This window comes from Aythya ferina, assembly GCF_964211825.1.
Source record: "Aythya ferina genome assembly, chromosome: 5".
Lineage (NCBI taxonomy): Eukaryota > Metazoa > Chordata > Aves > Anseriformes > Anatidae > Aythya > Aythya ferina.
In genome coordinates, this window is record NC_140301.1 from 41,782,190 (window position 1) to 42,327,514 (window position 545,325).

The 545,325-nt window shown below is 44.5% G+C and overlaps 13 protein-coding genes and 6 long non-coding RNA genes across 57 annotated transcripts; 9 read left to right on the forward strand and 10 right to left on the reverse strand.

Annotated features, from left to right (window-relative positions):
- The first annotated feature begins 13,866 nt into the window (after positions 1–13,866).
- On the forward strand, positions 13,867–17,688 carry NFKBIA (NFKB inhibitor alpha). The gene is made up of 6 exons (XM_084520436.1): positions 13,867–14,292; positions 14,630–14,738; positions 15,221–15,431; positions 15,958–16,046; positions 16,167–16,427; positions 16,928–17,688. The coding sequence occupies exons 1-6, from the start codon at positions 14,054–14,056 to the stop codon at positions 16,973–16,975; spliced, it is 957 nt and encodes a 318-aa protein (XP_084376562.1). The 5' UTR covers positions 13,867–14,053; the 3' UTR covers positions 16,976–17,688.
- Positions 17,689–19,714: 2,026 nt separating this feature from the next.
- On the reverse strand, positions 19,715–35,830 carry LOC311437782. The gene is made up of 4 exons (XR_014693703.1): positions 35,759–35,830; positions 35,042–35,185; positions 24,350–25,020; positions 19,715–23,872 (listed from the first exon to the last, which is right to left on the reverse strand). It is a non-coding gene; the product is annotated as an uncharacterized lncRNA (long non-coding RNA).
- An 8,254-nt stretch (positions 35,831–44,084) lies between these two features.
- PSMA6 (proteasome 20S subunit alpha 6) lies at positions 44,085–54,390 on the reverse strand. The gene is made up of 7 exons (XM_084522434.1): positions 54,225–54,390; positions 51,038–51,132; positions 50,019–50,100; positions 49,594–49,749; positions 47,660–47,838; positions 45,698–45,792; positions 44,085–44,293 (listed from the first exon to the last, which is right to left on the reverse strand). Exons 1-7 carry the CDS (start codon positions 54,298–54,300, stop codon positions 44,236–44,238), a joined length of 741 nt encoding a protein of 246 aa, XP_084378560.1. The 5' UTR covers positions 54,301–54,390; the 3' UTR covers positions 44,085–44,235.
- Positions 54,391–58,785: 4,395 nt separating this feature from the next.
- PRORP (protein only RNase P catalytic subunit) lies at positions 58,786–104,210 on the reverse strand. The gene is made up of 8 exons (XM_084520582.1): positions 104,097–104,210; positions 102,783–103,828; positions 101,789–101,836; positions 98,276–98,408; positions 85,739–85,846; positions 62,335–62,483; positions 60,681–60,876; positions 58,786–59,220 (listed from the first exon to the last, which is right to left on the reverse strand). The coding sequence occupies exons 2-8, from the start codon at positions 103,769–103,771 to the stop codon at positions 59,080–59,082; spliced, it is 1,764 nt and encodes a 587-aa protein (XP_084376708.1). The 5' UTR covers positions 103,772–103,828; positions 104,097–104,210; the 3' UTR covers positions 58,786–59,079.
- Positions 104,211–104,341: 131 nt separating this feature from the next.
- On the forward strand, positions 104,342–117,832 carry PPP2R3C (protein phosphatase 2 regulatory subunit B''gamma). 3 transcript variants are annotated; one of them, XM_084520583.1, is made up of 13 exons: positions 104,342–104,469; positions 104,609–104,736; positions 105,866–105,970; positions 106,491–106,603; positions 107,458–107,555; positions 110,041–110,111; positions 110,500–110,632; positions 111,753–111,808; positions 111,882–111,957; positions 112,585–112,721; positions 114,124–114,261; positions 116,607–116,666; positions 117,360–117,832. In XM_084520583.1, the coding sequence occupies exons 1-13, from the start codon at positions 104,421–104,423 to the stop codon at positions 117,546–117,548; spliced, it is 1,353 nt and encodes a 450-aa protein (XP_084376709.1). In that variant the 5' UTR covers positions 104,342–104,420; the 3' UTR covers positions 117,549–117,832. The 3 variants fall into 3 exon arrangements, with proteins under 3 accessions (XP_084376709.1, XP_084376710.1, XP_084376711.1); XM_084520584.1 differs by lacking the exon at positions 104,609–104,736 and having other exon boundaries at positions 104,405–104,469; XM_084520585.1 differs by lacking the exons at positions 104,342–104,469; positions 104,609–104,736 and adding an exon at positions 104,764–104,782.
- A 767-nt stretch (positions 117,833–118,599) lies between these two features.
- Positions 118,600–136,394, reverse strand: FAM177A1 (family with sequence similarity 177 member A1). Its single transcript, XM_084520586.1, has 5 exons — positions 136,234–136,394; positions 132,130–132,306; positions 124,660–124,726; positions 121,701–121,798; positions 118,600–120,847 (listed from the first exon to the last, which is right to left on the reverse strand). Exons 1-5 carry the CDS (start codon positions 136,318–136,320, stop codon positions 120,635–120,637), a joined length of 642 nt encoding a protein of 213 aa, XP_084376712.1. The 5' UTR covers positions 136,321–136,394; the 3' UTR covers positions 118,600–120,634.
- Positions 136,395–140,026: 3,632 nt separating this feature from the next.
- Positions 140,027–152,157, reverse strand: SRP54 (signal recognition particle 54). Of its 2 annotated transcripts, none has more exons than XM_084520280.1 (16): positions 151,967–152,157; positions 151,441–151,554; positions 149,932–150,023; positions 149,240–149,324; positions 148,215–148,319; positions 146,949–147,015; positions 146,806–146,863; positions 145,958–146,108; positions 144,982–145,130; positions 143,545–143,645; positions 143,351–143,437; positions 142,884–142,957; positions 142,536–142,644; positions 141,556–141,726; positions 141,018–141,113; positions 140,027–140,482 (listed from the first exon to the last, which is right to left on the reverse strand). In XM_084520280.1, exons 2-16 carry the CDS (start codon positions 151,516–151,518, stop codon positions 140,391–140,393), a joined length of 1,515 nt encoding a protein of 504 aa, XP_084376406.1. In that variant the 5' UTR covers positions 151,519–151,554; positions 151,967–152,157; the 3' UTR covers positions 140,027–140,390. The 2 variants fall into 2 exon arrangements, with proteins under 2 accessions (XP_084376406.1, XP_084376407.1); XM_084520281.1 differs by lacking the exon at positions 151,967–152,157 and adding an exon at positions 151,692–151,886.
- Positions 152,158–152,271: 114 nt separating this feature from the next.
- Positions 152,272–203,455, forward strand: LOC311437378 (uncharacterized protein). 12 transcript variants are annotated; one of them, XR_014693424.1, is made up of 6 exons: positions 152,272–152,292; positions 154,382–154,498; positions 162,157–162,296; positions 169,409–169,519; positions 170,876–170,961; positions 202,785–203,455. XR_014693424.1 is itself a non-coding variant. In XM_084520588.1 (6 exons), the coding sequence occupies exons 4-6, from the start codon at positions 169,480–169,482 to the stop codon at positions 172,575–172,577; spliced, it is 243 nt and encodes an 80-aa protein (XP_084376714.1). In that variant the 5' UTR covers positions 153,037–153,471; positions 154,382–154,498; positions 162,157–162,296; positions 169,409–169,479; the 3' UTR covers positions 172,578–172,599. The 12 variants fall into 12 exon arrangements, 6 of the variants coding, with proteins under 6 accessions (XP_084376717.1, XP_084376713.1, XP_084376718.1 ...); XR_014693425.1 differs by lacking the exon at positions 202,785–203,455 and adding an exon at positions 194,203–194,834; XR_014693426.1 differs by lacking the exon at positions 202,785–203,455 and adding an exon at positions 188,092–188,631.
- A 1,973-nt stretch (positions 203,456–205,428) lies between these two features.
- BAZ1A (bromodomain adjacent to zinc finger domain 1A) lies at positions 205,429–266,852 on the forward strand. Of its 4 annotated transcripts, XM_084519712.1 has the most exons (27): positions 205,429–205,682; positions 206,360–206,510; positions 213,553–213,831; positions 226,122–226,265; positions 229,865–229,966; positions 231,275–231,362; positions 232,098–232,232; positions 232,845–232,947; positions 235,443–235,609; positions 236,375–236,470; positions 238,229–238,367; positions 238,818–238,964; positions 241,856–241,951; positions 242,079–242,303; positions 242,932–243,097; positions 243,389–243,502; positions 244,689–244,813; positions 245,755–246,360; positions 249,182–249,345; positions 249,531–249,685; positions 252,264–252,412; positions 259,953–260,200; positions 260,305–260,531; positions 261,667–262,151; positions 263,159–263,304; positions 265,242–265,329; positions 265,846–266,852. In XM_084519712.1, exons 2-27 carry the CDS (start codon positions 206,398–206,400, stop codon positions 266,034–266,036), a joined length of 4,698 nt encoding a protein of 1,565 aa, XP_084375838.1. In that variant the 5' UTR covers positions 205,429–205,682; positions 206,360–206,397; the 3' UTR covers positions 266,037–266,852. The 4 variants fall into 4 exon arrangements, with proteins under 4 accessions (XP_084375838.1, XP_084375837.1, XP_084375835.1 ...); XM_084519709.1 differs by lacking the exon at positions 205,429–205,682 and having other exon boundaries at positions 206,044–206,510; XM_084519710.1 differs by lacking the exon at positions 205,429–205,682 and having other exon boundaries at positions 206,044–206,510; positions 232,845–232,932.
- A 3,605-nt stretch (positions 266,853–270,457) lies between these two features.
- On the forward strand, positions 270,458–277,160 carry LOC311438176. Its single transcript, XR_014693965.1, has 3 exons — positions 270,458–270,624; positions 274,789–276,726; positions 276,757–277,160. It is a non-coding gene; the product is annotated as an uncharacterized lncRNA (long non-coding RNA).
- Positions 277,161–278,384: 1,224 nt separating this feature from the next.
- LOC311438135 (uncharacterized protein) lies at positions 278,385–354,048 on the reverse strand. 12 transcript variants are annotated; one of them, XM_084522243.1, is made up of 17 exons: positions 342,493–342,586; positions 342,312–342,377; positions 340,514–340,802; positions 307,125–307,409; positions 301,365–301,438; positions 300,848–300,933; positions 299,904–299,943; positions 298,820–298,900; positions 294,056–294,163; positions 289,833–289,942; positions 289,457–289,505; positions 288,015–288,135; positions 287,073–287,167; positions 285,344–285,409; positions 284,230–284,329; positions 282,899–283,051; positions 278,385–282,510 (listed from the first exon to the last, which is right to left on the reverse strand). In XM_084522243.1, exons 5-17 carry the CDS (start codon positions 301,428–301,430, stop codon positions 281,201–281,203), a joined length of 2,385 nt encoding a protein of 794 aa, XP_084378369.1. In that variant the 5' UTR covers positions 301,431–301,438; positions 307,125–307,409; positions 340,514–340,802; positions 342,312–342,377; positions 342,493–342,586; the 3' UTR covers positions 278,385–281,200. The 12 variants fall into 12 exon arrangements, with proteins under 12 accessions (XP_084378369.1, XP_084378359.1, XP_084378368.1 ...); XM_084522233.1 differs by lacking the exons at positions 340,514–340,802; positions 342,312–342,377; positions 342,493–342,586 and adding exons at positions 343,814–343,895; positions 353,977–354,048; XM_084522242.1 differs by lacking the exon at positions 340,514–340,802 and having other exon boundaries at positions 342,493–342,583.
- Positions 294,173–298,029, forward strand: LOC311438136. Its single transcript, XR_014693942.1, has 2 exons — positions 294,173–295,986; positions 296,058–298,029. It is a non-coding gene; the product is annotated as an uncharacterized lncRNA (long non-coding RNA).
- A 3,511-nt stretch (positions 354,049–357,559) lies between the features above and the next one.
- RNH1 (ribonuclease/angiogenin inhibitor 1) lies at positions 357,560–368,180 on the forward strand. Of its 2 annotated transcripts, none has more exons than XM_084520950.1 (10): positions 357,560–357,817; positions 359,957–360,062; positions 361,355–361,525; positions 363,245–363,415; positions 364,014–364,184; positions 364,945–365,115; positions 365,610–365,780; positions 366,500–366,670; positions 366,810–366,980; positions 367,376–368,180. In XM_084520950.1, exons 2-10 carry the CDS (start codon positions 359,977–359,979, stop codon positions 367,461–367,463), a joined length of 1,371 nt encoding a protein of 456 aa, XP_084377076.1. In that variant the 5' UTR covers positions 357,560–357,817; positions 359,957–359,976; the 3' UTR covers positions 367,464–368,180. The 2 variants fall into 2 exon arrangements, with proteins under 2 accessions (XP_084377076.1, XP_084377077.1); XM_084520951.1 differs by lacking the exon at positions 357,560–357,817 and adding an exon at positions 359,058–359,104.
- On the reverse strand, positions 357,828–363,237 carry LOC311437557. 2 transcript variants are annotated; one of them, XR_014693542.1, is made up of 3 exons: positions 363,095–363,237; positions 359,461–360,047; positions 357,828–358,747 (listed from the first exon to the last, which is right to left on the reverse strand). It is a non-coding gene; the product is annotated as an uncharacterized lncRNA (long non-coding RNA). The 2 variants fall into 2 exon arrangements; XR_014693543.1 differs by lacking the exon at positions 357,828–358,747 and having other exon boundaries at positions 359,437–360,047.
- Positions 368,181–371,076: 2,896 nt separating the features above from the next.
- LOC311437558 (synaptotagmin-6-like) lies at positions 371,077–389,517 on the forward strand. Of its 2 annotated transcripts, none has more exons than XM_084520952.1 (7): positions 371,077–371,181; positions 373,368–373,547; positions 374,459–374,574; positions 376,146–376,523; positions 386,117–386,236; positions 387,418–387,523; positions 388,796–389,517. In XM_084520952.1, exons 2-7 carry the CDS (start codon positions 373,379–373,381, stop codon positions 389,095–389,097), a joined length of 1,191 nt encoding a protein of 396 aa, XP_084377078.1. In that variant the 5' UTR covers positions 371,077–371,181; positions 373,368–373,378; the 3' UTR covers positions 389,098–389,517. The 2 variants fall into 2 exon arrangements, with proteins under 2 accessions (XP_084377078.1, XP_084377079.1); XM_084520953.1 differs by lacking the exon at positions 373,368–373,547 and adding an exon at positions 372,963–373,172 and having other exon boundaries at positions 371,113–371,181.
- Positions 371,095–372,962, reverse strand: LOC311437559. Its single transcript, XR_014693544.1, has 2 exons — positions 372,890–372,962; positions 371,095–372,054 (listed from the first exon to the last, which is right to left on the reverse strand). It is a non-coding gene; the product is annotated as an uncharacterized lncRNA (long non-coding RNA).
- LOC311437021 lies at positions 378,425–386,044 on the forward strand. Its single transcript, XR_014693196.1, has 2 exons — positions 378,425–379,119; positions 384,143–386,044. It is a non-coding gene; the product is annotated as an uncharacterized lncRNA (long non-coding RNA).
- A 12,346-nt stretch (positions 389,518–401,863) lies between the features above and the next one.
- On the reverse strand, positions 401,864–423,762 carry CHKA (choline kinase alpha). Of its 3 annotated transcripts, XM_084520439.1 has the most exons (13): positions 423,619–423,762; positions 423,334–423,494; positions 419,836–419,947; positions 412,830–412,883; positions 409,164–409,277; positions 408,456–408,589; positions 408,125–408,229; positions 407,726–407,784; positions 406,010–406,097; positions 404,961–405,069; positions 404,375–404,481; positions 404,036–404,117; positions 401,864–403,280 (listed from the first exon to the last, which is right to left on the reverse strand). In XM_084520439.1, the coding sequence occupies exons 3-13, from the start codon at positions 419,929–419,931 to the stop codon at positions 403,221–403,223; spliced, it is 1,008 nt and encodes a 335-aa protein (XP_084376565.1). In that variant the 5' UTR covers positions 419,932–419,947; positions 423,334–423,494; positions 423,619–423,762; the 3' UTR covers positions 401,864–403,220. The 3 variants fall into 3 exon arrangements, with proteins under 3 accessions (XP_084376565.1, XP_084376563.1, XP_084376564.1); XM_084520437.1 differs by having other exon boundaries at positions 423,334–423,747; XM_084520438.1 differs by lacking the exon at positions 412,830–412,883 and having other exon boundaries at positions 423,334–423,747.
- A 29,039-nt stretch (positions 423,763–452,801) lies between these two features.
- Positions 452,802–481,848, reverse strand: KMT5B (lysine methyltransferase 5B). 6 transcript variants are annotated; one of them, XM_084522245.1, is made up of 10 exons: positions 481,038–481,848; positions 474,120–474,362; positions 473,096–473,243; positions 463,689–463,854; positions 462,317–462,426; positions 460,692–460,858; positions 459,994–460,013; positions 459,676–459,812; positions 456,858–457,054; positions 452,802–455,492 (listed from the first exon to the last, which is right to left on the reverse strand). In XM_084522245.1, exons 2-10 carry the CDS (start codon positions 474,277–474,279, stop codon positions 454,024–454,026), a joined length of 2,574 nt encoding a protein of 857 aa, XP_084378371.1. In that variant the 5' UTR covers positions 474,280–474,362; positions 481,038–481,848; the 3' UTR covers positions 452,802–454,023. The 6 variants fall into 6 exon arrangements, with proteins under 6 accessions (XP_084378371.1, XP_084378372.1, XP_084378373.1 ...); XM_084522246.1 differs by having other exon boundaries at positions 474,120–474,365; XM_084522247.1 differs by lacking the exon at positions 481,038–481,848 and adding an exon at positions 479,914–480,023 and having other exon boundaries at positions 474,120–474,365.
- Between the last annotated feature and the right edge of the window lie 63,477 nt (positions 481,849–545,325).

Genomic DNA, 545,325 nt, shown 5'->3' on the forward strand with positions numbered 1-545,325 from the left:
CACAGGCAACTCGATCTAGGTGTGATGAACCCACCCATAGCCTCCACATCATGGGTGTCACAGAGGAATCTCCACTTAGTTTTACTGCCAGTAGGCAGTAAGGTAAGTAAGTAAGCCAGTAGGGGCATATACAGCATTTAGCATTCGTAACCCATACCTGAACTGATAAATAATGAAAAAAAAAATGTTATATTTGAGGCAGGAATTATTAAGAAAAAATGGAAGTTTTGCCCGACTCAAACAAGGAACTGAAAATATCATGAAAGATGACAAGTACAAAGAATCTTGTTGACCTGTGAAAATTTTGAATTTAAGGGATCAGAATTCACTTTCAGGTGCCAGAAGCTCCCAGGACATCCACCCAACAGGCCGGGGAGACCCAGGGCATATGGACTACCTATCTTCACTTAACTTCACAGCATTGCACACCACAAATAATGCTCGTCTGTGAGAGGACTGATTGTATCACCTGCTGTCTGCTCAGCTGCACCCTGTCCAGATTCACCAGGAGGTCAACATGACATGTATAAACACATTCACAATGAAAGAATGATTACAACAAAGCATTCAATTTTGCAAGGAAGCCCTTTAGATAGCAAGTGGATCTGTCAGCCACCTGCAACTTCAGCTGATGTGAGGTGTTGTGGGGAGGAGACCTCAGGTCACCTCAGTTAGCACCCAGAAACAAGGAGCAGTCCATGCCCTCTTTCAAAGAAGGTAGTTTCACCCAAGACATCCGGTGTGGCACTGAAATGCCCTCAGGGCAGGCTCTCATGGCACTTAGCAGCCTTCCCTGGTGCTCACCAGCAGTTCCTCTTCTTGCCTATGTGCTCCTGCCCCACTGCAGGCAGGAGGAGGTAGAACTCTACAGGCTACCCTCTCCTTCACCCTGTGCTCCTCATACAACTCGAGTGACCCCTGCTTTGTGATCTGAAGGAAGGAAGGACCTTATGGAAAAAACAGTGTTACTGTGTAGAACAAGTCTATCTCCTGGTGCACACAGAAGGGCACCAGGTAGGATTGTAACCTGTTGAAGATTCTCAAAGATCATTACAAGACACTTATTTTGACATTTTCTTCCTTCTGCGTGCTTAACATTGCAACCTTAATGGTGTTGTTCTAATTCTTATTATTTTATTATCTGAATAATTTTTAGTTTTCTGATACAGCTAGACTCATTGCCAAAGACTTGTTCACAAAAGCCTTGGGATTTGGTGACACACTCCCAGCAAGGCAGCACAAAAAGGCCTGTTCAGCTTTATCTGTCCTAAAAATACCCAGTTGGCTCACTTGAGGCCCATCTGGCCTAGTAATTCCTACACTGGCCAAAAGCAGATGCTTGGGAAAATGTAGAAACAGGAAAACATAAAGTGATACTTCCTTTTAACGTATTCCCAACAGCCAGCAATGTTTGGCTCAGGCAATTCCTGAGTGATGTCTTTAGATTTAATAGGTTTAATAGATAGGCTTCTTCATCCATTCACTTCAGACCAAGAGACAGAGAATGTCTCTTGAGACTACAGGAGATGTATAAGGAAGGGGAGCTGGGAAGAGGGGCATCCAGGGCTTTGGACAATATCTAGGACTTTGGCCAAATCCCCTGGCCTAGGACACCTGCAGAAAGCTCAAAGGCCCTGTAATAGGTTGTGGAGAAGGAACTTATTAGGCTTTGGTTGTTATTTGTGAAGAGTTTCTTGTCTGCACAGGGTATTTTACCTCAGTCCTGATATGTTAAATCTTTCTTCCTTGGAGGTTTAAAATATATTTGTTTTCAGCCTTTCTCCTCAGTCTCTATCTGTTGCTTGCAATACTAGAATAACACAGAGGCTAAAACAGCCTGACGTGGACTTCCCCTAGAGATGTGTCAGGTGGTCAGGAGCAACCTCGATGTTTCAGCATCCTAACTCAGCAAAATACAGATTCCTGGAAACAGGTTTTTCAGCCGTGCCAAGAATGCTGCACCAAGCAATGCTGTTATCGATCCAGACCACGCAATGAATAACTTCATGTATACAAGGACAGATCAAGTGTACTTCATAAAGAATTCCTTGAGAGTCTAATGAAGCACAGGGTTACACTTTTGCCGTAAACCCACCGCTGTTCGCCTGGAGGCACGCTGCCACCTCCTTGGATCGCTCACTGAAGCAAAGATCAGTTTTGTGAGATTTGAAGGTCACCCCCCCAGCCTCTCCTGCAGAGCAAGGCCAGCTTGCAAGCTCGCTGCGCTTTTCTGCAGGGCTCAGGCACCACTAGAGGGAAACACAGCACCACCCTCGGCAGCTGCCGCGGAGGCCGAGGGCCGGGAGAAGGCTGAGGAGAAGCCGGGCACTTCCCCAGGGGCTGTCCTGCCCTGGGACACCCTTCTGCAGGGCACTGCAAGGGAATTGGGGCCGCGGGGGGGTAAATCCCACAACGGGTGGCAAGGGAGGAACCCAGTCCCAGTGAACTGGAGGAACTGCCAGTGAGAAGTTGGAGGGCTCATGGGGTTGAGGGCCTCCTGATGGGAGGCACACGGATATTTCTGTATGGATAACATGAAGGGCGTCGGGGGAATCTGCCCCTGGTCCATAATTAAATTGACATGAAGAGCTGCTCCCTGGTCTGAGAGAGAGGGACAGGAGGTTTGTTCTCTCTTCATCACACTGTCTCTGAAGGAACCACCTGGAGGCTGAGAGGCCCCAGGCATGGCACTCACAGGGGCAGAAGTCCTCCACGGCATCTCCCCAGAGGCTGCAGCTCCAACCAGCCCGGTGCAGGCAGCGAGTGAGGGCTCATCACCAGCCTGCCTGGGCAAGTGACCCTTCTCTGCTTCAAAGGTGCTGGATTCACTACTTTCCAGCATGGAAGAAAGGTGTTCAGCAGTTTTCCTGGAAGTCTCATGTTTCAAGCTTTCCTTTGGCTTAGCAGGGAGAGGTGAATGCATTCAGCTTATAAAAAGACAATGCTGTTCCAAACAGCTCCTGGATCGGTTTGTTGCTAACAAGAATACTATCAAAGGACGGATCAATGACACAAAGGTTGACAAGAATGATCATCATCGTCATCATTGTTCTAACATATGCTTACCTTATATAATAGACATTTCCTCCCCAGACTTGGCCTTTAATGAAAATTATGTCCAATTCTCACCATGTTGTTTTACATATCCTTGCATGATCTAGAAAAGGGAGTAAGGAGCCAAGTAGCAAAGACCACAGCTGATACAGAGTTAGCCATAACAGGTAAAACTGTGACTGAGAAGAACAGCAGTAATGTATTCTCTGCTACGTCATATTATGAAACCCTATGTATGCATGAACAGTCATGGGCTTTAAATGGGCTGTTTCTACTGTAGGAAATAAAACTATTAGAGAATGTCCAGAGGAGGGCTACAAAGATAGTGAAGGGCCTAGAGGGCAAGATGTATGAGAAGCAGCTGAGGCCCCTTGGTTGTTCAGCCCCAAGAGAGCAGGCTGAGGGGAGGCCTCATGGCGGCCTGCAGCTCCCTCACGAGGGGAGCGGAGGGGCAGGTGCTGAGCTCTGCTCTCTGGGGACAGCGACAGGATCTGAGGGAATGGCATGGAGCTGGGACAGGGGAGGGTCAGGCTGGGGGTTAGGGAAAGGTTCTTCAACAAGAGGGTGGTTGGGCACCAGAACAGGCTCCCCAGGGCAGTGGTCACAGGACCAAGTCTGTCAGGAAGCATTTGAACAACGCTCTCACACATAAGGTCAGATTCTTGGGTGGTCCTGTGAGGAGCCTGTGAAAAGCTCCCATATGAGAAGAAACTCAGCAGGTTAGAATTAGACTAGCTGAGGTTTGGAAAGTAGACAGCAGAGGGTGGTGACAGCTCAGTCTCATCACTGGTGGCCTTAAGAAGATGTAGAAGGAATCTCATTCCCTGTTTCACATGACAGAAGTACTCCTTTCTCTCTATTAAAACAAACACCAGGAAGTCGTGGTGGAGTTTTGTTTTCAGTGTATGTTTAATTAAATCTCATTGTCACAGGATATTGTGGAGACCAAAGATGTGGAGAAGCCCACCAAGGGATTAGATACATTCACTGCAGCTAAATCCACAAGTAGCTACTAAAAATATGTGCACAGGAAGCTCCTAAAGCTCTGAAAGCTGGATGCACAGTCCAGGAGGTGAACCATTACATACATATCTGCTTCTTCTTTTTCTTCTGTAGGTATCTTCAGATGGATAGTGTCAGAGATAGGGTGCTGGACCATGTGGATTGGTATGCTATAGCCAAGTTGGAAAGCTGGATCACCACAAGGCTATGATTTGTCTGAAGTTCATATGGAATTTAGGATGTAGTTGGGAACTGACTTTCCACCTACAAAGCATTATACCTGGGATACAGCATTGAATAACTCAGGAGCAGCTTCCCTGCACAACTGCAAACCAGAGTTTCACTTGCTGGTCTGGAAGCAGGCGGTAATAGTGATTAGCAGTGGAAAGACACTAGACAGCTGTAATCATCTAAATGCCTTCCTATTAACCATGTGAGAAACTAAATCCTCACAATCACATTCATTAGTAAATGCTAATGACAAACTGACTACATGAAGTTTCATTTGATTAGGTATAAGAATCCTACCCCAATATAATTACATTACACAGAATGACCTAAAAAAAATAAAACCAGCCTGCCTTGGAGAGCAAATGACTGTTAATAGTAAGAAACAAGCAGAGAAGCCCTGTCCTTGCAGTACAAGGACTGCTCCTGCTGCCAAGCAGCTTGACTGCACCCACATGCAACCAACAGCCCGTGGCGAATGGCGCAGTGTGGCCAGGTTCCCTCAGCCGATGGTAAAATGCCACCAAGGTGCCTGGGGCAGCTCTAGCCTCACTGCAGGACCTGCTGCTGTGACCCATCCTGGCACAGCCCTGAGGATGCAGCGGATGTTGAATGCGAGCAGGACTGAGCCAGTCTGGCTGCAGCACATCGTGATGATTCACGGTGTATTAGCCTCATTCAGAAAACTCTGAAATGTCATAGTGAGAGCAGATAGCGGGCAGCAGGAGAAATTTGCTTTGTTGATGGCTGTGCTGTTTCTCACCCCAGGGGAACAACGTGGTTCGACGGATGGGGCATTGGTACGAAACATGTGAGCACAATCTGGCTGCCGCTGACTTCAGAGGTGCTGGGTTTTTGCCATCCCTGGCACCCCACGTTGTGAAAGTACGTCACCAGTCTCTGTGCTAGATGTGCTCACTCTTTCCTGCATTTGCAAAGCAGCGTGAGAGCTAAACATAAGAATTCATAGAGAAATGTGAAAATAACACAGCAGACATCAGTCTTCTGAGCAGGCTGCCTTCTTCATAACTTGGCTGATCCTATTCTTGAAATATTGCTGAAAAATATGTTTTCCTGAAATCATCTCCACAGAGCACGCACTGTTGTTAACTAAGAAATAGCTCTGCTCATGGCCTCATGCATTCATATTCAATAGCCACAGCATCTTCCTTCCCTGCTCACAAAGGAAAAGTGGCACAGACTCAGCACCCCAAGTGGTACAGATTTGGGCTCCTCATGCTGGTGAGCAAGAGGTAGGGCTGCTTGCCCCACACACCAGCTGAACATAGTGGAGAAGGAGCTCACAGCGCCCTTGAAGGAAGGCTGAGAGTAATCCTCAGCCAAGCTGAAGCCCACTGAATCTGCAGCATCCATCATTTCTAGATACCCAGATCTGGAGGTGACAAGCGCTATGGCAGTGTCTCTGAACAACAAAATAATCACATGCATCGTGGTCCATTCATAGCATGAAGTACTTCAGAAAAAGAAAAAGAAAAAAAAAAAAAAAAAAAAGCAGCATGAATCCTGATCCTAGGTATGGCAGTGATGAGAGCATGAGGAGAGTGAAAGCCTGAGCCAGAGGTTTTGGGAGGGGGTCAGACCACAGGAAATCCTTCAGACAGGGAGGCAGAAAAGAAAACATAGCCTCTCCAGAGAGGCTATGTCACATTTCTCCGAGGGCACAAGTCCCTCAGCTGATGAAAGCTGCAACCAAAGAGCCCCTGGGGATCGTGTCACTGCTCCCTTTCTGCTCCCCAGCCTGACTGGTGGCCGCTGTGCACTGCCAGCTGGGGGACATCGTGTGCACGGAGGCCTCCCAGGCAGCTGGCAGCCCCTCCCGCACCGGCCCTGCAGATGAATTCTTTATATGTAATCAAATAAAAGGGAAGGTTATTAGATTTGAATTAGCAGTCACTAACACAATTGATTGTGTGGATTTTGTCATCTAAATGGTCAATGGTAGGACATTTGGATAATTATTACTGTTTAGTGATATTTCTTCAGCTAATTGTTTTTATTGAATGACTCACTTCGATGATGCAGCTGAAATTAGTGAGCAGCTGGGCTCCAGAGGACAGACTTTTATATGCCCAATCCACCTCCCAGAGGCTTCATCCTTCCTGTGAGACAGCACGTGTGGTCCCTCTGGATGCTCCTTAGGCAAGGAGCCGTTTGGGAACTATTTCTGCCAACACATGCCATGGGATGATCCCTTACAGTGGCTCACCCGATCAGGGTTAAATAAACCTGAGCTGAACTTAGCTAACAAACTCAGCCAAGGTGGGGTTTTTCCAGACTCCACTCGAGTGGGTGCCACCTGTGAGGGTAGCAGTGCAACAGCCCCAGGAGCCAAGATGTTCCCTCTTCCACCCTGTTAAACACAACCCACCCTCACCCCTGGGAGCAAAGCCCTGTTGGAGCTGCCCTCCTGCCCGCTTCTCCACAGAGGGGTAAGAGCTGGGTTTGCCCACCTGTAGTGTCTGGAAAAGCCTGGATGAGCAGCATGCTGCTCCAGCAGGATGAGCATACCCATGCCTGTAACCAACAGCTTCTTCTGGGTACGAGGTCTCCCTAGACTACTTCTGTGCCCCACAGAGTGGTGGCATCACAGCAGTGTTTAGCAGAGTCCTCTGTACGGGGCAGCTGAGGAGAGCTGGTAAGGTATGGAGGAGTGGGAGTAGGTCTCAAGGTCACACTGTGCCGGAAACTGTGTTTTTGGGTCATCTGGCTTGTTTGTAATTCTGCTGTACGTTGTCATTTGAGATTGACTGATGGGACTGTGCAGGCTGGATCCACCCACCCTTAACCAGGGAGGAGATGGAGAGCAACCCAGTGCCTCTTCCCAGGTGTGTGCATTACCCCGTGCTGCTCCTGCACAGCCAGCAGAGCAGGGCAGCTGGGGGAGCACCCCTGGCCCAGAGAGCGGGGAGCTTGGGCTCGAGCTTCTCCCTGGTCCCACAGCACTGCTGGCTGTGAGGTGACAGCAACACGACGGGCACACTGCTGTCCTGCAGGGGGTCAGACTCCTGGAAGCCCTGGTAGATGTGGATATTTTGTGGTGTCTTCTCCCCCCCAGGAGCGCGGGGTGAAGCGCTGCCAGCTGGGGAGGGTGCAGAGGGGGCTGCGATGAGCGCGGTGGGATGCAGACTGTGGGAGGGGTTTGTGACTGTGCATGCAGGTAGGAGCAGCATTAAATTATGTGACTGTCAAATGCTTGTTTCACAGAGGGACTAATAAAACTTTGCACAGCTCGGGGGGAAAAACACACCCTTCCCTCCCACTTCCCTCACTGGCTTTCCCACAAACATATTTCGGAGCCTCCACGAATCTCCCCATCTGAAGCATAAAACCAAAGCAGTGGCCCTAAGACCGTGTTGCCAGAGGTCAGGGTTTTCCTAAACACATTATCTGTGTTTCCTGCTCAGAAATGTTGTCCCGGAAGAATTCAAGGACTACTTTTTCCCCACTTGTTCCTGGACATTGAGGGAAGGCAGGCACCGTGTGTCATCGGGGCTACGCTGCGCGCCTCCAGACGTCACCACACCGCCCATGCACAAACCATCTGGCCAAGAAGGAGCTTATCCCTGAGACATTTCTGCCTGAGGAACACCACAGCCCTTATTCTGTAAGCATCGCCCACTAAATCTGAAGAAATAGAGCCCTGCAGGACGTAACACTGAGTGAGAAGTCATCCCAGGAACGGGTGCAACCTTGGAGGGAGAGAGAGAGACACTTAACTCCATCCAGACTGAAAAATCTGCATGGTGCCTCCATCTGCTCCTGCTTCCTCTGCAGCCCCAGTTACGACTGCCCAGCCCAGCACTGTGGCAATCTGTTCCCCTTTCCTGCATCACCCGGTGCAGCTGGGGGACCCCAGCACCAGCAGGCACGGGCACCCTCTGACATGGACGTGCAGCGGATCTCTTTGCTGTCCCTTGGAACTCTTCTCATTTGCCCTCCTTAGCTCAGCTACTGTGGGTGCTGCAGCCCTGCTCTCGTCAGCAGCCTTTTGTGAACACAGAGGAAGGATGGGCTGGGGCAGGACATTGTGCCAGAAACACAGCTAGCCCTTGGCAGCACTGCCTGTGCTCCCTGCGGTCACAGCCAGAGCTCCAGGTCTGAGCACAGCCTGGAACTCATCCAGAACAAAACGAGGTTCAAACCTGAGAGCTTTCCCAAGAGCAACACCGTCAGGAGCACGTCACACTGGGATGCTCGAGGCAAAGCCCCCATGGTGCCGGTTTGGCAGCTGCTGGCACTGACGGGAGTTTCAGACTCAGGTGCTTTATGTGGGGCTGGGGCTGCCCAAGGGCTGCCTGCCTTCGGAGATGGTGTGCGCAAGAGGAACCAACCTCAGGACCTCTGCTCGCAGTCCCAGGGCTTTTTGAGGAAGTACCCAGCCCAAAGTTCATTTTCTGTGGTTCTTTTTTTTTTCTTCTTTTTTCTTTTTTTTCCCCCCCTCAAGGTTATGCTCTTAGTATTCTGTCTAGTATTTCCTGCTTCCTTCCCCCTCGGCTCCTCAGCTATCTCACAGACACAGTTACAGCACTCAGTGCATTAGCCCCTGCGTTTGCCACATCCGTCCCCAGGGAAATCCCTGGGCCCACACACAGTTCAGCTGCTAATTCAGGCTTGCCGTGTGCCTGTGTTCTGCGGAGGGCTCCAGCTGCTTCAGCTACTTCCATATAAGCAGCATGTTGGCTTTTTAAACTCACCCAGGCTGAAGAGCACCCTTTGCACCCACCAGCTTTAGGCATCAGTGCTGCACAGAGCAACCCAGACCCGCTATGGCTTGGCTCAGAGGCTGCCCAAGTCAGCCTCTCTTCGGACAGCCCAGCTTTGTCCAGTTCAGGTCTCTAGTTTGTTCAAAATATCATCTCGTACCACATGAAAATTTGCATCTAGAGCCAGCCTCTACCTTCTGGATCCCTAATCCAAAGAGAAAGGAGGTGAGCTCCTTCCTCAGCACATCCCTGCTTGCTGCCTCAACTCCCCCTGTGCCTGGCAGAGGTCTTGGTCTTGAAATCCCTTGGGGCCACTTGTCTGCATGGTCCCATGGTGCTTCTTTCCCCACCTTTGCAGGATTCCTACTTGCTGGGAAAAAGCAGAGAACGTCACGTTATCAAATGTCACAGCTGCCTGCAGGGGAAAGTCCCTTCGTAATTGTCAGTATGCTCCCAGTTCATATTTTCCCTGTCAGGTGCTTCCACTCTGTTTGCAGCCGAAGAAGGGGCTGTACTGATGGGCAGCAATGGTATTCGTGTAGCTGAAGGGGAAGTTGTACAACAAGCCCAAGAGACCTGCCTCTGCTTCCCTGCTCTTCCCCCACCCCACATCTCTCCTGTTCTACATGACAGCAAGCTTTGCTGCAGCGGGCAGCAAGCATCAGCTCAAAGCAGAAGCACTGCAAGCAGCACGCTTCAACAAAACTTCACGGGAGAAATGAAAGGAAAGCACCAAGGAAAGCTTGCCCGCCAAGTGGTAACAGATCTCAAACAAAGTGACCTATATTTACCTTTAAGGCATAACAATAAAAGCAGTTTAAATTTATATGGTACATCTCATCCCTGAGGATCTCCAGATATACAAGCAACTGATACATAAACAGCCCCACAGTTCACACAGAGAAATGCAGATCTTCCCAGGGATGCAACGCGTCGATTTAAGAGAGGCCAGAAATAAGCCACAGTCTAAAAATAAAACCAGAGACTAGCGTGGCCAGTTGGAAATCTGTGTAACAGAATGTCCCTGCTAGGCTCTGGCCTGGACACCCTGCTGAGCTCCCTTTCTGTACCACAGAACAGCCACAGGATGTTAAATGCCTAGTCTGGACCTTGGCTTTACACACGGAAAAAAGTACCTCCTGTGTTGTTGCCTTGGGTATTATATAACCTGAATAAGCCGGGGAAATGTTTCCTACTGCACCCACTGCTGGACTTTTCAGAGCACCTGGCAGTGCCTTGATAGCCTCCGATCGAATGTGTGAGGAGGATGGTAAACAGCCCGCAGGGCACGGGCAGCACTGTGAGACTCATCCAGGCTGACAAAAATAACCTTTGTTTAACTTTGCCCTGTGTACTTTCAAATTAGTAACAGTCAGATTATTATTAGAAAGTGGGAGGGAAATGTGTTCCCCTCATTTAGCGCTGGACTAGGCGTCTGGACCCAAAAGCAGCCTGGTCCTTATCTCGGCAGCAGCTGTAGATGGGCGGCCGAGATATGCTGGTTTGAACTGCAAAACATGGTCAGAATGACAGCGTTTTCTAGCAAGTGCTTCCTAGCTTCCAGTGCAAAGCAAAATCCTTAATCCTCTAGGGAAATAAAAGGGAGTCCCATTCCAAAGAGCACACAGATTAGACAGGAGATATCTGCACGTGCACTGGCACATGCAGGCTTACTGCTCTGCTTTGCTTTGCTTTTGGCTCTAGCAGCCTGGGCCAAGATCCTGCTGAATGTTGTGCACTGCCCTTCCTGTCATGTTTACTGCTAGACGGGCACAGCCCCTGAGATTCAATGGGAGGAAACAGTTAATAGATATCTGCAGCAGCAATCACAAAAGGACGAAGTTGAGGGACAAACTCTGGTAAATCAACAGCACCACAGCGACAGCACTAGACAGGTCTCATGATTAGTGTGGCAATCAGGAAATTACAGTTTAATGTGTTTGCTTGAGGAAGCAGCACGAGAATCTTTCATGTCCTTTAAGAACTGATTAAAACCCTACTGCCCCTTTTCAGTATTCAGGCACGCAAGGCTGCTTCTCAGAGCCCCGCCAGCTGCTTGCTGCAAGCTAGAGTAAAACCAAACATACCATTCCTGCAGCCCCGCAGCCCTGCAAATTGGGTGTTCACAGTACCTAGAGCAGCAGGCACTTTTGCAAAATCCAGTCCTTGGGTATCTGGTGCAAAACCACCTCCCATGGTCCCAGCCTTTTGCATCGGTACAGCGCCATTTAGGTAGCCCCGTTTTTTGGGAATGACCTCAGTACTGTGCTGTCTATGTAACAAGGAGCCAGACCCATTTGCAGAGCATCTCCCACGGATCTTTACTAAGCTCCTTCAGGCAGCAGGGACTCCTAACATAGTCCTAGAGGACAAAAAGGCATTCAGGTTGGCACAAACTACAGCAGCATTCATGAAGTTTGCTCCTGCTTCAGCGTGGGTAGATGTGATCCTTGTGCTGGCCCCGTCCCTGGGTTGGGATGGCTGCTCCGTCCCCAGGGGCACACCACACATGGGCGAAGGGCTGCCCAGCAAATCTGAGCAACCACACAACCGAAAGGGGAAAACCAAACACTGAAAAGTTGAGTTTGTTTCTTTCTGTTATATTTGTTCATGCTTGTGGACTGTATGGAAAATTGTACAGAGTAACTGCTAGAATGAGTTAACTTTCAGGAAAAGGACGGTACCTCAGTGGCATAAAAGCAGCACCGGTGACCTTCACCACAGCTAAGAAACCTTTGTTTTATATTATCTCCTGCACGCTTAAGCTATCCCTCTAAGCAAATATTGTAAAACACTGTTGTTAGCTGAGAGGAGTTCCCGAGAAGATAGCAGCTTTATTTGTTTTAATAGGAGTCCTGCTTGCCCATGCATCCGCTGGCTGTCTGCTACTGTACAGAGATGGATTAGGCTTAGGGTAGAGCCGGTTCTTGAGCTGTGCTTTTGGCTGCCTCTTAGCCTCAGCACTGCCTCACGTCTGGGGCCCTTCATCACTGAGACTGTCAAAGCTACTATTACCACCGGGGACGTCATTTTTCTTTGTACAAAGAAAAACAGCAGAGACGTCAGTAAATGTGCAGCACTGATGTGCACCCACTCCCACCCAAAGCTCAGTTCCTGCTGCCAGGGCACAGCCAAGCACCTGGGCATCGCGGCCCCGTGCAGCAGAGGCTGGTGCTGCCTCTGCCGGGGCAGGAAGTGGGCTGATCTTTCCATCCAGAAATCATTTTCCATCTCCTTTCTGCCACCTACAACTGGCTGAAGCACCACAGCGTTCAGATGTACACAAAATGAGAGCATCTCAGCTCGCGTGCCTCCAAAATGAGGTTTCTGCTGGCAAACATTTTCCAAAAATAGCCCCGAGGTTGCCTGTGACAGCAGCTGGAAGTCACTTGCAGAGGCAAAGAACTTGTTTTGCTGAACTCGGTTTCCAGCCATCGCAGCGAGGACGGGAAGTTTGCAAGCTTAATTTCTGCATAGCTTTGGTGAGGCAGCTCGGTGCTTGCTGGGCTCGGTGCCCCTGCTAGTTGGATCAGGAGCTTGCTTTCCATCTCCCCTCCTTGCTTTTGCACAGAGGCAGGTGGGAGGAGAATCATTTGTTAATTAAATTTCCCCTGCCAATTTACATTAAAAAGGGGAAACTCTTTCAAGAAGCTCGCAAAACTTTCATAACCCTTAACCTATAAAAGAAAGAGCTGCACGGCTTTTCTAAACCTGCCCAAAAGCACCACCGGGTTGTCCCAGGCCCAGAGATGAATAATGAAAAAAAGCCCAGGAATGGTACGGCTGGGCTGAAAATCAGAAACATCTGTTTATGGAAAGCCAGGCGTCTTCCCTCTCCTCTGGCTCCCCCTTTCATCTTTGGATTTTCTCACAAGCCCTTTTTTTCAAAGGGACACCATCCCATGGGAAAATGGCAAATGCAAAAAAAAACCTCTCCGACACTGTTAGTCAGCGAGGCCAGCAAGAGTTGCAAGAGGAGAAAAATTCTTAATGGGAATCCCCCCCACATCTGAGAAGCGGCAGCAAAATTCACCAGGGAAAAATTCAGCATCATCAACCTCCCCAGCTCCTTTTATGCATGTGGGAGCCCGCGTCTGTCCCGTTCTCACTGTGCACGGATGGGAGGACACTGGTAACGAGGAGCAGGGAATAACTGAAATGGATGCAGAGAGTAAGGGTGCTTGGGAAACGAATGAAGCTCCTGTGTCTGTATGGAGGGCCTGAAGCGTCCTGCTTAGCCTTTGACAGGGTCTGGACGTACAGAGCAGAGCAGGATCCTCCTGCCTGCTCCTGATCCCGTGGGCTCCTCCACCAGAGGTGCGAGATCCTTCAGGTGCTGTGTGGCACCCTCACACCTGCAGGCTCTGCGCTCTTTCACACCAGCCGTCTGCAGCATCCGAGTCTCTCCAAAGCCTGCTACCCCCCGTGAGTCAATTATTAGCATCACGGTGACCCGACCCAGCCTTTGGCACACGGGGCGCAGAAGCAGCCCCACAGCACACCCCAAGCTCCCCTCCTGCACCCCCAAAGCCCCGCTCGGCCTCCGGGGGAGAGCCCAGGAGCCGGGGGAGCTGCAGCGGGCAGGGGGCCCCGCGGGGAAGCCCCCGGGGGGGGCCGGGCGGCGGCGTCCCCCCGCGGGGCTCCGAGTACTTCCCCGCCGCGGGCAGGGCAGGGCCAGGCAGGGAGGGCGCAGGGAATTCCGCCCAGCCGAGCCGTGCCGAGCCGTGCGGTGCTGTGCAGAGCCGGGCCGGCCCCCATCCCTGCCTCCCTCCCCACCCTGTCGCCGCCCCTGGCGCCGAGCAGGACCGGACTCGCCCGGCGAGGCCTTGAGAGGCTGGAAATTCCCTTGGCGGCGGCTCCTCCCCCGCAGAAATCCCCTCCGCCGCCGTCTATATGCGGAGCGCCGCCGCCGCCGCCGCTCACTCGCGGATGCCCGCCCGGCCGCCAGCACCGGCCCCGCTCCCAGCCCCGCTCCCGGCCCCGCTCCCGGCCCCGCCAGCCGCCCTCCTCAGCGCCCTCCTCAGCGCCCTCAGCGCCCCGCCGCCATGCTGAGCGCCCGCCTGGCCGCCGAGCCGCCCGCCGCGGAGGGCTGCGAGCAGCCCCGCAAGGAGCGGCCGGCCGGGCTGCTGCCGCCCGACGACCGCCACGACAGCGGGCTGGACTCCATGAAGGAGGAGGAGTACCGGCAGCTGGTGCGGGAGCTGGAGGACATCCGCCTGCAGCCCCGCGAGCAGCCCGCCCGCCCGCACGGCTGGGCGCAGCAGCTGACCGAGGACGGGGACACGTAAGTCGGGGACGGGGACGGGGACGGGGACGGGACGGGACGGGGATGGGAACGGGAACGGGAACGGGAACGGGGTCGGGACCGCCGTCGGGGAGGCGCCGGGCGGGGAGCGGAGCGCGGAAAGTCCCTGGAGCGGCGCCAGGGAGAGGCGGCTCCCGCTGCCGTCGGAAAGCCCCGGCCGCCGAAAGCCCCGGCTTTCGAAACCCGCACATGACTGGGGCCGTGCCCCGGGCACCTCGTCACCCGCGTTCCCGCCGGGGGGGGACTGGGGCTTTTGCGTAGGTTGGCTTAATTTTTTATTTATTTTTTAATAATATATATATTTTTTTGGATGCAGTTTTCTCCACTTGGCGATTATCCACGAAGAAAAAGCCCTCAGCCTGGAGGTGATCCGGCAGACCAGCGGGGACCGTGCCTTCCTGAATTTCCAGAACAACCTCAGCCAGGTACTTTCACCTCGGCACCCTGGGGCACAGATCAACCCCCCTACCGCCCCCACAAAAGCCCTGCGGGGAGTTCCCAAGGAAAAATCGCTTTTTTAATTCAGTGGATATTAAATCAAAGCCTACGTTCAGGAAAGCACCCGAATGACTCCGACCGGTGTTGATGCAACACTGTCTCCCCAGCAGCGGCCTCTTACCGCCCCCATTTTTCAAATATGATGCAATGGGTCTCATCCCTCCTCGCTGGGATGTTAATGATACCCTTCTTATGGATTGCATGTCCGGTATCTGGAGAGCCCCGAGTTCATTGCTTCCAGACTAATGAGCAGCTCTGCACTATGTCAGGAAGCGTAACGAACTGACTTTGTGGGGTGTGTTTTCAGTTGGGCAGAAATCCACAAGCAACTGCAGGGTTTGTGTGTTCAGACACTGCTGCAACATCTGCCGTGTAACTCACAGGTTTCTCTTTTCTGTTTTGCCTGCAGACTCCCCTTCACCTGGCAGTAATCACTGATCAGCCCGAAATCGCTGAGCACCTCCTGAAAGCTGGATGCGACCTGGACATCAGGGACTTCCGAGGAAACACCCCGCTCCATATTGCCTGCCAGCAGGGCTCCCTCAGAAGCGTCAGCGTCCTCACGCAGTACTGCCAGCCCCACCACCTCCTCGCTGTCCTGCAGGCGACCAACTACAACGGTACGCACACGCCGCCATACGCACACCTCAATACACGGCGCTGCAGACGGGGCTGCTGACTTCTGGAGAGCTGGAGAAGCAGCGTTGTTCCCATTTTAATGCTGAGGAGGCCCCAGAACAACGCAGTGTCTGACTTCCTTAAAATGTCACAGGCTGCATCTCCTAGGCCTCCTCGCTGTTGATCATTGGCTCTCGTGGCTTTGAATTTTGCATTTTTAATGAGTGCTTTTGCAGCACTCAATACAGTTATATTTTATATTTTTGCATGTTCCTCTTTTTTTTTTGTTGTTACAATAAGCCACAGTTAAATACTGGAATAAAGCCTCTTAAGAAATCTTTCCAAATCCAGCCCTATTATCCACACTTGATTGAAGTTGGAAAGCTCTTCTGGAAAATACCCCTTTGTTCTGGATGAATTGCAAACTTAAATATCATCCTATCCTACCATCTTGACTGAATTATTAACTGAATTATAGGGCATTATATTAGACTTAACTCAAATTTTACCTTCATTTATGTCTTACAGGACATACGTGTCTCCATTTGGCATCTATTCAAGGATATCTGGCAGTTGTCGAATACCTGCTGTCCTTGGGAGCAGACGTAAATGCTCAGGTATGTAACTTACACCATGAATTTAACTGAACAGGGCTGTGTAGTCACAAGAATCAACAGGTCTGACGCCAGCAAGCCCAGCTCTCCTAACATGCAATACCTTGTGTTATTTCCAAACAGGAGCCATGCAATGGCAGAACAGCGTTGCACTTGGCCGTGGACCTGCAGAATTCAGAGCTGGTGTCACTTTTGGTGAAGCACGGGGCAGACGTGAACAAAGTGACCTACCAGGGCTACTCCCCTTACCAGCTCACGTGGGGAAGAGACAACTCCAGCATACAGGAACAGCTGAAGCAGCTGACCACAGCTGATCTGCAGATGTTGCCCGAAAGCGAGGATGAGGAGAGCAGTGAATCTGAGCCCGAGTTCACAGAGGATGAAGTAAGTGGCCATTTGCACCTTTTCAAGAGATGGGTCAAATCCTGCCCTTTGTGGTTTGGCTGGTGCTGCTCTGATGACCTCTTACCTACATAACTTGTGGGGATAAATAGCTCCTAAAGCAAGGTTACACTGCCAACTGTCAGAAAGGTGGCAAGTTGGGGCAGAGATATAAATAGAAGAAGCTTAAGAATAAAATATAAACAATACACTGGGGAATGGAGGTTAACTTCACACGATGCACGCTTCTGAGCGTTGTTCTGTTCCTGACACCTACAGAACCTTATGAGATAAAATTTAAGTTAATTGGTGTTAAGTTAATTGGTGTTTTTTGCCTCCCCAGCATTTGTTTTTCTGACGTTAGAGCAAACGTAACCATTTCAGTGTAGAAATTGTAGACACCACTGAAGTCAGGGCACACAGCATTTGGCTGTTTTCCCAGAGTAGATAGGATACTCCCAGTAGGAGTTTTGCATTAACAGCATTCTCTGTTTTTCTTTCAGCTTATGTACGACGACTGCTGTATTGGAGGACGACAGCTGGCATTTTAAAGCAGAGGTTTCTATGAAAAGTGACTGTGTACATATGTATAGAAAAAGGACTGACTTCCTTCATTTAAAAAGAAAGTCTAAATGCAGAGGAGAAGACAGTACCAAAATACTACACTGCCCAGCCAGGAGCACGAAATGGTAATAAGAACAGTTGGTTCCACGTTCTCACCTGTATTTAAGTAACAGGAGTGGGATGTGTAACATCGTTAGAGATCTGTGATTACGCACACCACCTGATAAAGAGCTGTATATCTCATCGTCTCAGCCAGCTGAAGATAACAGACTACTACTACACATCCAGCGTGCTGCTGACAGAAATGCATTCAAGAGCTACCTTGCAACGCGGAGTACCACGAGGGATGTTCCCTAGAGGCCAGATGGGCTCATACAAACGCCCCATGTGCTGGAGGCTGTGTGTTGGGCTGGTGTAAGGCTGTTGGCACTCCTTTGCCTCGCTGACTGACCCCAGGTGCTCTTGGGGCGCAGGGCAGCAGGCAGAGGAGTTAGAGAGGAGATGTGGCCTCCTGGCTGTTACGAGAAAGGTAGCAATGATGTTAACTGTGGGCATTGGAAACAATGCGTTTCACACCGTGTGTGTCATAATTGCTACACTTTTTAGCAAATGTATAGAATGTAAATACTGTACATTTTTGTTTATAATTATTTTGGTACATGTGAGATATGTATTTATTAAAAAAAGTCAGATTACTGTACCTGGCCTGTGAAGCAATTTGTTGTACCTCACTGTCCTGAGCTGCGTGGGACCCACACGGTTAGCTTTCTCAGAAGTACTTGACACTTACTAGACCTACAAGGTCAGAGGCCCGGGGGTTTTAGGGGGTTTACTGCAGTAGGAGTAAGACATCTAAGCAGCTTTCAGCTCTCAGCCCTTCTGCAGCTAATTTTAGCAGTACACGTAGGTGTAGCTTCCTGTGCCCGTTGTCGTGGGCGGGTAGGGGGCTGGGATTCCCCCTCTGTCACACAAGTGCCAGACCGCCCAGGCCATGCGGAGACTTCCAGACCATCTCTGGTGGTAAATGCCCGCCCTGGTGGCACCTTTTGTTCCATCTCCGGTGGCTGCGGGCACAGCCAGGATGCAGAACGTGGCTTGAAACTTGGCTGCTCTTGTGTTGACTTGCTGAGGGAGGTTTGCAGAGCAGCACCGTGCCTGCCTTCCCTCTCATTTATCACAGCCCAGCTCCGGTTTGAACTCGGACACCTTCAGACTTTCCAGCGGGGATTTCCACAGGAAGAGGGAGCGCATGCCCGGGAAGGAGCGCTGCTGCTTCCCCCCCCTGAAATTCAGGCAGGGGCCTCCCCCTCCTCCCCACTGCAGGAGCTGCAGCCATCCCCACACAGTCTGCAGCAGTGCAGTCAGGGGCCTTAAAGCCTTCCAGTTTTTCCTCCGTGTTTTCTCCAGGAACTAACACAGAATCATGTAGTTTAAATTCCCATCTGCATCTGATCGCCTGTTGCAGAGCAGGGCTGATTTTAGCTGCAGACACCAGACCATTACGCGATCACATAGAGTCCATTGAGAGAAATGGGGCCATGCCCAGTTCCTGTGCCACACTCCTCCCACATCACGACCCCGAGATTGGGATGGGGTGCGGCAGAGCTGCTGACGCAGGACCAAGCTCTGCCAGCTCCGCTGGCCAGGGGACTCCTGTGCTGCTGGCAGCCCGCCACCCTCAAGAGGTTGTGAGGGCTCCAGGTTGCACAGGACACCCATCACCTTTCCCACCTCCCTCTTTTTGGGGGGTTTCTGACACACAACCTGCACAAAGGGCTGTTTGGTATGAGGAAGAGCACTGCATCTGGCTGGGTACTTCCTAATTTGCATGGGAGCCAAAGGCCATTGTGGAAGTGACTACATAGAAATTGCCATCCTGAGTCATTTGTATTTCCCTTCCACTCTCATTTCATTAGAATTGGCCAGGTGTACACACTGAAACTTCCTTCTTGCAGAAAGGGCCATGCCCAAATTTCAAGCCTGCAATGTTTTCCAGGATTGGGGCTGGGTTAAAATCTGCCAAACCTTCTTGGGCTTTGGGCCTCACCCTGCACTCCTGCAGATTTAGCAGCCACTAAATCTGAGCTGGGGGTGGAGGGGATGGGGGGTTTACCTACCTGCTGCAGGGTTTTTCACCAGCAAAGAATCCCAGTTGGCTTCAAGCCTTTCTTGACTAAATACCATGTTGCAATGGCTGAAAATAAAAAAGACAATGGTTCCTTCAAGTAGCTGCACTTCTTGTTTCCCACTGACAAAACATGGGCTTGAAATGCTGTCAGGGCCCTTTGGAGGCATTCACCACCTGTAGATATCAGCGTTCTGGAAGTGCTCATGTACGTGGCTGGACCTGGTATACAAATATTTAAATAGATACCATCTGAATACAAATATTTTTTACTGAAAAGCCGGAGGGAGGGAGGGAAGTGTAGTTATCAGGAGTACCAGACTGGCTGAGTACTTTTGGAGGCAGTGGTACATTCCCTGCTGCCCATTGCAACATTTAGGCAAACAATATATTAGGTAGGTGCTGTTATAATGTTGTAAGAATTCTGTAATGACTTAATAAATTAAGCAAATGCTTTACTGTACAAGGAAGTTTTGCAGCTAAACAAATCATTGCCAAGGTACTGCATGTTGGTTATGCTGCTGTTTGCCTTCATCAGTCATGCAAAATTAACAAAGTACCAAAAATGCAGGAACCACAGTTAAAGCAAGTAGGACAGAGATTAATGAGAGAATTTGCGTTTATTCACAAAATAGGTTTGGGCATGTTGTGTATTTGTGGCCACTCCACAGTGTACATTGCTAGCACGGATTTATTCAGTGCAGCGTTTTGCCTTTTCACTTGATGCAACTTGATCATGCTGTAACACAAAAGTGAGGCCTGTCCACTATATGTCACTCACACACCCACCCCCAAAAAAGCAAGTTCTGACACATGTCCTAAACCAATGCATATCTGCACTGCTTCCGCCTTTTCCACACCTATGCCTTTAGAAAGATCTTCTGAGACTGGTTTTGGTGATAACCTTCTGCCTTTATGCCTCCTCCCTGGCATGCTGGTAGATGTCTCATTAGTAGAACTGGGAGAAAAAGCTCCTTGGGTATTCATTCTGCCAGCATCACTTTTTTTCTTATTCTGCCACCACAGCTGCTATTAACAGAGCAACTCAACCTGTTCTTGCTTGTCTGCTTCCTCCTGCTAATGCTTCTCCATGTTGGCCCAGGGTTCAAAATTCTCTTCCAGCACCTGTCCTGGGTGGCTCAGCAAGCTTTAAAGACTTCCAGAACAGCTTTGCTGCCACAGATCAGGGTCTTACAGAAAATCATAAAAAGATGGCCATTATCTAGCAATAGTGAGCATTCTCTCCCAACTTCAACAACCTGTGGTTTAATGACTGCCAGAGATCAAGGTGGCCTCCTTCATAAGAAATGGTTCTTGATGGGGGTTTTATTCCACAGACTTTGTTAACTGCTTCTGAGGTGACTGCACACCTCTGACATTGGCAGCATTTTGTAGGAAGGACTGCTTCAGTCCACTGATAAATGGTGTGAGGAAGCACATCTCTTTGTTTGGTCTGGCCATCAGATAACTTCCCTTGAAATGCCCCTGTAGGGCTTCCCACTGCAGGATTCTTCATCCCTGCTGTCCCTCAGAGCAAGGACAGGCACAAAGCAGCACATTTCTCTGTTTCCTTATAAATTCTCCCAGTATATATATTTTTTCTAATGTAGTCACATCTACTGCTATTAGCAGACTCAGTTCTTTCCATCAGCCTCCCTTCTCAGCACCTTGGTTCTCTCTTCCACCCACAGCAGCAGGATCCACCTTTTTCTGTTCTTTTCTCCCTTTCAGGCTGAGCATTTCCCTCAGGTCCCTCCACTTCTCTTCCTGCACCAGTGTCCCCATGAACTTATTCACTCATCCACCTTTATGACATTGCCCTGCATGAGCTTGCATTTTTGTTTCCAGCCTTTCCCCTCACCCATCCTTGTAAAGCAATTCGATAATCCCTCAGGGATATTCCCATACTTCCTCATATTGCACACGCAGAGCTGAACTATCTATTTCCTCCCACACCTTCTTCTTCCTCCTCATACTCTCTCTCTCACCCCCCCAAGTACATTGGGACCCTTCTCCTTAGTTCATTGCAGAATGTGTAAAGGTGAGGGTGCCTCGCCTCAGCAGGGCGAGGTGGCCATGAGCTTGGGCAGCTCTCTGCATGAGGGGCCTACACTTGGCCAACACGGGGGGCTGTAACTCTTGCTCTCCTCCTCCTTCAGCCCACTGGCATTCGGAATTGGCTCCCTGACACTTTTGCGTTTTACACAGGGGACACAGCACAGAAGCACTATCAGACAGACAGGGCCGAGGCCCAGCGTTCAGCAACCACTCGCCCACATGCAGCCCATGGGTGCGGCCGCCCACCTGCCCCAGCAGGACTCCATGTACCAAAGGGCAGCGAGACCTCCAGCACCTCTAATCTGTTTTAAAAGCTGCTGCTGGCTTTGCCCCAGTTCAGTTTTTGGGGCAGTGGCTGTGTGGGCTCTCCCCATCTCCAGCAAGAGCCGGTCACAGCTGTGGCACCTTTGGGCAGCTCTCTGAAGCCTGCACATCAGAGCCAAAAGGCTCTGTTTAAACGCTGACACATTTATCAGGCCACAGTGTACGAAACCAAAGTCCAGAGTGCCTGAAACAGAAACACCCCCCGCCCTGGAGATCCGGTTTCCTTTCCTCCCCCTCACTCTGGCACTCAGCTCTTCCCAAGGCCATCTCCTTGTCTGGTTTTCCAAACAGGACTTTCTAGCCTGGATCAGAATAAAGCTGGGGATTTCCCTGCACAATCCTTTCCGCAATGTGACTGCTTTAGGGCCATCACAAGCAGCTGCAATGGGCTCTGTCACCTTTCCCAGCAGTGGCCATGCAGCCTTGGACCTACCCAACACTGGCCACGGCTTGGTGGAGGCTTCACCAACTGGCTTGGCAGACTGGGTCCTCACACCAACCCCACCTCCTGTCCCCCAAGCCTCCAGCAGACCCAATCCTCCAGGTAGAAGTCCCAGGGGCACAGATGCCAGCAAGATTTGTGGGTGCTCCTGGAGAGGCAAGGGGAACCCTTCTAGGGCCTGGATGTTGGAGGATGGCATCCAGATTTGGACGGCTTAACCCCCTTGCTAACATTCAAGTGTAGAGGGCTTCCTGCGCTGCTCCTCAGCCTGCCTCTTCCTGGCCCTTGCCAATGCCTGGGTGCTCTAGAGAGTTTATGCAAACTAACTGAAATTGTCCATTTGATGTGCTTAGTTCAGTTTTTGATGTGTGTCTTGCTTGGAAGGTGCAGGCCTCTTTTAATTTAAATCCTTTTTAAAATCCCAGTTTTAGCTAGCTGAGATTAATTTCCTGCATGTCTTTCAAGGGACACCCTACAGAGAAGCTTGTCATCCCTCCAACCAGAAGCAAAATGCAAAATCTAACGTGAAGCTAAATGAGAGAATACGTGCAGAGTGCTGCAAGACCGTCGCACAGAAAGAGCCTTAAAATGCAAACATTTTTAACACAAACGCACCCAGCAAAGTGCACATGGCTGCAATTACAGTGCAAGCCTTAACTCAGTTAATTATTACCCCAGGATTTCAGTAGCTCGGAGGAGGGTGTTTCACAAAGAGGTAGGGAAGAGTTCTGTGAGTGCTGCTGCTGCACTTCACAACCCTGTTTGTCTGCACCTGGGACTGCCCAGGTGTTGAGCAACAGGCAGCCCACGCCAAGAAGCACCGAGCAGCTTTCAATAAGGGGCTGTACTAGAGGAGCTGAGCTGCCCTTTCCCACCTGCATGGGGAAAGGACACACGATTTCCAAGCCAGAGCTCTAAGTACATGCTGAACCGAGAAGGACTGAAAGTCAGTAATGATAGCTGCCTGGCCTGTGTGATATACAGAGTGAAACCGCCCTCTTATTTCAGTTTTTCTAAGTGGATGGGTTTCCACTCCAGCCTGCGTCAGGGCTGTTGCTTCTGGGTTCAATATAAAATGCCGATTTGACTACTCATCATGGCCTCTCTGAGAAGCTTTGCCCCAGCAAACAAGCAAACAAATAAATAAAACCTCCCTTAAGCTGCATGAAGACTACTTACTCTGGGCTGTGCCGAGATGGGTTTGGGGAAAACCCTTCAGAAGAGGGAGATTCACACCACCCACTCGCCCCCAAATAGACTTGACCTCCACCTCCTGTCTCATAGCCTATGAAATTTCCCGAGCTGTAGCAGAACATCCCACAACCTCCATATGCCTGCCTGAGCCCTGTCCATGCTCCCATCCTTGCAGGCCTGACCCACAGCAGCAGCAAGCTGAAACACCTGGCACCGATATGCTGGGATATCCCACTGTAAAGAAGTCCCACTTGCACCCTGGTTCACTTGCTGAGGTGATTGTTTTTCATATGAAAATGTCTTCAAGATTTACCACTGTATCATCTCTGGACATGCTCCTGCTTAAGAGATGTGGACAGCAACATGAATGGCCAGGACTTCTGGCCAGCGTCACCTTCAGCCACTGGGTGCCTGGCCGCAAAGCCCGTTTCCCTTCTCTGGGAAAGGAGGCTGACCTGCAACACACACAGAGTATCCACTTCCCTTCGCAAACCATTCCTGTTTCTGAAGGACTTGTGAAGCCAGGAACTGATAAATCTTCATTTCCCTTTTCATAAAAGTCTTGACAAAGTGGGATGAGGAAACCGCTGGGGTTATTTTGCAGTCGGCTTCTTTTGGTGCTTCCTTCCTTCCAAGCAGAGTCCAAGGAGGTCTTCCAAGATGAGTTGCTCTGGGAAGCCCATTCCTAAAAATAGCTGTGTTGAGGGGCAGGAGAAAAGAGGAAAGAGCTGCAACCACACACTGCACAAAAACAGAGAAGAGCACATCAGTCAGTGTGCAGCAGCAGTGTGGCATAAGTAGCACTGAACACATTTTTCACAAACATTAAGGCATGTGTAGTCCCACCTGTATCTCAGCATCCTGTGAAGGAATGCCAATTTCACCAAATGTTCTGCTTAATTTAATAACTAGTTGAATAATTCAAAAATTCCATTTTTTTCCCCCAAAGGGAATATTTTGTTTTGTTTTAGTTAGAAAAAAAATATATTGTTTAAAACTTTTGTATGATTAAAATAATATTGAGAACTTCCAAGCTGAAACAGAGTACTCAGTAGACTCAGAAAACAAGCCTTTATTTCATTTTTTCTTAGTCTTTGGAAACTTCAGATGTTTCTTTTGTCACTCATCCAAAACAATTTTTCTCCCAAGCTTTCGAGACTGTGATAAGACATAATTTCCTCTCCCCCTCGTCTCTTGACTCATGTGAACTGGGCATACCTCTCTGACCTGGGGCGTGCTGTGTCATCCGTGAAGAGTCAACCCCAAAATTTGCATCCAATAGTAGTCTATACAATAGCTATTAAACACCTCAGGCTTGTTTAGGGACAAGTTTTCAGGCAGCCTTGCAATCGGTGGCCTTCAGTCAGGTCTCCTCTGCTGCCTCTTGCAGTCACAGGCGCTCACCCACCTCACCCACGTAGATCCCATTTCCTGTATCCACTGACTGTATCTTTCAGCTGCTCTGGATACACCAAACATTAGGAGAAAGCTGAGCTCACAGGAGGAGATATTTTCCAAAATAGATCCTGAGGGCTTTTTTTTTTTTTTTTTTTTTTTTGTGGTGAAACACTTGAGGTGGTAAAGCAATCATGAGCATGCAGCTTCTCACAGGTTAACGGGTGCTGATTCGGGCATCTCATGACAAGTGTCCTGATGTGGAAGATTTTACCCGTGACTTACACCATGTATGTCTCCGCACTGATTCAACTGAAGGCATGAAGCCAATGCACATGACCCAGGGAGTATTAGGTATTTCCCATGCAGATGCTCTCATTTAGCAGCAAAGCTGAATGAAAGGAGCTCAGTGTATCCTCTTCCTGCAGGCAAGTCCCCTGCATTGCAGACAAGTTTGTCATGGAACACCACCACACAAGGCTTCTTAGCATCACCTTAAGAAAAAAAAAAAATATTTCTACAGCTTCACTAACCTTACATCTGAACCCTTGGCAGATGTCAGCAGAAACTGCATATTCCTCATAACCAGAATACAAAGAAAAATGGGTATAGCTTTATTAGCCATTTTGCTTAATGTCATATGAAATATCACATTCATTGCCAATCCCCAAAGCACCTGAGGTCCATCTCTGAGGACAGCCAAAACTAGCAAGGAAACCCTTTGGGAGCAGCCTCCCCCTAGGCAGAGATGACCATGGCCCAATGCAGATGGGAAGAATGATGCAGCACTGCTGGGTCCCACCAGAAAGGGGACTTTCAAGAGTGAGCTAAAAATCAAGCACGCCCAAACGACAGGGCAGACTTTTCCATCCCGTTTCCTCACCAGCCAGCCGAAGCGCAGTGCTGTGATGCATGCAGAGCATTTGCTGTTTGGTCCTGGTGGCTGCTTGCTCTGTGGCGTGGGGTCCATGACGTGGTGCTCCCCACTTCATGCCCATAGTGGAAGCAGGAGGCCAACCCACCCCAGCAGCACGCCGTGTGCCCTGAGCCCTGTCCCGTGAGCTGTGGGGGACATGCTTCACGAAACCACGGAAGGAAATCAAAGATGAGATAGGTGAGATGGGTGAAGTGTGCAGAGCACGGTCCCGCTCAGCCCAATCGCTCCGTCACCAGCATGCACGAATCCAGAGCTCGGGGGCAGAACTCACCAAAAGCACATATATAAACAGGCACAACAATCAGAAGAAAGAAAGCTTCAAAATGAGGGCAAGTACTGCACTTGTCATTGTTGGAAGGGCTGAAGCAGAGGCACCACAGGCCCACAAGCCCCACTGAAGCAAGTGGGAGCTCAGTGCCTCTTGCACAGAGCCTTTGGGAGCTCTTCAGACAGGAAAGTGCGAGCTGGCTCCAAGTGAGGTTGCTGCTTTGCATGGGATTTCACTTTACCTTGTTTTACAAAGCAGTGGTAAGAAAAAGAGGCAGTGATGGTAAATGCAAATATCTGCAGCACATCAAGGCCTCAGCACGGAAAACATTTTGAAGCTTCTCAGCTCTGCAGTACCTGAGCGTACAGATAAAGGAGCTGCATGGCTGTGACCTGATTGACTTGGGCCTTGACTGCTCTTCTGGCTGGGAAGGGTGCTGAAAAGTCCCTTTATCCTGTCAACATTAATAGGGATTTTTTTGGCTCCTACTCAAACATGATTGAAATGGGTACCGAAGATCTGCTCTTAAAAGTGAGAGCTTGACACGCACAGCTGCCTTTGGCATTACAAGAAATGAAGAAGAAAGAGGAAATGATTTGAGCTGCGTGCACACAGCATGAGCTGCATCAAACAGCAGATAGGAAGATTCTTCCAAGATGCAGTGCTGCAGCTACATTGGCACCTTCTCCCTCTTACTGCTGGCAGCTAATTATTTCTTGCATAGCTGTAGTCCTGCACCTAATGCACTTGCACCTGCACAAATCCAGAGCATCTCCCCTTTGCTAACGGGCAACCTGTTCAGCTCTGTGTGCCTGCACAGCACTGCAGAGATCTCAAGTGCAATACCAGATGTGCTGCTGGCACGGTGTTGAAGTCCCCAGGAGGGGCCCCCTGCTCCCACCACCCTCCGCGAGCTGTGTGCTCCCAGCATCTGCCAACTGGGGCTGCAGATGTCCCGGGAGAAAACCCCTCTGCAAGCAGCCAGCATGGAGCAGACTGATTAATACCAAAGGAATGAGGGAGAGGGAAAGAATTGTTTTTGCTAGCAAACAGCCAGCAATTTAAATTAAGAATTGCAGTAATACCAGCTAGCCTGACTGAGTGTGGTGTTCTCTTCTCAAAATACTTGCAGCACAACAAATACTACAGGTCTGCAGTGGGGAAAAACTGAGGCACGGGTAGTTGATGGCTTATCTTAGCCGTTCTGCAGCACGGGAGGGCTCAGCCTGCTCCCTGATGGCACCTAGGGCAGGAGGAAAGTGAAGGTTTTGCTCCTTCAAAGCACCTTCCAGTAGCGGCACAGGCTGGCAAGCGCTCAGAGAGCAAAGCCCCTGCCACCTGCGTGGCTTTGCTGCTCCTCACCTGGTAGGCTGCATGCCCCTCAGGGCACCCAGAGCCAGCTGGGCACGAATTCCTGCCACAGGGAATGAAGTCAGAGCCCACAGCAAGCCCGTGGCCTGCAGGATCACCGTCCCAGCTTCGGGCTGCAAGCTCCCCAGGGCACAGGCTGCTTTTGAATACATGTTTGTGGAGGTGCCTGGAGTCTGTGTGCTACTGGTCTGCTCCAGTGCAAAGCCACGAGGATACAAACTGGTAAAACCAGCACCAACAGAGTTAAATCCGTCGGTGCTTTCAGCTGCACCCACTTTGATTCAGGCTGTCTCCTCTGCACAGGGCCTCCCTCAGGTGCTTTAGGTACAACCAAATGAGCAGATTTCCATCGGTGATGTGCAATGAGGTGAAGTGAGATGCTGCAGGGTCCAGGGACCAGCACAAGGTGGAAATTCAGCAGGATTTCTGGCTGGGCTGGGACCGTGCGTTCCAGCAGGTTTCACCTTTGCTCAGCCTGCCTTGCAGAGGCAGTCTATGCAAATGCAGTTCTTGAAGCTTTAACACGCATAACTTTCAAAAGTTTCATGCGATTCAGAAAAAAATTTATAGGATCAGATTTTCCTATGGCCCCTCAAGTCATTTTATTAATCACTGGGACCATTCTCAAACGTCTTTCAACATTGAGAAATTCCACTTAATCACAACCTGCCCTGCTACCACCCTTCTCAGCATCAGATGGAGAAAGAAATGATGCAGCGAGGACCTTAGTCACACTAACAGTGCTTCAAGGCTGAGCTGGGGAATGAGACATGAATCATCTTTGCCTTTTGTTTCTTTTAAGGGAAATAGAGAAGACTGCTGCTGTGAGAATTAAGAGCATAAAGCAGTGACGGGGGCTTCCTGCTTCCTTCCCAGCTTGGGTCCCTGCTCCTTCCCTGCACGCAGCTCTGAAATACCCAGCTCTACTTATAAAGCTATTCCTGGGGGATTTGTTCACCACATCTCAGCGAGCTCAGCACAGTGCAGAGCTGTTTTCCAGGACAGGCTGGTGGAGTGAACCAAAGGACTCCTTCCAAACAAGCCCCTTCCTCTTACCTGCTCCAGTCTCACTCAGCCCAGAGATTCTTCTGTTCATACAGAGGTACCAGGCCATTAGGATGTGGTGTGAGGAGAAAACAAACCTGCCTGTCAGAGAGGTGTGAGCGTGGCAATGATAGGCATTGAAGACGCTCACTTTTAAAAGCTTGCTGAAATCCACTGGGCACTTTTGGAGCCCAGAATGCAGAGCAAGGAGCTGCCTGAGCAAGCAAAGGGAAAATACCAAGGCCAGAGCTGCCTCTTCAGCCTCACCCTGACCAACATGGAGGGGAGCAGAGGGCAATCGTGATCCCCCTTGGTGCAGCCCTGCAGGAACAGCTACCCTGCTGCAAAGAAAAATCCAGCAGTTGTTATCTAGACGCGCTTTCAGCAAGGACTCTGCTAAAGAGCTGGGAGTTCAGCTCTGCTACTGCTCCCTCCTCCTCTTCGACCTGCTCCTGCCCTACTACTACACGTGAAGATCTTTCGGGGCACTGAGGCCACGGTGTCTGCAGTGGCTTCCTGCTAGAGCAACAGGAAGCTGCAGACATCGCATCTGCACCCGGCAGCTGGGCACGCCGCAGCGCCTGCCTCTGCGAGCTCCCCAAAAGAGCCAGGGCCAGGCAGTAAGGCCGGGCTGCTCTGCGGCAGGGCAGAGCCGTGCGACTCGCTGCAAGCAAGCCAGGACACTGCTTGCTGCAAGCCAACAGCTCGTCGCATCTCTTCCCTAGGGAGAAACCCCAGCGGGCTGCCTGGGCAGGCAGGGGTTGCCGTGTTTCTATTTGGGATTTCCTGGCCCGAAATATACGTGCCCGCACCGCGGAGCCGTGCACGCAGTGAGCTCGACAGGTTGCGTGCGCGTCGGGTTTCCTGCACGCCGGGCGGCCATCTGCGCAGCGTGGCCAGATTTCGGCAGCCCTTGCGCAACTGGGAGCCCAGGATTTCCAAACACTCGGCTGCCGACAAGTCACAGCTGCAGCTTTGTCGGGGCTGCCTGGAGTCAGCCAGCCCAACTCCTTGGCTTCGGCACCGACAAAATTTCCAAGGGTGGAAATTGCTCGGCCAGGGAGGGCCCAGGCACGTGGTACCTGCCGTGTGCCCTCCTCCGGGGCTCAGGCCAGGGGACCCAGCCCCTGCTGGCCCCTTCCACATGCCGGCAAGCTGCTGGCCTGCCTGGCTGACCCCAGCACTGCTTTAGACAGAAAGCTGCCATTACTTTAACAGCCAGGTCTGCACACGGAGTAGCTTGTTATTAATTTAGGTATGGCTCGCTTTTTTGTTGTCTCTAGTTCACAGCTGTCCGGACTCAAATGACATGTAAAGCTGGGGATCTCCCCACGCCCCAACCTCCCTATCACTGAAAGAAGCCACCTCCCTAAACTGCAGGCCTTCAACCTAATTACAGAGCCTGGCAGCACGCCTGTATGGACACACTCCTGCCATCACACACTCCAGGGATCACAGATCCAGGCTGCAGAGTTGTCTGCAGGAGACAGCTTCAAGGGTTTTCTCATTTTGACCCTAATGCTCACCCTCTGTCTCCCAGCTACTCATCCTACCACCACTGAGGAGCTATCTGGCAGCCCTGCTCTGGTCACAGAACAAGCTTAGGAGCTCACTTAGCTCTCTTAACTTAAATCTCTTGTTTTGAGATTTATCAGCCTAAAGGGGATAAACAAGTCAGTTCCTAGAAGCTTTGCTGCTGGAGCTGGCAACCTCCACTGGCCATCAGAGACAACTATGCAGGAAGGTGGTGCCAGAGGTTACACCAGCAGGGAAGCCCCCAGCAGGCGATTTTGCAACAACATCCTGAGCATCCAGGATGGGGATGGCAGCTTCCAAGGTCGCTCCTCTCCATCAGCCTGAGCACGTCTCCCTGGCAGGCTCCGTAGAAGCTGCACGCTCTTGCCGTGTTTGTGCAATGCTGGAATCAAAGCTGTGCTTAAGGCAATCTGAGCTCATGTTTGCTGATACTTATACGGGGGCCTCGTCCTCAGAGTTGAGCAAACCCATAATTTATGCTGGGGATGATTGGCTTTGGGAGCATGCTGAGCCACGGGGGGAGCCGGTCACGTTGCTCACTGCTCTGCAATTTATTTGCTACCCGGACTATTTCAGGCTGTGTCAGGGTTACGTGAAGAAAACAGCTTGTTGAGCAACAGGCTGAGTTTAACACTTAATAAGGATACTGCAGTCACCGTCCCAGAGGTCCTTCCAACCTGGTGCCGTCTTCAGCCGTGACCAATGCTGGAAACATCAGGGTATAACCTCACCGTCACTTGGGCACCTGGCCAAGTAATAGCACAGACAAGGAGATGTTTCTGCCCACATGGGAGACGATCTGAGCCCCGCAGCAGCAGCAGAACTATTAACAGCCCTGTAACGTGATCCCAGCTGGAGCTGTGCTTCCGAAAGGCCACAGAAATACAGGAGCTATTCAGTCCCGGCCTCAGGAAAGACTGCTTGTTCTCCAGTAGCATAGCGGAAGTCAGCACTTGGGCACAGATCCCAGAAGAGATTTCAAATCCTAAATCAGGATGCTGGTAGGCTGTAAAAGCCTGTATCCGAGCCTGGAAAGCCGGCACTCAGCAACTCCCTGCATCCTGAAACACGTTATATGCACTAGCTGGCTTCTCAACTCGGCTGACAAGTGGCTCCGCTTGGCACAGGGCTGGTTGGCTGTTTTCTGGACCTTTTGGAGGAGGACAGGACTTGCTGCACACCCAGCTTTGCTGGTGGAAGATGCAAGGGCCCCAATCTGTCTGGCCACCGTGGTACCCACCTTTTGGCCCCCTGAGGGTTGGCAGAGAGCACTGCACAAGCTTTCCCCCGGCTCAGTTCAGACAGAACCAGTCTGGGTTGCTTAGGCCAGTCGAACTGCTCAGTGTAATCTGTATAATTTTGCCTGAAACTCACACTGGGAACTGCACTCTAATCGCTCCACCAGCCACCTGCAGGGAGCAGTCTCCACTGGGAAGGGTGGGTGAGAGTCGGGAGGCTGGAAACCTCCAGCACCAGAGCTGGGACTGGAGGAAGGAAGGTCCCCATGGCCCAATGCACACAGAAAAACTCTCCCAAGGACCCACCAAACCACCAGGGTAGGCAGCAGCAACATCCCTTCCCAGAAGGGACGGAGGGGTGAAGTTTCTGCAGGTTCTTTAGTAAAAGATGGGGCAAGCCCTAAAGGTTTATCAGGAGACTGAGCAGGAAAAGCCAGTAGGACTGTCTGTGAGCGTGTGGGAGCACCAAGCAGCTCGCAGGTAGGAGGGGGCCCCTCCACGGAGCAGCCAAGGCTGGGAGGGCAGCCAGGGGAATGAAAAGCTGGGAGGCTGAAGAGAAACCAGCAGGCCCCACAGCTTGCCAGGCAAAACTTGCATGGCCGAGCATATGCTGTATTGAAATAGAGGAAATTTGCAAAGGGAGAGGAGTCCCGGGGCTCTCGGTGTAGCACCACACCAGCCAGCAGCATCAGACTCCAGCCCCCACAGCCCCCCAGGCCACCACGCTTCAGGGAGGGGAGGAGAAGAGCAGCACCCATGTCCTGCACACAGGCACTTGTTCCCTCTGCTCACATAGGACGGCTCACCTCGAAAACCAGCCTGGCACCAGGTGAAGAGGCACCGAGCCCAAACAACACCAGCCAGGCAGGCGGACGCCTTTCCAGCCCGGCACGAGGCTGGCTAGGCCGAGGCAGGACCACGGAGGGGCAGCCAGCTGCTCCACGGCAGCACAATCAGCTAATCTCACATAGGGAAATTCCAGGTTTCTTCCAGAAACAAAATGTTCCTTTTGCAGCCTGGTTTTGGTGGGGCTCCTGTCAACGCCCAGTCTGTATAAACAACACCAGGGCTGGAAGTAAAGGTATCAGCTCAGTGGTATGCACGGGGCTCCTGAGGGAATGTTACAGAGCTCCTCATGTTAATTGTGGTGTGACAGCCATCCTCCGTTGCCCCAGTGATGTTCTCAGGTAAACCTGATGCACATCTGTGATGTGAGCAGCACGTGCCATCGCATGTGCTGGTGCTCTGCGGGACGGCATTGCCCAAAGCACCTGCTGACAGATAGGTGTCCTGGTGACTCAGCTCTCATGACGTGCTGCCACTCATCGAGGAGGGGTTTGTGACTTCCAGCCTAACTAGCGAGGCCAGCAGTGCATGTACTTGAGGTGACCTTTCTTCTCTGCTTCATCGATGCATTGTGTTTAGGCTGAATTGGCAATGCCCTTCCTGCTTCCCTTGCCCTAGGAGGCAGGTAACTACTGAGCATATCCACCTTGGAGCAAGCCTTGCTGTAGTGGATGAAGCGCTGCACTGAGCACTTCCACTGCAGAAGGGAACCAGGAGAGGAAAGGTCCAAAGTCTGACATGGGAGATGTACCTCTGGAGGAGCAAAAAGCAGATGCCAGTGCAGAACTGGCTTGGGTCCGACAAACCCCAGTTTGGCTAGTAGCTGTCTGACATTAAGCACAGCATCCATGAGAACCCAGGGAAACTTCTTAGTGAGGGACAGGCTGGGGGCAGGACTGGAGAAGCTCACAGAAGCCTTTGGCAACATGCAATGGCAGCTGGAGCAGATCTGGGCAGAGATATAGGGATGAACACATTGCCTGCAATTGCTATTCTCAAAACAAAATTACCCCGGGATCAAACCGATGTAATTTCTAGCTGGATGTGCTGGATTTCAGAGCAAATGGGCGTGTCATGCAGATGCTCTCCTTTTGGTGTTTTTGCTCAGAAACCGGAGGGTTTCCTGTGGTAACTTGCTGAGACAAACTCCTCAGCTTTGGAAGGAAGACATTTTTCCATGCCCCCCAGGGCAGCTTCCTGATGGGACACGCTGGGAAGAAGGAAGGGCTTCCTGGGGGGCTCTGGAGCAGTGGGGGTTGGCTTCCTGTCCTTACCCTTTATTCTTTCACCCTGTCTGACTGCTGCCGAGGCGGAGGAGAGGCTGCTGCAGCGGTTCCCATGGAAGGCTGTGGCTGGTGGAGCTGTGCCAGCGCCGGCGACTAGCCACCGGTTTGGCCTTGACTGTGGTTTTCTGGGGAATCACCCCAATGAAAGCAAACAAAGCACACACCTGACGACTCCTATTAAATATATCTCACTTCCTTAAGGTAGCAGGCAGCCAGCGTCCTCCACCGCTCTGGAGTTGGCTGCTTGGTGTGGCTGGATCCAGGACCAAGCCACCCAGCTGCAGCAGGGCTGCTTCGTGCCTGCAAAGGACTGCTGAGACCGGAGAGCTTCCAGGGGGATTTGCAATGCTGGTTTATGCATATGCTGATCATGCAATGCTGCTTTCCGTCTCACCAGGCCAACCTCCTTTACTGTCACACTAATCAGCTGATTGCATTTCACTATTAATAGTAAAAAAAAAAAAAAAAAAAGTTCCTTGTGCCATTTTCTGGTTAATACCCATCTCCCTAGGATTCTTCTCCTACTTTCACAGTGATTCAAGTGGAAAACGCTGCTATGGCAGGATTTCCACTGAACATACAGATTCACAGGGTCACACGCTGATCAGAAGTTCGGTGGCAATCAGTTTGTACTTTCTGTCCTTATTTTAACAACGAGAAGAAAAGCACTGCCAGCCCCAGGTGGTGGGCCAGGAGAAGGCTGCTACATGCAAGCACAACCTCAGCACCAAGTGTTGTAGATGAAACACACTGGCAAAAAGTGGTGGTACTTTGTACTGACTGCCCACTTACACGCAGGGCAACAGAGCATTCTTCTTTCTCAAAAATATATTCCCCATCGTAGCCCTATTTATGCTCCCCCAAACCCCCCCTGCAGTGCTCTCTGCTGCCCCAAAGCACTGTAGAGCAGGATTTTTGGTCCCTGAGTTGAGACAACGACCCTCAAGCCACCTGTGTCACTCACGGTGTGTCTCCTACTCTCCTGCTGATCACTGGACCTGAGGAGAAAAATTCTTGAGGACATTTCCAGCAAGCCTGCAGAACTGGGGTGGAAAACAAACTCATCTAAAAGTCAAATTTTTTAGATGGAAAAAATAAAAAGGATGGAAACCAAGACCACAGTAACTGCGGGATGGACATGCCAAAATGCTTACATGAAAAACAAGGCACATCCCTCCCATTTTTCAGCCAGTTTTGCCCTGCAGCTAAACACAGCAGGAGAGCTACACAGGGGCAGAATGGCTTCCCAGGACTTCTTTTTCCTCTCTTTTTTTTTTTTTCCTCCCATGCCTTTTTGTTTGTCCTCTTTTTTATCTTTTTTTCCCCTCCCCTCTGTTTGGTCTTACATGACAACATCTGCTTTTGCAAGGAACGCGTTGCTCCGGCCTCAGCACTGCCTGTTTTAGCTTACTCAGCTTCTCCTCTGGGGGATTTCTAGCGGAAGGCCACTGGCACCGCAGCTAACACAGCTCCTTCAGCAGCCAGCAAATAACTCCTGCCCTCCAGAAGAGGAGCATGCACCTCACCAGTGCGAGCTATTTCACACTGTCCGTGTTCCTACCTTGTCCTCTTGTCCCACTGATGGCACTGGGAGGAGAAGCACGACTTGTGGTCGGACCTGTTCATAGCCCCTAATCCTCCAGGTACTGGAGGTGACTAATTGGGCTTTTAGGATTTGAAGGGATTTTCACAAGATTACTCTCTGTGAAAAACATATTGCTATCAAGGTTAAAAAGTCCATTAGTGCCAGCTCTACAGTGCCTGCTCTTCTCTGCACACTTACGTGAGTCTGTTTCCCCTTGCTCCTTATCTGCTTAAAACCAGGAACATATTGGCCAAAAATAAAATTAAATTAAAAAAAAAAAAAAGAAAAAGAAAAAGAAAAGAAGTTTGTGGTTTATAAGAGCTATCTACTCCTGGAGGCGCTGTCAATTCTCTTGACGTGATGGTTGAGGGGAAAAAAGGAGGGTCCCTCGCTCCTTGCCATACTGAAAATGTCTCCCATGCATGTGAGTCTGCAGAAATTGTCATGAATGGCGCAGCAGCCACCACGCGATCTCACGGGGATCCTGGCATGGTCTCAGTGTTTTTGAGACAGACGCAGAGGACGCTGGTTGTGTAATGACAAAACCGCTGCATTTTAGGAAGAAGAAAAGAAGAAGGAAACCGTGCAAGACAGGAATTTCCCAGACTGTTACGCTATCTTCATACAAGGTACTTTTGAATGGAGGAGAAGTCTGGGAACCGGGAAACCAGGAGGGGGTTTTGGTACCTTCACTTCTTGTCGAGCCCACAACTCAGATTCCAGCTGAGGCCATGACAGAGTTTCCCCACCTTGGGCCATGCACAGCAAGAACCTGGCAGGCTCATGCAAAAGGCACCAGATACTGGAAGCTGAGAGAGGTGCACACAGTGCATGGATGCCTGCCTCATTTGCCTGGGGACCTGCTGGCACCTGAAAATGCTGCCGGCAGGCCCAGAGCAGCAAGCATCACCCTCGGCCACCCTTCGCAGCACCTCTCTGCCCCCTGCTCTGCATGGCAGCTGGGGCTGGATCCAGCCACTGCCGCAGGGGGAGCACCCCACAACCTGGCAGGTTTTTTTGTTTGTTTTGAACAAAGCTTTTTGAAGAGTCAGTAGTTGGACTTGATGACCTTTGGAGTCTTTTCCAACCTAAACGATTCTGTGAATCTGCGACCAATTTACCTGTTTAAGCACTCGTCTCAGATGCAGCACGTAACACAGCAGGGGATTTTGCTGTGAAGCTGGTATCTGCCCTGCAGCGTTTGTAACACAATTTGGTGTGACCTGCAGCTTCCAGCTGGGAAGATGTCACTGCCCATCTGGCCAGGAGGGATAAAAGCAGACACCAACCACCCTACTCTTATCAGAGGAAAACCATTACTCGCTGCTTGCCAAAACCAGAAACAAAGCAAACATCACACTCCCCTAGCTTCCATGGCCACGCGCCCTCTGCACCGAGCAGATAGAGCTTGGCTTCCCTGGGGGATCTTCAAAGGCGCTGGCGTAGAAAATCCTCTGCAGGGGGGACTCAGGAAAGGCCGTGCACATTCCCATATCTCCTTCCTTTACAGGACCTGCAGCCAAGGTCCCTGCTGTGCTGGTTTCGTGTTGGCTGCAGTGTTTGCTGTGGTGCTGCCGCGCAGTCACCTCGTGTGGGAATTCCCTGCGGGGTGCGGCCCTGCCGGCAGGTGCGGTGCGGGCACTGCTGAGCCCAGGGGTTGCTGCTGCTGTTGGGGTGGGCCTGTGGGGCCTTTCAGGGCAGGGAGCCGCCTCGGAAATTTTCTGCTGTTTATGGTTTAGCAGAGGAGCAATTAGCTGGTGAGCGTGTCGAATGTGGAGAGGACGGGACTGAGACACACACTGAGTTGATGAGTTTCTAACAGCCTCTGTCCTGGTGTTTTATAGCTTACTTTCTGCAGAGCTGCTTGCCATTTTTGCATCAAAAAGAGCAAACACTGATCTGTTCTCCCAGACTGAAAAACATGCCCATGACCTTGGCCATAAGAGGTTTTAAAGACACCTGAAAACAAGACCAGCTTATAGAAGTCTGCCCACTTGCAAGACAGCTCTCTGTGCTACAAAATGGTTGGAATAATCCAAATTACAGTCAACAACAGGAGGGCAAGAGGAAGCGTGATGCTGTTCCTTGCAGCTCAGGACTCCTGCAAGGCTGCCAGCAGCTCGGTGCCACCGCAGGCCACGAGCCAGCCCCAGTGCCCAGCCGAGCTGCCTGCGGCAGGGCGGTGACAGCCCTCCATGCCTGCTGCCATTGCACCAAAACCGCACGGGCAGGAACCACGCCAGGATATTTTTTGATCAACGTTTTTAAAGCACAGGCCCAGCTGAAACGAGCCGGGCAGGTTCTCCTGCAGCTATATTTAATCTGTTCCAAATCCTGCACAAGGCTCGCGAGAGCAGCGGCGGCGCTCAGCTGGCTTCCTTTCAGCCTGGTATCCCCACATGACCTCGGTTACTGCGGGCAGCACGCTCTTCTTTCCCACCTCTAAAATCAACGGATGTGCAAAACTGACTGCCAAGCCTTGTTCATAGATACTGCGAATGCTCAGTTGTGGTAAATGCATATCTTTTCACATAGATGCATTTAAAACAACAACAAACCAGACCTTCACTCAGCAAATCCGAGGCAGAACAGGATGGGGGAGCGGGCAACAGCACAGCAGCCAGCACGGCCAACCTGTCCCAGCAGCTCCACAGTATTTGCTAAGAGCTCAGGGAGGGAGCTCGAGCCTTCCAGCAGCCGGAAAGAACCCAGGGAGTAACCACAGATCCTAAATCCTGCCCTCACAACCATCTGTTTCGGGGAAAAAAGAAACAAGCACGTGCATCAGGAGTTTCACACACTGTGCTGATTCAGCCCGCTTTGCAGGTACCTCACCTCAGTCACAGCAGCGCGGGCTGGAGGGCCGTGCTTTTACTCCTGGAGTGTGCCACAAGCCAGTGACGCGGGTGAAGTTGGCAGAGAGCAATCGTTTATTATTCTCCTAGGGAACTACAAAAAAATACCCACACAGCATAGCCATGGCAACCTGCAGCATGCTGCATGCCCGTCTAACAAGAGACGTTTGGGCTTTTCACACTGACAGGGTGACGGCACAGCAGCCTGTGCTATATGGGCTCCCACCTGCCCTGCTTCCACAAGACCTTGCCCCCTTCCCCGATCGCACAGATGCCATTGCTGCACGAGGGACGGTGTGGGACCTGCAGCCACCAAATGCTGGTATTTCTGACTTGCATGTGGTAAAGACGCTGTGAACCCAAACCTTTGGCTGCTTGTGCTGAGAGCTGAACCTAGACAGATTCCTTTTTTTTTTTTTAATGTGAGCCTAGAAGCTGAAATAAGCCCTTTGCCCACCCTGCTTTTACAGCACTCTTCTCACTTAGGCACTACCAGCCCTCCCCACTCCCCGCAGATCTGGGTTACAGCACATATCAAAACCATACGCAGCAATTCTGGTCACAAAGCAGAATTCATGCATTGTGACTTTGTGTTTTGAATTGCTACCAGAGTGGGACAGCAGCACATACTCATTACTACCTGCATCTGCAATAAGGGCTGTAGTGTTATTTTGAAAATGTGCTTCATCAACAGTGGGAGTTTCTCAGTCCTTCTGCTAAGTGTATTGCACATGCTTTTATTTATCAATAGGCGTAGCATCAAAAAACATAAAAATTCACTTTACTCTCTTTTCCTCTACTGGTAACTAAATCTCCCTCTTACAGCTGAAGGGCAGGGACATCTTTGCTACTTCTTTCTTGTATAATAGACTGTTTGTACCACTACTTTTATTTTTTTGTTTAAATCTTCCTTTTCTGGACCACCTGACACCTTTTATCATACCAACAAACTGGATGCCATGACATTCACAGCATCTGTGGATTTTTTTTATTTTTCCCTACAGCCAGGCTTATTTTGTAGTCCATCTCTACTCTTGCCTTTGAATTTATGGACCATTGCATCAAGCAGCTGTCCCCCACTCAACTACCTACATGGGTGGACAGGTCTCTTTCCTGTGCCAGAGAGAGAAAGGCGTAGATGTCCATGCAAAGTGCTCAAGGAAAAAAAAGTTAAAGAAACTTATGTATTTCCTGATAAGTGCTTCTGTCACCCAAAGGATACAACTATTATTGTATGTACAGAGCTAATTTTATATTTTTTTATACTGTATTTACCTGGTTTGTTACTAGGTAAGAGAGATAGGTAATGGAAACTTCTGGAGATAAGAACAGGGACTACTGTCACAGTAGTCTAACTGGTATTTAACAAACATTTCGCGTGGCAGACACCCAGGCAGGGCAGAGCAACCTGGAACTACAGACCAAGAAATCCACCAGAGGAGGTTCAGGCGCACTGCCTGCTACCTCACTGCAAGCCTCCCTGGCTGTCACTGAAAACGCTTCTTTTCCTCCTGTACCTTCTGCTGACAGCCTTGAAAGTGACCCTCCGGCTTTCTCACGGGCACATCCTGTCACCTTCAGGTACCAGAGGCTATGCTGAAGGCAGCAGACCACTAAGCTACCCTAGTAGCCTATTTTCAAAGTTCACCACATCCTTAGGGTGAGAGATGTTTTTCTCTCAGCCAGGCATTTCCAAACACTGCTAGCTGAAACTAGGCTAGCGTTAAGCATAACTAAATTCCTTCCCAATGCCCAAAAGGTATGCACAGGCAGAGGACACGGTTGGAAACAAACAAGAGAAACATCATCTGTTCCACTCCTGCTAAGAAATGCTCCAGGGCAGCTGTTTCCTTGGCATCCAACTTGCTGTAGGTTTTCTCAGCACCTTGTTGGAAGCCCTGCCTGCCTCGAGGCCCTAAGGCTGCGCTGACCTGACAGGCCCTCTTCTTGGCTGGCCATGCCAGGCTTCTCTTGGATCCCAAAGAGGAGGCTTCAACAGATCCAGAGAATCGATATCCATCCTCTTCCCAAGGAAAATACTTGCTGATGAGGATTTCGACTACCGCCCCTGACAGATGCACCACTGGTTTAACTGGGCCCTGCTCGTGGTTCCTGTCCTGCACTGCCCCCTACGCTGGTATTGCTGCGGGACCAGGATCAAAGCTAAGCCGGGAGCCACACATCTCAGAATAGATTTTTTAATTAATTTATTTTTAAACATCAACCTGCCTCTGCATCATGTTCCCTGGTAGCCCTGGAAGTTGCTGGACCAAACAACAGGTGTAGGAGCAGAGGAACTGGGGAGAAGCCACTGAAGAGCACCATCCCCAGAGAAGCTTCCTTCGACCTGGTACCTGCCTACTGAGGGGGCAATCCTGGTGGGCTTGAGGTAAGACTTGAGTCACCTGCTCACGGATGCATGTTCTACTTCAGTGGACCAAGTGCCATTATATAGGTTTAAGCCAAAGCGCAGTCAAGGGCATGATGGGCTATGGACTCTCCTGTTCCTTCCCTCCTTTGTGATGCAGGCTGTCAGTTCCACATGACCTAAATCAGAGACTGCAATCCCATTTCCCCCGCCCTTCCTTTACTCCAGCTTTCCTGCTACTTAGATCCTACAGGGCTGATCCAGGCCACTAATCCAGCAGAGAGCTGGACAAAACCAAAACACTTCCCCATCAGTTTAGCAAAGGGAACGGTTCATGATAATTTTAAATGAGCACCACTGCTGGCTGAAGGAAGAAGATAGGGGTACCTGGGATCAAAACAGGGAGGAGAGCAAGGGAAATCACAAACATCACAGAATGATCACTTGTCACAAAGAAATTCCCATTCCTGATTACGCAATCCCAGCCTGCACACATTCACTCGATGTTTTCTCACAGAAATCCTAACTATGCAGGCATTTCCTCAGCCTGTGTGAGAACAACATGCATCTTTGGCCTTTAAAAGGAGGCTATTAGCCTTTAATAGGAGGCTTTAAATTCTCAAGTCCATTTGCAACTACCAAGTTTGACTAACCTGATAGAGGTTTGTTTTATAGGAGTCTTGTGAAGAACTGAATACCTTATGTTCAACAACTGTCTATGCCGGTGCCTGTCACAGAAGGTGGTTTTCTGGGAGAGGGAAACAGACATGTCAGAAAACTTTTACAGTTCGACTTGGGTGTCTTAATCTGCACTGCATTCTAAGCTGCTAAAGCCTTAGATCAAAAATTTTACTCCAGAGGTTTCTGGTTTGATAAACATTATGTCAGCTAAGAAAAGATGAGTTGCATAGCAAGGACTTGTAGCAAATGCGGTGACTGAACAGTCAACTCCAGTTGACATGAAGAAAACCATTAACCCAAACCTGGAAGCATACACTTCATTGTAGACTACTCAATTCTGCCGAATGCAGTTAGCAGGATTTTGACTTAGTGGTATTGCCAAGTATTTATTCACCGGGTTAACAGTCATACACTACAGTTCCCATATTTAGCATTGCAGCACAGAATTTCCATGGATTATGGTGCCACAGGAAAGAATAACACAAAAGAAAAAGTTACTATGCTAAGTATGCCAAGAAAAACTTTTTGAACAGCAGCTGTCAACAAAGATTTCAGTCATATAAAAAATGCAAGTATGCCTGTACAGATATTGAGCAGGAGAAAATGATTTATTTTTTTAAACGTGATAATCATAAGAAACAAAAAATCCAGACAACAGTTTCTTCAGGCAGCCATGCATACGCATGTGACTATCCTTGTTTTACTTTGGGCATGAGAGACTTAAGCTTACTGTTCCAACTGATCCTGAACTACAGGATGTCTCACATTGTTTCCAAATAGTTTGGGTTACAGCAAAACAAGAGGACAGGACAACTCGTTACCAGCAAGAACTGGCTGGAACACTCTATGACAATTATGAACTTCCCATAGGAAAAAAAAAAAACTGATTACAAAATGAACAACAGAGTGCCTTACCATTATCACCCCCAGTAGTGCAGGGATTTTCTTAAAAGAAAACAAGAGTACTCTCATGGATACGCTTCAAAAACTTGATCACATGAGCCAACAAGTTTTGAAGAATTCAAAATAGTAGGCTTTGCTTTGTGTCAAGTGAAAAACTGAAAGCTTTTTTTTTTCCCCCTTCAGCTCAGCAAGCTGTAGGTCTTGTTCTTTCATGTTACTTCCAACAACGTACACTGAACCAAAAGGATTTCTTCTTTGGTACTTTTGGTCAAGTTTAATGAGGAACAGGACAGAAAAGGTAGAAGAGAATACAGCGTATTATTTCACGTTGCCAAAAGTACTGTTTATGTATCCACATGTATGCACACCACATGAATTCCCAAACCATCTCAAGCCCGGTATCACTTGTGATATGCTCTACTGAAGCCAGAATTGTTAGGCTCATACCACGCATACCCAAGTTTCTCTCCAAGTGCCAGGCCTGGACCAGCAGGTGACACCAGGTACAGTTCAACACCAGTCATGGCTGATGCACTTTGGCTGCAGATGCTATCTGCTCCAGGGCATGAGGAATGTGATACACATGTATCTGTAACACACGGGGTTTTCCCCATGAGGTCAGGTATCTATCTATCTTTTGTGTAGCCTTCTTACCTTAAGCAATAAAAAGCTTTGACTGAAAAAGGAAAATCCCCATCATTATGTAAGTGAGAATTGTGAATTTTAATTACAGGACAAAACACCAGGAAAAACAGAGTATTTCACTTGCTGTAATTTTAACTTTGCTTATAAAAAGAGGATGAAACATTCCCAATGAATAGACTGTAGACAGCTTACTTCATCTCTGAAAACCATGTGTGATGTTCTGCATGCAAAAGCATAAGGCATGAGAAAACACTGCTATCAGAAAAAACATGCAAGTTACACAATCACATATGAGTCCCCCAAAATTTAGAATTAAAGGCATTGTAAGGAGCTTTAATACTCTATGCAAATGTGCTCTAGTCATATGGTTCTCTGATTGTCATATTCCTTTTAATCAGCTTTGTTCATGAAGTCGTTAGTGAAGTTTTTATACATAAGCAAAGCTGATCAAGAACACAGTGTGAGTGGAGTATGTTTTATGGCAAAGTAAATTATTTCAGCATACTCAAAATTCCAGGTTGTTTTGCAAGTGTATTATTAGGAAGAAAGGTTTGGGGAAGTTTTGTTCAGGGAAGTTTCTGAAACTCATCCGTCACTCGGAAAGATACAAACCTTTCCAAATGTGCCACTAGCCTACGTTTTGCCAACCATTACACAATGCACAATTCTCAGATAACCAACACATCCCCCCGCACTCCTCTCCACCAAAAAAAAAAAAAAAAAAAAAAAAAAAAAGGCAAGGATGGCTTTACTTTAACCATCCATTACTATTAGTATCCGACATGATGGAGGCTGAAATTTAGAGATGCTCTTGGAAATTCTGGAAACGTTGCAAAGTCAGCAAATCACACTACTTTGGAGTCATAAGACAAACATGTGAGTATCAGAATTTCCTCAACTCAGTTATACAGTTAGCATTATCTTTTATTAAAACTGAACACTGAATTATATCTCCTTTACTACAATGAACTTGAAAAATTCACATTTAAGGGGCTTAAAGTGTAAAGTAAAGCAAAAAATATTAAGCAATCCCAGTTCCTGATAACTTACTAGGCCTTCCCCAAAGGTCCTGGAAACTGCAGAGAATTCTGGGGTAATGAAAGCCAGCATACAAATAGCACGACAGAAGAATTGAAGAGCTAAGTCATACTAGCTTGGCATTCTTCCAGGAAAACTCTCACATCCACCCAACAGCTAATACTATCTGGTAGTCTTCACTTTCCCCTCAGTATCTCCTTCCTTGCAACTTTATCACCTCCCTTTCTGCTGTGGAGACTGAAACCTCTTCAATTCCAGCAAAACAAAAAAAAGCAGTTTCCTTTACCTTGACTCAAGTTTTTGCAGTCTTATCTTTCCTCCTAACTTGGAACCTTTAAAGACACAAGTGGAATTGCTTCCCAGAGACATTCTTGCTCATGGACTTTGTCTGTTGGCTCCATCATTAATTGCTTTCGGCACTGCCCAAAGCCTCAGACCAGGTAGCTGACAAACCCCAACATAGACTGCATATAGAATCTGTTCCCCTAAGTGTTAGCTTCAGAACTATTTGATTGTAGCTGACGTGTTAAGCTTAACATTCCTCCCCACTCCCCAGATAAATCTGTTGAATGCACTGGGAATCACAGTTCAGTTTTTTTTTCTTCAGCTTTTGTCCTACTTCCTCATAGAAACTGGAGCAAATCGTCAGGTTTGAAATAAACATCTTCTTAATTTTCCCATGGATAAAACAGTACTGTTATAAGCCTTCAAATATTTGGGCAAGAGAACGCATGGAAATGTAAGATTTATCTCAAGAGACACACACCACAAGCTGATATGAAACTTTACACTAGGAGTCATATAGCTCAGATGAAAAATACAGAACCAAGTATAAAAGTGCTCATAAAATACAATTAACAGATATAATAAATCACAGAAACATTCAAAGTCATCAAGCATTTTGATGAGAACTTCATTGAACTGAAAGTTAAGAAAAATACTTTAAAAGACAACAAGTATTTCAAAAACCTCTGTTTTATTTGTACAGAGTAAAATACATCATACAGTGAACATTGTTTTAATTCCATAATCTAAATCCGTTAATAAGTGTTTTCTTTTCACCAAATATCCTGGTGAGAAGCACAGACAACAGAAATGGGAAAGCTAATTAGTCTCTCTCTGCCAGAGCTACAAGGTGCACATCGATCTCTGCTTCTGTAAGGATCCTGAAAGAACAAAAAGAAATCCTAAATAGCTTCAATGATTCTTCCCCTTAAACTCCAACCTAGTATCTACACAAATCAGTATTACACATTGCATCTTTCAAACTTTAACGTCCTGCTACCAGGGCCACAAAAAACATTTAAATTATTTTCAGAAAATAAAGGAGGAATCAAAAGCACAGAGAGCAAAGAAGGCAAACGGTAGAAAAAGAACACATAATTCCTCGTGAGTAATATATTAGCAAGCTGGCACCTTGTTTAAAAGAATGAGCATGGTAGTTAACACAATTACTGCAAGGAAGACACAGGCTTCTACAGTTGACATGCAGAACTACTGCATGTCAACTTTACACATTAGGAAGCATTCAAAAGCCTGCACCTGTAGGACGCAAAAGTTTGAAGTCTTTCTCCAATCCCCACCTACTGAGTCGCTAGACTAAAGCAGCAGAGGACTTTTCCCTTCATTTATTTTTATTTATTTTAATGACAAAGAAAACCAAAACACAATGAAAACCTAAGGCAAAATTAACTGAACTCCTCTGCAACAAGTCTGACTCAGCCGAATTTTAAATAACATACACCTAGAAGGTCCTGCTGCATTAACTAAAAGACCCCAGAACTCCCATTCTTTCATGTGTAATTCCACAGCTGTACGCTGTGTTGTGGGAAGGCTGTTCAGCACATTGTATCTGATGTGAGATATGGCCCGCAGCAGTAAGATTTCCAGGTATTGTCTGTGTAACCATGCTGCACAAAGAAGGCTGCCCTCAGATTCAGACAATAGTAGAGGCAGAGGGGAGGGGAGGAAATGGCAGGTCTCGCTTTCGCAGTAGGCTGGAACACAGTGTACTTGGAAAGTAAAAGTTCAGCGAGTTCTGAATCAGCACAGTGGTTTCAAACACAGAATCTTTTAATCTTGTCAAATTTAAATAGATTATTTCAAATCATACAAATGCATAATCTATTAACTACATACTAGAGCTCCTAAACACTATGATGAGATGAGCAAGAGTCATTTCCCATTTAGAAAAGGATAAAAAAAAAAATTAAGGGACTTTCAGAATGAACCCTGATATATAACAGACTTTACTGAGTTAGCTGTCATGACTGTGATTTGAAAGCGAACTCCAGATACTAGTATAAACAAAACTACTTAATCTTTTAAGCATGAAAGAAATATCTAGAACACACAAACACGTTTTAACCATGTAAAAAAAAAAAACATACTTTTACAAACACAACACTTTTCTCCACTGGATCCCCTAACCAGGTCAAAAATTGAAATTAATCTTAACATGATTTTAAATTTCTGAATTTTCTCTTTCTGAATTTATTATTACACAGTAAGTTAAAACTAATCACACATAACCAGAGAAATACCATGTTTTATCAATACTGACCACTTACCTGAACTTAGGATTTTCCACTGTGACTACACCAACTTCTATTTCTGAAGGTTTGAAATCAATGGATAGTACAGTAGACAGGCATGTTATTGCTGTCTGAAAGATGACCAAAAAAAAAAATGTCATTAACCAGAAAGCACTGAAGTATTGTTTAGTAGACCTAGCATTAACAACTATTTCCTTCCACCTCAAAACGTTAGCTGTAAAGCTTCAAATAGTTTTCCTTTGTTACAAAATATATTTCCACTCACCTTCTCTCTCTCGTAAACCCCATCTACAAAAATCAAATTTTCTTAGCAGAAAAAAAAAAAAAAAAAGAAGACAAAACAAAAACCTTTTATCAGGTGAAGACTAAAACCCCAGGTCCCAAGGACAGAACATGTTTCCTAAGTGGCAATCAAGACCGACATCATTGTTACAATCTAGGATTACTCAAAGCACATCACTTGCGTAGCTTCCATCTTGGCTTTTCTTCTGCTAACTAAAATTACACCACCTGTTTTTAGACATTGCATTTAATTACAACTTGCTTTTCTTTTTTTCCATCCTAATCATCACCTGTTTTAAAAGGTGTTCTTTGCATCCTCACTCATACTTTGCAGTCAAGCCGTAATAATGCTGAAGATGTATTCCTAAAATGACGAGTGAGCACAAAAACGAGTTCTGTAAAACAGTTACTTAGCCAGATGCTTTCCAAATCAGTTATTCTGACATCCTGGCATATAATTCTCATCAGTATTGTTTTAGAAAGCATAGAACACCAGACAAGACTTTCCTAAAGTTTATTTCCAGTATGTTGATTCTGCAGTAATTGTATGAAACTATGTAGACACCTTATCAGAAGATTGCATGGAAGCCAAGTTGTTAAAAGAAAACAAACACAACACAACTTATCCATGGAAAACTACCTTTAAAGCACTGCAAGCTTTTTTTTTTTTTTTTTAAAAAAAAAAAAAAGTTGTGTGAACTTTCTGATGATGAAGAACATCTCAACAGTATAATCAAGCAGTGTCAGAAAAATACATTTAATGTGAAGATTATTTAACCAGGATAAAATAGGGTCTCTGACAGAATTTCAAATACATTCAACATCTGTTGCAAGTATTTATCCTCTCAAGATCTTTTATTAATAAAAAAAAAAAATACAGATTAAGAAATCGGTATATTACACCTTTTGGACAGACATTTTAAACGGGTGCATTTATACTGAAGAACTTCCCCTTTAAATGTTTTTTTCACAGTAATGTAGACTCCAGAAGCAATTTAGCTGGAGCTCTGAATTTGCATAGTATTCGCATATATGTTAATACAAGTCTGTTTCATCTCACAGTGGGGTCAATTGCTTAGGTTATTATACTTCATTTCCACTGATCTTGTGATGCAAGAAACCTAACATTATGGGAGCTGAACAAGACCAGGCAGGAGAAACAGGTGCGCCATGGAAGAGGTCTGTTTAGACAGGTCTCTACAGTGTAAGTGAAAAAGTAAGGGTTATTATACAGTTCATTAATCTGTTGGATAAACAGGGTATGTTTTTATAATGGGCCTTGAACAACAGTTTTCACAGCAGGCACAGTAATTGTTGCTGTATTTACTGAACTGACAGATGGGCACTAACCCCCACCTTGTTTGAAATGCTTTTTAACAGGAGAATTGTTTTAACAGACACTAAAAAAAAACAACAAACAAACAAACAAAAAAACACACAACAAAAACCACTGATATGCCCAGAATCGTGTGGATTCCACTTCAACTAATACACGCAGAAAAAGCAGACTAGATGACTCCAAACACTTGCCAAATACTTTCAAAAGATTTTCTGGTTGGAATAGCTATAATTGCTCTGGCAGCAATACAGAGCTGTAAGAAAACAGGAAACGTGTAACACGTTTCTGTATCACAAACCTGCACAGACAACAATCATTAAAAATACTTTGATAAATATTACTCTCCACCAACCTACCTCTACCGTTTGTTCGTATGTCCAATCAAATTTCTTCTTTACTTTCTTTTCCAGAAAACTGGTTGACTCTGTCTGCTTAACTCCTGCAGCTGTGGCCTTGAATCCACAATAGTAACCTGCTGGGTCACACTTGTACACCTGAGGGCCGTGTTCTTCATCAATACCAATCAAAATCATACCTTGAAGGGAAAATTTGTTAATATTTTTTTCTGATTTTCTCTGTTCTGTTGAACTGAAGACCACTAAAGATACTCCCCTCCTAAGAGACATATGCATGCTGCAGTTCATTTTTGGAAACCAGTCCAATACCTAGACCTGTGACTCCTTTATCTATAATTCACCATTTCTTACCAATGTCTCATACCAGGCACGCAGCTCATTTTAGAACAGACTAGATTTCTGTCACCCCCAAGAAAGCTGCTCGTTAAACATAGCAATGTTTTGGCCAGACTCGGTAGTAAAGAACCACAAAGTCAGGAAATACAAGTTTAATCCTGACACAAGGCTCACCTAGCCACAATTCACATCCTGTGTATTATGTGACGGTGACACTTCGAAAGCATAAACAGACATTCAGTTAAGATGTCTTTAACAAGAAAGCATCTTCACAATACACTGAAGTGAAATATTAAAATAGCAATTTTGAGTTCTTGACTATAACTTGACAATCACTGCATTACATCTAGTCATAAACTGGTCAAATCTCTGAAGTGCAGCTATATTCAGCTACACTTTTACATTTAGAGTTCTATAGTCTCAGTATACATATTAAAAATAACTGAAAAATAACAACTGCAAAAAAAAAAAAGCATCTTAATACTTTTAGCTTTATACTTGTGCAACTTTTAAATAGCAGTTATAGCTATCAGCTTCTGAACAGCTACTGCTGCAACAAAAAAAGTTTCATCTTTTTACAAACCAAAGTTAGGAAAAATACATTTTTCTTCTTGGATTGAAAAAAGTTCACTTTCCAGTGGTATCAGGGCATGGAAAATGCCAAGCAATGAAATAAATGATCATTCCCGAACATTACAAGCGTACAAGCCTACAAAAATTGCCCCATCATGGAAACTGTGGCGTAACCCTGAATGTTAATTCTTTAGTAAGAAGTGCTAGTGCCTAGTACGATTACCAGAAGTGATTCATCACTTCTGAAAATATTTTCATTAAAAAAGAAAACCAACGACACAAAAAGAAATCTAGGCAGAACGTCTAGTGAACGAGCAATTGAGGAAACATTAAGTCTTTTACCCCAGTTCCCAGGCAGTCTAACACTACGGTTACACATTACTCATGGTTGAATGTAAGGAAAAGAAACAAGTCAGAACCAAACTCAGAATACAAGGACAACCAAGTATATGCAGAAAACTTTACACACTTTTTTTTTTTTAAACTTAGGTTGCATTTGCTATTATAGAGCCAGATTGGTGCAGAAATCTTTGCAAGTGAACTATTGTGTCTTCCCTACATTACACAGATAATGGTTAAGTTAAAAGCACCAATTTAGCTTACTTTTAGCCTATACACACAACTCAGAGTAAAAAAAAAAAAAAAAAAAAAAAAAAAGTTGAACATCTTCACAATCTGCATTCTTCATGTGTGTGTGATATTTACCCAGACACAGACACTGGTAAAAAGAGCATCTTCCATTCACAGTCATCACTGTGCAAACAGATTAGGCTCATAAAAACTAAGGTGAAATAGCAACATGTTTTAAAGCAGTTAAATCATTTCATTAAATCCAAATGCTAAGTCAATGGTAAAATCATGGCTCCAGTTCAAGACTTCCAACACTATTCTCTCACCTGCCTCTTCACCCCTCTTACTCTTTTGGTTACATTCATATCATTTTGCACAATTTAAAAATGGGTAATTGCTTATACTCAAAGTTGCAAGCTTAGACATGAAACAGAGATTTCATACACTATACTTACAGCAACCAAGAGGTCTCATTTCAGCATTTTGCGTATAGACCTGAGAAATATCTGCAATCCGCTTACACAGCATGTCCACAGGGATGTCATAGCCATACTTGTACTTCCAGTTAGCAGCCTCATAGCGGGCCCTCTGCACCTGGGATCTGCTGTCAGCTAGAGGGAGAGAGCTAATTATTAATTTCAATGAACGTGTACCACATTTATTCCTAGCGTTGGTTGAGAATGCAAATTCCACGCCCAACTCTAAGTTTTAAAAAACACATTAGATCTAGACAAGTTCTCTAAGACCAGATCGAGTGTAACAAGTTTCCTAGAGCACAGGTTCAGTTTTACGCAATACACAGTTGGCCAACCAAAAAAAAAAAAACAACACCAAAAACCACAGGCATTCCAGATACTTAAAAAGATAGTGAATTAAATACCTGTCATTCCTGTCATCACACAGCCAATATTTTCAGTAATGCTGAATAAATGAGTCACTGTGTTGGAATCCAGTAACTTGTCCTAAAGAGAAGAAGAAATAATCTGCTATCATAGATATGCTATGCTATCATAGACTGGTTTGGGTTTGAAGGCACCTTAAAGACCATCTAGTTCCACCACCCACCTTTGGGCACGGCACCTCCCACCAGACCAGGCCGCTCAAAGCCCCATCCAGCCTGGCCTTGAACACCTCCAGGGATGGGGCATCCACAGCTTCTCTGGGCAACCTGAGAAGTCTCATCACCCTCATAGCTAAGAATTTCTTCCTTGTATCTAATCTAAATCTAGTCCCTTTTAGTTTAAGGCTGCAATAAGGCCTTCGAGTACAACAAACTGGTAGCTACCGAAGAGTCCAGAAGAATCAACAGCTAAAACTTATCCTTTGGGTTCTCCACTACTTACTGCTGTACACATGCAAAGGAACAAATAAAATAATGAGGAAGATAAAAACCTCAGTATTTGGAAAATGCTGACAGCTAAAGCATGACCAACACAAAGGCCTCTTCCCTCTGAAGCAACTTTGAGAGCAAGGCATATAAACACCGGAGTCCCTCTTGCATGCTGCCCTTCAAATGCAAGCGTGATGAAGCTCCCCTTCATCAACAGCACATCACCACTGTGCTGAAACACTCAGGCTGTTGTGGTGCTGTCGGTATTATGCTTTCTTAGCAAGAACTAAGGAAGAGAAATCAGAAAACTGACTTTGGACAGCTCAACCCTTACAAGCCAGAATACTGCACATATACCAAGGTACACCAGAGCCTAGCCCCTAGTTCAGCTTTATCCCTTCAACAGCTGCAGAGAAAAATCACAGGACATAGGGATGAAATGTACAACTGAGCACTAAACAGAGCTGAAATGACAGTAAGCAGAATGACACGAATTCAGTTCAAACATCTATATGCGTCAATGGTAATACACAACATTAATGTTATATTTATATAAAGAGCAGACTTACAGGTACTTTCTTCTGTGTTACAATTACTGCAGAATCCTTCCCACGGACAGCTACGGACGTAAGTCCGCCCTGGTTTATGGCCTTAAAAGCATATTCTAGAAAAATATGTAAAAGTTATTAAAAAACACTATTAGATATATTAGTACAAGCAACTCTGACACCTCCCCCCATAGAAATCTCACCAAGTTCTGGCCTTTTTAACAGCAGGCACTTCTGTACCACTTTGTCTTTAGGCTCTTTAGCACAAAGAGCAAGACTTCCTGATGCAAGTTACACTGGTCTGTCTTCACAGAACTGCTATTATTGCTTCCTTCAAACATTTCTAATAATTGGCCTTTTTGTTCAATTAGAGCACTTAGCAACAGAATTTGTTCTGCACAGGCCGACATTAACCTACAGTAACCATAAATCCCTACATAAAAATTTTATCATGGCAGAATCTAGTATTTCAAGTGTTATTGCCATTGTAAGGATGTAATTTTCTTTTGGAGACTTTAATGAATACAGGTGAGAACTGAAATAACAGGCAAGGCAGAGAAGCTGAGTTTCCAGCTCATTGTCACATTTTGTGTCTTGATGCTCAAACGCTGCAATGCTTTTATTTGCTTTTTAATACAAAAATCAATCCACGTGCTTACTAAAGAGCATTAATCAGACAATGATAAAGATTTACGAGATATGTTCCAAGAAATAAATTTCCCTTCATTAATGATTTCAAAAGCCTCAAGAGCCTTTAAAAACCTTTATCTGGCAATACGTGATAAACATTCAGAACTTCCTAATATCTGGTCAGGAAAAGCAAGTTTCAGGCACTAGTTAGATGCAGACCATTTTTTTTTTGTTAGCTACGTGAATGAGGCTGGAACCCAGAACACATTGCTACCACTACTGTCAAAAAAAAACAAAAAACACACAGTAGGGGCAGGAAATAAAGTTTTTTCAAAAGCTGCGTTCAAATTTGTGGGAGAAACTGCGCAACAGCACAGGAATCACCTGAAAATGAAAAAACGTATCTTGCAAAAAGTCAGTGTCTGATACCCTGAGTCGGCATTGTGGAAGGGGTAACTGCCACGTACTGAGAGCTCTGTATGTGTGCTCTCAGACTTCCCAGCATTTACTGGTTACCTTAGCATAACATAAGGAACCTTTCCCTTTTCCCTCCACTAGATGCACCATCTTGCTCACCCCTTCCACCTGCCTTCCCAAGGCATACCCATGCTAGCCTGCAGCGAAGCACAGAGCCTTGAGACACAACTAGCACTGCCCTAGCACTGTCCACAAGCACCCATGTTTGAAGCCCCAGGCCAGGGGCGTGTGGCGCCTGCTTATTTGTGTGCCTAAATACCTGGAGGGAGGGCACAAAGAGGATGGGGCCAGGCTCTTTCAGTGGTGCCCAGTGCCAGGAGGAGGGGCAACAGGCACAAAGTGGAGCACCAGAGGTCCCATCTAAACATGAGGCAGCACTTCTGGATATGGTCCTGGGCACCCTGCCTGAGCTGTCCCCCTTTGTCTGTTCCTACTGCTACCTGTGATGCTGTGTTCAAAGAGACAAACCAAAAGGTGAAGTGGCTGTTCCAGTATAGCAAGTCCAAATAAATATTGCTGCTGGCAGCGAAGTCTGTTTTCTGCTATTCATCAGAAATTCTACCATTTCCTTCACCTCTCAGAAGTTCCCTCAGAAGAAACATCAGCTCTGATAACTGGAACTAACAGATGGCAAGACAGCACTGATTCTCTGAAGGCTTTTAATCACAGCAACAAGAAATTCATATGAAATAACTGCTATCTTTTATTCTGAGAACACTTTGAAGGCACAAGCTTTTTGCGCTTCAGAAGACAGATGCAAGGCAAAGCGCTGGCATTTCAGGCCAGTATCACTACACTGGAAATCTCTGTTCAGGCAAAAACTTCTGGGGAAAAGAAACAAAACCAAACAAGTTTTAAGGCAGCCTTAAAGCCTGAGATGTGCCCATACTCGATAGCACCTAATAGTCTGCATCTAGCACACAGATAAGGATGTATAGAACTCAGAAAGAAAGATTCACACATTTGACCACAAGCAGTTTTCTGCCCATGCTGTGGCTAGGTGCTAGCCAACAGAGATTTGCGTGGCACCATGCCCAAGTTATCAGCCTGGCTGCAGGCAGAGTGAGGTCAGGCTTACCTGAAGGTAACTATGCACACCTAAGTACCTCCCTCCCTATACTCCCCTAACAGATGGGTACTCAAAACACCTTTGGACAGATGGTCTCAAACAGGCGTGCAGGAACTTGCTTCTCAGACACAGGAAAGATATGGAAGATATGGACTCTTCTTGTATATTATCATAATGGTTAACAACAGTTGATGCGTATATCCAGGGGGCAGAAAATGAAGGCTCAATTCCCTCGTTGCTGCAGGATGCTGAAACCATACTCAGCAAGTAGCAGCGCAGCAGAGAAGGAGCCAGAAAGGTGATGCAGGCCGACCAGCACATTTTAATGGCAACAGAAGGCCGTACTCCATGCCTCTTCCATCGTGCCTCCACTGACACCCTGTGCAGGGAAGCGTTGTTCCTACTGCCTGCATGTGTAAGGCTTACCAGCCTCACTTGCATCCAAGCCTTACGTAAACGACAGGTACTGAGAAGGCACTGCATGTAGGCAGCTGGCAACTTTCTGCTGATGCATAGCCACCCAAACACGGCCATGCTTGTAGGTGTGCCTTGCTGTAAGGGCCATCCAGGACTGCGCTGCCTGCTCCACGCATCCTCCTTCCTGAGCAAAGCTCAGTGGCAGACACAGCAGAAAGCGCTGGCCGCTGCCGACAATCGGTGCAGCCCGCTCCCCGCAGCCTCCTTTCCTTGGGGAGCGGTGGCCGTGCAGCATCAGAGCACACCCGCTGACAGCCCTGCAGCTGGGGCAGAGCCCCCAGGCCCGGGGGGCTGCCAGCAGCAGGACGATGCGGCCACAACGCCTCGTGGGGCCCAGCCGCGGGGCTCCCCGGGCCGCACCGGGGCTGGACGAACTCTGCCCGGCTGCGAGGCGGCCGCGTTGCCACCGGGGGCCCTGCAGCAGCGCCCCGCACCCCCCTCCCCCCTCCCCGCCCCCCTCAGGGCCGCTCCCCCTCAGGCGCTGTCGGCGGGGCCTTGCCCCGGCCGGGCCCGTGACGGGGCAGTTCCGGGGCCGGGCGGGCGGCGGGCACGCACCGACTTGGTAGAGGCGTCCCTCGGGCGAGAAGATGGTGATGTGCCGGTCGAAGCCGGCGCTGGAGCCGCGGGACATGGCGGGCGCGGGGCGCGGGGGGCGCGCAGCGTGCAGGGCCCCGCCGCTACCGGACGGGCGGCTGAGGGAGCGCTTCCGGGTCACGCGCTCGGCGCACGCGCGCGCCCCGCCGCCGCCGCCGCCTCCTCTCCTCCACGCCCCGCCGCGCGTGCCCGCGCCGCTCGGCCGCGCGCCTCCGGCGAGCATGCGCAGTGCGGGGCGCGGGAGGGGGGTGGGGGAGCCCTGACGGGGCTGGCGGGGCGGGAAAGCCCCGGCTGTGGGTGAGGCGCGCGGAGTTCCCCGGCGCTGTGTGGGAAGCGCTGTCGTTATTTGTTATTTTCCCTCAGAGTTCAATAAAAAAGCCGGGAAGGCTGCGTTTTGATGTCCGAGCCTCCATTTGAAAGTGTTACTGCACGCTTTTTCCTGCGGCAGGTGCACGCCACGCATTAAAAAGCCTGCTTTAATGGTTTCCACAGAGCTCTCCTGAATTATTAATACAATGGGAGAACAACGCGCCTCGCCACACGCTGCGAGAGACAGATTTTGTCCCCCTCATTAGGGAGAGGCTCCGTGGGCAGATATGAAATGTTTGTTCTCCGACGCAGCAGTCCCCAGCCCGGTGCCCTGTCTCCAGCTGTGGCCAGAAGCAGCCCCAGAAGCTGTTGAGGCTGCAGGGAGCCTTTCGTGAGGCGTTCCCTCAATGCTCTCCCCGTCTCCAGCCGTCTGGAGGGACTTCCCGGGGCAGAGATAGCGTCTAGTTATTAAATAACCCCTGCTGGATTTCTCTTTCATGAACTTGCTGGTCTCCCTGTGAACTCCTGTGAACCTCTCGCATCCACGACGGGCCATGGCAAGGGGTGGCTCAGCACCGAGACGCACTGTGTGGTTGCATCTGAAACTTCACCCTTTGTATGAGCCTTCTGTTCGCCAGCACCGTTTGATGCCACTTTTGCACTGGCAGAGACAGCAAGCACCCCGTCCCTGTGCACTCCCTCCGCAACACTAACGATTCTTACAACCTGCTTCCCTTAAGACCTCCCCTTCCCCATGCTAAGGGTGCCTGGCTTCCAATTCCTACCACGCACAAAGCTATTCCATACTGTAACACTAGAATTTAATGTCACGTTCTTTGTTTTTATTCTCAATGAGAAAAAAGGGATGGAGAAATGGAGAGAATTCAGCCCAATTGCCAAAAAGTAACCAAGTGAGAAAATCCATTACTTTTAACTGTTTGAAATGAGAGACTAAATATTTGATTAAACCTAAGATTAAGATTAAACGGTTACTCAACACCATGGATATGACAGAGTGGAAGTCATACTACTCTTGGGATACAGTGTCCAGAAGTTTTCTCCATCCATATAGCAATTGCATCAGCTGCCAAATGATGGTTTTGTTTCAGAAGAGTTATCAAGTATTTTGGGTGTAATATTCATCACTTCTTACCTACCATATTAAAGTTTGTGATGCAAGATTCTGCAAAAGACTATTCTCACATCTTTTTAACATAATAAACAGCAAATGGGCAATCACAGAGATGAAACTATTCACAAAACAACTACAGTAAAGGCTGAATCAGTCCACTCTTCCTCAAGTCTGTCTTCCCAGCGTGTCTCCGTCCCCATGGTACGTGGCAGGCCAAGTTAAGTGTTGTTCTGTCTGACTCTTCTCACTCAGAGTGCTTGCAAAGGGCACCAGAGCCACTTGCCAGGGTTATGGTGGCACCAACTCCTGTGACGTTCAGAGGACTTACCTGAACTTGCCTTCCTGGCTTTCAATGTGGACTCATCAATCTGATAAGCTAATGTGAGGAAGACATTAAAAATCCTTGTTTTTTCACTGTACAACAGTACTAATAAGTACGAGATGTCAAGTAGATCTGGTAGATGTCAGTAGATTTGCTAGCAGATTGCTTTGGTTTGGCTCTCAGGTTGCCAATAAAACACCCCAGAATTCCTTTGAAATATCCAGAAACAAGTGGCACGAAATTGAAAATGCCTGTGGTTAGGTCACTAACATGTCCTCATTCATTCCAGAGAGGAGGCTGTTCATCCCTTATAAGGAGCTACAACAAAGAGCATTAGCAGCAAACATAATTAAAAATTAAATCATAATAATTCTCACACTAATCCTGGGACATCTTCCTGCTGCGGATTTCCAGATTGTGTTCCCTCTGGCTGGTTTGTTCAATATCTGCCCTGAGAAAACTTACTGCTTTAATGGTTGATGGCATCAGTACTGTGTTATTGTATTATTTCAGCTAATTCTAATACTCATGTATTCAGAGAAAAAAAAAAAAAAAGGTTTGAGGTTTTCAACCAATTTCTTACATTCTCTGAAAGAAAAATTTTCATATGTAGTAACTAAACCCAACTACTTACTATAGTACTTCATTTACGTGGGGTAACTGTAAGCCTCCCTGTCGTTTGACACGTTAGGCAGTGTATTAAATCACACAACTAGTAGTATATTCTTCTGGTTGACTGGTTTTAAATAACTGGCGCATTCCCCAAGGTGAACATGGTCCCAGTCAAAATGACCTGCCCAGCTCTACAATGACAATGGCACCGTGGGCTTCAGGATAAATTTCCTGCACAGGGGAATTCATTTGTATGGGGAAAAACTGCAGCGACACCCCACCTGATAATGCTTCACAGGCTCTCAAAAGCTGTCAAATGATTCAATCAACTCCTACACTGAAACACGTTCTGAAGCACGTAACTCCATGCTCCCTTTCATCCTGCCAGTGATTAACAAACTCTTTCCATCCCCTGCAGTACAAATAATAAGGAAAGAGCACTGAAAAAGTAACCGTTTCATAGCTTGACCATGGATTAAAATTGTTGCAGAACCTCTGCATGATAGACAGCAACACGAAAAGCACACATACTAGCATTCAGTATTAACTACTCACACTAAGACTGTGTATTCAGGAAGTGTTAATATTTAGAAAGTATTACCGTATCTCTCTAAGAACAGTTTTTGAGATGAAACCTGAGCGATTAAGGACATGTCTGGTTTCGGTCAAAAGGAAGCGCGGGATGCAATTATTCCGGTTAGATGTTGGTATTATGCGTGTCTGTTAATGACCAGGGTGAGATAAAATACAAACCTCAGTGAATGTGTCTCACAAGTTTTATAGCATTTGCATTCAGCTGACTCAGCTCTGAATTGCTTAGGACTGCAGAACAACCAAAGTTAGCACCACACTGGGACCGTAACAACACTCATTTAGATCAGCTTCTGCTGTCGTGGAACTACATCAGAGGGTAACCCTCCCACAGAGCAATGGTTACTAATGAAGTAGTCCTGTGCAGGAGCAGACACTGTAACAATGCAGTATTTGCATTTTCAAGGAGATGTGGTAGTTGTTGGACTTAGAGAATTGTAAAGACAAACTTCTGACAAATTAGAAGTAAATCAGTTTGAGGAGCAAGAGAAGACCCAATCTCTGCATTCCCGGAGGACTCCAGAAAGCAGATGACCTACCAGAGCTGGCACATTCTGCCAGAACAGGGGGTTGTCATGAATTCTACCAGCAACCTGATGAATTTAAAACCAAGGTTCTAGGTTAGCTTAAGAGGTATCCAGCTCCTCTACATTTTCTGTACATTATTTGAAGGACATGACTACGTGCCAAACAAACCTGCCGCTTTACAAACGGACACCAGGAGCAGAACAAGTGTCAGGACAGCTCCCTGTTGTGAAAAAAATAGCAGGGAACATGCTTGAACGCTAAGAGACATGAGGGAGCTTGTCATCAAACAGAAAAAGCTCAGAACTGCAAGTAGTATTCAAAAAGATCTGCTCAGTTTCAAACAGATGACTTCTTGGTGTGCAAGATAAATGTGGCAAAATGTGATCCTTTAGCTGAGATTAATGTGGTATTTCCATGTTTTGGGGGGAGAAAGGCGTGGTAAATGGAATAAATGCTTTTACTATAGAAACACAAATGACAACTTACAAAACAATCACTGTAATAGATACTACTTTTCGTGCTTTGGGAGAGGTTTCACTAAAATCTCTGTACAAAATTTAATTGTTGTATTATTGAATTGCTAGTTTTTGCCATTTTTTGTTTAGAAAAAACAAGTATTTCCATAAGCAAATTATTCCAGTGATAAAAAATCCTGTTAGAAGCAGCAAATTTAAGACTGAAAGAACCAGACAATATTCCACTAGTTGTTTTTTCATTCTTACAGACAAAAACTTAATATATGTTGCTACAACAAATCTTTCACATTCTGTATAATCAAATTAATTCTAATTAATGTGAGGAAGTATTAAGAACTATGCGTGCCTGATGAATAGTAAACATGCCATTTGGCCCATGTACCTCTATTTATTGGATAGTGTGCAGTACTGTTGCATGGTCAGCATGCCAATTTTGAAGGCACTCTGAAGTCTTGTTTATTTATTTAAAGTACAAAGTTCATGAATTTCAGTGTAGATGAAAAGCTTGAGCAAAACCAGGTAAATAAAAAAACAAAAACACACAACCTGAAATTCCAGGAGGGAAAAACAAGTTTTAATTCAAAATCACATTGAGGCTACAGAAATTGCCAGTAAAGATGGAAATCGTGGACCTAATTCATCCCTGCTGGACCCCCGCTGATATTAACAGATTTACTTCAAGAATGATTTTGACAAAACGCAGTTAATGAATTTTCTTTAGCTACATGCCTCACACAGTAATCCCGTAATTGTACTGCTGTTCTATGTGTATTCTGTTCTTAGTCGGCAGCAGGGATTAAAATAAAAAAAAAAATAATAAAAAAAAAGAAATTTCAGGTTGTGCAATTACACTCTTCTGTACTTCCGATGAAGGCAGAGCCATTTTCTTGGCACTCGATATGAATATTTTTCCTCATAAACGTCTTTATAGGGGATATGCCATGTGTCCCCTGTAGTCTGTACCACAATGTCATAACTGAAAGCAGGCTGTAGGATAAAAAAACAAACAAACAAACTTGTTTTTAGACTTTCCATGATATGCTACTGAAATACCATTTATAGCTAGTTATAAGTTCCAACATTTTCCTTAGAAATCTCCATGGATTCATCTCTTTAACAACTCTCATTTATTTCCCCACAACAAACAAATTATAAATTTTAGCACTGAAGGAAAAACTAAAACATCTTTCAGTATTTTGTGGTCTAGGGGTCATTATAAATGGCTAAAAAAATACATTTTTAATCTCCACCAGATAATAATGACTTGAACATAATGCACTGAATTTTCAGAGAAAGCAAAGTTTTTCTGTTCGGTTAAATGAAATCAACTGGGATTTAGCTCAGCGTGTGGAGTTTACCAGTTTGAACTGATAAAGTACATTAATGACATCCTGTGTTTGTTCTCCCACTGCACCTCTTTGCAGAAATGATTTGCTCTATGCCGAGGAGGATATAAGAAAAGGGGTTCTCAATAGCACGTTCCAAAGCAGCCAGCCAGCCAAATAAAAACTATTCTTCTGGTCTACTCTGTTACAGATATACTAACTCAGCATACATAACCCAAATAGAAAAGATAATTGGTTTGCAATTATGGCTCTCAGAACACATTTTAACTGTGTATGTATAATCTTGGAAGTCTACAACTGGGAACGTGTGATACGCAAAACCTGCATGGGAATTAAGATGTGAAAATTACTAGCCCTGCTACAACAAAAGAAAGAAACAAAATGCAGCTAAAGCTGTGTTACTCAGGTAACCCTGCATCCAATTTTTGGTTCCATAGAAAGAAATGTATATGGCAGCACTGAATGAAAGGCTGTCAGTCTTACATGCTTATAAGCCTGTATCTCTGCAGTCTGACTGAAGTGATGAACATTAATTTACAGTTTTAACTCGAGCAGCAAGGAAATGAATCTGCGTATGTGCAGTATTCCTTTAAGCCAGCAATAACAACAAAGAGGGATCAGACAGCAAGAAACTGTAGGATATGGAATGGCACGTGATGAATTTTTCCCTAGAAAAATCTTAGAACAGCTGCACTCCTGTTAATATACTTTCATGGATCACGAGGACTTCTGTCTCCTAAACAAAAGCAGTAGAGCATTCTGCTATACAATGATATAATGCTTGGTATGCTGTGATTTCAGTAGCTAAATATCGACTACAAACATGACTATTCTGGGCTCTCTTTCATGAAACTTTACAGATATGTTAGGATAATATTACAGTGAATACTGAAATGCCTGTATTTTCCAAGGGCTGCTTCTTTAACATTAACAAGTCTGTGTCATGCCTTATGAATATAGTGAATTTTCAGTAAAAATGGAAGTTTTGAGCCAAATCCACCTCTTATATTCCAACAAAAATCTTTTTGCCTACTGAGCTTGAAATCATATATATTTAACAAACACGCTTTGTGTGCTTTCTGAACGTAGAAGAAAACTTACCAAAAATTTCATAGGATTTCCTCCTACAGAAGGAAGAAGGACTATTTGGTGTCCACGCTGCCACTTACGGAACAGATGACGTGTCAGGCTGTCGGAAAGACAAGCTTTGTGATCCCGGAGGAAGTCTCTCGTAACAAACTTGCAGCGTTTGCCGGATCGAAGAGTGGCATATAACAAGAAGGCATCATCTTCAGAACTTAACAAAACAGATGGAAAAGACAGACATCATTCACAAGGCGGTAATTGGCTGCAGGAAATGAATCAAAGGCTGATCTGGGATTTATTCATCAGCATCACTGAAAATTCCCACTGCTACTCTAGGCTCCTGATAAAATAAATAACTTCTGCTTACCATGAGGCACCAGAAGTCAGAGATTACAATAAAAATTGCGTGCTACACAGAGCACTCTTCCCTCTCATCACTGTCTGGTAATATAATGATATCATCTTTTGCTATAAAACTTAACAGTACAGTATGTGGAACAGAACTACTGAAACTAGTAAGGGTAGCCCCAAAACATTTTTGGAATGCAAACAATAATCACCCACCAACAGCATGAATCTGTGAGTCTTTGTCACATGGGTGAATGAACTTCCAAAAAGGCCTGACAATTATTTGCAAAATGTATTCAGTATTAGCTGCTGTTAAACTGAAATAGTTTTAGGGAAAAACCTCTAAAAGTTCATTTATAATGGGCAGGAGTTACCCCCTGGCTGATGAAGGTTCAAAGCAGAACTTTGCTTCAAACAACTTACTGATTGCTATGGATTACTCTAATAGTTCAAGCAACATGACTTGAGATTAATGGGGCTCTCCTCTCCATCCTTTGATAACTGTGTCCCCTTTGTTGGTGCTCAGATAGTAGAAAAGAAAGCAATGTGGTTCAACAGCAAAGAGGACAAGGGCAAGAACTAGAAAGGTGATGCAGGAGAACAGATCTGAAAGAAGGAGACAGAAGAGACTTGGACTGGCTGTTGGGACAAGCAACGTGTTCAGAAGTTCTGGGAACTGGGAGAACACAGGAGCAGTGGCAGAGACAGGCAAATGATCAACAGAGCCCAAATCAGATGGAAACTAGGTGGAGCTGGCACTGAAGGAAGACTGAGACTCATTATAAAAGCAGGGCAAGGAGGGGGACACTGGGGTGGAGGCAGAGACAAGTAAATAATTTACAGTCTTGGACAAGCTTGAGTGGACAGGAGCAGTCAGTCTGTTTCCACTCAGAAATATTCTACCGCAGGAGCAAAAGGGAACTCCTTGCTCCAGACTCTCCACGTTCCTCTGCTACCAAGCATCACTGGGCAGGCACAAACCTCATCTCCCTCTGAGCAGGGTTACACAGCAAACCACGACAGTTTACTGAGGTATGCTGTAAATTCAGGCCAGTGTGATCCTTGGTGGTGCTTTCAACAATTACATATCATGAGAAACCATACAGATGTCAGCCCAATTCTAAGTGATGAAATTTTACACAATGCATCTTTTAATATGTATCATTGTTTGCAGCAAGTATAGCAAGGGATATGTTTCTCTTGCACGTATAAAACTGGAGATACAAGTAAAGGTACTAAAACCTATAGCTGTTAATACTGACTAAAGGCACATAAATCAGGTGTTGATCTCTGTCAAGCTTAGCCTCTTTCTTCAACTTACATATTTTCAGCAAAGAAGAAGTCTGCCTTATTCTGCATCTCCTTCATAATCTCTCTTTTCCAGTTTGAAGAGTTGACCAGCATGTGTTTGCGGCCCAGCACAAGCAAGCGGGCATTGTTTTTTGCCAGGCAGTTGACAGCCTCAAATAGCTGCAGAAAACAAAAGCAAAACCAGCAATTTCCTTAGCTGTAAGACAAGAATGGCAGGAAACACTTTCACATCTGCATGTCAGGTAGACGGACTTCTGGCATACCCTCGTTTCCTACAGTTCTTACCTGCAACACAAGTTATGTAGATAAGTAACCCGAGTCCACAATAACAAAGGAAACAACAACAACAAAAAAGATTGTAGGAAGCTGTTCTCAAAACACAGAAAATGCATTGCTATTTTCAGCCTTTCCAGCTCTTGCAGGTTGACATGCCTGCATTCAGTAGGAGATTTCAGAAATCCAGAGCCAGCTGAGGGACCTGAATCACTTTGGGATTCAAGTAGTATTTCGCCCTGGGAATGATTCAGCAGAGAAGCCTTTGTTGGTATTGGGGAGGACCGAGCCCCAGCCTCACAGCCGCTCCAGCCCCACCTGTTGTCCAAACTCCAGAACTGCATCTGATCTGGGCTGTCCTGTGGGGAAGAAGCAAGCTACAGCAGAAGGAAATTCGTGACCTCAGGAATAAGGGTTTGTGAAAGCCACATCCAGGCCAGCCTCCCACTTATGAACCAACATCCTGAGGTGACAAATTCACTGCGATGCTGGCAGCTCTTCAGAGGGACTTTTTGCCTGCCTCTGAGCTGTGCCAGTTCAGCAATATGTGCTGCTCTGGACGGGCATCGGGGCCACGACTGCTGCCTTGGCTTCCCCTCCCTGCTTCACCCAGAGGTGACAGCACAGACTGACCTTCAGCCTGCAGACTGGTACCACGGTTTGGTCACAAAGCAATGCTGTTTGAATACTGCCCAGAAAGAGGAAAACTCTTTCTTGAGACTGAACATCGTGTTTGAAGGCCAAGGACTGTATGCTCAACCTCCAGGGAAAGGTGTTTCCTAATGTGCAACTCTGTTTGCTGATGTGCAATCTCCCGATTTTACTCTAATCCCCCTTTATAGCTTTTCTAGCTACTTCCCTCTTCCTTATTATCTCTTCTCCCTGCTATACCTCCAACTACCTTTCTCTTTCTCTTGTTCTTTCCTCTCCTTTTATGATCATTATCATTATTTGTTATCATCAGCCTTTGTTCCAGGAAATAGAAAGATTTTTTCTTGCAACCCTAGAGTACAACTTGGCAATGCCTTTGGTTTGACCTACCTGGAAGTAGCAGTGGAAGGGGTACTCCCACTCATTCTTGTCTCAAGCCACACATTGCCACCACTTCAGTGGCACGGGATCTAGCAATGTCCCAGCTACCTGTGAGCTCACCAATCCAACAAGAGATTGTTTTATTCTCTGCAGGGCTGAGCTTGCAGCCACACTACTGAAAGACCTGACACAAGGGGAAATTATGGGAAGAAATCACTGGAGGTAGTGAGGCCAGCAAGTGTGAGTGCCCCTTTCGGCAGAGGACCTGCAGTCAGCTCAAACCAAGTGTGCCACGTATCTGGCAGTCAGATGGACCTTCTTCTCCTACAGTTTATTAGAATACATGGTTCTCTACTATGAAGGGCTTCTGGGAAAAAAAAATGAGGTGTGGGTATAAATTAGCTACAGTTTTGCAATGGACAAACTCAAACCAGCCTTAAATCTTAATAAAATCAACTGGACTCACCATTAAAAACAAACAGAATCTCCTGCTTGCATAACAGCATGTTGTCCCTCCTCTAGTTGCCACAAAGATTAAACTTTACTTACACAAATAAAACATAGAAGATAGAAATTGGTTTTGATTTCACAAGATGCAAATAATTTTGTTCTGCACACCCCCTTGCCTGACACAACTTTACAAAACAGCATTTCATCTCATTTTGGGCTTGGGCACTTAACAAGGGTGGTCTACAGAGAGGCACAGAACTTATGTGGGGGGTTTCCCTGAGTGTGTCTACTCCCACGCCTGGCGGCTTCTCAAGAAAGGAAGACATGAGACACACAATAATAACACTCGCTTTAGTCATAGAGGAAAATCAACATAGTACTGTTAACGAAGAAGCAGAAGTAGTGATATCTCGCTTAGAAAGAAAGAGTATTTTATTAATCTCATATTTCCAAAAGTTAGAGAGTTGTTATCTACCACTACACAATGCACATTTGCTATAGGCAGCAGCTTTTTTGTCGAGCTCTATGAGCAACAGCTCCGTGTAGAGGCACCCTCTGAATGTTCCCACACTAGCTGGGCAGCAAACCTCAGATGTTCAGCTGGATAATTGTTCAAAAAGCAGCGTGTGGAAAACATTTAAAAATGTGCAGCACACACATTCCCCACGTTATTCATTTTCTCAAGAATGAGGATTACAAAATTAGTAAAAGAATGAGCTTTTATAAATATATAACAGATATTATAATAGCATATATAATAGTAATACCTAGTATTATCACTATTTACAAATATTATCTTTCAAAATTGGTCAGCAGAGCATATGAAAACCTCATTTTCTCTGAAAACTAGAACTGTGAACTGCCATTTTGCAGGGAAGAGAAAATGAGCATGGTTAGGCTGACTCCTTCAATTCACGTGGCCAGATGCGGCTGAGCCAGAGAAACACCAGGAAGCTGTGAACTGCTGCTGTGCTGCACACATCACTGCCACGCAACAAGGTACTGCAAGTCCTACCGGATTATATAAATAGTTATCACTTCATTGAGTCTTATTTCTTTTCCTCTGACAGTGCACATCAGGGTCCATGCTTCTTTCTGAACCAGAGACATTTTAATCAACTGTCTGTAGAGATCACTAGATCCCTCCCCACAACATTCATGCTCATTAGGAGCTGCAGAATAGGATCTGTTTGCAATCCCTTTCAATTATCAGCTATATTTAAATAATCACTGTGCTGTCCCAGTCTTCGTTTAATGAGGTCTTTCTCAAGCTTCTCCTAAACACCTCACCGACAACGTGAACAGTTTCGTGTTCACAGCAGGTTAGCAAATTGGACTCGGATGGAGCCAGGGTGCAGTCACAAGGAAGTATGAAACTGCACACAGATCAGTGCTAGAGTGCAGACCACTGCTCACATATGTATGGTATCTCCCAGCGTGGATCTTTGAAGCATTTTGCTATTAATTTTTATAGGAAAAGCATAAAATGGATGCATGTGTACAGTGTGCATGCTCTGATTCTTATTTCTGCACCCTAAGCTGTGGATCAGTGGAAGAGCAGCAAGCTCGTACAGTAGCCTGGCTGAGTGCATACATTTATCTTTCCTTGGGACAGTCCCGGAGATAAAGGCAGGCAGCTATTTCCCCACAAGTAAATGAATATTTGTTTTGTATCTGCACCAATGCAATTTCATGGAATTTCCCCTCCACCACCACGCTCCTGCCCTCATAGCACAATGCACCTTTTTTTTTTTTTTTTTTTTAATTTTTCAGTTGTGCTGATACCTTCTTTTCGTGGGGCCATGAGCTCACACTCAAGGGCAGAAACTCCTGGATCAGAGGAACCAGAGAGCACAAACCCCACAGCAACCTGCTGGGGTTTAGCCACGTTATACAATCCCACATTACATAAGCCCAAGCTTTGCTAATGTGAAATAGAGCAACTGAAAATGCTGTAGCTGGTAATTTTATATTTTAAAAATCATCAAGTTATACCTTAAAAGAATCACTTTTCAGGTGAGGATTAACTATTAACATATTTGCATTGGAAGGGAATGCTTCAATACCAATTCCTGGGAATAGTTCTGCAGCAACCCCCATGCCCAATTCTGCACAACTGAACAAGGCTAAAACACCGGAGTTAAGTTGAAGGGGCAGACAGTCCTCGTCCCATTGGAAAACATATCCTCATTCTTTTAGCTGTACAACAGCCTCATGAAGTAAATGCATACTTAAATCTCCGTTTTACACAAGTGCATGATGCAGCACAAGGAAGGTGGGTGAATTACTCCACCTCATACAGGGAACCATGAGCAGAGCAGGGTACGGATTTCCTACAGCCAGTCATCTACTCTCATCACTTGATCACCCAGCGCCACGTGTCCCTTTTCCAAAGGTTAGCTTTCTGTAAGACAACCTTTCTCCTTGGACACTGCCGGTGTTTTCCCATTTGGCGGATGGGAAATCCCTAAACGCTGTGCTCAGAGGCACACCCTTTGGCCCTCAGCAAAAGGTGGTGGCTCACCTGCCTTCAGCTATAGCAGGAAAAAGAAACCAGAAAGTTTAAATCAGTTTAAATTTTTTGTTAATAAATCATGTGAGACATTTTCTGAACATTTGGTTTTACTGGTTGCCATTTAAAAGCAAAACACACCTACGGCCTGGTATCTGCTAATAACAGCAACAAACTGCTGAGTGTTGCTGCTATTTATTTTCACCTGCTGTCAGTGCTGCCTCCCACCCAGTCCCGGAGCTGTGCAAGTGCAGAGGAAACCTAAAACCACCCCACTGACCACAGGTACAGAGCTGGCCTGAGCACACCATCAAGCGGGGCTGAGCATGAGCGCTCTCCATGGGGTTATGCAAGGGAACACTTCCCACCATCAATACATTTATTTGATTTAGTTTGATCATTTTTAGTTCCCTTTTCCAGATTGCAGATAAAGAAGCTCAAAAAACATGTGCACTTAAGCGCCACACAGGAGAGCAAGCCGTGCCGGGACATGGGAGGTATTTCCCCAGCACGACCAGTGCAGCAGGGAGGGCAGGGTGTTGCCTCCCAGAAATTTAACAACCAAACCAACCTAATCTGTCACTTTTCCACCAAGCCCAGTCATTTCGCTGAAGCAGATTCAACACCATTATCAAAGCAACAAAGATAATGGAAGCTGCTTCTTATATTCCCTACATTATTGCTGATGACACGGGGTAAATTAGTCTCAAAGTCCTCAGTGTAAATTAGTCTCAAAGTCCTCTTCCCTCAAATGCAGAGGCTGCATACACGTTTCTTGGTTTCCTGCAGATTCCCTTCCCCTGAATAGAAAGGGGCAGCTACTTAGAAGAGAAAGTGGTAATGGATAAATAAATAACAGCAGAAGCTCGAGCAGCCTGGGTTACTACTGCTGGAGACAGGCAGTACCTAACTCTTGGGAATTATCCTCTGCAATACTGGAGGTTTCTGTAGTGCTGCAGTTACAATGCTGTTGGGAATATTTGTATGCCGTGTTACAGCACGACTGTGCAGATTGATGCAACACACACATCATCATGCAAAACTCTACCAATGACACCACTTTACACATCAGGACAGCAATCACGCAACGCTTAACATGTTTCTACCTGTCTACGTTGACTCCACACCTAGAAATGCTGTATCCTCTCCTGAGCACGCACACACACACACATGCCTTAACTTCCATGACTCATTAGAATTTGCGGTTCACTTTTAGGTGCCAGCTTTTGCTCTTGCCTTCACAGCGAACTCTGGCAACCAAAGGCAGAGTATGGATTGAACAGGAAAACTAAACCACAGCAGCAAAGATATACAAGTTGATTTCACATAGATCGAGGACGGTACAGCAGCCTCAGTCTGCCCAGAGGAGATGATGCCCAAATGCAGCTCTGCTGTTTGCAGAGAAATTGTTATTCAGAGGCATCCAAGGGATGCTTCTGCAGCCAAGTGCAACCTGACTGTGTACCAAGACCCTTGGTGTTTCAGCAGGTGCCGATGTTCCCGTTGACAGCAAGTGCATCCTGACTCGCGCCTTCTTGATTCCCGAGTACCGTGGAGAGTAAAGCAGAGTTATAAAGAGTGACCTTAAACGGATTCAACTTAGGAACAGAAGCAATAGCATGTTTTATATTTTCCTGTTTACACAGTGTCCTGGATATTATCCCAGTAATAGAGATACCTTTAATTACTACTATACTTGACTTCAAGTGAAGGTGGAACCTGCTCAAAATAATCTGTGAAACAGCCCTGAATGCGGAAGTAGCATGTTCATAATTAGACTCTGGCATTAAATTCTGCTGTATTATAGACTACAGGTAAATTTTCCAATTCCAAACAAGCTTGGAGAGACACCTCTACAAAACAAACTTCTGTAAATTACCGTTACATTTAGAAAAGCTGTTGCAGATTTCTTCTATGCAATGTGAAGACAGGGATAGGTCCCCATCCTTCCTAGCAGAGATGTGAGTAAAAATAAAAAAGGTTCTGAAATAGATATTTTCTAATATATAATCTAATTACAGACATATCCTGCAATTATACCCAAAAGGCATGATGAGCAGTCATTGGATAAATAGCAAACCAGTACTTTCTACAAGAATCAAGTGGGATGCATGCGGAAACCAAGGACATCATATATACAAATTATACAAATCACTTTATTTGTGTGTGTGACATGAAGGATAGGGAGGCAGGTGCAGGACCATCAGCTGGAAGAAACACCAGCTTTTTGGAGTCTGTTTTTTCAGAACGGATTGCTGCTTTGAAGATCTCAGGCCCTTCTCCTCAGACCTTATGCCTCACAAACCTTGTAATGTCACCATTCTTGAATACACTTATGTCACTCTGTTTGAATGGTGGTATTTTCAAGATAATAGAATCCTAGAATCTTCAAGGTTGGAAAAGACCTCCAAGATCACCCAGTCCAACCGTCCCCCTACCACCAATGTCACCCACTAAACCATGTCCCTAAGCACCAGGCCCAACCTTTCTTTGCCCCCAGGGACGGTGACTCCACCACCTCCCTGGACAACCTGTTCCAATGCCTGACTGCTCCTTCTGAGAAGAAATGTCTTCTCATTTCCAACCTAAACCTTTCCTTACAGAACTTGAGGCCATTCCCTCTTGTCCTATCACTAGTTACCTGTGAGAAGAGGCCGACCCCCAGCTCCCCACACCCTCCTTTCAGGCAGTTGTAGAGAGCAATAAGGTCACCCCTGAGCCTCCTCTTCTCCAGACTAAACAAGCCCAGTTTCCTCATGATCTTCAGATGAGTAAAGGTCAACCATGGATAAATAAAAGAGAAATGGATAATGATAACGGTTAGCAAAGCATGTTATTAAATGAACAATGCCAAGAACTCCGAAATGATGGCTAAAGAAGTGATTAGGAGCTGGAGAACTGCTGATTTTCATAGTATTAATTTGTAAAAGAGAAAAACAGCTTTGTTCTTTGACTCTTACAACAATTTAAGACACAAACATTCCTTAGTTGCATAACTGAATTTTTGAAAGTTGAGTTTTGAAAGTCACTGCAGTGCCAGTTAAGTTTCTCAATCCACAAAAAAATCTGCTATGCAGCAACAGGTTTAGAATCACATGGAGACAAAGAAACAGTAATATTTTTGTTAAACATCTACAACAGCGTTTTTTTTTTATCATTTAAAAAATTATACCATTGATTTAAACATGCAAACTGACCCATTGATGTTGGCTCTGTAATTATGAATTAGGCATAAAGATCATGACAAAGTGTGAGTTTGAAATCCAAAGTAGCATTTTTGACAAGGCAACAACTAAAACTGGGAAATGTCCATATTCACAAGGAAAATTTAGTAACACAGTCATTTTCTGCTTTTGTCACAAGTGTAGCAATGTAAAACTTCTTTAAGACTTCAGGAATTCAGAAACTCACAACCCACAGCAGCAGTCACAATCAATAATCTGAAATCCCCTCCTAGGCTGTTTGACCTAAGTGATCTCAGATGCTGCACCTCTCTACCACAGCCTGCATCTTCTACTACCCAAAGCATGTTGAAAAAAGGAGAGAGCATGGGTGAGAACTACAAAACTAGGCCATCTCACATGGCTCCTGTTGTTTTGGCTCCACAGTCTCTACTTGGCTGCACGACTTTGAGGGGCAAAAAGATTAGCCACGTGGCTCCCAACCCTGTTTCCCATCTACCTTATTTCCTGCAGCTGTGTTTGTGGTAGAGAACATGGAGACTTCTGCTGGGAGAAAAGCAGGGGGGAGCACAGTTGCTCTGTCTATAAGCAATCAAATTCATCTATATACACATCAGAGGTTTATTCTTATGGACAGTCACATTTTTAATATAAGATGTTATTCTGAGACAAAACCAGGCAATAAAAGATGTAGGTATGATACAAAATATGGCTTATAAGCTTGGTTCATCTATTCCAAATGCAAACAGTTTTAGACTTTGTTTGTTCTCCCTGAAAATTACACCCTGAGGTACTTCTGCAGAAAGTAAGATCAAGCACCTGTGTCACTCAAGTCTTTTCAGGAATGAAAGCACAATTTGTTGGAATGCAATTCTTTAAATATTAAGGATAAGAAGTCTCTCTTGCATATGTTAAAGCTTTAAAATATACTCTTGCCCAAGAGATTAATTCTCCAGAAATAATGACAGGCTTGCAATATCATACTTAATAATTCCTGGATTCTTCCTGTCCTGGATAACTCCTTCCTCAGAGTTAAGTATCAATACCATAAATTAAATAGATAATTTTTTTCCTCAAATTGCAACTAAAAAAAGGAAATTCTAATGATAAAAGAATGACAGATTTTAATCACCTTGTTCTTTTCATAAGGTTTATTATGAAATCCAGAGAATCAATTTACACAAGTAGATCTGCTAAATCATGGCACAACACCCCTTCCAAATTTCAATAAATTCTGTTTGGAAGACTCTCTCTTAAACTTCTTCTCAAGCCATGTTACTCAGGTTATGGCTCAAGACATTAAAGAAAGAAATACACCTACGTTTCCAGTTGTTGAATGACTGAAACTAGTAATTGATGTTCTGGATCAAAACTTAAGTTCATGCAAACCTGTAACCTATTTCTTTAAAAAATAGTACCAAATGATTCCATTACCCTTATTTTAATCCTTTAACCTCTCCTGTCTTCTCTATTTTTTCTATGTATCCGATTTGTTACATACTTTCATCTCTCCTTTTATTCATCTCCTTTCTTGCAACAAAGAAAAAACAGCAAGATCTTCACAAAACTCATGGGGCATCTTACATGGATTTTTTTTTTAATTCAGACTTCTCCTGAGAATTCACTATTTTGTATCAAAACCTGAGGATCTTCAAAGTATGAAAGATTTATCAATATCAACCCTTGACACCCAGGAAATGAGATAGGTGATTCTCTCTATCAGTGATTATACAACAGTAGGAAAATAAGCATATAAAAGTTCAAAGGACACAAAGTCTGGCTTATGTGTTTCCACATCTCAATACTATCCTTTGTTCTCATTCTTGAATTCTTCCTGCTTGTGCTGCTGTTTCTTCAACAGTACCTTCTCACTGTTCACTACACATAGTTTTATTGCACTAAGTACTGCATAAATATCCCCATTATTTTCATGAGCAAGTAAGTTATATATAAATGAAAAGGTATAAGGTTTTACTTATTTTTGTATAGGCTACAGAAGTAAAACTTCATCTGTCAGTGATATAGACAGAAAATATATATGGAAAAGTTGTCCCAGCTGAAGTCTCAACTTCAGGAGTCAGCCATCTTTCACTGGAAACCCAGCTTGACATTACACTGGTATTTTTGCATTTCTACTATTTCTATAGCAGTTATATATAAAAAACTTATATAAAAAACTATCATTTCTCATTGTAGAAAGAATGTAAAAAGCTAGCTATTAGAAAGGAATATTTGTGAATTATATGCAGCTGTGCCAGTCTTTGATCTTGACAGGCTGAGTCAGAAGCTATGTTTAAGCACTGAAAATCCAAAATGTGAGCAGGACCTCTGGGTGTTGGTGGCAATGGCGGTGGGTCGTTATGAAAATGAAAACACAAGATCGACTGATCTTTTCCACAGATAGGAAATAACTTGGTGCAGGACTGAAATCAGCTTTGTAAGACTGAAACTGACAGTTTAAAAGATACCAATGTTGTAGCTCTCACCACTGTCCCATGCAGATGTCTGAACAGCGTCACTGACCTAGTCTGATGCTGTGTTTTCCCCCTCTCCCATCTGTGGTTCAAAAAGCCCCAGACGGTACTTTTATTCTTTGAGGAAAGGTGCTGCACCAGATGGGGAGATCAATGTTATGGCAGGCACTGCCTTCATGCAGTACAAGACACAGTAAATCCGTGCTTCTGCCGTGACAACCTACCTTTTAATAATCTAGAGACTTACAGAAAGACTTTAAAATACAGGCTATTTCTGTGCTCACAGGTAAACAGGCCTATGGTCCAGGTAGGATGGCACAGTAACCAACGGAACTCATCCATAAATCAACTGCTTGCAATAAATAAATAAATAAATAAATAAAATTAAACTACAGTATGAAGCAAATATTTATGACGCAATTTTCACACGATTTTTGTTCTGTTTCTTATTCCTACTATTTTGCATTTGCCTGCTACAGATTACTATGTAGAGCTAAAGAGGCTACCTCCAAAACCAGTTGTTCCTATAAGAGCCATTTTCCAGTCCTTAACACAAATAAATACTTTAACTCAACTACTCAAGTTTGGTGATTCCTCTTTGAAAGATGAAAAAGATTGTTTAATATGACAGAGAACATATCAAATGTTTTTTCTTCAGCAGGACAAAAATCAGCAGAAACTAAAGCACAAAGGTCTAAGGTGAAGGGGCAGCATTAAGGTCCGAGCCAGGCCTACCTACCCTGCACGCATACCTAGGGATAAGGGATTTCAGCAGAGAGGGACTAAGGCAGGAATCTGTTTAATACTGGCATAAGCATAACTGGTATTTACCAGAAAACTTAGGGGGCTTTAATATTTCAGCATTATTCTTCTTGACACAGTTACTAACTTGAGTTGCACAGCACTGGAGACTCATGCTATTTTACTGCTAGTATCGCTGCTGCCAACATCTGGGCCTGGAGATCCTTGGCAGTGAAGGTCTGAAAGCCCCTCAGAGTGACTATGATCCACAAGATCTAATTTACTTTAATGCTTTTAATATAAGTTTATTGGTAACAATCTGCAGTACTCAGTATCTAAACACTGGCCAGGTCAGTGTTTATCTTAAGTATTTTTCTTTAACTCAGGAGATAAGATAGAGTATCTGACAAACAGATAATATTGTCAGCTCCCACAAATTAATTATAGATGATATTTGGCATTCGTCTAAAAGCTCCACCTCATGGGAACAAAGGGTTATATGAAAATCTTTGTCAACTTTGTCATTTTTTGCCCTTGTAGTCAGACAAATCAGCTTGTGAATATGATCACCAAAAAGGCTCAGGTAATAGAAGCCAAATAAGAACATTCCACCCCCTTTTTCATAAAAGGATCTACCTTCTTAAGGCAAATTTCATTTTGGGGACTCAGCATTATGGTTTCCAGCTGTCTGTATGTGACTACACCAGCCAGCCATTTAAGGAATTCTGCTGCATCTTTCCCTCCTTCGCCCATTCCTGTGGAGAGAATGCCTACCCAAAAACACCCCCTGCAGCACCCAGGTCCAAACATCTGTGCTCAAGTGTAAGGGACAGCTGTAGTTTCAGAAGTATTTTGTATATAGACAATAAGCCAAATGCATCAGATAATTCAATGTTAAAACTTTTTCATATTAGTGGTTATGATAGCTAGGCTGGCAGAGTGATGGGGCTTGTGGAAATGAGAGTGAGTGGGGCAAGAAAAAAAATTTATATTCTTTAGCATTAGTATTTCTGAAAGCCCATTTGGGGATGCCCATTCGGTGGAAAGACAGAACTCTTTACTCTGCGAGACATGAAAATATGAAGTATGACATATGTATCACTGAGAAGTGAAGATGTCAAAACCTCCACATCTTTTATTTTAAACCACTTCCTTTAACTGTTGAGTCTTAGGGCCAGCATGCATAAATGGATTTAGACAGTCAATACAAACCTTTACAGGGATATCACATGTAAACACAAATGGATTTAGATGCTGAAAGCAATGTAGCAAAATTAACATTAGACAAGCCCAGGACGATGACTCTTAGTAAGGATCAGGGTAAATCAACATCATTAAGACTGTCTGGTTCTGCTCTGTGTCTATCCTCTTGCATCTCTCTTACTGCCACTTTATTTATTTATTCAAATATGTACCAACTTAGGACTACAGTGGAAGAAAATTCTTATCAATCAATCAATTAGGTAGTAATATAGGTAATACTAGCACTTAATAAATACCTATCTTCAATTTATAGAAACATAAATTGTCATTGAATGTGGAAGCTCCAATTGCAATGAACCACAAATCTAATACGCACCATCATACTAATTTTTTTTTCCATTGCAAAGCATAAGCAATACCTAGTTTACCCCAACATCACATAATTAGGAATAAACAAGGAGAGAAAGCATTAGCAAAGAGGATTCTTCCACATGAATATACCACCTAAGTCAGAAATAACTCCATTGAACCAGTGGATCTGAACTGGCTTTGAACTTCTGTTAGAGAGCTTATGCCTCTATGCTGATATGCTGATAAAATTGCTTGGAAAATAGCGTATATGACAACATCTTCAGCTTGTGACTCACCTGACTCATTATATCTTCAATGCATGTTTCCAGATAGAACTGTGAAAAGAACTGTTCAGATTATTAAAGAACTATCTGGTGAATAATAGATCAGGAGAAAACAGCATCACAAGTTAGTATCTCTGTGCAGAAAGGAAAAACACTAGATACTTGTAAATATTAGTGTGAAATATGTAAATGATTGGAAATGGAGAATTTCCTAAGAGGTAGGTTTCCTAAAAATACGTGGCAGGTCAGTAAGTACGACGCCAAAGACTAAGCATTCGAAGTAATTTACATTGCAGTTTTGGGGATCATATTTAGAGAAAAATATTTATAGAATAGAAAATACAGATTTTTATTTGATGGATACACATAAAAAGTAGAAGTCTATGAAGCATCTAAATGTTGTTTCATAGGGGTATTTCTTCATTGAATGGTTTTCAAAGTCTAATTTTTAAGACCTTGAGGTGGGTGTCTTTCTCTAGTGAAGAATTCTGTTGATGTACAGTGGTTAGTACCATGGGGCCGTAGAACCATGGCTACTAGTAATACACATACACAGCTTAAGCTTCTAGTTCATTCTCTATCGTTTAGAAAAATGCACATCAAAAGATCTAAAACGTCATAAAACCATGTAAGCAGCATGAAATATCATGCTAAGAAGCAAATATGGAAAGTGTTTGGAGAGTTTCTGCAAGTACCAAACAATATTCTGTTGCTTTACACAAATAAATAGGAATGACCTTATACACAGGTCTCACCTCCACAGCAGTCAGCCAACTTGCTAACACTATCACTTGCTAACACTATCACTGCATGCCCATGAGGAGACCCAGCAGATAAACGGCTCATTTTCAGGAGATCCTGCAACTCAGGGAAGATTTTGGAGTTTATTTCAACTTGGGACTTTTCTCCTAAAAGCAGTCTCGAGAAATCCCCATTCTTCAGAGTTCATTCTACATGACAAAAGAAGTACCCATGCAGATTAACACTGCCTGTGTTAGAAATTACCCTCTGGTAATTTTTTAATGACAATTTGAATAGCAGTAGCAAAGGTAGCCATAGCTTGTTTTTTATGCTCTTGGTACTGGTATTCTTACCATATCACTACTGCTCCTCATATGACACCTAGCAACAAAATCATTTACAACTCCCAGCATGTGTGATAATACCTTAATTATGTTTTGTATGGATAAATCAGGTCTGATTAGAACCATTAATAGACACACTTGCAAGGCTTCCAGGTATTTCATGTTTTATACTATTCCAGTATACTATGTTTTGATTGCATCGGTGTTTGGGAATTAGATGGAAGATGCCAAAACACTGTTCCCTTCTCCTGCTATCTCTGTTTAACCACATATTTAACCTCAGCAGAGAGGTACCACAAATGATCCACAGAAGACTGCAATGGTTTGCTGTAGTGTCACAGACTCGAACTGCCTTTCTGAGGCGCAATTAATTTTGAATTTTATTTAAAAACGTATATTAATCTCTTACAATTAAGTAAGAAAATATATTGGGAATTTTCATTCTATGAGATATAAGAATTTACTTTAAAAATAGTGAAAATTTCACAAAAAGCTTTGGCTTGTTACACTACCTACAAGAAATCTGCAAGACCTGAATACTTCAGAGTTGCTCACAGTCAAATGGGAGACCAGCACTTATATAGTGAAGCACTGCTCTCCCCAGTCCTATTTGAGGAGCTTACTCTTTAGCCCAAGAGTAGCCCTTATTTTCATCACATGCACTCAGGTACAGCAAATACCCTATCAAGAAAGGAACACAGTTAAAAATAAGAAAGACAGATAAATCCATGACACCTAACTTGTATAACTGTATGCAGTATTTTATTCCAGATGATTTATAAAGAGTATGTGCAACCTATTACAGATGGCCTGAAAAATTACAAGGTAGCTGTAAAGTGCAAGTGGGTAATACCCACCATTTTCTCAGCACATAAAGTAGAGGCCACCATACAAAATTATCAGACAGAAGGTTTAAAGGAAACAGAAGTACAGACATTATATCATATCTTCTGTCATTGTAAAACTCATTGCCACAGGATGCTTTGAAAAAAAGAAGTATTTGGGGAAAGTAATTAAATAAATTTATCACAGAAAATTCTATCAGTGGCAATTACATCTGTTATTCGGGAGGCAGTTTTTTCAAGAGTAAATAAATAAATAAGGGAGACTATAACAACAGGAATCATCCCTCCAAACTTGGTAGAATTTGAAGAGTGAGATCCTCTTGCCTATGACCTCTGCATCTGATGTACAAAATCAATACAAGACAAAGGTATGTTTTTCACAGTAAACGTTTGATGCAGGAAGTCATCTGTAACGGGAATGGTATTTTGGATAAGGATTAAGTGTTCCTACAGTTTTTCAGTTTGAAATACAAATTCTTGTGAATTGTTTTTAAATAAGCATACTGCTAGTGCAATCGTGTTTGCAGTATGGAATCTTATCTGGTGAAGTTGATTCACTTAGAGATCAACTAGATTCAAATAGGACTTTGTAAACTATTTTCTTGTACCAGACAACATGAAGCAATCAGTTTACAGAGAGATTTAGATTAAAATCCATGGAGAATTCTACTCATTTTTTCCAGAATATTAAAATATTAATAATAATTATTAACTTTGGTTTTAAATTTCACTGCAGGTTTACAATCATTTTATAACTTCAATTTTATATGTATTTAACTACCTGTATAAACCTCTATCCCTATATACATACCTCTTTCACTCTAGCTCTACAAGTAGAATTCAACTAGAGAAAAAACAATAAATGCAGCTTAATAGCTTGCTGAATCATTAATCACCATGTCAATATACCGAGATCTCTGGAAATAACCCACTGTGCAAGAAAATCTAGGTTTTCATAACTTCATAAATAAATCCAAACGGAATTTAAGCTTCTGCTTTGCTGCACCTTTTCTCCGTGAGACACAGCTTCTAAACATGTGTACTTTCCTACTTCTACTAAAAATAGAATATCATTTATAAAAGCCAAGTGTGAATCAAAAATTTATTACTTTTCAATGTACATAAATCCAGATGTACATAAATGAATCCAATCATTGTTCTAAGGATTTTATCTATGTTACCTTTAAGATGACATACAAAGAAACAGCATTTCTCAGGCTCAAAGCAAATGCTTATTCTTGCACAGAATTGACCTATAATAAACCAACCATCACGTTTTCTGCCCTGCATCCCCTATGTTAATACCACTATTCAATAGGAGTTTCCAGACACGGATCACTTCTAAAGAAGCAGTTCTGTTGCCTAAAGACCAGGTTTCAGATCTGGAATCACAGCATACCTCTTATTGCCACATGATAACATTTCCATAATTAGATGAATCAATTGGGCTGCCCAAAGAAAGTTCACCTTTTGGTTTCCAAGGGAGAAGTGAAAACAGCATGACTGAAACTCACCCAGTTCGGAAGATACCCTCATTTGACTTCGTCACCCAGAGTTTAGTGGGACTTCTCCGCAACACAACAACCAACCTGTTGCTACAACTACAAAGTTCACCTGAACATGAATCATCAGGGCATGTTCATTCTGCTCTGTCAAATTTCAAGCTCATACACCTGGTGATGTACAAGAATGATTATTATGAAAGATATGCAATTCCCCTTATAAAAAAAGGAGTGCTTGGGTGCTCCTGTACTTAACATTCGATTTGCTCCTATTGCCAAATACAAAGGCAGAAATGATAAATACCAGAGAGGAACCACAACAGGTCACTACGTTAATCACAAGGTTTTTTTGTTTCGTTTTTTAAATTCAGCCTTATAGCCAGAGGCCAACAATAGTAAGGGGAGGCACCACCAGAAAGTATTGGACTTAGGCAGAAAATGACAGGGAGAGGTTGTCAAAATGCCTTATAGTCAGATTTCTTAGCCTGTTCAGTTTTTGCTGCTACATTCTTCTCACCAGGAAATGCAAAATCAGATTGGGTAACTCTAAAATGAAAGTGGAAGCAAACATTCCTACTACTTGAAGTAGCATTTCTAGAATCTCTGACACTCATGTCAAATACGCCTTCAACTATTCTGTATGTGTGTGAAGCTGAATGCATTAAATGCCCCTTTATTTCTCTTTTATCCACAAATAGAAAGTATCCAACTGTTCTGAAGAACTTCAAGGAGAAAAGATAAGACTCTTCAGACCTTTCCTCTAAGTTTGAAGCAAATGAGTCTATTCCCCTTCACCTCTCCTGAGGAGCTTAACAGCCTTGCTCTTCTTCTTGATCTAGTGGACAAAAATTCATGAACTGGATCTATCCTATTTAGCATGGCACAAATATGAGGGGGGATAAATTTCAGCTTATCAGTCTCTTACATGTGACTTCAGAGAAGAGATTCACTCAGTCCACCTGTTGAGATATTGAAGGACCCTCAGAAATTAACAGAGGAGAGATGAATGCACTGCTGAGTGTGACAGCCACACACCTCTAACACTAAAAATAAGTGCACTTGCAAGATTACCTGTTAGTACTTTAGCTTCTTTCTAAGACAGGGTCTGAATGTCAGGAGAGGTATCCTGTGACTAAACCAAGTGATGACCACATTACACACGTTGTAGGTGATTTTCAGTGCATCCATCAAAGATCTTCATCCTTATGATTTGAGCAATACTCAAAGGAAATGACAGCACAGTTCTAAAGACTACACAGATGTTGCAAAGACAGACATTTGTCCAACATTGAGTAACAGGGCAATGTTTAGTTATCATGGATATGTAAACTTGGACTATCATCAGAAGACAGAAAATAGAAAGATGGAAAAGGCTGGGAGCAAATAGACAAACACATCTGACGGCTCTGCTGAGTGGTAGGACAAGAGTTGGTAGGAGGAAGAATTGATGAATTGTCACAGTATGACAAATAAGACCTCTGTTGGATGTATTGATTCTGAACAGAGAATGACTCATGGATCTACTCAATTTTCGCTTCATTTAAAGACAGTAAAGTAGTTGAACAAATCACAGATGCTGCCAAATGAGTCAAAGAAGAAAGAACATTCTTTTCCATGCATGACTTGATTTGGGGCAAATTTATTAATAAACGCCTGTTTTGCAGGACAGCTTATACAGCGGAGCTCAAGTTTTGTATCAAGTATCAGTGTCTCACTAATTATGCAGTTGATCTCATATACATGTAGCATGGCTAAGAACAGAGTTGAAGACTAGGAAAAATCACCACATGAAAACATGAGTAATTAATTTTTTGTCAACTATATATATGTATGTGTGTACAGGTGTTACTTTTTTTCTGTGTTTTTTAGCCTCAAAGTATTTTTTACTAAGTCAAGACATCAGAGTGAAAGTTTTCTTTACTGTTTCCCCCAAATACCATACGCTCCAATACATTTTTTTTATTTTTTAATGACAGAGGATTTATTGGTGCAGGAGACCTCAAAAAAACAAAATTGTATTTCAATATTGATTGGGGTTACTAATCCAAGAGAGTGATGGGTTAGTGTGGCTGGTTCTTCCTCCTCCCTTATCCCCTTGTTTTTAAATTCCTTCATTTGAAGAGCTATTCCCTTTGTCTTGATAGTTGGAGAACGAATCTTGACACTGGGAATAAAGTTCATAGCAAAAAATGGTTCCAAGCTGAATTACAATGAATGATACTTCAAAGTTCTCCAATTCTGTGGCTGCTTTTAGGCTTTCTTTCAAAACCATACTAAGACCAGTCATCATTTCCTTGTAGTCTACTATCCTATATCCTGTTCTTCTCCCCTGTCCTGATGAAAGTCTTCTCACTATCAGCTTTCCCTTCAAAGCTGAAACTTCTCTCTGTCCTCTTCCATACTACTAAAGCAGTCAGGGAGTCCAGGAATATCTAGCACAGAACCACTAGAACAGATAAAATTATGGTATTAGTTTTAAACTCTGAACTTCCTTGATAAAAATTAGAAAAATATTTAATATGAAAAAAAAAAATCAGCAATAACCTGTGTTTGCTATGCCACTTGTGACCACGCAGTTCATTCAAACAGCCCTTTGGAGGGCTGGTTACTCAGAGAGCAACCTCCATTCAACAAGTTTGCTGTTTTTCCCCCCTGGAAGAAAGAGGAAATATCTACCAGGCATGCCCTATCCCCTCTGCTTATCTCAGCACCCCAGCTATAGCAACAACCCCAGCCTGCCCTTTTGAGCAGGAGGGCAGCTTTGGTGGCTCAGCTGGGTGACGGCTGCTGCAGGCGGAAGGAGGTGATGCAGGGCAGCTGCCAGCTGCTGCCACTGGGCTGGGATGGGAGGGGAACTGCAAGGCTCTGGCTTCATCAGCTGTTGTACAGGCCCACTACAATTTGCATGGGAATTATATGAACTTGTGTAGTCCAGTTATAGAAATGCTGGTTTAGTTTGGAAGTAACCGCTTTGAACTCTCCGCCAAGAGTGAAAACTATTTCTTTGTGCAGTATCTGCCTTAACAAATTCAGTCTGGAAGCATTTTACCAACCTTTTAGATGTCTGAGTTTAATACAGAGATTAGGGAGTGAAAAGTTAGGGCTGAGCTGGCCCCAACTGCTGAACTGTTTGAAGAAGGGAACTGTGAGTTTGCTTTGATCTGTCCCAACACACATTTGAGATATATATACTCAGCTATGTCTAAGACCAGCTGGGTACAGCTATGAAAGGAGCTGGCTGCATACCTCATTTACAATAGAGCAATCTCAATGTATATTTAAAATAGTGAAGTGCTCTCCAAATCGTGCTTGCCGATCATGCTCCCCCTGCCCGTCTCGCTCTCACCCCTGCCCTGGCCTTTACAATCTAGAGGTAGCTGGGAAGAGCTCAGAGGTCCCTGACCCCTCTCCCACATCCCAAGAGGGATGCTTCGGAGCCTAGATATCCTGCTTGCACTTAGAATCCCCTTGCTTCCAAGGAATACTTCTACCGAAAACAGTGATAAACAGGAAAAAATGCATCCGAGAGTTATGTAACAGTTTGTGTTTCAGAAGACAACCGGACGGCCAGAGCGTGGAAATTCCCTCTCTTGACCTTTATAAGGTGAAAGGCAGGAACACCACAGGGAGTCGGGGCAGCAGGGAACAGGGAGTTCCAAATGTCATTGTGTAGCTGCAGATTGATGTAATTACATACACCTGGAGGAGAAGATTAACTCTAAGTCACGACACAGCCAGAATGAACTTTGCTTAGTCAAACTGCAAGGATAGCTCAGTTTATAAACTGCCAGCTTTGCAGTACAAATTGTGACTGACTCATCAAGGCAAATACACATCAGGTACAGTCTTAAATAGGAACAGAATGTAATGCCCAAAAACAGACACATGACAACTATTTTACACTTTACAGGAGTCTGTTTCTATTGTTTGGATTATATAGCAAAAATAATTTAAATTCCGTGGTATCTTTTAATTAGGAATTAATTATAATGTCTAATTTAAAATGACACACTAAGTTGCAAAGTGCCGAAAAGAGGTACTTGCTAATATCCATTGCTGCAGCTTTACAGCGATCGCCTTCAAAAGCGATGCTCTCACCACTCCCTAGCCCTCAAAAATGCTTGTTCCCATCCTCATGCTACCTCCTCTTTTGTCAGTAATTGATGCAGCCGCTTGGTGATTTGTACCAGGAAACAGCCCTAGTTTAAAATCAACCTGGCAAAAAAGTGGATTGTAATTACAAAGTGACTGTGTCATATAATAGAGAAATTACCACAGAATATTCCTGTAAATCTGCCAAGTCAATAAGATTCATGATGATCTGCTAAGTAAGTGCTGGCTGTAAAGACTAAAGGTGCCTGGGGCTACTGGAAGTCACATATCTAGTTTTCCAGAATGTCAGAATACTTTGTGGATTACACAAGTAAAAGTCATTCCTTTAACTTCTGCTGTTTTTCCTTTTCTTCTCATCCCTTAAGGTACTTGTGCCCTGCCCCTCCACCCATCCACTTTCCAAGACACCTACAGAATGCCTAGAGGGAATTACAAATATTAAGCTGTTTGAAAAAGAAAGTAGTATTTTATCAATGTTTTATGGTATTTTTGTTAAATGTAAATAAAAATGAGACTGCATTAAAATTGCCACAAATCTTATGCCACCTCCTGTGTTTAACTATGACTTTTATTCTGATATTTACTCTAAATTGTGTAAGAGGTGGTCCAACAAGCTAACGATTGCAGCTTTTGACACAGGTTCTTGGAAATACACTCTAGTATTATTTCTCAAGAAGAGCAGACTAGGTCACTGAAGAATCACAACACGCCCCTCTTCTAAATTGGCCAGTCGTACTACCCTAGCAAGCCACGCTGACCTTCACTGTTAACTTTCTCTATCCTTCAGACTCTGCCTCCAGCTTCTCTGGCATTTATTTCTCCTCTTTGTCCTCTCAGTTCTGCATTTTGTGCCCTGGACCTGCCACTTCCCATTCAGCTGCCTCTGCTGCAGGGACAGCGGCCTCCAGAGATGAAGCGCTTTATGGCAGAATTAGATCTCAAAGCTCAGGCTACAGCCTGCAGAGATCAGCAGACAGATGGGGGCTGTTCCCCCAGCACCAACACTGATCAGGAAAGCTACACCAGCAGAGATTCCTGTGGCCTTCCCTTCCATCCTCTGGAGGAAAAGTTTGGAGACAGAAGAAAGGCTTACTCTGTTTTGCATCGCTGTTTCTGTTTCCTTTTATTTTGCTTAGCTGTGTCCTGAAAAAAATAAACAAACCAGAACACACGCTTCTTGTCCAAAGCACCTAAAATAAAAATAAAGGCACAATCCTTTCCTGACATGCTACAGTGCAAGAATTCAGGCTCATGAAGAAAGAAAACACTCCTAATTAGCATCCTACATACTCTCACATTTAAACTGTTCCACAGTTCAAGTGGATAAGTGCAATGTTCCACATTCAAGTGGATAAAACAGTAAACTCAGCAGTTAATAGAATAATCACGCATAAAGACATCTACCATTAAAAAAAAAAAAAGTATCTCAATGAATACTGGGGCTCAATAGAAGAAAAAAGTATCTAGTAGTTCATATGTCTAGAAGAGTATTTCTTTAGGATGGTTGGAGCAGCAAAGAAGCTATTTTGTCACTTAGAGCATGAATATACACTTCCTATAAAAAAAAAATAAAAAAATCTATCCAGCCAGTAAATATCTACAGATATTTGAAAAACTAATGGGCATTTTCATCCTCCCTCTTGTAATGACTTCACACTCTCAAAAACAGGACTGAGGTAACAAGAGCAGCAAAAGACTGCTTGGCAGAAACTCCAAAAGATTAACATTTCGGGTGCATGATGATGCAAAAACAATTAAAGCACCATAGCTTGGTAGAACAAGTAAATTTTAGTTAAGAGAATCTTTCTCAGGAGGTAAGATGGGATGAGCCCAAGTTAGTGTCTGCTTTCCCTTCCTACACAGAACATCTTTATCTGTAAATACCTAGGATTCATGAAAGATCCAACTTGCATCTACACGGAATCAGCTAAATGGAAGCTGATGCTGCCATACTGTCCTGGAGCTGCTCAGCATCATAGACCCTAAAATCCTACCAGTAAATACAGCAGAATCTAAAAAGCAATTCAAAGGCAGCTTATGCTGTTCAACATGCTAATATCTCCTAGTAAGATTTCAGACCAGAAATCAGAAGTAATTATCCCACAGAACTGGGCTTGCTCTTTGCTCCATTGCCTCCAACATTTAGTGAACATTCAAGACCCCGATCAGAGCTCGCACACTGGGACAGGCATGTACTGGTGCAGGACATCAAGAAAACAACACTTTGTTTCTCTTCTCCCTTTGGCAGCATAAATCTGTCTTCATAGGTCTTAAAATATTGTGCCGCTGCATTCTGCCTGGGATTCTTCTCAGATAATCAACACTTCCTCCATGATCCCATGCAAACAACTTGTGAACTTCCTTTCCTACTTTCATTCTAAGGAAAGTACCCTCTTCGTGAGCCAGTATCTTATGAAAGCTAGTTGCAGCTCTTAAACATCTTTCAGCAGGTTTACCTCAGCTCCTTAGCTCAGCTGCTTTTATCTGCATATATGAAAGGATATCCTGCCTCTTCAGAATAGTTTTAAAGTAGTTCTAAGAACAAAAATGTATTTTTTGTAATTACTAGAAGTAAATTACTTCCTTTTTTTTTTTTTATCAAGCTCATTTATAACTTAGTTTTAATTTCAAGAGCTTGAAAGTTTAAAGACTGGCTTCGGAAGACATGTGAGGAGCTACTTTGTTATTCCTAATTTAAAATAAATATTTCATTGGAAGTACAACAACAAAACATTAAGCCATTTCTTAGTGAAATGCCAAAAAGGACTGCCAAGAATTCTCAAAGATTGAGAAAGGTATTCTCAAAGGTATTGGCAAAGAAGCAGGATTATTCTTCTAAAAAATCACCAAGTGGAAAGAACTAAAGCCAGTCTGAGTTGCCCTTGTAAGAACAAGAACTCAAATGATTAAGACAATAAGAAGTGAAATAAAGTTTAAACTTAGAAAGGATGCAGTCTGAACTAGGGGGTTATCTCAAGAGAAAGACTTACCAGCATTAACTGCATTAGACTGTATCTTCTATACAGTAGGTTTATCCTGTTCTCCATTGTTATGAAAACAGAGAAACTCACAACATATGTCCTATTAAAGTTACTATCAATAACTTATCTCTAACTATGAGCACTGCGTACAAGGGAAATTTATGTATCATTTTATATGACTAATACAGTTAAGTATGTAAGAACCACCATCTTTCCACTGATCATTTTCATTTGTAAAGTTTAGATAAGTCTTTGGACTTATTGTAACATGCTACAAAAATGTTTGACCAATCTCTCAAGAGGGTAACTAATAATGAGTCACTAATTGTTCCACCATCAGCCTAAGCATACACAAAACTCTTAATTAATATTTAACCAGCACTTACGTTTTCACACTGCAACTTTCTGGGTTTTATGTGGGAAACATTGAGTCCATCAATAACAGTATCAAATGGAAGTCGATTTTCCACAAATGTTTGAAAGGCTTCAAATTCCTGAAATAAAGAAAGAAAGAAATTGAAAGGGTATGGGGAAGAATATGTTTAGTTTAACACAAAGTTTTCATTCCGTTTTTATTAAAAACAAACAAAACAAAACACTAAATCTCTCATTTTTCCTTTGTTGATTATAATTCACATCTTTACTTGCATATTTGCTAAAACAAACATATGCACAAAATTGTACCTTCTTTAGCCATAAATATTATAGTGGATGCTTTCAACATAATTTTAAGGTACATTAGTGCTGAAAACCAAAACTTGCAGTCATCTAGATTTAAAAAAAAAATTATAAACCAAACCAAACATTTTTGTAAAGATACATGTCTATAGTCATTGTTATGGAACAGCTGGGGAGCAATACTGCTGGGGTATGACACTATCGCTAATATTTCCAAAATGAGAGCATCATGCTTAGTTTCTCTGTAAGAATTCTGAAATCCTTGAATGCCAGTCTTTGGATAATAGGATCTAAGTTTAAATAAGCATTCATTTACTAACACAGCCCTCCATTTGTGAGAAATGCACAGCCTTAAGCCCAGCAAAACAATGAACTTCTTACTAGGTCAGAAGCATAACGCAGTGATTGAGCAAACAAAGAGCATCCATCCTTTTTTTTTCCTAACAGAAGGAAAACCACAATTGCTTTAGCCCTGAGAGCCCAAAGGAAAACAGAATACAAAGTCCTAATCAAGTCTTCAGGAATTCCTATTTTGATTTTTGAGTAAAGATCTAGTGTTTTCAGCAGATGCTTGTATTAGATTTCTACTTCCTGCTGATATTGTGCCAAGTGGTGTGCAGTGACCTTGTTTCATAACAGACCCTTCTACTAACAGGTAAAACTTATTTATCGGGTAGCGGCGGTTTCACAGCCCCAGGTGCTCAGTGACTGTCACAACCATCACAAATTTCATCCCTTGGGCTCAAAATTCCAGAACCACTCTTCTAATCTTACTTTCTCCCATTTATCCATGTAGCAATAAGTAAAACGAAAGAATTACAAGCCCCACACCAAACCAAAACCTTTATAGCATATACAACTCTTCCTCAAAGAAAGAAATGAAATAATTTATTTGCTCAGAAGATATACTGCTGTCAGGCAGTACCAAATGATCACCGACTTCAAATTTAGTCAGGATGCTTATGACAAATTACACTAGAACAAGGGTTACTTGTATGCAGAGTACAAGCAAACCAAGGAAGATAAGAGTGCATCATTCAGGTGTTAAAATTGCAGTTACCAGCAGAGGCAGTGGGGGCAAGAGAAGCAACTCCAGAAAATGAGGATTCCTGGCTGCCAGGCTCATTGGACTCCCCTGTGGTTCACCATCAGGTGAGCCACTGCTGTAATGCTGTAGGGCTGGCTGAAAGAAGGGGAAGGCAAGAAGGAGGAAAACATATGCAGGGTGAATGAAGGTAAAATAGGAAAGTTTTGAGATAAAAGAAATCAGTAAAAAATGGAAAAGACAAAGTGGAAGCAGATGAAAACATGTGGTAAATACTCCAGTAGAGTGCTATTTTCCCAACGCCAACATTATTTGACACAACACTGATTACAGTCAAGTACACATTTTTAGAAAACACGGTGTACATACAGCCTTGTCTTCAAGGGTTCAGTGCAATACAGAACAAACACTTTGTGAAGAATCCTTAAAGAGGCATTTTATTTCAAGTGCCAATAGTTATGGAGCAGTTCCTTGAGGGCATGGGTTTTCCATGCCGGGCAGAGTGCCCTACCAAGGAGACACTGCAGCACAAGCTGGGTGGGCAGCAGAGAAGGCGCGCAGGGGGTGCTCCCCTCAGCGCTTCGCTCCCTCTCCTCTCCCAGCAGGAGCTGCCAGGAAGGGCCTGCCGAGCAGGACAGGCTCAGTGCCTCTCAGCAGCCAGCTCCTGGCTCTCTCTGGTTTACTTTTTGAGCAGGGGAGAAGCTGCAGGCCTTACAGGGCTACCTCGCCCCCCACCTTGCCCTGCCATCTCCTCCTGGCCGCATTTCCAGGCCCAGCCCCAGCTAAGGCCTGTCAGCGAGCGCTGAGCGGCTCTTCTGCCTCACTACCAGGAAACACCGCAATACAGCAGGGAGAGAAAGAGAAAACACTCCCAATACCAGTAAACAATGCGATTCTGGAGGAGGAGAAGGCTTGCTGCCACAGGAGACTGCTTTCCACACAGGGGGAGATGAGGAGTTAATGGCCATTTGTCTTTTGCACTTACTCTACTAGGTTTAATTTATGTCATCAAATTCAGAAGACTCCTTAGTGACAAGCCGTAGAGAGATTAAAAATCCCCAAGGATCTCTTCATTTTCTCCTCTCTACCCATGTTTCCCCAGCAACACACAAGACTGCTCCTTTCCTTTTCCAGAAAAACAAAACAAAGCAAGAAAAATACAACACACAACACACCTGAAAGAACCACAGAAGATCCAGGTCTCCTTCCCTGAGCTTTTGAGATGTCAAATTCACCATCCTCTTCAGACACAGGGAAGGAAAAGGGCAAACCCTGGGCGGAAGCAGCAGGCTATGCCATCCAGATGCAGTATAAAGAGTTATCCATTCATACACACTGACTTACACTAGAGGAGAGAAAGTATACAGCTTGAAGGATGCTAATCTTTCAAAGATCAGGATTTGTCTGTATTTTATCCAAATCTTACAGCTACAGTAATAAAGAGATGATTCATCTACAATTCTCTAAAGATAATCCCCTCACTAGCCATCTGGACAAAGAAATTGAAAATCTTCCTTATAAAAAGTAATTAAGCAGAGCACAGCTGCAGCCAGGACACAACTGATCAGGGGAAGCCAGACCCCAAAACCGCCCATGTGGTACACCAGTGATGTGAAGGTTGATTTAGACAAAAAGAATCCAAACAGGCTTCCCCTTCCAAACTGAGAACACACTGCCTGACCCAAACACACCGGTGTGTTTGCCAGACAGGGAGATAATGGGTACAGGAATCCAAAAAGGAACATTTAGATGAAAACTTCCTGCTGAACACAACAGGGAGCACTTCTGATGAACCCTTACAAGATGCCAACAAGTAGCGAGACATCTCTCTTTACACACAAGAGCACTCAAACACGGCAAACACTACAGCGATCTCTAACTTGTTCCAAATGGGTTTGCCTCAAAAAGATGCTGAGGAGAAGTTTCTTTTAATGCCAAGGAGCTAGAGAAAAGTGCTGCAATGAACTGTGCAGCAATTCTGCTCTGTTTGCTGCCAGAAGGCTGTGTGCCTGGTGAATGCGCCTCGCTGCAACAGGAACATGGGCAGCCTGCAGAAGGGATGTGGTACCCTGTTGTACACTGCGTGCAAAAGAAGAGGGAATTGGGAAAAAAAAAAAAAAAAAAAAAAAAAGCCTGATTTCATTCATTGCCTCGCTGGGAAAATAGGGAAATGCCAGCTACGGGATCGTTAGAAGTGATTCACCGCCACTTTTACTAAGAGATCTTATGTTTGCAAATGGACACCACACTGACTAAATCGATTTATTACTAAGAGCCAGCCATAACAAACCCATTATGGAATTTATCCTGACATAAAGAAGTAAAGACATTTAAAATATTTTTTTGTTTAACCACTAGCGTGTGGATAGCTGAAGTCTATTCATATCTCAGCCAAAGCACGAAGCGATTGCACATTTTTGGTACTCCACACCAGCTGGATGTCTCACGCTGTATTTCACCATTGTTTTTTACTGGTATGTACTGGTGTGGCTGCAGAAAGAGGTGTTTCTACCTTCTTCCTTCTCTTAGCCATTCATTCCTAGTCTAACCCCACCTCTACCTATGCAAACACGTCTGTTGGCACAACAAGGCAGGCTGGAGCGGATCAAGAACAGATCCAACGTGAGCTGAGCCAATGGAACAGACTTCAGCCTGCACCAGTTCCCCTTGTCAGGTCAGAGCACAGAAATCTGTACTGGCACGATGTGCAGAAAGCACACAGAGAAGGAATGAGGCTGGGAGCAGGTGAGACTCCTGGGATCACCACGTAGTGCTGACTGTGTTAACTCAGGGGATTGTGAAACTACAGAATTTTGAGAGAGTTTTGGTGATCTCTCAACCTGAAGTATTGGAGTGAAAGTTTAAAATTACTGAAAGGTTAGATCATAGCATTTTTTCTGCTCAAATCTAATTAGGAAATGCGCTGGAAACTAGAAATAGAAATCATGGCCTTTCTCAAGTTCTTCAACAATCCAAAATGTCCTCTAATCTAAATGCCAAAAAACAAAGTGATATAGCATACAAAGGAGATACATGAGCAAATCCATACAGGACTTTAAATACAAGAAAGGCCATTATGCTTATGCAAACACATGGAATTTGAAAAAAAAAACTACCAAAAGCTATTAAAATCACTGGAGATGCAGCTGCTTGTCACTCCTTCCAAACAAACGAATCTGTGCTCGCTCATAAATAAGGGTGGAGACACGACAAGTTGATTATGAAGTACAAATCTACAGTTACCAACATATATATTTGACAGAAGAATTCATCCAAATTCTGAGGTTTGTATAACAGCAAAAGCAGTGCTTCCCCTCACCACACTGAATGGCAATATACTCAAGTTCAAGGAAAGAGTAAACTCGAATGAGCAGAATACGATATTTCGCTTAAATATCACACAGCCCTACCCTACGAATCAGTGTGTTTTTCAACACTGAAAGCAGCTTTTAGGGAACTGAAAACATTCACTTTTTATCAGTTTCATAAAATGAAAAGCGATGGGGGCTGCTTTGTTTTTGGCAGTGTTCTCTGATATCAGAAGAAAAACACAGGAATGAGCATTAGTGTGTGAGAAATAAAATTCAGCTGTCAAACTGAAATCCAGCCAATTTCTTTCAAGGCGCCTTGTGTTGCAACTAATGGAGCACTCTTAAGTCTGTTTGTTGCTGTGCCTGAAGGGTTTAAATATTTCCCCCACAGTTTCAAAGCCTGGAAATCCCCTTCAAACCCGTATAAGCAGGAAGGCTTTTCTCAGTATTGTGTATGGTAACACTATGTACTCTGGATTGCATACGATTTGTTTGCCCTCTATTATTATGTCTGCAAAGTTAACAAACAATGCAAGAGTCTCAGGCTGCTGTGTCTGTAACCTCCAGAGAAACTGTCACAAACAAGAAGGCCCTGGGATGGCAGGCAGAGAGCAGGCACACTGGCAGTGCCGTTGCAGGACTTGGTGCTGGCTGATGTGGGTCCATCACACCAACAGTGCAGAACTCAGGCCTCAGCAACCCAGGCAGTGCACTTCTGAGATGTCCTTCCTGAGCACACTTACCATGGAGGGAGGAACGAGAAGCTTGTGATGCTGTCCTCAGTGGAAAAATGCCTTCATCTTTGCCCTGCTGCCTTTGGAGATGAACTTGAATGCCTAATAATGCTGTAACAGGCATTAAAGACAGACAGTGGAACAAAAAAGCCATGCAGTGTGAACTGACTAAAAAAAAAAAAAAAGAGCATCGAAGCACACAAGGCAGACTAGCACTTACTTACTGCTAATCCATAATCTCCATGTGGAAAGATGCCTCATGAAAATCAGAGAACCAAATATACCTCTCTGCTGCTTTCTCTGTTATGCTGGTGCAAATGCTTAAAGTGAATCTAAGCAAGGAACAGATTTAGCTGAAAAACCACCCACGAGAAAATAAAACTTGATTTTGTCATCTGGGCTTGTCCATAGGGTTATGCTCACTTTTTTCCTGGCACACTTCAAGGGGGCAAAGGGGGCAGGAATGAGCAGCTGGTAGGGTGGTAAGGCAAGTTGTGCTAGTTTGAAAATCACGCTGCCACCAAATGCTTCCGCTGACTAATATTTGCAATCTCAATAGAAACAGCAACTGTTCTGGAGAACTGAATGGCACCAAATGTTCTAACCCTATTTTAATATTTCTGGAAACAATCCAGAGAATTATAAACCAGAATCTGTGCATTGCAGTACGATTGGACAGATTATGGAAAACTGTACAAAACCACTGGAACACCATGATCTGGAGGAGTTTCATGTGCACATCTTTTGCAAAAGAGTATCTCAAAAAAATTATTTCCATGTGTCAATGTAAAAGTAGGTGAAAGAGAACCACATGACATTAATTACATTTTCAAAAAAAACCTGACACGACTTCATAAAAAGCTATTAAACCACTGAACAAGCCATTGCATTTTCAAAAAGAGAACAAAGGGTCATGCTAAAAAATTAGCATCTTCTTTCAAAGTTCTGTACTAATTCCCAGATGTATATGAAATATTTTATAGACATTGATGAAAGAGAATGGCACAGAAGAAGCCAGACCAATGATGAATACAAAACCAAATGAAATTTAACATCAAAAAGATGAAACAATGCATACTATGGAAAAAAAGTATACTTACATTTTACAGATTTCTGGAGGAACTGTATCTACTCATAGGATCATCGTGTGTAATGAAAACATCCGCTCATGTTGCTACTGTTCTAAAACAAACCTTATCAAATCTTAAGAGATAAGGCATTTGATAGATAACATGAAATTATTATAACTTGTTAAGCCATTCTAGTTACCATAAATCACAAGGAAGCCCTGTGTTAGAAATTCCACATAGGTCTCCGCAGCATCAGAAAAATCTGGGATTGACCACAGCTAGAGACCAGCTCCTTGATTCAGAAGCAAGCATTTTTGGTGGTGGACCAAAGGATGAAATGGTAAGGGCCCATTTGATTATGCCCAAGTTCAAAGAGGTAACATTTCAAAGTATGTACAAGAACATGAGCTCATACTAATTTTACTTTAGAAGTATTATCAAAGAACTTAGCAATATTCAAAGGCAGAGAACACTGTCTGAAGAAGTCTGAAGATCCTAATTAGTGGAATGAACAAGCTGCAACTACCAGACTGTGCATCCAAGGGGTTCCCAATAAAATAATCTCCCTGAAAATGAACTACTGAGATTAAGTCAGATTAGTTTAACTCTTAGGTGAAAATTTACTATTCTGTCTTCACTTTTATGGCCCCTGTCTGGCTCTGTGATCAGCTAATGAACAGGAGAAAAAGGAGTGTTTTTTCAAGGTATGACATTCTAAAACCTTGATGATTTTTTTTTTTTTAATTTCTTCTATTTCTCTCTCTTTCTTTTTATATGTTCTAGCTAGTGCAAGGAAGATACAGATCTAGAAAATCATTGCATCAGCAAAGCAAGCACACTTTAACCAAGGAAATGGCATTCAAAAAGATTATAAGATTAGAAACAGACTTTTCTTACTTGATTGCCCTAACTGGAGTATTGAGTATGCTAGGAGAATTTCCAAATACAGAGGTGACAAAGGAGCAGTTTGAAAAGACTGGGTGGGACAACAGAATAGGTTTAGACAATGGATTGGAAGAAAGGAACATTATTTTCTTATGTGGTGGCCTAATTTTGGAGCACAATGAGCTGATGGCAAAGTAGACAGTGACCTCAATAAAATCTCAATTCATTCCTTGTTAAATGAATCAAGAAAAGGAAGACTGGACCACCCCAGAAGATCTGACCCAACCCAGCAGAGATTCTCTAGCACTGAGGTAATCAAGGGGAAGAAATAGCTAAATTTATTTCTTGCTACTGAGGAAGCAGCTTAGTCTTTCTATTCTCCTGCCAAAATAATCTCCATGCTTCTGTTTGCTTCCATTATCAGGAGCCTCTGGGGTAAGAGAAGATGCAAGAGAAACCTTAGAAAAATTCCAGCAGCCTTTGTCTCTCACCACCCATTTCCCCGCGCAGTCTTCCCTCTTCCCCTCCTCTTCCTTCCTTCCAGTTCTCTGCTCTCTAGCAGATCATATCACAAGAAGAGCATAACATCCACCCTGAATTAAATGGAGGCAGGAAGACAAAGCATGCAGGATAAATCCTGCAGCTTGGGCTGCACCACTCTCATTGTGTCTGGGCAGTCTAGTACTGAAATTATCCCAACATCCACCATAAACCATTACCCACCTTTATTCTACGCTTACTAAACCTACAAGATTCAGCAGTGGATCGAGCTCTTAAGCTAGCCTCCTGTCTAACCCCCAAACTAACCTAGCCAAAACACTGCAATCAAAAGAAACCTGCAGCTAATCCTGAGTCCCTCAGATCTCCCCTGTTCCTGTGGCACGTTACAAGACCTAGCTACATACCTGGCTTGAGGCAACACAGGATTCTGCTGTACTGACTACTAATCCTCTCCCAGTTGAGTCCAGTGGCCCATATGTAACAGAGAAATAATAATAAAAAAGCCCATCCCTATCTACAAATGTTGTGTCTCATCTTTGTAGGTTTTCCTAGACCTGTGACAGATAGGACTCTTCATGATCCAGGAGTCAGCAGGGCTAGTACTGGTGTATTTAATTCTAATTGCAATGTTAACCCTATTCTTATCCATAATCCAAGTTCCACATTCATCCTATAACTAAAATTTAGCCAAAAGGCATTGATGGACTTGATCATCACTGTGTTATTCTGCAACACCTGTAAAATCATCTGTAGAATAAAAACTGTTCAGCACTGGTTGTCCTATAATGAAACGAGTTATAAGCCATTTTTTTTGATCCATGTTGTTGCAGACTATCATAACACATTTGTTCCTACTGATGATCACTTCTAATCTAATGCTGTGACCAAACCACAGCCATACTGAGTGAGGGCTCCAAGTATTTTAACTCCCAAACATCAACTCTTGCCTTAGTTTTGTCCATAGCCCAACACCAGCATGCACCCAAACGGCTACCAGTAAAATCTTCACATCCACTGCTATTAGCTCTCAATTCAATCCTAATGAGCTTCTAAGATGCTACCAATAACTCGAGTTCTCCAGGGCCTGCTGTCCAAAACAGCAACCCCCAAACAACAGACTTTCAGGACTTTTGAGATTCAGCCATACCAAGTTCCTCCATCCTTGCTATCCTGAAACCCCGTCCTACCTACAACCCAAAAGAACCACAAGAAGTATCCCTGCCTAAAAAATGCCCTGTCCCAGTGCAAAGTGCAGCATTCACCAACAGGCCATATTTTTGTACTCCTACTGTATGTAAAAACTTAACTGGGAATTTGAACCTGTGATGGCACACACCTAGGAGCAAAGGGGGACACACGAAGCCACAGGAAAAATCCCACCCAGCCCTCTCCTTCCTTCCTCTCCTCAGAAAGTCCTTTGCTCGCTGGCACTGACAGCAAGAAGGTAGCATATATGGGAGCAGGGGTAGAGGAGGTAAATGGCACATACAGCCTGGGCATAGCACACCCCATGCACCGTGAAGAACTAGATGATCTTGCTAGAAGCTGAGACTGCGTCAGACAGTTCTGGAGTACGTACATTTTTTGGAACTAGTAACCTACTCCGTTTAGAACAGAACTCACAGCACAAAGGGCTTTGGGGCAAATTGTGCAGTTGGGATGTTCACTGTAGGAAAGGCATCAATCTGAAAGCTGACAGAGAGCTTTATTTTCCATGCTCCTTGGAAACAGCAAAGCCTCATTCAACTGCAAAAATAACAGCGATATGAATGGGTCACTTCCTCTTCTCTTATACTGCAGAAGAATTTGTAAACCCCCTTTACACAATTACCCAGACCTAGTGTGGGGACTTTACATGCCCACAAACCCATCTCTTCCTGCCAGCACACACACACATCTGACAAGTGCTTCCTTCCTCCTGCACAGCAGCCCTTACCAGGGGCATGAAGTAGCTGTGATGGGAATGAAATGGCTGCATTCATATATCTGAGAGAAACAGCTGAGAGCAGCTGAGCATGGAAGTCTTCACAGCAAAAGATGCTGCTGCCTCTCAGGATACTGATTTTATCATCTCAGGCTCCATAGCAGAGCTGCCAATTAAATGCAGCCAGAGTAAACAGGCATCCAGCTGAAAGCATCACATGGACACTGGTACAAATGTGACAGTCCTGTTACGATTGTTTTCTTCCTGTGTCAGCTGCAAGGTTGCAGCTTGCTACATCTGACCAGCATCTGACATCCTTGTTACACAACTTTTGGTAGCTGTGAACAAAAATCTGAACTGATGGTTATTTTTAATGTGTCATAGGTATTTTCTCATCACAGATGACCAGTTACATAGTCCACGTAAGCCATCTTTTCAAAAGATTTGTATTGTACACTGACATTTCTATGTGTCATCCTAAATTGTTTAATTTTCTTTTCTAGAAGTATCTAAACTCAAAATCTGATTTTATTTTTTTTAAACACAGCACAACAGACTACTGTTGGAGGATCTTCAATAAAAAAAAAAAAGCAATGATACTGCTGTAAGACAGCAGACTATTCCTTAGTGAAGAAAAAGGAAAATTCCAAATGCTTTACAAATGCAATTTAAAGCATTATTGGAACAGAACTTTTTTAGAGCTCAAAACAACTCAAACTGTTTCCCTGATTAATCATTTTGTTGCAAGAAGTACTGATGCACTGAGGAAAATTAGTTAAGTGAAAACAGGGAAGGGAAAGTCAAAATATTTTCTATTGCAGCTACTAGAAAAACGTGACTGCCTGGAAAATGCAAAACCCCCTCTCTCATTTATTTGCCTACATCATGACCTCAGCCTCCTCACCTAGCTTCCTCTCTGGAAAACCCTGGCTGCAGGAGAAGTCGCAGAGTTTGGCATAGCAAAACGGGATGGGATATTTTCTTCGCCACGTCTGCTTTCACAGAACAAAGGCAGCAAAAAGTCCCAAAGTTATTTCTGGAAGCCTCCAACACATCACAATGCTGCTTGGCCTCTGCCACACCTCCACGCTCAGCTCCCGGAGCGGGAGCAGACTTGGAGCCGTGCAGGCAGCAGGGAGCACACCAAGCTCACTCCCTCCCTGCCTCCTGCTGCCCACCTGGACCGAGGTCAACAGGAACTGCCCTGGAGAGGCAAATGACAGAAATTCAGCTACCGCAATAATCAGCAAAATCTATGGGCATCAGAACTTAATGTGGATTCTTTGTTTCAGTAAACTGCATTCACTAGATGGATCAGGTTCATTTCCACTATTGCTCAACTGGGGCATGAAGGACCCATTACAGAATTCCCTAGCTGAGCTTCCCCCCTCCAGCCAGTGCTGCTAATCTAGCCCTGTGCACTTCACACATTTGAAATTTTCAGGACAGCAGTCACCACATAGAATGTGACTGAAGCTTCATGGACTAGACAGTTAACTGTTTCAGGCACTGAATTTTTGCTGTTACTTTCTTTAATGAACCTACCTTAACTATAATTTTCCCAAAGGTGTTTGGAGAACAAGCGAAGTTAGTTTACAGCATGCAATAAAACACTTCCTTTTGTTTATCTTGTAATATTACAGAACACCAGTACCCACTAAATACTTAAAATTATTGCTACATTTTTAAGGATAATTTCACTCCCCTCTATAATTCACAGCCAGATCTGCCAACAGTCCTGAACTGAGGAAAGTATCTGTGTAGAAATTAGGTATCTGAACAACAGGCTTCATACACAACAAGCACCCTGACATTAACCATTTCAGATTTCTTTAACTGTTATACATGTGCAAGGGCTGTGTCTGCAGAAAGCCTTAAAAACAAATCTGACATCCTCTCCCATATTTTCAGAACCAGTGCAGAACAGAGGTGCCAGCTGCAGCAAAATGACATCAATACTTACTGAGGTAAGGCAAAACCACCACAAGATGTGGTGTGGGCTCCACCTAGTGGAGCTCAGCTTCATTCAGTATCACTTTTGCTGGATCTCCACACAAACAAGTAGGAAGCAGAACTGCTTGCAATATGTAATAGTCTATGGTGGGAATTACTCCCTCTCGTATGTATACAACATCCTTAGAAGAGCTTGAGGCTCCTGATGCATACTGTAATTATAAATATGAAAGTGCATCTTTAAAATCAAGGGCTAATTGGCTGGTCGGTTGTAAAATCTGAGTAAACAAAATGAAAAGTGGATCTTTATTGTTTCTGGCAAACAGTCACCCAACTTAAAAATCAAGTATTCAGCGAGCACATAAACACAAGTTTCATATAAGGACTGAACTTCTGAAACGCAAGGACTTCTATTTTTTTTGCAAGCTCAAAATGCTACATCTTACTTTGTTGTGCTTACTAAATTTTATTCCATACTTAAAATGTAGCTTCTGAAGGATTAAAAGATTTCCACAGCTTTTCATTTTTATTTTAAAAAATATTTTTCCAAGTTTCCTTTACATTTTAATTATTTCAGTATCCACTAATGACTGGCTGAAAATGTAAGAACAAAAACAATACTAAAGAGATCAAGGTTTAGACACATTTTATCAACAGAACTGAATACATATACTATATGTATCGGATACTTGGAGTAAGTATCTAATGACTTATTAATGTTTAAAGCAAAGAAAAATAAGATTTGTGGTGTTTTCAAAGAAATTTAATATTAATTATATATCACCCTCCTAGCCAATGAGCCTGACAGCATACAAGACCTACCTGTGGACTGGTCTTTCTGAAAGTGTCAGTTCCATGTATCACATCTCTTATTATTCTTTCACTGAGTCTATTATACTCCTCTTCACTGAGCTCACTATCCTCCAGCTGATGGCTGCAAACTGGGCACTGTCCACTGTATCAATAGTGAAACAAGAAGATAAAATTAAAAGAATTTTAAATAAGAAGAACTGCCTTAAATTTTATTAACTTGTCTGACTATGAGCACATTTGGGGTTGGACCCGATGATCTCTTGAGGTCCCTTCCAACCCCTACAATTCTGTGATTCTTTCCAACAAATCCAACAGAGTAAAATTATGAGAAAATTAGTTGTACTCTTTCTGGGATGCATCCAAAACTCTGAAGTCATTGGAAATATTTTATGGGCTTCCACTGGATCAGGATCAAAGAGCGAACTCTAGAAACATTTGAGGATTTAGGACTAAGATTCTGCAGGAGAGTGTGAAAAACCTGTGGCTGCTTCTGGATTTTTGTATGATCTTCCAGAACTGTGCTGTTAGAAAGAGAATAATCTTTTTTAGAAATCTAGCCTTTTTTTTGGTTGTTGCACGTCACATAGCCACAGCTGCTGCCCCAGCACACGTTCTGAATAAAATCAAAGTGCCATTGCTTCCAAGCACTATTTGTTCATTCCTTTGACTCTTTCACAGTTGTCCCTCCCTGTAGCCCCTCCAAATTAAGCCTGTACAGCAAGACAACGCACAACTCCATACCCAGGTCAGAACTGTGTGAGTCATGCACCATTGCCACGAACCTCTGGGCCTACCACAAAGCCATCAGTAAGGTGTGGGTAGCAGGGGCGGACTGAGACAAAACACCATGCGTCTCAGTGCTTCGGCTGTGAACTGCATGAACTCTTTTTTCCCCTAAAAAGCTGGCTTTGAACTTTCACAGATAAGCTTTCTAAAGACAAACGAAGGAGCTAAAAATATACACAGACTTTGTGGTATATATACTTCATGACGTGCATCTGTGATTGTGGGCTAAAACTGGAAATGTTTCCAAGCTTAACTCTTTAACTATGTGAGAAAGGAAAAAGAGGGGTCAGAAAGGACATTAACATACACTACAGAAATTCAGTCGGTTGTGTCTGAGCTCTCTTTAAAGTTCTTAAGCACTTCTTCAAAGAGTATTAGACATGAGATCCACCTTGCTTCTTCATCACCAGACTGGAGACTCCAGCCACAGTACCAAGAAAATAAGCAGAATCCAATGGTTTGTTCAACAGGCAATAAATTAAATAACATTTAATAGGTCTTTGATAATTCCCGGCTGCCAAACAATGAATTTTTCCCTGCTTGCTCCCCCTTACACTCTTCTTATATGCACGATATGTTGTTGATGCTTCATTTTTTCTTTTCTATCATGCTCTGTTTAGAAGCTTACATTCACCCAGCTGGACATACTATGAAGTGAAGAAATAAACCTTCTTCTCTAAATCCAACACGATAACTTATTTTCACAAGCACAATCTCAGAACTGAATCAAAGGCTTTGAGCTTCAAGTGTTCATATGGAACAAGTTGTTCTCCTCTGACTTTCTCCACAAAGATATCCTGGAGATACCAAGAGTAAGACATTGTAATTTTCTAAACCATGGCAATCAGAAATGTGAAATTCTGCCAAAAACTGATGTCTGGTACACGTTAATGCCTAGACCAGTACCTAAAAACAAACCTAGAGTGCATTAATTGCATTGCTGACCTCACTGACCATTTTATGATTTCATGCCGAGAAATTCACAGACAGAAAGCTTTCATCTCTGTAAAATATGTTCCTGTCCTTACAACTCATTGACTGTTAAACCATTTTTTTAAGGGCCAGAGCTAGTTAGAGTATCATGGCACCTATGAACAACACTTTTGTAACTCTCAAAGTTAGTAAAACTGGTCAGCAAATGTCAAGGTTTGCTTGTAGAGGGTTCAAGCTTCTGACTCTGACTATCACAGATCAAAGAAACTAGAAGCTCAGAGAAAGAAGAAAACATCCTGGCTATAAGCATATTAGATATAACTGACAGTATTTATAAAAAAAATCAGGACAACCTGTAAACAAGCCTACTGAATTTTCAAGCTCAGCTTAGGGAATAATAGTTCCTTTGGACACCAGTTACACTGAGTGCAGAGATGAGTCTAGTAACAATCACCACATGCGTTTCAGATATACCTTAAAAGGGCTTTGTCCTTTATGCTAAGGACAAAAAAAAAAAAAAAAAAAAGTCCTTTCTTAGAACCTAAAGATTCTTTCTGTCAAAAGCCATTTAATTTAAACACAACAAAACTCATATATTCTTTTTCTTTTCTTGAAACCATTTTAACTTTATTTGAATGCTTACCCAAGGTTACTTGAAAGCAGTTTACTTCAAAATAAAAGGTATTCATATAGTTATCACGAAATAACTGCTACATAGCACCTCACCACCGCTGCATTCACAGATTCATAACCCATGATAGCATGCGATGTGATCTAAGTCCCTTTATGTCTGTAACAGCTTATACAGTAAGAAAACAAGTTTCCGCAACTTTTGAATTTTAAAACTTTAAAGGCTGAAAAAGGTTGTCTAGACTGTGTTGATTTATCATGATACAGTACAGTAACAGACGTTCATATATAATAATAACCCATTATGCTACAGTGAACAACCCCATCTCTTAGGGCAGGAGTTTCACCATTCTTTCATGGGCTTCAAAAGCAGCAGTCTCTGTGTGTGCTTTTGCTTGCGTAGCAGTGCATTATTAGCAACCACCACCTAGTGTACTACTGTGAATCACCAAAAAGGCTTAATCTATTGGAAACATTCTTATAATTAATACATTTGTAGTTTCCAAATTGCTACAAAAACACAGAATTAGGTTTCATACAGAGTGGAACCTTTACAATAGGAATCTACAGATGTTAAGAAAACTGTGCTGTGATAAACATGCATCCAAGATAACTCTATGGAAAACCAATGCAAGAATCATTTATTGTGTCCTCACTCAAATCAGGTGGGAAGGGAGAACCCTTGCATCTGTACAAATTACTGCAAGGTATGAATAGTAACAGAGAGCTTTCGAGGTGACATCAATTTATACCCCAAAGCTGCTCTACTAAAAACCCTGTTAAACCACAGTATTGTAAAGCCAACCAAGAAGTTAGTCTTTAATTAAAACATTAATCAAATAAGCAATGCTGTAAAATAGCATTTTTGAAAATTATTTTTCTCTGTGTTTTTCTTTATTTGTTTTTGATTTTTTTTGTCTCAACTATGCTCAGCATAACTCCTTTTCAACTCTACCTCTTCGGTCTTGTTTCATGCACAAGAATGATTTGGAAATTGGAGTCTGGGAAGTCATCCATACACAATGAAAATTCATATTCTCAAGGATTAAAATATTTTCTTATACAAAGATACAGAAAAAAAAAAAACACACCACTGTTTTTATAGCTAGGGAAGAAAAGCTCAAGATTTATCAAAGAACAACAGCTCACTTTTAAATAAAATGTTGCATTTACCTGTTGGTGATGTTGGTCAGGTGTCCTCTCCAGTTCTCCCCCGGTATACTAATGTACATAGGGAAAGATAGATGACAGTATTAGACTCTTATTTAACAATACCTAAATTACAGATAAAGAACAATTCTATTTTGGTCAATGTTTAGAAATAAAATAGACCAATCAGCCCTGCAAAGAAATTGTACAAAGATTCATGTGTAATTTAGCAATGTCCAAAAGTATTCTATAATGAATCAGCATTTAACAACATGCAGAGAACTAGCACTGATCTCTCCAGTTTACTTTGTAACCAAATATTAAGAACTGTATAAAGAACCAGATTGCACGGTCAATTTCAAGCTGCTGCCTGACACATTCATAAAGCACTTCCGAAAGCAGATGGGAAAGCAGGACTCAAGAATTCTGTGCATGTCATCCTGAGAGATTCAGAAAGCTACTCCACGAGTAATGGTGCTTATCCCAAAATCCTGTATTGAGACTTTGTCACTACATCATCAGCACTACTAGTGGTGCCACCACACTCACGTAAAGTCCTTTTTGCCCACAAGACCCAAACCAGAATAATACACGTGACAACATGAAATGGCAGACTTCTCTCCCTTTGCCACTGCATTTATTATCTGCACAATTACACATGCCATGGGCTTTGGGATAGTCATCCATTTCTCCCCTCCTTTACTATTGCACACAATGATACACAAAGGTTCTCTAATGTGTTGGTTTTTTTTTTTTTTTTTTTTTTTACAAAGACAATAGGCAGCCAAAAATAGCGTGATTCTTTGTTGTATACTTCCCAATTTGCATTGTTTTTGTGAGGCTAATGGTGCTAGAAGTTGGCAGATTCTATTTCTGTTTGGGAACTCTGTGTCAAGTGCTTATTTATTTTCAGCCATCAGCATAAACAGTATGTTAAGGGATCTTATTAGATTTGATGCGTGGAATAATCAGAATCCCACCTTCATGAACTGGAGCTTGCTATTGGAACATTATTTACCTTTCAAACCACAGCTTTATACTCCGCATAAGTGTTTTGTGAGGATATATTTGGTTCTCTCTGAAATATAAGAGGATACCAAACAGCTCTTTTTGTAATTCAGGATCTTTCATACCCCTGCTGTAGTCAAAAAAGGTCTGCAGGATATCCAGCGTTGGCACCAAGTCTTTAGTCAACATTTCATGGTAAAGTTTACATGCGAGGGTCATTTCTTGGTGACGGCAGGCTGCTTTGATACAGGACTCATAGTTTGCTCGTGAAGGAATCATAGCCTTTTTTATGTCTTCCAAGAGAGTCAATGCCTTTCTCCATTGATCTGAATTACTCAGCCCCCTGACAATAAGATTGTAAGCCCCACTTTCTAAAGTCTTAAATCTCATTTTCAATATATCATACACGTCACAAATTTCTGAAGTCTTCCCTTGCTGGACACACAATGCCAGATATTTGACCAACAAGTTGTATCCAATGTCACCATTACTTTTTGCCATGTGAGTCAGCAAGGACTTAGCCACGTCGATGGAGCTGTTGTACCTGATCATACTGTTAAACATCACTTCTTCGAATATTTCAGGTGCCTGAAAGCTTTCCCTCAGTCTATTCCATTCCTCAGTCTGTAAAGGTTTTTCTGGAGGCTGTACATTAGCAAACTTATGCCTTAATGCAATGGGACTTATTCGTTTCTTGGGGGCTCCTGCAGAGGAAGAGAGGCGGAGTTTCTCTTCAGGTGTTTCTTTAGTCTCCTCATCCCATCCTTTTTCTTCTTCATAAACAACTTCAGACCTTTTCTTGGCAGGAAAGGCATCAGCTCCTTTGGGATCTGCCGGTAAAGCCGTGCTGGAGGAGCTCACAGAACTGACACCGCTAACTTTTTCCCAACTGGGGATGCCGAAAGAGGCAGCAAACAGCTGTTGACATCTCGAAACGGGCCAGAACACACGGCACTTCCACAGCAACCCCCGGTGACTGGCTTGAGAGAAGAGCGCCATCACGGGCGGTATCTCGCCATCAGCTCACGGCGCGGAGAGAAGCCGAGGGCAGGCAGCCTGCAGGGGAAAGGTTCATCAGCTCCTCCTGCCTTCACCCAGGGCAGCCCGGGAGTCCCCCACGAGCCAGCACAGCCCCCTCGCTGCCATAAACCGGCCCCCCCCCCCCGCTGAACTACAACTCCCAGCGTGCCACGCGGCACGGCGGCGGCGCGCTGCCTGCTGGGACATGTAGTCTTCCCCCACTTTTCCCCGCGTTACCGCGCCGGAGCGTTAAGGAGCGCGGCTGCTGCGCGCGTTCCGCTCTCACCCTGCGGGGCTCGCTCACCTCGCTCGGTGCGCGGCGGCCGCGGGCGCCTCGGTGCCGCGGGAGGCTCGCTGTCGGGCCCGCTGCCCGCCCGCAGCGTGGAGCGGAGGCGGCCGCGCGGCGGACAGGGCACCCACTGCCCCTCTCACCCGGAAGTATAACTGGGCGCGCCTGCCGGGCTCACAGCCAATCACATCCCGCGGAGGGTACCACGTGTGATCCGTGGCGCTTTATAACCGCGCACGCCGGCAGTGTGCCGTTCCGCCATGTCAGGTGAGGGCGCGGCGCCTGGAGCGCCCGGCGCGTCGGGTAGGCGCAGGGCGCATGCGCGGCGTGTGAAGAGCCATGGACTGGGCGCGGAGCCTGAGGGGCCGCCTGGCCGCCCGCCGCCTCCGTGAGTGGGGGGGCGCGGGGTGGGGAGGAGGGGGGGGGCTCGTCTTCATCTTCATCCTCATCCTCCTGGCCCTGGCTCCCCGCTGAGGCTGGCCGGAGCTGCGCAGCCCAGCGCGGGCCCTGCTGTCTGTGTCGCGCAGCCGCCAGGAGCGAGCAGGAGCTGAAGGAGGAGGAGATGGAGCTGTTCACGCAGTACTACGGGCAATGGAAGGGCGGGGGGGCCGGCGGCAACCCCTCCTACAGCAACATCCCCCGCTTCTACTACAGGGTGAGTGGGGCGCGCAGCTGAACGAGAAGTTACGTGGTGTTGTAAGGTACTTGTGCTTATTCGGAGAGGTGTTTCAACCACAGAAGAAGGAATATCTTGAGATCTGAAAGGTGTGGATCTTTTGTCTCTGTATGCTTAAGATCTTCAGATAACTACTAAGCATCTTGTGAAAGGCTATGGAGTAGTTTGGTGCTCAGGCAGTAGGCTTGGGGGTTTCCAAAAGGTAACAAGTCCTGCTTCTCTTTCAGAGGTACTTCCCTGTTAACTAAGTTTCAGCATACAGGTGTTATAAACAAGCATCTTCCTGTTTCTGTTCAGACACCGTAGGCTGCTACTTTGTGAAAAGGATGGGTCCTTAGTCCTGCAGACTGCAGATGAGGCTCTTGCTTGCATCTGCCAGAAATGCTTGGTCAGGCAACTTAACTGTGGCATACATCAGATAGCTTTGTAGGACTATGAGAACAGAAGTTTGACATCTTCACAGTGCTGACATTTATCAGCTTGACTGTTCTCTGCTGTCTCACCTTCCATTGTCCCATATTCCTTAGGATCGTGTGTTACTGCCAATAAAGTTCTCAAGTACTTAAGTTTCAGTTGCTGACTGTACATGCAAACATACAAGTCCAGATAATAATGGTACAGTTTTGTGTGCAGATATTGGTAGAATTTTCATACAAAGCATTCTCCCATCTGTTTTGCTGACCAAAACACACCTCATAGACATGTGTGCATGTGAGAGTCAGGCCTACCATGAAACAGAAAGTGCTGCTCTCTCCTGGCTAAAAACACACTAGTAAATGTCTCATATGTAGCCTATCTTGCACCAGTGGGAAAACACTTCTTAGGTGACTTACCAGGTATGTGGTAGGTCTCCCTGTCTCTCCTGTCAATGTCCCACTTTAAGTAAGTATTTCAGTAATGAAATAATTTGAGACAGCATGCAAATGTAAAGTACACCTGTAGAAGAAGCAGGTACCACACAGCATTCTGGTTGATAGTATGGTATTTTCTGTTGAGTAAACAGCTTCCTCTGAGGGTGTGAGTCAGGGTTACCTAAGAGTACTCACTCGCTGTGTAGTTTTTGAATGGTATCACTGTACAGAAAATTGAAACATCACAATGCTTCTAGCTGCCAGCTGAAGATGAAGTCTTGCTTCAGAAATTAAGAGAAGAATCTAGAGCTGTCTTCCTGCAAAGAAAAAGCAGAGAGCTGTTGGATAATGAAGAGCTGCAGGTACGAACATATTTTCTGTACATCTTGTAATGACTTCTGACAAACTTCCTTTCTCTGCACAGTTTGAGCATCAGTCCGCAGAATCTTGTGTGGCTGGTAAGGTGCTTTGTATTTGGGCACGTTGGCTTATTGTGAAGTCCTAGATAGAACTAAAGTGCTGAAAAGTCTTTGGCTGGTAAGACTTCCTCATGCTGTACATGAGGATTAAATCAATGGCTTCCAGTTCTCCAGCACATTCTGTCAATTTCCTAGTGGGCCCAGAAGTAATAAGTGTTTACATATCACTGAGAGACTCCAAAGACAGCTGAGTGTATCCTAGTTGGGTGTGTGTGTAATGCCAGTTTAGAGCAGTGGAAGTACTGCTTGCTTGCTTTCCTGGCTGAAGTGATGTGTACCAATTACCTGAGATAGCCTTGCAGTAAAAATGCATTTTCGCTGCACTTCTTAGATGCTCTGTCTTATGCACATTGATGTATACAGAGTGATGTTTACTTAATCAAATATATAAATGCCTTTCAAGAATCTCTGGTTTCTACTGGACAAACATCAGACATCACCAATGATTGGGGAAGAAGCAATGATCAATTATGAGAACTTCTTGAAAGTCGGTGAAAAGGCTGGACCTAAATGCAAGTAAGGCTTTCTTCTCTTGTATATGCTTACTGTGGCCAAGTTTAAATGGTGCTGTAACTTTTAACTGCTCAAATAAATAGAGACAGTTTAATGGTGAGAGAAATAACATTCATGAGGTTATTGCTGAACATAATGCTTTACATCCTTGCAAAGGTGTATTGCCTGCATCTCTGCAGTCTCTTTTGATAGAGTTCTTTGCAAAAGAGAATACAGTGTTCTTTTGAAGAAATTCTTATTGTATGTTTATGATGTTAGTGTGGACAATAAACTGCTCATTTCCTACTTGGAGAGGAAATCATGTCTAGAAATACTGCCTAGCATTCTGTAAGATCTTTTGATGGAACCTTTCCTACCAAATTTGTGTATGTCATGAAATGAATATTGCTTTATGTTCCTATGGGAGATTAGTGTCATACACAGCTGTGTTGTGCGTGTAGCTTTGTGACTGTGTGACTGAGTTTTATGCAGAAGCAGATGGCAGTACCAGCAGTTCCTTTTATTATGGTTAGATGTATGCTGTAGAAGGTCGGGAGCTACCAAATATATTGCACTAAAGAGAAATTAAATTGGAGAAAAACTCTTTAAATTCTCACATTGAAGAGTATGACATGTATGAGCAGTGAAAGCTGCTGCTTTTTATTGAGTTTACCAGTGTTACTTGGGAGGTTCCCAACTAAGTGTGTACCTGCTATGAATGCACTCTACACTTGTTGGCTGTAGCATAGTAATTCAATGTATTTGAAGACACAGAACATGTTCTGTGTTGTTAAAAGTCTTTAAAGTGTCTGAGTTTTGGGTGTGGAACTGCAGTGTAATTAGATGCACAGATGTAGCTTTGTGTTTGTGTTCTACAGGCAGTTCTTCACAGCCAAGATCTTTGCTAAATTGCTCCATAACGATCCTTATGGGAGGATATCCATCATGCAGTTTTTCAATTACGTCATGCGAAAAGGTTAGTTGATGTTTCCTGTTTTTTGGTGAGAAGCTGTTTTATTTTCAATGCTATTTTAAGCTCTATTAATTGCTTGCTGTCTTCCCAAAAACAGTGAAGTCTACCTCTTGATTGCTAATGCTGTTCTCATGGAGGTTTGAGGAGTTGTTACTGGGAGGTGAAAGCTCACTATACCTTTGAAGTCCACCAGCCAGCAAGATCACCAGTCTGTTTATTGTATATATTATCAATCTAATTTCCTTTATTTGGGCAGTATTGAGAAGAATAAAACAATGAACTTATGTGGCCAGTGTGATGTAACCTCCGGGATGAGACTGTCTAGGAGACAGCTTTGTCTACCAGCTGTTTTCCCTTCTACAGAGCATTAGCTGTGTCTTCTGACTGTGCTTGTCCAATATGTAAATGTGTTCTTGTCCATGTCAATATAGCCTTGCTATATCATCAGCTATTTTGGATTATAAGTAGCCTTTTGGTGCTGAAAAAAAATAAATATGAATTTTATATGTATTTAGTCTATATTAGATCTTGTGCTACCCAGTCTCATCTTGTTAACAAAGGAAACGTTGCCTCATCCAATGTGCTTTCTTGGGTCTGGTAGAGCCTTCAGGAGGGAAGAATGGCATTCTCTAGACCAGCTCAGCTTGTTTAACTTAAATTCATGAGGTGCAAAGAATGAGAAATGTGTTAAGCAGGAAATCTAGTAAGCAGAAGTGCAAAGTAAGAAAGAAGGGAGTAGTGCTTCTGTTGACAGCAAATGGCAAACAAAAGCTACAGGACAGAAAGACTTTCTGTGAAGTCGGGAAATGGTGCACTTTTCAAGAAGGCCTACAGGAAAAGACAGAACAGATCCACGGCTCTCCATTTCAGTTGTTTCACAGAGTTTGCCATAAACACACAAGACTTAATACCTGCCTCCCACCCTGTAAAACAAAACAAAAAAGAAACAAAGCCACCGACAACAAAATACAAACACTTAGACACAGGAAGCTTTCTGCCTTTCAATGTGTCCCATCTCAATATGATTGCGTTGTCAGTCCCTGTCCAACACAAGTCCCATCGCAGTGTTTGCCCCTCCTGGGACAGTTCCACAAAGATCCTTCTTTCTGCTTACTTTCAGCGCTGTAATTCTGCAACAAAATCAGCCCAGTAGCACATCTGTGCAGTAGCTGAGATCATTATGCAGTCTGTTGGACATCATTTCTTATGAGCTTTAAAGACCAGGCTAGGTCTTGAATTTAGATCTTTTTTCTTCCTTTCTTTTAGGAGCTTCTAGTTAATATTGTAGATTGGAATTAGTTGTTTCTATCCTTACTGCTAAGGATCCTCAGGCATGGCAGTGAAAAAGACAGAGTAGGGAGAAGCAACAGATGAGGGGAGTTACCCCACAGCTGCCTTGGAGCAGTGCAGTCCCACAGCCCACCTGGTTCTGACAGGGGCTGTGCAGCTAGGCTGCAAAGTTAATGACTGAATTACTTTACTGTTAATTAACAGCAAAGTTAATGACTGAATAATAGTGAAGCATTTCCCAAAGCACTGTCGAACTCCAGAAACAATCCTTCAGGAGAAACAGTGGTTGAGTTTCTTGGCTTTGTTGCAGAAGTCAAGCCTGGTACAAGTGTCTTGAATCACTTCGGGGAGTGTGATGCGCTTACCTGTAAGCTTCAGCCAGCCAACCTCTGGCATCTCTGAGTGGTACTTGGTCCACTTTGCCAAGCACTTAACCCTGAAGAGAAGAATGTTGGTATGAAGTACGGGTCATGCTTTGTAAGAGGAGCTCGTAAACTGCTTCTTCATAAAATGCAAGTTAGATTTAGCAGAGTGTGTGGTTAAGTTTTCTGTCTGATCTGTGGTCCATCTCCATTACTGTGCTTTAACAATGGCAGTGCAACTGGAAAATGCTGCTCTTCAAGTTGTGACCTTAAAGGTTTTCTGACTTAACTCCTGCGGCTCTGGGTATTTCTGCCATTAAGCACATTGTCCTGTAATTTATCTGATTGATGCACTGGATCTCAAATAGATGCTTGTGCTATTTTAATTCTACTGTTGGAACTCAGAAGTGAGGTTGGGACGGTTGGGTGTAGCTGCAACGTCTCATGCTGCATGAGGGGCTGCAGCAATCTAACAAGCAACCTGTATGCCTTGTTGTACAGCTGTTTTTAATGCTGTAGGAGTAGTTCAGTGAGAACAAATCCATGTGATTCAACATACCAGATGAAATGTGGTACCTGCTCAGCCATTACTCACAGCTGGTTATTACAGGGCAGTCTTGGCCACAGCATACAACACATCACTAGTGACTCTTAGCGGTTTGGAGACCGAACGAGGCTTTCTCAGCAGGGTTGGTACCTACCTGATTAAATCTCTGAAAAACAGGAAATATAGACATTAATATCTAACAGTTCTGCATTAATAACTTCAAATTCTGGTGAGGCTTCAAAAAAAACTCTCCAGGTTTTTACACTAAATTCTGTTTTCTGTTTTGCAGTGTGGCTTCATCAGACAAGAATTGGTCTCAGTTTATATGACGTGGCAGGACAGGGTTACCTCAGAGAATCGGTAAGTACATTCTTGGTTAATGTAACTCATGTGATAGAGCATCAAAAGAACGTAATAATCTAGATTTGGGGAGGGCACACTTGTTAAGATAAATATCAATCTGTATACTAGAAATCCGGTGGTGAGATCTAATTTTTAACCTTCTGCTTTATTTGCAGACCATTTCAGTCATTGCACCACATGTACGTGTTACGCATCTGACCTAGGATTTCTTGTGCACTGATACTAGCTCTTCTGCCTGCATTTGTGTTCTTTCCTGCGTTGTTTCTGGGTTGTATTTTTAATTAAATGTATGTGACAGGGTAGAGTGTAGCAAACGAATATGCTTTAAACAATAGTAGTGTTTAAAGCTTCTGTGTGTGTGCTCTTTTCTTTCTTAATTCTGCAGGATTTAGAAAACTATATTTTGGAACTCATCCCTACTTTGCCACAGCTGGATGGCTTAGAAAAATCTTTTTATTCTTTTTATGTCTGCACAGCAGTTAGAAAGTTCTTCTTCTTTCTGGATCCTCTCAGAACAGGTAGGTCTGTGTTTTTCAAACTAAGTATGTGGGAATATTTTCACTTTTAAAATGTTTCTACCAAAGCTACTTGTGCCTTCAAAATAACATATAATTGTACTTGTAGGGTTCCATTCAGCAGTATTGTATTTGGATATTCATCTCCCCTGAAGACCATGAGTGGGTTGGGTTGTCTGCTTGCACTGCTAATGAGTTGTAGTGAGGTATCCATCAGCTGAAGTAGTACAGAGATACCGAAATTAACAGATAAGACAATTGTTTCATCATAATGCATCATTAGCAGTAGCTAATTTTAAAAGTATTTAAAATGTGTAGAAAACACAGTAACTAACAGGTAACTATGAACTGTGGGGCAGAACATCCACGGGGCTGAGGAAATGCTCAAGAATGCTTATTGTGATGCACTTCTCTTGTGTTTAAACTTGAGCGCACCATATAAGCTCACTAGAAGAGGTTTGCAATTACAGCTGTTAATTCTCTTGTTACAGCTGTAGCTTATTCAGACAAGAGTTTGATTTCCCCCCCTCTCCCCCCCCCTCCATCATTGAATTAAGTCACAAACCATGCGTTATCAAGATTTTGTTGTGCCACTTGGAGATGTCAACATGGTGTGGGCAGTACCCTCTAGCAGAGGTAATAATAAGCATGTAGAGAGGGTGTATGTGAAACTACAATGTTGTTGTTCTGCACAGCTATTTGTGCAGCGTCTGCTCACAGGTAAAAGCTTCATTGGCAGAAGTTTTTGTCAGGTCTGAAGATGTAAAAATAATCACGTCACTTCAGAGTCAGTGTTTTTCTAATAAACATTCTAAGCATATGCTTTCTTTGTATTTTTTTTGTTACACTTTGGGTTGAATATTTATATTTTTAGTTTTCTAGCTTTCGGAGTTGCAGCCTAACTCCTACCAATATCAGACTAGTTTTGTTCCATCATTTGAAAAGCTACTTTTATTTTTATCATTTAAATGACTGCATTATCTGTGATGTAAGAATTTATTTTTTTTTTTGGTACTTCAAAAAAAAAAAAGACTTTTGTGCTGAGAACCAGGTAAATGAGAACAGCCAAATGTATGTGTTGGCTAGGTGACTGTTAAAATGCATTTTCCTTTTCTTGCTGCAGGGAAGATAAAGATACAGGATATTTTAGCTTGCAGCTTCCTGGATGACTTACTGGAGGTAACGATCTATCAAAATATACTACTGTATTTTAGTTTACTATTTTTGAATTCTAACTTTATATTTCACTTAGTTAAGGGATGAAGAACTCTCTAAAGAAAGTCAGGAAACAAATTGGTTTTCTGCTCCTTCTGCATTAAGAGTTTATGGTAGGTTCCTTTTATATGTGAACACTTTTTTTCCCCTCTACCTTGTATGACTTAGTCAAATTTCTATTGTTATTTTTCCTGTTATTTTTTTTCTCTTTAAATCCTTCCAATAACTTGTCTTTTCAACTCCTTTAGCCATCCTTTCAGTGTATCCTCCTGACTTTACAGTTTCTGTTCTCTAACGTTGCTCTTTACCTTGATTTTATCCTCTGTCATTTTCTGCTCCCTCTGGCATAAGGCACAAGGTCCCTATGTAACCTTTTTTTGACAGTTCTGTTCATGCTTTTGTATCAACTTTAGATCTTTTTTATTTACACCAGATCTGTTTCAAGCATGTTCTTGCCAGTCTTTGACACCTTTGTATAAACAGCCTTTACTTTTAAGCTGTTAATTTATAGTGGAACTGTTAGTGCCCCCTTATGGGAGCTCTGTCGGCCCAGTCTGTGCCACCGCCATGTTGTGCTCACTTGTGTTGCTCTGTGAATATTATTGTGGATCTAGCAGATTCTCACTTAACTGCATTAATTTTATAATGAAAATTAAATTAGTGTTAAGCTACATTTCCTTTCTCTGTTGAAACAGTTTGATGTTATAGGGATACTGTATCTTGTCCTGTCTCTTCCCTAGGGCAGTACTTAAACCTCGATAAAGATCACAATGGCATGCTCAGCAAAGAAGAACTGTCCCGATACGGAACAGGGACTCTAACCAACATATTTTTGGATCGTGTTTTTCAGGAATGCTTAACTTATGATGGAGAAATGGTAATTGCATACTTATACTCTGTTCACAAGATAAAAGCTTTTTCTTATCAACAAGGAGAATGTCTCATAAACAGTATCTTTGGGGGAAAAAAAAAGCTTGGGCTGATGTAGTCTTTCTTTCTCACAGTTCAGAGAAATGACAATGCAGCAGATTGTTAGAAAATTAATTTTCTAACATCAAGATGATTGCAGTGTGGTTGGAAGACAAGTTGCTTGCTTTGAGAAGTAGTGGTGTGAGGGAATCCAGATAACGTAGTATAGAGCTTCTCTACCACTTGTAGATTAAATAATACAAAGTGCATGTTGAAAAAATGTATAGATTTAGCCATGCTTTTTAATTGTTTATTTAGAGAGACATTTCATACTATTGCAAGTTGCCTTCATGATGAAACGTGCAGGTTAGCTAATAGCATTGGTTCTTGTTGTTGTAGTAGACTTTACGTAGCTGTGAAACGTGAAATCTAACTAAATTACAGTTAAAACCTGAGCCCTATGTTTATTTGGAAAGCTTGAGTTAATGCACCGCTACTTATAATGTCTGCATTCAGATGACTTAGAATCCATAGAATCACAGCATCACAGAGGTTAGGGGAGAGAGAACCTCTTAGTTGCCTCTGGTTTGCTGGACTTGTTCCTGTGCAAAGCTGCTTTCCTCTAGTTAGCCCACAGCCTGTACTGGGGCATGGGGTTTTCCCTCCCTAGATGCAGGATTTTGCATTCCCTCTTAAATCAGTGAGATTCTCATTTCTCCAGTCTGAGGTCCTTCTGCTTGGAAGCAGAACCTGCTGGTGTTTATGGTAGACATGGTGATTGCATTCACAGGACTGTAGGATTTTGACCCTTGGTTGTCACAACTGTATGTTAATCAGGAAAGCAAGAATCAGTACTAGTGGACAAAGTAAGACTAGTGAAGAAATGCGCAAATCTTTACTTTCTAATGCTTTAACCACATGGTTTGCCAGACTACTACTCTGGTCTAAGAATTGTGTACTTTAATTGGTCATGTAGTTTACTCTTGGATAACAGTGGAATTACTACTACTGGATATCTCTAATTTATGCTTATGACAACTTATTACAGCTTTTTTAACTGATTAGGTATACTCAGCAGCCTAAAGGTGTAATGAATGTTGTTTAAAAGTGTATATGAAGCCTGTTTAATTTGGATTTATGCTTGGAATTCTATTTTGCATCTAAAATGGCAGGATCTCCTATCCTCAGCAGTCACTAGAAACTAACTTTTCTGTTTGCATGGCTGGTAGCAGCCATTTTCTATTTCATGTCGTCTTTTTCAGAAAATAGACTGATCCCCTACAACGAAATAGCTGCCAATTATAATGTTCCTGCTTGCAAAATCAATTTAGAAAGAAGATTGTAATAAACGTGATTGTGTCTACTTTTAGGACTATAAAACCTACCTGGACTTTGTACTTGCATTAGAAAACAGAAAGGAGCCTGCAGCTCTGCAATATATTTTCAAACTGCTTGATATAGAGAACAAAGGATACCTGAATGTCTTTTCCCTTAATTATTTCTTTAGGGTAAGTCTCTTTATACAGGTAGGCCATTTTCTGTGTTTATGGTGTTATAGCCTGTGTGCTTCTGCATGCAGATCTGCAGGGAATCACTTTGAATTACCAATACCCACTGGGAGGCTAGTAACTACTTGTAAGAAGATTTAAAACATTAAAAAAAAAATTGCAAAACTTGGAAAGAATTCAAAAGGTATTTCATCATTTTTTCTGCAGTTGAAATTAACTGTTTTGATTTCATTTAGGACAAATATTTTCTATTGATTTCAAAAAGGGTCCTTAAAATTACCTAATTATTACGTGTTAAAATCTCTTATGATGGTTCTAGTTGGTTATTGCTCATGCTTTTAGTTTCAGTGTAATCTTCAAATACAGTACAAGAAATGTAAATACTGAAATGCAGTGCTGGTCTGTACATACAGCTGTGGGGTTTTTCATCCACGGTGCCCCATGCAAAAAGCTTCTCATATATTTAATACTTTGTATTTGTATCTTTTTTTCCCCCAAATGGGTCTGAAATAATTTCGAGTTGATTTTAAACTTAACCAAAGACTGTAAAGTATCCCTTTAAATTATGGCTTTGGGGGTGGGGTTCTTTTTCTGGTTTGTGGTGTTCTTTTGCTAATTGATACTTGGGTGTCTTGGGAAGGGGAATGTCAGAGTAAAGTAGTATTTCTGTTCGTAGGTTCTTAGCTCTGGGACTACATTTTTGCTGTGGTTGGTTTTGGCTGAGTTGAGAGCATGATGCTTTTTGTTCATGTTCAAGGCTGCCTTTTGGTGATATTTATTCAGACACAGGGACAAATGCTTCAGTTTTCTGTATGTGGATCTTCATATTATAACTTTAAAAATAAATGTCATACTTTTCCCTGTGCTCAAAGTATGAAGAACAAGGTACATACTTCACTTGACTCATTAAGTGTTCAGGCCTACTCCAAGGCATCTACTACCTCCCTTCTTTATGTTCATACGTAGGCTTATTGCAATAAACTTTGGTAGGGACAATAACCATATCATTTTATAAACAAAAAAAAACAGGAATTCTTATCTTGAAGGCTTTTCTTAAAAAAGGAAAGGTTGTTTTTCTTTTTAAAAACAACAACAAAAAAAAACTTTCAGCATTTTGGAATCAGAGTAGTTTAGGGTGGAATAGAACTTTTGGGATCACCTGCTCAGAGCAGGTCTGGCTTCATAGTGAGGGTAAGTTGTTCCTGGCCTTGTTCAGGCAAATTTGGAGTATTTCCAATGATGGAGACTCTGTAGCATTTTTGGTCATTTTGTTCCTGTGCTTGACCTTGCTGAGAATATCCTCTCCCCTAACCATTTCCCCTGTCTTGCTCTAATCAGAATGTCTCTTGCTGCAGTTAATGTCCATTCCTCTTGTCCTTGCACTGTCCATCTCCAAGAGGAGCATGGCTGCGTCATCTCTCTAATCACCTGCTAGGTTGCTGAACTATTATGTAGATTTCTACATTAATTTCTATCTAAAATATCTAGATTTCTACTTTGGCTTTCTGTTCTCCGGGCTAATTAATCATCTTATCAAGCCTCTCTTCCCATCTGTGCTTGCTTTGGCTACCTGAGCATCCTGATGGCCCTCTGGTGGGTTCACACTGGTTTGTGAATGCCTGTCATGGCCTGGAGAGCCCCAGGCTGCATCTGGACCATAGTGATACAGCTGTCCTGGCAGGGCTGTGCTGCTTGTGCTCGTGAAGCAAATGGTTTTGCTCACAGTCATTGTTTGCAGGCAGAGGTTTGGTGATGTAGCTCTAAGTAGTCTTGCATTAACGGAGCTAATAATAGCGAACACCATTTTACTTCAGATCAGAAATGCCTACTTAGAGCATGAAGCAGGAGAATGCCCAGACAAATGCTCAACTAGGCAAATGCACCATCTCCTGCATGTTATTTGATCAATCCCAGTAGAGGTTCCATTTTCAAAGCAATTGCAAGTCACTAGTCACACTGCTTTGTCTGTCTGCTGACTGGTCTTTCCCCTTTTCTCTTTCCCTAGTCTGTATTCCTCACTTTGTAGGACAACTGAACCTTCTGGTTTGAATGTATTCCTATCTTGAGTATTGAATAGTGATATTCAAGGGTCTGCACGTCCTGTTTGCAGAATGCTCAAATGCTGGTCATAACGATACTGGGTTCTTGTTATACTGAGAGCTGTGCACCCAGAGATGTGTATCACTGGTTGTCGTAACTCACCACTGTGGAAGAGAATTGGTTGCGAGCTGTGCTGTTAATACTATGTCACAAGGCAATACAGCTTAAGATGGAGAAGCATTTAAAACAGTTTCCTACAATGTCAGTGTAATACTGAACTACTTTTTCTAACTTTTGTATTTTAGGCTATTCAGGAACAAATGAAAATCCACGGACAAGAACCAGTTTCTTTTCAGGATGTGAAGGTTAGTTTTCCTCAGTAGAGAACTACATGAAATATTTGAATAAAGATTTTATAACTTGCATCACATTGTAGTTTCTAGGTTGATGCATATTTACTTGCAGAGTAGCAGAGGTGAATCTGATTTGTTACAGGTTTGAAAATGTCTTTCTGTTCAGCAGTTGCTTAGTAAGAAAAATCTGGTATTCAGCTGTTCTAGTTGTTTCCATATTTAATAGATGCATTGGCTGTTAATATGTACTGCTCTGCCTTAAAGATATTTCGTATATCTATTTCATAATTCAGGATCATCCCTCTGTGGGGGGTGTGGAGTTGACTAAAACCAACTATCAGTAAAATTCTCCTCACTGCTGCCTACTAACATCTAGCAGTTCTAGCACTAAAAGAATGAAAGCTTCTATAAAGCTTAACTCACACAAATGAACTGAGCTTCATATTGCTGCTTTGAGCCCAAAGCCTCCCCAGAAAAGCAAGTTCTTATTTGAGATCTGTGAGCTGAGCACACTGGTCCTATCTGTAGCTGCTATTATGTTTTGCATCTTAAATTATTAGAGACTTGTTTTGTAAACTGGTGAGGATGGCACTAGTTATCCAAAGATCATTCTGTATATAGTATATAATGTCACTGTTATTCTACTCGTTAATGTGTGGGGCCTTTTTTACCCCCAATTTCATCTTTTTTTTTTTTCTTTCACAGGATGAAATCTTTGATATGGTAAAGCCTAAGGATCCTTACAAAATCTCCCTTCAGGATTTAATCAATAGCAGTCAAGGAGACACTGTTACCAGCATTCTAATTGATCTGAATGGGTTCTGGACATACGAGAATAGAGAGGTCCTTGTGGCAAGTGATAATGACAGCACTGCTGATGTTGATGATACGTGACTTTGAACAGCAGTAGACTGTATCCATTGATATCTCTAACTGAAGCATTCATTAACTGTTGGAAGCTGGAGACATTCATTATTTGAATCAATGCCTCTTCCATTTTACTCCTCCCCACCTTATTCCCCCTCAAGCATATAATATAAAATGTGGTACAGAGGAATTGCAGAACTAATTCCTGAAAACAAACCAGCAAGTCTTGTTTAAGAGGTAGCTATGATTTGGTGTGTGTGTGTGGTGCTTTTTTTAAATAAATATTTGTGGACTTTTTCCTTAAACACAAAGCCTTTTTTATTATTTGAGTGCTCTAATATAGAATGTGAATTTATCCTGAAGGTGAGAATGTGTTTCTTGGGTATCCTCAGCACCGCCATGTACCCACACAGCCTCACAGGGCTTCCCACAGCATTCCTTGTGGCTGCGTGTAATGACAGCACTATTACATGTCCTTCTGTGAAGGCAAAGGTCTTCAGCAAGACCTAAACACCTTAGGCATTTTTCTTAATTTGTATGTCTATCTTTGTCTGGCAGAAAGGGTAGCTATTCAATTGGTTCAACATTTATTTGCTTATCTACTTGTGAAGAGGTTCCTGGACAGAAATGGTACCACCCTAGCGGTAGGTCTGGTTGAAACTAATCCAAATACCTATATAAAGGCTTTCACCAACTTAAATTATGTAAAATACTTGCATAGAAGGTTATCTTAACTACGGCTGTAGCTCATCTATGTAATTAAAGAGTAAGTGTTTTACTGATTTAATGACTTTACGTAAATGTTCCAACTTTCAGATAAAGTTAGAATAGCTGCAGGCCAGAGATGGTTGTAGTCCTACTCTGTTTATTAGGTTGGGTAGTGCTGAATTGTCAAGTACATCAACAAGTACTGCATAAGGTTATAAGGAAGGGGTGGTGGCAGTGTGTCCTGAATTTCAGTGCCTGGATTTTCCACTAGGATGTGACTCAAAAAATACGAAGTGAACAAGCATGTGTTCCTGGGTGTAGGCATAAACTTTCAAAGAATACACAGTCTCAAAGGAAAAGCCACAGCCAATTTTCAGTTCAAAAATCATATTAAATATAAAATAACCAATTAATGCATTTACAGAAAAATTAAACCATTATGAAAGTAACCACTTTCATACAGTTCACAAAAAAACTGACAGGAAGGATTAAGTTAAGGCACAGTGAGTAATACAGCATTTTATACAAACAAGTTTAACCCCGAGGCAGTGAGAGCATTTCTGATGTAACAGATAGTTGGGAAAAAAGAAAATACAACTGACATTTTCTCTGCAGAAAAGCAAAGCATCCTTCAGCTCTACAGTTTCTACTCTTGAGCTAGGGGCTGCTTTTTGTCTTTGCTATAGTACAAGAACTCCCAACACGATCTCTCTTTCTTTGTATTCCCTACACAATGCAGAACCGTACTCTCCTTTGCAGATGTTCAGGGCTATGGCATGATTTTGCACAGCTGTCAGCACCCTCTGCATTACAATTCAAAAAGGCAAAGAACAGAGCATCAAAACAGATCAAACAGAGCTGATAAATGGATCTTACTCAGATTTGCTGAAGTGCTGGAATGCTAGGGGCAGATGAGAAGAGAGAGTTTGAGTTGAATGGGATGCTAGTTCAGGCAGAGTTGTTTGAGCTCTGCAAACTAAGAGCTGAGCTTTCTGGCCTGTGCTGTTCCAGCAGTCTCCTCAGGTAGGTGGTAGTGGGACCAAAGCCAGGCAAGTGTGATGATGCCCAACATAAACTTTCTCTGAAGCCTCTTCAGGTTTATTTTTAGAAGTCTCGAGGACAAAAACAACACTCCCTACGGTAACTAGTACAGGTCTTCCGCTCGTTTATCAATAAACTTTCTGCATAGACAGTGACTGGGACACACACAGTTGCTTGTTTATCTGCCTGCAGGAGCAGTACCTGATTGTCCCAAAGCAAACCATTCACCTTGAACAGGGTAGAAGCAGGATCGTGGTCACTGCACTAAAATTCTTTTAAGTGAATGGTATTTGGGGCTGGTTATGAACTGGAGCCACCTGCATTTCACTTAAACAAAAATGAATATTGTTTCAATATTGAAACAAATGCTTTTCATGTTTAAAAAAGTCATAAGCCTGGTTTTCTAATCTCCAGTTACATATATATTCTGCACTAGAGGGGAACAGATACCTACAGTGGCCCACTCCTTATTCATAAATAAACATTAACCTTAAACAGGTTGTTCATTTAATCAAGTACACTGACTCAAGTAATTTATGTTAAGAAAGTTTTTGTAGTTACAAACTAGTACCATATGTGATGTCCAGTAATTGCTATAATTCAGCAAGACTTCCGTTTACGTCCCAGCCCAATTCAGAGCAGGTAAAGAATCTGTAAATTCTTGGATTTGGAGTGACAGCATCTTACACTGATGCTAGTTCTGTACTTTGCTACAGCACTACATAGCGCAGCTGAGCACTATTAGCCCCCAAAAGTGCTCGTACTAGTTCATAAATACTTAAGGGTGTTTACAGCCTCCTTTAGAGTTAAAAAAAAAAGAAAAGGAAAGTGTTCCATTAGGCCCTTAAATCTAATTAACATTAAATCTAACCTCTCTTGTGTTAGTAACAGAAAAAGATACATGCACACAATAGTGACAATAAATAGGGAAATTCAGAAGCGATTATAATGACTTGTGAGTTACAGGACATTGATTCCTATCAATCTATTCATAGAGAGCCAAGTTGCAAACAATGTGCAGATCAGAAATTGGTGTTCACAAGGAGGAACAGCACTGCATCTGCAATCCACTGTGCCAGACAGCAATTTAAAGGAAAGACATTTTTACTTGCTTTACACAGAAATTCAATTTTAGACCAAATGTTTGTAGTGCAATTTTCATTTTCACTGAAGTGCCAATTTGGCAGAATGCCTCAGCCTTTATTAGGCAGACAGGCTGAAGAGACATCACCTAGCTCTCTCCTGATCAATAAGAATGCTGTAAGTTGTATTACACTGAATAAGTATAATCCTATTTTTCCTCCTTCTAGCCAGATCGTGACACCTGACACTTCCTATTTCCTACATTATACAGAGCTTTATACTTAGGTAGGGACAGTAACTACATCTTGTTTATTTTCCACAACAGAGTGGCTATCTCCCTCATTTTCAAAGTTTAAATTCACAAATGAAGTACATGTTGTTGATTCAGGCTGGTCTGTCTGGACAGGAGCTTCAGCTTGTGCCTTGTTCTGCTGCTCCTGATGCTGTCTTTCTGCTTCTTCTGATAATTTGTTTTCTTGTTCCTCCTCTTCCTCCTGAAAATATGTAACTAGATTCTTAAGTTACTGTTTACTTGAAATAAACACCACTTACGTTCTGTAACAACATACCAGTTCTATTACAAGAAAAGAATATTTGTTCTGCTACAGAATAGTCACTAGTTTATCACAAGATTGGGTGTTTTGTTGTTTTTTCTCCTCTATAATGGGAATTCTAGAAATAGCCCAAAGTGATGGATTAAAGTGTGTTACATAAACACAGAAAAAAAAAAGACATCTAGATAAGCAGTTTTTAATCAAAAGTAGCAGTGATAGGTCCACCTATAAAGCATTTTCAACCCTTAATAATTAAAAGCTATTAAAAAGTATCAAAGCTTTAAACGTTTCACATTTCTTCCAAATGAGATTTACTAATTTTTGTATTTTTTTATTTTTGCATAAAGCACTGGCTATCATTCATTTTAAGTTACGGTTCAGAACAAATGGTAACATAATGTTCAATTTACCCTTGGCACTTCCTATCACATGAAATGGGACAAGTTTCAGAGTTTCAAAGTACACTCACTTTAAGTGAGTAATGTGAGGCAGCTGCCTCTTTAGGAACTGCTCCTTCCAGCTTTCTCCCAGCCTGGACTTTAAAATGCCTTGTAGAAGAGAAGCAAGTAGAGCAGTGCTCAGGACCCAACAGATAAGCTACTGAGAAAATACTAATGGATAAACAAGCATAAATCAAGCATCAAAAGAAAACTGAAGGAAAACTGAAAGAGAGGTTCTAAAATTTAACTTCATTTTAGTAAGTAATGCACGAATACAAATTTTATTTTTGAAAATGCCAGGGAAGATAAGTAGGGAGAAAAAAAAATGTAAGAACCCTATTTCACACACATACCTCTTTCTTCATTCTGTAATACTCATCAATGGCATATTGGTATTTTGGTGTGCTTATCCCCAAAACAGATGCAATCTTTTCCCCAAGGAAATCACACACTGAAAATAGAGAGGTTTACAAATGGTTAGTATCAAGAAGAAAGTTCTTGAACACAGTTCTGCTTTTAAAGGTGTCATCTCTCCTGAATGGTTTTCCATAGTTCTACTTCACTCAAAAGACAAAAATAAAATCTGCTATGCTAATCTACTTATACATAGTTTTTATTAGCTAAATATAGAATCATAGAATATCCCGAGTTGGTAGGGACCCATAAGGATCATCAAGTCCAAATCCTGATACCACGCAGGTCTATATACTACGGGTCTATATACTAATAATTGTTCCTTAAGACAGAGAATGGACCCAAAAAAACAAAACAAAACAAAACAACAACAACAACAACAAAAAACACAACAAAAGCCTTGATGATGGTATTGTTTGCATTCTACCAGTTTTAGCTTTGCATCCAGGTTTGTTCTGCTAGGTCATCAGTTATAGTATAAGCTTTTACTTGAACTTTAACTGAAAATTAAGGTTAGTTAAAAATACATGGCTACCAACTGGACTGACAATTCAGTCTAATGATACCAAGCGACTGAAGTTATTTATTGATAGATGTATACTTTAAGCCAGTATCAGTTTTAACAATGCTCTGTGTAGCATACTGATGGATTAATTAAATTTTTAGGTGTCAGCTGTCTCAGTTTTCAAGCTAGAGGCTTGTCGTGGTTCCGCTCGAGTGGGCAGCCGAGCTCCACCACAGCCGCTCTCTCACTCCCCCTCCTCAAAGAGGAATGGGGAGAAAATATGTGAAAAGGGCTCAAGGATTGAGATAAGGACGAGAAAATCACGCAATAATTATTGTAACGGGCAAAACAGACTCGGCATAAGGAGATAGTAAGATTTATTGCCTACAACTAACAAGCGAGAGAAGTGAGAAAACAAAGGAAAAAAAAACAAAAGCACCTTCCCCCCCCATCCACCCTCTTCCACCTCCTCCCCCCGAGCGGCGCAGGGGAACGGGGAATGGGGGTTATGGTCAGTCTACAGCACTTCTTCTCTGCCGCTCCTTCTCGGTCACTCTCGTCCCCTGTGCTGTGGGGTCCCACCCACGGGATGCAGTCCTTGATGAACTGATCCGGCGTGGGCTTCCCACAGGCAGCAGCTCTTCCAGAACTGCTCCAGATATGGGTCCGTACCACGGGGTCCATCCCTCAGGAGAAAACTGCTCCAACCTGGCTCCCCTACGGGCAGCAGCTCCTGCCAGATCACCTGCTCCTGCGTGGGCTCCTCTCCACGGGCTACAGGTCCGGCCCGGAATCTGCTCCGGCAGGGGTCTTCCACAGGCGGCAGCCTCCATCAGTGCAGGGCCACCTGCTCCACCGTGGTCTCCTCCACGGGCTGCAGCGTGGAACCCTGCTCCACCGTGGTACTCCATGGGCTGCAGGGGGACATCCTGCTTCACCATGGTCCTCACCACAGGCCGCAGGGGACTTCTGCTCCGGCGCCTGGAGCACCTCTCCCCCTCCTTCTACACTGACCTTGGTGCAAGGCTGTTCTCTCATTCCCTTGACTCTCCCGGCTGCTGCGTGGCGCAGCGTTTTTTCCCTGTCTTAAATATGCTCTCACAGAGGCGCAAAACAACATCGCTTATTGGCTCGGATCTGGAAAACAATGGGGCCCTTCCCAAACATGGGGCAGCTTCTAGATCTTTGTCACAGAAACCACCCCTATGGCTCCATGCTACCAAAACCTTGCCACGTAAACCCACTACAAGGCTACATGCAGTTCTCCTTTGCTAAAACAGGTAGTGCAATCAGAAGGATGGAATAAGGTGGGTTTAGGTCAGTCCGTCTCTCTACCACGATGATGGCTAAAGCACTGATCCTTGAGTAAAAGCAAGCAAGAAATCAAATATACTGCACTTCACATTAAAAATTCACATCCTTGAGGATGTGAATAAGTTAGTCATCTTCAGTGAAAACAGACGTCAGAAACTGAATGGCTCTGTGAGGATTCAGTCATTTTGCGAGCATCCTTACAGACAGAGCCCTTGCAAAAGACCAGTTCAAATGACAAAGTTCAATGACACTGAAGTGAGATGCAAATAGGTAGCAATCTTCAAATTCATAAAAACTTCTGAAAAAAGGAAAGCAATATCTACCACTGGGTATAAGGAAAAGGTATGCAACGAATAGGATTCACTGTACATTAAGGTGCTTCTAAAAACAATAAAAATCAATAGGGTAGACTGTCAATAGTTTAAATTGAGGCTGTACAATCATGGAAATCCCACAAATATTTGTCAGTATACAATACAGTTACTTTACAATTTGTGAGGAACACAGATTATGACAAGCTGTCTAAAAAATTAACAAAAATTTATGAGGTCCACAGGTCAATGAAAATTCTATGTAGTGGGTTTAAGACTCTTGTAAAATAGCCCTATTTTTGTTTATTTTGCAACTGTTTTAAAGCACAAGACTAAGTGTGTTTTAAGATACTTTCCAGTTTAAGTCTTAATAAAAACTCAATTTAGTTAGGCCAAACAGCATTCTTTTCAGATAAAATCATTCAAAAGGGTTATATAAGAGATGCTGAAATAAATCCCTTGCCAACATCGCCATCACTCCATATGGAGAAAAAGAGAAAAATTAAAAAGTGTTCAGCAAAGGGATTTTTCTGTTCATTCTTCATTCAACAGTTGTTGCTTGAAAATAAATTAATAAATAAAATTAGTGCTAAAGACAAGAGATTATGTCTGCACAGAAAAAAAAAAAAAAAAAAAAAAAAAAAAAACAACAAAACCACAATCATATTTTTGAAAAATTGACCGGTAGATCACAAAGATGATTTACAGCCCGTCAGAGTGACTCAATATCCCTTCACGGGTTTACGTAAGAATTAACTAAAGCAATACCTGATAGCGTTGAAGTGGCAACTCTCAGCATATGAAACCATAAGTAGGGTCCCCACGTGAGCGTTGTCTGTAACAACAAAACTAGTATTAGTATGTATAGCCGTAAGCTCATGGTACATAATAACACACGTGAAAGCTCAGACAGAGAAGAAAGATCTGTGACATTGCCTGTTTGCCAGCTACCACAGTATTTTTGCTTTCAAGTAAGTCTAGGCAAGACATGCATGAAGTAAAGTATCACCGTAAGACAGAAAGCTGTTATATCTGGGAACATTCATTTCACTGTTTTTTGTTTCCTACTCCCAGACTTGGGAAACAGCAAGCATCCAGCTCAATCCCAAGGTAACTCCTAAAATTATAAAGGTCTGAATTCTGTCTGACCAAAGAGAGAAGTGGGTTAACCAAGTATTCCCTGATTGTAGTAACGGGAGAACTATGAGAGACATTTTAAAAAATAAACAAGCAAAACAACACTTCAAAGTGGTCATAACAAAGAAGCTGCTTCCATATATTTAAACACAGATATGAATTATCATTTGGAATTGTACCTGAAGAACAAAGCTAGGAACAGTGAGGGAGGGAGAGAGTCACCAGTGGCTCTGTGAGGGAGCAGTGGACAGGGCTGATTAGCAAAGGGCCTAAGATAATGTGAAGGGAAGGGATCACCAAATCAACAAACCAGGGCTTCAGCTGTCACCTCAAGCATTTGCACGTAGGCAACGAAGCTTTCAAGGATAAGAAGCCAGCTGAGAGCTTCCAGGTAAGGATTAAAGAACTGATTATGGGTGCCATCCGAGTGTGTCTGCTACAGGGCACCTGACCAGGAAGAACACATGGGTGAGGCCTTCTACAGACAGCTAGAAGCAGCCTCCCATTTGCAGGCCCTGCATCTCATGGGGACTTCAACCCCCCTGATACCTGCTGGAGGAACACCGTAGCAGGTACCTTGAGAGAACTGATAACTTCTTGACACGAGTGACAGAGAAGCCAACGAGGAGAGGTGCTCTACTGCACCTCATACTCATACAAATGAGGAAGAACTCACTGGGGCTGTGAATGTTCGAGGCAGCGTCAGCCGCAGTGACTGAGGTGGTGGAGTTCGGGATCCTGAGAGGAAGGAGCAGAGGGAAAAACAAATCACAACCCTGGGCTTCAGGAGGGCAGACCGACCTCTTCAGGGACCTGCTTGGAAAAGTTCCAGGGGAAAAGGCCCTGGAGGGAAGAGGGGCCTATGAACACTGGTTGATATTCCAAGATCATCTCCTTCAGGCTCATGAGCAATCCATCCCAAAAAGTAGGAAGTCAGGCAGAAATGCCAGCAGGCCTGTGTGGATGAATGAGGAGCTCCTGTCCAAACTGAGTCACAGAAAGGGACTATACAAAGCTGGAAGCAGGGACAGATAATGTAGAAGAATATAAAGCAGCCTGAGCATGCAGGGACACGATTAGGAAAGCCAAAGTGCACCTGGATTTAAAGAGCAATAAGAAGGGCTGCTGTAAGTTCAGTAGCAAAAGGAAGATGTGGGCACACTGCTGAATGGGGCAAGGGCTCTGGTGATGCAGGATGTAGAAAAGGCTGAGGTAGTGAAAGCCATCTTCACCTCAGTGTTTACTAGTAAGACCGGCCTTCAGAAAACTAGAGGACTGAGGGAAGGTGTAGCATAAGGAAAAGTATGGAGGAGGATCAGCTTACAGAATACTCAAGCAAACTGGACATATGTGAATTCATGAGCCCTGATGGGATGCACCACTGCTACGATGATAAAGGGACTGGAGCATCTCCCACATGAGGGAAGGATAAGGGAGCTGGGGCTGTTTAGCCTTGAGAAGAGAAAGCTCAGGGGAAATCTCATCACTGCGTACAATCTGTCAAGCCAGAAACTCAAGCTGGGCAGGCAGAAAAAAGCCAGATGCTAGATATTTTTGGCACTGGGTATGGAAAATATCCTGCCAAGGTAAAAGTGTAAGCAAAACCAGCTGCTATCCTGCTTACACAAAAGCACCTCCCGCTTGTTGATTACGTACTCAGCTGGCAGACAGACTAACGACAATCATTTCTCAGTTTGTTCAGTTGAAGAAGTCAAGAAAAGTGCTGGAAAAGCTTGTTGCCACAGGTGCAAATAATGGCATTGACAAGCCTCTGTACAATCCTTCATAACAAGGTGACAAGGTTAAAAAGCATTCACACAGTGCACAGGACAAACAAAGGCCTGCTGTGCAGCAGTACGCAAGAAGCTACAAGAGTCCCCTTAACATTTAAGGATAAAAAGAGAAGCTGAGCTTCAACGTGACAGAAGTAAATCAGACACAGAATATTCTAACGTACTATTGTAGTACCACAAACATAAAATTTGAGACTCTGCAGGCGCAGAGATGCTTTCTATTTCCTCTATTTTCCCACTACAATTAAAGAACAGTTTGGTATGTTAGAAGTACTTCTAAGTTCAACTTTGTAGAAACCTCTGCTTTCTGACAACAAAGGTCTCTAGCCCAACCAGACACTTCTTCACTCCTGTCTTTCCGTGATTCTGTGATATCCAGTGTTGCTCTGCTGGTCCCAATAATTTAAAAAAGGAGCCTTCTATCAAGTATCTCAAAAGGCAACATAAAACCAAGAGAAGATACTTTATGAAAATTAAGCAGTAAAAATTAAATGTTTTGTAGAGTAAACCACTGAGAACAAGCAGAAACAGGGGAACACATCTGGGAGAAATAACCCTCCTCTTTTTTTTTTTTTTTTCCCCTCAAGGTAAGTTTGGGTAGCACCTCAGACACCTAAGCAAGAATGGCAAATATGAGGTGAGAAGAGGTACTGGAGAGAACAAGAACCTTGTGGAATGTTATGGGTGATGTGAAGTGTTATGCAAAAGCTCAGTGCAAACTAATCCTCTGTGATGTAGCTTTAATGCATTGAATGACTCTGGAAAATGGCACCAAAGTCAGGTCTTATTAATGGTTGGTAAGAACCACATGCCCTGATGCTGTGCATCAATATCCTTCAGACAGAGGAATGGCTTCAATTAAAACAAGGACACAGTAGTACTGTGCTTCTTGAATGGAATACAGGACACAGTATTAGGAGGCAATAGTATTTCTCCTAGCATCATTCTGCTCTTAAGTGTATGTTTCTGCAATGCTTACCTATACTGTTCTGCTATCATGACTTCATTTGGCTGTTTAAAACAGAAAACATAATGCTTGCTACACTCAGCTTTTAAAGTACAAATCAATGTACAATTCTAACCTGACACTCAGCCATAATAGGACCTGTCCAAATCTACCTCCAGAAGGTGTTGGTGTAATGCATTTTAAGTAGGAATCACGTAACAAATTCAACCATTGATAAAACCAAAGGGCTATGATTCAGTAACAATATGATACTGTTTCCTAGTATGGGGCTGCTGAAGGGAATAGAAGTGCTCAGAAGCTCAGCAGAGTGTGTACCATACAAACAATCCACATCTATACTTACTTTTGCCAGATTTCAGTCCCTGGTAACATTTGAACTTTCACAAGATATGTTTTTTTTGTTTTGTTTTGTTTGTTTGTTTGTTTTGTTGGCAGAGAAAATGGCAAAAGGAGGTAAAGAATCATTTCCCATTTAAAGAAAAAATAAACTATGTTGTTGAGAGTTAAATACCACCAAATAGATATTTTTTTCATTGTTTTCTATGTCAAGACTCATTTTAAATGAGTTAAATTAATGACTGGTCATTGCTGTAATAGGTCCTTCAGTGTACACACCAGGTAGAACTGTGGCAACTAACGAGCCAGCGAAAACAAGATTCAGGAACACATACCCCTTCTTCATCAAAAAAGCTTCTATGATATTATGAACAGCTATTATTAAGTCACTATTTTTCTCCCTCATTCCAGAACTTTTAAAATGAAATTAGAGTTTAAGAGTCCTCAATAGCATAAAAACAATGCTTTCTTTGCTGTATGAAGTTAAGCTCCTTTTAACTACAGGATATCACAATAATCTTCCTGTAAGAACGTGTTTCAGTCTTTCCAAGCACTGAAAGTTAACAAAATTACATCTGTTTTGGAGCTCTGTCACAGAAATGTGCTCAGGATGAATTCTACGGTTAGAATCAATAATTATATAGTTGATGATAGATGTTCTGCAAAGGCTTAGACTCCACGTTCTGCTTACTCATGCAACCAAGACTCCATAGCAAGCGGAACTCCAGGGATAAACAGAAAGATTACCTTCTAGAACAAGTTACAGAAGTTTAATTTCTTGTTCTAATTAAAACAAAACAAAACAAAAAGTTATAAAGCAAGGTTTTGGTGGACAGAAGCAAAAGATTTACATGTAAAGTGTAAGCATCTAAATTTTTTGATAGAAGATTCAGTTAAAGCATTTACAAGCACCAAAGAGGCCAAGGAGAACATGAATAATACTGAATGCTATCATCTAAAAACAACAACCAGAGCAAAATTTATTAAGCATGCCCTGTGTTCTGGATTCAATTCACTCTTAAAAAGAACAAAACACCAGAACAAAAGGACGTTCCAGTCCAAAAATGTAAGTGACCTGAACGCTGACCTACAGAAGTGCTGGAATCATTGTTTCAAAGCACAGCCTAAGACTCAGTACTTTATGAGAAATTGTTTAGTTACGAGTGACACCAGGCCATCACAGTGAGCTCTTTAGTTGTCATATTACCAGAGTACACACATGCTACTTTGCTTAGCAAGAAAGACATCATCATCATCTGCTTAGCTCTAAAGCATAATTAAACCCAGGTAGTTACTGCAGAAGTTTCTTTACAACACGGCAAAACATTTGTTTCTCTTAAACTCAATTCAGAACCTGTTTGTATGCCAATACCAGCTGAGCTTTGAATTTTCATGATGTAAAGTTTCTATTCAAAATATTAAAGTGCTTTTTCTAAAAATAAATTGGACCAGAAACAGCTATTATTTGCAACATACTTTTTGTATCCCAACTGAGATAACAAGTTTTAGACATGCTGGTCCCAGCAAACTGACTATTTAATTGCTTTTATAGAAATCCTACAATAAAAACATTTTTAAGGCAGCTGTTGGCTAAAACATCAAAGCTCAGCTTGGACTAACATTTCTTCAATTCACTGGCTCAGTTGGGATACACGAAGCATACAGCAGATAAGGTAAACTTCACTTAATGGCAACCCTTGGTCTAATCAAGTTTATTCTGTCAAGGTAAAAAGCAATGCATAATAAGGCATACTGTGTTCCACAATAACATGTTCAGCCTTGGAGGGTCCTTTTATTAAAAATTGTAATAAAATTTAAATATTTCATAAACTATAGAAGTGGAATAAAGCAATCTTAACTGTGCCATACAATATACTTTCAGGTATTCACAATAAAATCCATATTAGGAAAGCAGGAGAATGATCGCACAGAATTCCTGGCTCTTGTGAATATTTGCAGATTTTTTAGTTAAGCGTCCATTTGTACAGCAGTGGGTACTCCTCTGGCCTCACAACACATACAGTCCCCTGAGCCTCCCATCATGGTGAAACTGCTCTACTGAGGGGAAATGACAGAGAAATTATACTGATCTGGTCCTCTGCTAATTAGAGTTGGAAAAAAACAAATCTCCTTGTACACATCCATGAGTATCTGACACAACCTGCACAGTGGGGAACAGATCTGACTCCAAAGATACCTGAATGTTGGGTAAGTTTCACAGTTCTTGCACTTCTTTGAACAGCATCTCAAAGACAAAATGCAAACAAACAAACAAAAGCCCACCCAGCAAGGTAGCTTAACATCTATTCATTGTTCATAAGTTTAGTATATTTATTTTCTACACTGAAACACTTGCTCTCAGACTAACGTTACTTTTCCTTGTATACAAGAACAGCTTAATAAGAAAGAGATGCCACTGCCAAGTCCATCCAAGATTAAATGCAATGGCTTTACTCAGGAGCCCCAGCCCCAGCTTTCTATAGTCTAATTGCAGCTCAGTCCTCTAACTACTACTTTTTCTTCAAGGTAAATTAATTTTACAGAGGGGGGAAAAAAGAATTGATTGACAGTCCTTCCCAAAGCAAGCTCCTCGTGGTCACACTTTCTCAGAAAAGAATGAGCAGAAAGTCAAACTCCACTGCAATCCCCCCAAGAAATCCCAGCTTTCCTGGAAGGATGCACATATAAATAAACACAGAGCCTAGTAGTACAGAAAATAGTGAGTTTCATACATGACTTTTCTTAAGCACCAATTCCCAAACTCTGGTGCATGAGTCATTCTGACAGCAATGCTTACGTGAGGTAGGAAGCAGCACCAGTTTCTGTGCATGCCAAGACTCTTATCGAAGTGTGGGAACAAGCAACTCTAAACAGGCGTTTGCCTCCAATGTGCAATCAGGCAGGACTGGCTGCTGCACAAAGCAGAAACTCCCAGCCACTTCACTGTACTCAGCACACAGGGAAGGATCCAGCCAATTTCAGGGGCTCCACCTCTAACTTCAGTACAGGCAAGCAAAGCAAGAAAAAGCCAGGAAGGGAGTCCCGCAGGCAGGCAGGGAACAGGACTGCAGACCCAGTTTATGGAGGACAGAATTGTAGGAGGTAGTTGGAACACCAGTTTGTGGGGCTGTCATAAAAGAAACATGAGACTGGGAGTGTGGAAAGATGAAGAGATGGATGCCTATCTTCTCCAAGGCTGGCTGCCAGAAGGCAGGGAGCTGCTTCCTCCAGCACGCTGCTGCTGGGGTTGCAAATCTCTAGGCTATAAAACACATTGTCAGACACTCCAACAGAATAAAACAGGTGATGTACTTTATTTTGCCTCTAAGTGTAGATACCAAATCATTGTCAAAAAGGGAATTTTTTTTTTTTTTTCTTTTTAGTAGCCATAAAACGCACTATTAGAGACAGCTTTAACTGTCCTAACTTCCCTTGGATTTGGACCAACACATGGAGATGTGATTCAGGTTGAGCAAATCTTAACAGGTTAAAACACAGATGGACTTCACATACATGGACTAGGCAGACCCCTTAAAACCTGTTTTTGATGTATCAATGAAGTTTTCCTATACTTCTGCAAATCATCTGTTTCTTTCCTTTGTACACTCCTTTAATTGCTGGTATGCTAACACTACGTTACAAGCTCAACTCTCCACTGCCAACAAAGATAAGAAAAAATGCCCTCCCAACTGATTTTTTCAAATGCCCGTGTGAATAAAAGAGACACCAAGCAAATATTATCAGAGGGGAAGATTCTGGAGAGGACAGATTAGAACTGTGAAGAAATTAAACCCATTTCTAATTAGTAGGGCTATTTCAACGAGGGAGGGCTGCAGGACAAAACTTTGCAGAATATTTCTCTGAGATTTCTCAGTGCCTAGAGGCAATCGAATTTACTGAATCTTTAATGCACAAAATCATATTTGTGACATGAAAATTAAAGGATAAAATGCAGGTAATTATACAATAAACCAGAAGCAGCAATTTATCAACCAAAATACCTACAGGATCTACAGGAGGCAACAGGTCTTTCTTCTCTTGTTCATCTTCCTCTTCATCTGTGCTGTATTCTTCCATTGTTTCTCCACTTGCAAAATGAATTACCCTTCTGGGAACTTTCTTCTTCTTCCCTATGACACCCAGCTCCACATTCTCAAAGCCTCTATCTCCATTTGCAAGTTGCTATAATGAAGAAAAAAAATCATTATCTCAAGTACACTTCCGTGCAATAAGCTGCAAAACTGTAAGAGTTCCCCCTTAAAAAACTTCATGAGGTATTTAAAGAATTTTAGATTGTTTACCATATACAAAGGATATATCCAAGAGCTTGGCTGTAGATAAAAGATAGGACTGAAACATTGTTTGCAGATACATACAAAATTATCTATTCACCAGAAATAACACAAAGATAAGTGCCTTCATTTCAGCACAGAAAGGTGGTTTTATAAAACGTCTGTTCCAACAGAACGCTGTTATGTAAGAGTTCCTTAGCAGAACACTTTAAATAATTTGATGAGCACATAAGTGTTAATATTTAAGCGTACTCTTGGTTTCTGAATTAGCATCTCCTGAAGTGAATCAAGTAACTCAGACACTACAGCCACCTCTTTGCAAGTTTAGACAGAAAGCTCTAGTTTGAAAGAAAACCGAGTGAAGGATAACTAAGCCACCAGGCTCAAGATTTAGAAAGATGCCTCAAGGAATCTGCCTCTCTGGGCTTTCATCAGCAATCATTACCAGTACAAGGGACCATGCAAAAAGCAGGACACTTAATTTGGTGTGTAAGGACAGATGAAAAAGAGAAGTACAATGTCCGGTTTTGTTCTTTGAGCTGCTGAATACTACAATGCCGTCTTCGAGCCACAAGCGATAGAAAAAATACACTCCTAGTTCAAAGGCCAATCAATAATTCTTTAGGCTAATAACTCCCACAGACAGAATTTTAGTAAGGTTTTGTATTGTATCTATCAAAACAGAGTCTACATCTTGGTAGAGCTTTTAAATACTACTACAACAAATGCAAAAACTGTTTTGAAAACACACCTGTCACACAGAGAAGGACACAGAAGACAGGAAATGTTAGCCACACATTTTTAATGTACCGTGAAGGTTTTTAAAAATGCATGAGTTCATGTAATTTAAAAGCACGGCATAAGAAACTTGTGGAAGAAAATGTGCGTAGGCACACACAGAAGTAAGGCTGCATAAAACAGACACGTGCCAATTTTTGACTTCTTGTCTATGCAGCCCTAGCAGCCCTCACATATCACAAATCAAAATTATTACTAAAAACACTTACTTTTATCACACAGTTGTAAGATAACCCTTAATCATTATGAGCACAGTAGTGCCCTTCCTGACACTTCTGCTGCATTACATAAATTAGCCCTGCAACACAGAAAGGCTGTTAGCTAGGATAAGCAGGGGGCATGGTATAGAGGGGCAGAAGGCAGAGGAGAGCAGAACTGCTGCCTTCATTCCAGGCAATAGGTTTTTCTCATGCCCACAGAGCAGAGGGAGGGAATATAAAGATCACGTGCCAAGCCCGACGATGTGGAGAGGGAGTACACACATTCATCATCCTTCCTAGCCCTTGTACAGCAGCTTCAGAAAACTGCAAGTCATTTCAGCTTCCTGGAGTGTTTCTTAGCTACCGTGGCACATTGTGTGTGTTTTCCTGGAGGAGCAGAGCAGAATTAAGTGACAAGTTTTCCAAAGTATAATCCAGCTGAAACAGCCTTATGTTTTCATGCAGGAACACAAAGCTCACTGTGCTGGGCCTAGTGCATTCTCTCCGCTGAGTTTCAGTCTTGGAAACAGCAGTGGCAGAACAACAAAGCTACAAAAATATGAATGCTGAAAAAAGCAAAACAGCCTGAGTACAGGGAGCACCCCTTGCTGCCACTGGAAAAGCAGAGACCACTTACTGCAAGTCAGCTCTGTTTTTTTTGGAGCATAAAGCACCACAGAATCAGCCTCTGATGAAAATCTCACACTCTTTTATTGGCATAGTGTGGTGATTTCATTGTTCATGTTTAGTCACAGTATTGAGGAGCATTATTTCTTGTGACACAGCATCACAAATATTATTGTAATTAATAATCGTGAGCAGCATAAACCCTCGCCTACAAGCTCCTCTAAAGGCACAGTCTTCTGCTGATTTTGATGCATTTAACTCAAATGCTTCAAATATATTTTAACTTTGAAAAATACTGCAGTTAATATTAAAAGATTAAAAAGAGGGCTTTAATTCCCTGGTTGTGGAAACTGCACACTTTTCAACCCATCCCACACTCCACTTACACTACCTACAGTGAGAAGCTCAGCACAGCTGGCACCGGTACAAAGTTTCAGACAAATGCAGCAGTTCAAGACAATAAGGATTCATCAAGGAACAATGAATCCAGTTTCCCTTAGTAATCTGGTTCAGAATCCTAAATTATTAAATAAAATAAAACACGTCAGCTCTTGCTTTGGTTATTACACGTCCAACAAACCCGGATGCTGCTTTTAGTCATCACAGTAGCATTTGTCCTTTTAATTTTTACATACACAGCACCACTTAAAGCCAACTCAACCCAGCTGCAAGCAGTAAGTTCTGAATCAGTAAATTTTATTTACCTCTCCAACAGGGTCTACCCAAAAGTGTAGCAATGCAGATCTATTCCCTAAGTATCATCCAGGTTCGCTTTGCAGCCAAACAGTACATTATTTTCTGCTTCAGGCTTTACACATTTGATCTTTCTTTCCAAGCGTGATCTTTCTTTTCCAGTGCAAGAGGTCATTACACAGCTCTGCTCAGGTTGCCATCTCATTTTTTTCCACAAGCCTATCCCCCTCCAACATATTATATATGTCTTGAAAGGCTCAGCAGCTGACATAACCTCACGCTATACAAGTATTTACCGTGGCTTCTACGCTGTCAGCTTTGTGTCAACACGAGGGCCAGTTACCTTTGTGCTTTCTGCCACACCAGCTAAGGCTGTGAAGAGACTCCAGGAACACTGTAAAGGCACTTCCCTTTCCTTTCAAATGCCCTCTTGGAATTTTTCTTCACTTTATGACTCCCCCATAAGCCTCGCCTGTCAGAAGTCACATCCAGAGCTGCTGTTCCTCATTAACCATGTTTTCACCTCCTCGCCTACCTCACCCTTTGGCCAAAAGCACACAGTGCAGGGAACATTGTGGCCCTGTTGGTACAATATCCAGCACAATGGAATTTAAGTCCACTATCAAAATGCCCAAACAAATAAGCTACAATAAAGCATGAGGTGTGCCAGGACACCTGCAGCTACTGGGGCTCAATACAACTAACATAAGGCAATGCAAAAACCTCAAGTCTCGTCGAAGAAAAGCAACCAGCACTATGGAGAGCAGACCACTCACTTTGTCACCTTCTCATCTGTCAGAACCCGGTGCCACGTACAAGAGCTTTTGTTCCAAAATGCCAAAGCCGGTGGCAGCCGCTCTCCCTCAGAAAGACGAGGAATTGGGTTTGCACACATCTACCGATCCCACAGTGCCAGTTACTCGAGGGCTGCTAATGCCTATTGAGAAATATTTCTGCCCCTGCTGCCTTGCCTGCCTTACCGGTTTTGTTCGTATCAATTTCTGGGGTAGGTATTTTTTGGTGTTTTTTGGTTTGGTTTGGTTTGCTTTTTGGCATATTTCTTGACTTTCCACCATCGTGCTCCAACTGAAATTGAAAAGCCAGGGTGCTTTGGAAGCAGATGACAAAATAGGAGAGTCGGAAAGGGAACTGTAAGAAAGAAACCCCGAGCGCGGCGAGCCCGAGGAGCTCGGCACAGCACACAGGTATCGGGATAAAGCCCAGCAGGGACCCACGGAGCCTGCCAGGCCCCCTCGGGCACCTGCCCGGCAGCGGAGCCCTGTCCTAATGCAATATTTATCGGGCCCGTTGGCGCGAGGCGTTGTGTGACAGGTGAAACGCAGGACACCGAGCCTGTAAGCACAGCTCACTGGAAGGGCACGCGTCCTTCCTTCCTTCCTCCCTCCCTCCCTCCCTTCCTCCTCCTCCTCCTCCCGTCTCCTGCCCGCCGGGCTCGCAACGCCCCGCAAATGGCCGCCCTCCCCGGCCCCGCTCCTCACCGGCTCGGGCTCCATGGCGCAGGCGGCAGCCGCGGGGCCGGCGGCGGGGGCGCAGTACAGGGTGATGGCGGACAGCCCCTGCTCCATCTCCCTCCCGCCCGCCGAGGCGCCGGGGGAGGGCGGCAGTGGGCCCGCGGCGGCCCAGGGAGGCGAGCAGCCGGGCGGCGCCGCCCGTCACACCGCCCGCCGGGGCGGGGCGCGGAGCGAGGGCAGGACAACGGGGGGTGCCGGGCCGCCCCGCTCCGCCGTGCCCCTTAGGGTCCGAGGGGAGCCCCACGGCCCCGCCGGGAGGGGAAGGGAGCCCGCCGTGAGGCGCCTCGCATCGTCCCGGAGGCAGAAACGCGGAGCGAGGGGGTCCCGGCCCCCGGGGGCTGAGGCGCTCACGCCTGGCCGGAGCTGACCCGGGCGAAAGGCACGGCCACGGCCAACCAGCAGGGAAGGCAGCTGGGGGAGGAAGTGTTTGAAGCACCCTTTTTGTGGAACCGAGGAGTGAATCATATTTTAAAGGTAGGAGTCGGCGGCTGTAACACACTACGTGATGGCAAGAGCCATCCTTCAACCCTGCCACTCCGCGTGGCTTCCAGAAGTTATGGGCTGTGGCACAGACTCTTACACCATTTTTCAGTCACATCGCAGCATTATGCAGATTGTGAGGCAAATGAAGGTCTCACAGAGCACAAATGTACCCGATTTACAATTACACGAAGCAGAAAAGTTCCCCTGATGGAAGTGACTCACAAATGGGATGTGTGATCAGTGTTTGATGACAAACACCCAGTGAATACAGCACTACTTTATACAGTACAGGACCAAGCATCTGCTTTGTAAATAGAAATAATGAGGTATTACTTAAAACTGTAAAGAAACAAACTAGCATAAGGGCAAGTAAATACCCCTTATCCTTAGATCTGAATTGTGTTTATTAAGAACTGATTGAAATATGTTAGCAGCTCTTAGAACATCATTAAATGAACCAACTCTCTGTCCTTTGCTTCTATGGTTACAGTAGCAGCTGTGCAGTAATACTTTCACCTCCCAGAACAATTTGCATTTGCAAATTAGACAACTTCAGTAGTTGTTAACAATGGAAGTCCTGATGAAAGGTAAAGACCAGTATCAGTAAAAAAATAACACAGAGTTCTGACAAAACCATACCTGTGCCTTTTCATGGCTATTTTTGTGTGCTAATAGAGTTAATTGTCCAGCTACTATCACACAGCTATGTATTGACTCAAAACTGTTTCTTCTTTTAGTGGGCTGCTCAGGCAGAGGCTTAAGAATAGCTTCTATGAAGGAGATGCATCCTTTTCAATAACTGTGATGAAAGGCCATTTATGCTTGAACTGCCAGGGTAGTTCCTTCTCTTCCTTGTCTGGAGCAAAGGAGTGAAAAAGTCCATCAGGCCTGTTGTCTGTTGTTCTAGCCCAGTCAGTTTCCATCGAGAGGCAGCAAACTGAGAAAACATGTGCCAACAACACATCCACAGCTGGTAAAGGTTTTCCACTTACACAGAATAGCAAAAATCATCAGGATTTACAAAGTTTTATATCCATCATCTTTCAAAAACAATAAACATACATCAGGTACCTATTTCAACATCAGGGCACACTAATGACCACATACATATCAGAATTTATTAACATACTGTAACTTTAATATACTGTAAGAGAGCAACTGCAGGATATTACTGATTTTAAAACAGGGATGCGCTTCTAGAACAGAATCTCGAGACGAGCTTATTTTGTACGCTGCTCTTTTGTCCCTTGGCTCCTCCTCGTGGCCTTCCCCGGGCAATACAGTTACCTGATTTCCTAAACCCTTCATCATCTCCTCTCAAATTCTCGACCTAGATTGAGCCATGTGCCCAGATAACAAAACAGCAAATTAGTCCAAGCGGCACCAACTGGTTTCGTGAAGACAGACATAGAAAGATGAACTTCAGTCTTCTATTTATTCCCAGTGAAACTTGCTTCAACTTTTCAAGTTTCACATGTACCAGGCAGACCTGTTCTGTGGTGGACAAGCACAAAAAGTCTAAATAACGCAAGACAGTCCGAGGAGTTGTTACTTTCTAGCCTTGTTTTACATAGCTTCTCTTGGCTCGATGCAATTAAGTCATCAGTTTAGAGGCCCAGATTGAAAGAAGGTACAGAATATGATAGCTTCTCTTCTCTGGCAACAGCTCAGATTTTCTTCTGTACATTGTCCTCCGCAGGATCTACAAAGTTATTTCCTCACACTCCTTAAAAACGTTGTTCTCCCATAAAGAAAGCTAAGCTATGAGAGGGTTTTTATATACCCTTCTATACATTTGAACTTTCCAATTAAGCACCTCTAGCATGAGCCTATGGCTGCCTTTGTGTTGTTGTTTGTTTTTTTAAGACATCAGTTAAAATCTTTTGTTCTCTTCCTGTACAGTAGCAGTAGTTTGGAAATTCTGAAGACTAAAGCTAAACGCATACAATGGATTGAAAATAGGACAAGTTCATTGCTGATAACTTGACAGTCCAACTAAGCCTGTACAGAAACAGTGCTTCACTGTTCACTCTCAATATGCACATTCTTCTCATGTTTGATTTCCATCATTCAGCTGAACTCCACTATTCCCTACCAACTGTTGCAAAACACATTTAATTTTATTTAAGTGGATTTATTTTCCACTTTCTAATGCAACTGCATGGTTTCATATATTGTATTTTAATTGTTCAAAACCCAAAAATACTATAAAACAGTAGTTTCCATGAACACATGCCACTTGTATAGCTGAGGACAGCTCCTAGACAAGCTCTTATTATTGCAAGTATTCATTCTTTTGTTTCATTTTCACTGAAAATAATAGAATCCAACTTAACCAATCCTTTTACTGATTGCTGCATTTTATGCATATAATTATTATAGTAAAAAGCATACCCAAAGATTTTGCTGCATCCCCTCTCCATAGAATAGATGTACCATTATTAGTGCAGAAGATAGACATTATAAACTAAGTTACAGCATGCCTTATGTTTTAGGTGGGTAATTATGCTCTTGTGCTAATAAGTTGTTCTCTATCAGCTGTTAGCAGTCACCTTTTCAAGCAAATGGCTGCCACTAACAGATGGACATACTTTGATTACTGTGTCTAATTTTTATGTCATCTGGGCAACAGAAATGGGTGTCTATTTACAATCCAAGCACTCAACATATTTAAATAAATCCATAACATACTCCCTTTCCTTAAAATAAGGGTGAAAGATCTCACCCTATTTGCTAAACTGTCTATCAGATTTTAAGGTTTATCTGGCTTACTCTTCTGAAGTGTACCTGTAGATTCCACCCATTTCAGACCAACACCGTGGACTGAGGTAGTACAAGATGACAGGAAATTAAGATCAGATAATAGTTGAGTTGGGGCAATATGGTCCTGTCAGATACAGCTATTTTAACTTCAATACCAGCACAGAGTTCTATCTACTATATATTACAAACTCTTGATAACAGAAAAGCTGCTTAATTGGCAGTCCAGTAAGAAGACTTTCAAGCTGTCACATATACTGAAGATTTCTACATAAATGTTTTCAGTTCCTACAGTGTTAATGTAAAAGACTGATTAGACTGCTGGAGAACAATTTTTGTACAGAACTGACACCTTCAAAAATCTGAGCAGCAGCACCTCTACATTTTAAACGTTGCACTGCAGTTGTTACTGCTATAACTGTTTGGCATAGATAATTAGAAATGATTCAAGTTAAGGAAATCTCATTACATATTGATAAAGGCTCATTAGGAAGAATTGGAAGAAATAGGCCATTCCTCTGTTCATAATTGCTTAATTTTATTTTACAGTATATTTGTGACATTTTATGTTACTATAACCAAAGATCAGGGTTGTTTACAAATATAATGGCTGCCATTTAATGTAAACAATTAAAAAGTGTCTCTACATATTAAAATTTTACATCATGATTTTATTAAATTGAATTACTCCTTGTGCCATCAGGTATTAGTGGAGAGGAACTACTTTAAGCAAAAATAGTTTTCAGAAGTTAGATGTAGAAACTGAGAAGCCTGAATAAGATTTTAAAAGACCTCCCCCATCACTGTAAAAAGGAAGAAAGCAATCCTTTCACTGAAGTCGCAACTAATAGTCAACCAAGTCCATTTTTATTAAGGCTTCTTTACATATTATTGAATCCCATCATGCCTTTCATATTCCCAGCAGCACCTTGTTGAAATTGTCTCATCATTGACTGCAATCCTGCCATGCCACCTACAGAAAATAAGTGAAAAGATGCATGCGTTAATTAGTTTTGAAGGACAGCTATCTTGCTTCTAAAGTCTGTGTGCTGTAAGGAGGCCATTTCTGTAATATACAAACAAAAGCCCAATACTCAGCCAAGCTTAAATGGCTATCAAAATATGGACAACTGAGGAAGTAATTACATAAATATTAAAGTAGGTTTTAAGATGACCTTTGCATCAAGACCTAGACAAAGGAAAAAAAACATGAATAAATTACCATTACCAGTTAGAAAGATTCCAGTATGGGAATCTTTAGTAAAAGCTGTTCTTGTCAAAATGACTTATTTAAGGCAAAGCTTGGAAGGGGATGGAAGTTCAGGAATAGATTTGCTTCACAACAGACATGCTTGAAGTCATCACTGTACTATTTTCTCAGACACTACTCCAATTGCTCATTTTGAGAGCTGAATCCAAATGAGTCCCCTTCCTAAATTCTGTAATATTTCAAGTGGATGACTGTAACAGGTATTCACCTAGCGAAGCTGTCTAAAGCCAACACATACCCATATGATGAAGGACTCTTGGATCCATCATCTTTGCCATCTGTTGGTTCAGCTTGGCCAGCTGAGATGGGTTTACATTCTTTGACATATCACCGCCTTCAAGAAAATGGAAGAAAAATTGGATTAACATACGAGGCTAAAAAACAGAATTTTACATAATTCTATATTCAAATCAATGATCAAGTTACTACATCAACTACTTTGAGTAATTAAGGATCAACAGTCCCTGTCCTGCCCACATAACAAATTAAAGTATCGGTACTGTGGTAGTGATGAACCCTACCTTGATAAAGCCAAAAATACATCAATTCTCACTCCCAGTTTACACATTAACATCATGAAGAACAGTATGGCTCTCACCAGTTATATCAAAAAGCTTGCAAACATCATGAAAATGAGTGAGCTAAAACTCAGTCCTTCTCTCCCAACACACCTCCCTTCTCCCTCCCCTCTCCCAGCACCTAATCTACATTATGAGCTTCCTCTGTTCACGTATCAAGTGACCTTCACACTGAGTAAGTGTTTTACTTTCTTTTACCTTTGAAGAGCCCTTTGATACCTCCCATCTTTTTCACCATCTGTGCAAATTTAGTGTATTGGGTTAAAAGCTCCTGGACATCTCTGGTAGAAACACCTGAACCTCTTGCTACTCTTTGGATTCTTCCTGGCTGCTTACTGAATACTTTGGCGCCATCTGTGCTGTCAAGTTCTGCAATTACAGCAGAGGAGAGAAAAAAACATTCGGTTACTAACATTAAAATCTATTATAGCTGTAAAAATAACAAAAGCAAGTGTGTGCTGAGAATTTAGTTTTTATCCACAAAACAAAGAATAGTTTCAGAAGCATCAACACAGAATTGTACACAAATAATTGAGACAGAATATTCAAGGGAATAGCAGTGGCCTTTCTAGTGTCAATCACAGTGATAAAAAAAAAAAAAATTGCCAGAATAAATTATGCTCTCAGCATACCTGGTGTAAGCCAGGCTAATAGGTTTATCTCAAAGGCGAGAGCACACCTCTCCTGTAAGAGTTCTGGGTGGATTAGAGACTGCACACCCTGAATTCCAGAGACTAGGCTGTAGTAAACTTGTAGTAAACTCTAAGTAAACTTGAGGGTGGAAGAAAGGTATGAGAAAAGATGTTAATGACAGATTAAACACAAATGCAACTTTTTCATTTGCACATATAGCATTAATGATTTTAGAATCACAACTACACTACAAAAAGTAAAAACACATTAATTATCAATGGGTTGCTTTGAAATTCCATCTAGTCTACGCAAGAGAGCAGCAACAGGAAGTTGTCAGTATCTCTCTTAAGTATTTGGACTTATTCAGAAAGTTTAAAGGCACAGGGATAAGCAACTCTTTGCTGTTTGTAAAACTGATAAATGCTCTTCACCCTTTTCTGTTATTTTAGATGCTACTTTAAGTCCAACTTGTACCCAGAAACGATCTCTGTAAATAAGCTTGTTCAACAACTGAGAAATGAAATACTGGTTGAAATTTGTTTTACCTTGGTCATTCATACTGTCCATTATAGTCATCAATTTCTTTAGCCTTGCCATTGATTCTTGTTCATTGCCTTTACTCATGAAGTCAGTTCCAAAACCAGGGATCATACCCTAGTTTTAAAATGCAAAACAAAAGCTGTGTCAGAACAAGCAAAACTAACTTGAATTAAGCAGCCAGAAATACAGACAGCAAGTTTGAGTTCAGCAGATATGTATCGCAGTGGACCTTTTTGAAAAAGTCTAAAGCACAGACTCTAGCACCAGTTTCACTGAAGTTTATGTTCACAGCAGAAATTTGTCAGATATAAATGGAAATCTGATGAAGAAAAATGATTTGGGGAATAACTAACCAAGATCTGACTGAATGGTCCCATTTTCATGATGTTTTGGAATTGTTCGTACATATCTCTTAATGTAAACTGACCTGAAATACAACAAAAAGAAAATTAGCAAAGGTCACACTAACATTTAGGTATTACTTTCTCAACTATTTACCCTGTGAAAAAGAATACTACTATACAGCATAAAAACATATGTAAACATCATCTCTACTGCTAATACAGCTAGGCACACAAGGTGGCACACACTCAAGAGTTTTAAGCTGCCTAATCTGCAGTTACAGCACTACCTGTCACTTGATGAAAAACATGACTATTTACTCGCTTGACACATTTATTAGAGAAAGAACAACCGTTCTGGAACATGCACTTGAAACAAATTACTTGTCTCTACCTAGAATACACATCAACTGCATCTCAGAGGGAACCTGCCATAATTAGTTCATGGTAATACACCTGCTATTCAGGGAACAACTTACCATGTTTGAGCTTTTCTATGAGTGCTTCATTATCATCCAGCTTTAACTCATTTACTTTATCTATCAATCCTTCAATATCACCCATACCTGGAAAACAAAACCAGCTCTGAAGTTAGCATTAAAAAATTACACTTTTAAACTTTCTATTATCAGGTTCAAAGTGTCTTGTAAGTACAGTTGCATGTAGTACATACCAAGAAGTTTGCTGATGAAAGGCTGCGTTTTGAAGGGTTCAAAGTCATCTATGTGTTCACCAGTTCCAATAAAAATAATAGGACTCTTTGTAGCAGCAACTCTGCAGTAAAATAATATATATATTATGGAATGGTTATGGAATATGAATATGGAATATGTTATGTCTCAGTTAGACATCATCAGCACAACACAATGAACACAACATCAACTCAATCTCCTAAGTATTTTTTTACTCCCAAAAATTATTAATGCAGAAACATCCAACATCCATTTAGGAGGGGATTGCTGGGAATAGCTGACAACGTTTCTTTAATTAGTACTTTGTAAAATACAAACTCTGCTTCTTCCACACTGTGCTTTGACAAATCACCAATAGGTAGGTAAGTTGCATTTTCATTGCCAAGTTTCAGATAGTTGAGAGGATAGAAAGAAAAATAAATTGTGTCCATTCTACACTAATGTTGGGAGGTCAGATGACACAGGTGTTGATTAATTTTTCTTCAGGGTTCCTCCTACAGACAGCAATCTCATTTTCCACACAGGAACAAAGCTTAGACATGAGAAAAATCAAAACCTTTTCAGGAATCAGTCACTGACACTAGCTTTAATCAAATTCTGCTTCCAGCCTACAGAAAGTATAGAACAGCACAGCAGACAATGTATACAACCACATGTCAGCTGGAACTCACTTTTGGTATTTTCATTTTATTCTTAAATTTGGTGTTCCATCACTGCGCTATAAGTAACAGCAAAATACACATGGCAGTTTAGGATTTCTAACACTTAAGATCCAAGTTGGACACATCTCAGCTCCATACAAGCTGTATCATTCAAAAACAGCTGGAGATTACTCTAACTTAAAAGATAATATGGCGTGTTCTAGTCAACAACGATTGTCAAGATACAGCACAGCACATCAGAAGTCCAAGAAGAATGGAGTTCAGAAAAGCGTGACTGCAGACTCATCTTTTTACCAAGTTTCTGGACACTGAAAATTCAGAAATTTAATTTCATCACAGCTTTAAGGCCATTAGATAGGACTAGCTACATTTTTTTTCCCTTTTGGAAAAATCATGGGCATTAAGTGAGAAGAAAAATTTTTAGGTAAGCCTTATCTATTAAGCTCAAATTTGTATTTTGCATCTGATATGCAAGATGCAACAATTGTTTTATTCTGTTCTCAGAAGACAGAAGCCTGATGCGTGATAATACACACTACAGCACTGGAAGTACATCATAATATGAATTCCAATTCACACTGAATGCCAACAGATCCACTGAAATTAGGATAAAAATCTAACTGTTACTACTGAAATTTCTAGATTCCTTGTAATGTGACAGTGCCACTTTCACAGGACAGGTTTCTGTGAGACACTAACACATTTCACAGTTGTACACCCACAGCCTTGGACACCCTGTTACATCACAGTACTTACGCACTAAGTGCGCCACCTCCTTTCGCATGTCCATCAAGCTTCGTAACAATAACTGAAGCTACATCAACTTTGTCTTTGAAAGCTTTAGCTTGAGCTTCACAAGCTTGGCCAATGGAAGCATCCATCACATAAACAATGTTATCCGGTTGCTAGGAGGTAAAGAAGAGAAAATTGTTTCCTGCTTTCTTGGACTGTGTTGATGCATTATGTTCAGTAGCAGAACTCACTGCAACACTGCTCTGTGAGCAGTATTATCTAAGGACCATTTGAAACCCTAATGCTGTGCTACTATTTGTGAAAAAAAATTATCTACAACACAATATTAAATTTAGTTTTACAGCTTTTGTTTTGAATTATTTTAGCCAGTATCTTAGCCAGTAAGCTAATTAGCATCTACAAGCAATGAATATCTTCCATTTGGTTTTACATTAAGAGCTTTATGATGTCTATTTCTCTGAAAACAAGTTACCATTAACAGTTGTTGTGTGGGAACTGTCATATTGTTATGCGAGATCGCAGAATCAAGAACTAGCCAAACATTTTAAAACTCACATGAGAAACACCAGCTTCATTTACATATCCAAGCTGATGAACCTTTTCCAATCATCTTTTCTGTTTCAGGGCAAATATTCATAACAATCACAGAAATGTAGTAAACAGCTACAGAAAATCAGACCAGACTCTTCTTTTATCTTGTTTCTTAACGCAAAGACCCTAAAAGGAGTCGAAGCAGTAAAACTGCAATCTATGCAAGCACCCTTGAATTACAGATCCAAGAATTAAAACTGACACAAAGCTATCCAGCACTGATCATCCAGTCCTAGCTTATTCATATCAGTCTGTAATTTCTAGCACATTCTAGGTGTTAAAAGACACGTTCCAGAAGACAGAAAACCACACAGAACATTGGGAAATGAGAATAATTGAGTACAAATGATTGCTAACAAATGTTAATGTGTTTCTTGAAACTACTCACAATGGCATTAGCAACTTGTAACATCTCTTCAAACAAAGAGTCTTCCTGTTTGTGACGTCCACTGGTATCAACGATGATTATTTCAAAGTTTTCATTCTTAAATTTCTCAACACCTTCTGAGGCAATAATTACAGGATCCATTTCTGTGTAACTGATCACAAAGATAAACATCAACATGTATGCAATTCCTTATCCTTAAGCTAATTGAGCATTTACAATTAGTAAGTTCACAGTCAAGCAGTAACATCTACCTAGATTTCAAGATGGACTTCCTCTTATATCAAGCCAAAACTGATTCAGATTATGCCTCCCTAAGCCATTTACCCTTGCAGCCCAGTGAACTGAGGCACAAAGGACGTCTCACCTGCTGAAGATCATGCTAGATTCTGCTAGCCTTTCTCGGAAGGAAATTGTAACTAGGCACCTAGACAGTGCACCTCCAGCAAAGCTCAGACAGAAGTTTAATAAGAACTATATTAGTTCTACTGCTGCCACTACCTGACAAAAATTAAGGGTCAAAAAATGACATCTTTCAATCTGTAAAGATGCTAAATGGATTGTTTCCTGAAAACCTGAATCTGTCTGGTAAAGCCCTGTAAACTTGCAAGCTGAGAGAACATTTAGGGGATTATCTCCAGGTGCCCCATCTCTTCTTATGCTCACTCTACTGCTACTACTGACAGGCAGAACATACTGAGCTAGACAGGTATTTCATCTCATGAGAGCAAACATTATAATAGCCTATTAGTTAGGCCACACTGAATGGGACTTTGTGGGAGATGCTCAGTAAGGAACAATATCTCATTATAATTGAGCTGTTCTTCAAACTGATTCTGAAAGACACTTACCTCCCGTAAAAGGGAATTCTTGCTTTTGTGGCATTCTGCTTTAACTGGTCAAAAGCACCTGTAAGACAGGTATGGTCAAGGGGCTTTTCAAAAAAAACAAAGCTAAGAGAAAGAACTGTATCGTTAGAAGCTGTTTGTATTACCTGCTCTGTATGTGTCTGCACATATTAAACACGTCTTCCAACCTTTCCTCTGATAGAAGTATGCTAACTGTTAAAAGAAATCCAAACAAGTAGTGACACCAAAATCCCACCAGAAAGCATAACGCTATGTAACAGCTTGAAGTACACACTGAGGACACAAAATCAAGCCAGCTTTCCAATAACTGAGACCACTTAGTAGCACTGTACAAGCATCAGCTTGTTAGCATGTTAGAAAAGTATGTTATATAAATGATTATCATGGTTAGATGAAAATAGTTGCTCAACTCTGCTTCTGATTTCAGTTTCCTGAGCTAGAAATGGCTACAAATAGCCTCTGTTCCCATTTTGTTAACTCCAAGATTCTGCAGATAGGATTAGATTTCAGGAACTGACCAAAGCCATACTGCAACATGAACATTTGTTTCCTCACTTCCAGATGAACAAAGATATTTCATTGCAAGGACGTGTTTTAAAGCAATGAATGGAAGCCTTACTGCCTTGTAACACTTGTAAGCTTCACTAGTACAACATACATTCACAGAACATTTGATTCACCCAAAGAGAGACTTCCAAAATACAGTTTGTCTACATAAGCACTAGGAAAGTCTTATGAAACCAGAGCAGTGATATATTCCATACAGTTTATGTCTGAATCTCACAGAGAGCAGATGACCAAAAAAAAAAAGAAAAGATATGGAAACATGCATCGATCTTCTTCCACAGGATGATTTTTCCTTCCTCAAAACTATTGTAAATATGTTAAGTTACAACTGTTCTGAATTGTGCCTTTTTTTAATCCTTGAGGATATAAATCTAAAATTTCCTCAATAAACTCTGGTCTGGAACAGATTTAACACCACACATTCATGCTCAGCTGAGACACCTGATACAGAGGACAATTTCTACTTGTTCCCTTAAGTAGGTAATAGAATGAGATAGGTTCCACTCAGAGTACATCTTAAATCCAGGAAGTATGGAAGGGAAAGAATCTGTGATCCACATACAGAATTCTTTCATTAGGAGTTTAAAAAAAATCTTGAAGGAAGTCCTGAAACCATAAACAGTCTCAAAATAATATTACTTTGAACGTTCATCTCATCTCAGAATCCCCTCAACAGAAGCATTTCTACAACGTAATCAGTCAGTACTTGCCTAGTAATAAAAGCAGCACAGGTCACAAGCAAGTCCTACGTAACGTGTCCAACCACACCCTCCTTCCCAAGCAAAGCAAAACAACACAACACAAGCAGGTTCAGTGCAAGTTACCTTTGAACAGGTTGTTGTTTTACCGCTTCCTTGCAAGCCAACAAACATGATAATGTTCTGTTTTCCTTTGGTAGGTGTCCATGCTTTGACTCCAGGATCTACAAGCTATAGAACAAAGCATACTGTATGTTGCAGGTCTGAATTTCAGAAGCACAGAACAGTTAGTGTCCCATTCCATGGAGAAATACCATTTTTTGTCTATCTGGGTCTTGGCTTAGATGCTTACTGGTCTACAAGAACAGCCACAGCCCACGCAAGAAATCTGTATATGGTGTTATACCTAACCATCCTGTAACAGTAACAGTGCTTCTTTCCAAGGCCAAGCACTAAAGTCAGGGTGGCCTGTATGTATGGCACAAATATTACAATCAGCACAGAAACACAACCTCCACCCCATCATCACTGCAGTAGAAGGACCTCGTCTGATGAGAGTCCAACACTACAGAAGACTTTATTGGGTTAGTGCCTTGCTTTTCAATGAGCAGAAGGTGCATACATTGCAGGGAGACATCATGTTGGTGAGCACAGCCTACAGAAGTAAACACTACACCATTAACTGGGAAGAGGACAGAATACAGGCATCCAGGCACTGACTTGACCAAGCAGGCAGGTTAGAATCTGCCATAAAAGAAACTGCCTGGTTGTTACTTATACTTTTTAAAATAGCTTTAAAAAAAATCTTTGTTAAGGTAGCAAAGGCTTGTTTCTGGGACAACCATATACAGTAGTCCACAAGTTTGTAGCCTGGCAGCCTTACTTTGTCTTCATGTTTCAATTGAAAAGTAAGCATAGCTGAACTTGAAGGTTACATTGAGGTTACTCAGAGAGATGCCCTGAAAGTAAAGTTCTGATCGAAAAAATACTGTTTGCATAGTAAATAGCACTAGAGCAGAAAACATAACAACCCAAACAGGCAGAATGCCTGCTGGAACCACACGGTAACCTTAAAGCTTAGCTTGCTACTGTACTGCTCACACAACCCAGGCTGTACAAAAGCGATGTAATAGGGAATTTTGAACTCCTACTTTAACAAGTTCCTTAAAGACAGCGTGCTGAATCATTTTCCTTTTGTTAAGGCCAGATGCCATCTCTTCAAGATCAATTGCAGACCTGAGTTTAAGAAAACAGTTTTAGTCAAACCAAAGCCATGAAACACTGCTGTAATTTAAAGCATCAGTTTAACCTAGTAATAGTGAAGTCTCTGCAGCAGGGGCAGCACTCTGATCTGCCTTGAGTTTTCAGTTAGTGCACATTCAGGAAGTGACATACATTGGAGATGTCACTTCTGCATGCAGGATGAAAACATGGTTCTGCAATACTTGTCTTTCAGACTCGCATATACTTGAGTTACACATCTGAAAATAGCCAAAGTAACAGTCCTGGTCATACGCACAGATCTATTTATATCCAGTACAAAACATGTGAAGATGAGGTGTCTAGGCAGCAAGAAAGAGCTTGTTTACTCTTCCACTCAACTGACATCAGTTTTTCCAAACAAGTACACAACAGCAAAGACTGGCTAAACTTGAGGAAGATTCTTTTGATGGAGCTGGCAAGACATTTAAACTGATTTTTGTGTAAAGTGAAAATAGAGGCTTAAAGGTGAACTGGGTATGTCAAAGAAAACCGTAAGCAAGTTAGAAGTTGTTCTTCTGTAAGCTCAAGTCCCAACTTTTACAAACATAAGAAGTTAAATTCATTTTGATTATTGACTTACTTGACATTTTCTCTTAGTTGCTTCACAAGTTTAATATTAACATCGGCTTCCAGTAGTGCTGTACATACTTCTTTTAACATAGCATTTAAAACCTTTGGAGTATAAAAGAAAAATGGTTTTACAATACACAGCATTGACTAGCCCAGTATTAGTTTCAAATAAGAATATGAACGTAGATTTATGATCTAGTAAAGGCTTTTATGAATTAAATGCAGGTGGTACCATTACTATATCAAGTGCCACAAAGTCTGCACATTTGTTCATATGCGAATCAAATTTAAATCTGAAAGAGAACAGAGGCTCCTCTACTTGTAATATGCAAACTAGCAAGTAATGCAGAATGCCTCCTATCGCACTAAGGAGGATGGCTGCTTGTACGGTAGCAATACTTCCTAGACTTCCCTACAGCTACTCCTCAAAAACAACTGCAACAGAAAGCCACAAAAGAATTTAACACAATCTTGACAAACAAAAGTATTCCCCCAACGCAAGGTGGTCATGCTATCTACGTTTTCAGCAGAAACTGGGATGTTGCTCTGTGCCATGTCTTTGAGGCACACAAGTGCCTCTGAAACCCAGATTAGTTGTTCTAAGACCCGTCACTTTGAAAAGATTTTTTTTTTTAAAGTAACATCTGAATAGGTGGCCTCATTTGCACAGCTTGAGCTATTGCAGCAAAGTCTGCATTGCTGAAAAAATTAATTGGGCTGTCTTTGACTCACTTAAGGTTCTGTTGTCTCCTAGCTTAAGACTTGTTAAAACTTATCCCCTGTGCACAAGTCCTGTAACTATGCCAACTCTACAACCCTTGATAAGCTTTCTTTGTAGTTACTTTAAGCCACAAACCATATCTTCCCACCTGAAAAGTTTCTAGCAATTTATTTACTCATTGGCAGTTCTGAAACATCACATCTGTTAGTTTTCAACCGTGCTTTTCAGTCTTTATAACAGAACACACTTATTTATCATTTCATATTTTGATCTTTTAAAAAAAAAATACAGACTCTACCAAGTCAAGAAGCTTCCAGAACCACACATGCTGGCTAGAACAGAAAAGCAACAGCCACAACAATCCTCATATTTCAGAGGGCAAAATTTACGTCAAAAGCTATTTCTCCTTCTCCTCTCCAACTTCTGGAGTTGTAGCTCCCTAGTACACATCCACAGCGTAGCTGAACACAAGAGCTGGCACGCTCTACAGTCTCACAGCATACATCCCACCCAGATGTGGGCGCAAACTGCCTCCTTCAGCATTCCCCCCTCAGAGCTGCAGTGTCCAGGAGTACAGCTGCCAGGCTCAATGACCCTGTGACCCACAACCGCTGAGGCCTAGACACAGCTCTAAGTTTTGGCAGTGCTATCGGGCTATAAAACTCTAGCTAGAAACGTTACTTGAAGGAAGAGAAGAGCCCAGAGGTTTTATCAATCCACTGTGTGCCTCTCGTCAGCCTCATCTATTAGGGCTTTGCTTCCCAGCCGTTACAGAGCCATCACACACGCGTTACAAACCTCCTCGTTGATGATCGTAGCATTGCTCAGCGAGCGCAACGCTGAGGTGATTTTTCTTCCGAGATCTGCCAGAACCATTTTGGCAGCTTCAAGGAGAACTTCACAGAGACGAACCTAAGGAGAAAAAAAAAAAAAAACAGACACAATTAAAAAATAATTTTAAAAATGAGTCGAAGCAATGCCTGCACAAACGATTTATTCCAGTAAATACTGGGGTAAGAAATCAGCTTTGCCTTCCGAGAAGCACCCACGATTTTCACTTTTTGGAGTTATTTTTGGCAGACACCGGCCCGGAGTTAACTCCGGGCTACCCCTCCGGCCCGTTTCACAGGAGAAGCCCCACGCTGCCCCTCGGAGGCGCTTCCCCCTCCGGCCCGTTTGCGCACCGACCCCACCGGGCAGCGAACGGCTGGGGCAGGCAGGCTGGCAGCCAGCGCCCCGCCTGCCCCTCGCCTGCTGTCAGCGCCGTGGCCAGGCCGAGCCGCCGGGAGCTCAGCTTCCCCCGAGGGCCGCCCCGGGCACTCACCGGCAGGGCCGGGCCGGGCCTGGCGGCGCTGCGCAGGCTCCGCGCTCCGGCAGCGGCGGGCGCTCCCCGCCGACCGGCGAAACGTCACCACTCGGCCTCACCCCCTGCGCGCTTCCGCCGCCGGGGCAGCCGCCGGCCGCGCCGTTAAGGGCGTTCCACTCAACCGCGTGCCCGCGAACGGAGAAACCCCACAGAATTCCCCCGCGCCACCTTAAGAGCAGAGGGACACGAAGCGCGGCCGGTAGGGGAGGGGCCGGGGAAGGGCGGCCCCGGATGCGCGTAGCACGGCTTCATGGGCGGGCTCTGCGCATGCGCGGCAGCGGGGTGTGTGTGTGTGTGGGGGGGGGGGGGGTGAGGCACAGCGCCCCCGCGCGGCGGCGCTGTGGTACTGCGGCTGCTGGGGCTGAGGGGGTTTAATTAGCGCTAGCTGTAGTGTGTGAGCGTATATATATATGTGTGTGTGTGTGTGTGCATATCTATGTGTGTGTGCATATATATGTGCATATATGTGTGTGTGCACCTGTCTGCGTGTGCACTGCCGCGTGCTGTGCCGTGCCCTTGCCTGCAGCCCCGTGTGCAGCAGCTGCCTGCTGCCCCTCCTGGTGTAAATCCCCGTAAATACCGCGGTTTTCTGCCGTCCTGCACTTCCCGATGTAAAAGTGCCGCCGAATTTCACACGCAGTCCCATGGCTTCGGGATCTGCACGTGCCAGCCCACCCCAAGCCCCTCATCCCGCTTCCCTGCTGCCAGGAGCAGTCCTTAGCCAGCAGCACGGTTTATTTACATTTAACACGGCAAAAATGACGATCTTTAGTCATTTAATAACTTTTTAATTTTTGTTTTTACGCTCTGACTTCCAAAAATCCTCACGGGTAGTTTCTGTGCAGGACAAACATGATGTACTCCTAATTTTCCTCAGATTATGATCTTTCAAATGCTTTTATTATTATTATTATTTTAATGTTCTAGGTCTGTGCCTAGTCTTTCAATGAAAGGAGATCTATATTCTTCCTCCACATCTACTCTTTGTACTGAAGATACAGACTACGGTGTAGATCAGGTTCTAAATTTTGAACCGTGTCACACCCGATACATCTGAGTAATCTCCATCCTTCAGTTTGTGTGTGCGCTGCTTTCTGTTGCCTCACTACGTACATCATCTTGAAACTAACATAATGTATTTTCTGGTCGCCATTCAATGGCTTTTTAGCTCTAATATTGCAGATCAGAGGACAGCATAGACAGGATGTGTATGATCTGATAATAATAACTATAATTTATGTTACCTTTCTCTTTTTCAGAAAACAAAACCATTCATATTTAATGTACTGTCTGAATGACATTAATTTTTTTTCTGAGAAATTAATTTACACTTTGGGCATCTGCATTTTTGGCATTTTCTTACAGCTTGTGATTGTATTTTGCCAAGATGAAACTATAGGCAACCTACGTGTGTCATTTGGGACATGTTGGACTTAGGCTAATTTTATTTCCCAGATTGCCAAGTTTGTGGAGAAATTTAGAGGCTATAAAATTTGGTCTCATGCTAATGCCTGTAGAAACTACCAGTTTTTGCATCTATTGATTATGGTGTTTAAGCAAAACAATTAACATTTGCGCAAGGTAGCGCTGTGGTCATTAGGACCGGTCAGACAGAGGACTGTGAGGTTTCTGAGGTTTCTGAGTTACGGCACTAAGTTACCACACAGAAATAAAAGCCAAGTCTTTGGCAACAGAGGTGGAGGAAAGAAACAAGTCTACGATGAAAAAAAAAAAGGGGGGGAGGGGGGGGATTGAAGGATAGCATTCTGAATTAAGAGAATAGTGAAAGTAAACAAGGACGGGATATATGGAAACAAATATGGCACCCTCACAGACAAGTTGTTTTTCTGTGGTGTGTGGGTTATTCCCCCCTCCTACTGCCATCCCATTCCTGCTTCTGTCAAGATGTTGAGCTTATAGTTTTACTTCCAGCTGAGGAAGGCTGGGCAAGATTCCAGTGTTAGTTATAGGCAGGATTTTTCCCTCTCAAACAGTGTACATGCAGCCTTTTAGTAAAGCCGTAAAAGCGGTTGCCCTTTAGGATTTGTGTTGTCATGAAGTCAGCCGTATTTATTCATCTTAACTTAACTGATATTTTCTGACTGATACACGTGCTACGTGCATGGACTGAAATCAAAACTTTTCTGTGGAAGAGCCAAATTACTTTTTAATAAAAGAAGTTATCTACAGTAAAGACCCTTTTGTACATGGGACTGGGAGAACATTGTACAGGTTCTCACTCTAATGGTTTCTGACTAATCTTTCTCAGTAATTATGGGAACATAAGTGTGTGTAAGATGCTATTCATTTTCTTTGTCCCAGCAGAGAACAAAATAACTAGTCATACTTTTTTTTTGGTCTCACAAATTTTAGAAATTCCAAATCTTTACGTATGATGGAAGAAGACGTTACTGTTCGAAGGCAGCTGCTTAGCAACCCTGCTTCGCTGTTTCGCAATCAGCCAGCTCTTCCCACACACTGCAGTGAAACGTACGTCATTTCACGGTGACTTGCATTCCAGCTTTTCTTTTGAGTTACTCTTAGATCTCAAAGAAAATGAAACAATAAGAGTTGGAAAGAATAACAGGAACCTTTGGTCTCTTAACTGTACTTTTTTTATATAATAGGATGATTAATGCTTTAATATCCTTCTGCAATAACCACGTTCCAGAAGTTCTGGCTAAGAAAACTTGGGTGAAGCCCAAGAGCTAATTCAAACCACTTGGGGAAACCCCCCTGAAGATCCCACTCGGTTGGGTCCCAGCATTTGATGTATAGCTTCCATATAAATGTGTGCATGCACATTTCTCCTAACGCTCTTCCACTGCCCAAACTCCTAAGAATTTTCAATAGCAGAAGAGGTTGCATTTGGGTAAGAACGGGTCCTGGAGAAGATGGGCACTGCGAGCAGAGTTGGTCAGGCTCTGATCAGGCTCCTGTATCTATAAGCTAACAGAAATACGGGAATCAGAGGAAGTAGCTCCAGGAATACTAATTTCAAGACTGAAGTGACCAAACCATTCTGCCTACTGGCAACTACTGAGTATCCTTGCTGTACTTGGAGCCTTAATGCAGATTACAAAAGCCTGTCTCTTGATTCATGTCAGTGAGTGCACATAAGGTGATAAAAAGACCCTCTATGATTTTTCATGTACTGTCATGGGGTCTAAGACAAATTTTTTAAAAGTATTTTTTTCAGCAGGGATAATACAAACTAATACTAGCTTTTTTTTTTTTTTTTTTTTTCTTCTTCTTCTTTTTCTCATCAGTTGTAAAACAGTAAAATAAAACAATCTTATAAGCTTTTCCATTTTATACATTTCATTAGGAACATTTAAATTCAAAGCTAAGATTTCAAAGTGATTTTCTAGGTTGAAATGCCAATTAATCACAGAGTGATGTGTTATTCAAAACAGTCACTGAATAATAAACCCTCACAAATCCTCTACGTTAAAGATAAGCAACATATAATTAAGTATGATTTTTTTTTCTCTTGTGGATTCACTTGTACTGGGAGTAAATCAGCTTGTTAAGAGATTGATGCAGAATTTAGTCCTGTGACTCGGAAGTTGAGGTCAATCAGTGCTGTAAGCTCAGGCTTTTACCAGGCGGTGAAGGAGGGGTGGCTGACAAAATTAACTTCACCAGACCGTGGTAGACATGCTCCTTTAGTACTATGGACTGCATATGGAGAAGAAACTTCTCATCACGCTCTCAGGAACAGACTGAGTTTGTCCAGCTTATATTATGTACTTTATTTGGGCTTTGCTGTGTTCCCAGACAGGCCAGGTGAAATTAGTAGATGGTGATTTTCACTAGACAAGAATAGGATGTAGTATAAAATAAGAAAATAACCTGACTCTTTTACAGGGAACGGTCTTTAATGTTTCTTTTCAGTACTGTTGTCACTGCAGGTAGAATGAGTCTCTTTAAAAGGATAAAAGCATGGGTTTCTGTGATGTAACAAGTGTAGGTGTAGGCGTTTTTTGTGTGTGAAAAAGCAATTTAATACAAGGCTTAATACCCAAATGGGTAGAATTTATCCAAGTAGAGTATCATTGCAAAAGAGATCAAAATAGTGTTGCAAAGCCACATTAACAGGAATGTAGTTTATTAAAATGATGCCATACCAAAAATCTTTTTCACTGCTCTGTTGCTTGGTAAACCTGTCGTGTGATGAATCACCAGTTTTAGGAAGTGGCGTTAATTTTCTTTGTTACTCTCAGTTGAGACAAATGATACTGCTGCAGGAAAGAAATCTCAAGAATACCAAGTACTTCTAAGTTGTTAGTCACTGACACTAAATAATGGTGGTGAAAACCAATGATTGTAAAATAGGCGTGTGAGTTAACTAGCTTAAAATTTAACTTTGAAGTTTCTTTCAATTTATGAATGAAGGGAACTAATAAAATAATCTCTGGTTATATTTCTGTTGGAAAATAATAATAATAAAAAAAAAGTTGTTTTCTTTCTACCAATGGCTAGTTATGCTTAGGGGTAGAAAAGTTATTTGGAGTTCCTGAAGAACCTGGTATACTGAGGTCACAGATTGGTTCTGAAATTGTTGGTCAAAATTAGAGCTAGGAATGTTTTAGAGATGTGGGACTTCCTCTTTGACCTGCTTGTCCAGTATCCTTAAAGCACACTGAATGGTTAAATTAACTGTGTATCAAGTAACATGGATGTTAGTGTTTGCTTTTTTTGCTTCTGTGAGCCTGAATATACATCTCGAAAACCATACGGTGCTGGCTGAATCCTCACCTTTCCCCATGACATGTTATCTTCTGTTGTCATTCGGAAATCATAGATTGCTTGCCTTCTGCCACGCACTTCACAGTGCCAGGACGTTTAGATGTTGGATAGCAGTCCTTTCTATCCCGTGTCAGGCTTTGTGATGTTTTCCTAGCTTGTGTTATATTTGCTGTAGAAAGACTGAGCAGCACCAGGGTGTTAATTAGGTTTTTGCAATGTGTTGATTAAATGTTAGAAATGCACGTTGAGTAGATCCAGTGGAACCGGTTTTTGAAGTAAAATACAAACACTAATGCTCTCAGACTTCCTCCATAAACAAATGATTGTGATTCATCTCGCAGCATTTCATGAACTGTGCAGTTCTTTCCTGGTTCGTTGTCTGCTGTCTGAACGCAGGGTTTGTCTTGCACACTCTGCATTTCAGATATATATAACAGGCACTAAAACGATAGCAAAAAATAGTTTTCTATTTTTGTTTCTTCTTTGAAGATCCTTGTAAAGTGATACTGAGATTCTCAAGAGCGAGCAATTTGTTAATCACCAGTGTGGAGTTGGTAAAACTGCAGCAGTCTGAGGCAGAAATACAGATTTTCATATTTGGCACCTGCGTTCTGTACTTGATGGCAATCTATAAATATTTACATACTGCAAAAGTGAATGAGTTATTGCGGGAGCTGCTGCTGTTTCTTGCTTTGACAGGAACGAGGTGACTCTCAGGGTGTGAGTTTAGTCAGGGGCTAACCACGCAAGTGCGGAGCCTTCCTCGTGCGGCTTCTGCTGAAGCTGCCATTTTGTCATCTCAGGAGGAGCATGCTGAGACCTCCTCTTTTTTGTTGCTGAATGCCTGTGCTTACAAAACTAATTGATAGTTGGAAAGGAGCGCTTCCTTTGGCCATTAGTTGTTCAGAAGTTTTTCATTTGAGCTGCTTAAGCGTTTTAAGGAGCTTTAGCTTCGGACCCGTTTCATACAGAGCATCCACAAGAGCTTTTGTACGGCACCATTTGCTTCCTAAGAGGAGCTCAGAGGGCCCCGTAGGAGACGTTCAGTGTTGTGACAAGCGTTGTACGGATGGGAGTGATGGCAGGGAGGGATGTTCCAGGATCTGAGGAAGGTGGGTGTGCTGCCTGCCTGTCTTCCACCGTGGTGGAGCTGCGATATTGCACACAGCCTGCAGGGCTGCTCGCCGCTGCCCGTGGCCAGAAAACGTGGCTGAAGCCACGAGGGAGCAGGTCCTACCCACCAAGGGAGCTGCAGTTCTGCCTTTGCAGTGGGATGTGGCGGGCCTGGAGGTCTATGAACACTTCCTGAATTTCGTTAAACTCCCTGTATGAATTTGATACTCTTAGCAGGCAGTATAACAGCTGGATGAGCTCTCTTCCATAGTAATAGCATTGTTTTAAGGCATGTGCCAGATGTAGGGGCTCATTGCCCACAGCCACCAGCCTGTGCAGCTGCTAATATCAGCTTTCTACTCTCTGGTTCTGTCTACGTTATGACTTTTCTTCTTGCTTCCTCAGATGTATTCCACCTCCACAGACTCTGGTTCCTTTGCACTCTCAAGGTCTGTCCCAGTGCTGCTGATGGTCCCATTCCCACATTAATTACTGAGGTTTCCCCAGGCCTGATATCGTCAGACGTAGGCAGCAGTTTGTCCTCCTTCCCATAACCTCTGGGTTTACTTCTGTGCTACATCACATCCACAGAAGCCTTCCCTGAGCCGATCAGAAAAGTTACTGTCTTCACTGCTTCTGGGCTGTTCCTAAGGGATCTGCAGGGTGAGGGTGGACTGTGAGGGTAATGGGGATGGGTGCTTAGTGGAGGTTTCGAATTTGCATGCTGACAAGCTGGAGCTGCTGCTTTGCACCTGTTGTGCTGTTCATGCTGCTGCATTTGCAGCTGCCTCCTCTATCCCGCCCAGTTCCTCGATGCAAAGTTTGCATCTTTTGGGGAGCTGAGGTCCTGGAGAACCTATCTATGAACTTTCCAACAGCAAATTGTTGTCCAGTTGTGTAACAGCTAATAGGGGGTGTACCGTGCCCCTCAGGGCTTTGGAGTGTTACCGATGGACATTTGTAAGTGATAAACTAAACACATTTTAAGGGAATACATGTACAGCTCATTTACAATTTCTGCTGCTCAGTGGGGGGGATTTAGGATCATCTCTTTCTGTCAGTCTGGGAATGTGTTGGAATCACCATTTACTCTTGTACCTTGTAAGAAGAGTGTTTTGCACTGATGAATGGTTTCTTCAATCACGTTGTTCTGACTGCAGTGCTTAAGCAAACCACATTTCAGAAGCATTTCATAGTTAAAAGAGTAGCTGGTCTCTGTTTCCTACCTATACTGCCTTACATTCTCTCACTGTTTCTAGCATTGCTTGTGCTTCACAACAAAGATTGAGCGTACTAGCATAGGCAGAACTGTGGCATGTTTGATAGATTTATTTTGAACCTGCTTGCTATCAAGTATGCTCATCCTAACGCTCCTGCCTGGGACAGCAATGCTTTTTTATTAACAATTATATAAGCTGTCAGATCTCCTTTTGGTGAGCAAAACGTGTATATGTGAAAACCACAGTCCATGCCCAGTGTTGTGCATTCTGAACGGAGCCAGAAGCAAACCAGAAGGAGCGGGGAACAGAGGAGAAACGTGCTAAAGAATCGAGATGGGGTGGATGTGTTTTCAGGATTAGTTTTGTGGTCGCTTTTTGTTTCATGTTTTTTGTTTCTTTTACATGTATGTAGTTGTGACCTGAGATGTACCTTTGTCCAGAACCAGCTCAGTGCCCTCATAGCGATGAGATGTCCAGGCAAAAGGAATTTCATCTAGTCCTTCTTTTAGGGGAAATTCAACTGAGGAGGAATAGAACACAGGCATACAGATGATCTCAAGCTGAATGTCAGTTAGGAACATCATGCTCTGGCAAGAGGGCTGGCGTGAAACTGGAGTATGTAAGCAGGATGTTGTCTGCAAGGTGTGAAAAGCCTGGTTGATGCAAATAAACCTTTAGCTGGAGTAATGGGTCTCGTTCTGAATACCGCAGGTCATAAAGGATGGGAGAGTCCAGAAGATCCAAAGGGGAGTGATGAGAATGATCAGACTCCTAGGAAGAATGCAGGAAGGGGCTGAATAACTGGATCTTGTTTCTTCTAGAAAAGGGAAGGTTTAAGGGGACATGATGAGACTTCAAAGAAATAAAAAAGCTTTCATATACAGGAGAGGAACAAATTTCTCTACTTCTAGTTGTGAGCAGGACAGAGAGTACTAGGTTTAAATTGTCACAGAGAAATTTAGATCAGTTACTAAGAAAAGTATTTCATTCTAATAGTAGGTGTAGTCAAGCACTGAAACAGATTGATAAAGGACGTTGTAGAGTTTCCAGCATTAACATTTTTTTTTCATAATAGTTTGGAAAAAGTAGTGGCACTCAGAATTGATTCTGCCTTGGAAGAAGCAGTATTGGTAACCCCCAAGGTTCCTTCCAGGTCTTTTTTCTAGATGTCTATATCAAAAAATCAAAATTAAAAAAAAAAAGAAGAAAAAAAAAGTTGAAGTAATGCAGGGATATCATGGAAAATATAGAAATAATTTAGTGTGGCTTTGCAAAAATTTACTGGTTTACATCCATTCTTATTGTCTTTCACATTTGAAATATTTTGATAGTTTCAGTCACATAAAATGTACCGTAAGTTGAACTGTTGAACTGTACGTTATCCCTGATTTTTTGTAACCACTTTATTAGAAAGATGGTGTGTATAAAAAGAAACTTCTATTTATAAAACAAACAAAAAAAAACACAAAAAACTATGCGCATTCAGGCAACTGTGAGTTTTGTAATTTCTCCAATAGTTCAAAAACATCTTTGATGTTTTTATATCTTAAGCTGAAACAATATCCCTTTGGTGGCAGCCCAGACCATCATATGTGAGTTATAAGTTTATAAATATGAAAATAATTTGAGTTTTCAAAAAAGCGCTACATTTATTTTAAGTGGCAAAGTTATTACAATCTAAATCTGTCATTGGCTGGGAAAACCAACAAAGGCTGAAAAATGCATTTCAAATAAAAACCGTATCCATCTGGTATTGTTTATGTCTTGCAACTATATTGTACTGGTCATCACTTAGGCCACATGATCTACATATGATTGTTCGGGGTTTTGTGTTTGTTTTGATTTATTGGTGACTTTGATGAGCTTGTGGTAACGCATAATGAAGTTGTGCTCAAAAATATCACTGAAGATTTGCAGAATTTACCTCATTTACCCACTGAGGCAATGTTTAATTTGGAACATCTAGCTATGCAGAAAGTAAGTTAATTGTTACGGTCTCCTTTTGCTGAACCGCATCATTTATTTGGGGGCTGTGCTGATTTCAGTTTTACTAGTAGCTCATGGCAGAGGCTGAGCGCTGGACTGAGATAAGGGAAATCTCAGTTTGGTTCTCAGGTCTGTTGCTGCACGACTGTGTGACCCCAGGAAAGCTGCTTCATACTGCTTCATAGGTTATTTGGCACAGCTTTCATTCTGTGTGGTGTGGTACCTGTCACGGTGACTCCTTAATGCCAGCTCCATAACAGACTCTTAACAGCCCCCTGAAAGAAAAGAGAAATACAGGGCCAGTGCTTTGCTGTTGATGTAATGTGGGCAGCCCAGAAATGGTTTCCAGTTCTTTTCAGATTGTGATGGCTCAGAAAGAGGTGGGCTGTGAGTCCCGTGGGAGGGGGAGAGCACCTCTTCTGCTTGAGCTGGCAGTATAGCTGGGAAGTTAACACATTTCCCGAAAAAGCCATGTGTGTGGCTCTTAAGTGGAAAAAGTGGATTGGCCACATGCAACAAACCTAGGAGAGGGAGGAAGGAGGAGTAGGAGGATAAAGAATTTTACCCCTTGAAAGGATGAGAAGGCGAGCATCCCAACTGGTGTCCCTTTGAGTGAAAATTATACTTGCGTTAATCAGGGGTATTTCTAGATGGAGGCATGAAGCATGAAGATGAAAAAATACTTAGACAGTTGACGTTAAGAAGCAAGATCACCCTTTCTTCATATATGTTCTCCTCATTAAAATGGAAGAGAAAAAGCTTCCATTACCCTGTACCTTCTCTATAGCCAAGCAATTCTAAGGAAACAAAATTCACAGCAGCTCTCCTACTCAGATATCAAAACCTGCAGCTTTCGTTCCTTTGTCAGCTTCCACCTACTGGTTATTTCAGTGGAATTTGATGATCCAGGTCACATGTGGGATTTCTGTGGTGTAATTTTGTCTTGCAACTTCTGAATGGGGAAGCACTTGGGTCTTAGGGATTTGGGGAAAGGTAGAATGGTGAGGTGATTGTCTGTGTAACACTGTAAAAGACTTGGGTTTAGATGGCTTTTTTAGATTTTGTTCTTTTTCTCAGATGCATCAGCATCCACTGCCCATGGTTCGTGTTGATGCATTCCTTTATGATGATGATTTTCGTTGATTCATTGTGTGAGGAGGAGAGAATGAATAGAAATTACTGCACAGAGTGTGGCTCATACAAGACTGCATCTTTAGGTAAGTGCTCTTTTGGGAACATGAGAAACAAATTCAGTTCAGCTAAACTGGTTTGTGCAATGACTCAGCTGGACAGCACAGCATCCAGCTGATGGAGGACTTCATGCACACTGGTGCAAAACACAGCCAGAATTATTGCCATTAACCCATGGAAGGAGATTGCTGCACATGTAAGTCGAAGTAATTTGCAGTGTGTAAATGGCCCCAGCTGCCCACAAAAACTGGGCAGGGAAGAGGTACAGCTAGGTACAACTGAAAAGGAAGATGCAAGAAGAAAACTGTTCCTACTGTGCAGTAACCTCAGTCTCCTCTTGCACACTGAAAGGCAGTAGAAAGCACCATCTGTCTTAAAGCTCATGTGTGGTGTGGTACAGATCACTGCTGTCACCAGTACAGCACAGGCATTGAAGAAGACATAGTTTATAAGGAGAACATTCTGTTTCTTAAAACCTTGGAGTTAAATTTTAAGCTATTATTATGTCTGCCCATAAAAAGGTTTGCATGAATTGCATTGAGCTTTAGGTACCATGTTTTCTTTTTTACATAAATGACTGCAAGTTACTGTATTTGGTTTTCTTCTAAGTGTGTCACTGTGCAGAAAAAGGGAATTTAGTTTCATGAAGGATTTCAAAATTCTCCATGTAAGGGAATGAGTCCCCAGACTCAGGACAGTCTCCATGGCAGGCTACATCAGATCTGCAAACCCTGGTTTTCCAGGGTCCCCACACTAGTTCAGGCAAGAAAGCAGACAGATTTTCAGTGATGGCAACTCTTCAGATTACTGTTTCATTGGTTAATAACGCATTAGTCAGCACTGCCCACCCAACACCTTTGTTCTGTTCTTATTTCCCAGAGTTTATTTCACATTCCTTTTCTCTCATGAATCTAAAGTTTCTTTATCAACGCGTACTCCCTGACCTGACAGGAAAGGTAGTGGTTGACGCTGGCTCCAGGCTTGGTACAGAGCTATTTGTGGTAACTTCCAGCACAGGAATTTGTATTTTATTATTGTGACAATCATTTTCCTTCTCTGACTGCCTACTCTCATTACTCGATCTTGGACAGGTCACTCCTAATAGCATCTTTGGTTTGACTGTCTGAATAGAGTATGGTGCTACCTAGTAGTGATTTTAGTTCTTGCTCTTTCCTCACAAAAGGGAATACCAATGATCTTGCTTATGGAGAGGAGAAGTCTGTTGTCCAACACGGCAGCATATTGCTCTCACACATGCTGCTCTTTTGCTAATTCCTGCTCTGTCTCTCCTTCATAAGTAAGTTTGTCCCGTATGTCTTGACCATGTCTATATATAGATTAGTTATGTCAAATTCCTTTATGAAGCTGACAAACTGTTAAATTACACAAAGGAAGACTTTGATATGAATTTGTCTCCAAAAACATATTGTCCTGCTCTGCGTTTTAAAATGCACATAAAATACTTCATCGAGAAACTTGAGTGCAATTTTGATTGCTTTTGGCATGGCTGGTGCAACATATGGCCAACAGCAATGCAAAACACACATTACAACTTTGTTACAAAAGTCAATGGCTGTTTAGGGCTCAGTCTTGGAAACACTGGAGCATGTAATTTTACTCATCTGAATAATCTAATTTTGGGACTACTCAAAAGAGGAAAGTTACTCCAATTTGTAAATATTTGCAGCATTGGGTCCTTAAATGGTAACGCTTTTGTTAGCTGTTGAATTTGTTTTGAAGCTCTTAAATGCTTGTATTGTTAGAGTAGAAGATAGTCTCAAGATAAAGCAGGAAAAATGTTTTGTAAAGAGTTTTACTTTTTGTCATATTCTTGGCTTGTGTTGGAGAAATGGTGACTTCACCTTCACAGGTTGCGTTTCTGCAGAATTGAGTGGCGTCAGAAAATGTTAATTAAATTGCAGTCCACAGGTATTTCAAACAGTCTGTATCTTTAGCTTTGTTTGCTTGCCTTTCCCATTGTTAGCAATAATGCTAATGTGTAATAATGGTGTTCAGTGGAGACAATGGCAGATAAAGCAATATCTCTGCTAGGGCCCTATAAGCTCAAGCATTTGGTGGTTGTTTTGTTGTTGTTGTTGTTGTTTGATTATTTTTTTTTTTTGGGGGGGGGGAAGGTTGTTTATTTCTTTAAAAAAACAAAACATCTCTATCAACTTTCCAAAATCTCGGTCCCAAACCAATCCACTGAAGTATTTTGGGCTTATCATTGCGGGATAATACCTTTTTTTTTTTCATAGGTAACTCTATGAAGCACCTGAAAACGGTAGTAACAGTGTTCTTAGAGGTGTTGACAAAGACTATCCAAAAATATCCCATTATATTATGGGTACATTGTCCTCCATTTTCACTTGCATTGACCTTGTGTACATCTTGTTTGTGTACATCTTTGTTTGTTTGTTTGTTTCTCTTGCCATTTTTTTCTTCAGTTCTTACAAGAAACAAAAATGTACAGTCTTTTCTTTTCACACTATTTTAATAATGTTTTCTTTTGCTTTTTTCCTTCCTAGGCCTTTTTCCATCTGTTTTGCAATTGAAGTGCAGTTGGAGCTTTCCTTTTCTTTTTATTTTGATCTCTTATGTTGGATTTCTTTTTAAAAATCACAAGATATAAGGGGAAATTGCCAAAATAGAGGCTTAGCTTTGAAAAATACATCACATCCACTGTAAGACATCATCCTGTTTTAAAATACTTTCTTAATCTTAACCTTTGTTTTATATTTTCCATTCCAACTGAAATATTTGAAGTCGTTCTAAAGGCATCGGTTACTAAATTTCCTTTTCCTAACAGAGGGTTATCTTTATAGCTCAGCATCCCATCTTTGTGGAGTAGAAATGCAGACTTTTGCCAGTTGCAAGAAATGGCAATTACAAAATACCAGCTCACTGACAGAATAAAAGTAACTAAATAATATGGTTCAGTGGGTGTGTTTTTAACCACTGTACAGTAGGTATCCTGTTCATGAGGGAAACTGGTAAATCAGCATTCTGAAAAGTTGTTTCTGTCTTTGCTTGTTTTGGTCCTAAACAAAGGCTTTGTATTGGAAAATAAATTCTCAAAGTAGCAAGGAGAAAGGAAATTACGAAAATATGATAATGTGTGTCAAATGGCTTAGCCTTTTTCTGGAATGAACTTACCTGCTGACTCATGCAAAACAGATACGTCTTCGCTGTTTCTCCAGTGAAATAATGACAGGATTGCCACTAATTTCCTTGAAACTGAGCGTGTAAAGAGTTCCTGTGTTGAATAACAAAACTAAATATCTCTGTGTTTCATTAACACTAGCAGAAAAAATGTTTGTAGGATTTGCAAATTTGCATTTAAGAACACATAAAGGACTTTTGGCTATTGGTAATTGTTTTCTTGGAATGCCAGTGCATGTGTACCTTCCACAAACAATATGGGTTTCAAATAATAGGATATCATATGGGAACTGTTTCCATACTCCTGTTGTGGAAATAACTACTACCACTTTAATGAGAAAAATGTTTTGTATTTTTCCTTTCTGGGGTATACCAGTTGCTTTGTTACCAGCTAAAACTGGTGAAAAGGGTACGCTGAGTGAAACACTGGCTTTAATCCTGTGTTATGTGCATATGCTCTTGAGTGGAGTCACACAAACTTCTGGCTGCAGTAATGCATTTGAAATTAAAGTAACCAATTTTAAACCATAAAGAAATAATAAACATACATAAATATAACACAAAGTAAGCAGTATCATCAGGTTACCTAGTTCAATCCCAGGCCGCCAGTTTATCCATAACCTTCACTTTTTGCATATTCTTTGTGTTCATTTGTGTAGCACCATACTGTGATGAGACTGAAGGTGCAGTTAGGAACTTTGTCAAGTTACTTCAGTGGAACTGGAGATGTATATACATGCTTTTCGTCCTCATATATTCTTTATTATAAGACTTTGTTTTTCCTTCACACCTTGTAATTCTGCTGAAGTATTCATTTCAGAGCATAAAGATAAGAAGATATTACATTTTCAAAGCAACGCCTGAGGACTTTGCTGCTTGCATCTCATTAGATGTTAATTTAGTCATGTGACTTCTGTTATCACCCTGCTTTTAACATCTCATTAGATTCTTTTTTACCTCCAAAATGAATCTTCTCTAGAGATACCTACTAGCTTAAAAAATAGTCAGAATCCAGATGCTGATAATAATTTATGACACAAATATGGAAAAAACTTTGAAAAGTCCTTTCTTAAATAACCATTGAATTTTTGTCAGAATATGTTCCGAAAGGACAGCAAGGAGTAATCTTAGTCATGAATTGGTTTGTTAAAGTACATTGAAAGTTGCTCAGCATCTTTTGCCATTGGAGCAAATGTTTAGATGCTGGGTGGAAACTAAAATAGTTCAACAGATTTAAAATCAGTTGCTGCCCTCTCTGTTGTGCCAGCACATAGCCGAGCAGATCAGGGACTTGGTCCAGCTGAAAGAGAACCTGCAAAAAAAAAAAAAAGTGGTTCAGCTGGAGCAGTATCTGGGGCTGGCCATGTGGTCCCACACTCCTTCGTAGGAACAAGGATGTGTTTAGGGAGAAGGGGCTGCTGAAATCAGTTTAATCAGCACAGTCACCTACTCTGTAAATGCAGTCTTATTTTAATTCAAGGTTTAAGAGTTTTTGAAATAAAGGAGGTAACAACACATGTTCAAAATTCCCTAGTAGTTTGGTTTTCTGAATTGATGCTTAAAATACGAGGACTGCCATTAGTAAGGCATTAAGAAACTTCAGTACTAATATAAGTTCTTGTGCTGTGTGTATTTATAACCTTTTCCTCCTTCAGGTTGTCATTTTAAAGATCCGTTTGTGAACAGTCTGTCAGTCACTTGTGTTTGGATTAAAGGGCTGCTGCTCATGTGTTTTGTACAGAAGGTCAGTGGTTTTGTTGTTTCCTCCCCTTGAAAATAAAAGAGTAACGTAAAATGTCTCCTTAGCCTTGGAAACTGTGATCTGAACCCTGCTTACAGCCTAGGTGCACTAAAAATCATGGAGTAATGCAGATTCTGATAAGTGAGCTCTGATAGGTCTTGCTGAAGTGTGTTTTGTGCCCTTGCTGTCTGTCCTGCCCCACTGCAGGAAGCTGTTGTCCATGTAGCACGGCAGTAGTCGAGTGTTTATCTATAATACCTCTACCACCTCAGTTCATAGTCTGTCAATTTTATCTACAGTTAGCAGTGGCTTTATGCAGAGGACAGGAGTTCACAGCTGTAACCTACCTTCTTTAGGGCTCCTGGTGGTGACATCAACTGGAGTGATCCGTCTTGTTTCTCTGCTGCCTAGATGGTCGAGCTTCTTTTTAGAATCACACAATTATTAAGGTTGGAAAAGACCTCCAAGATCATCTGGTCCTCCTGCAGCTTATAGTGCACTGTTTTAAGATAAAAGATGACAATTTTTAATTGTATCAAAAAGCTCTAAGTATCATAAACTACTGGATAAGGAGTTCAGAAGTCCACACACAAGAGGTGAAAGTAGCCATTTGACCAGTCATTCTGACTACTAAACTGTCCATATTTCTCAGAGAAGTACTGCTTTCATACACTAGCCTGCCAGTTCTGGATAAGGTACGATAATGCATTTGGTTCCCTTCTGCTCACTACAAGCAGTTGTGACCAACTTGTCATGGTGATGCATTTAAGGAAAGAGAGCTGCTTTTTTATTTATTTTTTTTTTTTTCTGAGTTGGAGCACTCTTACAGAACCCATGGAATATAGCTCACAGAGATGAAATGCTGTGATGCTGATTTTTTTCTGAACAGTAGACCCTTGTTTCTGCTATTACTGATACTGAAATATTTGGCTATAATTTCAATTGCTATAATGCATTCTGATAGCATCAGCTGGGACCATAAACTGTGACAATTTGTCATTACTTTCCCCACCAGAACCCCTACCAGTTGCAGGGGTGGTAGCATCTGTTTCTTCGGTCAATCAGAATAGCATGCGTTGCATGTTCTTTATGAAGTGGGATATACATGTATATTTTAGCCTCCTGACAAGTACTTGTATATTGTTAAGTGGGCAAAATGAAATGCTATTCAAAAGGTAAATGTTTTATCTTCTATACAAGCATTCAGATTTTCTGTCAGAATCAATAATTCCCTTTTACATCTTCCCAATGCTGGAAGGAATTCCCAAAATGTGAAATGTTAAATCCACCATATTAGTATGTTCTCTGCACAGCCTAATAGTTGGTCACACAGGAAAGACTGGAATTTGTTTGGATTTTCTCTACACTGTCAACATACATGGATGCACTTTCAAACCACGTTGTGGAATGCAAGCAATATGCAGATTAGCATTCTTTGCTTTATTCCCTCAAAAAAAGATGTTCTGATTTATGTTTCTCCTCAGATTTAGGATGTGATGTATTTCTCCATTTTTAAGAGGAAATCAAACACATCTTGTCAGAGTGTTAATGAGCATTCATATTCTCCTGTCGCTATAATCTCACCTGTTTGAAAATGAAATGATGTGCTAATATCCTTTTTGGTAGGTGAAAGAAAATGAAATCAAGCCAGCTCCTATGCTGTCTGGTAAGGCAGTTGTTTGGGAAGGTAAAGCCAGTGCCAATCAGCATTTTGCCTTTCTGTCATTCCCAGTCCCAATATTGGTAACAAGAATTTAGTTGTCAAACCTACATCTGTAGTGTCTTTTCTAGTTATGATCCCTTAGTAAGCCACTGAGCCTGTGAGGAGCCTGTTAGTATCCTCAAAAAACCTTTAGCTAGCTTAACTCCTTCACTATAATCAATAAGTATTTGCAGTATTACATAGATAAATGAAAAGTATCAGCCATCGCATACATCATCTCCTCTCCTATGGCATGCACTGTACTAGGACAAAAGTTGGATACAGCTTATTTCATTTAATGTAATGAATCATGTATTTTAATTAGAGGAAAGAAGTCAGTTTTATTTTTTAAGTTTATTCCAGTTATTTACTTCAGTTTTTATCTACTGTTAACTCAGTGAAATACCCCTTTTTGTGACAAGTCCAAAATGGTGGTAGCAGGTGCTGTATTATGTTGACAGGCTTCATGACTACTTAAAGGCTTTATTTGTCTCTTAAATTAATTTATGCCTTGTGAAATTTTTCTCCTTCAGGTGGTTCATGCAGACATCTGTACTCAGGCTTCACTTCTTCAGAAGGCTGATGTTTGTTGTTGTAATGAATAATGTCTTTGAATATTTTCTTGACAGACTGGAACAGGCCAGGTAAGCTATGTGTCCAAACAAGTAATCTATTTCTTTGGCAATGTGTGTGTAACCTTGTGAATTATGGAAAACCTTAAGGATGTGCTTTTTGAAGTCACATACATAAATTACATAAGGAAATTCGCTTTACTCAATTGTTTTTCTTAAGTGCTAAGGTGAAAGGGCAGTTGTTTGTTATTAAACCCACTAAACGCTGCTCCTTTGTTTACCCAAATCCTGCCCTGGATCCTTGTACTGATCTGTTAAAATAGTATCTTGCTGTTCAAGAGTCTGAAATTACTCTATCAGCATAAAGCTTAATCTTCAGAAAGAAGACAGGTCACTCTGCCTTGTGGATGTCAGAGCATTAATACAGATGCACTGCAAAACATAATGATATTTCTAATGTATCTTCACAAGGACGTGACAGCAAACAAATACGTGGTTAAGATCTTTCTCTTTCAGATACTAGACACTCCCAGATGAACTTTTGTTAATCGAGCAGTGAGCAGTGTCCATTTAAAACATAAATAACTTTACCTGACGAAGTTACTGTTCTTTTAATATGAGCAGTAAAGAGGAAAGCGTGCCTATGTCTCTGCCAGCCCAGCCAACAGTGTGACACTGCAAGCAGTTCAAGGCTTGTTCTACAGCCCTCGACACCAAGCAGTAACGTCAGCCAGAGAGACAGAATGGATAGGTGAAGGGTAGTGGGTGTTTCAGATTGCCATCAGATTTGTTTCCAGGCACATGACAGAGAATTCATTTGATTCTTCAAGAACTCAGGTGTAGTGGCTTAATGTTGCACTGGTACCGTGAAGACAAATGACATTTGAAAAATGATGGAAATTAAATTCTTTTTAGTCCGAATTGCTGTGCTGTGAGAAATGATCTGACTTGCAAAATCAGGAAAAAAAAAGGAATGCTGGGGGCTATATTTAAATACTGCTATTGCTAATGTCTTAAGAGACTTCTGTCACGACCGCAAAGTAAGCATGTAAAGAGCTGCTTAATAAAACAGTGTGTGAGGGGACTGGATTTTCTTCACAAGTTTAAAGGGACCAAGTGTTAATGTTTAATTGTAGTCCAAAGTTAAGGTGCACAAGTACAAAATGACATGCATGTATGTATCAGAGTGAAAAAGTTATGAAAACTGATATTATAAGACCATATATTCCCTCTGTTTTTAATACAAAGCTCAATTTTATTTCCACAAAGTTATTTGCTGACATGTGAACAGTGGCCAATAAACATGTACAGCATATCTTTAAGCTTAGTCTACTTCCAATGCTTGAACTGTAGAAGTGTTAGATTTGTGGGATATCAAATGTGCTTCTTTTCCTCGAAACTGATGACCTACTTTTAAATGTGTTTCAGAGCTTGGGAGTTTATCACTTGTAAAGAAAAGAGGGTCCTTATTAGTGACAGCTCCAAGCCTTAAAGATTTGCCCTCAAAGCTTCAGGTAAGTTCCCTCAGTCAGTTTTATCCAACACATTTTGTCACTTTCTATGGAAAAGCAGTTCTGTGCTGGAGATTAGCTGCTTGCCAGTATTTCCATCAGAAAGGGTAAGTAATTTAGTGCTTAGATTAAAAACCTGTAGGATTCTGGATTCTATTTCCAGGTTGGTCATCAATGAACTTATGTACTTTGATTGTTCCTACCCATAAAATGGAAAACCCAGTTTCTATCAGTAGGCTCCAGGAATCATTGTATTATCATGTGTATTATTAACAAGACTTCAGTTGTGAGGTTATATAAAAAACAAAGAAACATACAAACAAACAAACAAAAAACATTATTGAAGCCATATGATGATGTAAGTTTTGTGTCAGTCGTATTCACTCCCCTCGGACTATTTCCAGGTATAGGAATAGACCCTCAGAAGTAGAGATAAGCTTCTAGTTAGAAGCAAAAAATTGAATTGTTTTCTCTATTCAGCTCTCTCTGCATTGCCTTAAGACATGACAAACTGTTTTGCTAAGCCAGTGGAAGAAAAGAATATATTAAAGAAGGGATTCCTGAGGATATCCTGTCTTCTGACCTGCTGTCAGTATTGAAAATTATACACAATATTGCTGGTATGAGCTTGTTAGGAGAGCAGATTAGGGAGAGATGTGGTCTCACAACTAGCCAAGTGATTCTGATTGGATCAGAAACATTCCTTTACGTTGCAGTTGGCAACAAACAGAATGCCATCAGAGCTTTAATTGACGCTGAACATCCTGTGCTGTCTCTGCTGTGCTCTGAGTAGTAACCACTTCGGAGGGACCAACCTCTGCCCTGTGTCCATTCTGCCATAGGTTATCGGTAGATTGCAGTTATGTGTATGATGCCTATATAAATTACGTGGGCTGGCTTTACTTAGGAAACAAAACGCTATAATACATGACAAGGTTACTTATAAAGTGGCTTTTTGGCCACAGTAGTCTGCTTTGTAGATGTGCAATCACTTGTTGCCTCTATGCTGATTAATGAAATAGATCCTTGGCCCTAGGAGCAGCAGGGGTGTCATTTGACCTTTTCTTGGAGCAGACGGTTGTTACACAACAGATGAGAAGCCCTTTGTACTCTTACTACAATATTCCCTGGGTGTAAAAGAAGAAAGTACCTGTGATTGTTCCATGGTACAGTTAGCTGCTACCTCACTACTTATGTCAAAACGATCCCTGAGATCAGGATGCTTGAGACTTATACAGATGCATATAGAGAAACAGTTGCAGCCTACTTACAAAAATGCAAAATACCTACATTACCAACTGAGTTGATTTTAAAAGGTTACCTGTATTCTCTCCTATTGAAGCTAAATGTTATTTCCAGAAATAAGTTTATCAGTGCTGCCTAATTTGGAATGACTGATCTCTCTTATTATGTCATGCTTTCTTAATGTTGTACCGGTCTTGAAAATCCTGTTATGTTTCTCAGAATTGTGTTAATTTCAGGATCTGTTTTCATTGTTTCAGACGGATATACAGCTTAGCCAATGGGTAGTAGAGGTGCAGCTAAACTATGATGTAAATGTGGAAAAGGATATTGACAAAGAAGCACTTGAACAAATATATCTATACAGGATTCTTTAGTACCTGGAAAAACTTACTAATTACCTTGTAATGTCATATATTTTGAGTCTAAAATTATTCCTGATTGATATGTGTGAATAAATCAGGTCAAAATTGTTATTGTTATTAATTTGAGTGGTATCTGTGGTTTGTAATGAGAGAGTCTTCTTCTGAAACTGGATTTCTTGTGAAGGCATTGTGCCTCAAGAATATCTTGGCTTTTAACTAGGAGATGTGGTTTATTTTTGGTAGAAATGTTAGAAAGTGACTTTAGACTGACGCCAAAAGAATTTTTGTTCACTAGCACTGTGTACTGCTAATGTTTGCTGAATATATCAAATCTAAGAATAGCAAATCTTTATTAATATGATTGATAGCATTGCACTTAACATAGTTACTTAAAAGCTGCAGTACGTTAAGTTTTTCTGTTTTGTTTCATCATAGGCCATTTCCCCATATTATCTGTAGTGTTCCTTCTATGGAATTTGTAGGTTTTCTTTCCCTGGTCTGCCTGCTAACCCAAGCATTTACTGGCATTAGTTAAGAGAAACAAGTCTATCTGTTTAGTTAGTCATCCTCAAGGTGGCTATTAATGTAAAACACTGAAAGACACCTAGGAGGCACTGAGAATTAATACCACAAGTCCAGGACTGCAGAGCTCTGTTCCATGTCCTGCAGTTCTTCTGGGGATTATAGGAAGTATAATAAGCTTCAGCTTATTTTCAGTTTAAGAAGCTGAAAATTCTGAACAGGTGTCACGGCTTAGCGGAGGCTTGGTGGTGGCGTAAAACATTGGAAATTCGTAACAGAGCCTCCTCAGAGAGAAAAGATCCACATACGCCCACCACATTTATATTTAGATTTTACGTTCTAAGGATGTGAAGCTTTTAGTCAGCTGAAGAATGTTTCAGTTTTTAGCAAACATTGGCAATCAAGTGCAGAAATATTAACTTCAGGAGGTTTTGGACTAAGTGCATTGTGAATTCAGAAGTATTGTTAGTCTCTAAAAGTTTGCTACACAACTTATGTCTAGTGCAAATGGGAAAACTTTAAATTGGATTTCGGTCTTCAAATGATTTACAGGTCAGTGAACTTTATAATATATCGTGTAAGCAAAAAAGAACAGTGGCCATTAGGCACATAGTAACACAATAAGTAAATGATACCAGATAAAGGATAGTAAGTATTAAGAAATTATACTTTTAGTGCAGTTTATTTGACATGGAGGAGGATATTTTAACTTGATATTTTAACTTTTAACTTAATACTGAATCACCGCCCCAAAACTCCATTGCATCTATTCTTCATGCATTTAAGAATGAAGAGGCTTAGCTTAAAATGTTTATTTTATTAAAGTACAGTAACTAAACTGATGATTACTTAATTGCCAACTTATTTGCCACAAATGCCCCTAGAAAGAGAACCTAGAAGAGACTAAGCAGCAGGGTGGAGGTAATGCAAGGCTAATAAAATCTAGCAAGCAAGGAGAGAATAAGAAATGGGAAAAGAAATACGTGTGCAATTCAGAATGAGGAAATGAGCACTATAGTAATCAGTACAGTACAGTGGAAGCTGTGACTGAATTTAGAGTGTATGAATAGGCTACTATAAAAGGAAAACTGGCTGGGACTTTAAAACCTACTGTATAACCCTACTACCACGTGAGGAGAAAACACCATATTGAAAAGTTTCTTACTTGTTTCAGAGGTCCTGCAAGACCTGTCCCCTATCAATTGGACTTTTGGTTCACAATCCTGGCTATAATCTGTGCCCTGCACCTAGTTTTGGCAATACGGGAACTATAGCTTTCATTGCAGTTGTTTCCCCTCTTCATGCTGAGTCTTCAAATACTTTTTTGGGTGTTGATCTCAGATTAAAAAAATTTCAATAGACTGGAGCAGATCACCAGCATATTTAATGACATCTGTATCCTCTGACTCTGGAAATAGCATGCACGCATCTGGAGCTCAGATGCAACAGAGGGAGCAATAGGGAAGCTCCCCATGTCTTTTTTAGACATCAGGAGAAAGTCAGAGGTGAGTTGAAATTGTTGAAATGTCTGTCTTCCTCTGCTGCCCTTAACAGGTCCTTGACTTAAAACCACACGTCCACGTGTTTGCAGAGAAAGGGTAGTGGTAATTCAGTTTGGTTTGGTTCTTGGTCCCTTCAGACATTTCTTCCTAACTTGGCTTCATAGGGCCAGAGTTCATGGGGCCGTTCTTAAGGGTGTTATGCTAGACAAGCATGACAAGCTAGAAAAAAATAGTGTGTGAAAGAAGGTGTTAATTGAATTTGTCCCTTTTCCAACTTGTTATCTGTCTCCTTTTGGTCCTGTTATAGATTCCCTTACACATGAGTAGCAAAAGTAAGATGTGAGGAGGTTTGCAAAACCCTGTGTGATGAGTGGGAAAATCTGTCCTCCCTGTGTACACCTAGGCAGGCTGGGTCGTCAGGGGAAATTCTCCTGAGAATGCCTGCATTGGTTCTGCTCTGCTCTTGCTTGTTTGGCTCTAGGAAGCTGCCAGGGGTACCTCCAGCATGCCGAGTCCCTGTTCTCAGTTCTGCTGTTGTTGTATTGCATGCTTCTTGGGAGAAAATTGAACTTTTCTCTGCCTCAGTGTCTACAGTGAAAATGGGAATAACAAATCCAAAATCAAAGCAAGGTTGTGAATTAATTGAGTATCAACTGCTTTGAGATTGTCATATAAAATGTGCTAAACAGCCAGGCTGTTCTTTGTAAACCAACCTGATTTAGAGGAGCTGGAAAGCAAAGCAAAACATCAAGTACTTCTCTCAGATAACTTTCTGACCCTTTTCTTTACAAGACAATGTTGAAAAGGAAACCCAGATTAACCACACCACAGTGATGAAAATACATCAATAGTTCTTTCCTAGTGCCCTCATCCTTTGCACTCTTCTTGCTGTTAGCTGGCTGCTGGCATCAGGAGGAGGAGAAGTGAGAGAAACAAACCCCCACTGGTATCCAGATTTTTGGTTCTGTACACAGGGCAGTTGGGTGACAGCTACCACAGATGGCACTGTGGCTGTTGCAAGCTGCCAGCCCAGAAACTGCTTGCTGCTGTGAACAGCTCTTAGGCTACATCGTGGTGTGCTACATCTTCCTGCAAAGGGCAGCATTGTGCATGACCTGGTGGAGCAGCTAACCCCAGCTGTGATGCCAAAACCCTGTGGGTCATGAGCAACTCATAAATCACGGAAATTCATGTTTGTAGGGCTGAATTAGGACAAACTAATCAGAGGGAGCTGTGCATCTGCAGTGCTTCTTGTAATCACCAGGAATGTCTGGCACACAGAAGAGTGGAGAGCAGCTCCACTCTCTCCTAATGGCATAACTCTCTGTGTAGTGCTCTGGCTTCTGCAGGACAAGCTATGTGAAGTTTAAATCCATTGAGAACTGCTTCAGTAAACCAAAGAAGGTGTTTGGGACCCACTGTAACAGGGCAAAAACTGTCAAGCTGTAAGAATGATAAAACAACTTTGCAGACAGAAAACATTGCAAAATTTCTTCTTGACATGATGTCATTTTAAAGAAAAATACCAAAAGTCCACTGCGGGCAGCCTGGCTGTCAAAGGTGAGCTATTTTTCATGTATGCTTCTTCCCAGTGTGTGGTATCGGAAGAGGTATTGAATGGGATAACTTGACAGTGGGACAAGCATGAAAAAAGCCCAGCTCCTAAACTCCTCTGCATCTGTGTTCTCTCCTTTTCTCTTTCTTCGGTTCCTTCTGTCTCTTGTCTCTTTTCAGCTCTCTTCTCCCCCAGCTCCCGGAGCCAGGACCAGGCTGTGGTGCAGCCGGAGGCAAGCAGAAGTGCCACCTGAGTGTGGCATTGCTTGCCTCTTGTCTGTCACTGGAAGACATAACAGCACTTTTAGCCAGTCACTTTAGCTGAGCAGCTTCTCCAGGCCAATGCAGCTTGGAATAATGATGGAAGCTTTTCCAAAGGGCTGCTTTGCACTCTCCAGGAATTCCCATCAGGGCCCCAAAGAAATGGTCAGACCCGGCCCCATCCCACTTCGGAGGCACCATGGCAGACCCAGGCTCTGGCTCCCCGCCTCGGAAATGTTGGAGCTCAGCACAGACAATGCTGTGGCTTGTTGCCAGCATTTTAACAAATGGTCTCTCAAAATTCACCCTTGGGCTGTGACAAACCCTCTGCAGTAGAGGGGCATGTATTTGTAGAAATAAGTGGAGAAGGAGGGCAATGCTGTTTGGCCAGCTAATGCACATTACATTTCTGCAGATGTTGGTACATCCACTCGTTTGAGAAAAGATTCATGTGGCACAGTGTTTTGGGGAAGGGAGAGAGATGGAACATCATGCTTAAATATATATATGTTAAATTCCTGCAATTCAGTGCAGCTTAGAGCATTTAAAAAAAAAACGCAATTAAATGTTTGTGTGACCCTAGAGATGAGTCTGTTCTGACAGGAACGAAGAAGCAGTTTGCTGAAGGCTTGGAGTTCATCATCTCAGGAGTCCCTTGGGGCTTGTAACGTAAGAAACCCCTACATTAGCATATGTTGGAGTCATTCCCCACTTACCTCAGGATTGCCAACAAACAGATCTTAAACACCCAAGCCCAGAAGTTGCCTACTTGCTGTGAGTCTTTTCTAGTATTTTGCATTCCCCCCACTCTCTGCTGCGTGACCTACACAACATCCCAGCCTCTCCTGCAGCTGTGGTAGTTCTTTACCCACAGGCCGTATCTCATGAATTGTTTTCATTCATTCCTCTTGGGAGGTCCCTCTCCCTCCACCTTTTGGGACAGAAAGAACAGGAAAACATTTTTCATTTGCCATCACAGGATGCAGCAGAGTCCTCCTGGGCTCTACCTCATCTGCCCTCTTTTTGTGTGAAAATGGTTGTGAGGGCTCTGCTTCTCCACTACATGCCCCAAACCCCACTGAGGGCTCTGGGGACATGTGGGAGAGGGGGAAGGCTCTGCTTCTGTCCTCCAGTGTTTCTGCTTTGCCTTGTTTCCCCAGGTTTGCTGGAGCATGGAAAGCAGCTAACCAAAACTGTCAGCCTGGGCTAGAAATAGCAAGAAGGGGGAAAGTCAGCAGGAGATATCGTGACAAAATCTGAAGCAAAATGTTCTACCAGAGTTTCTAGCAGCCCCAGATCAGGCTTTGATTGTTTGCAGCATTGTGTGCATGTGTATTGTGTATGTGTGTGTGTGTGTTTATATATATATATATACAAACAAAATGAGACTGTTTATCCTCAAGAGTCTACTATGTATATGGACAAAGGTAGAAGAAAGGAAATATTATTTCCTATCTTACAGATGGGGCATTCAATTATGTGTCGTTATTGTGATCGTGTACATGAGGTAATTGCACGCACATGGTCTGTAGTATTGGTGAGTGCACTTTTGTGGTCAATGCGTTAATTGACTTATAATTGTAAGCATGAAAATATGCACATCGCCATTAAAAGAAATAGTCTCTATTTTAAAATGACATTAAGAAGATAAATAGTTCCCAGTGGAGGGAGGAGGGGAGAAGAACGTCACTGACAGCTTCCTGGCAAAGCATTTAAAACAGTAGAACACAGATAACAAGCTGATACATGGATAAACCTAGCAAGGACATTGGTATAATGAAAAGAAGAATTTGGGTGGAACTGCCTGCTTCACTTTCAGCTGCTCAAATAAAGAAATAAAGACAAAAATAACAATTTTAGTAGTGAGTTCAATAGAAAGCTATCAAAACATGAGGCTGAGCATCTTAGAAACCAAATGAAACTAAGGGTGATGCTGCAAAAGCACTTGCCCACTAACAAGGCCTAGGCACTGGGGAGCACTATTCTGTACAAGAGATAGCAGGTGCCTGTGTATTTTCTTTCAGTCCTGCTTAAGGTGTGCAAGCCTAAGATGTACATGAGCTAGTAAATTCTCTTGGTAATTCTGAAAGCATTTTGACTGGTCAGTACCTTCCAGTTACAAACTGTGACAAGTAGGGAGAATGATTACTTGAACTTAGCAGCACACTCTGCTATGTATGTGTAGTTAGGGTATCTGGATCAGAAGTCTGTGCTGGCAATAGTAACCTCACAGGAGCATCTTGGACCTCCTCACTGATCCTTTCACACTTGGGCACTGTAGAAAGGCTGGACTAATGACTGGTAACTTGTTGTCGGCTCTGTTCCTGCTGGGGCAGTCACCCAGAAGGTCGTCAGCAAAAATCCAAAGCAGCACCAGGCAATGACTGGGTCATAGGAAGAATTCGGGGATTTTATAATCACAGATATGGCACTTGTAAGTACAACATATGGTGTTGCAATACTGCGAGTCTGTAATTCTGAGGCACTTACTGGAATTACCAAGGAGCTCCACCGCCTAGTTAAAATCTGCCTTTCGTAGACTGACTCCCTCTATTTCGGTGTCATAAAGGTGTCAGCCAAAATTTCTGAAGCTGCGCTAAGATTTGCTATGGAAGAGAAGACTCCAAACTATGTACAGCTTTTGGCCCTCTCTCAGGAAGGGGCTGATTGTGGAGAAGAGTGCATGTTGTTGGGCTTTTTTTAGTTTTTAATGACTCATGTGTTGGACCTTATTCCTGTTTGTCTTTCAATGCCAAACAAAAATTGCTATTTAGGTCAAACTGCTGTTTTGGTACTAATGGAAGCAGACATCAGCTTTGTCTACAGATTTCACAGCTATGCATTTTGCAGAGTGAAGTCCCCTCTTCAGGCTGCTATTGACATTTGGTTGTGCAGGTGCTACGCTGGCTTTCAGTGCTACCTCTGCCGTGTTACTCGCACTGCGTGCGTGGCCATGGGTTACAGCCGGAGAGCTGCCTTTCAGATGTAGTTCCTTTTTTGTTCATGCAGCCTTGGGGGATGGTCATCTTCTCTTCCCAGTTCCTACTTCCAGGCCGCCTCCTGCTGCCGCTGCACTGTCCTGGCTCCTTGCTGTTACCTTCTCAGCTCTTCTACCCTGTGGCACGATCCTGCATCCTCCTGGCCCATGCCCAGCTATGGCTTGCCCTGCTGTGTGGGGCTGTTTCCCAGCCTCAGCTCCCCTGGCTCCTGCTTTCTGCTACCTGCTGAGCACCAGTGGAGGTTTTTAGCTCATGTTGTTCTCCGTGCCTCACCTTGGATGCTGGTGAGCCTCTGCAGGAGGCACACTGCCTGCCTCCCTGGAACTGGAGCCTTGGAGGCCTGCGCAGGAGCTGGAGGCCTGCACGCCCCATTGCCAGAGGAAGGCACAGAGGTTGCTCCAGGCTGCTTGTCCCATCTTGGTGGGTAACCACATGAACTGAAGCATCTCCGTGCATCATGAAGCTTGTTCAATCCATGTTCACTTCCAAAGACCCACCATGAACCATCAGAAGGTGCTGAGCAAGGAAACTGTTAGATAAAAGTAGAGGGGAGTGAGTTGGTGCAATGCCTGCTGGTGTAACTCCATGCCTGTAAGAAGACTCCAGTGAATTTCCTACAGTTCTTATCAGCTGAATATCTGGCTCCCCACCCCCAACTCAGGGCACTGAGATGTCTAAAGATGGATCTTTAAGCCTACTTATGCACAGATATTCAGATCCTGAGCTACAGCCAAAGGTGTGGGCTGAGGGAGAAACTTAAAAAAAAAGTCTTTAAGCTACCTTTGAAGTTCTCCTGTACCTGTATTATTTTGTTTGCTCTGATAAAAAAAAAAAAAAAAAAAAAAAAAAAACACGTTAACTTGCAGAATAGCTAAATATGAACAAGTTAGCAGTTACTCCAGGGTCTCTACTACCCACTATAGCCAAAGAAAGCCCCAGACACCTTTTATGGCTATTTTCTTCCTTCCCGTCCTCCTCAGGCTTTCCTGTAGGTGAGTGGAACCTTAAAATGACATGCTTTGTTCTGAGAGGGCTTTGCACTCAGCAACAGCACAATTGAGGGTAGCGTGAGAATTTGTGTTTACTCAAATAGATGACAGGACGATTTCTGTGAAATTTTCCAGTCCCTTTCAGATTGATCCTCTTTCACAGTACATATATGACACAATCCAACACTGTGTTCCTTTGTCTTGAGCCACTGTGGTCTGCCTTTCTTGTTCTTCGTCTTTTGTCTTTGTGTTTGTTTTTATTTTGTTTTGTTTTCTGGTCAACTATTTTGTTCAAATTGAGTATTCAGAACAGTTGATGCCACCCTGAAAGCTCACTGGTAATAGAAGGATGTTCTTATATGTTTTCTTATTTTTTGCTCTTACCACTCATCGGTTTGAGTTGATATTCATGCTCTGAATTAACAGAAGTCAGTTGCAGCACCCATATTTCATCATAACTGTACATATGGCTCAGCTCTCACAAACAACAGGGATGAGTTTTTATTTAGTAACTAAAAGGGGGTATTTCACTGAGACTCGCAAGCAGACCGTTCAACCCAGAGCTCCCAGCCTTTCAGTGGTATGGATTGGTTTTGGTGTATGGTCCTGTAACTACAGTCTTGTGGTGTCCAGACTCGGGCTTATTCCTTTGTCCCTCCTGTATGTGGCTGTAAGGGCATGAAGAGAGTGGAAAGGACACAGAGCTGGTCAGAAACTAGTTATATCCCTGTGCATGCCTTAATGGTAGGGAAGGATGCTGACAGAGGAGAGCAGGCAAGCATCCTGGATGACATCCATGCTCACAACCTAGACTAACCCCAGCCCACAAGGCTCACCTCACTGCTGTGACACAGCACAGAAGAAACAAGGGGTGAACTTATCAGCAGCACCAGAGCAGCCAACTGCAGTGTTTGACTGGTGGGGAAAGTAGCCATGCCAGTGCTCAGAGCCTCTCCTACAACCTCATGATGACCTGTTCAGCTTGGCCTTTCTCCTTACACTGCTTTCAGTTCTGGAAGGCCCAGCCCTGTGCCTTCCTCTCCCCAGCTTTGTGGAGCCATCCCACCTCTCCCAGCCGTGCTCTCGCTGTCACTCTTCCTGCAAGGTTTTCAGAAGAGCACGTGAACCCCATTATCCCTCGCTTTGTCAGGAGGAGTTGGAGTACAGAGGTCAACAGACTGGAATCACTTTCTGCCCAGACTGGTTCACCTGGATATGCCTGGCAGCTCCGCTGTGCCACTGGATCCCTGCCAGCTCCTGGGAGCTGGGAGAGGGGCAAGGTGAGAGGGAAAAGCAGCAGAAAGAGGCAGCAGCAAGACTTGCTCTGGAAAAAAGGGGAAAAACTGCTGCAGGCAAGCTGGCTGCTGTGGTTTCTGCTCCTGTCACAAGGAGCAGGGCAATGCACAGCTGGCAGGCAGCCTGCCTGTACTCTGCAGTGCAGTTTTAAGGCCCTGGGAGTCCCATAAGGAGGGAGAGGTGGTGCAGGGGGATGAGGGGTCCAGAGCTGGTTGGCAGCAGAAGGGCTCTGATAATGAAGGACTTCAGAGCCTGGCAGCACCCGCTGCAGAAGCAGCACTGGGTGGCTGCTAACACTCCTCATGCTGTTCTTTCCAGTTCATCCTTCCGCTGTTGTGCTCGCTGCCCATCACCTGTTACTTGTTCTTTTTCACAAAAACGTGTTCTTTCTGGGATGATCAGCAAGAAGGCCTCCTTCCCCCTCCCCACCCTCACACGCTCTCACCTGGCACTTGTGGCTTCTCTCTCAGCGAGGCCTGGGCTCAGCCCATCCCTAAAGCCCTTATTTTCAAAAGTCATATTTATGACCACATCTAAATTAGATACAGATTGCTTAATTTGCATAGGTGCCAGACACAGAGGTGCACAAAACTTGGCAAGTAGGCTCAGACATGAGGGGAGTGTTGCAAGTGGGAGTGGATGGGACCCATGTTTGTCAACCTGTAGGAATTGCTGTTGGCAGGGCAAAACGGGGTTACTTCAACCCCAAAACCTTGCAGGGACAGCCACAGATCAAAGCTGTGAAAGAGGTTTTAAAGCTATTCTGCTTGCTGCATGCACTGCATCAGTGCTCTCTTGTGCTTTACTTTAAGCAAAATTTTCTCAGTGGTCACATCATTATGCATGTGAACAAGTTGCCTGAATGAAGATTCTGGGAAAGCTGCGTGGGACATCACAGTTGGACTCGGCCAGATATAGCAGCAACAGCGTTGCGTCGCCCACCTCTCACCTCCTCCACCTCCCTGCTGGATCCAGGTCTCTGCCTCCGCGCCAGTGGTGGCCAGAGCGGAGGCTTGGTGTCTCCTGGTCCCCAGGCCAGACTCCGTGGTGGAGCCACCCTTAATCTCATCTCATCTCATCTCATCTCATCTCATCTCATCTCATCTCATCTCATCTCATCTCATCTCATCTCATCTCATCTCATCTCATCCTCATCCTCATCCTCATCTTCATCTTCATCTGTTCCTGGTGCCCCTGCTGATGGGACTGGTGGCACTGGAAGACAGCAGCGTAGCATTAAAATGTTAAAGATTGCTGCTATTTAACCCCAACAGATACTATGTGTCAGAGACCTTAAAATGCTTTCAGCCCCCAGTGAAGGCTTCCGTTTAGAAATCAAGTGGCCTTAGTTTGATGCTATTCAGTAGGGTCTGCTTATAATGAACCAAAAACTCTGGCAAATGCCCTCAGCTCGGCAGTTTAATACACCAACCCAGCCACCTTGCTGTGGTGAACACACCTCCTATCTTCCAGTTCACAGCACAGTGCTTTATCATAAGCCAGTAATGAAAGCAGGCCTGTGTTATGACAGTTAGGTGTAAATGATGAGGATGTCCCTCACCAGTGTGTGCTACATGGCAAAAGAGACAGTAAACTTCTATGACTGAGGTATCTTAGTCCTTTTTCAGCAAAGGTGACATTCAGAAAAGGAGTGCTGTCAGAGCTCTGCAGGCACTTTGCTCCTGAATTAGAGCCTTTACGTAGGCTTTAAGATGTCTTGAACTGTTCATGTTGTCTTCACGCCTTCAGCTGATTCATTTTAAGTTTTTTAAGTGGTGGCATGACAGAATTTTGCCAAAAAGCCAATGGAAATTTTGCCTGTAAGCCCAGGACAACTCTGAGAAATTATTGTGAAGGCACCTGTTGATGACGAAGTTACTTACATCCTCTTTGTTTTCATCACTTCTCTTTGTTAAGCAGAGGGCACATCGGAAATTCTGCTGTCTGAGGATGACAGCAGACTGGGGATGTGGTTATTTGCCTCCACTTAGCCTCCACACTCTCAGCACTCCCTCTCAGCAGCTGAGTGGGATGGCTAGAAAATAGGGAGGATGTGGTTTCTGAATTCTGAATCATGGCAGTTTTCCCCCAATACTCTTATCTGTAGTAATTAAAAAATTCCAGACTAGTAATTAGACGTAGCTGGTCTCAGGCTCTGTGGGCCTTGACACTAGCTTCTTAAATTTCAGGACTACCCAGAGTAATCAAATTAAGTTTTTTTTTTTTAATTAACAGTTACAATAAACTGATACTAAATTGAGGGCCAAGCTGAGTAACAGCCTTTTAAAAGTCATTCTGTTACTTTCATTCCTCTTCTCATTTCTCCCCCGAGGAGCTGCGAGTACCACACTAATTCTTTTTGTAAAATCTTGCAGCAGTCAGATACAGGCTTCACACTAGAAAGCAGTTTTGTGAGTGAAGATATCCCAGCAACTCAACCTGGGCTGTTCCAACCTGCCTTAGCAAGGGGGATGCATTTGATGGCCTTCAGAGAGCCTTTCCAGCCCAGTCATTGTAATATCTATGGGAACATGATGATCAAAAAGTGATGGGTGGCTCTTGCTTCCAAGGATTTATTTTCCAATGTGTGTAGTAAAACAAGCAAAGAAACACACACACAAACAAACAAAACAACAGCAAAAAACACAAATAGTTCAAACAAAAAAAATCCTTAGGAGACTTAGGAGGCTTCCAGACCATCAGTCTATGAGAATATCTGAGCTCTGTTTTAGACAGCAGGAATATGATTAATATTTCTTCTGAGATCAGGCTGGAGTGCATGGAAGGGAACTCATTGGTCATAGTTTGTTGGCTTTTACCTGAGTCCTACCTGTCCAGGGGTTGCAGCTGGTACAGGGTGTAGTTGGGTCTCTTCTGTCCTATGCCCTGATCCTCGGGTGAATAACCCAGTAAGCAATGAGCGCCTGGTCCTGTGGGCCCTGCGAGCTTCCTCTCAGGGATCTCTCAGCAGACTTGAGCTCTGTCTGGTGGTAGGATTATCTTGGTTCCTGATCAAGGCCAAACAATGATGCATTGTAACCCACAGATATTTCCTATGAGAAATTGTGCTTGCAGCCTGAGGTTCTGCTGTGCTAAGCACTAAATCCAGCAGCATGTACAGATCAGATATTGCACTAATAGCTAATCCTGTGTGTAGCTGGACACCAAGCTTAAATTCATTCATACACGTAAGCTTCACTTAATTTAATGATGACCCCGTCCCATGTTTTCTCACATTCAAGATTAGCTGACGTGTCTGAACTGGTAGTTACTGCAATATTAATCATTTTCCTGGCCACTGCTCAGCTTGTCCCTGAAATTCATTTTCAGGCTTTAGAGCACTTTTACCCTGAAAGCTGAGCAAAACTAAAATGCAACCATCTCAAATCCTGTCACAACAAATCTTTAACTGCCTACATCTCATGGAAAAATCTGACAGATGCCTTATTTAGAAGTGCTTTGGTTTAGGTATGTCAATCTATTTTGTTCCCTTAATACTTTTTTCTATGAAGACAGGGTTGTGGTTTAGGATTTAATCTTCCGTGTATTCCTGACTTCAGTCATAATCTCTGTCCACATCACAGTTAGCTGGGACATCATCTCCACAGTATACACTAGATTTAAAGGTGATCTTTGTATCTTGCCGTTCTCTGTAATGGCCTAAAAACTAAGCAGAAAAGTCGTAAAAAGAGCCTGCCTCTATTTTGCTTGTGTGTTGTACTCAAAGTTTTCTCATCCTTTCTAAATTACTCTTAGTTTGAATCACTTTTGTGGTATTGATTCTAGGAATACGGTTATGTTTTGTGCAGTACATTTAATAGCAAAAAGGATCTGGGTGCACGTTTTTATAAAAAATAGAATGATTCTTTTACACCATCTGTATAACATTAGAAATTCACTCAAGAGGTATGGGTTACAAAATAGCACCCGCTTTTCAATTCTCTGTTCTCCCCAGAAAAGATGATAGTGACCCTGCAGTTGTCTCCTCCAGTGCAGGACAGCACACGGATGTGAAACAGTGGGCAGAAACAACCCGTGACTTTCCATGAGTGGTTGGAAAGCTGACTAAAGAAACCAATGAAAGATGCACTCTGACAACGCACAGAGGAAACAGCTAGCAGCTCGTACTGAAAGTTATATATTCACTACCAGAAAGGGGATTTAAATTCAATGTCAGCAACCTGTCATCTGCCCCAGATGAACCGGTGGAGGCCATTTTAACGCTGGCTTTAAGGAGGTTGTAGCCAAGCTACTAAAAAACAAAGGAACCCCAAATAAGCAGAACCACCCCTTCCCCGTGGAGTTAACTTATTGCCGCAGGCCCCGTGATGCAGAGGAGCCGTGGCAGCGCTCAGCAGTGGCCTCTGGGCCGCCCCCCAGCCCCAGCCTGCAAAGGCAGCCACCACAGGGCAGAGGCCTGTGCCGGGGCTCCCTGTGGCTTGGCTGGGCACCACTTTCATGAACCCTTCCAGAGATACCCGCTTGTGCTTGAGGGTTCACCTCCGTGCCATTTTAGGGCATCGTTTTCCCTGCAGATCAGTTCAGAAAGAGGTGGCCAGATGGGTACAAGGCACGGTAACTGAGCACCTTCAGCCTCGTGGAGCTACATCTGCTCTAACAGGGGGTGAAGCACTTTCATTGATGCTTGTAAGTCAAAAACATTACAAAAATGTTTAAAGCATCCCTGAGTGCTAACTGATGACTAAGCTTCATTCCAACAGCTGGTTGGAATAGTGTTAATAGTATTAGCGTCGGTACTGAATTATTCAGGTTATTCTAGGGAATGTTCTAAAGAATAATCTGCATTAGATTTAAATATATTTTAAATAAATATAAAAATATATTTTAAATATTATATTTAAAAATATTTTCACACATTCTTCAATTTATTTTAATTGTATTTTATTTTGTCTTCAACTCCGTTGTCAATGTGTGGCTCCTTCACAATAATGAAAATTAAACCTTTCAAAATACTTCTATCCAAAGTGATTTCTTAGAAATCTTAGCCTGCATAAACCACTTCAGCCCACTCAGTATTACAGGTGGGGGCTGATCTGCCCAGCCAGGGTCAGGAGGCCGATTTAGACCATTGCACTTGAGGTCTTGGTTAGCACTTTTTGCCACCAAGAAATGCTCTAAGAATTAAAGCATGACAGAAAACTCCCTCAAATCACATTTTTAAAAGCATTCTCGAAGAGTGACTATCTTAGTAGGCATTATTGTCACCAGAAAGCCTCTGTTAATCTCACAAAGCATCTGCAATGAATAATCTTCCCCTCCCCCGTTCTTATTTGCTGCCAGAAACAGCTTATAAATGCTTACTTGAAATCTCTGCCAAAATTTTCTTTTAGGCACACTGATGTAAATAGAGAATATTTCCACTGACTTTGGTAGAATTTCTCCAGATTTACATGGGTGTGAATGAAACCTGAATTTCTCCTGGGTCTTTCTCTTCAGCAGCCACTCACTGACTGGGTGACCAACAGCGCTGCCGCCTCTGCTGTCAGTGGAAGGCAAGTGCTCGAGCCCTGCTTGTCTGTCGCTTGACAAATTATTATAAACAGATTTGAACAAATATTTCTTTACAAAACGAACTGGTCAGCAGGCTCCAGGCTTTATTCTCCTGATGCATTTTACAGGAAATAATATCAAGTTAGCTATTATGAAACTACCCCCTCCTCACACACACATAATTGCTTCCAGCTTGCTGATTATTACCCTTTCCTTAACTGATAGAGTGAGAAGAGAAATAAAAATATCTCCATACAGTGGGCCAAATCCTCATCTGGTATAAATCGACATAGCTCCATCAAAGTCAATAAAACCATGTTGATTTACACCAGTTGAGGAGCTGATGCACTATAATTTTTTACTTGCTTTTAAAAATAAAACCTTATGTGATTGTGTAACCAACATTGCAACAGAAAACAGCATTTTCTTTTGTGAAGTCAAACATGTGCCCTCCCTTTGACTTTCAAACATTTTCACTTAGATAGTCCTTCTACAGCTTTTTTTTTTCTTTTTCCCTTCACCTTCTGGCACAATGCTCCTATGGCCCTTTTACTGGACCAGCATCACGACAGAGGTACAAATTGTGCTGAATGAGAATCAGACACAAAATAATATTTTCACAGAGTAATAAGGATAAGGAATGACATTCTGCCACTATTCTTTCATACAAAAGAGAGAAAAGAGCTAAGCAAAACAAAAGATAATACAGTTATTTCTCTACCAACTTTCTTTCTAGTCCCCACAATACTTTCCAGTTAGCTAACATATATTAGCAGTACTGAGCAATTAGTAATTCCCATCCAGGAATAACAGTATTGTAAGCTGCTATTATAGATTAAGTTCTTTAAGTCATCTTTAAAATAATACAACAAGACTTGTTATTTATTACCAGGTTTATTATCCGATAGAAACTATGTGCTCTGCTTGGACAAAGTGAGATTTCCAAAGTCTTTCTTCAGTCTTCACTAAGGGCTGTCAAACACATGGTGGATCTTTTGGGAACACTCTTTGTCTTTTGTTCTGATCAAGACTATAAAGAGATGTTTTATGGCAAATCTTTTACATCTATTGCAGGGATTCTATGCATTTCCATGTCATCTTTCCCAAATCCCTCAATTTTTTTATTTGATTTGACTGCTTTGATTGGTTGATTTGATTGATTTGTATATTCAGAAATTCACTATAATTTTGATAGCATCCTGAAAAATCCGAACATATTTATTGTTAATGTTGACACAGTTTTCTATTGGTTCAGCAAAGGCTTTTAATGTTAAGAAAACTTTTATTTATTAATCCTTGTTAATTAGCGGCAGTTAATAGCATGCTGGTAGTTCTATTAAAGTTAATGGTAATGTTTCTTTGTAGGATCATAGCCTGTAATTTTCAACAGCTTTCCTGAGTACTGTAACAGATTAAGGTGTAATAAAAAAAATTGCAAAAGCATACATTTCCAAATGATTTCATGCAAAATCTGGGCAAGATTAAGCTCACTTTAAAATACACATTTTGTTGCTTTGAATAACATCTTGAAAATCATTCAATGATGTCTGGCATTCAGTTGCAAAGGTTGAATTAGAATTTAGTTGCATGCTCTGGTCCCTTTTTTAATACACAAATTTTAATTCACAGGTCAATCTGAAGTGCATTCAGATTGGCTGTAAAGCTTCCTGTAGAAAGACCTGAAAATTTCCTTATGGAAGGTACCACTGCACTATTAGTTTGATTTGGAAAAGATGTCACAGATTGCTTATCTCTATTAACCTGCGAAACCTGTGCTTTTGGGGTCCCACTTTTACTGTAACCTTTATCTTGTAATGAGGATTTGCCACCTGGTTCAATGAATGACTGAGATGTTGACGCAGAGAAATCCAATTCAGATCCTTCATTAGCCGTCTGTTTCCATGGTGAGATATGACTTGAAAACACAATCTAGTCCCTGGAGAAAACAGTGGTTCCCCAAGCACCCTATAAGCACATATTTATAGGCAGGCACTCTCCAGATCTGCGCAGAGGAAATTAAAATAAAACACACACAAACTGGCAAACACTTCCCAGTCAGTCGGGACTGAAAGAGTGGCCCTGTCTGTAAAGGAAGACAATGGCAGATCTTGCCAAATAGCTCTGTCACACGTAGGGTAGGACAGCCTTGCATAACTTGGGCAAGAAGTATCAAGTCCTGCTGGGGACAAACAAAAGTTATTTGAAATGTTAGGTCCTGTCCTCCCTGGTACTGATGGGGACTAACAAGGCTTTCCAAATTGAAGCCTCACGAAAAGACAAGGAATCAAGCAGAGTTTTACTTCCCTAGAAAGTGCAGTCATTTACAGGGCAGCAGTTGAGGCTTGCTGACTCTCAGGAGGAGCCCTCTGGGTCTGCGGGAGGCTTGCTTTCAAGCTGCCAGTTTAATAACCCAGAGCAGTCAACAGGCAGCCCTCTACAAAGCTGACCCCGTTTCCTACATGACAGCAACAACAACAGTCATATGGCAGTGTCCACACTTGTGAGGCTTGAGCTTTTCCTGGAAAAGTCACAAATTGCTCTTTGAGGAAGTCATGTCAGCTACTAGCAAGATGGATGATTTTGATGCCGAGTCCCCACAAACCATTTGCTACCGGGTTGGAGACTGGAGACCCGGACAGTGTGGTGCCCCATTTTGGGGAACTTGGCTTCAGCTTTAACTGCTGAAAGCTCATTGAAGCAGGGTATTTCCAATGAAATGCTTCAAGCTCAGTGCTCATTTCATCAGAAAAAGCAAATCTAACCAGTTCTAACCCAAGGTTCCTTCTTCCAAACATAAATAATACATGGAATAGACACAGAAGATTTGGGTATTTGGGTAATGTCTCAGACATGTCTCCTTTTTTATCTATGGCAAAACTTTTATTTTATTCCAAAGCATGGCATCAAAGATTGAAAAAAAAAAAGAAAAAAGAAAAAAGCATGTTTAAGGCATTGTCTTGCCTTAAACATGCTGAAGCTCTGTGGCATTATGGCATCTTTAGACTGGATTCTTGGCTTTGTAGACTAGAGAAACCTGAAAGTGTACTGAATATGAAGTCAAAACAGCTTGTTACCCAACTTGCTTTCTTCCACAGAGTACTGAAATATTAAGAACACAGGCAAATAATGCTTAGATACAAATCCCTTTGTTTGTGTGGGGTTGCATTTGTGTGTCTGAAGCCAAGCTGGGCGGTCGTTTTGCATTCTGTATCTTCGCGGTGAATTGTGCGGTTCTGAAATTTGAATAAGATAAGATCACAAACAAGTAAAAACATGTGTAGGCTGAAAAATCAATATGTTTCAAAATAACCGTTGAAAAACAAATTATTCCTGTATTAATGGAGTGAAAACTATGTCTAGGGATTCTGCTATTGCTGATACTGCTACTAATATCTGAAGCAGTATTATTAAGAATCGGAGCTGCCTTCATAGTTAAGATGTTAATCATGCCATCACCTAGAAATAAAGCGCTCAAAAGGCTGACAATAGTAAACTGCAATATCAGGGATTTTTTAATCTTCCCATTTTCTGCATAATAATTAGATCTTAACAACTACAGTTCTTTTAAATTGCCCATGCTGAGGTCTGCTCTTTCCGTTTACTCTGACATTTTCTAATGTTTTAGCTGAATTATTCAGAATAGCTACTCCCTTGTTATGATGTTCCTATTTTTCAGTTCAGGACTCAACGTCATTGTCACTGAAAGATGGCAGAATTCCTGCTAACTTAATCACATTCAGACCTATACCATGCCTAACATCAGAAAGCCATTAATAACCAGCTTATACCAACTAAAGTCTGCTTTGTCTGTGATGACACATCTTAAAAATAGTTTCCTCTGAATGAAATCTACATTTCTGTACTGAATTATTACTTGCTGGGAGTCACTCTTTCAGGAACCCTTACACTTTGCTCAAACGAAACACTCACTGCCCTTGAGAAACACCTGAATAAGCCATAGCTAATATGATACAATTCAGAATAATTAAAGACAATAACTGAAAACTGTAGGCTACCAGCAACGTAAAGATTTCTTTTGCCACCAGAATCTTCTTTCAGGCCGTACTTCACTTTGGGCATTTAGGAATGCTACGGGATCTGAACACTCGACTGCAGAAATAATCCTAAGAATCCACAGTCTCTATGTCTGGTATATAATTCACTGGGACAGAATTAAACATTTCCTGTTTATATTTCTTGCTATATGCTGAATTCTACTGAGTGCTGACTTTGTCTACAAGCAAGCCACAGATGTACTAAACATCTGGGTATTAATAACACAGAATTCCCCAAATTCTCATCACCTCAGCAGATGATTGATTTTTTAAGAAGATACATAGGAAATAACTGTCTCATCCTCTCTACAGGTATGCCTTTGGTCAACAGCATTCTTTAGAGAAATGCTGTGTTGACAGGGAAAGGGACAGACTGCTGGGTTCTGAGGCTGTGGGAGGATTGTGGTCGTTATGACCGGGCAGCTAGGATTAGAGCAAAAAAAACACTGTGGGTGTTAATTCTGGCCTTCAATACGGCCAGAGCGACTCAAGGAGCTTGTCAAGGCACACCATGTGGACACTTATCTTTCAATTATACATTTTAGATAATACTTTTAAACACTCTTGGCTTGCTTTTATCGATGCTTTCCAGTCAGAAAGTATAGTTCCACATAAAAATAGAGTTCCACTTTTATGTGGAACAAACAAACAGAATGGAAAAAAACAGAAATCAGCAGAAGCTTCCCAGCGGGAATCATACCAACAGTGCTTAAGATGGAATTTGGACTAGAGGAACTACAAGCATGTCAGAAGCTCCCAATCCAGCTTCTTTGGTTTTGATGACAAGGGCGAGAAGTGCTGATTAAGGCAGCTCTGCAACTTCTAAAAGGAAAATCCTCACACAATATGTTAAATGGCAGAGGAAAAAGAAAAAATAAATAAAAGGAATGACCTACTTTTTAACCTATTTAACAATGTGTGTAAATATTTTCATCTACATGCCCTGAAGTTCCAAAGGTATTACCTTGGACATTCTTAAACAGCTGTGAAACAACTTCTAACTTGCCAATTACAGTTCAGCTTTGAATAATCAATGACCACAGCCACTCTAGAAGAGATGCAAGTTGACAGCTGCAAATACATGTTAAAGGGCTGTTTATAACTGAATGATTAAGAGCAGACATTGGCAGGGGTCAGGGTTGGCAGCAAAGGTAAGGCCAGAGGCAGTAAGCAGGGCTGGGGCACACAGAAATGGCTCGTCTGAAGGAAGGTAACAGCTTCTTGTGGTAGTGCTGGGAGCCTTACACATGAAGCTTTGCGAGCCACTTAAGGGAGTTGGGCTTTCTAGCTTGGAGAAGCTAGAATGAGACTTTAAGTGTGGTCGAATTTGTCAATTTTTGCTAGAATGTGGCCTAGTCCTGTTCTAGGAAGACTCATAGTGTTGTGACTTGATCCTATGACTTACAGGTCAGCAAGTCCTAAATCTGTCTTTCCAGTGCATTGCCAGCTCTTAGCTCCATATCATGGAACCTTCTGGAGCAGAGGTACTGAACAATGCAGCTTGTTTAGATCCTAGAACGGGTGTCCCAGCCCTTCTGAGCTCCTAGTGGTCCTGCAATTCCCTCTTGCTCCTCTAGCCCAAGCCAGGATACGCTGTAGCATCTCCCTGTTTGCTGGGGCAGCAAGCCACAAGAATGTACCCCAGGGTAAGAGAAGACACTCCTGGGGAGAGGCTGAGTAATAGAGGTGGGAGGAAACGGCTTTGAAAGGGAGAAAGAGGCCAACACTTGGAAGAGCAGGAATCTCATTTTGAGGACTTCTTGTCCACGCTGTCGAAAGGTTGGTCCCGTTGTAACAAATCTTTTTTCCACCCCAGGGTAAGGCCATTCAGTGTGCCTTTGATACTTGTGTTGGAACTTCTTAGACAATCCATTAAAATACATCGTACATTAGACTACCAAACTGATGGCTAAAAACCACACGTGAGAGCTGCATTCAAAACAAAAATAAAAATGCAACGTGGCATTAACAAAACCCAAATGGAATTGAGACAATAATACAGATGTGGTCTTTATTTTTCCCACAAAATTTAATGTGGGCCTTGCTTGGAACGTATCATAATATGCATTACTTGTTATGAATAAGAAAACCACTTATGACAGAGTACTCGATGGCATCTGCTATTACAAGATACTTAAAAGCATTCTTAAATCCTATAAATATTGCAATGAACTGTGACTTCTTTCTCCCCTGAAAAGTTTTTTAACATCGGAGCAAGCTAACTTTTGATGTACGTTACTACTATAAAACTGGATATGACAGGCCAGCACTGAGCTGTGTTCATGAATAAGAATGCACTTAAAGTAATACTAGCAATTTATTCCATTTATTTTTCATAACAATCTATATTATTCTGAAATAGAAATTCTAGGAAACTAATGTGTTCAAAGATGTTAAAAAAAAAAAAAACAAAACAAAAAAAAAACACACAACTGAAAAGGAATGTGTTAACAGAAAGGTTATAAATCTTACATGGAATATCTTGTAGAAACGTGTCTTTTAAAATTGGGTTGTGAAAAACAAGGTGAAATTCACCTTGTACAGTTAATATTTGCATACCACTTACTTCCCTTGCAGACTGTCAGAACAGGGACCCAGCTGAATCATTTGGTACATAATCTTTTTCTTATCTTTTCACGAGACAAAGTTCACAGAAAGTGATAAGGAGATGGAGCAAATCAGGAGGTGAGTTCTGAAATGATGAAAAGAGTACTTTCAAGCAGGAATCTGCGTTGCCTTTTTATTTTTTTGGCTGTCATGTTCTCATCATTTTCACCATCACTGCCTGCCTGTTCAAAATATGGTGCTGATGAAAATCCTCCTTTGAAACAGGGTTTCATGCACCTGCAGGAACCACGGCCATGATAATCACTTATGCCAGTGAAGCAGCTTTAAACCAGCTGAAATCAGCATCTCCTTCAGATGTCCTTGTTCTGTTCCCTTCTCAGGTAAACCTGGAAGAGAATAGCCCACATCTGGGGAACCTTCCCTGCCACTTCATTTTCCTAAGCAAAGCCTGTAAGTTTATGGTGTCTCTAGATAAGTTTTTTTTGTGTGTGTTACCTAGTATACTTTAAGTGATTATGAAGCTATCTCTGCAACGTTCAGGCTGCTCACTGTACTGGCAACCAAGCTAATTTAGTTTGAGGGTGCAATGTTCCTTTTTCCTTGTAACTGGCATTACCTATCTCTTAGATGCACATTGAGAGTTCCTCCCACTAAACATCTGATTGTCATAAAAGGGGAAAATAGCGTTTTCTTCTTGGCTTAGAAGTTATTATTTGAGTCTTTGAGTTAGGGCGTCTATCAGGAGGACAAAGGGATAATACTGGCTCTGTCCCTTCCTCTATAGTCCTTGTAAATAAACAGACAGTAAGCAATTTCTTTTGCCCAAATCCCATGCTTGGCCCTTAGGTCCATTCAACGCCCCAGAGGGCTCTTTCTCTTTTCTTTCTCGTTCCTTCTCAAACAGTGTAATACCCAGTCAGCCCCAGGATTTGTAGATAGTTGTAAAAGGGCAAAGGTTTTACATGACTCTAGGCAACAGGAACACAAAAACAAAATTTCCGTCCCTTTGCTCTAGGCAACTGCTAGACAGAGGGTTGGTTTTTTTTTTGTTGTTCTGTTTTGCTTTGGCTTTTTTGTTTTGTTTTGTTTTGACTCCTGGAGGCAGTGCCTTTGCTCTTAATTCATTCACATCAACCTGGGAAAATCACACGGACTGCCAAGACTACTTCTTGCTCAGGCCTTCCTATTCAACCCATTGCCTTGCACAGTTGTTGCTTCGGTGTTTCCAGAGCTATCAGTGTACAAAGACACATATCCCAGGGCACCCTCCACTTAGCCTGAGAGGAGTCAGTAGGGCAGCAGGCTGTATAGATCAAGTATATGACCGTCAACAGATTAAAACCTTTTGATATTGATGATGAACAATTTTCAGCATGGTGAAATGTTGACTCTCTTTATTGCTGTACAAATTCTCATTATTTTCTCACCAGACAGAAGCTTGCGAGCATGTTTGTATAAGCAAGCAACAGGAATTCTAAAACGGTACCTGGGCTCGTTCAGTGGAGAGCAATGAAAAGCAAACATGTCTGAATCCTATCTGTTGATATTAAAAAATAATTGTTTCTTATTGTGGAGTCTATCCTTCTATATCCACAGATGTCATAAAAAAAGAGAGAAAGAGAGAAGGAAAGAAAGAAGGAAAGAAAGAAGGAAAGAAGGAAAGAAGGGATGGTGAACATTTTAAGTATCCTGGGGTTTGTTTTGTTTGAAGAATCAATCTGTGACTCCTAGCCCAGGGGGAGTGCTCCCCAGGCAAAGAATCACAGCAGATCAGGTACATGCGGCCCATGCCATTTGTTTCTTTGCATGTGCTCTGGGAGTCAGAGTTCAGAAATAGTGAAGTGTAGGTTGTCTCAATGGGTCTGTGCCCTGCAGAGGTGTTCCTGGAGATGTGAAAATATTTATGGTTAGGGCAGTTAAGCTGGCTCCAGAGCTGTTTTGAACTATTGGAGTAGTGCCAAGGGTCTGGCTCAACTGATAGATTTTGCTTTCGGGTTGCATAAGCATAAGTAACCTGCAAGACTTGAATATTTTTTGTACAATGGTTAAGTTCAGATAGGGTTACTTAAAGAGCAACTATAATAGGACTCCTGTAAGCATTTTTCACTTTACCCTAATTGCCCTCCCTAGAAGCTGCATCCTTGCATGTAGGCTTTTGGGCTCTGACCTTACAGCTGCTCAAGTGTTTTGACATATCAAACACTACCAAATGTTTTAAAGTCCTGCTAAGGGTGTGTATGTGTATTCACCTTCTCTTTTAGAAAAGCTGTAATCATATTCTTCCCTGATGTGAAGCTGCCAATCTTAGCCTGTATTATTTTTTGTTAGGACAGAATCATCAGGTTTTATAATGAACTAAAAAGTAATTTTAATATGATTGAACTTATGGGTGTAACATTTTCCCCTTCTGAATACTTTGTCTTCTTATTGTTCACCATACCTCTGCATTTTTTTTAAAAGTTCAAGCACACTAACAAGCTTTTCTTCTCACAGACTTTTTGCATAGGCTCTGGAATATGCTTTTATGAGGGGAAAGTATGTATGTCTTGATATACATGGCTGTTGACTTTCACCATCTGAAATGAATAAATAAATTAAATTTGAATGTAAAGAAAATAGCGTGTTAAGTCAGGTGATAGGGCTGGATTTTTAGCTTGACTGCTACTACAGCAGGAAAGCGTATTATGTCACATATTTCAGATACTTCAAGGCAAATCTCCCGGCGGTGGAACAAGCATATACTTACTTATAGCAGTCATCTGATACAGAATTAGGCTGAGTTCCTACATTGCCAAACTGGCACTCCAGACAAAAGGAACTTAATTCCAAATAATGCTAAAACTAGTCTACGCACAAAGCTTGAGCTGGCTCATCTAGATCACTTTTTACACCTACTTAACTAAACACACTTAAAACCCCGTGTTAATGTGCTAATATGATGTTTACACCTTGTTTCTCAGTATGTCCACATGATGGTTCACACCACAGCAGCTAAACTGATGCCAAAATAACTCTAGTTAAACTAGTTCATGGCCTTGTCTACGTGCATGGCTCACCATGTATCTCAGATTAGGGTTTAGGAGAAGACTGTGTTTAGAAAAAAAGAGAAATGTTCGCTCCTGTGTTTCCAAATGATGGGAAACAATTTACAGGAGCTATTTATTACACCACAAATACTTATGAAGTGAGAGTTCAAAAAATTGAAGGGACGGGTTGAATTTTACGAAGGCCTGCCTCGTACGCCAGGTCCGTACGCCACAGCAGTACGAAAGACTCGATGTTAATTCCGGTTGAACCGAAGGCAGAAGCTCCCAGCTCGGGGCAGCACAGTGCTGCCCATCCCCTCGGCGGGGTTAATGGCCTGCTTCAGGGGCAGAAGGACCCCTTCTCGCCGAGAGGCTTCACAGGCACGACGGGGAGCGCGGCGGGGGAGCCCGGCCGGGGCGCCCACAGCCCCCGGCCGCCATTTGGCGCTGGGGTTGGCCCCTGTCCGCTTCCCGCTGTGGCGCAGCCCCGGCGGGCAGGTCCGGGCGGGCATTTCTCCGAAGCGCTTCCTCCCCGGCCTGCGCGGGTTAAGCTTTAACCGGCCGCCTTATCTCGAACAAGCCGCGCAGACACGCTGCCAGCCGGCCGCCGGCGGAGGGGATGACTCCTGCACGGGTCGCTGCGGGTTTCTCTCCACCCACCGCCCCAGCCACCCGCACGGGAGGACGGCGGTGCCGGCAGGGGGGCACGGGGGGCGGCCCGCTGAAGGCACCGCGCCGCCATCCCCGCCCGGCACCGCCGCCGCCGCCAGGGGGAGCCCCGGCCGGGCCGCCCGGAGCCCCGTGCCGAGCCGAGCCGAGCCGAGCCGCGCTGCGGGCCCCGGCCCCGCTCCTAGCCGCTGCCCGGCCATGGGGCCGCCCGCCCCGGCCCCGCTGAGGCGGGAGGGAGCCTGGCATAGGGCGCTGGGCTGGCGCCTTGAGGGTCCCGTCCGTCCCGGGCACCCGTGTCCCTGTCCCCGGCCGAGGCAGGGGGAGAAAATGTCCGTCCGTGCCTGGCCGAGGTGGGGGAGCCGCCCGCGCGTAGGCACCGCGGCGGTGCCTCAGTGATGAAAATCCCCGCTGATTTATAAGTGCCCCCGAGCTGCTTTATACCCATCGCAGCCGCTGAGGCAAAACGTGCAGTTCCCGAAGGTCCCTGCCTCCCAAAGCCCACATTAGCACCACTGACACCCGCAGAGCTCATCCACGCCCGGCTCGGTGTCGTCTGCCCAGCGCCGAGGCACAGCCGGGCTGCGGCCAGGAGTGCTCGGGAGCTGCTCGGTCCTTTGTGTTGCTGGCCGGGCTTCGCTAGCTGGAAGAGCACTACTTCTGCTCGCTTTCGAAAAGTAGTTAAAAAAAGTTAAAGCTTTTCATAGCAACGTTTTTATGTGAACATTAAAAGGGTTTCATATTTGTTGGCTTCAGAAATCGGTTTTAATCACAGGCGGTTGTGGAACTCATTGAGAATTTCACCATTTACACAAAACTGAGCTTTGTTTCCTGGCATACCTTTTCCAATCCTCCTGATTTTTACGACAAATTGTCCTCCTGCCAGAAGATTCTTTAATACTGTGTGAATGAAGTATTATTTGTGGGGAAAAGAAAAAAAAAAAAGTGTTTTATTTCAACTTATGTCAGCTGTTAAGCATTTTTATCCAAGCATATGTACATGCAATATGCACAAGTACTAGATAATGCTGAGGTTGTAACTCCTTTTGCTGCTAAATTCTCAGTTGCACAACAGGCAAGAAATTGAGAATTGAGGTCATGCATATGCCTTGCATGGTTAAAAACCCATATAGGAAGCAGGAAATTCTCTCACTAAACTTTAGCTTTGTCACAGATGCACAACACACCCACTCATACGAAAAATCAAGGTAGTTGAGGGCAGTAATGAGGAGGGATAGGCATTTATACACTGATCTGATTGGTAGAAACGTCTTTGGCATAATCTGATATTTTGAATTTTCATGAGGTCTGGCATCTAAACTGCTACCCGCCTGTTCCAGTGCTCTAGCCATCAAAATTCACAGTATGAGAAAAGCTTTCTCCTTCATACTGGCTTTAGTGGGGGCACTTGCCTAGATAAGAAAGAAGCACCTTGCAACACTTTCTCCTTTTTCTCATTATTAATTGTGTTTTGATCAGATAAGTAAGTGGTGCTACCTCTAACTTAAAGTTTTTTTAAGGTGGGGGGGAGAGAGGAGTCTAACCAGTTGCATCCATTAGGGACTAGGCAGAGCTGTAGGTGACCTGTTGGTTCTCCTTAAAGGAGGCTTGTAGTTAAAAGTCACTTTCTGTTTCCTGGGGGATACGGGGATTGTCGGTACGCCTGTTTAAACTTTAATGTCCTTGTCTGTAAACCTTTATTTTTATTTATTTATTTATTAATGTTCAATTTTTGATGACACTTTGTAATTGTGATAACTAGGGTGCAAACTTTAAAAAGTATTTTGGACTGAAATATTTATCTCAATTCAACCTTAAACATGGGCATATTTGGAGATGCATAAACTGCTTCACTAGAAGGTGTCCCTGTAGAACAACAAACTGTACAGGTAGAAGCATTTTTACAACAATGTATTGTGTCTACACTGGGGATTTCTACTGAATTAGGTCTCATCTACTATAACTTCCATGTCTGAACCTGGTATTAAGATTGTGAAGTCTCGTCTTTGCTTTTTGTTTATGAGCTCCCTAGATGTCTGGCAATTGCTACTGAAATAACTTTAAATTCCTAATGCACAAACTACTGAATCTTTAGCAATTTCCTATCAGTTGTTGCACTAAATTGGTGCTGATAATGAAAAGGTTTAAACGTTATTCCTTGCTTTGAAAGCTTAGCTGTACAATAACAGTAATACAGTAACAATCCTTGTAACTTGCCAGCTGTTCTAAGTCTTCCAAAGCCATCAAGACCAAAGCATGCACTGGATCTACCACTTTTTTTTTTTTTTTTTTTTTTTTTTTCTGCATGATTTGTATAAAATTATAAAATAAACATATTTTCAAGTGCCTGAGTTTTAAGAAATGTAGAAATTCCATCAGTATCTCAACTCCTCTTGTGCTTGAGGCCAAAACAGGGGCATCATGTGGCAGTGGTGTACATCTAATACACTCCTGACCCCAGATCAGTGGGAGGAGGGAAGGTCATCATGGAGGCTGTGCTGAAGGAGCTCTCCTTCCAGAGGATCTCCTTTGCGGATAGTGTTCCCCTAAGGAATGTATTTTGTGGCTGTGACATAGCACAGTGACCTCCCCTGCAGCATTAGGACTGGGCACACCAGGCCTGGATGACTCTGCCGGCACCCTTTTAACACAAGCAGTTAAAGAAAAACAGAGAGGTTCCAGCAGTGTCCTGCAAAAGCATGAAGTAAAAATTGCAGGACAAGGACAAAAATTGCAGTAAAAAGGACAAGGCACTGCTTTAGTCCTGCGCTCAATCTACGTGGGCTGAAGTGGTGCCCAGGGCCTGTGCCCAGGGCCTATGCCCAGGGCTAGCCTGTGTGATGCCATGTGGGGAGACATCCAGGGTCCCCCTCTAGACAGGATGAGACTCAAGCAGCTTATTTGGCATCTTATTTGGCATCTGCCATCAGAATAGTGCCTACAAGTCAGTCTCTGTGCCTCAGCCCTCCAGAAGCTCTCTATGAGAGGTGAGTAGCAAGACAGAGGAAAATAAGGTGTAGGCCAAAGCCTGTCTGAAACGGGTGTCAGAATACTAGTCATAGTCACGAGTCATTATATTTGTCAAACGAATGGCTCAATGAAAGCCCAACATGGTGTGTATTTGAGCAGAATTTTATGCTTCTGATTGGCTCATCACTGTAATCTGGGAACTAAATGACCCAGAATAGCTACTGGGCCAACTTCTCTTCATGTGCTACTAGGCAGCACCTACACTACATGGGATCTCTTTCGATAAGCAAACAAATTTGTCCAATCTCACTGTTACTGAAAAGAAAAAATAAATTAAAAAAAAAAAAAAAAGGAGTTCAGAGTCATAGCAAAATCATAAAGTAAAGCAACATCCTTGAAATTATGGATTCTGCTCATTTACTGGGCAGAGATGTGTTGAATATAATTAATTAAAATAGAGTCAATGTGAACTTAGTAAGTCACAGGTTAGTATTATGCAGTTCTTGAGTTCTTAATCTTAAATTTGACTGCATAAAGAATATCTTGTTGATTAAGGTCCAGGTTTCAAACAGGTTGATTCAATCTATTCTAAAATGCCATACATCACTGTAGCAGTGACAATGTGCATATATGGCAAAAGATAGCAAATTCAGCCATCTTTCATTCAGAATCATTCAGCAGTCATCAATCATTCTAAATATTGGTTAGCAATGAGAAATTCAGCATATTTTAGTGTGAGAAAATTACAGTAGTGTCAATACTCTGTATCCTGTGCATTACAACTGTAACTAAGAAAATGTAGTACCAATCCTCTCAAGAGTTTAAGCTGGTTTCAGAGACACTATTAGGAAATGAATACTGATTTCACAACATCATTTTATCATTTTGTAATCAGGTCGGAGGCCAATCATACACAGTTGTTGCTGCAAAGCAGATGAGGTCAGAGTTCCTCCCCACTAGTATAAGGTTATCAGCCTAAATACCTTTAATAGCCCTTTCTGAGAAAGAAGAAAATAGGAAATGATTAAAGGAAACCTTAAAGGAATGTATCCCCTCACTTCTGGAGCTGCAAGGGAATTAAGCAGGCAATATCCACTAAAAGTAGTGAGAGCTATATTCTAAATCCTACTAAGCTGTGAAAAAAAAAATGAAAACAAAAGAACATGGAATAACTCTGTAGAACTATTCTGGTAAGAAACACCTCATTGCTCTCAGAGGGCTGTGGTGAGAGATGGGCCCTGGTGTATATTAAGGTATCAAAACTTGGCAATAGGCAGAGCAGACTCTGGTCATGACTTATTGCCCTCTATTCTGCTATAAGTGTGATGTCTGTGTTAAGACTATTATGGAACTAAAAAAAAAGAAAAAAAAAAAAAAAAAGTGAATATACCAAAAAGTCACTGACCATAGGAATTGATTCTTTATCTCCTCCTTTATTTGTGTCTCACGTTGAATGCACCCAGTAGCTGCAGAATAAGGAACCTACTTTCCTTGTGATTACAGAACTGCCTTAGAAACATGTTGAAATGCAACTGAGCTAGAATGAAAGAAAAATGAGATCTGTTGTAAAGAATCGTCTGTGTATCTCTTCCTTTTTTTGACTGAAGTATGTTATTTATAAGCAAGTAAGTTATTAAAAACTGAGCATAGTTCCTTACAGCCAGTAAAAGACAATAGACCAAATGTTACTGTTACACACAGCTGGAGTGTATTGATAAAACCAGCACATTGTCTTTCCTCACATAGTTTAAAGTCTAAATAAAGATATATGATCAAAAGAGTAAATGCTCAGCAAGGTGGTGGAGAAAGGGCAAAAGGTGAAAGAAGCTGTATCAGTGTGTTGTAAAACGCACAATCAGATAAATAAGGTGTTTTTGCTGGGTGCCTTAAGCTTTAAAAAAGTGATCTATGGTTTGCTTGTGTTATGGAAAGGAAGGATTTACAAAACTGCATTTGGAAAGAAAAAGGGTGCTGCTATCCCAAGAAAATCTATTCAGTGCATTAAAACTGAGATGATGCTCAAGAATATGTTACAGTTTTCTTCTTTTTTACACACTTGTCAATGCAGAAAAATATAGAGATTGTTGATATTGTAACTATGTCGTTTGACTGAACAACTCACCAGTAATATATCACTTCAACAAATATGTTCATTTTTCAAGTTTATCTTTTCAAACACGTTTTTTACAACAAATAGAGTTGAGAGCCTAAAGTCTCTTTTGAAGTCCAGTGAAATTCTATATGAAGAACTGAGTCCAATTAATTTTTTATTTTTTATTTTATCTTTTTTCTGGCTTCAGCCAAAACCTGAAAGAACAAAGTGGCAACTTTTGGGAAGAAGATGAACAAAAAAAGATGAACAAAATGAATCAAAACTATAAGTGATGTGCTACAAAATTCCAAACTAAATTATTACAAAGCAAGTGGCTAAACAGACTCTGAGGATAAAACTCTCCCAGTTGTGTGATACTACAGGTAAAACAGGTTGGGTCAAAGTTTTATTTTTGCATGGCTCCAAGTATATGATTTGGCTAAATATTAGTTACTCCAATATAAAGTCAGGTGTCAATTTAAAGTGGTAAGACTATACTAAAACAATTCCATGTGTTGCACTTGTTCCAGAATAACAAGAGTCACATATGGAACTATTTGGTAACGGTTGATGGGAACAGGTATTTTGGAGTATCTCTGTGTAAATCAGTTCTTGGTGGCTTAAGGACAGGAAGAAATAGAATAAGACGAGGAGAAGAACAAATCTGTGATATAGCAAGTGAAAAGAAATAAAAAACTAGCAAAACTGTGGGGAGCTTTGAAGGACCAGCTGGGGGATTTGCCAGCACTGTCCCTAGAAAATTGTCCTACTGCTGTAAAGCATGGAGACCTAGGATTTTGTAAGATTTTATCTTCCCAGTACAACTATTTTTCAAGTTCTATGAATGAGAACTGCAGCCTCGCTCACTGGCAAAGGGACTCCATCTAGTATAGCTGTTAGTGTACAACAACATCTTTTAAAAACAAACCAACTTATTTTTTTTTGCCCTTTTGTGGTAAAATCCACATCAACAACCCTGTTCTTGTGTCTTGAGTCAAAACTATACTTTCAGTGATGTCCTAAAAAAAATCCAACCCAAATTAGTACAAAAATTGAATACAGTGTAAAAACACAAGAAATATTCCCATGAAAGGAACATTTTTCAGATTTCTCAGAATTCATTTCCACTGAAATCTCAATGTCCCCTTGGTAGATGTTATCCTGTGTTGTAAAAAAAAAAAAATCCTAGTTCCTGCTGACCTTACTGGGAGCAGAATCAGAGTCTGAATTAGTGGATTTTAAAGAACAGAGCTGGATTCAGAGGTGAAAACTGAACTGCTCCTCTGTATCCTAAGAATATCAAACCCTAGCACAGCCCTAATACTTAGTGAGGATCTGTTCACTGGAAAAATCACTGAGGGAATAATGAGGGGGGAAGAACAAGAGAGGGAGGAAAAGGTGAGAAGAAAAGAGAAAGAGGGCAAGAGAGAGCAAAAAGGAAAAGGGGATTTGCTTTTGATGTCACAGTTCTATCAACTCATGCATTTTTCATGGATACCAACTAATTCTGAAATAATGCTGTGCTGACAGTCCAAGCACACACACACGCACACAAACAGCCATGCTCCCAAATATCATGATAGTGGCTTAGAAATAATAAGATTTACAAAAATTATAAACTCAAAACTTTTATTTTCCTTCTAATTTGTGAGCCTTTTGAGATCACATATTCAGGCTCTTCTCTCAAACGTGAGATTTAAAAATATAATTATTTGCAGGGGAAGCTGAGGCTCCAATTTAATCACATCTGCTGAAGAGCCAGAGCTTAAAACAAAGCTAAGGGTTGCAAAACCTCACTGTAATCGTAAGAATTGCCAACACTAAATGTCATAACCGTGGCAAACTGTACGGTTTTGATGCAAACCTAAAATGTATGAAACGTTAGAGGCATTAAAAGTGCATTAGCTGGAGTTGCACTCGTGCCCTTTGGTAGAAATTAATTAAAAACTGAAAGTGAAGCCAACTGGCAACTGAAAATAAGTTGGGAGGACTCAGAGGTAACCAGTTTTGTAGTTCAACCTTCAGATTTTGTAAACTGAACTAGAAGGCAGCACTGGCATTTCTCGGTGCTTTTGATTAAGACCTGATCACTTTTTAAACAAAGTAATTCACGAATTGGAGTGTAAACATTCTTCTAGGTTTTAGTCATCCGGGCTGCCGCAGTGCTGCTCGTTGCCCTCGCTTGCAGTGCTAATGAAAAACAACCTATGCACAGGTGCAGGAAACAGCACAGGATCTTTATTTGCCCGAGCACAATTTCAGGTTGTAACCCTGTACCTGGGTGTCAGCCTTCAGATACCAGTCACCTAAGCGGTCCTGTGGGGTTTTTACAACTCTGCAGTCGGTTTTCATGTACGCTCGGGACCTCGCAGCGCTGAGCTGCGCTGGACGTGGACCTCCTTCTGTGTTTTTACGTCTGTGAGCCGGCTGGCACTCCGCAGATCACCATTAGATTAACAGCCCGCTCTTAATCACCCACGGCACCCTGAGCGCGCCGGGCTAAGCCATAAGAAAAGCGGGGACAAATGAGCTGAGCGGCAGAACAATGTCCTGGCGCTGGCGATTCACCCGAGGGGGGGCAGCGAGGCAGCGGCGCGCAGGGCCCCGTCTGACATGTTCGCAACCTGGCCGAGGGCACAGCCCTGCCCTCGGGGCCGGCCCGGGCTGGGGGGAGCCCCTCGGGACCCGCAGCCCGGCCCGTGGCGGGGGCAGCGGGCTCCGGTGCCCGGGTGCCGGTGCCCCGGGTGCCGCCGCCTCAGCGCAGCCCGGCCGGCCGGGCCTCCCCCCCCTTCCCTCTCTCCCTCCCTCCCTGTGCGCGCCGCAGATCGCAGGCTGATAATTCGAAAATGGAGGATGAGCCCTCTCAGCCATTAATTAATAATGTAGCTCGCTGTCTTCCTGTGTGACACACGCTGGAAGGCACCGAGCGGCCAATAAAGATGTAGGGGAGAGAAGTGGAAGGCTCCTCCCCGCCGCTCTTCCTGATTGAGGGCTCGGCGAAGTAGATCAAAAACTTCCCGGGAGCCGGGCCGGGGGGGGTGCAGCGAGCAGGGACGAGCGGAGGGCGCCGCGTTTCGCACCCCGGGGCGGCTCGGGGCAGCACCAGGTAGGCGGCAGGGGGGCAGCGGAGCCCCGGGGTCCCCCGGAGCGGCGGGGATGGAGGGCGGGGAGCCCCCCGAGCCGGGGCTCGGACCCCGCTAGGGCAGCGGGCCGGCAGGAAGCGAAGGAGGGCGATGAGCGGCGGCGGCGGGCGGCAGGAGGAGGAGTGGAAGTTGGTGGCCGGGCCGGCGTGCGCGGCTCGGAGGCGGGGAAGGGGGGACCCGGGGAGGGGGGGGCGGCGGAGACAAAGCGCGGCGGCGGCGGCCGGGGCCGGGGTATCCCCGCGGCGAGCACGTTGTGTGCGGCCGGGGCCGGGGCCGGGGCCGCGGGCGGGGTGGGCCGGGGGGGCGCCGCCCCCGCCCGGCGCTCGGCGTCATGGCCCCATTGTGAGGCTGCGGGAGGAGGCGGGGGAGGAAGGAGCCGCCGCTCGCTCCCCGCGCAGTCCCAGGCAGGCAGCGGCGTGTCAGGCACACAAAAGGCTGCCGCCGCCCGAGCCCGCCGCGCTCCGCCGCTCCTTCCCCGGCCCCCCCGGGGGGAGGGACACGCCGGGCCCGCTCCCTCCTCCCCGGGCCGGGGGCGCCGCCGCCCGCCCGCCCTCACTGCCCGCCTTCCCTCCGTGTTTTTTTTCTTTTTTTTTTTTTCTTCTTCTTCTTCTCCCCCCCCCCCCTCCTCTCCGGTTCGAAGCGGGTCCCGGGGCAGGAAGGAGACGACGGAGCGGGGCGATGCCGCTGCTGCACCGCAAGCCCTTCGTGAGGGAGAAGCCCCCCGCCGACCTGCGGCCGGACGAGCGCGTCTTCCACTGCAGGGTCACCAACGAGATCTTCAGGGACTACGAGTAAGCCGCGGACACCCCCCCCGACCACCACCCCCCCACGGCCTTTCCGCGGGGAGGAGCGGTTGCAGCCCCCAACGGCTGACACCTGGGCGGGGAGGCGGGGGGAGGCGGCCGGGGGATTCCCCGGCAGCGCCGCGGGGAGCCCGGCGGGGCGGAGGGGAGGCGGCGGCGGCGGCTCGGGGAGAGGGGGGGGGGGAGGCTGGCGCCGAGCCCGTGCCCCACCGAGGGGTGGGGGGAGAGGGCGGATCTCCCGGCCTGGGCAGGGGGAATCCCTGCCCGCCTTCCCCTGCTGGCGGGGGGATCCCGCCGGCCTCCTCCTCCTGCTGCTGCTGCTGCCGCCGCCTCGGGGCAGGGGGCGCCGGCTGCCGCGCACCCCCGCGGGGAAGTGAAAGTTGCGGCGGGCGCTGCGAGCCCCGGCCCCTGCCCCTGCCCCGGCCCCGCCGCATGTGGCTAGGCCGGGACGCGCCGCCAACGGCCGCCGGGCCGGGCCCGGGCCGCACAACGGCGGCGGCCGCCCCTGCGTGCGGGGCCCGGCGGCCACCATCGCTGGGGGAGCTCCCGGCCGGCCCCCGGCCGCCGCGCTGAACCCCTCGTACCCGGCGGCCTCCCCCCTGCACCCCCCGCCGGGCCGGGCCGGGGTGTCAGAGCCGCCGCGCCGCCCATGGCCGCCCTCGCTCCGCCCTCCGCGGGCCCGGGAGCCGCTGCCCGGCCCGGCTGGAAGGGGCTCGGCCGGGCCGGGAGGGCCGCGGGGCGCTGCACCTGCACCTGTCCGCGGGGCGCAGAGCCCGGCCCGGCGCCCTCACAGCGCGGGGAGCGCCCGGGGCGGGAAGCTGGCCCCGGGAGGGACACCTGTCCCGTCACGGCCTCCTCTTTTTATTCTTTTTTTTTTTTTTTTTTTTTTTTTTTTTTTTTTTTTCCCCATTCGGTGAAAAAGCCCGGTGGAGATTGTGCAAGCGCCGTTAAGGCGGCGCGGTGGAGGGAAGGCAGGGGTAGTCCCTAAGTTAGTGTCAGGGACTTGAGTGCCTGCGAGAACAATGGACGGAAAGTACTGGGACGGCTCGCTAAGGCTGCTGCGTGCGTGTCTCCGGACCCGCAGCCTCATCCAGCACCGTCCCCGCCTACAAAATCCCCCAAATCCAAGCTCATTTGATATATATAATAATAATAATAAAAAAAAAGATGTGTAGACTAATGAGATTTGTATCTGAAATACTTTTCATTCGCAGCATATGGAATGAGAGCACACCTAGATCTTTTTCATGTTTAGGCTTGTTTTTCCGACTCAAATACACTTCACCTAATAAAATCGTGAAGAAGTTGGATTAGGTAACTCCGGAGGGTAATGCCTCGCTGTTTCCTGGGCAATGCGCTGTGTGTGTGGGGGGAGAGGGGTGTTGAATGTTTCGTTGGGAATTTTCTGCCGAGTGTTTTCATTATAGGGCGTGTGAGGAGGTAACAAGCGAGAGCTGACAGCCTCCTGTTTCTGTAGGAATGGAGGCCCCCTCCCCCAGCTCCTAATATTTTGAAAGCTGCTTTTCTGGTTACAATTATTATTATCACGTAATTAGATGACTCTTGTGTTTGTTGACACCTCTGAAATGTGCTTCAGGTATATATAGTTTTGAGTAAATTTTAGCATGAAAGGTATCTTTTTTTAAATCAGACTTATTTACACTGTGAGGATGTTGCCATTAAGAAAAAGCATGAAAGACCAAATTCCGTATGTAACCCAACTTCGTGAATTAAGGGATGAATTTAGGCTTGTGTTCACACAGGCTATCCCTACAAATGCCAGTGGGTGGTTAGCTCAGAGGTCAGGGCTAGGATATGGTGTTTGGGAAAATACCGTTGCCTTTCCCACAGAAATTTCATCCCTGCTTGTTTTTTTCTCTTTCACTTTTATATTTTCCCTGGTATTCGGCACTTCTCTACCTTGGATCAAATTGGTGCTTTGATTGACAAGCTTAGTGTTTTTTACGTGGCATGTTCTTTTGGCACAACTGTATTTGTTTACACCACAAACAACCCGCAATAATCTAATCTGCTGAAGAACGTTGGGTCACCTTTTGGCAAGTTTTACAGATGCTGTTCCGTCCTCCTGGTTGCAGCTCTTCCTACTTGCAAAGCGATGCTTCAAATAGCTACTGTCCTCTGAGAGCACTTCCCTTTTCTTTGTCTAAACAAGGGCAATTAGGTTAATGATAGGGAGGGCCCACTTTTAAAAAAAATGTATTAGTTCTTTCATGAAAGAAAACTGTTGTCCACATCAGTCCTTTCTGCATCTACTTTTGCCATAGTAACTGGATTTTTTTTTTTTTTTGAAGGGGGAAATTTAAAGATTGCATAATCTGACTAGATCAAACAGGCTGTATCGATACGCATGGTAACCTGAATTCACCCCCACCTCCTCAAATACATATGTATGCTTTTAATTACTACAAACCACTAGCACTTAAGCTGTTTTTTTAAGAGTACAAATTTAGAACATTGAAAAGCTTCTTTCATGCTCACAGCAGCACTAGCAGAGATGAGTACGAATCACACATTGTATTCTTCTCTCCATAAAAACTCATACTAATGCAAGGAGAATTTGGCAAGACTAGTGTTTCGTAAAGTGACTTTCCTGTTAAGAATGCATTTCCTTTCTGATCTGAAATACTATCACATAATTTTGTAATCCTTTAAAAGGGGGCACAGTGAGGTAGCAAAGTTCAGTTGTACTTACGAGGAGCTAAGGGAACTGATGTTTTTAATGCTTAATTGCCATCCTGATTGGGGGTGGATCAGGGGATAAATCAACAAAAGAGTGTCTTGAGCTGGAAGCGTAGTAGATGGAAAAGCAAGTAAGGGGGCGCACGTTAAAACAGTGGGATGTAGTTGCCAGTCTTTTTCACCTCGCTTTGGAAACTATGGGAAGTGTTGCTCATGAAGACAGCCTCACTTATTTTTTCCCATTTAAGAGGCCATTGATTTAAAGAGAGGATTTCATAGAGCTAAGAGAGTAAAGTAGTAGAGAGACAGCGGAAGGAATGTTTCTCATTCTAAAACATAGGGACTTAATGGGTGGAAGGAGTTTTGTATCTTCAAAACCTACTAAAATGTTACTTGTAGATTGGCCTGTGGGATTATAAGTAAAAGTAAGAAAGAGGTCTCTTTAAAAGTCTTTTTAAAGTATCCTTAGTTTAATTAGGTGGACTTTTCTATTTTGTTGAAGATAAGCCCATAAATTGGAAGTATGTTTCTTAGTGTGTAATTAATCTGTAAGCCTTAAGGAGTAAGTGTCTTTTTCTTACATTTTATTTGGTATGTTACTTTGTTGTATGTAGTGTTGGCCACTTCTGGAAACAGGTAGAGTACATTAACACCCCTGTTTGCCACGTACTGGATGGTAAAGTTCTTTTGTGAATATCCTGATACCATAGCCTATATAGATTACATGTTAGATTTAAAGGGCTTCATGATTAAAAATTGTATTGTCTACAAATTAGCCATTAAATAGATTTTGTTTTTACTCTCTCTTAGATCTCACATAACTTTCTCCGTTTTTACATTCTCCAGACTATAGTTCTTCTGTTTAAATGAGAACAAGCCCTCTCCTGACTTGTTTTTAATACATGCTTAAAAAAGTAAATAGAAATGAATGAAAGTAAATGGTTTGTAACAAGCACGTGCTTGAAATACTAAAAATACAGTAGAACTTAGACTCAGTGGCAATACTTGGTTAGTTCAAGCACAAGCTACCTATTGCTGCTAGGCTTGATTGATTTCTTTCTTTCTTTTTCTCTGCTGACTGCACTTGCAATGGATATAAACTGCAAGTAATCTATTTCCACAATTATTTCCTTCTCCTAATGAACTGCCTCGTGTCAAATACTTACCAAGCAGCGGCACTAAACTGCTCAATGATTGCTGATCGCTTTGCAGTTTAGCTTACCTTGCGTGGCAAACTCTCTCTATAACATACATGTAAAAAAGATGCCCAGCTGAGAAGTCAGCATTAATTACTCAGTGGCCTGCAGCAGGGTGCAACATGGGCACCTTGGGCCTGATGGGGCCTCGTGGATGAGCTTTGAGCGCTTGCACGAGCCCTCGTGTCTCGTGAGAACCATGTTGTAGGCAGTTGCACGGGTCTTGGAGCAGTGAGAAAGCCCCACAGGCTGTAATCCCTAGATAAGGATGTCGATAAGGCTTTAGGTATGACGTGGCAGCAGATGCACTTGCTTTTGTGAATTTGAATCTAGCGTGGAATATGATCAAGTGTACGGCTGCTCTTTCCGGGAGGAGAAAGTACAGCACTGCTGCTGGGCTGTTGTTTTGGTAGCTGCTGTGTGTGCACGCTCTGGAAATCTTCTTGTGATAACCGAAACGTACCACAGAGACAGGGAAAGGAGGAGTGCTACAAATAAAATCTGCTGCCGTGCTGTTGTGATTTCTTTTTTTTCTTCCTCTCTCTCAAACTGAGTTAAAGTGAGATCATTAAAACATTGCAATAAAACTGTGTTAACAGACTAAGCCACAGATGGTTTTGATGTGCTCTGTGTAATGACTAGCTACAGACAAATAACGCCTTCAAAACTGAAAGCAAATTTTTTTTTTGGTACAAATTTTTTCTTCCCTTTGACTTTACGGGGGGAAAAATCCACACAAAACAAAAGAGGAAATGAGCTGCAATGAAACTAGATACACAAAGCATTGTATGCAAATGGAAAAATGTTTTCCTCAAATATGTTTCAGTTCAAGTAATCTTAGAATTTTGTGCTTGAGGTAATCATGGGAAAAGAGACTTCAGAAGGTGTTTTTTTTCTTGTGTGTGGATTTTTTTTTTTTTTTTTTTTTAAAGAAGTTCAATGTTGCTGCTTTAAATAGACCGAGTGCACGGTGTCCCCTCGCAGAGAGCAGCCCTTAAAGGCACCGTCAGCCTCCGGCTCTCCCTGCCTCTGTGTGCACGCTCTCTTTTCCTCAGTAATTTCTGAAAACTATGTGCTGATGGGTTTTTGAATAAGTCTTAGATTGCTTTTGTGCTTCCTGGCTGAAGGTAATTATTGGGTACCTCTTTGGTAAGTGAGAAACAGAAGTGTATGTAGAGAGACAGCAGTATGAAGACTTTAGTAAATATATAACTTCATCCACTGAAGTCAGCAAGGCTACTTCAAGGTATCACAAATTTCATATAGAGGTAGTAAAATGCAGGGCAGAAATAGACCTGAAGGAATTGTGTGCTGTTTATTTCATTACCTTTTCTTAAAAATCTGTCAATTCCTCCTTATCTAACCATTTTTTTTTAAATGTTTCAGTAACTGTTCCGTGCTTTATTGCTACTCATTTGTTTATTTTGTGTTAATACCTGTTTGGATCCAATCTGGTTGACAGCAGCAAACAGGCAGTGTTCTGTCCTATCCACAGACAGACTGACTGCCAGCCAGCCGTTCTTCATGTATTGAAGAACAATCCATCTCCTTTGAAGAACAATTAATCTCCTTCTCTCTCATTTGTTCTCCATTTCTTGTTTAGAGTAGGCAAATTGAAGTTACTCATTATAACAGGTGTTGTCAGATGTATGAGTTAGACACAAATGATACAAAAATTCTGTAACTTTGTAGTTGTTAGATATTATTCACAGAATGTGTACTTCCTCTTCTGTCCTAATTCCCTTCTTGTCACAGCTGATGTTCTTCCTAAAGCATCTTTCTCTCACTCAGAGGAATCCTGTGCTCGCACAGAAAGGATTATCTGAGCCAGGACCCTCTATTGTCCTTAATCTGGAATTTCCATGTTCATTTCCAAACGGTTATTGCTGCATCTGTCCAGCTGCACTGTATGTTACCATCGGTGTAACTGGTGCACATTTGTTGGCTTCAGTTTGCAGGGAGCCTGCAATAAACTTGAAGTGTGAACTGTACAGCTCTTTAACCCCGTTAGGAGAAATGATTTGAGCAGTTCCATCCCTATAAAAATGGCAACACTGCACTGTGTAACTTTTCTTAAAGAAATTAAACTTCAGTGTAAGGGTCTCAAGTAGCATGCAACCCTCTGTAGGTATTGTGTCTGCCTCGAAACAGCTATGTTAGACCGATACAAGGCAAAAACCCCCAAATTTGTCATGTTGCATACCTACAAATACTAGTCTGTTAAGAGTTGGAAAAGGCAAATAAATGCCTACACTGGGGCCACTGAAATGTTGTTCTGCTGTCAGATCACTGATTTGTAGTATGTGATATGTATTAACGTGGTTTTCTGAGTGGCTACCTTATCTATATCATCTAGACAGTGTTTTAACAAATCACTGTGTTTCTGATACTTGTCAAAAATTGACAGCTATTGACTAATGAAAGCCCTTCTTTCTCGATCCCAGTGTAATAACCAGTAAGTAAGCAATAGCAACGCTGTAATTTTAGCATTAATTGGAAATACAGGGAAGGAAGAGAATCAATATTTGCTGATGGAACAAAGGAGGAGAAGAATCAGTATGGGAAAAAACAGTTCAATGCTTTTTCTAAGAGCAGTACAAACAGTGAAGGAATAAAAACTATTTAGAGAAGTACTTGACATTAATTTTTTTAGCACTCCATCTTTTCATTTGTGAGCTGGGGCACTCCAAATCTGAAACTTACTCAAGTTTCAACATGTTTGTGTGATCTTAAGGTTGTTCTGTGTTTATACAACTTTAGACCCTCCTCCTGCAAATATGTGAGGAAATGCAGGGGATGCAACAAGGCTATGACACATTAAACTGTGTGATTATTCTTGTGTGTAAGGCTACTTCATGTGAATGTGTTTACAGCACTTGTAGGTCTTGATGCTCTCTGCCTGCACTCTGTAGTGCGAGCAGACCTTGGTTTTACAGTAACAATTTACCCAGCCATGGCTTAAGAAGTGATAAATAACCTTTGGTTGTGTCTGCAACCTGTAGAGGAGTAGAGCTGTCTTTGAACTTCAAGCTCGAAAGAAAAAGTTGCTGCTGTGTTAATTGTGACCATGCTGAACATGATGTTAGAATGTAATTATTTTCTTTCTCTCTCTCCCCTCTTCCCCTTCTTTTCAGTGACTTTTTTGAACGCACCATCCTGTGTAACAGCCTCGTATGGAGTTGTGCTGTCACAGGTAAACCAGGACTCACATATCAGGAAGCACTGGAATCAGAGAAGAAAGCCAGACATAATCTACAGAGTTTTCCAGAGGCACTCATCATTCCAGTTCTCTACTTGGCCACCCTTACCCATCGCTCACGACTTCATGAGATCTGTGATGAAATCTTTGCTTATGTCAAGGACCGGTATTTTGTTGGTGAAATGGTGGAAGTAGTTAGAAATAATGGTGCAAGGTAAGTGTGTGTGTGTACTTAAATATATATATATATATATATATATATGTGTTTCATTTGGGTTGGTGTGCACCCTTTTCTGTATGTGTATTTTTAAACCAAAAACCAGGAAAATAAACTTCATAAAACATAACAGAGATCAGGTGTGATACTTAAGTTAGCGATACTGTTACTGCTCCTAACTGTTTTAATTAAGAGTAGAATTGTATTGCTGGGCTTGGTTTCTCATTCCTCAGCATAGAAGTAGCTGTGGGGGCAGGAGGGTTCTCTTGGGTCTTGACGCAGCAATCTTTCAGTCCTGGTGGTGGATTTGCAAAGGAATGGCAGTCTCTCGGCTCATCTGTGGAAAAAAAGGTGGGCTGCTCCTAGACTGAGATCTAATTAGGAACTAGGGGAAGCTATGAGTTAGAATTCATATGGAAGTTTTGATGAAATCATCCAGATACAATTAATCAAGTGGTGCACTGTGTACCCAGAGTGGCTAAACTATAGCAAACTTAAAGAATTGATTAGAGTTGGGTTTTTGATTTCTAGGTGGTAACTAAAATTGGAAGTATATTCTCAGAAAAGTTACGAATTAACTGTAAAATATTTGTAGTAGGAGATTATCTGCAATTCTGCTTCCCTCAGGGTTAATGCTATACTTGCACCGATTTATATATTGTAAGCATTTTTATTGTTATCTTAAACTGATAAAATTTGGAAGAGCTTCAGATGCTTTTTCATATCATCAGTACATATGCTCTGTAGTATAAGTAAGTCGTCTTACAACACCTAGCTAGCCTGAGTCTTTCTTTAAGCAACTTCTGGGAGAGGATTAGAAAAGGTCTTTGTTTAGTCTAAATGAGTCTGCAGTTTCTTGTAACTGAGATATAAAATGGAAAGACTTAAACATGCTTAACTTGGAAATACCTGCAGAATGTGTATTAAAGCCTTTGTGGGTTCATCTGTTCTTGTTTGGCCAGGAGGAAGATGCCAGTTTACAGTGCAGAGCAGACAGGGCACAACCTGGGCAATATGGGCTTCATAATAACCTTGTACATACTGGGTGGTAGGAGTGGGCTGATTCAGTGTGGTCATCGGAGAGTGTCTCTGTTCAGTATGGGTTTTCTTAGTGGCTGATCCAGATCTTGTTAAAGGCAAATCTTGTACTACATCGGGAAGAGAAATCTGTGTTGCAGGAGATAATTTGTAAGGAAATTTGTATGGGTACGTACTTGATGGGATGGGACTTAATATAAGATCTTTCCATTTCTTCCCTGTTCTATTCCTTTCAACCAGTCTCAGTCTGCAAAACCTAGACAAGAACACCTTTGATAGAGTTGTTGCTTCCAGTATAGAAAACCTAAATCCAAAGTCTGTTTCTATCTTTCTCATCTTATGCTTGTATAGTGAATAAACCCATGTCACCCTTAGCACTGTACTAATTTTGCTTTGTGAATAAGATTTTATTTTACCAGGAACCTGAATATTAAGAAATATAAGTGTAGCTCAGCTGTTAGTTTTCAATACCATAATACAATGCCTTTGTTTCCCATCTTTGAAGATACTGTCAATTTCCAAACTATTAATGAAAAGAGTACTTCAGAATATCAAACTTTTTTTCTAAGAACAACTTTCTCATCTTTAATTGCTTTTCTAAACTCTTAGCTAAAATATGCCTGTGTATCTTTTGCTTTTTAAAACTTACGTGAAAAGTAGGATTATGTGCCATAAATACAAATCTTTCTTGTTTATTCATCTTACGAAATTCAGAATCTGTTTCACTTTTCCTTGCGCACCATCATGAATCATGTTTTAAGTTTGTCCTAACAAAATGGCTTCTACTTACCATCTGGGCTTAATTCTGTTCAGATAAAGTTGTGATATCAGTCTATCTCATGAAGATAAAGCTATCTTTATTTTTTCTAGCAGCCTTTCTATTCAGTCTCCTTGGTTATTCAAAATTGTGTGGAGATGCATATCTAACAACATTGTGTTTATGTTCTAGTTTCACAGAACGATCTATTAATAAGGCCTAAGCTAGATTTCTTCAGCCTTTGGCTTAGGCTAGATAATCATTCAAAATACTGGAGATTCAGATGAAATCTATTTCCATCAAAAACTAACCTGCTAGAAATTGTATGCTTTAAACTGCACGAGTGTGAAGTGTTTCTGTTGAAATGAAGAATGAAAAATTATCCATAGCTGACTGTATGCCACGGATATTCTAGCCAAATGTATAGTAGGGAGCTACTTCAGGTCTTTAATACTAAATTCAGGAAACAGTGCAAATAACATGGTACTGCAGAGGGATTTTTATGTTTGGAGATAAATAATTAAAGAATACAAAGTGGGAGGAGGTGAGACGTAGTTATTCTTCTGCCCAGTTAGCAGTTGACTTTGACCTGTATTTTGAAGGACTGTGTTGGGGCTTAAGTATACCAACTCACTACTCGTAAATAGCACTGCTGTTCAGCACTGATAGGTGTGTTTGTTGTGACTAGCTGCATTTTTGTGATAGTTTCTCACAAAAATGGTCACAGTCCATCTACAGTGAAGTAGCATCAGACCAACAGAGTTGGGCAGATCGTGAGAACTCATTTTTCATAGTGTTGTAAACTGTTACACTGCATTTAGGTATGACTCTTTCTACACAAAGATTGTTTATTACCTGAGCTCCATGCATCATTTAATGTGAAACTAATACCATGATGCTCATGTAACCAAGGGTAAATAACGGCTGCTCAAGCAATTTAAGTATTAATATTTTATAATTCTTAACTTTGCACGTTTAATATTCTTGTAGGATGGATTACTTTGATGTGATTTTCTAGATGTTGAACAAAATTAATGGACGGGAACCCAAAGATGAGAAGAGTTAGTGTTTTGGCTTAATGTACATATTTTTTATTTTGAGTACAAGAAGCAGTCTATAGGACTGTAAGGAATGGACAGGTGATCTGGAAGGGTAAGAAGACAGGTGCTTTGTCCAGAAGGTAGGCAGAAAGCAACTTTGGAGGCTTGTGTTTTTTGTCTTCTACCTGCGTGTTCTGGTTCTTAGAGAATCTCGTGCCCCAGTGACATTTCTGGTCCCTTTCAGGCTCTTACAGTTTCTAGCCTTCTGTTGCACTGCTCCATTTTGAATTTGTCTGCTTCTGCCTTGTTGCTGAGGTCTGGTAGGAGGAACTTGGGGAGTTTGTTAGATATTTTGTCCTTCCTGTTATTTTGGTATGTCTGGTGCCTTAACAGTCCTTATTGACCAGAACAATAAATAGCAGAGAGAGCCCCATGCCCCGAGTCTAATGGTGTGGTGTGGTCAGGCAGTCAATGTAAGTGATGCGTGCAACTTGATAGTCTGGTAGAAGCCACAAGGAGGCAATTCTCTTTGCTCTTTAACTCTTTAAATGATGACGTATAGATTAAAAATGGCTAGTATGTGTTCAGCTTTCCTGGTGAAACGTGGGCTGACTTTCCTCCAAAGTGGCAGCTGTGCCATGCTTTAAAAAGGAGGTGCTCAGATTCAAAGGTAAAGAACTGTAGGAGTTGTGTAACATTTTCCTACTATTCCTTTCCTAAAATACTTTTTTTTGAAATACCAGTCAGAAAATATCATATAGACTCAAATTTTCAAATTAAGTGCAAGTTTTTTGAGTTGCCAATGCATTGAAAACAGCTGTCGCTAAACACTGTTAACTTAAAATGTCAAATTACTGTTTATGGAAATAATTTTATTGATAACGACATGGAAATTCTCTATTTTATTGAGAGGGAAGGGTAACAGTAATATTTCACGTTAACCATTGTCCCTTAAGATTTAAAATAAGCAGTTAATGTTTTAGCTCACACTATTGAAGCAGAAGGATAAACGTTGATCACGTCACTGGAATTGCTTCCTATTGCACATCAGAACTGGAGCTTAAGACCCATATGTACTAGTCTGTCTTTTCTGTTTTTCCACAGAAAATGGCATATCTTGCAGCAATCTGTTCATCTGTTGTTGTCTTAGTACTGTCTTGTATTATTAGTGCTTAAAATTTGTTAAAGTGATTTACAGTATTTTAGAATCTGAAGTCCGTTATCTGTGGTATGGGAAGCCTACGTGAAATAACATCACCGAATACCTTAGTAGGCAGAATAGCAACCAAATAAAACCTACATTTGTGTGATTCTCTCAGCTGTAGGACCTGTTTTTTTTTCTGCTTGAGGTCAGCAGTGCTTTTTTTTTTTTTTTTAATTTGTCAGAGGAAAAACTAGATTTAAAGCATGTGTAAACAACCAGATGTGATTTATCATCAGTGTTCTGAGATTTAATAGTATTAAAAGAAATAATGGCTTTCTTTATTAGGGTAAACAGGTGAGCAGCGTGATAATTAGTTAACTAATCTGTAAGCTTGCGGTCTGGCTGGAGCAGTAAAAAGATCTGAGATTTGAGGTTGGACTAGTTTATGAACTCTTTGATTACACCTCCCCCTTGCCCCCCCCCCCCCCCCCCCCAAAAAAAAAAAAAAAAAAAAAGCTTAGGGGATGATGCCCTCCCTTCCCCGCTGGGGTTGAGGGACAACCAGTTGTTGTCCAGCAGTTAGTAAGGAACCTAATTAAAAAGTTGACCACCTGCAGACCTAAGTAGGTTGCTTAGAGGTAGTGAATAAGAAGGGAAAAAAAAGAAAAAACACAACAACATATAGAATGTGAAAAATATAAAAAAGGGAATGCATTTTTTCACTTAATGTGACCACTAGATGCCACCACTGCAGAAGAGTAATTGCTTGGTGTCTGTAAGCAAGCCGTACCAGAATGCTTTAAGAGATTGCGTTCATTTTACAAATACTACAGTTTACAGAACTAGTAGATGTTCTCTGCTAGGAAGATTGAGGTATAGGCTGATACACAGTCTCTGCTCTGAATGATCTGGTGTTGGCCACTGCTAAACTACAGGAAATGTAGATAATCATGGAACAACCTTGTCTGCAGTGAAAATTTTTAAACTCATTGATTGTTTGGCTCATGTCCTAATGCTTTGGGCCTGTTCATCATGGGTTAACCACTGCGTTCAGGCAGTTAAAAACTTGCATACTGTTTTCTTCTCCGTAAGTCTTAACTGGGATGCACGGTAGCATGTTGCCAACATTACTATGCCTACTTGATATGGGTTAGCATGGTAGAAGGTGATTATAACTAACTTGCTAACTTTTCCATTTGACCTGACAACTGGCTATTATACATAGTTATATAAATAATTGACTGCTGAGAGCTGGGACAAGTTGATAAGCCCACCAAGAAGTAAAAGACAAAGTGCTTTCCAAAACCTTCAGGTTGTAATGAGCTACCTGAATTTAATTCAATTTCTAGTCCACTGATATGTTTTCTATTTTGATATATAGTTTTCAAAGCTGGCTGGATGCAGGGGCACTGGAGTTAATGTCTATAGAATCAGAAAGTTATAGTGCATTTCTGTATTGGAAAGGTTTTAGAAACTTCTGCATACAATGAAAGTTTCCTGCTTGATTACAAAAGCTGAATTTGAGTTCCAGTAGCGAAGTTAATGTGAAGATTATGAAATAGCTGCTCTCCAGTACTGTCAAATATGCTTGCTTATTCATAAAGCAAATATAGTTTGAATATTTCCAGCATTGCCATCTAAGGATCACTCAACTTCTGGACTGGAAAAATCATGTTTAAAGAATTCACTTTCTGTTGCCCTTAAGTCCTTTGGCATATAAATATCTTTATATTTGTTGACTAATAAAAATATTTGTAGTTGACTAATGGAAGCTGAGATGATGATATGTGGGAGAGAACCTGCAACTCATTTCTTACAAGTTATCAAAAGGGTGTTAAAACTACTTTTGGTGCCAGTTTCTGTTAGTTCTCATTTCTGTGCATACTCCCTACTAATATAACTGTATAAATTTTAAGGTATGGGTTTTGGTTGTTTTTTCGTTTTTATTTTTTAATCAGTGCAATATTGTGAAGCAAGTGTTGGGCAGGCAAAGTGGTTGCTGTATTAGAAAAAACACTTTTATGATTCTGGTATTTGAAACACTAGCTTTACTTTCATTTAGGGGTCTGTTTTTAAAAAGTGATTTTCCTTTTGCTCCTGACTTATTGTTGTTTATGTTAAATGTAGGCATCAAAGTATTCCTCCCCCCAACTCCCTCTGCCCCAGTTTGAAACAGAGCTTTGCATCTAAGAAATAAATGTCCTGTATTCAAAGGGATTTTTGTCCATTTATTGTAACATGTTCAAGAGGTACCTTTATTACTCACCTAGGCCTTCAAGAGTGGTCTCGATTTTTTGACTTGAGATGGGGACATAGAGTGTCAGACCATTATTTGTATCGCAGCAACATGTAGTATCAACTAGATCAAAAGCTGTTGTGCAGAACACTTGGTGGGCAGTAAGAAATGGTCTGTCTCCTATCGATCTCGTAACTGCAAACCTTCGTTTCACTTAAAAGCTTACTGAGCATTTGGGAAGAACTTTGAATAAATGAAGCTGCATATAGCCGCAGGATCAAGTTTTAAGCTTGACATCCTCTGATGCCTGTTACTGGCCAGCTACCTACGGGAATGCAGCTTTTCTTTCTCCTTGTGTTCTTCCACTGCTTCAGCAGAATTGAGTGGAAATACCTGCTTGTTCCTGAAGTAATAATGGCTTGTGTACATGCCTTTGAGTTCAGAAAAAAACCTAATTCTCATCAGATCCTTTGGTGAGCCACTGAAAGTAGCTGATGAAATGCACCTACCCAGCTCTTCATGTTGGATTGTTTTTTTTTATTTTTTGTCAGTTAAGTGAATTCAATTTAATGGCAATTAATAAGTTATACTGAATGCCAGAGCTACAAAAAGCAAGCACCACGGTAAGTACGTGGCTGGAAGGTGTAATGGCAAGGGAAGAGTTCCCTCTTTTGGCAGAGTCAAAGTGTTAAGTCATCTCTGCATTTCCTGGAGCAGTAGTCAGAGGCTGAAGATGCAATTTGGTTTTGTATACCTTCAGTCAGCCACATCCTTACCATTCTTCTGGGAATGACAAGGTTCAGTCCTACCCTAAAGTTTTCTGCTAGTCGTGTCAAGCTGCTCTTCAAAATACATCCCAGAATAATTCTTCAGAGAGACTGATGGAGTTTTGCTTCTGGAATAACCATGCCTTGTGCCACAGGCTCCAGTAGGTATCTCTTGCCTGTTGTGCCTTTATAGGCGCCAAACATCTGTCTCAGTGTCAGAACAATATGACTACAGAGCAGTTTATATGGAATTCAAAAAATACAATACAATTTTGTAGCTGTACAGCTTTAAGTGCACATCATGGAGCAGATCATCCTGGAAGCTATGCTGAGGCATATGGAAAATAAGGAGGTGATTGACAGCCAACGTGACTTCACTAAGGGTGAGTCGTGTGTGACAAATTCAGGAGCCTTCTATGATGGGGTTTCCAACACTGGTGGATAAAGGAAGACCAACTGATGTCATCTACCTGGCCTTGTCAAGTACTTTGCATGCTGTCTCGCATGATATATGCCTCTCTAATATAGAGAGAAGTGGGTTTGACAGATGGACCACTCAGTGGATAAGGAATTGGCTGGATGGTTGCACTCAAAGAGTTGCAGTCAATGGCTCAGTCTCCAAGTGGACACCAGTGATGAGTGGCATTTCTCAGGGGTTGGTGTTGTGACTTTGTTGGCTGTATGGACAGTGGGATCAAGTGTACCTTCAGTAAGTTTTCTGTGAACACCAAGCTGTGTGGTGCAGTTGACACATGGGAGGGAAGGGATACCATCCAGAGGGACCTTGACAGACTTGAGAGCTGGGCCTGGGTGAGCCTCATGAGGTTCAACAAGACCAGGCACAAGGCTCTGCACGTGAATCAGGGCAATCCCAAGCACAAATAAAGGCTGAGCAGAGAATGGATTGAGAAGGACCTGGGGTGTTAGTTGATGAGAAGCTCAATACGAGCTGTCAGTGTGTGCTTGCAGCCCAGAAAGCCAACCATATCCTGAGTTGCATCAAAAAAAGTGTGGCTAGTAGGTTGAGGGAGGGGATTTTCCCCCCTCTACTCTGCTCTTGTGAGAGCCAACCTGGTGTACTGTTTTCTGGGGCCCCAGCATATGGACCTGTTGGAGTGAGCCTGCAGGAAGGCCTTGAAGATGATCAGAGGGCTGGGGCACCTCCCCTATGAACAGCAGCTGAGGGAGTGGGGGTTGTTCAGCCTGGAGAAGAGAAGGCTCTGGGGATGCCTTATAGCATCCTTCCAGTAGGCTTTAAAGGGGGCCTACAAGAAAGCTGTAAAGGGACTTTTTACAATGGCATGTGGTGATAGGACAAGGAGTAGTGGCTTTAAGCTAAGAGGGGGTAGATTTAGATTAGATACAAGGAATAATTTCTTCCCTATGAGGGTGGTGAGGTGTTAGAACAGGTTGCCCAGGGAAGCTGTGGATGCCCCATCCCTGGCAGTGTTCAAGGCCAGGCTGGATGGGGCTTTGAGCGACCTGATCTGGTGGGAGGTGTCCTGCCCATGGCAGGGGGGTTGGAACTAGATCTTCAAGGTTTGTTCCAACCCAAACCATTCTAAGAGGTGTATGCTTAAAATTCATTTGTTTTGCAGCAAGCTCAAGCTCTTGTTACATTTGTGTGTAGATAGATGACATTTTACAGCATGGAAGTGTTGAATATTGTATTCTCTGAGGTCCCTAGAACCTTTAGATTGCTAGGGTCTGATGTTCTTCTACTTTGTGCAGCTGACCAGCCCTACCTGAAATTAATGGAAATGAATAGATCTTATTTTTTTTTTTTTCTCAGAGACAGATGTGTGTTGGTATTTAAAAATAAAATAATAATAAAAAAACGTTAGTGATCCATCTTGTAGCTTTTTATTTAAAACTGTTGGGCTCCTGTGTTGTTTCTTCCTTTCTTCCTTTAAAAAAAATCAATCATCTAGGCCAAGCATTTATTGGAACCTTTCCTGTTTCCTGTAACATCTATTTAACCTATCAAAAGAGACCTCAGCTTGTTTTCTGAGACTAGCAAAAACTAAAGCTCTCAACTAACTGAGTTGAGACTGGGCATGTTAAAAAATAGGTTGGGAAGTTACAAAAAAGGTTTTTACTCTGAATAATTCAAGGTACTGAAGTAATCTATTTTAGAAATTCATAAGAAGCTCTTAAAATTACATCTGATTATTTGATTAATCTGATGAATTACAATCTGATCAATCAATGGTCTCATAAAGTGCTTGTCTGTGATGGCAGGTAGCTGGATTTGGGACCAATTTGTAATGTCTCTGTGGCTAGAATTAGAGCTTATCATGTAACTTTTAGAAACAGGCCTACTGAACATAAGTAAACTGCACTGTTTCTGGTGTGTGGTTTTTTTTTGGTCTCCTGTGTGTGTTTTTCTGCAAGAGGAGTTCTAATCTGATCTGTTTGACTTTGACATAAGCTCTCTAAAGATCTTAAGGTATCCTTTTTAGAACCTATTTAAGTTAGTGTACTTCACCTGGATGTCTTGCTTCAGCTTTCAGCTCTGCTCTTCTATATGCATTATGATATAAAATAAGAAATGTTATAAATGAACTCTAGGAATGTTTTAAGTTCTTGAAGCAGCAGACCTTCATTCCCATTACAAGTGGAGCATCTTTGTCCAGGGAATTTTGCTGCAACTAGCCATGAATTGACTGTAACAAGGTTAAAATCAGTCTTCATTCCTAGATTGTTTCTGTAGTGCTGGAAGGAATGGTTGCATTGCTTTCTTTAATCTACTGTCTACCATTAGCCATTAAATTTCATTGGATTATGCTTTTATTGGGTTGGGTACTGTGTGTTTCATTTGTTTCCTTTCCCCAAAGATTTTCCCCAATGATTTGAATGAAGATACAGAGGAAGCAGAGACACTTGCTTTCTGTGTTAGTTTATTCCATTAGTATTCCCCCTGCTTAATAATAACAATAAAAAGCAGCCGTTTGGGGGATTTTACTACTTAGTGAATCAAGCATATAGAATGTATAATTTCTTTATAGAGAAGATGTGATACCCTGTAAATTACAGGGCAGTTTGATGGATAAACAGGTGAATTAAGTGTTGATAAAATACTCTGTGACTAAATATTCAAATCTCCTTTGTCCAGGAGGATTGATTCATGTATGTGTGTTTCAGACTCTTTGTCCTTTCATGGCACTGGGTAGCGTAGGTTGTGATTAAGCTTTCATGTGGCTGTTTTTACAGAGATTGCAAATTCAGTGTATATGCACTCCCTCTAGTGGTGTTTAAATAGTAAACAATTTAGAAAAATGGACAAGTGTAATTAGCCTTAAACATTGATGCTTTTGATTGTTTTTCCATTAGAAAGTCATTAAGTGTTTTAAATTTGAACTGAACAAATTGTACTGAACTCTCTAGGAAAAATATTTCCTAATGTGGAAGAAATAGTTTTACTAATACGTTTTTTTTTATCTGGTATTTTTTTTGTTGTTTTTAAAAAAAATAGCCAGATATACATTCTGCCATCCTTTCAACTCCATATTATTCCATATGAATTGGTGGGAAGGGGGTGTCATATTCTAAATACTGGAAAACCAAGATACTGTAATGAACAGAGTATTTGATGTGATTGACTTTTCTTTTAGGAGTGAGGCAGTGTCTGGTGCTGGGCCAGACCTTAAGCCCCCTTAGACCTGAACTTACATTGTGAACAGCCACTAGGATCTGTCTCTGCTATGTGGTCGGCTGCACTTGGTTCTTGGTCCTTTACATGGAGCCTGTTTAGATTTGCACAGTTAATTAACTTGAGCTCTGCTCATCAGGAAAATGTGTCTTCCAGACCAAAACCAGCTAGCTTTGGAAATGGGGCCAGCTGCGTTTAAATGGCAGAGTGCCTGAGGTTAATAAGTCTGATGGACTCAAGCTGACTGTACACGAAGACAACTCTGGTGTCCCCATGGATAATTAAACATATTGTTGTATTTACTCTAGGAGTACATAAGGCTGTTAATAGATTTTATTTATTTGATGACATGCCTTGTTGGAGCATCTTGGAGCGCTCTCTCTGTTGGATAGAGGTTTGGGGAGGACACCTGCAGGCACTAACTGCTTTACTGGCCCTTGCTAAATTCGCAAGTGAATATGACCTAGGGTACTTTAATATTTTCAACTTTTCTCTCTCTGCCCATCTGTTTTTTTCTCTGTGTGCAGGTTTTTGGACAGTGCTATTCACTTTCAGAAAGAGGTGCTGGTTTGAAGAAATATTTTAATAATTTCACATTTTTTTCTTTTTTGCAAGTGCTTAGTTCAGTTTAGATAGAAGGGCCCTTAAAATTTGTATGTTGCAGATTTTTTTTCTTTTAGTTTAGCTTAGTTTTTTTTTTTTTTTTTTTTTAATTTAGGCATGATGCCAAGCTAATTCAAGTCCTGTGCTTCATGTGTTCTGTTTTATTCATTTCAATGGGTAGTGTTTGGTGCCTAGAAGAAGAGAATCATTGTTTTCTTCCTCCCCAACCCTTTGAGCTTTTAGTGGTAGTATATGACAGCATCCATTGACTGCAATGGTTAATTTTCATGAAGCAGACAAGGCTTTAGGAGATTAAACTAAAAAATATGAACCACGGAACTCCAGGAAAGGGTGAAAGTGGTTAAGAATCAGCTATGGTAGTTACCCAGCATTAAGTGTCAATTAATTATACTTTTTGATATATAGTTAATTCTGTCTTTTTTTATAACTAACATTCAGGATGGCAAAGGGATAGACTTGTTTTGTCAATTGTGTGCATGCCAGATGGAGCCTTAATATGTGTCAGCAGATAAATGGGCCATTATTAAGATTAGATGCATAATGATCGTTTCAGCCTTGTTTATTTAGGTCATCAACAACGGTAGATTATGATCTCTTACGAGTAAAAACATTTTGGTATTTAAAAAGTCTTTTGCTTTTCTTTAATTGTTACAAAAATAAACATAAAAGACTCCGGTGGTGTCTGTTAGTAAAGTAACACAAGTAACACATTAACTTTTTAATATATTTTTTCAAACTTTATTTAAGCTTCATTTTGACGCTAAGTTTACTTAATTTTGCCAATGACTTGAAATTTGCACTGGTTAGTGAAGGTGGCAGCTGTGTAAGCAGATGAGTTTGTTTGTTAGATGGAACTCATGAAATGAATATTTTACCTAGTACTTCAGTGCAAGACAATTTAAGCATTTATTCAGTAGATAATATAATGTTCAGTTACAGGTGTAGTCTTAAAATAACAGCTGCTATAACTTTCAACTTCCTCCATTAGTGAAAAATTTCAGCAGTACTAAATGCCTGTTTTTGTTTCAGGTTGCAGTGCAAGATTTTGGAAGTCATTGCCCCAGCGCATCACAACGGCATGGCGAACGGCCATGTCAGCAGTGCTGACGGAGACACCATTGTCATCAGCGACAGTGATGATTCAGAAACGCACAATAGTTCTGCACAAAATGGGTAAATGATACTTTTACAGTAAAAAGCATGAGGGTTGGGTGGAAATGAGATTAAAGCAGATGTGGCAGGGTCTGATTGAAACAAATTGCTCCATCTGTATGGATCGTGAATATTCAGCCAGCTTGCAAGTGACAAGCTGAACGTTCGCAGGTGCCTTACTCTGTCATGCCAGTTATGCCACGTATAATCAGCCAGGGAGCTGTGCATTATGAGAAATTGAGTACCTACAGAGTAATTGTTGTTAATCTATTTGGAATGACAGTGTTTGTGTTGAAAGGTGTTGGAAGAGCCATGTATGCCTGTCACAGGTTCTCTCTGTGGTAAAGAACCTGTGATGCTATATTCTGGAAAATGCAGTTCTATACCATAGTTCTACAGTGTGGTACTAGTTAGAATGATGTATCACTTCATCTGTAAATATCCCATAATGGCACTCAAAATTCAGATTGCCTCAGAGGACATGATTTTGTTATAACTGAAGTCATTTCATAGTCGTCCTGTTTGTCCAAAATGTAAGTCTATAAAGCTTTTTTTGTGTGTGTGTAAATATTATACCACTGTATTTCATTGATTTGATTATAATTTTAGGTGCAATGAAAAAGCATGCATCTTGTATCAAGGAATTGTATTTATTCTGCGGTAGCTTAGTGACATTGAGTAAGAGAGCTTCTGGTCTATGATGGGAGTGTTAAAAGTGGAATATCCCTTTACTGACCTGTAACTGAGTTCGTGCCCAGTGTATCATAGCACTATGAGAAGAAAGATTTCTGGGCTTCGCAAGCACAATGTTGATGAAAGAGGAGTGTTTGAAATGGGCCTAGTCTTGTATCTAGCAACATACAGCTTTCACCCAAACTGTTAGTGACTTTGAGATATCACATAGATGCAGAAGTTAATCTGTTATTGATTGCTGTGTTAAGACTTCCGTGGCCTGACATGCCTTGAATAACTAAGGTGTAGCTCCTCACTTGGCTAAGAAAGTAGCGTAGGATAACTTTTTATTTTTTTTAATTCTCTCCTGTCCTCTGAGGGCATTGTCCAAATTGTTCATGAAGAGGTGCTACGTCTTTGAGAAAATTAATGCATTTTCTGTTCCGCAAGGCATATGGCATATGAAAGGAGGTTGTTGGAATATTGCAGGTGCACACAGAGCTGACTGCAGGACTGATCACTTTATAATGCTGTCATTTTTAAGCGTGCAGAGCTGTTTGTAAATCAGTCTTATGCTATCAGTCTCTGGTTTTCCCCACCTGATTACTTATTTTGGCAATGCAGAGAAGGGAAGAAAAACTTTTTCTCTTAGCAAGAGAAGTTGTAAGAGTATGTTTTTGAGGCACTGTTCTGTGCCATGCTTTAAAAAAAAATAAAATAAATAAAAGTATTCTACAAGCTCTAAGTGTAAACCTCTTATGGCTTTAAAATTCCTACTGAAAAGTTTTGAGCTAATATTTTAATAACAAATGCATTAGCATTCTGATTAGTTTCTGGGTATATGCAACTTAGGTTTTGCAGGTTTGGCAAATAATATTTCTATCTGAAAGTAGAGCCTTATCAGATTTTGTATATTAGCATCTCACCCTTATGGATGACATGGTTTAGCAGATCTAACCCTTGCGAGGCTGTATCTTGTTTTTTGAGGGGAACCTTGGATGTGGAGAATATGGATGTTGTTAGCCTTGGGACTAATGTCAGGTCGATGTACTCAGAACTATGGTTCAGCCTCCGTTTGCGGACAAATCCCCAGGTTTTGAGAGCCACCTTCCATGCAAAGCTGCAGTGCCTCCAAACAATGGTGCAGCAGATGCTGGGTGTATTTGGGAGGGGGGGAGGGCAGCACAGCACAGATTGATGGGCCATCTGCAAATATTTTTCCTAAAGAATCTGTAAGGCTAGAGAATCTTAACTGAAAATAGATGTCATTAGAGATCCCAACCTTTCTCTGACCCGACTCGTGTTTGCTTGGGGCAGAAATAATCAAGTATTCGGGGGGAGAAAGGGGGGAATTTCCTGGTGGCTTTTTTTGTGTTCTGCAGTAAAAACTTAGGTTATATGGGGAGAGAAAGGCCAGAACAGTCTCACTCTTGTACTTAGAAAAACAGGCTGCCTCGCAAGGCCTGAGTTACAAAGCAAAAGGTAGTAGTCCTCTTAGCTCTTAAACTGTTGATGCTATGGCCTGGAATCCTCTGACACAAAGGAGAGTAGTGGTGATGATACAATAGCCGTGTTCATACCTCCAACTGCTAGACTTCTGTCACAGTGTGCTAATGGTAAGGCTCTTGCTTTCCTGTCAGCAGCAGACAGATCGAGGTGCTTGTGCTGGTGATTATACAATATCAGCTGCACTTAATAGGTCAGAGGTTGGACTCGATGATCTTGAGGTCTCTTCCAACCTAGAAAATTCTGTGTGATTCTGTGTGATTCTGTGTAATTCATGGCCTTCCCTCTGGAAGGGCTATGGGTAAACTGAACCATCAACATCAGAAATACTAGAAATAAATCCTACTGGCTTGCCAGCTAGTTTGTGACAGTAAATTTAGTTGTTTATTCAGTCTGAAGTGACTGTATCATCTTTATTTTGGGGAATGGTTAATTGTTTTCCCGAATTGGGGAATTGCAGAGGTAACTGAGTTTTTTGGAAATAATGCCTGTGGAACCTCACCATTCTGATTTTTTTTTTTTTTTTTTCTTTTATGATCTTCATCCTAATTTTCTGCCCTTATTTGGGGAAAAAAATTATGAAAAGAGTATGTTAAAAGGTGTAGTCATGGCTTGTCAATAAAGCTATATAGTATCTTCAGTAGCATTAATCTTGTTTCATCTTCAATTCTTATTTTCTTTCTCTCTTTTGCTCTTTCATCCCAGGTCTAATAATAGTGATGGTAGGTCTAAGTCTACCACCTACTGTAAGGAAAAACTGAAGTACTGGCTTTAAGGCAGCTTAAAGCCTTCACCAAAATGTTCAAAGTCAGGGCTTTGTTTCTAATTGCAGTTGTCTTCTCCCCAGAGTGCTATAACCAGCGTTTTGCTGTCAGTCTTCAAGTATTTTCCCTTGCAACTTTTGTAGTTCCATGACTACTGCAGCATATAGATAGCTCCAGCCAGACTCTGACTGGATATTAAGATGGTCATATCCTGGACTGAATATGTTTTAATCTGTCTCAGTTTTGTGGTAATGGCTGCATTAAGGTTATGCTGTCTGAATATAATACAGCAGGGCCACGTGGTCACCATGCCAAAGCAATCAAAGGATTGATAAGATTTGTATCTGCCAGTGGTTCAAAATAACCTCTGAGAAATATGAAGAGATGGGTTTGACATTCTGAAGAGCAAAATTGATCATCCCAACAAATCATCTGTACAGTCCACAAAAATTTCTCTTTCCTGTTTCTGGCAGTTCTACTGACTTTGATTTAAAACAAGTAGCAGAAAAGATGGCGGGAGTGAACAGGTCCAGTTTGGTACCAATGGTCTCTGTTAAATCTGGTTGGGTATTCTAAAGTGGTCTGCTGTGTATGTATACAAATACATATAACACGTAGAATAAAAATGAATATTTTGTGATTGTAGCTAACTTAACTTTTCTTTAACCTTTTTTTTAGGAAGAAGAAAGCCATAATTGATCCTTCTTTGTTCAAATACAAAGTTCAACCTATTAAAAAAGAACTGTATGAATCTGTTATTGTTAAAGCATCTCAGCTGAGGTAAAAATTAGTGTATGAAAGTTAAAATGGTTTTCTACAACTGTGTGAGTTGTATCACTGAGAAGACATTTTTGATGTGAAATGTCATTTTATCATAATACATTAGAACTATTAATTAGAGGTATTGGAACAAACTACTGTGTTTCTTGAGATTTCTGTGTTAAGGGTTCTAAGCTTTACTAGTTCTAATGCATAAACCAGTTCTTTTCAAATCTGTGCTTTTACTGGCGTAAGGATGAGACCTGCTATTGCTAATAATACCTGTCCCTACTGCTGTGAATGCAGTAGGTGAAAAAAGTTTGAGAATTCTATCGTGTAACATTTACTAAATATCGGCATTGTGAAATCTTTTTTGTTATGATACTGGTTTGAAGTGTTGAAGCAGGCATTATAACAATGATTGTTTTACTATTATAAAATAGAAAGACGCAAAGACTTTCTTTTAAAAATAACATAACTTTTTGTTGAACTTCGTTGAAAACAAGTGTTATGTTTTTTTAAGAGTAGATTGTGAATTAAAACTCTATAACGTGGATGCTCTGAAAAAAATATTAGGGATTTCAAGTAATTTTGTTGCAACATGAATCAGGATTATTTTTTTCATAAACTATTCCTGTGTAATGGGCAAGTCACTTGATGTAATTAGCCCTTGTTCAGGTAATCATCTATATTCTTCTGTGTGCTTAAGCACTTACTGAATTTTATGATACCAGGGTACTTCCAGCCAGATGGTTTCTATAAGCTCAGCAATTCTGGTTGGTTTTTTCTTTTCTGTGAAGTAGTACAGATTCCCTGAAATTCCAGGAAGCATTTAGAATGTCCACTAGCCCTGTAGAGAGGAGTTAAACAGCTTGACCAAACTGAGAATTCACCTCTCACATTTGCTGGCTTGAGACTTTCGTGCCTTATCTTGTCATTTGTGGGGTGTGAATACCGCATTTGTGCTCTTTTTCTCTTAATGTTTGTTTTGTACTCTCATTTAAAGCAATGGGATTTTCCTTTTATTTTGATATTATAAATGCCACTGTTTGTATGGAATGTTTGTGGAGGATCTAGTGAAGTTGAATAGGCTGTGGAGGTGTGTGTATGTGTAAGACAGAGGACATAAAAGGAGTTTCAAAACAGAAATTAGGGATGCATATTTGTGCTTCAATATGCATAAATAGTAAGGGTGTAGTTTATAATTAAGAAAATTGCAAAAAGCTTAATCATGTGATCAGTTACATGAGTTCTTGCACATGTTGTCAGCTTCATTTAAACAATGATTACATTGTTAGTTGATAATATTACCTCTATTTCCTAAAACAGCCGGAGGAAACATCTCTTTTCTCGTGATAGACTTAAACTTTTTCTGAAACAACACTGTGAACCACATGATGGAGTCATTAAAACTAAGGTAAATAAAATGGAATGACTTACGTGAAAGAATATTGATCTTAACCAATCTTTTGTCCTTTCTTGCACTTCTCTACTTGTTACTCAGTTTTTAAACTACATTTGAATTTAGCTTATTCTGAGTATAATATGTTGTTAGTATTTTTCCAAAATGAAGAATACTGTATTTTTTTTTCTATAAATGTTTTTTTTAACTTTTGCTTGTAAACAACATGGTAGTTGCCTGTAGACCAGGCAGAAGTTAGTTCTGTAACATCTTCATTAATTACCAGTTTAGAAAAGATCCTGAATAAAAATGGCAGCTCTTACCTACATAAAACAAACAAACATTTAGATAATGTGTTTTTTTTTTTTTTTTTTTGCTTAGTCTGTTTACATTCGCCAAGGTATGCAGCTAGTATTTCTAAGTCACATTAAACTATCCATTTCAGTTTTGATACAGTAAGCTAATATTACTCTGTTGTGATGCTTTTAGCTGTGGAAATATTGTATACTGAACTGAGTCTCAACTTAGGCCAAATTCTGGTTTTCAAATGTGTACTCTTACTTTATTATCCTGTTAATGAATCAACTCTACCTTTATACTATTGCAGAGTTTTATTTCTTATACTAAGATAACCACTTGTGAATCTAGTTACTTTTAGAGTCCTTTTGAATGAATGATTCATTAGTTAACTTATATTTATGGAAAGGTAACAATCTCACAGCAAGTACTGTTTTCATCTCTCTTACTAAGGCAACATCAATTGCAAAATATAATCTAGCAGAACAACATTTCTCCTACTTCTTTCCTGATGATCCACCCACATTTATCTTCAGTCCAGCAAGCAGACGGCGAGGGAGACCTCCAAAGAAGGCGTCCATTAGTCATGTAAGTAATGACAAAATTTTAAACTTTAGATCGAGACAAATCAATGTAGACTTCAGTTCTTCCGTTTTCTTTGAGGACTTTCAGAACAGTTGGAATTTAAGGTTGACACTTTTTTTTCTTTGAGGATAAATTGGGAAATATTGCATAATTGTTATTGAAGTAGCTTGCTTTGTATTTAAGCCTGTGAGAGAGAACAAACTCTGTATTTATCTTCTCATTCTTGTCATTCTTATTTCTGCAATCCCATCAAGAAATTAGCATTGCAGTGTGTTGTGAAAGCATATGGAGTACCTGTCCCTTCTGGGAATGATTAATAAATAATCTGCTGAAAACAGAATTCATACTCTCAGATACGATTTTGTCAGTTGTCTGTAATTACACACATAAAAGCTTAATGCTCAAATCTTTTTTATTTAAAAAGTTGAATGAAAGTTATATTTCTTTTCCATTGCAAGACAGGATTTCTGAATAGTCAATGTATTTGATAAACTGTTACAGTTTTAATTGTTTTAGAGAGTAGATGGAAAAAAAATGGGAATATTTGTTGTAGGTCATTTCACTGTAGATGTTATATTCTTTCTTCCCACTCCCCTCTCCCAACCATCTTATCAGGAGGACAACATTGCAGCTAAACAAAATACCCAAGGAAACAAAAATAAAGTAACAAAGGAGAAGACGAGATTCCAAAGGCAAAAAGAAGGTATGCAAGCCATGGGTAAGTTGAGGTTTAGTCTTGTGACTGGTGGAACCTGTTCTTGCAGGTCTGAGAGCTGGCCATAATAAGAGTATTTTTGGATTGCGCCTTTCAAGGGGAGAAAGTAATAAGAATGTACTGCCACAGTTGGATTGCAAGGGATACCTCAGTGGTTAGAATTGTTTCCTGATTCTATTTATTTCACTATACTGTGGAAGGGGATGAGGCTTGCAGTCCAGCTATGTTGGTCTCTATCTCAGAAGTAAGGAGCAAAATAAAGTTTTGCAGAAGTTCATGCATATCTTCTGAATCCAAATTTTATCTGCTGAATGTGTATCAAAGCACAGACTTACGCAAACTGATATATGATTTAAGGAAGGTCTGTAAATAGAAAAACTACCAACATTTTTCTAATTGAATGAGCACGAATCACTTAAGTGTTTTTTGGCTTAATTTTGATGTGTTTCTGGTCTATTTAAACTGGGTTTCAAATGCAATAAGAGGACCTACATACCTATTCTGTGGGTTTAACTAGGTAAACTGGCACGTCTTCTTGTGGAGACATAGTAGAGAACATCTCCTTGCCCAAACAAAGAGATGGTCTTTTGAATTATAAGCACAATTTTCCTTCATGAGGCTTTCATCTGTGGACATAGTCCAGTGAACTTGTGGTTTCTGTCTTTTATTTCCATTGCCATACAATGTTTTAATATGGAAGGGACCTCGGGAAATTATGTAGTCCACTATTTGCTTTTAACTGGACAAACTGCAAAGCTGCATGTGGCTGATCAGGGCCTTTCCTTCCAAGCAGATGAGGATGCTAGGGTTTAAGGGGCTCTGCAATCTTTTGTCCCCATCTTTGCACAACTGACATTTATTTCTTATGTGCTGAAACTGACTGCATGGACTAAGGTAATAATGGAACACCATCAAAGCTGCTTCCTTTCTTGTGTGGCACTCACCGCAGCTTCTGGAAGGCTAGTTAAGATGTGCTTTGGCTTAATTTTACCTTTGTTATCTGATTACATGCTAGAACCCAAAACTCTTAGAACATTTGGTTTCAAACAATGACAGAGCAACCGGTCTTGTAATAAGTTGCCTGACATGGAGATCCAAATGTATTCTTAATGTTTTCTGCCACCTGGCTAAAAAGCTCTTGAAGCAGGTTGATATTCAGACTTGGTAAAAAGCTTTCTGATCTTTGTTGGGGACACAAAATAATGAAGGAATCAAATGGAATAAAAAAATCTTAAATACCACGTTGTCATGCTTGTGTGTGTTTGTTTTCAGCCTACTGTTGTCCCATGACTCTAAACTATTTTTTTTTTTTTAAGAACTGCATCTTTTCTTGTTGAAACAAGTAGGACATTATACCAGTTTCTTAAAAAATGATCCCATTTGTAAAATAAGCTTAAACATGCACTTTCAAATGCACTGTTAGTGTAACTGAATATTAAGCTAAATATTTTTACCTGTAAATAATACTTAATTGGAATGGTAATTAGTAAGATTCATGAAGTCTCTTAAAAAGAGCTGCTTATAGCACTTTACTAATGTGAAAAGGTGTAGCAAAATACCAAGTACCTTGGAAAATCAACCTTGTTATGTTGAAGACTGTGGAGAATGAGCATCATTGCTTTTATTTTCTGGGTGAGAGTCACTACTGTTATGTCCCATACCTTGCTATAAAAACTATCTAGCTTATTTTCAGAATTTCACAGGAAAACTGAATCAGAAACTTTTCCGGTGTTACACACTTTGCATTAAAGTAAGGATCTTTTTCTCATTTTCTTCATTTGTGATTCTAGCCTTCTTGCTTATTCTATTAAAATGGTAAGCCTGCTGATTCTTTTTTTAATTTGTTAGCCTGTGTGGCAGTTTACAGATATTGTCTATCCACAGAAAGTGGAAGTACGTGCCTTGCTGTTTTCCTACAGACAGCTACAAGAAAATCTGGATCTCCTCAGGCAATAACATTTATTAACAACTAAAGTTCAGCTTAAGGTGTATAACAGAAGTAAAACTTGCACAAAAAACACTCAAGTACTAACTAGATTTGAAATGTATTGAATTTTCAGTAATAACTATATTAAATACTTAAAAACCACTTTAAAGGGTCTTATTATCACAAGTATTTCATGGTTATGTGTCATTACTACTTATGACATGGTTTTATTAGGCAGATGTTATTAAATATACTGCTGTAATTATACGCAGTTGGAATCTGTCATCCTTGTTTTTTTGATAGAAAAAAATAAGTAATAAACATCTGTTTACTCATTAAGAACAGAGAAAGTTGACTTTATTACAGTGATGACAACCTTGTAAAACACGTATAATACTTAAGCCCTAAAATTCTGATTCTCTAAAGAACTTCCAAGTGATTGAATTTCTGAAACAATTCAGTCTTCAAAACAATAACTTTTTCAAATGGTAATTATAAAAAGATCAGTATATTTAAGCACAGCTAAATAAAATTAACACTTTGTAAATAAGTTTTTTTCTTTCTTGCATAGCTTTTGAAAAAGCTAGATTAAAACGAGAGAAGGCAAATGCTATGGAAGCCAGGAAAAGAGAGAAAGAAGATAAAGAAAAAAAGAGAGAGGAATTAAAGAAGATTGTGGAAGAAGAAAGGATGAAGAAGAAAGAAGAGAAAGAGAGGCTCAAAATTGAAAAGGAAAAAGTAATGCATTTGCGGTATATGTTTCATGTAGGAACAGCATGGTGGCTTCCTAACTTGTTTCTTAGTTGCTATCTGCTTCTAGTTATTTTCCATTAACTGTTTTTGAGTTCCTAGAAATACAGCTTTAGAAGAATAGATACTTGTAAGACATACTGGGAACTGCATTTCTAGATAAACTTTCTGTGAACTAATGTTACAAACTAGAGAAAGTTACTTGGTACATACTTCAGAAATATTTTGATTTTTTTTTTTCAATTTTGCATAATAGCATTTGATTTGATGGTTGTCGTCAGTTTAGAGACGTCATACTGTGTCAGATTCACAGCATATTAGATACGGATTTCCTCGTGGTTTCTCTCTGGATTCAAATTGCTAAATAGAGTTCTGTCACTTTGAATATGAATAAATTGTTTATGCCACTATATTCTGCCACAGCCACATCAATATATATATTTTGATGGTCTTTCTTGGGCAACATTCATGAATACTCTTATTTTAGATGTTTTTTTTTCCTTCAGTGGGCCTCCTTTCAATATCTTTCAATATCAAACACATGAAAAAAAGTCTAATCTAGCAAAGCATTACTGAAGTTCACTTTAAAACAATTTGCTAATATCTTATACAACATAAGTGATACGATTATTCTAATGAAATATGGTTTGATTTTATTTTTCAGTGTGATGGAAACAGTAAATGGCATAGTTTTAGAAATTGTAGTAGGGCGATCCAACTGTATCTTCAATACAGTTCTGACTGTTTTTTCAGGAGAGAGAGAAGCTGCGTGAAGAAAAAAGAAGATATGTGGAATACCTTAAACAGTGGAGTAAGCCTAGAGAGGATATGGAGTGTGATGATCTTAAGGTATGATTGAATTTGGAATAGCTCGAACTCATACTTCTTAGGGTCTCCATGCCAGATTCTTTTATACAGAGGTAGATGTGTATCAGCTGTGGTCATGTTTCCCAATGGTGATGCTACAAGGATGGTGTGTATCTGCATTTTTGCACTCCAGAAAAACTTAATAGGCTGTTCTTAGTCTTATTGTGGAACAGATATATTTCTAAGATGTTTTTTGTTTAAAATTATGCAACATGAGTTCACCTAGAGTAAGCCTGAGTTACTTACAAGATCTATGTAATGAAGAAACCACACATCTGGATGGAAAAGACAAAGGATGTTAGTTCATTACTACCTGTAGTACATATCTAGAGATATGCTTGTTTAATGAATCTTTCTGGATAATACTGGAAACCTATAGAAAATAAAAAGAATTTACCTCCTGAAGCTAATGTTCTAAACAAGAGTAGTGTGGTTCTATGTAACAGAAGATTGTCTGCTATTATATGTTTATCATGAATTTTTACTTTGTATGATAAATTTTGGCAGGAGATAGCAAAAGGAGGCAAAACTGTCAAAAACGCAAGGATGAGTTTGAGATGCATAGGGAAAGGTGATAGAAGCAAAGAGGACAAGTAATAGTAGAAAAATAGTAAAGTAATTGAAATGATAGCATGTGTTGGGAAGAATATATGAATATATGAAACATTGAATATGTTTGCAGTTTGAGCTGTAATAGGCCTTTGAAGAGGAATGAAAACTTAACTAGAGTATAGAAAAGAAGAAACTGAAAAAAAGTGAAGGGGGTTGTCATAATGAGATGAAGCTGTGCAAAACAGTGCTGCTGTTTCAAGTGAAAACAGAGAATATAAATATGAGCCTGGCTGAGGAAGCAATAAGACAGTTCTATCCACAGACTGCTTCTCAAAAAATACCCGTCTCAGGAGATAAAAGAAATGCTTGGTGTGTTCTTCTGAAAGCATCATATCACGTATTCTTCTCATTCGTATTTGTGAACTACCACTTCTGAGAAAGGAGTCATGCTTTCTGGAAGTAGTTTGACTATGTCTACTGAGAACCATTACATGAAGTCAAACCTTGAAAAGTTGCATCAAGATAGTAACTTGAAGGTCAAAGAGTTAGACACTGTTGTCTGTGAGTTCTTGGTAGCGTCTATTAAGTGGTCCTGTTACATAGTTTTATCAACTCCCTTTGAAATGTCTTCAGGTATCATAACTGCCTTACCAATGCAAAAAGACAAATACCAGAACATGCAGTCATTGGGCATGACCTCGTGTATCCTAGTATCATATGGGTGTGTTTTATATATATGTGGGTTTTTGTTAGCTTGTCTTTGCAAGCAGTGATGAGTAGTTTCTCAGAATGTTTATTTTTGCTTGTCTGGACAATTCCATAAACCTTTAAAGTCAAAGTCTTATGGAATATTATGAGTTTAAAGGAAATATCTCTACACACACAGTTCTTAACTTGTGGATTTGAGTTCCTTTAAACAATGACAAAAAAAATTACTTGTTTGTGAAGTTAAATAACTTATATATCTACAAAAGATTTATGTCCAAGTTGCATACTGTTCTGTTTTTTGTTACAAGTGTTAAACAGATGTTACCATGGTAATAGGTTGTCTTGCAGAACTATTTCCAGTAAAATATAAGCAAACAAAGTCCAACAGATATATTCCGTCGAATCACAGATTGTTTTTAATCACCCTGTGTATTCTGCAGGAACCAGATACAATATTAAGTTGTTCCCTTTGGATTGCAGGAACTTCCTGTTCCGATGCCAGTGAAGACAAGACTTCCTCCTGAGATCTTTGGTGATGCTCTGATGGTTTTGGAGTTTTTATATGCGTTTGGTGAACTTTTTGATCTTCAAGATGAATTTCCTGAAGGAGTGACTTTAGGCAAGTTGTCATTTATGTGGCCAAGTGCCCTGGTTTTGTGGTGTCCTTTCTCCTACTGACCATTTTAGGTGCACCCTTATACCACTGCTACAAAGCTGTCCATGCAGCTTTGATAAAGTCGTGCTTACACATGTGTATCAATCAATTTTTCTCCTCACAGTCAATTTCTGCAGTGTTTATAAAAAGAAAATTAATTTCAATTAGAAGCTGTTAATCCACTCATTATGAATGTCTCCTGGTACTTCGTTCTTGGAGTTGTATATTAAGAAAATAACCTTGTTCGGTCAGCACTCTCTGACAGCATTGCCTTAGGAATATTTGCAGTAAATTATGGAAAAGTAACTTGATTGTCATACCTGAAGGAAAAATAAAAAAATGCTTACATTCTTCAGTAGGTAATTGTTTTCCAACTTTGTGGCAAAAGTGACGCTTCTTAAACTTTATTCACAGAAGTTTTAGAGGAAGCTCTTGTAGGAAATGACACTGAAGGCCCACTATGTGAATTGCTGTTTTTCTTCCTGACTGCCATCTTTCAGGCAATGGCCGAAGAGGAGGAGGAAGTGGCCAAAGATCAAATAGCTGATGCTGAGACCAAAGGTCAGATCCTTAATTTTACTGCTGAAAAAATGAAATTTCACTTGAATTAACTTCAAACTGCATGATTTGTGTTGTTTCCTTGTTTAACCTCATCTTATTATGCATGGATATTGTATATAAATGGTCTTGTTTTTTCACTTATCTGAAATTAAAGATTTGAACTGGGCATGGAGGGTGGGGGCTGGGGAAAATATAGGAAAAAGCAAGCTCATTCAGTTGTATCCAGTAAAGCATAATAAGCATTTAACAGCACTGCTTATGCTTTGGAGGTGAAGGAAACTTGTGTTCACCTTTTGTCTTCCTGCTGTTCCTCCTTCAGCACTGCTAGATGTTTCTCCTGAGGGTCAGGAAAGAGTTATTTTTCCTGAATCTTTTCAAAGGTCTTTACCTAGGAAAAAAATGTCTGTATCTAGTTAGTTGTGCTAGGAAGTTTTTGGTGTATAATGGAGATTTCAATATCCATCATCCTTCAAGACATACAAGTGTAAAGTTACAGTGATGAAATGCTTACTGGGTTTGTAGATTTCCAGTGTCGCTGTCTTTAGGCTTCACGGTAAGGCTCAAAGTTGCACACGTTTTTACAGGCATTCAGTATACTATAAACACTACTCAGAAGGAAGCACAGAATTTATTCCAAATTTATGTAGTAAACAACATTTTGTCTGCATCCTTAATAAGCTGTTCCTGTGTAGTGTTGGGGCAGATCAGTGATTCAGCCAGTAGTCTGTGAATGCTCTAAGGTTCATTTGGCAGAGCGTTGTACTCTATTGATGCTACCCAGGGTGCTTTCCCAGGGTTTGTCAATAACACAGACTTAGTCTTCTGATTATGCCCTTGCAAGGCACTTCTCCCTTGCTTGTTTTAGTTCAGCTATTTAAAGCCTTTCTGTGGATCAAGGGACTGATCCTAGCTCTTCATTACGCTCATCCATCTATCAAACATACCAAAAATGACGGTCTATCAATGTGTTAATATGATTGAGGAGGTAGAAGGAAGCACCAGGATGGAAGCCTGGAAAAAACTCAAAATATTCAAAATGCAAAATGCTACTGCTGCATGTACCTTCTGTGTTTTGAATCTGAGGTCTCAGACTTTTCCCAATTCTCTTGCTTCATGCAGTGCTTGGTGGAAAGGGACAACAGCTATTGCCACGCTGCTGTTGTCCACCAGGTCTGGTGTTTATGGACTGTCAAACTTGGTGTATAGTTAAAGAGAAGCTCTGATCGATTCTTCCTTCTAGTCTTATGTCATTAGAGTTAGGTGGAAATATAAGAGCATTTTCTGTCTGATTTGATGATTCCTTTAATTCCTCCCTTGAAAACTGTGCAATACTTTTGTACTTATGTCCAATCTATGAAATATCATTATGTAAGACATGAATGCTGTATTCAGGAAGAGAGACGGCTCTTGTTATTTGAGTAAAGTTACAGATTAAATGCAGAGTTAAGAAATTTGCACTATAACCGCTAAATTCAATAGTAATTATATAAATTTACCTCTTAAGTACTGGGAGCACGAGTTGGGCAATATAAATGAAGATTTTATTGAGATAATTTTAGAGTAGTTGATGAAATTCCATATTCACAGGAATGAGTAGAAGAAAATCCAATGTAATTCTTGTTTGATTTTACTACATAGGGCCGGCAATTGCAAAAACATGCAGCGTCATTTCTAGTTTGGCAGAGTTGTGGGCAGGGCACTCTGTTACCTACTTTCACTTTAAACATTTGAACTTTCGTTTTTTGTAATTCCTGTTTAGAAGCTTCTTTCCTGTAAAAGAATAAGATGTTTTCTCCTCTGTGGTTCTGGCTAACCAAACTGTTAATAGTCAGCATGAATGTGTGCTCACTTACATTCTGTGCAGGCAGTGCTTCTGTGACAGAAAATATCATGGGTGCAGGGTTTTGGTGTATAGTACTTTCTCAAACAGTGTTACAAGATAGGTAAGATGGAAGGGAGAAACGGAGAGATTAATTTTGCGATGCCTTGGTAACAGGTTTCAAACAACATTAATCATCATTCAAGACTCAGTTGTGGACTTACTTTTTATGTAGTCTTAGTTTGGATTTGTGGCTCTTTGTTCAATTGGTGACTTAGGTCCAACTCATTAGGCAGTTACTGAATAAAGTGAAATTGTTGAAACAGCATATAACGCTGAAAACAAATCTGCCAGCCCTCTGGAGAAATGCCTGTAAGTGCAAAGGAAATTTCTGTCTAAAAGACAGGAATTTTGCTGTTTCTGCTTTCTAGTCCCCCTGCTTTCCTTGTCAGTTTGCTAATATGTGATGCTACTTATTAACTGCAGCTGCTTCTTTTGGCAAAATATTGTTTGTTTTTAAAGTCTTGGTAATCATATTTGTGTGGAACAGTGAGGTTATCTCTAAGTTGCATATTAAAAGTATACAGTGAATGGTGATAACCAGCATCAAAATGTCTAATTGGCTTGGATGGTCTTTCCTAAAACTTAAATGGTAAGAAGTAACAGTTCATTTGAAGGGACAAAATGGAGGTGTGTTTGCATTTTGCTTTTTTTTTTTTTTTTTTTTTTTGCTTTCAAGTGTGTTTCCTGCTTCATTTCTTCACTGCCTCTTATATTGCCATTGTGCATGTCTTGTGCATTGTGGTTGCTTTAGCAGCTTACATACGTACTGCTGGGAGAATAGTGTGTAGCATGTGGTGCATGTCCTTAGTTATTAGTTGGGTTTTTAGTTGCATTTAAAGATACGTTACTTCTAATTTGGATGTTGAATTGATTTTTGAATATATTCATGCTTTTGTAAATATCGGGCCTCTTCTCGCTTTGTCTGCAACTTTAAAAAATGGCTTGCTTTCCTCCCTTCCACAGTACAAGTTTTAACTTGCACTAGAATAAAGTGTTTATTTCCTTAAAGATTTAACAGAGGCTTTGGATGAAGATGCAGACCCCACAAAATCTGCACTGTCTGCAGTTGCAACTTTGGCAGCTGCATGGCCCCAGTTACATCAGGGTATGTGTGGGTTTCACTTCTTGTTTTGTTACTGTTCTTGTTTTACTCTGTATTTTAAAGCGCGTTTTTATTTGTATATGCATTTAAATGTCTATATAAAATAACTGTTCGTTCTTCTCAACTATAGGCTGCAATTTGAAAAACTTGGATCTTGATAGCTGCACTCTTTCTGAGATTCTCAGACTTCACATTCTAGCGTCAGGTGCCGATGTAACATCAGCCAATGCAAAATATCGCTACCAGAAACGAGGAGGGTTTGATACTACTGATGATGCTTGCATGGAGCTGCGATTAAGTAATCCTGGTCTCTTGAAGAAACTTTCAAGTACCTCAGTATATGACTTGTTGCCAGGTAATAAGACAATAGATGTTAGGGATGATTAGACTGCTTGTCAAGTGATCAGGTTTTTTTGTACCTTAAGATCAATAGTGGTCAAAGTTAACTATGTGGTAGAGTATTTTAGGTCTGAAAGGATCTCTGGGGGTCATGTAGGTCTCACCAGATCAGAAATTGCATAGGTAGCATCTTATTATGTCTAAGAACCTTTTTATAAGCCTATAAAAAAGGTTAGTTTTACTTGTCATAAGGGGCTCTATGTGATAGAAACACCTGAGCATTTGATTCAGTCCTATGTTTTTTGTTGCCATTCTATTTTGGGTTTTGTTTATTTGTGAATGGAGAAAAATGGTTATCTACTGTTCCTTTCATCTCTGCTTTAAAAGCGATATTGCATTTTAGTTCTTTTCCATGCTAGAAGTTGATAAAATAAAAGTTAAGACTTCCATTTCTGAGCAAAGATCTTTTTACCATTTCAAGAAAAGCCTCTTTGCAAGTGCAGCTATTATACTACAAGAGTTTGACTTCTGACTACTTGCTTTTTTGAGGAGTGTTTTTACATGCTTCTGTCTGAAGTGTATAGGAGTAAGGATTACTTACCGGTTTCATAATGAAATGTAAACGTTGGTCTGAATTTTATTAGGAGAAAAGATGAAGATCCTTCATGCCCTCTGTGGGAAACTTCTGACTCTCGTCTCCACTCGAGATTTCATTGAGGATTCTGTTGATGTATTACGACAGGCAAAACAGGAGTTCAGAGAATTGAAGGCAGAACAGCATCGCAAAGAACGAGAGGCGGCAGCAGCAAGGTAGAACTGAGATGCAGGAAGCTGAACGTTGTTGACACAAATTAGACTAATCTTCAGTTGCAAAAGGCATATAAAAAAAGCTAACTGTTTGTATTTTATACTGGTTTCTTGAGACCCTAGAGAGCAGTGAAACTTCATTGTGTTTAGGATTGTGCTTTTCCACTTTACTGTTATTTTTATATGATATTGTAAAGGAAAAAGATGTAGCCAGATCAGATACTAGATTAATTGCAACTGATTTTCTGTTTTTTTTTTTTTTTTTTTTTTTTTTTTTTTTTTTTTTACTATTAGGATACGTAAGAGGAAAGAAGAAAGGTTAAAAGAACAAGAGCTAAAAATGAAAGAGAAACAAGAAAAGCTGAAGGAAGAAGAGCAAAAAAATCCTGCCACGGAAGTATCTGTTGGGTATGATAACGTGGTATTACTGTGGTACATTGTAATACAGCACTTCTCAGTTACATGGCCAGATCTTGCCTATGTAGTTTTATTGACTTGTTCATATATAAAGCTATATATTCATTAAAGTATATAGCCCTTTGTGTTTTTTTCTTCCTGGTGTTTTAGAATTATTTTATGAGAGCAATTTTATTTTTTAAATTTTTATTATATTTATAACTTTGTTGAAAGCTTGACAGCTTTACCAACTGATAAAAGGAACTTGCGAAATCTAATCTGTATTTTTTGCACTACTTGTCTTACCTGTTTCATAACTATGAATATCCTCATAAGAAACCCATTCTAGTTTGTTTTTTAATTTGAAGAATTGGCCTGATCTGAACTAAATAATACTGACCTTGCATAACAGTTTACAAACCAAATTTAGTAGCATTAAAAAAAATAATAATGCTGTGCTATCCCATGAGATTTCCATAGAACTGAAGTTTTTGTTCTGTTATTAAAACTGTATGATTTTAGGAGGTAAAATTTGTGTGTATCCAACTGTTTTGATTCCAGAAAAAAAAATGTACACTGTATCCCTACCTGCTTGAGGAGGGTAGTTAGCTAAATAAATCTACTTGCAAGAGGTGAGCAAGGGCCAGAGACAGATCTGTGCTGTTTCTGAAGCTATAATTGCTGTGTGTGTTTGTGCAAAATGTTATCCTGTAATGGTTGCATGTAATTTTGTTGGTTTTGGATCGTATTTGTTGGATTAGGGAGAAAAATGTGTAACAAACACTATATAAAGTAGTATATATTTTGATGAGGGGATATATATATTTTTCATGACCAAAAATATAACATAATTTGGCTTAGTAGAGGTACCTTTGGAAAACACCAAACGGGCTGATTATAGTAGTGGTGTTTAAATGCAAGAGTTAATACCGAAGATCTGGTTTTAGTCTTCAATATGGAACTTCCCAGTTTCAGTTCAGTGGGTTTCTTATGGTGTTTTTAATATATTATGAATGTTCATTTTTTTTTAAATAGAAAATATGCAGCGTTATAGATCTGTGACAAGCTGAAGTACTTCTGAGAGGAAAATACTGTTTGTGTTGAAGATGCCATGTTTATACCATGTATTCTTTTTAATTCCATTCAGCTTTTAATATGTGGTTGCTCAGCCTGTCACCTTTTTTTGTAATTGCCTCAGGGAGGAGGAACGGGAAGACCTTGATACTAGTGCAGAGAGCAAGGAAACTGAACGTAAAGAGCAAGATGTAGACACAGTGACAGAAGATGAAGAAGAGCTGGGACCAAACAAAAAAGGAAGAAGAGGTAATACTATAAAGCACGTGTGTTTGTGTGAATGCATGCACACAACTGGGCAGTTCTTGTTTAAACTTTCAGTAAGCATCTGTCTTTTTAACTTTTTAAAGAAAAAAAAGATCATGCTCATAGTGGGCTATTCATTGAGTTTAGCTGGCCTGATGTAGATCTAGCTGTCATCTGTATGTTCGTTTCCTCTCCTGCTTCTTGTGTTGTATACTTGCCTGACAGACAATTACAGTTACAAGTAATGTACTTCAGTGACTTCGAAGGAATCTCATCTAATGTTTTTTATTCTTTTTGTTAGAAATTTTCAACAGGTTTCTAAAATAACACGTTACAACGAGTGATTGGATTTAGTTTGCTTTTGTTAATGAAGCAGTGTGCCTTTTGTGTAAGAATGAAATCAGACTTATTCCCAGACTTCCTAAGCAGCTGTTAATAGCAGCTCTTGTACAGTAATTGCCATAGCCTATTGCTTGTAACTAGACATAAGTTTCATGAGAGGAAGATGAATTTTTGAACACTTCTGATTTTGCTTGAGGTTTTCTGGGAATTTAAGTTCATTATTTTGAGTATGGTAAATACAGTCCAAAACATAGTTTGAATTCGATTGCTAGAGTTTTATTTTATTGTAATAAGACAGTTTTATGGCATTCTTTTAAGTTCTTAGAGTTGTGTTTTTTTTTTTTTTTTTATAATACTAAAAATCTCAATCTTGGTAAATGAGAGAAGGTACAGTAATTTCCCCTTATTTTATGGGGGAAGTTGGTTAATCACTTTTTCTTTATTAAAGCTGGAGTTGTTTCCTGACTAAGCTGATAGTTTTTGACAGTGTAAGTTTAGATAGTCGTGAAGGGAGATGACTTAAACCAACCCTTATAAATTATTTCTTTAGCTAAAATAAATCTAAGCATGTTGCTACCGCTCTTTTTTCTTTTAACTTTTAGGAAGGAGAGGGCAAAATGGATATAAAGAATTTACAAGACAAGAAGAGACTTCTGAAAAGAGTGAACCATTTACTGCTGAAGACGAAGAAGCTTTAAAACAGGAGCAACAAAAGAAAGAGAAGGAACTACTAGAAAAGATTCAGAATGCAACAGCCTGCACAAATATTACCCCCTTAGGTCGTGACCGTATGTACCGACGCTACTGGATTTTCCCCTCTGTTCCTGGATTGTTTATAGAAGAGGACTATTCTGGTCTCACAGAAGACATGTTGTTGCCTCGAACCTCTTCCTTTCAGAATAGTGTACAGTCTTGCACAAATGAACCTCAGGTATTCAGTAAAACTGGAGAGTCTTTGAAATCCTCTGAATCTACCTCCAATATTGACCAAGATTCACACACCAGTGTTGTTGTAGAGGTGCCAAGGCCAGTATATAAACCAAACCGTTGGTGCTTTTACAGTTCTCGGGAACAACTGGACCAACTTCTAGAGGCTCTCAATTCCCGAGGACATAGGGAGAGTGCCTTAAAAGAAACTCTTTTACAGGAGAAAAATAGAATATATGAACAACTAAGCAGTTTTCCTGTGGAAAAATTCCATATTCCAGGTAAAGGAAAGGTTCCTGATTTTAATTTGCTTCCACAGTTGTAATTCCTATATTATATACTAGAAACTTCTAACTCTCATTTAATTATAATTAATTCCTAAGAACAATTCTTACTACTTAAGCGTTACTTTGCTCTATGGAAAACATGGTGTATTTTTTGTTTTGGTTTCTTTTTTTCTAACTGAGAACTAATTTTGTGATACTTTATGCTTAAAAAAGCAATATTTTCATCATGAGGAAGCAATTTGAGCTTTGGGAAAAGATTACTAAGGGATAGAGATAAATATCTGTTAACGGTTAAGTCATAATATTGATTTGATGTCCTCATTTCCAATGTGGTGAGACTCAAGTGATGCTGGAGAAGGAAACTTCACAAAGGGAGTTGATTCATTGTCACATGGATTTTTGAGTAGGTGGGACACGTTCTTTCATAACAATGCTTGAAATTACTCAAAGGCCTTTGCTGGACTGAGTGTTGTGAGCAAGGGAAAGATAGCATTATTGCAGGGTCATACTAAAACATTTAGGGAGGAAAAAGTGTAGCTGTGTTGGTTGTTGTGTAACGTTACATTAATGCTGTGGATTCTGCGTTGGGCTGCTTTTTGTTTTTTCTCTCCCTCTCCTTTGGCAAATGATCATTACAAGAGGAGGAAGCATATGCAGAACAGTATTGTTCTTACGGGTTTAAAAGAGTAAAAGTGTAAAACCATGCTAAAGTTAGGACCTAAGTTTTGTTTGGTTGTTTGCTTTTCCCCTCTTTCCTCTTGGCCAAGTATTTTTTCCATTTGTTGTCCCAAAGCATTGTCTCCAATTGCTGGTAAAATCCTGCGTATGTAAGCTTGCACCTGGTTTGTTTGTAGAATGGTGATGGGTAGAGGATGTTACCAAAAGTAAACTCCAGGGGGTAATGTTCAAGAAATGGCATTTTGTTTTGTATGATAACAAAACTACTGTGAAGATTTTGTGTCATCTCTACATGGGCAAAGGAGAGTTATTTACAGCAGGACTGTATTCTGTTTTTGCTGGATTGTACATGCCAGGGCATGCTGCTAACAATTTGGGTACAGGTACTAATAAATCCATAACAGATCTACCCTTCTGGTGGAAGCTAGCACAGCACTGACTCTGCATAGTAATTAAGCTTTGTTTGGAGGTCTTACAGCTATTTCCCTGGATTTTGATGTGAAAATCTCTCACTTTATACTATGCACGTGCATGTGTGTGTTTGGGGGGATTTTCCTTATTTTCCTGGACAAAGATCCTTTATATGCATTTTTGTGTGTTGCTCTGTCCGCAATGCAACTTGATTTCCAAATCACAATTTTTAGTTCTGTTGATGCTAGAATTTTTAGAATAGGATTAATTTAAAAATCTTTGAACCTCAAATTTTTCACTGTAGTAAAGCAAGAAAATTAAAACACAGTGGCCTAATACCAATGCTTCCTTTTTAATGTGATAAGAAACAATAAGCAGATATAGCTTTCCTTTAAAGGGAGCTTTACTACAGTGGAATTGAGCTGCTGCCTTGGTTCCTTCACTCACGTGACTTGATTCAAGTAATTGAGAACTGTTCTGTGATTCTCTAGACTACCATTCTTCTTTTTCCATTTCCCACTCACACTCACAAGAGCAAGCAAAGAAATAGGATATACCCTATTACTTAATTAAAATTTAAGTAATATTAAGTTAATGGACACTGGAATTACTTTTTCCATATCAATTACTTGCAAGCTAATTGCTGCTGTATTAGTTCTGCTCTAGAAAAGGCATTTCTCTTCTGATTTTTAAACAAAATTTAAACAAAAAAGGATGTTTCTCACATCCAGACAGAGTATGCTAGTATCCATTTTCAGAATATTTGCATAATTACGTTCAGTTACAGGGAATTGTTTCTGCACTTGAGTGTCTTAGAAACTTGTCCAGTACTTCCTCAACAGCAGCTCTAAGGTAACTTTTGATTATATACCTCTGAGTTTTTGTATATTCTTTTCATCACTACATTTGGAGGATTTAAGGTAAATCATATGAAGAGATGTCTGCCATGTCTGCAGATTTACAAACAGCAATTTAAGATGTGTGCATAACTTCAGCTCTTTCCTGTGGCTTCTGAACTTTTGCATAAATTTTTGGTTCTCCTCTGAAGAGGTCTTTTTGCTTGATAGTATATCATCAGCTCTTCGGCTCTTCCTTTTTTTGTAACATATCTGTTGGCTTGTTCCTTTTTTAGCTCCACTTTCTTCTAATTAGAGGACGCAGTTAGTCTAGTGCGTTCCTGTGACACTTACCTGTTTGCTTTCAAAATAACTTTTTAAAAAGGGACTATACCTTGTTCTGTTGGTTTCTGTGACTTGACAATTGCATATGCATGTTTTAAATATTACGATAAAGATCCATGCACAAAGGAAAGGTGAGTTCTGCTAGTCTGCAAAGTAACAATAATGCAATACAAAACATACCAGAAGTGTGACTTTATTCATCTTACGATTTTTCTTCTCTTGTGTTCATAGCAGAGTTGTTGATAAATATGCCTGGCAGATAAAAGTAGTAGATAAATGCAAAACAATGACTTCTTAAAATCGACAAGAATTTCTTATCCTGTGTGTTGGGATGCACAGACGCTTGTCTTCAGGTCTTCTCTTAAAAGGATATTCTGCTTGCCTGGATCAGATGCCTTAGTTGGTGTGGGGGTGTTGGTATTGACAACTGCTGTTATATGAAGGGAGTTCTGAACCACTGTTTAGATTTTTCTGCCTTGTACAACCGATTGCTCTCTCCACTGCCAGGAAGCCCTCTAACGGTTACTTACTTGATGTTATTACAGACAAACCTCAAAGTGACATGAGACCTCCTTCAGGACGTGGAAGGATGCAGAATGCCCATGATGCATCCCACATCTCTGCAGAAAAGCAGCTTGAACTGAGACTTAGAGACTTCCTTTTGGACATTGAAGACAGGATCTACCAAGGAACACTGGGGGCTATTAAGGTACTTGTGAACTGTAGAGCACCTAGGAGCACAGTGGTGCCGTCAAGTCTGTAACCTAAATGAGAACTCTTGCATGCTGTGGGTTTCACTGACAATGTAATATAATTAAGTGTAGACAGTAATTGGCACTAGAAGTTTGTGGCCTTTGATTCTTCAGAAACTTAAAATTTGTATGTTTGCTTCAGGTTATAGACAGACAGTCTTGGAGAGCAGCCTTAGAACATGGGCGGTATGAGTTCTTAAATGATGAAAACAAAGAAAATGGTATAATTAAAGCTGTGAATGAAGAATCTGAAGAAATGGAAACTGATGATCAAGATAAATTTATTGTGAAAGACCGGTAAGAACTGCCATTTAAATGATGACTCTTCTCTGTGAGTTCTGTAACAGTACTCTAGTTTTCCACCTTCAAACCTTCACTCTTAATTTATATGAGTTGGTATTTTTGAAAAGATAAGTTTTAAGTTTTGAGCTGTAAAATGGGGTATTTTAGCATTGGTTTATATTTTGTAAATGACACGGTTCTATTACCAAATAAAACAAAGACAGCTGCAGGCCAGCTTGACAAGTGCTACCATTCAGATACTGTGCTGCTCAAAGTGAATGTCCTTTTTAGCATGAATTCACATGTTCCAAATTTAAAAATCACTTAAAATACAGGGAAGAAATACCCTGGTGTTTTTCTCATTTTCCAGAATAAAAGCTTTGTGGAAAGAGTAAGAGCGTTTAAAAGGAACGGTGGTAATACTCATGTACTATGCACCTCTCCATGAGTCACAGTAGGAGCCATCAGTGCAACAGGTCATGGTCTGCATTAGTCTTTGGCGCTGTAGCAAAACAGCAATACAACCTTAAAATTTAATAATGATGATCCTTTTGTAGAGCAAACTACAGACTTAAAAAAAAATAAATAATAATAATAAATAAAAAAAAAAAATAAAAAAGAGATGAAATGTCAAATCAGCATTGGAACTACAAAAGCACTTTCTTTTTTTCTAAACAAACTCTTGAGAGAGATGAGAGACTTACCAAATCAGCATTTGTAAATCAAACCATAGTGATTCAGGTTTTGTAAATATTTAATTCTCAGAAGTTGCATACTTGTCAGAAATAGTTATACCTTAATTTACTTAATACATACAAACCTGTGTCTTGAAAGGATGTAAATGTTAAATTATTGCAGGGAAAAAAGATTCACTGGAAGCAATCCTTGTACTAATGTACTGTTTGCTTATGTATTCTGTGAGGTTTTCTGCAATTAAATTTTTATTTTATGAAGACCATATTCCTGGATAGGCTCTTGAATCCTATATTGAGTGTGGGAATTTAATTTTTAAGGTTCTATGTTTTTTTTTCTCCTTTTATTGCAGTTTGCTGAATAAGTACTTTTCTGTCAGACTCTCCTTTGAATCTGAGTTCTCCAGTTCTGTGCAAAATAGATAGGGTCATCTCCCTTATATGAATTACACAATCTATAGATATTTGCTTCCTGAGAATTGTAACAGCAGAAATATTCTGCTGTTTTCATTTATCATGAAGCTAAAATTCGACTGTCTCCAGTTACCTTGGGCACTTGCTTCTATTGCTGTCTCTTAATTCAGTGGCAGAAGCTTGTTGCTTCGTTTTTAGCACTTGATTCAGACTCTATCAAAGTTCCTGAGTTGTTGCCACTCTAATATTAAAGTCTTGAATATTAAAACAGACTATGGGATTCTGCAATCATATGACAGATTCTTTTTGATGCTGGGCTTTTTATCCACCCAGAGTGACATCTCATTAAGACTGTGGGGTTTGACTAGTGAAATGTAAATAAGCATGCAGCTTTTTTTCTGTCTGCTTTCAGGCTCTCTGAATGTGTGACTGCAAAATATAATGAACAGCTTTTAAGTGTGAAAAAAGAAGAGGGACAACCAAAAGCATTGCACGTTCACTAGAATAAAGCACAATCCAGACGGTCTTAATTAGTTATTTTTTTTATAAACCCCAAGTAGAAATTGAATTTTATTTTCATTAGTTTGAGTTGCTTTCCTACACTATACTTATTCTTGTGGTTGAGAAGATTAACTGCGCTTTGAAATGATTACTTAACTGCCTTCTTTGAGCAAAGACTGTTTTATTACAAATCTACCTTAATTCTTGGTTGAGAATTTAAAAGAAAAAAAATAAACACCCACAGCACATCCCTTTCAAGTCAGCATGTTTTGTTTTATTCAGCACAGTTGCTGAGGCCAGGATCTTGGGTGCCTTATATTCTGCTCCTAACATTAATCCTTAGGAGAAACCATATACTTGAAATACTGGCTTTGTTTGTTTTCATCTTTATCATTGAAATTATGTAGTTTGCTCATTTGTTTAAACTAAACTGTTGAAGAGATGCTTTGTATAATGAAAAGATTGGAAATATTTTTAAGTGACTTGCTATGGATGTTGAACGTGACTTTTTTTTTGCTGTGGGATTTTTTCTTTTTAACTTATGGGAAGAGTTAGTATTTTAGAAGGTTCTTAAAAGATGAGAATATAAAGACTTTTCAATGTAACATTCTAAAATTATTTTAGGGTTTTATTTCATTTTTTTTTATTGGAAGAATTATTGAAACTGTGCTCTTTATAGTAATTTCTCATAAATTATCTGGTGGAATCTTCTGAAAATCTTAATTGTAGCAAAATCAGGCATCCATGTTTCTTGAAATTTAGGTATCTTCCTTTACCCAAGGATGATTTATCTCAATTAACTGGACTAATTAACAAAGTTAAGAACTGGGATGACTAATCACACCTGAGCAGTATCTGTTCATGTCTATATTCTATGCATATAAATTAAGTGGGGAAAAAAGAAACCTGTGAATAAAGATAGATGCAGTTATCATGGTGTTGAATTCAAAATACATTAAAATGTGCTTAATACACTTTTGTTTTAGACTTGTCGGATTAAAAACCGAAGCTCCAAGTGCTGCATCAACAAGTACCAGTACTCCTCAGCCAGTTAATAATGTGGTCCACCACTTGGCATCTGCACTGCTCCAGATAGAACAAGGAATCGAGCGCAGGTTTCTCAAAGCACCTCTTGGTAAGCTTTCAGGTTTGAAACTGTGTGTCTCCAGTTTTGTGTCAGATTTCTTTAGACTTTTTGCTTCTTTTGTGGGACTAAATGTTTTAGAGGGATAGGTTGGGGAGAAGAACAAACAGCTAACCTATTGCTAGGTACCATTGTTTAAAAAATAAATCAATACGCATTAGATCATGAGGCGATATTTGTAGTTCACAATGTGCAGAAAGAAAATATGTTAAAAAAAAAAAAAAAAGAACATACATAAAAGTTAGAGTAAAATACGTTGTTACTTAAATACATACCTATTTAACCTGGATCACTTCTGTGATCTTGTTTACATGGTCTCACAATTACACTGCACTGGAAGATAAGCTGTACCTTTAGGCAGCAGTGAGTGAGCTTTCTGGGTGAATAATCTGTAATTCAGTACTACTGTTGAAGGTAATGTATCACGGAACTATACTATGAGTTTTGCTCATTAGGTTGTAAAATTTAAACTCCTTTTTATACTGTTTCTGTGAAAACAATATAGTCCTGGTTTGTCTGGATCATCTGTTTAACAATAATAGAATATTTACAATAAAATGTAGTAATGATTTACATTGCAAACTTTCTAGTCCTTAGGTTTTATTTTATGCTGTAAGACTTGGAAATAAAGGGTTCAGAAAACTTAAAGCACTCTTACGGCTTGACTTTAGCACATATTCCTTCCTTAAATCCCTCTGTCGTACTCTAGTGGTGAGAGAGAAAATCCAAAGCACATACTGTAGCTTTGTAGCTTTGTTTTCTGGTGATTAATTACTCAGGTCCCTTACCTGGCTCCTTTTGCAGTTCAACACTGGAGGTTTGCTTGAAGATATGTCCTTCCTGAGGCAGTTGTCCCAGCAAGCTTCCCATCCTCATGTCACACTGAGGAGCTGTGCTTTGTGCCCCAGCTGGACTGGTTCTCATTGTAGTGGGAGTGTAGCAGGGTTACCAGTGCAGTGCATAACATGGATATTCCAGAGCATGAGCTGTTACACATGGTATTCTCCCTCTGATAATGATTGCATACAGAATCTGTCAGTTCCAGCAGTTTTTGTTGCAGCAGTTCAAGACGTTCATACAATGCAACCTGCGTTTTCACTTCACATTATTGCTCCATGGCACGGTCAACTTAAAACTTTCTGCATCTCTGCTGCCCCTACATGGAGTCTGTCTTAATATCACTTGCCACTGAAGATAAGTTTGAGCTAGACTTACGCCAGACAATCTGACACAAGGGCAGGGTCCCTTCTGCAAGCTTTTTTTATTGGTGCCGTTACCTCTAGAAGAAGAAAATGCAGCACAATTGAGATGAAAGGGTAAAGCATAGGAGTAGCTAAAATCACAGCTGTTTAAAAGTTTTACTGGGTTAAGTGTTTGGTCAATCCAAATATGTCCTCTCTTTCCAAGCCAGGCATGGTGTAGTTTATTTTCTGCCCTATGACTGGACTTACACAGTGCATGTGGTGCTTTTAATTGGCAGCGCATCTAGTGTTCGTTGTGTTGATTCTGCATGTGTTGTTTGTAAATACGTTGTGCAGCATAAGCCTCCATTTCCAAACTGTCTGAGTATTTTTGGCAACAGCATTTTGCTGACAGTTGCAAGTTTACTGCGTTTACTGAAGTTTACTTTAGGTGCAAGTCTGCACTTAAGGGAGAAAATGACTATTAGGAGGTTATAGATCTGACATCTTGAGTTAGATGAAAAGGGCTAAAAGAAAAGTGTCCCTACAAAAAAAAAACTTACAATACTTCATACCTCATTCATTGTTTTTTCAGTAGTCCCAACTCTGCCATAATCTAACAGTGGTTCAGGGTTTTTGTCTGACCTTTTGATGACGATGCAGTTTCTTGTTTGTTTTTAACTCAGTAATCCTCCTTTCCTTTACAGGCTGTATACTTTATTATGTGATGGAAAAAGTATATAGAGAAAATGATCTTACATGGTCTACGTGTCTCAAATCTCCTCTTTGTTTATATTACCATACTGCCTGGGGATTTGTTCTGCTTTGAGATTACTGTAACGCATGGGGTAACCTACATAGTTCAGGGAGCAGGAAGGGATCCTGGGCTCTATACTGCCTTACTGCCATACCTGCCATACTCATTAAGCTGCAGTGTCAGGTTCCCTTTTCCTTGTTCTACCTTTGGTGCGAAGCGTCTTGTATTTTTGGTTGTGTAATAGCCTGCTCTTACCAGGAGATGAATCTGAATGAAAGCAAGATCTGAGGAGACATGGCTTTGAACAGCTCTGTACTAAAGAAGGCCTAAAACACACACACATTTCTTGCTGAATTTTCTGACTTCTAGGCAGTTATGTGAAGGGTGCTCTGACTTGGGAGCTTTTGGATGTGACCAGAGGGCAAAACTGCAGAGTCGAGGAAACCTGTGTGCTAGAGAGGCCTCTGGCAAATGGAGGCACTCCAGAGGTCAAGCAGCAGATGTGGATGCAGCCCTTTCTGGATATAGCCCTTCAGTGTTCCAGATTTGTTTAAAACAAACAAAAAAGCAAAAAGAAAATACTATAAAATGTGCAAAGTCTTCTATTCAGGTTAAACTCCCTATGTGGAACCAATGACTTTGTATGTCACCAAAGTAAATTCTGTTTCTCAGCATGCAACTTGCCTGCGTGTAACAGGCAAAGCTCTCTCTTCTCCTAGATAGGTGACATTAGGTGTGTTACTAAACATCCTAATAAAAAGTGGATACAGCTGCTTACTCTGGGACTGACTGTCCCAGAACTGTGATACCTTCTTTCATTGACCTCACTAGGAAATAGCCAAGATAACTACGAGGACAGAAGTTAGTTTTTAGTTTGTAGCCACACAGTTTGTGGGCTTGTTGTCTTGATCTTATTTGGGTTATTGTCTGTCCACTCAATTTTTCTAACAGTTTTTTTTAATAGTTATTCCAACTACTTACTGAAACTTTCCCCTAGAGAAAATGCCTGTATATCTGTTTTTAATATTAAACCTGAGAAACCCATCTTTTTTAGATGACTTAATTACCACTGAAGTAAAAACATGCCAAGTCTGCAAGAGGTCTGTTTTGGTAGTAGGTTGGGGAGCACGTTTGATAAAATGAGTACTATTGCATTTCTGCTTTAAACCAACTGAAACCTTATTTTGTCTTCCTTATTTCAGTTGTTGCCTTCGCTGTAGCACTTCCTTTCCCCCATCCCCCCTACCTCTTTTCACAGTGTGCTCTGTTCCCGTTAGGGATTGGAGCCATACTTAACAATTTTTAGTTTTCGCTCTATTTACAGCTTGTAGCACTAAAGACAGCGTAGTGAAATTCACTGCAGTCACTGGCAAGTTTATCCCGGTGGCCTCCAGGGTGCAGAGCAGACAAAGGGACCCAGCACGGTAATAAAAGGACCAGCTGCTCCTCTTTGCTCCTTTTTTGTTCTAAGGCTCTATCAGGCTGCCAAGAGCCTTGCTGGTGATTTTGATAAGTTTAGAGTTGAGGTGCATACAAAATATTAAAGTTGAAGAGCAAGAAAAGGCTGACACAGAAGATACTAAAGCTAAAGGAGATCTGGAAACCCCAGAAACAGCACCCTCTGCCTTGCAGAACTGCTAGATGACTGATAATCTTCTGTTGTTTGGTGATAAAATTTAACAGTACCCGACTTGAATTGTAATGTAAGCATTTCTTTATTATTAATGGTGTTTTTAGAAATCCTTTCATTACGAATCAGCCATGAAAACTTTGATTTTCTTCCTTCAGTCCAAAGTAATATTTGAGGAGAATCTCAAAAAGGAGGGGAGGGGCGAGATACAGCTTGCAGTACACATTTTTTCCTGCAAAATTCTGAAATGAAACACGTAATAAACAGTTACTTCTTTTTGTTCTAAAACTTAAGCTGTTTGATGGAAACTGAAGTGTTAGTTTGGAGGAAAAAAAGGAAGTACAAACAATAATTGTTGTGGATTTTGCTTTTTTTTTTTTTTAGTATAAATTGCTTTTTCTTACATTTCAAAATACTTTGTAGTGGAGAAGCAAGTCTCACTATTCCTATTACATAGATGTGAAAACTGAGGTTTAAAATGATGTGATTTGGTCACCCTGGTGTCCAGTGAGTCAGCCAAGAAAAAAATCTTGCTTTCTGTGCTAGTGCAGGACTCCAGTCAATAAGAATCTTTCAGGTACAGTCATATACAGTGTGGGTTTTTGCCATGCACTTATGGGACAAAAAAAGAAAAATAAAAAATACATCTTTCTTGCTGCTTTTTGCTCATCTATGTTCCATTCCTTTTTTCCTAGACTCAGATGAGTTTTGTTTCCTCTACTCTCAAAATTGTTTTGCTTTCTGTCTATAATTAGACCTCCTCATGGTAAAATATGGCATCTTCCAGCAGAGATTTGTTTTCTTATTCTTCAGAAAAGGCAGTCAAAGAAGGTACCTTGCATTTGGATCAGATAAAGGTCTACTCTGTCTCTTTTTGGGAGAGCAATTGCATTCTGATACTCAGGAAGGTTCCTGCACACAACTATCATAGGTCATTTCATTTGGACAGACAAGCTAGTTTTCTTGGTCCTTGAGGGCTGTGACCATGAAGCAGGTATATTTTTGCAGTGTTAGGATGTTTGTGGCAGCACAGACCAGACATGTTTGCTGAAAGAAAAACCTTTGTTTACTAAGGTCCTTCTATAGCCATTTGTACCAGAGATGGACATAAAGGTAAGGGAGGGTCAATTTAAGAAGCTTTTTGTCTAAACCTTTTGCTCGTAGTGGAAGTCAAAGTGAATCCTGGGCTATGCAATCACTCCACGCACAGCATTCTCTTTACCCTTCCCTGCCTACCTTCTATATGCATGCGTGGTAACAACTGTTCTAGTTACATTTTTAGATTATGCAAATACGGATTATAAAAATTAATTTGAAAATATCCCCCACACTTCAAAAACGTATTTGAAATAACTGTATGAATTTAACGTTAGGTAATGCAGAAGATAATAAAAGAAGCCACAGGGGGGATAAAAAGAGGAAGAGAGTGGAAGACAAGACTAGTCAGAGAGATGGTAAATTTTACATGTTTACTTGTATTGCTAAGAATTAAAGAGCACTTAATTTTTTCTTCACTTTAATTCTGTAGCCAGTTCCTTATGCTGAAGGAATTGCAGTATAAATGCTTAAAAGGTTTAAACCTTATTGGAAGTAAAACAAATACGGCTCAAAGATTTAAAATAAAAAAATAAAAATAAAATCTGCACCCAGAGATAAAGAACTGTATTTTCTTTCTATCACTTTGGGACAGAAATCTGCATGTTCACGTAATCCTTCCCCCCCCTTCTTTTTAATGCCTTTTTTTTAAACTTTGCAGCATTGTGCAACTGCATATCCTTTATAGAAATACTAAGATGGAAAACCCTTCCCTGAACTCAATTAGCTATTGATAGATGAGTGCATAGGTCTGTCAAACAACTTCATTTGCATTGTAGCAAGGCTTGGAGGGCTTAGCTGGCAGAGGGGTATCCCACTGAGCCATGTAGAGCCGCTCAGACACAAAGGAAGAGGCCATTTTCCCCTCAGAGTTAACAATATAAATGACAAAATTGAGGGATGGAAGAAAAAAGTGTTACTTGTATTTCCCAAATTGGGAATGGAAACAGCCGGTGTCACTTGGCACGTTTTCTTTCAGCACTGGGACATGCTTCAGCAGGTAGCGGTCAGTGATTTCCTTCTGTATTGCAACTGCAGTTTGGCAGTGCATGTATTTGTTGTGTTGTATGGTGAGCTCCATTTGTGAACCATTCCAGGTTACAGATAGTTGCCAATAATAATTATTAAAAAAAAAAAAGTAATAATGCTCAAGCTGCCATTGTCAGAAAAGGAAATGCTTGCTAAACTGTATATACGGATAAGATGAATCATCTTTGCTGGAGTTACAGTAGTGATCTGTGGCAGAACTGTGAACTGAACAGGTTTTCAAGTTCTAGTATAGTGTCCTGACAGGGAATTGTCATTTTCATCTAACTGAATTTCAAATAATACACTGAGAGCTGTACTGCAGCGCTGCGAAGTGGAGCTTGTGCACTACGTGTAGTAAGACTGAACCTGAGAAAGGAAACTTTAAGGACAGAGTAAAGAAATGGTGAGAAATACAGTATTTGCAGTTCAGGAGTGGCTAAATTTTATTTAGGGAGCTGTGCTGCCTGTTTATCCTCTGTCTTTGCTCATTGTTTCTCCTGTGCTGCTTGCTGCTCATGCAAATGTATGCAAGATTAGGCAAATCCTGGCAGACAGTAGATGAGAAGGCAGAACAGCCTTGCCAGGAGAGCAATTAGTCTGATTTTTGTTCTTTCATTTTATCTGTTAGATGTTTTTCTCTTCCTGTTTCTGAGGAGAAATCACTTGGCAGACAGCAGGATTGCAGGCCGTTCCTGTGCCCACTGTGACTGGTAGAGCAGGCAAGGTAGCATTTCATACCTGTGTGCATCGTTAATCAGCTAGAGATCACACAGCAATAACTGGAATATCACTTTTAGAAGGGACATCTTCAGACACTTCTATTATTAAATCTATTATTGAAGGTACTGCTAGATTTTTCTTAAACCTTCTTGCTTTAAAATGCAAGAAATGGCTTTCAACACTCAAATTTCCTTTCCACTTAGCAGCAGCAATGCAGGGTGTAACTTAGGCCTTCTTGTTTCTTTAGCTCCTCCAACAGGCCATTTGCTTCTGCAATTCCCAGCTGCACATTGCTGTTCTGTACCACCCCTTTCACTGTTCTGCATGTGTATTTGTGTGACCACTTCAGGGCCTGGACTTTACTTTTTCAAACGGGTTTCGTTTTGATACGACTTCTCCCCCCAATTTATTTCTAACCTCAGGAGGATCCCAGGTCTTTCTTGTTTTGCCACTAGGTGTGTGCCACAGCTTCTTATGTGCTATATTGCTTATAAAATATCAAGAAAACAGGTATTTTTCTATCAGATCAGTCACCCAGTCTGGCTGAGCACATTGACATGCAAATTCCTGTGAAGGCAGAGTGTGGGATAGGAGTAAAGGCACTGAAGCATGGAGGGAGTGCTGCAAAACAGTCTGCTAAATTATAATGGGGCAGGACAAGGGAAGGTGTGAGAGCCCTCTGAGCTGGTTGGTTGGTGGTGGTTCGTGGTGTGTGGTTTTTTTCCCCCCACAAAGTCTCTTTTCAATGTCACGCAGTTTATTTAGGTGCAAACATTGTGAAAAGGTGTGATTTTGATCTTAGAAATTATACAGAAAGACTTCTTGAAGTTAAAGCAAATCATTAGGTTTTCAGGTTGACAACTGAGTAAGAATTTTGTCTTATGTATGTGCAAGTTTGCAGCTGAATTGATATTGAAAGATAAAACCCTACAGCTTCAGCAGCTGGAAGACTAATAAGGAAATACTTGAGTGCTGAAAAGATAAGAAAGATTATTAACCCAGTTTGCTATTGTGTTTCTGTTTAAAATACCAAGCCTTACTTCATCATCTGGAGCAACCTATATGTTTGAAAAAGAAGTTTGATCCTGTTTTTTTTGTTTTCTTCTCCTCTCATGGCAGATGCCAGCGATGGTGGACGATCCTATAAAACAGTTTTGGATCGCTGGAGAGAGTCACTTCTTTCTTCTACCAGCTTGTCCCAAGTCTTCCTTCATCTCTCTACATTGGATCGAAGTGTCATCTGGTCCAAGTCTATCCTCAATGCTCGCTGTAAAGTGTGTCGAAAGAAAGGTGATGCGGAAAGCATGGTGCTGTGTGATGGCTGTGATCGAGGCTATCATACTTACTGTATCAGGCCCAAGCTTAAGGTATCTGAGGAAAAACACCTTCCTTTCTGCATAAAATTCGAGTAGTTCTTACAGCTAAATGTCTTACTAATGGTTGTTTTTCCCCCCTTTTTTTCTATTTGTAGGTCATTCCTGAAGGGGACTGGTTTTGTCCAGAGTGCCGACCAAAGCAGCGCTCCAGACGCCTGTCCTCCAGACAGAGACCATCTGTGGAGAGCGATGAGGAGACTGCTGAACGAATAGAAGATGGGGAGGAAGATGCAAACTATGATGAAGTGAGACAAAGTGAGGAAGAGGATTATGAAGACGAGCAAGAGGAAGATGATGAATCTCAAGAGGATGAAGATATGAGGTAAGCAGGCACCCATTAAAGTGGCTTTCTACTGAAATGCCTTGATTATTAGGTGGAGTAATTGTTCGTGTAAGAACATGTATTGAAAATCCAGTGAGGGGGTGGGGTGGAAGGAAGCTTGTTATGAATTTGGCACTTACTGATGGGGTTTAAAATTAACAAAAGAGAGCTCCACTGGACTTAGACTCACTTTTCAGAATGAAAATTCCACCTTTAGGTGTGTGGGTGAGGGATGGCCATCAGGGTTGGGGTTCTGTACAACTATTGCTTGAACGTACAATGGAGAGCACTTCAAATGGTAAAGATCTTCCAGAGAAAACATGGAGTTGTTTTCTTCCCATTTTAAATTTTGTGGGACTAGACGCATGCATATAGTAAGTATTAGAATAGTAAGGAAGGTAAGATCATCTGTTGAGCCTGTGTCACGTTGGAAGGACTGAGGACTTCTGCAATAGCTGACTTACGGAAAGGAGAGGGGGGGAAAAAAAACAAGCATAAATAATCCAATGTGGTGATGGATTTGATACAGAGCAGGAGTATAAACGTTTGCTCAAGGAAACTTCTAATCTGAGAATGCTTTTTGTCTGTTCAGTACAATTGTTTGAATTGACTGAAGCAAAGCTATATCTGGCTCCAAAAATTGAGATTCAGTAGTAAGACAGAAGTTGCATCTTGATAAGTAAAGTTGTCTCTGGGATCTTTCTGTAATGGCAGGAGAAGCTTGAATATTAGTTATAAACTTGGACTAGATTGTAACATTTACATTTAGCTATTTAGAACCATGATTTATTTCTGTAGCTGACCGTGTTCAAAAATCACGGTAGCTAGAACTGCTGTGAGAACTAAGTAGGCAGTTTCAAGAAACTGATAGGTTGTGCTCCAGGTAACAAATCTGCATTGCACAGGCTGCCACGGTGATAGAAATTCTGAGCGTTTCCTTAAAGCATGTGCTGCACATCATATTTGATTAAAAGAATTCAGAGCAGTATTTAAGAGACTGGTGGTTGAGTGAATGCATCAGTGGAAGCGTGTTGCCTACCAGCCTTGAATGGTTTGGGTTTTTTTTTTAAATGCTGAATTAGAAAACTGAGGGGAATAGAATTTGAGGATAAATCTAATTATTCACTTTTTGTAGCCCATCAAAGCAAGGAAGACCACAGGTCAAGTTTCCATTAAAAATGAGAGCAGCCAAACTCAACAATCCTTTCTCAAGTCGGAACAGCCACCGTCAGGCAAGATACGCTTCTCGGAGTCAGCAGAATACACCTAAGCAAGGTGGATCTTCATCTAGAGTTACCAGGAGGGGTCTAAGAAAGGTAAAATCGGCCCCTCCATCAGTGACGAAGCCTTCTTTACGACTTAGTAGTCGGACCACTCGTCAGAGCCAAAGTTCATTACAAGCAGATGTATTTGTGGAATTGCTCAGTCCTCGAAGAAGACGAAGAGGAAGAAAGAGTGCTGATAACACACTGGAAAATAGTCCTTCCAATTCTGTCGGATTTAGAATTGTTGATACTGCAGACTCAAATGAACGGGTTAGAAAGTATCCAGTTGCTGCCTCAAAGCTTTCTCTTCCTGTTAGCGAACCCAAGAGAAGAGGCAGGAAACGACAATCCACAGGTTAGAGAAATCTGTTTATCTGGAATGAAAACAAAGCTTGCTTGCTTGCTAAAATGTCTGTGTGGTAGAGCAAAGACTAGAATTAGTGAGAAATGATTGTTGAAAGCATTTTTGCCATTTCCAGTAAAACATTCCCTCTTTTTACAGTGATGGGAGGGAACCTTAAAGACATTTCAGTCATCTAAAGAATACATGATTTACCATACCTGTATTGGAGTTTTCATATTTGCATGCAGTATGGAACAGTCACTAATAAGGAGACAGAAAATCTGCATGGTTTAAGGCATATATATGTTTACTTATAGCTTTTATAGTTTTATTGAAGAGTTAAACAGCTGAAGAACATAGATGTACGCAAGGTAGCATTTTATGTAGCAAGGGAGACATTTAGTGGTTAATAACAAACTGTAATCTTGTTAAATTCCTGAGGCCAAACTGCATGAGTTGAGGCCTTAAACTATGGCATTGGTAGTTTTAATACCTCAGGTCTCCAAAAGCAGGAGCCGTTAACTTTATGAGGAGTTGAACCAGAAACTGCTCTTGGACAGTTATTTTTTTTCCCAATTAAAACAGCAACACAGAATTGAAATCAGTATATGATATTGTGCTAGACAGAAGTCTAAGGATTAAAGCATCTGTTTCTTATCTTCTAATTTCTCTCCGGATTTTTATAGCTTAAATCTTGATTTTTTTATTTTTTCTCTCCTCTCTTAGTGTAATGTAGCTGTTCTTGGAATCTAACCCTGCTTACTGTGGGTAGGGTGTAGGATGAGACAGCCAAGCAAAAAGAAAAATCTGTCTTATCTCCAGCTCACAAGATACAGGGGCTAAAAGGGCAGGAACTGAGAACTCTGCTTGGCATTGCATCTTCTAACCATCTGTACCCTGTACTATTTATTTGTTGTTTGTTTTCTTTTAGAATAGGATAATGGTGTTTCACTTTCAATTTTTACATGTCAGGCTTTTATTTTCATCTGGTGGGATGTTTTTGTTTTTTTCATTCCCAGAATCATCTCCTCAAACCTCATTGAACAGAAGAAGTTCAGGACGTCAAGGGGGAGTTCACGAACTCTCAGCTTTCGAACAACTTGTAGTGGAACTGGTACGACATGATGACAGCTGGCCTTTCATGAAACTGGTTTCCAAAATCCAGGTAACGGATAGAACTGAGGAGGGAATGATAACTTTAGAGAATCTTGTTTGCTGTCAATAAAACTTAATGGCACTACCCAACTGGAGAATACAGTGGGATTCAGGAGAATTTTCACACTTCAGCTCAAATATTTGGTGCCAGAACTACGTTTTCCGAATGACGTGATTTAATGCAAATTTAAAGTATGCTTGGCATCAGTTGTGTATAACTGAAATGCTTTGATATGGGGGAAAAAAAAATAGAGCAGTGGACTGATAAAGGTAAGTGTATGGTTATTAATTGGTTCATTTATCTTTAATTTATGCAAGGGTTTTTTCAAAACAGATCTGCAATAAAATAAGGTAAGAACAGCTTAATTCCAGCATTAATTGTGATGAAGTAAAAAGGTGACTACTTAGCTGAGTTCATTTAATTTTCTCTTGATTTAGATTATAAAATACCAGATGGTAAAGTAGGTATCCTTAGTACTGCTTCAGAGACTTGTATTTCAGTAAAAGTTCCCAAAGCATGTCTGGTTTTCTGCAGGCTGCACTAGCTTGTCAGTTGCAAGACACTTCTGGATTTATTCTACAGTAACAAAGTGCCAGTCCTCTTCAGCCCCTCTGGAGCAACTCTGCACAGACAGGAGCAATAGTCATCTTGCAGGAGTTAGAGCATTTAAACACTGAGCTCTATTAAAATCATCAGTGGTAACTGGTAAATGAAGAGGAGGAGGAGAGGAGTTTTGAATGAATGATTTCAGGATGAGCATCTGGCTACTAGAGTAGTGGAATTGCTTTGGGAAGTTTAAGTCTGGTGAATGCAAGGAAGCTTCTTAAGGAGGATAGATGGAGAACTCAGCTTAATTCTGATCCTGAGAGCAAACTATGAGAGTTCAGTGCATTCAGGTTTGCACAAATCACTGAAGGATAGCCTGTACAGTTCAGAAAGAAAAATCCATACCTGAAGTTCCCAGATTTTCTTCATTATGCCAGAAAGAGAAAATTACATTTTATTTAGTGTTTATGTAAACAGCACTTTGAATGTGAAAAGAATGAAAAACATAATCTAATTCTGTATCTCTGCTAATTCTTCCTCTAGATTCATTTGCAGGTTGTATTTGATATGGTAAAGTTTCAGGCAATAATAAAGAACTTGCTTTTAGAACATGTACAGTGGTGCACAGGAGGTATTTCTTAGAAGAAAGCAATATTTAGAGCAGATTGTGCATTTAAAAAGATACCACTTTTTTTTGTTTTCTTGCTCTGTGGTGTGGAAAATAGCACCCATACCTTGGTGCTTACTTGGACCTCAAAACCTGTCATCCAAATGATCAGTACCCTTAAGGGTTAAGCAGTCCTTTTTCACCTCTAATATTTATCAAACAAACGCTGTTCTGAGTGGTACTATCTCTGGTACTTGCAGTCTGCATCCTGCTTGCTACAGAAAGTTCACTACCTTCCTTTCAACATAACTAAATGGAATTTCAATGAACAGTGCAAAAAGGTGAACAGCAGTGGAGTAAGAATGGCCAGTACTCATGATTAAGGAGATTTTAATATTATGTTACAGGAAAATTAAACATTTTAAAAATCTTGGAGAACTTCTGCTCTCAACAGATCAGAGTAGCTGTAATACCCTAATGCTTATCTGCTCATGTAATTTAATTTCCTGCAGTTGTTCACAGGGCTTTTAGGATGAGATTTATTTAAGTTGCTGGCTGATGTTTGCTGTGGTCTGCTACTTTAATGATGTATAAAAATGGAAAAGCAATACCCGCAAACTGACACTCAGCTCAGGAAGTGTAGGTTGTTGCTTCATACTCCTGTTTGTTCAAAAACAAAACCAAAATGCTTTCTGCTAATGCAAGACTTCTTCTTTTTTTTTTTTTTTTTACATCAGTAGAATTTTAAGCTTCTGATTAGTTTTTGTATGAATAATTTTTTTCTTTTTCAAAGGTACCAGACTACTATGATATCATCAAAAAACCTATTGCCTTAAATATAATCCGTGAAAAGGTGAATAAATGTGAATACAAGCTTGCATGTAAGTATCAATAAAAGTAACAAACCCTCTTCTCTCTTTAAAATAAATCCTTGTGAAATAGAGCTGTGTTGGGATCTGAAATCTGTTTGTGTTTTTTTGTTGTTTTTTTTTTTTTTTTGGAATAACATGATTCATGTTCAACAAATGTCATTTAAAAATGCTTTTTACTACCGAAGTACATGATGTATGGATAGATAAGAAGTGAGCATCTGAGATAATCCAGCTAATTTCTCAAGCCTTTGATGTCAGTGTGTGACACTGATTAAATACTTAGAAAAGCTTCAGTTGTTCCAGAAAAGCTTCAGTTGTTCCTTGTTCTGTATTCCCTCTATTGATTATCAGAGGAATTTAAGAACGTTTACGTGGCTGTTTACTGGTAACATACTTGATGCATGTGTAAAAATATCTCTAGGGTGGCAACTCTGCCCTCATTCAGCGGTGTCATACTCCTTTATTATACTGCCATTTGATGACATGAGACACTCTAAGTTCACTTATTTACTTTTTATTTACTAGCGGAGTTCATTGAAGACATTGAGCTGATGTTTTCAAACTGCTTTGAATACAACCCTCGTAACACAAGTGAAGCGAAAGCTGGAACTAGACTTCAGGCTTTCTTCCACATTCAGGCTCAAAAGCTTGGACTTCCTATCACATCTGGTAATGTGGACCATGCCGCTCCTGTGGCAAAGAAGTCACGAATCTAACCTCTGCCTTCCAAAGGATTTTTTTTGAGGGAATCTGTTAAATTCATTAAAATGAAATGTTAAATCATGCAGTCATCATACCTGTATAAAGCAATAACAACTGTTTAACCACCTTGAAGTGTGGCCTGCACTATATTCTCAATGTAATATTAAGCACTCAGGAGAACGTAGGAAAGATTACCTTTGCTACAGTTTTATTCAGTGTCTAATAATTTTGATAGATGTACTGGGTACAGTACTGGTTTACAGAGGTTTTGTACATTTTTAATACATTCATGTGTCCAAATATCTTCCAGAAATGCATTGTTTTTTCCTGCACCAAATGACTTGTTTCATCCTCTAGATTTTGTAGGAGCTGTGGTATTGAGGGCTTTATCAACTCAGATAAAATCTTCTGCTGTAGCACAGTTGAAGAAACTGTGCATGTTTAAAACTTGTTTGAGCATATCTTCTCAACACTACACATGAATGAGTACAATTGCATATTTTTTAAGTACTGTACCAGTGCTGGCTGGAGGTATTCAGTCTGAGTTTATTAAGTAGATATTTATTTAGCATTCAAAGTAATTTGTGAATTTGTTTTGTATTTATAAAATTTGTACTGGGGATTAAAAACAAAAAAAAAAAGAGTTCCATAACTTTTTTAATTTTCCTGTGTTTTTTGTTTATTCCCCTGTAACTTCTTGATGATCAATCAATAAATATCTTCCCCTCTACTTGGCAGTTCTAGCAATGAGTAAATTTACAGGACTGTATTATAAGTTTCTATGTACAACTTTCGAAGTGTACAAATAAAATGACACATTTTTCAACGTATGTCGAGCTTCTGACCTTTACTTCTGGATCACACTGCTCTGCCGCCTTCCCTGTTCATTTACTAGGACATGTTGCTGGAGAGAACACAGCCGAACTTGGTTTCCGCACAAGCACCACGAAGTACCCTTACCAGCATTTTCAGGAGCTCTGGCCACTGTGCTATCTGGTCTCTGACCAATGCAAGTGTTGGTGTGTAAGGAGTGATGCAAGAAGTGTGTGTGTAAGTTGTTCTATAAGTGTGGTTCTTTAATTAGGATTTTATTCTATCAGGGTAAAATCTCATCGCTCTTAGCTGACCAGCAGCTTCTGTAAAGCATCCTTACTGTCCTTGGCAGTGGTCTCCTTATCCGGCTGTTGGCTTTCAGGTCTGCAACTCCATAGCAGGGAGTATGCTGTACTCTGAGGAACAGCATAGAGCGTAAGTCTGGGGGTGAAGAGGGCAGGAAAAAATGAAAGATGAGGCTTGCTGCTGCAGCAACTTTTCTCTGTATTTCTGTGCTAGCTTACATTGCATCCTCATGAAAGCTTGTAAATGCTACTGACCTGGACAATTACATGCTGTGTAATTGTGGATTTTCTATGCCCGTATTGCTTACCTTGCCTTAGAGTTGGCAAGAGCAGGCATTCCTTTGAGCCTGGGGAACAGATGGTGATAGGAGACTGACCAGTTTGAAGTTTAAAAGAGGGGAAAAAAAATCTTAAGAATGAAAATAAGAGGGTTATTGTTTAAAGATGCATGTTAATACTTCAGAGTTTGTACACGAGCTGCTCTTTTTATGTAGTGAACATGTCTAGACACAAGAGATATGTTTCTTGTTCCATAAAGAGTTTTTTGACCTTCACACCACAAAGAATGATGAATACCGTAAGGAAGTGAGTAGCAGAAAGCTCCTTTCCATGGTGTGTTGGTTGAACTTGATATCCCTGCATCTGTCGAGTCCCAAGAGGCTGTGAACACACTGACAGGCAGGTTGCACAAACAGTTGTGCAAGTTCTTGCCCACATGAATGCTGCCCATTGACTTGAGTGTGAGTACTTGTGGGGGAGGCACAGTGAACTGGCCATGTCCATCTGTGGCAGACGCAATTGGAGTTGTTACAGTCTTCAACCTACTCACAGCTGTTCATTCCTATAATTTTTTCTCCTAGGTTTCCTTCAATAGCTTTCCCTTAGCAACCCAAGTATAATTTCAAGTTTGGATGGAGCGGATGGAACTGTTCAACCCAAATTTCAGCTTGTGCCTGGGTTGTTTGTATCACAGAATCACGTAGGTTGGAAGAGACCTCCAAGATCACCTAGTCCAACCTCTGACCTAACACTAACAAGTCTCCCACTAAACCATATCACTGAGCTCTACATCTAAACATCTTTTAAAGACCTCCAGGGATGGTGACTCAACCACTTCCCTGGGCAGCCCATTCCAATGCCTAACCCCTTTCAGTAAAGAAGTTCTTCCTAATACCCAGCCTAAATCTCCCCTGGCATGACTTCAGCCCATTCCCCCTTGTCCTATTACTGGGCATGTGGGAGAATAGAACAACCCCCACCTTGCTACAGCCTCCTTCAAGGTACCTATAGAGAGCGATATGGTCGCCCCGAGCCTCCTCCAGGCTGAACAAGCCCAGCTCCCTCATCTGCTCCTCATAAGACTTGTTCTCCAGGCCCCTCACCAGCCTCATCGCCCTTCTATGGACTCTCTCGAGTACCTCCATGTCCTTCTTGTAGCGAGGGGCCCAAAGCTGAACACAGTACTCAAGGTGCGGCCTCACCAGAGCTGAGTACAGGGGGACGATCACCTCCCTAGCCCTGCTGGTCACACTGTTCCTGATACAAGCCAGGATGCTGTTGGCCTTCTTGGCCACCTGAGCACACTGCTGGCTCATATTCAGCCAACTATCAACCAATACTCCCAGGTCCTTCTCTGCCTGGCAGCTCTCCAACCACTCATCTCCCAGCCTGTAGCTCTACTTGGGGTTATTGCACCCCAGGTGCAGGACCCGGCACTTGGCCTTGTTGAACTTCATGCAGTTGGCCTCAGCCCATCGGTGCAGCCTATCCAGATCCTTCTGCAGAGCCTTCCTACCCTCGAGCAGATTGACACACGCACCTAACTTGGTGTCATCTGCGAAATTACTGAGGGTGCACTCGATGCCCTCACCCAGATCATCAATAAAGATATTAAAGAGAACCGGCCCCAGTACTGAGCCCTGGGGGACGCCACTAATGACTGGCCTCCAACTGGATTTAACTCCATTCTCCACGACTCTTTGGGCCCGGTCACCCAGCCAGTTTCTAACCCAACAAAGCGTACGCCAGTCCAAGCCAAGAGCAGCCAGTTTCCAAAGTTACCAATTTGTCATTAAGTTTGCAAGCCTAACGCTTTAGTTAAATTTGCTGAGGGTAGGATATGGAGAAGAGCACATTTTATTCAACTTTCCTGCAAAACAAACCCATGTCTTACTGTAAGCATGCTTTTCTCAGGCTGCCATCCAATGCTCTTACTAGTAAGGTAAGGTATATGCACTATCTGTAGGAGGAGCTAACCGGTGCTTGTTCAGCCGTTTCATCTCTGGTTCAGAGGTCTTGACTAATGGGGCTTTACCAGGCTCTTCAAGAACATGGGCAGTAGTCTTCCATGAGCTCCAAGTCTGGTGTCTGCTCTCAAAAGTAAAATTTTGACAAAATTACCTAGTGAAAGTCTTTTCCTTCTTTGTAGGTCCATTACATTGTAGTCTGGCATGCATCCAAGGACTGTAACAGCAGGTGGTTTTCCTCCTGTGCAAGTTCTGTTACTTTCCTCCTTCCCCTTTTATTCATGACAGAGCTGGGACTTACTGAGTTTTAACCACCTTAGACAATTTCTTCTGATCCTTTTTGTATGTGACAATTCTCTCATAAGAGCAGGGCCTGTTCCTGTGGAGGAATTGGGCTCCAGCCCAAAGTACTGTCTCTTTCCAGGAAATCTGTGCTTCAACAACATTCTCTGCTCCTGGCCACCACAGGTGGTCAGGGGTTCAGGAGACAAATCTCTCACATGGCTGCCACTGCTGGAAGTTGCTCTTCCTCCCCAGGCAGCTCTAGCTTAGAAGGAGAAGACTTGTTGCTGGAGTCCTGTCTTCAAATGCTGAGCGCAATGCAGTGCGGTGGCTGCCGTCAAGCTTATGCTGGCTGCTCGCGCTGTGGTGTGAGTTAGCAGCAGCATAGCAAGGCTGTGGTGCCAGGTCCCTTCACCTGTGTCAGCCCGTGGGTGATTTCCTCGGCGGGTGCATCTGGTGTCAGGTTTGCCCGTGGACAGCTGAGCTCCTGGAAACCTCCAGTGGCGCTGGAAAGATGGAGCTGCCCTGCTGCGGCAGGCCAGGCCCTGTGACAGGCCTGGCGCCTTCCACCCCAGTGGGTTTGGGCTGGGGCCATCCAGTCCCACAGCCACCGGTGGGTGGCAGCTGCACAGAGGGAGAAAAATGCATTTTGAGTATTGCAAAGGAGAGCACGTAAATGTTAGTACTAAAGGTTGGGAAAAGGGCCTTAGAATAACTGCAGTGAATACAGGCACTTGGAAGCCACTAGGTGGCAGCTGGAAAGCAGGGAGGGCCTGCACGTGTAGGGACAGGGAGGCTGGGACTGCCCTGAAGAGCTGACTTGATGCAGGAGGCTACAGCCACGCCCAGCTACCTGCCCTCTGTAAAGCTGTGGTGGTCTAAAAGTGGGGATGGTGCTGCAGAGCTGTGCAGTGAGCAGCTCCAGGACACCGAACCAAGATGGAGGCCCGCCCAAGGTAATGTTGCTGCTGGTCATCTGGTGACTTGGGAGGTCACACTGGCTTTAGGACTTGAAATATTGATGTAATTACTGAATTAACCCTTAGCCTGCAAGTCTGGTATGTTCCACAATCCATCTGTTCGTATGCAAGTAAATAATATCTGACTAACTCTGGTCATGTTGCCTAGTGTATACTGCTATCATAACTGATCGCAACGCTTTCAGCTAATGCTTCTGGAGGCTCCCAAGGACTATTTCTGCTCTGCAAAAGCCTTCCCACTCTGAAAACGACCTGTATCCAGATAAGTGCAGGCACTTTTTTGTATGGCATGTGGCTAGGTTGCTGTAACTCCAGGAGCTCTTTCCTGTGCACACCTAAATTGCCTTCTTGATCTTCAGAGCTGCAGGTTCTTGGTCTTGTCCTCCAGAGGGGCTCCTTGTGCTTCCCTCTGCTAGCCACGAAGCGCTGTGCTGAGACTTCTCAGCCTGCTACCAGCGGGCTGGTTGATGCCTTCTTCCTCCTGCCCTTCATCAGCAAGCTGTTTCCATTAATATGATAAGGCAAATGTTATTTTAATTATTTTAAAACAGTGCTATTTTAAATCTTTGTCCTTATGTGTGCAGTTGTGCATATGTTCAGTACAAGACCTGAGTAACAACCCCTCTTGGACGATCTCCAGTTACTAATAACGTGCCCCATTTTGGGGCACTCAGGTTTGAAGATATTTGGATTAAGTCAAATACAAAAGGTGAACTGATTTGTGTGGCAAATCGCAGAAATTGTAAGGATGGGTAAGTAAAGCCATCACTTTGATTCCCATCTGTTCTCAAATAGGGATACTGAAGTAGCACCACCCCTAAAACATGTCCACATATTGCAGAATCTGGGAACAACATACATGTTTTTAAATTATGTGGATATATGTGTATATTTATTTTTCAAAGCTTTTTGTTTGTTTTTCTTTTTTTTTTTTTTTTTTTTTTTTTTTTTTTTTCTGTAAGCCAGCTGCATAAGGTTCATGAACATTGTGCTTTTGTACCTTTCAAGGTTACATCCATATCTGGGATATGTGTGGTGAAGCTGGGACTTACTGAAAGCAGCAGTCCCTGTCCAGGACTGCAGGGACAACATGGGGCTGTGGCTGCATTTAACCTTTTTATTTATTTTTTAAGTAATCAGACCAATCTGATCTGCTGGGGTTGAAGCTCTTTGGTCTTGGACATGTACATGCTGACAGGTAATCACTGCTGCATTCTGGCAAATGGACACTTTTTCCAAACCAATGCTTTTTGGTACTTAGAGTACATCACCGAATCACTGAATGGCTGAGGTTGGAAAGGACCTCTGAAGATCACCCAGTCCAATCCCCCTGCTGAGCAGGATCACCTAGAACGCATTGTGCAGGATGGCATCCAGGTGGGTTTTGAATATCTCCAGAGAAGGAGACTCCACAACTCTCTGGGCAACAAAGTGCTAGGTAGCAATGTAAACTACACCCAAAATGCTTTCAGGGGCAGAAGGCCACAAACTGCATATATTTACCAAGAAGTACCTGGATGCTGACTTTGGGCTTGTTTCTCTGTCACAATACCATTCTAGCTTTCTAGTGCTAGTCCAGGAAAACTGCTGAAACTATATTATTATTATTTAGGTGCAACTCTACCTTTAAAAATAATTAGCTGTGAAAGAAGGAGAACTGATGGTTTTCTGTGACTTTGGAGGCATGGGAACATGCAGCAGGAGGCTGTGAGATGTGTGCTTGGAGGAGGCCAGGGGGTGTAAGGCAGTAAACACAAGCGCCCTGCACTCGTGGAACAGATCCAGCTGTTCAGGTCACTCCCTTTCGATGACAGAAACGTTCGATTGAGCCATGTTTCCTACAGGGATGTTGCATTACCTCTTGTAGCGGTTATTCACACAAACTTTAGTTTTGTTGATTTCCTATTCTTTGTTTACCAGTTTATTTAGGCTTTCTGTAACCATTCCCAAGATGGAGTCCCATAAAAGCACATAAAATAGTCAATGCGCCTTTCTATTCTTCTTGTCTAGGCACCTTACAGCTCAAATTAGTCTGGAGAGGAAAGGACTTGTAAGAGACCGGTTGTACTGTGGCTTGGCTCCTGTGACAGGCCAGAAATGTGATCCAGGAAGCTGAAACATCTTGGTTTTGGACCACGGCTTTGAATGTGCTTCTGGGCAGCATGCAGCTTTGCCTATGGGATCAGGAATTCACAGTTCCCTTTGGTGAGCAATCTAAACAGGCCATGAGAATTAATCTCCCCTGTCTTGGCACTTCTGTGATGGTTCCTCATCTCCTGGACAGGATTCGATCCTTTCCTGGTGAATAATTTGGTGTTGCAAAAGATGCCTGCTTAAACCATATCTACGGTGTCCTGGAAGTGCTGATGATGAGGATCAGGAGCAGACCGTTTTCCAAGGGCCTTATTCCAAGGCGATGACCTAACCGCCGTACGAAGGGCAGCACACAGAGATGAGGCATCTTCCTGGCAGTAATATAACAGGTCCGTAGCAGAATCGGGCCAAGGCTGCAAGACTTGGGATTAGTGCCTGTCCTCTGTGTGCAGGCTGCTCTGCACTTGTCCAGGCACTGGGAGCAGGATCTCGTGTCTCACCTGCAGCCCCTGTGGTCTCTGGGGTTCACTCTTTTGGACTCATCTTTAAAGAGAAGAACAAAGCTGAATCACTGCATTCCTTAGGCCAGGCAGCTCGAACATCCTGAAGGGTTGCGTGCCTTTATCCAGAAGGGAAAAAGATTCCTCAAATTCTTGCAACCTCATCCTGGAGGTGCAAGGGCTTAAAGTGTGTAATGTGCTGCCTGACTGCATCCCAGCTGTTGGCGGTCCTCCTCCTGAGAACCAGGCTGGAGCTGGAAATTACCATGTCGTCTCCTTCAGTAGGAGTCACTGCTCTGTCACTGAACGAGTTTGCAGAAACCTGAATGCGACGAAACCCTGTTAGGAAAGCTGTAGATGTGCACTTTATTTTGGTGATGCAACTGGCTGCCTCTTTGTGTAAGTTCTGTCACAGTTACACGCTAAATTCTGTACACTACATGAGAGCAAAGAAGCATTTGTTGAGCCACGGTAGTAACAGTAAGAAAACAGAACTTTTTTTATTATTATTTTTATTTTTAATCTCTGATTTTTAAGGAAAAAAAATCTGCTTCTATGCTGTGGCCAATCCACAGCAGGAGACACCTGGCTCGAGCAAGGTGCATAACAGGGGTCTGCTGAACAGCTACTGTTGTAATAAATTTCTTCAGGTGGCAAAGGCAAGGGAATTTTAGCCACCAACCTGAAGAGGTTAGCGAAGGCTGAAATTGCTATTGAGGAAGCACCACCTGGGACCGTTGCATTGATTCACATCCCTGCTGGCCTTAGGTATCACAGTTTTATAGATCCACTGGAAATTCCTGACAGAAAGCTGCAGAACTATTAATGGCATCTCCTCTGTGCTCCTCCTGTGCGTGTCCCTGTGCCAGGAAGAGCTGCTGGGTTCCTCTGCAGCTGTGAGTGGATGCTGTGGGCTGGGGGCTGTGCTTAAACAGCAGATCCCAGGCATCGCTTCCTACCCTGTGCATGTCTCTGGGCAGCGATACCTCTGCTGCTGGCACAAACGGGGAAGTAATGTGCTTCAGACAGTAGTGTTCTTCAGCCAAAAACAAGCTGGCAGTACTAGAAAACGGTTTGTTGTTCTCCTCCCACACTTTTCACATCTGGCACGCTTTTAGTTTGAGAGATTTGCACTGTTTAGGTGCCTGTGCCATGAGCACACTTTGTAGGAAAAAGTTGTCTGTGTGAAAGAAGAACGCAAAAGGACTGGATTATCCAGACGAGGTTTTCCAGCTGACCGACTAGCACATCGTGCCTTTGCTTCTTGGCTGCTTGGAGAAAAAAATCTGGACTTTTATTTGATCAGAATAATTAAATAAAGCAATCTATATTTCGTGTTGCATTACAGTCTGTTCTCACAAAGCAGGCTGGCAGCTTTTCTGTAATCCACTTCCCAGTGTATGGGTCAGATCTCTACACCTGGTTTTCTAGAGGTCATGTTGGCTCCCCTCTTGCCATTTCTCTGCAACAAGCATTATTCTGTGAAGCACAGTGGCTGCCATACCTTCCAGAAAGTGATGCTGCTTTTCACATTTCCTCTCTTTAGGCAGGATTTAGCACATCACATCCGTGCCTGCTGCATGGCCAGGGCTCTGCCTCACTGCACACCCAGATACGTGGCTCTAGCACGGGGCTGGCTGGAGGTAACAACCTGCACCAAGCTCCTCAGAGCTGCTGTTGTTGGAGGATGCTCACTGAGAAGGAAAGTCTGACTTCGCTGCTTGTGTGAGACAGAGGTGTTAAGAAGATGCTTTCTGTGAACGGCCTGCATTTCCTCCCTTGGGTGGAAGGATGCTCTGGGGCGTACAGTGGCACGGGACCCAAGCCTCCCTGCCCTGCACCTGAGCTTGCCACAGGCTCCCTGTGTGACCTCGGGCACCCAGGGAGGCGAGGCTTCATTAATAACCTTTATAATAACCTTTGAGGCACTGGAATGAAAATGCTACAAGTAGAAGTGAAAAAAACAGTCTTTACCATGGAAATGAAAGTTTTCTGAGAAAAAAAAAAAAAAAAGAAAAAGATGGTAACAGTGTCTGGGCTGAATAAATGCTACACAGCCAGTGGCTGATCTTCCCCGTCCTTCCTCACCTGGGGTTATGCTGTACATTGGTCGCAGCTGTGAGCAGCAGGAGAGATGTGGGAAGAAATTGCTCCTGGGGATAACGTGTTCTGCAGGGCGTAGGGGGATTTATGAAGGTTACCAGGGTGCCTAACAGTGACTTCACCTAATGCTACACATGTGTAAACCTTTGTGAACACAGAACACATGCTAATTACTTAACTCATTTTTAACCTTCTGTGTTCATTAATAGCACTGCACAAAATTTCCCTCCATGTTAGACTTTCAGAGAGTTTTTTGATCGTTTACCCAGAGACATGGGGAATTCCCCGCTGCCCCAAGCAGCAAGCTGCCGCCCCCGTGAGCATCTGCTGCTTCCACTGTGGGTGGCTGCCGGGGCCCCAAAATGGGACCCTCTGTTCCCCGGCCCCACACACGGTGCTGAGTGCTTGCGGAGCCCTGTGGTGACCCTAGACCCCTGGATGGACAGGGTGGCGCCTTCCAATTACAGCCAAGTAAATGCAACGCGCTGAATGATTTTTCAGAAGAAACACGTCTGCGATGTAAGGGAAGACACAGCCTCAGTGTTGACCTTTTGCTGGGGTTTTCTGTAATCCTGGCATTTATTACAAGAACGGAGATTTTGTTCTGCAGTCTTTGTACTCCCACTGAAAATAGGGAATTGTTGGAGGGAAGCCGGACGTTTTCCAGAGGTATGCAGGAGAGCAAAGGAAAAAAGAAGGGCTGTGAGCAACAGAACTCATCCAATGCAGCTTCCTATGGATTTCTCTCTTGACTGATTCTTCTAACTGAAGAGCACTAAGACTTCTGAAGTGTTACTTCAGCGTATGCCTACACAGGTTCCTCTGCTTTCCCTTTCAGTCCCCTTCCTGAAGGTAATTCAGTGACACCTCGAAAGAGCTGACGTCTCACAGCAGGACTCAACACGTGTCTGAGGTGAACCTGTAGTCGTAGAGCCCCACTTTCTTGTAACTCAAATGAAGTATTTTATGAAACTTGATTACTTAAGGATCTTAATTACTTTTGTAACCTCTCTCCTTCTGCCAGGTTTAACTCAAATAAGCTAACGAGTTAAAAAGTTACGGGGCCAAGGACCCACCCAGGGGAGGGAGGGGATGCCCACAGAGGCCAGGTGCTGGCTGTGCCTCTGCATTAAATCAGGCTGAAATGGAAATGCTTGGTTTAGAGGTGCTGACAGAAGAGCAGAGAGGATGTACAGGATGTGAAAGCAATGGGCTATGCTTTAAGAGAACTTGAATGCACAGGGCAACTTAGTTCATTATTGTCACTCCATGCTAATGAGCATCCAGGAGCTGACTCCAAATGAATGCTGTACTGTGAGTTATTTGCCATTTGGTCATTATTGCTCTTGGCTGGATATTGGCCGTTTCTCTGACCTCCAAGGTTCCAAAGCCTCCTGGGCTCTACCACAAGTTCCTCCTCTGATCGCTGCCATCACAGGGGGTCCCTCATCCTGTTGAAAAGCAGGAGGCCCTGTCCGTTTACCTCCAGGCTGAGGAATGCTCTCTGGTTCTGGTAAACTCCTTTATTTCTTGGCAATTTCTGTAAAGTCAGAGAATACCCCTTCTTCAATCCCTGTGTGTTCAGTGCTCTGACGGCTGCCAGGTGCTGCTCAGGGACTGCCCCGTGTGGCTCAGTGCCTCAGGTGTGCACCTCGGGAGCTGCCGAGGCCCCAGAGTAAGCACCTGGGAGGGCTGCAGGCAGCTTGGTGCTGGCTGGCTGCTGAGGCTGCACCTCCGGGGTGGAGGAGAGCCTGCTTGGAGCCTGGGCTCGTGGATAGAAGAGCCGAGGGGGTCTGGTTTGGGCTGGCCAGGATTGGGTGTTGGGACTGATGTATAAACCTCTCCCACACCATCCATAACCCACACCCTGGTACAGAGGGGCTTGGGCTCCCAGCAAGATCACAGCTGGAACCCCCAGTGGGGAGGGGGCAGCTGAAATGCTGAGGTTTCCAGAGCTGCTGTGGCATGGAGCAGCTTGCTCCATCTGCCCTGATACCAGATGCAGAAGGGCTGGGTTTCCAGGAGGATCACAGCTGAATCACCCAACAAAAACGGCTTGCAGCTCCTAGGCAATGTTGCTTTGCTGTTGCTTTTCCCTCTCCCTTTGCCATTTTCAGGCAGGACCTGGCAATGGAGGCACAGAGCGGGGCTTGTAGGGAGGACAAGGGGCAGGCAATGAGGCTGAGCAGCCAGGCCACCTCACCCCGCTCTATGACAGTGAAACAAAGGCAAAAAAAAAAAAAAAAAAGAAAAAAAAGAAAAACCTGCCACTCGGGCCTGGTCTCTTCTGGTGTTTCTTAGCCCCAGCGGCCTCCTGTTTGGGCAGCAAAGCCCAAAAAACCCCACAACCCTTTGCTGCACGACCTTGACACCCCCAAACCACAAAGCACCGCAGGCAACTGAGCACAGGAAGCGCAGGACCTGAAGGGGTGGGGGGTGCGAGCAGTGCCAGCCGCCCACAGCTTCCCCCAAGGGGCGCTGAGCTGCGAGGGCAGCACCTCAGGGCCCGGGACCGCCAGCAGCGTGACAGCCCTGACACCGGAGGCAGCTGCGGGGCCTCCAGGCAAACCCTCGGCCCTAGGCTGGCACTGACCCTGCTGAAATGGGGCTGGGGCAGGGCTCCTGGCCACCAGCAGCCAGGGGCTGGAAGCAGGATGTGCTCCTTGTGGGCTCAGCGAGCCGGGACAGGAAGGCTTTACGTAGAACAGAGGTTTCTGGCCTCCATGGCTTGTAATGCCTCGCTCGGGCCCTGTGGCTGTTGACTCAGGAGGGAGGCACAAGGCCAGAACAAGCCGGGATGCGTTCACCGCGCTGCTGGCAGCCAGGACATCTGCTCCGGCCAAACGTCTCCGCCATCTGCGCCCACGGACGCTCCCACTCGTGCTCACGTCAGGGAAACACCGAGCCCGACCCACGACCCCAGCGGTTTTCCACCCCGGTGCTGCCGTGCGTGAGCCCGGCCCTCCCAGCCGGCACCGGGCCCGAGCTGAAAGCCAGCTGGGGCTTCACTGCCACAAGAAAGGTCACCAAGAGACAGGCTTTATGCTAAACTTCTTTAACCATCGTCATTACAACCATGTAAAACACAGCATTGAATACTATGTACAGTCTGTTGGGATCGGAGTAAAAAGGAATGATTGACTTTTTTTTCCCCCCCAAAAAAAAACTTCCTTACAAAAAAAAAGAAAAAAAAAGCACAGACATAAAAATAGTTTTTCAGTAATAATTATAATACATTAGGAGGAGTTGGGGAGGAGGAAGCGTTCGACGCTGTAAACAAGACTAGCAATCCAAATGGAAGCCGATGGTCAGGGGCTGGCAAAGTGCACGCAGGAGACCCCCCCCCCGGCCTCCAGCGCGGAGGCTGCCGGGGAAGGACGGCCCCGGCCCGGCCCTGGGTGCTGCTGCTCAAAGTGCTCGGTCAGGGGACAAAACGCAGCCCCCGGGTTTTTTGGTGGCAGCCATCCCGGGGCTAGCAGGGCAGGGAGCTGGGAGCCCTTTCCTGAGTTTGCCGGCAGCCCCACTGGCTTCGCTACGGGCTCGGGGCTGCTTTGGGAGTTGGGGCGGGGGCGAGGCGTTGGCACCACTGCTGCTGAGCAGGCTGGGGAAGAGCTGCCTCAGGGCAAGTGAGCCAGGCTGAGCCGAGCAGGGGATGTTGTGGGGACGGCCGCTGCTTGCCCCCTACCCCAAAGGTCCCCGGACCCCGCTGGTGGCTGCCCCGTGGCTCAGGGATGGCTGGAGGACCTGCTGCAAGGCTCTGGTACAGCCGGGGGGCTCGGAGGGCAGGGAAACCCCGGTGCTTGGTGGCTTGTGCAGTGCTACCGCACAGTGCCAGCTCCCTAAAATCAACTTTTCAATGTGAATACTGCAAAAGGGCACAGACGTGCACCAGGGCATGCACACCGCTGGGCGAGGGCTGTCAGAAATGAGGGGCTCAGGCCTTACCTGCACATAAGCTCACCTCAGCGTGCTCTGAGGACAGAGAGCGGCCTGGGGCAGCCCTCAGCTGCTTCTCCTTGCTTCCCTTGCAGCTGCAGAGGCCAGCAGGGTACGGCTCCTAGCAAAAGGCAATGGGTTCCTGTCCTGAAATACTGCCCAGGTATTGTAACACAGAGTAGGCTTCACTGCGGCACAGTTACTGAAGAGCATACTCTAGCTTAAAACCAGTTCAAGCACCTTTACCCTAAAAGTGACCCGTGGTGTCTCATAGCCCAAGCACGGAGCATTTGCACAGCACTTCTCTTCAAAGCGCCTCCTGGACGTCCCCTGAAGAGCTTACCCCTCCCAGCACCCCTGCCAGGCAGCTCCAGGCTCATCCTGGCCCCCAGAGCGAGGGCAGGGGGCTTTGGAGACTCAGCCGGGGAGCAGCTGCTCCTACCTGCTGGCACAAACACACACAGAAACCTGATAACCGCCCCCAGAGGAATTCAGGGGGTGTTTTCTGCTGGGCTTCCAGGCAGGCTTTGGCTCAGGCTATGTTCTCGAAGCAGCCGAAAGGATGAAAACCAGGCTGCGAGGGCTGCTGAGACTTGGAGGGAGCTTGTGCCCGGGTTTGCAGGCCAGCGGTCCCAGCTGCTGCCCAGAAGGTGGCATCTGCAGGATGCCTTCAGGAAAGCAGCAAAGAACACAGCACGTTTGGACTCGAGTTCACTGCCTGCTGCCTTCCTCCAGCCTCCTTCTTGCCTGGAGGGGTGAGGCAGCTGCTGAGGGCTGCAAACATGAGTTTGGACCCATTCCTTTGTAGGGTTAGCGCCCACAGCCCCCTGGGCAGGGAAGAGCTGCTGGGGAAGAGGAGCTGGAGGCAAGGATCGGCTTGGATCCTGAGTGCTCACGGGGAAGGGGAGGAGATGGCCAGCCCACCAGGACTTCTCCCTGCATGAAGAGCAAGTGGGGACTCTGGAGCATCATCTCCCCCTCTCCGTGCCCAGGTTTTCCTTCCTCAGGCAGCAGTTTCTGGCTAGCCTAAACCAGCAGGGCTGACCCGAGGTTTCTGGGCGACATGCTCGCCCGTCCTAACTTCTACACCATTTCCACCCTGAAGCTTCACCCGCTTGGAGCAGCAGCAGGCTCCAGCTCGGGCACTGTGCCGAGCCACCAGTGCACAGCTCCAGCGGCTCGCCAGGTTGAGCGGGGCAGCAGCAGCCCCTGTTCCCCTTCAGCTGGTTTCAGGCAGCGAGCCTGCTCGCCGCCCCGGACTCGTGAGGGAAAGGCCATGCAGGCCTGGCTCACCCCTCCCCGCTGGCCTTGCCCCCTCAAAAACTTCAACCAGAACGGCCCCGCCTGGCACCCGCTGCTGGGGGCGCTGCTCGGAGCCCCCCAGGCCCAGGGGCTCACCTGCCCCGGCTGCCAACGCCTCCCCTCCAGGAGAACATCAGCGGGGGGAGGCGGACAGGGACCCTCGCCAGGAGCAGCGGGGAATTGCATAGACGGCCGGAGGGCTGCTGCCTCCCGCGGGTCTGGAAAAAAGAACTGAAGGTCTATTGCTACAGGAATAGAAACGCCGTCGGCCAGACGGATGGGGCAGCTGGGAGGACAGCCTCTCTTGCTGAGTATTTCGGACTCTGCTGCCTTGTGGCCACAGACCCACCGCTGGAGCTCAGGAGACAGGCAGAGAGCAACAAAGCACACGAGTTCACCTCCCTGCACGTCCCGGGGCTCGGCAAGTTCCAACGAGCGACCCGAAATTAAAGCACTTCTGTCCATAGAGAAGAAACCACGGGTGCAAACCCAGACGGAGTTTGTTGGCGGCTCCTGGAGCTCCGGCTGCCCCGGGCTCTCGTACCGAAGCACGGCTCCACGGGCACCGCGGGACCGGTGCCGCTCCAGCCCCTCTCATCACCTCCCTGCACGCCCCGCTAAAACGTCACCGATTTGGGCAGCTTTGCTGGGGGAGGAGAGGCTGAGCTGAAGCTGTTCTCGGAGAGGGATTTGGCAACCTGTGGGGATAATTTTGGTTTGGGGCTGAGGGGCGGCCGCGGCGCTTTCAGTGCATTGAATGCTTTCAGGGCGCCCTCCTGGGCAGCTGCTGCCCCCAGGACAGAGGCGGCAGGAGGCAGCAGGGAGGTGGCAGCCAGGGGCCGGCCGGCCTCGGGCAAGGGCATTGCCACCTGCTTTCTGTTCCACAAGTCTTGTTCCGTGGCGTGGGCCACGTGCAGGGGAGTGGTGGTTTTTACCACGGCGTAGGGGCTGTTCCCCTCGGCTCCCTGCTGGAAGGGGCGCCCCGGGGTCTCCGCCAAGAGGGGGGCGCTGCCGCCCGACTGCCTGTGTGGGGCTGGGCCCAGTCCTTCCGCTGCGCCCGCGCCCTGCTGCAGGCTGGCGAGCTCGCCCGTGGACGCAGACTTGGGTACCGGGCTCCTCGAGTCTGTCTGGGTCAGCAGCGCCGCTCCGCACAGCTGCTCGGCCTCGGGGAAGTCCAGGTGCAGAGCCGGCGGCGGAGGAGGAAAGGCAGCCAGTGCCTCCTCTTCCTCCCCGCGCGGGGAAGACACCTGCTCTACCTCTGGCGGGCCACACGCAGCAGGATTCGGCCGCCTCGGCGAGCTGTCTGCGTTGGAAAGCTGCTCGGCTGCCAAAGCCTCCCCGGCTGGCGCAGTCCCGGACGAGATGCTGGGGTCATGCAAGTCCATGGAGCCGTGCAGGGAGGGAGCAGGGCCGGGCGACTCGCGCTGGGACGGAGGCTGCGGGCCTCCGGGCCGTGCTGGTGAGGCAGCTCTGCTCCTGTGGCTGGCGGCGAGCAGCACCGGGCTCTCCTCATGCTCCCCCCGAGGTCTCCGGGGGTTGCCGTGCGAGGCAGGCTCTCCGCTCACCGCAGCGGCCTCCTGGCTGGCAGGGAAAGCCAGAGCCTCGCTTCTTGGTGGAGGAGGCTGCTGCTGCTGCACGTCCTCGGGAGCCTTCACCTCGCCATAGCACCGGGGGGGATGTAAGTGTCTGGCGGCCGCTTCGGTGGCGTCGCTGCCCAGCTGGTCGGGAGTCCTGGCGGCCACGGCGGTGCCGGTGGGTGTCCCTCCTGGAGGCCCTCTGTGGGGTGGAGGCTGTGTGGCCTCCCTGTCCGGAGGCCGCTCGCCCAGCAGCCCGTTCTGGCCGTTGGCCGCCGCGTTGGCCTTCACAGCCACCGGGTTGAGGGAGAGCTCCAGGCCCAGGGGTTTGCGCGGGAACTCCTCAGGCTTCGCTGTGTGGGAGGGAGGGGAGACAGGGGGAAGAATAAATGACGTAAAAGAGGGATTAAAATAAAATAGAAGTTGGAATCAAATATGTATATTAACATCAAATGAGAAATATTAAAAATAAAGCAATAAACAAAAATGGAAAAGCAATACAAAGTAAAAAATAAAACAGTAAAAATGAAAAAAAAAAAGCATTAAATAAATAGAGAGCCCCCCAGCAGTGTCCCGCTCACTGACAACAGCACCAGGAGGAGCACACGGGGGAGGACCAGGGCTAGGGAGAAGGCAGCGGCCGGGCCGAGCTGCTGGCCACCCCTCTCCTGGAAGGTTGCAGCCCCTGGAGGCTGTGGGGAGATGGCAGCAAGGGGTTGGGGGGCTGGGGGCTCTGCCCACCTGGTGGGGGGAGGTCAAACTTCATCTTGCGCAGCTCGCTCATCGACACCTGCAGCTGCTCGATGACAGCATCGTCCTCGTACTGCAGCGACGCGGCGATTTTCTCCTGCAGAAACTCCCGCAGGTCTTCCAGCGTCATCTTCAGCAAGCGCTCTGAGGAAGGGCACAAAACCCAGCCGGGTGAGAGCAGTGGCGCACCCCGGGGCTCTGTTTTGGGAAGCAGAGCAAGCTGCTGTGCTCTGGTTTGCCTAGGTCAGAAGTGAAACCCATCGAGCCAGGGGTTGTGCTGCCCTTCCTGTGCTGGGGTCTGAAGGTGCTGGCCCCTCTCCTGCTGCTGCTCGGGGCTGCGTGTGCTGCCCCCCTCTCACCCACCTTCCTGGCGGTGAGAACAGCACAACGCAGGGGCTGGCAGGTGATGGGGGAGGCCAGGACACAAGTTTGGGGCCGTTTCTAGAAGTTCTCAGCAATGCCTCTAGGAGGAGGGAAAGCTCCACAAGACAGACCCCGACCCAACAGCTGCCTCCACCCATGCCTGCAGGCAGCGCTGCCGACCTGACCCATGCTCTCTTTGCAAACCAAGCCGATGCTTTCAGATTTCTTTCGGGGCAGTACGTTCCTAATTCAACGGAAGGAAGGGCAGGGTGGCTGTCTGCAGAAGCAGACTGTCTGCAGTCTGACTGCCTGTCTGCAGGCCCACGAGTCCCCAGTTCGCAGTATCGGCACCTCTCTGTCTCAGTTTTAGGATCTCACAACCTCTCAGGGCTGCAAAGCAAGGCCTGGGGGTAGGTAGGAGCACTTTCTGACTTTCTAGAGACGCTGGTCAGCTCACCTCAAAGTCCAAAAGGTATCGTCAGAAATGTCACTACCTTGACATTACGTATGAAAACCAGGTTTTGGTCATTTTAGAAGTGTATCACCCTTCTTTTGACAACTTGATTCCACAACAAATAAGCAACAGCCAAGCTCAGCCTGCCTGCTTGCTTCCAAAAGTGATTTTGACAGTTGGACAGCAAGCTCAGGACCACGCGTTATAAGCTGCTTTCTTTCGGGTGCTCCACGCCCACGCAGACTGCTGACAAAACAAGTTCAGGGTGAGCCACCCCCAGCAGCCCTCGCCTGGGTTTTGCTGCTAAAACTCAAGCTTTCTGAAGGCGGCGACTGCGCAGGAAGACGCTCCAGCTGGAGACAAAAAACTGCCTTTGGATGGCAGCACTGGCTTGGGCTAACCTGAGCTGAGCACCAAACCCTGTCCCCGGGCTGGTGGCTACGTGGCAGCTCATCCCCGTGCTGCCCAAGAGGCTCACCGCCTCCCCACCGTGCCAGGCACTTACTTTTGTGCAGCTTGAGAATGGTGTAGGCCATGGCCGTCAGCACCCGCTCTCCTTCCAGGATGTAGATGTCCCAGAGCCGCAGGGTGAGGGTGAAGGGCGTCTGTTTAAACACAAACAAACCCAGCCCGTTAGCACCAAGGCAGCAGCACTCGGCTACGGGACTGCAACGCTGAGCTTAGCGGCATGGCTACGTCCCCTCGCACCAAACATGCACCCCGGTGAGGCATCTGGAACTCGTCTATAATGCAAAAATGTATTTTATCACCTAAGGTCTTGGTTTAAAGTTAAACTTCCTGGCTTGTGATGGTTGGACTTAGTGACCTGGAAGGTCTCTTCTAACCTTGGTGATTCCGTGATTTTAAGAAACTCGGGTGGCTGCAGTTTGTACAGCTTTCAGCGACAAGAAAGGCAGAGCACATCCATGCCTGAGCTCAATCCCAGGAGGAAGAGACTGCCCCCTGTTTTATGTGAGACAGGGAAGCAGAAAATTGAGACTGTGGATGCACAGATACACTAAATATTGGCCAGCCTCCATCTCACGTGTGCCAGCATAAGGCTGCCCCTAAAAATAAGGCAGTCTTGTCTTGGGTTTGCCAAATTAGCCTCGGACAAATCAGGGTAATTTTCTCATGCTTTCATATGTCTCCAGTGCACAGCCTGCTCATTTGTGTGTAACTGCTGCAGTGCAATTGGTTCGGGTTTGTGCCTCCAGCTCTTCTTCTCCATACACGTGTCCAGAGCCAAAGTGAGGTTAATTGCCTCTGCACGGCCGCAGCAGCACCAGCGGGCAGGAGAAGCAGCTCCCAGTGGGCAGGAGAAGCAGCTCTCTGAGCCGGGAGGCTCCCAGCACTGCTGCAGGCCCAGCTCCCAGCTGCTATTTGCAGTGGGGCTGTCGGAGTTTGCTTGTCATCCACCAGGAATGACAGGCGGTTATTCTTAGCTTCTCCCTTGCTGAATTTCCTGCCTTATGGGAGCGTGCATAACATCCCACCTTATATATTATTAAAACCATCTTAAAATTATGATACTTCCTCCCCATTCGCTAGTAGAAAAACCAAGCGGGTTCAGCGTGCGAGCAGGTGGCAGAGAAGGACACAGCTCGCGGGGTCCTCACCCGGTCGATGAAACACTGCAGGAACCACTTGGTTGTGTAAATCCCCGTTGTCATCTGCTCCTTGTCCTAGGACGAGACAGCAAACAGAGACCCGTGTTTCAGCAGGCAGGCTGCGGGCAGCTCGAGTGATTTGCGGGGCTTGCTGGGGGTGGGCTGGGTGATTTATTGACGCTGGGGTCTGGGTGCAGGTTCTGGCTGTGGCTTGTCAGGCTTCTTGCCTCCCACACAAAGGCCCCTGCTTTAAATGGCAGCATTGAAGCCCCGCTCTGGTTCTTTATTCACTGAGTAAAGTCTGCAGCCAGGCTTCAGCCATGCCACAGCCGTGGGGAGGGACGTCTAAGAGAAGCTTTCCTGGCCTAATCCCCACCCCAGGGATTTACAGAAACCTCGCAGGAACCAAACCCATGACATTACCAGTTGTGTTTCCATAGCAATTCCCAGCCCAGCCTCTCAGAGCACCACAGAAACGAGGACCCCCAGGCATCCCACCCACAAATCCACACCTGCACAGCCAAGCCATTGCTCGCTCCCCGCTGCCCCCACCTAGTAACTCCACTTCCCCGGCAGCTACACCTTCTGCCAGGGCAGAGGCACTGGAGAGGGAGCTGTGCCTCTTGTCAAGTGTTAAAAAAAAAAACAACAAAATCAGCTGTAGACAGCTGTTAGGGGGAAATGCTTTCTAGGACTGCTACGGAGCACGCAGGCAAATCACCAGCATGGACACCCCCGGCAAGAAAATAGTTGTCCCACCTTAGAGGGCGCACACTAGGCCAGGAAACCACCACTACTGGCACCGACTGACTACCGGAGTCCCTTAATGAAGGCATTTTTGTGCTTGCTGGCTAGGGTTTGAGTTACTCCCATCCTCCCCCCTCTACCCCCAGTGGCTATAATGAAGTGAAAACCTGTCCTGGCTCCGTGTCGCTGACACGGCCAGGGCTGGCTCGCTCGCAGCACTAAGCAGGAGCTGTTTCAGACGATGGCAATATAAACGGCTTTTCCTGGAGCCCTGCCACCGAGCCCCCTGGGAGCATAAGAAACCTTCAGCAGTCTGGCCACTGAATACCGAATGTCTAAAGCAAACGCAAAGGGGGAGGAGAGGGGGGAAAAAAGGGAGCAGGTGTTGCCAAGCAGTCACCCAGCCGTTGGACCGCAGTCGACGCGTCCTGCAGACACCCCTCCAGCCACCAGATGGGCTCGTGCCAGCTGCTGGAGAAACACAGCTGGACACGGCGAGCCACGGAAACACGCAGCACATCTCACGCTGCTCCAGAATCGGGAGGGATTCTCCTGCCTTTCAAGCAGCAATGCAGGGCAGGGAAGCATTAAATGAAAGCACTCGGGGCTAATAACTGTTCAAGTAAAACTCCAGACATTCCAGCATTGCACTTTGGGCTTCGCAGCCGGTCTAGTAAGGCGGTGTTGGCCTCACTGCTGAGCCACGGCTCCTCCTGCTGCAGTCTCTAAGCCCTCCTGCCTGGCTCTGCTCAGGAAGCCTTCCAATTTTAGCAGTCCCTGCGCTAATGATAAACAGCAAGCAAATGACAGCCACTCCCCTGAGCAAGATTCCTGGGAAAAACAACTTAATAAACGCTTGCCTCTGTGTGGCTGAAGCAGCCATATAGTTAGAAATATGCTTAGTTGTGCGTGTATTTAGCAAAATATTACACTAATTGCTTTGGCATTAAAATGCAGCATTAGTATGGGAAGACTGATAACAAAGAGCTACCATGTGCTTCTTCAGCTTCGGGAACAGTTTGCTTAAAATCTGCTCATGGTGAGCTTGAAATCTCTGCAGCTTCGGGAACCCGGGAATGAAAAAACCTACAGGAGAAAAGACAAGAGGAAAAAATCAGAAGAGCTCTGGGAGCAAGCGGTCGCAGGGGCAGCCTGGTTTTGCAGACATGCATTCCCTGCGTGTCTGTGCCAGTGTGGGTACAACACCGGCTTGCAATCTGGAAGAAGATGCACTTGACAAGCCCACAGTGCATGCGTTATCAAACCTCCAGCAGGCTATCCAGCCCTGAAATCCCAGGATCACAGATAAAGCAGTGCTTTAGTAAAGAGCATAAAAGCAAGGCCAGACCCGGAGCAGGCTCTGTCGGGGCTCCTTCACAGAAGCCATCCAGAGTTATCAAACCGTAAGGGCTAGCCCTCCACTTCTAAAATAATCCTCTGCACAGATGACTTCTAACCACAAGTAAGATCAAAGGAACTTTCATGTGGTTGAAGAAAAATAATACAGCCCATTTGGTGGAATTGCATCTTCATAAAAATATAACGGCACGTAGCTCATGGCGTACAAAAACCAGCATTATGTGCTGCTCTTGGATGTGCTTCTATTAGGCTTTTTAAAAACTTGTAAGCTTAAGTTAATGGATTGCCAAGGGCAAGGCGCTTTGGAGGGAAGATATTGCCTCTGCAGCAGCGTTAATTACTGAGTATTAGAGGCTGGTGCTGATAAACCGCGTTCTTTGATGAACCTGTCTGCCTGGAGTGGAGTTCAGCTCCGTACTCTGTTCACGACGGCATGTAATTAAGCTTTACCTGCTTTAAAACGAGTACCTAAGGAGAAGCAAGGCTCTCCTGACCAAATTAAACAGCAGCCTCCAGCCTCCTCTCAGCAAGCCTCCAAAGGGAGAGTTGCTGCCTGCATCCCTCTCATCCTTACCATGCATTGCGTGCTTCTGGTTGGTCAGCAGCTGTGCCAGTGCCCAAAACGCATCCTCTTCATTCAAGTACATCAGCAGGATGGCTGCGATCTGACTCATCCCTTGGCAGTAGCTCACCTCCTGCAAGAGCCAAGGGGGCACACGTGCTCGCACGCCACTTGCGGTTCTCTGTGCAACCCCGTCAGACCCCAGTGATTCTGTTGCTGGCAAAAAGGTGCACACGAGGACCCAGGGGATGGGGCAGCACAGATCCTGGTCCCCTCCGGACCCATGCTGCTGATGCTGCTATGCCAGGATGGCTGGGAGCAGCTCAGGTTGCCTGTGCCTCCCAGTCCTATTTCAAGGTCTGTCCCGTTTCCAGGTCTTTACTGTTTATTCTCAAGTTTACAGTTCCCATATGTCTGCAGAGTCTGCCATATGGTCTACAGCGTCCCACCTGCAAGGCTTTAAAATCTCCAGGCGCCTCCACACGATGGTTAAAACCAGCACGCAAAGCACTTCTCCCTCTTTCTCCCAGTCTAAGTCAAGAGCCAAGCTCTGACCCGGGCCTTTGAAAAGCCTTTTGGGTTTGCATCATCTGCTGAACAGCACCTTCCAAATGTTTATGCAAGACTTTAACGATGCCAAAGAGCCAAAGCTGGGGGGTAGGTTAGCAGGCGACTGCTTCTGCAGTGGACTGGACCCAGCTCACCCCACTGCCACCAGCCTCACCGGAGCCTAGTGGTGATGAAAAGAAATGGGCTTGAGCAGCCACAAGCCAACCCCTTAGTGGTGCCCACAGCTATTTCTGGGAATATGGGAGGGGATGCCCAACAGCACGTGGCTCCAATGCTACCTGGGACTCCTTCAGCCATGGAAGTACTGAAGTAGTTAAAAATTAAATCAATCCGGTAAGCTTTTATCCAGTCATCAGCACAAGGGAAGGCAGGGGCTTTGTTCCTTTGACTGCCACCCTGAGTCACCTGTGCCTCCTGGGGTAGCTGTGACCCCCTGTGGATGGAGGCAGTGCATTCAGCAGCTAATTTAGGGCTGTTCTGCCTATTGCTAAAAGTGGCTGGTTTGCTGTAACAAACGAGCATTTTCAACAAGGATGCTACTCAGCACATGACAAGTCAGGAACATGACGGGCAGACGAGCCCTCTGCCAGGAGGACGGTTTGTGGAAAGCCAAAGAGCAATTCCTTGTTTTGTGCTGGCACTTGCTCAAACCAAACCTGTGAGGCATCCCTTTACCGGGTGAAAACACAAACAAGGGAATGAAACAGCTGGGTGAAGAAACCTGGGCTTATTCTGCCTGTGAGCCTTGCAGCAGTCCGTACAAACCAGCAGTAGGACTCCAGCTGGGCTTGCCACTGCCTGACATATACACACCTGCCAGATATGTATATATACACGGATCAGGACAGTGCTTTGCACTTTAACTGGACTAACTTACTACTTACGGTGTTATAAACAGAGTACGCCGACAAGACGTGGAACAGAGCCTGTTGCCTGGGGAGAAAGAAGAAGGACACTAAAATGAACTGCCCACACAAACAGTGCTCAACACACCCGTTCATCGGGTTTGGAGCATCAGTGCTGGCTTTTTAGTCGTCTGGAAGCCACTGAGGCAGCAAGTGTTTTACAGCTGAACTCAATGCCTGCAGCCCAAGCCTCACCTCATGCCCGTGGTTTTTGGGCAGAGGTGGTTCTGCTCTCCTGTGAGCTGCTCCCAGCCCCAGGGCTGGAGGCCATCCCGGCCAGATCTCAACCCAGCCCCACTGCAGCCAACTTACCAATCCCCAAAGAGGTGTCTGAAGCCTCAAAAGCAGTACTCACTTCACTCCGTAGCGGTCCCGAAACATGATGTGGTTTCGGAAGGTGCGGTTAACGTCCAGATCTATCTGCTTGATTTCCGAGGACAAGCTCTTCGCTTGTTCTTTCATTTGCTGGAAGGGAGAGGGGCAGAGGAGAAGAAGGAGTCATGCCTCGTGTAAGCCCACCACCTCCCGCCGGGCGGGAGACGAAACATCTCCCCACAGCAGAAGCGGCAGCCCGTGAGGTGCAGGGGGGCCGCAGCGCGGTCCGGACAGCGAGCGGTGATCTGCAGGCTGGGGGTGAAGGGATGGGGAGCAGCAACCACAACAGGCCGCAAGCTCGCCTCCTCACCGAGGCAGAGCAGAGGCGGCCGAGCATGACGTGTGTCTGCACAGCGGGACGAGGGCCAGCATGTCTTGCCCGTCCCAAGGGACCCCCAAGGCACAGAGCTGGCACACCCCACTCGCCCACTGCCGCGGCCTGTGGTGATCGCACCGCAGTCACCACCCCCGCTGCCACAGCAGCTGGGCCCAAACAAGCCCTCGCTCGTCTTCAGACACACACGAGGAGTTTTCAGAGCTGAAAACCCTTACAATTAAATTTCACTGGGAAATTAGATTTACTGGGATTACTGGCGCCCGGCCTGGCACTCTCTCTTGGGGCTATAGCGAAGCACCAAGAGCTGTCGGTGCGGAAGGATGGGTGCACACCTGTAGCCAGCACATGGACACACGCGTGCCCACAGCACCGAGTCCCTGAGCTCTTCAGGGGCTTGGTCACAATAAAGTCCAAAGTATTAAGACTTTGGTTTGTCTGGGAAGTGATCCCTACTTCCCCTGCAGAAGAGAATCCCACTGGGTTTAAGGAGTTCGTCCTGAATCCCAGAAAGGCAGTTCTGGGGTACTGCCTTGTGCTGGAGCAATTGCAAGGCACTGGCAGAGTACAGAAGAGGAGCTGAACTCAAAACTGAGGATCCCCACATTCCCCCCACGCCAGCTTATCATTTAAAGCAGTGCCACCTGGAAAAAGGACTGAAGCCCAATTTAAAAAAATAAAATAAAGAAATTTGTACCAAAGCTAGGCCCACCCGAACCAACCGTACACTCAGGAGTCCCAAAATTGGACAGATGGAACTTAAGGAAAAATTTCTTTGGCGTGAGGGTGGTCAAAACACTGCAACAGGCTTCCTGGCAAGGCAGTTGATGCCCCATGCCTGTCAGTGTCGAAGAAGCATTTGGATACCAGCCTCATCATTATGCTTTAACTTTTGGCTAGCCCTGATGTGGTCAGGCTTTGTGATCTCTGAAGGTCCCTTCCAGCTGAACTACTCTGCTCTGCGGTGCTCCACAGGTAAAGCCACCACAGGGTCCCCTCACAGCTTGTGTTTTACTCCAAGCAGGCAGGCAAGGACCATTTTGGTACTGCTAAGCAAGCCTTTAGGTACTGCTTGTGATCACAACACCCTCCTTCAACATCCCCAGGGTTAGCTGCATGAAAACATTACATTTTGTGACTGCTTTCAGGCAGCCTGAGATCCCCCAGTAGGGTAGGGGCAGCGGAGGTGAGCAGCAAGCCTAGGGTCAGATCCCCTCCTCACTGGGGACTGAAGGTAACAGAGCTGCAGGGACGCTTCATCACCCGCTCGGAAGCTCCTTTGGATGCTTCCCAGCCTGCCACAAGGGGCCTGCAGGTTGCTGCTCACCTCCCGAGGTGGCCACACCAGTGCTGGGGGCACCACAGCTTGTTAGCAGCTGGAGGCTGGGCAAAGGAAATGTAAGTCCGACCTTGAAAGCAACTGTGTATGGAGGGATTCTTTTGAATTACTGCCTGAACAAGACAAAGCAGGGTAAGAAACATGACAAGAGAATGAGGATCTGATAAATGCTATCATTTCCCTGCTTTAAATCCTGGGCTCTCTGCATCCCCCCTTGGCAGGGTGCGCACCCTGCGCCACCTGAGTTCAGAGTTCCCTGCTGAAGACCCTCGTTTTCCCCACTAAAAGAGCACAGAAATCTCTCAAAGCCTGAAAAGAAAAAAGAAAAAGAAAACACACCACCTGTATTTTGACATTCTCTTCTTTGAGCCTCCCCAGACTTGGCTTGAAAAAGCACCACACCTGCCTGGGAAAGCAAGCGTGTGCCGAGCCGCATGTGCATATGAGCAGAGCTTCTTGGGCACGGCTGCCAAACACAAAACCCAGCTACACTGAGAGGACCCTGATGAAGAGACGGAGAGCACCCACAGCTCCGAGGGCAGCTCCTGGGCCAGCTGCTTCCTAAAACGTTGCACTGAGGGGATCTTTCCCAGAGCCACCTGCAGCCAGCAGGACTCTGCTCTCCCCCAGCAATAGGTCTGCCCCAAGGGGCAGCAGTTACTTCGAGGCCATTGGGATTTTTTTGTGCCCCAGCTTATCCCCAGGGAGATACGGCAGCCTTGGGGCCAGCCCCTACAGGACAAGGGGCTGAGACTGACTCTTGGTTCCTTCTGAAAGCAAAATCTCTCTTCCAGGAGGTGCCCCTGACCCTCTTCTGGAGCAAATTAATGGAGAGCTAATTGCTGGCGGCAGGTGGCACCAAAGAGGAGGAGGATTAAGAAGAGCTTTTGGGGGGCTGCGTCCAGCAAAGCCTATTAACCCTGAAGCTCCTGCTTATGGCAGACCCCCCTCTGGAGCACAGATAAACACTCCTCGTGACTTTCATTTGTTTGCTTCGCTTCCCTGCCTGCACGGCACAGCTTCCCGGGAGGGAGCGTGATAAGAACCTGCAGGCTGGGAGAGCTTCATTATCCCTGTTTGGGGCAGCGATCCCAGCCCCTGCTCCCCGAGCCCCCTCACGTGGCTCCATCCCAGCAGCACATGGCTATGAACATCCCCACTTGACTAGCTACGCCGAATTAGCATCGCCCTGCTTATTAAGGAGCCGTTTCAGAAATGCCCACAACCTGCTGGACGCAGCACATAACCTCCTGCCTCCAAAAAGCGGGACAGCCTGCTCCTCGCCCCGCACGCGGCTCTGTCACACTCGGGGCTCTGTCACAAGAAACTCTGCTGCTCGGCCGCCCGGCTGCTGGTGCTGGAGGTGGTGCAGATGCGAGCAGCCAGCCAGCAGGGTGCTGCACGGGCTGGTAGGGGTGCGCGGAGCTGTGCTCGGGGTGTGCGCGGCCCCCCGGGGAGCCTGCTTGGCCTCTGAGCTATGCTCACACAAGCTACGTCGTGAAACAGGCGAGGAAAAGAAGCTAGGCAGCGTAAAGCAGCCTAGACATCTGGAGTGAAAAATAATAAAAAAAAAATACAGCAAGCCCCATTACTTGAATTGCTGTTCAACACACGCCACAGAAATCGTTTGATACCAAGAAATCCATAGAAAAGTCTGCAGCATGAAGAGCTCTGGGAGGAAGCAGTGCAAGTGGGACTTTGCTCCTATCTGCAGAGGAAACAATGGAAATTGATTTTTAATAGAAACTTTCCAGATAGCACTCCTGTGATGACGTCTGAAGATAAAAGGCGACACACACCAGCTGCTTCAACCCAGGCTGTTTCAGTTCTTCCTATGCACTTCCAGCTGCACAGCTAAGTCATAAACTGCTCAAAAATCCCCCACGGGCTTTAAGATCTGCTCTCGCTCCGCTGTAATTGGCTTTCTTGACTACTGCCCCTTCGCAGGCTGGTTCAAGGCTTCTGACCTTGCTGAAAGCTTCACAACGCCCCAAGTGAAGTTTTAAAGCACACCGAGGGGCCCGGGGCACCCACATCTGGCACCCACCTGCTTCAAGGTGCTCGTGGCCACTCCACGTCCCTCCTTTTAGCTCGGGGAGCCACCACGAGCAGCACCTTTGCTTTCTGTCCCCTCTCGTTCCCCGAAGATGCAGTAACATCTCCAGCAGCTTCGCCAGCCGCTTCCAGCAGAAGAGGTGGAAGCAGCACGCTGAGGAAAGCAGCCGGCCAACAGATCCCTGCCTGACATACGCGAGGATAAAGAGTTTATCCCCCTTTTGTCCTCAGCCCTCGCTGATTTGAAGCCTTTCCTTTCCAGAGGTCTCAGCGGTTGCTGCAGGGACTCAGCCCCGCCACCACCGCACACCACCTCGCTGCCTGCGAGTGAGGACGTGGGGGCTGGGTTCCCCCACCCCAAAAAGCTTCCCACTGGGAATCCTCGTGTCCCTCCCACCCATCACAGATGGAGACGGAGATACCCACGTCCACCGTGAATCCCAACCTGCTCCCGTTGCCCGTGCTGGAGCCGTACCTCGTATTTTCCTTCGTTCTCCTTCTTCATCTTCTCGACATCCAGCAGGAGTGACCAGACCTGGCCTCGCACCTGGAGTGGGATGCCCTTGTACACTCGCCGACACATCTGCCAGGAGGAAAACACGTGTGTGAGCGTGCTGCAGCCTCCTGGCACGGCGAGGCTGAGCAGCTTGGCTCTGCAAGCCTTCGGTCTGAGCTGGCACGGCTCTCACCCTGAGCGAGGTAACAACGTGTGCGCTATCTCTGGAGCAAGCATGGGGATCAGGGATGAACATCTGAGTGTCCCCCTCCTGTCTCCGTGTGTGCCTTTCATGCATTTCACAGATGCCTCTTCCCTTTTTCTTGTTGTAAGGCCCCCTCTCTCTCTGAATAGACCATTAAATTTCAATGGGAAACAGAAAAAAAGAGCTTTTGTTCCATCCCTGACTTCTCCCATTAAAAGAACACTTTAAAAACAAAAAGCGCCTTACATCTGAACATTTTCCACGCTTTCATTCATCCCACCCTCAAAATGCCCTGCAGCTGCACTGCAAAGCCAACTGCAGCATCCCTCCCGGCTCCTGGGGCCGTGGGGGTGCTGCAGGATGCGCTGCGTGTGCCCAGGCTCCAGCCACAGGGGCTCACATTAGGACAGGATCATTTCCTTGGGGCTGGGGGACCCCATAGGACCAGGTGTGCTCACACAGGCAGAGCACAGCAGGTCCACGTCCCACCAAGTGATCAGTTCGTGCCGCCTGGTTTAAACCTATCCGACCTCCTCCAAAATCCCTCTGCTTTTTCCAGGAGGCTGGTGCAAGAGAAGGGCTGGGACTCAAGGGAAAGCATCGAGGCGGGCAACGTCCGCAGCAGGTTTTCTGGTCGTGGTCCTGCAGCTCTGCCTTCCCCTCCATCTGCTGCTGCCACCTTTCCTTCCTGGTGCATCTCGCACAACCAGCTGCTTCTCTTCTCACCTGAATTTTTAGCACAGGCCTGGGCACAAGGTTAAAGACTCGCAGCTCTGCTCTGTCGCTGCCTGCACTGTGGCATGATGCTCACTGAGTTAGGGGCTGGGCAAAGCTCTTGGCCCAAAGAGCTAGTGTGGGATGAGGCAGGAGGCCTCATTTATTTTATTTATTTATATTTATTTCCGAAGCATTAGGAGAGATCAGCTGACAGTTGCCAAGGTAGAGCGAGATGCTCAGCTCGTGGGAAGAAAATTATTTTGTTTTGCATTCTCTGAAGTGGTATTGTTGTACCGTAACGAGCACAGCCCGCGCTGGCGTGTAGCAAACGTCTCTAATGATTTTCTCTGCATGAGAGTGCAGCAGGAACAAGGGAGTTACCAAACATGCTGCCATCGAACCAAGCCGAAATGCCTCTCTGTCATTTATCTGAGGGCTTGCCTCCTCCCCTAGCCTCCAAAAGTGCAAGTGATAAAACCTCAGTGCCGTGAGTCACGCGGAGTAAAAATGAGCAATTTTCCTCCTTCGGGAGACTTGAAGGAAAACAGGGAAGTTCTCAGTAAAAGAGGCAATGGTGCGGGGAAGGAAGAGCAGGTGATGGGAATCCCACTCCACGGGAAAAATGAAGAACCCTCAAGGTCACCACCTCTTGGCTCTAATAAGCTGCTCAGTGCTTGCAGCTGGGGAAGGAGGGCCAGGACTGTGACCCATGCAGACAAACCCCAGCTCAGGAGGAGGAGCGAACACCTTGGTGCTTTCCAGCTGGAGATGCAGGTGGCTGAAGCGATGGCTCAAGGTGGGCACGTACATTTACCACAACAGCCACCTCTGGGAAAGAGGAAAGTGCTGCCTGCCTTCGCTTACATCAGCATAATGAGGGAGGAAGCCAGGAGTCCTTGTGAGGAAACCCGACAGAGAAGTCCTCCCTTAGGAAGTGCCTGGGCTTCCCCTTGCTGCCAGGGCAGACGGAGCTGCTGGAGAAAGGAAGGTGAGAGCCTGAACCCCCCAAACAGCTCAAAATACATAATGCAGCAGGGAAATATTCTTTTTTTTTTTTAGTAAGTCCTCTGGTGAACCCCAGAGGTGGAGCCTTCCACCACCCCGCTGGACACGCAGCAAGGACGATGCAGCTGTGATGGCCATAGCACAGAGGCTTGCCCGCTAGCACAAGCCCTTTCCCTCCCTGGGCTATTCCTGCTGGCAGCACTGCAGCGGGGACAAAACCTGACTGGGACAGCCCCTGCCGTGCCAAACGTCACCAGGCTGTCCCCAGCAGGAGCAGACCGCTCCCTGCCGGGGGTCTGTGCCCGTCCCTACAGAGCCCCGATTCATCTCAAGCAGCCCAGTGACCTTTAGCAGTGACAAGGCCACGCCTGCATGCAGAGGGAGGCTTTGTCTAAAAACCTGCCATCTCTGGCCAAAGCCATCCCTCTCCCAAGGTCCTGCTCCCTGCAGCCTGCGCACGGTGCAGACAGAGGTCACGGCCTCCCCTCAGCTCTCAGTCCTGCGGGACCGATGCTTCTGGCTGAAATCCCGTTACTCCAGAGCTACAAGGAGCGAGTTATCCTGCTGTCGGAGCACACTCAGCATGGTCTTTTTTCCCCTAAACTGTGCTGCCTTAACTGTGCATGCTTATGTAGCACTATCAGGGCGTTTCCTAGCATCCTAAACCCAGTCATATAGGTTAAAAGAGCAGGGGAGGGGACACATCACCTGGTGCTGCACCCTTAGTTAGACGATTTAATACTTTGTCACAGGTCTGGCACACATCAGCTCTGCAGGGCCACGTGCTCTTTGCATGCACTTGGGCATTTTCTCATCCTTTCCCTTGTGGCAGCCAGGAGACAGCACGTAGCGCCAGGGAAGGGCAGCGTGACATCAGCCTGACATCCGTGCTAGGAACAGCCCCGGTGTCACTGTTTGTGCTGACATCGAATCCCACTGCTATAAAGCGTGGCTGGAACAGCTCCGCAGACAGCTCTGACAGGGTGAGAAGCACCAGGAGCCCCAGGGCATTGCTTTAATTACGGCAATCTGAGTTGGTGCTTGTCTCCAAACAGGTTATACCAGGAGTGATGTTAGGTGTAGCCGTGCCCCACTGGGCCAGGCCATAGAGCAGGGCTTCTCCTGCCTTGTTCCCTAGCATCTGCGGCAGCCACGGCAGGCAGCCAGTGGCCAGCAGCACATGGGGCCATGCTGACACGCTGCTCAGGGAGCAAAACCCAGGCGTGCAGCCTTCCCCAGCCTGCAGCCACTGCTGAACCAATGCCCCCAGGCTGGGGGACGCGGGACATGCCTGGGGAGGGCACTGCCTTCATGGATGGGTGTCAGAGATGGGGGGAGGACGGGTCCACCATGGCCCTTCTCTCCCGGAGAAAGCCTGCAGGTCCTCTTGGGGCAGCTTTTGGTCCGCTCAAGAGCAGTTCAGCAGCTCACACCCCTCCCAGCTGCGCAGCACGTTTCACAACAGGCAAGCCGAGGCAAGGACCTGAGCCCCACGCAAGTGCTGAGAGATGCTGCAGCACACACCCGCCTGCACGAGGAGCCCAGAGCCCCTCTGCACAGGCTCTATCAAAAGGAAGATCAAATATAAGGCTCCTGGCGTCAGCAAGAGGTTTTTTTCCCTAAGACAACATCCGAGCCTTTATTAAAATAGCAGGCAGACGGCGTCTTGTGACACTTGGGCTTCTGTCACAGCAGTGAAGTGCTGAAAACAAACGTGAAGATGAACAGCCACGCAGCTGACAGGCTGACTGCTCAGGGAAGGAACAAGCCCAACCTGCTGCTCACTGCAAAAAGCAGATCAAAAGCTCGTCGTGCCTCCTCAGCTAGGAAAAAATGCAAAGTGTTTGACGGGCATCACTGTGCTCCCAGCAGCAGGTTCTCCTTTCCCTGTTGTCCTTCCCAGTCCATTTATGAGCTGCAGGCAGCCGTCAGCTCGTGGCAACACGCATCTCCAAGCGGCCTCTCTGCTCCCACAGTGCTGTAGCATCTCTCCTTCAAAAATAAGGATGCAAACAGCGTAGCGGTCCACACAAAGGACAGACAGGGATGGAAAAGCGGCCAGGTGAAGGATGCAACCTGATTATTTTTTTTTAAAAGCACTTCTTGTGCTTCCTAGGGTCTTGCTCCCTGCCACCTGGCACTGAGCACGGGGCTGTGCAGCAGCTTGAGGCACTCGCTGGTGGCTACCAGCAGCAGCACAGGGTGGCCTGCGAGCAGTGCCACCGGGCTGCCAGGACCATCAGCACCGAGTCAAAGCTCCTTTATGCTCCCTCCGTCCGCTGAGGGGGCTGACGCCGGCTGCCAGGGCAGCCAGGCTCAAGTCCTCCAGGGGACAATGCCTCTTCTGTGTCCAGGAGTCATGAACCATTTAGAGGCTGGTATAAATAATAACGTCATTTATTCCATGACAAGAGCTCTGCGGTTTTCTGACACAAAGACCTGCAAGAGGCCTGCTGGTAGATGGCTGTCAGGCACCTCGCAAGCTGAACACCAAAAGCCAAGAAGCAGCTGGGTGGTGAAAATCCTGCTCGGCTCCTGGGGCCTCACGTGGGACCCCCATCCCTCGGGACACCCCAAAGCGTGCCATGCAGGCAGCATTTAGGAAACCATTTTTAATAACACTCATCTGAACAAGACCTCCCCTCTACCGGTAAACCAGCCAGCTCAAGGAAAGATTGGAAATTTTCAAGACTGATGGGTAGAACTAGGCAATATTTTCCAGTGATCTCTGGTTCCTCTCTCAACGTTTTGAGAGCCTGGTTCACAGGCTGCACCATCACATCCCGCCTCGCACACGCTCTTCTTTTCCACCTCACCTTGTCACTGTTTCTGTATTTGCCCCATTTCTTCAGCATCTTCAGCCACTTGTCCACGCGTTCGATTTCCTGCTGTTTTTGCTGGTGTGAGGGGGAAGAAGACAAGACAAATGTAAGAAAAAAAGTTCCAGAACATGCTTCCCAAAAGAATAAAACTTCATTCTCTTTAGTTTGAAATTTCTCACAGCTGAACTTTGCATTCAGCTACGTGTAAACACCTTTTGCTGGGGCCAGGAATAATCCAGAGGTGTTTGCAAGAGCTGGCAATTTCAACCCACGGCCATTAAAAACGCAGTGTGTAAACAAGGAGAGGCGCAGGCTTGGCAGACAGAAAGCATTTCCAAGAGGAGCATCCCTCGACAACAAAATCCTTCTGGGTTCAGCGAGCCTTGGACCATTCTGCATCACCTCTGCCAGAAGGCAGGTGGACATGACATGCTTTAGTCCCAGCTAGCAGAATCCCAACGGAGAAGCCAAACATCCATAAACCAGACCCCAAACCAGTCCCTCGGAGGCAAGGTATTTTATTAGATGAACCGAAGCAAAGAGCTGTTACTGGCCACAAAAGCCCGCTCACAACCCAAGCTCCCACCGACACCTCCGCTTTCCAGGTGAGCTTTAACCTCCTGCAGCTGTGGCACGGTGCCCAGGGAGGCTCGGCTCTGTCTCAGAATAAAATGGCTTTCTTTCTGCAAGCAGCCCCGTGTCCCTGTAGGAGGATGTGCTGCCAGCTCGGGGCACAGGAGGATGGAGCAGGGTTACCCACAACCTCTGTGGTCTTCCCCCGTGCCTTCAGTCCCTTTCTAAGCTGCAGCCATTCAGTGCCATACCGCAGCCCAATCGAGAGAAGCTTTTCCCAGGAGGAAAAAATGTGCAAAATGTGCTTTAAAGTGTGAGATTTCACTGCAGCGTGGAGGAAAAGAGGTGCCTGACACTACAAATAAAAGCTCCAACAAGCGGTCCTGGAGCTGCAGCATGCAGAGTGCCCCCCCCTGCTTGTTGCACTCTCACTTGCACATTCGTTTCCCTAAAAGCAGGCTGACAAGGATCTGAGAACCACATCAGCAAACCCGACAGCTCTCACCTTCTCCTCCAAGGCGGTGCGGGTCGGCAGCTCCTGCTCGCTGGAAAAGCAAGGGGTGACAAGGTTAGCCCGGGGGCGAGCAGGGCAAGGAGCACAGCATGCTGCGGGTCCCTCTGCAGGGAGCCACGCGGCTCCAGGGCTTGGTGCCTGTCCTGCAGCTGCCCCTCTGGGCCACAGCCCGCCCAAGGCACCAGCCAAAACTCCGTGGGAGCTGCTTGGGGGATATCAAGCACGGATACTGCTGGAAACCCTGTGCACACTTGGGCATCCATTAAAAAAAGCAGGGGAATTTTGAACAGCAAGTGCTTTGAATCCCCCCTGCTGCAGCCAGAACAGCCACTGCTCTTACTTTTGTTGTACATCTGAAAGAAAAGTCGCTCTTTAAACATTCTTCCCAGCCAAGCGGTGTGCATTTAATCCCTTTGTGCCCTGCTTAGAGCAAGGATTTCCTCAGGGAAGGAAGAATGATCAGATATCTCTTCTCTTCCTACACAGCCCTGCAGCAGCAGGGGCGAACACAGGATGATCTCCTTCAAACAAATGCCACAGGCCTCCAAGGAGGTGCGTGAGCAGCAGCCTGCAGCTCCTGACACCAGGTGATGGGAAACCACTCTTCCCCAAAGAGGACAGCAAGGAAAAGGACATCAGGACATCCTGACACCCCCCACCTTTAAAAAAAAATAATAAAAAAATACCTTTCCTACTGAGTGGTTATCTCAAAACCTTTTGTTTTGTTTCGCTCATGAAGGTCCCCATGAGCATTTTGAGGCAGTTTTGGAGGGCTCTGAACGTTGCCTTGCAGCAGACTCAAAGCAGCGTGTTTCCCCCCCCCGGGTGGCTGAGGGAGGAGATGCCCCCAGCCTCTCCTCCAGCATCTGGGGCTGCTGGAGCCAAGGCACAGAGCAGCCCGGAGCCAGGGCACCCCGCAGGAGCGCAGGACTTACTGCAGGAACCCAAAGCGGTCGGTGACTTTGTAGAGCGTGAAGTCGGCATCTTCCCACGGGTCAATCTCGGCTCCCTCCTGCCTGCCCTGGGAGCAGAAGGGATGCCCGTGAGCCACCCCCAGCAGCAGGAATACCCCGGTGCCCACACCCCGCTCCCCCCAGCCCCAACGCGAGCACAGAGCAACAGGCCTGGAGACTAAAACCTGCTCTAAGGAGGGAAACACAACGCAAACATGAGAAAAATCTGCACCACTCAGCTTCATGGGGGTGTACCTCGGTGCTGATGGGCACGGGGCAGCTTGGTTTTAGGGGGCACCAAAGCACTGGAAGCCCAGCACCTTTCAAACTATGGCCTGAGCCAGAGGATGGGATCCACGAGGAAATCTGGGGACAACATGAGAGGGGATGTGCGGGCAGGGAGAGACTGGTTATGGTGGAGACGCTTTGGTTACCCCTGCTTGACCACCTGATTAAATAGCTGCAGCCTTATTGCTGGGGGAAAGGACGAGCTTGGTACCTTCTCATACTTGGCGACGATCTCCGCTTTTTCCTGGGTTATTAAAGTGTCTATGTCTTTCTTCATGTCAGAAGCTGTAAGGCAGAGGGAAAAAAAAAAAAAAAGAGGGGAGATAAGTAAATGTGTACACAGCATGGGAAATATTTTAGGCAAGTGCTAATAAGAAAAAGCTTTGCTGACAACTTCAGCTTCCAGCCCTATCCCAAAGCTAAAATTAGGCTGAGATTGAAAAGCCTCCGTACAAAGCATGCGTGGAGCTTGCATGCACCCAGCACGCCTGCCAGCTCCTCGCTCCGCACGGGGAGCAACTGAATTTGAGCAAGTGGGAGCTTTGTCTGCAAAGCCGGCTGGAGGATGAGACGCTGCGCCTTTGTTCCAGGCGCACACGTGCCTGTAGGAAAGGCACCAAGCTTTTAAAATTTTTAAAATGGAGATGTGGGAGCCAGCCATGCTTACCGCAGAGCCCCCGCGCCACGCGGTCGCACGCCAGCTGGGATGAGAGCAAAACGCCCAGCTCTTGCCCTCAGCCCTGGGTGTGAAGCCACCAGAGCGGTAGGGGCATCTGAAGGCTGACTCAACATCAAAGGCAGCGCTAAAAGGAGAAATGTTTGCCTGTGCTGGTTGATGTGTGCACACGATAAACCGGCCTCTGGGCCATCAGCACCCACACACATCCCTACGAGAAGGGCAACGGGGCAGCGAGGTGAGCACAGAGCCCCCACCTGCTTTGTGATCGATGTGGGGCTCGGTCGTCAAACGCATCTCCTTGTACAGGCCCACGGGAGCATCCTCCCGCTGACCAAAGCTGAGCCTGGAGGAGAAGGCAAGAGCAGCTCCACCTCATCCTCCTCCTCTTGGGAGAGCTCAGGAGCTGCCCCACTGCACGCAGCGCCGTGAACGGCCCAGCCAAGACGGCCACGTCACCTCCCCGAGCAGGCAAGGTGCCAGAGCGCTGCAAGCAATGCCACCCACACCTTCGGGCTCCAGGAGCCACCCTGTCCCTGGGCAGGGAGGAGGCAGCGGGGACACCCCCAGCCCACGGGGGACACCCCCAGCCCACGGAGCACGTTCCCAACCACTTTGTAACCGGGCAAACTCCAGCCAGTCCCGGAGCTTTCCATCTGCTGGTAGCTTCCCCGTGCTCCCCTTCCTGCAGCGTTCAGTTCTTATCCCTTATTATTATTTTTTTCAAGTGCTCCCCATGCTTCTGCCGTGAGGCGTGAACCCTGCTCGCAGCGGGGGGACAAGCAGCGGGCAGTCACATCGCGTTACCGCCCGCGTGGCCACGTCTCCACAGGTCCCAGATGGGAAGTTTGCGTTTCAAGAGGAGGGAGGGAATTCAGCTCTAACGGGGTTTTACAAATTGCTCAGAGTTTGGCCATTTCTGAACGCTTATGAGGACAAAACCTCTTCGAATAGTTTGTTAGAAAGTCAGGCTGCTTATGCTTGCTCCGAGGAGACTTTGCCTGCTGTAAAAAGATTTGGCAGGGCGGGGGAAAAAACTGTTAAGAGCCACCACAACCTTAAACTATTTCCCCCGCTGCCACACAATGAATCATCCAGTGATTTACCCAGAACATCTGAAAGCTGAACGGCTTTAATAACACAGTCCAGAGATCTCTCGTAGGGCTTGAAGCACGGAGCTTCATGTGGGATCTGTTATGGGAAAACAGCACATAGCGAATCCTAACCAGCTGCAGGGTCAGAAGAAAAGCCCTACCCACCTCATTTTTACTGAGCAGATCAGTTAAAAACATCCTTTTCTATTTGCCCACGTTAATTTGAGGACACCCAGGGACCAATGGACAGCATTGAGGCTGATGAGCAACGTTTGAATTGGCCACTCAATGTCAGAAGCGCTATAAGTAAGAGGGAAGGCAAGTAGGAAAGATTGCTGCTTTCTGAAATGAAGACAGACCAGCTCACCTCTACAACCCCAAAGCAAATCCCACTTGTTCACTCTATGCTGTCACTGCAAATGAGCGGGAACCCTGGAGCTGCCCTGACCTCCCCCGAGGAAGCACCTCAGTCCCCTCTGGGTGTAGGACTGAGCTGGCTGAGGCTCCTCAAAGAGCAAACTCTTTCAATTCACAGCAGGAAGGGAATGTCCCTGTTATTTACTCCCCAACCAGAACAGAGCAAGGACAAATACATTAAACTGCACGTTGTTCTACTCTTCGGAGCCACGGATCTTACTTAAATTGCTCCCCTGGCTTTTGCTTAACGCGTGTTAGTTGTGGCTTTGTTTTTTCACGACGCAAGGTCTGAGTGGCAGCCTCACTGTGTCCTCTGTCATATCTTCATCTTCTCCTTCCTGTGGCTTTCTTCTGAGAAGTTTAATCAGAGGCAAATTTGCTTTCCTGACCCCTCCTTACATCATTTTCCGATTGTAAGGAGGCTGAAGAAATGAGACCCTTCAGGTGCTGCTAAAAATACAAACCTTCTGCAGGCTGGAGGGAAAAATAAACTGTGTCAAATTAAACATGCAAGGTGTTTACGAAGTGGAAATTATTCTGTCTCTAACCTCATGCTGTAAGAGAATAACCAGAGGAAGAGCTACTTGGTGACAACGGAGGGTTCCCACAGCAGAAGAACGCAGCAAGACCACATTTCTTTTGTCCTCAGCCTACGTGAAAGCCTCCCAGGAGCCCCAGACTAATGCAAAGTAGCCCGTTTTGCATCTCCTGCCTGGAACACGCATGCTGGTTCTTTCTGCTGCTCGACAACCCGAATTTAGAAGACAACTCCAAGGCAGACAAGAAGGTTGATGGCAATGGGGCAAGGCAGAGCTGCGCTCGCTTTTGCTTGGCCGCCCATTTGTGCAGCCAGCATAGGGGGTGCTGGTGGACAAGGCCAGCTGCCACCCCCCGAAATCTCCATGGAAGAGCCAGCAGTGACTGTTTTGTTTGAAGGAAACCAGAACAAACATAGAAAATGCCCTCACATCACAGAAATGGCACCGGGGTAAGAGCTGGCTGCCTGGCTCCAAACCCCAACCAACAACACAGGTTCAATCAGCTCCAGCCCGTACTTACCTCGCTTCTCCGCTCACATGCACCAGGCTTAGGACTTCTTTTTTTCCCCTAAATACACAACTCCAGTGGCTCTCTCCAGCTGCCCAGTTTTCTCCTGTGGGCACTGTATTTTCCTTTTATTTTATTTTTTTTTTTTTGGTGACAATCCCACATTGCGGAGCAGCCATGAACAGGAACGGTAAGAATGCATCAACAGTTCGGGTATTAGATGATTCTGCTGTGATACAAGCAACAAAGCCTCAAGCCACGGAATTTAACTAACAAACAGAGTTCTCAAGTAGTTCCTTTTAAAAATAATGAGTAGAAGAAAAAACCCACAGTCTGCCATCGCCCACAAAATGTGCAGCTCCCGGTTTACGCTTTAAGGGATGAAGAACTAACCCCAGTAACAGCAAGCAAAAAGGATGCTCCGTGAAAACGCGCGGTACTGCCTGCCCACACCGATTACCTACCTAGCCGTGAGCAAATGCAAACTCTTCACAAAACATCGAGGTTTTCCCTAGATGAGAACAACTTTCCTGATACTAATTCACCGTGTGGGATTTCAAGTGTTGGCAGCAGCATGAAGGCGTCAGCATCAAACATCCACGACTGTGTGCAAACACTCATCTTTAAGTCAAGTTTATTCCCTAAGAAGTCACAGATTTAATTATTATTATTTTTTTTTGTCCCATAAAATCGTTATCATACGTAACAGTAAATACTTAGGGAAAGTGGGGTACCTAAATCCACGCTCTGCATTCCTTGCCTTTAAAGTAGCCCTTGAACCTCCATGGCGCTGCTGTAGGGCAGCACCAAACAAACTGGCCTGAGGGAAGCTGGCTTTTAGGAGAGCGAGCCCTGTCACCTCAGCTCTTGCTCTTCAGCCTCCCAGCAGCCAAATCCCTCCTGAGCCACAGCTGCTGACTTTTCAGTTTTCTCTCAGCCTTCTTACAAGGAAAATACCAGCTTTTTACAGACGTGCAGATTTTAAACTGCCGTGCTGCACCAGTGCGGGCTGTGCTCACCGTTGCCCTCACCCTTCTGCTGGACAGTAGGTCTGTAATAACCTGGCATGAAGGCTTTCGAGGGAACATGCCAGTAAATCCCCTTTTCAGTAAGCACAGCATCACGTTCTCACCGCTGGACCGGACTCGCGGATGTTCTGCAAAGCAATTTGCCAATATTTCATCCTGCAGGGAAGCAGCCACTCAGCGCGCTCGAGATTACAGCCTCTGTGTTTTGGTTTCTTCTCTGTCTGCGCTGCGCCCACCAGTTACAGCAAATTAAAGGCAAGCACGACACAGGCACGCAGCCAAATTGCAAAATCTCCAGGTCCCTCCCCAAGCGGAGCCATCCCAGCCGCCTGCACCCCTCCTCAGCACACCCCAGGGCAAAGCACTCAGAGCCTCCACGTTTGCTGCAGCTGTTGCAGAAGCGCAATTCAGCGCTGCCCAGCTGCACCCGAGCCCATGAGGACGGGGATTTTAAGGCTGGCTGCCTCTCTGAGCAGCAAGGCACTGATAACTATTGCCCTGAAGAAGAAATGAGTTTGGGCTAAAGGTGTGTTGGAGCCCTGAATGTGCCCAAATAACCTCTACAGACTGCCATAAGGGGAAAAAACGTAGTGAATCAAGCAAGTGTTGCCACACTGTTCTTAAATACTGCGCTAGTTTGCATCAGACTGAAGCTACTGTGGAATAAAGTCACCAAGGTACATACTGGCGACCACATCCACTGCCATCGAAACTAAGCACGCCTCTGTTCCTGTTTCGCCTTCTATTTTAAAAGCACGCTTTAGCTACTTTAAACCTTTAGCTGCCTCCGATACGAGCCAGGCCCTGCCATTTCCCTGCGGGGAACGTGCCTAGGGGAGCTGAGCTCCAGCTGTTTGTCCCAGGACACCTCCCAGAGCTGAGCCCCCGGTGTCCCCAGGCCGCAATGCCCCGGGCACAGCGGCCACAAGCAGTGCTGGCACTCAAGTGCAGCCCTGCAGAGCCGCCCCACAGCCCTGTGGAGGAGCAGCTCAGAAGAAACAGGCGACAGAGCGCTACAAATCCCCCGGGAGGGTTTATTCAAGCCCACGGACAGGCACCTCAGTGTGCTTCAGAGCACTCGCAGCCAGCTGTAGGCACTGAGGGGGCAAGCAGCAGGAGCCCACAGCTCTCCCTGGCTGGGGCGGCTCGGCACGCTCCGGGCTGCACCCTGACATCCTCACTTGGCAGGACCCAGGTCCCTCTCTCTGCTCAACAACTGATGGTGACAACAGCGGATGTCGAGCTGTAGGACCTCCAGTCACAGCCGCCTGGTGGTTTTGCTAGAGATTTCAACCCAAACAAACCGTCCCGGTCCCCTAACCATGGCTTTAGGCAGCCTCAGCCCCTGGCTTTGATACTCACTCCAAAAGTGGCGCTCGGCTACAGACGGGCCGCAGGAAAGGAAATCAGACCTCCACTGACAGAGTGAATAACAGCTTCAGGAATGAAACTGCTAGCAGGCAGAACGAACCAACATCCAGCAGATCCCATGTGCATGTTTATTTCCTTGACTACGACAAACCCAAGAGTACGCAGACGTGCTTTTTTGTCTTAAATAGCATAAGGAGCACTAAACCAGCTGAACTGCAGGATTAATGTTTCAACTGTCCCAAGGGTCCTTGGAAATGACTGCCTACAGATTCTGCATGGCAGACATGTTACAGAACAGGCGTGGCAACGTGACCCGGTGCCCAGCAGCATGCCCTTACCTGAGCCTGCTATCAGGTGCCGAGATGCATCCGTTCAGCCGGAGCTGTGCTCTCCCCTTCGGGCATCTAACCGGCCGCGAGCCTTCCTCACCCGGAGCAGACGTCTCCGCCGTGGGGCGCAACGAATCCCGGGGCACGCCGGGTCCCTGGGCCTGGCTCAGGCCCCCCGCTCACTGCAGCTCTGTCCTTGGCGGCCCCGCGGTGCCGCAGCTCAGCGCCAGCGGCTGGGAGAAGAGGCAGGCTGGGAGGCTCTCCACACGCGGGCTCGCTCTTCCCACGAAGTCACTGCGAAGGAAGCAAGGAGTCGGTGAGCTTTCCGTCCCCGGCACTCCTCAGAGCCCATGACAATTTTGCACCAGCGGACAGGCTGCCTGAGGCACAGCCAGCAGAGGATGCTCCGTGCCCTACCCCGGGGCTGGAGAGCTGGGGTTGGCTGAGCTCCGTCCCAGCACGTTCAGTTTCTACCCAACACATCCAAGCAGATAAAAGCAATTCAAAAGACGGTGCCCAACGTGGAGCTGTAGTGACAGCCTCAAGAACTGGTATTTCTTCCAAATTTTAGCAGCGACAAAGCGAAAACAAAGACACGAAGGCTGTCAGCCTGCACTCTGCAACGTGTGGGCATGTGCATGTTGTGCAAGTGACTTTGAGGGCCGTGAGCATATCCCGTGGCTTTGGATGCCGAAGCCGAGCAGTGTTTCGGCTGGTGAGAAGCCTTCCCAGGACAAAGCCGACGTCCTGCAGCAGATCAGCCTACGGAGTCCTGCGGCCACAGCTCCAACATCGCCTCTGCTGCGCCAGGATGGTCTGGGGAGGGGATTTTCCTCTCTCAAACAAATTTTTAATTCTCACCTCAAGCAGCCCACAGAAGTAACGCCCTGGTTGCACAAGTGTGACAGGAGACTTGGCTCCGAAGCGTGATGCTGCTGTTAGAAATGAGCGGGGAACCATGCGCGTGTGCCCGCCAGGGGAAGCACGGCTCAATTCCACCCTGAGAAACTGCTTCAGCAACAGTCCCACCCGGCCTCACCCCAGAGCACTCGTGATGCACTTTCCCTCCCATTCCTTTGCCGTCACCCCCCCAGCACAGCGCCTCAGAGCCCCCAGGGGCAGGCGGCTTCCCACGTGTTCCTTGCTGAGGCGGACACCATGAGCACTGAGTAACCTGTAGCACAGACTATGGTACCTATAACGTTGTCCTTGAGTACCCCATAACATCCTTGCACACGTTGTAACGCAAATTGCTCACATTTTCCTCTGTCCCCCCAATTTACATCAGGTTTGCAAAGCACAGTGGAAAGCTGTGGGCATGAGGACGACACTTTGCTGCAAGTATCACCAGACTACGGCATGCGGTGAGATGCAAACATAGGGGCCAAGCCTTTTCCTTACAGAAACACTTAAAGGTGAGGCTGCGTTTCCACACTATCCACCCCCCTCAGGGCTAACACCCTGCGTGGCAGCAAGTGCAACCTCAGCCTCCTCCCCACCGTCCTCCTCGTGCTCCCAGCACTTACGTTTCGCTCTCATTTTCAGGCAAATTCACCGTGGCGTGCCCTGGGGCTCAGGTGGAGGCTTTCTGACCTGGGCTGAGGCAGGAGGGGAGAAGCAGGGAGGAGAAGGAGGGCTGGTGAGGAGGCTCTGACAGCAGCTCCTCCCTACTCGCACTACAGCAGAGCAGCTTCGGTGCTTCTGCAAAGAGCAACCGCTGCGATGCCAAAAGCCACAGCTTCAGATGTGAGCTGAAGCCCTCGAGCAGAACTGCGGGTCTGCAAACAATTCCTCAGCAGCTTCTATTTTTAGACCTCACAGGGAATAAAAAAACAACTTTAAAACAACAAAAAAATCTAAACATTTGCTTTAGGCTCTTTCTGCTAGGAACTCGTCTTCTGCAGACGACAATAAAGGAAGATGAATGAGTTATGTTTTTTGTTGTTGTTAAGCTTCACTATTTAAATGATTTCTCCTTGACCTCACTAAAAAAAAAAAAAAAAAAAGGAGAGAAGTAAACTGGGAAGTGCAAAAGTCCACATGCTGCTTTGGGAATTGAAGACTTATTTTCTCTTTACTCCGTGTTCCCCCCTTCCTCCATTCCAGTGTCTATAAAAAGGCGAGAAAGACGGAAAAAAAAAACAAAACTCTTTTGGATGATGCACGGTGCTGGAAAGGAACAGGATAAACACAGAGTTCAAGAACTGACTCCTTCTGGTTGCTTCAGGCTGGAAGAGCAGCTTACATTTCTTTACCAGCAAGCCACGGGAAGACACGGCGATGATCGCTCTCCACTCCATTGTGGAGCAGGCAGGACAAACCCAAGCGCTGCTTCCAAGCACGGAAGCGTGGTTGGACCTCAGCAGCCAGCCAGGCAAACTCCAAAGGGAGATCCAGCACCAGGATAAAACGACCCGGAGGCGGCTGCACTGCGAGTGCTGAGCGAGAATCCAGGCTGGGCGGCGAGACAACGCTTCAACCCCGCTGAACAGGGGAATAGCGGCCCTCAGATGCTCTGGGAAGGATCTGCCAGACCACAGGCTCGTCTGATGTGAAGGACAAGGGCCCACGGCCTGGGCAGATTCAGATTTCCCCTTGGCACCACGAGAGCTGGAGAGGGTCCTTAGCAAAGGATACGGGAACAAGCAGCACACAGAAGCCAGTGACCGCGCTGCCAGCAGCCCGTGCTCTCCTTGGCACAGAGGGACCGTGAAACATGAACAAGGAAATAACAAATGTCCCATTATGTCGAGGCACTGGGACAAATAGGATAAATAGGTAGGAAATGAAAAATCCACTAACAGTGCGGTACAGCTCGCCTCTGGAAAAGTCGCCCAAAATAGGCACTGAGGCCGATGGTTCCTAAGTTGCAGTCAGCTCAGCTCAGTTACAGACAGACTGCGCCGACTGCGGGGGTCTCCCACCCCTTGCCAAAGCCCCTGGCTGCTCTCCACTTTTAGGAGAAGTGGCTTGAGCTGTTACCGTGACCCAGACCAATGCCCGTGCCCCTAGGAAAATCAGGATTTTAAGTGAGGTTCTCCCAGTGCTGCCCTCATTCCTTCAAGCAGCCTAATGGGTTTGAGCAGGTGGCACAGCCTCCGAACCCATCTGTATGTGGCAGCCCGTGCCAGGACGCTCCGTGACCACGATGCTGCCAGTTCCTTGGACTTCCACCACCTTCAAACAGCATCTCCAGACGCTAAAGTGCCAACTGTTGTTAACTTTCTACTACTGAAGCCCCAAGCAATCACACCAAGCAACAGAAAACCCCAGGGAAACAAGAAGTGTCTGATCCAGCACTGGGAAAACGCCTCCCCAAGCTCCGCGATCTTTTACGACTTTGCAGTGCAGCATTGGGACACACAGCATTTTAAGGAGCACTAAAGCAATCTTTTTTTAATTACAACATAACCTTTCCCTTCCTTTCTGTTGATAATTCCTAAAATTACCCGAACTGAAAGCTCGCAGGAATTTCTGCTATTTTGTGCAAAAGCACCATTTCAGATAAACAAGAAAACGCAATGGTTATGTTCCCTTGGAGGAAAGCATCCACACAAGAAGCCTCCCCTCTTCCCTTTGTGGAAAACATGTTTATAAAACCCAACTGGAGGGGCAGACTCACGGCACACGCAGTACTAGCAGCAGCCTCGAGCTTACGAAACAGCGGGGATGGGGTAGGACATGCTGTTAGAGGCAGCTCACCAGCTTAGGAGTCGATGTAAAAATAAAGCCTTATTTTTTTTTATGGTGTTGAAATCAACATCTGGGTGATTTGGTCAGGGCTCCAAAGTACTACTTGCGATTCACAGGGCTGTTAGCACTTCACCAGGGTCGACACAGAGCGCAGGGTTGGCGCTAAAAATGGATCCGCTGAGCCCGCGCGACGAGGGGCGGCCACACGGCTCTGCAGCCACGGCAAAGGAAGGGCTGCTGATGTTCAGAAGTCAAAAACGTTACTGCAACATGAGTTAAATGCAACAAAACAGTGCTCGGGGGAGCGATGAGCAGGCATACAGGTGGGCTGGTAAGTGTGGAAGAGGATGCAAACTCCAGCCATAAGCAAAACCCCACTGCGTGCACCGCAGGGCTCCAGCTGCAGGCGATCAGCAGCAGCTGAACCAGGGCTCCCCAAACCAGGGGCTGAGCCCACAGCACCAAGCACAGCCCCATCGCTGCTCTGGGGTGCCACTGCTCCCTGGGTACTTCCTAATTATTTCCTGACTGCCTTTTAATCATCCTTGAAGGGCTCGGCAAAGGTGGTTCAGACCGCGCTGCTGCAGAGAGGTCTGCAGGGGACACTTGGTGGGGACAGGGACAACTGCAAGAGCCAGGGACTGACAGCACTCTGCTGGGCCAGGATGTGTGGGAGCACTCCCAGTGCTTGCTGGGGGACACTGAGCAGTGGAGATTCATATGGAATTGTAGCAGCACATCCAAGCACTCCTTACAAGGATGAAATGCCCCAAACCTTACCTCCTTCCTACCCTACGCCTAGCAGCTGGACACGAGGATCTCTGCAGATCCCTTCCAACCAAGCTGTTCCATGTTCTGCATTTCTTCACCAATCCATGGCACACACAACCAAGCCACTACACAAGCCCCCCCCCCTCCCCCCCCCCACCTCTCCTCGCAGGCCATCCCAAGCCAGCAGGAACCAGCAGCTCAGGCTCGCCAGCCCGGCTTCTTCCCCACGCTTGGTTTTGAAACCTCCCATGATGATCACAGCAGCGGGACGGGGCAGGAATTCATCCTGGTTTCTGGGGAAAGAGCCCTACCCATGAGCTCAGCGCCTGGTCCTGTGCCCAGCAGGAGGGGGCCCGAGGACAGCCCGCGGGCAGGCATCCATGGGCAGAGCCGTCAGGAAGCACTGGGAGTTTTGCCAGCACCTCGCCCAAGTTCCACAGCACCTGGGGACGCAGCCGTTTCCCAGTCACTTCTGGCAATTTAGCTCCGTGGCGTTTCTATTAGAGAAAACTTAAAAATCTGGCCCATGGAAAACACGCAGGAATCCATAAGTTGTAAGACAGCAGCAGGGCCCTGCCCTGATAGCGTGAAGGAAGTGCAAGAAGCTCCCAGCACCGGCTAGGGCAAGGCTGTCCTGAAATTGCTTTTTGTTGCTTTTGTCCCGAATTGCAGTCTTTTTGTCCACGTGGTGTTCTCCCCTGGGAGCAAATGAAGCCAAATCAGGCATCACCTGGGGTTTCAAAAGGACAGCAAAAAGCAGACGCAGTCTGACTCGTCTGAAGATGTGTTCAGCTGAAGAAAAAGGAGTTTGGATCTGAACTTGAAAAAGCACTTTAAAAATTAGTGCACCTAACATTCAGCCGGGAGAAGCAACAGTTAGACGCTTCACTTAAAGCACGTCTGTTAACTTGGTTAATTGCTACAAAGAACCAGGATGATGATTTTCCACTGGAGTTTGGGGAATGGGCATCTTTATACTCCATGATCTGAACGTGAGAGAGCTGAACGCATCCTACCTGAAGAGCAGCTGGACTTGGCACTCTACACAATTGCTCTGAAAAGGCAAGTTGTCAAGAAACATGTACCTGAGCACAGCAGGGGGGGTTCGGTAAGGAAAGGAGCAAAGAAATGGCTTTTATTCTTTCCTCAAGCAAAGAGCGGGGCAAATACAAAGAACAAGGTGCTCACCGGAGTCAGAACATGACTGCAGGCCCTGAAATAACGCCTCAGAATAGAGAACCATGGAGATGGTGCGCGTTATTTTTAACAAGCATCAAGTCACTAGCAGGAAGAACTTTTCCAGAGAGCGAATGGGAGCCTGGTTGCTTGTCGTCACCGCTGTCAGCCTGGCAGAGGAGCCCGCACAGCCCCTGAAGCACAGCCTCTGCAGCCTTGTCCTGGCTAAGTACAGGACAGGAGGAGCTCGTCTGCTTGCACCCAGCACCTTGACACCACGACTGCTCCCCAGCAGCAGCAAGCAAGCTAAATAAAACTCCTCGACTACACAAATCAGCTGTTGACAGGCCGGAGCAGCCTTCATTTTTCCTGTACCCACGTCAGCCTTTGCTCACATCAGGATCAAGGAAGGAAGTGCACCAGTAAAGGTGTTAAACACTGGTTTCTTGTCACTGTTTCATGCACAAACTTTCCCAATTCTTTGATCTCTACAAGATCAAAGTTCACTGTTGCAGACTGCTTTGCACCGCTGCCTATTTGTAGCAGTTGCGAATGCCACGGGCTCTCACCTGTCCCCACGCGTGCCAGGCCTTAGATTCTCACTGCAGCTCCCTGCTCGCAGACACCCCTGTCGCTCAGCCCAGGAGCAGAAATACCCCAAGCCCCAGCTGGGAGGGCACGCAAGCACCAGGCCCAGCACACACCAGCCCAGCAGCACCGCAGGGGCCTCAGCCCAGAGCCACAGGGCTGCAGGAAGCTGCGTGGCAGCGTTCAGGCTTCGCACCTGCTGCCCCCGTCCCACAGAGCATCCCAAAGCCCATGCTCCACCCCGGCAGCCCCAGGAGTGCCCAGGAACCACTTGGCAGAGCACCATACATGCAGGCACCTGTGGCAGCACAGCAGTGCAGGCAGCAGTGCGTTACTCAGCATGGTGATGAAAGCCACAGCACTTGTGCAATGCACAGGACAGCTTTTCCACTGCTAGCCTGCAAAGCAGCCGCGAGAGATGTTCACGTTTCAAATAACCAAAGGCAAACACCCTGCTTCAGCTCAGATTCTCTCTATTTCTACTCTTTTTCCTTCAGCACCTGCTTCTGACAGAAGCCCGGCTGCAGCTGAACACCAGCAGCGCCTTTCCCAAGTGCTGCTCCAGGCATCTTTTCCTTACAGGCATTACGCCCCGGATCCTGATCTCTGATCCTCTGTGCTCAATCTCTTTTGCAGCAGCGAAGCCTGTGATGCACTAAAGCTGTGACACGTTTCTCCCACTTCCTTCCATTGACAGAAAACAAAAGCACACGCTGTTGCTCAACACGAGCGCAAAAATATTTGCTTTTCCAGATTGTTTCTCCCCTCCCTCCTCGTTCAGTGAGGGCTGGCGGTAGAATCCCAGCCTGAATCCCCTCCCAGATAACAGCAGCCGTGGGGGATTTGGGACCAAGGTGGCTCTCAGCTGGTACAGCCCGCGCTGCCTGCCCATCCCAGCAGGACCACACGCACCATCAGGCACCAAACCCTCAGACTTGCTGCAAGAGACCATTTCCAGACATGATTCTGCCCACGCAAGGTCAGCTTCTCTGTTCTTTACCATGCGCTGTGCTTCCTTCCTGCCAGACCCCTTATCACCATACCTCGCCCCAAAACCACCAGGGTGAAGCCTCCGCTGCCGCTGGGTTTTTACTCAGCAACCGTAGAAATGCACTGAGCCCACCGCGATGCTGCCAGCGAGCGATTCAGAATTAAACACGGGTGTCACATGAAAACTTAGGCCCTGGTGCCAAGCTCACAGCTCCCGAAAAAGCACTGAATGCATTAACACGCGCAGTCACTTTTTATTTTTAATATATTTTTTTAAAGCAACCAGGGTATCATGTTTAAGGTCCCAAAACCCAGAAGGGCACCAGAAGTCTGAGTGTTACTGAGGACGTGAAACACTCAGATATCACAGCCCAAGCTAACGCCTAGCGAAGACCTCGATCATACCTGCCCACGGTGTTGTCCCCCCAGCGAGCTGCAGAAAGCGCGCTTGGCGTGTTGGGGAGCAGCTACTTGGGTTTTTTTCCTGACTCAAGGCTGGACCAATGGCTGAGTGTGGTCTCAACACCTTCAGTGTGCTCTGCTGCCACTTCTAGCAGCTCTAAGCCCAGCTTCATGCACGCTTGTGGTCATTAAAAATGCACCATGGCATGAAAGCACTTGTTGCAGACAAAAAAAAAAAAGTCTTGGCTCGGGGAATGGTTTCTTAATTTAATTTACTGCCCATCAGCAGAAAATCCTCATCACTGATTTTGGCACTGAGAAAAAAGATATAAGCAATTAACCTCTTAAATACCATTTTCATCCCTTCCCCAGGCTCAGCCTGAGCCAGACACAGCTCCAGCCCCACTGCTAGGTGCTGCAGCCAGGAGGGACCCCGACCCAAAGCTGTGCAAGACAGTGCCATGACCGTCCTGTCCCCAAGAGACGGGATGCCAGCACGGAAAGTGAGCCTGCCACACTGACCTGAACCACTCAGCTGCACGGAGAAGGATGGAGCAGCCTATAGCAGTCAGCTGTAGACCAGAGCGTTGCAGACACCTGAAATTTAGGTTGTCTTTCATTACGCCCTACTTCCTCTAGGATTCTTACAGCACAGCATCTGCCAGCATGCCGCTCCTCTGGCCAGTACCTCGTACACTTCTTGTCCAAACTCAGCTTGTTGAGAGAGGCTGAGAGCTCACAAGTCAGAGCCTGAACTTTAAGAAGAAGGCGATGGCAATCTTACAATTGTTGCAGCCAACCCTCTGCCTTGAGAAAGGTCCCTTGAGAGCATCCAAGATGCACCCTATGCTAAAACCGTACCCTGTTCGACACCAAGAATCTAGCACCGGACACACACCCCTACCAGAAACAGGCTGCTACACCCTCTTCTCCCCCCAGCAACACATCTTTGGCTGAAAAAAGCAACAACTACAAATACTTACAAGAAAATGTTATAAAAGGGTATGGAGAGAAGGTCATAACAAAACAACTTGAATAGCTGTGGCTAAAAATACCCAATCCCCACACCCATTCTACACAGCAAATATTATCAGATGTTACTTCCCAATGTTAAAAACATGCTCGTTTCTTTGTTAATTAAGGCGGTATTGTGAACGCTGGATTTTCTTACCAGGGAACACAACAAAGGCACCTTAGAAAAAAAAACAAACTTCTTTTGCTGCCTCTAAGATCTCATTTTCTATGCAATCTAATGGTAAGACACCATCTAAATCTGGCACCCGCAGATCTGTATTTTCACACAACCACGGCATGGCTGCGGTGGGAAGGGAGCTCTGGGCCCACCCAGAGCAGGGTGCCCAGGCCCACGTCCTGGCGGCTTTTGGAAATCCCCAAGGAGCCCCCACAGCCTCTGGGCAGCCTGTGCCAGGGCTCCAGCCCCTGCACACAGCTGTGCTGCCTGGGGTTTCCAGGGAACCTCTTGTGTCCCACTTTGGGCCCGCTGCCCCTGGGCACCACTGACAGGAGGCTGGCTCCGTCCCCTCAGGTCCTGAGGGCCACCGATGACCCCCCCCGAGCCGCCTCGTCCCCAGGCCGAGCAGGCCCAACTCTCCCAGCCCCTCCTCACAGGAGGGGAGCTCCAGGCCCTTGGCCACCTGCGTTGGGCCATTTCCAGCAGAATCATCAGGTTGGAGAAAACCTCCAAGACTGGTCCAACCGTTCCCCTACCACCCATGTCACCCACTACACCACGTCCCCACACACCAGGCCCAACCTTTCCTTGAACGCCCCCAGGGACGGTGACTCCACCACCTCCCTGGGCAACCTGCCCCAGTGCCTGACTGCTCTTTCTGAGCAGAAATGTCTCCTCACTGCCAACCTGAACCTGCCATGGTGCAACTTGAGGCCGTTCCCTCTGGTCCTGCCAGTGGTTATCTGCGAGAAGAGGCCTCTCTCTCATACTGGAGGGCAGAGACCCAGGAGCCCAGAATTTTCTACTAACATGACCTAATGTTGCAAAATAACTTTCTAAAGACAGCAAAGCATCCTAGCCATCCATACCAAGGTGCAGAACACTTGTGCCACGCAGATTTATTTTTATTATTATTTTTATAGCTCAGGGTATCGAGTTGGAGAAGATGGGAAGAAGATCACATTGACAGGCAGCAGTGCAGCGCAGGCACGGGTTCATGAGGGTTTGGAATCGGCTGACCAAGAGCCTGGGGCTGACAGGGCACTGAGAAACTTTCATTATGGGCAGACTGAACTGGTGGCTCAGCCTGCTGCCCCAAATATCCCCAGCCCTGAGGTGGTCACTGAGGTTTAGGGGACACCGAGAGCCACACGGTGCTCCTCTCCATGAGCATTACCCCAGGAAGGTGTGGGTGGTGCCATGCCCAGCAGGCACAGCGTGCTCACAGTGACAGGCATTTGTTAGCAAACGCTGCACGTGGCCCTCTGCAACTGCTCGTCAGCTCCACTTGTTTCACAGGGCCCTACAGTGCTATGCCTCGGATACACTGCCTGAATAACAAGCACTTTTTTCTGACACTTTAAGGAATATTTTTAACACCACAGCGTCAACCCTATCCCTTCAGAGCCGAGCAGTCCTGGCTGGTAGCTTTATCATACCCCCCACGCAGAAATCCCAGGGGCTCCGAGCACACCCCACCTGCACCCCAAAGGCCCTTTTGAAAACACATCTAGGCATTAATGCCAGAGCCGCTCAAAAGGCAGCACACACCGAAAAGCAGCACCTGCTATAGCAGAACAGACCAGGGAATGTAAAGACTACACTCAGTCCTTACAAAAAACAAAACAAGAAGCTGTGTAAATCAGACTCAGGTTTGCAAAACTACCAGGGCGAGTAGAATAATTGTGATGCCAGCTGAGTGCATCACAAGTGGGAGTTCTGTACCATTCCAACACTGAAATGGCCTCTGGCTTGAAGAAATACCTGGGAATTCCTGCAGGCAGGTGAGGAGAAGTCTGTTCCACCATAGAGCAATACTGAAACAAAGCCAGCATGCACAAGGATGTTTTTTTGTCCAGAGATGTAAATGAAGCTCAGTGGTAACCTCTGCCTGGAGGCCTTGTTTAGGTCACGTTCTTACCTGCGAACATCGCACGTGCTGCGCAGAGGAAGGACAGAAAAGCAGCTTTAAAGGTAGGCACGTGGAGGAAAGAAGCCACTTGTTTTGCAGAAGGATGAGAAACAAGTGATGGCAGAAAAAAAAAAAAAACAGTAGTAACCTACTGCTAACCCTAACCCTTCACATTTCAAAACTCTCATTACAACGCCAAAAAAATAAAGCTAAAAATCTGCCACCTTTGGTGTCCAACCTTGCCCGTTCCCTCTGCCCCAAGCCACACCATGCACCCACGAGATGTCCATGCCTGCCTTCAAGCTGGGACACGTGGGTTTGCCTGCCCACTGCCACGTTTCCAGACAAGCACCTTGTTTCCCTGCTTTGGGACACGCATCTGTAAACCTGCCCTTTTTGCCTCAAGGCCAGCAAGGAGACACTCAGGAGCAGAGCCTGGGTGGCTGCTGCCCACAGCAGCCCAAGAGCACATTGAAGGACTAACCTGAAAAGCGGTGAGCAGTACAACCATGGCTAAGGTTTCACGGCCTTTAAAAGTTTCCTTCAGGACATGTGCCAGCCAGAGACCAGGGTGAGATGAGAGCGACCCACACCACCTGCTGTAGGACCTCTTGGTGCTCAATTTGGGAGACAGGGACCCCGGTTCTGGTGCAGGACCCCACTCTCAGGCCACCCAGCAGGTCCACAGAGATGTCCTCGCAAGCACGCAGCTCCACAGCCGCTACCTCTTCCTCTGCGCACGCAGCCCGGCCAGGCTTGGAGAACTTGCCCACATGATGTCATCACTGGGCTGGCGTCTAAATAAAGGAAGCTTTTTATAGGATTTCCCACTGACAGACTGAATCCGGTAAGCCCTGATAGCCAAGGCTTCGTCAGGCGGAAGGAAGGAAAAGGGAAAAACAATAACCGCCCCATCTCGGGGCCGGGGCAGGTGGGTGGCGTCTCGGGAAAGAAACCAAAACAAATCCAGATTTACTCCCCAATACCTGCGTGTGGGAGAAGAGGCGCAGGTATGGATATATTAAGGGAGCTCTGCGTGGACGCTGCCTGTCAAAAAGCAGCTTGGCCTATTCCTGCACCAGCATGGGGAAAAGAAGGATGAAGATGAAGGAGAGAAAAGAACTAAGCTAAAAGTTTAAAGATGGGGGATAAAACATACTTTCACACGGAGAGGTTCTCCAGCTTCACATTCATGTGGCAGTTGCTGTGCTTCCTAAAAGCACGCTGGGGTTCTCTGCTCACTCAGAGGCCCCCTGCTGCAAACACTTCAGTTTCACGTCACCAGCAAGCAGCACTTTCTGGAAGCTCTCAAAAAATACTAACGAAAGCAAAACCAGCCAGCAGCTCAGGCGAGTTTATGCAAGCGTGCGTGCCTTCCTCTTCTTCGTAGCTCTCCATCACCCCGGCAGCGCTGCGGAGCAGTTCCCCTTCCTCCCTCCGCTCCTCGCTGCATCTTCAGCCGGGCATCCACACCAGGAGCGTTGCGATAGCCAAGTGACTCATGCTGCAGCAATGTGGGTGGGAACGCTCCCATGCCCAGCTCCTAAGGACACAGCCTTTTATGGTGTTTTCAGAGTGGAAGTCGTGGCGGTTCGTAGCACTTCGCTTTTAGTCTTGCACCAGCCTCGGGGAGCAGAGCTCCCCGTGCTCCGGAACCAAAATGAGGAGCTTGTGCACGTTACGAGTGAGCCAGCAGTGGTCTCCACGGATTTCTCCACCTGCAGGATCTTCCTACAGTCCTGCGGGACCATCGGAGGCTGCCACCTGCTCCACGTGGCAGCAGCATGGCTCCATCAGCAGGCTTTTGCCATGCAGCGAGCCGTCACGCAGCCCCACTGAGCTCCAGAGCAGCACATGTACACAAGTTATTCTGCGGATGCCTTAACTGCTGCAGCCCAATTTTTTTTTTAAGGATTCATTCCCTGCATCCCCGGAGTTATGCCAGCCTCTGGCAGTGCACTAATGACCTCTTCTGCATCTCCTGTGACAAGCCACCGGACAAGAGGAAGCACACGCTGTGCCTACCCTCCTTGGGCTGCCAGCACACGAGAAGCAGACGGGACTGCCAGCAGCTGCCAAAGGCAACCAAGTCCCATCTGTCCTTCCCTCAGGGCGAGCTGTAACCGAGGACTGCAGCTCTACTTAGCCAGCACGTAGGAAATTAACTCCTTAGTCTTTGGGAGAAGCACCGCGGCAGAAATGCTGCCCTCCAGGCCCAGGGACCACAGCATGCACAACTTGAACCTGGCAAGGTAACAAAGCCTGCTCCGCTGTGCTATTTCAAAGCTGGCGGTCACAGATTCAAAGAACATCCCAAGACATTACCCCATGTGGTTTGAAACAGGAGTCTAGTTGTAAATGTGCAGCAGGTCACTTTACAGGACAGCTCTCCGCTCTCCTTCTCACACGAAGCATTATCTGCTCTAGAAGAGAAGGGCACAAAAGTTTCTGCCTCTTCACGCATCCCCAGTCACAGCTCCCATGAGCAGCAGATTTTAGTCCTTTCACGGCTGCGAAATTCAAGAAGGAACTAAATTATAACCTTCGCATGCACAAAAATTCTAGAAGAAAAGCCATCAGGACTCCAGCCGTCAGCCCTCCTGACGCAAAGCACTGGCATTAAAAATCTCTTTTCCCTCCTTAAATGCCAGGGAGCTGTGGGAGCAGTCAGCTTACCGGTGGGAGCAGATGAGCTGCAGGCCGCCCCGCAGACAGATCTCAGTGCGGGCACGGCAGGGGGAAGATGCAGGGGAACAGGGGCACGCTGCTGCGGAGCGAGGTCTCGGGTACCCCAGCCAAAGCGGAGGGGAAGCCTGGGGGAGGCACGCTCCAGCGAGCATCCAGCCAGCCGGCTACGTACCTTGGAGGCCGGCCAGGAAGGCAAAGCCTCTAAACAGCAGCAGAGCTCGCGACAAACCCCTCCAGCCTTACAGATGAGTTTAGAGAGCCTCGGCTGACTCGGCACGGCGCCCTCGGCTCGGCAACCCGCGGCATCGGCCGAGCGCGGCGCTGCAAAGTGCCCCGGCACCAGGCTGTGGGGCCGGCACACAGCCCGCCCTCGCCCACGCGAGCAGTGCCCCTGGGATCCTCTGAACACGAGCACGTCTCTGCCCCTCGCTGCTCAAATCCGGGAGGCGTTTTTTGAACTCGCACGTGGCCAGCAGACGCTGCCATTCGCAATGCTTCACGCCAGGGATGATTCCTCCTCCCGTAACCGAGCGAGCCATCCCGCAGCTGCTGCCTTTAACCCCTCCGAGGGGATGGACACGGCTCCCCAGATGGACCCAGCCAGGTTTTTTCCCCCCTCTCCAAGCAGATTAAATACGTTTCCAAGTTCAGGGAGTCTGCCTGTCGGCAGGTAATGGGTAGAGATTGCAGAATTAAGTTTCAATGAAAGGGTCACGTGGAAGGCTCCATCCTGCTCAGAGGAACACAATGAATTTCCTGCAGCCTTCGGTGGCTACCATTAAAAGCAGAGCCTTGCCACAGGGATCGCATCGTGCCCAATTAGCACCCCGGCCGACTTCTGAGCCCCGCAGAGCCAGCTCAGGCACAGCAAAGCAAAATGAGCTGCCTTGCCTCGTTTCTCATGGAAATGCTAAGTACTCCCGGCAGGGGCTGTGTAAGAGGCAAGGCAAGCTACTCGACTCTCGTTCCCCTTTATTTGGGCAGCCATTATCAAATTTGACTCTAAAAAACAAAATCAGCAAGAACAAATGCAGAACAGCAGTAAAGGAAGCAGCAAGCCAAAAGCTCTCTCAGTCAGCAAACGGGCACATCCCAGACTGGTCTCAGGTCCAGGCGTCCCCCAGCAGGCAGGTGGCTCTGCCTTAACCCTTCTGCTCTCCGGGAGGCAGCCGTGCCCGTCACCCCCCCGGGAAGGTGCCACTGTGACACGGGCAGACCCCACGGCCCTGCTGAGCACTACACCTGCTTCTAGCATCATTTTGATGCTCTCACCCACAAACGAGCAAGCTTTCCAAGCCAGTGGGGTTCTTTGCAACCCTAAAAGCCTCAGACACTGATTCCTACAGAGCAAAACCCTTCCTTAATGCAGACACGGGGCTGGGACACACAGAGCGACCTTGGCTTTGGTGCATCCGGGCTTTCTGCTGGTTGCATCTCCAAAAGGAACAAACTCGGCCTCCTGTTACTTGCAGCACACTCCCGGACCCCCTGGCAGCCTTCCTCCCCCTCCAAAACTCTTCCCTCCTCTGTGACCAGGCTGCGAGGCAGACGTGCCACTCCAGAGGGGCTGCAAGAGCCCAGGCAGGGGCTTACCACGGCGGCTGGCTGGAGGACGCAGCCCTGGCTTCACTGAAATTAAGGGGAACGTTGTTAACGAACATACAGTGAAACTCAGATTTTGACTGCTCTGCACAACAGGGAGAGCAAAGAGCGTTTGCTCAACAGGCTGAGGTTCTCTGAAACTCCCAGCCTGGCTCCTCAGGAGTTTGTGTTTCTTTTTTCCCTCCTCTCACAGGCCTGCAGACAGGAGGTGCAGGCAGCAGCCCCCGAGGCAACCTGCAGAGCCCCGTGGGATGGGAAGGAAGCTCTTCGCCAGCATCCCTGCTACACGAGGAGCGAGGCACAGGCCCGTGGCACAGTGAGTGCTTCAAGCAAGCACCGCAGGGTGCGGGGATCAAGCGGAGAGAAGCGTCCTGCCACGGGCAGGCTGAATGGGCTGTTCCCTCCGTCATGCCTTTGCGGCCTCACAGCCTTCACCTGGCACCACGCAGCCACCTCAGCCAGTGCCGGCAGTAATGGCCTCTGTCATTAATTACCAAGCGCCACTTGGCAATTAATCCCAGGAGCTCGCACGCCGAGCGAGCCCAGGCAGACTCACCTCATCCAGAGCCGCCAGCAGGCGGATCCGCTCGGCTGCGGCCACTCTACAAATCATCGGGCGACTGGAAGCTTCAGAAACCTCGCCAAATAAATAAAACAACCCTCGGCAGGGCAGGTTCCCCCCGACAAGTAATTTTTCCCCCCTGTGGCACGCGGCACGGGGAGAGGCGGCGTGAGTCAGCCCGCCCTGGCAGCACGTCCAGCCAGGAAGGGCAGGACGCGTCACCACGCCGGCACACGGGGAACACCCTCCAGACCGCGCTGTTTGCCCTGGGGAAGCCAACGCAGGCCCGACACAAAGCCTGCGAGTGCATGTTAGCCTCAGAAGTCATCCCAAACAGGTCCCCTCTCCCCTCCCACTCCATCAATCCGGCCCAAATTGGGTCAGCTCTGAACAATAACTGAATGCCATCCATTTAAGCCTCTGATGCAGTGCTGACATAATCCACGTCCTTTCATTCTCCTTCGCACTGCGAGTGCTGAAGATGCTTTTGTACAACCCCTGAAGTGCTCCATTTAAAAACCATGGTAACTAGGGCATTGCCTTCAGCTGCTCTTGAGAAAAAGCCATTCCCCTTTCCCCTCAACAGGCTCTTGGAAGGCTCGGGGGCAGACAAAAAAGCATCGCCCGAGTCAGACCGCTCGACCACGGTGGCCGGCATCGGGCTGCAGCTGGGCATCACTCACAAAGCGATGGGGGTGAGCTCAGCCCCCAAAAAACCTGGGGGACACTCATCTCTGCGGCGTGACAGCATGGCAGACGGAGACAGAGAACTCCTCCTGGGTCCTGCAGCTGAGGAACACCCAAACGTCTCACCCTGAGCCACCACACGTCTGACAGCCCAGCTGCAGCATCAGATAGGCAAATCATCCGACTTGCTCCGAAAACTGCAGTGCTGCTGCTATAAGAAGGGCAGAGTTTGTGTAAGTTGTTCTGATCCGGTATTTTAGCGCGACAAGCGGCTAAGCAGCCCTGTTATCTTTACGCTGCAGTAAAAGTTGAAGGGGTTTTGGTGGGGTTTTTCTTGCTAGCCACAGCTCTGAGGTGTTAGAAACGCTTCTGTGCTTCAGAATTTGGAAGCTTGTCTGCTGGCACCGCTGTCCTCCTTTCTGAAATGGAAACGTTCAGACGTGTGGGCACAGAGATCGGATGGAAAGAACAGGGCCACTAAAAGAGGCCATTAAATGGGAAAAAGCAAAGTGAAGAGGCCCTCTCAAAAAAGGGACGTTTGTCTAAGATGGAAGGCCTGCTGTTTGTTTTCCTTTAAAAAGAAAAACATTCATAGCTCTGCACTCATTAAAGAAGTCATACACGCCAGCAAGCCTAACGGCTTAAACATGACCTAAGCGCTGCACTCCCCCTCGTATGACATTTTAACAGCCTTTTTTCCAAATTCCACTACACACTGCTACGGAGCCACATTCCAAGATTTTAAAGGTTTTAAAAATAGAAGGGCTTTAATCCCAACGTCTGCAAAAATACCCTGCAAAAAAAAAAAAAAAATTGGAGAAGCATGAAAAACAAAGTCTGTCCTGTTAGGTAGGCTGTGCCACAAACGATGCCCAGAAAGACGTTTTGTGCTTGTCTGAAGGAGCTGAGCCAGGTTCAGCCTGGCGCGACGCAGCACTGCTGCAGAGGACGCGGGGCACGCTCCTGCTTACACTCGGTGTGTTTTGAGCCCCTGCAAATTGATTTGGAGTCGGAATTTACACCCAGTTGATGGAGATGCAAGCTCGTTGGAAGAGGGGCAGTTTAACGCCTGGCCTTAGAGAAAAGCCTCGCAAATGGGGCAATTGAGGCATGTAATGCTTAGCCGATTCCCAACGTGATCAGATGAAATGAAGTCTCACCTCCTGAGCAGAGACATCACAGAATAGAAAGGCTCGGGGTGGAAGGGACCTTGAAGGTCATCCAGTTCCAACCAGGATGCTACCCACTGGACCAGGCTGCCCACAGCCCCATCCAACCTGGCCTTGAACACCTCCAGGGCTGGGGCATCCACAGCTTCTGTGGGCAGCCTGTGCCAGGGCCTCACCATGCTCTGAGTGAAGGATTTCCTCCTAACATCTAACCTAAATCTACCCTCTTATTTAAAACTAAAGCATCGCTGAACACTGGACCTTCCAGCAACCACAGGGCATTAGGCAGCAGCTCAGCCATGCCATAGAGCTCGCTGCACTAACCTGTGCTCCCAAACGCAGCGGCTGACAGCCCCACCGTACGCTGTGCCATCGCAGCCTAGCATCCAAAGCTGGTTACCGGTGCAGGCGAATTTTCTGCAGGGTGCTCACTGCAGCCAGCCTGGGGTTTCTGGAACATCGCTGCTCCATCCAGCTTTTTCATGGGCAGGGAAGCAAGGCATGGCTCCAGCACAAGAGGTGAGGGCTGAGCATTTCAGCTCCCAGTACCTGACCAGAGCAACTGCTGGGTTCTGGGTTTTTCCACTTCCAAGTAAATATATTTCTTCTGGCTAACAAAACATCGTCTTTCCTGAGACAGACTGTTGTGGTCAGAGAAGGGAAAAGGGTGACCTAAGGACAAGCTGATCAGTTAACTCTGAATTCCCTGAGTCTGCTGCTCCTGCCACCATCCAGCATTAATTTTCAGCAGAAGAAAACTTACAGAGGAAAACACAACTTGGGAAATTCTCACAACACAGTCTACTCCACAACAGCCCGTCAGAGGGACTGCAGTTATTTTCCTTGAAGATTTGTTTATGGAAGAGCTGCACGCTTTGAAGGCCGAACGCAGAAGTTCAGGTGAACCCCACGGTGATCCTAAAGCGTTAACCGTGCAGCTTGAGGGGACCGCGCTGAACACGCAGCATTCAGGGCTGGTTAGGAACCTGCTGCCAAAGGAAATAAACCTCTTCAATGCAGGGATTCACAGCTCCTTATACTGAGTAAGGAAAGATAACGTGGGCTTAGAGGTATCGAAGTGCCACTGGACAGGGCTGCACAGCCTGGCAGCTGCGTGAGGGTCTGCAGAAGCAGGTAGCAGCACGCTCCCATCTGGGGAGAAAGGCAAAGACTGAAGGCGTTCATAGTTGGAGTTACTGCGCCCTCAGCTCTAAATACATGGGAATAACATTAGAAAGGGTCTTACACTTCTGTAAGGAGCAAAGAAAAGGAGCCAGCATCACAAGGGGCTTGCCACTGCAACATGCCTACGGCAAGCAGGTACAGCAAGCAGGTGTGTTGCTTTTATAGTCTCAAGAAAAAATAACAATAAGGCATTGCCCTTCATGTGGACCTTACAAAAGAAAGCTTAAAAAAAATGAAAAAGCTCCTGACCCTGAAATCAGCCTAGCAGATCTCTACTCTGTTAGGGCTTTGAATGCAGAACTTTATGATGGGAATGCCCAGGCTGCCCCGACTTGCCAGCAGCAGCCATCACTGACCCCCAGCACATCTCTTCAGCCTGACCACCAGGAGCACGTGGAGAAGCCCCAGCTCGCCCCCAGCTCTCACTGCACACGGGGAAGCCAGGAAGAGTTTGCTCACAGGCAAGTTTGTGAATGTTTCGGCAACTGCCTCCTCCTTCGAGCAAGCTGCCCAAAAGCTCCCCCGAAGCTGGGCCCCCTGCCACGTTCCCCGGCTGCCCTGGCTAATGAGATGGCTGTTTGCAAACAGGCGCTGACAGACACTCTGGCAAGCAGCTCCGTACCACGCTCAGCACAACCACAGCTGCTCGCTGCTCCCAACCTGCGAGGAGACTCCTCTGTCCCCGCACCAAACCTGTGTGCACACTGCCGAGCCCTGTGAGTACCACTCCCCTTCCTTTTTTCCATGGCTCAAAGGCCTTTTTTAATCACGTCTTCACAGCTGGCTCAGAACACCACCGGGAGCACGGCCTGCTCCAAGATCAGACAGCAGGCTTCTGATTTTGGAGGTCCGGTGGATGATCTTTAAAACCTGACACCTGAGGTCTTTGGTCCATGCTCTCCACTCCCCCCTGAAGGGGAAGGACGGGGCCATGGCAAACCTCAACCTGAACAGCAAGGTTTTGGCTTTGCATTGGCACAAGGTTCTTCAAAGCACATGGAAAAGTGAAGAAAGCTCCTTCCATTTGCTGCAGGAGATGGAGAAGTCTGAAGTGACCTTGGTTCAGCACACACCTCTGCAGCAGGAAGCTCTGCTGTGGCACAGGGGTAGGAACAACACGGGGCATCCTCCATGTGTATACTGAGGCTTTTATGCTACTTGAGACCTTGAAATCAAAGCTCGGGCCTTCCTGAGACCACGTGTGCAGCAGCCCCAGAGATCAGTGGCTCAGGAGGCCTTCCCCATGGTAGCCCCTGGTGCAAGGAGCGATGCTGCAATGCCCTGTGCCTGTCCTCAGGAGGAAGAAACCTCCCAACCACGCTGCAGCGCTCGATCCAGGTGGGAGAGGAGGAAGATGCAGATGTTGGAAGATGGGCCGCAGCGAGCCAGGAGGGAAACTGATCCGCTAGCCAAGCGGAGAAGACAGAAGATGCTCCTAACCCCTACTCGTGCGCAACCTTTGGGCTGCTCCTGGGCTCCCCGGTGGTACTGTTGCACTGAGGGAGCTCACCAGGAGCAGCTGCACACCTTCAGCCAGAGGTTCACCATCTCACAGCTGAGAGCACCAAAGCTGCCTCCGCAAAGACTCAAAGACACAAAGAGGCCAGCAGAGCAAGGATAAGAGAAGAAAATGCCGTGCAACAGCAGTCCTTTAGCTCTACTCAGCAGAGCTCACAGCACCCTGCTTTGCCTATTATTCCTGCAGTAACATCCCGTTGCTTTACCTGGTTCTGGTCTCAGGTAAGGCACAAATCCTGCGTGTGCAGTGAATCAAGGAAACTGTGAGGACGCATTATTTAGCTTTCTCGCTGCTTGCTGTGTTCTGCTCCAAGAAGCCCTCTGACAGGGCTTGGAGATGTACCTCTAGCTGCTGAAAACACCGAGCACTCCTCTGCTAGCGACCGAGATGTCTCAAACTGTACGGTTTCAGCGAAGAGCTCTCAAAAATAAACCACAAGGGCTATCGCAAAAGCAGGTTAGGCTTTCAACTTTGCAAGACGAGCATAAAACCACCGGAAATACAACCTGCCCCGTCACCCAAAATGCCAGCACACTTCCCTAGACACATGCACCACCTCCGTATTTCACAGACACGGGCGTTGTGCTCACCTATCCCTAGACAACAATTTATCAACTCAGATAATGCTTGGTTTGCTCCTCCCCTCCCCCTTATCTTGTCCCAGATAAAGCCCCTTCTCACAGTACTATGGTAACTGTGGATCTTATCACTTAAATCATCTCAGCTCCAACCGGAGGCCCTTCTGGGTGACACCAGAGCTACATGCATGTTCCAGCATTTCTGTTCCTAGCGCCAGTCCACAGAAGACAGGGAAGGGGGAGAGCTTACAAGATCTCATTGGGAAGAGAAACCAAGGCACAGGGGAAAACAGTCACCCAGTTCCCACTCTATGCATCTCCAGTCCTCCCAGCAAGGCTCAGCACTGGGAAAACACAAGGCTTGGCACTGAAGTGGCGATTCGAGCCTACTCCCTCTGCCAGTTCCATCAAGCAAGAGCTCTCATTACCCACAGAAACTGGCACAGCTTTCCCTTTGCCTCCGAAGTCAACATTAAATAATGCCTCAGTATGCACGGAGCAGGAACCTGTGGACAAGCAGAGAAAATCTTTGCTGAGGAAAGGCCAGAAACCCCCCGGAACTGTCCTCCCCATGCACCACAGTAAATAATTACGCTGCCAGAAAGCGCAGAGGATGACAGCTCTCCATACTTTCCCCCTCGGACAGCCCACAGGCATCCTGTGCATCCATTCACGTGGGTGCATTATTATCTCCATCTGGCAGCCCCAAGAAGACGACTCTTACATCGGGACCTCTGAGGTGGGTTTTGGGTGCAGTTGATTTTTAAGTCAGCTCTGGCAATTTGAAGAGATGGGGCTGGTTATTTTAACATCACACCTTTTGGAAAACCAAAGCAAGTTCACGTGCAGCTTTCAGTGCTTTTAACCGAGGGGTTAAGTGGTGAGAGCAGCCAGCTTCTGTCCTCCTCTGGATGAACCACGGAGATCAGGCCGCTAGCGAGCATCCCTCTCACTTCATTTCTAGCTGCAAAGACAGCAAAGGGCGTGCAGCTACAGCATGGAAAGACTGATGAACTGCCTAACGCTTCAGCGGGAGAGTAAATGCAAGAGGTGCAACAAAAATGGCTGCTGAGTAATAGACACGGGGTCATGTGGGCTGTTTCCAAATTCCTGCTCTTTAGTATGTGTTCAACAACTCTTCTGGCAAGAGTCTCAATATGATGAAGCACAGACCATTTTTTTCAAGCAAGGATGCAATTAACCTATTTTCCCTGCAATTAAGAGGTCAGTTCCAACCCCCTGCAAAGCCTTTGCCTAAAAGCAGACTCCAGAGCAGCCCAGTCAAGGCAGACAGTCTGTCATCACGAAATATTCAGCCGTGGGCATCATAAAAAAAGCCACCTATGTGCTGAGGCACGCAACTGAAGAGCCTGCAGGAGCCACTGGTTTCACGCAAAGCACGTTAGGAATGAAGAAGGATTGTTCACCGCTCGGCGAAAGGCAGTCAGATGGCACGTTATAAAAGTCCAACAAAAGGAGGAAATGCTTCTTCCGTGTGACACACGCTTGGGCTGGGACACACTCTGCTGCTTCCATCGAGTTAGAGAAGCTGCCTGAGAAGTAACACGCAAACTGCAGGAGAACAGGGCCATCTGTCGCTGCGAAAGCCTCTCCACAACTCTCCCTCCTTCCCTGAGGATCCGCACTGGGTGTGCCTGGGCCAGTGCTGGCTGAGGTGGAGCTGGCTGGAGCCAGCGTGGAAGATCTTCCACGCTTGAGTCACCACGCACTGCGAGTACGGTGCCAGTGGAGAGAGCTTCGGGCTCCAGCCCTTCATCCTGGCGTGATAGGCGACCACCTCTGCAAGAGGAGCAGGCACGAAGGGATCACGGCCACTGCTAACCTCCACCTGCTCCTCCTCGGGCAGCAGACCTGAGGGGAAATGCTGTTTGCTGTGGTGCAGAGCCCCAGGCAGCGAGGGGCAGCATGTCCTGTCTTCTCCACAGCGTGTCACCCAACCACACACTGCAAGCATGCAAACGGGTGAGAACGAGCCCAGCAACCCTTCAAAGGCAGCTCAGGCTCCCAGTGATCCCCAGCGAGTTGTACAAGACCTACCCAGCATCCACAAGCACCCTGCTCACTGACAGCCCCTTCGGAAAGGCAGCTGCTCCCAGCCCGATGGGCCACGAGCTTCCCCTCTGCCTGCCCAGACAGCCCCGACACATTGACCGCTGCAATCAGACACTGCGACGTGCTTCACAAGCTCTTGGGCCAGCAGTCAGGACAAATCTCCAGGAAGGCAGGCCAGGATCACCTCCAAACCACAGCTTTTCCCCAGTAAACACTTACCAAAACCATTAATGGGTGGATGGTGCTGGAAGGCCATAAAAACTGATACACGCACAGGGAAAAGGAAGACAGCTCTGGGTCATGCTGCTGAAGAAAGCTTTTTAAAGCCATTTATTCCTGCAGTTGCCCTCTAGCATTGAAGCACCAAGACCTTGATGCTTGTTCCAAGCTGTTCCTCTATTCGACCAAGCAAGCATCCGAGGTGAGTGCCAGTGAGCCTGCCAGGACAGCTGCTGGGGAGTTTTTCCTTCAGCCCAAAACCTCTCCTCACTCCACCAAACCGGGAGGAGATGCTGCACCAGTAATAAGGAGCAGAGAGATCAGAGATCCTTCTCCCTGCGGCAAGCAGCCATCCAGAAGAGAACATCAGCAACAAAATCAATTTTCAGGTGGTGGGCTCTCTTCTTCTGGCACACTTATCCACTTCTTCAGAGAGGTAATCACCAGGGATTTGTCCTCCAAGGGATGTGACCTCAGCTGCTTTGCCAAGGCACTTTGCTTGCCTTCTGCCTCAGTGTCAGAAGTGTGCACGCAGAAAAGGAAGCACTGGCTCGTTGCTGTAGCTACTTTGCAACCGTGCTGACCAACTCTTCCTGTTTCTCTGCAGTCACCCTACACTTCCCACTCCCGGTGACTGCTTCAAGCATCCGGACGTGCTGTGAGTGGCCGGGGCTCTCCCACCAGGTTACTTGTTCCAGCACCTCCAGATACAAGGAGGCAGGTGATAAAAAAATAATTTACTAAAACGTTATGAGGGTAAAAACATGGATGCTCTCACCAGTTGCTAGTTAATAAAAGCCTCTGAACTGAGGGGTGCAGACAGCACAGCCAGGAAAAAGCCTTGGTCAGGCACCTCTCACTCCACAGAGAGGCGAGGATTAAGTGGCACAGCACAAACCTCTGGGGCTGGCGGGGAGTTTCGGGGCAAAACCCTTTGCAGCTGCAGCACTTGTCTGGGGAGATGGGCACAAGGGGCACAGCGGGCACCAGCAGCACCTTCCCTCCAGCACATCTGCTTTCTCAGGGACGGCAGCACCAGCTCCCCTGCACACTTCCAAAATCACCAACCAACCCTTTCTCTCTATATATACAACATATCCAAACAGTCCCAGGCTTGGCAAACCCATAAAGCAGTTCCCCTCAAGTCCTGTGTGAAGGCAGAGGTGAGGAAGAGCCGGGCTGCAGTGCTGGGAAGGCCTGCATCCAGTGCTGCTGGAAAGGCGCGCACAGATCCGTGTAACGCTTCAGGGCAGACAAATCCCTCCACTCACAACATTAAAATCAGGACATGCCATCAACAGGGCCTGTCCATTCACAGTCCCCGAGCTGTGAGGAAATGAGAGCTGACAGCAGCATCAATACAAGCAGCCTGTCCTCTCTGTTCACAAGACTCACACGCCAGCAGCACACCCCGCTGGCATTTCCTACCTGCTCTTTACATTTGGCACCAGCCTCTCGTCACGCAGCTAAAACGCTTACTCTCATGTCTTCTTCCACCTCGTACCAGCTTCCGGCAGCAAGAAGAGCACACAGGCCTCCTCCGCTGGTGTTATTTCTGGGTTACAGATGCTGGTATACAAACTATGTGCTATATCCAAAAAAAATGATTTTAACATTCACTGACCTTATTCGGCACCCGAAACAGGGGTGTAGGCGAAGGCTGGGACCAGGTTCCCTTCTTCCCTGCTGTACTTCTCATTGCACTGAAACTGAGCTGGGGAACAGAACTGAAGCTGCCCTGCAGAGGTTTCATCTACATGGGGCAAGAGCTGAAGCTTGCCTTCCTGCATCCCAGCTCAGCATCTTCTTCATCATCCCCCAGTCTGCTTTCGCCTAGGATTACACCACAGGAATGTCTGCATCACCTCTCAGATGGCTGTGCAGACTACAAACCTCCTGCCATCTCAAAATTGCACCTTTCTGGCCAAAGCAGCAAGCCTTTGGAGGTCTCTGATGAGTTGTTTTTTCCTCCCTCAACTCTATCGGTTCATCTGAATAGCAAGCACTTCCTTTGTTAGTTTTGGTTTCTGTTTTGTTCGGAGGTTATTTCTGTCTGCTGACTTTTTTTTGAGCTGCTCTTCACGAAAAAAGCCCAGCTCCAGGCTGCAGCGTAACCTGTGCGTTAGGACGGCTGGCACACTGCTCTTTTTCATCTACTACTAACCGTTGCTTTTTTCCCCTTCAATTCCAGGCAAACAGCTCAGCCTCTAGGGAAAAGAGGCAGCAACTTCGCACATCTCAAGTCAAGCAGAGTGTTTAAGTGCAGAGTCTGCAAAACACACACCTGCGAGGCACGCAGACCCAGCTGGTGCCCTCCAACATCTGCTCTGCAGCCTGGGGAGCAGCTCCTCACCTCTCCTCTGCAGCAGGTAACCCAAAAAAATCCTCTTGGAAGCTCAGATCCACCTCACTGCTGTTTTAATCCTGACCAAAATAAAGCTGAAAGAACAAAGCAGACATGCGGTTGTAGGCACAGTGTTTGGATTGAGATAAACATCCCTGCAGTTTACAGCCTGGATTATATTTGCCTTAAATCTATTTTAGCCAGCCTGTGTTTGGTCGTCTATTGAGCACTACCAACAATGCAACCTCATCCTTCCTCAGCCTTGGGGACTGATGAAAACGCAGTCACCAGCCTTAATTCTGGCGTTGAACTGACACGATGACCAGCCACAACCACACCATGCGTGTGATTGTGCCCAGCTTCACCACTCCACATGGAAAACTTGAGGAGCCTTCACAAGCCCCAAGTCCTACTCGCAAAATAACACTCGGCCGTGTGCAGAGTATGTTTCAGATTAGGCTTTGTTTTCTTTTAACATTGTCAGCTCTCATCTTTGAGGCCAGATCAAGAGATTGCTTTGCAGTATTTTGCATGCATCTATTTTGATAAAACGCGGCAGTTGTATTGTTTGGTTTTCTCCCCTGGTCTCAGAGGAATCTCCTCCGCAACACTCACAGCTAAAGAATCAACGCCCGTTGGTCAAAAACAGAACCAGGCAGTCTGGCCAGCTGCACGCTTTGAATATCTTTTGTGGTTTTATACGGCAGAACTAAGAGAAATCAAGAAAATAATTGTTAGTTTCATAAATTGTAATTCTGGATTTTGAAGGAAAATAACATGCAACTGAAATTAATCAGAAGACTTGTATTTGGTAGAGTCACATCTCCCAGTTAAAAAGAAGAAGATGGCCCAATGTGAAGATCAACCCAACTCAAAACACGCATGAGCACAGTGATTTTTCAAGGTTAGTCCCACAGTTAGGACAGCCCTTCGTTAGATATACGAACGGTTCTGAATAATGGCAATAGTTACATCATCCAAGCACACAGGTAAAGCTTCACACTATGCATTCTGCACATTGCTCGTACCATAGCAATGCACAAAGCACAAAAAAGGAGGAAAAGACACTGTCACTCAGAAATAATCTTAGGTATTCAGGGAACTGTCAATTAAAAGCTTTTCCAAAAAATTACAATTACCAGTTGACCTAATTCTAACCAGGGTTTGCAAGGAGCAGCACCTTCAACTTCCTACGTTACACCTTTGTGTTTTTAGGCACCTCTGATTACACCTTGCTGTGTGACACGGTCAAGTCCTTTGTTAAAGTATTCCTTCATTTAATCTACATATAAAGCCTTCTGAAGCGTGAACATCGGTATTTTTGGCTGGTAACTGAGAAATAAACAAAGAAACAGCTGCTTAGAGCAGCCTTCAGAGAAGCAAGGTTAAATAAGGACAGAAAATGCACCTCTTCCTATGGAAATAAGTCATTACCGTGCTTAGAGCATTACTCCAGTTCAATGCAAGCAAGTACCACATCATCCTGAAGAAAAGTAATACTGCTCCGCACCTATCACCAAGCCTCCCAGAGGGCCTGACACGACCAAGTATGATTTTATGATTTGAAAGTGGTCAAGGGCTGAAAAATGAGGATTCAGCCTCCTGTGCTCTCAGCATGTAAACTAGGGCTGCCCTTCCGCAAGGCCTAGCCAAGGAAAAGCATTTCCAAAGGAAACCGGAAAGGTTTTAATTGCAATTAAAAGCACTCAGGTTTGCAGTTTTAAACACACATACTCAGAAAAAACACTCTGACATACGTTCATCTTGTGTAGTTTCTGTAAGGGCATCTTCATTACAGTGTGAAGGGTAGGTAGAAACTAATTGATTCAGCATGCGTTTGGCCTCCAGTTGCTTAATCAAAACATTTCTCTATGACCATTGAAGTAGTTAGATCACATGTAACCTGTTTTGACTAGGAGATGCGCCACTGGTTTCTCACATGTGGGTTTTATTGCAAAATTCTGGTGATTTTATTCCAAAGTCCTGGAAAAAAAAAACACAACTGACTGAAAGGATAAATGAGAACAGTGACTTTAAAAAAGGTTAGTAATCACTACATGTGCGTTCCCCTGCTCCACACACCCTTTTAATGCCTTTTTTATTTTTCCTATCTGAATGGGGAAGGAAACCTACAACAATAAAACATTTCACGTCTTTGTGAGGAACAGCACTACGAGGGCCATCTCACAGCAATACATCACCTAAAGAAAAGGAAAAAAAAAAAAAAAAACAAACACTAACCAACCCTTCCTTCACTGAAAAGAAACCACATTACTGGCCCTTTTGCTGCAGGCACTGAAACACTGTAAAAGCACTCATGTGCCCAGCTCTGTGCTCTGGCACGCCGCAAAGAAAGATGAATTAAGGAGTCCCAAACCACCGGCGACTCCAGCGAGCACCGTTTTCCTGCACAGTGCTGGCTGCAGCCAGGGGCAGATCTGCTTCCAATTTGAAGCAGAAGTGCACAGATACATTCCTGTACATGGGGAGCCCCAGCTCCAAGAGCACCCGTCCTGGTGCCACATGCTCCAGCCAACGCCGTGCACGCACAGTAGCCGATGAGCGCATCATCGTGGCCCGTCCTCGAGCCCTTCGCACACTGGAGTCCTCCCACTGCCGGATCAGATGCCTAGCACCCGGCCAGCAAGACCAACATCCACAAGCAGACCAGGAACAAGCCACACATCCCAGGAGACACCACTGCTATGTCCCAAATACCACCTACCTGGGCTGACAACCCAAAGCCTTTCCCCAGTATTCAGTCCTCAAAGTGGAGGGAGGAACCAGCCACCCAGAAAAACAAATAATGCCCACTCGTTGGCTAAAAGATATCTACTTCCAAGAAATATCAGTGGGGAAAGCTGTTATTGCTGCTTCAATTAGGGGAGCAAACCCCAGTCTTTGCACAGCCAGGAGACCACGTTCCAAACTAAGCAGGGGAGATCTGCAGATGGACATCGTGCTGACAGAGCCCAGCTTCTGAGATCAAAGTGGGTAAAAGAGATCAATATCCTCAGTGCCAAGCGACAGCAGGCCTAGGAAATGAATATGCTTACAAATCCTAGTAATAACCTGTTATTTCTGGAGAGAATTGCAGGGAGGGAGAAATAGTTGTTGGGCTGGAAGAGGAGGAACAGATGCTGTTTAGAAACCTGGAGCAGAGTTCATTACATTGTCAGAAACCTCAAGTTTCAACAAAAGTAAATTCCATCAAGCCTACGAAGTCCTCATCAGAGCTGAACTTAGCATGATCTTAAAGAAAACTGTCCAGAAAAACAAACTGAAAGCCCACAAGAATCATGCTTTCAGGAACTCAAACGTGAGCGCTACAGAACGGTTTTCCTGCCTGGAGCTTCAAATACAAGCCATGCTGCAAGGGGAAGAATCGCTCCCACGTTTCTGCAAAGTGACTTCAAGGACTCCAAAAGCATTTAGGAAACTGCTTTGGTCAAAATCAAAAAAAAAAAAAAAAAGCTCATAAATTTAGAAGACAATGTGAACAATGCTGAGCTATTCAGGCAAAAATGAAAGCTGCTGTCGGGAGGGAAGGGGAAATGCCCACCACAATAGCTTTGGGAAACACTGCCCAAAACCCTCAGGAAAGAAAGAAAAATGAAAACATACTCTCAGAAATCCAGGATGGCCGGCGCTTAGAAGCAACACAAAGGAACTGCAGCAGCCACATGCTAGGACTAAAGACCAAAAAAAGAAAACCACGGAGCTGGAGTCACCTATTCCAGCTGCCACAGGCCTGCTGTTCGCCCGTTTTCATTCCTTTCAAGCCCTTTCTGCAAGGCCGGAGCTGTTTTTGCAACAGCTGGGGGAGAATTTCAACCCAGGGCAGGCTGCTGCTGCCTCCTGCGTGCTGCAGCTTGTGCAAGAGCAGGGCGTAGGGCTCTCAGCATCGCCCAGCGTCTCGTTACTCAACCCTGCCAGGAGCCTCTGCTGTCGCAGCCGCCTCCTGTTTTTAAAACCTGAGGCAGATACCTACGCACAGCGCTCCCCGTCCCCCCAGCTCCTTCTAAAGTAAAGGCGGGGAGATGGGAAGGCACCTCCGTGGGATAAACACGGGGCTGAGGAGGGGAAGAGCAGCCAAACATCTCTCCTTCCCATTCCCTATGGAAGTACCGTGCCTGCTGCTTCTTCTGCGGGTGCCTCGTTAAAAGGGCTTCCTTCGAGCCGCAGCTTAACGAGCAGCAAATAACCTCGGCAGATTTACACGCAGCCTGCTAAACGGCAGGGCCCGAAGCAGCACCTAGTCCCATTTCCATGCAAAGCACAGCTGGCCAGGCCTGAGGAACAGCTATCCCAGGAAAAAAATAAAAATCAATCACCATGGCCACTTGAGGGACGAGTCAGTGCACAGGGAAGTACCACCACCTCCTTGCATCGCTGCTTGATAACCGCAGACTACCCCAGGCACCGTCGTAGGGATTTTGCAGGGCTAGGTACCAACCAGTTCTCCTAGAAATCCCCCCCAAAGCCTTTTTGTCTCCACATTGCTGCTTCCACCAGCTTCCTCAGCCTCGTCTGCCTCCAGCTGGGCAGCACGGGGCAGGGCCCTTGCTCACCCGCTCGCAGGAACCTGGAGAGGGAAGCCCAGCCACAGTCACAACCTACCTCTGGCTCTCCTCAGTGTCTAAAAAGCCAGGAGAAATGCAAGACCAAAGCTCCTGTGGAGCCGATGCAAGACCAAAGCCAGGGGAGCCGATACCGACTGTGCCATCCACAGCATCCCGGATCCCAACAGGCAGCTGTAACTTCAGCTTTGTAACTCACCGGCACACCAAACCCCAGTCCTCCAGCAATGCTATCGCTCTCCTTCCCTTGCCTTCAGCTACGATAAGTCTTTCTGTATCTCAAAGACCTAAAAGTATTTCTTATTCTTTAACAATCCAGCAATTCCTTTGAGAGCTGCTTAGGATGAAAAAAAAAAAAAAAAACCACACACAAAAAAAGCTTATCAGATGAGACCAGCAGGACTCTGAAGCAGAGCAGTGGTATTTGTCTAGAAGTGGCACCACTCAGACGTTATCAAGCAAGGAGCAGAACAGAGCCAGCCCAGGTCTTAATGAAAGCTGTGTTTTTAATCTGAGGAAAACAAACAACTCGACTAAATTGAGACTCAGCCAAAGAGGAAAAAAGCAACACAATCCCTTATGAACTGATAAAACATCAGATAGCCTGTTGCATTTCTAGCTTCGAGAAGAAAAGAGGAAAAACAGAATATCCTTATTGTTCAGCTTCTCTCTACTTCTGGGACTTGGTTTTTGGCCGGAAGCCTGGTTTGCACCTGAGGGTAATGCAAAAAGGAACATAAAAACCCCAACCTGAATGACAACTGAAGAGCAGCCATCTGTGGGGGCGTTTCTCTTTCCAGACCAAACTTGGAATGAGAAGGGTTTTCCAAAGTCTCAGCCAAGGAGAGAGAGACTTCAGGAAAAGCCTCAGTGGGATCCGACTGGAGAGCACGCTTCGTGCAAATATCAGGGCAAGGCATCATTCCCCTCACCCCCTCCCAGCAGCCCCCCTAGATGTCCATTTGCTGTTTTTTCATTATTTTTTAATGCAGCAAAAGCTGCCGGAAGCATGCTTTGCTTGGAAACTGAATGTGCAGGAAAGACCTGGCTAGTGCCATGCCTTTCACCCCAGGTCACCGAAATGCTGCCCATGAACCGGTCACTGTTACCACCTTCCTCGCATCCCATCTTACAGCTGTCAACCACCCTGGGGTGAGTAATTGCAGAGCAGAGCAGAGCAGGAGAGAACCTGAGTCAGCTCGTGGGAAAAGCAGCAATTTAGGCAACCAGCAAACTGCCTTCAGGGAGGGCTACACGAGGTCTTTGCATGTGAAAGCAAATTCAAACAGCCTCAAATTTGTGCTGTCATGGTTACAGCGGGCCGGGTAACCACAAACTGCTAAGTGCCCGCGAAGCAGACCTGCATGTCACAACTGCTCATCTGCTCTGAACGAAGGTCTCAAAAAGCCGTGACCTTGTGAAAGTGGCCTTTGCTGGCAGCAACCCAGATACAGCCTTCCCACTGCTGCAACCACACCTACAGACCTCGATCTCGACGTTTAGCCATGTACACGGCTGCTCCTCGTGTGCCAGACGACGTGGGGCTAAAGGCTGCCACCCCAACAGAGCTCTGAAGCTGCTCAACACCCAGGAAATTTGGGGAAAAATAAATAATTCAGGCTACAGCAGATTGAGACTCGTCCATCCTCCAGTGCTCACAGTTCCTGATCCTCCTGGGAGCATGGAGATTTCCCTTCTGCTGGCTGCGAGAGGACCATTTGACCCAAAAGAGACAAAGAGGTTTTACTTCCTAAAGTGATACCCTGCACTTGCCCCTGTCCTCAGGCACATCCTCTACGGGCAGGAAGCTCGCAGCCTCCCTTGGCACTCTGTTGGAGCCCCGACTACCTGCTTGAGGAGACATGCCAGGACCCAAACTACCCACTAAGACGACATCGTGATGCGGAATTGAGCCGTACAACTCCTTGCCACGAGGTGTTTGCTCCACTCGCAGTTTTACGGGGTTTCAGAAGCAACAGGACGGGCTGGGGAAGAACCCCCAGCCACGGGCACCGTGCCTGGGCACACACGCTGCCTTGGGGTGTCAGCAGACCATGGTTTTCTGCAAGCTCCACAATCTCCCTCTCCTTGTCCTTCTCAGAAACAGGCTGCGAGACACAGGTAATTCAACAAAAAGAGCAACGCCACCAGCAGCATAACTCTTCCAGCTCAGCCTAGCCATCAAGCCCTTGTAGGAGAAGGTGAGGATCAAACCACCAGCCTGAAAAAGGCAGATGTAGGTGGACAGGGGCTTGTTTTGTCGTTGTTTGGTTGTTTTTAGCTACTACTGAGCAGAATGAGGCTGCTCAGCCTTTATCCAGCTCTTCAGAGTAGCTCCACTACTGTTGCTGGAGGCAGGGCGTTGCGTTAGACGCAGTCAGTTCCAGATGTAGCCCTGGTTCAGCCCGGTACGGCTGTCTTCACACTATCCGAAGCAGCAGATTAAAATGCATGCCCACATACTTCCAGCACAGCACAACAACATCAGCAGTAATTTGCTGATAGGAGAAATATTTTCCTAATAGAGTCCTCAAAGCTGGATGTGGACACCTCCTCCAAGCACTCAACCGCTGGAACAAAACCTGCTGTGCTTTCTGCCAGGGCTCAAAAGAAGAGCTGACCCAGGGATGCCCCGAGATTCCTGTTCATTTCGTAACAAGCCACTGTAAAAGGAAATTGAGCTGAATATTCACGTGCTTAAGGCCATTTAAAGTAGAGACTTACTTTCCGAATGTATAAGGGTTCTTCCAGCCTTCTGCGGGCAAGAGACAGGAAAAGAAATGCCTTTCAGGGAGAAAGCATTAATGAGAAAGGAGTTTCCCCTGAAATAATTAGCAGTATAAGGCAAAAAAACTAACAAACTTTCCCTAAGGAAAGGCTTCAAAATAATTAAACCTATATATCCAAAGCTCATTGCAGTCTACTAGATCTACTGTATTAGCTCTTTAATTGCTGCAGCTTTTCTGGAGCTCATGCAATGCAGAAAAAACACTCCCTAGGACCATTTTTATTTACCTCAGTATTTTGGTTAACCACAGGAACAAACTGACAAAGGAAACCTACATCCAGGAGGGCTCTGAGGGCACGGGGCTAGGCACCGCAGTGACACAGGGACCCAAACGGGAACACACGCGTCCCTCCTCATCAGGCACCGCATTCTGCGCCCCGTACCAAGAGGGAACGTTGGGAATATGTTTGCAGGGAACTAGGCAAAGCTGAGCAGCTAAAACAATCCTGATTTGCCAACTGGTACAGATGATTTTCAACAGGAAGATAACATGTCTTAGGAAAAGAGAAGCCCTCCCAGGGAGAAGAGGGTCGCTTCGGCGCTTAATTTTTCCCAGTTTTCTCAGGAGGCTCAGCAGGAAAATGAACAGAGTCCCCACCGCATGAATTCTTGTATCAGGTGAGGCTAGATTAATTCCCCAGAGAAGATTACTGCTCTAGGCAGTTAACGGGTGCTCTTACCTCAGTTCTCCTGGTGCTTTTCTCCCAGTGACTGAAAGAACTGAGAAGTTTCATCCCCAATTCCTTTACGAAGATGCAGCTCCATGCAGGCCATGCTGTTCAGCAGAGCAGAGAAGCAGCAAAGCACATCCCCTCAGACTGAGCACAGAATACAAATAACGTCCTCGTGCTGCTTCCCCTCTTTCTTCTGTTTTCTAAACACTCAGAAGAAAGTCAGCACTCAGACATCTCTCCCCATTTTCTTAATGGAACTGTAAGAAGCCTGCTGTGCAATTGTCTGCAAGAGGCTCTGGAAAATCAAAAAGGACAAAGCAAACCACAGGGGTTAACCTGCAGGGCAGCTACTTAAGTAGAAGCAGCAGAAAACAAATTTCTAGACACACACGTGGAGCTAAGTCTCATTTGTCAGAGGAGCAAGCATCAAAGGCTCTGCACAGAGCCATCCACCTCCTGCGCTGTGCTTGGGGGGCTCGGGCTTGTGGCGTTGCTGCTGATGGTAACAACGGTGACCCCGTAAAAGGAGCAGTGGAAACGTCAGGGAAGATGGAAGGACAAGCAAGAAGATCACCTCCAAAGGGCAGCTCTTCGTGAGACAAGCTGGTTCAAGACCCAGAATGGTTACGGGCAGTTGGTCAAGCCAAGGAGGCACCTGAAGACAGTTTGTCCTGGGGCAGCCGCTGGGGAAGAGGGGACAGAGCTGCAGCAAGTGCCTGGGAAGTCCCACACACCTCTCCATCCATTCCAGTGCCCAACAAGGGTACTGAAATACGGGGTTGATGAAGCTTGTAGCATCCCCTATATCCATCCCTTACCTGCCCAGCTCCCAGCAATTCAATTATCCGATGCAACAAGTGCAAGGTGGTTCTCAGCTGTGATTGACCACCCTTCTGCTCTCACAACAGCATCTCAAGCTGTGTTTCCAAATCAGCATTTAGCTTTTTTGCTAGCTAATACATTTCCTCTCTCCCCCTCTCCCTCCCTTCCCCCATCCTATGTATTTGGTGAAATTGCTTCTTCTGCAAATCGCACCGCAAACACTGAACTTTTGCCAATTAGACAGGGAAAGCCTTGGCTAAAAATAAACCCAATTGCAGTAAAAAATAGACCCCTTTGCAGTAAAATAGGGGATTATGCATGCAAGCAGACCTGACAGGAGAGCACTGCCTCCAGATTTGCATGAGAATCTCATCAAGCTCAACAGATAGCATCTGCAGCTACGTTAACTTGCCCCATATTGGAATAAAAAAAAAAAAAAAAAAAAAAAAAAGGAAAAAAAGAGAGAGGTGAGACTGAGGGAGGGGTACAGTTGAGGGCACTGGGGTAAATCAAGTTTCCATCTGTTTTGCCAGCATTTCAGATCCTTCACACATGCACACACCCCAGCACATCTGTGACTGGGCAGCAAAGAACAAAACTCCCCTTTGAAGAAGCCACAGGAGCTCCCTGAAAACACAGTTCTCCCGCTCAGAAGTACTGAGCCTCCCAACACCCCTCTCCTCCAGCAGGCCGGGCACTCAGAAAAGGATGCCAGGACGAGAAGGGCTCCAGCCAACGCCTGCCTGTGCTCCCTGAGAACCCAGCTGCTCTTTATCCGTAGGAGAGGAAAAGGATGACAAACTGTTCCCTACAGGAGGCAAAACCCCATTACAGGAAATCCACCGCAATGTTTCAGGCGTGGAAGAAAACAACGTGTGCTTTTTGCCACCTGAGTCACCAGCAGTCTGGGGCACTGATTCAGCACCACTTCCCTCCGAGGTGGACACACCTCAGGAGAGCAGCAAACAGGGACCGTGCTTACCTTCACTGCTCCCCGTCTCATTACGTTCCTGCCTTGCAATAGAGGTCTTCTGAGCTAGCACATAACCTTAAGAAATGGAAAGTGCGATGGAAATGCAAGCCCTGCTAACTGCCTCTGCCATCAGCTCAGAAGCAGGGAGCACGCTGTCTTCTTGCGCAGGGTGATAAACCCCAGGAAATACCCGGGATCAGGTAGGAACAGCTCCGCCCTAACTCCTACTCCTTCAGTGCCGCACCACCCAGACAATCCCAGCTGAACCAGGTATTCAAGAAAGATTGGTTCCCCTAATTAATCCACTTGCCTTTTTAGGGAGCAAGAAAGCTTCACACAGCCAATTAAGGATTATGTGCTCCTACGACCAACAGGGCGGCTTCAGACTGGCCAAGTGCAATGCTATTTTCAGAAGGGATCTGTCAGGGACGGACGTTTGGAAAAGAAGCTTTTTGTTTGTTTTGTTTTAACTTCAGGAGCATTTGCGGCAAGCTGAAGCTCGGTGTGCCAGGCCAACCTCTCCACGTTCAGCAATGCCCCTACAGCAGCATCCACCTACCTTAGACCTCCCCTGAGTGACCACAAATGGCAAAATATTCCACTTCAATGCCTCCGGCCAGCTGGGAGCACAATTGCAGTCACTAAAAAAGCAGCCCTGACAGTAATGCAGTAATTGAAATCCAGGAGCACGTGGGCCTGCTGCTAGCATAATGAGGGGCGATTACTGAAAGCATCTTGGCAACTGAAACCAGCTCAAGCAACCCACTCTCATTGCCAAACAGTTTCAGAGAGCACAGGTGAGCTTTTTCAGCTGAGCACTGATGCCTTGAAGCAATAAACACGCTGAATAACTCAAGCAAGAAGATGCACTGGGCAGCACCGGGCACAACTCCACTACTTCCAATAGCAATCGGTGGCTGAGCCGAGCAATAATTATCCAGAGAAGAATAAGCTGCTACAGGCTGCAAGTAGAGACACATTAAGAAAGCAGCAGTGGACTTGCTCACGTATCAAGGCGAAAGCAGCAATCTGAGGTCCCACTGAGGACGGTGGGTGCACACACACTGAGATGGGTTTCGTATTCAAAACACCTCGTATGTTCAAGCTCAGACAATCAGGTGGGGATATTTTTTTCCTGAAAGCAAACCCCAGCTCGCAGCCTCCTGGTGTCTGATGATGACACCATGCACTGCACAACGTGTGGGAGCAAAGACAGTCCAACCTCTGGCAACAAATGCAGCTCCTCCTGCTCGAAGCACACTCCTGGCCCCACCTGAAGCACTGCTTCCCCACAGGTGAAGGCCAGGAGAAGCAGGAGGAGGTCTCTACTCTGGACTGAGGGCTGGATACGGCCTCCTACCCTGCAGCATCCTGCAGGCTGCCCACTCAGCACGTTTTCCAACCCTCTTCCCACAAGGCTGTCAGCTAAGCTAAGCGAAGACCTTACCTCCTGCATGGGTGTTTCCGCATCTGCACAGAAAAAAAAGTGTTCACTGCACAGCGTGACGTACCTGCTCAGAGCGTCAGCTTCCCTGAAGGCACCGACAGTGAGCCAGAGCACAAACCCCATTGGCATACAGGAACTGGCAAATCCTGCAAGCATGAGAGAGTGTTAATTAGTGACATTAATAAGATATGGCTGGTGAAAGGAAAGGAGGCCAAGTCTACCTTAGGAGAGAGTGGCGGATGCTAGATCCCTGCACTGAGCATACTCCTGCCTAGTCCTTGCCCACAGCTGGGCTACCAGACACAAGATTTTAAGGGACTTATCCAAAATCACAGAAGGAAGCCAAGAAAAAAGGCAAGACTACCTGTCCCAAAACAAAGCCGTTCACCCAGCAAAGCCTCCTCAGCAGCCAATGCAGTGAAGTTAACGTCTAAGCAGGAGAGCAAACAACAGGCTGATGAACTGCATGAGTGGTCACCTGCTGAGCTCTCCTACCCCTTTGTGATGCTGAAGACCTGCGCTATAGCTCTTCTGCAATTCCTTCCACTTCCTAAAGCGGGTGAATCACGTCTGACATCAGCACCACGCTGTTCATTTCACTAATATTTATTCAACATGACAGTTTCATCATGTAAATGGTTTGCTATTTCCTCCCAATCCCTTTATACAGCCTGCGTAGGTGAGTCACACCAACAGATAACTAGCAGCACTGAGCACAAGCAGGGACAGAAAGCTGCTCCAGCGGCTGTGGAAACACCCAGCTGGAGGTATTCAAAGTCCCCGCTGCATGCTGATGAAGAGACATCAAAAAGAGAGGTCTCCCTGGAAACCTTTCTAAGCAGCCATAAGGAGACGCTTGCCTGGCTGCACATCTAAAGCGGAGGTCACCACGTAGGGTAGCAGCAGTCGCACACAGGATGGTTTTACTCTTCCTGTTCTGTTCACGGAGCGGTTCGGGGACAGCAACGAGCAGAGTTGCTGAACAACCATCCTTCAGCACGTTTTAACTGAGAGGGGATTTGACAATGGGGAAGGTAAGGAAACAGGCACAGCAAAGCCCCGCAGGGACAGCGAGGGTGGGACAACTTCTCTGAGCAGCTCTTCAGTCAAAGCACCAAAACAGCAAGGGGGAAGCACCGAGGTTTTAACAAAAATGATCGGCCCAAGGATGTCTCACGTATTTCCTGCCGAACGGAGGACCTTGTTATAAAATGCAAGAAAATTTACTCATGCAGTGCACAGGTTTACCTTGGACTGAGAAAAAGACACTTTGTTTTCCCTAGTCTCTGCGCATGACTCATGGACATCAGCCTTTGCCAACCAATATTTAAAAAAAAAAAGAGAAAAATCATAATCCATTAACCCTCCCCCCATTTTTCCCTTTCTCCTTTCCCATTACAGAAGGACTGAAGTCATTTCTAAGGATGCAAACAATGCTGAAGACCACAAGACCACAGCACGGACGTCGGACGCAAGCCTCAAGCACAAATTTTCCATCGCTGTTTAAAATGCTCTCCCTGTTGCTTTACATTACTGCTCTAACCAGAACACGAGTTATTTACTCGTGTTATGTACCTCCAGGAGGATCTTTGTTGTTTTTCTTTTGAAGTCGCTAACTGAACACCGTTCTGCACTGGAACATAAAATCTCTACAAAGACAGAAATAACACAACACAAATCCAACCTGGCCAATAATCTTCAGTGACAGCTTATTTATGCAGTACAGAAACACAATTTCCCCCCAGCGAGGAAATTCCTGCCTTAGCTTCACATGGCTTACATCTGAAAGGAACTGCAGGAGCTCTGTAGGGCTTCATCCGTGTCAGCATCAACCCGCTCCTGCACCGGGGCCCTGCCTGCTGCTTGGGAAGCAGCAGAGCTCCCGTGGATAAAACCATTGCTCCCTGCCTCCTCCTCCAGCTCCTTTCCTCTAACAGCTTTCTTGATGCGATTGCTGCTACTGGACAATGTTACAGAAACATGACTGCAAAGTTCAAACTCATCTCCCACCAGTACTGCTGAGCAAGGCAAACAGAGATGCTTGTAGCTTCTCTAAGTGCTGCTGACTGCTGGATTTAATAAAACCCATATGCAGGTGGCCTGGCCTGCCTCCCCAAAGCAACCACAACTCTCAGACAAAGCATTTTGTCCCACAATAGCCAGATACGCTGGAAACACAGCCTGGTGCCAAGGATTCAACCGCGTGCTCTCTGTTCCCGAGCTCCCCTCTCAGCAAAGTCTCACAGGGTCCAGCAGCGCTGTTCCCCCAGGGCTGCTCTCCTCCAGATACAACCATGCTGTGGGCAACAAAGTTGGGCACAGGGGTGGAGGACTGAGCGACATTGGGTAACTTACAAAGGGGAAGGGTTGAAGGGTTCAAGCAAAGCCATGGGGCAGAGAACCAGCATGGCTCTACACAGTGGGAAGGATGGCAACAGCCCCGCGCCATTTGGCTGGCCTGGGTGATCTCAGCTGACCTTGGAGGTCTTTTCCAACCTAGATGATTTGATGATAAGCAACAAGAGAGGCATCACTGGTCAAGAGAGCAGGCAAGGAACTGCGAGGCGATGCAGAGGCTGTAAGGGGTCTGCCAGTCCCCAGGGCTGACCCCGCAGCTTTGCTAATGCCCCTATCAAGAGCAGATACACCAACCATAAAATACACACCACTTTTAAGTCTAAATAGGGGTTCAAGGTGTTTCCTGTCAACACTGAGAAATCATCAAGTTTTGTTTAAGAGGCTTATGATAATTTTCTTCCCCTCTCCTGCGGCCTGCTGGTGATGATCCTGCCATACCAGCATCATCAAGCTCAAGCACACAGCTCTGGCCCCCTGCAGGCAACGACAAGGTTTAATTTCTGTGTGGTTTTCAACAGGAATGATGCTTGGTCCCCTTGATACAAGCACATATCACTAATTCCTCGGGTACAGCTAGCACACCAGAAGAGCTATCAAAAATACGCAGGCTCCCCAGCCTGCAGACCTTGCAAAGTCATTGTCAAGGCAGTAACGTACAAGCAACGAGCACCTAAGATGACAGCTTTTCAGCCTGAGACAGGTCATAATAACGTTTATAACAAGTTGGGCAGGAAAATAAACCTACCCCTAGGCCTATGGCCAGAGGAGAACAGGATGGCAGGATCTGGCCTGCTCCCTCCCAGAGAGGCATCAGGCCCACGTCTGCAGTGTATTTAAGCAGAGAAATACTCGGCTTGATACATTCAGAAAAAAAAAAAAATGTTTTATTTAAAAGCTCAAAGTCTTCCCAGAGGGATACCTCCCCTGGGTTAATTGGGAAGCTGAACGTTTTCAGCTGTTACTCTGCACGTACACGAAGCTGTCAGCAGTGCACCTCAAAGGGCTCTACCAACTTCAAAGCCTCTCAGAAATGTTAACATACACTGCAGCCCTTACCCGTCCTTTGCAGGGAGGGAAACCGAGGCAGACGTAGCACAAGCAAGTTAGCAATGAAATCACCACCTAATTTTCCATCCAGATGCTCCACCGGAGCCATGTGGTTGCCCTCAGCAAAGTAGTGCTCATTCCCTCCGACACTGCCCCATTCTACAGGACCTCCAACTCTTCTAGACCAGCCTCATCCCTCTCCCAAAGTCTCACAGAATTATCAAGCTACCATCAAATGTGCTTTTTTTTCCCCCCATAGCTCCGATAAATCTGAAAAAGCAGGCCTTTCCTTATACGCAGCGACTGCCTGTGGTGTAGCCCCTGTGGCGACAGGAGGGCCCAGTGCTCGTGTTTCGCCTCATGCCTCTGGGGTGCAATTAACCCATCAACTTAGCTGATCCCAAACTATCTTCTGCTGCCAAAAAAGACAGTCCTGCCTTCTCCCTCCTCCCCCTTCTATGTGTCCCAGTCATCTCCTCCACGCTTGCGGTAGCAACCACGGCTTGTTTGATCCAACTGGAAGCCATCCCAGAAAGAAGAAAATGAGAGGGGAAGGAGCCTGATTTCTGGCAGGAGCACAGCTTGTGATCAGCTAAACTGATGGGAAGCACAGCCTCAGAAAGATGGCCCTGTGGTACAGCTGGAAGCCTAGGAGGGGCCTGCAAGCTAGGATGCAGCACTAGGAAGAAGTGCTCTAGAAGAAACCCTCTTGGTTTGTCTCTGCTCAGTGTTAGGTCACTCAAAACCACTTTAACAGCTCCATTCACTTCTGAACATGCCCAGATGCTCACTTTTCTAAAGACCCATCTGAAACAGCCAGGTGACGTGCTACCTGAGGTCTGCGAATTGGGCTGATGTGTCCTGACAGCCACACACTACAGCTACGTAAGCCTTGTGGCTTAACGAAGAACAGCCGGAGATTTTCTTTAAGAGATTTGTTGTTGTTGTTTTTGTTTTGATGTGCTTTGCCATAGCTGAAGGGTGTTCTCAAAAGGGTTTTTTTTGGAGGGGAAATGAGCAAGGCCAGGCGTATGCAAACGACCTAGCAGAAGTTCATAAGGAAAGCAGACAGCAGCATGCTGAAAATAAACCCGTGCAGCCCTTCTCAACGTCAAAGTACAAATCCATTTCCAGCCTGCCACAGCCCTAGGTAACAGGCTTGTCCCCAGGTCCCCTTGCACCCAGCCCTCTTCGCAGGGGCCACTGCCTGGACCATAGCTCTGAGGTTTAGGGTCCAAAAGCAGGTGATTTCACCTCAAAAAACAGCGAGAGCATGGTCAGCACCGAAGGGGTAAAAGCCACAAAGCATGAAGTGAGACAATACATGTACATCTCTAGACCCAGAAATGGCAGCACACCCAGAGATGCCATCTAAACACAACCACCGATCTCAGCAACAGTCCTACCTAGTTCCCCCCACCCCTAGACCTCAAGGACAGAGGAGGCCGAGTTCACGTCTCTTTTTTTGGGTGCTCGTTTTTCTTTTTCAAGTTTATGCAGCGTTAGTCACACAAGCTCCTGACAGAGCCACCTCAGGGACTTGCAGGCCTCGCTTCTGAACCACGAGCGATCTCTTCTGCACTCTCACACCAAAACCACTAACACTGCCAGCACCAACAGAAGAGCACAGCTAAAACCCTTACATTCAAGCCTCACCCTTCACAGAAATACCCAGTGTTGCTCTGCCACGTTGTTTTTTTCTGCCCCTGTAAAAAGCATAAGGGTACTCAAATGTAGCTTCCACAGCATTAAAATCAGTTTAACAGCTAAGCATCTCTAACCACCCTGTTCTCAGATCTCCTGATAACTGACACCATGCACACCCCAGAAATATCCCAAAGCATCCTCAAGAAAACAGTGAGTTTTATTTTACTTATATATACAAAGCTCAAGCTTAGATCTTATCTCAACCTAAAAAAAAAAAAAAAAAAAAAAGACCAAACCCAACTGATTAATTCAGGCTGGTTTTAACACAGCAGGCCTTTCACAGTCAGTTGCAATGAGCTGACACCACAGCCCTCACGAGGCTAGGCAGGACATTTGTGATGTTTTTGCTGGGGACCTTTCCACTGCCTGCACGCAGCCTCCCGGCAGCAAAGGCTGGGCATATCTCGGCTCCTCACCTTTTGGGAAGAAGAAGCTGCCCTGCCAGAAGGGACAGCCAGCACCTCCTGCCCTGTCTCCCAGACCTCTCTGTCCATCACACCTCGCCAGCCACCCCTGTGCTGGATGCAACACCCTGGCAGCAAAATAAATACGCTTATCTCGACAGCTCCCTGCAGCTTCACTGAATTAAATGTGCTCAGCGATGGGTCCAACACCCATAGGAGCTGGCCACTGCAAGGAGCAGGACCAGAGTCTGATAAGCAGCAGGACGATCCCTCCCTGTTGGCAGCTGCAGGTGTTTTATCATAAAACTGCAGCAAGAAGCTCCCCAGTTCGGACATTTCACGGAAGCCAGGCAGCGGATGGTACCCTCAGCTCATGACCCGCACAGCCTGCTGTGCGATTTGTGCCATTTGAGGCAATCAAAGCGAAGATGTCATTAGGCTCTGTTAGCTCAACCTCTAGACATCGAGAGCAAACAGAGTGGGTTTGGAGTCTCCAGAAGGCCAAGCGATGCCACTGCCAGCACTAGCTCTTAGGGAGGGGGGTGATGGTGTGGGTCTTCAGAGGTGACTTAACAGAGGATGAGGCCCAGGAAGAGCCACCAAGCAAAGCAACACTTTGCAGAGCAGCTTTGAGCTACAGGATTCCCTGTGAAAACTGTGAGGCGAGCTAGGGAGCCAAGAAAATACTGACGCTTTGAAACAAATTCGGTAACTTTACCCAGTTAGCACTGTAATCAGCACAAATAAACACGCAACACTTGTGACCTACTTATAACTTTATCACCCAGAGGAAATACACTTGTTACATCCTCCCTGGTAAGTCACCCCCATTCAGGCAACGATGCTCTCATGGCCGGTTTTGACTTATGAAACCGAGGGGGAAGGGAAGACAGTAAGAACAAGACATCAGAGACTACGACAACAGTTTTCATAGAATTACAGAGCAGTTTGGGCTGGAAGGGACCTTAAAGCCCATCTAATTCCAACCCCCTATGGGCGAGACAGGCAGCTTGAGATAGATGCAACTTTGTTCCCCTCCACCTAAAGCAGGTATCAGCACTTCTACGATGAGTAGTGAAGGAAGCAGGGCAGGAGACTCTTCGAAAGCTCACTTTGGGAAAGGAAAATCACGCGACTAAATCAAAACGTGATCCAGACGGGTGAAACTTTGGAAGACTGACAGCTTGTACCTGAGCGCCCGGTAGCCCATCAGCACAGGGGCATCATGGTGATGGTATGAAGGTTTCCTCCATCCAGATGGCTTAGCAGCTGGCAAAAGGCCTGCAAAGCATGCCCTGAGCGATTCGCTGAGCGCAGGAATGCAGCTGCTGGGGGGAAAATTGGGCAGGAGGATTTACGAACTGGTGTGGAGCGGCGAGACTCGATGAGGTCTCGCTGCTTTCCATCGTCTAAAGCTGAACGGTTAAACAGTGCTGGCTCCCGCGCCTGATTTCCAGGATCCAAGCCACAAAAGGAGAGCTAAAAATACCCCAATTAACCATTCCTTTCCAACGCGGGACTTGCTGACGGTGCCGCCGGGGTGTTGTACGACTGCGGACAGGAAGATGCGGTCTGCAGAAAAAGGCAACTGGGAAAACACTTGGCCAGGACAGCAGTCTCTGAAGTCAAGGGTGGGCCATATGGCCAAAAAGCCTTGGAGGAGCTTTGCTAGCAGCTCCTGCAGTTGTGGTGGGCAGTGCAGATGCACTTGGGAGCTTTTACCCCAGTCTCACACATGGTATCACTTTTGTGCTGTTTGCTCGGCATGGATTGAACACAGCGAGCTTGTTGTGGACACATCCCCTGCAAGCCAGCTCCCGCAGCAGCTGGTGGGCCAGCCCTGTGTTAAAGCAGCAAACTTTCATTCGTGGCACAACCTCTTACAGGCAGACTGCTGGGCTCTGAAAGGGGGCATGGCTCCAGAGCTAAGGGTTTCTCCGCAGGCAGACCTAATCGCGATTTTTTCTTTTTACTGCCCAGTCTTTACGCTGACACCAACAGCTTAAAAAATATCAGCTGTGGGCAAGAGAGGGGCACGTCACTGACAGCAGCACGGTGTGCCTGAGCACAGGGTTTACCCTGGGTTTGCATTTCTCTGCTGGGCAGCAGGCTGCTGCTGCTGGAATCACCAGGCAGGCTGCCTCAGGCTCTGCTCCCAGCGAGGCGATGGGATGGGATGGCAGCCGTCCAGCCCCCATCTGCACGCCCTGCCCCGCTTCTCCGTCCTCCGGCAGGCGAGCCCGAGCCGTGACAAGAGCTGGGGAACAAAGGGAGCAAACACGAACCGTCCAGGGCAATCAATATCTTTCTAGGAACACCCAGGCCTCGTGCCAGCTCTCTTCCAATCCCATTTAGCTCTCCTGCAGAACAGGATGAAGCCACGCGCAGGCACGGCGTGGGTAATAAAGCAAGGGAAGAGCGGCTAATTGGCAGGGCTGGAGCTCAAACGCTTGGTGCCGGGGCTGCAAGAGCAAACCCGCGGCCAAGGAGCACACCTTGCCGCCAGGGCAAGCACCCGAGCCCCAGCAGCTTTTCCAAAAACGCCGTGTCAGACAGACAGCTCTCCTTCCAGGGCACCTCGACGCAGCAAGCAAGTCTACAGCAAAGCCCCACAGCATGTATTACGGCTTCAGCATCCCTGGGGACTGTGCTTTGCACTGAGGTGATGGAGATTTGTTGGTTTTTCCCCCTCTGCCACCTGCAATGGGACTTTTCTGTCCTTTGCAGAGAGAGAATGCAAGGGGAAAATGGAGATTCACCAGCACTTGAACAATTTTTGCCTGCATCAGTGCTACAGAGCGGTGGATTCTCGACCCAGTGGAAACCCAGCTGAGCCTCAACTCCTGCCTGATCCCCAGCTACGGAAACCCAAGTACTCAGCAGTGCCAAAACAAGTAAAAAGAAAGCAAGGGTAAGCTCATTTGCAGGGTATAGATGTGCCCCAATGGCTGGGGCGGTGGGAGCTGGACTACTCTCTCCTGGAATTAAAATGCAGGAGAGGAAAGCGCAGGAATTACTCTGGCATGACCATGAAGGACTGAACAGGCTTCAAGTTTCAAAGTCGATCCTAACACACGCTCTCTCCGCTGCAATTCTGATCCTACAAAAAGCCAAAAGGTTTTGCCGGGAGAACTGATCCCACTGAACAACCCCATCATTAAACCACACGAGCAGCGAACGAGGGAATGACCACGGACGGGGCGGACACAGCCAGGTGAAGCAGTCCCGTTGTGCCCCGCACTGCCACATGCACAGCAGGCAGGCAGCCTGCCCCGGGATGGGAAAAACATGTAATGCCACGGAGGAGAAACCTCACGTCTGAGGGCATCTACCCCAAACGCAGCCGAAATATTCCTCCAGCCCCGCGGAGCCAGCTAGAAGCCTTGCAGAAGCACGCAGGTGCGAGGCTGAAGGGATGGAGGGCAGGTGGGGTTTGCCAGCAGGAAATGCTCTCAGGCATCTCCTCGTTCCTGTGCATCCTAAAATAAGGAGAAAAACTTGGAGTTCCTGAAAGGATGTAGAAAAGAGGAGAGCACCGAAGAAAGGAAGGATGCAGTGCTCTTCAAGCTGGCGAGCACTCCTGGGAGAAGCACTTGGGATTTTAAAATAGCAACAAAAGGTACGGAGCCGTCAGAAACACACTCCAAGGTAAGAAGTCGTGCTGCTGGGGGTGTGGCAGCCTGCCTGGGCAGTCGCTGCTGCTTGGGAATTTTGGAAGATAAATGTGTCTCGGGGAATGTGCTCGCCGGTCTTCCCTCAGCTGCACAGAACGAGAACGGAGCCCGCAACCACGACAATGAAAAACCAAAGCCAGGAGAGCATCTGAAGGGCTGAGCTCATGCTGCTCAGGCCCTTTAAAGGAAGACGCAGTGTTAGAAGGGAGGATTAAATTTAAACACTCAAGGAGTTTAGAGACAGCAACGCTCAGACAAGCTACTGAGAAAGCTCTGCAAGAGGCAAGGCCCACTGACAGACCACGACCTGTCCAGGAAGAGCAATAAATACCCAAAGAGCATTTCTCAATCATGATGCTGCCGCAGCCGGGCAGTGTTTCACCAGAACCGCACGAGGCTCGCTCAGAAAAGGAGCCCAGGAACCAGGCGCCTGGCACACCGCAGCACGAGCAGCTCCACGGCACTGCTCTGCCCCGGCCACCAAAACCAGGAGCCAAATTGGGGCGGAAGAGAAGCGGCCGGGGCCGATGCCACCACGCAAGAGGGTCCCGACGCACTCGCCCATTTGGCCACTTTCTTCCCCCAAAAGCACCCCCGTTTTCCTAGCGCCCCACAGCCACCCCCAGCACGGGGCACCACATCCCGGCCACGTCCCCTGCGGTGCCCCCGAAGCTCTGCGCTTTTTTGGGGGATGCTTTTTTTTTGAGGGGGGCACCTCTGCGAGCAAGCCGCACGCACCGAGCCCCCCCGCTGACCCCCGCCACCCGCAGGGACCGACCCCAGCGCTCCCCCCGGCCGCAGCCCGGGCACCGCAGCCCGGTGGGGACCCCAAAACCCCCCCCGGGACCCCAAAAATCGCCCTGCGCCACCCGAGGACCGGAGGCGAGACCCCTCCGGGCACCGACGGAGGGATCCCGAGGGGATGATCCCCTGCGAGCCCTGCGCGACCCCGGGCACCGCCTCGCCTCGGGGACCCCCCCGCACCCCCAGACCCTCCCGGTGCCCCGGGCCCCCCTCCCGGTCCCTCCGCTCCTTACCGGGCGCGCGCTCCCGCTCCGGTCCCGCCACCGGCGCGCGCGCGCGCGCCCCGGCCCCTCGGCCCCGCCCCGCCGCGCCAAGCCCCGCCCCTTCCCCCTCCTCCTCCCGCGCAAGCCCCCGGCCCGTCTCCGCGCGCGGGGCGCGATGGGAGCTGTAGTTCTGAAGGGGGGGAGAGTCTCGCGAGAAGAGAGTAGAAGGGGCGCAGGCGGGTGGTCAGGCGGGCAGGGGAATTAGCTCAAATGGTAGAGCGCTCGCTTAGCATGCGAGAGGTAGCGGGATCGATGCCCGCATTCTCCACTCCCTTTCTTTTTTTTTTTTCCTCCCTTTCCTCCACCTTATCCTCGGCCCGAGCTATCCCGAGGGGTCGGCTCTTGGCAGCTGCCAACTTGGGTTGGCTAAAGTCTGCCTCCGAAAAGAACAAAGCTGGGCGAGCTGCTCCTGTCGGAGTACATGACATGCAGACATAGCGCTGCCTCACCACTGCTCCACACTGCAACTCCGGCCTTCGAAAATCCCGACCCCGCTACCCTTCATTTTAAGCAGCAAGGCCACGTCAATAGGACAACGCCTGGTAAAACGGGATTTGCTGCGACAGCACAAAGGACTGGATGGAAGGGAAGATGCGGCGCCTCTCACAAAGGGATTATTTGGCACAAATTGCCATGAATTCTCAGCGGAGAGAAACTTCTCCACTGCCAGAGGCAACCCACCAGCCCTTTCCAGCAAATGGCGATGGCAGCACGCAGCCTGGAGTCTGAAAAACAGATGAGCGTATGGAGTTTGTTCTTTTTTTTTTTAACTTGAAAAAGTTTGTTCTCATCTTTTAAGGCTGATTTATACTCAGCCTTCAGAGCCCCAGACAAACCCATGAAATAACCAGCTGTCGCTGCCACAGCCTTCAAAGCTTGCACAAACCATTCAAGCATTCATATGCAGCGGGATTCAATGGGAAAGCGCAATCCCTTGCAGTCTCCTGTTTCATCAGCTGCCACGCAGCCGACATGAGGGGGCTGCGTCACGAAGCACAGTTGTGTTCACGGCCTGGTGCTCTCGGTTTCCCCGCTAGCTGTGGGTAGCTCAGCTCGGTGACCACAGGCACCCAAATCCGCTCAGGCTGAGGCTGCACCGCCCTCTGCAGACAGGCAGGGCACAATCTGGCACCTTCATCGGAACAATTCCTCGGGCTGTAGTTTTTTCTGCACGCTCCTCCTTGCCCGGCATGGGCTAGTGGTGACCACAGTAGATGCAGGGACAACATATTGCACATAGACTCACAGAACTATTTTGTTATAATGATTCCCATCCCCACCCCCAAAATAAAGCCAGCACGAAACAAAGAGATCGGCTTTTCTTTTACAAGAACAAGATGACCACATCAGAGCAGCTAAAAATTCCTCTTAATGCATTTCTTGTGGGAATCTCTAATGAGCTGTGACGGTGCAGATCAGCCATATGTGTGCACACATGCGAGCTCGGGGGGGGTTGCCTACATTTGCCGAGGAGCCCAGGGCTTGCTCGGCCACCTCGTGGCTCCCAGCCCCTTGCTTGCCAGTGGCATCTGTGTGTTGACCTCCCTTTTTTGTGTTTTGCTCCTGCGGCATCAGCTAAGCCATGGTGTCAGATTCTCCACCCTGGCTCCGCAGATGCTGGGGCTGCTTTCACTTCCAAGAGCTGCATCAGCCTGCTGTCTCCAGAGGAACGACACGAGTTTTGCATTTCCTCCCCAACAAAGCCCTGCTTCACAAGCTCAAGGATCAAATGGCTTCCAGGCAGAAGGAAGGACAGTGGGACCGAGCGTGGAAGTGCCAATGGATCGAGCAGGAATTAAAGCCGGGCTCCGAGGGCAACACATGGAGCTGTGCGTGTTCTTACAGCTCGCTGTTGTGGCCACCACCTCTGAGTTTACGTAATGAGTTTGCTGGTAGGCCTCACACAGCCATGCTAGCAAAAGATCTGTCACTAGCCTGAAAATGTTAATGTCTTTAATTGCAATTAATTGCTTGCACAAGGGCATCGTGAGAGCAGGGAGGACAGAATGGCAAACAGCTAGAGGGAGAAAAGACAAAGCTTTTGGCTTATGCTAATGAGTCTAATCCTGAGACAATTTAAGCATCCTTCTAGATTGCTTGCTCTAGGGTTATGTGCATATGTTAATTTTAAAATGAAGCAAATGCGGAGACCCATCTCGACTTCCCCAGGCCATGGGACACAAGGCTCCCTGGTACATCAGGAGGTGCAGCTGGGAGGCAAACACCCCCCAGAAAATGGGGGCAAACTTGAGTGACCTCAGAGAGGACATAAAGGAGAAGGAAAAACAGGCAGAGACCTGAATGAAGGTCACTGGGACTCCTCCGCTGCTGCAGGGGAAAGACATGCACATGCCTTACTCTGTGTCCTGTCGATGTTCTCAGCCCCGTTGCACACCATTTCCCCTGGACTTGCATGTATTTGTGAGTAGGACAGCCTGGCCCTGCTTGCTGGGGAAAGGGCAATAGATTTTTCCCGAGATGCCTCTGGTTGTCCCCTCGGTGAGGGCAGCCAAAGGGACAAAGGGGAGGTAGAAGCCGATAACATTTGGCCTGGCTGCCTGGACCGTAAATCCAGCTTTTTACCATCACAGACCAGTGTGGAGCAGGTGCTTCATACAGGGTGGGAGGTCTGCTGAAAGTCCAGTGACACAAAACACTCTGAAACCTCAAAACCAGTGAGTGCTGAGGAGGTACAGGCAGACAGCAGTGAGCTGCTTTGTGAGGGGTGGACATCCCTCACCATCTGCAGCATCCCTCCCCTCCTCCTGTCCAGGAGCACCTGGTGGGCACCGAGGCCAGACACTAGTGCCATGCTCAAACCATGCTGGTTATGGAGGCTTTGGTGGGTTTGGGGTTTGGCCCGGGGGCACAGAAGTGCTCCAGCAACCCCTTTTTGTGGGTGACCTGTTCTTTCGTGGGAGGGAAGGGGAAGCAGTGCACCCTCTGGTGTTCGGCTCTCTCCTGGGCACTATGGAAGGAGAGTTTCAGCTCTTCAGGCTTCTGCTGCTCGGTTCCCTTCTCCCCCGGAGAAGGGTTGTAAAGGCAGCTGGGGGGAGAACAGCTAGTGTGGGCTGGGACACCTTTCAGGGCAGCACCCCATGAGACCTTTGAAGACAAAGGGTTCCCCAACATGGACACACTCAGCCCTGGAGACCAGGCTGTGAAGGCAAAAAGCCAAGAAACAACCCCAAAGCGGGGACACCACCTCGCTGCGCTGTTACCCCCCTCAGACAAGGCCATCCTGGCTGCGACACCCCCGGTGCAGCTGCTCTCCTCACCCCTAAAAGAAGTCGATGACCCAAACTCACACGGCCAGGTGTGAAGCCCGGCTCTCGGCGCAGATGGCAGGACCGAGCAGCCCCCCGGGGGGAACAAAAGGCGCCTCATGGCCCCTGCTGCTCTTTTGGAGGGAAGAATGGAGCCTGCCTTCTGCCTCCGCCTCGCTTGTGGGCTCGTGAAACATTAATTAATCTTTGTGCCAGTGAGGGGGAGAGCCTGCGGGGCTCTGGGAGGAGGAGGTAGAGGTCTGAGGGCTGGGATCCTGCCTGCTGGGGGTGCTGGGACCGCTTTTAGGGGGGAGGCAGCACTGGCAGCGTGCCCTGCAGGCGCTTGCAGGCTGGTGGGGAGCACCCAACACTGGGGGTAGCAGGATGCTGGGTGCTCCCGGGAGGAAAAACACGGTCAGAGCCCCACCGTGCCCTTCTCCCTCTAGCAGGCACCGTGTGTACAGCAGCAGAGGTTGCGTAGTAACTGCAGCAGGAAGGCGTCAGCTCTGCCCGCCGCGCTCCCGCACACAGCCCAGCGGAGTGAGGTACGTGTTGGCCGCACCAACGGGCCCCAAAACTCCCCAAACTTCCCCTTGCCAAAAAGGGGGAAGCGCGGGGTTTTGGGGCCGCGCGTGGCGAACGCTGCTTTGTCGGGAGCGGCCGGTTGGGGTTATCCGGAGAAGTGAAGGGGAACGGGGTGTTTACTGCCAGAAGGAGCAGGGGGAGATGCTGAGATTTGAGGGGGAATGAGGGGGACGGCATAGAAACCCCTGAGCACCTCACTGCCTTCCTCGGGAGGTCTGTGTGAGCTTTTACCCGGGGCTAAAAGCATTTGGAAACAATAGCGGGGCCAGGAGCCGGGGGAGGAAGCGAGCTGAGGGATGGCAAACGCCTCCCAGCCCCGCTCTGCGCTGGGTGGGATGTGCGGGAGAAGCCCACCGGGACCTGGCTGGGTGCGTGTGGCCGCTGGGGAAGGCGGCAGGGCTCCAGCCTCCATGCCTCCAGCCGTGGGGCTCGGGAAGGGGCCTTCGTGCTGCCCCCAGCTCGTCCTGCTGGGAGGGAATAGGGGAGAACGCAGGGCCAGGGCGGGGGGAGGCACCCCACAGGGCTCCCCAGGGCAGCCGGGCAGCACACAGAGGGATGGGTGGTTTTGGGGGTCCCCCGTTTGAACGGCCCCAAAGGAGTCATGGGGGGAGCCCAAAGTGGGACGGCACTTTTTGGAGTCCTCTCGTCCCTTTTGGAACATGGCTTGTGGCTGCTTTTGGTCCCCTTGTCCCTTTTGGGACACCAATTTTGGTGCTCTCATCCCTTTTGAGGTGCCACTCTCGCTCACTTTTGGTTCTCTCACCCCTTTTGGGGTGATACTTTTGGTGACTTTTGGCCCTCTCGTCCGTTTCGGAACGCCACTTTTGATAACTTTTGGTCCTCTCGGCCCTTTTTGTGCCTTCCCTCACTGGGCTGTGCTCCTGTGGGCTCTGGCAGGGAAAAAGAGGGAGAAGAGAGATGGAAAAAGCGGTAAGAAACAGGGAGGGGGGGGGGAGAAGGAGAAATAGGGACGGGGAAAGAATGGAGGAGGAAATAAAAGGAGGCAGGGGATGGAATGGGGGAGGAATAAAGGAAATAGGGGAAGGGGGGAGAGAAAATGGCGGGGGGGCCGCGAGGGGCGGGGCGGGGCCGGGCGAGGCGGGCAGGGAAGGGGCGGGGCGAGGCGCGAAGGGGGCGTGGCGAGGCGGAAGGGGCCGGACGGGAATCCGGAAAGGGGGCGTGGCCAGGCCGTGGGGGCGTGGCGCGGCGGAGCGGAGCGGGCCGGGCGCAGCGCGCGGGCGGCGGCGGTAAGGGGCGGGCGGGGAGGGGAGGGGGGGCCCCAAAGCGCCCCAAAAGGTACCGAGAGTCATAGGGGGCGGGGGGGAGCCTGCTGGGACACCACAACATCAAATAATGATAATAATAACCCGGGAGGGAGCTCGGGGGCGCTTGGTAAAACACCTAAAAAAAAAAAAAAGAGTAATAATAATTTTTTGGGGGAACTCGGGGGGTGTTTGGCGGAATTCCTATAAAAGCAGGAGGTGAATAACGAGCCCCGCTCCTAGGGACCGGGCACGGGGCAGCCCCGCAGGGCAGGCGCTGCCGGGCATCGCCGCTGCCTCGCTGGCTTCTGGAGCTGCCCCATTCCGATGCGCTCACTCACCCAGCGCCTCGCTTTGGGGTTTTTTTAAGGCGTGCTCTGAGTCACGCTGCCAGCGCCGGGATGACCAAAGTGTGCTCCGTCACCTGGCTGCGGGGCTGCAGGCTCAGCTCCTCGCCCAGCCGCTGGCCTCAGAGCATCCCCCATGTGGGTTGATCGCGGGGTGCTGCGTCCGGGGTGCTCCTGAAGCACAATTGGGGTGCAAAGCAAGGAGAGATCCCTCCTGCCCGGCTCTCTGTGCCTCGACTTGCCCACCCAGAGTGCCGAACCTGATGCACAGCCATTCATTCAGTGGTCAGGAAGAGCTGCCAAAACCCAGCACATGTGAGCAGTTTTAGGGGCTGCCCCGACACTGCTGCTCGCAGCAAGCTGCAGAGAGCACAGCCTGCCCACTTGGCGTGGTCTGACCTGTATCCAAGGACTGAATGGGTTTGAAGAGTGTTGCTGTGCTTGCTTCTTGGCCAGCGGCAGAAATAACAGCTTGATTTTCCATTTTCAGATCCTAGCTCAACTTCCAAAATGGACCTTGACATCCAGTGTGAGGAGATGGACCCATCTCGATGGGCTGAGCTCCTGTCTACCATGAAATCCTGCAAAAGCATCAGGTAGTCACTAGCTGCATTCCATCTCCTCAGAGTAAGAGTTGCGTTTCTCTGCTGTGAGAAGAGGTACAAGGCACAGTGCATGTCAGTAGCAAGACTGAGCTGTACTATTGTTGACCCGTGACTTAAAAGAGGCATGGGAACAGAAATGATTTTACATATTTTTGCCCTGAAAGTTGATAAGATAAAAGTGCTCTTGCAAGGATTTATTTGGCCTAGAGAGGAGCATCCCTTGGTGTGAACTAACGCTGCCCTTGTACTACGGCATGCACACTCAGCCAGGTGATGTCTTCAGTGGTTTTCCACACATTTCACCACTGCTTTGGTAATTCTTGACAGTCAGATTCCTCAGGTGAGGGAAGTCAAATGTCCTTCATGCTCATTAAGTTTCATGCACGCTGCCAAGAGACTGTTCTTTGGTTGTCATGCACGAGCCCCATGCAAACACCTCTTAATTCCACAGGCCGTCTCCAAAAGTACCCTCCTAGAATGCTGAGCAAGCTGCTTTGGGGGGAACCGTGTTCCCCAGAGCAAGCAGGGGAATGGGATAAGGCTGTTCAGGAGATTTGCTTCCGCAGTCTTCCCCACAGGCCATGCCTGGGACTGTGAGGTTCTTTGCAATGCCTTCCTTACCCCCGCCTCTTCTGTCTCACCCCCTGCCTGTCCTGCTCCATCCCTGGCTCCCAGTCCATTCCTTAACTCTCCACCCCATTCAGCTCTGTCCTCCTCAACTGAGCGGCAGCAGATAAAACCCTGGCATCAGTGCATGAGGCCGCTGTTGTGCCGCAGCCTTGCTCCACGCTGAGAGAGGCTGTGAGGGCTGCGTGACTCACTGGTAGGAGGCTGGATCCCCCAGGGGCTGGGGAGCCTGGCTGCGGGCCTGGCTGGGCTAGTTGCAGTGCAGAACCAGTCTGGCAGCCCATGAGCCGGCCTCTGGCTAAACGTGGCTTCAGATGTGGGTAGTTTGCTGCTAGTGAAGGCCAGATGAAAGCACATTGTCCTCCGGCTGCAGCCATGCCGAGGGGGGCATGACATGTGGCTGCGCAGCGTGGAGGAGGCCTGGGGCTTGGGAAGCTGCCGTCAGCCCCTCGTGTGCCACAGCCCCGCAGGCAGAGAGTGTCTTCTGCCCCATAGAAGCAGAGGTCTGGGCCACGTGTTGCACAACGAGCCACACGCAGCCTTCTGGAGGTGTCCCAGGGCCCAAGGAGGCGTAGGTTGGCCGCTTTGCTTTCCTGGGGAGCGCTTCAGCCAGGGAGACCCTGAGGGCTAACAGACCCCACCTCCTTCTCTTTCAGGCTGGATGACTGCAATCTCTCCAGCAGCAACTGCAAGGACCTCTCCTCTGTCATCAACACGAACCCGTCCCTCACCGAGCTGAAGCTGAACAACAACGAGCTGGGAGATGCAGGCATTGAGTACCTGTGCAAAGGGCTGCTGACACCCAGCTGTAGCCTGCAGAAGCTATGGTAAGGCCGCGCTGATTGCCTCGCTCTGATGGGCTTGCGGAGTGCTGTAGGTGAAGTCCCAAGGCAAACTAGTATGTGATTGTATGAGCAGAGCCGTGCTGGTGCACCTCAGCCGCTACCTAGGTCAGATGATTGGAATACTGCAGGATTTCTTACTTAGCTAGCATATTTGCTGTAAGACTCCAGATTATCCATCTGTCTTCCAGCACAAAGGGGAGGACAGGTAGAGTTTTCCCAGCCAAGCTAAGGGTTTACAGAGACCTTCTTTAGCATATGTGCCGTTAGGACACACCTGACATGCTCAGAAATGTGTTTTTCAGAGTACTCTTCTGCCAGTTATCAGCACAGGGTTTAACAGTCCCATCCATTTTGCTTGCTTCTTTCTCTGGGAACCAAGCAAAAGGGTGTTCCTGTGAGCATTGGTGTTCCTTGGCATTGCAGGAGCTGTCAGTCTTTCTGCACCACACCAAACTGACTCTGCCACAAGCCCTGTGTTGTCAGTTGGGCAGGGGCTGGATGTGGGGCTCAGCTCAAGCCAGCAGTTTTTGCAGAGGCACCAGCAGCATACCATGGCATTAAAAGACTTCCCCTAGCAAGCCCTACAGCCAAACCACGCTGCAGGAGCTTTAGTCAAAGCCAGCAGTTGCTGCCTTTGCTCTTTAGTGACCCTCGATGAGGTGCTGCCTCCTCTGTCCAGGAGCTCTTCTGCAGAGAACTGGAGTTCTCCAGCTCCTGAGGTGCATCTGGCACCTTCCTGATGCTACCTCATACAAATTGTTTCCTTTTTACACCAGATAGGCCTGCTTCAAAGTCACTGTGCCCCCTGCAACGAGGGGTCATTGGCAAATAGAGAGAGAGTAGGCTGAAACTAATCAAGCAGCAGTTCTCAGATGGGCTTCTAAGCGTAACTCTGCTATGCTGTACTAGGAGACTGACTCCAGATATTTTTCAGAGAGCTTTGCTCCTGAGCCCCAAACTCTACAGGGCCCCAAGAAATAGCATGGATTAGGTTGCATCAGTTCTGTAAGAACATGATTGTTCACTTTTTCCCTAAGGTGCCTTACCAGAACCCCAAAAGAGCAACCAAATCCAAGCCAAAGTTAGCACCACTATGCACAACACTTCTCCATTACAAGGGTGTCACGTCCAATAGCTCAAAACACCCTGTAGAAATAGCAGCCTGGTTCCTATACAGCTTCTCCTCACCTGAGCACTGAAGGATAAGCTTCATAGATCCTTCTTGAAGCATACAGTAAAACTCCTGAATGATACATCCAAGGGTTTAAGACAATTTAGCTGAGACTGTTACTTTTAGCTACTCTAGATGACATTTCCAGGGGAATAAGAAATCGTAAGATGTGCTTGCTCTAACAGATTAACCTTATAATTATTAAAACACTGCTATAAAGCAGCTGTGGTACTGCTTAATGTAGGGTGGATCCTTCTGCTAGAGCTGCTACGTGAGCAATTAGACCAAAGGGAACCTAGGAGCTCACATTCACGTTCACATTACAGGTACAATATTAGCTTGTACAGTATTTTGGCAGACCTTAAAATAACAGCACTTACCCGTATGTACTGCTTTCGAGAGAGCTGCACCCTGGAGGTGCCACAGTATCCTTCCTGTGCCCAAACCCCAGCAGCTGCACTTCTCCCAGAAGAGCCTCAGGGTAATTCTGGGGATGCATTTATCTCACCTGAGCTGCCTCTCTCCTTTAGGCTGCAGAACTGCAACCTGACGAGTGCCAGCTGTGAGACTCTCCGCTCCGTCCTCAGCGCACAGCCGTCGCTGACAGAGCTGCACGTGGGTGACAACAAGCTGGGAACTGCCGGGGTGAAGGTGCTGTGCCAGGGGCTGATGAACCCCAACTGTAAGCTGCAGAAGCTGCAGTAAGTAGTCCCTGGGCGTTTTGGTCATCAGGCAGTTCGCATACGTCTTGAACTTGAGACAAACAGGAGTTTTGTTGCCAGCTGTGGATTTCTTCCTGCTTTATCTGAACCTGATTGTGTGGGAGCGGGTCTTGAGGGTTTGTCAGAGCTGGGTGCCTGTTCCCGTAGGCTTTATTCAGCTCCTTTGGCAGCGTCCCGTTAATGCAAGATGCCTCTGACTCCCAGGGGAAGGCTGATTCTGCTGCACCTGGTCCTTGCTTTGCCTCTGAGTTGGACCCAGGTCTCTTTGCAGTCTCCAGCTCCTCTCAGGAAGGCTTGGTGGCGAGGCTGCGTGATGTGCTGCAATTCAAAGCTGAGGCAGCCTGTGTGTTGCTTCAGTGGGGGACTAGTCTTGTTTGGTTTCCCTGCGGTCTCAGTTTAAGAAATAACATGCTGCAAGAACTAGTCGCTGCAGTCTGCTTATGGTCCTCTCTCCTTCGTGCATTGCCTCATCTCAACTCGGAGATCCCACTGGCACATTTTCTGCCTCGATGTGTCTGTTGGTAGCAGGACGTGGTGGAGACACTTTTTTTTGCCTGGGTTTCTTTTCTCCTTGCAGGCTGGAGTATTGTGAACTCACGGCTGATATTGTGGAAGCTCTCAATGCTGCTCTGCAAACCAAGCCCACCCTGAAGGAGCTCAGCCTGAGCAACAACACGCTGGGAGATACAGCTGTAAAGCAGCTGTGCCGGGGGCTGGTGGAGGCAAGCTGCAACTTAGAGTTACTACAGTAAGGAAGAGCTGGTCACCTCTAGCTGAAAATAACCCTGCTGCTATTCCTACCATGCACAAAAGAAGGAAAAACTCTTGTCAAGAATGCTTGAAATTTAGGCCAGGTTTTTGCTGGCTCAGATTTCCAGAATTGTGGAAACTAAAAAGCACATCTGTTTTTTTTTTAACTATCATGTGATTCTAAGTTCACTCCCATGTCTATTGGTGTGGCGTGAACACGTACCCCAGGTTAAATTTGCAATTACAAGGAGTGGCTGCTCATCAGTATCTGCGAGTGAAAGAGCAACAGCCTTCAGAGGCTCTAGTTCTTACCCCTGAGTTACCAGCTGGCTGACCATATTTATTCAGATCCAGATTTTCTTCAAGAAAGAGATGTTGAATTTGTCCTCTTGTTGGTACAGCCTCTGAAAGGGAGGGTTCAAGGTAGAAGCACAATTGTTTTAACTTGCCCATGTGCTTCAGCACAGCCTGGCTGGAGGAGCACACAGCTGCTAAGTCACTGCTACGTAGATCTAGGGAGCCAGCTCCAGCTGTGCAGAGGCTTCAGGGCTCTGCAGCAGCCAGCAGTCCCTTTGCCTTCATTCCCCATGTCCCAGTCTGGTTTGTGGCTGCTGGGGACTCACAGTGTCATACGTCCAAAAGTTCCTCTTCAAAAAGACAGTCGATATAAGGGTGAATGTCCAAACAGGGCGTGGGGGATCGTACCTAATGCGGCAGGTTTGGAGCAGCAATTCAAACTGTGCTTTTTTTTCCTGCAGCCTGGAAAACTGCGGAATAACCAGTGACAGCTGTCGGGACATCAGCGCGGTGCTGAGCAACAAGTCGTCGCTGATAGATCTGTCTGTGGGGGATAACAAGATTGGGGACTCCGGCCTGGCTCTGCTGTGCCAAGGACTGCTGCATCCAAACTGCAGAATCCAGAAGCTGTGGTAAGGGTAGAGAGGGTTTGCTCAAATCCCTCTTGCGGCCTCTGAGCTACCTAGGTTGTATGGTTGGTCTGCTCCAAAGCGGAAAGCTTCTCAGTTACACCCCCTAGTGAAACAAGGATGTCTCTACTGCAAGTTAGTTGCTTCACGAAACCCGGGGAAGGACGCCATGAAGGAGCAAGGCTGCACTGAAATCACTTAGACCAAATTCTGGGGAGAGGGTGAATGAGAATTTGTGATGACTTTGTCTTTTCCTCCTCATGGGATGTCTGTCTACCAGAAACGAGTGTTCGTATTCCCTTTCTGTTACAAACAACGTTCAGTGCAAAGGGTGGAAAGTAGAGAGAAAGCTCTGTGGTACGATACATGGACAAGTTTTGTAAAGGACTGAAGAGAATGAGATGCTGTAACCAGAAGTTCAGAGTACTAACAGAGAACTGTGTTTTCTAATCTAAGTCATTCTTGGGGGGGAAATAATATTTGGTTCTTCCCTGCAGGTTATGGGACTGCGATCTCACAAGCGCTAGCTGTAAAGATCTCTCCAGAGTCCTCAGTACAAAAGAGACCCTCCTAGAGGTCAGCCTGATAGACAATAACCTGAGAGACTCAGGAATGGAGATGCTGTGTCAGGCGCTCAAGGATCCCAAAGCTAACCTCCAGGAGCTATGGTAAGCTGCTGTGAGGCTTCACGTACCCGATACTTTTTTGGAGACCTAACTAAAGAGAGATGTAGGTGAAAAAATACAAAATAAATCCTCAGTTGTGATGGTTCCACAAGTGAAGAGTATAATTGCTTATTGGAAGGACTGGATAAAAGTCAGCACCAAAACCTGTGGTGCCAACTTTACAATCTAAATCTAACCAGAGAAAGTTCGGATGACAAAACCATTCCCAGCATTCTCACTGCTGACAGCATTACATTACATTACAGGTTGGGGTGCTCTGCGATTGCATGGCCTGGAGGGGGAAACTGTTCTTTCACATAAAACTGTAACAGGCAGCTCTTCAACTTTTCTACGTCACAAGTTCAGCTCCTACGCATCAGTGGCGTTCTTGCCTTACCCTAGTGGCATAGGAATTGGTGCAGTGCCCCAGGAGTGCATGGTGGAGCTGAGAGAGCAGCATGCTTTTCTGAACAGGAGTCTGTTCCTGTGCTTCTGTCTGTCCTAGATACATACTCTGAGACAAACAACCCAAATATAAATGGTGGGAGAGGTGCTGCTCTGAAAGGATTGGCAGACAGGGGGTTGGAGAGAAGTTCAGTGGTTGTGGGAAGGCTTCAGTTCCTCTTTTCTCACTCTGCAGGCTCCTCTGAAGTAAACGTGAAGTGAACAGTGCTTGATGCTCTCTAGATCCCTGGAGTTCCAATGTCATTTTTCCTTTGCAGGGTTAGAGAATGCGGGCTCACAACTGCATGCTGCAAGGCAGTCAGCTCTGTTCTCAGTGTGAACAAACACTTGAAAGTGCTGCACATTGGTGAGAACAAGCTGGGAGATGCAGGTGTTGAACTCCTGTGTGAAGGGCTTCTGCACCCCAACTGCAACATCCACTCCCTATGGTAAGGGAGTCATCTCACAAGTCATCTCCTCTTTTGTTGTGTTACCTGTTTTTTTTTGTGTTTTTTTTTTTTTTTTTTTTTTTTTTTTTGCTTGGGGGCCAAAATTCCCACTCTGCTGTGCTCTCTCCTTGCCCTTCAGGCTGGGCAACTGCGATCTCACCGCAGCCTGCTGTGCCACGCTCGCCACCCTCATGGTTGCCAAGCCGTGCCTTACGGAGCTGGACCTGAGCTACAACACTCTGGAGGATGAAGGCGTGAGGAAGCTCTGCGAAGCCGTGAGGAATCCCAACTGCAAGCTGCAGCAGTTGATGTGAGTGATGTTTCTGGTCTTGCTTGTGTTCCCCTTGCAAACAGCAAGCTCCAGCCAGGGGAACCGGTCCTCCTGGTGACCCCAGGGGGCGTGAAGCACCAGCTGCTTGTTGCAAAGCCCTCCCTGACCCTTCTGAGCGGTGTGACCATAATGGCTTAATCCACTTTGGTCCCTGAGGCCCGAGGAAGAGGAGATGGTGATGCTATGGTGGGAATAACACGGTCCAGTTCTGTAAGACCCATAACAGGTTGTTGGGGCAGACTGCCCAACCTAGATGGGGCCCTTTCTGTTGTTATGTGGTCTTCTCATAACAGCAATTTGTGGCTCTTCCTGCTCTCTCTTACGTTAATGGGAGGATGCTTGCTAAACCAGCTTGCCTTTTTGTTTTGGTGCAGTTTGTATGACATTTTCTGGAGTTCTGAAGTGGATGATGAACTAAGAGCCCTGGAAGAGTCCAAGCCTGAAGTGAAGATCATTTCATGAGTGGTGACTGCCTACAGAGCAAAGTCAAAGCAGTGTCCTCTTCTTAATCTGAACTTTTCGTACATAAAGCTAATTAATTTAATATAGAATGTGCTTTTACCAAAAAACACTTGTGGATTCCCTGAGTGGGGTGTCCAGGTAGCTGATAAGCCTTCCGTGCAGCGCTGAGGCTCATGAAAGCGTTGTACATTTTCACTGCAGCATCGTTATCCTTGAAGTAAACAATTACTGGGCATCTGCTAGAAGTGGGTCTGTACCCTTTAGGAGCTCCTTAATCCTGTAATCCCTCCTAACGCATTAGTCGGGCTCTAGAAGAGAGCTCCTTCCCAAAGGCAAGGGAAGAACTACCTACTGTATTATCACTGGGTGGTGCCTTTGCCAGGTCTCTGGAGAAAGCTCTCCAAAACAACAGCAAAACAACAACCAAGCCACATAAGAAATGTGGTTTTTAATCTAAAAGTCAGCTCTCCACTGCCTTTCTGTAGAGGAGTTGTTGGAAAAGCAGTGATGACCAGGCTACTAGAGGAAAAAGAAACGAGTGGCTGTTCAGCTGCTTAACCTCAAGAATTAGCACCCCTTGAAAAGTGATTTTTCCCACAAACAAAAGATGCTGTACATTTCTGCTGGTATGGGAAAAGATTAAATGGTTTGATATGTTTGCTCTGGCAAGAGTGGTTTTACAGGAATTTTATTAAAATCTGTTTGCAAATAATTAAATGCTTCGTTTTTCTACTTATGAAAAGAAAAATAAGATACAACCCATAGCTTGAATCTGTATATTTCTTCTTTAATGCCAATCCATCACTCTGAACTACTCTGCTACTTGTAATTTGTTTCTTGTTTGCTTTTGGTTACGTTCCTAGCTGAAGCCTGTCACGAGAACTTAGTCAAGCCCCTAGGAAGGCTGCAAGCCTAGAAAACATATCCCTTGTTTCAGGGGTTATTGACTGGGGCTACTCGCCCCAGTTGGAACTGTAATAAACCTTCTTGCAAGGGAAAATAAATCTGATGCACACTTAAAATGCTGCAGTGCAACAGAAGAAAGAATGTAGTTTAAAAAATGCAGGTGAGAAGCCCGATGTTGCCCTGAGCTAACCCTACAGAAAGCATGCAAAAGAAATGAATTATCCTGCTTGCTCACATCTCTCTCCATGCAGCAGTTGCTTAGTGTGGTGTGCAATTTGAAGATGCCTTGTGATGCTCACATATTCATCTCATAGAGGCTGTAACTGGCTGTTCTTGGGCTGAGGTAAATCATCGATCTGAGCATGCTTCCAACAAAGGAGAGCATTTGCCTGAGCAGAGTTCCTCCACACTTCTCTTGATGCTGCCCCAAATGCTAAAAACTTCCCTTTTTCTATAATTACTTGGTTTCCATCAAGGGCAGAACGGTTGGACCTCGGGTACCCTTTTACCAGCAGCTCGCAAATACTGGCTTTCTCTTTTATTATGTTATGAAGGTTAATAATAAAATAGAAGATTGAGAAATCCAGGTAGAACTTTCAGTTCATGGCAGACAGCTCAATGCCATTGCAAATTTTGTGCAGCCCAGGGTTATAATACAAATAGCAGGCTAATTTACGCATAAACAAGCTGCCGTGCACCATCTCTCTGCACTGCGTCTAACCCCACAAGCGTGTTTCCAAACACTGACATCTTGACACTTTAAGCAAACCCTTTTAAAAAAAAACATGGCTCTTGAGATCAAATAGATTCGGGAGCAGAGAACTTGAGTCTAGAGCTCTTATATTCTTTCACAGGTTTGTATTTTACATCTCAGTAGTGGCAACAGTTTAGTTTGTGTTAAAATGTTGGGTTTCTGCTAGTAGTTTAGGACTCTGCAACAACCTTTTGCTCACTGCATCATATGATCTAAAGCGGGGAGGTCACGGTGTTCCAGCTCCGTTGCCAGAAGCAGTTAAGTGAACATTATTGGCCTCACAGGCAGGTTATACCCCAGCTAAACCTGCTGCTTGCTTTGGAAGAGCGTCGTTTCACTGCTGGCCTGGCAACCCGGGCTGCAGGAGCTTTTAGGGGAAGGGGATAGAGCACAGCAGGGCCCCAGGTGCCCCCTCTGAACAACACGGATGCTAACAGCAATTTCGGCTCTCCTGAGCTTCTCCTCTACTAGGATAGTCTGAAACATAGTTTTATGTCCTGCCCTACCTCGCCAGGTGCCATCACACCCCAAGAACCAAGAGGTGTTGGGACAGACCTTCTGCAAAGCCAGCTTTCCCTACCCTAACTTCTTGACCTGATATGCATTGTTTTTGCCTTGTTTCACACTTCATTTAGATGCTTAGTTGAGACCCTAATTACGCTTTGCAGATGATGCACAGGGTACAGAAGCACTCCCCAGGCCATGCTGTAATTGGCTGGGAAGAATTGCCTGCCTGCCATCACTTTGAGGTGTGCCGTGGCTAATTGAGCTCCTTGTAGCCAGGTTTGATGCCTCAGCTCATCTCTAATGTGCAGCAACCGCAAAACAAGGAGCGAGGCTGTGCTTGGGGATCACCAGAATAGAAAGCATCAAGGAGTTTACTCCTCAGCACCTCCCACGAGGAGAAAGGGCTACTTTGTTCAGCCCTTACAGCAGAGGGGAGATGCTGCTGTCTTCACAGCAGACTCCCAGGGGATTCATTCCCCCCTTCCCTGCCACAGCTTGCAAAGCAAATCTAAAGTAGACATGCTGCAAGCAAGGATGCAGCCACATCTCTTAACTGCAGGGATCAAAGATAGCTGTAATCCCAATGGGGTGGGCTAGTGGCTGCTAACAAATGCTCTGGGGTAAGAAATCTGGCTGGATTTGGGTGACTGGATGGACAGAGCAGAGTTCCTGACGGGAAAGACCAAACAGGACTGATCCAAGTCCTCAAATCCAGATGGGACAAGGAATGAGAACCAGGTGAGGGAGGAAGGAAAGCCCTGGAGGATGCTGTTCTACCTCTTTCCTCATCTCCCTCCTCAATTCTTGGCCCTCTAATTGCCACATGGCACCACCCTCTTAATTCTGAAGGAGAAAACCCTTCCTACCTTTCAGGTGTCTATGGATCTAGCTCTGGTAGTGTGTGCAAAGACTTCCCATCCAGCTGCCTCCTGGTATCCAGCTGCAACAGCCCCAGCATCCACAGGACAGACCTGGGAAAAAATAAATATATATATATATATCCTATTGCTTTGGGTAAAAGAAGAAGAGTTAAAAAACAACTGCACAGCAAAAACAAACGAAGAGCATGTATTCTTATTCTACTCACCTATCCCATGTTTTCTGGAGGCTTGCACTCACATGTGACTAGACCAGCATTTGCCATGGTTTCGTGATTTTGCCAAGAGCAGCAGAGGGTTACAAATGCTCCTCTCCCAGAGCCCAGAAGCCCAGCCTCTCCCCTTCATGCCCTGCTTAGGACCTGCTGGGAGCTGCAGGGTTGCTCAGCATGGAGCACCTCTCGCGGTGACCCTCACAGCCAGATTTGCCAAGTGGGCACCCAGAACCCCATCCCTCTGCAGCTCTTGTGGAGTTAACTGAGCGGCAGCCCTGCCATCGCATTGTTCCACATGTACGCCCTGTTCCGAACCCGCTTCGTCAATATTGGCTCGCGTCTTGCTGAGCAGGGTGGGACCTTGTTTTTCTAGAATAACAAACCGATCTCGCTGTGTGCTGGCGGTGTGCAGGCTCTCAGAGGGCTCCCAGAGACCCGCTTTTAAGCCATTTCTGAAGGTATGATTTTTGTTTAAGTCGCCCAGTGTTGAGTTAGGCACCTGGGAGGAGCTGGGGGTGGGATGTTTGTGTGGGGAGCACCTGGCCTGCTGGAGGCTGCCATCCACATGACAAGGAACGAGTGACAGCCAGATTTAGATGATGGGGACATTGGACAGGGAGATGGACGTGCCATGCCAGGCCTGTCCTGCCCCATCTGTGCGATGGCAGAGCAGCCGTGCACATTTTTGGGGTTGGGCTAACTCACCCAGCAGTGCTGGGGCAGCTCACAGCAGACCTTGAAAGGTGAAGCTGATTTGGAGCAAGTCCCAGGAGTGCCAGGCTGAGTGTGATGGTTCAGGAGCCATTCAGCCTCGCCGCTTTTACTTAAATAGCTGCTTTCCTGCCACGAAATACAGATGCACATTCTTAAAAATAAGAAACCTCTCAGGAAAATGACAGCCAGCCACAAGCTTTAAGGTCTCTGGGTCTGCAGTGCAGAATCAGGACTAATTGATATATGCAATTGTTTGCCTGTTAAATTACAGGTTCTTTTACTTTCGTGCTATGCTCTTCCTGAGGGTTATACTGTAGGTGAATTCCTCTGGATGCCATAGAACTGCCCTTCAGCCTGCTGTGATTCTTTGAGCATTTTTATGGCACAACTACTTATTGCAGGTTAGGAGTGAGTTAAATTTCTCAGCCAGTTTTAAAGGCTCCCCTTAGTCCATTTTTTTTTTTTCAGGGAAGTGTTTATTTAGACCGAGATTTAGCTCTCACCCACACAAGGATGTCTCTGCCAGTCACTTCCCGTTCATTTCTACTGCTTCATCTCCAGCGGAGGTGGATGGGGTACGTTATACAGAGCATATACCCCAGCAGCTGCACGTGGCCCTGCAACAAAAGTACGGATAATACAGTCAGTCATGAGAAATCATAGAAGAAAATAGCTGGTATGAACAGCAACACCTTCTGAGGTGAAGAAATCACACACATTTAGGGATTCTGTGCAGAAAGCTTCACTAAACTGATTCCTGCTTTCAAGCTTGCTTTGGGCTGTGTAAACCAGCAGTAATTTCTTGGAACAGACCTCATCTGAAGCTGGGCTCTGTTTCTTGGCTGCTCTTGTTTACTAGAGTTAGGTGAAATGTTTGCTCCCTGCAAAGATTAGTGTTCTAATCTCATCTTAAGTAATCATGAAGAAAAAAAAAAAAGAAAAAAAAAAAAACAAAGAAAAAAAGGAAAAAAAAAAACACCACCAAGTGCTATTCCTAACCAGAGTTCTATTGTGAATGTGTGTAAAGGCCTAGGGGGGAGGGAGCACTCATCCCTGCTCCTCTCCAGATGGATTCAACCTTCTCCTGAGAAGGGAGATAATGCTCTTAAAGGATATTTACCCTAAGAGGACTGGAAGAATCCCTTCCTCCAGTCCTCATTGTGGTTACTTAGGCTAAGCAGGATGAAAGGCTATGGTGAGCCATAGCCTAATGGACCACTGCCATCTTTTCTCTTGGAGCAAAGGAACAGAGATGGAAGTCCAAACTAAGCGGTTTGGGTTGGAAGGGACCTCAAAGATCATCTAATTTCAACCCCCACCACACCAGGCTGCCCAACCTGACCTTGAACACCTCCAAGGATGGGGCAGCCACAGCTTCTCCGGGCAACCTGTGTCAGTCCCTCACCACCCTCTGAGTAAAGAATTTCTTCCTTATATCTAATCTAAACCTACCTTCTTTCAGTCTGAAGCCATTTCCCCTCGTCCTATCACTCCACTCCCCGATAAAGTGTCTCTCCAACTGTAGGAGGCAGCAGCGGTATGTGGAGGGCAAGGAAGCAGGCTGAAAAGAAGCTTGCAGGGAAATCACAGGTGTGGCGCATTTCCAGCAGTCTTTCATCTTGGAAGACCGTAAGCTGCTTTGTCAATTGCTCTGGCCAAAAGCAGTGAAATCCAGCAGAAGCCTGCCTGTGTGGCAACGATGAGAACAGATCCGTGATGATGCAGCACTGATCCAGCGAGCACAAACACACATAAATAATATTGCATGCCCAGCAACATGACTAGTTCTGTGCGTGTGGGCCTAAGCTGCAGTTTATGTATGACTTGAATACAGACCTTTTCCTTCCCAGCCTGCATCCTGCTTGGGTTGTACAACACGGAGAGGCAGTGCTAGCAATGCTAACCCCTTTTTTCCTTCTCCCTCTCTCAGAGAAACAAGGCATGACAGAGGACAGCTCCATCTCGCTTACCTTGCACAGCTTACAGCTGCCCTTTTCCAATACCTGGAAGTATGGGATCTTGGCAATAGCCATCCTTTTGCTCCTGGTGGCCCTGACCATCTTAGCTTGCCAGGTGTGTCAGCTCCGGAAACGCCACAGGGCTAGAAAAAGTAAGTACTGGGCAACAGTGCTCAGCAGCCACCAGGGGCCTGTTTCTGCTACCTTTACCTCTCAAAAAGCAACTTCCATCCTGGACCAGATGCAGGAGCTGAGCATTGCTTCACTAACAGTTATGTCCTCAGTTTTTATGCTTCCAACTGCAAGCATTTCTGTCACAGTCACTGTACCACGCACCATGCCCACAGTGCCCTGATGCAAGGCAGGTGAGGGACCAGGTTCCACTTGCTGACATGATGTGGAGTTGGGGCGGGCCATCTCTCCTGGCTGTCACCTGTAAGGAGACAAATGGGGCACACATTTCAGGACCCCACAAGCATGCCTTGCACATACAGTTATAGTAGCCTTGCTTTGCCAGAAAACCAGCTGCTTCTTCACCAGGCCAGAAATGTATGCATGGCTTCTCCTGTCCCTCCAAGCCCATCTGTTATCGCAGGCCCCAGGTGATGCCAGGCTCACCAGCTCTTCCTCGCTCTCATTCCAGCTCTCCTTGGCCTCCTGTCTCCCAGCCTCAGCAATCCCTCTCTGCTTGGATGGCTTTTACAAAAGAAAAATGATGAAAAATCCAATCCTTCCCTTCCTTTCCCAGCTGCATGGTGTCATAAGCCATGCTACTGAATGTGACTCACCCCACTTCTCTTGTCTGGGAGCATCAGGCCAAGTGCCATTTGAGCACAGCTTGCTCGACAGCTCCAAGCTGCATTTTTATTGTAAACGTGTCGCAAGGCTGTCCCCAAAAGTCTAAAATATAGGGCATTCACACCAGGAGGTTGGTGTGAAAGTCTTCTCTAAAGACTTTCAGAAATCCCAAATGAAAATCCAGTACTCAGACTTTCAGCCTCCAAACATCATCATCTCCATCCAAACTGGACATCACTCACTTGGCTTTTCTTTATTCCCACAGAGAAGAAATACCACAGTGAAGACAGGGTGAGGATAAAGGCAGAGAACGGCTTTTGGGGGAAGAAGATGCCACCTCTCCTGCTTGACACCTCTAAGCCGAGCAATGTGGATTTCAAGGCAAGTACACTGATGCTAGGGCAAGGTCGAGAGCCATCCCTGTTTGCAGAAACCCCACAAGAGGTGGGCTGACTGACAGCCTCTCAACTCTGCTAGAAAACAAGATGCAAAACCCTGTGGCAAGAAAACTTATAAAGAGAGACTGTCTCCAGCTGAAAGGAATGGAGGAAGAAAAATACCGCTCTTTCACTTAAGTAACAACCTTCATGTGGGGTGCCAGGGCCAGACCTGTCTCAGGGCCACAAGCCCACTAGTCCCTGTTTCCCAGGCATGACCAGACAGTCCCAGAGAGACACAGGAGGAAAGGGGGGGAGCAAAAGAAGAAAAACACTGACACACAGTGACCCCAGTGCAGTGGTTTTACGGGTACTGCAGTCTGCCCACAGCCCCAGTGCACTCAGGCCATGTATGTCATCATCCCTCAGCCTCTCAGTGGGTACTGGGAATGCCCTGGGTGAGTCTGGGTGACAAGTTCAGATTTAGACATCTCCTAAGTAGGGCTGCTAGGAGATGCTCCAGCTCTGCAGGCTGCAACCAGGTGTTGAGGTGTGCAGCAGGGACCTTTGCAGCTAATTCAGGTGTTTTTGGGGCAGTTGTAGAGCCCATGGAGTCTGTTGTTGAGGGAAGTGAAGAAACCCGCCGTGCCATTTCTGGGGAAACTGGTGGAAAACCTCACTTGATCACAAGTTTCACTTCTCCTTGCTTCTCTTTCATCCAGAATTTATCTGGTTTTCTTAAAGAAGCAATCTGTGGGCCTTTCCCATCCCCTCTCCCTCCCCCACAACCCGCTTTCTTCCCCACTTCCAGCCTGTGCCTCTGTTACCGGAGGGATGTGGTTTCCAATAAAACGAATTCCTCAAGTTCCTGCTGACCTCCCTGCAGCTGGCCAGGCCTCGCTGCAGAGCAGGAAGCAGAGCAGCAGTGAGGCAGGCGCAGACGGCTCTGCAGCGGGCAGAGAGCCTGCTCAGCAACAGCCCCAAAATACCACCAGCAGCTGCTGAGTACAAAATGGCTATCGCAGGGCTGCAGCTGCTGGGCTCTCACTGGAGAAAAAAAGCAAGGCAAGAAGGGAAAAATGCTTAAAGAGTGGCCATCCTGCACGGCCAGGTGGCTGGGCTGATGCCCATGCTCTCGCCGGTGCAGTGTGGCTGTTGGGCTCCACCGTGCAGGGTGCTCAGCGTCATGTCCACAGCACTCATTTTCAGAGAAAATGAAAGCAAAGAACACTTTGAAGCTTCTGGGGATGCCCTGGAGAGGCCCCTGTGGCACAGAGCCCAGCAGAGGATGTTTGCAGAGCAGTACCTGGGGGTGGCGGGAGCTTGAATGCAGGTCCTGAGGGCAGCAAAGCTTCTTCGACCTCTTTCTTCCCGTGGTCTGAACCAGCCCGTGAGGCTGTGCTATGCCAGGGAGCTGGCCTGTCAGGCGCTGGCATGACAGCACGAGCAAAAGCACTAGGTATCAACACACCTTCTGTGTCTACCATTGTAGGAAAAAAGAGGAAAATTCAACACCACCACACTTTAAAAGACCCATCTCTCTCTCTCTCTTCCTCTCATCCTTGTTTTCCTTAGATGACGGAGTTACGAGCAGAGCCGGGCGAGCCACATTCCTGCCCCTCCTGCAGCACCACTGAAGACCCGAGCAGTGACGGGGGACCCCTGCCCAGCTCCCGGGGCAAACTGAAGTTCTCTCTCCTCTACCGCAGAGAGCGATGTGAGCTGCTCGTGAGCAGCCTGGAGGCATGGGGGCTGCCAGGCCGCGGGCACACCGGGTCTGCTGTCCGGGTCCGACTGCTGCAGGAGGTCCCATCCCGCATCCCCGGGCTCCAGTGCGTGGTCCAGGAGTGGAGAAGCCGGGTGGTGAAGAGCTGCAGCAGGCCAGCCTTCGGGGACCATTTTGTCTGCTCCCTGCGGGACGCCGAGGTGGAGAAGAGCACTCTGAAGTTGGAGGTGGGCTGGGGTGCGAGCTCTGGTAGCAGGCATAGAGGCCTTGACCTCAAGCCTCTTGAGGTGTCTCCATCTCTTATCCCTCTGAAGAACGAAAAAAGGGGTTGGTAACTCTCCAGGCTCATTTACCAGGTCCTCTTGGATGACAGCCAGCTGAGATGTTGGCTCTTTAGTGACAGAAATAGGGCCACGGTCACCAATGTCATGTGGCACTGACAGACAGAAGGGTCAGAAAGCCTGGAGATCCTAAACACTTTGGCTTTCAAAGGGGTGCCCAACTGGTTTCGTGGGCATTTTAAGGCTGTAGGGATGGTTTTATTTCCCTGAAATCTGTATTTGCTTGTGTTCTCTTGTCCTTTGTCACAGCCATCCCCTGGTCTGCATGGTCCTGCAGTAGGGTATGGCATAGAGGCTGGGGCCTGGGGGAAACGCATGGTTGCCCCCTGAGCTGAGGGATATCCCACAGTGCTGGCAGGGCAGAGGTAGCTGATGGGGATAACTTGGTGAGCAGATGCAGCCTGAAACCTCTTCTACCTAATTCTTCCTTACCATGGTTTGATAGCTTCAGACTTACCTCACTTAGAGCCAGTTCAGGTCTGCCCCTATAACACTGCAGTGTACCCATGAATGCCCAGGGATTTAAAATGTGCCTTGGCAACAGATAGCTGTGAGACACCCTATACACTGGGGTGTATTTGAAATGCATGCTGAGGGGACAGCAGCAAAGGCATCACCAGTGAAATCCACAGCAGACAGGACATTTCCTTGCCAGTCCCACTGTTCTGCCCACAAGCCAGCAGTCAGACATGAACCAGCAGTCAGCTGGGGCAGGAAGATGAAGTCTTTGTGCTTTCTTCCTTTTTCCACTTTATACCACGGAGCAATTTCTGTTTCAGAAGGCATCAGTGGGCTAGACAGACTGCTGGTCTGAATGTGAATGGTGATCCCCACGTGTTGCTGCAGATCTCATGTTCCCTGACTAATGTCCAGACTCACATTACTTCAAAGCCCCTCTGATTTGGCCATTACATTTTCCTGTCTCGGTTTTGTTTACTCCTCGTTCAGTTTTTGAGTGCCCCTTTCACAAGCAAAAGCACTTGGCGGGTTTATCAAAGGAAACCACCGCAGCAAAGCAACAGCTCGACATGGCTGCAGCGGAAGGGCAGGAGCACACTACAAAGGGGAGAGCTGGGCTGTGCAGGCAGAGCAAGAGGTGGAAGGAGAGACGGAGGTGGAGCTACAAGAGACCTCAGGGGAGCAAGACTGCTAGCTGCTGAAGTGGTTTCACGCTGCTCCCTTCCAGACCCTGGCAGATCTGTGCACTGACATTGAACTATAGGCTCCTAATGTGACAAAGCGACAGCAGTAAATCTGTTCCCCATCAGGCAGCAGTTTTAAGTGATTTCATTTGAAAACTAAAACACGCCTGCAAAAAACATGTGCGCAGAGCCATGGCCACACACTGTGACCGTGCTCCCGAGAGGGAAGCAAGCAGCAAGGCCTGGGAGCTCAGAGCAGAGCAGGGAAACGGCTGCATGCCAGAGAGCAAACTGCTGGGGAAACAGCTGCAGAGGGCAGGCACAAATCAGGACTGAAGCCACGTGTGAGCACATGCAGAAAAGGCCCCGAGCTGGCCCCGAACAAATGTGGGCAGCTGTCAGAAGACACTTTCTTGTGCAAGGGGATTCCAGCAACCACCCGGCCAGCTGGGAGGGAGCAAACCTTGCACAGAGCAAGGGCAGGATTCAGCAAGGCCAGAGGGGCCAGGCTGTTAGCAGAGGTGGAAGCACTCCTTTGGGTGATGCTACTACATCTGAATTTTGCTTCTTGCCATGGGCATCCTTTGCTATCAGGACAGCCTGGCTCCCAAAAGCCTGGTGCAAGGTTTGCTCCCTCCCGTTGATTAAGGAGGTATTGGGGAGGCATTGGGGAGGCAAGGACAATCCCCAGACATGGACTGTATATCTCGAAACAAGACACTGAAACTCATGATAAGGAAGCGGCAGACGGACAGAGAAACAAACGTAAGGACTATAAATCTCAAAACTGGACATTGGAATTCATTATAAAGATACAACAAACGGAAGAATTGGCAACAACCAGCTCTCGCAATTAAGAAACCTGCCAATTCAGCAGATTCCTGACCAAAGGTGAAAAGTACACTGTGAGGAAGACTCGGGGTCTTCCTCCCAAAGACCCCTGCCCACAATTCTTGGAAGGCTCTACGCAGGCGCAAGGTGCCAAAAGGCTAATTAGCATGAGAAGCGAGGGAAGGCGGGGATAGGTAATGCATATGTATAGGTGCTTGTAGAATATTGATAGACTGATTGTATAAATTCAAGACTGCTTTCCGCTTTAGGGATGCACGATAGGTGGAGAGATCCCCCGTGCATCCAGCGCTGCAATAAAGAATATACCACTTAAAGGAATTTCGGCTTCGATCTTTGAATCAATCTGGCACCCCAGATGGGACGACCTCTCTGCCGGACCGCAGGACCCGCTGGGGACAGGACTCCCTAGGGTACCCCCGGGATTTCCCGGAGGGACTCCTCAACTCACCGGATCACTGCGGAGGCAGACAAGGACCCCATCATTGTAAGTGAGTATATTCTTTATTCTGGTTTGGTTTTCTGGTAGACCGGTCATCTGGGACTGTCCAGTAAGTCGGAAGGTGACTTCTGCAGGACAGTATTTGGTATATACTTTGTGGTTAGTACCACAAGTATATCTGGGGACCTTGGGGTCCATCTGTATCTGGAACTGTCTGTAAGTCAGAAGGTGATCTTCTGCGAGGCAGTGTTTGGTATATACTTTGTGGTAAGCACCAAAAGTATATTTGGGGACCTTAAGGAAAGAGCTCGCTTTAAGGTCCATCTGGAATTGTGTTGTCTATTTCGGTTTTCTGACTCATGGAGTATGGTATTTAACTTTGGTTATTGTTACTGTGATTTTGGCTATTTTTCTGGTGGTAATAGTAGGTTCGTGGCATTGTTATAAGAGAGATATCGTTACGGTGTTACACAGTTCGGTTTTCTGACTTATCGCATGTGGAATTTGACTCTGACTATTGTTATTGTGATTTTGGCAATATTGCTGGTAATAGTAGTTTTGTGACATTGCTACTGAAAGATATTGCGTGCCCGTATTTTTGTGAGTGATACGTTTTGTGATATGCTTTTGTAAGTAACGTGTATTCTGAAAGTGTAAACTGGAAAATGGGGGGGCAAACAAGCAGTGAAATTTTAAAGAAAAGTGTGTTAGGATGTGTTTTAAGTCACTGGAAGGATATTGGAGGATCTGCCGGTCGAAGTGTGAACAGGGAAACATTGATAAAATATCGTAATCAGTGGTGGCCACTTTATAAGCTGGAATGTGGAGAAAAGTGGCCCCTAAATGGAACTTTAAACTATAATATTTTGCTACAGTTAGTGTTGTTTTTGGAGAAGCAGAACAGGATGAAATGTTGTATACTGATGTTTCAGCATCTTGGTGGGAAAAGGTACGGAATTAAGTTGGCCCCTGACTGAGCCTTTGATGATGGCATTAGAGAAGTACAGGCTGGAGAAAGATAAAGGAAGTGTTAAAAGGGTTGTTGAAAGTGTTAAAGGTGTTTGAAGTTGAATGAGCAGGGAAAGAGGATGTAGGAATGATAATAGTTCTGCCTCTGCCCGAGGCAGAGATCTTAAAATCATGGGTGTTAGCACTTTGGGGCAAAGGGACCATGATGGGTCCGAGAGAGTTGTCACAGAAACAGAAAACCAGTTAACTCTTAAAACAACCTGAGTTCATGTGCGAGCTCAGATTGCCGATGGGACCGCTCAGGGAACTGTGGACAATTGCATTCCCCTGACCGACCCCCGCTAAGACCCAAATCATCCTGAAAATTATGAACGGTTAAGTAAATACTAAAACCTGGATGAATTGGGAATTGAGAATATGCTTCCAACAAGGTCTAAAAGAAACCCCTATGGAATTTTTAGGCCAACTCTGAAATGTAATGAAAATAAATAAATAAATAAAACAAAATGGTTTGGACCTGGCTTCGGAGGACAAATTGACTAGCCTTTTCCTAGGGTAATTGACCCCTGATTTCAACAGGAATAATGGGGACCTGGGGAATCTACCCTAGCGGATCCTCCACTGGTTATAATGAAGCTAGGGGAGGAATGGAAGTGAAATTTCTTATTGATATGGGGCAACGTATTCAGTTCTATATCAAGCATTAATGCCTTCACAGAATTATTATGTTAGGGTAAAAGGTGTGTTGTGGTTTAACGTGGCCGGCAGCTAAACACCACGCAGCCGTTCGCTCACCCTCCCCCTCCCTCTCTGGGACGGGGGAGAGAAATGGAAAGTGAAGCCCGTGAGTTGAGATAAAGACAGTTTAATAAGACAAAATAATAATAATAATAATACAATGATGATAATAGTACCACTACTAATAATGTGTACAAACAAGTGATGCACGGTGCGGTTGCTCGCCGCCCGCTGACCGATGCCCAGCCTGGCCCCGAGCGGTCCGGCCCCCTCCCCCCGGCTAGCCACCCCTATGTATTGTTTGGCCTGGCGTCGGATGGTATGGAATGCCCCTCTGGCTGGTTCGGGTCGCCTGTCCTGGGTCTGTCCCCTCCCGGCTCTTGCTGCGCCCCCAGCCTGCCTGTTGGCAGGACGGGGCGGGGGGGGGCTGAGGTGTCCTTGGCTTGGTATGGGCACTGCTCTTTAACAATTAAAACATCGGGGTGTTATCAGCACTCTTCTCATCCTAAGCCAAAACACAGCATTCCACCAGCTACTAGGAAGAAAATTAACTCTGTTCTAACTGAAACCAGGACAAGGTGTAACCGAAAAGGCTTATTTTTGTGAACCTTTGAAGTACAAGTTAGGGAAACAATGGGGCATACACAGATTTTTATATATGCCTAGCTCCTCATGGGCACTCTTAGGTAGAGATTTATTAGAGCAAGTAGGAGCAGAAATTGTCTTTGAAAAAGGGAAAATGGAATTAAGTATAGGAGAAGAACAACTAACAAATGTGTTAAGCTTGGCACTAATACAAACTGACCCTAAAAGTGAAATACATTTAGAGATCACAGATCAAGTATGTCCAGGAGTTTGGGCTACTGAAACCCCTGAAAGAGGTAAAAATGTGACCTTAATAATTATTAAATTAAAGCCAGGAGAGAAACCCGTTAAGGTTAAGTAATATCCTTTGAGGATAGAAGATAGGAAAGGAATTAAAGAGATAATAAATTTTTACAGTATGGATTATTGATTGAATGCGAATCAGAATACAATACACCCATATCGCCAATTAAAAAGGCAGATGAAAAAGCTATAGGCTAGTTCAGGATTTGAGGGCCATAAATAAAATCACTGAGGATATACATCCAGTAGTGGCAAACCCTTATACTTTGCTGACTAAATTAAAGAATAGTCAAGTCTGGTTTACCGTACTGGATTTAAAAGACGCCTTCTTCTGCCTAGGCTTAGCCACAGAAAGCCAAAACCTATTCGCCTTTGAATGGGAAAATCCCGATTCAGGCAGAAAGACGCAGCTTACGTAGACATTACTACCTCAAGGATTCAAGAATAGCCCCACTATTTTTGGAAACCAATTAGCAAGGAAACTCGAAACATGGATGCCTCCGGACACTGAAGGTGCTTTGTTACAATATGTACATGATCTCTTAATATCTACTGAGACTAAAGGGAGTTGTATTCAATGGACTATAAGTCATCTTAATTTTCTGGGTTTAAATGGATATCAAGTCTCTTGACAGAAAGTCCAGCTGGCTCAACAAAGTGTGACCTATCTGGGATTTGAAATTTCGGAAGGACAACGAGAACTAGGAACTGAACATAAGGAAGTCATTTGCCAGACTCCAGAACCTCAAATGGTAAAGGAGCTACAAACCTTTTTAGGAATGACAGGTTGGTGTCGCCTTTGGATTTATAATTATGGACTATTGGTAAAGCCTCTATGTGAATTGATAAAGATTAACCAGTCAAAGTTAGTCTGGACTGGAGAAGCACAAAAAGTCTTTAAACAACTTAAACAAGAATTGATGATTTTGAAATATCAAGCAATATTGGTAGAACAGGACAACGTGGAAATTGTGATAACTAATATTGTGAATCTAGCCTCTTTTCTTAGTGATGCTCCGGCACAACCTGTGATTCACGATTGTTTAGAAACTATAGAGACTGTGTATTCCAGCCGACCAGACCTTAAGGAGGAGCCCATGGAAGATGCGGAAGAAACTTGGTTCGCGGATGGAAGCAGTTTTGTTATGCAAAGACAACGTAAAGCTGGATATGCTATAACAACTACTCAGCAGGTAATCGAGTCTAAGCCTTTACCCCCTGGAACATCAGCTCAAAAGGCGGAGATAGTTGCTCTCACGGGAGCATTGGAACTGGCAGCGGGAAAAAGGGTAAATATTTGGACAGATTCTAAATATACATTCGGCGTGGTACATGCTCATGGAGCAATTTGGAAAGAACATGGATTGCTGACCGCTCAGTGAAAACACAAAGTATGCTGAAGAAATTTTAAAATTGTTAGAGGCTGTAAAACAACCAGAAAAGGTAGCTATCATGCATTGTCAGGGACACCAAAAGGGGAACACCAATTTTGAAATTGGAAATCGATTGGCAGAGGCTAAGCAGGCAGCTGAAATAACTGAGGTGAAGGCATTGTCTTTGATACCAGACGGTAAAATCCAAACTATATCCAAATTATACAAAAGAAGACTTAAAATTAATTAAAGATTTGAAAGGTAAAATGAAAACATGGCCCATAGTTCTTACAGAACACAATAAAACGCATTGGGGAGCTGGCACACTGCATAAGAGCCTGAGTCAGACATTAGTGGGACGATATGATAAAACAAGTAACTCAACAATGTAGCATTTGCTTACACAATAACCCCAATACCAAGGATAGAATAAAATTTGGAATAATCGGTAAAGGAAATTATTCGGGGCAACAGTGGCAAATTGATTTTTCAGAACTCCCTAGAAAAGGGGGGTATCATTATTTACTGGTTCTGACTGACACGTTTTCAGGAAGGCCTGAAGCCTTTCCCTGTCGAACAAACAAAGCAAGAGAAGTGGTTAAAGTCTTGTTAAATGAAATAATACCATGCTTTGGGATTCTAGTAGCAATGTCTTCTGATAGAGTTTCACATTTTTGTGCACAAGTGCTAGAACAGATAAGTAAGATTCTAAAGATAGATTGGCAACTGCATACTCCTTATAGACCACAGGCAAGTGGACAGGTAGAAAAAATGAACCATTTAATTAAACAATAAATAGCTAAAATTGGATAAGAAGCTAATTTGTCATGGCCTCAATCCCTCCCTTTAGCATTACTTGGAATTAGAGTTAAACCTAGAATAAAAGGAAATTTGAGTCCCTTCAAAATCTTATATGGAAGGCCATAGCAATTTCTATTTAGTGGAGAGGACCTAACGCAGTTAGGATCAGAATATTTATATGCTTATATAACTGAACTTCAGAAACAATTAAATAAAGTACATAAATTTGTTTTAGGGACCAGGGCTAGAGGGTTGGATCAACCAATCCACCCCTTTAAGCTCAGGGATTATATATATATAAAGACTTTTTCAGGACAACCCCTACAGGAAAAATGGAAGGAAAGTGGACAGAACCATACCAAGTATTACTGACAACACACACCGCCATTAAGATTAAGAAGCAAGCAGCTTGGATCCACAATTCAAGGGTGAAGAAGGTCCCGGCGAGGATATAGACCACCACTCCAATTGGACCAACAAAATTACGGTTTTCCAGATCCTAATGATTTCAGGGGTGCGGTTCTCGGATTCGGGGTGGGCAACTTGGGATGAGAACTTACACCTGACCTTAATACAAACAATTTCTCAAGTAACTAATAAGACGAACTGTTGGGTATGCACCCATCTGCCACAGCATGGGAATAAGGGTGTATCGTTAATCGGGATTCCGTTGCCTGCAAACTTATCTTGGACTAATTTGTGGGAAAACACATCTTGGGGTCGAAAATATGAAGAAGTTTTGGAACTAGAAGTTAGTAGCTTCATGCCGTTGGAATCTTACTATGTATGTGTACAAAGGTGTAACCCGCCTAAGGGTATGGGAAAACAGGATTGTATAAATACAGGTACTACTTATGTGGGGAATCAGACATCTTGTAATCGAAAAATTGATATTAGTACAACTAGCAGTTGGGCAAATTCAACCAGCTGGCCAGTACCAGAAGGAAAAGGGTGGTATTGGCTATGCAATGATACAGCCTGTAAGGTCTTGCCCGAGAATTGGAAGGGAACTTGCACTCTTGGAGCGGTAGTCCCCAATATGACAGTACACGATGTAGTGCCTCGAGCCTACTTGAGAAATCATATGCGGAGAATCAGACGAAAAATTAACAATCCATTGATAGAGAGACACACCGCTTTTCATAGTTTTGTTTGATGGTTTATCCCATGGTTAGGAGTGAGTGAATTGGAAAAGGCAATAGTTAATATTTCTGCAATTATAGAGAAGTTAGAAAACAAAACTCTGGATACTATAAAGGCTCAACAAGAAGAGATATCTAGTTTATCACAGGTAGTATTACAAAATCGGATGGCCCTAGACTTGTTACTGGCCGCTCAAGGGGGAGTCTGTACAGTAATAAACACAAGTTGTTGTGTGTATGTAGATCAGAGTGGAAGGATCTCTACCGACCTGGAAGAAATATGGAAGCAGACAAGGGTCCTACATGATATCAGTAAAGATGATCTTTCGTGGAGTTTTAGTGAAATATGGAATAAGTTAACCTCCTGGTTGCCCAATTTTCAATGGTTGAAACAAGTGTTCATTGCTCTAATCGCATTAGTAGTATTAGGAATATTTGTGTGCATGTTGTTTAGATGCCTGCTTTGTTGTGTTACTGTAAATAATGAAAGTATCTGATGCAAAAGAATTTGCATGGGAAAAGAAAAGGGGGGATTGATTAAGGAGGTATTGGGGAGGCATTGGGGAGGCAAGGACAATCCCCAGACATGGACTGTATATCTCGAAACAAGACACTGAAACTCATGATAAGGAAGCGGCAGACGGACAGAGAAACAAACGTAAGGACTATAAATCTCAAAACTGGACATTGGAATTCATTATAAAGATACAACAAACGGAAGAATTGGCAACAACCAGCTCTCGCAATTAAGAAACCTGCCAATTCAGCAGATTCCTGACCAAAGGTGAAAAGTACACTGTGAGGAAGACTCGGGGTCTTCCTCCCAAAGACCCCTGCCCACAATTCTTGGAAGGCTCTACGCAGGCGCAAGGTGCCAAAAGGCTAATTAGCATGAGAAGCGAGGGAAGGCGGGGATAGGTAATGCATATGTATAGGTGCTTGTAGAATATTGATAGACTGATTGTATAAATTCAAGACTGCTTTCCGCTTTAGGGATGCACGATAGGTGGAGAGATCCCCCGTGCATCCAGCGCTGCAATAAAGAATATACCACTTAAAGGAATTTCGGCTTCGATCTTTGAATCACCGTCCCACACCTCACCCGATGGACATGCCTTTTTCCTCTTTCCCACAGGTTCAACGGTTTGACAAATACTCCAGAAACGCTGCGCTGGGGGAAGTCAGGGTTGCCCTGAGGGAGCTGAAGGCTTCCCGAAGCCTGGCTGTGTGTGCAGAGTTGCAGAAGACCACAAAGGTAATTAATGACTAACACATGGCCTTACCCAGTGTGCCCACACACTGCCAGGGAGCTGCATGTCAGTACAGCCACCCCTTAGTTTTATTAGTGGAAAAGCCCAGCCCTGCATCCCTGGGATCCGTCTGTGGGATGCAGGTGGTAACAGACCCCTTCTGCTCCCAGCACTCTGCTCAGGTAGGCTCTGCAGGAAGGCTGGGTGCGTGGAGTTTCAAATTGCCTCTTAAAGGTGAGATCTCCAGGGAAGGATCGAGGCGTATTGATGACCAGGCTTATGTTGCAGCACCTTTTCCCTCCTCTACCCACAGAGACAAGAGTTCACACCGCATTTGGTTTGTTTAGAGACTGATGGTCCAAAAGGAAAACACGTGATGTGTTCCAGTAAAGAATTAATAATGGTTTTTAAATGATAGCTGTGCATTTTAAATGGTTGCTAACAACAGCAGGGCATAATGTAACAGAGAAAAAGTGGCATCCCAAGTCCAGCAACCGGAACAATTAACTATAAGAAACATTGATTTGTTGCTGGTACATGGGAACTTGTTGCAAAATGTGAGCAACATGAATTTAGTTGCAGTCCTGCTTCTCATAGCACCCCAAAATGTCACAGTCTGCAGCCTCTAGCATTTCCTGTAGCCCTCTGGAAAAAAACACTGTGGTACCATAAGAATTAGTATTTTAGTACCATGAAATCAGCACAAATTAGTCCGTACGGTAGTACCTCATCTCTCACCACCCCTAGGAACAAGAGAGAGCTGAAAGCCTCTTTCGTATAGCCCAGAGCAGCTTGTTTAACTCTGCTAAGTGATGGTTCAGGTACTGATGCTCTGTGGTGACAAACCAGTCTGTGTTTGGTGAGCCTGAAACTCAGAACTGCACCCAGGTAATACAGATGAAAGAGAACAGGGGCCCTTTTGTTCCTCATCAGGAGAAAGAGAAACTGCTACACCGAATGAATAAAGAACCAATGCTGGCAATTGCTGAAAGTTAAAAAACTAAAAGTCAGTCACAATAAAAATGCTGAAAATCAGGGTACGGCCAGAATGCTGCAGTGGTCCTGCAGCCTCGGTTGATGGGCCACTAAGAGCACCCTGGTGAGCTGCAGAAAGGTTGGCGTGTGGTCCCGGTGGCAGCAGATTGTTGCACTGGCTGCTCACTGCATGCCCTTGTGCCCTCCACAGGACATCGTGGGAGAAGTGCTCGTGTCGCTGAAGTGCCTTCCCATCTCTCAGAGGATAGAGGTCGGGCTGCTCAAGGCGAAGACGACTCCCCCTCGCAGCACTGCAGGTAAGAGTAAGGGTTTTATATCCCCTGTTGGCTGGGCTTGTTGCTCCTCTCTGTTCTGCTGCCTGCTACCTTTATCTCACCCACTCAGAGGAGCGTGGGGATGTTGGAGAAGCAGGTCCCTTTCATGCCCATCACACCCCAGCCTTGGCAGAAAAGCGCTGCTGAATCAGTCCCCAAGGCCCGTCACACTAATGAAACACCCAGCTACTTCTTTCAGGCAGCGCCTTTCCTCCTCTTCCCTCCATCACAAGACTTGAATTCCCTTTCTCTGCTCTGCAGAGACCCCAAAAGCTGGATTTCATTACAGTCCTGTTGCCCTCAGTATGGAGCAACAATTTGCTTTTCCTCTTGAGGATGCCCTAGGGTGAAGAAAGTGCAGAGGTACTACGGTGCTCCTCGGGGTTGTAACCAGAGCACCGCTATCATCCTTCAATGTCCACCAACGAGATGACACCTGAGATCAGCCTTAGAGATGCTCTGCATTGTAGATAAGCTGTAAACAGCTCCTTGCCCTGAAAAGGCTGAGGTAGAGCCACCTTTTTTTCCTATAACCCAACATTTGATGCAGGCAACCAGCCCGACTCAGCCACACTTCACATTTTGCACCCTTGTCTTATGTGGATTTCTCTCCTGCACCAAGCAACAAGTTGGAGGACGAATGGAAAGCCACTTTCCCTCTGCAGCTCTCAGCACATGAACAGCATGAAGGCAGGCAGCTCTTCCCCTTCCCTCACTTTGTGTCCTGCTCTCCCTCTTTGCTGTATTCCCAAGGTCCTCAGTCTTTGGGACTGAGAGAAGCACAGCAGACTTTGATATCCCCAGGCTGCTGTCTCCTGGGCTGAACTCTTCCCATGGCCTTACGTGCTCAGATCTCTTATCTGAACCTCTAAAGCCACACTTTTCCATTTCGCTAATTAAATACAGCTAAAGCAATGGCAAAGGCTCCTGTCTGCTGTTTCATTCTGAGCCTTGCTGCAGGTGTTGGGTTTAGCATAAGCATTTTTAGGACTAACAGAAGTAAACTTTCCTCCATCGTCCTGTTCCTACTAACTTCAGGGCTTGTTACACAACTGCAGAGCTATTCGGAGGTTGTCCCTGTCAATTGTGCTTTGCCTTTTGCAGGATCACATAGGTCCCACTAGCTACTTACCTAGTAAGATGCGATTGCCTTGGCCAAGTGGTCTGATTTCCAGCATTGCTGAAGCCAACCGAGACAGACAGATGCTGCAATGCTCCCAGGCACCTCTCTTTCCCTTTCTCTTTCCCTCCCAGATGTATATGCGAGGATCGATGTTTCCTGCAGGCACCACAGACAAAAGCACCAGAAGTCCAGGCCGCGGGCCCACACACCGCTCATCATTTTCAACGAAACTTTTCTGTTCCACATGCCTGAGCCTCCAGTGTGGGACTGCACCGTGCTTGTCTCCATTTACCAAGTGGGCTCTGACCCCAGGCACCTCATCGGACAGGCCACGGTGGAGAAGAGCAGAGCGAGGGAAGCGTCCGACCACTGGGACCTCGTGAAGAAGTCCATCCAGCAGCCCGTAGCTCAGTGGCACCCTCTCCTCGTTTAGAGGAACACCGGTTCCTCATGCTGAAGCTGGCCAAGTTGTCTTTCACGAAGACAAAAGAGCAACGCTCATGGCGGGCATAGCTAAAAGATGGGTCAGAGCCTGGAACTGTTGATAAGGCAGAAATAATGATCTTTTCCGTGTTTGGCTCCCTCCCACTCCGTGCTGCTTCTCCTGGCAGGGAGAAGGTTCTTCTTCTCTGCTGGTCCCGTATCATATTTAATATAGCAGCAGGGTTTTAGCACTGCCTTGGGCTGGAGGTTTGCCCATATGGAAGGAAATAACTCCTGCCCTGAGGTGCTCACTGCTTTGGGTGGACAAGAGGAAAAAGGGGATGGGGAGGAGGAGTCACAGCTTAACATTTCACCTGTCTCCCTGTCCTGGTCTGATAAGAAGAGAACCATTTGGCATTTCCTACACTTCTAGCATGTCCTTCTGACTAATTTCCCAGGCTTTCAGGGTGGCACATTCCCTCACGTGGATGGCAGCAACCATCCTCCCTGCCTGCCTGCAGGCAGGTGTGGTTGGAGCTCCAACCTTCCCTTTTTTACATTTTTTTCTTAGTGACAGTCCTCAAAAATCCTACCTCTGCTCCAGTCACAAGACACGTAAGATGTCACCTTATGAGAAAGCTGTTAAATGTGTTTCTGCACACAGCGTGACCAAAAAAGTAAATGGTAATTTAGGTCACAACGACTTACATGGTGTGGGAAGCAAGTGAAATGAGGCCAGCAAAAAAGAAGAGAGAGGAGGATGCGCTGGTGCTGATGTCCTGCAGCCACCAAGCCTTGCACTGTTCCTCTTGTGTTTGTTTGCCTTGAAAGGTTGCAGCACAGACCTTTAGTTGTGCTGCTCGTGCAAGCAATTACTGAGTGCACGTGGCCAGCAGGTCTGAAAGGCCCAAGCAGCTACAAATTTAGGAAGAAAAAGGTGGATTATAAATAAAGAGATACTATTTCTATATGAATATACACATTATACAAAGACATACAGGCATGGATACAGGTGAGCAAATAGCTCTGCAAATCCTACCAGGAAAACATCACCAGAGCAAAGCACTGTCAAACAGCAGGGCCATATCGTTCACTTACTTTCCCCATCTCAAGGCCAACCTGCAACAAATAAATCAGCCTCTAGCTCACAGGTGAACACGCCGCTCAGGAGACTGTCAGTGCAATGAGTCAGTGTGTTTATACTGTTAAACTATTAAGATAATTTTAATCCTTGAACTGTCAAAGCTTCTATAATTAGCCTCCAGCAACTTCAGATTTGGAGCTATTAAAATGAATTGGAGATTTATTTCTGTGCAATTGCTCATCCTGGCTGTTGGCAATTTGGCTGGTTTGGGTGTGCCTGTGCTAGCAGGACTCTGAGCACGAACCACAGGCTTGAGTCCTTGCACAGCTTCTCCAGCCTACCCACGGCAATTACAGACAGCAGCGTTCTTGGTGTCGGAGCAGAATTCCCTGCTGAATTGAAAGGAGAAGTGTTCGTCACCCACAAGTTCCTGAGGAAGGATGGTCCCACAAAACACGCAGTTACAGAGAACATCCCAAAAGCAGCACTGACACAGACAATAGCAGCACGAAGCGCCGGGGATTTCGCGTGCTTGAATGTCATCTGAATTCAGAGAGAGATCTTAATTACCTGGAAATACTTTTTTTTTTTTTTTTCTTTTTTTTTTTTTTTTTTCCAGTCTTTTTGCTTCCTTGGTAGGAAATTTCTCTCTGACAGAGTAAATACTACAATATGTGCAAGTAGCTGTGTGTGTGACTATCATTGCCCTGCACCCCAAGTAGTTACCGTGTCTGAGCAGGGCTTCAGACAACGTCATGCTGATGCTTCCCAAAGTCCCACCAAGCCCCAGGCAGCCAGTGGGACATGCAGTGTCCTCACACCCCCTGTGCCTATGGGGAGCAGTGCCCCACCAGCCTGTACAAGCTCCCGGGGACCTTAGCTGTATTTAAAAAATGAGCTATTGGACAAGACACCTCGCAGAAATGAGCAATGGCTCCCATGCGGGCAGGATGCTCACAGGCTGCAGGGCTGGGAGCGCTGGCAGGGCATGTCCTGCCTGGCAGAGCATCATGCGGGGAGCTGACACAGAGCTGCGGAGGCGGCCGGGCACAATAAATACCTTGGGAGGGAAGGCCAAGGACACCTGCGCCTGCTTACCGGAGTTTGAGGGAAAATAATCGAGAGTACAACATCTGCTGTTTCCTCTCCGCTGCTCTTGGGGCATCGTTACCAGGGTGACAAAGAATTAAGTGTTCCCGTTGCCAAAGCAGTGGGAAGTGCCTGTGCTGGCCGCTGCCTGTCCTGTTCCCTTGGTCGCATGGTCCTTGGGGACAGCAGCCCCCTGCACCTTTGGGGTTTGTCCCCCCGGGCACCATGCACAGCCCCATGAGCTCTCCCTGGCACGTGTTTGAGATGCAGCGGCTGGGGAGGGAGCATCTTTCTCCTTGAGAGAGTGCTGTGCCCCTGTGCCCAAGGTAAGGCTGCTGGGAACTAAAAATAATATCAGCTGCTCATGGATTTGCCCACAAAGAACAGCCACCAGCCAGGCAAAGTCATTCTGGGGGTTGGAAGTCCTGCACTTTGGTGCAGGGGCTAACAGCAATGTATTTGGTCCACCTTGCTCCAGCACTGCGCACAGAACAAGCACCAACCTTCACTCAGGGGCCTGAGCACCCACCAGCATTAAACTGGGCACCTCCACAAGCCCTTTAGTTCTGTGTGGCACCAGGTGCCTGGGCTGCCGAGCCCCTCTGGGATCTGGCTTTTGCTTGGGGTGCTTGCTCGGGTCTCAGGCTTGCTTCAGGCTCTTCCCTTCCCCACTGACGCAGGGGAAAGCCGTCCCCCCGTGCCTCTGGCACCCCTCCAGCCGTGCCGTGCCAGGCTTTCTGGCTCTGTGCTCCCTGCATGGAGCATGGAGAGTTCAAGCAACAAACACAGAGCATCCTCCGGCTGGGGAGCAGCGGAACCGGGGCGGAATTCCTGAATTCAGCAAACATGATCCGCATCTGGCTGCTGTCATGACAGGGATGTGGCAGGAAAAGCAACACTGCAAACAAGGTGCATGCGTGGGGGCTGAGGCAGGCAGAGGAAGAGGTGTAAGCAAAAGGAGGAAATGCTACACGGGGCCAAATGAGACTCTAGGGAGAGGCTCCTTCAGGTACAAGTGATTCAGCCAAATGCAGCCTTAAATTTGTTCTTTGATGAGAGGCAAAGACTTTGCTTCTCAGCCCACAGCCCTAGGAGAAACTCTGAGCTTTGGAAATGAACCCTCCCGTTGCTCTTTCCTGCAGCCAGTCCTGCTCCTACAGGGATGGTCTTGCAACCCCAACACAAATTTCTTTAACTCTTTTCAGAGCAAAGAATAAAATTCGGGCAGCCAAACCTCGTAATTCTATTTGAAGCACCCAGCACAGAGACAAAAGATGTCTGAAGGCTTAGCGATGTCTTTTTAACACTTGAGGTAATTCCTAGTGCATAAAGGGGGGACACTTATCTTATCTCCTGGGGATGATAAGCCCAGCTTCAGAGCACAGCACCGGCCAGGGACAGCCTCTCTCAGAGGAGTGCCGTGGTCCCCGGACAATCGCAGCACTATGAGTCAAAAATAGCAGCTCCGTCCTCGCCATGGCAACCCTGCAGACACTGAATTCAGCAGATTTTGTGAATGGAATGACAACCGAGTTTCTCACCCAGGGGACAGGTCTCCGTGAGGCACCTTGCACTTTTTCTGCACACACTGCTGGACACAGGGACCCTGCTGGATTCATTTCTTCCCCCAGCAGCTCAGCAAACCAAATGCATTTTGAATTTCTCTTATTCCAGCCCCAAAGAAGTCTGCAAATCCATCCACAAGCCTTATCTCCGAGGGCAGCAATTTGACTTTTCTTTTTTTTCTTTTTTCTTTTTTTAGCTCAGCAAGACTGACAGCTGGAAAAATATATTTAAGCCAGCATTAACAGGTATCGATAAGGAGAGTCCTGGAAAGGATCCAGCTGGTGTGGGCTGCGGCATGCCCCGTGTGTACACAAGGTTCCTGCTACACCAGCAGCTACGGGGTGGTGGCCAGGACGGGGACGTAAAGCAGAGATAGGTGGCCACATGGGTGGGGGAGCTGCTGAAGCAAGATGTTGATGGTTTAGGGAAAGCTGGGATTATGAACCGGCCAAGGAGAGCCCAACAAGTTTTCTGTCTGCCCTAATACTTGTGTGGGGTGCAGCAATTTTGCGTTTGCATTGCCTTAGTACATTACAGCAGCCACCCAGGGCCTGGGCAGCTGAAAGCCATCAAGGAGACAGAGCAATGTTATTGCTTCTGGATTTCCCCTTCTGACAAACCCTCCCCTGGAAACCCCCTCTGGGAAAAGGAGGCTTCTTTCCACCCCTGGTTTGAGAATGGTGCTTCAAGATCAGCCCTAATGTCACCCTCTAACGTCACAAAGCCTGCCAGTGGAACCCAGCTCCCTTTGCAATATTTCATAAAAATTAGGTCTTTTCTCCTACCACCACAGCTCCATTTTTAAAACAAGGACAAATGCTTATCCATCCCCGCCCCCCCCCCCCCCCCGGTAAGCAGGCACGAAATGGGACAACGTGCTCCCCAGGTGACATCATGGAAACAGAGCTCTGGATATCGTTTTCCTGAAGCACTTGGATAATGGAGAAATATTTCACGGGCCCTCCCATGCCTAAGGAGTTTCTAAAATGCAAATTGAAATAAAACCCGGCTGACCAGATGCCAGATTCAGACTATCCAGTAGCCTGCACATGTCCTCGCAGATTGTGAAACCCCCTTTTGTAAAATAGGTTCTGCTCTGCAGAAACACCCAGTGCTTGCCATGGCCCAGCTGGAAGTCGCTGCTCGGGGGCTGAGCGTGTTACATCTGCCCAAGACCCCTCTCTGAGGCTCAGCTCAGCCTTGCCTGCAACACGTTTCCCCCGCTGCTCCGGGGACTGGTGATGGGGATTCTGCTTAAACTTGTTCCCAGAGAAAATGCAAGCCTCAGCGGCGCCCACGTCTCGCTGCCAGCTGTGTAAAGATCTTTGCTTGCAGTAACGTTTTTAGAAATATACATGCACCTCTGCTGCCCCAGACTGCTTGCTACCCAGGTCAGGTAATTGTTGCACTTTGTTTACTTAAGATTAGGCTCTTTCATCTGGGTATCCAGATAGGGAAAGGTTACCTTTTTTCTTTCCTTTCCTTTTCTTTTTATTTCTTTCTAATTTTTTTCCTTTTATTTTTTCTCTTCTGTTCTTTTATGTATTTATGTATTTATTTATTTATTTTTAAGGCTTCCTGCACAGGTGCTGGTGTTTTGAAGACAGCTCTGGTGCCTCTGACCAGTCTGGTTCCTTCCAGAGCCCTGCACAGCACAAACCTGTTCCTCACGCGGCCGTTTCCCCAAGGTCTACAAAAGATGGTGGGATTTTGAGAAAACGCCCTCAGCAAGCAGTCTGCAGGCGCCTTGTTCTCACCCATGGGAAGAGAACTGATCCCTTCCCTAAATGAGAGAGAGACAGACTTGTAGATTTGGGTCAAAACCCACATTAAACGTGTGCCCGCAGGCGTCTTCCAGAGAGTGTCCTTGACATCTGGTTTTAAACATATGTTAGCAAGCAACCCCATGCCTCCAAGCAAAGTCACGGTTCCCAGAAGAACGTCTTAATCATTAACCACAAAATACGTTATTTCCCTGCAATTTAGAAAGCACAGCTTGAGATCGAGATAACAGCAAAGGCCACCAGCACAGGCACACGGGCCCAGTAGCGCCCGAGGAGTGGGGAGAGGTTGCAGAGGGCCTGGATTTGGGCCAGAAGTGGGACATGAGAGGTTCCCTGGAAACCCCCAGCAGCACGGCAGGTGCTGGAGCCCTGGCACAGGCTGCTCAGAGGGGGCTCCTCCTTGGGGATCTCCAAAAGCCACCAGGACGTGGGCCTGGGCACCCTGCTCTGGGTGGGCCCAGAGCTCCCTTCCCACCGCAGTCATGCCGTGGTTGTGTCTGCAGTGAGTCCAGGATGGGACTCTGACTGTACACATCCCCTATGGACTTGTTTTGGTCTCTACTACCTGAAAAACAATAAAGGTTTCTCACACAAACGCCTCTTGCTAGTCCAAATGTTTTAACCAAAAGCATCCAGACATTGCCAGGCAGGTCTCTGGTTCAGGGAGGCCTTCAGACCTGCCTGTGCTCACTATGTGATGGTTTTACACACAGGAGGAAGGGTTCAAGTCAGCGAAAGGTACCACAAAATGAAGCATTTAAAACGAGCAACTGCTACCCACAAAGTTGTTAATCAAGATGTCCTCAAGCTAGTTTGTTTCTTTTTCTGTATATTCACGTGTTCAGATGGCCTCCTGCAAGTACAGACTGGATACTTTTTGTTAAACAAATGGACCCAAAACTCTCCTGTGGCCCTGGAAGGCAGAGCTCTGCTTGAGTTTCTTCAGGCTGAAGACAAAGGAGCCAGTGAGGGCTGCAAACAGAGGTCGTGCTGTTGGTTTTCCTCACAAGGGCACCGACCTGGGGGCAGATCCTCTCCTGTGGTTGGCCCAGTATCTTTATCAGCTGCCCCACAACCAGCCTGCCCTGCAGCCGGTCACTCACTGCACACACAGAATTTGCTTTCAAGTACTGAAGCCGAAACCAAGATGCTCCAAAGGACGGGCAGGGCCCAAATCACACAGACCTGGAGATCCCTGGGTCTCCAGCAGCAGGCGAGGAAATCTGGCACCGAAGCAAAGCAAAGCAAAGCCAAGCCCTCTGCCTTCTCCCCTCTGTTTGCAGAGCTCATGCCGTCCTTTGCCTGCATCTTAATGCAGATTTCAGATAACTTTCTGCTGGAAATCTGAGGCAGGGAGGAACGGCAGCCCAGTAACTAGTCAGCGCCTGCTGTCTTCATGGCAACCCTGCCGTAATAAACCACTAAACCAGCAGCTGTGAGCCGTGTCCAAACCCAAACCCATATGGCACAAGCCCACAGCCACTCTTGCTTCACATGAACACACATAATGACAATCTAAGCCCTCTGTTTTTAACATTTTACCTTTTTCCATCTAAGTGGGTGGCAGCAAGACACATCTGTAGTACGTCTCTTTGCCCCACAGAAGACCTTTTTTTAAATTTAGTGCTTTTCCAAAGCTAAAGGATCAGATATGAGAAGGGCTATCACAAGGTAATTAAATCTGAAGAGGAAAAAAGAGCAAAGTAAACACTTGTAAAAGTAAGTAGTTGCAACATGAAGCCATAAAGCACATGGAAAATATGGCTACAGCGAGCAAAAGGGCAGAGATCAGCATACATTCTCTGGCTCTATAATAGAGGGAGGTGAAGGTTAAGCCAAGGAAAGCTGTTGTTTTAGCTGGGGCATGAGGAGAGAGCACTGCTGAAAGCCCTCCTCTTCTGAGTGACATCCTCTTCTTCTGCACTGGGGTTAGAAATTCGGCACAAAGGGCAAACGGCCTTCATGCGAGCTGCCCCCAGTTCTTTAGGGAGGACACAGCAAGAGCCACTAAAATCCCTTCCAGTGACCCCAAAGAAGCTGGAACTGCAGACAGAGGTTAAGCCCAAAGCTCCCCTGAGGAAGGAGTGGGCTAAGCAGAGCCAGGACGGGCAAAGCTCTGTTGCAATTTCTGGGACAAAAGGTGTAAATAAGCTTGTCGACCCCCTGACCTCCAGCTACCACAAGGGGACAAACCAAGCAGTAACACTTAGCGCCACTAGATCCCGAGTCTGGCTCCCTCAGGACCAGATCTGGTGAGCACCAGTTAAAGCTATTAAAATTATTTCTTTCTTCATCACACACTGGAAGGGTATCAAGCTGCACAGGGTGGTTGCTCTCCAGGCTACGGTGACTCACTGGAGATGGGTTCTGAAAGCTTCCTACACTTCCTGCCCTCTGTCTCTGTAACTTCACACATGTATCTTGAGCCCAGCATATCGCCACATGTATTTCTGAGAAGTTGGCAAGCTTGTACTCGCAGAGCATTCAGCTTTTCCAGAGACAAAATATTAGCTGCTTTCCAAAATAAAGCTGTTTGATGTGTATTTATGCCCATGTTACCAGGTTTATGCTGTTCTGCCACTGAAAGAATCTATAATGCACAAGTACACTGGAGTTAAAGTTACTTTTAGAGCAAAATATGCAGTGTGAACAGAAAGTGATTACTGCATGTATTTGGTCAAATCCACACCAAGATTTCTGCAAACCTCCAGCAGCTAGTGAAAGCGAGAAGCCCGGTTTGGGTGTCAAAAGTCAGTGAGGATCTGGTGTGCCCATCCGCGGGGCATTCTTGTCTGGAGGATCTTTGCTTCAGATCCCCACTCCCGCCTCCTGGGCTCCTTGAAAACCACCCCATGTTGTCACCAGCCTTTGCACAGTGCAAAGCTGGAGGCACGCAATTAGGAGCATCGTTCTCACCCTTCCAAGAAGGAAATCCTGTTTTCTAGCACTTTCATAAAGGAAAAGGCTGAGGCATCCCAAGACAAAGACCGGCACTTGTTAAGAAGAGTTTTGGGACACCTGGGAGGCCACAAAGCAGCCAGGCAAAGGCAGAAGCATGAGCCAGTGGTGGGGGACCCTGCTCCCTGGAAGCTCCACGCTGCAGGACACGCTTTGCCCACCCAGGTGGGGAGCCAAGAGGTATTGGAAAGGCACAGCATGGCATTCCCCTGCCACCCCCACAGGTATGCACCAGCCACGGGGGAGGTTTAGGGTCAAACCAGTGACTTATGCCACCAGGGCATTTGTGCAAATGCTATTTACAGTGTCTCCAGTTTCGCCCTTTTCTCCATTCCCTTCCTCTTTTTGGGGTTATATTTACTTTTTTGGGAAGTGAGAACGCAAATTTTGACACAAACAACGGTTTCATATCTAACCTCATTGGACCACGTGTCCACAGTGACTGCTGCTTGGGTATGACAACTCATTTTTCTTTTTTTGACTTTTTGATGAAATTGAATGGTAGAAATTACCATAACCATGTGATCTACATGCTCCTCAGGAAATAAACTTGTACATTTATAGGTGTACAAAATCCTACTAATATAAATAATTTATAAAAGCCTGCATATTTATAAATAAGTGTAGGGAAAGGGAAGGGAAGGAAAGGAAAGGGAAGGAAAGGGAAGGAAATTAAGATGTAATGGAAATTATTCATTTTACTTTCAGTTGCTTACACTTTCAAACTGGAATGAAAAACATCTCAAAGTGAATTTCAAAAACCTTGAGTTTTGGATCTTCACCCAAAGCATAATTTAATGCAAATAAATGATTTATTTTATTTCTGAAGAGAAACCAGTATTTTTCCAAATTACTCTACCAAAGGATTTATGAAATAACCATTTTCCTTTACAGCTGTACCCTTCTAATTAGACTTTCTTTATAAGGCGACTTTTTAAACCCTTCAGAACTGAGACATTACACACAATCCTCTATAATCTCTTCCTGGGGAAATTATTGTATTATTTAATACTCTTTGTCTCGGGTAATTACAGCAGGCTTCCTTCCGTCTTTCTATTTGTTGTTCTCTTTATTTACATCTGCAATAGGCTTATATGGCCATGGTCTATACTGACTTCCAGTTCTCACAGTTCAGCGTGGTGCAGTGAGATGTAGCTATTTAAATAAAAAGAACACGGGCAAAGAGGGATTTTGTGGCATGGAAAATTTGGGTTGCAATGCCCTTTCCTTTGGCGTAGACAAGACAAATCTTGCATGGTTGTTTCCTGACAAGCTGCAGGAGGATGTGCAATGGCAGGGGGAAAAACCCAAATGCAGAGGAAAGTCTGAGAGTTTCCAGATGGCAAACACCAGAGCAGAGTTCAGCAAATTTTTGAGATTATTGCAGGCGGAGCAATGACCTCAAAATGTTTGATTCTCTGCCCAATTGGAGGTTAAGCGTGCTACTTGAAGGTAGGAGATGCCCTCTCCAAGCAAGGGCACAGGCAATTGGTAACGTTTTGACCCTTTACAAGGCTCTGGTCTCTTCTAGGCTTGGTGGGAACAGGCAGTTTCTCATGGATGCCATCACAGGCTGCCAGAACTCCCAAGCTCTGCTGGTCACCATTTAAAATCTGCTACGGTGCCACCTTAGACAACAATTGCCAAATCTGACTTTATAGCACCTTGAAAGCTGTAGGTTTCTGAAATTAGGAAAGATGGCTGATTCCTGGGTCATATTTTATTTTTATAATAAGGGAATAACAAATAAAAATAGCATTCTTTTTGGCGTGGCAGCAGAAACAGCATTTGCAAGGCTTTCTGAGCCAGCAGAGTGGGCTGGACCTTAACTGCTGCGTGCTATTTATTCCTGGCTCTGCCACAGACCGTCTGTGACCTGTAACAAATCACACCACCTCTGCTTACCCTTCTGCCTTTTCTAGCACCATTCCTCAGATGAGCACTTCAGTCCCATGCCGGGCTGAGGCTCAAACCAATTCTCTGTCAAGAAGCTTTCTCCTAAGGCAGCGCTGATGCGAGTCAGACCGGGCTGCATTCAGAGTCCATTGGCTGACCCCTGCTTAATGAGAACAGCAGATACAAATCATATGCATCTGTTTGCACATTATAACACAATCACACTTAACCCCGAGTCAGTAGGAGCTCTGCATACTTTGAAAATGAAAGCCATAAACAGTGAATTTCACATCAGGAAAAAACAAATGGACTGTTTGCCAGTGATCAGCTTTGTTGCCTGGGTACCAAGTACAGTAGCTCCTTTTTGCTCCCTGCCAAGGCCCTGTAAGTGCATGCTGTATTTTATTTCAGTCCAGAACCATTAGGGCTATTTATTCATCTCCAGTGAAAGCTCCATTTGCTGTTTCACGTTGACATAGGCAGGCAGGCATCAGAGATGATCCTGCCTGCATGCAGGGGGAGCCTAGCCAAAGCTGCCTCAAAGATCTTTCAGGGAGGATTTGAATTGTTAAAAGCCTTATTCTTTGTAAGACACAGCAAACTGGGCTTCTCCCCCCTACCTGCTTTTTTTGCAAGTCACAGAAACAATACAGGGCTGTGCTGCACTGCCTGGCAGCTGCTGTCAGCTCCCAGCACCAGCTGTATCTCGCTGCTATAGCTGAATTGTGGTGGAGAAACAGCAGCAGGCCAGTTGCATTCCACCTGTCGGACTTGTGATTTTACCCTTCCTAAGAAGCTGTGATGATTTACCATGGACATGGTCTGCAGAGAAAGCTTGTACCTTGAGGCATCGGCAGATCCAGTCACTGTGATTTAACACAGCATCACTGCTTAACACAAGAGAAAGTACAATCCTTACTGAGAGCAGCACATTTGATTGAGACATGCACGCACAAAGGAAGGGAGTGACATGTTCAGATAACTACTTTTCAGAAAGCAGTTTCAAAGAGAAATGTTAAACAGTTGCATTAAGTTTTTGTGTTAGCATCTTCAATGCTGGGGAACAGGGATTTGCCAGTGTAGCTTACACTGAAAGTCTCACTTTTGTCAGTTAAAAGCAGGTCCTTTCTCCCGTGTCTGAACTTGCAAGGTGATATGAACACTAAGATAAAAATTTGAGTAGTGAGATGTAAAGTTAAAACAGGAAAAAAAGCTCAAGCACAAGTTTTCTCTGCAAATCACATGGATTAATCAGTTACATTGCCTGAGATTAACTGTAACTATTTTGAAGCTATAGAATAATTATAACCACTTTTATGCCAAGCCCTATGAATACAGCTTCACAAAACAGCATCTCATTACACAAGTGCTGATACATAGAATCATAGAATATCCTGAGTTGGAAGGGACCCTTAAGGATCATCAAGTCCAACTCTTGACACCGCACAGGTCTCTGGCTAGTTTAGAAGTGAGCTTTAACCATTGTTACAAGACTACCCCAAATTAAGGGACTATAGGAGAAAACAGCAAGTACAGCAGTCTTACATGTTCAAAGGAAAAAATGATCTATCCTTAGCAGGCCATCTATAGAAAACTACTATAGAAAATACAGAAAAACTGCACTTCGAAAAAGAGCCTAAGCAATAGTTTCTGCTCACTAGTTTTGAGTTACCTGTGTCCTCACTCAAGCCTACCATGCGCCAGGTGTAAAGAACCTCCCCTCTTTAAAACACTCATTTAAAAGAGGCACAAGACAGCATGTTTTGTTTGTCTTTGTCTTTGGAGCCTCCTCCCCTAGAAGGAATACAGCCCTTTTAGGAATAAATACAGCTCTTTTCAACTAGCTTCATAACATCATTCTGAATTGTTTCCATCCCTTCCATTATCCCCTGCCCTTCCCACTGGATTTACTGTATGCAGAAGCATATGTTAAATGAAGCCTTCAGGAACCTTGATAAATTACCCAGATACTCATACTACAAATGCTTCATGTGGTATGTCAGTAAAACAATACATGCTCACAGATTTCGCCTTTGTTTTTAGCATGGTTAACAGGACAGTGTTCAAACCAACCCATTAGCCATTTACTGTAGTTAATGGGACAGGAAAGCATTGAAACCTAAACCTTTAAACTGAGCTTTAGAGGCAAGTGTATAGGTTTAATCTATACTGCCTTTCTACCTCATTCTTTCTAATAGTAATCAGTTATACAATAAATGCTGAAGATAGATTTACGTACAGCATTTAAGTAGAAGGGATACCCCACCACATTGAGCCTGAAGTTTAACTTAGTCTGCCTTTAAGGTAATCAAGGAAGTACTTCCAAGCACAGATTAAGGCTAGAAACAGCAAGTGGTTTATCCTGCAAATACAATGAAGACTTAAGAATATCAACTATGGCATTTTTAAGTGCTTTATATTTATTATAAAGTATTAATAGTTGCATATGCAAAATGATTCTCTATACTAGAGAATAAAATGACAGCTTTTACAAGTTATGCTATACAGTACATGAAATGCTGCACATTTTCTTCAACTGCTTGGAACAGTATTTGCTATACAAATGAAAAAGGGTAGACTTAAAAGTTTATTATATTTATAATACAGTGTTAGAAAGCACAAACAACGTTCAAAATAAAACGAGTTCCCCCAAAAATCTAAAGAAATCTTTAGATGACATGTACACAGATTATACTCAAGTTTCAATATACACATTATTGTTCCCCACAAGACGCTCCACTTTACTGGATTGCTGGAACATGAAAATTGGAGGTACAAGAAAAGCACCTCCCAAGCCACATAAGCATTGGATGGGCAGAACAGCAATTTCCTGAAGTGTTCTCCGCAGTCTTTGGCTCTACTGTTCCTTATAGCCATATACTGTGGCAACAAGTCAAGAAGAGAGATGGGCTCCAATTACAAGTATTGTCAACGTCAATCCAGTTGTCTGGGGAGTAGCTAGAGTAATTCAAGGCACTCTTCCCAGTGCTGCCAGCCCACAGAACCCCCTGTGCAGGACGCAGCATTTTAAGAGACAACCAGGTCGGGCTAAAGCATGTTCTCAAAGGATATGGAATGAACAGTTCAAGACAAACTCCTTCAGAATGTCCAGTTCAAAGTTCATTCATACTTCACAGGCACACCAGCTTAAGAGAAACATTCATGTCTATGTAGATAACACCTTAAAGCATAACACTTCAAGGTGTTTAGCTGTTTTATGGTTAAAGTGGTGTAACATATCAGCAGCTTTGAAGATAGTGTTCACGGGGCATGTTGAATCTAATCTCACAGTAAGATTTGAAGCCTACTTCACAGTATAACAGTTGTCTCCTTTGCTTTTCCTTCTCATTAAGGGGCAGTGTCTACAATGCGTCATTACAGCTGTTCTGCTTCCAACATTCACCCTAATGTCAGCACACCCCTAGAAAACATACTCAGAGTAACACTGTTTGCTCTAATGCACATGGTATTGACACTTAATTGTAAGCTTCTCCCACAATATAAAATACCTTCTAGATTAAAAGCATTTAAAGATATTGCACTGTTGTATTTTTACTTTTGCCTCCCCACCGCATTCCATGTATTTATGAAACTGTAAACAAGTCATTTCTATACAGCCTTCAGTATTGTACACCTGCCTTCCAAGGAACTGGAATTCAGTGACACCTTCGTTACAGATACAGTAGCCTAAGCACAGTGAAAGTTCTGTCCAGCTGCCCTCTTCATACAGTAACCACCAGGCCGCTCCTCTCACATTCACACCTTCAGCTTCTTCTTCTGATCAAAGTATGCATCAAATCTGGATAATGCATATTCCTGGGGAAATAAGGAACGTTCATACAGTGAACAGTTCTGTTTCTTTATTTGGTATGGGGAAACAGTGAAGATATTTGTGTTACTTTAATCCATCATCTCAAGTAATTAGATCTATTTGAGAAAGATCTCCAAAGGTGGTCTCGCTTCTAGAATTTCCTACGGTCTTATTTCAACTCTAACACTGTTAGCTGCTACCAGAACATCAGAAAGAATAGAAATTTTAAAAGGACAGGATTTCACTAAGAAGAATGGCTTCTGCAACAGTTCCCACAGGATTTTCTACATACCTGAAAGCTATATCACTTTGCAGAACACTAAGCATCTTGTACCATGAATTACTGATTTGTAAGCAGAAGCTCCCTGCCATTGATACTGTTGCACAACAGATATGAACCTGTTACACATGCACTTGGATAGTGTTCACTTCACAAATTCACACCTACTGCATGGTAGCTTCCCTCTTGCATGGGACCTTTTACTGCAGAAGAATCACTGCACTGCAAGACAGTCATGCCACTGCAGCATCTGCCACATAAGGCTAGTCTATGTAACAATGGCAATCATTTCTGAAATTTATAGAATCTTAAGTGTTATCACGCTAAGGAAAGAGCACAAACTAGTACCGAGTTGATTTAAGTTTTTTGTTACTCCACTTAGAAGTTTAGTTGTGTCAAAAAGCCATTTCATTTACTCTGATGTATCAGATTCCTTAGAGCATACATTTTTAATTAAAACTTTAATCATAAAGATCTTACCAGGTAACCAAATTCAATGGATGAGATCTTTGCTTGTATAATAGACCACAGACCCCAGAAGAAGTGTGATGCAAGGGCAAACCTGAAATAACATGACTGTATTTACCAAGATACCCAGCTATAGTCACAACACTTATTTCAATATCCCGTTACAAATGATTCCATTAGTTCCCCCACTGAGTAATATTTTATGTACTCCACTAAATGCATGTCACATGTCTAATATTTGACATTGACAGATTTTTCTTTACCATAAGGAAAGAGCTTAGTTTCTCCACCCAATGAGGTATACATGCAGGCAGCATGGAAGTTTCAAGACAGCTGAGAACGGTAAGTTACCTGTTAACTTCTATCAACACTTCCTCTTCTAGCTTGAACTTCTCTTCATTGCTCAGATTTTCAAAGCCATCATGGAATGCAGACAGGTAACTGGAAATAAAGTGAAGCTAGAAGGCAAGGAATCAGAAAGTTACAAATTTGTCTCAAAACATATTTGACTTCTTTCAGAACTTAGCAGGCCTTTTCATGTGTTATTTACATTTTCCAAACATTGACACTGTTGAAGTTAGTTTTAAGACTATCAGCAACTCCACTAGTTGCTTGGAAGTTTGGTTTACCAAAGGCATATTAATACTACTGACATTTTGTTACTGCCAGCTTGTTTCAGTGCTGTACTCCCCAACTACAGGATTTTGGTTTTGTGGTGCATATCTACATGGCAAATCATAAATACTCTATCCTGAATGGCTGCTTGTAATGAAGTTTGTAAGGTTTTAAAGCAAAGACAGTCAGGATTGTATCAAGTATTATACATGAGGAAGTCATAGAAGAAAGGGTTTGTGACAAAGCAAGTCCAAACCAGAATCAGAGGGTTAAGATCTGAAAACTCTGGACTCTGGCTTATTACTTATTTTAATGTGCCTACCTGTTGCTTCTTTGAAGGATATTTCAGAGCGCTAGCTTTGAAGAATGGATACTTCTCATACGTGTAATCATACATCCATTCACAGAAGTGATTTCCAATGTCAAAACCTCTGGAAAAAAAGAAAGCCTTTATTTACACACTAGTCATCTGTTCTTGCTTAAGCAAGCCTAAAATCAAGTTTAATAGCACAAGGCTACTCAGAACTTGCTGCAGTTTTTGCAAAAGGAGGTAGAGATGAACTGCACCTTTTTTGCAAGTTAAGATCAATTAGTAAAAATGAGCAGTTATAAATCAAAACTCTACCATGAAAGTTTTACATCAATGCAGTCACCTAAAATACCCAAGTATGCATTACTTCTTAAAGCTAAGTCAGATGCATCTAACATCAGCATTCTTGCAGGCAAGATCATACTGATCAAGCTACTTAACACACCCCACTTTTATATGTTGGCATTCAGAGTTCTATTTATCACACAGAATCACAGAATCACAGAATTTCTAGGTTGGAAGAGACCTCAAGATCATTTATGTTTCAACTCTGCTAACATTTAAATATGTGGAGTTGTTGGGATCATTAAGTCATCCATAAACACACAACTGAGATGACTGAGGTAAGAACAGAAAGCATTTTGGGTAACAGAAATCCTAGGATCACTGTTAGCATTGTTTGCACAGATGAGAAAACCATTCGAAAGAACTTCACAAAGTAGAAAAGCAAAGCTTTTCCTGTATATATTAGGTACAAGCAATCCACTATTATCATCTTGCCACTAGAAAGAAGTTTTGATGGGCAGACAAGCTATGTGTGTATAAACAGGCTCTCTAGTCCAACAAGCTCCAGCAACTGCAACCATGCTGTTTCTGCTATGCCTACGCAAAGCCATCAGGACCAAAGCTGTTTTGACTGGTTACATTTCTTGTCCACCACTAAGAACAGAACACATCTCATTAGAATGAAGAGATAATCAGCAGTGCAGCACTTGCTCTCACTGTGTCTTTTAAAAAGCAATACACATGTTTGCTGATCAGAAAAGACTAGAATGGGTTACCGGTAATTATAGCTGCTGTATTCAAAGTCAATGAGCATCAGCTTTTGTTTTTCTGAATTCTCTCTGCCTTCCAGAAGCAAGACATTACCTAAAAATGGTAAGATAATATTAAGCAAGATAGCGTTAAGATGTACAGTATATTCAGTGAAGTCACATGAACATTACAGAAAAGCAACACCACTTTAAGAACCATTGTTCAGATCATCCCAGTTATCCTTTACATCCACACAGATGAGCAAAAGGAGTAGTCAAGTTGCACTGGCTATACACCAGCTCACTGGAAGTTGAGATAATTGAGATAAATACTACAGAACTTGTGAAGCTGAAAGCAAGGTTTTCTTCTGTACAGACCAGGAAGTAGTTTCCCCAAGGGTCCTGCTTCTCCAATACAATGTTTAGCTTGCAGCTAAATCAGGTGACACCATCAGCCTTGGCAGCCCTTGCTGAATCGCTTCTTTCCAATGCTTGAGGTCTAGATTATGCAGCACCTCTCATATGTGCACAGCACTATTGCTGATCACACAACACTTGGGACAGGAATTGCTTTTTAGCAGCCTGAAAGCCATGGCCTTGATTACTTTGCTGCTCTATGTGGCACAACAGGTACCCACTGAAAAGCTCAGCCTTCTGCTGTATGACGTGGTTTAACCATCCTTTCAATTCACTGTCACTACAACTCATCTAAAAGTCACTGAGACTGCCTGTGCCAAGTGATAACTTTTTACTGCCAGTAAATCAATTTATACTAATTCTAATTTCTCCAATAGTTTGCCCCCTACCCATATGTACACCTGTCTTCTATGCCCTACCTTTGCACCAACAGAGCAATCACAGTATTTTTCCCTGTGCCTTCAAATACTTTCCTTCTGCCTTGGAAATTTAACTTGCAGAGCTCACCCCAGCCCTGTCATGCTCAACTCCTCTGGTATCACACCTTGCCCACACCAGCAACAAGAGCCTGAACTCCACCACTACTGAGCAGGCTCTTCAGAACTAAGACCAGTGGCTTCCCCCATACCACCACCTCATGCTACTTATCCCTCAGGACAACCCTTTTCCAGGCCCATTCCTCAGCCTTAGCTACCAAGGCTGGGACCCACAAGAACATGACAGCCCCACATATGGTCCTAGTACAGCATCCTTCCAGCTCAGCCCAGCTTACCCTCCATACAGGGTAAAGGAAGTCCTGGCACAGCATACTCAGCACCTTGAGCCCTGCCTCCTCTTTCCTCACCTCCTTGGAGAACTGGTTTAGAAAATGTATTATTCCCTCCATGACTCCCAGAGAAATTAAGAACCAGACAGAATCCCATTTTCATCAGTAAAAATTGACAACTGCTGACAATCTTTCCACATCTCCATTTTCACCATTCACTGTACTTTTCCATTATTTTTCTTTCAAAAGAGCTACGGGATATCCTACCCTACTCATATTTCAGACCACTAAGAAAGGTATACAGTCTTGATAGGAATCACCCAAGGCTCCCAGCATCAGCTGACCCGCGCTAACAGCAGGTGTTAGTACAGGTCACACGCTTGGTTTAACACAGTTATGACACTATAACCTGTCTTGGAGGGCTGTTAAAGTCAAAGCATTTTGCCTTGCCAGTGCTGCCAGGGCAGTACCAGGATAATGGGACTACCTCTCAGAGAGCAAACAAATGATCAGAAAAAGGCTGAACAATGCATCATTGATCACAGCCATTAGTAGCTCACCTTCCTGACAGTCATTGTGGCAAAATACAACCGGTGATGGAGTAGCTTCAAGCATAGCTCTAGAAAACAGCAATAGAGAACCTAGTCAGCAACAAATCCTTACATTCAGTTCAACTTCCAGGTAAAGGACAAGTTTTGCTGTGAGACTTTTAAGTACTATTCATTTCTGTCAAGACCCAATTTCCTCAATTATGAGCACAAGATCAGGACTGAAGTTGGACAGTGATCAGCAAGTGATTATCAATTTGTAGTAACATTAGACTCAAGTTGGTCACAGAATCACAAAATCTCCAACTTGTCAAGTGAAATTAATAGGGTATTATGCTGTTCAATGTGTTAGAGCAAACGTACACATTTGTAATAAAACTGTGTGAGGTGGAAGATAGTAGATAAGCTTACCTCAGATTTTTCATTTCCTGGGGTAGATTGTAACTGAGGAGTTTGTTCAGTTTCCTAGTTTTGGATTCTCTGGTAAATTTAATCCTCAGCACTTGATTTAGATACCTGTTAAAAATAGAGAAAACAGTACAGTGTTTACGTCATAGACACGTCTTCCCATATTACAGTGAGATTTAAACTAAAAATAAGAAAGTTTAAAAGAGTAACTAAATGAAACGCCCCTCCACCCCCGAAGTTATTTTAAATTCCATGGGTAACTACAGAACATTTTTTGGGTACTCTGCTTACAAGAAATCTTGTTTCATGTAGTTTAAAGTAACATAAAACTTACTTTTCCATTGTCCCAAAAAGCCACTTTGGTTCTTTATTAAATGGCATTTTCATGCCATGAAATCTAGCCATCTTCTCAGCTATTTCAGCGGATATGTCAGGTAAGCTTAGTTCCTCAGTATTTAGTTTCCTGCTCTGCAATAAAATACAGTATTCTGTAAACATGGTTGAGAAATACAAGTACTAGCATGAGATAGTACTCAAGCAATACACTTTTCTTCCATCCCAAATGAACTTTCAGAACTGCTGCCTTTGGAAAAGCCAAGTTAACTAGCCTACCTTACTTATAACTTAGTCAATTTCCTCCTAGATCAAGACCTGGGGAATATCAAATCTCACACCAAGAATATCCTCAAAGAAGACTGAGCAGAAGCATTTAAGAACATCATAAGTACCTGCTCTTGCTGCTGTTAGAGGAAAGTGTTACCCTATAGCTTCCAATGCTATGTTTGGTATCTAACAGCCTTTTTATCTTCATTTATTAGCCTCTGCTACAGCTGAAGAGGTTTTAGATATCTCTCCCTGGCAAGAGCTATAATTGGGCTCTCCAACACCCAGTATAACTGTATCAAATTACAGCCAGCAATTACTACAGACTGCCAAGTATTCCATTCCCACATCCCTGCTTTTCCGGGCAGTCCAGAGACCTTCTTGTCACAACCAATTAAAACAACTACCAGCCCAATAAATAATCATGAACAGAACTTACGGGAATAAATTCCTCCAGTCGCCCTTGTGGAAAGATTCCATACAGCTTTGGACCAAGAGCTCTCTCTGCAAGAATGGCAAACATAACACTTTCCAAAACCATGGCTTCTGCCCCCTTCATTAAAAAAATGAAATAAAAAACCAAAACATAACATTAGCTGGTGCTTCCACAACAGTAACTTAGGTATATGCTATAGCTAAACTGCTTCAGAGTAAGAAATTTTAGGGCTAGCTTCAAGAGAACTTGGCATTTTACTAACTCAAGTTTCCTGACTAATAACAAGTGGTAATTAACATGGCAGCAATACAAATGTTTTACTTTCAAGTTTAAAACTGGGGAGGAAATAAGCATGACTTCGATACCAATACATGGGCCAGGTCAAAGGAAGACTACACAAAAAGCAGACTATTTTCTCCTCCCTAACCTGTGGGAACTCTGCAAATTTATTTCCTGAAGCAGCTTATCCTACTGAAGCACATCACAGAAACTATAAATATTATTCTTAGCAATTTTAACACAAACTTTGGAGCACTGCCTTACAAAAGGACATTTTAATTATGCAAGTGAATGAAGCAAGTGACTGAACTAACCAGTTTTTCATTCAGAAGAATGAATTAGGATTTGTGCCTGTTAAGCAAATTTTAGGTCTTTTTTTTTTTTGTTATTAAAGGGAGAGAATAGTTTTAACTCCTGCTATGGAGAGGGTGAGTGGGTGTGAATAAGCATTATTCCTTTGCTATCTTCAAACATGCCTCAATCTTAAAGTTTTCCTTAAATTAATAAACTCGTTCTGTAGCTATCACAGGCCAGACAGCTTTCTTCATACAAAGGCTTTAAAGTTAATAGAAATATGGTGTATGTCTCAAACTACTGAAGTACAGCTTTCTTGACATGTAAGATTAGTTTTAAGTAAACAGAAGCCACAAAATAATAAATCAATACATCTAGCCATTATATCAACAGGCATCCAGCCGTACTTAAATCCTAGAGGTTTGCTAATTCTTCCCCCATTTGTGCAGCTTGCCTCAAAATCTGACCCACAATTCTTATAAGCATAAGCAGTAAGAGCACAACACAAGGAAAGCTCTCAGGTATTCTGGACTACAGAGCATTTTGCATTACTATCTTCACTGCAGATAGTAATAGACAGTAAATAACTCAAGTTCCACTCCCAAGAGAACTTTGGGCAGTTCCATTGCTTTTTTATTGCTGTCCCCTATACTTGTTATTGCGGTATCTTCTAAAGAAAGTCTAGCATTTCATTACAAAGTACTGGCACAACATTCTGAAGTTTTTATTAGAGTTAAAAATGAAAAGGCCATCAAGAATCAATTGAGAGTATACGATGCCTTGTATATGGATGCATTACATCCATGTCCGCCACGGCTTTTCCATCTCCTTGAGGAGGAATGCACGCACCAAAATATACTTTTGATCATTTCACATGCACTCACCACTATAGCTGTGAACTTTTCAGTTCACTTCTGAAGCCCAACACTAAAGACCAAAAAGCAAATTAGATGTAGGTTACTAAATGTCTACCCCAGTGCCAACAGACACTAAACTTGTGTTACCAGTACAGCTACAGGGCATTTTAACAATCTGAGTAGAGCAATCCTGTTGGCTGTGCCCACTAAGATGTTAGTTCCTTGTTTCCACATCTTACTAGAAGAATCCATGTTTGGATAACAGCAAGTGGCAAAGAAAAGGAATAACCCGATATGACCAGATTTCTCAATTACCCTTCATCTCTGAGAATACCCTATGAGTCCCTGTCACTGCAATCCACTTTCTGCAGGGGAAGTGTTTTTCTGTTCTGATTTCAAACTTATGTATTCCTTGAACCCACCTAGTTTGACACCTTAGCCCAAAGAAAGTTCAAAGAAAATGTATGATTCATTAACAAAAAAAACCTCTAGAATGGTTTATAATCCTAGTGTTTTTCTATAGTCCTTCACCTACAGAGTAGAACTTCAAGTCATATTTTAATAGCAGAGCTTAGAGGGGCCATGTTTTTCACAAGCCATGTGCCTGTTCCTTTTTAAGATGTTCTTTAATACATCAGGAATGACAACCAGAAAGGGTGAGATTTCCTTTTACTTACAGTTCACTTCTGGGTTACTTCTGCCATGTGTCTGCCTAATCCTGTCATGTAAAACACTCTAGAATTTAGAACATTAAAATAATCCAAAACTATGTGCTTGCAAGTTTGTAAACTTCTGTTTCAGCAGTATTAATGACAGCCTCTCTCCATGAACAATCTGCTTCAAGATAGAAGTATAGGCAAACACTACCTAACAGCAGCAGCACGATGACATTTGAGTTCAAATGCTCTGGGGCCTGGCTCTTAAGAGAAAAAAGGTTTAAACAAAGCAGCAAAAGAACTGACTGCTCTAAGACTGGTCACTTGAGAACAAGGACAGTGAGAGCTCTGGAGTAATATAATCTACACATCTCTGGTGCCAGGGTTCCTCCTTCATAATATGTGGTGGACCTCCACTCCACACACTAATGTCAAATACAGGTGTGGAAATAAACAGCTCTCTCCAGAGTATGCCATGGACTCCTATGATCATATCTCACTGCAATTTTTACCTAGACTCAAGAAAATTATCAAGTGCCTCCTGAAAACAATTAAATTCACCAATCCAACAGTGAAGTTCCAGCAACATGGAGTTCCTAGCAGAAAACAGTCTACCAGCACTGATCACATCTTAGAATCACTATTTTCAGGCAACAAATGAAGACAGCTCTGAAGTTCAAAGCCTTGCTTCCTGTACTGCAAAACTTCTGAGTTGCTGGCACCAGGGTGGGGTTTGTTTTCTTTTACAAGTTCAGGAACATTTTTATTGAATTTTAGTGGTGGTGGGTTGTAAAATAAATAAATAAATAAATAAATCACCTCCGTAACTGAAAATTCAACAAAGCTTCAGAAGTAGTCCCTCATGAACAACATTAAAGCCAGTTTAAGCTGAGTCAATTTCCACTCACTAGAAAATAAATGCTTGAACTGTTTTCAGATGGTATTCCCAGAAGGTAAAAAGCAGAAAAGAAAAAAGCAGCACTTAAACTCAAATAAGATGTACTTCTCCCTCATCACTACCAGAACTATTACAGAACTGAGAAGTGACAAGGAAAGCATCTGGCTAACATGCCAAAATGATATTTCTTTGGAGAAATATCAGGGTAGAAATCTAAACTACCAAATTCTATGCTAATCAAAACCACTTTGTGCTCAAAATGAAGTTCTCTCCAGCTCCATATCACTTTCCTCAGAAGAGCTGAATGATTATAAAGTATGGATTAGGTAAAGCAGAGTACCAGTATTCCTCTACCACATAGAGGAATTCCTCTACCACATAGAGGAGCCTAGTACCCAAAACAGCTGTAGTGGTATAAGGGTTGGAATCAGTAAAAAGCCATTTAGTGTTGAAATAGGGATGTTTAGTGCAAATGTGGAATGCTTAAATCTTTCTAAACTATGTACAGATACATTGTGTCTCTTCTGTGAACAAATAGATTTGTTTTCTTCATTATTCTCTATGGTTTCTAGAAATCCAGCCCAGACACCAGGCTACTACTAACTACTGGTTCAGAATGAGCAGACTCGTAACATTTCTCTACTATTTATAAAATTCTGTCAAGTAAGCAAATTTAATTACTTACTTGCAAGTCATTTTCCTTCTGAGACTGTACAGACTCTCCTTTATTACAGGACCTCTATGAATGAGAAAAAACAAACACAATGAGAAGATGAAATTTAACATGATTAACCTGCAACCACCAGAACAAAGGGAGTAGAAGTGCCAGCTACAGTTAACTAGATGCCTCAACATTGTCTTGATCTGTGACAACTACAACACTAGTATCCATCTCATCTCTGACCACAATACTATTTCACCAATTCCAAAACCTTTCGAAAGGATGTGCCACTGAGACCAAGCCACTCCCATAAATAGCCCAGGAGCTGGGTTTCAGCTTTTTTCTTCTTGTTGTTTCCCAGTATTTCAGAACTGGAGTTCAATGTATCAGAAGCTTTGAGGAATGTTTTTAACTAAGAGAAAATTCAGTTCCTCTGAATGACATCTAGGATGACATTCCTCTTGCAGCTAAAGCACTTGTGATAAATTACATAGATTACATAAAACCTTTAGAAGGACTATTAGTAAAGGCATGTTTTGAGGCTTGCAAAGCACTTGCAGCTACCTTATTTTCCAGAATTCTCATGGCTAGGATTTCTTAATTGTAGACTGTCCAGGCTATATGTGCATAGACCACAATGCACTGGCTGTGCAAGTCTAGGATTTTTCTTCAAATGAAATGCCCACATAAGTGTAAGTATACTGCAGCTCTTACTGCTGAATCAAGCAAAACTTTAACCAATTCCATGTATAATGAATTGTGTTAGGTTTGATAACGGTCATTACAAGGCAGTTTGAGTTATTACAACATACCCTCAGTACCCAAACCTTCAGTGGCACATACTTTCAATGGAGCTGCACATTTAAAATTCAAGATGCGATAAAAAACCTTGTCCTTTAAAGGTCTGAAGGTAAGGAGAAGAGAAAGCAAGTATTTGCTTAGATTTAGTGACAGTTTGTGGCTGCTACTTATGTTGCAATTCCACCGCTGACTGTTTAAACCAGACTAGGTTCAGAGGCCCATAAAGGTAGCCTGCATCTCCACCTTCTGAACAAAAGCATTTCATTGCCAGAACCGGGTGCATACCTTTCTGTTCCAACCTTCTAACATGTCCAAAACAAGGGTGGAAGTAGGAACTTAATAGAATACAGTTAAGCAACACCAGCTGCCTTAAATACAGTACAACAAGCTAATGATTTACACAAGCTATGCAGTTACAGTACTTCAGAAGCTATAGAAGAAGTATAGTTAACAGGAAACGATGGTCTTTCAGCAAGTACTTCCCATTCCACTAGGACAATAAGCTTAAAACAAGACAGTAGGAGAACTACTATTAGTTTATATTCCTTTCAGGGAAATTAATAAAGTCAAAACATTCACTAAAGCTAAATGTGTAGCTACACAGTAATATTAAAGTAATTTACAGAGGGCTTCTCTGAACAAGCATGTCCTACATCAATACCACTATTGCATCTTACAGATTTTTCTTGAACAGTCAGAAAGTTACTCACCATCCAGGAGTCTTTCCTGATTAATGGTGCTCTCAGAATGGGTCAGTTCATCAGAAGGTAAGCAGATTAGGCTTTTCCCTAGAACCTGAACTGGCATCCGCTTTACAGAAGTCATACTGTGTAAAGAGCTAGCCAGTTCTACGAGTCCACCTCAAATTAGCGTTGGAGATATCCCAATGGCACCTACCGTGCCATTAGAAAGAGGCAGTTAGGGATGTGCACCGCAGAGTCATCAGAAAAGGAGACTTCTGCAGCATCCCTTCCTCTTTTCTGTTCCCTCAGCACAGAGCGTTATTGTCAAGATGAGAATGAATATCAAGTAATTTGTAAATAACTTGAAAATGTGAATGGGAGCTTGGAGAGGATCAGTCTTCACAAGTGGCCATGTACTCAGCCTAGTATTAGGAAAGCCTCTAGCACATGTGGTCAAGGAACACAAAGTAAAGCAGGCTGCAGTTTTATATAGCAAGAATTTTAATTTAAGAATTAAACTCAAACATTTCATACCATGACATTTTTCATCTACATTTCTAGCTTGTGTTCTTGGCTGAAACTCCAATAGCACGCTAACTAAAAAAATCTGGGAGCTATTTACATCTACAGCAATGAGGACATTTTATTTACCCCAGAGAACAATTAAGTAACTCCAGGTTTTTAATCATTCCCTCTAAACAGAAATATCAACTAGTAAGGGGCAGGCTGTCTACATCTTTGGGAGCAACCTATTTAAAATAGTTCAGTGTTCTGTTGCTGCAATAAGGCTTATTCTCAAAGCACATTAATAAATCTCACTACAATCTTAGCAATTGAGGATAACTAGATGCACAACAACATCAGAAGTTGTTTATAGTCTCTACAATTTACTGATCATGTACATTGATTTTAAGGCAGCACAATTCAGGTATGAGATTGAAGTCCTACAAGGGGTGACACTCCACATTACCTGATCTCTGACTAGAAAAAGATGACCAGACAGTGCTTACACTTCTGGCAGCTTGAGAGAAAATAGAGTTCTTCCAGCACTTTCTCCTTATTTTATTATTCTCACATTTCTCTTGTAGCTAGATCAACGCTACATAAAGACACCAAATGGCGTGTGACAGAAGAATTCTGTACAAAGGAGGGAGGAACTTTCACCTTTTTCTAAAATAACTGTTGGCTCTGCCTGCAAATTTAATTCTTAGGTTTTAACTCCACTTTTTTGAATATACTCAGCTGTATTTGTGTTCAAGTTGGTCTAAATCAAGGTAGTGCACTATTTTCAAATCCTAAGGAATTACAACACCAAAAGGAACTGCTTGAGAAGTTACAGAAGCAACCTATGCAGGGGAAGCTTTTTTAATTTCAGAAGCTAGTGGAAGACATTTATTTGAACGGGATAGGAATGCGAATTTTAGATTTAACAATACCTGTTTCTTCTCCTGAGGACCTGCCCTTGATCACTGATGGGAACTGAAACTAGCCTGCTGAACTCATAGAGCATGAAATATTCACAGTTCAAGTCTTACAAAAGCATCTCTAATCCTCTTCATTTCAAGTTACCATTCTCTTATGAGGGAGCAGAGGAAAGGAAGGGGCAGTATTTTGGTATTTTGTTATTACACTAAACATTCAGATGCACAGACAGTAGCTGGTGCTACATAAGCCTTATTTTTAAACAAATGAAATCCAGTACTAAAGAAAATGAAAGCTGTAGAGAACGCTCCAACTTCAGAGATCTCATACTATACCGTGAATCGTGTCTGTCACCTGGAAACCAGAGTGCTCTAGGCACGATCGCATGGGCAAGCCTGCAGCAGAGAACACATGCATATACAACTAAAGTGGTACATTACCCCCAGAACACCCTTAACTCCACCCAACACAAATATATCCCCGTAAGAGGTGCTTGGTTTCTTTCAAGCCGTCTGCCAGTGCCAGGGATTTGTAGTTACTCCATGCTACAAACAGACATGGACACCAACAACCACAGAAGACGTTGATAATTACAGTTACACAGCAGTCTGCATTTTATTTAGTTAAAAAAAATAAAAGGCAGCAAGGCAGGTATGGGAAAAGATCTACCACAGAACAGTGGCAACCATTTATACTTATTCCGTGTCTGCTCACAGAGAAGTTGAGAGAGCAGAGATGAAAATTAGGTACACTGGTTTGGTATTCCTCATTTATATGCAAGATTTTGGTTTGGTTATTGCAAAGTAACAGAGCCCCAGTGAATCGGAGTTCAAGGTTCTTTTGACATGTGTAGAAGACTGGGAATCAATTCCCATTTTACCTTTTGATAGGTGAACTTTGAAGAAATTCACCTTAATTTGTGCTTCTCTGTTGTTGACGCTAGCACATGTTGCAATCCTATTGGCATTTCTAAGACTTGGGAATTTTTGATTGTTCTGAATTTAAGTAGAACCACTGCAGTGATCTGTATGAAATCCAATCTTCAAGTCTGAACATTAAATACCACTGTTGGAGAACCTTTTGTGTCAGTTGTTTTAACTGAACACAGCCAACAGTTATGCCATTTTGCAATGAGGAAGTTTTACTTTCAATGCTCCCCTTTCAATTTAGCTACTAAGCTGGAGCAATAATATAAGCAGCAGAGTAAGACATTTCCCTTTTTCCAATGTATGACATATCTGCATTGTGCCTCAAACATTTGAGTTTTAATGTGGTTAGTACTTTAACCTGTCACAAGCACAAATTCTTCTCTTAAAAAAAAAAATTCTGCTCAAGGATATACTCAAGAGAAGTCCTTGATTTTGAAACATCCATGCCAGTGCGACCATTCATAGTAATGGCCAAGTCAGGTCAGTTCATGTCCCCCCAGCTCCCCCCAAAACATTCATGCACACAAAAAAATTGGCTTAAACGTATCAGCTATGACAGAGGAAGGCACAGAGCCTTCCCTGTGTGGCAGCTTTAGCCAACTGGCATGGTTTATATTGGATGAGTTTCATGTACTGACATTTGTGTCTTCCAAGATTCATAATAAGCAAACTGGGGCTATTTTCAAACTGCAAAGAAAGGTTCTTTTAACAGGTGGCTCGGAGAAAATGATGGATTATTCACTCTTCAGTTAGTATCAGGTATCTATTTTTCATATCTATGCTATTCAATGTTTTAACTTAAACTCATCAACTGTACCTATATGAATTTGGTATGGATTGCTACAGATCTATAGTATTTACAGCAAGAAATAAGAGGAGCTGCTATCACTGTTTTGCACTCCAATTTCAACAGGAAATAAAATGGACAAGAGTTAAAACATGCTACAAAGGCTCAAACAAGCAGTAACTACTAATACCCAGTGGCAGTTAAAGTTAAGTCATTGAGAACAAAGTCTCAATTTTAACATTAAGGTCTCAGAACTCAACTTGCTAACCAGTGTCCCTTAATTTCTATGGGGCTTTAAGCTTCAGTGACATTAGTAAAAAAAATTATCAAATCACTCCCTTATGACAACAGGCTTGTCATAAGATTCTGCTTATGCCACCTTGAAATTCATACAAATCCTAAATGAGGCTTTCAAAATACCCCAATGAAACAGTTTGCTTATATTTTAATTTGTACTTAAAGTATAGGGGCTGGAAGAGACAAATGTTTATTGACAAAAATTGTGAACCTCAATGCAATCTGAAAGTTTTACCTTGGGACTTTCTCTGCTTACTTAACCTTTAGTGAACTGCACCAACAAGAGCAGTCATTTCACTGCCACTATGGAAATAAAGGAAGTTAGACATCTCAAAAGATCCTTCAACACCAAGAGCAGAAAGGTTAGAAAGTTATGAACACACTTTCAATTTTCAAACCAAATTAGTTCTCTGATTTTAGAGACCAAAATTTTGTTTTGATTTCTTCAGTGAATAGGGGCACAGAAAAGACAAGTTCAGAAAAACCCTGAGGGAAGAGAAGGGCAACCAAACTCTGAAATCTACATTTCCTTTAAAAAAAAAAACAGGAGAAAAAGGAGAAAAGCTACATTTCTTCACAGCTCTTGGGCAACACAAGTTCTATCACTATGTAAGTTTTACAGCCCATGATCCTACTGAAGCCTTCTACATATCAAGTCAGCATTGCATTAAAGCCATTATTATGAAAAAATGTTATCAACCCTAGTGACTTCAAAAAGTTTCCCAAAGTTTTTTTCCTCAACTTTGCTTTTGATTTCTCTTAAGCCAAAGGACAGACTATTTAAGCTGAATCCAATAAACTTCTACACACTTCTCTTGTTTACCAGTTTAACTTTCTCAACACATATGGTGTTGTAGCCAAGGGTTCCTTGTTATTTCAAGCCACTAGGATCTTCTACATATTTCTGGTAGTTTGCTACCATGGCAAAGTTAGTATCTCACATTACATAATAAAATAATACTTTAAAGCCAGTTAAGTGACAATATCACTGGTATTTTTGATAGTATGCTTGATCAAGGCAGCAGATGCAGGAAGAATGGGCTGAAATTTCAAGAACAATCTCCTGCAGATATTGGATCAGTTACTCAAAGCAAGTAACTGATAAAGCAAGTAACTTTGATAGATACTGAGTATTGGAAAATATCACAAATTTATAATAGATAATGAAACCAGACCCTCAAAGTCAAATTGACAACATCCAAATGTAATTTTACAAAGCTGCAATTTTTTGTAAGGTTAAACACTTGTTATGATTTATTACAGAAGAATCAAATGTCTAGCAGAGATGGGTAAGAAAAGATCTGCTGTATAGTCCTATAGTAATAGCCTGTAAGCTTTAGAAGAGATCACCTTTACAAAATTGTCTTGATTTTAAACCTTGCAATTTGAAACGGGTTTGCCAACCATTTCTCCTAAGGCTTGACAAATTTCAATGCTATTTCCGTTTTGCTATTTTTACTGACCAGATAAAAGAAAAGGAACAGTGGAAGATTTTGGTAAACGTCTTAAGTTTCTACACCAACTACGGGGCACATCACACACTTAGGAAAACGTATTTTGGAATGAGATAGCTATATGATATTGATGTTTGTGCTTGATTTTTATTCTAACACTACAGATCAAGTTTTCCAGTAACAGTTACTCATGTCCCTGAGAAAATGCTTGAGCATTGTATCAGTTAAGTTTGACAAAAACTCCAATCTCAGATTCGTAAGTGCTACCAAGATTAAAATTAAGCGGTTTAGTCTCTTGCAATCTTGCTAGTTATGCCAGAGCCCTACAATACTGTACAGAAGCAGATTTTAATAACTTTTCTGAAACACCACAGTCCAAACTTAACACCACGAACAAAACATTACTGATCAAACGGACAGCAAATGAGCCTTCAGCTGATACACGCCAGTCAGGATCTGTGTAGAAAGGAGTGTAAGTTCTAGGCAATAACAAACTATAAAGAACTGCCTTAAGCTAACAATCTACCCCACTGCCACTAAAACATTCCCAAATGGATAAAGCAGCACACTTGCAGTGTGTCACAGATGAAGATCTCCAAACATAGCACAATTAAGCTACAGAAGCCCTCCCACTCCCAAAGCACTCTATGTACTCACCATCTGCAGGATTGCACCATATAAGCGCAGGAGGACTTTCCGTGGTTCGTCTGCAACTGTCTCAATGGTATCGGGTAGAGAGCACTGAAACAGCATGTTGCTGAGGCCACCTCTGCAAAGAGAAGGGTGATTAGTGATTATCTAATTTGGATGAGCATGTATGGAGACATACTAACATACCTATACACATGACAGATCTACTCTCATGAGAAACAATGTTCCAACACTACCAGTAACCCATAAGACTTCAGGAAAAAGATGGGCAGCCCCATGCTTCCTAACATACAGCTCACTGTAATCCACATTACGGTTTGAGCTATGAACAAAATGTAGTGAAACACATTACACAGCTAAGATGTGGACTTCTGTTAATGTAAATATTTTCAAGACTCCTAGTCTTGTCAGAAATACTTTTTTGCACAAATGATCGAGATGACAGTAGTTTCACATCATGCACTGCATACAAAACTAGGTGTGAATTAAGAGCTGGTATCACTGAGCTGCCAACTACAAGAATTAGTTACAAAGATTTAAAAGCTGACTATCTGTGGTACTGATGCAAGTCATACTGTGCTATCACTCTGACTCATTTTAAGAGTAGAATTAAGTTTTAAATTTGAAACGATTCTTTAAAATAAAGAAATCACCCAGTCTTATCAGATAGGACACAAACTGGGGAGACCTGTGCTTCAGTCATTGGGGGTTACACAAGTACACTGGCTTTTCATATCATCAGGGAAAAAGTGACAGCGTCTTTGTATGCTATGGATTTATCAAACAAAATAGATACATTAGAGGTGAATTTCCTTGGTTTCTGGTAGTCACATTACAGACAGTCTAGTCAACTTTTTTTTTTTTTACTACGTTGTCTAGATGCATCACCATTTTTCTTAATATGATCACAAATACACTTGCTGCAGCAGATTTTTTCCTATTTCTACTTCCTCTTACAGTAGAGAGAGTACCACCAGAATGTCTGGTTTACTTGCAGAACAGAAATGCAAATCAGTTCTACTGCAACACCTGTCTCATAATTAAAGAGACACCCTTCAAAAACAGATACAATCCAAACACAGAAGCTACCAGTAAAGGGATGAGGAAGCACAGATTTAAAAGCCAGGTAAAGAAGCATGCTACAAGTGATATTTATCCCCAACCCGATACTCATCTCAACATTTTTAAGTGATTTTCTGGATTCTCTTACAATCTTTGTGGAAGTAGTAAAGACTTTTAGGGGAAGGCTACCAATTAAGTGGCAGACAGTTATATACGGGGAGATGACACAGAAAAGCTGACTTACAGACACAAAGCCAATGACTGAGAAGGAAAAAAAAAATCAGGAGAACAGGGTAAAACAGCAGCTGTGCAACACGCTCAAGAAAGCAGGCAGAGGAGAACCAGGTGGCTTGGCAGGCATTCAAAAACAGATGTTTAGAGAAGTAACATGGAGTAACTTTGAGCCATGAAGGTGAACAGGTAGAAAAACCAGATGGAAAGGGTATCAAATGAAGAGCAAAACCCTACTTTCAGAGGGGATCAACACTGGTTAGTTATACCAGCTACACTTTGGAGTTCACTGGAACCATTCCAAGACAGGTTTTGAAAATCATCTTCCACCTTTTCTAAGTCCATAAGGAAAAAATCAGTATTTAAGTAGGAGGGAAACACACTGGAACTGACTTCATAAAAAACACTGGGATAGAGCTAAACAAACACGGTATGAACACTTAAATTACTTGAACACACACTGCCTGCATTAGAAGTTACCTCTAATCAAGGAAATTAATACAGGAAGGTAATAAAAGGTATGCTCCTTCTAAAAAGTACTCAGCAGCTTAACACAGTTAAAGGACCCTTAGATAGATAAGCTACTAGTTAGTCTACTACCAATTAATGAAGGGTAAGCACTTCCAAAAGGGTCACCTTTTTTCAAAACTATTCATAACCTCCCCAAATAACCACAGCAATCAGGTGTACTTATGTTTGCATTCTGATTAGGCATGGATTTCCTTCATTGGAAACAAAGAATATGGACTGCCTCATCCTATGATATCATGTACTTACTTAACTGGCATTCATAAACATGATTTGTACTAACACAGCCAAAACAGCAGTAGCAACTGGAGAACACACACTGCTCAACTGTTGTGAAACCAGAATCTGCAAACCAACGTGACTGTGATCTCCTTACAGTGGTGAAAAGGCTTTTGCCAAAATAAATGCAACCACCAGTTCCCGTGAGCTAACACATTCTTAAAGTTCAGCCCATCTTCTCTTCCTCCCAATCAGAAGATACCAAGCAATTTCTCAAGTAGTATTTTAGAGAGGAAGTTTCCAAGAAGCACAGTAGTAACTGTGCTAAAACCTAAGGCTTTAGAAAGTACTAGAGTCACCAGCACAGACTACTAAGGATGAAAACAGAATCAGGCAAGTCAGATTACAGAAATATCAGTGTGGTGGTTTCTGTAGCCTAGGAACACTGCCTAGGAACAGCGCCACTTTTTCTAAAGACTCTCTCCCTTTAACAACTTATTATGTCAGTAGCATTGTCAAGTGAGCAAAAGTACTTTACAAATACGTTTTCTGTACTGACTCTTAAGGAGTTAATCATGCTCACATATATATCTGAGATCTTCATCAACAGTTTTATACTTTATCATCACTAACTGGGGGTATTTGCATGTATTCCATGAATACAGAGTAGGATAGATGTTAGGACGATTAGGAAAGCCACATATTTAGAAGCATAAATGATCAGAAAGGCAAACTCGGAGTGAGCCGAGGTGAATAATGGACAAGTGTGTCCTTTAAAACCACAGATGTTTGATCAGGTGGGATGACTGCGCATCGACACACCACACAGCCTGTAAGCGAAACCCTGAACTAGCGTTGGCTGGACGAGCATACAGGGCAGCCACACCGAAAGGCGATGCAGTCCTGCAGGAAAAAAGGCGAGGATCCTGCACACATCCCTCAGGGCTGCCGCAACTCCCCCACCTCACGCCCAGGGGCTGCCAAAGCCCAGTCTCCCACAAGCTGTCAGCGCGCTGAGTCACGAGCGGTGCCCGGCACGGCCAGAGATGCTCCCCATCCCCGACACACGGCATCCAGCCGCTCATTTCTGCGGCTCTGGGCATCCTCGGAGCCTCTTTTCCCCGGGGGATCCCGGCTGGGGGCACAGAGCGGCTCCCCGTCCATCCCCTCACCCCGCGAGATGGCGGCGGAGGATGCAGCGAGGCTGGGGCTTTCCGAGTGTCCGCTCCCCCCCCCCCCCCCGCGGCGCGATGGAAGCGGCCGGACCCCAGCGCTCCCTGCCCTACCCGGACCCCACCATTACCCGCCGCGGGGGGTGGGGGCGCACCACAACCGTAGGGAAATAGCGGGGGGGGGTGGAGGGGCGTGCCCGCGGCGCCCCGGGGGAGCGCGGCGTGGGGCGCGGAGAGGCGAATTTAGGGAAACTGAAGGGAAATAAAGCCAAGAGGCGGCCCCGGCACTGACCTGATGGGGTCGATGCGCAGCTGCTCCTCCCGCAGCCCCCGCCAGGCGCCGGGCAGGAACTCCTTGCACCACAGATAGGCCCTGCGCCGCGTGCGGGGGTCGAGCGGCGGCTCCTCCTCGCGGGCCGGCGGGGGCAGCGGGGAGGAAGGCGGCGGGACGGGCTCCTTCCCCTCGGGCTCGGCGTGAGGGAGAGCCGAAGGGGGCTGCCCACCGGCGGGGAGAACACCACCGCCCCCGCCGCCGGCAGAACCGGGGCTGCAGCCGAGGAGGAGCCCGAGCGGGGACGGGTCGGCGTCGCCGTTACAGAATTTGGTCTTCATGGTGCGGGGAAAAGGCGGTGAGGAGGCCGTTAGGGCGATGAGCTGACGGGCGCGGCTGGACTCCCCCTGCTCCCACCACCCTTCCACCTCCAGTGCCAGCCGCGAATGAGCCGCGCGGCCGCTGCCGGCCGCTTTTTATAGGCGGCGCGGCGCGAGGCCCCGCCCACCTCGCGCTTTTTCTCTGCGTTCTGATTGGCTGAAAGGGAGAGTAGGGGGTGCGCGCCTTCTCCAGGCTTCCGGACGGCCAACCTTAGTGGGGAGGGGAAAGGGGCACGTTGATTGGCTGTTGTCATGGTGATGGGCGAGCCTACCTGAGGGCGTGTGGGGGGTGCAGAGCAAGGTGACTCCCCCCGCCCGCCGCCCCCCACCCCACTCAATGGTCGAGGCCCCGGCCGCCTCAGGGAGGGGGGAAAAGCCCCCCGGGGGCCGGGGGGCTGCGGGCGGGGGTTGTCTGTCATGTGCGGCTCTGGGGGGCTGTTTCTGCGCTAATCGTGGCCCTGGGGAGCCCCCGCTGCCCTTGGGGGGGGGGAAGCGTTGCCCTGTGTGATGTGTGAAATCCTCTCGTCGTGTTGCTGTGAAGCAATAAATCACCTTTAAACTCCGAGCTGCCTCTGCGCTTCCTTCATTTTCTTGTCCGCTCTCGGTTATCCTCCCTCCTTTGATGGCCTTCTGCTGTGGGGAAGAGGAGCTTGCGGGCTCTCCTGATAATAATTGCCGTTGTTTTGTAGGTGGTTGATGAAATGGGATTTGGGGGTTGTGGGGGAGGCTGTGGCATGCTCCTTCCCTCATCCCTCCCTGAACTATTTCTCATTTTGTCTCCATGCGTCACTGTGGCACTCCAGTGCTGGAAAGCCCCCAAATAGCCCAGGGTTTGGGTTTGTTTTGAGAAGTGGAAGGGCAGCTCCAGAACTGGCTTCAGAACTGCTTTGCGCTTGCAAAGTGGCTTCAGCACCGCTGACGCTGCCACGGCTGAGGCATACCAGGCCCTAGTTTACGGGAAGAGTGAGGTATGGGTCAGGGATGCCAAACTGGAACAGAAGATTCCTTTTTCTTCCTTTTATGCCTCAGCTTTTCATGTGGAAATAAAATCCCATAATCAGAGCATGGACTAGGGTGCTGGAGAGGGAAGATGCAGTGGCTGCTGGAGATGGCAACTCAGGGCTGGGGGGGAAACCCCTTCTTTTGCAGGCCCCTGTTGAAGTAGCGGAAGACACTTTGAATAGTTAAATATCAAAAAACAAAACCAAAAACCAGTTCTACAGATGGAAAGCTCATTCTGCAACAACCACCAGTGATTTCTGCACGTGCAGGAAGAAGCAGAAAATAAGAGAAAATTTTGCCTTTCAAACTGTCCTTTCTGTTTCCACATGCTTGACCTTCACACTACTTTCTTGCAGCATTGGAAACAGGACTTTTAGGTTTGTTTTCTTTCTAATTAGAGTTATTTGAGTGATTTTTTTTCTAGATTGCTTTTAATGTGGAAAGAGAAGGCAGAAAAGTCAGAGAGTGAAATGGCTTGTTTTTCCTCAGTAGAGAGTATTCTATCCACTTTAACTTCGAAAACTCCTGCTTGTTGATATTGGCCATTTCATCGACATTTGTTCTTACCAAGGCATGAGCTTTGCTTTAATACTCAAATAATCTCTTTCAAAGCCTCAGAGAACTTGGAAGGAGATACGAAAATCATGGCTCTGTTTGTTTTATATCCTTCTGATTACAACACACTCACCTTTTCGTAATGTCAGTAACTTAGGCTCCAGTCGTGTAACGACTTCCGTTTCGATACGTAGTCTGGATCCGTATGAAGTCTATGCACATATTTCCTAAAGGAAGCAGCTAAAGCCATTTGTTTTGCTCATTACATCATTTATTATTTTAACACTGTATTAGTAATTAGTAACTCATTGTGATTTCTTGTTGTATGTACAAAAAGGGTGTAGCTCACTTGAAAATCGTTCAGAATGTTTTACAACAAACACAGTCTATCTTCTGGAGAGCCACACACGTGTACAGTGCAATAAAGGCAAAGAACAAACCAGCAGAGGAACACGTGATAGGAATAGAGGTGAGTAATAACAAGGGCTTGCAGGCTTAGTTCATATAAAGGCAAATCAATATGTTACTTCTAAAAAGAAGTCTTTCTTTCATTATTCCCAGAAGTAAATGTGGGTTAGGGAATTCACTAAATTGTTGGTTAGATTTCACAAAACATGAAATATGTCCCCCACAACATAACTAACTTTCTGCTCTTACCCAAGATCTCTCCTCGTTGGGCTTAAGGCACACAGGAGAATCAATGAATGAGAAATTCACACTGCTGTTCTTCATGCAGTATATTTTAAATGGATGAAAAGAGAAAGGTTCTCATTCCATAGCTACTAAGGTGGTGTTTTCCATAAGTTTAAAGTGCGTTCAAATAAAACAATCAGAAAAAATAAATAAAACAAACATCTTCCTTCTACTGGGATACGTGTGTTGTTTTTTTCTGCTACTAAGGAAAAATTTCTTAAATAATACATATAGTCAAATTCAACAAAATTAAGGCTTCTGCTAACATCAGAATATACTGAAAACTAAAAGGCATCAGAAAAAAACAAACAACACACACACACAAAAAAAACCAAAACCAAAACCAAACAAAAAACCACAACTCAAATAAGGGAATTAAGTACCGAATTATGAGCTCAAACACTCCAAGACTGAAAATAACTAGAATCAGAATTGAGAACCCTGATTATGTTCTCAGCAGCAACTGATCCCTCTCCCTATTTCCATTTCTTGTGTGCTAGAAGCACCTTGTTGTTAAGTAACACTGCACTATTCTACCCACTGGATTAGTCAATCGACCTGCCATCTTCTTAAGTAATGGAAAAAGGCAAATGCATCTTCATGTTCCTGATGTCAGATTTTATACCATAGCAACCAAGCTGCATTAGCACACTATTTTTGGAGATAGCAAACACAGGTTCTGTATTTATGTTCAATTTTCGATTCCATCTAATAGGTTAATCTACAGTAGTGTCTAATAAATGAGACTTATTAAGAGAATAACTCTTCAGCTGCCTGCATCCCCTGGATAACCTACCTTGTCCTGTGACGGAAGTAATGCTGAGATAAGTAAGAGTTAGGGCACAGACAAAACACGAGCGACTAATTATGCTGTAAGTAAGGAATGATCTGAACTAAGGTTCCCTGGGGCGCAAAGAGACTCCAGAGTTTGTATGACCTTGGCTATCAGCATGGAGTGACACAAAACTTCTTGTCACAGAAGCCTCCTTTTCCCCAAACAGGAGCTCACTTCTTTTTTCACTGTAATTTACTTTTTCCTCAACGCCCATACCATGACCACATAATCTATTCTTTCAATAGCTGAACAGAATGCAGTGGTCAGTGAGTCTACTATGTCCTGTGAAATAATGAAGATTCTTCTTCACCAAGTCTGGATGGAAATTTCTACTTTTCACCCATTATCAATGCAGTCAGTCAAATATTCAGTCACAAGAGAGCATGTCTTCTTTCTCTCTATGACAGCATAACACGAAACATTGGTCTTTATTAATTTGTGTGATATTCTAAAGCTTTGAAGTTTTTTTCTTTTTCTTTTTTTTTCTTCTTTTTTTTTTTCTTCCCAGTTTTCTGTAACACTTGTATATCTTCAGCAAAGGGAATTGCAGTTGGATTGACGCATGACTTTATTCACCCCAATTGCATTAGTGTGGTAGAAATTGCTTATTGCTCACAAAAGAGCTAAGTCTAGAATTCTGACTCATTGCTGCTCTATTTTCTTTCACAAGTCTTTCTCATTATTATACAGAGAAGCAGCAGATTTTACTGGCAAGATCAAATGCCAGCTAAGCCCAGAACTGCCACATGACACGGGGAATGACACTTGTGCAGAAGGATGCGGATACTTATATCAGCTGAAAAGCTTGCAGACGTCTTAGCAGTTGTCAATAAACATTCTTTACGTACCAGGAGCGGGTTGCTACTGAGATTCTGGATCCCATTTCTGAAACTAGGCTGAGGCCAGAGACTTTGGCACGGGAGCTGTGCAGTCATTGCGAGTGTGGGTGAGAGTTCAAGGCTGTCCCCGCGTCCCTCTGCCTGGCAGCTCACCTCCTTAGGAGGGGAGCATTTTGCTGTGGCCTAATTCTGTGTTCAAATTGCTCTTGGAGCAGAGAGCCTGCTTCAATGGCATGAAGCTGCAACAGGGGAGGCTCGGGCTCGGTTTTTGGAAAATGTTCTTGACTGAGAAGGTGGTTGGCACTGGAACAGGCTCCCCAGCGAAGTGGTCATGGCACCGAGCCTGCCGGAGTTCAAGAAGTGTTTGGACAACGCTCTCAGACATATGGTTTGATTTTTGGGTGGTCCTGTGTGGAGCCAGGAGTTGGACTCGATGATCCTTGTGGGTCCCTTCCAACTCGGGATATTCTCTGATTCTATGCTTTCATTTTTCAGCTCCTTGGTTCTACGTCTGGTAAGATCCTTGTTGAATTTTAAACAGATATTAAGGGTACTGTTTCTTATTTCTTGCATCAACAGCCAAAAAGTGCTACTCTGAAAGCCAGGGATTAGGAGGGTTGGAAGTTGCATTAGCCACCTAGGCAAGATGCAGGCTGCACTGCTGTCCTGGCTTCATCTTCCTTGGTGACAGGAAAGGTACTGGGGTCATGGAGGACAACATCCCTTTAGGTCCAGCAACAATACTATATGGAAAATAGACAATGAACAGCCCGGGCAGAACAGAGTATTCCATCCAAAGCCCTCTTTGCTCATTCCTTATCAGGGGAATTTGCAACAACATCTATGCTTTGACGCTTAGAGAGAATTTTGGGACGAAATTTGAGATGATCCATAAAGATAGGTTGTTTTATGTTCCTTCTGTGTTTGCTTAGCTTCCAGCACAAAATGCAGGCCAAAACCAAGTTGCAACTTGGGACTTGAAGTGTAACTGCTAGAGCATGTACGGGCCAAAGACGGGGGGTTATCCTAGGAACTGGCTTGGTACATATGCCTCCCACGACTGTAAGGGAAGTGTTACAGCAGAAAGCAGCCCTACCAGAAAGATAATATGCTCATTCATTTGCTATGTTGGTCTAAGATAACTACAGAGACCTAGAGCTTGTACAGTGCCAGGTACTCCAAGCAGCATGCTGAGATAACATTACTTGGCTGAGGTTCCAGAGAATGACTTTTCCTGGAGTCAGACTGAGCACACCTTTATTATATTAGAAGTTACTTAATTTGTACCAATTTTGTCTCATTGAATAACCTGGCTGAGGAACTCAGGACCTCAAAGGTTTCAAAAATCCAGTAGGAATTAGCTAAATGTTCTTTTCTGTTAAAAATCCCAGCTTTGAAACTCCTGCTTGTGCAGGGCTTGTGCAGTAACAGCGTCAGCCCGCAGAACAATGCACCATCAGCCGAGTTTTGCTTCTAACAGCCCCAGTTTAGTAATCTCTCCCATGAATCCAGGCACTTCAACATCTGTTTTACTTTTGGATGAGAGTCAAACTTCTACAAACCTACCTCAGCCTCCCCCCAAACCCCAGCAAGTTCAAGAGTGCAGCCTTCGCCAAAGGAGATGTGCGGAGCAGCCTCCCCTCCTGGCCCGGGGACTGCGCAGAAATCCCCTCACAGGGGAATCCTCCCAGCCTATGCTCAAAGAAGAAAAGAGTTGCTATAGTAACTGGGCCCCTACCTGCATTGATCTGGCTTCCTCCTCCTTATTCATCATCTCTGGGTTTATCAGGCCAGATTTTGGGGCCGGAGGAGAGGCCTGAGGTGCCCTGCAGGCACAGGGGCACCATCCTGCGCACCCTATGCTCTGCTGGCAGTGACGCTGCTGCTGTGCCCTGTAACCACCCAGCCTGCAGAGGAACAGCCTCTTTTCTTCCCTTCTTGCCTCGTGGGATCACTTGCACATCCTTCGTGGCCTCTCTGGGATGGATGTCAGCCCAACAGCCGAAAAGGAAACTGGATGCAGTCTCTGTTCTGCAACAGCGCCTCTTTGCAACTCTTCCTGTGGTTATAAACGACTGTACTGATTACTGAAAACACTTAAAAGGTTCTAAACGGCACAAAATTGTTTTTCCAATATGCCTCCTCTAGTCAGATCTCAGACTAACAGACTAATGACTTATAATACATTACAAATCCCATGGCCAGGAGCCAAAGAAACCTGCTGTAAGAACGTGCCAGTGCCACCTCCAGCCATCCCAAGCGTGTGACTGCACGCACTGGGACGTGTTCCCCTGCCACAAGGGGCCTCGTGTGAGGCCGATGTGATGTGACTGGGGAGAAAAAAATGTTAGATGCTCTCAGCCCGGATGGCCGTAAGGAACCCAAGAGCCTTCACTGGACACTTCTATGGACAGAGCAGGTGCAAAGCCAATTAAAGGAGTTCCTGTTCCTGTTCAGGTTCATGTTCATGTCACTGTCATTAACATGATATTGAATGCTCTATATTTAAGTGCCATGCAATAAAAAGATGCCGGAGCATGCTCACATCAGAACAGTGCTGTAATCATGAGCAACAGCCAGCAGTAAAATAAAAATGTGCCTGCATTTCTAACAAATTTCAAAACCTATTTTTTACCCAGACAATGAGGTAGGTCACAGACTAATCTTAAAATGGCTTGGACTTCTAAGTGGTCATTTTTTCCTCCTTTTCGCTCATTATGCAACAAAGTGCTATGCTAAGTATGCATAGCAATGGACTAATACCAAGCTGAAATAACTGATTTGTGATGGAACTTGCAGCTCCAGTACTGCTGGTTATTCAGGCATGCTGCAGTTCTTTCCTGTATTAGGTTTTAAAACGGGTGAATTCCAGATATGGATGCCAGACACTACGGTTTTGACTTGGGCGCTGTTTGTATTTAAGTAACTATAATGACATAGCTGTTATGGCATCCTTGCATAGTTTATTGTTTAAGCCAAAGAATGGTTTCTAGCTGGCTGTCTCCTCGTGGGCTGTCACACCTCTGCCATTCACAGTGGGCACAGCTGGGGCAAGGAGGTAGCAGGGTGAAGTTTCTGAATCTTCTGGGAGCCAAGTCTGCAGATGGGGCTTCACCAGAGGCAAGGTACAGGATCTAGCTTTAGCAATCTGTGTCACTCAGACACATTTATTCCTTTCCAGTGATAACAACTAGCAACCCGAGGTTAAAGAAAGGTCATCAAGTCAGAAAACGTTTCCAAATATGCAACAGTAGGATTAATTGGGGAGCCAACTGACAGGGAAGTGATCGCCGGACTTCAAGTATATGCGTGCTGAAGAGCAGAGTGTGTAAATACAGGAGTATCTGCAGAGCAAAGACATTAAAACATTTCAGAGTGCTGCCTGTGTTCTTCCTGAGAGACTGACTGACTTCAAGTGTGCTAGACTGAAACCTAGAAAATAATAGGTCTTGGCTGTTTCACACAGACACTGAGGATTTCTTAGCTTCTCTGAAGAGTGTTAACTCAACGTTTCCATTTAGAAGGGGAAATACATCCCCCTAAATTTCCTGTGCTGATTTATTAATTAAAAAATTTCTTTTTTTAAGGGTAACTTTATACACAGCCAAAGTGATTTTGTGATGTACCTCAGCTTTGCCTCAGTTCTCAGCTCGCTGCTAAGTTTTACTGGAATCATATCGCACACCACAGAGTTTTGGCTGTGGCATTTTGTAATTATCTAATTATATCCTACTTTTTTTCCATCTTGACTCAGGAGAATAACACAATTACACGTGACAATGAGAAAATTGTCATCAAGTAATTAATCCAAATTAGGATCCCCCTGAAAACAAACCAAAACCCACTGTTGGTTTAACTGGAACATGTGGTACTCCGTTACAGGCATTTGAGAGTTTCAGGAATTGAACACAATGTGCTATCAAGAATTTCCCCTCTCCGCTCTGATGATAATTTGCACCAACTGAATTTATAAACCTGGCTTGTTATGTATTAACCAGTCATCTGGGAATCCTATTGAGTAACAGAGCAATTGTTGCGACACCAGGACTCCCATATAAATCATGCCCAACTCTTAAGCAAATATTGGTTCGCATGAGAGATATGACTGCAGTTTAAGAGGTTACAGGTGCCGGCTGAACTGCCTTAGAGAGAACCGCTCCCTCCATTTGAGATCCGCATCAAAGTCATCACTTCAGCTGGAGTTCAGGGGAACAGAGCCTTGCCCTTCACTTTGGGTATCAACACTCTACATCAGAACCTAGTTTTGATGCTCAGAATTGAAAGGTGCCGTACCCTGTATAAGCTCTACGTTATTTAGCTAGTTACACTGCATATAGATGCAACTTGTGGGAAGAGGGGAGTGAGAGAAGTTATTTTTAGGGGGCACTGAGAACAGGGGGAGAGAGGAACCTGTATTTTTTTCCATCATACAGATGGTGTAACAACTGCTACCCAAAAAAAAAAAAAAAATACAGAAGAAGGAATTTGAGGTGAAAGAAATATATGATGATAAAATGGAAGAGTATCTTCCACACTTTGGAAAATAGGAGCCTCTCCTCAGTCAGAGGAAGACTCAAGGGAAAAGAATTGCTCGTTTGTTTTCACACTAACACAAGGTTTTGTGAGCCACAGACACACTGGCAATCTGCTCTTCTGTTGTGATACAGGTATCTCTATCGCTTAGCCTTGAATCCCAATCATTCTTCTGAGTAGGAGGAATACATCTCCTTTTGGAGGCATTTCACAGTTACGTATCTGAACCAGAATGAGTTTCCCAAAGGCTCCTGGGCACTTATGTCTCAGCAAGTCCTAAGCCAGCAACCTAGAGACAAGAGCACATATGCTGCCTTCCAACCAGTATACATAAGTGGATTGTGAATAATACAAGCCAGCTGCTCTAAATTTCCAGTTCATGTGAATATTCACTTGTAAGAGTAGCTCTGTAATTGCTATATTCACTAAGCAAATTATTCAGAAAAAGAAATATGCATCTATGCTTTGTCGTAGCTTTCAGAGTAACACTGTTTTCTTAACAAAACTACTTGTAAAAGGAGTGGTTGGAATCAAAGCTTAGGTCATCATACCATCTGAGACATTATGTAAATCATAAAATTTGGGAAATAAATACCTCAAGGAGGGAACCTTCTGGGCCTTAATCATTATTCTTATCCAATACCATCCAGTCACTAAATTCAGAGTAATTAGCCCAAGAAAATATTCTCTGGTAACAATTTGACTATGGTATGCTTTTCACAATGCCATGGCACATGCAGAAAATTGCTGTTCTTCAAACAGTGTCTCCACACAGACTCTGCTCGCCACGTGCACGTCCCACACAAGCACAACAGAGCAGTGTTGGCCTGCAGTATCTGCTGGGGTTGACACCACCACGACCTCCCTGTACCCTGTGGGATGAAGGACAGAATGAATTCAGTTATCCCTCTGTTCTTTCTAATTGCCCATACCTGTAAGACAAAATCCTCACTTATATCATTCTCCAGCATGTTGTGCAATTTTAAATCCTTTCCTTACGTTAGCTAGCGTACCGCTCTAAATTGTGCAAGAAATTCTTTTGTCCACTGCTTGACAAACTAGTTAAGGAGCTTTATGCTATTGCAGTCTAGCTGCTGTGACTAAAACAAAGTCCTCTTGGTTCACGGCTGGTCGCTAGCCACAAGTTTTTGACCTCTCAAGTGACTTTCAGGGATCTCAGCTCTGCACCTCACCAAAGCGTGGCATCCCTCACAGCATTCGTCAGATAATGCACACAGAGATGTGCTCCCACATCTGGGCAGGAGGATGAGAGTGGTCACAATAAGTTGTTACTCTCCATATATATATATTTCTGTGGGATGTGCACCCCGGCTGCCCAGGACAGCTTGTGCTGTCCTTCATGGAAAGAGCCCTGCTGTGGCAGCGAACAGCGGCACAGGGAACTGGAGCTGTGCAGTACCCAGACGAATGACAGCCACCTCAGACACACACTGAACTGACCAATTTGGGAACTAAATTCCAGCACTGCTGCTCTGTACCAGCTGCAGACCCTCCCTGCTCAGTAAAAAAGATCCCTTCAGCCACTTTGCGGCTCTCGGGGCAATGCTGGAGCAGAGAAAGTATTTCAGCATGGGCTGGTCAATTGTTGTGTAATTCCCTCTCAGCACCTTTCCTGTGCTGAGTTCAGGGAAAAGGAGAAATTTTGTACTGTTGTCACCACAGTTATAATATTTAGAGGATTTTCTCCCTGAGGATGAGAGTTTCTGTTCAAGGATGTACCTGAGTTAGCACCTGTGTGTTTTGGGCATGCTTGAGATGGAAAAGGAGCAAAATATATTTCTTATCTCAGCAATTGGTGCTGCTAAGAGAAATAGTTCCAGCTCATCAGTCATGCAATCAAACACTTGCGATTACAGGCCTCCACACTAACAGAGAAAAACCCAACTGAATTCAGACTCCAAGCACAACATCTGTTAGAGCAGTGTTATCCTGAGGTTTTCAGGGGACTGTCTGCAAGAGATCCCAGATGAGAATAAGCCCTTACAAGCATGAGTAATTAATTTGCCTTAGCCCTGTATGGGACCATGGTAGATTTTGCCACACATCGTTTTGCAAGGGGTTTTGAAGCCAAGCGTGCTGTTAGTGGACAAGAAATCTCCCTGGGCCCATTTAAGCCTTTGTAAAAGCTTTCCTTCTTCCACATGTGCCTGCCAAAGCTATGGCTCTTGCTGAAGAGGCTGTGGTTCAAGAACGGAGAACTGGCTTGTCCTGTGACATTCCCCTCCACCTGGGGAGGTCGAGGACCTGACACTGAGCCGCTTACCGTGTCAACAGGCGAGCAGAGCCAGGACGCTCCTTCCTGCTGTTGGCCCATTTGGCTCGGGACTTTGTGTATTTGTCCTTAGGGGACACCAGCGTCCCTGTACCCGCCTGCCAGCTATCATCCCCTGGCACAGCCCCAGCAGCCCCAGTGCACTGGGGAAGTGAGAGGCAGAGGTTCAGCGGTGACAGCCCCAGCTGGGTCAGGCCATTCTGGCACTCGTGCATGACCGTGATGTCTGCATGGCCTGGGTGACGCCACCAGCGCTGCCGTTCGGAAATGCTCCTCATGGCCACATGGCTCCCGGCCACAGCCAGGGGCTGCTCAGTTAAAGTTCAAACCCTGGCTGGAGTCACAGGAATGGCTCCTGCTCCCTCCCTGCCCTGAATTAGAATGACCTCGGAACAAACAGAGTGATCTCAAAAAAACAAAAATAGAAGTGCTATTCAAACACCACCTGCCTTCCTAGAAAATCCAATTGCCATCCTTTTCACCTACCGGGAAGCCCCACGAGGGCTTTCTATCGGCACCCTAAGGCCTTGCTGTCCAGCAAGCTAGGCCTGACATGGGGGACTTGCTGCCTTCCTCTATATTGAATTCTACATTTTTCCCCATTCAAAACTCTCTGTGTAACCTCAGTAGGGTTACAACCTTAACAGGACTTTCTTGTTCTTAGTAGATTGTTCATTTACAGTCTTCCTGTGCCCCTTATCTTCCTCTCATGGTGAAAAACAACTCAGCCCCCAAGACCTCCTCAGGTTTGTGTGAGACTTTATTGCGCCATGGGTGGGATTTCACCACAGACATCTGCCTCTCAGCTCAGCTCAGACTCTGTGTATGGTCAACAGCATCAAGGGCAAGGCTCACATCTTCCTGAAAATTCTTCAGACAAGCACCGATTTCTTTTGTTTGGCTATTAAAGGAAGCCAGACCAGGCAGCTTGGGTACACATCTGCTTTGTAGATGCCTGAAATGAATACCACCCCAAGTGACTCCGAATTCTGCCTGAATCAACATTTACCTCTTGACTGTTTCCACACAAACGAAGCTGAGCCATGCACCCTCAGCATGCCAGGAGCATGTTCGTTTTTCCAGTAGGAGGGCCAGGCCTGCTCTTGCAGCAAGGTCTCTTTCCTAAAAATGATGCCATAAATGAATGAGATTAGATCCACCTAAATTCAGTATAGTCCTCTACATCTTGGGAGAGACAGCCTCTTATTTCCTTAAAGAACATCTGCATTGCAGAGAAGTTCCCACACAATGATCAGTACCCACATTTTCCCAGTTCTGGCCCTTATAGGGGCTTTTTGGTCAGCCATGAGTCCTTTCCCTTCCTTGATTTGAAACTTGGCAACTTGTCTGCAACAGGGGTAACCTAAGGAGCCCCTGTAAAAGGCAGAAGACTGATGAACACATGGAGGAAGAAGGAAGACAAGGGAGCAACTGATAGAGGCAGATACAGGCAGCTCAAAAAAAACTACCAGCCCTTAATAGCAAAAGCAAGACAGAAGAGAAGGAACGTGTTACAGGTTTGCACGAGGAGGGCAGGAGACTGTCAGCCTGCTGGGAAGAGGGCAAGAGGCTTGTTCTGAGGTGGTGGCCAAGCTTAGGTAGCCCAGGTCATCTGGGGCAGGATGGAGGTCTCTGTGTCCCCTTATCTACTCAGGAAAGATCTGGAGAGGTGTCAGTGCGTTGGCATGAAGATTCGGCACATGTGCTGCAGAAGTAGAAGAGGTGATCCTTTCTGTTCTAGCCTGGCTGTTGCTGTTGGCTGCTAACCAGTAAAAACAAAGCTTTCCTGTTGTTATTACCACGTTTGAGGGATCAGTGTGAAGGACAACCCTGCCATCAGGCAGAGTAACACAGTTGAGAATCTAATAGCTCTCTCCTATCCTTTTCTTTTAGACTGTGTTAAAATGATAACACTTACCTTATCTGCAGACTAACAATAGCTCCACTGCAGCATAGGAAAGTTAAACAAGCCTTAAGTCAAGGGGATGTAGCCATCACCCCCAAGCACTGACTGATGCTACAGACCACGTACTCTTCTAGGGGAAAAAATGCAAAAGGAAGAGTTTTTGAGCTGGTACTGATCTAAAACTACAGTCACAGAGTCCACTGTGTTCCCTCCTATAAAGAACTCCCCCAGGTACTGAGTACAGGCTATCAAAACCAGAGACTTTCTTTAAATCAGAACGTAGCCATATCAACAGTAGATGTTATAATGTTCTAATGTGGGTTGTGAAAAACAAATATAGTTAAAAAAAAAAAAGGGCAAACCAAAACAACAACAACAATAAAACCTGACATCAAGCCAGTCATTGACAGACAGACACCACAAGGTGACTGAACTAATGTGTCCCCAGGGACTGCACTGCTACAGTGCAGTGCAATAACTCAGCTGCATCACGCCAAGCAGAGCAGGATCCCTGTTCATCTGGAAAGTTTTTGTGCTATGAGTTACTGAAGTCCTGGTCAATACACTTCCCATGGAGCACACAGCACTCGTATGATTATCCTCCCATGTTACACCAATTTAATTAAAATATTACAGACTCCTGGGCAGGGCTTTGTTCGTTTCAAGCTGTATTTTTTTCATGTGCTTAGCTTTTCTTTCAGTAAGGTGTGTTCTCCCACACCCACCCTCTGGCCTTGAGAAGGCCAGTCCCTTAAGAAACCACTCCACGCTCTGTTTGTTTTAGTAATTCTTACCCAAGGTCTTTATCTCAGAATCCTGTTTGTGCAGCTTTGGACAAGATTCAGCACTCACTGGGGAGGGTGAGTGAGGGGGGAAGGATTTCTTAGTGCCTTTAGTATTTAATATGTTATCTTCCCCAGGACTGTTAAGTAGATGATTTACAAGCTTGTTGGCCCTGAGATGGTGTGAATCTCTACCCCTTACAGTAGGAATAAACACAGCTCAACACAGCAGCTATGGGGAACTGCCGATTTTGGAGCACGCACAAGGCAACCAGGAAACCTGAGACGAAAACACTGCAGTAACTATCCCACTGCAAATCCTCCCACCTGCTTCTGGCAGGTCTGTTCATGATGGCAACAAACAAAAAAACCACCTCCAAATCCTCCTGCAGTTAGTTGCACCTGCAAATTCACAGCTTGTGGCACTACCAGGTAGCAAATTTGCTAATTAGAGCAATGGATCTGAGAACCAGCCAGCGTTAACAACATGCATGTGGCTGAATGAGAGCCACTGGCCAAGGCCAGGCTGCCGTAGCCCAAGCAGTATCTGGAGATGTGTGAGCTTAGCAGCACAGTGCAGGAATGCCAGGAATGCTTCGGCCAGCAGGTACTCAGGAGATTCCTCTCTAGGAAACGTCTGTGCTGCTCATAGAAATAGGCCTCCTGCCCCTGGCCTCCCGGAGACAGCAACAGCGGCCTCCCTCTTCTCCCCTATAAGCTCCACACGAAGAAAAACCTCTCCAGTTCGGCTTAACCTCAGCTCCCCTTTCCAAGGCAAAAATCATCATGGGAAATAGAAATTCCACAAGTCAGCAACGTCCTGGTGCCTTTCCAAACATGCTCAGGGGCTGGGTAGGGCCTTGGAAGGCAAGCTTGTTTTTAGAGGATGGTCTCCTCCACAGCAGTGAGTCCAAATATCTGCAGTCCGTCAATTTAACAGCTTCCAACAGCTGGAAAAATGTTGCTGATCTGCCTATTTGAGATAGGTGGAGCTACCATAGTTTTAGAGAAGACCAATTCTGCCTTTGCAATAACCATCCGTGCTCTGTCCTCATCTTCCACCACCTCCCCAACACTGAAATACCTTGGAGACATCAGAAAAGTGCTTAGTCAATTTGCCAGATCTTCTGATTTTTCTGGCTCTGCAAAGCAATGTCTGGTAAAAGAGGCTTGTCCCTACCACATAACCACCAGCCCTGCACACACCACCAGGAAGAGCAGGAACACCAGGGATTGCACTACCATGTCTGGGGCTGTTCTTGGGAAGAGAGACGCGAAATGCGGAGCCCTTCTCTCTGCCATGTCCTAAATATGCATATTTTCATAGAAAACAATGTTTTAAGGGTGAAACACCTCTGTCTATCAAATTATTTCCTATCACTCCTGGACAGATAATGTGACTGGCAAGAAACGTCTTCTGCTCTTTTATAATTGGTCAAGAAACTTCACTTCTGCAAGGGAAGGTTGTGAATCACTGTAGCTGGCACTGAAAATGACATGAAGTGCAGATGTGTCAAGCTGGGGATAGACAGAAGCAGAGCTAGTTGCCAACTGAGCAGTGTAAACCTCTTGTGATAAGGATCACACCTGCAGGAACAAATGAACCAAACAAAAGACTGGCTATTCCAAAACACACCGCAGTCACTGCATGCAAGCAGAGGTCTCCTAAGCAAGCTGTATGTCTTATATATAGGCAGGATAAGCAGAATTTTCTGAAAGGAGAATTAAAGCAAGCTCCAGCATTGCTTGCACAGTGGTAGGCACAGCTCATTGACTAGCTGAATAGAAAATATTCACTCAACGCATAAATAGGAGAGGAAGAAAGGAAGAAATTCACTTAACACAAGTTTTCTCTGGGTTCAAAGGAGAGAAACAGATTCCTCCAAGGTTCATCCTTACCATCAACTTCTAGTAATGCCAGAGGGGGCAGCTCAGCCCATCCTGGGTGTGCAGGGCACAGAAAGCCTGAGTAGGATGCCTCCATTTCGGTATGATGAAACCCATCCGAAGACAAGTTGCTTCTGCTCAGTGTTCAGGAGGAAAGGGGCTCTGGCAAAGGACTTAGACCAAGGATCCTTAAGAGACAAAGCTCCAGCCCTCAGTTGAGGAGCCTGTGCCCTGAAGTTGCAGTCCCAGCAGCAGCAAGAGGTGGGGTGCTGCTTCCAGCTGGAACATTGAGGACTGCAGCTTATGCAGCTTTAGCATCATATCTAAGTGATAAGGGCTGGCTGCCATTGAAGAAATCACACAAGGAAAGGGGAGCACCCAAGAGAAGCAATGGGCAGCTCTAGCACTTTGTATTCAGGAAATGTCCACTTCTGTAAACGGCTTTTAAGGACTCAAGAAGAAGAGGTAAGGGAGGGGGAAATAAGATTCAAAACAAAAGCAGGGTGAAAAGCAGGTTATCCTCCTGACGAGAGCTGTTCGGTTATGATTACACACTACCCTACATCCTTTGATCCTCCAGCACTGCCGTGCAGTAATTCAGTTGCTTCCCTATTTCTTCTCTCCCTGCCTCTTGTTCTCTACTTAACTCCTGCAGTTTTTCTTCCAGGGTCTCAGCTGAGATTGGTAAGGCGACCCTGCTCACCCAAAGCACACGCAGCTTATTACTGTCAGCACACACCTTGGTGCTTACTGATCCCTTTGTGCCTTCCCTTCCTATTTTGTATCCTCTTTGGACACCATTTAATTCCTGCCTTTCCTTCCCTGGCCCTCTTTCCTGTGCTATTTCCACAAATATCCCAAGGATCTTACATCAGTACAAAGGAACAAACTCACTCCTCTTGTGCAACTCACCCTAACAAAGGGAGAGCTCTAAGCATCTCTAAGTAATCCACTTACTACTTTAGAAGCAGCCAATGCTGTGGAGTAGTAAGGAACCCAAGTCCAGCACGTCTCTACAATAATTCAGTTTATTATTTAGCAGATAAGGCCAACGATTTTCTTTTGTGCTCACAGCTTGTGTAAAACCCGTGATAATTAATAGCCAAGTTCTGTTAGAGCCTGCGGTGATCGGTAACTCCTGGGCACCAGCTCTTCAGCCCTCGTGGAACAGGGCCTTGCTCCACCAGAGGGTCTCTTTCCGTAGACCAGGATCTAGTGAGCCTTTGTACAGCAAGAGGCCAGAGATGGAAATGATTCGGATTAACAGAAGCTTTCCTATCGACTTCCAAGGCTTGAAGTAATCGCAAAAGCTCAGCAAAGAGGATATAAAAAGTAAGGGGGTAGTCCTCCACGATTTAGTGAAAATGAGCGTTTTAATAAGGGAAAAGCAATCTGTGCCAAAACTCACAAACAAACAAACAAACAAAAAAAAAAACACCTCATCTAGAGTGACAGGTTTTTAAGCCTTGTTTTAAGCACCCCCTCTTATGCAAAGTAAGTAAAAGGAGCATCTGCCAAAGCTGTTAAGCCAGGAGAACCGTCTGTTCTGAACGAGAACAGGCCCTCACTGAGGTCACTCAGGTCCAAGCAAACCTCCTGATCTTGCTTTTAAGAAGCACCTGGCCTAAGGCAGCCCCAAAGTTGCAGAACCTGGCTGGAGTTCATGCCAGCTGTCATGCAGACCAGGGCAGGCTGAGAGCTGCGACCACGTTCATACAGGACCCGTCCTGCAGGAAGGCATGAAGGCAGAGCTGCAGGACACCGATTTCACTCGGTCCCACCATTGCCTGAAACTTCAAAGCAGATGAGAATTGTCACCTGCTTGGACCCGCTGCCCTGCTTGCATGGACAGTGACCCAAAGCTGCAGGGGAGGGGTAAATGTGCCATGCCTTGGCTTGCATGGAGGGGAATTGCCTTTAAATCATTACTGCTCCACCAGCTGTAAAAACTCAGATTTCTATTTCTGCCCAACAGTTCTCCAAACAAAGGCATTATATTGACATGTTTAATTCAAATCCACATGCCGGGGAACTGCAAAATTGCTTGCTCCCTCTGAAGCAGTAGCTCTTGGAAAAGTTGGCAACCCCAGAGAAAGGGTGAACTCAGCAATTTGGGAGAGAAAACAGAAAACTTTTACTCATAGATTTCTGCTTTCCACTACATACTGCATGTGTTTACCTGCTTCACTGCATGAGAAAATGGCTGCACAGGTGCCTGGAAATCACAGTGCAAGGTCCCTCCTCCTCGGTACAGTTTAGTCCCTTCATCTTTCCAAGGCCTTCCCTCTCCTATTGCATTTCCATCTCCTGGGCCACTGCTTCCTATTTTTCCTCCCCTGCCAAGGTCACTCAGCTTCGTTCTTGCCCCAAAGCCCTCAAACCCAGCTGCTGGAGCAATGTTCCTGCTATACCTCTAGGCATAAATGTTGCTGTCCTTCTGCGCTGGGTGAAGGCACATACTGCAGGTAGCGGCATGGAGAAGTGATGCTCATTCACCGACCAGGATCTGGCTGTTGGTATTTGCAGCTTTCCCCCTGCATGCCAGGTTTAGCACCTTAAAGCACCACCCCACAACCCTCTGGGCACACATTTTGCTCTCGGAGCAGGGGTGACGCAGGGCATCCTCTCAGGGCCCCGAAAGGAGGACGAGAGCCCAGGGTTTACAGAGCCCGAGGGGACAATTTGCTGGAGCGTGTAATGTTGGCCTGGAGCTGCTGCCGAGCTGCTGCTGGAGGTCAAGGACGAATCTGGTTTATGTGGCAGCAGTTACACCAGTTGGTAATATAAAAACAAATAATTAAATAAAAAACACTGCCCTTGGGCTGCTTTCTCTGTCCCCTAGTGCAATTGAAAGCTTCTTTCAACTCCAGCCCTGCAGAGCAGGCAGTCAGTAGGGAAGAGCCCTCCAGACAAACTTCCTCCTGTCCCTAGCAGCACTTCCAACATCCCTTAACCAGGTTCCTCTACAAAAGGAGAGGATCACAACCCACCTGAGGCCTCATCCTAAATGTCAGCTGAGCTTAGCTTCTTGCAACAGCTTATCCTGGTTGGTAGTTTCTCCTCTTTGTTTGAATAGGCCCCCAGACTCAAGTGAAAAAGCTGGTTGGAAGGCCATCTGAGAAGAACTCAAGGCACAAAAGCGAAGCAGCACAAAGCACTAAATGAAACATCCACGAGATAGAGAGGCGCTGAGATGGAGCCTGAGAAGCTTGCCAATGTCAACAAACAAAACCTGCTGCACACCCAGCCCTAGGAGGAAGCAGGAATTCCTTGCCCAGAGAAGAAACTCCTGGAGATAAGCTCCGTGAGAGTGTTGGCCCTAGGAAGATACCTGCCAACAGGGCTACGGTGAGATGGCAAAACAGGTTCCTCTGAGCTGAGCTGGCACGTGCAGTTATCTCAGAGCATTTACAGCTTGCAGCCCAGGCAGGCAGGGTGCTTATATCAAAGTTCAAGCCATCTGTGTTTCAGTGGACATGTCATTCCACAGTCCTTCTGTGATCTTTCAAGCCTGGGGAGGTCCAGAGTCTAAGGTCAGGCCCTCATAAATGGGAATTTACTCATGCTCAGCTGACTCTGATGTTGCCCTTTGAATGGACACATCAACAACACGGGCTGAGCTGTCTCACCCACTTCCACCTCCCCTCCTTTTCTGATGCCTTTTTGTCAATGCAAACTGGAAGATGACAACTCAGACCTGCTGTCGTGAACTTTGGCTGCAGTGTGAGCTGTTTGCCTTGACCACCCGGCAGTATCGCCCACCAGGCTCCAAAACCAACATGAACTACACGATCTGATGGGCTTAGATAACACCTGCTAACAGCAGGCAGGGCAACACCAGAGAAGTAAACCATCCAACGACTCTGCCTTGTGAATTACAACACAGTGCAGGGGTAATAAATACACTACGCTATCCAAAAAAAAGGCACACACAATTTCGCAACCAAAATCCCAAAAAAAGTGTGGGCCTAGATGTGTTTAAGTCAGAGTGCTTTCTGTACTGGGGCTGCTCAGAACACGGCATTTCTGCATGCACTGGATCATGCCTACTTGTACAAGCCTAAAAGAAACTCTGTGCTCCTATGTTTTCCCCTCTTCCTGGCTATGCCTCCAGCAAAGTCATCTCCTTGCATTGCTGCTGGCACTGATGCCCTGTCCTGTCCTCCTCATCCCGTCCTTCAGAACTGTGCCCATTGGAAAATTTCCCTGAGTGGGAAATTTCCACTCTTGGAAAATTTCCCGGAGTGGTTCAGCTGACAGTAGCACTAAAAGTCACAGCGTGTGCCTGCAGATGTCTTTGTATCAAACATTCAGAGATATAACAGCAGAGATTTAATTGCCACAACCCTGCTCTTAAATGACTGCTGCTATCTCAGGCTATGTCCTTGCCAGAGACGACGTGGTGCAGATCTCACTCCCCCAACAACTGCAGAAGTCTGAGTTCGTGCTGAAAAATCCACTACTCAAGTTTTTCCCTTCATTTCAGGGTCATCCCCCCCCCCCCCAAAAAAAAAAAAAAGAAACCCAACTCTTAAATCTTTCTCCAGGCACACCGAGATAAGGAGTAACTCTCTCCCAAGTGCCAGTCACCGGGAAGACGCCGGCTGTTGGAGCAGATACCTTGCTCTGTCCTCCTCGCCTCGTCCTTGAGAACTCTGCCCATTATTCCTTGGAAAATTTCCCAGAGCAGTTCAGCTTACAGCAGCACTGAGAACCTCAGCATGTGTCAGGAGATGTTTTTGTATCAGATGTACCAGGATATAATGCGCCAGATGCTTAATTATCACAAGGTTTTTGCTCCCTTGTATCCTCTGTCGCTTATTACTCAGGGAAAGAATGAAAGAATGAACAAAAGGGCCAGCAAGAAGCCACAAACCCTTCCTTAAGCAGTAACCAGGCTACCATTTTTTGGAACTTTTCCTGATGCAACAAAAGACAGCGTAAAGACAGGAACTTTGGCAGTGGCAGTTTTGAACTCCACAACCCCTCACTTTGCCTTGGTTTTCTATGCGTGCATTACTGGAAATGCAATCGACTGCCGGGCAAACAGTCAGGCTTCAAACAGGTATTTAAGAAGTAGCAAGCCTCCGGGAGCTGCTATTCACTGAAGCAGCCCCAAATTCCCGAGTGAAGTGACGTCCTGTTCTGTCTGATCACTGCCACCGCAGCGGCTGCAGGAGCTGCCCCCGAGCAGCCCCGCTCCCAGGGGAGAGACGGGCAGGGAAGTGGCACTGGGATGGGGATGGCTTCAGCTGGGGGAGCAGTGGCATAATAACGGGCACTGGGTTGGGGGCTGGAAGCCCCCTTAGGGCACACGGTTGTTGGAAAGGCAGTTTGGAGCAGGAAGGAGGCGAAGGCAGCCGGTGCATGTGCTGCCAGCACAGCAGCCTCAAATGGCTGTCACAGACCAAGGCACGAGAGTGGCATGAGCCAGGAGGCTCATGTCAGGAGGCCAGGAGGTGATGGCAGAGCAGCTGAAGATGAGTAGGGTGACGAAAGGAGGCATCCACAACATCCCAGCAAAGGCCTTTCAGCTAGAGCTGCAACAAGCTGATTCATCCCCCAGCTTGCGTGGCCTGCTCCCTCTCCTGGGGAAAATGGGCAGAAAAAAGCCCAACACAAGTGCTCACAAGCACTCCTCAGAGTGAATGTCGGGGTGAAAATGCCTCTTTTCTGGGAAGAGGACAGAGATCAGCAGTTCCAGGCATGAGTGGCTTGGTATTTGTAGCCACAAAGATAAATGTGAGCGTCTGTGAGTGAGGAGAAGGAAGAATCTTGAAACGTACTCTTGTGGTGAGAAATACTCACCACTTACCTACCCTTGACTCCTTTGGGATTCCAAGGACTAGTTAAAATCTTGGCAGTGAAGCTGGCTTGGGAGATCTTGCAGTAAGATCAGAACCAGCTGGCCCAGCATGGGCCAGTAAATGGTACTGGCAGCCGCCAGTAAATGTCCACATCACGCAGCACTGGTCTGACTGGGAGAGAGGGAGAGGTGAAGGGCTCTGCTGAGCTTCATAGTGCAGGGGCACAAACCCTACCGGGTGGTACTGGTGCCAAACCAGTGCTCCTTTAGCCTCTTCCTTCTCAATCCCAGTCAAAGAACTTTGCTGTAGGAAATGTATGACAAACAGACACAATTAAAATCGAGAGGACAACTCCCTCAGTTTTACAGAGGGAAAAAGGGGGACGAGCTTGACTGTGCGAAGGAAGAAGTGGCAGGGCTGTGAAAAACAAACAAAAAAAAAAACAACTAAGGCTTTTCATATTCCTGGAATTTTACCAAAGTCATCCACCTTGCTTAGGTGCACAGCCTGTGCCAGCTTTTTTATCCTGGGGATGCAAGGAGGGAAAAAAAAGAAAAACCAAAAAAAAAAGTCTTGCTTGATTCTTACTAGTCTATGAGAGTCATCAAGTGATATCACACTGGGCAACCACGCAATCAGAAAATGTCACAAGGCCTACAGCTGTTCCCCTGTGGCTTTACAGCTGCTTTCTGAAGCCAAAACTCCTCCTTCTTACCCCGTTTTGCAGCCATGCCTGTCAGCTGCTGAGAAGCCCTCCCATAACAGTTGGGTCTGCAAAAGGCAGCCCAGCTTTGGGGAAAATCCACTTTGCCTAAACACATTCCTACTGAATGCAGCTGCATCTGTGTGCCAACATAAAAGGGGTGTAAGACTTGCTTTTTACAGATATTCTAGATCTGAATAGAGGGAAGAAAAAAAAAAATTCCAAGAGAGAAAAAGGAAAAGAAAGTTACTATCACCCACCCTATGGCTTCTACAAGCCATAAAAGAGGCCTTTAATTATTTTAGTTTTCATTCTAGCAATAGGAGTGTTCTAACAACAGGAGTTATGCCTACGTAATTCAAGACTGATAATACATACAGAAAACTTTGCAGGGTAAGAGGTCCTTGTCCTGAGGAGCCATAGCTCTGTTAGGCTGGTGACAGGCAGTATTATCCCTGTCATACAGACAGAGCACAGATCAGGAGCCAAACTTCAAATTCTTTTTCGATGTGTAAGGCAAGCCCAATGAAGGACAGGAACAGGAGAAGTAATAAATATAAGGTGGAGGAGTTCAAGACTATAAAACAATGATGCCTATTGCAGCCTTTCTGACTGAGGCCAGCAAGCGTTGTGATTGCCAGGCAACGTCAGGCGACGCTTGAGCCTGCACAGAAGGTGGTGCATGGGTATCGAGCCTTTTCCTCTACACTATAAGCAGTATTTAGGAGACCAGAGTCTGGCACTGCTATGCCATGCACCCTTAGGGAGGCCAGTTCCCATTTCTGTGCCTCGGGGCCTTCAGCAGAACGACTGGCACCTGATCTCCTTCAGCAACCACTGTGATATGTGGAAGGTTCCTGCTGTGTTGTTCTTGGTATTTCTTGATCCACAGAAATTCAGGAGCAAAAGTAACAGCTGAGACTTAACTCTGTGGCCTTGGTGAGAGTAACAAGCCTGGAGAGCCAGAACAAAGAGCAAGGGTCACGTAGGCCAGCCGGAAGGAAGGCCAGGCAGTGCTGGCTGCATCTTCACAGTTTGAGTTCTCCCAGAGCCTTCATTCAGATTTCATATAAACGAATCTCCTAATCGCTTTAGGTAATCAATCCCTTGCAGTGTGGGAGAGAACAGGAAGCAAACCAAGGATGAGAGATCAGCCTTCCAGAAAGAGATGCTGTCAGGACAGCCAGGCTCTTCCCACTGCCGACAGCGCTGCGAGGAGGTGCAGCCCCCGAGCAAACGGCAATTTAAGAGCAATATAGCAGCAGGAAGGGGCAGCAGCCAGCTTGTTCTCACTTGATTTTGGGAGGTGTAAGACCAGCCAGCAGCCCTTCCCCCCCAAGAATGCATGCAGCATTCCTGAAGCAAGTGTTAATGCTGGATCTGGACCAAGCAAGGATTCCTATAGACTTAGTGGACGAGAGGAGAGCGTTACGTTGCTTGCTTCTTTCCACCAGCCCGCTCACCCTGCACGTCCCCTCATCTGAGGATCTGTGGCACAGGGGCTGCTGGCTGGAGGGGAGGCACAGCAACACACAGCTTGGCAGGAATTATTCTGACTAATGGAAACAGCAGAAACTCGAGAGAGAGGGGCATGAACAAGGCTAGGCAGGGCTAAAGGAGGAGCCACCTCCTGGTGGAATGGGGACGTTTCAAGTTAGCGCAACTGCATTCAGCATCCCGTTAGCTCCAGTTCCCCCTTGCCAAGCACTGTTCAGTAACCTGGATTAATCCCTCCCTGCAGACAGCTGCTGGCTTTCTGCCCCGGCTGTCATTCAGGTGCACCCTTGGGATAGCACAGGAAAAGCAGTAAGCAGACAAACAGCTCGTAGCAAACCCTTACCAACCGGGAAAGGGAGCTGGGCTGAGAGATCCTTCTCTCGGAAGGCGAGTGCCACCTTGTGCTGGGAGTGGTAATGCCAAAGAGATTAAAATTTGTAAATCCAGAGCGGGGCAAGAAGCGGAGCAAAGTTGCGTTCAGAGCTCTGGCTTTTGGTACCTCCTGGTACCAGCCAAAACCCCTCCCAGCCCAACACAGCCCTGCTGCAGGTGGTTTGATCTTTTCAAAGGGACGGCTGGACCGCAGCGAGCAGCTCCCTCCGGACGTGCCCTGACCCCAAACGTCAGCACGGGCCTACCCACACGAGTCAGGCCTCAGATGTAACTGTGCATGGACCACGGATGACTCTGTCCTCAGCACAGACATCCTGGGATAAACACAGCAGAGTGTCAGAAAGCCAAGGTGTGCTCAGTGTTATTGACTTCCATGCTGGAGCCTGGTTCCCAACACGTAAGCCGCTAGGTAACACCACTGCGAAAGCCAAAAGCTTTTTAGGCAGCAACTTCCAAATGTAAAACACTGCTAAAGTGGCTGTCCTGAACCAGCATATGCCTGGACACTCCTGGCTGAGAGCTTCACCATGGTCATGGACATGTTTATTTTGTTTAAAAACAGGAGGCTGTTACTGTGTGAAAACACAAGCTCCCTATGGATACAGAGACAGTATTGTTTTGAGTTTTATTTGCTTTATTTTTTTATTATTATTTTTTAAACAAGCTTCAGAAGGAAAAAGGCACTTTCTCATAAATATTTCTGTGACAAAGAAGGAATTCCTTTGCAAACACCTTGGAAATGAGCAGGGCACGAGTATCCTGTTCGTGAAAACTGTGCACAAACAGAATCCAGCAGTTAAGGATTAAAACACCACGTGGACAATACTGTGTTCCCCCAGAGCAAAAGCAGAAAGATGATAATGTTTGGAATGCGGTTATATTCAGAAGAAAGCTGGATGTGCCACTGAAACACAATTAAAGCATATTGCTGTCACCTCAAAGGGTCTTATGAAGTTTAATCCCAAAGCCACATGTCCAAGCAAGTCCTCCTGTCTCCTGCAAGACCAGGGACGCATATAAAGTTATCCTCTACGCACATACCCAGAAAGCTGAATCAAACTAAGAGCTGGATGGATCATTTTCCTCATTACTAATTAACCCCTGTGACTGTGTGGGCAGGGGGAGTGCGTCCCAGCTTTTTGACAGACAGTATCGTAACATCCCGAGGGAGGAGCACCACTGGATTTTGCCTTCCATTTCCCTCTCCCAGGTCCCTGCCTCCTTTGGTATGTGCAGCATACAAGCCCTGGCATAGCAGGACGGATCATTTATGCTGTCACACAGTTCAGCAGCTGAGGTGACAAAGAGATGCCCATGCTGGCAGCCAGTGCCAGTCACTGTTGATTGCTCCAGCAGTGCCTGTATGTGACCAAGAGATGTGACCCCACTGCATCTGCACAGGGATGGAGGCAGGTCTGAGTATGACTGCGGCAGTAGTCCTGGAGGTGATGCTGAACTTTCCACATCAGCAGAAGGGCAAAGAACAGCACTCACTGGGAGCATCCTTCGGCGTTCTGGCTGACTGCTAGCTCTGCAGTCCCAGACCTGACTGCTAGATATTCAGAGATTGAGAAAAAAATAATAAAGACCAAAAAATTCTTCTTTCCCTCTATAGATGAACCATTTCTAGCACAGCAACTGCATCTTGCGCACCCGTCAGCTGCACAGGACCGAAGCATGACATTGGAAAAGCCCTTAAAGAAAAGAGAGGGGGAAAAAAAAAAAAAAAAAAAAAAGAGTAAACCAGCACAAACTGGTGCTGTTCACACCTGATGCTCTTTGTGTCTGCTGAAAATAACTGGAATAACCAAAACACACAAACACGGTTAGTTTCAACAGAAATTACATTTGCCATCCTGTGCTGGAAACTAAAAGTAGACATACTGAGAGCTTCGGGCTTTATTTATTTATTTATTTTTAAATATTAATCCAGAGAAGATTTTCATTCAATTACATGGCGTGTTTCGCAAGCTGGAACTGTTCCCTGTTGGTCATCGCCAACAGATGCATCATCTCTGACACTAAATGCCTGCTCCACAATTCCCAGCTTCACCCTGCAGAAGGGGTCTCACCCTAGACTTGTTCATATGCATGCAGCTCATAGTAAGACCAGTGCGGATTTGGGAGGGAGTTGAAACTGTTTTTCCCACTTAATTTTACAACATTCAATATAAAAGTTAACAGAAAGTTGAGAGAAGACGGGAAAAAAATGTACTGCCTCAAAAATATGCCTTCCTCCTCCTCAACAGAAGAATACAAAAGTATTTTTTCATTTCAAAATATTTTTAAATGAAAGCATGCAGAAAAGGCATCTACAGATACTTTAACATTAAAAAATATGTATCTTGTGATATTTGGCTATCAACAGATTACTTTGAAAAAATAAAACCAAACGATCATTATGGTCCCTTCCAACCCAAGCCATTCTAGAATTCTACGATTTTCATTCTCTACTTTAGTTCTACCAGTTTCCAAGCAATTCTGTTGTAAAAGGTTGCAGCTGACATAGTAATTGGAGCAGAAAAACCCTGTAAATCTAATTATAGAACTGACTTCTGATGCGTATCATAAAGCACCAGTGGAAAAATCCATGTTTTGTTGGACCCATTGGTAGCTCCACACCAGCCCACCACCAAAACCACGAGTCTGCCTGTTGAGTCAAACCAATTCCAGAGCAACCTAGGCTAGCTGGTCCCATCCACACCTGTTTCAGAGCCGACATCCCTGTGCCTACAGCAAACAGGCCTCCAACATCACCTCTCAAGCTGCTCTTGGCTATTCTGCTCACATTTTATGTATGGATGAAGTGAAATTAGTTAAATCATGTGCAGCTGCCTAGTTCAGAGAAGCTGCAGATTTCCTTTCCCTGTGGAGAGAAGGAATAGTGTTGAAATAACCACCTGTGCCTTGCAATTGTCAACACGTTTCATGGGATCGGCGTAAACACGGTATTATGACTAGAACAGAAGTCACATGGAGGCAAAAAGGAGTAGCTGTAACAGGCAATAAAGAGCAGATATGTACTAAGTGTTACAGCCATGAAACGACGCTAAAGAGAACTTAACGTGGTAACTTGTGAAACCAGGAGTTCAGAAAAGGGCAGTGGATTATGTGAGGCTATAGGTTTCTTTGTGACCCAACCCAAAGAAGAGAAGAGGATTTAGTAAAACACATACCGGAGGAGATAAGGCAAACTTAAGTGACTTTGCTTTTTGTTTTCAGTAAGTCTTACTCCACACAGATCCCCAGCCTTCAAACCAGAGCAACGTGGGGAGCAGAGGAATTATGTTCCTGAGTTTATTTTAAAGAGCGCGCACTGGCAGCTCTAAGCAAAACTGACCAAACAAACCAAAAAGGTGAGCCAAAAGCAGACCCGGATCCATGCTTTGGGGAGCTCCTGGGATGCATTTATCACATACTGGCAGGTAAGGTAACTGGAACAACACTGAGTGACAGTAACCTGCAAGAAACAAATACCCGAGCGCTCAAAGCAGACACAGGAACGCCCCATTGCCAGCAAATATGCCAGGGGGGAAAAAAAAACTTTGCAACACCCCCAGTAACAGGACGTTCATAAAAGTCTTGCAGAAAATCTGGAACAATTTTATGAGAAATAATTTTTGAAGTCCAAACCCTGCTGGTAGGCTGCTTCAGCTACAGATGAGGTAGACGTGAAGATGCTTGATTAGCTCAGACACATTTCAGACAATGTGACAAGAGCATTTCACAATTGCAAGCTTCTGCTGCTTGCAGAAACCAGAAGGCTGCTTCTTTGCATAAGCAACTTTCCACAAATTCCCTGATGTCCAGGGCAACTTTCCTGAACATCTGAAATGGTGAGGGCTTGATTCCTATTTGGCTATTTCTAGCCAAATCGCTCTGGAAATGACTATGAAATTATAATACTTATAAAACTATAAATTATGAATTTTATATGCCAAAGAGACATGGGAAATAGAATCACCTGCTTTTGCCTTACTGTTGCTCCCTATTGACTCTCCACGCCAAAGACACAAGCCAGCCAAGTTACAGAGCTATCCTTCCTACCACCCACATCCAAAAGCTCTTGCTAACCCTGCCCTCACCTATAAGGGCCCTCAGCACGCACCACTTGTGCAAGGATGCTTGTAAAGCAGCAGCCAACCCGCTGTCTCTGGGGTGCTTGGAGCATTTCTTTAGCCTTGCAGCCTGTTACACCTGACAGCCAAAACCAGCCCACGTTGAAATATGAGTTAGTAGGAACAGCTATCCCAGGGAAGTTTTCTACTTGTAATGGAAGTAGAATGGAAGAAAGAATAACTGCGGAGCCAAGAAGGGGAACTGGAGGGCTGGTGTCCCTGTGCACACTACACTGAGCATCATGTTGGACACGTCCCGTCCTTTGCTCATACAGCCACGTGGATTTTCACCCAGTGAAAACAGGAGTGAGGGTTTGGAGAAAGAGCCGTATTTGTCATTAACCGTTTGCTGGTGAATTTCCTACCACAAGGGAATTCTTTAATAATTCTTCAATTCTCTTCTCCTTGAAAGTGAGTCACTGAAAAAGTAGGTTACACACGATGCACTCCAACTACAAAGCCCACAAGATGATCCCCCACAGCTGACTCAGGACTCAGAAACGTCAGCATACTTACCCAAGCCTTTTGCATTCAGCCTTCAGTCAACCACGTCTGACGAAAAAATCCCTCATATATATATATATATTTATATACACACACACACTGTACATGAGACACAGCTGGCCTTTAACAAAGACTGGACATTGTGAAAATGAAGTTACAAGTGTTGTGTTTAATTCTACACTTAATTCTCTGCTCAGAATACAGACGCGAGGGTCAGAGCTGGCCAGACCCCTCTGCTCAGCTCATACGCAAATCCACTCACACGTTACTCAGTGCTTTCAAACCTGGGTAGGACAGCTGTCACATAACTCAATTTCTTGCTCCTCTGGGCAGAGAGGGTTGGACTTGACATGAAAATACTATGCAATTAAGAGGGGATTAAACTAATACAACAGTACGTGGTTTTTGATGTGACTTCTGTTTCTACACCCTTCGATACAAGAACTCTAAACCTTAACCCATGGTTGAGTAAGAACACAAATACCAAACTGCTACACAGTTATGACAACTATGAAATATGGTAACTTTAAAGAGTTTCCTTGAAACAGGTCTGCAAATTAGCTGATTTATACATCAGAACAAGTTCATTGTGCCCACAAGTGGTAAGTTTTCCTAATGTTCTTTTATTTAAAAAAAAAAAAAAAAAAAAAAAAAAAAGAGCCAAACATTGCCCTGGTGCTCTTCATTGTTATAAAGTAGACTCTGAAGTATCAAGTGAACTACATAAAAGCAAAGAACTCCAACTGATGCAGAGTTTAAAACTAGGTTTACAAGTTCCTATTTTATTGGCATGGATGTATTTCTAAACTTAAAAACCCTTCTGGCAAGTTATCTCAATTTCTTATGACAAAATTTCTCACAACACACAAATATTTACAACATATACATATTTTTTCAGTCTTTTACAACTGGTTCTTAAAAGACAAACATTTTATAGGTTACCACAGAACAAAAGCTGTGACTTAGTTGTTTTTAATTTCATAAAACTATCATAAGTTAAAGTGAATAGATTTTCTTTAAATTCCTTGTAGCATTTTACAAGTGCAACAGAAAAAATATGAAGAACCAATTCAGGATAGCTGCAGTTCATTGGATAAATGTTGCCCGTTGTAATCACATTATTTCACAGCAAATTCTTGAAAAAATAAGCACCAATCATTCTTGCAAAGAACAATTTTATCTAAAAGTATTGAAAAGTGTTAAATACAAGGTGTTTAATTTACATAACAAGCAATAAATACACCATATCCAAACTTTTATTCTGCATACTGCTACCCTTGTACATATAATGTACTAAAAAGTCAGCAAATTGTCAACACCTTTTAATTTTTTTTTCTTTTTTTTAAAGAAATCAATTTGACTTCCAACCAACGGTTTGCTACTATAACAAAGGCCACAAACAGTACGTCTGGGACAGCATACAGTGTTAAAACTGACAAACTCCAAGGGGAAAAAAACATCTAGCAAATAAATTGAAAAGCTGTAGTTCATTGCTGGTGATATTAACATATACTAGAAAACCTTAAATATGCTGCTACTATGATTTTTTTTTTTAATTGTTTAGTCAAATATTGTAAGAGCAAACTAATGCTCTTACAGATCAAAAATAATTGTGTAGCCACACTGTATTCTCATTGTCCTGCATGGAAAAGATTTGATGCAATTTCATAACTTTGCTTGAGCCTTTATTTTACAACAGAGCATTACCTCTTACTCTAACTTAGAATTGCACATAAGAAGGCTATTAAAAAGTACAATAAAAATCTGCACAAATCAGACTTAAGAAGAGTCAGTATGCTGTACACTTTCTACAATATTATGTTGATAGGTGAATAAACAATAAAGAAGTGCTGCCACTAAGTCTTTCAGAGAGTTCTTCAGTTGAGGAATAATCAAATGGAATTTTTATTGTTGTTTTTTTTTTTTAATTTTTAAATTTTTATTTTTTAAAAATGACATCCAGGTCAGTTTAAGACCTATAAGCTTATGCATTGAGCCTTAAAGACTGATCTTCTCTCCTCCTGGAAGAAATATCAATATCTATTGAATCCTTGCCAACAATGAGCCTTAATCTCTTTGCTGGAGGAAGAGGAATAAAGTCATCGAATTCATCATCATAATCATCTTCCTCTTCATCATCTTCTTCTGATGAAGATTCATCTGCTGTTTCCTCCTCATACTGAGCATAATCATCTACCTCCATTCTCGACTCCAAAAGGGAGAGAGTTTCACTACAACACACACCATTTTCATGAAGGTCCTCAGGGTACGTTCCTCGGTTTTCTTCCTCTCGTTTTAGCTGTATTTTTAATTTTGTTGAACTATTGCCTGATCCTGAGTTAAACCCATTATTTAGCTTTGCTACATATAAATTATTATCTTTTTCATGGTCTTTACTTAATTTGATGCTTATTTTTGAAGAATTCATTCCATCATTTTCTTGGTCATTTGCCTTGCTACTGCTATCGTGGCGTCTACGAAGAGTCAGTTTAGGGATCCCAGAGCTATTTTCAAGGATTAGTTGTGCATCATACCTCGTGATTCGTCTTTTCTTTTTACTTTTTGCAGTTCTAAAGCTGTCCTTTGCTTTAAAATTGTCAGATGTTACAACAGAGCAGCCACCAGATCCAGGGACGCAGTCTTTATAGCCAACAGGTGTCTCTACCAAATTATTCCTCTCTCCGTGTTCTGAATGAGAACTGATCAAATCTGGTACTTCATCGGTCACGGGTGTATTGTGCGTACTATCAGTTTCATCTGCTTTTGCAGGTGGTTTCGCCACTTTTCCTTGTCGAGACTTCTTTTTTGACATGCCTGCATCGTTCTTCTGGCACCTAACCTCCCCTTTATGTGATGCTCCATGAGCCAGATCATTTTCATTTGTCACATGAGACTGCTGCTCTAAAACGTCCGATCGCGTTCCAGTCAAGTTATTCTTATAGCTATCCAATGTATTTGGTTCAAGCTTTATGTCAGAGGTCTCCTTCAAACTCATCCTTGTTCTCATTGACCTCCTTGTTATGTATGTGCAGGGTGGTATATCACCATGCTCATGAGCACCTTTCACAGAATTCAGTTTATACTCCCTTGCTGCATGCCTTGTTAAGCATCCACTAGAGACTGCAACTTTGACTGGTCCCTCTAATTCTTTATCTTTTTTAATGGGCAAGTTTTTATATAAAACTACTTTAGGCTCTTTGAGAACTAAATTTCCCATTTCGAGCTTTCTAGAAGTGTTCTTCTGCTCTGGCCTTTTGCACTGATTTCTCAGCTTAATCTTCGAAAGTAAAGGCTTTGCAGGCTTTTTCAGTCTCTTTGGTACCCTGGAATTATTTAGATGAGTTAGTTTAGATGAGGTAGAATTTGATGATGCTGGAATTCTTGATATAGACTGTCTGGTTAATGTTCTATTTTTGCCGTTCTTTTTTACACCAATTGAAGATTTTCTGTTAGCTGCAAAAGAAAGAGGTGTTAATGACACTGATTTAACCCAAGGTTCCCACTCCCCAAACACTGTAGTTATTTTATTTATTTTTAATCAAAACTTTAACTAACTAAGGCTCTAGCAATCACTTTAATCAGAATATGTCAAATGGCCTATAGAGTATGCAGTAAGGAGACAAACTGACTAATGTGCAACTCAGAGATGAAAAGATTGTCAAAAAAGTCAAAAGTACTTCTACATTCCAGGTACACTTCCCTTACTACCTCTAATATATGCAGTTTGGTGGGTTTTTGTTTGTTTTGTTTTATTTTTATTCAGTTTCTTCTTCTACTGAATTTTCCACAAATTGATCCTGCATGATCCTCAGCATTTACTGAGCATTATTCCAGCAAAAGCAGAGGATCAGCAAGCTCTTGTTTTAATCCCAGGATTTTTTCTTTTGGGGAGACAAACCCAAAACTTAACTACTGTAATGATTTCATTTTCAAGTCTCCAGTTGTCTGTTACTTACAGCGATAAGCAACTGAGCATAGCCTGCTCAAGCAAAGCTACAACTCCAAAGCTTTATAGCTAGAGATCATATAACTGGGAAAAGGTTGTGGTTTTTTTTGTTTGTTTTGTTTTTCAGCTTCAGAGCAGCGAACAGGAGACATATGGAACCAAAATATTTGAAGTGACTCAAAAACTGTTAGTTAAGTCAAAGTTGAAATTACTTATATCTTGCCTATATTCTGTGAGGAAAAAATGAGACTTCTCTTCATCAAGTAGTGAGTGTCAAGAGCATCAGAAACAAAAAACCCCTCCCATTTCTTCTGAGATTACTAACTGTACACTGTCACTTCAGAAGAAGTATTTAAACTATCAGTCCTGGATGTGTAAAGGGAATAGGTGCTCAGTTTAAAGCATCTCTACAGGAAGCGACTATTTTGCTTGGTAATCTCAACTAGCAGTATTTATATAAAAACTGTTTTCCTACGGAATGTAGATACCTCAAGCTCTATGAGCTTTCTTTCCTAAGCAATAGTACTGCATGTGATTATTTCCCATATTTCTGAAGTATGTAACTTCCCAACAGAGCTCTTTAGCTGACAAATTTAGAAATATGTCACTAGCTATTAGCTACTGGTGTACATAAAAAACGAAAATGAGAACATACAAACAAAATAAGAATGTACTACCTTTCATCACAGAAAGGCTTAAGGAAATCTGTTAAATTGCTATATAAATTACCTTTGGATTCCTGAATCAATTAGTTCTAAAAAACAGTATTTGAGATGCATCTCAACATTAAGACAGCAATTCCATCACAGTGAAAGTTTTTCATTTTTTTATGAATCCTTTAGTCCTGCACTCCAAGTTTTTCCCATACTTACTTGCATTAGCTTTTTCCTGAGTGGTATCTGCATCAGTGTTAGAGCTGACAGACTGGCTGTCTGAATTTTTGCTGCTGTCACCCAACTTTTTGAGTCTATTCAATCGTTTATCTGTTTCTCTCAGTCCATATTTACTATTAATCACAGGAGTAGGTGCAGGCAATCCCACTCTTGATTTAAAAGCACCAGTTCCGCGTCTGTAAAGAAGAGGATGACAATATATTAATAGCTGTTAGTATAAACTTACATCTTTGTTTCATATGTTAGTCTGAATCTTGTTGTGTTTGGATAAACAATATCAAGAACCATTGAATTTATTAACATTTTATTAAAACAGCCTACAAATATCCACATAGATATCTCTTTTCAGCAAGAAGTTCCGAAATACCTTCCATATATTTATTGGAAGAAGAACAAACCTAATTTGCAATTTTGCTTTTTGTCTATTTTAGTATGTTTTCATAATGAAGTTATACAGGTGAAAATGAAATACAGTAGTTCAAAACACTACTTGAAATCAACTGAGGTAACAGTTTAAATTAATTATTTTTCTTACTCACAACAGCCTAATTAAAAAAAAAGCTAGCTGCAGTTACAATGCTTGTTACTGCATCAGCAAGAGTTATAAAGTGCATAAAATCGAGTAAGATTATCTCATATTTCTGTTTACTTTTGGAACTGACATACTTTTAGTCTTTATTTACCACAAAAACATCTGAGTTAACTTGAAACTTTTTTTAAAAAAATTAATCACAGAAAAGGGTGGAGATTAAGAATTCCATCACTTGCATTTCAAACACTACTACCATGTTCACTTTGGTACTTGTCATCCAGTAAGCTTGCACTTTGGAGAATTATCGAAGACAACTTCAGTTTGGATTCCAGTGTGCTGCACTGGAAGAAAATCCACAAAGCGTAACCAAAAGTACGCCGGAAAGAGATTGGAGAGGATCTCAAGTGTCACAGGGTTAAATATTATTATGCATATACAATAATTGTTCTCAAATTAACTGGTATTTCTTTGATATGGAACATTCTTTCAGTATTATTTTCAATTCCACAAATTACAGGCAGCTAAAATAAGATACTAGGCTGAGCCCAGCACAAGCAGCAGTCGCTTCAGATCAATGCCATAAATAACCACAACTGCCTTCTGACACATCTTCGGTGCCCAGTTATCCCAGTTAGACATCATGAACAGCATGCTCGCTCACCTAACAGTGTGAATGCACATTTTCTTGGTGATGGTTTTTGGAGGCTTAAAAATATTTGTACAGTGCTAATCTTCCCTCAGCTCCCAAGTATATCCCCTAGGCTCTTACAAGTCTAGCATTTTAACATTACAAAATTAACAATCTTTGCAGAATAGTCAAAATGTCATCACTTAAAAATTATTTTTCCTGGTGTTCAGTGAGATGACTGACTTCACTACATATCTCCTTTTTCATAACATAGTCATCCATTAGGTTGGCTTATCTGTGCTATTAAAGACTCATTTTCCCTTGCTCAGCTTCCTTAAACTCAAAACTTCCCATATTTGACTTCTGTAACATAATTTTGTGACTGAAAAGTAGATTCTTGAAATGAGAATTACCAAAGTCTTAGCTTTAAACTACAACATTTTCATGGACTTAAAATCCAAAGATGACTAGTTTGAGAAAATATTCTGACACAAGATCTTGGTCTGTCCTGCAAGGAAGTATGTCCATATTACATCAAAAGCAACAAAGAAACTTGAGCAAAAAGAAAAAGAAACATCTCTCTCCAAGAAGCAAGGAAAAATATTAAATGGTACCCATTTATTCAACACTTAACAGCTCCCAGGACTGATGTACATTTTTACTAATAACTCTTTAGATAAATCCTAAGACTGTAGCCTTCACTTGGAATGATCTACCAACATCATATGACCTTGGAGGCCCACAGCAGCAGGTCTTCCCTTGAATTGCAAGAATTGTTAGTGACCATAGTAGCTAGTAAAAATTAAGGTTGGTAATGAAACTATTTACATATGTATGCATTAAACTATTTCTCAATATTATTAATATTTTGTCCTTCATAGGTTTCTTCTCTCTACAATTAGCTCAAACTAACAGAATTGTTATGGGTTCTGCATAGTTCCTCTTGGAACCAGGCAAGGCTGGCACAAATCATGTTGAACCACCATGCTCAAGGTAAGAAGTTGTTTAGCCATGGCAGGAAACAACTATGAAATTCTTTCAACTGATTTTGTGAAGAAGCTAGGTTGTGATAACCTGGGTAAAAAACAAATAGAAACAAGTTTGCTGTTATGGTGCAATGGACAGATACAGTCAAGTACTGTCCAAACTTGTAGACCTTCAATAAACAATTAAGTTCTAGTAATATAAGGTGAAAACTACTTTGCCTATTTCCATCAGAACAGGACTTCAGATTAACAGAGAAATTTGCCTTCTCTAGTGGAAAAAAAAAAAAAAAGCTGCCATTAGGAGCCAGATGCTAATGAGCTCATAGCAGCTAAACTGCTTTTCCTTGCAATTCTACCTTATTCAGAAAAATATTTTAAAGAATCTAGACTACTTTTTGTCATTCTGGCTATTTCTAAGACAGAAAACTAAAAGAAAAACAGAATGCAGGAGTTATCAGGAAACAAGATAATTCAGTAACAATTAAAAAAAATCATTATGATGAATAATTAGAAGGCAATAATAATATATCAAAGATTGGAGTACTCATAACCAGGTGCCTTCAGTTTCACAAAATATATCATGAATATGCCCAATTGGGAAACTTATTTATATCAACTTTCAATTGGAAACTTACTTATATCAACACATACCTTTCACAGGTGTAACATTCGCAGTATTCATTATTTTCTCCAAAAAATCCATCTCCGTAGTAACAAGAGATTTCTTCTCCAGGCTCAATATCTCTTAGAGCTTTCACACATGCTGTATCTCTTCCAGTTGACACAAACTTGGGAAGAAGATGACAGGAAGGGGAGGAAAAAAAAAGTAAAAGAAAGGCTAGTCATTAAGGTTGAACAGTATCTAAGTGAGAAAACAAGAAGTAAAACAGCTGGGGAGGAAAAGGTGAAGGGACAAAAAAAATATAAGAGTGGGGTGTTTTATTTATTTATTTTTAATGTCTTGCTTACCTTACAGTTAGGTCTGCAATCTGAAAAAGGTCCAAAAGATAAAGTCAATTAACTGTTGATAAGACCTGAAACATGAATAGTTGTAGATATCTAAAGTAAGGATTCACTCTGACTTCAGTAACTCTAGAATCTCAACTAAATACTGGGAGTCATATTAGTATTGCATGAAGGTATGTACCAGGAGATATTCACTTTGATATCATTTGGTTCCTGAGCTCTTCTTATGCTACCTACAAGTTTTCAAATTCCCTCATTTTTAAGGTAACAGGGTTTATGGTAAATCCTACTCACTTCTCCTTCAGCATACAAATGCAACAGAATAAGCAAAGGGTCTGCGTACGAGATTGAAGGAGCCACAATGAGTTCACCTAAAAAATACGTTACAGCTGACTACATTCACAAACTTTGCTACAGCAAGACAGAGTAGACCCCAATGCACTCCACTAATTCAACCGCCAGTTCCAAAACCTCCGTGAAGGAAGAAGGCATCACTTTCCAGAGCCTCCTTTGACTTTCCCAGTTCATAGCTCATTAGCTGTTGTTTGTTAAACTCCCAACAGAGCTTTGTCCTGCACTACTCCAGTATAACAGATTCAGGTATTTTCTCTAAATTCCCGTGTCATTTATCTCACATACAATAACACCTCTGAACAGAATTGCTTGTGTCATTCAACATAGTTCCTATATTCGTTACTCACCATGATTGATAAATGCAGCAGGACCAAGCCACAGCTGTGCACAGTTTTTCCGTGTGGAATACATTACGCTGAAGTCGTTTTCCCCATGTCTCAGCAGCATGTTTTCTTCCATTTCTGATAGTTCGGCAATACACCCAACGAGTAATTCTATTTTATCATTCCGTTTCCTTTATTGTAAGTAGTAGTAAAAATAAGAATATGTATCAAAAATTACGAAGTATAATAGCATGGCATTTCTTCACAAAAAAAAAAAAAGCTGTCAATAGTTAGGATAAGTATATTTTTTCATCTATATGAAATAAATGTTGTATTTGGTACTGTGTAGTACTATATACAGTATTGTATAGTACTATATAGTACTGTATATATATACAGTGTATATATGTATGTGTATATATATATATATAGTACTATACAGTACCAAATGCATCACTTCTGACAGACATCACCGTCATTGTTTCTATGGTCTCTGAAGAAACAAGCAAGAGACTGAGAGTCGATTACTTCATCTACTACAGTTGTTAAAACTAAAATGATTTTTTTTCATTTTTACTTACTCCCTCAAACCAAGCATTTTAAGTGCAAAATTATCCTTTTATAGGGACTACTCAACATTCCTTATTAGCATTATGTCTGAACAGTAGTTTTCAAACTACTGACTATTTTCCAGCTATTTTGGAACACGACTTTTGTTTGTCTCGCTCAGGTTGTCAGGCAAGATTTTGAGCACAAGAAGTTGATTCATTTTCAACACATCTAAATATACAAAGCTTCTACCCCAAAGAATCAGGCAAGGGAGAATTAAAAACAAAATCACACACACACAAAAAAAAACAAACCACACACACACACAAAAAGATTATACCATGATTGTGGAACTTCCAGCTATAGTCATGATATAGAAACTGGCCTCAGCCTTCTTGAAGCTTGCTCTCCCACATATTGAGGCCCCAGCCCCACAGTAACAGCATGGTTATTTGGTATGCTGCCAGTGTAATGCCTAGCCACTCAATCCTACCCAGCACAGAATAGCATATCATCATCCCGGATGTGCTGTTACGAGCATCCAGAGACACACAGCAAAGCAAACAGAAATGTCTGGGGGAGGGAGGAGGTGAGGAAAGGGAAAATTAATTTTAAAATCTGGGTTAATTTGGCTATCTTGTAGTGCTGCCACTGACAGGTCTATCTTGAAACTCAAACAGGAAAAAAGGAGAAGGGAAAAATACACCAGGGTTCCAGCTTTGTGCTTCCAAGAGATATTTATCTTTCACAATCAAAATATGCAAATAACATCCTTCAGTTTCACAATGGTAGAAAACTCATTCCCCCCCTCAATTACCTGTTTTGTAACAAATCTGACATCATCCGAGTCTTGACATGGGTTTGTTTCTCATAGCAAACCAATGACTAATGATTTGAGAAAAATAATTATCCGACAGAAACAAGATAACAAATGTGTATATTAAAAACTCTGTGACTAAGTCCAGCTATACAAGGGAATACCTCATGGATGCATGTAGCATGTATTAACTAGTCAAAGAAAAATTCCCAAATTTGATTTATAAGTAGAAACAATAAATAACAGGCAGAAACAGAATGCAACAGTAAGCTGTATTACTTACCATTCTTTCGTTGCAACTATTTTGGCTCCGTTTTGCTCAGAAGAATACCGATTACAAGGCAGTATCTCAAACCCACTGTCAGTTGCAAACATCCGTAAATAAATAAATACCTGCAATGAAAGAAAAAAAAAATACTATTCTGTTAAAAGCAAAACAAAAAAAAAAAAAAAAGCAAGAAAAGCTGTATATAAAATGACGTAAGAAAGACAAAAGAAATACATTGCAAAGGAATGTTTTGTGCTGAAATGCATATATTTATGTTTTTAAATAATGCGTATAGTTAAGATGTTAACCTTATAACCTTATTTCTTCAAAGTGACTTGCAAAAATTCTCACATGGATAACGTGACCATCCAAAAAATTTAAAGCAGTTGAAGATGCCTTGAATGGAACGAAATTGGCCCTGCTACTGAAAATGGATAATTTCTTCTTTAAGTCACTGAATACTTGTGTTCAAGAATTCTTCCCGGGTCTTTAAGAACCACTCAGACCTAACAATCTCATCGAGTCCAATTTTATTGATTTCTCCATGAGAAGTCTAGCTACTGAATTCAGGGACTGCTGGATCAGTTCAAGTTTTCAAGTTGTTCCTTTTGGTGGCTTTAGTTAAAAGTGAAGTTTTATTACTCAAAAAAACATTTTTAGAAGGCAGCATTTGCTGTTACTTTATTCTATGCTACTACATTTGATCCATTTTAGACTAGGAAAAGGCCAATTCCTTTTGGATGTCTGTGCATACAATATACTCTTTCTAGAAGGAGCTCTTTTTTAAAAAAAGTAAAACAATATTATAATTTCTTTGCAAATTTGTGTGTCAACAACCTTCGTGCTATACACAAAATTCATTTTGGGATGTTAGAAGTGGAGGAAGCAGAATGATGTTTCTACGTAAATGCCCTATACCCAAAATAGCTGAGGTATACTGCGGTATCAGGGCTTCTCCCTTTTCCTTCATCTTTGACCCACAATTTGATTTACAGTAGCTGTACATTAGAACAAACCCCAAAATCCATAATGAAAACAAACCCAAACCAAGAGTAACAACAAAAAAGTCCTCCAAACTCTTTTCTCCCAGCAGTAGGACTTCTCTCTTCTGCTGAGGACTTAAGCCAATAGCAGAAGGAACTTTGTTTTTTTCTACATGTCTATTAAATAAAAGGCAATGGAAAGTTAGCCTTTTCCCAAACCCCCTTCTCAAGTTCTCTGGGTTTTGAAAAACACAGGAAGTTCATGTTAAAAAGCAGTCAAACAAGTAATATATAACAGAGCAGCAGATTACTTCCCTTTACTACTGCTACAATCCTAAGAAACTTGTACATTTTCTTAGCCTTTCAACCATCTGAAAAAGCACATTAATTACAAATACACCTACATGTTCCTTGAACAACCTTTCCTGCATTTTGTTCTTGTTAAGAAAATAGTGCCGGGCCCAGTCACCTGACGTCAAGGACTTGAAGGCTTTTTCTAAGTGCTCATCTTTCTTAAAACGTTCAATCACCTCTTTTAGTTCTTCTTGCCTTCCTTTTATAGGTCGAAATCTGAAATAAAGAATAAAGCTATTCCAGTCCACTGTTATTCATTCGCAGTTCTTCCTCACAGTAACTCACAGCACATAGATCTTCTGCTAGCCAGATGAATGCATAAAGAAATCGACTCCTAGCATAAAGAAATTGACCATTATGCAATCAAATCACAGCCCCTCATTTCCTGAGATAAGGAGAAAGGTAAGGTAAAGCCAAGCGTACTGCTCGGAACTTTGAAGCCCTCTATTCTGCTGAGAGGCACATTTTATTTATAAAACAAATCGCTAAGATTGACCAACACAGAGTAATGTTTCAATATTTTCAACACCTCTCATTTGGAAAAAAAAACAACAGCTAAAGAACTAGTATAATAGAAGTGTCAGTGATTAGGAGATTTAGGACAATTTAATATCACTAGAAACACATGTACAAGAAAATCCAGAAAATTAATTGGATGCTGCAAGTTTCCTAATAAAGGGATCTATGCACAGTTCTGGCTTTTGTAGTTGGGCTGGGAGATAGAAGTGTCATTTGAAATTTAAGCTCTTTACAACTTCACGTTACACTTGGGATTTTTTAAATAGCGAACAAACAATTAGATGATGCAACTGAAAAGCCCGAGTCAGAAGAAAAAATCTCAAAATAGAAAATAAGGAACTATTTTCATGAGGGATTCCAGATCAGCTCTTGCCGTACCAAACAAACTTACTATTCACATTCATAGAAAATACACCCATTAGTGACTTCACAAAAAAGTTTTGATAATAAGTAACACATAGCACAGGTAACAAACTGTAGGAGTGATCTTCCACATACCCATAGAGTTTTAAGATGTTTTCCCCAAAAATACTTGCTACAGAGAATTTACATAACTAAAAATCACTGGTAGACAAAAATCTGGAAATAAACCCCTGTATATTAGCAGAGAATTCTGGCTTCTTCCCAAAGCTTGAGATTTAAGACAAACTGTCCTTCATACATGTATTTTCAACAGAAAAAAAGGTTATGGAAAAAAACAATGCCCTATATCAATGTAAGAAGGAGCAGCCCCATTTCTGAGCTACAAAACCATCAAGAGAAAGTAGAATTTTGAGATTATGTCAAATCTCTACAAATTATCTTTAAGCATATACCCACACATAGTTTTGAGGCAGAGGGAGGGCGTGGAGTTGTGTGCTTTTAATTGGATAGCACGCCCCAGGGGAGACATCAGAAAGATAGAGAATTCCTAGGGCCACAAGAAACAATTTTCTGTAGCTCCTTCTACAGCTCACACAGCATATGACAGAACAGTTAAACAAGTTAATCTTATGGATTTAATCAAAAGCTGTTAAGACCTATTATTTGCTTCTTTAAGTGTATACCAGCTTCCTTATCTTTAGTGGGGATTTACCATATGGATTTTACTTCCTTCTTACTTACCAAATGAAGCCTGGATTTGACGACAAAAGCAAAAAAATGGGAAACATGTTCTTTAGTTGTTTAAGTTTGTGGAAGGAACTTCATCAGCTCCTTGGCTGATAACCCTAAGTGCTGCACATCCCAATTTTAGTTTAATTAGAAATAGCTAATAATGGAGGGGATTCATTAGGAAGAAAAATGCTCTATTTATGCTCCTGATACAATAAAGAAAGGCCTCCTAACAGTACTATCACTTCTAGGGGCAGTGCAGGTTAATCAGCTTTCCATGCTTTTACACAGAACTATCTTCTCTGCAGTCTCCATCTGAAAAAGCTTCCGTGTAAGATAATGACTCTGCAAGTCTTCAGATCTTTTTGAATATTGCAAAAAAAATATCAGCATAACCCTGTGAGCTTTCAGAGCAGAAGATACAGTACGTAGTTCTGAGGGACTTCAGGTAAGTATTCTTCTGGCTGGGATCAGAGCTAAGAAAATTACAGTATTTCTGTCAAGAAACAGATGATGCGCTTCTAAAACATACCCACTTAAAAATGAAGCAAATATTACACCAAAGTTTCAAATTAAGATTTAAAAAAACAAACAAACAAAAAAAACACAACATACTTATCCTCTCTCCCTCAGAACAAACTGCCTAACAAGCTGGTGAGACCTTATTGTGGAAGAAAATTCCCTTCAGATGACACACTTGGCATTTTAATCTGTAATACAAAGTCCTCCTCAACTCCCAGTCAGATACAAGCTGGAGACAATCTCCCAGTTAGCCTAAAAATACAAAGGAGCTCTCCCAGGTTTGATAGTCCTAACTCATAAAGCATCCTCAGGTATGACAGGAATTCAAAATGAGATTGCCTGAACTGAAGCTGACTAGTTTCAGAAGATGACACTTGTTTTCAGTTGGAATCGCTTACACCTCTCAAAACACAGACCCTCTGTACTGCAGCACAAGTACAGAGCACACGCCACGCACAAACCTGACAGGTCAGCAGTTTGTTTACACCTGTAACTACAAACGTTACACGAGGAAAAGGAGTACGATTTGCTGCTAAAAACTGGTCTTCAGCCATTCTTTCTGGGCTAAATGCATGACTGCCCTCTCCTTTTCATTTTTTGTGTTAAAATTGATCTCTTTTTCCCTAGAAGAGCGATCTGCAGGAACAAAGGTAGATGGAAAAACCATCACATTCAATATTGCATTAGCATCTGAAAGATGTTTTGTGCTGATAGACACAATAATACATTAAGCAGCATTTTGGTTCAAGCTGGCTAAAGAAAGCAGCATCTTAACTCCCAGGAAGAAAAAAAAAATAAAAGCAGATGCAAAGCTTAAACAGTGTCTCTTAACACACCTACAGAAAAAGAATCTACAGCCTATGTTTTCTAGGGATTAGAAGCACATCTAATAGTCCCAAAGTGGCTCTCTTATTTCCCTTCTTCCACAACATATTGTTCTCAGAGGCTGACTAGACACCTAGCCTGGACTACTTACCATAAGTAGCTCAGAACCAGGCACCAATCCTGCATACCTCTACCAATCACATTCAACACGTGTTTCTGCAGTTTTGGTTTTTTTTTTTTGGTCATTCCACACCACTAGGAGAATTCCTTTACTAGTCTAGCTGTAACTCATGCATTATCATACCTGGCAAGCAGGAACAGTATGTCCCCAAGCCTTGAAAAGACCAAAAAGAAGGCTAGAAAACGGTGAAGGGATAGCAAACAAATCAAACCATTAAAAGGTCAGGTAATGTTAGGGTGTACGTCAGGCATTTGAAATCTGAAATGGGAACTGGGTCTTTTGGAGTACATGACTCCTTAGCCAAGGGTTCAAAAATCTTAGCAAGGATCTCCTGCAGCATCTCTACCAAAATGTTTTACTGAGATTACTTACATGGCAAAGAGACAAAGAAAAAGACAAGAAGGTGTCCAAACAAGCAACAGAAGTGTCCAAAGGTATGTGGAAAGAGACTGGAAACCAGCAACATGATGTAGAGCATCTCACTTCAAGGGTTCCCAAAACTCAGTGCGACAGGATGCCGCTTTGTACCTTGAGGTAGCGAGCTTTTCACTGCTCACCAGCACAAGTAACTGCACTGAAAGCACGAAGACTGAGCTAGTGGAGAACACTGCGAGGCCGATTCCACACGAAAGCCCCAGTACTTTCAAGTGGCTATCGCCATGTAGACTGGAACAGGTACCTGCCGATTTGAGACACTATGGAAGCCGACGTGCCAAGAAAGCCTAAAACCTTTATCTTCCTTAAGAACCCGAGGGCCTGCTGTATTTAATAGAGACACCTGACTTCTCCAAGGAGCATTATGAAATAGCAGTTTATTCATTAGTCTTTCCCAGCACTACCTACAAGGAAGCCAACTAGTTATGAGAAACTATTTTAAGTGCTACAATTTTGGTGTTACAGAGCTTCCTCATTCACACACGACATTAACAATCTATTTATCTACTGGAAGCATCTACATGACTGTTTACCAACACCACAAAGAGATCCTGAAGAGACACTGCAGCTAAATGTATTAAAAAAAAAAAACAAAAAAAAACCACATACCTAAAAAGGCTTTTGTGTGTCAGTAAAATGGGAGAGTACTTCAAAGAGAAAGAGAGACAGAGAGCACAAAAAAACCCCAAACAACAATCCCAAAACTCCCAACAAAACAAGACACCCCCGTCTCTGAACAGAGAGCCAACTGAAGCCTGAATTATGCTGATCCAAACTTCTGGTTTGCTCCCATGAATAGCACCTGTATAAGATTCCATCATGGAAACTGGACAAGATGCTCTTTGAACCTGACCACAGGCACTGACTCTTTGAGCTATCCTACAAACAGCTTCAGGGACCAAGTCTCACAGACCATGGATGGAGTCTGCTGCAAAACAGTCTGGCTGTTAGAAGTAAGCTAGGAATGACAAACTCAGCTATCCCAGTATCCTTACAAGCTGCAGAATAGAAAACTTTAAATTTCCATAGGAAATATTTATTTTTCCCTAGTCACCAAGATCAAAAAAATAACCTTAGGCTACTGCAATTTTCAAACCAGCTAGAGGATGATCTTATCCCAGTTAAGGGCCAAACTGAGGCTGTCTCAACAAGCAAGACGTAGGAAAATGGCTTGGTGAAGCAAAGCTCTTTCTCTCTCAAGTTTCTCTTACCTCTGGAATACTTAAAGAATCTTGAAACTCCAAGGTATAAAGCCAAAGGTCAGTGAGATGCTTGCCTATAAAGGAAGTTAAAGGAGAGGTTCTGGTAAGTTCAGAAGCACAGCACCTTCCTCAGTCACTGAGAGCAGTGAGTTTGAACAGAAAGGATAACAGGCCCTGAGAGGGTTCTGCAATAGAACCCCATGTAATGCGTGCATCTGACAGCACCACCGCATGGCAAGGAGTTTTGCTGCTAGGCCTAACTCTTAAATTCTGACTGGGAATGCCAGGAAGAGTGAATTTATCAAAACACAGCATCCCACTGGCCTCTCTCATCAACAAGCCCTTGATAGGTATTTTACTTCAGTGGCTGTAGAAAGACAGCAAATTACTGTTTAGCTCATTCCAGAGATTCAGCACAAAGCTAGCACTGCAAGGCTGTTGAACATTTCAAGACAGTGTAACAAGAGCTGAAAAGAATCTGTTTATAATCAAAGTGGAAACAGTTTTTTAGTTAACATTCCCCCCCAGTTGTTCCACGTTTAACTGCCAGTGCTGTTATCAGAAAAAAAGATGCCATATTCTTTCAAGGCCGAAGTTCAAGATCTCATTTTTTAATGATAATCTGCTTTACTTAAAATTTCTTGCACATACCACTGTGGTCAAAGCCCAAGTACAGCCTAGACAGAAGTAACAAAAATTCCAGCAGCCACAAAAATCCATTCTTCTTAATATAGCTGGCAAATAAATGCATTTTTCAATAAATGCTGGGGACAGAACACAGCAGGGAAAGCCCACGTCCCTTCATTCTTACCCTGCCACTCCACACAGCAAATTCAACTTAACAGTCAGCTTGACTACTGTGTGTAAGCCTCTCCATCCTCTGGAAACAGAACATTTCTTAATGCAGTGCAGCTAAAGGTGCAACTAGAAAAAACGTGCAAGAGTAGCTTTGTTTTGTTTTTTAGGTCCAAAACATTCAGCAGCAGCAGAGCAGCTAGTTCCAACGTGTCACTGTCTTTGGAAAGGAGGAGAGAGGAGGAAGAGAACCAGGAGCAAGTTAGACAACTTTACTGAATTCAGTAAAGTACAAAATAAAAATAGGGGAAGATGGAATTTACACCGAAGTCAAAGTCATTTTTGGCAGTAAGCACACAGACACTGGTGTCTGAAGAACGTACAAACTTCAGAATGAAAAAGCGTATCACTGCATAAAAGAGCTGTGTGCCTCTAACACAACATCTCCACAGTGCCACAATGCCAAAAACAAACTACAAATGGCCGTGCCACCTCCCTCAGCAGGTGCCAAATAACTTCTTCTACCTCTGAACTCTATTCAGTCAAGATGACTCTTGACTCCTTTAATTATTAGCTTGCAGTAAGCTGAAGAGAAGAGATTCAGCACAGACCCGTGGATGTAAGCGATATGGATCTGCTCTGCCCTTTTTGCCTTTATTGCCACAGGGACTCCAAGGGGCAGAGTGGCACAACCTGTCGAGCTCAGGAATGAGCAACTGCTTACACTGCGCTCTGGAGAGAAAGCAGCTTCAACTACACCATCCCCAAACACGCCTTCTCACCTTTGCTCTGGAAAACAATTGTTCTTAAAGCTTGCTCCTTCATCAGACAAAACCACCAGTTTGTAACTTCACTCAAAGCAGCAGCACAGAGCTCAGAAACACCCCTAACTTCTCCTGAAACAGGCTGTGATGGGTTTGACTTCCTCAATTGCCAGGAAACTTAAGACGGAATTGCTTTCAGTGATCCCCAGCACGATGCTGAAGTTTGAGGGTATCAGGAAACAAGAGGGACAGGTAAGAGCAGCAGTATGATCAAGAGACTTGCTTAAGATTGAAATACTGACACTAGGCAATCTGTTACAAGGTGGATTAGCAATCGACACACACAACTTCGGGACCCAGCCTCAGCCTGGGGAAAAGCAACTGAGTATAGCACTGGTGAGATAAGCAACAAGTCACTTTTTCCAATTGTCAGTTTTAATCCCTAGTGTTTGACAACCTTCAAACCAGAAAATAATAGTTTGCAAAACAACAAATGGGTTTTGTTTTTTTCAAACAGAACACGCATACAAACCGTATTAATGATACACACAGGATAGCCTTTGTCTGCTTTCACATGAGTTGTACAAGAAATGACAAAACCTCTTGGAATATCTACATTTGACAAGATAATTCTTACTATCACTTTTTTTTTTTTTTTAAAAAAAAACAAACAACAACAAACTACTAACCTGCTCTTTTGCTGAGATATGAGCTACCAATATGAGGAAGATGAGCAGACGGCCTGTAAAGAGGGCCAGAAGCTCTAGAAACAGATCTGCTTTTCTCTTGGAAATCCAAGATGATGAAAAAAAAAAAGTAACTTTTGGGTAAAGCCTCTAAAGACATTTCCAGATACCTTTTATGCAGTCTATCAAATCCTTGGTGGCAAGAAAAGATTTCAGCGAAACACTGGACAAATTCAGGTGGGGATCCAACCTAAATCTTTTGAGAACTAGCTTTCAGCTCTTCCAGACATTACTGACTTAACAGCTTACAAAACTAACAGCCCAATTCCCAAGACGGAATTGGGGACCTTCATTTTATTGCCTCGAGGGAAAAAAAAAAACAAAAATGCAGTCAGGTTCTCATCACCACTCTACTACTGCGTCAGTATAAAGAAGATGGTAAACCAGAAGAGAAGAAAGAGTTTCCAATAATAATCTAGATATTTTCCTATTTCCGTTTCTTCTCTGACCAACATACTCCTGGCAAAACCAGAGAACTTTACAAACTCAGTATTCAGGTACTGATATTTTGCAGTTGGTCTAGACTTTTCATATTCTCTTTCCCCAACCTCCCCTCAGAGTTATATGGCAACAAGCAATCTCCACAGTTGTAGAAAGACTGCAGCTTCTTAGACAGAACAAAGATAATCCAAGATATGTAGCTATAATAAGCAGAAGTCATCGCTGCACCAAAAGGCAAACGAGAACTATGCTGATATCTTTATTTTAATTCACTGCAATAACAATAACAGAAACCCTCTCAACTGGACATTAAGAAAGAGTTGAGAAGATGGGTTTCTGATGGAAGTTGTAAGCCCCACCTAAGTATTTCCCACAGCACTCCAAGATTATTAATTACTGGCTTTGACGACTGCCTGTAACTATTCTCCAGGTCTGAGAAAGAAGAAGTACATGGTGATAGCCTTTGTGTAGTCTTTTCTTTCAAATTAATAATTCAAAAAGTATTTTATGCGTTGAAAACATCTGCAGAAACAATAATGTTTAAAAAAGCAGCCTCTCCAACTATTGAACAATATAGAATTCCCTTTTTTAGGGAAAAGCAAAAGTATGAGCTACTTCTATAAAGTTTTAGACTATCATTCATGCAACAAAGACAAACAAAAATGGGGTTTTGAGCATATATATTTAGCTCAATTAACTGCTGGAAACACAAACATACAATGACAACTGAACATCTACCAAACGTGGACAATCTATTGTGACCAACAGCACGGAAAGACCAGGGAGACTGCCAGGATTCCTCTTAAAGATGAATGTTGCACACTCCATGGAAAAAGAAAAATCTCTCTGTAGCAAGTCTTTACAGTTACTAGACCCACACTGCTGCAATTTCATGTAGAATTGGCGAGGCCGGTTTATACCGGCGACCATTTATGTTATGTGAGAACACCAATTAATCTAGCATTCATTTGTCAAACAATCACCTTGTTACATACACACAGAATCTACGCAACTGATACTCTGGTTATGCACAGGTTCTTCTTTAAAAACATCCACAGCAACAGTTGTGAGGGTTGAGAAGCCTGCTTTTCATGATGTGCTGCCTGGAAACCCCAGCTCAGACCAAGGTCCCCCCATTTATTTGTACAGTTAGAAGCACATAGTTCCTGTCCTTAGAAACTTATTTGTATACAGCTTCTTCATTAAGCTGCCAATACAGATCTTTTGTGCAAACAAAAGCTTAATGGGTATCTACAGAGCACACTTCTAATTGGTGGTACGTCTGCAGAACAGGAAGAAGCATGCAACAACTAAACTACAGGTCCACATTGAATTTAGGCAGGAGTATCCGTACAGGCGCGTAACAGTGCAAAAGCATTTGCAATTCTGATAAACAGGCTCCCAGTGTGCACGTTAATTTGTCTTCCATATACAGACATATCTGAGCAGCATTTCTTCAGCGTGGATCTGCAACAACTTGAGATCAAGTGGCACCAACACTGGAGTGCTCAGAAGTAAACCTTGAGATCTTGGACAAGTTAAAAACAAACAAACAAAAACTAACCCATGAAATAAATAGAAAATACACTCCCCAAACAATAACTCTGATCTTTGAAGTGTTATTTCAAATGACAAAAGGTTTAAAACTTAGGATTAGTTAACTGTTTAAGCCAGAAAGCAGTGTCTATTAACATTCTGTTCCACAGCAGAAGCTGTTGTTAAGGCTGATAGGACGACCTACACCAGCGGTACAAACCCACACCGCTACAGAGCTCTGAGTTCCAGTCTCAAAGGCAGCACCACTTCAAAGGCTGAAGCCACTTGCACATTATCATTTTTCAGACTTTTGTAAACATGCAGGAAATTCCACAGTTATCATCTTAATTGATGTAATCAGAGGACCATTTCTCTTCTAGGAAAATAAAGACAAGTTACCTAGTATTCATTTTGTGTGTCTGAAAACCTAAATAGGGATCAAGAACCAAGCTAGTTGCTAGGTCATCGTTTTCACACAGTTCCTTGGCAGACATTCCAGAGGAAGGCACATAGCGACTTTGACCCTCAAATCCTGAAGCACCGCTACCTGCAAACGAGAAAGCATAAAGCAGATATCATTTATGGAACGTTCTAAAACTCAGCTACAGGGGGGTGAATGAGAAGCAACTGCAGGTTGCAGGTTAAAAAAAAAAACACAAAATAAAACAGAAACAACAACAGAAACCACCCTGAAGATAATAGAATTTCTGAAGAAGCAAAAGCACAGTTAAATTTCTCACTCTTGCTTTTGCTGGTTAATATAGCTGACAGCAAGGAGAGTATTTTAGAATATATTTTATGTGTGTCTTTTATTTTGGTTTCCTGCTCTCTCCACCTCCCCAAATGCAAGCAACTCTCCAGAGTAAGCAACCCAATCATACCCAACTCTATTCAGGTCTATAGGTGTGACAAAGCCGTGAAAGTTTAAACTAGATTGTCCTAAAACCCGAATCAAGGGTTTACTCCAACTTTATATTTTGTTCTTCGCCCCAAGTCAACAGCAAAAAATAAAAATCCATGGTCCTTAAAACGGCTTCATAGCTATTATTGATACACGTAACCTCCCTGAAAACAGGGTTTACTTCTACATGCACATTCACTAAGAGTTGGGCTCGTAACTCAAATGGGATCTTATCTACTTCCAATCACACTAGGTCTCAGCTAGTGCCCATCATGTATGTAAATTCTGAACTGGTTATGTGCAAAATACAATTACTCTCACTTAACTTTTAAACTGATCTGAAGAGATCCATATTCCTGAAATTAGTTACTACATCCAACACATACAAACCTACTTCATACTGCTGGTGAGAGCTTCATGCTGAGTGCACACCTCCTTTGCGAATTAAGATCTGACAGAAGCTGACTTGCAAATTGAAGGAAGAGCCACAAAGAACAATAAACTGCACAAATGTGTACGTACATCTGTTTGATCTTCTCTCGACTCCATTTTTGCCAGTCTTCGGATTCTCCTTTCCTGTATGCTGCAATTTGGTCTGATTCTGTGCGTGGTCATTAGACGACTTGCTTCCACTTCTCCTGCCATTCACCACCATGTTCTTGGATTCTCCCAGCCACTTCATTCCCCCAGACAGCCTGACCCAGTTGCATTTAGTCTCTTTTCAAAAGGCTCGGAGAAGTGGATGAATAATTTCAGTTCCGATTCCTACTGGAAGAAAAAAGATAATCATAATTAGAACTTCCTGGGAGACCTGTTTCCAAGACACAACTTTTAACACCAACAATAAAAAAAGTGAGCTGTATTTGCATTAGGAAGAATGAAAAGTAGTTGATTAGCACCAGTACGGGAAACTGTCACAAATACAGACATCCATGGGTGAACTTCTGTCCTACAACTTACTACCACATCTGGAAGCAAAGACAGAATCCTAAAGCTGATAAATTAAAGGCAACATCTATACAGTGAGAGACACACCCCCTATGTAATTATACTGAGACACACACAAATACACAGGTATGTGACTCCACAAATGTCACATACAAAGTGACTGACTCTAAAATGTCACTTTTACATATACCCCCAATTAAGATTGGATTTCCTAATCAATCTAACGTAACCTGCTTTGAACTCTACAGCTACAAATGACATTATACAAACATCCCCTAAAAAGCAGTGAAGATGACAGTGAGATATTAAAAAACACAGAAAGCTGGCAGCATTTTTGGAACGGAGGGGGGAGGAAGATGTTACAACCTCCTTGAAGAATTAGAGTTCAAAAAAATCTTCAGTGATGATCTAGAGGACCTGGGCAGCTATTTTAGTTACTGGTCCAGGTAACAAAACCAACCAACTAACCACCCACCCCACCAACCAACACAGCACATCGCTGGCCCATTGAGCCAGCTGTGTTACGTGGGGTCACAAGCGGAGCATTAAACGTACAGCATAGGAACAGGCAGCACAGCACACACTAGTTTTTGCCTGCAGGCTGGATACCTTTTGCATAAATAATTATCATACAAGAAAGCTACTAATGCTTTTGTACATGGCTGTGTCTATAACTGTCCATAACTTGCAGGGAAAAGAAGCCTAACGGTGATCTGCACAATTTTACAATTGCATTTATGCATTTGATCCATTTACTTGGTTTAAAGTCATTCTCCTCTTTGCAGTTTTGGCACAAAGAAATTGTGCCTTTTTTATTATTAACAAAACTCCAACAGCATTAGTGCTCAAGCTGTCTACGCTCAGCACATGTTATCAGGGAACAACCCCACTTAAATCCAGCGGAAGAAATTCATCAGAAACTACCAGACGTTTTGAAACAGCATCTCCTGTAGGAGCTCTGCTTTTCATCAGCCAAGGCTGGCAAAATACTGGACTTCTGCTGGGCACCGATGTGTTCAGGCTCCTTAAAGCCGCAGCAGTATTTATGGCCAGATCATAAGTAACTACAAGTTACTTAAAAGATTCAGAAACCCGAGCCATTAGACAGTGGAGACTTAACAGCTGCATTGCCTCCAACGTCTCACTAGAGCCACCACCCGGAGGTTTACAGGTTTTAGGAGCTTTCACAACTTGTCACAGGACAGGAATATTATTGACCAAGTGCAATGGGAGTAGACCGAGGACAAAGCAGCCAAGCTATTGCCTCAATGTGGAGAGGAAAATAAGAGGAGTTCAGTGGATGAGGAATTTTCTTGCTGCCAGTGACAGAAGGGGTTGGCTTTTACCTGAAGATAAATATATACGCACAGATACGTTAGCAAGGAAAATAAAACTTCTTGCCACCCAAACTTCTTCTGGAATACAGCCGCTCTGGGAAGATCTACCTGATAAAACAACCCTTACCTTTCACTCTCTCCGCTCCTCAATCCACTGATTGAACAGGTCTGCATATGCCACTTAAATCCTGGTGCTCTGTGTTAGTAGCCATGGTAATAAAGAGCATTAAACCAAACTGCTACAGACTTCTACCAAACTCAAGCTCGGTCTTTGTGACTAGGAGCAAGCCCTGGCATGGCAGAGCGCTGCAGCTAAGGGGCCGCAGGCAACCCAAGGGCAGCACGAAGCCACCCGCACACCAATACTGGCACGAGGCAGCAGCTGACTGGCAGCTACCAAGTATGGGAGCTGCACTCGAGCTAGGAAAAAAAAGTGGCTGCTGCATGGAGAAGGAAACCCACTTCTGAAGATGATGCAAGGCTTTAGGAGGGCGGCTGCTATCTGCAGCAAGACGCTTCTGTCTAAACACGAGGTGGCAAAGGGAAGTACGACAGCAAGGTAAGAAGGACCACGGCTACAGAAGAGCACTCACACCACACTGAGCATTAGGAAAAATAAATATTTGCTTCTGCTGCAGAACGTATTTACAGAGGTGACACCAAAAGTCTCCCCCGCAGCAAAACCAGCGAGTAACTCAGTGAAGCCCAGCAAAAAATCCTCACGAAAACCCGTTCTTTGTTTGAGCCCAGCAGCCGGGTGAGCAAGGAAACTTCTGTCTCCACTGACTGCTGCCTCTTATTTTCTAACGCTGGCCAAACGAAGAGCTTCAGGCACCCCAGCGTGCGTCTGCTGCCCCTGCTCCCCTTCCACCAACGCACAGATGCTGCTTTCAGGAGATGGCACCAACAGAGGCTCCTTCACAGCGAGCATCACGGCTCCTTATGCCCAGAGAGAACCGAGCGAGAGATGCCCCACTGATCACCACCGGGAGACCCTCTAACAGCCTCAGACGTGACTTGCTTGCCCCGTCAGGCTCACACCGACTGACAGGCCCTTTAGGGATAAAGGGAGAAGAGGAAGAGAGGAAATCCACCTCCCTGCTCAAGCAAGCAGCTCTGCCTGGAGCCCACCTGCACCTCCACACTCCTGCAGTCCTGGGGAAGGGCTCTGCCACCGAATGTCTCACCCCAGGCACAGCTCACCTACCGGATGGATTTACCCATGCTTTTACAGCCCCCAGCAAAATCACAGCTTCCAAGCAACACTAATTCGATGGAAACATCCCCACTGTTTTAACCCTTTACCCCTCCTCCTCCTACTTCTTGTAACTCTGCTGCTTTTTACACTCCTCCTGCTGTAGCTTTACTATTTCCCCAAGCTTCGAAACGCAGCTCAGCTGTGCCTCTCATGGAGCACTTCAGTGCTTCCAAAACAGAGCCCCACCTTCCTTCACCTGATGTTCAGTCTCTTGAACCTGTCAACACATTTCCCAAGCATTGTTTTGTTTCAGCCCCACCGGGAAGCACCTGAAGCACGCTCACCCTGCCACTGCTCAGCAGGCCCTCCCGAAGGCAGCTGCTGCCACAAGTGTTTCTGAGGCTGACTAATGAGAACGCTTCTGATTTGTATTGCATATGAAAGGCTTTGTACAGTAGAAAACGTAGTAAAGTCTCCATGCATTTGAGTAAAATAGTTCTGTGACTGTTAAAATAGACTTCAAAGGCTGGCTGATCCTCCCGAGCTCCAGTCTGTGCTATCTATGCAGTCAGTAACGGCTTGTTGGGAGGGAAAAGAGAAAAACCACAGCTGCACGAAAACAACCAATCACTAAACCCTACACCATATGAACGTATAGATCAGCGACCCTAAGAAATTCAGCTATCATTTACTTTAGTCTTCCATAACACAGCTTTGGCATATAAATCCTTATCATTTAAAGGACAGGGACAGTTTTGAGCAGAAACGGGGGATCTGGCCCACCAGGTTCCCAAACAGGCAGGGTCATCCTCCCCTCCAGTGCACAGGCAGGCAGGGTAAGCGCTGGTCCCTGACCCAGTCATTTTGTAATTTAATTACAGCTGCAAAAAGCCTTCCTCAAGAGGACAGCAGCTAAAGTACATGCAGGCTGCAAACAAAAATACCCACTGAGCACATCTCCTGCTTCTCCGGACAAATCAGTGAGAGCAAGAGAGGGGGGACGTTCCCTTGCTGGGAGCTCTAGAAGAGGAGCAGACCTCTGCATTCAGGAGGCAGAGCCAGAGCACGCAGTCAGTTTCTCTGTGGGATCCCCAGGCTGTAGATGGTTTCGCTGCGACCGCCTCACCTGGGCAACAGAAGATGAGCACTACTCAAAGCATTCAGGTTGGGGGGATATGAGAGAAAGCCTCCGGGCAAAAGCTGAGCTGAATAAAAACCTCCCGTAGCTTCAACTCATTCTTACAGCTTTCCTACACCTGATTTCTGTTACTACCTTTGAGGCCAGCAGCTCTCTGTGCCTCCCCTTCTGCTGGCTCACAAAGGGCCCAGCGTCACTTCCAACGGGAGCGCAGTGCCACACGTGACACCACGACCTGCTGTTACGGGTAATAAGCCAAAGCAGATCTGGCCACGGAGCAGAGGTCTCTGCAACCACAGAAGGCTCCAAAAGAAGCAGAGATTTGGTTTATGTCCCACAAATCTCTGGAGCCCAAGCTGTATCTTACAGAAAGCTCAGGCGGTCCCAAAGCACCTCAGGGATCCAGGAGCTGAGGCTGCAGCTCCTCGGGGGTGTCACAAGCACCCAGGCAGCAGCTTCTGCAACCCTGCTGCTGCGGTGCTGCCTTTGGCCACCTGATCCCACACCCCCTTTAGACTTTGCTTGCCCCTGGCATGGAGCTGTTCAGCAAATTAAAACACAAGAACACTTGCTTTTCCTGTAGCATTTCAACTAGTTAGTTCTCACAACTGGCTCAGGGCAGCACGGGACATGGCTCAGACATGGCACTGGAGGCTCCAGGACCACGGTAAAACTCACTCAGGACGACTCAAACGCTTGGAGATCTGCAGCCCTGGGCAGCAGGTTCGTGACAGGACATGGATTCAAAACTGACCCCAAACCGGGCTCCAGTCCCTCCGCAACAGCTCTGTCTACACATTCCCACCTTCTCCTGTACTGGTTCTTTCACAGCCACAAGATTTTTGCCTACCAGTTTGGAAACTAATCCAGTTACAAGGTGGGCACAGAAGGAACAGTGTGCCAGTATGAAGAGGCAGAGAGGGAACGAACGGACAGCAGGGCTTGAGCAGCTCCTGCTCCTTCTCTCCCCTCACCTCTGCCACCACGGTGCCCCTTTGGGGCGAACCTGAGTGAAGCTCAGTCTGCAGCAAGCCAACACCAAGCACCCTGAAGGGCTCCACATCGTTAACCCAGCAGGCAGGAGCAGGTCCCTTCTGCTGGCTGAATGAGCTCAACACGTTCAGCCAAGGCCGCAGTGGGCACGAGCTGGCTGCCACGAGCACTTCACAGCAGCCTAACAGCGGCACAACAGCTGAGCAGGGACCGGCAAAGCCCCAACTCCAGCAGCGAGCAGGACACGAGGACGGTGTGGGGAGGCAGCAAGACGCGCTCTAGGAAGCGGTGAGCAGCACTCAGCTCGTTCTGCTCCCAAATCCTTCTCCGAGCTGCCCGAACCCAGCGTTGGGTTCGCTGCTCAGCCTGGGAGCACCCTACCTGCCGCCCGCTGCGCCGGGGCCACTGCTCCCCGCGAGGAGCACACTGGGAGCTGTAGTCCTGCCGCGGGGCAGCGCCAGCGGGGCCAGAGGGAGCTGCAGGAGCCGCGCTGGTGCTGCCAGCAGGTGCAGGCACCTCCGCCGCACGGCCACCGCACGGGCAGCACTGATGCCGGGCTTTGAGCGGGTCTTATCGTCTAGCTCGGCCAGGCGTAACGCGGAGCTGGTTTGTGTGTTTCTGCCGGGCTCCAGAAACACAACAGCACAAAGGTAAACAAAAAAAATATCTTATTTTTCAACCAAGTGAGCCTGATGTGCTTACTCAATCTGACTGAGATCTTTCCGAGTTCCTCACACGGTGCCACTTCAGTGCCTTAAGCCTTCCTTTATGCAAAGGAAAAGTTCCTTTTAAATGAAAGCAGCAAAGGATGCTTCAGCAGCAGGCCTCCCGAGCAGGGCCACGGCTTCGTACCGATTGATACTTCTCTAACAAGCGTTAGCCTCGTCGATTAAAGGCTCCCACCGCTCTGGGGTTCCCACCCCCGGCCACCCCCTGCGCGCTGTCCCGTGCTGCACGCCCGCAGCCCCGTGCCGCAGCCCCTCCCATTGTCCGTGCCGCGGCCGCACGGGGTCCCCGCTCCGCCTTTCCCGGCGAGTGCCGCCGGCTCCGCGGCGGGCTCGGGAGCGGCAGGGCCCGGCCCCAAACGGCCCCCCCGGCCCGGAGGGTGCCCGGCCAGGAGGCTGCGGGCCGGGGAGGGCCGGGCAGGGCCGGGAGCCGCTCCCCGTTCCCCTGCTGCCCCCTAGGGCCCGGCCCCGCCTGCGGCCGCCCCCCGGCCCCCAGCGGCCCCGCAGCGCCACGCCAGGCCCCCCCTAACCCCACAGCCCCCCTAACCCCGCGGTCACCCCCTCAACCCCACGCACCCCTAACCCCGCACCCCCCCTTAACCCCATCACTCCCCTCTTAGCCCCTCCTTAACCCCAGCGCCCCCATTAACCCCCTCCTTAACCCCACACCCCCCCTAACCCCACACCTCCTACCCCAACCCCACAGACCCCTTAATCCCACACGCCCCCTCTTAGCCCCGCCCTGAACCCCAGTCCCCCCGTAAGCACCCCCTTAACCCCACAGCCCCCACACCTAACCCCAGCCCCCCTTAACCCTAAACCTCCCTAACCCCACACCCCTCCCCTTAACCCCACAGCCCCCCCACACCCCTCCCTTACCCTCCCTATACCCCCCCATCCCCCAAACCCACAGCTCCCCCCTCACCCCCCACACCCCCCCCTTCACCCCACACCCCATACTCCACCCCACACCCCCCTCACCCCACAGCTTCCCCCCCAAACCCCACAGCCCACAGCTCCCCCCCCCCCAGCCCCCTGCTCGCAGGGCCCCGGGGGTCGCCGGCCGCCATCTCGCCCCCCCCCCCCTTCCCCGTCACTCACCTCCCGGCCGCCCGCCGCGCTGGGGTGCCCCCGCCGCCGGTGCTGCCCCAGCCTCCGCCGGGGGGAAAAAATGAATCATCAAAAGGGAAAAGAGCGAGAAAGGACGGGGGGGAGGAAAAAAAAAAAAAAAAAAAAAAAAAAAAGGAGGAAGGTGGGGGAGAAAAAGAGGAGAGCCGGCGAGAAAGGAGGAGGGGGAGGAGGAAAAAAAAATCAGGAGGAGAAAAAAAAAAAAAGCGGCGATAATGGTAAAAAAATAATTCCGAGTGGGGGGAGGAAAAAAATGGCGGATTAAAATCCAAGATGGCGGCGCCGAGGGGCGAGCGATGCAGGGGGGAGGCGATGGCGAGAGCCGCCGCCGGATCCTTCCGCCGGCCCCCGCGAAAAAGAGTCCCCCGGGCTCCCTCACGGAGCCCCCGCGGGGCGGCGGCGAGGCCGGGCCGCCGCCGCTCCCCCCTGCTGTCGCTTCTCCTTCTCTCCGCGGGGAGCCCTCTCTCCGCCGCTCCGGCGGTCGAGGCGAGCCGCGGCGCTGCGAAGTTTTCCTTCTTCTTCTTTCCGCCGCGCAGCCCGCGACCTCCTCGCCCCGGCCGGGGAGACGCCGCCTGCCCGTGTGGTGCCGGCGGCGGAGGGACACCGCGGCCGCCTTGCGCCTGGCGGAAGGATACGGCGCTCGAAATAAACCTCGCCTTCTCTTCAACCTGCGCCGCCTCTTCCTCCTCCTCCTCTTTCTCCTCCTCTCCCTCACGCCGCCATCCAGCGAGCCCCCGGAGGAGGCTCGGCGCGGCTCGCAGCCCCCACGGCGGTGCCGTGCAGGCAGCGCAGGGATTTGTTGAGGGAGGGCGGAGGGGGGGGTAGGAAACGAGGTCTGGGGCGGCCCGGCCGTGTGAGGAAAGAAGTCCCGGTGGAGGGATCCCTCCGCGCGGGCTGCCCTTTAAATGCGAGGCGTCCCCTCAGTGTGGGGCTGGGTCGGGCAGAGCCGGGGTCGGTTGGGGATCGCACTGAGTCCCCTGTGTTTGAACGCTTCTTCCCCAGCCCTGAGGGCTCGGAGGAGGCTGTGCGGGGGATAATCCGCCCTGTCCCGCTTGAGGCAGCCCCTTCGTGGAGCATCGGACACCTGCTTCCCTCTTCCGCGTCCTCGCAGGGCCATTTAAAAATGGCCCCGGCGGGGAGGCGGCGGCCGCCGGGCTGCTGAGGGGCCGGGGGCGGTGTGGGGGCGCCCCCCGGCAGGAACAAAAGGCGCCTTTGCGCCGGGAAAAACCGCAGCGGGGACACCTCGGGACCTCCCGCCAGCAGAAAGCGTGTTTCTATTCAGTGCTCGATTAAATATATGCAAGGGGAAACGCGGTGCTGCCAACCATTGTCCCCTTGCAGGAGGTGGAAAAGTCAAATGTTTTCTGCTCGAAGTTGAGAAGTTTTGTTACATCCTTAAAGTACTGAGTTGTCCTTTGTGTTTCTTGACGTATGATACACCCGTTGCGGTTCTTGTTCTCCAATGTGTTTTATTTTTATAAGTTTACCAGAAGCCTTTTAGGCTGAGTTCATTGTAAGGTGCCATCAACGCTTGTGGAGAAGGAGCAGATTCACCACACGGCGACTTTCCACAGCTATTTGCCAGGAATATCAATTCCTCGGTTGTCTTCTGGTATTATCCTTAGTAGGGAACTAAAGATTTTAAATAAAATGTAATTTCACATTAGAACTGGCGTTAATTGTTCTTTAATTATCCAAGCGATACAATATCTGGGAATGGCGTGTATTCCAACAAAACAAATTTTAAATACATTGATTTTACTGCAGTAACAAGAAATGACTTCTGAAGCTGAGATTTGGGCTGAGTTGTTAAACTAGATTAGCACAGATTTTTACACCTGAATTATAAACCCCTGGAATATTTACTTCAGGTCAGAATCGGCTGTTAACAAGGCCACAAGCAGTGCCACCGATAGTATTAGTAACAATATTTGAATATTGTTTTATAGACGCATCAGCTTGTTTGGTGTGTTTACGGGAATGACTACAGCCATCTCCTGAGTTCAGATATTGCCGGACGGGAAGATGCCAGCTTTGGTCCTGGTGGCGACAAGGGTTTGCCATAGCTCCAGCAGTGGGTGTAGCTGCAGCAGGGCACACAAAAAAACTTATTTACTATGGACTCCAGCCAGTGATCTGACAACAACACCCTGGCTGAATCCGAACGGATGCTTTTTCAGAATACATTTATCTAAAACTTGCTTCTTCTGCTCTTCAGGTAGCAATTACAAAAGTTAAAGAAAAAAAAAAAAGACACTTTTCCATTAGATTATTTTTCCCCCTATTTTTTAGCATTTTCCCATTGTAGTTCTTTCATTTTATTACACAAAATACTGGCACTGAAATAAGGAAGTCGGGTGGTCAAAGCCTGAGAGCATACCTTACTAAGTTTACTATGTTAAATGATTTTGACTGCAATTTTTTTTTTTTTTCTGAAAAACCATAGATATGTGGTGACTAACTCTAAATAAATGTAATTTCAGAAATTTATTCTGAAAAACCCATCAATAGTTTCAGTGTTGATTTCACTTCCTAAATTAATGCTACCGTAATAGGCTTAATCCTCACCAGAATGTGAAGGGACTCAAATCTAAAACTTGTATTGTTTTCTTACTAATTATCAAAGGACTGTGACAAAGGCATTATTTTTTGCAGGAGTAAAAATTTCTTTCAGTTACGTTACTCAATATTTCAGTCACATGGCAATTTTGTGACTTCTGCTTGATAATTTTCTCCTGATAACAGAGGACTGAAAGATTTAGAGCATATGCCAGGCAACAGATGAGTTTATTTCAGTGTGCATTGGCAAGAATCGGTATTTTTTATTTCCCAAAGTAGTATTCCTAAATTGTTACTGTTATAAAATTTAAAAGGAACTGCATTTGCTCTTTGCTGATTCTGTAGATCGTCTCACTTTGGGAATAGTAGCTTTTGCATTTTCGACATCCCATAGGCACTATGGCACTACACTCCTAATGTAGCAAAAAGTTGGAAAGCATCCAGTTTTTACTGAAAATCTGTAGTTATTAAAATCTTTATGTGATGAAGAGTTTTGTAGAACTACATCTTTCGGGCAATGAAACTCAAACTTTGGATTCGAGGCATGCGTGGAGGCTGCTGTGTTGCAGTTTCTTGGGGCATCGCAGGGGTCCAAACCTCGGCCCTCATCTGCAGTTTCTGAGTGAGGACTTCAGTCCTTCCCTTTCCACGAAGAACAGCCACTGCAACAAAACCTTTCCAGCAATATAAAGCCAAAATCAGCTGCTGCTGAAAAACATACAGCTCTTGATCAGCTCCTGCTGAAGACTGTAGCAGTGGGTAATTTTGAGGAGCACAAACATATCATCCCAATTGAAAAGTCCATTTACCACTTTACAGTTTAACTCAGCCACGTAGGATTTTTTTTTTCTTTCTATTTTTTTCTTTTCCCTTACTTTTGTTCTGTGGTACTTTTGCGTAGCCCCAGTGTAAGCGTTTTTGGAAATGGGCATCTGGGAGTGTTAATGTGCCAGTAACAGAGCCAGGTTGTCCTATATGTTCTGGCTCCTTAGCAGGCCTTGGAGCATCGCAAGGAGTATCTGGGAGCAGAGCATGCTGAATACTAAATAACCGGCAGCATTACTCTTCTGAGCCAGCACTGAAGTCTCTATTACCCTGACGTGCCCCAGGCTGTCTCCCGTGGGTAGTTTGACCCCACCTTCTCCATTACTCTGAAGGTCTCAGTTTCACCGCCCAGAAGCGCTCCTCTATATCGCATGTGCCCTACGCTGAAATCTCAAAGTTTGCCAAAGCATTGACAGCAACCTTCCCTTTTAAAAATAAAACCACGTCTCGTAAGTGCTATATGCCCTGTTGTAATTTTAAGCTGGATATACCTTACCCAGCTCCATATGGTCAATTCTGCTGGTTTTAAGGGCACAGCAATGACATCCAGGGAAGCAGCGGCACGAGGAAATAGAAGGGAATACAAAGAAGGAGCCGAAGTAACTGGGCAGGTGTAAGGAGCCTGATCTTTCAATTTAGGTAATATTTTATCTGCTGTTTGCAGCAAGCAGATGTCCTATAGCTGCTGTTTTTACTGTTTGGAAGGGATGATGTTGTACAAAGGGTAACAGGCTTCAAACTGCAGGCACCACAGCAAGCAGCGGATGGGCGCTTTTGTGTTGGCATGGGCACACTAAGAATGTGCTCCTTTTCTACGCCGAGCAAGTAAATATCTTCCTGTGACATCTTTAAGAAGATCAGTCCCTGCCACTGACATCCATGCAGGAGTGTGGCCTTAAATACCAGTCACTGTGCCTCCCCAAACTCTGAGCAGTGTCACAACGCAGTTTTCACTGATGATTACAAACCCAAAGTTAAACATCACAAATGAATGTAAGAACCGAATAAAATTAAAGACCGTTTCTATCAGAACCTTATTAATTTATCCAAAATGTACATATTCTCGGTAACAGATGGTCAATAATAGATGATAGATGGCCTCCTCTGGGTAAATTAGTGGCTGTAATTCACTTGAGGGCTTCTGCTGATGTCATAAGCTGCCAGAGTGCAGCCTGAGTGATTTATTAACAGCTGCAGAAATCCTAGAGTGAATTACATCCTTGTATTCACTTCGGGTCTGCAGATTGTTATTTGTAAAATACAGAGGTTTGTGTTTCTTAGTTATTATAGGGATTTTTTATATGACTGTAATACAGGGGCACAGTGCTGAAATGACAAGTGTGAAAGCTCAGCTCCCTGCCTGCAGTAAAGGCAGGCAGATTTTCTCTGCTAATGCGTATCAACACCAACCCTTTCCTTTATTTTTTAAAATAAGCTAATCAGCATCTGCAGATTTTTACATAAGTCCTGCTTTTTTGTTTGTTTGTTCATTTTGTTTTGTTTTCTCCATCATTGATCCAACCATCAAATATGAATAAAGTCAGTATCTTCTCTGCCAGCAATCTCAGTGTTGTAGTCACTCTCTCTTCACACTGAGCTACATCCAAACCAAAAAAGATAGTAAAGGGGTCAATGCTGAACAGGAATAAGTGCTATCTAATAATAACTGGTTGTTTAGGAAGGAGGCAACAGATCCAGAAGGTTAGAAAAGGCACCTGGAAAACAAAATCCCTCATGTCCATGGAAGAGACTGTCCTGTCTCCTAACACTATCCCTGTTTAGGAAACCCTTTCTTTCTTCCATAAAATTCCTGCATGGTAAAAGAGTTTTTATCTCACATGCCATCCCACCTTAACATCCAAGACTCATTCTTAGGCGATCTCTCGAGTTCTCAGTGCGATGATACACACTTCCCTGTCAGATGTATCTCATCTTTCTAAAATGTGAACATATGCAAGCAAATTAACTACTATTCATTTCCATACCCTTCTTCCTTCCCACCGAGATGGGAGTGGATGTTAAAAAATCCTGTTTCTCAAGTAAGGGATACATTTCCAACAAGTAATGTAAGTTCTGGAAGGAAGAAGAAAAGGGAAATGAGAGTAAATGACAGAGTTGCATGGCAGGAAGGAGCAGTCGGAGTTCATTTGCCAATAACTTTGTGTATTATTTTTGCTGAAGATGTAGAATTTCTGGACAAAACTTCCAGTGAGTGTTTAGATGCTAGCTAGATGCCGGTGAAAATCCTTCCAGCCTTCTCTCTTTGAGATGGCATTTGTTTGGTGATGGTTCGATCTTACTGGCCATTTGGAGAAGGCTGCATTTATTGTCGTCAGCAAGAAATGCTGCTTTGCTATGAAACAAATCCTCCTTCACTCCTGCTTTCCTTCACCGACATCTGTCTGCATAAGTGACCTGTCTTGAAGAGGTACAAATAGATGATATTTGTACAGAAAGCAAAGGTTAGAATTTGAAGAAAAACAGGCTCCAGAAACTGCTTGTTGTCTTCAGGCAAAGCCCTTTGAAGTCGTTATGAGTTTACTAATTTCAGCAAGCCCATTATTGCCATTACAGTGTTATGGACAAAACCCGATCATGCTGGGATCCCACTATGTCAGATATTATACAAATGCACAAAAGGGTATCAAGAAACAGGAAAAGGTCCCATTTTTTATTTTTTATTTTTTATTTTTCCTGCTTTCTGCAATGAGCTGTTGCTTATGGATTTGTAGTAGCATATATCCAAAAGATTGTCTCTCCTTTCTTACCATTTAAATGTTTGGGAACCATACCTAGGGCAGATGGACAGCTGGACCATGGTCTGTCCATGGTTTGCAGCTTCCAGGTCAGTTCTGGAACAAGCTCCTTCATTTCCTCTCAAATTAAATCTGAACCCATTTCTTTCCTTTTCCTTTTCAAACTGAGGTTAGTTTTTTGCTTTTGTTTGTTTTTGCTTGTTTCTACATGTCTACTTGTTAACTTTGGACTCAGTTTATATGAAGGAGGCAGGGAAAAAAACACAAAACAAAACAACAAAGCAAAACACAATAGCTTCTCAAATAACAAATTTAAACTGCATTGATCTCAGGTATTTGTATTTTCATGCTTGAGGAGGAAGATTTCTATTGTCACCCCATAGCTCTATTGTCATTCAGATATTTGTTATATTGGGAGGGATTTTTCATTTTCTTTTGTTGTACAGACAGGGAAGGCTACCAGTCCTATGCTATGCTTCAGCACCTTTCTCTAATCTCCCTTTTATAGCCGGGCTTTTCCTCCCTATACAAACTGGCAAATCACTGCAAGGTTGTGGGGTTGTGAGGTGTGATGATGTACATTATTTCTCCCCGTCTCTGCGTTATTTCTGTAAGTTCTGAGACAATTCCTTCATAAAAAGCATCAAGCAGCCAAGTGCTCTCAGTCCCTCAATCACTCTAAATTGCAAAATAGAAGTGGTTACATATCTTATCCTAAATGGCTACTGGAAGAAACACCTACTGTTTATTACTTATAGAGCCATTGCAAGTAACTGTGAGCCAGGTTTGGCTGTGCTGTCTCTTTGGATCATGCAGACTGCACCTATAGGAAGATAGGGTGGAGTTTCATGTATCCACTACAGATTTCTAACCCCCAAATCATGGTATTTGCAGTTCTGTCACTGGACAGAGCCTCCAGCTTTGTGAACAGCAAAGGGAAGCTTAGTGTCAAGTAGCAGGGCGAGGATAAATGCTTTTTCACCTTGCAAGCTTTGTTGCTATGAAAGATTGTCTTATTTATTTATATTTAAAGTAGAGGATGGTGGCAAATTTCTGATGGTACTGCTCTGATTGCAATCGAGCATGCTGATCAAGGCATTATTTGCCTGTATATGTTGCTTGTATGAATTATCTCATGGATGAAAAACATTTTTAAAAAGATTCAGAGGTCAGACTCTGTATTTCACATTTTTGTTCGCAACTTTTGATGCACTGACCCTGTTCTGCTCATTATCTGACTGCAGAATTTAATGATTTTTTTTTTTTTTTTCCCGGTCAGTGCTTTTGGTTATATTGGAGAGATGTGGATATTAATATTTGTCCTTCTCCTCCCAGAGTCAGGTGCACCTTTGGTTTTCTCCTGATGGAGGATAGATCTCAGGTGCACTCTTCAATCCAAGGGCTGTTCTCTTCTGTTATGCTCCATCAGTACTAAAGAATTACTTCCCGGGGAGCACTGGATCCACATGAGAATCACGTATCCCTTCTGACATAAACCACACAGGCACTTTGGCATGAGTGAATCCCCTGAGAAAGCATTAAATCAAGCATGATGTTCTGTTTTCCCTGTGGAAACCTCAAGCTTCAGCTATTGTTTCCAGAGAGGCTGCTTTACCCAGGAATGGTTCAGCAAGGAGAAAAATCTCTGTGTGTGCAATTTTCACTTCATGTCATAGGGCTAGCATGAGAATTTCTCATTTCCCTGTAAAAAGATTAAAAATTAGAAAAAATAAAGCATCTCTATCAAGTAAAAAACAGTAAGTTCTGTGCGACTCTGCTGCATTCTCATCAAGCAAAATGGAGTTTGCCGTGTTCGTGGCTTGCTCAGAAAGGGGAGAGGTTCTCTTCCATTACCTGAGTACACATTTCAGAAAAATGCCAGAGGTTAGTTAGGGGGTGGGGGAAGGATGAGAAGTTAAACAAATTCTGTCCTTGGCTGCTTCATTCATCTGCTGTTGGGGAGGATAAGAAGTAAGGGCTAAAGCAAGTTTGGACTAGACTTATCAACACCTGTAACAAGGGAAAACGGCTGGGGATTTAACAGAGGCAACTAATGAACCTCTATTTTACTTGCATCTCTCTTAAGATGGAGGCTAGTATCTTTTGGAGGCAGCTTTGGGAGCAGATTGGAAGGAAGATGGAAAAAAAAACTCTTTAAAAGCCAGACAAATTTTGTTAGGCATTCGGATACACTACCAGCTATCAGTTATGTGGTCAAAAGCACTTCTAAGATGTATACCAGTTGTGGTGTTTCTCTGGTAATTCAGCTCTCCAGGTACAAAGTAGCTTTCTTGCTGTATCACCCTTGCAGCTCTGCAGAGGGGAGTGTCACACCATGCTACGGGAGATGGGGGCCCTGTTTTAGAGCACTTCACATCTCCAGGAGAGGTTCTCAAAGGTCCAAGGCAAATTCACACTGTAGAGATGGAGTTCTCTGAAACTCTTCTGTCTGTTTTCCCAATTGCCAGCTATTTAAGCTTAGGCTGACTGAGTTAGGCTGTTGATCTGCTCTTTCTGCAGTTATAGACCACTGTAAGTGGTCACAAAGCAGGCGCTAGCTGCTCCAAATGCTTTTGAAACTGTTGGTCTGAAGGTCAAGTCAGCCAGTTTGGTTATCTAACAGTGGGTTCTGAGTCTTTGGGGTAGATACATAAGGCTTTGGTTACTCTGAATGGAAAGAAAAATAGATCCTTTGACTATGGTTTTGAGGTTTTAGTCACTCGGTGTGCCTGCTACAGGCATGGATATCTCAGAGGAATGGGATTACAGCTTTGATAACATCCTGTCCTTAAACGTGATAGGAGGTCTCACAGGACTCCAAAGAGCAATGCAATAAATCTGCCTCGGTTATTATTACTTCAGGAGTTGTCAGAACTGACCTGCTTCCTTGTGACTGTGAAACACATTGAAATACATTCTGTCTTCCTGCTGGCTCTCTGAGGAGCTTTTCACAGGTCTAGCACAATACAAACCCAAATCTGCTCTGGGAGTGTGACTGGAAATGGTCTTTTCACACTCTGAAGCTCTGTCTGGAGCTGAAGTTTGGAAGAAATCATCTGGCTGCTGTCACGGGTCTATGTGGAGGTGGCTTGGTGGCTCTGTCCTAAGCTGTGAAAAGACTGCTTGTTATTCACTGAGGTTGGATGGAAAGGAAGAGGTGGAAATTGTTTCATAGAATTTTGGGCGTATCTGTGCTGTTTGTTTGTTTGTTTGTTTGCTTTTGTTAATTTTATGTTTGTTTTTAGTACAGGCAAGCGAGAAATTACCAAAACGTCTGGATTGGTCTTTTCCTTGGCAGCAAGGTTTTTGGCTTGTTCCCCCCCCCACTTCATTATGAGCTTCATCCTGATGACTTTGGCCTTTCTGTGAAACTGCAAAGTGGCAGAGGTAAGAGGGGTGATTACAAACCGAACTCATTGAGCATGAAAGGAAAGGACTGGGATGACAGATTCTTCCACGCAGTTCTAGTTTTGCACAGGAAACCTTTCACTAATCTCCCGTCTCTCTGTTAGTTCATTCTCTCTCTTTTTTTATGCCTACCCATGAGTTAATGACATCTACCACATAGGATTGCTATGTGATTTAAGAGTGTCTGAAAAGTGGCCCCAGTGCACAGATACTGCTCTAATAAAGTGTTGCCTAAGAAGCAGCCTATGCTCGAGGACTGAGCACAGATCTGGCTCACATGATTTGGGGCTCTGAGTCTGTAGCTGAAGGCCAGCCACTTGCATGCCAAAACCCATTTGCTTTGAAGAACTCCAAGATGCCTCTGAGGGGAGGTGGAGAGGAGCAGAGAAACTTCTTCAGTGATGCACCAGGATAAACAAGAAGTTTCCATCCATGTTCTGGGTTAATGAGAATATGGATGAAGTGATCAGAGTAGATGCTTGCACAAATGCTTACATACAGAAGACAAATAAATCTAGCTTCTCCTTTCTATGCTTTGCTATCCTTCCTCATTCCTGTTAAGTGAAAGCAAGAGCACATAAGACAATAGGGGAAACATTCCTTGAAATTTCTGAATATTTGATGAGAAGCCCCTTTTTCTTTTCAGGAGATCCTCACTCTTCTAGTCTGTGGTTTATCACATGTGGAGGAACTTTGTAGTTATCCTGCTTTCAGAAGTGCATTGTACCATCCTGTTAGAAAGCAGCTTCTCCAGTATCTGTCTGCCAACAGGAAAGGTCAAAATGGCCTGAGCTGCCTCTTGCGCAGGATGACTTTTCCTTCTGAGGGAGTCAGAGCCCAGTTTGTCAATGTGTCCCTCTTCACATCCTCATTAACCCGGAAAAAAAATAACTACCTGCTGGCTACCAGGCAGCTAAAAATGCTTAGTCCTGAGAAAAGACTACTAGGTTGGCATCACGGTTTGTGAATTTTTAGGGAAAGCAGATGGCAGTGGGAAGGCCTTCGTTTCACTGAGGACCCTGCGGGTAAGAGCAATGCCTTCTTAAATGTCTATCAGCCTTACTTAGCCTAACTATGCCTAATTAAGGCTGATAGACTCTGCCAGGGCTCATGTGTCCACAGCAGAATTCCAGGCTCCAGATCAGCCATTAGGGACGTCCTTGAGGTCCTGTGCATAAAGGGAACTGTGTGCAAGCCCCGGTCACCAAAGATGTTACTGGATCTGCAGTGTTGTGCTAAATGCAAAGGGATTAGTGTACACTGACAGCAATCTGCAAAGGCTTTCTGGTTTACAGCTGCCTCGAGAAATAACAGAATGAGTTCTTGCTTCACTTTGAAACAGCTTCCATGCTGAAATTGGGAAGCAAAAAAGGATAATCATTAATTTTCCAGTCTAACTTTATTCCTGAAACAGTGTTCTCCACAAGAAAGCAGAAGTATCTGGTATTTAACAGCAACCTCACTAAAGAACTGCATGACTGAAATCCAAAGTTGTTCTTTATTATAGCTGATAAGCCTGGGCCTTCCTTCCATTTTGATGGAGTATCATAAATTTGCTTTAATTATTATAACTATTTTTGTAGAAACGTGTAATGTCTGTTATAGGTACAATCTTGGCTTCTGCCTTCCTTTTTCATACAGAACGTATAGATACAAGTAACAGATCAATGATTTCAGTTACAATATGGATGCTTTAAAAATAGTTTAAAGACTGCTTGAAGTCATATTTGGGCTGCAAATGCAACTTAATGCTAAATACCAAAATTCTAGCTCACAGGATCCTACCCAGCATCACCTCCTTTGATATATAGTTCCTGGTCTCCCAGCCCTATTGCACCCCATAATAACAGCTAACCTGTTCTCTAGGCCTTTCCTCCTTTCATCCAGTAGGCATTAGGAGGAGCCGGCAGGGCTAGTAGGACAGGGTTGGCCAGTCTCACCCATCCTTGCCCCAAAGAGGCCACTTCATGCTGATGCCTCTCTTTCCAGTCATTGACTTGCCAGAGCTGTAGGGCTCATCAGGTTGGGTGTCACCAGGAAGACTGTTACATCTTCAAACCAAAGTTTTTGGTATAGATTTCAGGTGATAATTTCTATATTCCCATAGAGTTGCAGATACTTTTTTTTTTTCTTTTCTTTTTTCTCTTTTTTTCCATTCTTTTTCCAGTTGCTTTGTGTTGGGGTTGAAACTTTAGCCAGCAAGAACATGGGACAAGCAATCAACAGTGGTCTAGTCGCAGTCCCTGTAAGTTCTTCAAAGACAAAAGGCCCCTCCTGCCTTGGTCAAGAAGCAATCCACATATTACGTATACTAGACAAAAAACAGAAGAACAAAACAAAACAAAACAAAACAAAACAACCAACCAACCAAACAAACAAACCCCTTTTGTCTGCACATTTTTTCCCTCATATGTTTGTGTGCTAAAGGCAGAAAAATGTGTTTGGTTGAAACACAAGTAAGTGCTATCTGCAGAACTAGCAGAGGTGACTCGTGGTGCAATTTTCAGTAGGGTTTTGTATTGACTATCCAAGTGCTGTACTCTTGAGCTGTTCTGTTAGAGCATGTTCTAGCCCATATCCCACTCTCTTATGCCAGGGATTGGAAACTCCACAGGGCTTAAGCCAGTGATTTGGTGATTCATGATATCAGACAGATAATATACAGCAGAGGTTTTGTAAAATCCTTGCTGTCTTTGTCTAGGTATATATCTATCTGTTCCTTGATGTGAAAATTGTTGTTGTATTTCGTGGGTAGGATGATTTGATTTTTATCTGGGCTGTCAGCTTCTTTGGAAGGAAAAGGTTTTCTGAAGTGGAATTTTGTGGAGGGAATTTTGACCAGTGATCTATTAATGGACTGTGTGTGTCCCAGTAACGCCTTGTGGTGAGACAGTAGGTACACACAGCAGAGCGACAGGGCCCTTTTCTTTTCTTTTGGGCAGCACAGTGTCCAGCTTGTTTTCAAACAGGGGATTACTGGATCCTTGTTTGCTCTCTAGCTGTTTTCAATCTTATTTTTAATTCTTCTTTAATCCTCCTCTTCTAGGAGAAAATTACGAAGAAAGGCGATTCATCCCTCACAATACCTGACCCCTCCGACCCTCTGTAACCTGCCTGATTTTTGTACCATGTACAAAGTAGGGTGACTGTATTAGTTTTGTGGCTGCCTGTTGGTACTACTGATCCTTTCAGGTCTTCTCTCTGTTTATCTTGACCATCAGTCTGCTGATAGGAGTGGACATCAAATCAGAGACATGGCCTTATTCATATATTTTTGGCAAAAGACACTAATACGCTTTGCTTATATGTTTTGACTCCACCACCTTCCTCTACCATCTCAAAATGAATTGAGAATTTTAAGTTTTCCTGTCAGTCCCTCCCCTGTGCTGGAGCCATCTGAAGGTGATGGTGAAGTCATACAGGCTATTTATCTCTTGTTTTGGTTTGTTTGGTTACTTTTCTGGTATTAGGGCCTGGATGCAGACAAGGTGGCCAAAGCTGACAATAGATACTGACTCTTCAGACAGATCCTCTTCAGTCACAGGACGAGTGTGAGAGAACGATGTTGGAGTTTTCTTGAAATGGAATTTCCTGATGAAATTCTTGTTCTCCATTGGGTTGGCACAACCCAAATCCGTTGAGTTTCATTTTGTATTTCAAGAATATACTTTCCAAACCCTTAAAAATGGTGATGCCTGTATGCACACATTTACCAAGGCTTTCCAACCCTCTGAACAGTAGGAACTTGGTAAAAGCTACCTTCTGTAGAAAGGTGGTTCTTTAATACACCTGAAAATGTATTCTGTAACTGTTCAGTGCTCGCTAATATTTAGCAGGAACATCCTGTTATCCACCACAAGCTATGAAATTAGAAAAGAGAGAAATAAATAGAAACCAAAGGCTATCTGAATATTTCACCTTCTGAATACCAATCCTTGCTCAATGTCCCAAATTCTCTCTTGCCTATAGCAGAACAACATGACCATCTTAATTGCCTTCTACATTTTTATAAATATAAACATTTATCAGGATATTTTAATAAGCTGTTAGTAAAATGCTCTTCCTGATTTCTTGCAGGCTCATTTGGAAATAAGCTTTCCATTAAACTTTCTAGCAGGGATTTGAAAGGAAATTTAATGATGTTTTTTCTTCAGAGCTTATGAAAGAAAAAATTCTTTGTGAGGGAGGGAAAAGGGAAAGGGAAGTTGAACTTTTGAAATCAGTCCCCTGCATTAAGGAAGGCCAGTTATTTCATGAATAAAGCTTGTTAAAAATGAAGTTTCTAAGGGAAAAGGCAGAACTGTAATTCAGTGCTACCATTCAAGGAAGCTCTTGAGGCCAACAACAGCAAAGCTTTTGGTTCACTACCACAGCCCAGGCAGAGCTGCACTGTTGTAAAAGGACTGAGGCAGAAGAACATTACAATTTACCTCCTTCATGATCGCTAATTATAAATGCACACAATGACCAATGAGTCACTGTGGCAGTTTCTGGGGGGGATACTGCTGCACAGACAGGGCATTACCCTTGTCTTTATCTAAACCTATGAAAATCCCTCACTGCTGAGTATTCATGTGGAGGAGCTGTTGATGTCACTTTCAGAGGAAAGGACGAGTATTAGGGCATTGATCTCACAGCTTTAAGGCCAGGTCTTTGGCCTTTTCTCCCTTTGTATGCCATTCAGTTAGTGTATTTTAAAAGCTTCATCCTAGCCATGCATATTTACTGAAAGCCACACATCAAAATCAATACTTTCTCTTTACAATTTGTTTGATGCGTTACGGTACTGAAGAGAATTTCCAGTGGGAACATTGGGAAATTGGAGATTAGTTCACAAGTAAATACCTGAGGTCTGGCTCCAGAAGGGTATCCTAGTTTAATAAGCATAACTTCATCATTTTTCCTTTTATATATCGTAGATGAATTAGGATAGTCTTCCTTGTGATTCTGAGAAATCTGCCTGGTATTTTTTTTTCTTTTTTCTTTCTCTCAGTGGCAGCTTCTGGATTGTTAACACAGTTGGGGAAAATCCTTGTCTAATCAGGCTACACAAGACCAAATGCATCCTCCATCTTGGTCCCCTGGGTCACACAGAGCTCTTTGCTGCATTGTTCCTCCTGATGCTTAATCTAACCTGCTATGGAAGAGAAGCTGCTCTAATTGTGTTTGTTTGCTATACAAATTTGTGTGACAAACAGATTTTGCTATACCTTTCTTTAAGCTAGAAATCTTAACAAAACACTTTCTCAACTAATGGCTTTTTCTCCCCCCAAAATTTGGGTCCAGCTGCTCGTTTAACAAATAACGGTGTTGCTCTTTTCTTTTAGCACACTCTAATAAACCAAGAGTAAATTACTGGCTGACCTACTTACTGGGATTGCTTAAATAAGCCTCAATATGGCAGTATAATTTGATGCCTTAAAATACAGGGCATACAAGTTGCAAGTTAAAAGAAGAAATATTGAATGTTAATGAAAACACAATTGGGTAATATAATTGCCTGAGGGATATTATGTTTCATATCTAATGTTCCCCTCCTTTTTTTTTTTTCCCCCCTTCATCTGCAGCATTTCGTTCTCCCATCTGGTAGACGAACTAATTCCTGGATCTCTGAATGAACTTGGCAAAATGCTGCTGATTTGCGGCTCAAATGAGAAGTTTACAAAAAAGATAGTTGTGTTTTCCATCTTTAATAGGTAGCATGCTTTAAAGGAAGGGGCAAATGCATGGTTGCATTATTCCATTTTTTGCTTTGTGCATTCCTCTGGTCCTGGCACTGGGCACCACTGACAAGAGCCTGGCTCCAACCTCTTTGCACCCTCCCTTCCGGTATTTATAGACATATTCTACCTACTAGAATTTATTTATTTATTTATTTATTTTGCTTTTATGTATTGTAACTGAATGAGAATAGTCTTCCTTGTGACTCTGAGAAATCTGACTGGTATTTTCTTTCTTTCAGTGGCAGCTTCTGGATTGTTAACACAGTTAAGGAGAATCCTTGTCTAATCAGACTACATAAGACCAAATGCATCTTCCATCTTGGTCCTCTGGGTCATACAGAGCTCTTCACTGCATTTAAGTTATATATGTCTGTTTTCATAGGTGTGTGTGCATGTATATTTATAAATGTAGAGAAAATACCTGACAGACAAATTCTACCTAATAAGCATTTTATATTACAGATTCACGTTATAGTGCTGGCCCTAAATTTCTCCAGATCAGGAATGACATGAGCCTATATTCATATTTGTATGTTTGGGACAACTGCTTTCTAGTAATAAATGAAATATGAGAGAGAGATGCTATCCTATCAAAATTCTCTGTTGATTTTTCTTTCCAGTTGCTACCTTCTTCCTGTTATATTGATCTGAGTCCCCTTATTATAAAACATAGGCATGTAGTGCACTCTACTGTTTACCTACCTAAATAGTTATCAAATAACCCTAAGCTTCACATACACATACTTAGAGTTCAGTTCAAATCTTGACAAAAAATCTCTTTTTCATTATTTTTGTGTAGGTACACCAAGCTCCAAGTCGTGTCTAACTGACAGGCCTTCAAGGCAGTTTTGTTCTTCGTAACTCACCGTGTTTTATAATAGATTTTGTCCTGAAGCTCCTCAGCACGGCTGAACTTGAGAGATACTAAGCACAAATCCTGCTCATTGCTTTGAGTATACTACTTCATCACAAATCCATGAGGAACTGGATTGTTAATGTCCACTTAGTTGCTTAAGCACCTTTTGGGATTCGGGCAGAGGTGTACCCTCCACAGAAGACTTCCAGAGAATGTTTGGTTCTTGGTAAAGTAAACAACATTGGTACTTCAGCTCTGTAGAAGCCTTTCCTGATACCCACCATCTTTTCTTAAACAAGGACCATTTATTCCACAGCTAGGAATTCTCTCTACCTGGGTGTGTTGGATTTCTGAACTATCAAGTACTAGTCATCTTAAAAAAAAAATCAATACCTGGTCCAACAAGGTTCACTTTGCCAGAGGAAAGGTGCTATTGAATGGGAAAGACCTAGGCAGGTAATGGAGAAAAAAAAAATGATATCAGATTAGAGTGGTTAGAAAAATGTTTCAACTCTGCATTAGCAACTTGCAACAAAGAACTGACAGCATCTGGATCAAATTGAAATGTTTGGTCACTTCAATGGCTGTGTAGCAAGACTCAAAATTGTCCCGTGTCAGCCAGAACTCAGCTTCCGACTCTAGCCATGAGTCACATTTGCATTCAAACAAGACAGTGAGAATAAAGAACTAGATAAAGAAGATTTTAGCTATAATATGGAGGCTTGATAACTGTCTGGCATTAGTTGAAAAATGCAAAGAGAAAAGTTGTGGAGCCAGGTTCGTTCACAGGATTTCTTTATGGAGAAATTAGAATACAGCTTCTCTTGCTTAATTTTAGGACCTATGTACTGCTGTCATGTTGTCTAGGAGACTGTTGAATTATCTCATGAAGAAAGTGATGAAAGCTTTATGAGTCATATAAGACTGGACTGATAAAGCACTAGAAAATATTACAGAAGAAATTGGGTATTGGCCCTAAGTGGGAAAGGACTACGTGGATTTAGTAATCTTTAATTTTGATAGTGGGGACTAGAGTAAAGAGGAAAGGAGAAACAAGTAAAATGGATATGATGCCACTCAGCTGCATTTCTCCATCTGTTCTCAGGATCACAAGTGCTTAGTTAGCATTACTGGCATAAGCTTACTCTAACACCTAGCTCCTTGTTCAGAGAGAGGAACTAGAACAGAGTTGTTAAATATAAGTGCCAAAACTATGCAAAAATCAGGGAAGATTAAAATCCAAACCTCCTTTGCCTTAACAAACACTTCCTGCCTGCTCTTTACAATTTTTTTTTCTTTTTTCTTTTTTTTTTTTTTTTTTTTTCCTAGAATACTGATCACAGCAAGGTCTTTTTTAGATGTCCTTATAGTAGACATTACTAAATCTGGTGAGCTTTTTGCATTCTTCCTCTTAGAGTTTGTCTTCTGGGAAGACTCCATGGAGATACTTGAACTAACTGCAAACTAAAAGGTGTAAAATAGCCTTCATGAATCTTTATACTGTTTGTGCTAAGCGGTTTTCAGGATCTGAGCTAGCCAGTTTAATACTCCATGCTGTGATGACATTTGAAGCCTGAAGATTTTCAGCCTCCATTTTACTTTGAGTTTTCTGCTGTGGCATGGCTGATTTGAGCTGAGTTGTTCCCAGCTTTTCTGTGCTCCATGGAGAAGGTGTGTTACTGATTTTATTATTACTCATTATGAAGTTCTGGATAGACACAGTAAAAGTCTTTCATTGCATGCCTTTTTTTTTTTTTTTTTTTTTTTTTATGCAGCAGGGTGTCTGTAAATGAACAGATGTGCCAAATAAGAAGTATTTCTTCAACCCTGGAAGAGGGGTTGAAAGAAAGGTAGAGGAGGAGAGGATTTTCTCAGAAGTTGCAGGAACAGGGTTTCTCACAACCCTTGCATAGTCCACTGAATGGATTCCTTCTTAATTTCCATGCCAGAGGTCAACAGGTGGAAGATCACGTCTCTCAGTGGGAAAACCTGCTCTGAGGCACTCCTTCCAAGTGGTTTGAAAGGGTGTGGTTGTATGTGCAAGTCCCAGCAAGTGCAAATTGCACTTCTCTGCTTGACTGGGCACCCTTTTGAAGTCTTGAGGAGTAATGCAATGCCCTGTATGAAAGGAAGAAGGCAGAGAATACTGTGATTTAGAGCTTCTTCAGGTTGGTGGACAAGATAAATTAATGCACTGAGAAGGAATTCAGGAGAAGGAATGCAAGGGAAAAGCAAATGCATCTTAAATAGTCAAGAGACTATGGTTTCATGTTTAGACTGGAAACTTGTAAGGATGTCCCACAGGCACACTGTCATGGCTCCAATGATGTTTGTCATCATGTAATATTGGATAATCTCCAGGACACTTTAAGGGATTTAAACCTGTACTTTGTTGATCTTTTGTTTTTCATTAGAGCAGTGGTGTCCTAGGCTTCATATATAAATTGTGATAAGGCATTTTTTCTTCCAAGACACTTGTTTTGTTCTTGCAAGAGAAGAAAGCTTCATTTGCTACACCACAAAGGATTGTTCTGCTTTCAAGTGTGTGCCTTGACAAAGAAGAAATAAAGCATGGTTTGTGAAGGAATTCCTACTAAAAGACTGGTGTAGTGGCCCATAAAAAATGCATGTACTGTGAAGAAATGTCCATTGCCACATGGACCTAGGTGTATAATTACAGCTGAAGTCAATGGCTGCATAAGGCAGGACACCTGAAAAAGGAACATCTCCCAGGTAATCAGAGGAATGTGGCTCAAGAAAGCTGTGCAAAATAGAACCTCATTTTGCCCAACAGATGAAGCTCTAAACATTTTAGAGCTTCTGGAAAAGGATGATGGTCTCTCTGACAAGGGCTATAGGCTGTTCAGAAGGGGTAAGCAGGGCAGGTGAGGTGGAGGTGTTGTACAGTGTGTAAGGGAGAGATTAGACTGTACAGCCCTTGTCATTAGGGATGTTGCAGTAGAGGGCCTCTGGGTGAGCATTAAGGGAACAGATAGCAAAGTAAATGTTGTCATGGGTGTCTATTATTGACCACCCACTCAGAATAATAGCATGGACGAGCTGTTCTACAGGCAATTAGGGGAAATCTTTGCATCAGTTGCTCTCATCCTTAAAAGAGATTTTGAATTCCCAGACATGAGCTAGGAGTATCATACTGTTGTGACAAACAAGTCCGGGAAATTCTTCAAGCACGTTGAAGATAAATTCCTGTCAGAAGTACTGAGGAAAACAACTAGGGAAGGTGCCCTCCTGGATCTGTTATTTGAGAATTTAAAAGGCCCTTGTGGGAGAGGGGATGGTAGGTGGCTGCCTTGGCCACAGGGATCATAAAATAGTTGAGTTGAAATTTTTGGTATGATGAGAAAAAATGCCAGCATAGTCGCCATCCTGGCTTTTAAGAGAACAACCTTCAAGCTACTCAGGGAGCTAGTTAGCAGTGTCCCTTGGTGTCCAGGTTTCAGTTAGGACAGAGTTAATTTTCTTCCTAGTAGCTGGTAGGGTGCTATGTTTTGTTTTAGGATGAAAAGAGTGCTGATAACAGGCTGATGTTTTAACTGTTGCAGAGCAGTGCTTACACCAAGCCAAGGACGTTTCAGTTTCTCACTCTGTCCTGCCAGCAGGCAGGTGGGGGGTGCAGCAGGAGCTGGGAGGGGACAGACCCAGCACAGCTGACCCAAACTGGCCAAAGGGGTATTCCATCCCATCTGATGTCATGCTGAACAATAGATAGGGGTGGCTAGCTGGGGTGGGGGGCCAGACTGCTTGGGGTTAGGCTGGACATCGGTCAGCGGGTGGTGAGCAATTGCATTGTGCATCACTTGTTTCGTATGCATTATTATTAGTAGTACTATTATCATCATTATTGTTATTATTATTGTTGTTGTTATTATTTTTCTGTCTTACTAAAATGTCTTTATCTCAACTCACAGGCTTCACTTTCCCGTTTCTCTCCCCCATCCTAGAGAGGGAGGGGGGAGGGTGAGCGAACGGCTGTGTGGTGTTTAGCTGCAGGTCGGGTTAAACCACAACACTTGGGAATTGGCTCTAGAGAGTATAAGGGTCCATGAGAACTGGACCCCTTTTAAAAGTCCAGGAGCAGACGAGCCAGTTGTGCCGCCAGTCAGAAAATGGAGCAGAAGACTGGCTTGGCTGAAGAGGGAACTCCTGGCAGTAGGGCAGAAAAAGAAAATACGTGGTCTGTGGAAACAAAGTCAGGCTTCACAGAGAGAGTACAGCACTGCAGTTTGTATCTGCAGGCAGAAAATAAGAAAGCCAAAGCTGAACTTGAGTTGACATTGGCCAGTGTGGTGTCAGACAACAAAAAAGGCTTTTTAAAAATATGTCAACAGCAAGAGGAGGTCTAAGAAAAATATTGGACTGATACTTGCTGAAGATGGTGTAGTGAGTCTGGCTGGGATGTTAACTTTTTATTTTTTTCCCTTTCCCCATTTCCTTTCTCCCCCCCCCCCCCCCCCCTTTAGTTAAGTTGTTTAGTTAATAATAATCTTTCCTTAATAATAATTATTATTTTTTTTTCCTTTAATTAAATTATCCTTATCTCAACCCATGAGTTTTTCTTACTTTACTTCTTCCCCTCCTCATCTAAGGAGGGGGAGTGAGAGAGCGGTTGTGGTGTTTAGCTGCCTAGCATGGTAAAACCACCACAGATGGTCACCTAACAAGCAAGGATGAGGAAAAGGCAGATGTATTTAATACATTTTTTGCCTCATTTTCTAGTATTGATGATAGATCTTGAGCTGTCTAGTACTCTGAGAAAAGTTAGGGAGAAGATTATCCTGGGTGCTCTTGAAAGGCATTTAAAGAACAAAGCTATCATCAGGCATTGTCAACGTGGGCTCATGAAGGGAAGGTCCTGCCTTAGTAATTTAATTTCCTTCTATGATAAGGTCACCCTCTTGGTGGACGAAGGGAAGGCAGTGGATGTAATCTTTCTGGATTTTAGTGAGGTCTTTTATACCATTCCTCACAGCATTTGCCTTCTGGAAAAATTATCTACCTGTGTGAAAACAGGTTCATGCTGTGCTGGGTGATGAACCAGCTCAAAGGTAGAGCTCAAAGGGTTGTAGTGAAAGGTGCTGTTGCCTCCTTGGAGAAAAGAGAGGCCTTGCAGACAGATCTACATAGATTGGACTATTGGACAAAGAGAAATGGCATGAAATTCAACATAGGTAAGTGCTGGGTGCTACTGTAGGTGAGATGAAGCAGTGCCAGACAATGAAGGAAATGAAGAGTGTTTGGTATTTAAAACCAAAAGAAGTAGGAGGGCAACCCCCAGGGGCCAGAGATGTTGCATATGGGACTGAGCTATTTCAGTCTTCAAAAGGACACAATCAGTTTAAAATCTTGTCAGTTTGTGATTTTTTAATCCTCTCCAAACCTTTTAATTTTTTCTCTTCCCTGTTGTCACTTCCGATGAGTGGAGAAGTGGTCTGCTGAGAAAACGGAAGCATCTGGACATCAAGCATTATTAAATACACAGCGTAACTGAAGTTGGGCACTCTCCACTTGTTTTCAGTGCTGCTGCTATTCATTTGAGACCATATACTTGGCTGAGCTTGGAAATCTGTTTGCTGTGGGCTACCCAAGCTCCAGACTGAATGGCCAAGAGTCTTTCTGTCTAAACAAAATGCTGGAGAGAAACAGGGAGTGGAGAGACTAGTTCCAGAGAGCTGCAGAGTTGGACAAGTCTGATCCTTACTCCTTACGTGATTACGGTACACTTCTTCCTCCAGCTATCAGTGATCATGGCAGTACCAGCCTCTTCTGAGGTAGGATGTAGTTGTGTGCAACAGTGCAACAAGTCAGGCAGCTGGCAGGATGCTGTACAAAAAAACAGCATTACTTTATCTGAACTGACCATTGCTTTAGTTGAACTGACGGCATTTGAAGCTATAAGGGCCAGGAAGTGTTTCTTTTCAGCTGGCCAACTGATGCCTAGAATTTGGGTAGGAGATGCTTCAGCTAGATTACAGAGGCAGGATAGAAAAGGTCGTTCTTTCTCACACCACCTACTTGCTAATTTTACTTTTTTCCCCATGCCTTCTCAGCTTTCTCTTCTGTTACACAGAGACCTCTGCTATTTTCATATAGAAAAAGTTAAAACCTATGCAATCTTTGTTCTGTATCACTTACAGAGAGACAGGATTGGCAGGGAAGTAGAGGTTAAATATTTACACTGCCTTGCTTTCCACTTTTTCAGGGATCAGCATACATGTGCACGAGTATTTGAAATTCAAAGCTGGATGTCCAGTATTCAAGATTCATACCGTACTTTAATTGTGCCTCATCCAGACAGATTATATACAATGATATGATGCATGAAATGGCAAACAGAAGCATTCTGTGGGGACTGTGAGTTAGCAGCAGCAATAATACTAAAACACTGGCAGGAATGCTTAATTTGTAGGCCTCGCATAAACCCAGGGTTTCTGACCTACATGAAGCAAGGCATTGCTACACTTTAACTGAGGTAACTGGAGAAATCTGACGTGCTAACCTTCTTTTTGGACCCCTGCTGCCCCAACTTGAGGAATTCTGTGCTGAGCTTGCCAGTTCATACATATTCATACTGTTTATTGAATGAGACAACAGCCTGGCTATTCATCCTTCTGTTTGCTGATGGGTTTGGTGTTGTTGCCATGGTCTGTTAAGCAAAAAAAAAAATAAAATATAAAAGTGTAATTTTTACTTTCCTTCTACATCAGTCTCTCGGAAGTTGTCTTCACACATTAGAGTTGTTTTAGCTACCATAGGTATCCTGAGTTGGGTAATCTCTGTATGTTACTATTATTACGGTACAGCCCAGAGAAAAACTGTGGGTTAGGATGCCATAGTAGTAGGCACCATATGCACATATTAACCACTCCTCTTGCAAGTTGCTCTTCTGAGACATAACATATAAATATGACAAGAAAATATGAACATTATTAAGTCACTTGTCCTAAAGGGCCAGACAGTTATCAACAAAGCCAGAGCCAGAGCCCAGCTCCCAGTCCCAAGTCCTAGCTCATTGGACTGGGAGGCCACTGGATGCCAATGAACCACCAGTGGTCATTCCATAGGTATGTCTGGGCTTGTGGATTTGAGTTAGCTGCCAGTTATGGTGGGGGAGATGGATAAGGAGAATGTTTACTAGTGATGATGTGATTCAGCAGCAGAGGGAAATTCCCTGTGTCCCCTCCCCAGCCTTGGGAACTCCAACACAGATAGAAGAGAGAGACCTTTTCCCTGTCCCATCCTAGAAAACAACAAAAACAAATAAAAAACAACCCAACAAACCTTGCTGACTCAGTTTCAGCCTATGATTTGTTTGCGAATAAATAAACTGAGGTGTGGAAGTTAGCTACTGGGGTTCTGTTCCCCTTCTTGGTGTCTTGGATGGTTTTAGCTTCTTTAATCTGGGAAGACCTTAGTAAAGGAAGAAGAGGTAATTCCTTTGTTTATGCTCAGTTTGCATCAGTCTGCAGCTACATGTTTGAAAAGCAGCCATTCCCCGAGCATCCCACCTACTAAGCAAGTGCTCAGAAAGAGCAAATGAGTGCAGGCTGGGGCAGGGAGGGGTGGGCAGTGGCTTGCAATTTACACTGACATTTCCTCAACCACTTAGGAAAGAGTTAAATCAGATCTTTTCATCTCCCAAGGTTGTCCCTTGCAATAAGGAAGGATTTCCTGTCCCCTGTGAAGGACAATGTGTGGTGGCTGAGGGTGCCCACAAGCTCGCAGCACCATGCTCAGCACAGCCCCTGTTCAGCAGGACTTATGAGCTGGTGTGTGCTCAGCATCAGCAAGCATCAGCAGCCAGCATCAGCAAGACAAAGGCAGAGATGGTGGAAATGGGAACTAACCCAGAGAATTAAGGGAACCAAGCAGCTGAAAGGAAAACCCAGCTGTTTCTGTGCAGTGCAGTTGCCTCCACTGTTTGTGATCTACTCTGTCAAAGGATGCCAGGGCAGGGCAAGAGGTGAGGACAGGATAAGCAGATCCCCCTCCTGTATGTCCCTGCTCAGTCACAGCGTGCCCTGCTGCCGTGTTATGTGTGTGTTAATGAATTTTCCCGTGCCCCTTGGGCAGCGCTTTGCAGAGAGCTGCGAAATGGATGGAAGGAGTTAATGGCTGCCAACGCAGCCTCTGCCTCCTCCCCGCTCTGCTCTCCTCTCCTCTGCTCCCAGGTTGTTACTTCAGTGCAGGGCTCGGGCTGAGCTGCCGATGTGGGAACTTCCTTATTGCACGGCCTGGGTGCAAACACCAGTGTCTCCAAAACTCAGACGATTCACCTTTTTTTTTTAAAAAAAAAATAATAGGGAAGAGGGGAGAGGGGAGAGGGGAGAAGGAAGGGAAGGGAAGGGAAGGGAAGGGAAGGGAAGGGAAGGGAAGGGAAGGGAAGGGAAGGGAAGGGAAGGGAAGGGAAGGGAAGGGAAGGGAAGGGAAGGGAAGGGAAGGGAAGGGAAGGGAAGGGAAGGGAAGGGAAGGGAAGGGAAGGGAAGGGAAGGGAAGGGAAGGGAAGGGAAGGGAAGGGAAGGGAAGGGAAGAAGAAGATGGAAAAGATGGAAAAGATGAATAAATAAATAAAAAAAAAAAAAAAAAAAAAAAAGTAAAATTACCTTAGGGGTTTGGCACAGGACTTTGAGGTTTGGCAAGGAAATATTCCTGGAGTTAAAGAGGTGTTTTTTGCCATCCCTGCAAAAACCCTGCCCAGTTTGGCTGAGTTATAAGCCCATGAAAGTTACTATTCCTGCATGTGCAGTAGAACTTGTTAGTGGCCCCGCTCTGTTGCTGCGTGAATACTCTGCCCTCGCTGGATTATATTCCCACACCCCACTGAACCCTTAACATCCTTTCACAGTCTGGAAACTGAAAATATGGTCACTCAGTTTTGAAGAGCATTAATTTGGTTTCAGAGCTCTGTCACGAGCATTTCCAGAAGAGGACCTCCATTTCCTGCCTGTGCACTGACTCACTTACTTCTCCCTCAGTGCACCAGGTTCCAAGCCCAGGGTAATGTGTCAGGGAGATCCATCACATGTCGTTGTTTGATGGTAAAATCAACACCCAGACTGCAGGAAGATCTGGCAGCAGAGTTTCTCACCAAGCTGTTCAGGATTATAACAAAGATTTGGGACTCTTCACAAAGGGTGGAGCTCTCCCCAGGTCAGAGAGAGAATTTTCTGAGGAGTCAGCATGGGCTCCAGCAAGGACGAAGCACTGTAGCAAAACTCTCCACTTTCCAAGAGCAAAGATTTACCCCTACACAAAGAGCTGTATGTGCAGGAAGAAAACAAAATCACTTTTTCCCCTAAAAAAAACAACATGATAAACCACCCACAAAAGATATGAAAGCACCTGCCTGATGGAAGACACTTTGCTGCACATATGACTTGAGAAGAAGATGGGAGAAAGCTTAGCATGTGGTGGACGTTAGTCATTTCACTTAATGTAGTGCTGGAGGCACTCAGGTACATCACCAACCAAGCAAAGCTAGGAACTTAAGTAGCATTGCATTACGTGTAATATATAAAACATGTTACACTATTTGGCATTCAGTGAATTTTAGCAATCACTATCCTGGCATAGACAGTAAAGAACTGAGAGCTTTGGTTTCTCCTAAGCAACAGAGTTATATAGAAAATGTCATCAAAATTTTGTGCTTGGCTTACACTGTCATTATAAGGTGTCATTATAGGACACTCGGCCTAGCATTAGGAAGGAGGAAGAAGAACCTTAGACCCCAAGACAAGCACTTCTTTGACTTTCTTCATCACAGTGAATTGTCTGTCCATCTTGTGACATTTGTGGTGGTGTTTTTATTTTTGCTTGTTCACTTGGTTGGTTGGTTGGTTGTTTTTTCAGAGTCCTTTAGCTCTGTAGGCTTTATTTGATAATGCACTCATCCTCCACATTGCTAATGATTTGCTTTTCTTTTTCTTTGGGATTCAGGTCTCAACTCTCTGTGGTAAAACCCCAGCCATTGCTTTTTTTAAAAGCATTTCCCCACGACACCGTGTGCTTCTGCTTCTACGCGCATTCCTAAGCAACAGCCACCACCACCATCAGCTCTGCCATGAAGACGCCATCCTGTTTTCCAACACCTTTTTTATAAGCTCTTCTGCTTGCAAGGGCTCAGTGTGGTTGTTCCCATGGGGCTGAGGCAGAAAGGCAGTGTCAGAAGCTCAAAACAGAAGGGATCACCATTATTGCCTGGCCCCATCCTTCCCATTTAACAGGGGATACCTATCTCCACATACCAAGAGAGCACATCAGAACAAATTCTGGATCAGACTAGCAGTTCGTTTATCCTGGAATTATACTTTGGTATAATTGTATGTGCTAAAACAGTTAACACTTTAAAGGCAGACAAAACCTGTAAATGATATAACATTTGATTGCAAAATTGTAGGTAGGGCATTGACCCGAATAATTCTGGGTTCTGACATTAGCTATTTCCTGACAAAAAGGAGGAGTGGTACAGCATAAAGTAAGAAGCCAGCATGGAAATTTGGATATTGCAAGTGTCCATCATACCAGTGTACACATTATTATTTATCCTTACTTTGTGAGGACTCAAAGCAACTATGGAAATTTGGATATTGCAAGTGTCCATCATACCAGCGTACACATTACTAGCTATCCTCACTTTGTGCAGACTCATCCATTCATCTGGTCTAAGTGGTAACTCTTCACTCTCTTGAAGGGTGTAAGGAAGATTTTTCTGTACATTTTTGCATCGAGGGTGTTCTGTGTTTGGAACTCTATAGGTTCCACGATGACTGAGCATGTGCAGGGCTGACTGCACTACTCTTGTCACGTAACAAAGGTGCCTCCTTGCCACTCGGCCCTGTTCACATGATAAAGTCTGAGTTGTTATTTTAAGATCTGAGCTGTAAAAAAGCATGACTGTTATATGATAGAAATGATGGACACGATGGACACTTGCAATATCCAAAATTCCATAGAAAATAGCCTCGTTGTTGTCAAAACCAAAGCTTTTAATAACACATTCTTATGGCTAGCAAAAAACTTGTCCGTTTAACACTGTTTAGACTTGGCTTGTGAAAAACTCATGCTGGCCTCCTGCTCTTTCCAAGGACCTCAACTCAGCATGATCCAAAGCTTTAGCCTTCTTTACAGAAGCAAAATAAAATAATTTTTATTAATCCTGGTGAAAATGAGCCCTGAAGAAAAGCTGTCTTGGGGGTACTAACACAAAATTCAGATTCCATTATAGTGCCCTTTGTGAAGACATGGTCTTAGTAAGGAGTTTTCCTTCAGGGCTCATTTTCACCAGGCAACATAAGCAGTGATCTTTGCTGAGCTGACAGGTCACTGAGTCTGTGTGGAAGTCTAGGGCAGGCTCAGAATTTCACTCAAACCCTTCACTTAGCCTTAAAAAGTTTGGACTGGAAGCCATGGATTGACTCTGTCCCTTCAGATTGTTAGCAGATGAGTCACAAACTCATTTCCCCTAGCCCAGCAAGCTGCCAAAACTGTCTCACGGGTAGCAGGTGACAACCTGAATCGTAACATCTGCTGGCCACAGGATATGAATTTCCACCAGGGAAGTGGGAAACCAAGGTGAAAAAAGAGATTGGCATTGCTTGACCCTGTTTTACTCTGAAGTGAGAAGAAGGCAGCATTGACAAGAGGAAATCTGGATGTGCTTTGGGCTCTATCAAAGACCTTATAACTAGGTACGTGTAACTTGTCCCCTTCCTCCCTCCTGAAATTCTGCTGTTGTTAGTGGTTGAGTTTTCCTTGGTTAATAAAGCCCGTTTTAATTATTATTATTGTGTCTCCAAAACTAAGTTACTTCTGGAAGGACTACAGCATATTCAGTTCTCTGCTCACCTCATCCCACTTTAATGATTGTCTTGCTGGCTGAAGAAAGGAGGTTTGGGACTGGGGGATTTTCACTTTATTTTTCCATAGAGTTGTTAAATTTCTTAACGACATTCTTAAACTAAGACCTGATTCGATTTGCACACGGTATCTAAGCAAAAGGCATTTGGGCCACCTCCAAATATTAAGTCTGTAAATTTTTACCTCTGAGCACAGTGATGTGGAGGGGAAGGGAAAGAACAAAGCCGAGGCAGCTGCCCTGTTGCTTTTGTCAGTGTCTTCACTTGAACAATCACCACAAATGTCCTGAATTCTTTGCTGTGAGCTCTGAATGAGAAGTAGCATGTGTTTGTACGCCTGGCAGCATATTCCTGGTTTAGGAGAAAGGAAACTGTGGCAGAGGTGTCTTAAGCCACACAGCAGGTCAGTGCAAAAGTCCAGCTGTCATCCCAACGCGATGCTTTCCTGATACCAGGGCGATTAGTAATCCTGCTGAAAGCGAGCCCTGAAGGGAAGCTGTCTGGGGGTGCTAACACAGCACAGTGAGATCTGGTGTCCAGAAACACCCTGATATTAGAGTAGCTCCAGGGTCTAATGCAAGCCCGTAGTGGATGTTGCACATCAGCTTCTGACTCATGTGCATGAAGAGTCTGAGTCTGCAAACTCGCCTCTATAAAAGTGCTGCGGAGGTTTTAATCATTCTGCATCAACAAATACCTACAAACTAGGCAGGGGAGACTATTTCTTTTAGATAGAGCTCATGTCTCTATTTCCCACTGCATATTAGAAAGGGAAGATGCCCCTTTATCTTAGCTCGGAAGGAAGTTGTTATTTTAAGATAAGTCTGAAGATCAAAGTAGCTATATAAATGAGAGAGCATGGCTCACCACCTTTGCATCTGTCTGTGTGCACACACGTGTATGTACATATGCAGGGTTTATGTTTACATCTTATTTGCTGATCTAGAAGCTCTTTGCAAACTGGAAGTGCTCCCCCTGTATTTCCACATGCTTATACACCAGCATTATTTGCACTCTCAGCGTTAGATGTGTGTAAGTGTGGAGCTGGAACTGTCAGAGGAGGTGAGCTAGCAAGGAGAAGAAGCCACCATCTGGAGCAGGACTGATCACATCCCATCACCTTCTCCACTGGGAGCAGTGATATGGGACCTCTGGGTACACCACATTGTCCAGCTCAGCTCAGGTAAATGACTGCCTTCAGTATTGCTTAACTCGGTGGTGTTTAGGTCGAAACCACACCACAGAAAGTGAAGTTCAGAGGGAATGGAAACACGAGCTGAGCCCCCAGAGCAGCCCGTTGCCACAAAGCCCCTCCTGCCCCTCAGCAGCTGAGCTTCCCATAAGCGAGCACCCGAGCCAACCCTCCTGAGGTTACAGGATGCTGTATGAGGAGATCAGAGCCAGCAGTAGTAGCATGGCTGCAGGCCAGGAACGAGGGAAGGAAGGCTCGTTCTTCAGGTCTGAGCTTTGTTGACTCTGGTGTGAATTTTTCCATGATGGGTGTCTGGATGCTAGTATGCTGAAGGAGAGGCAGAGCTGGTTTGACAGATCCCTGCTTGTGTTACAGTGAAATTCCTGTAGCAGCAAACATTTTCAGCCATGTGGAAATCTTCTGATGTTGTGAGCTGTGTTCAGAATGGCAGCAATTCTTCCACAAGCATGTGGATAAAGACTTTAAGCAGAGGGAAGGATGGCCCTGGATGTAGCTTCTGTGCATGAGATCCACACACACCTATTTGGTACAACAAAGGTAAAGAAAAGGCCCATTTTTTTCCCTCCCTATCACATGTAAGGGGACCTACAATTAATGAAAGTGTGTGTGAATGAATATTTGTTTCAGTAAGATGAACTGGTTGAGCACAATATTGCACAGGCCAGCCCAGACAGTCAGTCCAAAAAGGTAGGATTGGAGTCATTTAATAGCAGCAGTTTCTCACACTGTGAACACGTCAGCTTAGAACTCAGTTATCAAATATTGCTGAAAGATGCAGATGCATAAGTTTATATTTGGTTATACAGCAATCTGGATCTGCACAAGGAAAGCAGAATTAAGGTGGCATATACATTATAAACTTTCAAATGTTATTCCATTACTGCAAATCATGAATGTCACATTAATTTGGATTATGGTACTTTAAATAATTCATTCAGAACAGAGATTAAAAAAAAAAAAATAATAAAATCTTAAAGCCTTTCAGACTCATCTTAGAGTTAAGCTTTTGGGGTAAAATTTTGGGTGAATCCAATCAAAACTTCCAAATTTTTCATGATTTCCACCTGAAGTCACCCTTCTCAAGCCACTTCCAAAAGCTTCTGAAAGTTAACAGGTTGCAGAGAAGCTAGTGAAGCTGTGGGTTTGCCCTGAAACCTGAAACTTCAAGAAATGCAGATGTTTGCTACAAATGCTCTGCAAAGATCCAGTTGTGGCATGCGGACAGGCTTCCAGAAGTGCTCAGTTCAGTGTGTCTCACAGCAAGCCAGGCTAAAAAATGTCAAACAAAAGGGCACAGGGACAGTGTATGGTGACAGCCTACATCCAGGAAAGGAGTTTTAAAAAATCTTTCTCCATGCACAGTTTTCACTCATAATGGAGGATTTATCGTGAAACCTGTCTTGCTCATCAAGAAAACAGCAGCACAGAGTGTAAAGGAACTGGAAAGAAAGGTAATGTTAAAAGATGATACTAAGCCTGTGCAGCCTTGAGAACCAGGGGACACACAAAGACATAGTAAAGGAAAAGTGTCAAGTGGAAATTAAAAGCTATCGATACAAACTTGAGGAGCAGATAAGACTGCTCAACAGTGCAGACCCAGAAGGGTGAGATAAGTACATTGCACTCCATGAAAGTGCCAGGGGGCAAGGCAGAGCATTTTGTGGAAAGTTTCTAAGTGTCAGAGGATCACGTATCATCATAAATAAATAAATAAATAAATAAATAAATAAATAAATAAGTGAGTGCAAGTTAAGGATGATGAAAAGGATTGCTCAGTGCTGTACCAGTTAGGAAAGAGTTAACAGAATGAAAATTGATGGAAGGCAGAAAAATGGAAAGTAGATGACAATACCAGGGAAGTAGCAATCAGCACAAATGGCGGGAGAAATATGTAGACATTACTCGTAAAAGACCTAAGCCACTCTGTTAAAACATTTACAGAATGCAGGAAAATGTGCACAGAGTGAGGAAAAGGATTCCTCATGTGATGAGGAGGGGACTTTATAGGACTGTAATATAAATTGCAAATATAATTATAATAAAGCACAGCAAACTGAAAAGTATTTTCCAATTAATAGTTGCAATCTGATTTACTCTGTAGTGATCGGGGAAAGAGCACACAGAGGACTCCATGTGACCTCAAAGCAAAAACCCACCGAAAAACAAACACCCAGAAATGAATGAAAGGGGATGCTTTTGATTGTCCATAAAAATAAAATCCATTCTGAGATGGCAAGAGCCAAATTATTAAGTATATTGACTGCAACGGCAGGATTTTAACAGATCTCCTTGAACACAAAGTTCTCCAAGATCCATGCTTTGAGAGCACTGTTTGGCAGATACTGCATTCTTAAATTGCCTTTTTGAATATATTCAGCACAGTTCTTCTGGCAACAGGAGGATGAGCCTGGGTGCTATGCCTAGAAGAGAAGCTCTTCCCCTAGGCCACTCAATTTGTCAAGCACAACCTGCTCATCGTGAAGCTATGTGGGCTGTCACCAGTCCCCGCCTTATTTTCCCTGGGCCTTAACAGAGTTTCCAGGAGGATCTGCTCCATTATCTCGCCAGGCACAGTGGTGAGGGTATTCCTTTTTATCTGAGTAAGTGCCCGGGACAAGAAAAATGTACACTGATTCAGAAGCTGAAAATAATTCACTCAATTATTTTTGTTATTAGTTCTGAAACTGAACAATGTATTGCTAGTGTGGACTTACCAAAAAAAAAGTTGTGTGACACAGCAGATCAGTAAGACTGGCTGAAAATCCCTTGGGAACTGACTGTCACATGCTTACTGTTGTGTTCAAGCAACCTGAAGGCTTATGGCACTTTATCTGTTACAGGTTGCTATCTTTATGGGCTTTTAAGTAACAAAGGAAACCTAAAAGGAGTTCTGATAAGTGGCACAATTTGATACAGAACAGCATTTCTTAATCTGTTGTCTATGAGACATCGGGAGGTGGGCTGCAAAACACTTTCAAGTTATTTTCTTCAAAACCTACACACACATATTCCCACAAGTTCAAATTGGGAAAATTAGCTAAAATTTAGCAGTATCCTACAATATATCTCAAGAGCCTGTTTATTTCAAAAGAAGGTATTGTGCCTTTAATAGCCTATTCAACTATTTTTGTAACAGTGACACCCACGGTACTTAAACTGACTTTGTTTTGATATGACCTGACACGATGACAAAAAACAATGACATATGAACACAATGGCAAGTGCTTGTCCCAGGTACCTCGAGTATTGTGTCATACGTGTGAGGGGTGGGTGGGAAATCCTATTCAAGGGGGGAAGTTCCTTATGCTGACAGGTCAGAGTGGGATTAGAAATCTAGCAAGCACTGGCTGCTTGCAAGGGAAGATTGGGGAGGTACAGAACAGATTTCAAGTTTTGAATACTATAGAGAAGAATATATATATATGTATGTATATTAGTTTATTTTAAGCCTAATTTCCATCTCTAGTTAACCTCATCTGGAGGTCAGTCTTGCTTGTCAAGCAGATAGCATTCGTTTTATTTCAACATCAAGACGTTGTGGGTTGGGCATTATGAAATACTGCACTATTGGCTTTAAAGGAGCCTGGCCAGACGCATTTGGCTCTCTGTGCTGAATTTATCCTCATTGTTTTGTGCTCTGCCTGGTAAGTCGCCCCAAGGAGCATTTGTGTGATGAGAGATTTCCTGTCTAGGGTTTTACCTTTGTAACTCTTGTGTTCTCTGTGTACTTGCCCATTGTGGCAACAGCAGAGCAAGCTGTAGAAAGAGAGTGCTTCTCAACCATCAGAAGGAGGAGTTGAGGTCCTCAGACTTGTGACTGAGTTGCTGAGTGATTTTTTTGTCTCTGTCTTGATAGCTTGTGAAGTAGAATAACCGCAGGACAAAGTTAACATACTTTCTGTTTTTCAGAGGAGCTAGGGGGTGAGATTTGATTCACTGGTACTAGTAAAGCTTGGTGAGACCTTTGCATAAAAAGAATTGCAGAAATGATAGCAACATGGCCATTAATTGAAGAACAGTAAATATCTTGCACTTCTGCAGTGTTCATGAAAAAAAAAAAAAAAAAAAAAAAAGCAACACAGGGGGCTTCTTTAGTAAATAAGAGAACCTAATTTTCAGGCATCATTTACAAAGATTAAAATGGAAAGCCTCAGCAATGTAAATGCAGGGGTTTTGCATTGCTGTGATAATAAATTTGCTGCAGGGAATGGGTTGCAGGTCCCTAAACTAGGATTCTCCAGTCCTAGCTCACGTTGGATCAAAGAGATCCATAACTCAGCTCCACCATGTATCTTCATCTGCCTGCTCTGTATATCCCTATGTGCCTCTAGGACAAAATCTGCCTCCATTTTGGCCAAAGCTTGGAGCCAGTCAGCTCTGTTCATTAGCAGCTCCAGAGGTAGCTCATTTCTCTGTCTAAGCATCAAAGAAGCTACAAGAAAAAGTTGCAAAAGATTTGGGGAGCAAAAATCTATGGTGGACACAAGGAGCATTTTGTATAGTGGTCTGCTATAGAAAAAAAAATAAAAAAATAAAAAGCTAGCCTGAGAGATGCCTGGGTGGAGTCGCAAGTCCTTCCTGGGCTGGAGCCAGCAGCTGGTTACATCCCCAGCACACCCTTCCTCTTTCCGCTGGTGCCAGGGGGACACGAGGGGGCTGCCAGGGAAGAAGATAGCAGCCCATTGTAGGGTACACCTGCAGGGAGCTCGCCCCCAAAAGTCCACACCCGTGCTTGGCTTTGATGGGTTTAGGGACCGTACCGAATGCATGGTTTGCTTCTGCTGGAGCAGAGTTCTCGGTGCTGTGTCAGGAAGAAGAATTTTCTTCTTGCTAAGGTGAGGGTTCCCTGCACCTTTGCCTGGAGCAGCTGGGGCTGGCAGGGATGGCAGGGAGACTGAGGCCAGCCAGATCAGGGCTAGGGGAGGTGCTGTGTGCTTACCCTCTTAAACTGACCATCCTACAACCCCTGTTTGAACAGGCATGCTCTAGAAGTAGCTGTGCCATCATCTATCTCATGCATCACCTAAAAGCCAGGCAGACTTGACAGCAAATGGGACCAAGCCGTAAATGAACTTGCACTGCCTGACTTCATAGGTCAACAGGACAGGGAGGGGAGAAAAGGGGGAGGGGAAAGAAAACAACAGCTTAAGAGTTTCATTTCAGGCCCATTTCTCTCTCTGCTGCAGTCAGACAGGTTCCTGCTTAAATCAGGCAACTCCATTTCTCATTCTGAATGAATCACTGCAATTCTGAGACAGAAATAATAAAGGAACTGTCTGTCTGTCTTCTGCTCTCCTACACCTTTGCCATTCTCTGCCACCCAAATCATTATGACAGCTCATCTGTGGCTAATAATTGGCATTTGCCTTTTGCAGGACTAAGGATAAAGAAGCTACCTCTGTAGGAAGCGGTGTAATACATTCCCTCTTCCGATGGGAGCATCCCCTAGCATAAAGTGAGAAGATGAATTAATGATTTCTGGGCACTTATTTCTAAGGACGCAGGAAGCAAAGTGCTATACGCCGCTTTATACTTGAGAAAACTATGGCAGAGCAAGCCATCACTTCACTCTCCCAGAGCACTTTCTCCCAAAGGAAGGGAGGGATGGGATATAAATATAAAATCATCAGTAATCATTCTCAACCTTTCTTGCGATTTTACAGGGACATCCTTTTCTGCAAAGTGGGCAACTATTGACCTGAGCCTTCACTGGCATGTTTTGTGGCACACAGTAAGCAGCATGCCCAAATGGGCAGCTCAAGACATCCTCTGACTGTAGAGGAGGTCACAGCATGGGCCACGGTGCTCTCTTCCAGTTTCACGGCAGGAAGGGCTGGGTTAATATCAGAACAAATTCCCTTGGGGTAATCTGGGTAATCTGCCCATGTCAAAAGCAGGCAGGTCTGTCAGAAAACACAGAAAATGGGTATAACATAAGACACAGAAAACGCTGACACCTGCAGCATTTTCTTAACAGAAAATGAGTTTTATTCTAGTTTTCCCCTTCTTGTTCTGTCCCAGACTCTGTGTTTAAGCACACATACTGCAGGCTTCTCTTGAACTTGCAGGCATGCAGAGCTGTTTCTGCCCTTTCTAAGCCCCTCTGGCATAAAACAGGGGGAGGGGAGGAGACAGGATGAACTTTCACACGGCATCCATATCATATTTGCTCAGTCATGTCACACGCAATGTATGTTTTATGAACTACAGAAACAACCTCTGTGACCATAACATGCCCTCTGCTTTTTTCTAGCCTAAATGAAGCCCACCAAGCATACAGAAGGGTATGATGGGCTTGCCTGTGAAAACTGGGGATGTCTCTTCTTGTAAACCAAGGCAGCATCTTCTGTTCTTATGTTCCTTCTCATTCAGAGCTGAACAAACTGATATTTGAAGAAAGCACTGCCCTGCTTTTAGGATGGGATGTAGAACATGAATAATGGCTCTGTGGCCACTGAAGATCTGTAATACTGGAGGAGAAATAGCACCCGTTGCTACTGTCTGGTATCGATGGCTCAAGGGCTCTTTTAATGGGGGATGAACCTACTGCTTGGTTTAGACTTAGTGGAGGCAAATCCTCCATTTCTTTTCAGGAACAGGGAACAATCTAGCTGCTGAAATGCAGCCACATGGGTAAGTGCACACTTGCTATCTAGTAAAAGCTCCTCTGAAAACTTATTCTAAAAACCAGTGAGCATGTCATAGGTTTCAAAACCACCGGGACTTGTTCTGTCACCTGAAATGACTGAGAATTGTGCCAGGAAGGAGGCAGGTACCAGATTTTGCAAACGTAGGGCCCTCAGGAGCAGTGCCCACCAGAGCAGACCTCCTGCTCACTGCCGTGCTGCTGCCCATGGGCAGCTCTCAGCAGCCTGGCAGGGGGGGACAGGCTCCTGGGCACAGAAATGGCTCTGGCCATGCCCTGGGTCAGCATCCAGAAATATCTGGGGAGACAGGGGCTCATGAAGTATAAATGGTGACGATGACCTGCTGACAGCCCAGCCGTAAATAATGGCAATAGTATTTGTTAGTAAGGTCATGTTTACTGAGACTTAAAAGTAGTTAGCAGACTTATCTCACAAGGTTGTTAAAACCTATGACATCTTTCGGGGAACGGAGAAGTCCTATTTTTAGTATTTCCTTTTTCTAAAACTTACTTCCTTTTTGGGGAGCTTTGTTCTTCCTTGCCAGGGTGGTGCTGACTTCCTCCCTGCTTTCTTACCCTCTTACTCCTCACGGCCCCTCCCCTAGCAGCATGGCGCTCTCTTTTGGTGTGACGTCCCCTCGGCCAAATTTGGTGTCACATTCCGGCACCCTAATGGGCTAATGTGCCACCGCCGAAAATAAACGCTGCAGTGGCCTCTCCCAAATGCGTATGGACTCAGCTGGGTCTCCAGGACTTTTTATAGCCCTTCAGCTCAGTCCTATCTTTGGTAGCATCAGCATTTCCATAGCAACCAACTGTGATGTCAAAGTAACATGTTTTTTGGTGAGAACAGCAGGAAGCGGCGAACCCTTCATAAGCAAAGATCCAATTTTCATGCAAATGTCTCTCAAAATGTCTGCCAACCGCTGTTTATGCTCCGAATTCTAATTACCTCACTGTTACCTCGCTGGCCCCCATCTGTCATGCCCACCTGGTGTCCCCTCTTCCGTTAGGTAATGCAGTGTGCACTTTCTTAGGGGAATATCTGAGCACTGTGGAGGAGAAAGGTGCACTCCGTTCAAAGCAGAGGAAGCAGTAATAGGAATGGAAGAGATGTAGCAGTAGCATGTTAAAATAAAATAACACTTTTTTTTTTTTTTTTTTGTAAACCAGAACTGGTGTAATTGGCCAATGTCAGCTATTTCCAGCCTCTTACAATTATAGATATATTTTTCCAGTGGATGGATAGGTTGCAAGTGATGTGAATCAAGCCTCCTGACGTGTGATTTTTGGTGGTACTCTTCAGGACCTCTTATAAGCAGGATCTCAGGGCTCTGTAGCCCATAGCTGAAGAACCATAGGTTCATATACTATACTGACAGCTCATAAGGGAAAGAAGCAAAGAAATGAGCTCTTAAGTTGCAAAGGCTGCATGCTAACTAGATCTTAAATAAACCCTCAAGACCATGGATTCTGCCTTGCCCTTGTCAAGCTGCAGTGCTGCCCCTAAATGTGTCACTTAACCCAGAAGACAGCAGTGAACGGTGGGGGTTTTCACTTGTAATAGTATCTGTCCATCTTTATCTGCAGCACTGCATATTCTTTGGACCAAAACACTCACGTGTTGGAGACTGCCTCATGGTGTTAAGGATTAACACTATAATTTGCAACAAGTTTGATTTGTAGGAGAGAGTTCTCCCACCACCAAGTGTGGGAAAAACAACGTATTGCAATTTAATGCTGCAAAGACTAGAGTTTATCTACTCAGAGCTTTCCTAAATGTTACCTGCTCTGTTGGACTGATTCTGGTTTTAGGGTCCTTGCTTCATAGGGTGGCTGTGGTCTAAAAAGCAAGGTGTGCTCCAGGCTACAGGATACGTTTGGAGATGTGAGACCTGGAGCTGGGAGGGATGCAGGAAAGCAGTTGCAGGTCAGGACTGCAATGAGTTCTCCAGCCTGCCTGTCAAGCAGAGGGCTGGGAGTGCTGAAAATCAAGGGAGAGGGTAGATTCAAACACGAAGCAGCTTTTATTCAGGGAAGATTCCCTTGCATGCAAGTGAAGTAAAGAAGTGTGTCTTCTTTATCCACAGTGGTGAATGGGCTTTAGCCAATTCTAACCTGGGCAATAGAGAGTCAATCTACTCCTCCCTGCCCAGCCTGAATCAACAAAGAAATGAGTTATTACTCTTTAATTACCAATACGTCACTGGCTCAATGGCAACTGAAAATGCACTGTGGTTTCTCTGGCTTCTAATTTTTTATAAGCAGATACATATAAAACAGTGCTGAGAGGGGAAAATGAATTGCTTACTCCATGGCCCTACAGAGAAAGCAAGATCACACAAATTCTCCATCTGTATTTACTACACGGGAAGACAGAAGCGGGACTCTTACTCATCTAGAAATTGGCTCGCAGACTGGCTTCTCCCCAGGGTTGTAAAGTGCAGCAATGGTGGGGGAAATGAAAGCACATGCAGAAATGAGGGCTCTGCCGGGCACTGGCTGCTGCCCTACATCCTTCAGTGCCATGTTGTGACAGTGGGGTGGACAGAAAATATTAGAAATACTAACAGAAATAGATAATAAAGGATGGCATAAACTTTGCAAGCTAGTTTTTAAATTTTGTGGCAAACTGATTGTTATCCCAAGAAACTTTTTACAGGTTCTACTTTTTAGTTGTGATGTGCGCGATCTTTCATTTTTATCAAAAGAACTTGTTTAAATCTGTTGAGAAAATATGCATTTCTGTGACCTGAGAGGTCACACACATATTCCTTCATGCATTTGATCAGTACTTTAAACACCTGTACCACAGACCCATTCTAAAAAAAACAAAACAAAACACAACTTTTCAAGCTGTATATAGAAGTAAGGCCCATTAGCACTAGACATACTGCCTCATCATGGGAGGCCAAAATAAAGCTACATGCTGATTAATTGGTGTAACCAAATCCCTTAATTGCTAATCTGGGACCATATATCCCAAACCAATTAGTTCTCCATCCAGTCTTGAACACACATCTCCATGCAAAAGCAGTGGACAGTTAGAAAAAGAGGCCCAAGAAATTAGAGCATCAGATATCAGGGCTTCAGCGGACCAAATCTGGGAGTCAGCTGCATTCCTAGTTAAAATCTGTCACAACTGCTATGCCCTAAACTGGAGGCCAGGAACTTCATGGTCCTGAATACATGTTGTTTTCTCCAGCTGAGTCACTTCAGGCTGTTGTGCAATCACCCCAGGGAAATGATGGATGGAACACACATTTGTTCTCTTCCTAGTCAGGGTAGGAGGACCACAGCACTCTGGGACCATGGGTAGGGGAAAAGACACCCTCAAACCCCTATCTTGTGCTTCTGGGATATCACCTGCAAAGGAGCCCTTTGATATTTCCAAAGACAGCCATCTGCAGGTCTTTCCCTTGGTAGCAAACCTCCACAGACTTCAAAGGGGGTTATTGACTATTGCCTGGCCAGAGAGCTTTCACAGCAGCCTGTGCCAGCCTAACCTCAGATTATGGCACTCAGACACAGTGCCATGCTCTATTTATTTCTAATCCTGAAAATTTTGTGATTTTTTTTTTTTTTTTTTTTTTTAAGCCAGGTTTTCATTATCGTTAGCTCCTCCTAATGGCAAACTTGGAATTTCTGGGTTTTGTTTTTTATCACTACTAGATCTGTGCAGCACTGTTGACCTGTGAAATGCAGAAGATCCTGCACCTCTGGAAAGAGGTTGCCAAAAGGTAGACAAAATCTCACATCTCAGAATGATGGGCCACTTTGGAAAGTTTGGTTTTGTTCTTTTTTTTGGGGGAAGGGAGATAATTTCCAAGGTAGCAGGTAATACAATAAATTGCTTTGAGATCTTTGGGTAGATGATGCTGGAACCATGAAAGCTTTCAGGCTGGAGTAGGGGTTAAGACTTTATAAATGTTCTTTTGGATAATGAAGCCATTAATTAACTGGAACCACCTTTGTTTAGGCTGAAAACCAAATAGCTCCTATAGAAGCTGTGGGATTGCTCTAATGCCAGGACTCACTGTACTACAGCATCTCTCTTTAGTGCAGAAGAAATCAAGTCAGAGCAGAGTTTTATCCCAAGTCCCTTAATACAGTTTGGTACTGCCATCCTAGAGACACCCTAGACAAGCTCTGAGAGGAGTCAGCTGTTCCTCCAGCACACTAAGCAGAGCATTGCCTATAATGCTCTACTAGAAGCTAATAACACAAAGGAGACCAGCTCAGACAGCCAGTGCCTCCTCAGGGAAGGCAGCCAGGTAACTCCCCAAGGAGTTTAGAAAAGGAAACATCTGTTAGCACTCAAGCAGTCATCATCAAACCCCAAAAGTCTTGCTCTCAGCCTGTCCAGACCTTCTTCTTGTGCAACACCAGCAAGATTACACAAATCAGTACTCTCAAAACCCTTATTTCTGCTCTTCTCTAGGTTTGGTATTTCAGTGCTGGCAAGAATATTAGAAAGTATTTTCTCTTTTTATTGCCAGCATGTTTAGGTCTATGAACTATCTGCAGAAACTGCTCTTTAATAACCCCTCTACACTTTACCCTTCCAGTTGAAACCTTTGAATGAAATAATTACAATATTCTGCATCTCTGTGCAGCAGGGGGGGAAAGCTGTGGAAGTAACCCAGGGCTATGCAAAATCACGTTCTTCTACTTTTTGCACTGTGATTTTTGCAACTGCTCTGCAATGTCATATTCTGCATTAAAGAGTTTTCTTTTTAACAGTGTTAGCAATTGCCCAAGGGCTAGACATTATCTTCAGAGCATTAACTCATGTTCTGGTTCACATACCATGCCAAAAATGGGGGAAAAAAATAATCTGCTTATTTGAAATCCTTGATAAAAAACGTTGAGATTCTAAATGGCTAAACTTCACAGCAGATTCTCCACGACAAGAACCAGCTGTACTTCACCAGAGTTACCTAGTGGTAAGGTGTATTACAGGATTGTGCCATGACCTGCATCCAGCTGGTGGTTTTGTGACTGGCCACTGGGAAGTTAACTTACGTATATATGTATAGTAGCATTTCAGATCTAACTTAGGCTTTTGTTTTTAAGGTATTATTTCTTTCCTTGTAGATAACGAAAACAATCCAGTCCCCTGGTGTTTATAGAGATACTGGAATTTAATTAATTTACTCAGTTATCAAAATTTTATTCATTTATTCAGCTAGCAAAACTGATAACAGCCATAGGATTTGTTGGTAGTACTAGATAAGGACTTGAAGCAAAGTTTCAGTCCTGAATCTTTAGAAATATGGACAGAAAAAAGGGAAAAGAGATGAGTTTGGAAACTGGTACTACCTCTGAATACGTATCTTAGCCTATGAAAAGAGAATGGATATGTTTAGCCCTGATGGCAGCAAAAAGGCAAGCTGTAAAGCTATTGCCCTCTGCCTGTACCCATTTCCAGATTCCAGGGTGATGCAAGGAGCTGAGACACCCAGGGAGATGGGTGCTTCCAGTGAGGTGGGAGAAAAACCTTTTCCCAGTGATCAGAATGCTTAATGTTCAGAGACTGGTCCTCACCACCCCACAAGATGTCTTTGTACAGGCCATGGCGAGACATTCGCTGCTACCTTCCAGCTTTATAACCCCATGGGCCCATCAATAAACAGAAGCTGCAGTACAGAACCAGGAAGCTGTTGTGGTGACACCTGGCCACTGTAAGCATTGTCCCAAAAGACAACATTGCTTCAGGGGGGAGACAATACTGCTTCAGCCCCAAACAGAAATCATGGGTTCAGCCCCAAAACAGCACTAAGTACACCCAAACACTGGCACAGATGATGCAGCACGGGATGCTGCAAGCAAGCCAACATGGGGTGTCCTGCTTACACATCACACTACAGGAGGAGTGAATTCTGCTGTGCTGTGGCGGGATGGTAGGAAAGCAAAGAAACCGCTGAAGACCAGGTAAGAGGACCTTAAAGCCCATCTAATTCCAGCCCCCTGCCATGGGCATGGACACCTCCCACCAGAGCAGGCGGCCCCCAGCCCCATCCAGCCTGGCCTTGGGCACCTCCAGGAATGGGGCATCCACAGCTTCTCTGGGCAGCCTGTGCCAGGGCCTCACTGCCCTCTGAGTGAAGAATTTTTTCCTTATATCTAATCTAAACCTACTTCTCTTTTAGTTTAAGGCCATTCCCCCTTGTCCTGTCACCACACCCCCTGACAAAGAGTCCCTCCCCAGCTCTCCTGCAGCTGCCTTTAGGTACGGGAAGGCTGCTGTAAGGCTTCCCTGGGGCCTTCTTGTGCTGGGGGCACAGGAAGAACACAGATGCTTGGTATCCCCAAAGCACATTTATAGGAATCATAACAGAAATTTTCATGGGAAAAGTCAATATAAGACTGTCTTTGTGCATAGCCTTAATGAGAACAGACTTATTATTGCATCGATCACCAGTGTCTTCCAGGGACAGCTTAAACTTTTCTTAGCTTTGACCACAAATTGCTTCAGTGCAGGATTTTCCTCAGGAAAAAAAAAATAAATAAAAAAGGCAGTGCATTTCTTCTAAAAACCTCGACATGCTAACTCTGGAAAGAATGAAGTCAGAACTAAACTGAAGGGGTCACTGGGCCATCCTCTGCAGTGGGGAGGGCAGTGGCACCCCACAGGGCCCCCAGCCCTCACCCCGGGAGCTCCATGCACTTACAGGGAAAGTCAGAGCCTTGATTGCAAGCCTGGGGATGGCCAGGCTTAGAGAGCATCTGGAAGGCAGCTTAAAAACAACTGCCACTGAGAATTGTCCCTGTTAGCAATCTCTCCAGGTTGTAAAGTGGCAGCTGTAATTAAGGAGAGGCCTTGTTCAGAGCACATCCGTCTTTCACAGGTGCCAGTTTTGCACCTCTCCACCTTCTACACCTATTTCAGGGCTGCACAAGCTGGTGTGGCTTGTCATTGTTTGCTAAGTGGGATTGTTCCGCTTCCCACAGGAAATACCAGATGTCGCAAATTCTCTTTTATTGCTGAAGGTATGGCTCTGTTTGGGGGATGCCTGACACAGAAGGGCAGCCCTCCATCTCCCTTTCTCTCTGCTTGGGGTGCCAGGCCTGGCACCTCTGAGATGGCCTTCCCTGGTCCTGTTGTTATGTTGCAAAGCCTTTCAGACTTTGGACTGAGCAGCTCCAGTCAGCAGATTGTGAATGACTCAAATGCTCTTCATCAGCAGATGTTGAACCTCCCCATTTCACTTTCCAGGAAGGGGGAAGAGATTGATTTATTCACTTTGCCAGGGTGGCAGAGGACAGAAGCAAACTCTAAAAAGGAACTACATATTCTCTGACATTTTTCAAATCCTGAGGCTTAATGCATGCAATCTGCCCTTCCAGGATTTCAGTCCTCTCATGAGTGATATTTTAATTTGCATCCAATTACAATTAGAGTGTGCACCATTTAACTTTCTAAAGGAACTCTGACAAGCTGACATGCGAGATGCTCCTCACAGCTTAGTGACAAACTGGTTGCAGAAAGCTATTGCAACTGTGCGTGCACGTGGTTATGGTTGGATCACTGCTTCTCAGAGAGGCCAAACTGCTTGTCTTTGTTGTATGTTCCATGCTGCAAACTGGCAAGGGAGATTCTTCTTCTGCTCAAGGAGCGATAGAAGGAGGAAGGAGAATGGGAGAAGTCTGTTGTTGGGAAGAAATGTCATGCAAATGCCCCATGCTGCTGTGCTGAAGTCCTGAGTGAAGGCTTGGTTTTATTGCTCACCTTCACTTTTATTACAAGAGCAATTAGAGATATCAAAACTTTTGTTGGACATGGTGCAAACGTAATAAATTGCCCATCCCCACTCCTCATATTACTGATAATCTAACAACAATAAGCTAACCTGAAGCCTCTAGGTGGCTGGGAATTTATCGCTGTAGTAAGATGCAGATCACTGACCATCTCCCCCTTGCAGGCTCAAGCCTTAACAACCACTTTGTGGCTATATCTGCTGGACCTTTTCCTGCTTTGAAGGCTGGTAATTGGTTTCACCACCTTGGTTTCTGTATCACAGAACCTGCAAACTGCTTTTATCACCCGACAGTGCTTCCTGGAGCAGGAGAACAGGCTGAGGAAAAGAGGAAAGAAGTATCCCCCATTTTTGCCCACAGTGCTGCCCCAAGCAGCGGGTTCTGTGGCTGTATACCTGTTTTTTTTTGTGTTCCCCAGCAGAAATTCCCAGTAAACATGCACTGTGTGACTTGTTCCAACAAAACAGTAACATCCCAGTCCCCTATGCAGTGACTGCTTTTTCCTTTGAAAACTAAAGCAAACCAAATGTCTAAGCCATGATCCATGGGCTCAAATCTGCAGAGCGACTCGCACTCATGGCCACTGTTAGTAAGAGAGAGGTACAGTTGGATGGTTCCTGCAAAGTTAAACAAAGCCCTGATCTGTCTACAACAAAATTCCCATTAAAAATCCTGATTTGTAGTATTTTATGCTTCTATGAATAAAGCTAAAATGCAGACTATTGCCTAAATGTATATTCAGCAGAGGTCCCTGGTATGGCTGTGAGCTTTTTTGTCCCCAGGACACTTGACACTACTTGAAAAATAGGAGAGGAGCATGCAGGCACCTGGGGATGGGGTTACACTGCTATGCTCTGCTCCTGCTGGTCTTCTGTCTTGGTCACCAGCTGGGGAGATGGCCTTAAAGCCCTTGTCACATTTATCCTCAGTGCTGGTACTTGCATGTCATTAGGGAATGCCAAATCATGTTCTCAAAAACACGTGGACAAGATAGAAAAAAGCTGAATCTGATGATGCAGCTACAGATCCTTTTGGAGATCCTTTGCTCTCCCCCTTTAAAAAAGGCAATGTGCTCCTTTCGGTGATGAGGAAGGCTTTAATGGGATGATTAAAGAAGCCCTGAAATCTTCTCTGCTTTTGAAAAGAGAAATTAACTATTTTTTTCCTCAAATTGTTTTTCTGATTACAGATAAAGCCAAGTGCCACCTGGCTTTTCCTCTGAAGCGGTGCAGAAATGGGTGAGCTAATACCATTACATTACAGGCATCAACAACAGAGCTCATTTGAAATGGACCAGTAAGGAAAGGCACCCGCTTAAAACCAGGTTTTCTTTTGTCAACACTTAATCAATTTGGACTTTAGACAAAAAGCTGAGAGAAAAGATTCTGAAAGTTTTGAGTGCATCTGATGTTTAGTTTTACCTTCCTCTGGCAGATCTACAAAGAAAAGCAGAGGGAAAGGGCTATTTCTTGCTGCCCCCAGAAAGAAGCACCACAAAGACAATGAACTTAAGATTCTCTCTGGCTTCTCTGCAGAAAGGGTGCCATCCGTTCGTGTTTTTCTTTCGGTAATGACCTGGTGTCTCAGCCAGCTCAAATCTAACTAGATAATACTCAAGACTGATGAAATCAAAGCTTCTTCAGACAAACCCTTCAGGGAGCTTCATGGCTTTGCTATTGTTCTCGGTTTTCTCATGATTATGAAATAAATCCTCTTGATATTGATGCTGTTACCCACAGCATCTTTGCAGCTGGGCTGCCAGCCCTTTGTTTTGGCAGTCTGGAGCATTCAGGATGAAGGTTTATGAGGCACTTCCCTTGTTTCCAGCCTGTTTCCAGCCTCAGGCTTCTCAAGAAGGTGAAGGGTGTTTCTGTCAGCTGGGAAGAAGCTGTCTGGGTTGGGAACAGTCTCATCTCTGTGTCACACAGCACACCCCTTGCACTGTGAGGCCACACATCTTTTTCTGCTGCGATTTAAGTCGGGATGACAGGTGCAGGAGGCCTGTCAGGGTGACTCTGTGATTCCACTTGGCCTCCTGTTTGCCCTCTGGCTCCAGAGCCACTTTCCTGGCCTGGTCCTGTTCAGAGGCCACATCAGCAGCTCCCCACTTGGCACTTCCAGAACGCGTATTTCACCTGGGAAAGAGATGAGAACATGGGCGATGTCCTAGTGAAAGAGGCATTTTTCTGCTGGAAGCAGTCACCTCTGTGAAGTGGTTCATACTGAACATTTCGGTCCCTCCCTCTTACAGGCTCAGATTTACTTGCAAGGCCCTTTAGGTCTCATTTTCTCAGAAGCCATAAGCTCTCATGGCATAGAGAGCACCTCTGCAGTTCCTATCTACATCCTAGCCCCACTGTCTTTCCTTTAGACCCTGAAATTTATGGTGCTAAACTGATCAAAATTTCTGAAGAGTTCACAAGCCGCTTTTGCTGTACTTGTGGCCCTGTGTAACATTGGTTACTATGCCATTTTGTTTGGGTGCTGCAAATGGAGCACTTACTAAGCAAGCCCTCTACAAAGCCTTGCAAGGGGTCACACTGCAGCGTGGTGGAGCCAGACCAGAACCCAGAGCCCAGCAGTCCTGCCCCAGAGAAGGGGCAGGGAAACTTTTCTCTTCTTGCATAGCATTTCCCCCCACCCACTGGTCTCTAATCAGGGACTAAAGCTCAAGTCTTGCGGAGATTACAAATAGGGAACTATTTGCAGTGAGAGCACAGGCAACCTCTGATAAGCTGACGTTTCCTGACCAAGCAATGCTTTGCCAAGCAGTTCCCTCCCCTGAGCTCTTTCTGTGTGTCTGTTTGCTGTGCCAACTGCTAGAAAGTATTGTGTGATGGCATCATTATTTGCATGTTATTATTCTGGTTTTAATTTAAAGCAGCAGAGAATCTGAGGCAGATCTGCTGAGCTGGAGCCTGGAAAGGAACCACAAGGAAAAGTGTCTGTTTGCTGCAGTGTAAACGGCTCAGCATTGATCCTGGCCTGTTATGGGACTGACCCCAGTCCTGTGTGGAATGCTTCCAATCATGTCTGTCTGTTTTCTCCTGCCAATCCATTAATATAAAGAGCAGAAAGGAAATTTAAACCGTCCTAATCACTTTTCACTGGGCCACAGCTCTGCCTCTATCCGTGCACATGCTTTGTCATTGCTAGCAGGTGATCATTGCTTATGTAGAAAGAATTAAGAGTGGCTGGCTCTTTTCTCGTAACATTTTCCCCAAGGTAAGTGGTGCAGCAAAGTACATGGAGTAAAAGGCAAAGCCTCCTGCAGCACTTAAGCTCAATTACTTTGCTGCAGTCTCTACGTGCAGTCGTGTGCCACTGAGAAATGACCAATACGTGGCAAAGAATACAGGTCTAACCCTCCTGTCCTTAATGTTTTGTGAATTGGTGCTTTGAGCCTTGTGCAATACAAAGTCCTGCATCTGCAAGGGTGTGGGGATGGGGCTTTCCATGGAAACAGCAAGCGTTGGGCTCCCTGGGGGGCTGAGCACAGCACACCTGGTAACTTTCAGGTAGGGTGCAAGGGAAGGATGGGGATCCAGGCCTGGGAGCACCCCCCTCTGTGGAGCCTTTGCTTCTGTCTGCAGCCGCTTGCTCCTCCCTGAAGAGCATTTGTCCGCTCTATATCCATCCATGCCCCTCAGTCTGCAGAGCCTTTTCTGCTCTGATTAACCCAAGACTGCCTCTTGTATCTGACACTGAGCTGTGTGGTGCCTTCTGATGGCCTTCAGGTGGAAAGGCCTTGGCTTTTCCAAATGCTCCTGACACTGTTTAGGAAGGTAAATAAAGAGTTCAGCATTCCAAAATGCTTCAGCTGGGATATCAGTTAGCATTAAAAAAAAAAAAAAAAAAAAAAGACCAGAATAAGGTTGGGTTTTAAGCTTTTGATTATACTGGAAATGTGACAAGAAGGTTAGCAGGAATCTGCCAGACTGGGCCAGCCCTAATGCTACCAATTTAAAAGAAGGCAGACAAGTTTCTCCTGTGTTTTCAGCACCCAGTCCTTTGTGCAGCTTGGCAGTTCCCACTCAACCTTGACTATTTCACAGAGCACACTTGATCTGATGAGGTGAAAGGGAGCTTTACCCTGCTAGTGCAGCATCTGTTCTAGTCTCAACCAGGGACAAAGCATGGCCAAGGTATGGGGAGATTTCCATGCTGTATGGGAAGCTGTGGCACCTGGGTATGGAACAGCTCTTTATTGCTACCCAGGAAAGGAGGACACAAGAAAGCAGAGTTCTTGCAAAATCCTGAAACACTGATAAGTTCCTGTACTCCACAGAGGCAATACAAGGAAATTAAGAAGAAATCATGACAGGCAAATAATGAAAAGCTATGGCAGGACTGAAAGCTAGTAGAAGAAGATACCTGGAGAAAATTCCACCATTGCTTCCCTGGGTATATGTGAGCAGCAGGAGACATAAACGGTGGAGAAAGTTCATTCGTGACAAGAAGATCTGGGCCACTCGGTGGACATTTCCTCTGAGGGTGAGGATGTCCACGGAGGTGCCTGCTACTGGCACTAGAAAAGCATGAGAAGAGGCCCAGGACAGAAAGCAGAAGACTAACAGCAGCTCATCTATTGCTAAGCAAAACCAAAAATTACCTGTAACCAAAACAATGCAGTGAGGAGAGAAGTGAATGCAGCAAAATGGGCAGGTAGGTAAGAAAGAGCAAAAGGCCTGCTTCGCAGCCTGCAAAGTCTGTGAGGATGGAGGGGAGAATGAGACAGTGAAATTGTTGTGGAATTGGAGATTGCTCCTGGGCAGGGAGGTCTGAGGTGCATAGGCTGCCAGTCTGAGGGAAGCAGTGGTGAAGCTAAAGGTGTTAGCTGAAACTGCCCCAAGCTGGGCTGCTGCAGCAGCTCAGTTAAAAAAGGTGTCTGCTGCCTCTAGTAAGCACTGTATATAAAAAATGCGTTGTTATTCTCCTGCCTGGTTGAATGAATCATTTGTGAAGAGTCCCTAACTAATCCAGAACTAACATGGCCCCTATTCCTTCTCCTATAGAGCATCTCATGCCAGACTGTAGGACCAAATCTTGCTGTAGATTGAGCTGTGGGGCTCTTCTCCTCCTCACAGGCCTGTTGCCCTCACAAACCACCCTGGCTTTGCTCACGTTCTGTGCTTTATGGTGTGAGTCTGACAGTCATGGTTGCTTTACAGCCTTGTGTGTGCTCCAAGAAAGCTTTGCAGCATGCCAGCAGCATCCAGCTCCAGCACAGCTATGAGAGGACACAGAAACTACTCCTCTGGTACTTGCTTCTAACACCCCCATTACAGCTGCTTGTAAGTCCCAAGTGAATGCGGGGCTGTGGCACTTTCACCAGCAAGGCACAGTCCCAAAGCACCTGAGCTGGATGAGAGTGCAGGGATGGTAACAGCCACAGGTCCCATTGACAGTCTGGCCAGCATTCAGCTAAAGTAAGGCAGCTAGTCATGTCTAGGGTCAAGCCAGGAAAGTCAAACAACGGAGGAATAGATGCGAGAGCAGTTTTGCCTATGACATATATCAGGCCAGGAGAGAATGGTCAAAGATGAACTTAAATGAGGGCTCCAGGGCCCATGGGCAGAGGCTGTGGGGGTCCCAGGTACGGCTGGTTATGTTAATTAAGGTCCGTGGATGTCCTTAGGGCCCTGACACAGAGCTGCAAATGAATAGACATAAAGGGCATGAATGATTCTTGGGCACAGTGACAGCCTCTGTGTCATCTTGCTTCTTCTGTGTCTTGCAGTGGGCAGCCACAGACACCTAAAGAAGAGGCTGAGAACAGAGCATGCCTGGAGTCCAACTTCTCAGTGTCTTCACAGTCTCCAAGCATGTATAGTTTAGGGACTATCCAAGCCAAGTATGGCATCTCTGTCCTGGTGGCTCTGTCTGCCTTGAACCTGTCTGGTCTTTCCTGTCCAGCATCCCCCATGTCCTGTGGTGGGCAGTTCTGCAGCCTCACTACCCATGCTGTGAAAAGCCACCTCCTCCCGAGTGCTTTAAATATGCCACCTCTTATCTTCATTTGAGCCTCCTGAGCTTTTGTATCAGAGGAGGCAGTGGTTAGTTATCTCTGCTAATTTCTTCCATGCCTTCTTGAGCCATTTATATCTTGTCAGCAGGCGTAGGGTGGCTGCAGGCTGCAGGCCGTGTGCTCTCATCACCGCAGTCAGTTAACGTGCAGTGCTTTGGTAGAAGGCTCTATGCCCTCTTTCTTCCTTCGAAATAACTGATTTGAGTAATTTGATGGCACAGAGAAAAAGAGATGGAGGTACCCAGGCAAACGTTTAGTCTTGCAAATGCTAGACTCTTTCAGGAAAAAAAAAAAAAAAAAAAAAAAAAAGCTACCAGCACTGCTAAAACATGGCATTTCTTGCTTTATCCCTCGCTGGCTGGTTGCTGGGCTATCTAAGCAGATCGAATCCCATCACATCTCATTGCTTGCATTGATCTGATGCTGAAAAACGCAGTTTTTCTGTCCATGTTCTTACCTGCTACCCATCTCCTGTGGAAATTCAGTTTGAGACAGGGAGTGATATGCAACTCTGCTTTTCTCTCCTACAGAGATGGCTATTTCTTAATATTTTATTTATTATTTATTTATTTAGGTCAGGGCTTTTGGAAAGCAACACCTACTCTCCCCAAAATGCTGCTTGAGAGCTTGTGGAGATACAAAGGCCATGGTCTCTGTTTTACATGCCTCTGGAGTAGGCTGCACCTCTCTGCCTTCTCTCTGCCTGTTCGTTCTTTAAATTTTACTCTTCAACTCTTAATGTGGCCCTGGAAATAATTCTTTCAGACAGCTAGTCCCCAGCAGCTTAGAGGATACTACTGCCTGCACAAGAGCAGCTGGACCCCCCTCTGCATGCCTGCAAGGCTAAAATGTGGTGATTATTTCATTGGAGAAGATGGGAGGGGAGAGACCCACGGTAGCTGTCCAGACTCAGTGCAGAACAGCTTAACCCCTGCATCACTGCATCTCCTCTGCTGTTCTGAGGTAGGAATATCTCTGCTGCTAGAGCAGAAAACAGAGATCCCAGGCAGGTACAACAGGCAAGGGAAAAGCCCCACATACGGTGCAGGGTATTGAGCACAGGCCACAGAAGCTGTCCTTTGAAGATGGCCCCTGCATCCTTCAGTCCTCCCCAGAGCTCTGCCTGGTCATGAATCTTCTGCCGGGCCCTGCCTTGGGGAGCGAGAAGGTCCTCAGGGACTGAGGGAAATTTGCTCTTGTGCCATTGCAGACTGTTTCCTATTCACTCCCCTGGCTTGGCTGTCTGCTCAGCCATCAGGAGCCCAAGTCACTCGAAGTAGCTCCCCTGCCTGACCCCATCCTTGTCTTCCCCACACTCCCACCCTTTCCATCCCTACCCTCCAGCTGTAAGTGCAAGTGCAGACTCCAAGAGTGGTCTGTGATGGTCTGCACGGAGACTCAGGGACTGCTTGTAGTGTTTTCCCTTTGCAGATCGCTCCAGCTCCTGCTCCCAAACACTCCCATTTGCTCCTGTTCACCAGCAGGTGACTGGAACCAGTGAGTGGCAAGGCCAGTAGCTTTTTAGTGTATCCCAAACAAGAAAAAGCAGTTTCCACCTCATAACTGCAAATGAGGGCTTTCTGCCCCTCTGTGCATCTCCCTCTGCTCTGGCAGCCAGCACTGCTCCTCCCTGTGCCTGTATCCTGACATGGAGTGCAGGCTGGGCACAGCCACATCGCTGCAGGACAGGAGAGGAGGCACTGCAGATATCTCAGCAGCCTGCGCTCCTCCTCCCCTGCCCGTAAGGCTGCTAAGCAGCATCAGCACGAGGGAGCTTTGAGCTGAGCTGTCACAACAAGAGCAGGAAGCAGCAGAGGGAAAGATGCGTGGGGGACATCGTGCCCTGCAGCGTGGGACCCAGCAGAGAGCAGGCAGTGACCCAACCCACCAGGAGGCTCCCAGAGCAGAGCCCTCCATGCTGCACGGCTCACAAGCATGTTTTATGAAATCCCCCTGGGATGGTGTTGGTATGTTGTGCAGGGGGGAAGAAAGCAAACCTGAGGAGGAAAAACATTTCCTTGTGGTAACACCACAATAAAGAAAGGAGAAGAAGGTAGTGCCCTCCCCTGCCTGCTCCTTCCCAAAGGGAAGGTTCAGCATCTCTCGCTCAGCTTTCTCTGCTGTTCACTTTATCCAGCATCCACTGTTCTTGAAGGGAGCTGTTCAATAAGCTTTGGATTGGACCCATGTCAGCAGGAATCTGCAAAAGCTGACAGATGAGGTGGGAAATGCCAGCAAATCAGTGGTGCCCTCTCCTGCCTGCCCCATCATTCATTATTGGTTTGAAGCCAAGTCTTTTCTGCTTTTACAGATTTTTTTTTTCCCCCCAAATACCCTTTTGTCTCTCCTCAAGTCCTACCCCAGAAAAGCAAAACTTAGAGCATCCTCCCAGAGACCTCTTCTCTCGCAGCAGTTTGCAAGCCACCACGCTTACATAAGAGTTGGCACTTTTCCCCTTCTGCCTCCCATTTCCTTCTAACACTCTTTAAAATCTTGCAGACTCATTTATTTTCTCTCACGTGATCCTGGCAGAGACTTCCCTGCTCTCTATTTGGCTGAGGTCTGAGTGGACCCTGCACTCACCTGTCCTGCACCAGCACTCCCGATGGTGCCAGGTGGACTTCTTCTGTCTGCTGTGCAACCCAATTTAACCATATTTGCAGCTGCTTGGTATGCAGGGCTGTACAAAACCACATTGGTGTGCAGTGGGAGATGTTTGATTCACGTATTATTCAGCTGTAGGGCTTGTAATTCCACCAGTGGGGTCCTGCAGCAATGAGTAAGCCCCTGACACGGAGGGACACCTGGCCTGCAAACTTAAGAGTAAGATGTGAATTCATCAGGTTCAGGTATTTATATGCATATATATGTATATATAAGCCAGCTAGGATTTTAGTTATTAGTTTCCAGCAAATGGTCACATTTAAAAGGAAAAAAAGACATTTTGCCACTGATTGTAGTAATTATAAAATGAGAGAGTGATGCAGGTTTAGAGGTCCTGGTTGTTTTCTAGGAGGCAGAGAGCTGACTCTCCCTCTCATGTGTGAATACAGAACAGTCTGCAGTGAAAAAAAAACCACGTTGCTCTGCATATTATTCACCCATGAGGTACCTTTGTTTATGTAGAGATTTCCAGCAGTAAGTTGTCTTTCATAATCCCAGCAGCTAACGCTGCAGCTCAAGCTTTGTCAAAGGTTGTCTTTTGCTGTGGTTATTTCCATTGGAGAAAAAAAAAAAAAAAAAACTGCTTAAGAGGGAGTGTGATTACCTGTGACACAGCACCAAGATGGATGGCTCCAGGAGCAACCGATTACACCTGAGAAATCTCGGCAGGCTCGAGATCATGCGAAATACGGGAATCTCTGACCTTGTGTGTTTTGTGCATTTTTCTGTCAGCCGATACTAAATCCACATTAGTGAACAGCAACGAGGGAAGAGGCTGGCTGGCAAAGGTCAGGACTCCCACTGATCTGGCTGTGCCCTTGCCTGTGAGTTTGACAGTGTTGTTGGAGCCCTTCGAGCCCTTCTGTTTCCCTTTGGCGGCCGCTGTGGTCCAGCCCTGAGGAGGAGACCTTGCTAGCTGAGCTGGAACACGGTCGTATTGTAGTGCTGCTGACTCAGCGAGTTTGCAAGGGTCAGCTTGGAACCCAGCCTACCTGCTAATTTTTCTTTTGATGTCTGGGGAGTCGGAGCATGGGGACAGACCATCTGTCATGCCTGAATCAGAAGACATACTTTAAAAGTTTGCTCAGAAATTAAAATGTTCATAGGCTAGGGGTCAAACCTCGGACTCTCTTACACTTGAGTAACCCCATATGGATTGGCATTGGCAGGAACCAGCAACCTCTAGGGCACGCAGACATGCTGCATTACACATCTGAAATGCATGGCCATGCATGAAGATTGCCAGAGTCAGGCAGAAACAGCTGCAAAAAGCAGCACCAGGTTTTGATGGAATACGTGCTGACTCCCACTGGAGGAGAAACAACACCCATGGGGAGGAGGGAGGGCTGCCCTTCAGGTGACCTAGCTTCCTATGGTCAAATGATCGCTTCCCCTGCCAGCTTTCGGCAGAAAAAAAAAAAAACAACCTTTTTGGCCTTAGCAAAACAAGGCCACAAAACCTAGGCCCCAGGGGCATGCACAAGAATTTCACGTTCTGGGATGAAGTGATCCCAGTGACCGACAGAGGTATCAGGACACGAGCTGCATGGGGGGAGAAATTATTTCTGAGAGCACACCAGAACTTGTCCACCACTTGGATTTGGGGCTTCTAGCCCTGCTCTTACACTGCAAACCCAGGAATTGTCAAGCTGTGGGGCGATTCCCAAGAGAAATTTGTGCGCTGATTTTTTTCTACTATAGGTCTTGGATGTCCACAAGGGGGTTAATTAGGGATCAAATCACTGTTCTGCTCCACCAACATGGAAGTTGCTGGATGCAGAGAGCAATAAAAGCTCAGCTGTGACTTGATCGTGAAGGACTGCTGCTTTATGTGGTGGTGGTAGGAAAACGTGGCCGGGAGGAGGTGTTTTACTAGCCAGGTGAGAGCCTGGCTGGAGATTTCAATAAGCCTTAGAGGTCTGGAAGGGGCTGGGAGATGTGATGATATTCATACCAAGGGTAGCTTCCCTATGGGGCTGCTGAAGTGTGGGGAGCAGTGTCTGGCTGCACTGCCTGGCAGTACAGAGGGGCTCAATCTAGCCTGAATTTGTTTTTTATTTAGGCCTCTGGAAGGCCTTGTGTCTTTCTACTTCCCTTTCAGATGTGTTCATTTGCCTAATGCTGTGTCTTCCAACTGGCCCTGGATTGATCAATGCTAAGCAGTATGAAATATTATTTTTTTCCCCCTAAAATGTAGCTCTCTGCTGGTTACTGTGGGTTACAGGATACAACCTGACTTGTTCTTAGACTTTTTTTTTCTCTACCCTTAAGGATCATAAATCTGTATTACTGCTAGTGGGTGACAGCTGAGATATCTAAAGACTTTTTGATTAAGGAGCTGGAAACCCACACCCCCAAAGCCCAACTGCATGACTGCAAAATAGTGGAGTTGACAATGCTGCAGATGAGTCAGGCCCAAAGCAGCTGGGTTAATTTCCAAACGCTCCTCTCCTGCAATTCCTCCTCCTTTATATCTAAGGCTCCTGGCTGCCTTGATGAGAGTGATTTTGATTAATGGTGGAGAGTAGTATGAGAAGACAAAATCAGTGCTGAATCCTTGAAGTATAAAGAAACAAATGCTGTTTTCCCCTGTTATTTATTCCAGCAGTGTTATGATGGTGGAAGAAAAGCTAGGGTAGGCGGGCTGGTTCTGGTGACTCCTGGAGCAGCCTCTTACCCTCCTTTTCTGTGAATAGGGGAAGCTTTGGCTCAGGATGTGGGCTTTTTTTTTTTTTTTTTTTAATTAATAAACAGATCTCTATTTCCAAGTTGGCTCCTGTGTTCTTCAACAAGAGGTAACTCCAATGAAGCTTTTCAAATTTTACCTTTTTGTGGGGATTCCCTTTTGTCACATAGCAGTTATATGTTTTGTGCCTCTTCTTTCTCAGTGGAGGGTACCAAAATCATTCTTCCTTATCGACGCAGATCACAGGAGTGTTAGAGAATAAGAGCTTTGTGTCCCACAAGCCCCACGTGTACCGGAGGGTAGGATTAGAAACCTAACTTCCCAAGGAAGTCAGAGCAGCAAATATATAGTTGAGAATTAAAAGGGAGTGCTTGGAATGGGAACATCTTCTGCGTGAGCCTGCTTTTCTGCTTTGATGGGGAGATGCAAGCTGCTTGGAGAGGCCTGGTGGACAGTGCTCATGCCACAGTAACTTATCTAAATTAAGGAGATCCTATGAGACAAAATGATGCCCTGACTAGTTCATTCTTCTATCCTCTGTTCACATTGTTTGAATGTGTTTCAGTGCTCATAGAGGAAGAGGAGCAGTAAAATAGCTTGTCAGTGTGGACAAAATGACAATGCTCCTTTCCCTTCAGAAGATCAGACCATCTCCTCACCTATAGGTCTAGCATAGGAGTTTCCATTCCCTTATCCCCCTATGTACTGAACAAACCCTTGGACCTTCACCAATGCAACTGTGCTCTGCCCTGCTGCACCTCAAAACTGTGCTGGGAGCCTGTGATCCCAAGGCCTTCTTCCCTCAGGGCTCTGCCACCTGCATTGAGAATGCAGCCCACCTCCAGTTCTGGGAATAAAAGGTATGTGCATGTGATCCTTCTGTAGGAAGTATATCACCTGCAGCATGCATGCAGGCAAAACTGAGATATGTGAAAAGCAACGTTACCAGTATGTCTAGGGGAGCAAGCTCCAATGGCACGCGTTCACCTCCACATTCAGACGGGTAACCCGCAGAGAATGCAGTGACGCACAGCTCAAATGAAACTTAATGGGAACCAAAAAGAAAAAAGAGCAGCTCGGCTACACAAATCATTGGCAAAATGAAACCAGTTTGAAAGCCCAGCTGGGAAAATATGGCCAATAACAATTTTAATTCTTGTGTGATGAGTAATGTCTCCTGGCACCTAGCGAGCAGTTGACATCAAGCTAGCAGAAGTCAGAAAGGACACTAAATAATGCCATGTTCTGCCGTGATGTCAGCGGGTGATAATTCTGGAGCCTACAAGTAGGCATCAGTTCCCAAGAAGACTAAAGATAATCTCACCCTTTCTGGTACTCCATGGGTGGGCGACTGGGGAGCCGGTCTTGGCAGCAGGGGATGCTGCCCAGTTGTGCAGTGTGACTGAAATCCCTGGGTAGTGAGAATTGTACAGTCAGCTGAGTGGAGACTTATTTAGGAATCAGATGGTTTAGGTTTATCTGGCCATCCATGGCAACAGACTGTTTTTGTTGGCTAATGGGCTCTACAACCCTTTTAAAACATTTACCTTTGTTACCGAATGTGCTAATCAGCTGAACTTCAAGTCTCCAACCCGAAGGAGGATTTTGCTGTGAAAATTCTCTCTCTTGGTAATTTTATGGTAGAGGTGAGATGGTGGGAAGTTGGGAGAAGTACAGAGAAGAGAGATGAGGCACAGTGAAGCGGCTCCAACGCGCTTTAATTGAGCTGTGCTCATGCGTTGTGTCTATGTTGAGTGCCTGTTTTCTGACAGCCAGGCATGTCTGAGGTATCTCAAACTGGCAGCTGAAGTCTCTGATCCCTTTTGAAATACTTGGCATGAAAGGTGAGTGGGAGATGATAAAAAGATGTCTGTAGCAGCTTTGGGAATGAAACTTGGATCTGCTGAGTCCTGAGTTGGTGTGGTGGGTACAAATTATACCATTTGGCTGATTTCTGGAAATATTACAGTGTTTACTGTGGCTGCTGGATAGACAAGCCCATGAGAAGGCCACAGACAATTCCAAAAACCTCACACACAGGCAGTTATGCTCACACACAACACAGAGCAGAGCTACTTGATTGAATTTGACTCTTATTCCAAGTCCTGTGGATTGCTGAGGGGGTAGTGTGATAGATATCGGTATCTACTGCATCCTTTTCTTGTGGTATAAAATTACACCCAAATGCAGCATTACACCACTTCAGCACTGCTGGGGCTGCAAGAAGCCTGGCACGCTAAAGGTACACTAAGGAAAACAGTGGCTAGATTAGAGGTTGTGGGAATCTCACCATTGGGTTTCCATCACTCTGCCCTTCCCACTGCTTTCAGGGTGAAGGTAGCTTGATAAGGAAAAAAGGAAAGACCCCCAGAGTCAGAACTGCATCATATCAGATTTACACCCAGAACTGCTGTCTTCCAGTGGTGCTGCTTTCAAAAGATCAGCCTTCAGCAGTTGGTTGAGTTTTTGAACTGAGATCATCTCTGAATCACACCTGCTGCTCCTGTAGACTTGTGAAGGAAGGTGTGTCAAGGTAGTAAGCACGAGACCTGAGCAGTACCTTTCTTTGTGGAAGATACTCAGTGAGCAAAGTGTTTTCCTTGTCTCTTTTAGAGACTCTTGCCCTTTCAAAAGGAAGGCTGCAAGCCATGGTTGTGATCCATGAATACGATTCTCTGAAATGTACTTATTTCTTTGAAGGGTGCTAACCCGCTCTTGCAGGAACTCCAGCTTGCCTTTCTCCTTCTGCTCTCTAGTCTATTAAACCAGAAATCATATGTTACTCCAGGGAAGTTAAAAACTACTAAAAATGGTTGGTGATCTATTAAAAACCCAAGAGGTTTATCTAGCATTTTTGGTAATTGTGCAAACTTTGTAGAGTATTTTCTAACTTGCTTGGTCTGCTTAAGGTTTGATGTGGCTTGAGTGATGTACTGAAAAAAACAATTGCTGCACTTAGTCATTAATGAGTGGAGGGCTGTATATCTCATTCATTCTGCTAATATGCCAGCATAGACAGATTTTTTTCAGTGTGTTACGTTGTTACTCAACACATTGTGCAACCATTTGGGGTTTAGAAGGACTGCACCCAGTACCTTATTAATTCAAATAGCATGGTGCCAGCCCTGGATCAAGGGGAACTAAAGACCTCATGCAGCTTCAGTGGTTTGTTTGCATTGTTTTCTATGCCAACAGCTGTGAACATTCTGTATGGGCAAAATTAGTGATGTAATTTGCAGTTTGGGTTTTTTCTGATGATCAAAAGATCAGAGAATAAGTGGCATTTGTCCATGTAACTTCATACTGATAGAGGAAAGAAGCCTGCAAGTATATTTGTTTTCTTAAGGGGTTTTCTTTCCTGATGTGATTATGCATTTTTTCCTGTTCTTTTGCAATATCAGAATTGTCAGGTCCTCTCTTATTTCTCACTGTTGATGGAATACTTGGAAAGTACCAAAGAGGAGACTAACATATAGATATGACTCATGTCTATAAATGTGATTGCCAGTTGCCAGCCCTGAACAATTCCCAGGTTGCTCTTCCTGTGCTCTCCCTATAGACACCTCTAGGATATACAGACCTTTGATATGAGCCCCCAAGCCAGCAGCACCACCTGCTCCCACCTTACCTGCTGCTCTTTCCCTTGGCATGAAATGTCTGGCTAAAGTTACTGGCCCCAAGGACTGAACAGCTGCTGAACTAGACTATTAACCACAAGGAGAGGAGCTAGAGAAATACAGAGACTAGTCACTTATGTGTATTTTTTCCCTTCAACTGGGGAAAAGACATGAGGTTAAAAGGCAAGAAAACCTTTGTTTAAATTGTTGGGTTTGTGTGCTGTCTCTTCATCGCTTTAAGGTAATCAATCTACACAGCTCCTGCCAGCCCAAAGCTAGTTCTTAGTAGCTGATAAAAAGAGTTCTTCCTCTATACCAACAGAGAATGTAGCTCTCTACAGCTGGTTAACATTCTTTATAAAACAAGAATAGAACACACTGTAGCATTCCGTTATAGATCTTGGCAGTGCTGTATATGAATGGCAAAATCATATCTGTAATCACATATTAATCCATCTCAAAGATGTATAAGCTGTTTTTGCTATGTCTTTTGCAAGTCTCTTTGTGTTCAGCTTGTGTTTTATCACATCCACCATATCCCTGTCTAAGACACATCCTGTGCCTTTCTCCCCTCCACTTCAAACCACCTCTTGTCAGCTTGGAACAAAACCCTATATTTCTTGGTGTTTGTCCTTCCACGTGATTGTATTGGAAAGCATTTGGATTGAATAGGCCCATGGCCAAGTAATCCAGCCCATGCCATATGACTGATGGTAGTATATACTCCTCCCTGTAGACTTGAAGGGATAGAAGTACCTGGGAGAGTTGTACTGCTCTTGGGCACAATTGTTGGATATTCTAGTGAGATTATTATTATTAGCCTCCTTTACTCTCCTCTCTATCCTTTTCTTTCTTCCTAAAAACAGATTTAATTTGAGCACCACAATGTTCCCATGGATCTGGTGTAAGAATATTTATTAGGGAACCATTCAACAGCTTCTGCTTAAACTCTTCTTTCCCCTCCCCTCCTCATACCTGAACTCTTTAATTCTCACGTTAGTGGTTTCCCTCTCTCCTCTAGCACATACCCTTTGAGTAAGCCAATGTCATTTCTGAAGAGTGAGCCTGTACTACAGAAGCTTCCACACGATTTAGGACATAAAAATTACAAAAGGGGTCTGCCTGGAGCACCGGACAGGAAGGTTTAGCTGTGGTAGAGATCAGTGGTCTCCAAAGCGTGGTGAGGATACCTGGTGGTATGCAAGATGATCTGCTGGAGTGCAGGAAGAAAACGTTAGAACTTGAGTAGTACATGTATATAATGCACAAACAGATAGATATACTTATATTGGGGAATGCACGTTCATTTTTTTTATACTGATAGGACTATGCAATCAAAAAAGATTGGAAATGACTGGTCTGTATTACCACAGCCTGCCTCCCCTTCCAGGAGGGTTTTGCCTAGAGGGTTTTATCTCCATGCTGCCAGTCCAAGGAGCCCATAGGACCAGCAATTTCGAGTGTACTTTAAGCCTGGATATGAACAGAAAGAGCATAGAGACAGGAGGGCCCCACATGAATAAAGATATGACCAGAGAGAGACCTCTGATGGTCTGGTTTCTGCATATATGCAAGCTAGAAGCTATTATTTGGCCTGCAGACAAGCAAAACTCCAGGGGTTGGTATGAGTTTGCCAAGCATTTGTTGTTTTCTGTTTTGAAGGGGGTCCCTATGATGTCCTCAACACAGAGGCTGGCAGATGGTGCTCTCTCATATAGTGAATGTGTATAGCAACACCGAGTCTGCATATAAAAGGCAACAGATATTTTGTCCTATTAATATAGATACTTGTATATTTTATAGTTTGCTGTTGTGTTAGACAGTATTTCTACATTCACTTTCGGTCTGTCATTCTAAAGAGAATAAAGCATGTGAAGCCAAAGAAGGCAAGTATTTGCCCAGTGATGATTTAGGGATGTGGGTGCATTTCTGTATGTATTTTTTAGGGAGTGTTTTTTTTTTTTTTCCTAATGCTGTCCAGATGTGTAGTTACAGGTTGGGAGAATAAGGTAGCAGGTGTGGTGTGCTGGCCTTCTACAACCAAAAGCATCTTTTTGCTGTGTCTGTCACATCTGGACAATGGTTTGAATGTCTGAGCACCTTTTTCAGACTGAGGAGCTTCATGAGCCATGCCCAACCCATTACTGCCACCCACACTGATGTGTGTTGGAAATGTGCAACAGTTTGTGGGGCAATGAGCAAGGCTCCCCTGTCCCCTCCTTCCCATCAGACACAGAGCCTCACGTTTCCTAGGAGCTGCTTTGCCATATGGGGCATTGCCACTCTGACAAGGCCCCCACGGTGTCCCCTGAGATGTGGGGACATTGCTGCTGAGCCTGGCACCAGTGAGCAGTGCCGGCTCCTGGGCTGTGGGGTCGTGGCAGAGGGGTGCATGTCCCCGAGACCCTCGCTGGCCATGGTGGGCTCTGCAGAGCTTTGAAGGGGCAGTGCTGTAGCTGGGAGCTCCAGACAAGGCCCTTAGATGGAGGGGATTTGGAAAATCAGCTGTGATGTTCTGGCAAAAAAGCCAAAGCAACCTGAAATGTTAACCGGAGCGTGACTGTCTGCTACCTACAAAATACAGGTGAGGCCCTGCTGTGAAGCCTCGATGGCTGGGAAGCAGGGCAGCACTGAAGTTGTCCAGCAGGCGCTGTGAAGCTGTTCTCCATCCCCTGTACTTTCTTCCTGCGTTCAGCACCTCTTCCTGCCTCTGCGTGCTTAGGTTTCTCTGTCTCTGCATTGCCATCTACCGGTGAGATTGCCAAGAGACCACCGACGATGACCCATGAGGACCACACCAACCTCCAGCGACCCGCCTGAAGGTCCCTGGCTGCTGGAGCATGTAGGGCGCTGCAGCTTTCCTGCATGGTGGCAGGGCATGCTCTCCTCGGACAGATGCTACTGCAAAGGCAAACGCCCCTCTGAGCATGCTTGTGGAGTGTGAGCTGGCTCGTGTGTGACTTGAACGCTGTTGTTCTGCTTCTGGGATGGGGCTGAGTGTAAAAGAGAAAACCAAAGAAAGCCTGAAGTGGTCTGGGTGAATGTAGATGTCAGGGCTTTAGGGACTGAGTTCAACTCCGCTCCCCCTTAAGTTCTATTCTGCAGTAAGGGCATTGCTGTTGTCAAAGTGGCATGAGGGCTGGCTTCTATCAAAGACATTAATTTTGGCTGACATGAATGCAATAGGTTAAAAACAAACAAACAAACAAACAAACAAACAAACAAACCAGTTTAAAATAGGCTTTAATAGGTTAAAAAAAAAGTGGAAGGAAGAAGCTTTAACCCTTTTGTGTCCTTACAGGCTCATGGAAGGGGAGTACATCCCTTAGCCACTTTTGGATGTGTAAATGCCCTTGTCTAGCCTGTTTTCCTATCAGTCCAGCTCTCAAAGGGTGTTCAGACAACCTCCTTCCACCACCCCACTCCTTCTTTGACCCCTTTGGCAGTCCTGGGATTTCCTGGGTGGAGGCTGGGAAACCAACGGGGCCTTGGCAGGCCAGAGAGGAAAGTCTATTAGGGCACGTAGCATGGCCCTCTGTAATTGCTTCCTCCTGCTGCCCTTTCCCCTGCCAGCCCCAGGGTAGTTTCTGAATCTCCCCTTGACTGGGATATATCCCCCACGTGCCAGGGGAAAATCCATAATCAGCTCAGTTAATGTTAAACAGATTGTTATTTGGGAAAGTAATCACCAGAAAGTATGTTACTGGTTAACTGCCCTCTCTTGCACTGGCTCTACCTGATCTCAGGAGGAGAATAATGGCACTGTGCAATGCTGTTCTTCATCTTCTGCTGACACTGCATTGCCCCCCATTTAAAAAGAGGTACACATTCACGCTGTTGCTTTGTCGTTAGAGCAGCCACTCTAGTTTTCCTCTGGTACTTGCACTGTTTAGAATGCATGTGACTTGTTGGGGTTGATTTTTCTTTAAAAACACAAACAAACAAGTACTGACTGATGGCTTGTGAATATAGTGTCTCTTTCAACCTAGGAAAGCCTCAGAGCTTGTCTGAATTCAGTCAAAAATTTTATATTAAAATAAATCACTTTTTTTTTTTTTTTTTTTTTTTTTTTTTTAAGCACAACAAACCAAACACATCTATGCTCCACACGGAGCTAATTTGTGCAAATTTCTGTCCACCTCATGTTTTAATATAAAAGCTGGGGTGGAAAGATGCTGGGAAGAATGGTGTCTTGCAAAAATGCCACTAGACACGAGGCTGAGAGCAGCACTGCCAGGCATTGCTGTAATAATTTTTGTTTCTTTGGGTTATGTAAGTAGCTACAGAGTCTTCTTTCTGTGCCTAAGGCCAGACTGCTAATGGTTCAATGGAGGCTACTGTTAAGGCAGTGTGCAGAAAGAAAACAATTCAAAATTCATCAGCAAATGCATTGTCTGCACACACTTAGACTGGAAAAAGCGAAAACTCAACAGCATTGCTTACAGAGCATTCAGTCAGCCTCAGCTTCAGCAGTGCAATCTTCAGGTGTTCTTGGCATGGGATCAAGGTCCTGTTTTGTGGCGTGAAGAGGAGGGAGGGCAAGGAGGTCTGAAGCAGGAAACAGCTTTACTTGAATACATTGCACTCAAAATCAGCTGTGGTGCAGTGTGCTATTTGACCGGGGAGGCAGTATTTAAGCTAGATTCCTTATTGTGACTGACCTCTTCAAGCAGGATAAACCCAGCTTTCAGCACAAAAGATACAGGCTTAAATTCCAAGTTATAATTTGTAATCATTCTTTAAATCCCATCAAGCCAAAACTCTTACCCAACATGGCTCTAAGCAAAGATGAGATTTGGTGACTATTCTCATCACACTTTATTCTTCTGGCTGGAGGTTACCTGTTCTCTGCCACCCCTCTCAGTGACCCACTTTTTGGGCATTTGGACTTTTGCTTATGTTGCTCTTCCAGTGTCCCTTTCTGAAGGGATTGCCTATTGTTCCCCAAAACACCCTTTGCACCAGCCTGGGATGCTCTTCAACAAAGGAAGCAGCTAGTGCAAAGCATTCTGGCATGACTCAGAAATCCTTACAGATGAGCTAAACGCAGCAGAGCAGAAACCAGGTCAACAGGAGTTCTCAAGAAAATTTAGCTATACTTCCAACATCTCTCTTCTGATCTGTTTCTCTCCCAACCCTTCTACTTCAGTGTATGGCCATACCAATATCAGAAAGAGAGGCGTGCTTAAAATCCTTGTGTGGACAAGGCGGGTTGTATTGGCTAGTGAAAGCATGTTTTGCTTTCCTTTAGGGAAAATTTATCAGACCTATTGAGAATACACCCTTTCTCCTTCTCCCCTGCTATCGGTGAGGACAAAGCCTGTCTGCGTTGGGATGGTCCTCACTCATAAGCTCTTGTTCTGTGTGCACAGTACCCATCCCAAGCATACCACGGTTGTTCACCAAGAAGATTACAAAGCAGAAGTGGAAAACACCACATGCTCCCCCTTTGTGGTGATGTTGGAGTCACTGTGCCATGAGAAATCCAAATGCTGGAATAACCAAGAAGGTCATATTTGAACCCTTGGGAATATGAATCAAATTATAGTGCAAGCTCCAGTTCCAGTTCTGGTTTGTGTGTGTGTATATATATATATATATATATGTATATATATCCCTTCCAACTCAGGATATTCTGTTCCTATG

Bases quoted from the DNA above. Each gene is read 5' to 3' on its own strand.
- NFKBIA (XM_084520436.1), top strand. From the start codon at position 14,054: ATGCTGAGCGCCCGCCTGGCCGCCGAGCCGCCCGCCGCGGAGGGCTGC. The intron at 14,739-15,220 runs GTACTTTCACCT...TTTTGCCTGCAG, and splicing joins TCCAGAACAACCTCAGCCAG to ACTCCCCTTCACCTGGCAGT. The intron at 15,432-15,957 runs GTACGCACACGC...TATGTCTTACAG, and splicing joins GCAGGCGACCAACTACAACG to GACATACGTGTCTCCATTTG.
- PSMA6 (XM_084522434.1), bottom strand. From the start codon at position 54,300: ATGTCCCGCGGCTCCAGCGCCGGCTTCGACCGGCACATCACCATCTTC. The intron at 45,793-47,659 runs GTAGGTTGGTGG...GTCATCTTTCAG, and splicing joins CATACGAACAAACGGTAGAG to ACAGCAATAACATGCCTGTC. The intron at 44,294-45,697 runs GTAAGTGGTCAG...TTGTTCTTTCAG, and splicing joins GTGGAAAATCCTAAGTTCAG to GATCCTTACAGAAGCAGAGA.
- PRORP (XM_084520582.1), bottom strand. From the start codon at position 103,771: ATGGCGCTCTTCTCTCAAGCCAGTCACCGGGGGTTGCTGTGGAAGTGC. The intron at 101,837-102,782 runs GTAAATAATGTT...TATGTACATTAG, and splicing joins ATAAAGCTGTGGTTTGAAAG to TATACCGGGGGAGAACTGGA. The intron at 59,221-60,680 runs GTAAGTTTTCTT...TTTATCCTACAG, and splicing joins GAAATCCTATGAAATTTTTG to CCTGCTTTCAGTTATGACAT.
- PPP2R3C (XM_084520583.1), top strand. From the start codon at position 104,421: ATGGACTGGGCGCGGAGCCTGAGGGGCCGCCTGGCCGCCCGCCGCCTC. The intron at 104,470-104,608 runs GTGAGTGGGGGG...TGTGTCGCGCAG, and splicing joins CCTGGCCGCCCGCCGCCTCC to CCGCCAGGAGCGAGCAGGAG. The intron at 104,737-105,865 runs GTGAGTGGGGCG...CAATGCTTCTAG, and splicing joins TCCCCCGCTTCTACTACAGG to CTGCCAGCTGAAGATGAAGT.
- FAM177A1 (XM_084520586.1), bottom strand. From the start codon at position 136,320: ATGGAGCAGGGGCTGTCCGCCATCACCCTGTACTGCGCCCCCGCCGCC. The intron at 124,727-132,129 runs GTAGGTATTTTG...TTGTTGTTACAG, and splicing joins TGTTGCCTCCTGTAGATCCT to ACAACGCTCACGTGGGGACC. The intron at 120,848-121,700 runs GTATGTGTGTGA...ACATATTTTCAG, and splicing joins ATTACAGAATGAAGAAAGAG to GAGGAAGAGGAGGAACAAGA.
- SRP54 (XM_084520280.1), bottom strand. From the start codon at position 151,518: ATGGTTCTGGCAGATCTCGGAAGAAAAATCACCTCAGCGTTGCGCTCG. The intron at 150,024-151,440 runs GTTTGTAACGCG...TATACTCCAAAG, and splicing joins CTACGATCATCAACGAGGAG to GTTTTAAATGCTATGTTAAA. The intron at 148,320-149,239 runs GTAGGAGTTCAA...TTTGTTCTATAG, and splicing joins TCTTTAAGGAACTTGTTAAA to CTTGTAGATCCTGGAGTCAA.
- LOC311437378 (XM_084520591.1), top strand. The intron at 154,499-169,408 runs GTACGTCATTTC...TTTCTCCTTCAG, and splicing joins CCCACACACTGCAGTGAAAC to GTGGTTCATGCAGACATCTG. The intron at 169,520-170,875 runs GTAAGCTATGTG...AATGTGTTTCAG, and splicing joins GACAGACTGGAACAGGCCAG to AGCTTGGGAGTTTATCACTT.
- BAZ1A (XM_084519712.1), top strand. From the start codon at position 206,398: ATGCCGCTGCTGCACCGCAAGCCCTTCGTGAGGGAGAAGCCCCCCGCC. The intron at 232,948-235,442 runs GTAAGTTGAGGT...TTTCTTGCATAG, and splicing joins AGAAGGTATGCAAGCCATGG to CTTTTGAAAAAGCTAGATTA. The intron at 249,686-252,263 runs GTAAGAACTGCC...CTTTTGTTTTAG, and splicing joins AAATTTATTGTGAAAGACCG to ACTTGTCGGATTAAAAACCG.
- LOC311438135 (XM_084522233.1), bottom strand. From the start codon at position 301,430: ATGAAGAAAGACATAGACACTTTAATAACCCAGGAAAAAGCGGAGATC. The intron at 299,944-300,847 runs GTAAGTCCTGCG...TTGCTTTTCCAG, and splicing joins GACCGCTTTGGGTTCCTGCA to CGAGCAGGAGCTGCCGACCC. The intron at 285,410-287,072 runs GTAGCTCTTTGT...GTCTCGTCCTAG, and splicing joins CGAAGCTGAAGAAGCACATG to GACAAGGAGCAGATGACAAC.
- RNH1 (XM_084520950.1), top strand. From the start codon at position 359,977: ATGGACCTTGACATCCAGTGTGAGGAGATGGACCCATCTCGATGGGCT. The intron at 363,416-364,013 runs GTAAGTAGTCCC...TTCTCCTTGCAG, and splicing joins TGTAAGCTGCAGAAGCTGCA to GCTGGAGTATTGTGAACTCA. The intron at 364,185-364,944 runs GTAAGGAAGAGC...TTTTTCCTGCAG, and splicing joins TGCAACTTAGAGTTACTACA to CCTGGAAAACTGCGGAATAA.
- LOC311437558 (XM_084520952.1), top strand. From the start codon at position 373,379: ATGACAGAGGACAGCTCCATCTCGCTTACCTTGCACAGCTTACAGCTG. The intron at 374,575-376,145 runs GCAAGTACACTG...TGTTTTCCTTAG, and splicing joins CGAGCAATGTGGATTTCAAG to ATGACGGAGTTACGAGCAGA. The intron at 387,524-388,795 runs GTAAGAGTAAGG...TTTCCCTCCCAG, and splicing joins TCCCCCTCGCAGCACTGCAG to ATGTATATGCGAGGATCGAT.
- CHKA (XM_084520437.1), bottom strand. From the start codon at position 423,653: ATGAAGACCAAATTCTGTAACGGCGACGCCGACCCGTCCCCGCTCGGG. The intron at 408,590-409,163 runs GTAAGTTCTGTT...ATTTTATTGCAG, and splicing joins GACTGGAGGAATTTATTCCC to AGCAGGAAACTAAATACTGA. The intron at 408,230-408,455 runs GTAAGTTTTATG...TATTTTTAACAG, and splicing joins CTTTTTGGGACAATGGAAAA to GTATCTAAATCAAGTGCTGA.
- KMT5B (XM_084522245.1), bottom strand. From the start codon at position 474,279: ATGAAGTGGCTGGGAGAATCCAAGAACATGGTGGTGAATGGCAGGAGA. The intron at 462,427-463,688 runs GTAGGTGTATTT...CTTTCATTGCAG, and splicing joins AAAGGTTGTTCAAGGAACAT to GTATTTATTTATTTACGGAT. The intron at 455,493-456,857 runs GTAAGTATGGGA...TTTCTTTTGCAG, and splicing joins TCAGGAAAAAGCTAATGCAA to CTAACAGAAAATCTTCAATT.